The sequence below is a fragment of the Manis pentadactyla genome, chromosome 10, assembly GCF_030020395.1.
Source record: "Manis pentadactyla isolate mManPen7 chromosome 10, mManPen7.hap1, whole genome shotgun sequence".
NCBI classification, from domain to species: Eukaryota; Metazoa; Chordata; class Mammalia; order Pholidota; family Manidae; genus Manis; species Manis pentadactyla.
Window position 1 is genome coordinate 32991978 of NC_080028.1, and position 576716 is coordinate 33568693.

At 39.1% G+C, this 576716-nt stretch overlaps 6 protein-coding genes, 2 long non-coding RNA genes and 2 pseudogenes across 23 annotated transcripts; 7 read left to right on the forward strand and 3 right to left on the reverse strand.

Annotated features, from left to right (window-relative positions):
- The first annotated feature begins 647 nt into the window (after positions 1-647).
- On the forward strand, positions 648-59343 carry LARP4 (La ribonucleoprotein 4). Of its 6 annotated transcripts, none has more exons than XM_036890534.2 (18): positions 662-811; positions 13811-13885; positions 22152-22299; positions 22929-23081; positions 24855-24930; positions 27962-28098; positions 29597-29700; positions 32380-32490; positions 33249-33302; positions 40271-40483; positions 41011-41114; positions 42312-42374; positions 45427-45639; positions 46311-46359; positions 49599-49760; positions 53438-53565; positions 53683-53842; positions 54922-59343. In XM_036890534.2, exons 4-18 carry the CDS (start codon positions 22952-22954, stop codon positions 55258-55260), a joined length of 2043 nt encoding a protein of 680 aa, XP_036746429.1. In that variant the 5' UTR covers positions 662-811; positions 13811-13885; positions 22152-22299; positions 22929-22951; the 3' UTR covers positions 55261-59343. The 6 variants fall into 6 exon arrangements, with proteins under 6 accessions (XP_036746420.1, XP_036746405.1, XP_036746412.1 ...); XM_036890543.2 differs by lacking the exon at positions 13811-13885 and adding an exon at positions 10796-10844 and having other exon boundaries at positions 664-811; XM_036890525.2 differs by lacking the exon at positions 13811-13885 and having other exon boundaries at positions 648-811; positions 46326-46359.
- On the forward strand, positions 46368-49592 carry LOC118915124 (translationally-controlled tumor protein-like; annotated as a pseudogene).
- Positions 59344-84020: 24677 nt separating the features above from the next.
- On the forward strand, positions 84021-335411 carry DIP2B (disco interacting protein 2 homolog B). Of its 4 annotated transcripts, none has more exons than XM_036890477.2 (38): positions 84021-84256; positions 212998-213069; positions 228073-228201; positions 249486-249611; positions 267344-267556; positions 269622-269777; positions 270254-270376; positions 273465-273662; positions 274832-274923; positions 277864-277974; positions 279275-279398; positions 280006-280115; positions 282210-282312; positions 283403-283467; positions 285575-285668; positions 286159-286278; positions 287501-287615; positions 288124-288263; positions 288918-289054; positions 292326-292406; positions 294408-294535; positions 296261-296375; positions 299395-299596; positions 304306-304415; positions 304554-304634; positions 307712-307835; positions 309140-309261; positions 310471-310582; positions 312243-312352; positions 312840-312970; positions 314609-314777; positions 315437-315607; positions 316635-316696; positions 317842-317899; positions 326316-326390; positions 327584-327761; positions 329605-329728; positions 331321-335411. In XM_036890477.2, exons 1-38 carry the CDS (start codon positions 84157-84159, stop codon positions 331571-331573), a joined length of 4734 nt encoding a protein of 1577 aa, XP_036746372.1. In that variant the 5' UTR covers positions 84021-84156; the 3' UTR covers positions 331574-335411. The 4 variants fall into 4 exon arrangements, with proteins under 4 accessions (XP_036746372.1, XP_036746383.1, XP_036746393.1 ...); XM_036890488.2 differs by having other exon boundaries at positions 270254-270373; XM_036890498.2 differs by lacking the exon at positions 267344-267556.
- LOC130678974 (low molecular weight phosphotyrosine protein phosphatase-like) lies at positions 236150-242246 on the forward strand (annotated as a pseudogene).
- On the reverse strand, positions 334285-346164 carry LOC118915075 (uncharacterized). Its single transcript, XR_008991958.1, has 3 exons — positions 346121-346164; positions 338392-338487; positions 334285-334424 (listed from the first exon to the last, which is right to left on the reverse strand). It is a non-coding gene; the product is annotated as an uncharacterized LOC118915075 (long non-coding RNA).
- Positions 346165-346273: 109 nt separating this feature from the next.
- ATF1 (activating transcription factor 1) lies at positions 346274-397248 on the forward strand. Its single transcript, XM_057486565.1, has 7 exons — positions 346274-346518; positions 351892-351990; positions 380581-380681; positions 386618-386748; positions 389194-389376; positions 389458-389617; positions 396663-397248. The coding sequence occupies exons 2-7, from the start codon at positions 351898-351900 to the stop codon at positions 396805-396807; spliced, it is 813 nt and encodes a 270-aa protein (XP_057342548.1). The 5' UTR covers positions 346274-346518; positions 351892-351897; the 3' UTR covers positions 396808-397248.
- A 17320-nt stretch (positions 397249-414568) lies between these two features.
- On the forward strand, positions 414569-444863 carry LOC130679248 (transmembrane protease serine 12-like). The gene is made up of 6 exons (XM_057487874.1): positions 414569-414576; positions 414871-415397; positions 415808-416003; positions 421712-421980; positions 441640-441782; positions 444556-444863. The coding sequence occupies exons 1-6, from the start codon at positions 414569-414571 to the stop codon at positions 444805-444807; spliced, it is 1395 nt and encodes a 464-aa protein (XP_057343857.1). The 3' UTR covers positions 444808-444863.
- Positions 444864-478734: 33871 nt separating this feature from the next.
- On the reverse strand, positions 478735-535634 carry LOC118923354 (putative nuclear envelope pore membrane protein POM 121B). 4 transcript variants are annotated; one of them, XR_008991959.1, is made up of 4 exons: positions 534729-535634; positions 489068-489394; positions 486996-487322; positions 480244-480373 (listed from the first exon to the last, which is right to left on the reverse strand). XR_008991959.1 is itself a non-coding variant. In XM_057486567.1 (3 exons), exons 1-3 carry the CDS (start codon positions 535063-535065, stop codon positions 480135-480137), a joined length of 903 nt encoding a protein of 300 aa, XP_057342550.1. In that variant the 5' UTR covers positions 535066-535634; the 3' UTR covers positions 478735-480134. The 4 variants fall into 4 exon arrangements, 1 of the variants encoding a protein (XP_057342550.1); XR_008991960.1 differs by lacking the exon at positions 480244-480373 and adding an exon at positions 484389-484523; XM_057486567.1 differs by lacking the exon at positions 486996-487322 and having other exon boundaries at positions 478735-480373.
- Positions 535635-536104: 470 nt separating this feature from the next.
- Positions 536105-550706, reverse strand: LOC130679249 (nuclear envelope pore membrane protein POM 121-like). The gene is given in 11 exon segments (XM_057487875.1): positions 536105-536122; positions 536393-536841; positions 536844-536882; positions 536885-537546; positions 538816-538968; positions 539587-539675; positions 542691-542862; positions 544406-544486; positions 546119-546259; positions 546579-546788; positions 550060-550706. Coding segments are annotated over 11 exon segments (2223 nt in total). The 5' UTR covers positions 550269-550706.
- A 2827-nt stretch (positions 550707-553533) lies between these two features.
- On the forward strand, positions 553534-572626 carry LOC130678975 (uncharacterized). Of its 5 annotated transcripts, XR_008991965.1 has the most exons (9): positions 554292-554815; positions 555374-555549; positions 556097-556222; positions 559543-559766; positions 560638-562978; positions 564255-564383; positions 566447-566513; positions 567414-567524; positions 572423-572626. It is a non-coding gene; the product is annotated as an uncharacterized LOC130678975 (long non-coding RNA). The 5 variants fall into 5 exon arrangements; XR_008991964.1 differs by lacking the exons at positions 566447-566513; positions 567414-567524; positions 572423-572626 and adding an exon at positions 553534-553596 and having other exon boundaries at positions 553737-554815; positions 564255-566008; XR_008991963.1 differs by lacking the exons at positions 566447-566513; positions 567414-567524; positions 572423-572626 and having other exon boundaries at positions 556019-556222; positions 564255-566008.
- Positions 572627-576716: the final 4090 nt, after the last annotated feature.

Here is a 576716-nt window from a genome sequence, read left to right on the forward strand (position 1 = left end):
GAGGCTATCCAGACTAAGTATTTTTAAGTAGCATTATATTAAGCAGAGATGTGGGTACCTGATTCAAACATGGGGCGAAGTTCTCCGATGGTGTGTCTAAGGGAAACCTGCCCTCCTAGAGGGGTCCTTCAACTGTAAAATGCGGATAAGATAGTACTAATCGCATAGAATTGTTTTAAGATTAATCACGTAAAATACTTAGTGCCAGACAAGTAATAAGGATTTAATACACAGCAGCTACCAGTAATATATATACTATTACTGCTGTTTTTCCTCCCTTCTCTACTTTTTTTTCTGGCAGGGTTGGGCCTTTGTTCAGTACACTTCGCAGAAGCTCAGCTTTTTATCAGATCTAGATTTTGAGCTACGAAAACTGCGGAATCATTTTGACCATGGTACCTAGCCTTTTCTCAAAGGTTAAAATGCGTCGATAAGATTTTTCACACCCCTGTGGCACAGAATGGTGCCTTCCTCTGATCGCTTCCCTTCTCCCCCCAGGACAGATGATAGTACATCCCACACCGCCGCTAGAAAAGGTAGTGCAAAAGTTGAGCGCGCCGAGGGCTTTCTCTTCTTCCGGAAGCAATTGTTCTTCAGAACCGGAAACAGTTGCTGTTTCAAGGGAGGTGGAACTGGGCGGGTCAGGCCGCGGCGGCTGACGGCGGGGGAGGAGCCGGGTCCACTGCCGGGTGGAGGGGCCAGACGAGTGTCCTTACCCTAGCTATTGGGGCTCGGGCCTGTAAGCCAGTTGGAATCGCGGCGACAAGAAGGATTGGGCCGAGCAGAGGACGACATGTTGCTCTTCGTGGAGGTGAGCGGACTCGGTAATGCCGCCCTGCTGTGAGGAGAGCGGGAGTGTGAAGGTGCCGGCCGGTCCCACCGCCATGTGACTTTCCAGGCCGTACACGCCGCGGTACCGGCAGATAGGCTGACACAGCACCTGGGCCGTGCAGGCCTGTGGCCCCACTCTGCGCTCTCACAGCACTTCAGGAAGCTGTGGCGGGTGAGGGTCGTAGTGGGGGATAATTTAAAGTGGAGATTCGAGGCCTGTCCGGTGTGGCTTGAAGGTCCGAGGAAGGGGAAAGTGTCCCATATGGACTTCCTAAGGGAGGCAAACCCGCTGGAGGAGGGGGGTGGGGAGGCGGAGTCTGCGGAGAAAAGGGTAATCAGGTGGGCGCGTTCTGGGGGTGAAGCGAGGCCTCGCGGGGCCCTCTGGGAGGGACGCTAGCAACATGTGGGGCCGCGGAGGGAGGAAGGTGGAATTCCGCTTGAGTGTTCGACAAGAAAGTTGAGAGCGGCTTTTTAGCAACCCCCACCACATTTTCTTTAGTCCCAGCCCCTAGGTCTCTGGAACGTTCTGTGGGATGAAAGCGAGTTACTGTGAACCGAGGAGAGGCCAGTGAGGTTTGGAAGCCTTGAAAGGCACCGCTTTGACCTTTTGTAAAAGTTACTCTGGCAGCGGCTCCTTGATGAGGGGTTGGTTTTATGAACTGATAAAAGCCGTTTACAAGGAAAATTCCAAGAATGAGAGAAACTCAGTCCCGGGAAAGTCATTTTTTGTATTGTTACTTAACAATAGAAATACTTAAATTACTCTAACTGGAACGTTTGCTGTTGGCCTATTTTAGTTTTAAAGGTACACAAATATGAGGTTTAATTTCTCTTATTTCTTTCTCTCGTGTGCAGTGAGCATCAGCTGACTGCCTGGCTAAGCTTTGAGTAGATTCCAGATCATATTGTTCTTGCATTGTGAAAACGTCAAACTAGCAAAGTTGCAACTTCGCAACTTGGCACTTGTTAACTGTGCCCATAAAAAGAATCTTTTCAATGAGGGAAAGAATTTACAGGTTGTATAATGGATCCGGAGCTGGGGCCAGTCTGTGGCGGGCTTTTTTCGAGGGAGGGAGGGTGGGAGGGGTCTTATTCGGTGATACTGAGGCATGAAGTAAATACGTCCTTTTTAACCCTTTTTTAATCTAACCAACGTAAGTAGCTGATAAATTTGAGATCTTTAAATTGGATTTTAAAGCGAGCTACCTCAGATAAATTGATGATAAGCATTCATTGGAACGTGCTAAGTAAATCATGAAAAGATTTAAAATTAGCGAATCCATTCTGTTTACCGTTTTTTATCCTCATTGTTTTCCTTCGGCAGGGTAAGAAATCAGATAGGATTTTAAGAAGTGCCAGTTGTGTTAGGAACGTTAGGCCATGCAAATGCTGCAGGTTTTAAGTGTACGTGTATTGCCAAGCAAAAGAAAGCTGCGAAGTTTTATTTATATAAACATGAATTCCAGAATAAACTTTTGAGTTCCAGATTGATTCCTTAGGCTTTGTTTAAATGTGAACTTTAATAATAGCTCCATTTATTGAGTGTTGAAGCTAGATCCCCTCGTTTCTAAAACATTGCAGTGTTTTACAGATGAGAAAACTGAGGTGGAGGAGTTAAGTAATTTAGTAAAAGTAAACTAGTGGAATTGGAATTTAGATACAGTTCATTCTAATCCCAAATCATGGCTCTTACTAAACTGTTACATAAGATTAATATTTCTCTTAATCATGTTCTTTGTGAACCAGCATGTGGTTTTAAGTTTTACTCCTCTAGGGAGTTTTATTTAAAATTAACAATGTAATTAAATATTTGGAGCTGACTATATGGCAGTAAAATCAGTAAAAAAAATAATAACACACTGATTATTTGGCGTTTTGTTAACTAGTGTTTGATCCTTATAACCTATAGGAATTATTCTAAATGAGTGAACCAAAGCTCACAAGTTTGATGTCTAAGGTCATTCCGGTGTAAATAACGTGGGGACTAAAGTCTGAAGTCTGGTTTCTAGAACAGAAGTCTCTGGCTCCAAAACTTAACTTTTACACTTTCCTTTAAGCCAAGGATAGTTAGTTGGGGTCCCTAGGTAGGATTGAGGAAGTCCATGAACTTGGTTGAGAGGGGAAAAAAAATGCCTGTTTATTTTCGCTATCTTCTAATTGAAATGTATAATTGAAAAGAATTGAAATTTCAATGAATGCAACCAGAGAAATAGTTTTATATATTACAGCTTTTGCAGCTACCTTGCAATAGTTTATGCTCATTACTTGTTATATGTAAATCTTATTTAATGCATTAGTAAAACACATTAATTACTAAATTAGAAATTTTGAAGTATTTTGATAACTAATTGGTTTATTTTGTGATCTGTGTATTTCAGATACATAAAAACATTCTGAAAAGAGATCCATAAATTAGCTTGAGTACTAAAAAGGCCCTTGGCACAAGAGAGGTTAAGAACCATTTTACTATAAACCAAGTCCTTGTGGATTATCTTTGGTAGGACTTCTCTGATCTGGGATCCATGAGTCCTCTACAGTTGTGTTAAAGTCTTTTTGTGTGCATTTTTCTGGAGAAACCCCCAGGTTAACTAGTTTATAACTGGAATCAGTTAAATAAATAATTGTAGCAATAACAATACTATAACAACAGTGTATCCTGCTTACTCTGTCAGGCCTGTTAAGTGTTTTTGCATGTATATACATCTACCCAAGCCTACCTGTGAGTTAAATAGAATTATCTCCATTTTAGAGATAAACTAAAGCACAGATAATTTAAGAAACTTGCTCAAGATTCTATAGTGAGTGAATATTGAAATTGGAATTAGAACTCTAAGTTACCTAGCTATACTGCAATTGAGAGCTACAGGAAAAGAATCCTCTTTTAAATAATACTGAGATTTAACTTTTTTTAACTTAGTCTTGCAGACAAAGAGCTGTATTGATTTAAGTAGTATTTTTTTCTCACCTCTATCTGAAGGAGACGTATACAATGTCTTGCTTTTTGATAGATTAGAAATGGTAGATAATTCACAAAATTGTCAAACATATTCCAACACAAATATGAGTACAACAAATTTTGTTAATTTGAAATGGCAATATGTGCTCTTTTTCTGGCTGCTAGCAAATTACTTAAGTTTTTTGAGTACCAAGAAGACAGTTTGCAATTTTTTCAAGTTTTTTTATGTTTGCTAGCATTTTGTTCATTTTTCAGATCATTTTCCTTCTCTAATATTTTCAGCCAGTATGTCTGTTCTAGTTGTTTGGCAGTGTTTGAATTGAGTTTCTATCTCTATTTGAGTTTTTCCCCTGAAAATAAATACTTTCAACCACTTATTTAGGTAGCAATGACTTTCAAATGCATCCTGGAATGCTTTGATACCTCCCACGTAACTTAAAATTTTTTTAATTCTGGTAAAATACATATTACAAGATTTATCATCTAACCATTTTTAAGTGTACGGTTCAGTTGCATTAACTACATTTACACTGTGCAACCATCACCACCATCCATATCTAGAACACTTAATATTGCAAAACCACACAATAAACACTATCTCCCCATTGCCCCCTTCTCCTAGATCTTACATAATTTTTAAAATAATTTATCGGACTTTTAACGTTTTCTGCCTTTTTGAGTGATAAGATTTTAAATTTTAGGTTAGCTTTAGAATCTGAAATAAGTGGGATGTTTACCTAGATAACTTTTCGTTAATTTTATATTATAGTAATCATACTGTGGTGCCTTTCACCCTAAATACAGGGATCTTTCCCACAAGCTTAATAATTTATTTATAAAAGATATTAAATACCACTGACTGAAGATTATTTTTTTAATGACTTAGAAGAACGTGCCTAAATGAATTGTGAAATGAATGTAAGAATTGTTAGTGAATAGCTCAGTGGCTTTTGAACAATTTTCTTTTTTTTTTCTTTTGACATCGTACAATTACTTGAACAACATTATGGTTACTAGACTCCCCCTATTATCAAGTCACCCACACATATCCCATTACAGTCACTGCCCATCAGCGTAGTAAGATGCTATAGAATCACTACTTGTCTTCTCTGTATATACTGCCTTCCCCATGTCCCCACTCCCCTACATTATGTGTGCTAATCGTAATGCCCCATTTTCCCCCTTATCCCTCCCTTCCCACCCATCTTCCCCAGTCCCTTTCCCTTTGGTAACTGTTAGTCCATTCTTGGGTTCTGTGAGTCTGCTGCTGTTTTGCTCCTTCAGTTTTTTTCTTTGTTGTTATACTCCACAGATGAATGAAATCATTTGATACTTGTCTTTCTCCACCTGGCTATTTCACTGAGCATAATAGCCTCTAGCTCCATCCATGTTGTTGCAAATGGTAGGATTTGTTTTCTTCTTATGGCTGAATACTATTCCATTATGTATATGTACCACATCTTTATTCATCTACTGATGGACACTTAGGTTGCTTCCATTTCTTGGCTATTGTAAATAGTGCTGTGATAAACATAGGAGTGCGTATGTCTTTTTGAGACTGGGAAACTGCATTCTTAGGGTAAATTCCTAGAAGTGGAGTTCCTGGGTCAAATGGTATTTCTATTTTGAGTTTTTTGAGGAACCTCCATACTGCTTTCCACAATGGTTGAACTAGTTTACATCCCCACCAGCAGTGTAGGAGGGTTCCTCCTCCTCCACATCCTTGCCAACATTTGCTGTTGTTTGTCTTTTGGATGGTGGCCATTCTAACTGGTGTGAGGTGATATCTCATTGTGGTTTAAATTTGCATTTCCCTGATAATTAGTGGTGTGGAGCATCTTTTCATGTGTCTATTGACCATCTGAATTTCATCTTTGGAGAAGTGTCTGTTCAGATCCTGTGCCCATTTTTTAATTGGATTATTTGCTTTTTGTTTGTTGAGGTGTGTGAGTTCTTTATATATTTTGGATGTCAATCCTTTATCGGATCTGTCATTTATGAATATATTCTCCCATACTGTAGGATGTCTTTTTGTTCTACTGATGGTATCCTTTGCTGTACAGAAGCTTTTTACTTTGATATAGTTCCGCTTGTTCATTTTTGCTTTTGTTTCCCTTTCCCAGGGAGATATGTTCATGAAGAAGTTTCTCATGTTTATGTCCAAGAGATTTTTGCCTATATTTTTTCTAAGAGTTTTATGGTTTCATGACTTACATTCAAGTCTTTGATCCATTTTGAGTTTACTTTTGTGTAAGGGGTTAGACGATAATCCAGTTTCATTCTCTTACATGTAGCTGTCCGGTTTTGCCAACACCAGCTGTTGAAGAGGCTGTCATTTCCCCATTGTATATCCATGGCTCCTTTATATATTAATTGACCATATATGCTTGGGTTTATATCTGGAGTCTCTATAGTCTGTTCCACTGGTCTATGGGTCTGTTCTAGTGCCAGTACCAAATTGTCTTGATTACTGTGGCTTTGTAGTAGAGCTTGAAGTCAGGGAGCGTAATTCCCCCTGCTTTATTCTTCCTTCTCAGGGGTCTTTTGTGGTTCCATATAAATTTTGGAACTATTTTCTCTAGTTCATTGAAGAATGCTGTAGATACTTTGCTAGGGATTGCATTGACTCTGTAGATTGCTTTAGGCAGGATGGCCATTTTGACAATATTAATTCTTCCTAGCCAAGAGCATGGGATGAATTTCCATTTATTAGTGTCCTCTTTAATTTCTTTTAAGAGTGTCTCGTAGTTTTCAAGGTATAGGTCTTTCACTTCCTTGGTTAGGTTTATTCCTAAGTATTTTTTTATTTTTGATGCAATTGTGAATAGAATTGTTTTCCTGATTTCTCTTTCTGCTAGTTCATCGGTAGTGTATAGGAATGCAACAGATTTCTGTATTAATTTTGTATCCCACAACTTTACTGAATTCAGATATTAGATCTAGTAGTTTTGGAGTGGATTCTTTAGGGTTTTTTTATGTGCAATATCATGTCATCTGCAAACAGGTACAGTTGACTTCTTCCTTGCCAATCTGGATGCCTTTTATTTCTTTGTGTTGTCTGATTGCCATTGAACAGTTTTATTTTCTACTATTTATTGGAGCTGGATATAGAATTTAAAAATGGATAAAAATATTTCAGATATGGATTGAAAGTGAAGTAGAAATTATTTTTGAAGTGTGTAAAGTGGAATAAAATGCTCAAAAGTGAACATAATTATGTAAAAGTACCTCGTGCTTCAAATTACAGAATATGAAAAACTAGTAATTATAGAAATACTCATACTCAAACTTCATTCGATCTTGACAGTTTTATATTACTTCCGAGCTAATGGAAGTGATCCTTAGTACCAGACATGACCATTTCAAATCTGTAATTTTGTCATCTTCATAGGAGCTTAAAAAAATATTTGACCCTTTGGTTAGAAAATGGGGTCTGAGTCTGAATAGCAGAAGAAGTTGAGAAGTCATAATCTAGCTATCACTGTGAAGTCATAAAAAATATTTCTAACCTCCTTTTCAAATATCCTTAAAGGAAAATGGAAAATAACTTTCTAGATCTGATAACATTCATAGCGTTTTAATTTACCATTCCTATGTTCTGTGTTTTCCTTAAGATTTGTTTTCTTTAAAGTTTAATTCTTGAAGGAGATACCCAGTCTCCTTGAAAACTTTGTAATCTTTTGCATTGTTTTTTCTGTAAGGGTTTTGGAATCCTGGATTCAAATGTTGCTGTATGAACTGTGCCAAGTGACAGCTTTTTTGAACCTCAAGTTCGTATCTGTAATTTGAGAATAATACTTTCTAATGAATTGGGTTGAGTTCATCGTGTTTGTGATGTTTATTTATTAAGCCTTATAATACTGTGTGGATAAGGGCCTATCAGACTCTGTCATGTGATTATCAGAGCAACTGTTGTGATGTAAATTGTCCAGTATGTAAGTATTTGCGTTCCAAAATGACTAGAATTTGTGCCTTATATATTAAATATTTCTAGAAATTTTACTAAAACTACATAGTAGCAGCACTGGTAATTGCAAAAACTGCTGTAAGATGGCACTGATTTAAGAGATATATAACTTTTTGAGTTTGAATCCAGGCTTGTTACTATTTGCTCTGATTCTGGGTCAGCCCAACAGGGTAATTACCTTGTTTTTAAATTTCTTACAGTTTGAGATTATAATTTTAATTGGGCAAATAAATCTTTTAAATCAAGAATGAAGATTGCAGCATGTTTAAATACACTCATTTATATGCAAGATTTAAAAGAATACAAGTGATAAAATGCAAATAGACACCTTATATTTGCTCTGTGGGGAAAACAATTTTTTCTAATGTGTAAGTATAGGTAAATGTAAGAAAAAATCTTTTGAATATTACATAGTCATGTTTCCTCTCATGTCTGTTGCCTTGTCAGACCACTTGAATTAATCTTTGGTTCAGAAAATATCTCTATTTATAAATGACTAGCTCCAAAGACAGAGTACCTTAGATGAATATTGCTAGGGGTAGATTATGAACTATAGGCATAAAGCCAAACTCCAAAGATAAGAATTAAGTTTTGTCTGGTTTATTTATTACCAAGGAAAGAGAAAAGCATTTTCTATGTCAGGAGTAATCTAGGGTTTCTGTAGTGCATGGTTTGCCAGTATTTCGTTACACTAGATACATTAAACTATGAAACAGGTGACCATACTTCCTGTTATGTCTTGAACAGTCACAGTCTACACCTATTTTCTCTAACAGATGTTGCACCCTGTTTCATTCTGAAAAATGCCCAGGTTTGTATTATAGCTTTTAATTTTTTTGGAAAAGACTAGAGATTCACTGTGTGCTTATTGGCAGTTTTTTCCCCCATATCCTTAACAAAGCAACAGCCTACATAGTTTATTACTAAGATATTTGTTATTAGATTGGTTATGGGAAATTAAATCTGTAAGTTTTATAAAAATTCATAGCTGAGCAAAGTAAGAGAAGTAGGAATACTCTAGCCTTTTGAGTTGTGGAAGGAAAAAACAGGGCAGTGATTGAGTAATAATGATGTGGTACATTTATATACAAGGTTGCAAGAAAGAGTGGTTAAGAACCTGGACTCTGGGGCAGACTGCTCAGGTTGGGCCACTTTTGAGTTGTATGATCTTGGGCAAGTTGTTTAATCTATGAGTCTCAGTTTCCTTATCTGTAAATTGAGCATAATACTAATAAATGAAGATAATATTAATATCTCAGGATTGTTAAGAAGATTGACAGTTAATGTAAAGCACTTAGAAGAGTACTGGTACACAGTAACACTATGAACTGCTACTTTCATATGCGTATTGAAGATATCTCAGTTTTCTGGTCATTTACATAACAAACAGTTTGCTGAGTTGACTATATACACAAGGAACTAAAAGGTGCCATTTTCTGAAAAGGATTTGATATTTAATAATGATATTTGAGGTTTGAGGGTTTTCTTAGTTCATTTGTATAGTTAGCCACTAGCTTTATCACGTGACCAATTTGAAGTAAAATGGCTCAGTATTTTGAGGGCTATTTAAATTACTTAAATGCTAAATATCTACTTAATAATCTTTAATAAGAGAGTTCATGAATCTTATATATAGAAATTTCTAGGGAGAAATCTGTGATTTGGATTATATTTTAAGTGCAATCCATCACCACCACCACCACCCGCCAAAAAAAAAAAAAAAAAAAGCCACTAATCTGTTGAAGCCTTAGTTTTTTGTTTTGTTTTCATTCAGATGCCACCTTACAGAAGTACTGGGAATTTGGGAAAATAACTCTTGTCCTTCCCTCTTACACTAGAGTATCAGCAGTAATGAGTTTATTGATTAATAAACTTCAGGTTTTCTTCCACAGCAGAAAGTAAGAAAATCCTGATTCCTGACAACTGGGAAAGCTCGGGGGAAATGACCTAGGGTAATCTAGTTACCTTGCTTTTCAGAGTGTGACCCCCCAGACCTGCAGCAAAAGTCTTTACCCAGGGACTTGTTAGAATACAAATCCAAACTCTGGTCCTAGCCCTGAACTGCTGAATAAGAATCTGCATTTTATCAAAATCCCTGGGTGATTTGTATGTACAGTAATGTTTGAGAAACACTTGTATAGCAAATATCCATGCATTGATTCATTCAACTTATTTTATGTGCTAATCAGTGTTCAAGCTGCTAGACAACAGTAGACTGTTAGGCAAGGTTACTGCTGTTGTGGAGTTTGCAGACAAAATAATCCAGGTTAGAATAAATGTTTTGTGAAAGATGGCAAATTTTATTGCATGAAATAACATGAATATTATCATTCTTTTTTTAACTGAAAATTAGCTGTACCTTGGCCCAAGGCTAGAAGTCATTGCAGAGATTAATTGACATATGCCTTGGGGGCTCTTGTTTTTACCTGGTGGGTGTTTTCTGTGTCCTTTTCTTCTGAATTACTAGCCTCTGGGTTCAGGGACCATTTGACTTGGTAAAGAGATTTACAATATTCCTTAAATAGTATGTAACTGGTTGTCTTATTAAAGTTTTCTGTAGGACAGTTGTAGTGTAGTGGCTGACAGTTATAGGATAGTGGCAGACTGCAGACTGCCTAGGTTCAAATCCTGGCTCTGTCTTACTAGCTGTGCAACCTGGGCAGATTGCTTTACCTTCAGGCAAAGTAATTTTTTCTTTGTATTCAAAATGTGGGTAATAGTGTTTACCTGAAGTTGTTATGAAGATGAATTAAGTGTTTTATAAAAAATTATTACCCTGTCAAAATGGATAAAAAATTACCACTTTCATTTTCATCTTAACTTTCCATAAAATGTACCTTATCGTCTTCTGGTAGGACCCTGAAGTTTTATGCTAGATGAAATAACAGGTGTTTGGTTTGGTTTGTGTCTTTTTCTTTATAAGCACTTGTAATTTATTGGTCCTCTCAATATTGGTGATGTAAAAATTAAACCTGGATGATTGATCCTGCCATGAGGCAAATAAGTTTAATCGATTTATACACTTTATTTCTGTTTTTCAGCATTTGTAGGGTTAAGTGGAATGGGATTTCTGTTTCTGATGGTAAATAGGTAAGTGAAATAAATGGCTATGTAACTGACTGAAGAGATTGTTTCACCATATTTATAGTGACTTCTAATTCTTGCTTCTGTTACTTTAAAACTGCTGTCTCCTATGACGGAAAGGTATTGTTTTGCCAAGAATTTGATGTTTCCCTTTTTTTCCTTTCACTTATGTCTCTCCCCAGATAGGAACTGGCATAAAATGGGCCGATAATGGGGATGGCTTTTGGCTTATTCATAGATGGGGATGGCTTTTGGCTTATGCATTCATGATGACATATTGCATAGAAATAGAGGTGGTGATTGATGTGTCAGTTTTTACACACTCACAGTTTGAATATTTTTATGGTAATTTGAGAGAATCTGTGTGTTTGCCTACTCTGTGTATGTTGGCAGGTAGTTTCATTGTGCACTTGGACAAATGACATCCTTTAATAGAGTTTTATGAGGCTTCTAGTTCTGTGGAAGAGATGGAGTTCTTTATTAAACCTTAGTCAAAAGATGAATCAGATGTGGTTATCTAGAATTTAAATGAAAAAAATAAGCCTTTGTTCTGTTCAGCTGACTTGTCAAATTCATTATTGTGTCAATTTTAAAGACTGTTACAGAAAAACACATCAGCTTTTTTTTGATGGACATTTTCAGTTTCCAGTTTTTCCTTATGTTAATAAAGGACACTTGTGTATAAAGTCCTTAGACTAAAATCTACCCCAGTAGGTCAAAGAATATTTTTAAAGTTTTTGTATCGATATTGACAAATTGTTTTCCAAAAGTGTTATGACAGTTTCTACTGTCACCCAGTTTGCTGCATCTTTGTCAGCAGCAGGCAGTCTCATTTGTCAAAATTTACTATGCATTTTTTCATTGACTAATGAAATTGAACATTTCCCCGTGTATATTAGCTTTCAGGGTACTCTTTACTTTGAATTGTCTGTTGCTTGTTTGTGCTTTTCTTATCTGTTAGTAAACTCTGTAAGCTTTCTTCTTCGAAGACAATAGTCTTTTATGGCACTTGATGAGAATGATTTTCCCAGTTGATACATCTTTTAATTTTGATCTTAAGTGTTCTATTGTATGTTTTCTGATTATAAAAGTAATATGCATAGGAAAAATAATAGATTGTAAAAGTGATAGATTGTAGGAAAGTACAGAAAAGCATAAAATGAAAATACAAAATGCTACTGCTTATTTGTAGCCAGGAACACTGCTTTTTAGATTTTCTGTGCTTGTGCATTATTCCACAAAATTGAGTCACCTCTGTCATAAGATACCAATTTGCTTTATTTTTTCCAAGTTTCTGTGAACATTTCCATGTCTACAGTCTTTTTTTCCATTTTTAAAGACTTTACTTTGACACAATTATAGACTCACAAGGAAGTTGCCCCAAAATGTACTGTGTGGTCCCGTGTACATTTTTGCCCAGTTTTCCCCAGTAGTAACACCTTGCATAGCTGTAGTATAATATTAAGACTAGCAAAATTGACATTAGTATGATCCATCATAGAACTTATTTAGATTTCACTAGTTTCATATGCAGTCTGGTTTTAAAGCTCTGGGGTTTTCTGTATATGGCTGGGCTACAGTTGTTGAATGATCTATGGTTGTTGTCTTGGTCCTTTTGGGCTGCTATAACAATATCACACATACTGGGTGGGTAGCTTAAAAGCAACAGAAATTTACTTTTGGGAAGTCCAGGATCATAGTACTAGAAGATTTGGTGTTTGGTGAGGGCCTTACGGTTCATAGTGCCTTTTTGCTTTGTTCCTCACATGGTGTTAGGGGCTAAGGAGCTCTGTGGGTCTCTTTTACAAGAGCATTAATCCTGTTCATTGATTTAAGCCCCTCTCAAAGGCCATACTTCCCAATACTATCACTGTGGGTATTAGATTTTCAACATACTAATTTGGGGGGTACACAAACATTCAAACCGTAGCAGTTAGATGTTTTATTTTTCAATATTACCAAATTAGAGTGGCAAACATTCTTGTACTTAATGTATTTTTGTATGTCTCTTTTGAGTAAATCTGACAAGTAGAATTTCTGGACTAAAGAATGTATATTGGTAAGGCTTTTGATAAATATGGCCAACTCTTAGAAAAGTGATAAAAATTACAGCAGTGAACTGGTTGTTTCTTTTTATACTTGTCAAAATGGCATTAAGTAGTTCAGTAGGTAAAACAATACTTTGTAATTAACTACTCATGCTTGCTTTTATATATTTTCCCTGTTTGGCAAATGTCTTAGTAATTTGTAGTTGTGTCATTAATAGGTAGGTGTTGTAACTTTTCAGACCTTTTCTGCTTTTACACATGTATTGTACAGTGATTTTATGTGTTTGCTAACGTAAGTGATAAAGCAGTGCTTACTGTTTTGGAGCTTGATTTTTTTTTCATCGAACAATATGCCTTGGAGCATAACAGGCCTATATACACTTTCCATACTAGTGTATATAGGCCTGGTGTTTTTTTTTTTTAGCTTTTATGGTATTCCATGTTATGAAATATACTAATAGGGAAATTTTTAAATAAATTCATTTAACCATTTGCCTGTACATGGACATGTAGGTTGTTTTCAGTCTTCACTCATGGGATCAGTGCTGCAGCATGCATCCTTGTGCATGTCTTGTTGTGTACCTTAATGGCTTTTAGTGTGTGTACTCTTAACAAGGCTGATGAAATACATTTTAGTTGATTTCAAATACTTAATGTAGTGTATCCCATCAGTAAAAGGTAAGTTTTTTTTTTTATCATAACCCCCCAGTATTTGGGTATTTTATTCATAAATTGAGTACATTTGGCATAATATATTTTTGTTAAATATTAGCCTTTATCTCTTACAGTGACTCTTTGTTATATTTGTAGCCTCCCAAGTTTTGAGTAGCTTTCTACCTTTGCAGAAATGTCCATATTATAAGTCAGTCCTCTCCAGTGTAGGTACTAGTAAAAACTCAAAATCCCTTTTTTTCTCGTATTTAGATGGATGCAGGCGTGTTACCTAAGAGCCACTAGTCAGATGCCCCTACAGATGACTTCTATTTGAAAATACACAATGTAAGGAAATGAGGTTCTATTCATAACTCCTATTTTGCAGGCAGGAGTGGGCAGTAGAGGTGGTCAGCTTTAAGTGGAATTTATAGTTGCAGGTTTGACAGAGAAGTAGTTTTGGTGCTGGCAAAGGTAAATGTAATGGATTTGAATTTTGGCATTTAGTGCACGGTGGTGGTGGCAGGGATAGTGGTTTCTTCATCAAGCCACTTCTGCAACATTATTTTGGGTAATGTTACTTCTGCATCTGTTTTTTCAGCCCTTCCAGTGACATACTGGCAGTGACACTATCCTTTGATAGCTTACCTTTCTGTTTAATTTAGGCAGAATGGATTCTGACTATTGACCAATAGAAACCTTTGATAAGAAACTTTTGATACAGCATTAATTGTTCACATGTCAGTAAAGTGACAAATATAAAGATGACTTGTTTTCTAAAATTGATACTTAGAGGTTTTTAAATAATAGCTTGGTACCTGTGCTGTCAGGGACCCCTGGTTGTACTATAAGAAAAAGTTGGTTTCCTCCATGAGCTAATTATCATATGAGGTTTTATTTGTGAATTAATGTCTCTAAGCTGAGATGCTTCTATAGTTATTCAAATAGTGCAACTTCAAAGATGCTTTTGCTCCCCTGCAAGGTTTGATCAGCCATCAGAATTGGCTGTGATGTTATTGTAAAAGATTTTAGCAGTCCTGAAACCAAAAGCCAAAGAGCACTTAGACATAAAACGTCCATTTTAAACTCAGGCCACTTGGAAAAAAGGAAGATTGTATCAACTCTGATCTTCTAGCACATCAGAAGGATAAATACACTTGCTAAATATTGATTCCTTTTTTGCACATATGCTTCTACTATTTCATTCAGCTAGACAGTTGAAGGTGTGCTTTCAGCCTGGTTTTTGTTAAAAGATGAAGTAGCTGAGGAAGATCCTAGTTCTGCCTTCCTTAAGCCCACTGTCTAGTTGGAAAGAATGGGTGCTAAATAAACCAGTATAATGGTAACAAAAGAGGTATGTACTGATAACACAAGGAAGAGAGGAAATAGTGACCAAAACAAATGAAGTTAAGTGCCCAAGGTGTGTAGGAACTATGAGTTTTGGTAAAGTAGGCATTATGTTTTTTAAATTAGGAAACTAGGATTGATGATGGTATAATTAGTGGGTAACAGAGTATAAAGTTTATCTTTCTCTGTTATACCATAGTTGCCCCTCAATTGTTGGAATTACTTTCTTTCATTTTAGCTTTGTTAAGACAATACTGGTACTTTTTTTTTGAAGGAATATTATTAGAAATTGTGGGAAACAACGTTGGTTGAAACTTTTTTAAAAAAAGTTTGAAGCAGAGCTTTAAGCTGGTAAAAAAGCAAATTAAATCTTGAGACCAAAAACAGTTTAAAAAGTACTAATCCAGAGAGATAAGCAGGTGATAAACTCAGGGGCTACTCTTAACACATCTGTTGATCCTTAGTGGCTCAGAGTTTTGGTTTTAATGGGCAGTGTTAAGAGACAGGACACATGATGAACTAGGGGAAAAAAACAAGCTTTCAGAAAAAGGAAACTTGTAAGTTTTAGCCTTGGCTCTGGATTGGTAGAAGAGAGGTCTTCCTTGAAATTCTAACCACAAGTCCTCTTTGATGCCAAAATAAGGCTAAAATTCACACGACCTCTTCCCCCAAAAACCCCACATTGAAAATGTGAAGTCATGGATGGTAGTTCAGCATGGAGAATATTGCAGGTCATTCTCTAACATCTTTCTATGTTGACAGATAGTAACTGCACTAGTTGGGGTGAGGATTTAATAATGTTGGTAACTGTTGAACCACTGTGTTGTATACTTGAAACCAATAAAAGATTGTATGTCACCTATACTTCAATTTGAAAGAATTAAAAAAAAAAGAAAATTTAAAGTGATACCGAATTGGTAGCCTTTACTCTGCAGTGATCTAGCAGAAGGAAAAGAAATCCTCTCCTGAAGAGCACATTCTAAACAAAGTCTTTAAAATTCCCCAAATTAAGTTCCAAGGAAAACAGCTTGAAGTATAAAATCATAAAACATGTTAAGTCATCATTCTGTAAGGTTAGCAGAAACAATCAATCACAAAATCAGACCCTCAAAGATTACAGATACTGAAATGATCAAATACAGATTATAAAATCAGAATGTTTAATATACTTAAGAAAGGAAGATGCTGAAAGGGTGATAAAGAAACAAGACATTGATCAGATAAAGTTCCTTTTAGTTCTTTTCTCAACATTAAGAAATGAGAAATATAAAGAGAACTTAGAAACTTCCTCGGCAAGTTGCATTTATCTTAGAAGTAGCTGAAGATAGAATTGATGAACTAGAAAAAAGATCTTAAGAAATTGGTCAGTGTGTAATTCTTCGAAAAACAAAGAAATGAAAAATGGGAAAAGAGATTGACTGAAGAGAAATGGAACATAGAATGAGAAGGTATAGAATATTTTATTGGAGTTTTGGAAGGGAGTGATAGAGCAGTTTGTGGAGAGGCAATATTTGAAGAGATAATTGCTGAGAATTTTACAGAACTGGTTAAAGATGCTTCAGATTTCAAAGAGCTCGCTGAATCCCAAGTAAAATAAAGAATTCCACACTTAGACTTATGAATGTAAAACTGCAAAATGCTGTTGACAAAGATAAAAGCAACTAGACTTAAAGGAGAGATTAGAACAACAGCTAGACTAATGGCTAATTTCTGATCAGCAGTAGTGCAAATGTGCCAAAAGAGAACATGTGCCTAGTAGAATTCTGTATAACAAAGGTAGAAGGTAAAAACAAAGGTATTTTTAGAGGAACCACAACTAAAAATAAAATTCTGAGTGATGTCCTTGGGGAAGAAGGAAAATGATTCCAGAAGAAAGGTCTGAAATGAAAGGTAAAGTGATGATCAAAAAAAAAAAAAGGTCAACATTTCAGTAAATTTCAATGACTATTGACTGGTATAAAACTAAGTAGTAGTACATATTTATATAGGCACAAAAGGCATAAAGTAATCTTTGAGCTTAATGTACTGAACACTAACAATTATGTTCTAATTTGAAAAATCCCTATTGTATGTAATAAGCTTATTTTAAGTTTCATATTTTTATGACTCAAATTTAAGGCAACATTTTAATGGAATGCTTTATAAAGGAAAAAAATCCCTGATTTGGTTATTATAGTAGGTCATGTTCCATTCTGGTGCATATCCGTTTTTATTCCTTTTGCAATTATAATAATCTATAAATTGTAATTACTGTATGATTAATACTGACTTCATACTTAATCTCTGTATGTCTTTGGTTGTATATATTATTTCTCATGTAAGAGGATAACCTATAAAAGGGATACTGGTACTTAATGGATTGTTTTAAGAAGTAGGTGAGATAATACATGTGAAGCATTCAGTCCAGTGCCTAGCCCATTGAATTTTACTTAACATGTTTGCTTTTGTTACTGTGGTGGCTGTGGTTTTTTCTTCTTCTTCTTCATTGTGTGAAAGTACTTTCTATCTGATGTTTTTCATGTTCTGTCAACCCTAAGGTGCACATGTTACACATTGTAACTTCTCCAAAAATTGGGATATATTTAAAAATATTTGGTGTGTCATAGTTTAATAAACAGTAATTTTTTCTTTGTGATGTATTAGTTCCCCTTTAGATTTTGTAAAATGCAGTGATATATCTTTATAATTTTGAATGGCTATGTAATGCTTTACCTAGTGTCTGTGTAATAATTTCCATTCTTGCTTGTCTGTTTGACTTCAGGTATTTCCATTTCTTGGCTCTCATAAATAATGCTAATATGTGGGAATATGGGTTGTACCATTCTGTGTAGTCTCCAGTAAGGAATGAGTTTGCAAATTTCATGCCAGTGTGGGAATTGTTTTTAAGTGCTTTGCTAATCTAATAAGCATAAAATGATAATCTGTTTTCCTATTTGTGTACATGTATTTTTTCTAAAATCATATTTTCCTAGTCTTTTCAGTTTTTGGAGTTTTTTATATTCTTTATTCATCCATCCATCTTCTGTAATTTGTATCTGTTTCTTCAAAGCTAACGTTCTGTGACATAATAGTTTACATTTCACTTTTTTAACTTCAGCTTGCAATTGTTTTGATGTAATGCATTAGTGTTTGTGTAGTAATACGTTTGAGGGTCAGATAGTTGAATTACCTTCCGTTCAAAACCAACAAGCTTTATTAAAAAAAGATATAGAGTATTTATACTTAGTGTTAATTGCTTTTCAAGTATTAATATAATTTAGTTAAGGTTAATTCTTACCTCAGCTTACAGTTGAGAAAATTAAGACTCAGATGAGTTAAGAAAGTTCCTATGATCCCACAATTGTTACATGAGAGCTTGGTTTTGAATTCAAGTGTGATTCTGTAGCCTCAACCATTATATGTTTAAGTAATAATTATTAACTACTTTGAAATAACAATCTCTATTTTGCTTTACTAAAACCACATAGTACTATGCATAGCAATTCTGTAAGTTAGGGGGTCTTTCTATTAGGTATATGACCCCATCACTGTATCTTTTTCATGTACAGATCTTATTTGTTAAAATAAAATTTTTTATTTTCATTGTACTTACCAAGATGGAGAAGTTTGATTTCTCTTTCTGAGAACTCTAGTCTTTATTATTTGCTATTTTCTTGGATAGGGATATAATTGGTATTCTCAAAATTGAGGAAAGGGAAGGAGAGTAAGTATATAAATACATAGATTTTCTTCTATTAAAATGCTTAATATCAAAGTAAATGGTGCTCACATGGCAGAAAGGTTAGGCTGGCAAAGCTCTTCACAGTTCTGTTCTGCCATCAGCAGAAATTATGCTGCACCTAAACTGCCAAATCACACTCAAGCAGCTCAGATCCAAAAGCAAAGTGGTAGGAGGGTGCTGTCTGGTGAGGGCAGAAAGGGGGAATGTATTATCTCTAGAGAATTTTAAAACAGTAATAAAGTTGACTAAAAGGCATATGCTGCTTGTTATCCCACGCCTGATAAACAGTATCAGTGGCAAAATATTGCCTCCTACCACTATTTCAAGGCCCAGTTCTTCTTCTCGTGTTAACCTTGATACGGAAAAGGACATTGTATCTTCACCTTTCTCCTTTTCCTCAAATTAGGTTTCAGTTGATAAAAGGAAGCAATCAATGTATGGCAAGATGAAGAGTAATTAAACAATGTTTTATAGGTTCATACATATGTCATGTTGTACAGTGTGGAAGCTCATAACTCAAGTGAAAATTGATTTATTAGATTAAAAGGGTACAGGGGAATTTCATGGGATATAATTGCAGGAAGTATAGTTAGGCCTCCCAGAAGCTGAGTCTTTTCAGCAGCTCTGTGGCTCTGCAGTTCTGCCTACCCAGAGTCTTGCTTTGGTTAACTATATTTGGATATTGGTGATATCTAGAAGGCTGATTTTTTTTTTTAAACCTCATGAGCCAAGGTTAGTCCTAAGAATTCCCTCCAGGCAGACAGAATTTATGACAACCTCCTGATAAATGATTTGGTGTGTACTAGTTACTCTTCATGGAAGCTGGATTCCCAGTAGCTGCAGGTCATAAGCTAAAGTAATTTATTCCTTGCCCTTTGAATCCACCTTCTGGTGTCTTCCATGAAGGGAGGGGCCTGTGGCTGAGAAGGCAGTGAAAGGGAACTTTCTGGAAAGGGAGAAAACTTTTTGAAGGGTCTTTATATACTTAAGAAGGACCAAGCCCTGTTGGGTTGAATAAGGTGAAATAAGTGTATATGTGCATCTTGCTTTCTTCCTCTCTCTCTACTTTTTTTTAAAAAATTTTGCTATCGTTAATCTACAATCACATGAACAACATTATGGTTACTAGACTCCCCCTATTATCAAGTACCAACCACATACCCCATTAAAGTCACTGTCCATCAGTGTAGTAAGATGCTATAGAATCACTACTTGTCTTCTCTTTTATACTGCCTTCCACATGACCCACCCCCTGCATTAAATGTGCTAATTGTAATGACCCTTTTCCCCCCTTATAACACCCTTCCCACCCATCCTCCCCAGTCCCTTTCCCTTTGGTACCTGTTAGTTCATTCTTGGGTTCTGTGAGTCTGCTGCTGTTTTGTTCTTTCAGTTTTTTCTTTGTTGTTATACTCCACATATGAGTGAAATCATTTGATACTTGTCTTTCTCCACCTGGCTTATTTCACTGAGCATACTACCTTCTAGCTCCATCCATGTTGTTGTAAATGGTAGGATCTGTTTTCTTCTTATGGCTGAATAATATTCCATTGTGTATATGTACCACATCTTCTTTATCTATTCATCTACTGCTGGACACTTAGGTTGTTTCCATTTCTTAGTTATTGTAAATAGGGGTGCATATGTCTCTTTGAAACTGGGCTTCTGCATTCTTAGGGTAAATTCCTAGAAGTGGAATTCCTGGGTCAAATGGTATTTGTATTTTGAGTTTTTTGATGAACCTGCATACTAGTTTCCACAATGGTTGAACTAGTTTATATTCCCACCAGCAGTGTAGGAGGGTTCCCCTTTCTCCACATCCTCGCCTTGTTCTGCTGAGTGACTTCTTCATGAGCATATCTCCCTGAGCAAGGGAAACAAAAGCAAAAATGAACAAGTGGAACTATATCAAGCTGAAAAGCTTCTGTACAGCAAAAGACACCATCAATAGAACAAAAAGGTACCCTACGGTATGGGAGAATATATTCATAAATGACAGATCTGATAAAGGGTTGATATCCAAAATATATAAAGAGCTCACACACCTCAACAAACAAAAAGCAAATAATCCAATTAAAAAATGGGCAGAGGATTTTATTTAAAAAATAATAATAATAATAATAATAATAAGGGAGAAATGTGGGATTCACATATAAATCAAGTATAAAAATCAAACGAATAATCATATTTGACCTGATTGTTTATAGTTCATGATGCGTGATCAAAACCGAAAGTTTTTGTGATGACTGCCCTTGCACTGTTCACCATGTAAGAACTTATTCACTATGTAAGAACTTGTTCACCATGTAAGAACTTGTTCGTTATGCTTCAGAAGATTGGAGACTGTTGAGAATTAGGCTTGGGGTTGATGAATGATTGTGCATTGAGTCCCCTATACAGAATTTTATTGTTGTTAACAACCATATGATCAGTAAATATGAGAGATGCCCTCAAAAAAAAAAAAAAAAGGGCAGAGGAGCTGAACAGATAGTTCTCCAAAGAAGAAATTCAGATGGCCAACAGACACATGAAAAGATGCTCCACATCACTAGTCATAAGAGAAATGCAAATTAAAACCACAATGAGATATCACCTCATACCAGTAAGGAATGCCACCATCCAAAAGACAAACAACAACAAATGTTGGTGATGTTGTGGAGAAAGGGGAACCCTCCTTCACTGCTGGTGGGAATGTAAATTAGTTTAACCATTGTGGAAAGCAGTATGGAGGTTCCTCAAAAAGCTCAAAATAGAAATACCATTTGACCCAGGAATTCCACTTCTAGAAATTTACCCTAAGAATGCAGCCCAGTTTGAAAAAGACAGATGCACTCCTATGTTTATTGCAGCACTATTTAATAGCCAAGAAATGGAAGCAACCTAAGTGTCCATCAGTAGATGAATGGATAAAGAAGATGTACATATACACAATGGAATATTATTCAGCCAAAAGAAGAAAACAAATCCTACCATTTGCAACAACATGGATGGAGCTAGAGGGTGTTATGCTCAGTGAAATAAGCCAGGCAAGTACCAAATGATTTCACTCATATGTGGAGTATAAGAACAAAGAAAAAACAGCAGCAGAATCACAGAACCCAAGAATGGACTAACAGTTACCAAAGGGAAAGGGACTGGGAAGGGGGTGGGGGGGAAGAAAGGGGGCATTACTATTAGCATGTATAATATGGGAGGAGGCATGGGGAGGGCTGTGCAACACAGAGAAGACAAGTAGTGATTCTACAGCATCTTACTACACTGATGGGCAGTGACTGTACTGGGGGTTGTGGGTGGACTTGGTGAAGGGGGGAACCTAGTAAACATAATGTTCATGTAACTGTAGATTAATGATACCAATAAAAAAAAAAGACTTACATTTTCAAGTTGAGCCAAAAACTTCAAAATATTATTTAACATTTCTTTATTATTGGGTTACTTAGTATTATTGGAATTTTCTTCACATTTAAGTCATGGAAAAGTTATTTAAATTTGTAATTTTATTACACTGACTTTTAAAATTTACAAATAGATCCTTTGATTATCTAGCAGGTAACATCTAAAGGAACTGGTTTAAATCCTAATGCCAAAGTATGGCAGGAAATTCCTCCTGGAAGTACTGATGCCACTTCAGTAAGTCATGGAACTGAAAGCTCTTGGCATGAAACAGCATCCACATCGGGGTCTCATCCTGACGGTAGGTCATAAATACTTCGTTAAAACAGTCATATTTTGGTTAAACATATGGTCAAACCTGTTTATTGAACTTTTGGGGTACATCCTTTGATTATTTGGTTAAATACATTTATAAATGTTTAACATGTAGTTTGTATACAATTCTCATTTATATCCAGTATGAATGTATTATCACTAATTTCAAATAGTAGCTATATCTTTGGGTACAACATTTAACCCATTTATATCATAGTATTTATAAGTAAGTTTTGATCTACCTTCAGTGGCATTGCTATTTACTTGCTGTTTGACCTTAGGCAGATGACTTGACTTAATGCTTGTTTCCTTCATCTGAAAAATGATAATTATTATTTTTGGCATAGAATTTTCTGAGAATTAATGAATAAAATGCATGAAGCTGTCTGATATATTGATAGTGGTATACAAAATTAAACTTGTTAATCATTTTACCTTCTCCATAGTGGTCAAAACTTACCTTTCTTAGGAAGAGAGCTTCTAGAAATCATGCAGACATTTTCCTGACTGGTAGAATTCCTTGAAATCTTGTTCAAGAAGATAGAGTACCTGGAGTTCCTAAAGATACAATTTATAGAATCCCTATTTACTTTCAGTATTTTTTCTTTAATACAGGTAATACAGAGCTTTCAGATGAAATGTGTAAGGAATTTGAAGTAATGTATCCATCTTGTGAAACCACAAGAAATACTACCTGCATTGAAGAATCAACTGATGGAATGATTTTAGGCCCAGAAGATCTGAGTTACCCAATATATGATGTTTCTGGTAAACTTTTTGGTTTTATTGGTAAAATGAGAATACAGTACGCTAGTCTTTTCCTCCCTACAGTCTCTTTATCATTTTCTTAATAAACCTATGGCATTGATCAATCTATTTTCTTATTTGAAAGGAACTTTATGTTAATGAAGTGTTAGGTGATTATTATACTGTTTTCAAATGGCCAAATGTGAAAATTGTTACTAAAAAATGTTTAAAAATCTATTAAAGGAAAACATGGAATTAAAAGGAAAAAATAGTCAAGATAGTTCAGAGAGACCACAATTACAGTCTTTCAGAGAGTCCGGGTTTCTTGCTCTGTTAGTTGAGGTCAATGAAAGTTTTTTCAGTTTTCCCATTGCTTTTGTCAATCTGAAATTTACTTATAAATGTGAAATTGCTGGGGTTAATTTGTGGAATATGTTTTTTTCACATTAATTAGCATAGATTAGTAGTTGCTTGGATTTAAAAATTAAAAATGTACCATAGACTCTAACTACCTAACTTTATTTTTCTAATTTCTAAACTGTAAAATAAATACAATAGGGAGTATGCATTTCTATCACTGCTCAGTTCTGTGACTTCAGTCAAGTTACATAAACCTTTGTCCTCTATTTCCTTATTTATTATAAATGGATGAGATTTCTAAGGTCTGTCAGTTTGTAAGTTGATTTCTGAAGTGGAATGGGGTAGTATTTCCATATAATTGAAGGTGGTAGGATCTACTTCCAATTTGTCGTCATACCTAATTATTGACTACTTTGAACATAGAGTTGATTTAAGTAATGTGGCAGCCAGTTGGTATTTTAATAAGTTTGCCGTAATGGTTAGTGCAAAGCTTAAATCTAGTTATTTCTCATTTAGCTAGCATTTGGGTGGATGAATTTTGTATTATAAGGATTGTATGTACATACAAATAGAAGGCTTCTTGTATTCATCTTAATGAAGTCAGTATTTAATATCACTTTGAATCCTAAATCAAGTAGATCAAGGTAGTGGTAAAATCATGCACAGATTTTAAAAAGAGGACAAATTACATGCTTTGAGTCTGTAGTGATTTGTTTGAGTCTAATAAGATATTGATGGTTTTCCTGGTTTGAGTCCCTAAAAAGTCTCATGTTCTGGCTTCAAACAACATCAAGCATAGAAGGCTGTTGGAGAGTTGATCTGATCCTTGGATGTTTTGAGTGCTTTAAATACTCCTAGGGAGACATAGTGCTCTCAAATCAAGGAATGAAAAGAATACTAAGAGATAGAAGTTCAAGGAGTATGGATAGGTATATCGTCATAAACCTATGGCATTGATCAATCTATTTTCTTATTTGAAAGGAACTTTATGTTAATAAAGTGTTAGGTGATTATTATACTAACACCAGATATATTTCCAATAATGTAAATGTGGAGATAATATATGTATTATCTCCCACTTTGTTTAGCTAGTTCCTATCTTCAAATTTAAACTACTATTACTTTTGTTCTTTGAGTTTTTAAGGAATTAGTCATCACGTTTAAAAAGTTTTAGGGTAGTGTTTTACAATGTGGTAGTCAAATGCTTTTAGTATTAATGTTAATTACTTGATAAAATAGGTTTCAAACTGATGTGAAATCTATCTAAAGAATAGTAGGTTGAAAGAAATTAAGTTGGACCTTGTGTTATCTAAATTCTAAATAAAAGCAGTTTTGTGGTGAATTTTAATTTGTACTTTGACTTATTCTGGATACAATATGTAAAATTTACCACCTCTTTTAATTTGGTATTAACTTTCCCCTCTTTTTTATCAGGAGAAAGCAATTCAGCAATTTCTCCAGAAGACCTAAAAGAATGTCTGAAGAAACAATTAGAATTCTGTTTCTCACGGTACACTATAATCTTTTTATTGCTATTTCTCTTTTTTTGAATTGTGTGATTAATAGATAAAAAATACCTGTGAACTAGAGTGAAAAATGCTGATTTTCAGTGATTTTGATTTTCGGGTATTTTGATACCATTCTCCAGGATATTTATTAACTAGATTTAAAGATGTAACCTCCAAATGGATCTGTAAAAGATCTATTCTTAGTGGAAAGATAATGAAATTTCTGTTGGATACTTAAGAACATATTCAGGTTTAGGGTTTTCAGAAATGTGATTATTTCTTAGTTTATATTTTTAGTAGTTCGCTCTTATAACCTTTGATCATGGAGTTACTTTTAGCAAGTTAATTAGGTGGATGGGCATAGGATTTACATTACCAGTGTGTGTTCTATTAAATAAGGATTTCATTCAGGCAGATGTTTCAAGAGCTCTTATTTACAGAAGAGAATTATGTAGGTATGTCTAGAGCTTAGACATCATAAAACTTGAATATGTAGAACTGCTCCTTCCAAAATTAAGTTTTGGATATGTGTACAAATGTAATGCCTTCTGTTCTTTCTGTATCTGGTGAGAGGTCAGACCAGTGAACCACTTTGTCAAGCTAGAAATCTGGATTTTGTCAAAGACTTTTTTCTTTACACATAATACAGTCTTGACTCAGGTTTAATTGATTCTTCAGCTTAAGTATCTCCCTTTTCTTCCCCTCCTTTTTATGCTTTGCTTTTGTAGTTTAGTATGGGTTCTAGGATGAAAGCAAAAGCCTTCTGGATTTCTTTTCTCTAGTCAGTTGGGCCTGTGATAACATTTCATTTTCTGTAACATACTTGTAATAGTCATTTTCTATAATGTACTTTTAATAGTTATTGTAAAAATCTTTGCCTATTAACTGGATCGGTTGTGTGTCTGCTTGTATTTCTGAGATTTTTCTCTTGATTCTCTGTCATCCTTCCTTTTTGCGTGTCTTACAAACTTGAGTTATCTGCTGGACCTTATGTATAAAAGAAGCTAGAAGCTGCAGGGACATAATATTTCCTCTAGACAAGATTTGGGCTTTATTCTGGTAGGCGGAAGCAGATTGATTGCTTTAATTCCATCAGGCATTGAACTAGGTCAGGGCGGAGCAGCCATTCAAGTCCATCTCTAATTTATTGCTCCTTTGGCATGCCCTTCTCAGGATTCTGACTTAGAAGTTGGCGGTTTTCTGTTACATCAGTTCTGAAACAACAACAGAAATTAGTTCTGTTCTTCAGAGGTTTGAGATTAGTTCATCATCTTCTTACTCTATGCAGATTCATAGTCTGGCATGTGTCTTGTGGGGAGACCTATCTTGTTTGGTAAAAGTTCTTACTGGGACACCATGACACCTTAAAGATATCATCCACCTTTTCAACTTGGCTCCCCATCTCCTATCTTCTTCCTTAGAACTCAGAATGGGGGAGAACCAGCTGTGTGTTGGGAGCTCCTTTATAATCTCAGTCCTGTGTGCACCTGCCTAAAGCTCTGCTGGTTTTTTCTCTGGTCCAGGATCAGCAAATGCCCTCAGGAGAGAAAAATCATCTTTCTGGAATTTCATTTTGTCCTTATAGCTCCCACAGCTCTCCTTTTATCTCCAAAAACAATGACTTTTATAATTTATCGAGGCTTTTTTAGTTGTTGCAGTGGGACCTCTGGCTAGTCAGGATCTACCACAACCTACTCAGAACTGTGATACTGTTCAAATCAGCTGGGCAGTTGACATCTGTAGCCCAGCAAAATTTCCATTAGTATATATCAAATATTAGCCATGAATGGTCAAATCCTAGATGTAATTTATATCCATCCATTTGACTTACTTCTGATGAGATACAGTTTCTTTAAGGGTTTGACACACTATTTTGTAAGAATTGGACCTGCTGAAAGTGGAAGTTGATTTAGGCTACAACTTTTTAGTTGTCTAAATATTATGTTTGCAGTTGTCTTATTTTAAGGCTCTTAAGGAATATCTTGTTTATGAGGGCAGTGATAGTATCCCTCCTTTTATGCTAAAATAAGTTTAACTTTTACTGCTATCCTCTTTTTACCCTAAAAAAACAAATAACCACGAGCTGTTGACAATAGAAACCTTAAAAAATAATTGTTATTTTATTTTAATTTGAATGTGAAGGCCTTTGATCCTACTTCCTTGCTAGGCACTAGAGTTAGGAAACATCTTGAACAACAAAGATCCTTCATTGAATCTGTATTCTGGCTGGGGGAGACAAAACAAATAAGCAATTTAGAAATGTATTAGGTGAAAGCACAGTGGAAAAAAATTAAATAGAGCAGTGTAAGCAAGGGAAGGGGAATCAGGAGTGCTTGGGTTGTTCACATTTAAATAGGGTGGCTCTAGAGAAGGTGGTTTTTAAGCAGAGACTTTTAGATATTTATAACCAGATCGATTCAGATATTTCGTGTGAATAACAAGACAGAGAAGTTTGATTTTGCTTCAGTTTATTAAACAAGATTTCTGGTGTAAGATAGAAGTGTTTGTATCTTTTTTTAAACTGATCTTTCATCTTAATTTTAAATGTTTAAAATCTGAATAAAAAGTCAGTCATACTTATTAAAAAATGTAAACATTCACAAACCTAAAATCCTCCACAACCCAACTGATGATGTAAACCATAATTTTTCTATTATGCATATTCTAACACCAATGATAAGTGTTTATAAGGTGTAACTATAGTGTATGTGATATTTTGTAGCATAATTTTTAAAATCTAATATTAAGCTTTTTTCCATATTAATATGATTCTGTAAAATCCTTTGTTCCAAACGGTTGGAGCCACACAGGTATTTAGGAATTCAGAAACTTTCTGGAAGTTGTTAGAATATATCTGTTGTTTATTATGCATAATAACTTGTATATTTTCACAGTTGACTATGTTATTTCTAATACAGTAATTTTGTTGTCCTACACTTAGTGACAGAAGTGACTAAGATATCTGTTTCCTTTAAGTGTTTTTTAAGAATTGTTTGTTTCATAGACCTGTTGCTTCTGTTTATTTCTTTTCAGAGAAAATTTGTCAAAGGACCTTTACCTGATATCCCAAATGGACAGTGATCAGTTCATCCCAATTTGGACAGTTGCAAACATGGACGAAATAAAAAAGCTGACCACAGACCCTGATCTAATTCTTGAAGTGTTGAGATGTATGTAAATCATACCTTTTAGCCTGTTCCTTAAAGTCAAAAATTTACTCTTTTGGTTTCTGCTCATACAGGGAATTGTTTTTAACTCCTCCCCACCCACTTTTTTTGCTATTCTGTTCCAGTAATTTAATTTTTACTGTCCATTGTGTAGCTTCCATATCAGTTCAACACCGTAGTGGTTCATCTTGAAACCCACTTACTCAAGTATAAACAATTAAATTTCCACTTTCTAGACTATAAGAAAGCTATAATATATGTCATTATCATACCCTCTAAAGCAGTCTGCTTCAAACTTTTGAACCCAAGGAAGAAGCACATTTTATGTCACAGCCCACTATACATACCACATACTTGTACACAACTGAAATGTCAGTTACACAGATTAATTTTAAATACTTGCCAGAACTCATTTCTTTTATTCTAAATTGATTTCACAACCTATTAAAGACTTGTGACCCGTAGTCTGACAAATACTCTCTAAAGTTTGATAAATAATTTATGTTAGATTTAATTTCTAAGGATTTTAAGTCGTATGTGTGTCTCATATCAATATTTCTCAGTAATGTTTCTTCTGCGGGTTTTGTTAACTACTTGACAGGATAAAGGTAGATCTTTACTTTTATATGAAATGTATTGTTGAAAATGTTTAATACAATAAATCCAATAATAGTATTTGGGAGTAAAGGATTTCCCTTCACAGAGGGCTAAAAACATTTATGAAATCTCTGATTAGTTTGTTCAGATATCATTTCTTCAAATGACTCAGTCTTGTCAACATAAAAAAATTGGCCAAGAGACAAACAGGATTCCCCACTTATAAGGGCTGGAACCTTGCACTTAATACCCCAGCTTTCTTCCTCACCTGCTTTTATTCTATTTACCTGTTTGGGGAGATGTGGCATATTATTATTTCAGAAAATAAAAGTTTTGTTATTCAGTATTTCCTCAAAATCAGCATCCAAAAGATAGCTTACACACTACAACTTCTCTGTAGTAGTATGTAAGAATAAATATATTAAAATCAAGGATAGAGTATCATTTGTGTATAATTCTTGGTTCAAGTGCTTCTTAGACTTTGATACTAAGAAGAATTTCTTTTACATTACAGAGCTCATTAACATCCCCCAGAGTAGTGTTTGACCAATGCAAGTATATACACTGATTTTTGTTATTTCTTGAAATAAAGAATTTGGTAATTATATACAAGGAAATTGCCTTTCTATATAAGTGTTGTGTGCTTCTTTTCAGCTCCAACACAGTGCCTAGTCACAGAGTAGGTACTCTTAATATTTGTTCAAAGAATAATATTTGACAGTGTTCTTTGCATAGTCATCTCAAAATATTTTGTCATTACTATAATCTTTGGTTCTACAGCTTAGCCTCTTTAGGATATTAGCTTCTACTAATTTACTCAGTTGAAAATGGAAATGCGTAGCTTTTTAATGTCATTACTATATCTACTGGTCACTTTTGAATGAAACCCTTTTTAAAATTTCAGCTTCTCCCATGGTACAAGTTGATGAGAAGGGCGAGAAAGTGAGACCAAGTCATAAGCGTTGTATTGTGATTCTTAGAGAAATTCCTGAAACAACACCGATAGAGGTAAAGTATTAAGTATTGATAAAGCTAAATGTTCTTTAACTGCTTAAATTTGAGGAGGTAAACATCAGCGTATAAGTCATTGCCCTCATATCAGTTACTGTAGATAGGATAAATACTAATTTTTTTTTGTAAATTCTGAACTACTGGAGAGAAGGAGGAAGAAAATATAATTCTGTGTTCTTAGAAGGGTAGACTAAGTATTGCAGTGATACTTTCTCAATATACTGATTTAACTGAATGGCAATTAAAATAGGTTCTTCTGGGAACTTGAGGATCCATCTGAAAGAAATAAACCTAGGAATGAAGAAGAGAATATATATAAGGGTTAATGAGTCAGGACTAACCCTACTGGTTAGCAAAGTACAAAGCAAAGCTTCAGTCCTAAAGATGCTGTGGTACAGGTACAAGAATAAAATCATAAAATCATATTTGAATGAAGAGTACACCCAAAATCCTTTTATGTAAAAATGTGTATAATAGCATTTATTTAGTAATTAGGTTCTGCAATGTATTGTGCAGTGTACTTCATAGTTATTTAAGGCCTAAGGTTTTATTATCTGTGCTTTACAGGTAAAGTAACTGAGCCTTAGTATTGTTGAAGAGCTAAGAACACATGGGCTGTTTAAATGACAGTCTGGATTTGAACTTGATCACTGTCATTCCAAAGCCCATGTTCCTTTACTAACCATTAAGCCACAGAGCTTCACATAAGTTGTCATGTTAATGTATGGTAAGTTAGAGATAGGGAGGATTAATCAGTAACTGATAGATGGTAATTCATTAGCCATTTTAAAAATAATTTTTAGACCTTTGCCACCTAACAAATTTGGCACATTAGTTAATCTTTTTGCCCAGTTGTCATTCAGTATTAAATTTCCAGAATGAAGATTTCCTAAACTTAGAAACAATGAGAGAAAATAGAAAAGAACTATCACTAGATAAATCTTTGATGTAAAATTATAAACTGTATGTCAGAAGTAACAGATTGAAAGGAAAATTGCAGAATGGGAAGAATATTTGCAATACTAAGAGCATATGAGCCTGAATTCTACAGCCAGACTGCCTGGATTTGAATTTCAGCTTTTTTGCTTGATGTCTTTGTGACCTTGGTATAAGTTAACCTCTTTTGCCTCAGTTTTTTTATCTGTTAAATGGGATAGTAGTAATAAGTAACTCATACAATTGGAGTTAGAAAAAAGTTTAGAGCAGTACCTAGCAGATAAAACACTCTAAGGTTAGCCATTATTATTTTTTTAGTTGTTGTAATTCATATTCTGAATACATAAAGAACTCACTCTTGAAAAACAGTAAATAAATGAACCTTTGTTCATTAAAAGAAATAATACTGTTCATTGAAAGAAATAAAGGAAGTGCAGATGACTAAAATAGCCAGAGAAGTTAACCTAGGCAGTAATCACTGAAATTTAATTAAAGTGAAAGTTTTTGGGTTGTGGCTTTAAATATTCTTGTCAGGTGTATTGCATTTTTTATTACTGTAGATACAGACTTCTCTTATATTTGGGAAAGTGGGTCTGTGAATATAACTCTTCCAGAAGAATGATAGAAGCTGAAAGTAGGGATACTGTTAAGATTTAAATAAATAAAGCAATTCCTACACATTTTAAGGGAATTAGAAATACTTGGAGAGTATCTTTGGATTTTTGAAGGTAGGAGATTAGCAGGAGGCAATCTAACAGTTCCATCGGAAGTTCTCCAAAAATGTAGTTCTGGACTGGATGGGAATTTTCTTTAAAAACTGAACTTGGTGATCTTTCACACACATCACAAAACTCAGCTAATTGCCCACTTATTTAAGTTAGTACTTGACCCAACAAAATTTCATCGCAAGGAGAGACAATCTCTTTTTTTAATTCACTGTATTAAAAATGTGAGGAAATACAAGTTAGACTTCACTGTTTTCTTGTTGATTGTCCAGTCAGCTTCCTGCTTGTCTTTTTTTAAATTGATGTCTACTGATATTTTGTGAACCAGGTTAATAACCTAACCAAATTCTTTCGATATTTAGGAATTACTGGTTGCTGTTAAATTTCTTCTTGAATTCAAATAGGTATTAGACAAAAGGAGTTTGTATAAAACTCCAGGTGTAAAAATACGGGTTTGAATTCCACTTTGTGGTAGTGTGGGTAAGTTAAACAATTTAAGCCACCATTTCCTCAGCTGTAAAATGGGAGGTGATAAAATACTCAACACAGGGTTGTTTTCAGGAGTAAAGCACAGTGTCTCACTCTGAAAGGTATCAGTAGATATTTCCTTTCCTTCTGTAACTTTGTAGGGATACTTAATATTCACTTCCATTTGTTTTCTTTCTGCTCTTTTTATAAACTTCTTTCAAGCTATTAGCTTTTATTCAGTTCTGAGTTTTGGTAATCTTTCTTTTTTCAAATTCATATTTGGAGTTTTAGTTTTCATTTACTGAAATTTCATTCCAGTTATGGGAAAGGGAAGATATCTTGGCACAGAGTTCATGTTTATGACTGATGTAACATCTGTATTGAATGAGAGTCATGAAAATACTTAGCACCTAGAAAATGTTAATGGAAGACATAACCTCTTTTGGATAATGGGAGGACTGGAAAGATTGTACTTTAAGGAGAATTTAGCTTGCCACTAGAAGTGAAAGGCTTTAGTTTAAAGGTTAAAAGTTTTTCTTCTTTTTAGGAAGTGAAAGCTTTGTTCAAAAATGAAAACTGCCCCAAGGTGATAAGCTGTGAGTTTGCACACAATAGCAACTGGTATATCACTTTCCAGTCAGATACAGATGCACAACAGGTGAGAAGAAAATACTTCCTCTGATTTCAAGTCCTGGTTGTAAAGGAAGTAGTGATACATTTTAATGGAGAAAGTGTCTGCTTACAGTAATGTTTGTAAAAACTGTTGAGCACCTTGTTCACCTTTTTGGTTTTGCTTATTAATTGGTTCCCTTTTTGATCACCTTCCTAAAAGCCTTTTTATTGTCAGGTTAAGAACAGTTTGTTTCCTATCAATAAAAAAATAAACACACAATTTTAACATGGATATTGGGAACCATGGACTGAATAGTTAGTATTTCTAATATATAGTTGGTCCACAATAAATAATAACTTCTTTTCTGATTCTTGGAATTTTGACTTAATGATTTTACTCTTAATTGTTGTCATGTTCTACTTAAGAGAAATAATAGTCCTTTGAAACAAAAATGTATCTAACAGCACTTTGAAATAACTGATTTTTTTTTTTTAATTCTTTGTCTTAGAAGGCTGTCTGAACCATTTCTTAATTGATATAATACTAGTGATACTTCAGGTCCATTTTGAGTTTGTGCATTGTATCTGCAGTAATCCATAATACCTAATGTACACTAAAAATGAACTGTAGCATAGGTCTTTAATTTTTACCTTCTCATTCCCTATTACCTGCATAATCGAATCACCTTCAGAATTGTATATTGTTTAGAAATTGTTGCTAATACCAAATTATTTTCATAAAATAAAGATGGCTTTAATGAAATGTTTGAATACTAATGAAAGTCCTTCCTGCTTTGTTAACAGGCTTTTAAATACTTAAGAGAAGAAGTTAAAACATTTCAGGGCAAGCCTATCATGGTAAGAAAAATTTGTGAATAGACACTCTCATGAAACAGAGTTTTTTGTTGTTTATCTGTTTGAGAATTTAAAAAACATATGTATAATTTATAAAACCCATAATGATTCTAAAGAAATATCTGGGTCATGTGATATGCTACTTCAGAATATTAGTTGATAGGACATCAAAATAATTTCTATACAGCAGTTCTTTCCAAAGGCATAGCTTCAAACAGCATAAAGTTTTAATTAGATGCTGATTGACAACCTGCCGGATAATTCCAGATCTTAAAAGGAGGAACAGGAACAATTTTTTAGTATCAAAAGTAGAAAACATTCTCAGTACTCTTAACTTTGTCTCAGTTAACTGCATCACCATATTAACATTCAATCATTTTGGAACCTAGGAGTAGTCATTGGTGATCCCTTTCTCACTCTCTTTACATATCTTACCTGTTCTCAGATACCATGAAATCTGCCTTCGAAACTTCTTTCAGTCATTATTATCATTGTTTAGGCTTGAATTGTTGAAGTAGCCTCTCAACTTTTGCCTTCAGCCTTTATGCCTTCAGCTTTTACCCCCACACAGTCCATTCTCCACATTACTACCATCTAAAATAGACTCCCAAACATGAACTTAATTTGGCGTCTTCCTCATTCCCTGTGTAATATAGTAATTGTTATTATTTGTGAATACATTATTCTTACTGAGCTCTTAGTGCGTGTCAGTTTCTACTCTAAGTACTTTATATATATAGACTCATTTAATTCTTACATGAACCTTATAAGGCAGGTACTCTTGTTTTTATCATTTTACTGTTACGGAAAGTGAGGCATGAGAGTCACCTATCCAGTTTCACACAACTAATAAGTGGAAGAACCAGGATGAAAGATGCTTACATTTATTAAGAAATCAAATGTCAAATGCTGTTTTAAGAACTTGACATATTTAAACCTCAATATTACTGGGTGGTAGGTGGTATTATTTCCATATTACAGATGAAGATAACTGCCAGATGTGATTGTATTTCCTCTGCCTGTAATGGTCTTCTCTCTATTGTCTCCTTTCCCTGCTTGAGGCTATTCTATTCTCTTAGGTGTTCTAATAGTTTTAAAATTTTATATAGCATATGTAGGTCTTTCATACATCTGGAATTAATTTGATATGTTGTGTAAGATAGGGATCTAATTTCATTGCTTTCCATATATGGAAAGCACTGCCTTATTTGTTGAGTGGTCTATCCTTCCACAACTTGTGTGTAATGTTGTATCTGTTACACCTGTTTCAGGTTCTCTGGGCTGTCAGTCTCTACTGAACAAATATCACTTTTTATTACCATAGTTTTATAATTCCCTATGTCCTACGCACGGTCTCCCTCCTTGTTCATATTTTTTAGGATTGTCTTGGTTATTTTTAGACCATTACTTTTCCATATGAGTTTTAGAAGTTTGGTTTAACACCACCAACCAAACAAACAAAATCCATATTGGAATTAATGAAATTGCATTTAATTTATTGTTTAAATTGGAAACAGCAGTTTTACTCCACATTATTCAATATTGTGGTGGCTTTATTATGATACATTTCTCTCAATTCAGATCTGTTGTATTTTATAATTCTTCCTTAAAGTAATTTTTTTTTTGATGTTACTGTATGGAGCAACCTTGCTGTACTCCATATTGTATCCATTGGTTTGTTGGTCTTTTGGATTATCTGCCTGAGAGATCATATCATCTACAAATAATCACTCTCCTGATTATTTCTTATACCTCCCATTTCTTAGAGCTTGTTGCTTTTGCTGAGATTTTAGTTACAGTGGTTCTAAAATACGTATATTTCATTATAGTATTCTATTTTCTTTATCTGCTATTTTGGTTTTTGTTTATAGTTCTTTTGGTTAGCCATCACATAGTAATCTTGCTAGGAGATTCAGTTCACAGATGCATATTAATTTTTATACCATTCATTAAAACCAAATGACCTAGTCCCTAGAAAGACAGGTGCAGGAGTCAGAGATACTATATTCCAGCCCTTGATGCTGCTGTCATCCACAAGCTCTTTTGATCTTGGATGTGTCAGTTTGCCTCTAAGGTTTTGGATTGTTTGTCTGGAGAGTGCATACTTTTAATTTCTTAAGTTCTATAATTCAAAAGCATTATCTTGGAGGAAAGGGACTAAGTGAATAATGTTTGTGCCCATTTCTTGATGTGTTGGTAACTTTGTTAAGAGGCAGTGCTTGAATATAATTTTGTAGCTGCATAATATTCATCCCCTAGGAACCTCTAGTCTATTATGAATTTGCCTCTTTTAGATACTGTGTATAAGTGGAATCATACAATATTTGTCCTTCTGAATCTGGCCTATCTTACTTGGTGTAATGTTTTCTACTTTCATGCATCTTGTAGCATATAACAGAACTTCATTACCTTTTATTGGCTGAATAATATCCCATGTACGTACCACATTTTGTTTATCTGTCATCTATTGATGAAAATTGGGTCTTTCCACATTTTAGCTGTTGTGAATAACACTGCACAGATACCTGTTTGAGTCCCTGCTTTCAGTTCTTTCAGGTATATACCTAGGAATTACTAGGTCACGTGCTAATTATATTTTTAACATTTTGAGGAGCGCAAAACTTCCCACGGTGGCTGTATCATTTTATATTTCCACCAGCAGTGCAGAAGGATTGAAATTTTTCCACATCCTTACTAACACTGTTTTATGCTTTTGATAAAAGCCGTTTTAATGGTTGTAACGTGGTATCTTACTATCATTTGGGGTTTTATTTTCCCAATGACTAATGATGTTGAGCATCTTGCCATGTGCTTACTTGCCATTTGTGTATCTTCTTTGGAGAAATAGCTATTCAAGTCTGTGTCCATTTTTTTAACTGGTTTGTTTTGTAGTTGTTTAGTTATAGTTCTCTGTATATTCTGGATATTAGTCCCTTATCTGATATAATTTGGAAATTCTCCCCATTTTGTGGGTTGTCTTTTCACTCTCTTCAAGTGTCCTTTGAGACACAAAAGCTTATAATCTTAATGAAGCCCAGTATATCTGATTTTTCTGTTGTTGCCTGTGCTTTTGGTGTCATACTTAATAAATCATTGCCAAATCCAAGGTTATGAAGCTTTCCCCTGTATTCTTCAAAGAGTTTTATAGTATTGTATTAGCTTTTAAACTTAGGACTTTGATCCATTCTGAGGTAATTTTTTTTAAATGATATAAGGTAAGGGTCCAACTTCATTCTTTTTTATGTGGATATCCAGTTTTCCCTGCACCGTTTGTTGAAAAGACTCTTCTATGCCCATTGAAAGGTTTTGGCACCCTTGTCAAAAACCAGTTGACCATATATGCAATAATTTGTTTCTTGACTATTCTATTAATATCTTTCTTTATGCCAGTACCACACTGTTTTGATTACTGTAGCTTTGTAGTAAGATTTGAAATGAGATGTGTGAGCTCTAAAATGTTACTGTTTTTCAATACTGTTTTGGATATTCAGTGTCAATGGAAATTTCATAGCAATTTTAGGTTGGAGTTTTCTGTTTCTCCAAATGCCATTGGGATTTTGATAGAGAATACACTGAATTTATATATTTGGTAGTATTGTCTTCTGAACAGTATTAAGCCTTCCAATTCATGGACATATGATGACATTTTATTTATTTAAGTCTTTAATTTATTTCAGCAACTTGTCATAGTTTTCAGTGTGTAGATCATCCTCCTACTTGGTTAAAAGTATTTTATTCTTTTTGATGCCATTATAAATGGAATTTTCTTAATTTCCCTTTCAAATTGTTTATTCCTAATGTATAGACAGCCAACCATTTTTGAGCGTTAATTTTGTATCCTGTATATTTGTTGATTAGATCTAACGGTTGGTGTGTGTGTGTGTGTGTGTGTGTGTGTGTGTGTGTGTGTGTGTGTGTGTGTGTGTGTGTGTGTGTTTAGGATTTTCTGCATATAAGATCTTATCATCTACAGTTTGGATGTCTTTTACTACTATTTCTTGCCTAATTGCTCTGGCTAGAACTTCCATATATGTGTTGAATAAAACTGGCCAAAGCCTTGTCTTATTCCTGATCTTATGGGAAGATTTTCAGTCCTTCACCATTGTGATGTTAGCTGTGTGCTTTTCACATATGGCCTTTGTAGTATTGAGGAAATTGCTTTCCATTTTTAATTTAATGAATGTTTTTATCATGAAAGAGTGTTGGATTTTGTGAGATGCTTTTTATCAGTTGAGGTGAGTGTGTGTGTGTGTGTGTGTGTGTGTGTGTGTGTGTGTGTGTGTGTGTGTGTGTGTGTGTGTGTGTGTGCGCGCGTGTGTGTGTGTGTGTTTTCTTTCTATTGTGCTGTATTACACTCATTTTCTTAGGTTGAACAACACTTCCATTCCTGGAGTAAGTCCTGCTTGGTCAAGGTATATATTGCTGACAAGTTGAATTTGCTAGTATTTTGTTGTAGATTTTTGTTTATGCATTTTCATAAGGGATATTGGCCTATTGTATTGTTTTCTTGTACTGTCTTTGTTTTGGTATCAGAGTAGTACTGGCCTCTCAGAATGAGCTAGCAAGTGTTCCCTTCTCTTCTGTTTTCAGAAGAGTTTGAGGATTTGTATTTGGATGTTTGGTAGAATTCACCAGTGAAGCCATCTGTTCCTCACATTTTCTTTATTGGGAAGTTTTTGATTCTTGATTACATCTGATTACTTATAGGTTTATTCATATTTTCTATTTCTTTTTGAGTGCATTTTGGTAGTTTATGTGTTTCTAGGTTTTCCAAATGCTGATGTGCCATCGTTTATAGTATTGTCTTAGATTCCTTTTATTTCTGTTGATTTTAGTTTTTTTTTAAGAATTGTGTTTTCTCTTTTTTTTAGTCAGTCTAGCTAAAGGTTTGTTAATTTTGTTGATCTTTTCAAAGAACCAGCTTTCGGATTCATTGATTTCTGTTACCACATTTTAGATGTTTTTCAGTCTTATAGATGAGAAATGTTAATTCAGTCTTAATTGCAGTTCTCTTGTCAGCAAGGTTTAGCTTTTCATGTGTTTTTTTTCTAGTCTGTGTTTTATCTCCACTCGTTATTTCCTTGTTCTGCCAGCTTTGGTTTTAGTTTGCTTTGCTTTTCCTATTTTTAAGGTGGTAGCTTAGGTTATTGATTTGAGGTCATTCTTTTTTAACATAGGTAATTATAGCTATAAATTTACTTCCTTGAACTGATTTCATTGCATCTAGTAAGATTTGGTATGTTGTATTTTGTTTTCCTTCATCTCAACTTATTTTCTAATTTTCCTAGTGCTTTTAGTCTTTGATGCATAACTAAGAACATGTGTTGTTTAATTTTCACAAAGGCCTGGGGTCAGCCAAGTTTCCAGAGTCCCCATACTCCTTTTATGGGGAAGTGATATTTTGCAGTCCACTGGCTGGGTACAAGGAGTGCTCATGGTTACTGGCTTGGCCATTGTCTCCAAGTCTTTTCACTGGACAGAGCTATGAAATGTGTGTGTGGTTGGTTGGTTGGATTTTTTTTTTAGCAAAAATATATTGTGAGTCTGTACTGATGCTTCCAATTTAAATTAAGGTTATACAGTTTTTACTATGTCAGTCTCAACATTTGGGTCTCCGTTCTCCCATGTGAAAACCTCAGATCTCAGTGGCCCCAAAATGATTATTGATTTGCTGTATCTCATATTCACACACAAAAATATCAGAATAACAATACTAATAGCAATATAATTTTGAAAAATTAAGAAAATGTCTTGGCCTACTTTGTTCTGTGCTTCATTCCTAAGGAACATTCATAACTGATTTTGTTATGGTTCCAGGTCACTTTAGGATTTCTGGTATATTTCTAATTGGATACACATTTGGGTTCATTCTGCTTTTTACTGTTACAAATGTTTAAATTTTTTATTTTCAGTAGGTGTGTGTTTAAAAGTAAAATATCTAAAACAGTATATTAAATACATACACATATATGTGTGTGTACAAGTATCTCTTCATATCCCTACCTGGCTTAGTTAAGTGCTTATTACTGTTTTTGTATTCCTCTTCTCCTTCCTTGCCTTGCCTTTTTTATTACTGTGTTATTATTACTCTTTTTTACAATAGCATTATTCTGGAAATCACTCCATAATATTCAGAGCAACTCCTCAGTTCTTTTTACATCTGCATGATAACCCAATTGTGGATGTACTGTGTGTGGTATATTCAATCATTGATAGATTGTTGGGTCATTTTGTGGTGTGTGTGTTGGGGATCGTTTTGTTGCCTGTCCTTCTTAAAGTTAGTGTCAGTGAATAGCCATGGGCATCCTTTTTTTAAAAACCTCTCTTCGGTCAGTGTATATTTGGGAAAGATTCCTTAAAGTAAAATTGATGAGAACATGGTAAATGCATGTATGATTTTGGAAGATACTGCTGAATTTCCCTTTTTAGGGGTTGTGATATTTTGCATCCCCATCAGCAATGTATCAGAGTGCCTGTTTTGCCACAACAGCCTTATCAACAGAGTATGTTATCACATTCTTGGACTTTTTTTCAGTCTTATAAGTGAGGAATTTAATTTAGTCTTAATTGCAGTTCTCTGGTGAGCAAGGTTTAGTTTTTCATATGTTCAAGAGCCATTTACCTTTCTTTTTCTGTGAACTTTGTTCATTTCTCTAACACATCTTTATATAGGACTGTCAGACTTTCTCATCTCTTTTAGAATTTATTAGGAATATTAGCCCTCTTGTCTTTTTGACAAGTTGCAGTTTCACTATTTTGACTTAGGTAGTTTTATCTTGCTGATTATGGTATTTTCTGTGCAGAAGTTTAATGGGGTTTTTTGTTTTTTTTTTAAGTAAAGCTATCAGTCCTTTTGCTCTGCTGATGATGTAATGCAGTCATGTAAAATACATTCAAAATGTAAATTAAATATATTTGTGAAAATATACACTTAATCCTTTGTTATTATAATGTGCTCCTCTTGTTTGTAGGCAAGGATAAAAGCCATCAATACATTTTTTGCTAAGAATGGTTATCGATTAATGGATTCTGGTCTGTACAGTCAGCCCATTCAAACTCAGGCACAGTATGCCTCACCAGTCTTTATGCAGCCTGTATATAATCCTCACCAACAGTACTCAGTCTATAGTATTGTGCCTCAGTCTTGGTCTCCAAATCCTGCACCTTACTTTGAAACACCACTGGTAAGTGAGGAGATCCTTAAAAAATAATAAAAATTTTTACTGAAACTGAAATGTGAATGAATCAGCTAGAGTAGGAGTTCATTTTTTGTTTTCTTTTGCACAGCTCTTGGGTACTTTTTGGCTTTTATAGTAATAAGAATATCTATTCCCCTATACCAAATATATGCATAAGACTAAGGGTTGAGCTATTAGTTCCTATAGTTTTATTCTTCAGATTTTGCTGAGTGAATTAAAATAACAGACTGAATAAATCCTGAATAATTTGAAATGCTTTTAGTTTGTGAAACTTTTTCAGAGAGGAATGTTCTTTATTAAGTAATGAACTAGTGCTAGTGAGTTTTAGTTCTGTAAATCAATGGATACTTGAAGTAAAGTTTATAAAAGTGAATAAGTAAAATGTTTTAAAAATATTTTTGATTTGTAAAAAAAATTAATGCTCGATTAGTTCATCAGAAGTTTCATATGAACTTCACACCAGATTTTGCCTCTACAGTTAATTGTTTTTAAACATTAAAATTTTCTTTTAGGCTCCCTTTCCCAATGGTAGTTTTGTGAATGGCTTTAATTCACCAGGATCTTATAAAACAAATGCTGCTGCTGTGAATATGGGTCGACCATTCCCAAAAAATCGGTAAGACAAAAATCATAGTTGGAATTTATTGTAAACAGTTCCCAATAGTTTAAAGAGTTACTGTGTTAAAAACAATGCTTATTGTAGACTCAATAAGCTCAACTTTTATTGTGTGTACAAAAATTATATAAATAATTTAATCTAGAATTTATAAATACATTTTGACTTCAGAGTTAATAATAAGTATAAAAAGGACTTGGAACTGAGGTTATACACATTACTTACTGATTTTTCTTTTTTCTTTTTTTTTTAATTGAATAGTTGACATACAATTTTACATTCATTTCAAGTACACAACATAGTGATTTGACGATTATATATGTATATAATTGTAAAATGCTCACCGTAGTAAGTGTAGTTACCATCTGTCACCATATAAAATTATTACAATAGTACTGACTGTTCCTTATGCTGTACTTTTCATCCTGTGACTTACTTATTTTATAATTAGAACTTTGTAGCACTCTCCCCTAGTTAATAATAATAGTAATCTTTAATAACAGAATAAGAAAAATGTTTTATGGCAGCAACATAAAATCTGGTGTCAGTGTCATTTAGTGTGTTAAAAAGTGGTAACATTTTGAAGAGTGGGAGTTTTTTGGATTTTTTTTTTTAAGGATGGAAATGTTAACTGATTTGAGTTATTTAGGATTTTTGAGAATTGACTTTTGACATGAATTCCATGAACTACGTGTACAACAGCTACCAGCTAACAGATGTTAAGCAGTTTGTGTCTAAATGTCTGTTTTTTAGGGGCTTTACATGTTTTATCCCAGTTTTCATAACCCTATAAGATAGTTATTTTATTTAAAGATAGGGAAATTGGGACTTAAAAGATTAAAAATATCATGTCTGTGAGCATGTAGTTAGTAACTGGCAGAGCCAACATTTGAGCCCAAGCAGTTTACCTCCAAAGCCTACACTTAAAACACATTATGAATAAATTATTGAGAACTCTGGAAACTATTTGCTGTCAGAATAATAGATGGATAAGTCTCTATAGATTCTTTATATAAATGTCAACTGATAATCTCAGTAATTTGATGTATGTTATGGCTTTTGACAGAGTATGAATAACCAAAGGGAAAAGGGCCCATATAGTGGTTTAGATTTATTTCATAGTTTCACATTTATTATTTCTTGCTTGTGTGAGTCTCGTGGGTTTTCTTTCTTTTTTCTTTTTTTATTTCTTTTCAGTGATTTTCTCTTGCCAGATCTCGTTCTCCCAGTTGATTCTTTTTGGCAAGGAGACCACATTGGGTATGTTTTTCCAGACGACTTCTAAGAACTTAATTTTTTTTGGTAAGGTTTTCCTGAAACATGCTTCACTGGAGAAAGAAGCCTCAGAGTATTACAGCCATATAGTATTAAAAATATTTCTCAGTGGATTCTGAAAGCATTCATATGTACCATCCTCTAATAGTCACAGTTTTTTTACTCACTTTAACTTACACAATTAGTTAAACCATTTAAAGATCATTTTTAAGTATTAAGATAACTTTACTGCATATCACATTCTTATTGCTTTATGAAGTTTTAAGCAAGATCTCTTCATATTGTAAGAATGAAAAATTCTTCATGAAAGATTATTTGTGCTTTCATAAATGGTTCTTAGTTTGGTAATATAGTAACAATTAACTGCAAAGTTCAAGTATTGCCTAGGACATAGGGGTTAGAAGTACAGTGTCTTCTCACTTCCTTTTATTAAAGAATGATTTAATTTCCATGAGCACACAGAGACAGTAATGTTTAATTCTGGGAAGACCTTTGTTACCTAGTTCTAACTCATTCTACAAATGAAGAAAGTAAAAGCTGAAGAGCACAAATTAACCTGCTAGGTTTACAGAGCTAGTTAGATTTACTTTTTAGATTTACTGAGATTAGAAGATTTACTTTTCCTCTCCCATAAGTGACAAAGTTTTTTCTTAAAAATAATTCAGTTAGAGCAAATGACAGTTTACATCTTATTTTGTGAGAAGATAGTGATTTCTCATGATTGGAAATAGTAGCTTTGTAAAATACGTATCTAATATCACATTTCTTTGATGGGGTGAATTTTGCTTTAAACATTTAAGTGAAATAGACATCTTTAAGGTAGACTAACAGCAGTTTTTAGCTATAGTAATTAAAGTCCTGTTTTTTGCAGATGCTTGACTTAAAAATATAGTAAGAAGTTTTGTGGTGTTCCATTGTTATCATTTGTTTTTGTCTGCTGTGATTTTTTGGTGAAAGGGGTGAAATTACAGTAAGAAAACCAAGAATGGCAGTCAAGTCATCCTTGCTTACAAGGAAGTGTACCAGTGGTTTTGAAGATACAGCGCAGGTTTAGTATAATTTTGCCTGGTATTAAAAGACATTTGTGTATAATTATTTACCATATTTTTAACTGATACGGGTTGTTAATTTTCAATTAAAGAAATAACATGAATGCTTTCTTCTTACAAAAATGTAGATATTACAGATGAAACTAGAGCTTTTTGACTACCAACCCAAATCCTTGTTATATTCTTTTTTCTAAGGGACCACTGCCAGACCTTTATTTTTATTTGTTTATTTTATGAGTTAAGGAGAAAGTAACTTTTAGAGAACCTTCTTGCAGTTTATTATATTAACCTTGTAACAGCCCAGTGATGATCACTAAGCCTGCTTAGAGAGACTAGGACTAACTTTCAGAACTCTGGGCATTTTTCTACCTTTCTCTACTTTCTATACTTTATCTTTCTGTCACTTTGCTTCTTTCTTTCTTTCCATATTTTATCACTTTTTTCATTCATCACTCCTTTTTCTTTTGCCTGGACTGAGATTGTAAGTCCCTCTCAGTGAAGGGTAAGATTATGAGATCTGAGGGCTGTTTAAACCTAATAACTTGTCTGTTCAGTGTATTGAAATGCAATGAGAAAACTTAGAGGAATGATAGTTTTGTAACTGAATATGTAATAGCATATCTACCTCATGAGGTCATTTTCAGATATGATGTACAGTATAAATATTTTGAAAATTACTCTGTCAACATACTATAATTTTTATTGCTATTAAAAATATATTTTGTGACTAAAGTAATTATCTATAAAAGTATCATCTTACATAAAATTCAGCCCTACTTTGTAGCCTGATTTTTAAGTTTTAATAGTAGTAACCTCATTTTTTTATGCTCTGAAAGAGTAAAGTAGGATAGCTGGAGATGCTGTTGTAATTCATTGTTGGGCTTATAATTATGAGGTTTTAAATCTGTTCAGAGAGCCAGGAATTGGCAGTGTGTTATTAATACTATAAACTTGTAACTATGAAAATAGACTATAAGAAATGGAAAGCATAGGGCCAGATACAAATCTTATACTTCCTTATTTAATCCACTATAGAGCCAAGATCCTCAGTTGCTTGGGCTTACTTTATGTTTGATTACTTTATGGGCTTTACTATTGATTAAGCTGCATCCTCTCGTTTACCCTACCTACCCTAGCTTCATCTGCTTACAGATTATTAGAGAGTCAGGTGCTTATACCCATCACCCAAGGTAAAAGCTATTTTTGTTAGAAATCGTTTGTCTTATTTTGTTTTTTTTAATGAGATTTTATGTGTTAACTTGTAAAGTCATACCAACCTCTAAGTTTCATTATAATTTCCTAGTTTTTTGTCCCACATATGGATCTTTGAACAACTATAGTTTCATTTGGTGAAGGATGCTTAATAAGAGGCTGGGATTTTAATATATTCCAGTTTTTCACTTTTTTTTCATTGCCACTCCCCTAAAGATACATTTTGGACACTTTTTTTCCTAATTTCCCCCTGTGAAAATGTAATACTGAAGATTATTTGTCTACATATGGTACTGTGCTTAATTCATAAAATGAGTAAGATGAGGATTTTTTTTCTTGTTCCCTCTCCCCAGAACCTGTTTTTCTTCCCTTTAGGGGTGATACTGCCCCCATTGAGAATGTGTGGCATAGACTCAGTAAGCTGAAAGCCTAGCTGATTTAGATATGTCAAGACTGCAGCTGGTGTTGAAGAAATTGGCTAAAATCCTAGTTACATTCTGGGTATGATGGTAGTAGTAGTTTAATCTTGAAGAACTTTGGATCTTCCTCCAAATAGCTTTTTTTATTGTAAAAATTACTTGCTTTTTAAAAGTAATACATCTCTCTTGAATGCAAAAGGGTTTACATTTTTTTCAGTATGACACTTTTATGTTTAACCTAACTTACAGAAAATCAGAATACAGCAGAAGGCAATTTTATATGGTTTCCATCATTAAAGGGAAAGATTTTCTGTCTCGATTTATCCTTTCATGGATATAATCTTATATTTCTTACAGTATGAAGCCTCATTTTAGGTCATCAGGTGGTTCAGAACACTCAACAGAGGGCTCTGTGTCATTGGGGGATGGACCATTAAACAGATCTGGTTCAAGGAACTTTCCAACTGAGCAGCATAACCCTCCAGTAACAGGGCATCAGGAGCAAAGCTGCCTTCCAAAAGAGACTCCCACTTTGCAGATGGAACAGAATGGGGACTATGGTAGGGGCAGGTAAGGAAATATGATAATAAGTATGGAAATAGGGTATATGAAAATTCTTTAATCATTAATAATGTAAATATTTAAAGACCCTGATCCAGTGGTTTAGTTTTTTATGTTTTTTAACTTAATCATTGGTCTACAGTTATGCTAAATACATACATTATTCCCATAATATGGGTTAAAAGTTTTCTGTAGTTAAGAAATATAGGGTGCCCGTTTAGAATATAGCTCTAAGTCAGAGTTTTATGGAAGTTATTCTGTAGTTCTTTATAGTTCACTAAGGAAAGAATAGCTTAGGTAAGGTACCACCTGCATTACAATTTTAATTTCTTACAAATTCTAAACTAGGTTATATATTGCCCATCCTACCTAAATGAGACCAAAAAACCTGAACCCTAGTATGCTTCTGGTGTAGACGGAAGTAATAGCACTACCAATAAAAATGGGCCCAAATTACTTACTGGTGTTGGTGATAATATAGATGAAGTTTTTAATAGAAGATTTTTAATTGCCCTGGATCCCTTCAGAAGTATATATATTTATCTTTTAATAATAAGAATGAAGATTTCGAAAGTATAGTTATTTAAACTAGAAGTTCACCCATTTTTGGTAGAATGTATATATTTCAAGAAACTTATGAGTTGTTCCCTCCACTGCCCCTTCTTTGTCATTGTTAAAAGGAGAACTCTTTTCAGAGGTCGAAGACGACGAGAAGATGACAGGATCGCAGTAAGTGTTTTTTTTACCTTTAATTACATTTGTTCAATTTTCTTTTATTTTGCAATTTACTATGGCATTAGTTGTGGTCTTTCCTTCCTTTCTGGGCTTTTGTTTTATTGATTATAGTGTTCAGTGAAGGTAAAGCCTCTGCTTGACTCTAAAATATCCTTCACCACCACCACCCCTCACCCTGAAATCACGCATATAATGAAGGATTTGACCTATGTTGTTCTTTTTTTTTTTAATTGAATACCTAATATGTTCATATGGTTTAGAAAACAAAAACAAATTATAATATTCCTATGAAAAGTTTACTTTATTAATTGACATTTAAGTAGTTTCCATCTTTTGATCTTACAAACAGTGCTGTTAAAAACACGGCAACAGAAACCTTATACAGCCATTTCTTATGTGTGCAGATCTGAAGGAGAATCCCTAGACGTGAGATTCTGGGTCAATAAGTTGTTGGCAAATGGCTTTCTGTAGGACTTGTGACAGTTTTCACTCCAGGAATCAAAGTTCCTGTTTATCTATAACCTTACAGAGTATATGATTTTTTGCTAATGTATCTGATGGGGAATAACATTACATTCACTTTGAATGCTCTGTTCGATGGTGTAGGAAACTGTTAAGTATTTATTAATTGTTATTTGGGGGCAATTTTCTGCCTACTGCTGATTCTTATATCCACTAATCTTATAAAACTGCTTATAGATTTAAAAAATTTTAAGTTCTAGATGTGTTCTTTTTTGAATCTTACCTAGCTTCAAATTATTCATATTTTCTATTTTTTGTGGTTTGTTCATGGTGAATGTTTGCCATATCTTAATTGAGGGCAAAAGGAGTTAAGAAATAAAAGTGGTGGAGGAAGACCTGGAGATTTCAATTAAATTCTGCCTAGTGTTCACAGATACATCATAAATGTGTAATATAATGCTTATTTTACATGTATAAGTAGTGGATTTTAGGTCATCAGGTGGTTCAGAACACTCAACAGAGGGCTCTGTGTCATTGGGGGATGGACCATTAAACATCTGGTTCAAGGAACTTCCCAAGTATACCACATGTAGTATACCAAATCATATACAAATAAATACACATATATCACATATTAATAGTGAAAAGACAAGAGTTTTCAAATAAAACATATTGCATTATAACACAAACAATAAGCTTTAGAGCAAACTGAACCTTTTAAGACTGTTGTTTTTTCATTTGTAGCTTTCTATACCCTCAGCAACCATGAGACTTTCAGCAACAACTTTTTTTAGAATACTGTCAGCACTCTACAGTAACCCTCAAGTGGCCCTGAACAATTAAGGAGAGCAGAAATTAGGTTTGAGGTCTAACATGTTGAAAATACCCAGATTGCGGACTAGCAGGTTGGGGTGAAGAAAAAGATAGGCATGCTTTCCAGTAGAAAGGGCAAGGTACAGGATGGAGATCTTAGAGATAAAATAAAACCAAGAATGGAACCTTGGGGAACATAGTAGCTTCAGACCGAAAAATTAGATTATTCATTATGTTGTTTGAAGTGTCCAGGTGAAATCTGAGGGGAGATGGCTGATAGGCAAATGGATGTCTGGGTTTCAGGTACAGGTCTGGGCTGAAAATAACTAAAGTGTAAAACTCAGTGATTTTTGGTAAATTTTCAGAGGTGTACAGCCAAAAAAAAAGATTTGTTTTAAGAGTTGTGTGCATGTAGGTTAGTTGAAGCCATGGGTAATGGATAATCACACAAGAAAAGGATGGAAAGTAAGAAGAGTAATAACCATATAGAAACCAAAAACAAGTGGGCAGGAAGAGAACACGAGTGTCATATCTGAGAATCAAAAGAAAGATGTGTCACAGAAGCTAAGGGAAGAATGAGCTTCCAAAAGAATGTTTTACCATGGCAAAAGCTAGAATGAGCTCAGGAAAAAAAAGTCTGTTAGATTTTGCATCATGGGAGATATCGGTCATTTAAAGCAACTTCAGTGGAGCGAGGAAGTAATAGGAGGTACAGGGGAGATGCTTGTCAGGATATGTAGAGTGGAAGGGAAAGATAAAATTTTCTAGGAAGGATTTTGTTAGTTTTTGAGACTATATAGGTGGGGAAAGGGTAGCAGATTTAGCTAAGGTAGGATATTTCAGTTTTGTTTTTATGGAAGTGGGTAGAGCAAATTTAGGAAGCAAAGAGTATGGTGGGAGTTGGATAGAAAGCATTAGGAGTTTGAAGAAATTCGCTAAAGAAACAAGACAGGCTTTTCTGCCCACTCCCCTCCTCGTGAGCACTGCTTGGCCTGTGCCTTCATGGTCTCCCTCCAGCCGCCATCATGATCATCTCCCAGGACCTCATCAGCCATGATGTTCTCTGACATCTATAAGATCCAGGAGATCGTGGATGGGCTGTGCCTGGAGGTGGAGGGGAAGAAGGTCCCTAGAACAAAGGGTAACACCGATGACTCGTTCATTGGTGGGAATGCCTGTGCTGAAGGCCCAGAGGGCAAACATACTGAAAGCATAGTGATTCCCAGTGGTGATACTGTCAGGAACCATCACTTGCAGGAAATAAGCTTCAAAAAAGAAGTATTACAAGTGCATCAAAAATTATATGACATCAACCAAAGGCAAACTTAAAGAAGAGAGATCAGAAAGAGTAAAACCTTTCGTGACAGTCTGCTGAACAAATCAAGCACATTCTTGCTAATTTCAAATCTACTGGTTCTTTATTGGTGAACACATGAATCCAGATGGCATGGTTGCTCTGCTGGACTACCATGAGAATGGTGTGACCCCATATGTGATTTTAAGGATAGTTTAGAAATGGAAAAATGTTAACAAATTTGACTCTTTGACTCTGTCATCTGTCGTAACTGGCTGCAGCTTTTCATCCACACAACACCAGGGCTTAGGCAAATGGGACTGATGTGATTTTGAGCTCTTCATTTATTTTGACATAGATTTTGTTGGAGTTAGAGGCATTGTTTTAAGGAAGAAACGTGTCATGTAGGTTGTCTAAAAATAAAATGAATTTAAGCTAAAAAAAAAGAGAGAGAAACAGAAGACAGAGTTGACTGAAGATAAGTAGGATTGATAAAGACAATGACAGCTCATCTGAGATGAGAAGCCAAGAATCTACAGGGAGCAATGTTGTGCATTAGAGTGGATTCTGTTTATTTCTTGCAGCTTGGCAGCTTCAGTGTGTGATGATGTGATAAGAGAATGAGATGAGCCTGTGACCTGTTCTGTGATTTGTTATCTTTTAGAGACCCCATTCTTCAACAGCTGAAGTAAAGGCTCCAACACCAAAGTTTGACTTACTAGCCTCAAATTTTCCTCCTTTACCTGGGAGTTCATCAAGAGTGCCAGGTGAACTTGTGTTGGAGAGTAGGATGTCTGATGTTGTTAAAGGTGTCTGTAAAGAAAAGGTAAACACTGAAACATCTGATCTTTTACTTTTGGAGACCATAATTAGACTTTTTTTTCAGGGTTATCACTTAAAATGTATTTCTGTCATAGTATTTATTCATGAAGTGTTCAGCAATCTATGAGTGTTAGAAAAAGATATGTGATAAAGCTACACAAGTCCATAAAAATGTTTCTTCGTTTTTGCATGTCTTTTTATCAATCAACCCAGCTTGGTAGAACCAATTAATGCAAGCTAAATGGAAAGTGTCATTTCTTTTGAAGTGCCTGTAATTATCAAATAATGTACATGAATTCTAAGCTGGTTTACCAAACTTGAGATGTCAGATAGTTGGGATACCTCATCCTACAGTATTTTTCAGTGTCAACCTCTCCATATGATAAATCCTCATGCCCCACAAATTTTTCTCATTTTCTACCTTTTTTTCCTAATAAAATTTTATTTTAATAATACAAGCATATAGTATGTCTAGGCTTATAATGTAAAATAGTAGTCCCCTGCAACCACTTTCAACTCTAGCTTTTTCTCCTGACATTTATCCCTATATTTCTAATTAACACAGTTATACTGCTGTTTTTTGACTTTTTTGTTTCATATGTCTGTTAACTTTACATTCTGTATTAGCTCTTTCTAACCAACATTTCTTTTCTCATCCTCCCTGTTTATGATGCTTCTTCATGTCTAGGACCATCAATTATAAGATGCACCATTATTTTAGTATCACTAAATAAAAAAGCATTGCCATTTAGACTATGATATGCCATCATTTTTAAGTCACATCTCAATATTACATTTTTTTTCATAACCAAGCCTCATAGTGTTATTATTTCTCCTTTCTTACACCCTCATTGGCTTTCTAGTTCTGGGACCTCCCTTTGCCATTTTCCTTACTCTCCTTTGTGGGAGTCCCTTTTCTTACTCTTGTTTTACTTTCCAGTATTATAGTGGGGTCACTTCTTTCTGAGCTTTTGAATAAGTAGTTTATTAGTATAAATTTCTTGAGATTGACAATGTTTTCCTGTTCTCATATTTGATCAATAGCTTATCTGTATAGAATTCTCTATTAGAAATCATTTTCTCTTGGAATTTTGAAGATACTTTGCTGTCTTCTGTGTTTTAAAAAATGCTATATTGTAGTAATTTCATCAGTTATAAGATAGACTTTTTTTTCCCCACAATTTCCACCATTAAAATTAGGCTGTCTTATAATTAAGAGCTATTAGAGTAAGTGGCAGTGTTTTTTCTTAGTACTACATAAAATAATGGTGTGTTTTAGAATTGATGGCTTCTCAGCTTTGGTGAGGTGTGATATATACACACACATAGTTTTTAAAATAAGAATAATAAAGTGTACTTTCCCTTGTAATCCCACCCCAGAGTTATGGGCTATAAACATCACCAGTGTCTTAGCAGTGCCATGTGTCACCCTCCCTATTTACAGTTCTTTATATTCTTCTCCTTTGCTCCCCCTTAGAGAGAAACATTATCCTGACTTTGCAATCATAGTTTTCTTGCTTCTCTTTATAGTTTTTCCATCCCAGGTGGGAAACTTTCTGAAAAAAGCCAGATAGTAAATGTTTTAGGTTTTGTGGGCCCATGCAGTTGCATATTCTTATTTGTTTTTTTAAACTCTTTAAAACTGGAAGTCCATTCTTAGCTCACAGGCCATATCAACAAAGTCACAGGCTGGATTAAGCTTGTGGGCCTTTGTTTGCCGACCTCTAACCTAAACAATTTTGTTGAGTGTGCCTGTTTTTGAACGCTACATCCATGGAATTGTACAATATGTATTCTTCTGTTACTTTGATTCTGTATTGTTTGAAATTCACCACTGTTGATGCCGATGACTAGTTCATTTGCGCTGTTGTAGAATGTTCTGTTTTAGGAATATAACATTATTTGTTCTTTTGTTGCTAGATATTTGAGCTGTTTTTTGTGTTTGCCATTACAATGCTACTATGAATGTCCAGACCTGTTCTTGTGAGCAAGAATATTTCTAGGGTACATACTATGTGTGCATGTTTGTATTCCCTATTTCTAGGGTATTTACATTGTGAAATTGCTGAGTAATAAAGCATATTCTTTTAAAATTGAGTTACTATTGAGGTTAAGTATCTTTTCCTGTTGGCCATTTGAGTTTCTCTTTTGTCAAAGTCTTTCAGATATTTGACACATTTCTGTTGGGTCATCTCTTACCTGTGTAGAGTGTAGGAATTTTTTACATATTCTGGATACTAATTCTTCATTAGTCATGTATAAAACTAATAATAGTTTTCAGTCTTTAGTATTTGTGGATGAAAACAGGTTCTTAATTTTAGTATAGTCATAATTATCAGTCTTTCCTTTATGCTTTGTTCTTTTTAAATGTTGCTTAGAAAATGATCTAGCTTCCAGAAAGTCTTTTCAGAAACCTATGCTTCTGATCCCTGATCCTCCTGTGACCTGTTTTTCCTTTTCTGGAGGCTTTTAGGATCTTTCTTATCCCTGGTATATTCTGTGAATTTCATAATAATGTGTTTTTCTATGGCTCTTTTTTTTTTTTTTAATTAATTGCACTGAATGCTTGGTGGACCCTTTTCAGTCTGGAAACTCATGTCCATGCTGAAATATTTTCCTGTATTCTCTTTGATCAAACTTTAATACCTCTTCTACTTCTTTTCTTTTCTCGCGCTTGAATTCTTAATTTATTGATATTGAAACTTGTAGGTTGAACCTCTGATTTTCTTTTTTTGGTTTTCCTAACTTTTCTCTTTCTATTTGTCTGTTTTCCTGAATGTTTCCTTTTAAACCTATTGAAAATTTTATTTCATCAGTTGATTTTAATTTCAAGGGCTTTTTTTTTTCCTTTAATTGTGGTGAAATACACATAACATAAACTTTACCATCTTGACTGTTGTGAAAGTGTGTACAGTTCAGTAATGTTAAGTACATTCACATTGTTTGCATCTAATCCAGAACTCTCTTTATCTTAAAAACGAAAATGTTATACCCATTAAACAGCAATTCCCATTTCCACTTCCTGCAACCCCCAGCAACAACCATCTACTTTGTCTCCATGCATTCTAGGTACCTCAAAAATGGAATCATGTAGTATTTGTCTTTTTATGGACTGGCTTGTTTTGCTTAGCATAATGTCAAGATTCATCTATTGTTGTAGCATGTATCAGTACCTCATTCCTTTTGTTGAGCAATAATATTCCATTGTATGGATATACCACATTTGGTTTATCCATTTACCAGTTGATGAACATTTAGGTTGCCACTTTTTGGCTATTATGAAAAATGTTACTATGAATATTTGTGTTAAAGTTTTTGTGTAGACATGTGTTTTCCTTGGGTATATACCAAGAGTAGAATTGTTAGGTCATATGGTAAGTCTATGTTTAACTTTCTGAGGAACTGCCAGATTATTTTCCAAAGTGGCTACACTACATTGCTACCCTCAGTGTAAGAGAGTTCTGTTATCTCCAGATCATCATCAACATTTGTTATTGTCTGTCTGGCTGATTTTAGCCATCTTTGTGAGTGTGAAGTGGTTTCTCATTGTGGTTCTGATTTGCATTTGCCTAATGACTAATGATGTTGAACAGCTTTTCATGTGCGTATTGACCATTTATATATCTTCTTTGGAGAAGTGTCTGTACAAGTGCAATTTTGAAATAATGTTTTTATTTTAAGGATAATGAAGAGTTCAGAGTTAGTTGCCCAGTGCCTACAGAAGGTGAACAGACACACTGCACCTCTGCCCAGCAACTCAATATGAGTACCAGTCCTCCATGTACAGCAGCTGAGCTTCCTGCATTAAGGTACAAGTTTCAGTGTAGAAGCTTTTTCAGATTAGCATTACTTTTTCTTGGGATACTTGTTCAGGTGTTTCTCTATGCTATACTAAGTCTAATGTCAAACTCTTTTTTCCTTATTAGCACAACTCAGCAAGAAAAGTATCTATTAGAGGATTCTACTGTTCAGAAGGATGTTCTCACCCAGACAGTTATACCAGTTTCTTCCCCAAGTGCTGCAAAGCCCTCAAGGACAAATACTACTTCACCAATTAATAGTGCAGCTGTAGCTATGGCCCTGCAGGTAACTTGATAACTATAGCTCATGTGAGAAAAAAATAATAGGTTAAAAAAATTTTTTTTCATATAACTCTTTGCTAGAGCAGAGTCATTTGGAAATAGCCCAAATTTGGACTGTCTGCTGCAGAAAGAAGCTAAAGGAATTTAAAGTCACTGAAGAAATGGGAAATTTTAGCCATGTTAAAGGAATGAAAAAGTTACTGTTCAGTGTTTCTTTTGATTGCTTTTTTCATGATATTATGGTTAAATGAAGCTTCTTTCTTATCCAGATTATAAATGAGTGTTTCATTTTGGGGCTACTGTAAAGAAACTTTGGATCCTTTAAAATTATTTTTGCATAATGCTAACAAGTCTGTGCAACCCATGAAGGGACACTCCCATTTTTATTCAATTTTCAGAATCAGTTTCATAATTAGGGAACTAGTGAAAAGCAGGAAAGAAACAAAACTGACCTATAATCCATTGATATAACTAGTTGCATGGTAGTACAGTTCTTTTTTTTAGATCAAGAATATTTTATCTTGTCATTTAATAATAATTGAATAGCAGCTACCCATTATTGACAGTGCTGAAGACTTTTGCATGCTTTATCTCATTCTCACAACCTATTGTCCTTTTTCAGATGAGGTAATTGAGACTTTAAATTGGTTCTCTGTTACTATATTAGGATTCCAACTGCTCTGCTTAGACTCTTGAGGAATCCCATTCAAGGTTCTTTGTATCCTGGGAAAAGAAAATTGAACCATTTTATTTGATCATATGCATATACCATTATTAATTTAATCTGTCATTCATTGCTCAGTTTTGTTCATCACTATAAACAATGCTGAATCAACATCCTTCAAATAAATTCCTCAAGTGAAATTACTGTACATATATAAATTGCTAAGGCTTTTTACTATTTTCAACAATTTTTTTTTCAAGATGGTACCAATACATTTCAATAGCAGTGTATATGAGAGTGCCTGTTGCCCTTTCCTAGATGATAAGTTATGAATCTTTCATGGTTAACACTATCCTTTTTGTATTTTATTAGAGGATGTGTACCATAAGGTTTTTTTGTTTCTTATCTTCTCTACAAAGGAACCCCGAAAGCTAAGTTATGCTGAAGTGTGCCAGAAGCCCCCTAAAGAGCCTTCTCCAGTTCTTGTGCAGCCACTACGAGAACTTCGCTCCAATGTAGTGTCTCCCACCAAAAATGAAGAAAATGAAACTCTTGAGAAGTCTCTTGAGAAACCACAGGAGAAGCCAGAAGCAAGGGCTAGTAAGGATTATTCTGGCATCCGGGGCACTACCATTCCCAGGGGAGCAGCTGGAAAAATCAGGGAACAGAAACGCCAGTTTGGCCATAGGGCTATACCTCAGGGAGTGACTCGACGTAATGGCAAAGAGCAATATGTGCCACCCAGATCACCAAAGTAAACACAAAAACTATTCAAAAACTTCTCTCTCTTCCCATTAAACTTGAGCTGTGGCTATATTGAACTATTTCGAGGGGAGGGTGTAGCCAGGAAGAAAACAGGAGAAAGTATGTCTTTAAATCATTATGGATTTTGGAGATGTGAGCAGTAGAACCCCAAAATTCATCTCTAAAGTGATTTTTAAATGCTGGAGGATTCCAATCAGTATGTATATATATACACACATCTATAAAAATATAATTTTTTCTATTTTTTTTTTTATTTTAATTTGCAGAGATCTTTTGCCTGGAATCAGTTTTGAGGTTCAGATTTAGCTTGGGAAAAAAAATACTACACATCCTTCGGTATAGCAGATGAGGGAGTGAGAGAAAATATTTTTTGAAGAAGCATTTCTGTAAAATTAGAAATTACTTTTTTAAATCTATTTAAAGTTTGGCTTGGAGAATGCCATCTCTGCCTCTATGGCCTTGTGTTGCAAAGCAGATCAGTGGCTGGGATGCCTGTTGTAGTGTGAATGTGTGCAAGAGTGATTGAAGCCAAATCTGTTGTCATGTCAGTAAATGATTTGAAAACTGAATGTAATACTTGAGTAGATTTTTTTCCAGTTTAAAATTTAGTCTTTTTGACATTACTAATATTTCATTCAACAAGCTGTTAAAACTCCAATTGTACTTAAGAGATGTGACTACCAATCAATTTGATACTCAAGGAAAGAATGGGAATTATTCAAAAAATTGAAAAATTGGCTTAGTTCTGAGTAGGTGGGTTAGATGGACTTCAGAGGTTTAAACTGCCCTGTGACTTTCCCCTACTAAAACAGGAAACAGTTTTTATGTTGTTATTCATTTGTTACTCTCTGTTCTTTGACTACTCACCCCACCCCTAAGAGCAAAATAACCAACCACCTACAGAATTATATATTTCTGCCTGCCTTTAAGAGTCTATTCCAATCATAGAACTGTTCTAAATTTCTGAATTGAACATTGAAGCATTTTACTCTTCTGTTCACTGATTTAAAACTTTAGACCCCAAAATAGTAGGGCAGACTGACCCTGCAGTAATTTATTTGTGTTAGTATTAAAGATAAAACATTGTAACTGACTCTGAAGTATGAAATAGTATAGAATTATTTTTAATGTTTTTTAAGGCATAATTTGGGGGCAACTTTTATTCTGTTTACAATATATTTATCATCCCTATCCTTCCCTTTTTCAAAAAAAAAAGAGTACAGTTTAGAATTGACAGAAACAGAACCAGCAATTCCCAAGATGTTTGAGTTAAGGTGAGAAAGATAGTTGATGAAAATTAATACACAATTTCTCAGTGAATAAAGTTGTAGCTCTCATATTAGACAAGTTTACATGCTGTTATTTAGAAAATGCCTAAAATATTAAAAAACCATGTTGCATTAATCTGTTTTAATTCCTACCATTTTCAGAGTTCTATGTAAGGTAGGGTTTTTTTTGTTTTTTTAGGGATAGTTCGTAATAGTAATAACTGTCCCTTATGTTTGTGAATTACATATGTAAAATTAAAACTGTAAATTGTGAACACTGGAAAGCACCATTGTGACATAGAGTAAACATCTTAGTAATATATTAAAATGAATGTAAATGGAGGTTAATATTACATTACTGTGAAACTTATCTTCCAACTCTAAGTTAAACTTTGGAGATTTGTATTAGTAGGTAACTGTTCAGAGTTTTGAAAACACTGCACATTTCTGTACAAGCCAGAATTATCATTTCTTTGTAACTTATTATTCAGCTTGGCAATTGCTTTTGATTTGGTGGATTGATAACATGGTATAGTATATTTAAGCAGTTTGAAACTGTTCATTTCTACACACTATTTTTTAAAATCATCTGCTAGATGAAACATACAATAAAACTACCTGTGCTGAAATTTGGGGGAAGTTTAGGTCCTTTTCAAAAAAGTATTAATAATCATTGACTACATCTATGATGAAAGTGCTTATTTTGGTTTACTTAGATAATGCTGCAGTTGGTGGAAATGATAAATATTTAAAGTGTTAACACTCTGTGAATGCATTGGATTTAAGAGAATAAACATTTTATAAAAATCACTTGGTAAGAATTATAAACTTAATTACTGCACTTAAAATGAAACATTACTTTTGTTATAATGTGTCACAGAAGTAGGCTTTTATGACTTGTATGCTTGTGTGATTTATTGTTAGTCCACCCAACTTCTAAAAACTAAATGTTACGATTGAAACACAAGAAAAGAATTGTTTTTGAAGAAAGCGTGTTCTTAATTTTTTTCCTAAAATGTTGTTGAAAGTAGAGGCTTAAAGACGTGACCATTTTTAAATTTCTTATAAAATTTAGTGTTTTTAATTTAATTTGCCTCATTACAGCTAATGGTTCCCATTTTGATGGGATGTATAGCAAAGAATAACTATGTGTGTGTGTGTATATATAATATATATATATATATATTCACAGTATGTATTTAGCATTTATTTTATTACAGCAGATTTAAGGTTTGTATCTAAATGATGCTTATGAATTGTGAAAACTGTTGGCTAATTTTTTTCCAGCATTACTCTGTAACTGATGAGGGTTGGGTGTTTGTTGTAGTTCGACTATTTATTTGGTTCTTTAGGAGGAGGGATTTAAATGTCAAATTTTTTTCTTTATTATTATAACTTAACACTTCCTTGGGTTGTTGGAGGTTAAAAGTAGATACAAATGATATTGAGTGTATGGTACAGTGATTTCTGCTATAGTTCTTACTGCATGAAGGGAACAAGAGTCACACAAGTTCATCACCTTGTACTTCATAAGAAAGATTGTAAAACCCGTCTACATTATCTACCCTGATATTTAAGGTTTTCATGATACTAGGGTTTAATACTTCATTGAAGTAATTTTATTTTTGCAAATATAGACACTGGCATTCAAAAGGAGTGATCCATCTAAATTTTTTTCAACTGGATTTTGGAAGAAAATGAGATCTGGGTTTCCTGTTGTCATCTTGTGTGCTCAGTCTGCATGTGATCAAATGCCATGCAGACTTTTTATTTATTTTTGCTTCCGAAGATTAAGGTAACTTGACTATTGTTTCACATTCCTTTTTCTTTTTAAATAACCAGGTTGGCTTTTGCAAAAGGCTTAATGATGGATTATTAGCATCTGCTGGAGCAGAAAATAGCATTTAAAAGTCGCTGAACACTTTCTCATTTAATTTATGTCCTTAATTTTTAGTTTTGGCTTAACTGTCCACTGGTTTTACTTTGATGCAGTTGAAGAGCACTGGGGTTATTTGATGTTTGTGTTGGCCATGTATATTAACTACATTTTAAAATTACCCATTTTGTTCGCTTTCACAGAAAAGAAAATGCAAAAGAGACAAGTACTCCTTTTGATAGGTTTTTATAAATTCCTAACTACAACATATGATGGGTTTTTTCCTAATTTTTATTATTTCCTTGCAATTTGGTGGCCATTAATTTAACTTTAGGCTTTTTGGTGTATGCTAATTTAGCTGGTCTGCGCTTCCAGGAAGATAGACATTTCAGTTTTCAGTAGCTGAATGAGGACATTTTAAGTTGAAAGAGAATTTGCTTTCAAGTTGTGAGTAAATTCTTTCAAAATTAACCTGATTATTAAATAATTTAAAGTTTATTTTTAAAAGCTAAGAACTTTTTGTGAATGGTTAGGGAGATAGTTCCTAAAAGTAAATCTTTGGATATCAACAGACTATATAAAATAGTTTTATTTTCAGTTATGAAGCACAAAATACTGATTAGTATATATAAGGAAACATCCACATTAACTTTCTTTTCTTAACCTGATTCAGGTGTCCTTTGAGTGACATCCCTTAAATGTTTGGGGTTAGGGGTCAGAACCAGTTATCTGGCTTCTGTTTTGCCCATTGCTTAGGTTTATTCTTGTTGTCAAAACTATCCCTTCCCAAAATGGTGTGACACAGGCTCATGCATATTATGTTAAAATGAATACATCCTTGTATTTGTATTTTTGTTTTCAACATTGCCAAGGTGCTATGGGAAATTAAAGTAACACAAAACTAGAAAAAATAAAATTATTTAAAAGAAGAACTGGTTTCCATTTCAGTAATTTTATATGTTGCCCATTCTGTATCTGGAATCAGCTTTTTGTTTTGGGGCTGGGCAGAGTTTGTGATATTTTCATCTGTGAAGTGAGGGCAGAGAGCTAGAAGATTCAGCTTTATGTAACTGGAGTTTTCTTATGTTCTTTTAGTGTCAAAAGCAGTTCTTGAAGGGGAAAAAAATATTCATAGGGCAATGTGGAGCTCAAGGATTTTGCCTTCATGGGACAGAATATGGCCTAACTTAAAAATTCTAGGTTTTCAACTTTTGTTTCCAAGAGAGAATTACTAGGTTACCTTTACCTTGTCAACCACATCTTTGCTTTGATTATATCAAATCATAGAGCTAAAGAGAAAGTTCACTGGGAAATGTAAATTAGTCTTTTGAAGGCAAAAATTGAAAAACTTATTAAGTCTGTGGCTTTTTAACAGCTGGTATCTGAAAATTATGTGATGACTCATCTTTTACTGAATGTAGTATTGCTAAAAAACTGAAGTGTTTCAAGTTATTATGCCATAATTCTTGAATTGTCTAAGTAGGATAAATTCTTTTACAGTAGAAATCTAAGTCTTTCAAATATGGGCTAATTTCTGATTAGATTCTCTAATTCTCAAAACCATTCAGAAATGTGCTATTCTACCAGGTTGTGTGACATGAGTATGTTTGTAAATAATACACAGTAAAGTGACATGTAATGTGAACATTCAGTTTGCTGACTCATCTCAATAGTAGCACTGCCCTTTAAATAACTAAGAACCTTAATTTGCTAATGAACAGTTACTTATCTTAATGAAGATAGCTAATATCAGTGAGCAAAATGGTCCCAGTAATAACAAGTTTACAAGGGTTATGTGCTTTTAACAAAGCCTTAGGGCCTTAATATCAGTGTGTTTAAAGTTATGTGACCAAGAAAAGGGGGCTGGTGCATAACTTGAATTTCTTTATCACACCAGGAACACTAATTGTGATTTCTCTCTCTTTTAGTGGATTAGTAACTGAATTGGTAAACTTAGATATGCAGGCTTTGGAGTTGTATATAAAATAAGTGGATTTGTCAAGAGTCTCAACACTGAGATACCCTATGTGTTTAATTATGCCTTGTTAGAAAATACTAACATAAATAGGTCTCCAAGTTTAAATTTCAATCATGTGCTGGAAGTTTTTATGGAAAGTTTAACAGTTACTACCAAAGCATTATGAATGCCCTTAGAAGTCTTTGGAATGAAAACTATCAAGGGTGTCTTTAGTTTGTATGAGGGTTTAAAGGAACTGGGATATTTTCAGTTTCATCATAATGCTCCCAAATACGGACTTTCATTTTCTTCTAGTGTGGGAAAGAAGCAAACTACCTAAACATCTTTTTTTCCCTTTTTTATTGATACAGCATTGATAACACAATCTTATATTGGTTTCAAATATACCACAGGGTGGTTCAACAGTTACCTATAGTAAAGTTACTGTCAACATAGAAAGATGATACAAAATCATTGACATGGAAATGATTAGAAGTGAAAATACTGGATTGAATGGTATTTCTATTTATAGTTTGTTAAGGAACCTCCATACTGCTTCTACAGCAGTTGTACCAATTTACATTCCCACCAACAGTGTAGGAGGGTTCCCTTTTCACTACATCCTTGCCAATACTCATTTCTTATCTTTTGGATAGTAGGCCATTCTAACTGGTGTGAGGTGATTATCTCATTGTGGGTTTGATTTGCATTTCCCAAATGATTAGCAATGTGGAACATCTTTTCATGTGCCTGTTGGCCATTTGCATTTCTTCTTGGGAAAAATGTCTGTTCAGGTCCTCTGTGCATTTTTTAATCAGGTTGTTTGCTTTTGTGGTGTCGAGGCATATGAGTTCTTTATATATTTTGGATGTTAAACCCCTTATCAGATAAATCATTTACAAATACATTCTCCCATACTGTAGGTTGCCTTTTTTGTCCTGCTGATGGTGTCCTTTGCTGTACAGAAGCCTTCGTCTGATGTAGTTCCACTTCTTCATTTTTTATTTTGTTTCCCTTGCCCAAGGAGATGTATCCAGGAAAAAAACCACTCGTACTTAGATTCAAGAGATTTTTGCTCATGTTTTCTTCTAAGAGTTTTTTTTATAGTTTCATGTCTTCCATTCAGATCTTTGATTCATTTCGAGTTTATGTTGTGTGTGGAGTTAGACAGTAATCCAGCTTCATTCTCATATTTGTAGCTGTCCAGTTTTCCCAAAACCAGTTGTTGAAGAGGCTGTTTTTTCCCCACTGTATATTCATGGCTCCTCTATCATATATTAATTGACCATATATGTATGGGTTTAAATCTGGATTCTCTATTCTGTTCCATTGATCTATAGGTCTGTTCTTGTGCCAGTACCAAATTGTTTTGATTACTGTAGCTTTGTAGTAGAGCTTCAAGTCAGGGAGTGTAATACCCCCAGCTTTGATCTTTCTCAGGATTGCATTGGCTATTCAGGGTCATTTGTGGTTCCATATGAAATTTAGGATTACTTGTTCTATCTAGAGTTCATTAAAAAATGCCATTGGTGTTTTGATAGGGATTGCATTTAATCTGTAAATTGCTTTGGGCAGGATGGTCATTTTGACACTATTAATTATTCTTATCCATGAGCATGGGATATATTTCCAGTCATTTTTAAATTTCTCTCATGAGTGTCTTATAGTTTTCAGAGTACAAGTTTTTCACTTGCTTTGTTAGGTTTATTCCTAGGTATTTTATTCTTACTGAGGCAATTGTAAATGAAATTGTTTTCCTCATTTCTCTTTCCGTTACTCTGTTGTTAGTATATAGGAACACAACAGATTTCTGTGTATTTTGTATCCTACAACTTCGCGTTATCCAGTTCTAGTAGCTTTTTGGTGAGGTCCTCAGGGTTTTCTACATAAAATACCATGTCACCTGAAAATAGAGACAGTTTGACCTCTTCCTTAACAATTTGGATGCCTTTTATCTCTATCTTGTCTGATTACCATGGCTAGCATCTCCAGTACTATGTTGAATTAAATTGGTGTGAGTGGACATATCCTTGTCTGTTTCTGATCTTAAAGGAAAAACTTTCAGATTTTCGCCATTAGGGATGATGTTAGAATGCTGTGGGTTTGTGGTATATGGCCTTTAATATGTTGATGTACGTACCCTCTATACCCACTTTGTTGAGAGAGTTTTTATCATGAATGGGTGTTGAATTTTGTTAAATGCTTTTTTGAGATGATCATGTGGTTTTTATCCTTTTTGTTAATGTGTATAATGTTGATTGATTTATGAATATTGTACCATCCTTGCATCCCTGGAATAGATCCCAGTCATGATCGATGATCCTTTTGATGTATTTTTGAATTCTCTTAGCTAATTTGTGGGGCATTTTTGCATCTGTGTTCATCAAGGATGTCTAAAATTTTTTATGATGTCTTTGGTTTTGGTATTTGAGTGATGCTGGCCTCCTAGAATGAGTTTGGAAGTATTCCCTCCTCTTCTACCTTTTGGAATACTTGTAGAAGGATGGGTTCTAGCTCTTCTCTCAGTGTTTGGTAGAATTCAGCCATGAAGCCATCTCATCCTGGACTTGTTGGGAGTTTGTTGATTACCAATTCAGTTTTATTGCTGGTAATTGGTCTGTTTAGATTTTCTGTTTCTTCCTTGGTCAGTCTTGGAAAGATGTATTTTTCTAGGAATTTGTCCATTTCCTCTAGGTTGTCCAGTTTATTAGAATATAATGTTTATAGTATTCTCTAATAATTCTTTATATTACTGTGGTGTCTGTTGTGACTATTCCTTCTTCATTTCTCATTTTGTATACTCTCTTTTTTTCTTGATTAAGCCTGGCTAGGGGTTTATCTGTTTTGTTTATTTCTCAAAGTACCATCTCTTGGTTTCATTTTTTTTCCTATTGTTTTATTTTTCTGTATTTATTTTTGCTCTGATCTTTATTGTGTCTCTCCTAACTTTGGGTTTCATATGTTCTTTTTCTAGATTTTTTAATTGTGAGTTTAGACTGTTTGAAATTGTTCTTGTTTCTTGAGGTAGGCTTGTATTGCTCTGTACTTCCCTCTTAGTACCACTTTTTCAGCATCCCAGAAATTTTGGCCTGTTGAACTTTTTTTTTCATTTGTCTCTATGTATTGCTTGATTTATTTTAATTTGGTCATTGATCCATTGATTATTTAGAAGCCTGTTGTTTAGCTACCACGTGTTTGTGTGCGTTTTTCTTTTCTTTGTGTAATTTCTAGTTTCATACCACTGTGGTCTGAGAAGTTGCTTGCTACAATTTCAATCTTTTAATTTATTGAGGCTCTTACTGTGGCCTAGTATGTGATCTTTTCTGGAGAACATTCCATGTACGTTTGAGAAAAGTGTGTATCCTGCTGCTTTTGGGTGGAATGTTCTGTAGATATATGTTAAGTCCATCTGATCTAAGGCATTGTTCAGTGCCTGTGTTTCCTTATTTATTTTCTGTCTGGTTGACACGTCCATTGATGTGAGTGGTGTGTTAAAGTTTCCTAAAGTGGATGTGTTGCAATCTATTTCCCCCTTCAATTCTGTTAGTATTTGTTTAACATATTTAGGTGTTCCTGTGTTGGGTGCATAGATATTTATAATGGTTATATCCTCTTGTTGGACTGAGCCCTTTATCATTATCTATTGTCTTTTATCTGTTGTTTCTTTGTTTTGAAATCACTTTGTCTGATATAAGTATAGCTACTCCTGTTTTTTTCCTCCTTATTACATATGTGAAATATCTTTTCCATCCCTTCACTTGTAGTCTGTGTATGTCTTTGAGTCTGAAATAAGTCTCTTGTAGACAGCATATAGATAGGTCTTGTGTCTTTATCCATTCTGCTACTCTATGTCTTTTGATTGCTGCATCCACTTGATTTCAAGTTATTAATAGTTATGTGCTTATTGCCATTTAAAAATTTTTTTTCTGGTTGTTTTCGTAGTTCTCTGTTCGTATTACATTCTTGTTTGGTTTTCTTTAGTGTTGTGATTGGATTTCTCTTTGTTGATTTGTTGTGTCTCTGTTAAAGGCTTTAGGTCTGTGGTTACTGTAAGTTTAAAGGATAGCGTCCTTACTGTATACAACAGTCTGTATTAAGTTGATGATTGTTCTATTTCAAATACAATCTAAAAGTACTTCTTTTTTCTAATCCTCCTCCACACTTTATGTATTAGATGTCTCTGCATGTTTTGTGTACCCCTTGACATTATTATAGTTGGTTTTACTACTTTTGTTTTAATTTTGTACTTCCTTGGTAAGTAATCTGTTTACTACCTTTACTGAGTTTATTTTAACTGGCAAAAACTGTTTAACCTTAGAAACATTTCCATCTACAAGAGTTCCTTTAACATATCCTGTAATGTTGGTTTAGTGGTTGTAAATTTCTTGAGCCTTCATTTATCTGGGAATTGTTTAATTTCTGCTTTATATTCGACTGATAATCTTCCTGGGTAGAGGATTCTTATTTGAAAGTCCTTCTGTTACAGTACATTAACTATTTCATGTCACTCCCTCTGGCCTATGAAGTTTCTGCTGAGAAGTCTGCTGATAGCCTGTTGGGGTCAGTCTCCTTTTTAAGTAATCTTTTTTCTCTCTCTGGCTGCCTTCAATACTCTCTCCTTATCCTTAATCTTTGCCATTTTAATTATTATATGTCTTGGTATTGTCTTGGGGTTCCTTTTGTTAGGGGCTCTCTGTGCTTCCATGACCTGAATGTCTGTTTCCTTCCCCAGGTTGGGGAAGTTTTCAACAATTATTTCCTCAGAGACTTCCTGTCTCTTTGTCTCCCTCTTCTCCTTCTGTTACCCCATTATGCAAGTATTGTTTTATTGGGTTGGTCACAAGCTCTCTTAATCATTCTTTTATTCCTAAAAATTCTTTTTTCTCTGTTCCTCAGCTTTGTTTGTACTCCTGTTCTCTAATTTCCATCTCATTATCTCCTCTAATTGCAGCAATTCATTCCCTCCGTTGTATATTTCATTTCAGTTACTATAGTCTTCAGCTCTGGCTCTTTCTCAGCTCTTCTCTCCCTTTGTTGAAGTCCTCCCTGAGATCTTCAATACACCTCTGCAGATCAGTGAGCATATTTATGACTTTCACTCTGAAATTTTTATCAAAGAGATTGGTGATCTGCTTTTTACTTAGCCCTCTTTCTCATGTCTTATCCTGTAGTTTTGTTTGGAACAAACTTCTCTGCCTCTTCATTTTGTCATGATTTCTGTGTTACTTCCTTTGTATTAGATGGATCTGCTATACATCCTGGTCTAGAGAGCAATGGCTTTATGATGAAGGTATCCTCTGATGCCCAGAAGCTCTGGGACTCTCCTCTTCAGTGCCTGGTTCTCCTTTGTGGTTGAGTCCAAGCCTCCTTATGTTGGTGGGCAGTGGGCAGGGCTGCTTTTATGTCTGTCTGCGGGCTGTGGTCTCAGTCTACTGCAGCTGGCAGTTTGCCTCAGCTAGCCCTTTGTGGTCAGAGCAGCAGCTTCTGCTTGGATGGTTGTGGTCATTAGCTGCCATGTGCCTGCCCTGCAGTGATGGGGAGTATGTCCTGCAGTGAGTCAAGGAGGTGCTCCTTGGCAGCAGGCAGCAAGACACTCAGTAGAGAGGAACAAGCACTCCGTCTGTCTCCTGCAGGCACCTCCCCATTGGGATGAGACAGGGCCAAGAAAGCTGGGAGAGCCTCCCTCTTCCTGCCAGGAAGCAAAGTCTTACGCTGCTGGACTGAGTGAGCTGACACACTGGGGGTACACAGGGAAGCACCTCAGGTCTGAGCTGCCAATGAGGGGCATGGAGCATCTAGGGCTCCTGAGAGTGACCAACCTTTGGGCCAAGGGAGGGCCTAGGCGTTAATTGTCTATGTGCCCTTTCTCCCGTGGAGAGAGCTCCATCCAACCCTCATCCCTCGGGCACCCCTCCCACTGCAGCAAGTCTTTCAAACTGCTGCCTCTATTTTGGGTCTCAGCGGGACTCGCAGAGCTTGCCTGTTCTCCACAAGCAGCTGGAGTCTCAGCCTCTATGAGAGCTCCAACTGTCTCTGGCAGCACCACTTATCACCAGAACCCAATACAATGTGGACTCATGCTTTCAGAGCAGATCTAGGGCCAGGAGTGCAGAGTTCTGGGCTCCTATCCCCTCCCCGATCTGTTCCTCTTCCTCCTGTGGGCTTGGATGGGGGCAGAGCTCAGTCAAATCTCTGCCACCTTACCCTTTTCTGGGTGGTCTCTTCTCCACCAGGTGTAGGTGGTCTGTTCTGCAGTTTTCAGGTCATTTTCAGTTTTGGTTGTATTTGTTGTAGTTGCTTCCTTGGTGTGTTTGTGGGTGGAAGTTTCTGCATTGCCTTCCTACTCCACCATCTTTTTTCCGTCTCCCCAACATTTTCTTTTAAAATTCATTTTTGTAGCTGTCCTGCAGATCTTTAAAGCTTTGTGTACTTTTATGTACTTTCCTTTGTGAACCTACTATATCAGATTTAGCCATTGTAGGACTTAGCCTCCTTATATTATTATGCAACAGGTTGTTATTTATCTTTACACACATTTTGAATGATGCATCTAAGTTCTAATTTTGCTATTTTGCATTCCAAATTCTGCCTGTACAAATAACTATTACCTTGACTTATCAAAACTGAGGGTGTTACAGGGAAGGCAGTATAACACAGAGAAGACAAATAGTGATTCTACAGCATCTTACTATGCTGATGGACAGTGACTGTAATGGGGTATGTAGTGGGGACTTGATAATAGGGGGAGTCTAGTAGCTATAATGTTATTCATGTAGTACATTAATGATAGCAAAATTAAAAAAAACAGGGTGTTGACTTAGCATTGGAGTTCATCATCTTGCTTGGAGCATTCATTCAACCACTATTTATTGTATGCCATGTTCCAGGTTGTGTGCTGGCAGCAAAATAGATAGGATTCCTGCCTTACGGTGCTTAACATGAAATAGTCATAAATAATTGCAAAATTAGACCATTAGTGAGTAAGAAAGCTGGAATCAGAATCTGTGTTGTTGGAATGGGGTATGGTGCAGGGTTAAAATACTTCCCTGAGAAACAGGATGGATATGTGAAGGAGTAAGAGTTGATTAGGTGAATAGGAGGGTGCTCCCAGGAGGGAACAGCCTGTCTGTACCATCTTAACGATGCATTGGAAGAGTTGTACGGTCCTGCAGGTAAAGCATGAGGAATGTGCTGCATCTCCTAAGCTGAGGGTGGGTAAAAAGATAAGAACCAGACTCCTGAGATTTGAAATTTGTGCATTATGGAGAACAGGTAGGATATCAGTTAGGTTATACCTGACGATGATACATTTGGGGTGAAGTGGAAGATTTGGGAAGCATTTAGGAACAGGTCTTGAATGAGAGAAAGGGAGAGGAAGGCATCAAAAGTAACTCATGAATTTGTGGCTGTGGAAAGTAGATGGAAGTTTGCACCATTCACATGATTGGATGCATTGGTAAAGAACCTTTTGTGAGGAGGGAGATATGAGTACAGTTTTGAGATGGTTGTGCTTGTTCCTTTTGCAGGATTTCTGATAATCCTAAAAATGGTGAGAAGAGGGGGTGCAAAAATTAATACTAAACTAAATCATTCCTTTCCAGTCTGAAAGATAGAGTTCATGTCTAACATAGAGTAGTTTTCTATCTGTCCCTGTTCCCCTATCTTATTGTTGCTACCTTAATCCCAATCATCTTCCACACGGATGCAGACCACCAGCTGTTGTGCTAACCACTTAATGTGATTTCATTCAAGACAGCGTTTCCAGTCCTCACTAGTAAGGTCTGTCACACTGGAGAGGAATAAAAAGTGTTCAGCTTGCTATGACTGCTAATTACCTCCAGAATAAACATTTTCTTTGTTAACAAACTTGCCATTTTCCATCTGTAGATCCCTAAGAGACATAGGTCATGCCTACCTCAGCAAACCAGTTCTACTCTAGAAATCATGTAATACCCATAAGCATGGTTTGAAGGTTATAGAATTAGTATGTCTTCAAATTTTTCCCTGCACCTTGTTGACTGAAATTACAGGTTTCCCATAGCTATAGCTGACTCTGCTACTAAAGCTTGGTGTATTTTAGCAAGTCACTTAATTCAGCTTGTTTACTCATCCACAAAATTAGGGAGTAAGAGCCAATACTCCTCAAAGGTTCCAGATATAAACTTACAAAATTAAATGTTTAAAATTTCATTGTACCTATTATTTGCTTATGGATATATATATATGGCTCTTTGTGTAGCAAGCCAGTTTTTGTCAGTAGTCAAATCTTCAGAAAATACACATTAACTCTCCATGACCTTAATTGTTCCATTTGTGGCCATTTTGATCTTTCATATCTACTGTAAACCAAGATGCTATGAGCACAGGATGCTAAAATTATGAAATTCCTACACTTAGTAATGGCAGAGTCGAGCACTGCAAGCCAAAGTATTGGTATAAAGTGTTTTGAATGCTTTTATAATATTAGGACTACAGTGGAAATAGTGGTCAGCCCTCCTTGTGGGGGAAAGCATTAACTTTTAAGTTGAGTCTTGATCCATATAGGTCAGCTGGGTAGGCAAAGGAATGGGCAGCATACTGGCAAAGTGTAAGGAGGCACGGCAGTATGGCAAACCACTACTTTGGAGTGGGTGGAGCATAGGTTTTTTATAGAGAATGGCAAGAGAAAAGTTGAAGAATTTCATTTGTGTCAAGTCATGATACCCCTCATGCTAAGAAAATTAGTTTTTCTTTCATTATTTAGGGAATGGAGAAGCACTGAAAGTCTTCAAACAGGATTATGGTTAGATTTGAAATTGAGAACAACTCTGGTGGCTATGTAAATAGTTTGGGAGTTGTTCAGGTGAGAGGTGGTTGGTTACGGGAGCAGGAGTTAAGATGATATGACAGGATGAGTAATTCTTTCCCACAAAGATGTCCCATCCTTATCCCCAGAATCTTTGAAAGTTACTTTATATAGCAAAAGAGATTTTGGAGGTGTGAGTAAGGCTGTCTAAGTGGGATTATCCAGGTGGGCCCAATATAATCACAAAGGTAATCGTAAGAGGGAGGGAGGAGATGAGAGTCAGTAGTAGAAGGTGGAATGATGGAAGATAAAAGTGATGCATCCATGAACCAAGAAATGCCATCAGTCTCCGAAAGTGGGAAGAGACAGGGAAGAGATTCTCTCAGGGATCCTCCAGAAGAAACCAGCCCAGGCAACATCTTGATTTTAACCCCGTAAGACTCATTTAAGATTTCTGACCTCCAGAACTATAATAAATGTGTGTTGTTCTAAACTACTAGAAACTAACCAGATGGAGAGGAAAGGGGCAGATATACATGATTTTAAAGTACAATGGACAGGAGTTGGTATCTGACTGGATGTGAGAATGAAGGAAAGATTTCAGGATGCCCGTGAGGCATGTCTATAAGTAACCTGACAAATCAAGAGTAAGTAAGATTAGGAAAAGGTGACAGAATGAGGAGGTTTAAGTACAGAACCCTGGAAATGTCAAAATTGGCGCACACAAAAAGCCAATACCCATGTTTTCCAAGGATGGGAAGAAACACCAGTTCTCTTGCTGCTATGGAAAGCAATTTGGCTGTATTTAGTATTTAGAAAAAGTGATGATGAAGCATACCTTATAAAATGACGATTCCACTTCTAGGTTATATACCCTGGGAGAACTACTGGACTTTATTCATTGGGACTACAGGAATGTTGCAGTTTTGTTTTTTAACAAGAAAAAAAGTGTCCATCAAAATAATTACAGTATGTATTATGCTGAAGAACTAAATGTCATTTAAATAGATGAACTGAGATATCTCTTTTTATGTGTCTAAAGAATGTTAGAAGAGCAAGTTAAATTGACATTTAGAGTTTGATAACTTATTTATAGTTTTAAAATTACCATTTATTGTTTATGGCCCATCTAGTAAAAAACATAAAAAAGTACTAATATGCCTGGGAATACCAGCTGCAAGATGGTGGCTACCTTTTAAATAACCATCTTTGGGGAAGAGGAAAGGGAGGTGAGTAACATTATGGATGCATGTATAAGGCCTTCAAATGTACCTATAATGTTTTTTAAAGTTCTGAAGTGGAAACGTGGTAAAATGGGTGTACAGATATAATTTGCTGCCCTCGGAAATGTTTCCAAATAAAAACAATTTTTAAAAATATAAAAGCTAGGTAGAGGACAAGGAGGTCCCAGACGATACTGGCATTAAATGTTCTGATATGAGAAGCCAGAGAAAGAGATATTAAAGAAATTAAAGGAGAAAATTTCAAGATGTAGAGTGTTCAAGATAAATGCCCGCTTATATGAGAGGTCTGAAGAGTCCACTGGATTTGGACAATTGGGCATTTACTGGTAACCATTACCCAACTGATTCAATAGACTGTGAGTGGAATCCTGCTAACAACACAGGGCTGAAAAGAGGTAGGAAAGAAAGCAGAGAAGCCAGTGGCCTACTTTAAATGTTCAGTGGTGGGGCTGGATCCAGCCCCTCTCTCTCCTCTCTTGCCTTTCCCCCACACCCCCTACCGATGTTCCCTCCCAAGCCATCTATCTACAAGCTGTTGGCTTCTTAAGGGGTCTCTCTCCATGAGGCAGGAAACATCAGCCAGTAGCAGCTATATGTTTACAGGGTTCTTGCAGCAACTTCCCGGTGAGGGCATAATTCTCTTCTTCAGTGTCCACGTAGCAAATCTTTCACACAACAGGACAAATCACCCTCAGGCATTCTGGGCTTTTATGATCTCAGAATTTATAATCCCCAGAGAGCAAGAGATGTGATACTCCCAGCATCTGTGTATCACTCAGGTATCTGTTATTGCTAAAATTATAGTTCCTTAATTTCTGGCGAGTTTTAAAATCTTTTCATATTTTTATTCCCCATTTATTATTTATTATATTTCCATTAGTTTGTCATATTTTGTTTACTGGTGGGGCTCTTATGTTCTGGATATTTCATTGTCTTAAATATACTAGAAATATATTCTAACCCATAATTTTTTAATGTTAACTCATATATGGTGTCTTATATTTTCAGTTGTTTTTTGAGGCCATATCTATCAACCCTTTCCTGTATGACTTGCTCTTGAAGTCATTAAATATTTTTTCCTCTATTTTCTTCTAATACTTCAATAATTTTGCTTTTTAAATTATAGCCTTTAAATAAATTCAGTTTATTCTGGTGCATTATGAAAAATATTTAACTTATTTTTTCTAAACAGTAATTTGTTTGAAAACAATTTGTTAAATGATTAAGCCTGTTTCTTCAATATTTATCAAATTTCTTTTATTCTATTCCTGCACTAATAACATCCTATTTTAACTCATATAGTTTTCTAGTATATTTTGTTATTTGAAAATGCAAATTGATCCCTTGACTGTTCTTGGTAGAATGTCTGGCTATTCTTGTGAATTTTTTTCTTTAATATGAATTTTAGAATCACCTAACATTTTGCTTTAAAAAATTCTCTTGGGGTTTCTATGGATGTTGCATTACAAGTTATGGGAAATTTGGGAAGGACTGACTCTACAAAAAATTATTGACTCTTGCCACTAAAAAGCATGCATGTTTGTCTTAGCTTTAATCATTCAGACTTAATTTTTACATAGATCAGTCAATATTCATTCATGACTTTTTGGTTTTGAGGCCTGTAGCTTTTTAGTGTGTTCTGAAATCCAGTCAGACAAATTCCCCTTCTAAATTTTGATTTTTAATTTTCTTGACTTTCCTTGAAAATCTTACCTTCTATTTAAACTTCAGAATCTGCTTGTCAAATTTTGGTTTAGGAAATTACAATAAGACTTTGATAAAGTTTGCATGGATTATTATAGCTTAATTTTTGGAGTTTTAGTATCTTTATGATACCAAGTCTTCCCGTCTGGGAATAAGTAACTATTATTTATGTCCTCATCATTGTCTTTTTTTTATTTAATCATTCAGTTAGCTTTTATTATAGTTTTCTTCATATAGGTCCTATACATTTCTTACTAGGTTTATCACTATTTTTGTTTTGCTGTACCTGTAAATGGATTTTTCTTTCAATTGACTTGCTGTAAGACAGGAAAGTTATTTATTTTTATACATTGATCTCATCTTAAGCCACTTTAGAAAGCTCTCGTAATATTTCTGATAGAACTAGGCTATAAGCTCTATGATAGTATGGACATTTTCTAAACACTGTATCCCTACCATCTAAACAGTGCCTAACATGTTATATTAACTCAATATGATGGTATTTTAGTTGATTCTCTTGGACTTCTGGGTGGACAATATTTCTAATTTTTCAACTACTATAATTATGAGACTTTTAGTAAAAATTACTCTTTAGGTTCATGTTTTGAAGTACCCTTTCTCCTATGTGTATACATTAATATTAGATAAAACAAAAAGGTTAAGATCACAAAGCTATGACCGTATGCAAAAAATAAAATCATTTCTTTGTACTTAAAAACTTTAGATATGGAAATTTAAAAATACGTGCAAAAGTAGAATAGCATAATCAGCCTGCATACTCCTATCACCCAACTTCCATTATGATCTCATAATATTATGTCATCTATACTCCTACTTCTTCCCACCCCACCCCTCAATGGTTTATTATGAAGCAAATCTCAGGCGTACCATTTCCTCCATAAATGTTTGAGTATATTCTCCCATTAAAAAACAGTCTTTTAATCCATTCAGTGTATGTGGCCTTGGGTATTTTGACACATGGACTAGCAATGTCTGGTCCTGGCACTTTGGGGACAAGGCCTGGAGGCTGGCCTCCTGTATGTTCCTGGAGTAATGGCAGAGTGGCCCCCATGGATCATGGTAGTGTACCCTAAATGGCTGGAAGGTAAGAGCATCCTATGGGACAGTTTTGTTTTATCATTATAGCCAGCGCATACACCTCCAGTAGCCCTATATACATAGACCCCCAGTAACCCCCACAGGGAGAGGGGTAAAGGTATGGCATACTAGACCTGGATGGGACCCCCTTCCTGCCATAGTCCTATCACAGGGCCACTCTCTTGCATGCATCCTACCTGATGGACAAGATTTGCCTATGTTGGTGTCATTAAAACGTGTCTTATTGCCCTTAAGGTTAATCTCCTCCAATGTCTTTGTGGATTGGGCACACACCCTAGCAAATCTGCTTGCTGGGTGTGCAAAGAGCTCCCTATCAGTTTCACTACTGGCCTCCCATGTAAAATGTGAATCGTGAACCAGAACTGGTTTAAATACAGCTGGAATGACCACTTGGTGACAATTGATCTCCTCAGGCTTGAGGACAGGTATTATTTTTATTGTTGTTACAAGGTTCCAGCTTTCTCACACAGGGACCATTGTGGAAGATGCAGGGTGCATAGATTGTGAGGCAAGAATCCTGGAGGGGTTGTAGGGAAAATGGAAGTTCCAGTGGCCATGATCCTCACTTGACCCTAATCTACTTTCCCACTGCGCACGTGCAGTTTTGTAATTGGTACTGTGTAGGCTTGTGCTTACACACATGTTATCAATGAGCCATGATTCTCTGTGTTGCTATATAAAGAGCTCTGCCCAGTGCTCTGCCCAGCTCCTGGAGGCAGAGACAGAGATGGATTGCAGCTACCTGGATGCGGATGTGATTCTGGTGCTCAACCTGCCACTGTGAAAATACAGCTTGGTATTAACCCTTCTACCCCCCCCAAAAAACAAAAAAAAAAAACAGTCTTTTAAAGTTATATAATTATAGCCTCTACTTCCACGTGTTTATTTTCTTGGTATTTCTTTTATGCTCTATGAACTTTCTAGTCAATGATTTCTTTCAATTGCAGTGAAGAAGATACAGAAAGAAAAATGCTGCAGTACCATCTTCTGGGAGGACATTCAAGAAATCCCTTAGTTCTATCAAGTTCCACAGCAACCATTGATAATGTTTCTTTAAATGAACATATATTTTTAGAAATCCTAATAAAACGTTAACAAATTCAATTAATTAGTAAAGTTTTTAAAAGGTCCTTAGTAACCAGGGTTTATCTCAAGAATGTAAGGGAGGTTCAATAGGAAAATGTATTAATAGAATTAAAGAAAAATAATGCAAGAATTGGTGCAAAAGTGCTATGTAGATGTAGCAAAATGTGTAATTCAGTAAAAACTCCCAAGCTAAGAATAGAAGGAAATATCCTTAAGGTAAGAAAAGTATCTCTCAAAGTCTAGTGTATCACATAATGCTTAATTGCAAAACTTGAGACACATTCTCATTAGATAGGAGTAGATGCCCACACCCCTGCTTTATTCATTGATCTATTCCAATGTACTAAGCCAAAAAATTTGGAAAGGAAGAAATTGTCATTATTTGCAGACATTGATTAGCTATATGAAAAATTCAAGAGAAACCCCCAAAAAACTTAATAGAATCAAGAAATCACAAGGTTGCAGGATATAAGAGCTATGTACAAAATAGCTTTCTAATTTCTAATTATTATCTAGATATATATAACACAGGACACCAAAACTTGGTTAGTAACTAATTGGGCTAAAACTTGGGGAAAATCAGGTTTCCTACCTACTGGTAACCAATTTAAAAACACAATTTTTTTTTTAAATTCTTGCAACTCCATAATAGCAATGATTTCTTTAAAATACTTAGGAATGACGAGCAAATGCTCTGTAAAACATTTATGGAAAAAAATTTCTAATTTTATTAAAGGACATAAAATAATGAGTATATTAAAAGAATACAGTATTTCACAGATGAGAAGACTCCACTGAAAAGATGTCAGTTTCTCCTTAATTATAAGTTCAAATCAATTCCAATTATAATCCCAGCAGTGTTAACTTTTTATGGACCTTGACAGGTTGAGCCCAAAATTCTTATGGAAGATTAAGAATTGCTAAATTCTTCTGTTTTTTATCATCCACTTTTGAAAGCAGCAGCAAGCTGAGATCTATCAGTACAAAGCTTAAACCAAGGGTTCTCAAAGTGTGGTCCACAGACCAGCACTATCAAGATCACCTGGGAACTTGTCAGAAATGCAAATTTAGGAGCCCCAACTTAGCCCTGCTCAGTAAAAAAGTGTTCTTGAGGGGAGAATTTACTGGGCTAGACAAATAGACCAGTGGTACAATAGAGAGCATCAGAAATTCACTTATGCATAAACAGAACTCGATTTTTGGCACAGTGGTATTTCAAATCAGCAAAGAAAAGCTAAAATTCTTAATCAGTACTGGGACAATGAGTTAATGAACTGGAATGAAATAGTCTTACATCATACAAGTATCTAAAGACCTAAATGTGAAAACATTTAGATGACTACGTGGGATGTCTTTAACACTGAAGTAGGGAAACATTTCTTAAGGTATAAAAAATGTAAAAACCATGAAGAAAAAGATTAATAAAAATGACTGCATTAATTAAAACTTGTATAACAAGAAAACATAGCTGAAGTAAAACAACAACAAACTAAAAAGACGCAGACCAGAAATAACTATTGCGCATTTTTCCATATGGAGGATTCATATTAAAAAAAGATTGCTACATGTCTCACCAATGGGTTTCAGCCCCAGGCAAGTTCACTATGAATTCAATGAGGCCGAAAAATAACAATGGAACGTTCTTGGAGTGAAAGACTTTTATACCCAAAGTCATTCCCATGGTGGCAGGTCAATCACTAGAATCCCATCCACTCACAGCGAGTCTGCATGCAGCAAGGCAGTCTCTGCCTCTGGGCTTCTCTGCCCCCGCAGCCATCTCAGTGTCTGTTCTCAGCGCTGGCACCACTTCAGTCTCATCTCTGCCCTCCTGCAGCCTTGCAGCCGTGCCACCATGTCGGTCGCCCAGAGCACTGGGCAGGACTCTTTGTATAGAGAGTCAATAGCGATGTATTGCCCCCTTGTGTGTAGTGAGCTAGCCGACCAGGGTCAGGTGACAATCCTGGCCCTAGGAACCTTTACTTTATCCACACTACAATAAAATAGGAAAAAAATAATCCGAACAAAAAGGGCTGCTGTAAAGGGCAATTCACTGATGTGGGAACTCAAGAGCTAATAAACAAACTCAGCCTCTCTAGTAACCAGGGAAATGCAAATTGTATCTGAAAACAAGATATCATTTGATATTCATCATACTGGAAACATTTTAACAGTGTGATAGCACCAAGCACAGTAAGGTGAAGAGCATTGGGAACACTCACATTTCTGGGAGGAGTATTGGCTGCTACCACTTTGGAAAGCCATTTGGCAATATGTAGTGCAGGTAAAGGTGATCAAACTCAAAGTCCTAGGTAGACCCAAGAAATCCTCACAAAGGTACTCAAGAAGATGTATGCAAGAAAGTTCTTACAACTCCATACTAACAAAAAGCAAAACAAAACCCCAAATCCTAAATATCCAATGGGGATAAATTACAACAGAGTCTTACAATAGAATACCAATAAGCAGTTGAAATGAATCATCTAGAACTATACCAGCTAAGTAAGATATATACAATATGATGCTCTGCCTATAAATAGGCAGAAGAAAATGTACATTTGTATAACTATTATTTATGCATGTTGTAAACATATAAAATGGGGGATCAAAGGGTTCACAGAGACTTAAACTCTAAATATTTTTCTTATAAAAAATAAGACATGATAAATGTTAATATTCCTTAAAGCAGTGTAATAAGTAGGCAAGTGTTTGTTACATTACTCTTTACATTTAACTTTATGTTGGGAGTTTTTTTTTTATCACTTTTCCTTGAGTTTTTCTTTATTTTAAATGAACACTTTTAGTTTTAAATTTACTGAAAAGTTACAAAGGTAGTACAGAGTGTTTCTGTATACCCTTCATCCAGTTTCACTATTGCTAACGTCTTAACATTTCTATAGTACATTTGTCAAAACTAAGGAGCCAGCATTGGTACATGCTATTAACCAAATTCAGTTTATTAGATTCCATTAGTGTCTCTCTAATGTCCTTTCTCTGTTCCAGGATCCCATCCAGATTCCACATTATTTGTCATCATGTCTCCTTATGTTCTTTCGGTTTGTAACAGTTTCTTAGACTTATGTTTGTGTTGTTTTTGATGACTGTCATACTTTTGAGGAGGGTTGGTCGTATACTTTGTAGAATTTCTCTCCGTTTGGGGTTTTTTCTCACTGTTAGATTGGAGTTCTGAGTTTTGGGGGAGAAAGACCACAGAAGTGAAGTTTTTCATCCCATCACAGCAAGGGTTCATACTCTCAATATGACTTACTCCTGCGGTATTAACTTGCATCACCTGGCTGAGAGAGTGCTTGCCAGGTTTGGCGAATGTAAAGTTACTTTTTGCTTCCTCTTTCCATACTCTACGCTTTGGAATCCAGTCACCCAATAGACTCCAGTGCTGAGAAGCTAAGCTCCAAGTCATAGAAGGCAGGAGTTACCTAAGTTACCTGGCATTCTTCTGCATGGGAGATTTTTCTCTTCTTCCCTGTAATTTTTTTTTTTTGAGAGGGCATCTCTCATATTTATTGATCAAATGGTTGTTAACAACAATAAAATTCTGTATAGGGGACTCAATACACAATCATTAATCAACCCCAAGCCTAATTCTCAACAGTCTCCAATCTTCTGAAGCATAATGAACAAGTTCTTACATGGTGAACAAATTCTTACATAGTGAATAAGTTCTTACATGGTGAACAGTGCAAGGGCAGTCATCACAGAAACTTTTGGTTTTGATCACGCATTATGAACTATAAACAATCAGGTCAAATATGAATATTCGTTTGATTTTTATACTTGATTTATATGTGAATCCCACATTTCTCCCTTATTATTATTATTATTATTTTTAATAAAATGCTGAAGTGGTAGGTAGATGCAAGATAAAGGTAGAAAACAAAGTTTAGTGCTGTAAGAGAGTAAATGTAGATGATCAGGTGTGTGCCTATAGGCTAAGTATTAATCCAAGCTAGACAAGGGCAACAAAACATCCACGGATGCAGAAGATTTCTCTCAAAACGGGGGGTGAGGTTCTAAGCCTCACCTCTGTTGATCCCCAATTTCTCACCTGATGGCCCCCCTGCGACTGTGCCTGTCTTAGGTTGTTCCTCCCTTGAGGAATCTTACCCGTCTCTGGCCAACAAGTCATCTTCCGGGGCCATACAGGGAAATGTAAAGTTGGTAAGTGAGAGAGAAGCAATATTGTTTGAAAAGGTTAGCTTTTTACTTCTTTGCAGATTTATGCCCTGTGGCTTCTATGCCCAGCATTTGTCTTGAGGTATGTTTACCACTTGGAAGAATTATGTTACTTGGTAATTTCGATATGAGGCACGAATTCTACTTAAGGGTTGTAATTAGGAAGGAAGAAGAAAAGCTATAGAAGTAGCAGATGGAAGAAAACATGGGAAGATTATTTCTTTGACATATCTTCTTGTAGAGTAACATAAGCATGTATAGGTTTTAAATTACTAATTAAATTGCGTACACACATTAACATAATATTCTTCCCTGTAATTTAAAAAAAATTATAATTTTCTACATAATTTTGTCTAGGTTGCTATCTGCCTTTATATTATTTCCTCCAAATAAAGAAAGGTATATTCCTTCAAATAGAAGTGGTCTTTTTTTTTTTTAACCTCTTGTTAGGCACTCATCACATGCTGGATTAAGCTAGAAATAGAAAAATCGAATACACTGGTCTCATCTGTGACCTCAGAGTCTACAGCTGTTGGTGCAGTGGATATGGCCATAAATGGGGCTGGAGGTGTACAAAGTTGTTGAATTTTAGACTTTAAAGGGCTCAGCTAGTTTATCCTATTTTTCTACTGCCTGCTAGTCTTTCACTTAAGATCATAGAAAAAAGACGCTTTTCCTTTTAAAGCACACTTCAACCTCCCCCAGTAACATGTCACAACACATTTAGGAAAATCTTAATATTTTTCCAAACCTTCCTAAGTCGAAGAGAGCCTATTGTATGCTTCTGCTTCTCCTGTGGTTTCAGATGGACTTAAGAACATAGAAATAAATCTCCACGTTAATCTTAAAATGGTAGTTTATCTCACAAAAGCTTTTCCTTTGTGCATTGTCTTCCAGTTTATACAGGGCTTTCTTACATAGTTTTGATTGTAGGTAGGTTTTATGGAACCAAAATTTTCCTAGTATGCAGTTTAGGGGTATACGTGAGAGCCTATCTACATAAATTTCCAAAAGCAGAAAGAGAGGGGTCAAGCCCCAGTGCACTTTCCAAGTCTCCGAGTGGTGTTCGCCACTGACTCATTGGCCAAGCAGGGTATGTGATCAAACCCACTGTGTAGGAGGAATCCCCTAAAGGTAGTGCATACGGTGGCAGGCAGAGCTACTGCAACAACCTACCAGTAGCCTGACAGGACTAGAGAGGACGCCCTACTCTGTAAGTGGAGGAAATGTGTTAGCTAGTCTGCCAGCCTCAGTTCCGATCTTTGCAAGCGTCATAGTCGTAGTCATCCTCTGTCCTTCACTGACACAGTGAGTCGCCCTAATACGGACACTGGGTCTCTGTCCTCCTCAGGGGCGGCAGGGCTGTGACAGCTATTTTCCTGTTGGTAGGAGTTGGAGCAGTTTAGGGACTGCTTGAAGTGGTGAACAATTAGAGGCAGTTAAAGCCAGGTTTGGGGTGTCTTTGCCAATACACTTGCTGCAAAACTTAATGGACTTCTGGACTGTTTACCCCAGCCAATGCTATGTGCTAATAAAGCAGGTAAAGAGCATGCCCAGACATGTGCTCTCCAATAGGTAGCCATTATGCAACACTTGAAATGTAGTCTGAATTGAGAGGTGCTGTTACTTTTTACTTTTTAATGTAGCTACTAGAAAATTTAGCATTATACTTGTGGTTCATCTTGTATTTTTATTGGACAGCACTAATTAGTCATCAAGCCTGAGAATTTTGGCCTCTTGGCCCTTGTCCCTATACTCAGAAAATATCCCCTTTCCCTTTAGTTTAAAGGTCTCTTCCTTGAGACAACATGAAGATAATGGCCTTAGGGGGAGAAGACCTCCCTTAATTTAATCTTTCCTGCCAGGCTTGTATGTATTACCAAATTTACCTCTTTTATCAGACAAAGACTGTTTAATGAAAGGTCCTAAAGTTCTTTAGAAGTCTGAGGCCCAATCTTTTCAATCTTATCACCTGTTAAAACTTTCATTTCTTGTTTCTGTTTATCCTAGCTATACAACTTGGACATAGAAGATGGCTTTCCCAAGTCATATCAAAGCTCCATTCTGCCATCCCTGTTGACCTGGACTGCAGTCTGGAAATCTTAGAAAAGCCAAACTTCAACCCCTGTCCTCAGTTGGAACATCTTCAGACTGTTCATCTGTTGTATGAATTGACTGAAAGCCACAACAAGTAGTAAATCTACCCCCCAAATCCTTAATTTTTCTGATAATTTCCTCTAGCAAAACAACTCCATCTACATATGATCTGGGCATAATAGTTTACTAGACGTTTTGCAATCTCCCTTGGCCATTTCACGTTTTGCTTGCCTATAATAATCCTACTATGAGTAATAAATTCAGTATTAGACGGGAAGCTATGGGCTGTAAACGGCAGAATATTCAACTAACGGAGGTTTAAACCTATTTTCTCATATAACAGGGAGGAGAAGTCCAATGTAAGAGGTTCCAGGATTCGCTATTTTAACAGAGTGATTCTGTCTGGTTCTAGGTGATGTCTCTGTACTTCTCTTAGCTTTCCCTTTATGGCTGCAAGATGACTGCTGATGCCCTGTACAAGACAATATCCAAAGACTGGAAGGAAGTGAAAGGACATTTTCTTCTAATGCATCTCCCTTCAGGGAGGAAAATCCTCCTCAGACACTCCCTTCCAATAGTTCCCTCAGTGGATCACGCATATAAGGAAGCAGAACAGTGAGTGTGTGGTGTATTTGGCCTCAGGAGGGGTTGATGTGGTCTACTGACAAGGAAAAAGGAGGGAAGATCTGATGGGAGGGTAAAGAACGCCTGCTAGGGCCTTTCTTGTGGCAGTCTAGTGCTGTGTAACAAACCACCCCAAACTTAGGAGGCATAAAAGGATGATCATTTTATTATGTTCACAGGAATTTGGACAGAGCACAACAGGGATGGGCTGTCATTGCTTCACATTGTTTGGAACCTCAGCTGGGAAGATTCAAATGTCTGGGGGCTGGAATTATCTGGAGGCTTCTTCACGCTGGGCTAGGATGACTAATAGGCTGGGTTGGCTGAGGCGATTGGGCAGAGCACCTCACATGGCCTTCCATGTGGTCCCCTCCCTGCTTGGCCACTGGGGTCTCAGAGAGAGTGCCCTGGGAGGTGGGATCCTAAGAGGGGTTCTCTGAGGAGGAATAATTCCAGGAGAACCAGGAGAAGCTAAAGGGCCCTGTAGGATCTAACCTCAGAAGTTACATAATGTCTCTTGTGCCACAGTCTCTTGGTCAAAGCAGTCAGAAGCCCATTTTGGTTCAGGGGAAGGGACACGGACTTTACTTTTTGATGGGAAGAATGTTGATGGATTTGCAGCCTTAAAAAAAACAAATGCTACAACAGTTCTCATGTACCAGAAGACACATATACACATTCCTGCAGATTCTCCTCATGTTGTTGCACTTCAAAGGAAATTTCAAAGTCTACCCCTCAATCAGCCATGATGTCACCTTTCTTTTTTCATGCTGAAATTCTTTTCTCAACTTAAAAAAAAAAAAGATTTTTTTTGGGCCCATGAACGAATAAACTAGAAACTCCTAGTGAGTGGATGTTGAGGCCCTTTCTCTCAAAGGACCGATTTTGGATCACATGGAAGTGAAGTGAAAACACTGGAATTCCTCAAATTGTGAAGGGGTGCTTTGGTAATAAAAAAAGATTCAAGAGTATTAAAGAAAGAATATAAATGACAGTGTAAAGCATCTGCCCAGTAATTCCTGGTAAAAAGACAAATGTTTGGGTCCTCATTACACTGAATTAAAATACTAATATTATGGAGCACCTATTAAGTCATACACTGTAGAGACTAAAAAAAATAAGATCCCTGCTGGCCAGGATGCGGAGAAAGGGGAACCCTCCTACACTGCTGGTGGGAATGTAAACTAGTTCAACCATTGTGGAAAGCAGTATGGAGGTTCCTCAAAAAAACTAAAAATAGAAACACCATTTGACCTGGGAATTCCACTTCTAAGAATTTACCCAAAGAAAACAACTTCTCAGATAAAAAAAGACAGATGCACCCTTATGTTTATCTCAGCAATATTTACAATAGCCAAGAAATGGAAGCAACCTAAGTGTCCATCAGTAGATGAATGGATAAAGATGTGGTACATATACACAATGGAATACTATTCAGCCATAAGAAAGAAACAAATACTACCATTTACAACAACATGGATGGAGCTAGAGGGTATTTATTAAGCTCAGTGAAATAAGTCAGGCGGAGAAAGACAAATACCAAATGATTTCCCTCATATGTGGAGTATAACAACAAAGCAAAACTGAAGGAACGAGATAGCAGCCGACTCATAGACTCCAAGAGGGGACTAGTGGTTACCAAAGGGGAGAGTGGAGGAGAGCAGGTGGGGAGGGAGGGAGAAGGGGATTGTGGGTATCATGACTGGCACACAGGGTGTGTGTGCGGTCATGGGGAAAACAGTGTAGCTCAGAGAAGACAAATAGGGACTCTGTGGCATCTTACTACACTGATGGGCAGTGACTGCAATGGGGTATGGGGTGGGGAGTTGATAATAAGGGTGAATGTAATAACCACATTGTTTTTCTTGTGAAACCTTCATAAGAGTGCATATCAATGATACCTTAATAAAAAAAAATCCCCTTGGCAGAGAAAGACAAGTACCAAATTATTTCACTCATCTGTGGAGTATAAGAACAAAGGAAAACTGAAAGAACAAAACAGCAGCAGAATCACAGAACCCAAGAATGGACTAACCAAAGGGAAAGGGACTGGGGAGGATGGGTGGGAAGGGAGGAATAAGGGCGGGGTAAAAGAAAGGGGGCATTACGATTAGCGTGTATAGTATGTGGGGGGCATGGGGAAGGCTATGCAACACAGAGAAGACAAGTAGTGATTTTACAGCATCTTACTTCGCTGATGGACAGTGACTGTGAAGGGGTATGTGGGGGGAACTTGGTGATGGGGGGAGTCTAGTAAACATAATGTTCTTCATGTAATTGTAGATTAATGATACAAAAAAAACATTCCCCTCTTGTAAATTGTTAGAAGTCTCCGCAGGAGGAAGCAGATTTTGTGTCTGTCATTTTAAATGCTATAACTGAAACAGAAACAAAGAACTCCTGGCAAAGGGGACCGCGAAGCCCACGTAAAAGAAGTGGCCTGTGTTCAGGTCCTTACAAAATGGGTAGGTGTCAATCAAGGGAAAATTAAGGAAGGGACGAGAGAAAGGCACATACTCCTAGGTGAAGGGAACTGGAGAAAAGTAAAGTCCGGCCGTCAAAAACTCCTTGTTTGTGAGTTCTTAAAAAATAAACGCTACTTGTCCACAACTGACATCCTCCCGAGGAGCCCGTACCGCGTCGTAGAATACGGGTGGCGGGTTTGGGCTCGTCGTTCCAGGAAGCGCTCAGTAGAGGGCGCCGTAGGACCGCGAGTCCTCAGCGGGTTGGGCTGCGGAGCCGGGGCGCCCTCGGCCCGGGGGCGGGGCCACCGCGCTCACGTGACCCTTGCTCATGGCGGCGGCGGCGGCGGCGGCGGAGGTGTTGGCGGCTCTCGGCGGCCGGAGCCGGATTCTGTAGCCGGGGTGTGGGCCCGCGTCAGTCCGTCCCTCCTTCGGCCCCCTCTCTTGTCTTCCGGAGTGTGGCTGGCGGAGCCCGGATGGCGGAGCGAGGCCTGGAGCCCACGCCGGCCGCTGCGGCGGCGTTGCCGCCCGAGGTGCGGGCGCAGCTGGCAGAGCTGGAGCTGGAGCTCTCGGAGGGTAGGCGCCGGGCGGGGAGCGGGCGCCGGGCGCCGCCGCAGCTCGCGGGGACCAGGTCCTGGCCGCGCGCCCTGGGGGCCGTGCGGGCGAGAGGGGCGGGGGGCTCCGGAAACCTGGCCCGGGCCCCGGAGGGCCGTCTTCCGCCCCCTCCCGCCCCGAGGAGTGGGTTTCCCGGGTCGCCCACCGTGTCCTCGGGGAGGGCGGGAGCAGGGGCTCGGGGGAGAGGTCCTCCCGGGCCCGGCCGCCCTGCGCTCCCCGAGCGAGACAAAGCTGCGTCCTGCTGCCCGTGCCCGGGCACGGCGGGGGCGGGGTGAGGCTGCGAGCCGGGCGGCTGACAGCTTTCTGCTGCACCCCTCTACCCTCTCTAGCGGCGGGCCCACGCCTGTTCCTGCGCCCCTCGCCCCTTCCCCCGCTTCAGAAAAAGGGAAAGACACATGGGAAATCCTCAACATTCTTCTTCCTTCTCTTGAACAATGCGAGATGCTTCCCCAGTGACAGGAGTGAGAGAGAAGCGGGGTGGGCTGTTGAGGGTCCTGGGGAGATTAGAAGCAGTGGGCATTTGCCCGGAGAGACACACACGGTGCTGCTTTTAGACCATCTTTGTGATAAGGTTTTTTTCTCCCTGGTGCCTGTATTCGGGCTGAATTTTCCTTTCCGCATATGATCGCCTTTTGGAGTCTTTGAAGAGGGGAGAGGTGGCCACCGGTAAATCCTGGCAGCACCCCCTCCCCCCCTTTTTTTGACAATGGATTGGTACAAGGAGGGTTGGATTTATTTTGAGAACTAAAAGGATAAATATATCAAGCCACTGTTATTAGAGGAGTCCGTTGGACAACAATGAGAAACATTGCCCTGTAGTGGGCATGTGATCAGGCTTCTTGTGCAGTTGTGATCAGTTCTCCATAAAGTTCCTGTTTTCATCCGAAGCTGCCTCAAACAAAAGCAGCATTTTCTCCAAGCTTGATGTCAGTACTGTGGTGGTGTCCCCAGAGTTGCATATTCTTTTTGAGTTCCTTGCTAAAGGAACTTCACTGGCATTTTTCAAGTGGATTGAGAATTGTTGATTGGAAAAAGAAGAATGTGACAAGTTCCCAGGAGAACTGACTTTTTGTTGACTTACCAAGGCAGAAACTCCCCCAGCCTGCAGTCCTTTACAATGAAAAACTAGAGTAGATTTGAGTGTTACAAATCCAGTTGGGCATAGAAGGAAATAATTACTTTTAATAACCCTGTTAGGTTTTCCTAATGTATAGGGAGGTGCTGTTGTCACTTGCACTTAATTACCAACATATTATTTTTCAATTAATCAGTTGGGAAGTTATTCTTGGCCAGTCCCCTGAATCGATGGCGGTGGACGTTTGTTTCTGTGAAGTGTTTCAGGGATTATCACGGGTTTTGCCTCTCAGGATATCTCATTCTTCTCCTAAAGAATTGCTGTTAAATCTGTAATGACTTCCATTCAAACCTGCCTTTTAAAACAGTTACTTGATGGGAACAGATCAGCAATATTTGATTAGCCAGAAAGAGGGAGGTTTAGATAGGCTGGATGTTCACCTCAGAAGGGAGATTAAAAATAGGAGTTGGTTGCTTGTACATGGAGAGGGAAGTCGTGGAAATTCCTTATTCTTAGTGTATCTGCTTCCAGCTGATTATTGTTCACTTCTCTGGGTGTTTCTAGAGATGATTCCCAGGAACTGTTTCTAGGAGTCACACTGATTAACTCACCTTTCTCTCCTAAAGAAAGGTGTGAGAAACTCCTCCAAGCTGTGGCTGCCAAGGTTCAAACATTTTAAGGACAAGTACATGATTTGCTATCCCAGTGCAGGATTGTTCTGGTTAGCATATGACCTAGTTGGAATTCGTTTCCTATAAATTTATACTGCGTTGTGCTGTATGTCATGTGTTTGAGCAGTGATAAGTGAAGAAATAAGTTGCAAAACCTTGAGCCTGTGGTGTCAGCATCTTGGCCATCTGTCTTTTTCTCTTAAAGTACAGAGGATGGTGACTGGAGGAGTAGGTGGGCATTTTTAGGCATTCAGGTGTGGGTAAAACAACCCAGCAACCCCCAAGTCTGTAACATGGTGTTACCTGTGATGTCTGTGGCATGTTCTGCAGGAATCTTTTGTTTTACATTTTCTCTACAGTTAACAGCTCTGACAAAAGTTCTTTTTTTCCTTTAAGAAAAGGTGCTTTTAACTATGTGTTTCATATGTGTTGCTGCCTTTGGTGTGCTCATTCCTTGATGTTATTCATTTTCTTAGGTGCAGGCCATAGTTGGTCCTGATGATAGCGATGGTCTGAGCTGTGTACTGTTAAAGACTTGCCTTCATGCTTGCCTGGGTTTTCAGCTGTGGGCTTTGGTCATAGATGAGGTTGCTCTGTGCAGAAAAGCAGGTCCACGCCTCCTTGGGCTGTCAGCTGCAGAGCATGCTGCACAGCCTGGTGCTCCAGCCAGTTCACCGTGGACTTGGTGGGGAAAGCTTTCTGCCTCTGCACCAAAAAGAATAGCCTGAAACTGTCTGGAGAATCATTTAAAATTGACTTACACATAATAACAGAACTATCTGGAGAATCATTTAAAGTTGAACTTACACACACACATGAGCTTTTCTCTAGACCAATTGAATAGGTAGGAGGTCTCCACGAGTATTCTAATGATTGAAATTTTTTTCCATGATCTACATATATTATTTGTGTTTATTATGTTTGACAATAAGATCTGTTGTCTGAACCCGATTCATGTTTTAGTTAAGGGTATGCATGTAAAGTAACACTATTGATGAGAATTATTTGTTTAAATCTGATAATACATAATGATCTTCTTACATACACATTATGTCATTTGAGCTTCACTACAACTTTGTGATTAGGTAGAATATAGATACCACTACCACCTCTCCCACCTTTTTTGTTTGTTTTTTAACAGAAGAGGGAACTTAAACTCAGAAAGGTTAAGTGTTTGCCTAAAGTTCCTCTTCTAGTAAGTGCCATTACCCTGTTGCCATGTAATTATGGTATCTGTTACCATCGAATGATTTGAACATCTTTGCTGCTATTGCACAAGTTAGTAACTCTAATTTTTACTCTACGAAAGTGCTACAAAACAGTTGGGTGCTACAATTCCAAATAGTCCTCTTGATTCTCTTTCTGAAATCACTTTCAAATCTGTTACTCACTTACTTGATCCAGCAGACATTTATTTTATGCCTGCCTGCTATGTGCTGGGGATAGGGAGGTGAACAGGGTACTGTCAGCTTTCTTTCAAGGTGCTCTGAATCTGGTCGAGAAATCGCTTAAAACTACCAGTAAAACTGTACATGAGACCATGGTAGAGTTCTTTACAGAGACTGCCTTCTAAGAAAAGAGGAAGCTGCCTGCTTTGTTGTGGAAAAGAAACAGCAGAGTACTATAAATACAAGCTTGGATGGTGTGGCTTGGAGAGAGGCCTCTGATCGAGCCTGGTTGGTTCTGTCCTAAGTGTGAAGGAAGAGGGACATAAATCCTGTACTTCTGTGGCTTGTCGGAAGGAGTTCAAGTCTCTCAGTGTCTGAGAACAGTCCAAAGATGACAACTGGGAAGGCAGTTAAGACAAAATAGCACAGGAAGGGATCCTCCCTTTTCTTGTTGGAACACTTCTGTGAGCACAAACACAACCAACAGTCAACATCCTCCCTTTCTCCTGTTTCCCCCCATCCCCCCCATGTGTCTGCAGTCCTTAAGTGTGGTACAGAGTCCACCTTGAGGCGGAGGGCAAAGAGAGGGCTAATTCCTAGGAGCTGAAGGGATTCCGGAGTGGTGGCGGAATTGAAGAGGAAAAGAGATAGAGATCATATTTCACAGTCTCAGAAGAGGGCAGGTAAAGTGAAGCTGCTAGAAAATTGCTAGATCCCTCCTGATTTACCTAGAATGGCAGAGTGGGCTGCTTCCCTCACAGTGCGGAGCAGTCATAAATGCATAGGCTACACCTTTATTGGGAGAGCCCGTGCAAGCAGCTCTCATACCTTATCCTAGGAGTATTGAGGAAAGCAAGTGTGTTGGCTTTCAAATGACCCAAAGCAGGTATTATCTAAGTGATCTCACTTGCATATGTATATTTCTGATAGGCTGCACTCCTCTTAAGTGAGAACTTCTCTTTAGGAGTTGCTGTCAGAGCCTGTGGCACATTGCTTTGAAAATTCTCACTGCACAAATTTTAATTCTTTGAGAGTGGAGGTTCAGTTTATAGTCTACTTAGAGTGAGATAAAGAAAAGCTGGTTCATGTTCTTTTGGAGTACAAACTAGTTGTGATAGAAAAATTGGAGTGATTATAAGCTGATCTTTGTTGTGACTGTCAAAAATTGCGATGATTTATGCACTGGCTTTGAGGGCATTTCCACAGAAGACGTGACAGACAAATTTGTAGAAAGGGTGATTCACCTTACTGTACAGGACTGCGCTTGTTTGGGCCCCAGAATGGTGTGCATTTTGAACAATTACTCTTGTTGTTTGCTAGTCCCCTAGAACCGATCTGGATTTTCGAGTAAGAGAAATCATTAACCCATTATTCTTAGCCTAGTCCTTGATGGCTACCTTCTTTTCTAGTCCATATAAGGGCTCCTGGAAGGATTAGCTCCTCAGGGTTGCAAGTTCAGATGGTGGTCTAAAAGGGCCTTCACACTATATATGTACCATAAGTACTACATTCTCCATTGTCCTGTCTCATGATTAATTCAGAAATGCTCTTTGAAACGCTCCTTCCTGCTAGTCTGCAGAATCTCTCCCAATTCCTTAAGAGTTCAGCTGAAGGTACTACCTTCTAAACCTACCATTGCTTCAGACCTTACAGCTTAACAGCCTAGCATATTTGCCAGTTGTATATTTTCTAATTATTCAAATTGTTTTTCATTTCACCTCACTATAAGCTCCTAGAGAGATCATTCATACCTTCCACTTCTTTAAAAAACTCCCCAACTATTTCTTTCTTGTATCAAATACATTTTTGTTCCCTCCAGTTTGATTTGAACCAAAATGTAAAGTCTCTGTCTCGGGGGTTTGATTTCGGCTTGGGGTGGGGGCTGTGGAAGCATTTGAGAAGCACAGGCTTTGGCATCTGGTGGGCCTGGGTTCATGTTCTGGCCTGTCACTTACTGGATCTGTGACCTTGAACAGATTGTGTAACCTCCCTGGTTTTAGCTTCTTCAATCCTTGCAACAGGACTGACAGCCTCATTAGAGTTGTAAGGGGATTGAAAGTGAGAGGATAGAAGAGAAACTGGGTGTAGTGTGTGGCATGCAGTGAGTGCTGGGTGCATGTTATCTTTATGTTTTCTGATAGTGAATAGCTGCCTAGTGGCTTGGCTGTTTTTTTAATACCATGTGTTAGTAGAACATTGTTATATGTGAAGCGATGAATGGAATCAATTTCGTATGTATTTTTTCAAAGTAGGACTAGACTTCACTCTGCCACCATTTGCACCCGTCGGCACCTTGTACCTTTTTTTCAACACATGTTGCGTCACTGCAAGCAGTTGAGAGCAGAAAAGACTATCTGGGTCGTTTCATACAGGCATCTGGCATGTGTTCATTTCTGAGCAAGCAGCTCTGAAATTCAAACATGGATTCTGAGACTAGCATCTATAAGCTTGGAAAAGGCACGTGGATGCTCAGAACCTTGAAGTCGTTTTTTTGAGTCTTTCTTTCCTTTGGCCTCCTTTTCTCCTTAGTGAACAAATCTTTTCAGTTCCTCCTCCAAAAGTTCTCTTGCATCCTCTTTTTCCTTTGAGTTGCATTTACCACCAGCCTTGTTCAGTTCTCTATCTTTAAACGTAGGGGTCCGATTTTTTTCCCTTCAGCTCTAGATTTGATCCTTCATCTTTTAAAAATACTGCTTTTATGTAGAGCCTTTGCTAATCCAAGGCTTTGTTACTCATTGTCTTTAAATTCTAAAGTTTGCTAAAGGGAGGGACGGTCTGTATGCTTTATCCCTAGAATGCAAGTTAGTGCTTTTAGACACATCAGATAGTCCGTCTTTTTTGGTGATTGATTAATCGTAGAGGTTCAGGTGAGAGTTTTTCATATCTTTCTGTTATTAATGAGTAAGTTTCTTTCCCACGTGATGCTCTTCCACGAACAAGATCGTAGAAGACAAGAGGCTGTAATTTTGGAATTCCGTAGTGTCACAGCTACAGAATTCTTGGCTACAAGGCCTCTGTGGGACCTGGGAGCTCTTTGCAGTCGCTTGTGCAATTTTGAGTGCGAGTGCTTTTTGTGCCTTTTGGGGAGTAGCGTGTACAGCTTTCATCAGTTTCTTAAAGAGGACTGTGAAGTGAAGTTAAGAACCAAGTCTCTATATTACCACTTTTTGTTCTTACTAGCTTGTAAGGAAAGCCAGATTCTCTACTTCCCTCCTCAAGACTCACAGTCTTATTCCTTTCTTCCCTCTTTTCTCAACTACCCACTCCTGTTCTGCAGTGTATCCTTCTGACTGTATTCTCGGTCCCATCCCTTCTCCTCTTCTGGAATCTTGGGATCTTACTTCATTGATTCACATAGTCTGTTTGTCTTTGTCCAGTTCTCCTTTCTTCAGCCTCTCACTTAACACTGACTCTTGGCTCCTTCCCTTCAACCTGAAAATATGATGAAGTTTCATCTTTAAAAAAAAAAGCAGCTTCCTACAGTCTTGTATTGGAATCTGCTTGCTCCCGTGTGCTCACGTTCTCTCCCTCTCATAGATTCTAGGAGCTTACATTGCCTTTGTCTTATCTCTTACCTTTGCTCTCTCCTCAGTCCATTGCTTCTGTCTCATCAGTCCTCTGAAATGAATGTTTCCAGGGCCACCAGTGACTTCCAGTTTCAGACTGGAAAGTACCCACTGGATGCAGCATTTTTCTCTGCAGCATAGAATACTGTGGACAATGATCTTTATAAAACTCTCTCCCTCCCTAGCTTTTATGGCCTCATCTCCTTCACTCCCTAACTGTTCCTTTTATGTGCTCTTGGGCATCTATTTTGCTCTTTAACTCCTCATGTGGGTGTTCCTGACATCTGTCATTGGTCTTCGTCTCACTATCTCACTTCACATATACTTGCTGAGTAATCTCATCCGTGCCCAGGACTTCTGCAGTAATGGTGTGCGATGGCTCCTTGGTCTGTATCTCTAGCCTGACTCTCCTGTGCTCCAGACATCCTGTTGTGTCCCCCCAGATGACTGTAACTTAGTCCAAATCTGTACTCCTTGTTTCAACCTGCTCCACAAATACTCACAACTTCAGAATGTCCACTTACCTAGGTCAAAAACTTGGGGGTTATTTTTAATTCTTAATGGATCACCAAGTCCTGTGGATTCTGCTTCCTGCCCTCCATTCACACTGTTTCTGTCTTTGTTCAGGCTCTTAGCATCTCTTGCCGAGACTGTCGCAGTAGTCTCCTAACTTGTCTGTGTCCATTCTCTATTCTGGAGTGGTGCAGTCATTCTACAGCATAGGTCTAATCATGTCCATTCCCCTGTTTACAGTTTTTCATGGGCTTCCCCCATTCACAGGATAAAATCTAAACACCCTCTGTGTCTCAAGACTTGCCTGACTTTATTGCCTCACCTTCCGTGCCTTCCGTGTTCTTCTCACTCTGCTCTCTAGCTGTGCTGAAGCCCTACCCTTCCTGGAAGGCTCTGTGCATTTTTTACTTCCATGCCTTTGTACACATGGCTTTCTCTGAGAAATGGCTACTTTGGTCTGTCCTTCCCCTTTTTCTGCCTGGTTAACTTCTGTTCCACCCAATTTCCTGTAAGAAGCCAGCCTTTCCTAAGTTCTTTTAAGACTGTTAAGATCAATTATTGAATGTTTATTAGGTAATAATAGGCCCTGTGTTTAGCAGTTTACACACCCTTCCTGGCCAGTAAGTATGTGCTGAATAAATATCTCCTGTTATCTTGACGATGAGGGAACTCAGTGAAAAAACACCTGAGACTGAGTAGAGAGCAGTGTGCACAGACCTGACCCTGCTGTTGTACATAACCTGGTTTTTCCCTTTCCCTCTACCAGTAACAGTGACTGAAATGAAAGACAAAGGAGAAAGAATACTGGATTTAAGAGTCATTTAGAATGGGGTTGAGTTCTGTTTCTGCTGCTTACTGTGTAAATGACCTTGGGCAAGTCTTCAAAATGTACTTGTAATCTGAGCAATTCCTAAAGATAGGTGTGTGATTTCCATTTTGCAGAGACTTGTTAAAGAATGTGAAGCCTCAGAGTACAGCATGCTGAGGTTGGAACACGAGTCTCCTTGGCTCCAAATCCTGTGGTGGTTCCACACTGCCATCCGCCTGCATCTCCTTGAATCATGTTTCAAGTAATTTTAGCAAAATTCTTTTCCATCTTAACTCTTGGACCCCACTTTTCTTAGGATACAGCTTCTGTCTGTAGAGTTTTGCAGTTAGGATTCCCTGGAGGGAAAAGAATGGGGAATGTTCTCTCCTGTTCTCAGAGAAATGGATAACAATGGAGTGAGGTTGGTTATTCCTGACCCTACTTTGCCAGAACCAGAGGGTTAGCACTCTAAAATACATTTGGAGAGTTTCCTTCACACCTCTAACTTCTAGCAGAATGTGACTTCTTCCTTCCTTCCTTTTTTCCTCCCTCTCTCCCTCTCTCCCTCCCTCCTTCCCTCTTTCCCTCCTTCCTTCCCTTCTTTCCTTCCTTCTTTTCTTTCCTCCCTTCCTTCCCTTCCTTCCTTCTTTTCTTTCTTTCCTATTATTAATGTACAATTACATGAGCAATATTATGGTTACTAGACTCCCCCTATTATCAAATCCCCCCCACATACCCCATTAAAGTTACTGTCCATCAGCATAGTCAGATGCTGTAGAATCACTACTTGTCTTCTCTGTGTTATACTGCCTTCCCTGTATCCTCCCCATGCTACATTATGTGTGCTAATCGTAATACCCCTTTTTCCCCCTTATCCCTCCCTTCCCACCCATCCTCCCCAGTCCCTTTCCCTTTGGTAACTGTTAGTCCATTCTTGGGTTCTGTGAGTCTGCTGCTGTTTTGTTCCTTCAGTTTTTTCTTTGTTGTTATACTCCACATATGAGTGAAATTATTTGATACTTGTTTTTCTCCACCTGCCTTATTTCACTGAGCATAATACCCTCTAGCTCCATCCATGTTGTTGAAATGGTAGGATTTGTTTCCTACTTATGGCTGAATAATATTCCATTGTGTATATGTACCACCTCTTCTTTGTCCATTCATCTACTGATGGACATTTAGGTTGCTTCCATTTTCTTGGCTATTGTAAATAGTGCTGCGATAAACAAAGGGGTGCATATGTCTTTTTCAAAATGGGCTCCTGCATTCTTAGGGTAAATTCCTAGGAGTGGAGTTCCTGGGTCAAATGGTATTTCTATTTTTAGTTTTTTGAGGACCCTCCATATTGCTTTCCACAATGGTTAAACTAATTTACATTTCCACCAGCAGTGTAGGAGGGTTCCCTTTTCTCCACATCCTCGCCAACATTTGTTGTTGTTGGTCTTTTGGATGTCAGCCATCCTAACTGGTGTGAGGTGATATCTCATTGTAGTTTTAATTTGCATTTCTCTGATGATTAGGAATGTGGAGCATCTTTTCATGTGTCTGTTGGCCATCTGAATTTCTTCTTTGGAGAACTGTCTGTCCAGATCCAGTGCCCATTTTTTAATTGGCTTATTTGCTTTTTGTTTGCTGAGGTGCTGTGAGCGTTTTCTGTATTGTGGATGTCAACCCCTTATCGAATATGTCATTTATGAATATATTCTCCCATACTGTAGGATATCTTTTTGTTCTACTGATGGTGTCCTTTGCTGTACAGAAGCTTTTCAGTTTGATATAGTCCCACTTGTTCATTTTTACTTTTGTTTCCCTTGCTGGGGAGGTATGTTCATGAAGAAGTTGCTTATATTTATGTCCAAGAGATTTTTGCCTATATTTTTTTCTAAGAGTTTTATGGTTTCATACTTACATTCAGGTCTTTAATCCATTTTCAGTTTACTTTTGTGTATGGGGTTAGACAATAATCCAGTTTCATTGTCTTACATGTAGCTGTCCAGTTTTGCCAACACCAGCTGTTGAAGAGGCTGTCATTTCTCCATTGTCTATCTATGGCTCCTTTATCGTATATTAATTGACCATATATGTTTGGTTTTATATCTGGGCTCACTAGTCTGTTCCATTGGTCTGTGGCTCTGTTCTTGTGCCAGTACCAAATTGTCTTGATTACTGTGGCTTTGTAGTAGAGCTTGAAGTCAGGGAGTATAATTCCCCCCGCTTTATTCTTCCTTCTCAGGATTGCTATGGCCTTTTGGGGTCTTTTGTGGTTCCATATGAATTTTAGAACTATTTGCTCTAGTTCATTGAAGAATACTGTTGGTATTTTGATAGGGATTGCACTGAATCCATAGATTGCTTTAGGTAAGATGGCCGTTTTGACAGTACTAATTCTTCCTATCCATGAGCATGGGATGTCCTTCCATTTATTGGTATCTTCTTTAATTTCTCTCATGAGTGTCTTGTAGTTTTTGGAGTATAAGTCTTTCACCTCCTTGGTTAGGTCTATTCTTAGGTATTTTATTCTTTTGGATGTAATTATGAATGGAATTGTTTTCCTGATTTCTCTTTTTGCTAGTTCATCATTGGTGTATAGGAATGCCACAGGTTTCTGTGTATTAATTTTGTATCCTGCAACGTTACTGAATTCAGATATTAGATCTAGTAGTTTTGGAGTGGATTCTTTAGGGTTTTTTGTACAATATCTTGTCATCTGCAAACAGGGACAGTTTAACTTCTTCCTTACCAATCTGGATGCCTTTTATTTCTTTGTGTTGTCTGATTGCGGTGGCTAGGACCTCTAGTACTATGTTGAATAGAAGTGGGGAGAGTGGGCATCCTTGTCTTGCTCTGCATCTTAGAGGAAAAGCTTTCAGCTTCTCGCTGTTAAGTATAATGTTGGCTGTGGGTTTGTCATATGTGGCCTTTATTATGTTGAGGTAGTTGCCCTCTATACCCATTTTGTTGAGAGTTTTTATCATGAATGGATGTTGGATTTTGTCAAATGCTTTTTCAGCATCTATGGAGATGATCATGTGGTTTTTGTCCTTTTTGTTGATGTAATGGATGATGTTGATGGATTTTTGGACTTTTTTATTTTTTAAAAGAACAAAATATATTGGGTAAAACCCTCTAAGACTATAAAGTGAAAATGATTTTATGTACTTATGTTTTGGTGTGGAATTAATTTTTCTTGAATTGGGAAGGAGATTTTGGGAAGCTGAAAAGGGGAAGCTCAGGAAAGTATTTTGGATGCTACATAGGTCAGCCCTAAACGGAAATCCACAGGTCTAGTGTCTTTGAAAGGTCCTTGGTTTGCACTGAACTTGAGCTTCTAGACTATAGGTAAGATTGTAGTTACATTTTGGTTAAGGAAAAGTTTTAGTCTTCCTCCCTCCCACTCTTAGGATATTTAATGTTTAATTTTAAAATTAATGTATAAATTAATGTGGCTATTTTTGTAAATGACTTATATGTTAATTGATTTTTCCTGGAGTTATTTCTCTTTTGTATGTCTGCTAGTAACTTTGTTTTCAGAGGTCTGTTGCTCTTAGGGATAAATTAAAGCATCTGTGGGTTTTTTTTCTTTCTTTTTAAAGATCTTAGATTATGTTGTCTCAAGTTATTCATAGACTGCAACTTGCGGATTTTAACTCAGGTCAGGCATTTATTCATTATGGTGTTGACTAGTCTTGTCACTGAATCTCCTTTTTAAAAATGAACCCGTTAGGGAGAACAGTGTATCACAGAGAAGGGACATAGAGGATCTCTGGCATCTTGCTGCACTGATGGACAGTGATTGCATTGGGGTATGGGTGGGGACTTGATAATATGGGTAAATGTAGTAACCACATTGTTTTTTCATGTGAAACCTTCATAAGAGTGTATATCAATCATAGTTTAATAAAAAATTTAAAAATAAATAAATAATAAATAAATAAAGGCATCTTTAAAAAAATTTTAAAAAATGAACCCATTAGGATTGGTCAGGTAGGTAGAAGCTCTGATTGATAATTTATTGTTTAGTAAATCTATGACTGAGGCAAACAGGCTGTCTTAAAGAATTTTTTGTAATTGAGGTATAGTTGACATACAATATTACATTAATTTCAGGTATACAGCATAATGATTTGATATTTGTATATGCTGTTGACCCTTGAGAACATGGATTCAAACTGTGCAGGCCCACTTATGTGCAGATTTTTTTCAGTAAATATAATGGAATATTTTTTGGACATCAGCAGTTTGAAAAAATATTTTATTTTCCCTAACTGTATTGTAAGAATATAGTATATAATACATATAACATACAAAATAATGTGTTAATTGACTGTTTATGTTATGGGTAAGGCTTCCAATCAACAGCAGGCTGTTAATAGTTAAGTTTTTGGGGAGTCAGAAGTTATACTTGGATTTTTGACTGTGCTGGGGTTGATGCCCTTAACCCCCATGTTGTTCAAGGTATAATGTCTTATTGAGTGATCACCACAATGTCTAGTTGACATCTGCCACCATATATACTTACAGAATTCTTTTTATTTGTCTTAAAACTCTAAAGAATTGTCATTCCTACTTTATTGAACTTCCTCTCTAGTTTGGAGAAACTTTCATTTTTAGAGCGGACATGCAGAAAAAGCATTGGTATGAGTTTTCCTGTTACAGTTCTTTGTTTTAATTCAAGGAGACCAAGGGAAGTACTAGAAAATGTACTTCCTGTTAAAAAACTCAACTTCCTCATTTGTTGGTTCTCTGAACTCTGATCTCTAATGTTACCCTGTGTGATAGCTATTTTTCACCTTTATCTTAAAGTTATAAAATTATCATTTGTGGAAATATTCTCATTCCCCATTTGTAAGCTGCTTGAGGACAGCATGCAGCATCTTTCATTCAGCATAGGGCTTTTTAATACTTATTGAGCCAGTTAATGACTCTAGACCATCATCAACCTCCCTATCTATTCTTATTTCCTTAATGGTATCTGACTGACACTACTATTACAGTAGACTGGTTTCTTCACTCTTTTTCCTGACAGGCTCTTTTCCATTTCTGTGCTTTCACAGTGACTTATTTGCTATTAAAATGTACCCGTATTTTATGGCCTGGCAGATACCCCTTCATCATGAAACCAGCTGACTGCTTTTGTTTGTATTAATCTCTTCTATTTTTAGACTATTGTATTCAGTAACACAGTTTAACACTTAACTAACCACTGTTTATTTGTTTGATTTATGTTCTTTTTGTCTCCTCAGTTAGATTTTATCTTTGTGAGTGTAATAACAAGGTCTACCTTTTGGAATTTTAAGGTGTTCACTATATTAATATATCAATAAAGATGTATTGAGCACATTTATTTACAAGATCTTTTGAGAGGGTGAGAGATGTGTAGAGGGCAGCTTCTCCACTCTCAAGGAGCTTTCAATCTAGTAACATCTCAACAAATAGCTGTTTAGGTTTAAAAAATACTAACTTAGAAGCAATTTTTTTTTTCTGCTTGGGTGGTAAGATAGCATATAAACAGTCCCATTTGAAATGATTCTGGGAAGATGGCAGCCTAAGCACATCTCTGTTGCCCTCTTTTTAAAACTCAGTTTAAGTAAAATCACAATTTCAATGCTTAGAACAAAAATTCCAAAAATTGTAGTAGGAACTCATGAACTTAAAGTTAAGGGGCTTTGAGGATAGCTCCAGGAAATCTAAAATGCAAATAATGAGACTTTTAGGAGGTTAAACAAGTAATAGAATAAAAATTCAGGTTGTGAAAGCAAGATCTGAAGAAATGGAAATACATACCATATTCCTGGACGGAAAGACAAAATATTTATAAATTTAGTGGAAATCAATTACAACTCAATGGAGAATTCTTTTGTGGGTGGGGAATTAGATAAAATGATCTCAGTGTTCATATGGAAGAATAAATTTTTTGGAATAGACAAGAAAAATTGGAAACAGAATAGTGAGGTATCCTTGCTTTACCACATATTACAAAAGTCCAAAATTATATACTCAAAGCAGTATGGTGTTAGCATTCAAATAAGGATGAGCAAGCAGAATAAAGTACCTAAATTGTTGTATATGTAGGAAAAAATAGTTATGAAAGCATGGAAGTTTCATGATCTTAGACCAGTTGTCTTCCCAGTTGCCTTAAAATAAGTTGGCTAGGGCTCCACAGGACATCAGAAATACTGAATTCTTGATATCCTAATAATCCTGTCGAGGAATGCACAGGAGCAGGAAAAGCCCCTTCCTCTTGCGGTGTCTTCCTGGTGCCCACTACTGACCAAGCTTAATATCAAGGCATCAGGCACAGGAAAGATATTTAAAGGATCTATCTTAATTTCCACAGAGCAGGCAATGAAGGGTGGATTTGGAGCTGAGAAGCAGCACATTGGAAACTAACACATCCTTGATTCCTGTCTTTCCTCCAGTCCAGCCCTCTGTGTCTAGTTCATCAGTAAGTTGTTCTGGTGCCACCTCAAGGAATATCCTAAGTCTGCTGCTTTCCACCACTGATCCTGCTGCTCATTGCCTTGCTGGGCTTACCGCATCTCTGCCTTCGCTAGCGCTTCACCTCGTGTCCCTGCTTTCTTCTCTCTAAGCTGATTTCCGCTCAGTAAGCAGAGACGGTGAACTTCTAAAACCACAGATCAGGTCATGTTGTTTCCCTGCCTTCAGACCCTTCAGTAGATTCTCCGTCTTTAAAATTCAAACTCTACTCTGTGGTCTGCGAGCCTCACCCAGGCCTGTCCTGTGCCGTCCCTCTTACCGCCTGGGCCTCAGACACACTGGCTGACCTCTTTCCTTCCTCTCCTCCCTCTTTCCTGTCTTTTTTCCCTCATTCTTCTTCTCTCCTTCCCTTCCTCCCTCCTTTCTCTTTTCCTTTCCTTTTATTATTTAACTGCTATTTACTGAGTGCCTACTATATGCCACACAGGTACAGGCAATAAAGCGGTGGTTAAAATAACAAAAACTTCTGCCTTTAAGGAGCTTACATTCTATGGGAATAGACAAATTAATAAGTAATATATATTGCTGGTCAGATGGCAAACATATCAATGCAGAAAAATTGTGAAGAGGGGTGGAGAATACTGGGGCTGGGTAGGGGGTACAATTTAAAATAGGATAGTAAAACAAAAAGAAGATCCAGGGACGCCCTCATTGTGTGATGACAATTGAACAAAACCCTGAAGGCAGGAGCCTGTTTTCCTCTCCCTTGAATTCACGGGGCTTGTTCCCGCCTCCAGCCTTCCTCCTTGCTTTTCTTCCACCTGGAATGTGCTTCTTGAGGATCCGTGCTCAGCTGACAGCTTTGCCTCCTTTCTGTCTCAGCTCGAAAGTTACCTTCTCAGCGGTGCCTCCCTGACCACCGAGTTTGAAGGAGCAACTCTTCACCTTTCTCCGCCTCGTCTCGTTTTACTTTCTTTTTTTGTTGACAACTTTCTGATTAATACTTCCTGCCATTTAAATTACCTTGTTCATGTATTGAGTTGTTTTCATCTGGTTCTCCCCCAGTGAAATGCTGGTTCTGTGAGAGCAGACCCTGCTGTCTTGTTCCCTGCTGGAAGCCCAGGGCCTGGAGTAGAAGTCTCTCAGTAGGCACTTTGTCAGTGAACAGATGGACTTTGGAACCGATTCCAGTGGGATTCCTTGGATGATGGCAGCTTTGCACAGTAAAGAATGTATATGCTCTGTCCCCAGGGCCTATAGGAGGGCAAAGGGACCCCTGTTGAGGCTGGTCAGGGCTGGGACTCAGGCTCACAGTGTTTCCTGACATTTGGTCAGTTTCTAGAGATTGTTTTCCTTCTTTCCCTCATCTGTTTATCTGTGCCCTCTATTTTCCATGAGACTTTTACAGTTGGATGCTGTGTGACAACTTTCCATTTCATCAGCCTACTGATTCGACTCATTCAACTCAACTGATACCCTTGTGCAGATGTTTAGAGAACACATGGCGCCAAGCCTGGCACAGTGCTGTGAGCCAGAGCCACATGGCTGAGCACCTCTGCTCCCTATGTGGGGGCATGTTGCAGGCTCCTGTGTCCCACTGTACTTTGTCCATGGCCTGATTCCCTTTTTTCCTCTACCGTAACCAAATATATTACCTACAGGATTTGAGCTGAGGCATTAGCTAACTGGGTGGTTTTCTTGTAGACTAGATATTGCCACCAATCTTCATTTTGGTTTAACTGGTTGGTCATAGTTGGGCAAAACTAAGTATTTACAGTGACTGGTTTTCCAACATCTTTCCTTGGCCATATTGCATCTTTTGCAAAATGTTGGAAAACCTGGCAAGTGAAATATTTAGACATATGGTAAATACTGGCTTTGTTGAACTAAGTCAGACCTTTGGTCGATTTATTTTAGTTTATGCAAACAGTGTGGCCGAATAGCCTGATGAGGACATTGACGGGCTGCCCATAATGTGCCCAACTGTGCATACACAACACCTTTACCTTCGGTCTTACAGTTTTCTTTCAAGTGCCTATTTGAGTATCTATGTCCAAGATATTGTTCAAACACTGAATTTGTTGTAATTTTGCACATGGGATAAATATAAAATCTCAAATATTCCATTTATTTATTATTTTATCATGAATTCCAATTATCTCTGTGGCTGAGAAGTAGAACTTGTGAAACATCTTAATAATTAAGAATGTCCTGTTTAAAGATTGAAAGGAACATTAAAATTATTTTGTTGAAAACTTGACTAAGATGATTATTAAATATTAATCAACTGAAGATCACCATTATTAGAAGAAATAAATTGCCCAGAATCCTGACTTTGATTTGATTATCTTCTAACTTTTCCTTGGCAATTGTAGAAAAATGAGTTTTTCATTAGAGGTGGGGATTCTCTCCTGCTTTTATTCTTGTGAGTTTTAGTTGTCTTAGTTTCCTTACCTGTGAAATGTGGGTAATAATAGTCTCTGCCTTACAGAATTGACGTGAGAAGAGAATCAGTACACAGCAGTATAGTGATGAGAGTAGTGCCTGGCATGTGGTAAGCCCTGTAAGTCTTTTATGCCATTGTTACTGTGTCACTTTACATTCCCAAAGCTTCAGTCCATGCAGAAATTTTGATTAGGGAGTAGGGTAACTGAATTGGATATATGAACCTGAATTTGGCTCCAGCTTTACCTAAAACAGGATGATGATTAATGTGGCAAGAACAGATGAGTTCACCCAGGAAAGAGGGCTTAGAGTGAGCCGAGAGAAGTATTTTAGACAAGCCCCTAAGGGATGTGAGAATGTGCAGAGAAAATGAAAGCCTGCAAAGAGTGGGAAGAAGTGGCTGGAGATTTAGCAAGAGAGCTAGAGAAGGAAAATCAGTAGAGTTTGGGGGTCAGAAAAACAAAAGAGGAATGAATAATCAAATGTTTCTGCAAACACAAGAATGGTAAGGGTGAAGGTGGATTCATTGAATTTAGCTACAAGGTGATTAATGAATTTAGTGAGAGTGGTTTTAATGCAATGGTGTAGGAACCAGAAGTCAGATTATAATGGGTTAAGGAATGAATGGGAGAAAACAGAAAAATTTCAAAAACAAAAGAACTTTCTCAGTAAGTTTGATTGTGGTTAGGAGGGACAGGGTAAGATTTTTGTAGTTATTTGCCGAGATAAGATATTGCAAACAGTATCTTTATTGCCTAATAAATGCCTCAAAGAATGTAGGTACAAATACTAAGTGTGTTAGGTGAAGAACATTCGGGTACCTGTAGTATTGTGGGATGGAGTCCGCAAAGTATCATTTGGGCTCAGAGTTAATAGTTGAATAGGAGTTTGGTGAGCAGAAAGACAAGGGAAGAGGACACTTTAGGTTAATGAATTTGTGATTCGTTGTAGCACCCTAGAGGAATTATGATGATTTACTCACCACTAGAGCATCAAGTGTAATCTCTGTAGGTCCAGTAGGCCTGGATGTGTGGGCAGGGCTAAGGGCAGGGGTGGCAAGAGGGCAAGATGGCATGACAGGACAGGGAGACTGGTAGGGAGCCCACTGAAAGGAGCCAGTGGTCTCTGCTAGGATTAGGGAAGAGGGAGTGCAGGGAGAGGTCTTTAAGGAGGCTGAATTGATGAGACTGCTATGGAGCAGAAGGGCCTATGATGTGACAGAAGAACCTAGGTTGACTCCCAGATTTCTGGCTTGGCATCTTGAGAGGAAGATGGCACCATTTCCTAAAACAGGGTATAGAGGAAGAGCAGCTTTAGCTGTAGGAGGAGATAAATTCAGTATTATTGAATTTGAGAGGTCTTTGGGCCATGTAGGTGGAGATCCAGAGCAGGCAGTTGGCTGTGTGTGTTTGGAGGTCTTTAGGTCAGTGTTGCTGAGGGAGCATCACTGACAGTGGAGCCACGGCATGACAGTGTGCTCCTCTCGGACACACTGTGGTCTGAGGGGGGCACATTGAGTGAGAAGAGGATAACCACAGAGCTCCGGAAGCATCGCCACTTACCGGGGAAGCTGAAGAAATGGAACCTGCGAAAAAGTGGTCAGAGAGGCCTGCATGGCCAAAGAGGGAGAAGAGCAAAACAACAGGGAATTTTTAAGAAATCCCCATTGCTGCAGAAAGTTTAAGAGTGGGCTGAGAATGTTCTTGGGCTTTACGAGTAGAGGTGGTCATGAGTAGTGACTTTTGCCTGAACTGTTTGAGTTGTGTTGGAGGTGGGGGATTACAAACCTGTGGGGAGTGAGGTAAGGAGTCCAAGGTGGAGGAGGACGTGGAGACAGAGGTGGGGCAGTGTCCACTACTTTCAAGCTTGGTGTGTGGAGTGAAGGAGACAGAGGAACAGTAGCTAGGATGCTTATACGTTTATTGCTTCTTTCTCTCTCTCCCCACTAGAAAGTAAGTTGCATGAGGGCAGGAACTTCCTTCTGTTCACTTTATCTCCAGGGTAGAAAAGAGCTCCTGGCACATAATAGGGGCTCAAAAAATATTTGGTGGCTGAATTAATGAGTTATGTTAAGAAAGAGAGACTTGCACATCGGGTGGAAGAGTAAGAAGTCTTGGAGAAGGAGGTGTTAAAGGTGCGGAGCAGAAAGCATGTAATGGCACACAGTCTCTGTGAGGCAGGGAAGTTTGAAATCCCAAGCTCAACTGCTGTTGGAGTGATTACCCAGGATACCAGGAGTGACTCCTTTCTCCTGAAACAGAAGGGAAGGAGGAAAGGATGGGAGCAGAGGCAGATATTTATAGGTGGTGGAGGAGGAAGTTGAGGGAGTGCTCTCCTGACGGTCTTGCGTGTATTTTCTGAGTTAAAAATAAATGAAAAATGAGTATCATGTATGTATCTCTGGAAAACAACAAAACATACAAAAAGCCACCCCCGTGTAAACAGCTACATTTTCGTGGAAAGTCATAGACATGTAATTGTAGACACAGACAAGGCTGTGGTCAGTGACATGAAGGGTAGATGAGGTAAGGATGAGCCAGAGAGGATGAGTAAGAGTAGGTGAGACAAGAGGTCTCTAGTCTCAGCTGTAAATATAGGGAGTGGCTGTGAGCCGAGAGAAGGGAATGCACACACCAGTGTGGCCTCTGCTTCATTCTGCCCCAGAAACAGCAGGAGACTGGCCTTGGACTCTGACGGAAAAAGGAAAGGCAGGGCATGAGGTTCACTTTTTCCTCTTTGAGATAAAATGAACAGAAATTTGAGCCTCTAGTAAAGTAGAGTAACTCTTTGTTAGCAACTCCTCTGGCTCTAACCAAGCTGGTTTTCCAGTGATTTATTTCTGATTCATTTGACAGGAAACTGCTTTCCCAACTTTTGACAACCTGTTATCTAAAGAGATTTGTCTGTTTAGAAGCAGAGGTAGGAAAGAGGATGTGACAATGTCGCAGTGAGTCATAAAGAACAAGACAGGACCATGTTTGCTTAACTTCATCAGGTTTTATCTAAAATCAATTTAAAGAATATGAAGTGTCCATTTTGTTGTAACTAACAGTTGTTTACTAGTAAGTTCTCACTTGTCCAAAATTCTCTGTTTGCAGTCCAGTTGAATTCAAGACTACATATTTCTTAGGAACTTCCTGAAAGGAAAACTAGAGTAGTAAAGGTGGGGTTTATGGTGTTCTAGACTTTAGATGAAATTAACCTAACCAAGCTGATTTTTTTTTTCCTTTTGCTGTTAACCTTCCCAGCTATTATTGCAAATCAGCCTCTGACAAGGGAGAGCCGGACTTGAGTCCTGGCTGCTTCTGTTTTTGCATTTCTCAGTTGTTAAAACATGTTCCCTGGAAAGTGAGCAGAGGATTCTTCAGGGAGGGATCAGATTCCAGGAGTAGAAGAGGTTCTGTTTAGAGCAAGTTGCAAACTCTAATCATTTACTTAATTGCCCTATCAGGGAAGATGAGTTTGTAACGTGAAAAGCACCTGTCACTTTTTGGAGATGGAGAGAAATCATTTTTTTTTCCTAATGTGACAGAAGGGGAAATCAGAGGTTGACTAAGATAGACTAATTGGAACTTGGAGCATCACAGTTGGCTCAATACTTTGAATTCATTTTTCCTAAGCCATCCCACTACTTGCTGGGAGATGGGGGAAAATCCTATGTACCCCCACTTCACATCTCATAATTCTAAGTATTTTAGCCATTAGTTGAATAGTTAGATCTCCAGCTAGACCTTATTTTAGGGAAGAAAAATGACTTTATCAACCTTTTGGGGAGAACCTAGGGAACAAGAGAGTCTTCTGGTCAATCTGGCATCAATAGGCTGAGGACCCATTTCTCGTTTTACAGAGAACTAAGTTACAGCCAGATTCCTCGTTTCCTGGAATTTATATTATATGTCTATGTGTCTGCAAGACCACGTTCAAGACTGCTTAAAGAGGTCTGGCGTCTGGACCGTTTTTACAGATTCTCAATTCTTTTGGCTTTTACCAGAATGAACTGGGAAAGTGTTCTGAGACAGAGGCAGGTCAGAGGCAGTGAGTGATGTCATATGGAAAAGATCACTGGGTTCTGGTTCCATTTCTGCTGTTTACAAGTTTTGTGGCCTTGGGCAAGTCATTTAACCCCTCCTACCTAGCCTCTGGGAGATGAAGTGGCTAGTTGAGAGATGAAGTTCTTTCCAGTGCTTAATTCCTGTGATGACCTTGAGTATGTTTATGAAAATATATGAAAAGGAAATCCTATTTTAAATTCATTGGGACAGTTATTAGTTAAAGTAAATACATATTAAATAAAGTATAATGAGAATTATCACTGCCTAATTTATAGTCAGTCAGTCAAAACTTACATGTTGAATTTTTTAAAGCAAGGTATACACTTAACTGTTCAGGAGGTGTGTTGTTGGTTTGGCTTAGTGAGGTTTAGGGGACAGGACTCTAGTTCTGACTCTTGTTGAGGTCCCCTCCTAATGCATCTCCCCCCTGCCTTTGTCCCTCCCCCACAGCCCCAGCATCCTGGGTGCTTATTTTTGTAATGGTTATCAGATTGCTTTATAATTGTTTGCTTACATTTCTGTATCCTTCCCAGAGGCTAGAAATCATGTCTTAATTCATCTTTACTTTCTCTGTTGAGGAGAAGAAAGGTGGTGAAACGTTAGCAAATAGCAGAGTCAAAGATGGCCCAGATCTTGAATTTGGGTAGCCTGGGGATGATGGCATTGCAGTATACAGAAGCACCTGAGGAGCTGGTTCTGGCAGGGAGGTGGTGAGTATAGTTTTGGACATGATGGACTCTTGTGGCACTGACAGAACATTCAGGTGGACTGCTCAGTAGACAATTAGAAATGGCAGATTTTATCTTGGAGCAGTTGAAGGATTTGGGCATCATCTTTATGAGGTTCCTCAGGGTGAATCAGATCTTTGAAAAGGAAAATAAAAAATAAAGATGATAGGGAATACCTATGTTTAGGAAGCAAGAGGAGAAAACAGAGTCGTCCCCAGTGCTCGGAGTGACTGCAGAAGTAGGAGCTGCGCTGGGGCATGTAGTGCGCTGCTTTTGTGGAGAGAAGTACTCAAATGACCTTCAAGCTCCAGAGAGGTTAGGAGACTTAGATGAGGGGATGCAGATGATTGGATCAGTCAGTCTGGTCCTGTGGCTGGATCAGAGCCTAGATGAGAAAGTGAGGAGGACATTGAAACAATGAGTGTAGGCTTCTCATTTTGAAGTTGGGAAAGAGGAAGAAAGAACAGGGCAGATTCAAAGGAGAACTCATTTACTTTGTTATTATTTTTAATAATAGAGGATACTGAGAAATCTTTATAGGCCTGGGGAGGCTAAGAAAGGGGGCTAAGGAAAGATTGAGTTGGCTGGGGAGGTTTGGACGCAGATTAGATCCCTTGGGAGTAGAAGAGGGTGAGCTTAGACTAAGCAGGATAGCAAGGCTGCTGCTGTGTTGGAGCTGAGGGAGGAACATCTCTCCCTCTGAGACAGGAAGGGTTTTGTTGAAAAAATTGATTTAGGGAGAGGAAATTGGCATGGGATTAACAGGAAAAGATTCCTCAGAAAGATGGAAGCATGGAGTTTGAGAAATGTGAAAAGAATTAGAACAGCAGCTGTAGGGGACTTGGAGAGGAATTAATGGAACAATGAAAGCTATGCTAGTGTCCTTGAGGCCAGAGCCCGTGTGGTCAGCATAAAGTTGGAATGGATTCGTTTGCATGATGTTTATGTAGAACTATGAGATTAGGATGTGATGTAGGTCTCTAGTTTGAATGTCAGTGGCCCTATAGGTGCTGGCAGGACCTGAGGTGTAGAGGAAAGCAGAAGCCAGGTTATAAAGATGGGAACATGCTCTGAGGAGTGGTGGGCTTCAGGAACTCAGTCCTTGGCCTTTACTTTGCATTGCAAGCTGTCCCATGTTGTTGATCACTGAGCATTCCTGTGTCACTGTTTTTGTGTGTATATATATGAAGCAGGGGAAAGATTGTCTTATTAAAGGGTTATTGAGCTGGAAATAAGGTTTCTTTGGAAAGAATTTGTAAGAATACTACACATTTTTCCTGTAATTAAAAAAAAATAGGCATGGGAACATTATTTAAAAACTCTTTGAAATGGAAAAATAGCCTCCCCTTTCTCCCATCCTCAGTCCTACTTCCCAATATGTAATCACTTTTTATCAGTTTTGTAGTTCTGGTAGTTAACAGTTTAACTTTCAGTAATATGTTAAGTCAGCTTTAGAAAGCATCTCTTGACTCTCTGCTTTGAACAATGAGAAATTTACCTATTTCTAGAACTCTTTTCCTCCTGAGTCTTTGTAGTTATATTATTGTTCTTATATTATCAAAGTAATTAATGTTTATATTGTTAGTGTAACAGGAAGTAGTCTTGTGCTATGTGTATGTGCATGGATTAAGCCTAAATATATATATTTTTAAGCCTAAATATTTATATGCCACAAATACTGCTTTTGCACTATCGTTATTAAATAAATATTGCTTTAGAATGTAGAAGTGCCATTGGAAGCATGAAGAAGGAAATGTGACCATACCCCTGCCTCAGAGAATAGCACAAACGAGATCTACTGAGCCCTCTTTTAATTTTTTTTTTTAGGTGAAATTTTTTTTAAAATTTTGGTATCATTAGTCTACAATTACATGAGCAACATTGTTTACTAAACTCCCCCCATCACCAAGTTCCCCCCACATACCCCATTGCAGTCACTGTCCATCAGCGTAGTAAGATACTGTAGAATCACTACTTGTCTTCTCTGTGTTGCACAGCCCTCCTCGTGCCCCTCCCCCACATTATGCATGCTAATCGTAATGCCCCCTTTCTTCCCCCCAACCTTATCCCTCCCTTCCCACCTATCCTCCCCGGTCCCTTTCCCTTTGGTAACTGTTAGTTCATTCTTGGGTTCTGTGACTCTGCTGCTGTTTTGCTCCTTCAGTTTTTTCTTTGTTCTTATACTCCACATATGAGTGAAATCATTTGGTACTTGTCTTTCTGCGCCTGGCTTATTTCACTGAACATAATACCCTCTAGCTCCATCCATGTTGTTGCAAATGGTAGGATTTGTTTTCTTCTTATGTGAGCCCTCTTTTAATTTCTTTGCACTTTGTTTCTTCTAAGCCTTACTCAGCTGCTATTGTTTCTCGTACATTAAGTTGTCAGTTTTCTTGTCTTTTTAAAAAATTTGAAGTTGTTATTTTTACTATAGGGTACATGAGTGTTTAACTTTAAGTCCTTGCCTTTAAAAAAAATGCCTTTCAAAAAAATCTCTCATTTGATTACCATTTCTTTGAATGTAACCTATTTTTATGTTCTGGAAGCTTTTAGGATTTGCTTTCTGGCCTTGGAGTCCTGAAATTTCATTAGGATGTGTCTTCTCTTTCATCCACTTTAGTACTTGTTAGATTCCTTCAGTCTGTCTTTATTGGCTGCCATTCTCCAGCTCAGGGGGATTTTGTTTTATTACTTCTTCCCTTCCGTGTGTCATGTTTTTATTCTATTTTGTGTTTGCTTTCTCTCTTTTTTAATTTACTCTTTCTTTTAACAGTATTTATCCTTCTTTTTCTTTTTTTAAATTGTATGTCAGTCTTATTTTAGTTTCAAGTACAGTTACACATATTAAATCCTCACCCCCCACTAGTACAGCTACTGTCTGTCAACATTAGAAGATGTTACAGAATCATTGGTTATTTTCTCCACGCTGTACTACTATCCCCGTGACCAACTTACATTATGATTGAGAATTTTTGTGCCCCTTTATCCACCTCACTGTCCTCACCCACCCACCCACCCCAACCCATACCCCACGATAACCACCAGTCCCTTCTCAGTGTTTGTGACTCTTCTGCTCTTTTGTTCCTTCTGTTTAACAGCAGTTTATTCTTGATTTTTATGGACATGCTAAGCTCTTGAATCTCTCTGAATATGTTAATAAGAATTTTTTAAAAGTTCTCTTCTAATTTCTAAAATATCTCATATTACCTCTTTGGGTCAAGTTCCTCCAGCAGTCCATCTTGTCCTGTTTATTTTGTGCTGTTGGGTTTCCTCAAGTGGCTTGTTTTTTCTGTTTTGTTGAGTTTCCTCAAGTGTCATATAATTTGGGGTTGTTCATGGTTAATGAGAGTGACCAGGTCGATTAGTGTAGGTAGTTGGTTGTGGTTTTCTTCTGGAGTTTAGTTGGTCTTACTAGGTATTTAAATATTTATTATGGAATATCATGTGCAAAAGAGTAGATGCTATGTGTTTGCACAGTTTAAGGAAGAGTGATAAATTATCTGTGGTCTAGTTTAAGAACTAAAACCTTAAAATACTTCTGAAAACCCTGTGGGCTTATTACTGTCCCCTCACCCTCAAATGTAACCACCATCCTTTCTTTTGTTACTCATTTCCTAATTTTGCTATAGAGTTTGTATATATCTCAAACAAAATATTATTTATTTTTGTAAATTTCTGAACTTTGTAAGTGGAAATTGCTGTATGTATACTTCTGTGACTTCCTTTTTTTTTTTGCTCAGTGTTGTGTATGAGATTCATTCTTGCTGGTGCAAGTTACTGTAGCTCTTTTTTAGTCTTCCTGCTGCTCTAGCATTCCATTGCATGAATTCACCTCAGTTTATTAGTTCATTTCCCAGTTGGCAGATACGTCAATTGTTTCTAGTTTTTTGCTATTGCAAACATCACAGCTGCGAACATTCTTCTATATTTTAAAAATAAAATAAACTGAAATAGAGTTAGAAACAGAGCAGACTGGTGCTTATGATAGGGAAGGTGGATGGGAGATGGGTAAGAGAGGAAAAAAAATTAGAATGTTTGGTCTCTTGATTGGGTCAGTGGTTACATGAGTATATACGCATGTCAATTCATCAAACTGTATGCTGAGATTTGTGCATTTTGTATGTATTTCAACTAGAAAAAAAAAATATGTCTGTCTTTAGCCATGGATTTTCAAATGCGTATATAGAAATCTAGAATGAAATAGAACAAAATCTCTGGATAGGAAATTGTGATGATTAAAAATTTTTTTATAAATGTTCTTGTATTTTCCACAGTTCCTTAAATGTCCTTAGTTTTATGTTCTGGAATTAAAAAAAATTTAACATATACACTGTTTTCTTTGGAGAATACAGAAAAGGGTAAGGGCTAATAAGAGAAATTTTCATTAGAAAATGTGAAAAGGATCAGTGCAGTTTTCATGTGTTAAGTACAGTTTTTGCAAGCTTAATGAATCTGTTGAATCATTAGCAGTGCCATCCATATCCAATAAGTCTCTCTATAAGTACTTCCAGGTTTGAACTGTAGTGTTCTGTCAAGTTTGTAACTTTTTAAACTTAGTTATTTTACTTTTCATCTATTATCAGTCACTGAAATTTCCTTTGTTAGCATTAGCAAAATAAAGGAGACCCACTGAAAACTTTTGCTAAGGACAAAAATATTTTTTAAAGCACTGAAAAGATTTAAGACATAGACCATTGTAAAATTTTTTATTTTTGTTTTGTTTTTAGTGCTAAGGCTTTTCAGACTAAGGCATGCTATGCTTTTGATAATGATTTTTGATACTCTGCCTAAATTACATAAGCTTACTTGGGGTCGCAATTTTTCTGTAACTCATTGACTCAGAGCTAAAGGTGATTGAGCAAATAGAGGCATTCAGAGGCATTCAAACTGATCACAGAGCTTAGGAAATTTGTACTTAAAGCTTGGCCTCAGACAGACATAAGTAGAAGTCCATTTCAGATACCTCTAATTTTTGTGGAACAGTTTTGTTTGAGTTTCATTTAAAGATGCATCGCCTCTGATAAACCCTGTACATAAGCCTTTGAAGTTCTCTCTCTCAGGTGGTCCTGAAGTATATTGAGTGTGTCCTGAAGTATAAAACGGTGATATATTCATGTAAACATATCATGGGAGTTGGTTGGAGATTTTCAGATGATCACCATGGTAATTAAATTTGAATAATGAATGTTGCTTGAACATTTGTAACTGGAAGTAAGTTTTCCTCAGGTGGGTTTATGAGAGAACCTAAATCTTGAGTTTTGGAGAGATCCTCCTCACTTGCCCTTGAGCAGCAGCAACCTGTACTGTACAGCCTGAGAAAAGTTTGGCTATGATGCCAGTCTTAGTTCAAGGAAGGCCAGTTTCAGAGTTGGGGTGGATGAGGAAACTTCTGGATATAGCTCAGACTTACATAGGGCTCAAGAGGTCAGAAAGTAAAAATGGGGTAGATACAACAATCCACTTAATGTTCGTATTAACTCCTAAAATGTTCTTCATTTCCTATATCATCTCCATTTTATATTTCACCAAAATGCTCATGATCTTTCTGTGCACTACCTTGGGAAAGCCTTCTAGAGGGTGTATTTTGGTCCTGGTTGACTTAAAAATAATTGTGAGTGTATTGTAGAGCAATATTTCCGATACAGAATATAATGCTCTCATTCATTGTTAGCCCCCACCTCTAACAAATGTATAGAGCCTGGAGGGAAAAGTAGGGGGAAAATGACACAAAATCTTAAGCTAAGCATTATCGTTATTATTGTTTGCTATTTTTTTATTTTGCTATCATTAATATATAATTACTTGAACAACATTATGGTTACTAGACAGACTCCCCCCATCACCAAGTCCCCACCACACACCCCACAACAGTCACCGTCCATCAGCGCAGCAAGATGCCACAGAATCACCGCATTTCTTCTCTGTGTTATACTGCCTTCCCTGTGTCCCCACCAACCCACATTATACGTGCTAATGCCTTTTTCCCCTTTATCCCTCCCTTCACAACCATCCTCCCCAATCCCTTTCCCTTTGGTAACTGTTAGTCCATTCTTAGGTTCTGTGAGTCTGCTGATGTTTTGTTCCTTCAGTTTTTTCTTTGTTGTTATACTCCACATATGAGTGAAATCATTTGATACTTGTCTTTCTCTGCCTGCCTTATTTCACTGAGCATAATAGCCTCTAGCTCCATCCATGTTGTTGCAAATGGTAGGATTTGTTTCCTTCTTATGGCTGAATAATATTCCATTGTGTATGTGTACCACATCTTCTTTATCCATTCATCTACTGATAGACACTTAGGTTGCTTCCATTTCTTGGCTATTGTAAATAGTACTGTGATAAACATAGGGGTGCATATGTCTTTTTCAAACTGGGCAGTTGTATTCTTAGGGTAAATTCCAAGGAGTGGAGTTCCTGGGTCAAATGGTATTTCTATTTTTAGTTTTTTGAGGAATCTCCATACTGCTTTCCACAATGGTTGAACTAGTTTACATTCCCACCAGCAGTGTAGGAGGGCTCCCCTTTCTCAACAACCTCGCCAACATTTGTTGTTGTTTGTCTTTTGGATGGTGGTGATCCTTACTGGTATGAGGTGATATCTCATTGTGGTTTTAATTTGCATTTCTCTGATGATTAGCGATATGGAGGATCTTTTCATGGGCCTGTTGGCTATCTGACTTTCTTCTTTGGAGAAGTGTCTGTTCAGCTTCTCTGCCCATTTTTTAATTGGATTATTTGCTTTTTGTTTGTTGAGGTGCGTGAGCTCTTTATATAATTTGGATGTCAACCCCTTATCAGATATATCATTTATGAATATATTCTCCCATACTGTAGGATGTTTTTTTGTTCTACTGATGGTATCCTTTGCTGTCCAGAAACTTTTCAGTTTGATATAGTCCCACTTGTTCATTTTTGCTTTTGTTTCCCTTGCCCGGGAGATATGTTCTTGAAGAAGTCATTCATGTTTATGTCCAAGAGATTTTTGTCTGTGTTTTTTTCTAAGAGTTTTATGGTTTCATGACTTACATTCAGGTCTTTGATCCATTTTGAGTTTACTTTTGTGTATGGGGTTAGACAATGATCCAGTTTCATTCTCTTATATGTAGCTAGCTGTCCAGTTTTGCCAACATCAGTTGTTGAAGAGGCTGTCATTTCCCCCATTGTATATCCATGGCTGCTTTATCGTTTATTTATTGACCATATATGCTTGAGTTTATATCTGAACTCTCTGTTCTGTTCCACTGGTCTATGGGTCTGTTCTTGTGCCACTACCAAATTGTCTTGATTACTGTGGTTTTGTAGTAGAGCTTGAAGTCAGGGAGCGTAATTCCCCCTGCTTTATTCTTCCTTCTCAGGATTGCTTTGGCTATTCAGGGTCTTTTCTTGTTCCATATGAATTTTAGAACTATTTGCTCTAGTTCATTGAAGAATGCTGTTGGTAATTTGATAGGTATTGCATTGAATCTGTAGATTGCTTTAGGCAGTATGGCCATTTTGACTATATTAATTCTTCCTAGCCAAGACCATTGGATGAATTTCCATTTATTAGTGTCCTCTTTAATTTCTCTTAAGAGTGTCTTATAGTTTTCAGTGTATAGGTCCTTCCTTGGTTATGTTTATTTCTAGATATTTTATTTTTTTGGATGCAATTGTAAATGGAATTGTTTTCCTGATTTCTCTTTCTGCTAATTCATCGTTACTGTATAGGAATGCAACAGATTTCTGTGTATTAATTTTATATCCCACAATGTTGCTAAATTCAGATATTAGATCTAGTAGTTTTGGAGTGGATTCTTTAGGGTTTTTTAATGTACAATATCATGTCATCTGCAAAGAGGGACAGTTTCACTTCTTCCTTACCAATCTGGATGCCTTTTGTTTCTTTGTGTCATCTGATTGCTGTGGCTAGGACCTCCAGTACTATGTTGAATAGAAGTAGGGAGAGTGGGCATCCTTGTCTTGTTCTCAATCTTAAAGGAAAAGCTTTCACCTTCTCGCTGTTAAGTATAATGATGGCTGTGTGTTTGTCATATATGGCCTTTATTATGTTGAGGTACTTGCCCTCTATACCCATTTTGCTGAGAGTTTTTATCATGAATGAATGTTGAATTTTGTCGAATGCTTTTTCAGCATCTATGGAGATGATCATGTGGTTTTTGTTCTTTTTGTTTATGTGGTGGATGATGTTGATGGATTTTCAAATGTTGCACCATCCTTGCATCCCTGGGATGAATCCTACTTGATCGTGATGGATGATCTTTTTGATGTATTTTTAAATTTGGTTTGCTAATATTTTGTTGAGTATTCTTGCATCTATGTTCATGAGGGATATTGGTCTGTTATTTTCTTTTTTTATGGTGTCTTTGCCTGGTTTTAGTATTAGAGTGATGATGGCCGCGTAGAATGAGTTTGCAAGTATTCTCTCCACTTCTACTTTTTGGAAAACTTTAAGGAGGATGGGTATTAGTACTTCACTAAATGTTGGATAAAATTCAGCAATGAAACCATCTGGTCCACTGGTTTTGTTCTTAGGTAGTTTTTTGATTACTTATTCAATTTCCTTGCTGGTAATTGGTCTATTCAGATTTTCTGTTTCTTCCTGGGCCAGCCTTGGAAAGTTGTCTTTTTCTAGAAAGTTGTCCATTTCTTCTCTGTCACCCAGTTTGTTACCATATAATTTTTCATAATATTCTCTCATATTTCTTTGTATTTCTGTGGTGTCCATCGTGAATTTCTGATTCTGTTTATGTGTGTAGACTCTCTTTTTTTCTTGATAACTCTGGCTAAGGATTTATCTATTTTGTTTGTTTTCTTGAAGAACCAGCTCCTGCTTTCATTGATTCTTTCTATTGTTTTATTCTTCTCGATTTTATTTACTTATGCTCAAATCTTTATTATGTCCCTCCTTCTACAGACTTTCGGCATAATTTTTTCTTCCTTTTCTAGTTTCATTAATTGTGAGTTTAGATGGGATTGTTCTTCTTTCCTGAGGTAGGCGTGTATTGCGATATACTTCCCTCTTAGCACGGCCTTTGCTGTGTTCCACAGATTTTGCGGTGTTGAATTATTGTTGTCATTTGTCTCCATATATTGCTTGATATCTGTTTTTATTTGGTCATTGATCCATTGGTTATTTAGGAGCATGTTATCAAGCCTCCATGTATTTGTGGGCTTTTTCATTTTCTTTGTGTAATTTATTTCTAGTTTCATACCTTTGTGATCTGAGAAGCTGGTTGGTACAATTTCAATCTTTTTGAATTTACTGAGGCTCTTTTTGTGGCCTGGTATGTGGTCTATTCTGGAGAATGTTCCATGTGCACTTGAGAAGAATCTGTATCCTGTTGCTTTTGGATGGAGTTTTCTGTAGATGTCCATTACGTCCATCTGTTCTAATGTGTTGTTCAGTGCCTCTATCTCTTATTTTGTGTCTGGTTGATCTGTCCTTTGGAGTGAGTTGTGTATTGAAGTTCCCTAAAATGAATGCATTGCATTCTATTTCCCCCTTTAATTCTTTTAGTATTTGTTTCACATATGTCTTGTGTTGGGTGCATAAATATTTATAATATTTATGTCCTCTTGTTGGACTGAGCCCTTTATCATTATATAATGTCCTTCTTTGTCTCTTGTTACTTCCTTTGTTTTGAAGTCTATTTTGTCTGATTCGAGTATTCCAACTCCTGCTTTTTCTCCCTATTAGTTACATGAAATGTCTTTTTCCATCCCTTTCCTTTCAGTCTGTGTATGTCTTTGGGTTTTAAGTGAGTCTCTTGTAGGCACCGTATAGATGGGTCTTGTTTTTTTATCCTTTCAATGACTCTGTGTCTTTTGATTGGTGCCTTCAGACCATTTACATTTGGGGTGATTATTGATAGATTGCCATTGCAGGCTTTAGATTAGTGGTTACCAAGGGTTCAAGGGTAATTCCCTTACTATCTAACAGTCTTAATTCAACTCACTTTGTATGCCATTGCAAACACAACCTAAAGCTTCTTTATATGTTAGGTATCATATTCTGTACTCTTCTTCTATCCCTTGATTGACTTTGGGGGTAGATGATTTGATTTTGTATCTTCTGAGTATTTAATTGTTCTGCTTTGCTGTGGTTTTATTTCCCCTGGTGACATCTATTTAGCCTTAGTAATACTTCCATCTATAGCAGTCCCTCCAAAATGCACTGTAGAGGTGGTTTGTGGGAGGTAAATTCTCTCAGCTTTTGCTTATCTGAAAATTGTTTAATCCCTCCTTCAAATTTAAATGATAACCTTGCCAGGTAGAGTATTCTTGGTTTGAGGCCCTTGTGCTTCATTGCATTAAATATATCATGCCACTGCCTTCTGGCCTGTAATGTTTCTCTTGAGAAATTTGATGATAGCCTGATGGGTTTTCCTTTGTATGTGATCTTTTTTCTCCGTCTAGCTGCTTTTAAAAGTCTATCTTTATCCTTGAACTTTGCCATTTTAATTATTGTATGTCTTGATGTTGTCTTCTTTGGGTACCTTGTTTTGGGAGATCTATGCACCTCCATGGTTTGAGAGTGCACAGAGTGGGGAAGTTTTCAGCAATTACCTCCTCAGTAACACTTTCTATCCCTTTTTCTCTCTCTCCTTCTACTGGTAACCCTATAATGCAGATATTGTTCCATTTGTATTGGTCACCCAGTTCTCTGAATATTCTTTAATTCTTAGAGATCCTTTTTTCTCTCTGTACCTCAGCTTCTTTGTATTCCTCTTCTCTAATTTCTATTCCATTTACCGTCTCTTCTACTACATCTAATCTGCTTTTAAATCCTTCCGTTGTATGTTTCATTTCAGATATGGAATTTCTTAATGATTGAATCTCCATCTTAAATTCATTCCTGAGTTCTTGAATATTTTTCTGTACCTCTGTGGGCATGTTTATGATTTTTATTTTAAACTCTCTTTCAGGCAGATTGGTGAGTTCAGTTTCATTAGGCCCTTTTTCTGGGGTTTGTGAGATTTTGGTCTGAACCAGGTTCCTTTGATGTTTCATAATTCTATGTGGTGCCCTCTAGTGCCCAGAAACTCTAGTCTCTGGAGCTGCTCAGGCCCTAGAGTGAGGTTGGGGGTCCTAGGGGAGTGGCACTGGTGCCTGGTGGGAGGAAAGAGATGTTTCCTGATTCCCGGCTGCAGTGCCTGTCTCCAGTATCAGAGCCAGTGGGCAGAGATGCCTCTGTGCTTGGCGTCTCTAACTGTTGTAGGCAGCGCCTCTCTCTGGGTGGCCTGATGCCCGCGCAGTGACTGCAGGTTTGCGAGCAGGTGCTGTGAGGCCAGGAGGAAGGTGCAGCAGGCTGCATGTCACAGTGGGGGGTATTGGAACTGAGTAGGGAGCCAGGGGGATGGAGCATCTGAAGCTCCTCAAAGTTCCCAACCTGCTGGGCAGAGTGCGCCCAGACAACCTTGTTCAGCTCTCCCTTCTCCCGCGCTCTAAGCTCCATGCAAACCCCACCCCTTCAGCAGCCCTCTTGCTGGTAGGAAGCCTCTCAGACCACCTGTCTTTCCTCTGACACAGAGTGGTCGGATGTGGATCCCCTCCTCCATCAACAGCCAGGACCTTAGCCTCTCAAGCACTCCGTCTGTCCCAGCTCTCCAACCCCACCAACCTCTAGAGCACCACACAATGTAGGTTTGTGCTCCAAAGCAGACCTCCAGGGCTGCGTGTTCAGCAGTCCCAGGCTTCCACCCCCTCCCCACTCTGTTTCTCTTCCTCCCACTGGTAGGTTGAGGTGGGGGAAGGGCTTGGGTCTCACCAGATCAAGGCTTTGGTACGTTACCCTGTTTCGTCAGGTCTGCTCTGTTCGTGAGGTCTATATGCAGTCTGGTGCAGCCTTCTTTACTGTTGCTGTTTTAGGGCTAGTTGTATTAACTATATTTTCACACTATGTTTGGTTTTGGTATGAATTCTCTGTCTTACCTCTCATGCCGCCATCTTGAATCTCCCAGGATGCTATTTTTATCTATCGTTTTTATTTTTAAGACAAGTTAGCAAGTGAAAGGGATCCACATGTACTTGGTTTGAATAAGAATCAAACCCCCTAAAAGTGGTTAGAATATGAGTAATAGTTGTAATTCTGGTTTGAAATTTGCATCACTGTACTATGACAACTAAAATGCTGTACTTACAGTTGGAGGGGAAATTTTTTTAAATCCGTGGTCACAGACAACTTCTTGTTTGGAGAATAGAGAAAGGTAAAAAAAAAAAGAGAGAGAGAAAGGCAGACTAAAAGAAATACAAATAACAAACATTAACCCACTATGTATGTGGCTTACTGTAGTGTTTCATATTCCCTTATGTTTTGGACTAGACTTCTACCAGAATTCTATAAACTTGAGGAGTATGTGATTGAGAGGAGTCTGACCTTTCTAGTTTTGGAGCTTCCTGGAAATCTCATTCTTCTATTCTCTAACTTGTAGTGTGGGAAAGTAACACATACACCCACATACACATATGCATGCATGCATACACAGGCAGGGCCAGCTAGAAAATCTCAGTAGAATGGTAAAAGCCTGCAGTTGTCTTGGAATTCATAAACATGTTCAGAAGCTTAAGTTTTTCATCTTTGTAGATGTGTTTCAGTGACAGTTTTCCTCTCTTCATTTTCCTTCATAAAAGGAAAAGACTTGCTATTCCTGAGTTAACCACTTTCCTAAAATCTACCGGTTTTGCTCAGATCTGTGCTATGTATAGAGTGTTATGTTCCTGCACATGTCTGTCTTGGAAGGAGAGACACAGACAGAAGAGTGGGTGACTGAGTCAGAGAGATGTAAATGATCTTATTATAATTGAGCTGCAGCCACACCTAGAAACTTTGACAATAACAGGGCCTGTGTTTGATATACCTGGCTTGTTAAATCCTGTCTGAATTTTAGTATGTCACATATGTGTTGTACATCAGCAAAGTTGAACAGGTCCTAGAACAATTACAAAACTTAATCAGACGTAGAATTATACTGTTTCTAACTCTGGCCATATAAAGAAAATGAAACACATAACAATAACAAATTTCTAGTTGTTTCTTGTATTGTTGGTTCTGGTTCAGTGGTTTCAGTGCTGCAGATCCTCCACCAAGATAGATTTTCATGGGCATTAAATTCTTTAAGGTTAAGACAACCTCAGTGTTCATGACAAATTGTTAATGTTTTTGAAACAGCAGTGGGGCCCTATTCCAGTTCCCAGTGGGCTGTATTTGTACATTGTATTTCATGTGTGGGTATTTTATAACCCTAAAATTTGGGGGAAGGTGAAGTAGGGAACTAGTGGGGGGGGTGCATAAGGATCTTATATGAGTATACCAGTTAGTAGGCTAGTTTGTGGCTCTCATCATTTGAACAGGAGTAAAGTTATCAGGGCAAATGAGCCAGTAGGCAGCTGCCATCTTTAAATCTCAAAGGAGTCTCCTGCACTTGCTGTTACCACTCTCTTATCTCCCATCCTTCTGTGCCGTCTGCCTCCCCCATTTCCCTGGATATGTTCAATCTGTATCTAAAATACGTCATGCTCTTCTGTTTTAAACCTTGCTCTTACTCCTGTTTGGTTCCTTACCTTATTGTATTGTAATAATCTTTTTGCTTGCTTTTCTTCTTTATTTGAAGGTAAACCCCTGGAGGACAGGTACTTTTTTTGTGTAGAGTTAATAATTCTAGGGCCTAGCACAATTTAAAGTTAGTGCTTAGTAAATGTTGTGGAATTATAAACTAGGTTTTCTTTATTAATATTGTTATCATTTATTACATATCTCAGATCTATTATAACACCTCTTTGTATTATAATAAGTCATGAAATAGGTGAAGGGGAAATAGTGAGGGTCTTTGATATCTTGATGTAGTAATAGTCACATGTGAAATGAGCTGTACACTAAGATTTGTACATTTTATTGTATGTACCTCAATTTAAAAAGATTTAATGAAAAATATCCCAGATAAAAAAATAAGTCATGATGATGAAAAATCTTCTAAGTTAGGTATTGCTCTTGGCCCTTTACATGAATCTTCTCTACTTCTTATAGTAACTCTAATAGATAGACTTTGCATTTTATATTTGAGGAAACTGAAGCTCAGGAGGTTAAATAGTTGACTCAAGTTGAATAATAGTTAAATAAGGCCATAGTTGTCCATGCCTCTCTGGCCTTTAGACCAGTGGTCTTTCCATTACACCACAACCCCCCTTAAGAGTTGATGTGTCTGCCAGGGGAAAGACTGATATGAAACCTAGCACACTGCCTTTGCCTCTTAAGATAGTATTCAGGAAGAGAAGGCAGAACCCATCCAGAGGTCAGTTGTCAAGATGGCTGTGTAACAACAGTTTCCATGAAGGGACTAGGGAGATAGAAAGTACACCAGGAAATAAATTGGGAGGGTCAAAGCAGGAAAAGTTGCTTAGTTAGGCATCAGACTGGAAGGACTGGAGCAGATAGGAGTCTTGGGAAGCAAAGGTAGGGAGGAATCAGAGAAGGCATACGGGCACGGGCGTGTCACAAACTTGTTTGAGGCAAATCTCATGAACATGGAGATCCTCTAGTAGTGAGTCCCCTTAAAGCGTAGTTTGGTATTTTTGCATGGTGCCTGACACATGGTATACTTAATACAAGCTTTTGAATCAGTGAATTTATTTATAATTTTTTAGATTTGCTGACATGGAAGAGGTGATAAAAACTGTGATTTTGTAAAAATACATTCATGTTCAACCAACAATGTTCAAAAGGAAAAAAACAACTCAATTTGAGATTTGGGGCTGAAGTTTGGGATAAATACTGAGAGATACATTCATGGAAAGAGTATTGGACTTTGGAAAGAAAGAAGGGGCAAGATAGCTGCAAAAAAAATAAGTCATGATGATGAAAATCTTCTAATTTAGGCATTGCTCTTGGCCCTGTACATGATTTTTCTCTATTCTTTTAATAGCTCTAATAGGTAAATAATTACCTGATGATTAAGTTCAATAAATTCTGATAATTAAATTCAGTAATGCATTTTGAACATCTACTAATGTGCCAAGACAGTGTGCCAGATATTGTGCTAGTGCCAGTAGGTGTAGATGAGATTGCACCCTCTTTGGGAACTCACAGTCTAGCCCAGAGGCAGACAGAAAAGCCCAGTGACAATGTTATCATCTGTGCTGTTGTGAGAATATGCCAAAGGAAGGGAACACAGTGAATGAAGTTCTGTATTAGAGTTAGGGTCAGCTGAGAGAGACAGAAAACCCAAATTAACAAAATAAAAGTGAGATGGAAGTTTGTTTCCATCTTACGTAAATGTTTGGCTAGGTGGGTTGGGGCTGGTGTGATTTCATGATAGAGTATCCACGTTGTTGCTCAGCCACGTGTGGCCTCAGCTACACTGAGATGGCAGCTGCTGCTTTTAGGCATCAAGATGGGGAAAGGAATGAAGAGGAGGCATAGCACTGTCTCTGAAAGTCTGTGGGAACTTACACTCATGAAAGCTTAGTTGTGTGACTCCACACCTACCTATATGCATAGTTAAAAATGGGGGGTCCTTAACTTAGGACAAGGGGTGGATGAACTTTGCAGATCAACTAAAAGCCTTTGCCACTAGTACCAGATTTTATCTTTCAGAGAAGGTGATGCTTAAACAGAAAGCTGAAGATGATCAAGGGTTAGCCAGGTTGACAAAACAAAGAAGACAGAAGGAGGCATACGGTTTGACGAGAGAGAAGCAATTCATGAACTTCAGGTCTTAGGTTTGGTGTCCACTTTTGGCCATTATGAATAGTGCTGCTGTGAACATTCACATACAAGTTTTTGTGTGAACATGTATTTTCAGTTTTCTTGATTATATACCTAGGAGTGGAATTGCTGGATCCTAAGGTAACTCTATGTTAAACTTTTTGGGGAACTGGTAAACTGTTTTCTAAAGAGGCTGCACCATTTTACATTCTTACCAGCAGTGAAGTAAGTTTCCAATTTCTCCTCATCCTTCACAACACTTTTGATAATAGCTACCCCAGGAGGTGGGAAAATGGGTTGTCTTTTTATTTTTGATTTATAAATTTTTAACATATTGTAGATACTACCCTTATCAGATACATGGTTTTCAAATATTTTCTCCCTCTTCATGGCTTCTTTGTTATTAGAACAAAAAGTTTTCATTTTGTTGAAGTCCAATTTTATCCATTTCTTTTATCAATTGCTTGTGCTGTTGGTGTCATATCTAAGAAATTCTTACCTAACCCAGGGTCACAAAGATTTATACCTTTGTTTTCTTCTAAGAGATACATAGTTTTTGCTCTTACATTTAGGTCTCTAATCTATTTTGAGTTAATTTTTGTGTATCGTGTGAGATAGGGTTCCATATTTATTCTTTTTCAGGTGGATATCCAGTTGTCCCAGCACCATTTTTTGAAAAGATTCTTCTTTCCTCCTTTGAATTGTCTTGGCATGCTTGTCAAAATCAATTTTGAAATCAGAAAGTGTGAGTCCTCCAATTTTTGTTCTTTTTCAAGATTGTTTTGACTGCCACACTTTCTTGCTTTCTAACTTTTTATTCCCTTTGTCTAGAAGACTTATTTCTCTCCTGGAGAATTTTACTTATCCTTTAAGGTTCAAATCAGTACAACTTCTCTGTGAAGTGTTTTAGTTTTTGCCTTTGCAAAACTGGTTGCTTTCCTTAAGTCACCACTTTATCTCAGTCTTCTGAGTGCAGGAATGGGCAAACCAGGGTCAAAAGGCCAAATCCAGTCAGTTAACCTTTTTTTCTGACCCAGGAGCTTAGAATGGTTTTTCAATTTAAGTTGGTTACATTTTAAACGATTGTGTGTACCTATATAATAATAGCCTTGATTTTGCCTTTTGGCCAGTAAAGCCTAAAGTATTTACTACCTGGCCCTTTAAGAAAAAGTTTGCCACCCCCTGCATTTATCATACAAAATATATATAATATTTTACATGTCTTTCATACTACACTGAGCTTTTTAAGGACAAGAACTGAATTTTGTTTTTGTGTTCCTGTTGCTAGGAAAATACTTTGTGGTAGGGATTTAGTGAATGAATTTTGAGTGAGTGAGTAATGTGGCATAAAGTATTTTTAAATTATAACTTAATTACTTTAATTGTATTTCTTATATTTTTTTGTTGTACCTAATGAGTTTTATTTTGTTGATAACTATGAATTAAGTAGATTTCAGAATTCCTTTACATCTTGCAAAAGGCGATAGAGAATATGCTTCCGGAACACCTTTTTGACAGAAAAATCAGAGTACTCATAACTAAGATTTATTGAGGAATTGTATAATATGTTAGAAACAAAGGCAGAATTCCTTCTATTGGTTTCACAGTTCCTTCTGTAGAAAAGATATGAATACAATGGAATATAGCGACTGCCCTGCCTGTCAGCTTTGTTTCCATTCTGCGCTGATTCCATTTCTCTATCCGAGGCCAACCAGATGGGCTTCCTTTCTCAGATAAGACGAAAACAGTTCATTGTATATGCACACATGTGCAAATAAATAAGCACAAGTAAGCCAGAACTGCTCCTGCCCTTCCCAGAGGTACCACTAGCTGATACTGAGTGAGCGGCAGCATGGGGTACTGCCAGGGTTGTGTCTAGTTTAGATGCTCACTCCTTTCTGTCTGTTGGAATTATGGGTCGTGGGGAGTTCTGAGGCCATGACTGAGATCGCTGATCAGCAGTGTCTGCTCGTGTTACAGGACGAGTGACATGTTTGCCTCATATTTACCTTGGTGGAATGAGACGCAGGTGGTGGGATGACACAGTATGGAACCTGACCTCTTTAGATATTTTCAACACTTATTTTTAGGCAAGTTATTTCATTCTTTGGGAGTTTCAATTTCCTTTTTTAGAAAATAGGTCCAGTAATACCTTTTTCACATACTTGCTAGGGTTAAATAGGGTCTGCGTGCAAAGAACATGCCCAGTACCTTGCAGATAATAGGTGCATAACAAATGTTGGCTCTCAATTAGGACTACTTTGAAACCAAGAATGATTGCACGATAGCCCTGTGTGTCACTTTTCAGGACTAATGTAGAAGGCAGTGTGGAGAAAGAAGATGTTTCTTCTGAACTTACAATTGGTTTTATGTATGGATAATTTAGAAATGTATTACTTGCAAAGCAATTTTTACATTTAGAAGTACATTACTTACAAAGCAAAAAAAACCCCACTTTCTATTTGGCTTTATTCCCTACTTTACTGAAGGTACTTACATGAAGGTTAACAATTTACCTTGGCTTATTTTTATTCCCCTTCTTCCTTGACATTCACAGCATTTAACCACCAACTTAGATGAAGCCCTTTCATACCTTGGCTTTACGGAAAACACTTTCTAAACAGTGAATTTCACTATTTTTTTCTGGGGTGGGTGTCCTCTTTTTTATGGAAGTGACAAACTTGTATGTTTAACCATTGATTTTTTATTATCATGGTAGGTAAAAATTAAGGATTGACCCAAAAGAATGAAAGGTTTCTGGTAGGTAATAATTTCCCTGTGTAATTGAATGATGACTGTACTGCACTAGACAGAAGTAATAACTTAAAAATACTTAATGGAAATATTAATTGATACCATCTTATTTGGCAGTAACTCAGAGCAGGCTAGTTTTGTATAACCTATGATACAACAATTGCATGTCCAGCAAATGCTCACAAAAATAATAGCATGAATGGTAAAATATACATAGTGATGTTAATCGAAGCATTATTTGTAAGAGCAAAAGTGGGAAACAATCTTAAATGTTAATAGAAAAATAGTGGAATTATGGCTTATCTTTACTATTCATTCATTTTCAGAAATGAGCTATAGCTATGTATGTATTGATCTAAAAAAAGTCTTTGAAATACTAAGTAAAAATAATTGGGCTGTGACACAGTATGTATAGCATTACTTCATTTTTGTTTAAAAATGGTGTGTGTATGTATTAAATTTTGTACAAGCATAGGAAAAAGCTTATTAATCTTAATGGTGATTTCCTCTGGGATTGGGTTTAGAGAGGCTGAGTAAGGAACTTTCACTTCTTAGTAGATGGGCTTCAAAAAAAGGTGAGAATTATTTACATTTTTTTGTGTGTGTACTTATTTCTAATTTTTCAAATAAAACAATCCTAAGAAAAAAACCAAAGATTAATGGAGGATAGTAAGGGAGAGATTAGGTCTAATTAGATTCTTTAGGTTAACTTTTATTTAATAAGGATGTCCTTTATTTATTTAAGGATGTCCTTTAAGATTGTATGTATCTACATACTCATGTATGTATGTATGTTTTATATCTGTGCACAAACACATATAGAATGAGTGAAGTTGGACATTCAATTAAGCTACAAGATGCATTATATTGACAAGCATTTTAAAGTTCTAGACACGAAGAAGTGTTTTTCCACACCAGAGTGTACAATAATAGTTCCTAAGTTATTTAAGAAGAGACAGAATTTATTCTGGAAATGTACAGTTTTCTGGTATTGCAGTATATGTATTCATGTTTCCTTAATGCACGTTACAGCCTGTTTATGTCTCTGAGTCAAAATTTAAATTTTATGGTAATTAATCAACTTCATGACCTTTGAAACTGAACAAAGAAAGTATTCCAGAGCAATGGAACTCTCTCAGTACAGCCACTCTGGGTTTGGACTGTAAATTGACATTCCCTTCCACTGACCAAGTCAAGGATGGGAGTGGGAGTTTAAAAAAGCTGTGTGGCTAGTTGTTCAGGATTTCTGAATTTTATGTTTCACAGGACATTAGTGGCCTGTTGAAATTCATTTTATAATGATATCTTTACATGTACAAATAGATAGCTTATATATAATTGTTATATTCTGAGTAATGTAAAAATAATTCTATGACATGTTCTTTTTTAAGATACAGAAATTTACGCTGCTTACATAATGAAGGAGAAGTCCTATACCAGATCTAATAATTAAGGTACCAAGTTATATCAGATTTGGAAATTCTCTGAAATTTCCCTTCACTGTTGTTGGCAACTTTAGATTTTCTAGAGAAGCTTCATTTTGCAAGTTACCCAGGCTTCTGTTTTGTCCTTCAGCCCCCTGCCTGGAGAATAGCAACCCTTTGCTTTATGTTAGTTATTTGCTTAGTGAAGGAAAATGAGATGCCTACAAACTGTCAATTTTATTTCTTAGCCTAATTAGTTTTGTGTGTGATGGATAACATTAAGTTCCTACAATTTCCCTGAGATTGCTTGGGTTTTAAATTTAAGGTTAGTAATGTTGTACTTGTGGGGCCAGCTTGCTTTTTGAGACATGGAGCTTCCTGCAGATTTGGACAGTTTCTTCCCTGATTTTTTCTTTTTTCATCTTTTTCATGAGATCATGACATTCACAAGTGAACTGAGAAATTGAATTACTCAGAATCTAACTATGAATGTTGAATGAGAGACACCCAATCTAAAAGAGTGATTAGCCTTTAAGATATTATTTATAACTGTTAGTATATTAATAGCTCTGTAGAAGTTTCCCATACTCCAGGGTTCCTGAGAAGAATGGTCTGGATAACCTAACAGGCTTTTCCATCATGATTCATTTTACCTCATTGAAAAGGTATCTTAAACAGAAGGAAATGAATAGCCCTGGTAGAACCAGGTTCTGAACAGTGCTGCCTCAGTGGGAAGGGGGTGAGTCATCAGTCATGCTGTGCTGGCCAGTGACCCAAAGGCAGCACACGCCAGCCAACTTCTGTGCGGTTAATGATACTACTGCACACCTCTTAAAGCAAGTGACAAATTGTTTTCTCGGGATTCCGTTTAGCTACAAATTCAAGGTTTATCAGTAGTGTTTTCAAAACATGAAGTATTCTAAGAACCAGATTCTGTCGAAGTCTATAGTCAGAAGCAGTTTGCATAATGTATATATTAACAGCTTCTATTTATTGAGTATAGACTTTGTTTCAAGTGCTTGACATATATTACTTTTGCAAAAACCCTACAAGGTTGATATTATGTTCATTTACATGCAAGGATTAAACACTTGGACCTTTTATCAAACTTCTTTTTAGTTCACTTTTGCATTTTTCCTTTCCTTTACCTCCTTTTTAAATAACAGCTGTATTGAGATATAATTCACATGCCATGAAATTCACACTTTTGAACTAAGTGTACAATTTAGTAGTACTTACTATACTTACAGAGGTGGGCAACCATCACCACTATCTAATTTTGGAATATTTTCATCATCCCATAAAGAAACCTCAAACCCAAAACAGTTGCTCCCCATTTCCCTCTCCCCCATCTCTGGGCAATCACTAAATCATCTTCTGTCACTCTGGATTTGTTTATTCTGGATTTTCCTATAAATGAAATCATACAATAATATGTGGTCTTTTGTGACTGACCTCTTTCATTTATCCCCCCCCTTTTTTAAAGTAGCAGTCAAATGTTACATCAGTCAGGGTAGTTGATTCAAAAGGATAAAGCAATAATAATGTAATAATCCTTTTATTACTGTTGACTAATGTCATATTTTGAATATGTAAATGTCCCAGATGATTGATACTTATCATAAACTCATTTTAAGAGCAAAAGCTATTTAAATTTGAGTCATGGTTGATGGAAGTCAGCCTAAATTGCATGACGTATTTCTGAAACTTTTTAAACATAGCATAATTTAACCCTTTATTAATAACCTGAGGTTCATTATTTGGAGTGTTTATTGCCCTGTACTGTATTACTATCATCTCCTTTGAGGCATTTGAGTAAGACTATTTACCTATATACTTAATGGCCACTGATTGCTGTGTGTTAGTGTTTCCTGATACTTCTGTCTGAGATCAGTTCATTTATTTTAGATTTGAATTTGATTACATTTTTCTTAATTTTCCCCACATTGAGCATAACATGCTCATTGTAGAAAAAGTAAAAAATCATAAATGAGCAAAAAAATATGAAAAATTACCCATGTACCACAGGGAAAACCACTGTTAATATTTTGGTCCATATCCCTCAAGTCCTTTCATGGACACGTGTGTAGAGGTGTATACGTGTATTAAAGTACTAAATGTAATTCTACATCTATTTTCCTTTTCCTTTTTTTTTTGCCAAGTGGAATTGTATACTTGTAATCTTCTCTTTACATTTCAATAAATAAATGTTCATAACTTTTTCTTAAATAAATGAACAAATGTCAGAGAACTTATAACATGTGTTTTGATAATTTATTCAAAGGTAATCCAAACAGCAGATACCTGTGTAGGTCATCAGGAATGGTGAAATAAATTTACTAATAGATGTAAAACTGGTGTTTTTTTTTTTTAGGGGTAGGGAAAGGCAAAGGGGTGGAGTGTCAACTGCATTTCCTCTAGACAAAATTCATTTGTGTTACCAATTTTCTACAACTTAGCAGAATTGTAAAAGAGCTCAGTCAATGACAGTGAAATCCTCAGACTCCTGTAAATCAGACAACCATGAAAATATGTGCCTATATTCCAGTGAAAAGGCAGCCAGTAGTCTTTATAGATTCATTTTAATAATTATATGCTATTTCACAGTATGTTTGTAATATATTTGACCCTTTCCCCATTGGACATTTAGGTTATGTCAGTTCTTAAACTTTATTATGAACAATGCACATTGCAGAGTCTTCAGTGCTTTCATCTTCTCGCAGTCATTTCTTTAGAATCAGTTCCTGTGCCCTGCCTGCTTGTGTCTCTAGTCCTCTAGGACACTTGTGAGTCCTGGAACAAGCTGTGTCTTTTTATATCTCTGTTCTTTTACACAGTTTACTCCTTTTACCATTTTTGCCTGTTCAGTCACAGCTCAGGTGATGCCTTCCCTTACCGCTCACTCCTCACCCTGGTTTCTGGGTGTCTTTCAGATGCCACCTCTTCGTTCCTTTTCTCAACTCTCTGGCAGCACTTCCCACACTTCGGTGTCGATTGCTTCTCTGCTCTTCTGTTAGACTGTGACCTCTGGACTGTGAGCTCGTTGTGGGCAGTGTTGGCATCTTCTCTCTCTCCAGCATTGAAACAGTGTTATCACGTGATGTATATCTCTTCATGGTTTTATACAGGTGTTTCTTTCATTCTTTGGGGGTCAAATTCGACCTTCTCTATTCTTGTACAGCACATAGACTTATAGCCTAGAGTTTACCGTGTACTACTTGATACTGTAATTCAATGCTGAGGACGTTGTCTTTACAGCTTGTCAGTTCTTAGGGCAAGTTACAGTCCCATTCATCTTTGTAACTCCCAGAGAACCTAGGGCAGTGCCTTGTAAGCAGCCTTAATGTTTAAGCAGCCTTAAATGTTTACATTGAATTGATTCATAGACCTATGTTATTCCTTAGGCTTCTTTTTCCACTTACCTGCCTCTTCCCTCTTGTTTGTTTGCATCTCACCTAAGCCTTTTTTTGTTAATATATATATTCTTTATTGTGGTAAAAAACACAACATAAAATTTACCATCTTAACCATTTTTAACTTTACAGCTCAGTAGTGTTAAGTTTTTTCACATTGTTGTGAAATGTATCTCCAGAACTTTTTTGTTGTGCACATCTGAAGCTGTCTGTCCAGCAAGCATCTTCCTCTTTCTGCCTCCCCTGGTTACCAGTCCCTGGTAACCACCATTCTATTTTCTGTCTCTATGCATTTGACTACTGTAGCTACCTCATGTAAATGAAGTCATATAGTATGTGGTCTTTTGGGGACTGGCTTACTTCACTTAGCATATTGTCCTCAAGGTTTATCCATGTTGTAGCATGTGACAGGATTTCCTTACTTTTTCAGACTAAATAATATTCCATTGTGTGCATATATCACATCTTCATCCATTCATGCCTTGATGCACACTTAGGTTGCTTCTACCTCTTGGCTATTGTAAATGGTGTTCCTATGAACATGGGTGTGAAAATAGTTCTGCCAAATTCTGCTTTCAATTATTTTGGCTATATACCCAGAAGTGAGGTTGCTTTATCATGTGATAGTTCTATTTTTAATTTTTTGAGACATCTCCATACTGTTTTCCATAGTAATTAAACCATTTTATATTCTCATGAACAGTGCCCAGGAATCCAATTTCTCCATATCCTTGTCAGCTATAGCCATCCTCATGAATGTGAGGTGGCATCCCATTGTGATTTTGAGTTGCATTTCACTGATTATTAATGATGTTGAGTATCTTTTTATATGCTGTTGGCTATCTATCATCTTTAGAGAAATGTCTATTCAAGTCCTTTGTCCATTTTTTGTTCAGGTTATTTGATTTTCTGCTGTTGAGTTGTAGGAGTTCTTTATATGTTCTGGATATTAACTCCTTATTGGATATATGATTTGTAAATATTTTTAAAATTTCAGCTTTATTGAGGTATAGTTGACATATAAAATTATAAGATATTTAAAGTATACACCATGGTGACTTGATATTTGTATGCATTGTAAAAGGATGTGTTCCATCCAGCTAATTAACACATCCATCACCTCACATGTTTATCCACTTGCTTATCTTTTTTTTGTGTGTGTGTGAGAAAATTCACATTCTCTTCTCTTAGCTAATTTAATTTATACAATACACTGGTAACTGTAGTGACCATGTTTTGCATTACATCTTCAGACCTTACTCATCTTCGAGCTGAAAGTCTATCCTTTCATCAACCTTATTTCTCCCAGCAACTGACAACCACTTTTCTACTCTGTGTGAGTTTGAGATTGTTTAGATTCAGTGTGTAAGTGCTTCCTTTCCGTATTTGTCTTTGTCTTGTTTCATGTAGCATAGTGCGCACAAGGTCCATCCATGTGGTCATAAATGGAGATTTGTAAATATTTTCTCCTATTCTGTAGGTTGCCTTTTTACTTTGCTGATTGTTTCCTTTGATGCACAAGTTTTTAAGTTTGATGTAGTCCCATATGTCTGTTTTTGCTTTTGTTTCCTGTGCTATTTCTGTCATATCCAAGAAATAGTTACCCATTCCAGTGTCATAAAGCTTTTCTCCTGTTTTCTTCTAAGAGTGTTAGAGTTTCAAGTCTTACATTTAGCCTTCAATCATTTTGAGTTAGTTTTTGCATATGGTGTAAGATAACGGTCCAACTACACTCTTTTGCATGTAGATATCCAGTTTTCATGGCACCATTTGTTGAAGACTCCCCTTGCCCCATTGAATGGTCTTGGCACCCTTTCACCTAAGCTATTTTTTAAATTGTCATTTTATTTGTGTGATTATTTGAGTAAATCTCTTTCATACTACATTGAAGTAGCAGAGGGCAGGGATTGTGTCTGTCTTACTGACCATTGTATCCCAGCACAGAGGCATTCAGTATTCATTTATTGGATAAATCTGTTAAGCAATCCTGAATGTAACAAGAGACAGCCTGCATATTGCAGATCAGTTTGAGAAACATTGCCAGGATGTTGTGAGTTAGGACTGAATTATTTATCTAATCGTACTCTCTGTTTCATCTAAATAGGAATGTTATCTGACAGCCAAATAAAGTCTTCTTAAAAATTGCCTTTAAAGAGGACTTTGGGTTCATTTTTGTTTTCCTTCTTAAATTTTTACTGAAATTCTATTTACATTGATGTTTTACATGCACATATAGAATTAAATAATTTTATAGGATTTCTCCACAACAGCAATTCTCTGCTTACCCCTTCCACCCAATTTCTTCCTCCTCAGAGATAACCTCTTTTAACTAATTGTTTTAGGTTTTAACTTCCTGCCTTTAAATAATGTGCATTCATTACTTCTTGATTTTCAGCTTTTTGGCATGATTGGCTTCCTACCTCAGCCACCACACACTTCCCATACTACCTTCCTCTCCATATAGTCATAGCATAATTTTGGTTAACTGTTAGATTGGTATTCAGTATTTACATTATTATGACTATGTGGGTGCTATTGACAGCTAAATCATATAATATACTATGATTATTTTTCTTTCCTGCTTCTGTTTTATTTTCTCTGTAGTTACTAGGTTTTTTATTTGCTTATATCCTATGTATTTATCACTGGTACATCTCCAGACTTCTCTCAGTTGAACGAATCTCCCCTTTGTTATGATCATTCACCTTAGGTATTCTGTCGGTTTCGCTTTCTTAAACAAGGTCCATCCTGGAGTCTCTGACCTGCTCTGGTTTAGGTGGGTTGATGTCTGGGGTGTGATGCAACAGGACAAAGGATTGTCCTTTCCTAGCTTTCTAGGGCTTTCCTTTGCTTCATTTGTTGCCTCCTGTGTTTTCCGGGTCCTCTGTTCTCACCTTTTTGGGTTTACTCCCTTACTTTTTTTTTTTGAGGAACATTATGTTTACTAGACTCCTCCCCCATCACCAAGTCCCCGCCACATACCCCATTACAGTCACTGTCCATCAGCATAGTAAGTACTCCCTTACTTTTGCTTAGTGCATCTCTGAAAGACTTCTCTACATGTCTCTTATTTAATTAACATGAGATCCTTGCTCTCAACCGTGCCTGGTGTCCACCATTAGAAAGATCTTCTGTTTTGCTTTTCTAGAAAATAATATTCTGGTAGGGTGAGGAAAGGGCATTCTCTTGGCTGCAAGGAGGAACGGAGAGGATCTGGGTGCCTAACTTTTCTTAAACTTTCAGTGATTGGTATAACCTACTTTTACCCCATTTCCAGAGGGAATTGGTCCAGCCCTGTTGTGAGCCTTGTGGATTTTCTTAGTGTAAGTCGCCTTGCTCCCCCGTTGCCACTTAGGCTTCAGCTTTCCTGGGTCTCCTAAGTCAGTTATCAGTCATCTACCTGCTTTCCAAATTTCAGAATTTTGTTGCTGCTGTCTCTTCAGTTCTTTTTGTCCTTGTGGGTTAATGTTTAATTTTTTTCCTGCTACTGTGTGGTATGAGAAAGAACAGAGGTTCTGCACACATTCTGCCATCTTTGACTGGAAGCTCTCTGAATGGTCCTTATCTGTACTTTTCCTCTTGTGCTGGTCTTCTAGCCACCTTTTATCAATTGCCTTTGTTTTCTGACTTGTACCCTCATTTTGTTCCAGCCCCAGTCATCTTTAATGCTTATTTGTCCCTTTAACCTTGTTTCCTTTCATTTCCTCTTCGGTGCCTCCTGTCCTCTTTATTTCTGTGTGCCTCCACTAAGCAAAGTAAGCCTCCTGTTCCTTTGCTTCTTGTCTGTTTCCCTCCTCACCAGTACACATACACACTGATGAAGGGATAGGGTCTAGCTGTGTTTTGCTAGCAGCTCAAGAAACTATTCTGAACAACAGCAAAAACCACACACAAATCTTAAAATTTAAATCTTTGTTGATTTGCATATGTCCTAGCTTTGCTGCTCTCTCATTCTTGCTACCCTTTATCCAGTGTCATGTCTCTTTGACTTCTCATCTTTATACTAACTACTAATGTCTTCTTCCCTGCAGGGTTTTGCCACCAGGAAGACAGAATAAACATTATGAATAATAGACAGACACTGTATTAAGAAGGCTGAGTTTATTGTCTTAAATGATATTATGAATTGTGAGAATTTCTGAATTGCTAAGTCTTGATCCTTTACCTATAAAATGGGGATAATAATCTTTTCCTACAACATAGGACTTTGAGAAGGAAATGAGATAGATTGGGCAGGAAGTGGGAAACCCTGAAATGATGTGTAGGCTTTGTGCCCCACCCATCTTGCCTTCCACAGATTGTCTGGCTGAAGTCTGGTAGCTGTATTCTCACAGGTGGTGTATGGGCACCAGGGGGACCAAGTAGATCCCTGGAGCTTAGTGATCTCTCCATTTCTGGTGGAAGGCATTCCTGCTGTGTCTTCTTAGCTTGGCAGATTTGAAATATCAGCTAACCCATTTTTAGTAGGGACACTGGTGTTCTCAAAACAGTGGCAGGGCCTTCCTAGACAGAGGGCATCTCCAGGAAGTACATGATGGTACCTGCTAAACTGTGGCTAATGGGCTGCTCTGGGGGAGATGTTCCCTGAGGGATCTACTGGTGCCAATGGTGGGCCAAAGCTACCAATATTTTATTGCCATTATTGTGACCACATCTGTATGCATTGCCTGCTTTGCCTTGGAAGAATTTAGATTATATAAGCTTTGCAATTCTTGGCAAATGAATTCTAGCATACTTGTTTCTTTCTTCTGAGGTTGAGCTTGCCTCTCTGCCATGTAATTGGTACTACTGATTGGTTTCACTAACCATTTATTCGAGAACAAGAAAACCTAAGTACATAAATGGTAGTGTTATAGGTAGTAAAAAGTGAACTTCAACACAATCCAATATAAATTGTCACAAATTTCAAGGCTTATGGATTTTTATTATATTAATTAACTCAGTCTAGTTAAAAACTTTTAGATAATACACTGTTTTGACCAGTCTTCTTATCCTTACGGGGTAACACAAATAATAGGAAAAAATTAAATGGTTTCAGTGGTGCTGACTGAAGACATCAAGGTGAGTTAAAAGTTTCTATGCCCCCAAAAAGGGTAGTAATTGAGAATTATGCACTCCTAGAATTAAAAGGAACCTTAGGAGTTCTCTGTTCTAACATTTTTTTGTTATTATTAATGTACAATTACATGAGCAACATTATGATTACTAGACTCCCCCTATTATTTAGTCCCCACCACAAACCCCATTACAGTCACTGTCCATCCGCGTAGTAATGATGCTGTAGAATCACTACTTGTCTTCTCTGTGTTGCATAGTCCTCCCCATGCCTCCCCCATTATACATGCTAATAATAATGCCCCCTTTCTTCCCCCGCCCCCCTTATCCTTCCCTTCCCACCCATCCTCCCCAGTCCCTTTCCCTTTGGTAACTGTTAGTCCATATTTGGGCTCTGTGAGTCTGCTGCTGTTTTGTTCCTTTAGTTTTTTCTTTGTTCTTATACTCCACATATGAGTGAAATCATGTGGTACTTGTCTTTGTCCGCCTGGCTTATTTCACTGAGCATAATACCCTCTAGCTCCATCCATACTGTTGCAAATGGGAGGATCTGTTTTCTTCTTGTGGCTGAATAATATTCCACTGTGTATATGTACCACATCTTCTTTATCCCTTCATCTACTGATGGACACTTAGGTTGCTTCCATTTCTTGGCTATTGTAAATAGAGCTGTGATAAACATAGGGGTGCATCTGTCTTTTCCAAACTGGGCTGCTGCATTATTAGGGTAAATTCGTGGAAGTGGAATTCCTGGGTCAAATGGTATTTCTATTTTGAGCTTTTTGAGGAACCTCCATACTGCTTTTCACAATGGTTGAACTAATTTACATTCCCACCAGCAGTGCAGGAGGGTTCTCCTTTCTCCACAACATCGCCAGCATTTGTTGTTGTTTGTCTTTTCGATGGTGGCGATCCTTACTGGTGTGAGGTGATATCTCATTGTGGTTTTAATTTGCATTTCTCTGATGATTAGTGATGTGGAGCATCTTTTCATGTGTTGGTTGGCCATCTGAATTTCTTCTTTGGAGAAGTGTCTGTTCATCTCCTCTGCCCATATTTGAAATGGCTTATTTGCTTTTTGTTTCTTGAGGTGTATGAGCGGTTTCTGTATTTTGGATGTCAACCCTTTATCGGATCTGTCATTTATGAATATATTCTCCCATACTGCAGGATGTCTTTTTGTTTTACTAATGGTGTCCTTTGCTGTACAGAAGCTTTTTAGTTTGATGTAGTCCCACTTGTTCATTTTTGCTTTTGTTTCCCTTGCCTGGAGAGATATGCTCATGAAGAAGTTGCTCATGTTTATGTCCAAGAGATTTTTGCCTATGTTTTTTTCTAAGAGTTTTATGGTTTCATGACTTACATTCAGGTCTTTGATCCATTTTGAGTTTACTTTTGTGTATGGGGTTAGACAATAATCCAGTTTCATTCTCTTACATGTAGCTGTCCAGTTTTGCCAGCACCATCTGTTGAAAAGACTGTCATTCCCCCATTATCTATCCACGGCTCCTTTATCGTATATTAATTGACCATATATGCTTGGGTTTATATCTGGGCTCTCTGTTCTGTTCCACTGGTCTACAGGTCTGTTCTTGTGCCACTACCAAATTGTCTTGATTACTGTGGCTTTGTAGTAGAGCTTGAAGTCAGGGAGCGTAATTATTCCCACCTTATTCTTCTCACGATTGATTTGGCTGTTGGGGTCTTTTGTGGTTCCATATGAATTTTAGAACTATTTGCTCTAGTTCATTGAAGAATGCTGTTGGTATTTTGATAGGGATTGCATTGAATCTGTAGATTGCTTTTGGCTGGATGGGCATTTTGACAATATTCTTCTTATCCATGACCACGGGATGTGTTTCCATCTATTGGTTTCTTCTTTAATTTCTCTCATGAGTGTCTTGTAGTTTTCAGAGTACAAGTCTGTCACTTCCTTGGTTGGATTTATTCCTAGGTATTTTATTCTTTTGGATGCAATTGTGAATGGAATTGTTTTCCTGATTTCTCTTTCTGCTAATTCATCGTTACTGTATAGGAATGCAACAGATTTCTGTGTATTAATTTTGTATCCTGCAACTTTACTGAACTCAGTTATTAGGTCTAGAAATTTTGGAGTGGATTCTTTAGGGTTTTTTAATGTACAATATCATGTCATCTGCAAAGAGGGACAGTTTCACTTCTTCCTTACCAATCTGGATGCCTTTTGTTTCTTTGTGTCATCTGATTGCTGTGGCTAGGACCTCCAGTACTATGTTGAATAGAAGTAGGGAGAGTGGGCATCCTTGTCTTGTTCTCAATCTTAAAGGAAAAGCTTTCACCTTCTCGCTGTTAAGTATAATGATGGCTGTGTGTTTGTCATATATGGCCTTTATTATGTTGAGGTACTTGCCCTCTATACCCATTTTGCTGAGAGTTTTTATCATGAATGAATGTTGAATTTTGTCGAATGCTTTTTCAGCATCTATGGAGATGATCATGTGGTTTTTGTTCTTTTTGTTTATGTGGTGGATGATGTTGATGGATTTTCAAATGTTGCACCATCCTTGCATCCCTGGGATGAATCCTACTTGATCGTGATGGATGATCTTTTTGATGTATTTTTAAATTTGGTTTGCTAATATTTTGTTGAGTATTCTTGCATCTATGTTCATGAGGGATATTGGTCTGTTATTTTCTTTTTTTATGGTGTCTTTGCCTGGTTTTAGTATTAGAGTGATGATGGCCGCGTAGAATGAGTTTGCAAGTATTCTCTCCACTTCTACTTTTTGGAAAACTTTAAGGAGGATGGGTATTAGTACTTCACTAAATGTTGGATAAAATTCAGCAATGAAACCATCTGGTCCACTGGTTTTGTTCTTAGGTATTTTTTTGCTACCAATTCAATTTCTTTGCTGGTAATTGGTCTATTCAGATATTCTATTTCTTCCTGGGTCAGTGTTCTCTATTCTAACATTTTTTATAGATGTGGAAACTGAGGTCTTGAGAGGCTAGGTCATTTTGCTTGAGGTCACATAGTTGGGAGCATTGTGTTTCTGAACTTGATTTCCACCAAGGAGCATTTTGAGAATAGTTCAGGGAGCTTCCAATTTGAGATGGCAGGATGAATAAACCTTACATCCCCTCTTTTGCCTTATTGCTCACTAAATGACAGTAAAGAAAACAATATTTAAGCATTAACTCACAAGGACAAAACAGAACCCCAGAAAAAAGAGTGAAAAATTGGAAACTGGAAAGCAGGTGGATGGATCACTGTAACTGACTGAGCAGACCCAAGAAAGCTGAAGCCTAGATGGCAATGAGGGAGCAAGGGTACTCGCACTATGGTAATCCAAAAAGCTCAGCAATGGGCTGGACCAGTTCCCTTTAGCGATAGGAGTAAAAGTAGGCTACAAATGGGAAGAGTCACTGAAAGGTTGCTTAAGAAAGTTAGACACCCAGATCCTTTTCCTTCCTCCATGTAGCCAAGAGAAATAGCTTCTATGGAACTCTTCAGAATAGATTAAGTTAAATTAACATACCCATGAATATCTAAGATGAGGGAATACCTTGATTTATAGAAATTCATTCCTGAGAGGTTGTCTATAAACTAATTTTTGTGTGTATAAATTTGTCTTATATAATTGGGGAAATTAATTGACTCTAAGATAATCCTGTTCAGTCTTCTTTGTAATTATTGGTCTACTTCCCTTTTAAAGGTTCTTAATCCAATAGTAAGGGATCACGTTTTTTATCTCTGTATTGCTAAGGCCATGAAGTACTTTTTGATTGAATTAAAAAGAAGAAATACTATAGTATCATAATTCAAATATTTGGAATCACTTTCCAAAGTGACATGTGAATTTAGTTATCTCATTGACCTTGACTGCCAGAGGCAAGCTTTTGAATAAAAAAAAGTGGTGGAGTAGGGACAAGTGTCATAATATGTTCTTCCAGATTTTGGAGCAAGTCTTAAATAGTGGTTATTCTGGGTTATAGAATACAAAAGACTATGGGGCATAGGGAGGGAGCATATACAGTAATAAGGATAGGAAGGAAGTTATCCTTTAGATCTCTTCTGTACCTCTGGTTAGAGAAGTTTATTTGTAAGTTTTCAAGTTAATTTTCTTTTAAAATGTCCTCAGATTTTTTTATGGTCAGATTAACTTGTCCCTAAATACAATTCATTGATACGACTTTATGGCCATTAACAGTGAGGGGGACTAATCAACTTATTGTGATACAGCTGAAATCTAAGCCAAATAAATACTCAGTCATGTTGGTGTCAAGGGAATAAATTTAACTCTTGTGGACCACTAAATCCATTTTAACTACCTTGTAAACTTAGTATCTCAGGTGACTTAGCTGCCACAAAGATATTTATAATACTTCAGTAAAATTAGCTATGGAATGATTGTTAAAAATTTTAGGGTTGTATCCATTCATGATAAAAACTCTCAACAAAATGGGTATAGAGGGCAAGTACCTCAACATAATAAAGGCCATATATGATAAACCCACAGCCAACATCATACTTAACAGCGAGAGGCTGAAAGCTTTTCCTCTAAGATCGGGAACAAGACAGGGATGCCCATTCTCCCCACTGTTATTTAACATAGTACTGGAGGTCCTAGCCATGGCAATCAGACAAAACAAAGAAAAACAAGGAATTCAGATTGGTAAGGAAGAAGTCAAACTGTCCCTGTTTGCAGATGACATGATATTGTACATAAAAAACCCTAAAGACTCCACTCCAACAGTACTAGAACTAATACCTGAATTCAGCAAACTTGCAGGATACAAAATTAATACACAGAAATCTGTTGCTTTCCTATACACTAACAATAAACTAATAGAAAGAGAAATCAGCAAAACAATTCCATTCACAATTGCATCAAAAAGAATAAAATACCTAGGAATAAACCTAACCAAGGAACTGAAAGACCATACCCTGAAAACTACAAGACACTCTTAAGAGAAATTAAAGAGGACACTAACAAATGGAAACTCATCCCATGCTCTTGGCTAGGAAGAATTAATATTGTCAAAATGGCCATCCTGCCTAAAGCAATCTACAGATTCAATGCAATCCCTATCAAAATACCAACAGCATTCTTCAATGAACTGGAACAAATAGTTCTAAAATTCATATGGAACCACCAAAGATCCCGAATAGCCAAAGCAATCCTGAGAAGAAAGAATAAAGTGGGGGGGATCTCGCTCCCCAACTTCAAGCTCTACTACAAAGCCACAGTAATCAAGACAATTTGGTACTGGCACAAGAACAGACCCACAGACCAGTGGAACAGAATAGAGACTCCAAACATTAACCCAAACATATATGGTCAATTAATATATGATAAAGAGGCCATGGACATACAATGGGGAAATGACAGCCTCTTCAACAGCTGGTGTTGGCAAAACTGGAGAGCTACATGTAAGAGAAAGAAACTGGATCATTGTCTAACCCCATACACAAAAGTAAACTCAAAATGGATCAAAGACCTGAATGTAAGTCATGAAACCATAAAACTCTTAGAAAAAAACATAGGCAAAAATCTCTTGGACATAAACATGAATGACTTCTTCATGAACATACCTCCCTGGGCAAGGGAAACAAAAGCAAAAATGAACAAGTGGGACTATATCAAGCTGAAAAGCTTCTGTACAGCAAAGGACACCATTAGTAGAACAAAAAGGCATCCTACAGTATGGGAGAATATATTCATAAATGACAGATCCGATAAAGGGTTGACATCCAAAATACAGAAACCGCTCATACACCTCAAGAAACAAAAAGCAAATAAGCCATTTCAAATATGGGCAGAGGAGATGAACAGACACTTCTCCAAAGAAGAAATTCAGATGGCCAACCAACACATGAAAAGATGCTCCACATCGCTAATCATCAGAGAAATGCAAATTAAAACCACAATGAGATATCACCTCACACCAGTAAGGATCGCCACCATCGAAAAGACAAACAACAACAAATGCTGGCGATGTTGTGGAGAAAGGAGAACCCTCCTGCACTGCTGGTGGGAATGTAAATTAGTTCAACCATTGTGAAAAGCAGTATGGAGGTTCCTCAAAAAGCTCAAAATAGAAATACCATTTGACCCAGGAATTCCACTTCCACGAATTTACCCTAATAATGCAGCAGCCCAGTTTGGAAAAGACAGATGCACCCCTATGTTTATCACAGCTCTATTTACAATAGCCAAGAAATGGAAGCAACCTAAGTGTCCATCAGTAGATGAAGGGATAAAGAAGATGTGGTACATATACACAGTGGAATATTATTCAGCCATAAGAAGAAAACAGATCCTCCCATTTGCAACAGTATGGATGGAGCTAGAGGGTATTATGCTCAGTGAAATAAGCCAGGCGGACAAAGACAAGTACCACATGATTTCACTCATATGTGGAGTATAAGAACAAAGAAAAAACTAAAGGAACAAAACAGCAGCAGACACCCAGAGCCCAAGAATGGACTAACGGTTACCGAAGGGAAAGGGACTGGGGCGGATGGGTAGGAAGGGAGAGATAAGGAGAGTGGGGAAGAAAGGGGGCATTATGATTAGCATTTATAATGGGGGGGCATGGGGAAGGCTGTGCAACACAGAGAAGACAAGTGATTCTACAGCATCTTACTATGCTGATGGACAGTGACTGTAATGGGTTTTGTCGGGGGGGCTTGGTGATGGGGGGAGTCTAGTAAACATAATGTTCTTCATGTAATTGTAGATTAATGATACCAAAAAAAAATTTTTTTTTAAGGTTGTAATCCACAGCTTGATTTACTAAAGAATCAGTAGACGACCAGTGCAATTTGCATTCTCTTCATTTGTTTGGGAGGTACTGCTTCTTTGTGTAGCTCCAAGGAAAGTATGTTCCTGGCCTGGGGCAAATTAACTGGTGTAACCGAAATCAGTTAAGGGAAAAGCTAGATTGGGAGAGACCCTTTTAGTGCTCACAAGAGGCCTGGCTCTGTTCATCCCCTCTAGCTGCTGCTCTTGCCACATGCACACCCCCACCCCAGTGTGCGCTTGCCTCTCTGCCTGCCCTTTCCAGGGTAAACTCCACTGGTGGATGCCCGCAACTGATAGGCTGACAGGTGGCATGCCAATTAAGCAACAGAGGGGAGGAGAGAACAGCTTTTGTCCCCAGAGGTTTCTGAAAGAAACACCTATTTATTTGGAAATGGACTAAGGCCAGGCGAGAGATTCTGGAAATTGTAATTTTACCTCACAACTGACCCCTCCAGAATTCTCACCTTAGAATCCACACGTTTTTCATCTTCTGCAGTGGCCCTTGCGTAAGAAAGCTGGAGCACTGTAACCACACTAAAAACGTACATTAACAGCAGAAACAGTGCGATCTCAGTTCTCAGTAGTTGCCTTTCCTTCATAAGGGCATCCCATAACTCATTGCCCAGCTCATCCAAGGGATACTGAAGTATGTCTCTCACCTTGGTAACCCTTTACAATAATACCTGGAGAAACAACCAATTCCTGACACAGGTGGCTGCTCATTCCCACTAAGCAGTCCCCTGTCTCACGGAGGGCCAGTTCCATAGCTTCCGGTGTCTCCACCATCCCCCAGTTCTGGGGAAGGGCCCATTGGTCTAGGAGGCGCTTTATCTTAGATCAAGTCCTCACTGGGGACTCCCTGCGTGGAAATCCCATGGATTGGGGGTTCCCAGGTGAAGCTGCACCATCCATTGTGGTCCCCACAATCCATGGGGGGGCAGGGGTTTCCGGTTATCTCCCCACCATCTCTAGGGGCAGCCTGCCCAGACATTGCACCATGAAGACAGATTTTGGGTTCCTGCTATGCTAGATGTAGCTCAAGGGGAAGCGTGTTCCCAACCTGGGGTAAATAAACCTGTGCGACCAAAATCCACCAAGGGAAAAACTAGATTGGGAGAAACCCTTTTATTGCTCACATGAGGCCTGGCTCCGCTCATCCCCTCTAGCCGCTGCTCTTGCCCCCACGTCTTTCCATCTGTGCGTGCTCTCTTCTCTACGCCAGCCCCCTTCAGGAGATACTCTGGCTGGATCCGGGGCAGCTGATAGGCGCCAGATCAATTATGCAACAGAGGGGAGGAGAGAACAGCTTCTCTCCCCAGAGGCTGCGGGAAGAAATGGAACCAAGGCTAGGCGAGAGATTATGGAAATTGCAATTTTACTTCACAGTTTGGTTTCAACATATGCTTATATTTTGTTGAGATGTAATTTCTTCCACTTTGTTTCCTTTCATTGTTTAAGCCGTTGTTTCATGTACCTTTGTTGATCCTTAAATCTTGAAACTTTGATACATGTGAATTTATTTTTCAGTCTTTTTGGTGGCAAATACTGAATTTATCATATAACTCAGTTCATGGCATACCATCAGCTTTGATCTGTGCAAGTCTCTTAGCTTTTAAAATTAGTTAAAATTAATTCATTTACCTTTTCCACTTCCTACTTCTGCTCCAGTCCCCCACAGTTAATTGTTCTAATGTGCTTGATATATATCCTTGTATTTATATGTAATTTTGTAAATACATAGTGATTTTTTGGGGGTGTTTCCCTAAGTGGTACTGTGCTGTCGTCTTTGTTCTGCTTCTCTCTCCTTCTCATCCCTCTCCTCCCCGTACTGTTTAAGGACTCTTTTTTATTTATTTTTTATTTTGTATCATTAATCTACAATTACAGAAAGAACATTGTGTTTAGTAGGTTCCCCCTTCACCAAGTCCCCCCCACATACCCCTTCACAGTCACTGTTGTTTAAGGACTCTTTAGAACTATCTTTGTTGCTGTGTGTGTATCTAATTCTTTGTTTCTAATCATCTACTCTTCTGTAAATGATTTGTTCTCTCATTGATGGACACCCGGATTACCTTCAGCTCCTTACTAGCACAGATAGTGGGATGAACACCCTTGTACGTGTTCTTTTATAGTCCTGTGGGAGAATTTCTGTGAACATAAACACAAGAGTGAAATGCTGTACTTTGATTAAAGCACTGCCAGATTAGGGTTCTTTGCCAGTGTGTGCAGAAGATCCTGTTTCTCCATTTTCCTCCCAGCACTTGGCTTTATCCATCTTTCTAATTTTTGCCTGATCTGATAGGGGTAAAGTGGTATCTTAATGTTTTAATTTGCTATCTCCATTTACTAATGAGTTGCAGCATCTCTCTTTTGTACCTTTAGGGCTATTTAGAATACTCCTTCAGTGAATTTCTTGTTCATATCCTTCGCCCATTTCTTTGATTAGAGTTCTTGTTTCCTGGTTGACTCACAGAAATCTCTAGTTTAGAATAGTCTAATATTTACCTTTTCCCAGGTAGTCCTAATATGTTAATTTTGTCGGTGCTTTTTTTGAATAGAAGGTAACTTTGATGTAAAAAGTTTATAATTTTTATGTGATCCTTTCTGGATCTTGTTAAATATAATAAACATTTCACATTTTTAATTATATATTTTATAATTCTGTCTTTCACGTTAGGTCTTTAATCCATTTGAGTCCATCATTATATAAGTCTTAGAAAAGTAATCTGACTTTGTTTTTCTCCATGTACCCCCTGGCTTGCTTTGACTCCTTTTCTCCAGTCCTCTGACTAAAGTGAAGTTTCTGTCAGCATTTTTAATGTGTGTGTCTGCTGTGCCATATTGTGAATTGGGCCACCTGGACCAAGTCATTCTTGGGAAGTGAAGAAATTAAAAAGAAAAAAGCAGGAAACTCCTGGTATTTTAATTCTTCAGACTTCCCTTGCCTATTTGCCTATTTGTCTGCTATTTACTTTCTCAGCCCTCATGTAGTTTCTTCTTGTATTCAGTTCAGAGTTTTTAGTTGTAATTGATGGGAGAGATCGGCTGTATTGGGTTTACTCCATTTTTGGTAGAGCATAATCTGTTAATTTCAGGAGAGAAAAATATCAAAAAACAGAGAACTAATTAATGGCATGGATCTGTGGAAGAGAGAACTAGTTGGTACTCAGTATAGGTTTTCCGTTGACCTGCCTCTCAGTCCCAGGAGAGTGTTGAGCTGTTAGCATCCATTAATGTGTTAAACCTTGTGGGAGGATTTAGGTAGTGAGTGGGGATGCAGTATTGCCTGGTCCACCTTTGTGTAGACCAAACAGATTAGGTTGAATTATATGCAAGTGACAGCTTTGACTGTCTTTGACTTGCAAAAATGGCAGTGTGTCATCATTCAACCTGTATTTAACTCTCAGTTCTGAAATTTGAAGAAAGAAAATGAAATCTCAGGTTTAAATATCATCTGTATTAAGGTACTGCTTGTTGCTTTATCAGACAAATCCAAAATCTCAGATGTATAACAGAGTCCAAATTGAACATTTCCTGTTGTTGGACAGGGAATGTGAGAAGTCATTCAGAGACCCAGGGTGGGTTGATAGCCAGTTAGACTGGGAAAGGCAGAGGGTGACAAGGCATACCCACTTCTTAATCTCAGCCCAAAGTGGACATATTGAGTTGGTGAGAACCAGCCTATATGCATGGGGTGACTGGAAATACAGTATTTGTCATCTGTTTCTAGCATAGTTGTAAAGGGAAACACAGATCTCTGGTGGGCAGCTAGAAATTTCTGCAATGCTGTGTCTTGATCACTTGGAAAATATCATTTTACTGTGTACATTAGTTTGCTAAGGCTGTCATAACAAACACTACAGACTGGATGGCTTAAACAACAGAAATCTCTTTTCTCACAGTTCTGGAGGCTGGAAGTCCAAGGTCAAAGTGTCAGCAGGTTTGGTTTCTTCTGAGGTCTCTTTCCTTGGCTTGCAGATGGCTGCCTTCCCTCTGTGTCCTGGAATGGTCTTTTCTCTGTGTGTGCACCCCTGGTGTCCAAAATTCCTCTGCTAATAAGAAAACCAGTCCAATTGGGTTAGGGCTCACCCTAGGGACTTCATTTTAACTTACCTTTTTAAGGCCCTATAGCTTCAAATACAGTCACATTCTGAGATGCTTGGGGTTAGGACTTTAGCATGTGAATTTTGTATGTTTACAAATGAATATATATTCACTAAAGTAGTTATACTTCATTAATGAAAGGAAGAAAGGAATGCTAGATCTGTGTTATAATTATACTTTCAATGGACCTGTAATAAATCTTGAATTAATGAAGATGGCCAGTATTTCAAAGACATTTTTCCTTACTAGTCAAGGACAAACTCCTTGTGATGAAAGTCATTTAGTTTTAATGAAACTCCTCATTGTTTTTCTCTCTTCCAGAATCTGCAACATATCTCTCTAGTGTATATGGCTTTTTGGAAGAATTTTGTTTCATTGTGACTTGTGAAATGACATTTTGTTACTGAAAACCAAGGCCGTGTTACAGGGTTAATAAGATCCTTTTTAGCCTACATTTGAAGGTGGAAGAGAATGTGCCTGTGAATTCTACCATCTAAACCATTACACCCCTTCCTTGGCCTGCTGTTTTGTCATTGCAGTTTCCAGTGGGCTGTGGTGAAGCTTTAAGGGAAGGATGAGCTAGCTCCTTTAATCCCTTTATCAGTGGTGAATAAAGTTGCTTAGCTTCACTGCTGATTATCAGACTCTTTTTTTGACTTCTCAGAATTTCCCTTTATGAGATAGGGGCTTGATATTCAGTTTTCTTTTATAAAACTATACCTCACATTTTTATTTATTTATATATTTTTTGTAGATAATTATTTTTTATTGGAGGGTAGTTGACACACAGTATTACATTACATTAGTTTCAGGTGTACAACATAGTAATTCAAAATTTATATACATGACAATTCTAGGTACCAGCTATCACCATACCAAGCTGTTACAATATCTTGACTATATTCCTTATGCTATATATTACATTCCGGTTACTTATTTATTTTACCATTGGAACTGTGTACTTTTTTTTTTTGTTTGTTTGTTTGTGAGGGCATCTCTCATATTTATTGATCAAATGGTTGTTAACAACAATAAAATTCTCTATAGGGGAGTCAGTGCTCAACGCACAATCATTAATCCACCCCAAGCCTAATTTTCGTCAGTCTCCAATCTTCTGAGGCATAACAAACAAGTTCTTACATGGAGAACAAATTCTTACATAGTGAATAAGTTCTTACATGGTGAACAGTACAAGGGCAGTCATCACAGAAACCTTCGGTTTTGCTCATGCATTACGAACTATAAACAGTCAGTTCAAATATGAATACTCATTTGATTTTTATACTTGATTTATATGTGGATACCACATTTCTCTCTTTTTTTTTTTTTTTTAAATAATTATTTTTTATTGAAGGGTAGTTGACGCACAGTATTACATTACATTAGTTTCAAGTGTACAACACAGTGGTAAAACATTTATATCCATAATTCTAGGTTCCAGCTATCACCTTACCAAGCTGTTACAATATCTTGACTATATTCCTTATGCTATACATCACATCCCGGTTACTTATTTATTTTACCATTGGAAGTCTGTCCTTTTTTTTTTTTTTTTTTTTTTTTGTGAGGGCATCTCTCATATTTATTGATCAAATGGTTGTTAACGACAATAAAATTCTGTATAGGGGGGTCAGTGCTCAATGCACAATCATTAATCCACCCCAAGCCTAATTTTCGTCAGTCTCCAATCTTCTGAGGCATAACAAACAAGTTCTTACATGTAGAACAAATTCTTACATAATGAATAAGTTACATAGTGAACAGTACAAGGGCAGTCATCACAGAAACTTTCGGTTTTGCTCATGCATTATGAACTATAAACAGTCAGTTCAAATATGAATACTCATTTGGTTTTTATACGTGATTTATATGTGGATACCACATTTCTCTCTTTATTATTATTATTTTTAATAAAATGCTGAAGTGGTAGGTAGATACAAGATAAAGGTAGAAAACATAGTTTAGTGTTGTAAGAGAGCAAATGTAGATGATCAGGTGTGTGCCTGTAGACTATGTGTTAATCCAAGCTAGACCAGGGCAATAAAACATCCACGTATGCAGAAGATTTCTCTCAGAACAGGGGGGGTGAGGTTCTAAGCCTCACCTCTGTTGATCCCCAATTTCTCACCTGATGGCCCCCCTGCGACTGTGCCTGTCTTAGGTTGTTCCTCCCTTGAGGAATCTTACCCGTCTCTGGCTAACCAGTCATCTTCCGGGGCCATACAGGGAAATGTGAAGTTGGTAAGTGAGAGGGAAGCCTTATTGTTTGAAAAGGTTAGCTTTTTACTTCTTTGCATGTTTATGCCCTGTGGCTTCTAAGCCCAGCATTTGTCTTGAGGTATCTTTACCACTTGGAAGAATTATGATACTCGGTAAATTTGATATGAGGCACGAATTCTATTTAAGGGTTGTAATTAGGAAGGAAGAAGAAAAGCTGTAGAAGTAGCAGGTGGAAGAAAACATGGGAAGATTGATTATTTCTTTGACATATCTTCTTGTAGAGTAACTTCAGCATGTATAGGTTTTAAGCTACTACTTAAACTGCGCACACACATTAACATAATAGGAGTATAGTTACATAACCAAAGCGTATCTGTAATTACCAGCCATCTCCAGTGAAACGAAGAAAACCAGTTGGCACCTTAGGCATTTGTGAAAACTTACCTATGATATTGTGGATATTGTCCAACTGAACTTGAACAGTCTGAGAGAAATCAGACAAATTAAAACAACCCATTCCTGGGGAATGTTCACATCCCTTATGTTCTTTTAACAGTGAATAGTCAGTAGTTGTAAGATTTTGGAGCACTAAAATTTGCACTTCTCCTAATTCTTGGTTGAGTTCCAACAGTATAGATCCAGTCAAATTTGTTGTTTTACTGTATGCACAGGCCAGCTTAGATATCTCCTTCATTCCCATGGCAAGTCCAGGAGCTGGTGGGATGAGTGCATCTACTGCTGTAGCATTGCGTGGATCTTTGTTGGGGTTTTTTGATGATCATCTTCTGGCATGAGTCTTCCAGAGAGTGCTGATGTTGGAAGTTCTTTTTCATATCGTATCTTAGTTCATTTTCGGGGTAGCCCAATTAGGCTTTGATCCTCTGTATAAACACAAACAGACCCTTTGCCTGCACTTTTATATGCCCTTTATAACCCTGTGTAGAACTCATTGGAGTTTACCATACAGGAACTGCCGTTTTTTTTTTTTTTTTTGTATCACTAATCTACACTTACATGACGAATATTATGTTTACTAGGCTCTCCCCTATACCAGGTCTCCCCTATAAACCCCTTTACAGTCACTGTCCATCAGCATAGCAAAATGTTGTAGAATCCCTACTTGCCTTCTCTGTGTTGTACAGCCCTCCCTTTTCTCCTACCCCCCCCATGCATGCTAATCTTAATACCCCCCTACTTCTCCCCCCACCTTATCCCTCCCTACTCACCCATCCTCCCCAGTCCCTTTCGCTTTGGTACCTGTTAGTCCATTCTTGAATTCTGTGCTGTTTTGTTCCTTCAGTTTTTCCTTTGTTCTTATATTCCACAGATAAATGAAATCATTTGGTATTTCTCTTTCTCCGCTTGGCTTGTTTCACTGAGCATAATACCCTCCAGCTCCATCCATGTTGCTGCAAATGGTTGGATTTGTCCTTTTCTTATGGCTGAGTAGTATTCCATTGTGTATATGTACCATGTCTTCTTTATCCATTCATCTATCGATGGACATTTAGGTTGCTTCCAATTCTTGGCTATTGTAAATAGTGCTGCGATAAACATAGGGGTGCACTGATCTTTCTCATACTTGATTGCTGCATTCTTAGAGTAAATTCCTAGGAGTGCAATTCCTGGGTCAAATGGTAAGTCTGTTTTGAGCATTTTGATGTACCTCCATACTGCTTTCCACAATGGTTGAACTAACGTACATTCCCACCAGCAGTGTAGGAGGGTTCCCCTTTCTCCACAGCCTCGCCAACATTTGTTGTTGTTTGTCTTTTGGATGGCAGCCATCCTTACTGGTGTGAGGTGATACCTCATTGTAGTTTTCATTTGCATTTCTCTGATAATTAGCAATGTGGAGCATCTTTTCATGTGTCTGTTGGCCATTTGTACTTCTTTTTTGGAGAACTGTCTGTTCAGTTCCTCTGCCCATTTTTTAATTGGGTTATTTGTTTTTTGTTTGTTGAGGCGTGTGAGCTCTTTATGTATTCTGGACGTCAAGCCTTTATCGGATGTGTCATTTTCAAAATATTCTCCCACACTGTAGGGTTCCTTTTTGTTCTGTTGGTGGTGTCTTTTGCTGTACAGAAGCTTTTCAGCTTAATATAGTCCCACTTATTCATTTTTGCTGTTGTTTTCCTTGCCCGGGGAGATATGTTCAAGAAGAGGTCACTCATGTTTATGTCTAAGAGGTTTTTGCCTATGTTTTCTTCCAAGAGTTTAATGGTTTCATGACTTACATTCAGGTCTTTGATCCATTTTGAGTTTACTTTTGTATATGGGGTTAGACAATGGTCCAGTTTCATTCTCCTACATGTAGCTGTCCAGTTTTGCCAGCACCATCTGTTGAAGAGACTGTCATTTCGCCATTGTATGTCCATGGCTCCTTTATCAAATATTAATTGACCATATATGTCTGGGTTAATGTCTGGATTCTCTAGTCTGTTCCATTGGTCTGTGACTCTGCTCTTGTGCCAGTACCAAATTGTCTTGATTACTATGGCTTTATAGTAGAGCTTGAAGTTGGGGAGTGAGATACCCCCTACTTTATTCTTCTTTCTCAGGATTGCTTTGGCTATTCGGGGTCTTTGGTGTTTCCATATGAATTTTTGAATTATTTGTTCCAGTTCATTGAAGAATGTTGCTGGTAGTTTCATAGGGATTGCATCAAATCTGTATATTGCTTTGGGCAGGATGGCCATTTTGACGATATTAATTCTTCCTAGCCACGAGCATGGGATGAGTTTCCATCTGTTAGTGTCCCCTTTAATTTCTCTTAAGAGTGACTTGTAGTTTTCAGAGTATAAGTCTTTCACTTCTTTGGTTAGGTTTATTCCTAGGTATTTTATTTTTTTTGATGCAATTGTGAATAGAGTTGTTTTCCTGATTTCTCTTTCTGTTGGTTCATTGTTAGTATATAGGAAAGCCACAGATTTCTGTGTGTTGATTTTGTATCCTGCAACTTTGCTGTATTCCGATACCAGTTCTAGTAGTTCTGGGGTGGAGTCTTTAGGGTTTTTTATGTACAGTATCATGTCATCTGCAAATAGTGACAGTTTAACTTCTTCTTTACCAATCTGGATTCCTTGTATTTCTTTGTTTTGTCTGATTGCCGTGGCTAGGACCTCCAGTACTATGTTAAATAACAGTGGAGAGAGTGGGCATCCCTGTCTAGTTCCCGATCTCAGAGGAAATGCTTTCAGCTTCTCGCTGTTCAATATAATGTTGGCTGTGGGTTTATCATAGATGGCCTTTATTATGTTGAGGTACTTGCCCTCTATTCCCATTTTGCTGAGAGTTTTTATCATGAATGGATGTTGAACTTTGTCAAATGCTTTTTCAGCATCTATGGAGATGATCATGTGGTTTTTGTCTTTCTTTTTGTTGATGTGGTGGATGATGTTGATGGACTTTTGAATGTTGTACCATCCTTGCATCCCTGGGATAAATCCCACTTGGTCATGGTGTATGATCCTTTTGATGTATTTTTGAATTCGGTTTGCTAATATTTTGTTGAGTATTTTTGCATCTATGTTCATCAGGGATATTGGTCTGTAGTTTTCTTTTTTGGTGGGGTCTTTGCCTGGTTTTGGTATTCGGGTGATGTTAGCTTCATAGAATGAGTTTGGGAGTATCCCCTCCTCCTCTATTTTTTGGAAAACTCTAAGGAGAATGGGTATTATGTCTTCCCTGTATGTCTGATAAAATTCCGAGGTAAATCCATCTGGCCCGGTGGTTTTGTTCTTTGGTAGTTTTTTGATTACCACTTAAATTTCGTTGCTGGTAATTGGTCTGTTTAGATTTTCTATTTCTTTCTGGGTCAATCGTGGAAGGTTGTATTTTTCTAGGAAGTTGTCCATTTCTCCTAGGTTTCCCAGCTTGTTAGCATATAGGTTTTCATAGTATTCTCTAATAATTCTTTGTATTTCTGTGGGGTCCGTCATGATTTTTCCTTTCTCGTTTCTGATACTGTTGATTTGTGTTGAGTCTCTTTTCTTCTTAATAAGTCTGGCTAGAGGCTTATCTATTTTGTTTATTTTCTCGAAGAACCAGCTCTTGGTTTCATTGATTTTTGCTATTATTTTATTTTTCTCAATTTTATTTATTTGTTCTCTGATCTTTATTATGTCCCTCCTTCTGCTGACCTTAGGCCTCATTTGTTCTTCTTTTTCCAATTTCGATAATTGTGACATTAGACCATTCATTTGGGATTGCTCTTCCTTTTTTAAATATGCTTGGATTGCTATATACTTTCCTCTTAAGACTGCTTTTGCTGCATCCCACAGAAGTTGGAGCTTAGTGTTGTTGTTGTCATTTGTTTCCATATATTGCTGGATCTCCATTTTGATTTGGTCATTGATCCATTGATTATTTAGGAGCGTGTTGTTAAGCCTCCATGTGTTTGTGAGCCTCTTTGCTTTCTTTGTACAGTTTATTTCTAGTTTTATGCCTTTGTGGTCTGAAAAGTTGGTTGGTAGGATTTCAATCTTGGAATTTTCTGAGGCTCTTTTTGTAGCCTAGTATGTGGTGTATTCTGGAGAATGTTCCATGTGCACTTGAGAAGAATGTATATCCTGTTGCTTTTGGATGTAGAGTTCTATAGATGTCTATTAGGTCCATCTGCTCTACTGTGTTGTTCAGTGCTTCTGTGTCCTTCCTTATTTTCTGCCTGGTGGATCTATCCTTTGGGGTGAGTGGTGTGTTGAGGTCTCCTAGAATGAATGCATTGCAGTCTATATCCCCCTTTAGTTCTGTTAGTATTTGTTTCACATATGCTGATGCTCCTGTGTTGGGTGCATATATATTTAGAATGGTTATATCCTTTTGTTGGACTGAGCCCTTTATCATTATTTAGTGTCCTTCTTTATCTCTTGTTACATTGTTTGTTTTGAAGTCTATTTTGTCTGATATTAGTACTGCAACCCCTGCTTTCTTCTCGCTGTTGTTTGCTTGAAATATGTTTTTCCACCCCTTGACTTTTAGTCTGTACATGTCTTTGGGTTTGAGGTGAGTTTCTTGTAAGCAGCATATAGATGGGTCTTGCTTTTTTATCCACTCTATTTCTCTGTGTCTTTTGATTGGTGCATTCAGTCCATTAACATTTAGGGTGACTATTGAAAGGTATGTACTTATAGCCATTGCAGGCTTTAAATTCGTGGTTACCAAAGGTTCAAGGTTAGCCTCTTTAGTATCTTACTGCGTAACTTAGCTCGCTTATTGAGCTGTTATATACACTGTCTGGAGATTCTTTTCTTCTCTCCCTTCTTATTACTCCTCCTCGATTCTTCGTATGTTGGGTGTTTTGTTCTGTGCTCTTTCTAGGAGTGCTCCCATCTAGAGCAGTCCCTGTAAGATGCCCTGTAGAGGTGGTTTGTGGAAAGCAAATTCCCTCAGCTTTTGTTTGTCTGGGAATTGTTTAATCCCACCGTCATATTTGAATGATAGTCGTGCTGGATACAGTATCCTTGGTTCAAGGCCCTTCTGTTTCATTGTATTAAATATATCATGCCATTCTCTTCTGGCCTGTAGGGTTTCTGTCGAGAAGTCTGATGTTAGCCTGATGGGTTTTCCTTTATAGGTGACCTTTTTCTCTCTAGCTGCCTTTAAAACTCTTTCCTTGTCCTTGATCTTTGCCATTTTAATTATTATGTGTCTTGGTGTTGTCCTCCTTGGATCCTTTCTGTTGGGGGTTCTGTGTATTTCCGTGGTCTGTTCGATTATTTCCTCCCCCGGTTTGGGGAAGTTTTCAGCAATTATTTCTTCTAAGATACTTTCCATCTCTTTTCCTCTCTCTTCTTCTTCTGGAACCCCTATAATACGGATATTGTTCCTTTTTGATTGGTCACACAGTTCTCTTAACATTGTTTCATTCCTGGAGATCCTTTTATCTCTCTCTATGTCAGCTTCTATGCGTTCCTGTTCTCTGGCTTCAATTCCATCAATGGCCTCTTGCATCCTATCCATTCTGCTTATAAACCCTTCCAGAGTTTGTTTCATTTCTGTGATCTCCTTTCTGGCATCTGTGATCTCCCTCCAGACTTCATCCCATTTCTCTTGTGCATTTCTCTGCATCTCTGTCAGCATGTTCATGATTCTTATTTTGAGTTCTTTGTCAGGAAGACTGGTTAGGTCTGTCTCCTTCTCTGGTGTTGTCTCTGTGATCTTTGTCGGCCTGTAGCTTTGCCTTTTCATGGTGATAGGAATAGTTTACAGAGCTGGGACAAGTGACGGCTGGAAGAACTTCCCTTCTTGTTGGTTTGTGGCCCTCCTCTCCTGGGAGAACAGCGACCTCTAGTGGCTCGTGCTGGGCAGCTGCACACAGAAAGGGCTTCTGCTTCCTGCCAGGCTGCTATGGAGTTTATCTCCGCTGTTGCTGTGGGCGTGGTGTGGCTCGGGCAGCTACTCCAAGGTGGTGGAGTCGCGTTGGAGCAGGAGCGGCTGGGAGGCTATTTATCTCCGTAAGGGGCCTCCCTGCAGCCCAGGGGTTAGGGTGCCCAGAGATCCCCGTATTTCCTACCTCTGGAGTAAGTGTCCTGCCCTGCCCCTTTAAGACTTCCAAAAAGCACCCACCAAAACAAAACAACAACCACCAAAAAAAAAAAAAGAAAAAAATTTTAAATAAAAAAAAAAAAAAGGTGGCCGCTCGTTTTTCTTTATTCTCTGGCGCCAGCCTCAGGCATCTGCTCACCAGTCTTGCTGCCCTGTTTCCCTAGTATTGGGGTCCCTATCCCTTTAAGACTTCCAAAAAGCGCTCACCAAAACAGAACAGCAAAAAAAAAAAAATGGTCACTTGCTTTTCTTATGTCCTCCGGTGCCTGGCCTCCGGTGCCCGCTCACTGTTCTTACTGCCCTGTTTTCCTAGTATCCAGGGCCCCCTGGGCACGTAGTGTGTCTGCAGTCTGGCCCGGATGGCTGGGGCTGGGTGTTCGGCAGTCCTGTGCTCTGTCTCCCTCCCGCTCTGCCTATTCTTCTCCCGCCAGGAGTTGGGGGGATGGGCGCTCACCTTCCGCTGGGCCGGGGCTTGTATCTTACCCCCTTCGCGAGGCCCTGGGTTCTCTCAGGTGCGGATGTGGTCTGGAGATTGTCCTGTGTCCTCTGGTCTTTATTCTAGGAAGGGTTGTCTTTGTTATATTTTAATAGATATATGTGGTTTTGGGAGGAGATTTCCGGTGCTCTACTCACGCTGCCATGTTCCACCCCTCTCTGGCCGGTTTGGCGTTTCTTACAAAACTCTATACCTCACATTTAAATGAACTATAATTACTATTTAAAAAATTATAATATAAATGTCAGATAAATATTGGTCTCTTTAAAGATTTTGCTTTTATGCTGGCTCTTATAATTACTATTTTATTTTATTTAAAAAAATTTTTATTAAGGTATTATTGATATACACTCTTATGAAGGTTTCAAATGAAAAAACAATGTGGTTACTACATTTACCCATATTATCAAGTCCCCACCCATACCCCAATGGAGTCACCGTCTGTCAGTGTAGTAAGATGCCACAGATTCACTATTTGCCTTCTCTGGGCTGCACTGTTTTCCACATGATCCCCCACACCATGTGTACTAAACATAATACCTCTCAACCCCCTTCTCCCTCCCCACCCACCCTCCCACACCCCTTCCCTTTGGTAACCACTAGTTCCTTCTTGGAGTCTGTGAGTCTGCTGGTATTTTGTTCCTTCAGTTTTGCTTTGTTGTTATACTCCATAAATGAGGGAACTCATTTGGCCCTTGTCTTTCTCCACCTGGCTTATTTCACTGAGCATAATGTCCTCCAGCTCCATCCATGTTTTTGCAAATGGTAGTATTTGTTTCTTTCTTATGGATGAATAGTTTTTCATTGTGTATATGTACCACATCTTCTTCATTCATCTACTGATGGACATTTAGGTTGCTTCCATATCTTGGCTATTGTAAAAAGTGCTGCAATAAACATAGGGGTGCATATGTCTTTTTTTTTTTAGTTTTTTGAGGAACCTCCATATTGCTTTCCCACTGTGGTTGAACTCGCTTACTTTCCCACCAGCAGTGTAGGAGGGTTCCCCTTTCTCTGCATCTTCGCCAGCATTTGTTGGTGTTTGTCTTTTCAATGTTGACCATCCCTACTGGTGTGAGGTGATATCTCATATCTCATTGTGGTTTTAATTTGCATTTCCCTGATGACTATTGATGTGGAACATCTTTTCATGTGCCTGTTGGCCATCTGAATTTCTTCTTTGGAGAACTGTCTCTTCATATCCTCTGCCCATTTGTTAATCAGGTTATTTGCTTTTTGGGTGTTGAGGCATGTAAGTTCTTTATATATTTTGGATGTGACCCTTGTTGGATATGTCATTTACAAATATATCCTCCCACACTGTAGGATGCCTTTTTATTCTGTTGATGGTGTCCTTTGCCATACAGAAACTTTTTAGTTTGATATAGTCCCATAAGTTCATTTTTGCTTTTGTTTCCCTTGCTTGAGGAGATGCATTCAGGAAGAAGTTGCTCATGCTTATATTCAGGAGATTTTTGCCTGTGTTGTCTTCTAAGAGTTTTATGGTTTCATGATTTACATCCATTCAGGTCTTTGATCCATTTCAAGTTTACTTTTGTATATGGGGTTAAACAATAATCCAGTTTCATTCTGTTGCATGTAGCTGTCCAGTTTTGCCAACACCAGCTGTTGAAGAGGCTGTCATTTCCCCATTGTCTATCCATGGCTCCTTTATCATATATTAATTGACCATATATGGTTGGGTTTATATCAGCGCTCTCAAGTCTGTTCCATTGGTCTATGGGTCTGTTCTTGTGCCAGTACCAAATTCTCTTGATTACTGTGGCTTTGTAGTAGAGCTTGAAGTTGGGGAGAATAATCCCCCCAGCTTTTTCTTCCTTCTCAGTATTGCTTTGGCTATTTGGGGTCTTTTGTGGTTCCATATGAATTTTAGAATGATTTTCTCTAGTTCGTTGAAGAATGCTGTTGGTATTTTGGTAGGAATTGCATTGAATCTGTAGATTGCTTTAGGCAGAATGGCCATTCATGGCCAGTTTGAAAATATTAATTCTTCCTATCCATGATCACGGGATGTGTTTTCCATTTGTTGGTGTCTTCTTTATTCTCTCATAGGTGTCTTGTAATTTTCAGAGTATAGATCTTTCAGTTCCTTGATTGTGTTTATTCCTAGGTGTTTTATTCTTTTTGATGCAACTGAATGGAATTGTTTTCCTGATTTCTCTCTCTGCTAGCTCATTGTTAATGTATAGGAATGCCACAGATTTCTGCTTATTAATTTTGTATCCTGCAACTTTGCTGAATTCAGATATTAGTTCTAGTAGTTTTGGAGTGGATTCTTTAGGGTTTTTTATGTACAATATCATGTCATCTGCAAACAGGGACAGTTTAACTTCTTTGTTGCCAATCTGGATACCTTTTATTTCTTTGTGTTGTCTGATTGCCATGGCTAGGACCTCCAGTACTATGTTGAATAGAAGTGAGGAGAGTGGGCATCCTTGTCTTGTTCCTGATCTTAAAGGAAAAGCTTTCAGCTTCTTGCTGTTAAGTATGATGTTGGCTGTGGGTTTATCATATATGGCTGTTATTATGTTGAGGTACTTGCCCTCTCTACCCATTTTGTTGAGACTTTTTATCATGAATGGATGTTGAATTTTGTTGAATGCTTTTTCAGCATCTATGGAGATGATCATGTGATTTTTGTCTTTCTTTTTGTTGATGTGGTGGATGATGTTGATAGATTTTCAAATGTTGTACCATCCTTCCATCCCTGGAATAAATCCTACTTGATCATGATGGGTACTCTTTTTAATGTATTTTTAAATTTGATTTGCTAATATTTTGTTGAGTATTTTTGCATTTATGTACATCAGGGATATTGGTCTGTAATTTTCTCTTTTTGCAGTATCTTTGCCTGGTTTTGGTATATTAGAGTGATGCTGGCCTCAGAATGAGTTTGGAAGTATTCCCTCTTCTTCTACTCTTTGGAAACCTTAAGTAGGATGGGTATTGTGTCTTCACTAAATGTTTGATAAAATTCAGCAGTGAAGCCATCTGGTCCAGGAGTTTTGTTCTAGGTAGGTTTTTGGTTACCAGTTCAATTTCTTTGTTGGTAATTGATCTGTTCAGATTTTCTGTTTCTTTCTAGGTCAGCCTTGGAAGGTTGTATTTTTCTACAAAGTTGTCCATTTCTTCTAGATTATCCAGTTTGTTAGCATATAATTTTTCATAGTATTCTGTAATAATTCTTTGTATTTCTCTGGTGTCCATAGTGATTTTTCCTTCCTTATATCTGATTCTGTTTATGTGAGTTGACTCTCTTTTTTTCTTGATAAATCTGGCTAGGGGTTTATCTATTTTGTTTATTTTCTTGGAGAACCAGGTCTTGCTTTCATTGATTCTTTCTATTGTTTTACTCTTATCATTTTTATGTATTTCTGCTCTAATCATTATTATGTCCCTCCTTCTACTGACTTTGGGCCCCATTTGTTCTTCTTTTTCTAGTTTCGTGATTGTGAGTTTAGACTGCTCATATGGGATTGTTCTTCTTCCTGAGCTAAGCCTGTATTGCAATATACTTCCCTCTTAGCATGGCCTTTGCTGCGTCCCACAGATTTTGTGGTGTTGAATTGTTGTTGTCATTTGTCTCCATATATTGCTTGATCTCTGTTTTTATTTGGTCATTGATCCATTGGTTATTTAGGAGCATGTTATCAAGCCTCCATGTGTTTATGGGCTTTTTTGTTTTCTTTGTGTAGTTCATTCCTAGTTTCATACCTTTGTGATCTGAGAAGCTGGTTGGTACAATTTCAATCTTTTTGAATTTACTGAGGCTCTTTTTGTGGCCTAGTATATGATCTATTCTGGAGAATGTTCCATGTGCACTTGAGAAGAATCTGTATCCTGTTGCTTTTGGATGGAGTGTTCTGTAGATGTCCGTTATGTCCTTCTGTTCTAATGTGTTGTTCAGTGCCTCTGTCTCTACTTATTTTGTGTCTGGTTGATCTGTCCTTTGGAGTGAGTGGTGTATTGAAGTCTCCTAAAATGAATGCGTTGCATTCTATTTTCCCCTTTAATTCTGTTAGTATTTGTTTCACATATGTAGGTGCTTCTGTGTTGGGCATATAGATATTTACAACGGTTATATCTTCTTGTTGGATTGACCCTTTTATCATTATGTAATGTCCTTCTTTGTCTCTTGTGACTTTCTTTGTTTTGAAGCCTATTTTGTCTGATACAAGTATACTGCAACTCCTGCTTTTGTCTCCCTATTAGTTGCATGAAATATCTTTATTCAGTTCCTTCACTTTTAGTCTGTGTATGTCTTTGGGTTTTAAGTGAGTCTCTTGTAGGCACCATATAGATGGGACTTGTTTTTTTATCCATTCAGTAACTCTATGTCGATTGGTGCATTTAGACCATTTACATTTAGGGTGATTATCGACAGGTATGAACTTATTGCCATTGGAGGCTTTAGATTCGTGATTACCAAAGGTTCAAGGTTAACTTCCTTACTGTCTTAGAGTCTAACTTAACTCACTTCATATGCTATTACAAACACAATCTAAAGGTTCTTTTTTTTTCTCCTCCTTTTTCTTCCTCCTCCATTCTTTATATATTATGTATCATATTCTGTACTCTTTGTCTATCCCTTGATTGACTTTGGGGATAGTTAATTTAATTTTGCATTTGCTTAGTAATTAGCTGTTCTGCTTTCTTTACTGTGGTTTTATTACCTCTGGTGATAGCAGCCCCTCCAAAATAGACTGTAGAGATGGTTTGTGGGTGGTAAATTCTCTCAGTTTTTGCTTATCTGTAAATGTTTAATCCCTCCTTCGAATTTAAATGATAATCTTGCCGGATAAAGTAATCTTGGTTCGAGGCTCTTCTGCTTCATTGCATTAACTACATCATGCCACTCCTTTCTGGCCTGTAAGGTTTCTGCTGAGAAGTCTGATGATAGCCTGCCTGATGGGCTTTCCTTTGTATGTTATCTTATTTCTCTCTCTGGCTGCTTTTAGTAGTCTGTCCTTATCCTTGATCTATGTCACTTTAATTACTATATGTCTTGGTTTTATCTTCCTTGGGTACCTTGTGTTGGGGTATCTGTGCATCTCCATGGCCTGAGAGACTATCTCCTTCTCCAGATTGGGGAAGTTTTCAGCAATTACCTCCTCAAAGACACTTTCTATCCCTTTCCCTCTCTCTTCTTTTGTGATTTTTAATTTTCTATATTTTATAATGTGAATATTTTCCCATTTGGATTGGTCACACAGTTCTCTCAATATTCTTTCATTCTTAGAGATCCTTTTTTCTCTCTGTGCCTCAGCTTCTTTGTATTCCTCTTCTCTAATTTCTATTTCATTTATCATCTCCTCCACCATATCTAATCTGCTTTTAATACCCTCCATTGTGCTCTTAAATACATTGGATCTCTGACTAGAATTCATTCCTGAGTTCTTGAATATCTTTCCATACCTCCATAAGCATGTTAATGAGCTTTATTTTGAACTCCCTTTCAGGAAGGTTAATGAGGTCGATGTCATATCCTTCTCAGGAGTTGTACTCATAATTTTACTTTGAATCAGATTCCTTTGGTGTTTCATATTTGTATATGGTGCCCTCTAGTGTCCAGAAGCCCTACTCTCTGGAGCTACTCAGCCCCTGAAGCAATGTCGGGGGTCATAGGGGAGTGGTATTGATGCCTGGGGGGAGGAACGAGATGTTTCTTGCTTCCCGGATGCTATGCCTGTCTCCACTGTCTGAACCAGTGGGCCGAGCACACAGGTATAAGCCTCTATTCTTTGCATTTGTAGTTGCTGTAGACAGATCTTCCCTCTGGCTGGCCTAACGCCAGGGTAGGGTTTGCTGGTTGGCGAGCCAGGTGGGCCTGGCCAGGAGAAAGGCGCAGTAGGCTGCGTATCACGAAGGGGGTCCTTGGAGCTGTGTAGCCAGCCAGGGAGCTGGAGCACCTGAAGATCGTGAAAGCTCCCAACCTGCTGGGCAGAGTGCAGCCTGACAATTTTGTCTACCTGTCCTTTCTCCTGAGCAGTAAGCTCTGTGCAGTCCTTGCCCCTTTAGCTGCCCTCTTGGTAAGGGCTTCATTGTTAAGAAGTCCCTCAGAGTGCCCGCCTTTCTTTTGTCCCAGAGCAGCCGCATATGGATCCCTCCTTTCCACAAGTGGCTGGAATCTCAGTCTCTCCAGGAATTCTGCCTGTCTTAGCTTTCCAGTCCCCTAATCACAAGAGTACCATGCAAGCACCATGAATTGTAGATTTGTGCTCCTAAAGCAGATCTCCGGAGTTGGGTATTCAGCAGTCCCAGTCCTCCACTCCCTCCCCGCTCCGTTTCTCTTCCTCCCACTGGTGAGCTGGGGTAGGGGAAGGGCTTGGGTCCCACCGGACCACAGCTTTGGTATGTTACCCTGTTCTGTGAGGTCTGCTCTTTTCTCCAGTTGTATGCAGTCTGGCGCAGTCCTCTTTCCTGTTGCTCTTTCAAGATTAGTTGTATTATATTTTCGTATTATATGTGGTTTTAGGAGGAAGCCTCTGTCTCACCTCTCATGCCATCATCTTTAATCCTCTGTTCTCCATAAGTACTATTTTAATAGTTAAATAAATGTAAGATAAATACTGGTCTTCTGAAAAATTTTGTTTTTATATATTTTTATATTTATTATGAAACTAATGAGTTTAAAAGTCATCTAACTTCAAGAAGGATTAACAACTGAGCTTCTGTATTGATACCTGCTCTTAGTTGTTAAAGTCAGAAGTCCCTTGTAGTTTGGTTGTAGAAATTTGTCACCTTTATGAGTGAAGCCACCTGATTCCTTTATGAGAGATTCAGTAGTTTGATTGGTTTTTGTTGTGTCATGATTCCTTTATGACTTCTGAAAATCAGCTCTAGAAGACTTTCCAAGTCCTGACTAAAAATAAGAAAGTTCTCTAATACTCCTTTATCTGTTATTTAACATCTTCGTATCTTGAAGACAGATCTAGAGAGTTTGTCTTTTATATTCTGCAGTATGTGTATATATTCTCCCTCCCTCCCCCTGCATCTCTTTCTCTGTTTATGTGTATGTATATTTTAATGCGCAGAAAAGTCTAGATGTATTAATTGGATCAGTAAATATTTGAGCACCTACTAAGTGCAAACATTGTTCTGTGTAAGACAGTTGCTGGCATTCTGAGTTATAAAGATAAAGGCAGACAATATGTGGATATGTGGTGCATAAACATTTTTTTTTTCTTGTATCTTAGGGTACTTGAAGCCTTCCTTTGAGCAAACAGCCTTAAATTTGTGAAACAATATTATCAGAAGTTTTGACTTCATTCTGTCAACAAAACTTTTAATGATTGTTTACTGTTTAGTAGATACCAGGGATAGCAAACTGACTGTGACCCAATTCCTGTCCACAACGAGCTCATAGTCTATTCAGGAACTGATTTGTAATAAAAAAGGAAATTAAAATTGTATTATATGCTAGGGTAAGTGATAATAGAGGTATGAAAAGAAAATGCCACAGCAGCTTAGGGAAGGGGTTGGGGAAGGTGGAGTTGCCAGGAAAAGCCTCAGAGAATATATTATTGTTGGAATCCTCTTGCAGGACTTTGCTTATAGGTAAATGGGAGTCAGATTCTCTGTGACCTTTGGGACCTATGCCTTTCAGTTGTTCATATAAGTTAACATATATCTAGAACTGGGAGCTTATTTAAAAGTGCATTTGTCTTTCCAGTTTAACCTTTAGTTTAACTAGTCTTTTAGGAAAAGACATTCATGGATGTGGCTATACGGTAGCAGTACAGATGTTTGCTCTTTAGAGCTCCTTACAACACAGCTCCAGTTATACTGCTTTGCTTCATTTGGTTGCCCTTTCTTTTTTAACACGAAATATTTCTCATTTCTAAAAAATCACAAACTTGGATCTGCTGTTTTACTTTGTCATCCTCCTGTGTCTTCCTTTTCACTTCAAAGCTAGAATGTCTATCATGTGCTGGGTTGACATACAAATATTACCCCCAGACTAAGACCATAGTTACTTCAAATATTGCTGCATAATATATGGCTCCTTTTTTTAAAAAAAAGCACACCTTTACAAAGGAGTTGTTTTTTTAAAAATATATATTATCAAGCAAAGATATATTTCCTAGAAAAATATTTGCTGTAAGCAGAACTGAAAGCATTTGCTAAGAAAATAGTTGAGGGTTGCTAAACTTTTGGCATGCTGGATTGACAGTGTGCTGAGAATGCTTTTGAAACAATGTGATTCAGCAAACATTTACTGAATGCTGTGGTCAAAGCAGTTTGGCTAGACCCTCTGACAGATGAGAAAATGAACAAAATACAGACTGTGTTTTAAAGGACCTTCCTATTTACTGTACTGTCTGAATTTCCTCTCTTCCGTTCTTCATCTTTGCCATTTCCCAGATCATGAAAATTAGAGCTCTAATTTATAAATTCTTTAAGCTCAAAAGTCTATAACATTAGTTTGCTTAAAATATTGGTTACTGGTTCTCCTCTTTGCTGCCAGAATTTAAAGTAACAGAAAACATTTTGGTGTCCAGTGCCACCTTCTGTAAATTAACATTTACATAACTGACTTTTCATAGAGCATCTTGATCCAGCTCCTCTCGTGCTTTCTGGACAGTATTAAATCAGATCTGAGCAGCTCTAGGAGACAGTTGAGAGTTTGCAAATATGCCCAGTGTCAGCATCTTGGCTAGGGTGTGCTGTTGAAACAAAGGACCCTCTTGGCACCCAGAATCTGATCAGACATTCTGCATGTTAGCTCTAATAAATAAGGCCATGTAGGGTGTTCTGTGCATTCATTTGGGAAGAACTAAATTGTTAAATATCCTTTAAGGCTTCCCCATAGGTCTATCCCTCACCATTAGCACATAATCCAGAAGAGGTAAATTCTTCAGAATCTCCCAATATAGCCACTTATCCAGGAGCCAGAGTTCTGGCTTCATTAGCCACAACACCTAGTTCCATTAAACAGCAAACTCCTTGAACATTTACTATGTTAAGCTCTGTGCTGGGTGCTTCAGAGTGTAAAGAGACAGGTAAGATTGAGTACCTGTCACGTAGCTCACAGATTTGAACACCCTGCTAGTCAGTCACCTGCCATCCCATTGTCAGTCTGTTTCTTCTTGATCTACCCTCGTCTGTAGCCACCTACAACTTGGTGTTGACCCAGACTTATTCAGTATGGTATTACAACCCAGTGTGCAGACCCTTATCCTTAATGTATGGTAGGTGTTGGAAATAGTACAGGTGTACCTTGAGCCCTGGACAGTGTCTGCAGTGATTGGCAGAAAACCCATTGTGGTGCTAATCACTTGAGGTACTATTTCAGGCAACTTTCTTTTTCTAAAGAGTCCCATGGTTGTCATAGTTCAAACAGGCAGAACCCAGCTGGAAGGTACTCTTTAAAATTGGTTAGTCCAGTTTTATTACATTTCCTTTTTCTAAAATGTGTATTTTACCTTTCTCAGACTAAAAATGGCATGGTGTAATGTATAGCGCATGAGGGGTATTTTGCATTAAATCCCTAAATTCGCTTATTCAAATAATTTGTCTTCTCATATATTTTCTTTTTTTTTAGTTGAGGAATTTTAAAAATTTTTATTGAAGTACATATAATAAAATGTACAAATCCTAATATACGATTTGATGAGTTTTGGTGTTTGTATATACTCCTGTAACCATCACCAGATCAAGATATTCTGTTTTTTTTCATCTTCACTCATTTCACCCATCCTCCCACTCCCCTCCCCTATGGTAGCCACCAGTCTGTTCTCTGTATTTCTAAGTCTTTTTCTGTTTTGTTAATTTGTTTTTTAGATTCCATCTATAAATGAAATGGTATTTGTCTTTCTCTGAATTAATTCACTACATGATACCATCTATGTCCACCCATTTGCAAATGGCAAGATTTCATTCTTGTTTATGGCTGAGTAATATTCCATATCTATATGTACTACATCTTTATCCATTCATCTATTGGTGGACACTTAGGTTGCTTCCATAACTTGGCTATTGTAAATAATGGTATGATAAACAGGAATGCATTTATCTTTTCAGATCAGGGATTTAGTTTTCTTCAGGTAAATTCCCAGATGTGGAATTACTGGGTTGTATGTTATTTATATTTTTAGTTTTTTTCAGAACCCTCCATATGGTTTTCCATAGTGGCTGTACCAATGTACATTCCCACCAACATAGACATGGACTTTAAAAACTTATCCTTAATATGTTAAAGGAGATGATAGGCAAGATTGAGAATTTAGGGAAAGAGCTTAAAATTGGACAAGAGACTTGAACAGGTGCTTCACAAAAGATCTCTGCATGGCCAATAAGCATATGAAAAGGTGCTCGACCTCATTTGTAATTAGGAAAACAAATTAAAACAATGAGATACCACTATATATTTTTCTGAAGAGCTAAAATTAAAAAGACTGACACCACCAAGTGTTCACAAAGGATATAGAGAAATAGTAACTCCCAAAGGCTGCTTATGAAAGTGTATTTTGGTGCAACCACTTTAGAAAAGAGCTTGGCATTATTTACTAAAATTGAACATGTACATGCTCTTTTGTCACAGCAATTTTACCCCTAGGTATGTACTCAATAGATATGTATTCATATGTGCACCAAACTGCATTATTTGCAAAATCCCCAACTGAAAGCAGTCTAAATCTCCATTAACAGAAGAGTGGAAAAATTAAAATGTGTTATCTTCAGACATGAGTATACTATTGTATATTGTGTAGTGTGCACATAACTACATGGGTCAATACCACAGTAAAAAGGTGGAACAAAAGAATCTAGATGCAAAAAAGAGTTTCCATTTATATGAAGTCCAAAACCAGGCAAAACTAATCTCTGCTGTTACAAGTGAGGGTGATGGTGGCCTTTGGAGAAGAAAGTTTTAACAGGGAGAGAGCATGGGGAAGCATCAGTGCTGGTGAGGTGTTGTTTCTTGACCTGGGTGGTGGTTACACATTTGTAGTGACTTCAGAACAATATGTTTAGCTGAACATTTATTTCCTGTTAAACTTTACAATAGAAAATTAAATCTCTATACATTTTCCATTTCTAAGCTAATTTTACTCACTGTTCATCTGACAATTTAAAATATCCAATTTGGCTCTTACAACCTCCTCACTTCCTCTATGAAACCTTTCCTAATTCCTTCCCATAGAATTGTAGATTCCTTTGTTTGGGCCCTTATTGTAACATAATGCTTGTAATAATTTGTTATTCTTCTGTGTTGTCTCCTACTACAAAGTTGTAAACCCCTTAAGGATAAAGACATATTTTTATCCCCAAACTGAGTGGAGTGCCTGGTGCAGCAGGCATTTAATATATATTTGTTGGATTCTCATAAAGTGACTGGAGAAATACTGATAAATTATATTAAAGTACTTGAAGGGCATTTTGGAGATGTGCTTATGTCTTAAGAGTAGAATTGTGTTATGATTTCCGTGACTGTTTGATGATGTTGAGAGTTCTTGGAAGTTTTTTTCCCAACTCTTGCGTCTGAAAGTGGATGGAATGTTTGAAATTAATTTCAGCTATAACTATATCTTTAATGGTGGTAGTCTTTTGTTTTCATATTATAAACAAATGTGAAGTAGTCTCACCATCAAAAACTTAAGAAACTCCCATCTAAAAGGAAGATAGGGAAGCTAATGTAACCTGTTTAAAAGTCTTGAATTATTTTACCAGGACTGTGTTAGATTAATTAGAATTGATCAATCTAAAGTTAGATTATTGACTACTTAAACCTGATGTTAATATCTAGAAAGGTGGGGAAAATAATAAATACCACCTCTTTCCCCAATCCAGGTTTTTTTTAAATTGAAGTATAGTTGATATAAACTATTATATTGGCTTCAAGTATACAACACAGTAATTCCACAGATACACACATTATTAAATCCTCACCCCCACTAGTGCGGTTACTGTTTATAACATATAAAGATGTTACAGAACCATTGACTGTGTTCTCCATGCTGCACTTCCATCCCTATGGCCAGTTTATATTATGACTGAGATTTTTGTTTTGCCTCTTTATCCCCCTCACCCACCCCTCCCACCTGCCCCAACCCTTTCCCCATGGTGACCACCAGTCACTTTTCAGTGTTCATGAATCTTTTGCTGTTTTGTTCATTTTGTTTTGTTTTGTTTTTAGGTTCTACATATAGGTAGAATCATATGATATTTGCCTTTGTCTGCTTGGCTTATTTCACTGAGCATAATACCCTCTAGGTCCACCCATGTTGTTGCAAATGGCGGCATTTCTTTTCTTTTTATGACCGAATAATATTCCATTGTGTATATGTACTGCATCTTCTTTATCCATTCATCTATTGATGAACACTTAGGTTGCTTCCATATCTTGCCTTTTGTAAATAATGTGGTAGTAAACATAGGGGTGCATATATCTTTTCAAATCAGAGATTTTGATTTCTGGTAAATTCCTAGGAGTAGAGTTACTGGGTTGTATGTATTTCTATTTTTAGTTTTTTGAGGAACCCCCTACTGCTTCCCAATCCAGGTTTTTAATAAATTGAAAAAAAAAAAGCGTAAAGGATTAGCAGATGGAGGCCATGACATCACCTTTCTTACTGATAAAAGGCAAAGGTAAAGGAAGCAGCTTAGTAGTAGAGCCAGATTGGCTTGCTGACTGATTTCAGGAATCGGGCAGTCCTATCCCCTGATCACAGCAGAGCTGGGTGGACACAAACCCTCCACCCAGCCCAGCTCCTGCAGCAGCACACTCATACGGGGAGGAAGGGCGCATCTAGACTGGTCATATTTCCCAGATTTGCCAGTCAGATCAGTTGCTTCCCTCCCCAGGACAGAATCATCTAAGTGGCAAAGAAATGCCAGAGCTGTTCCAGCTGGTGGACCTCCATTTGTGGAAGGAGACTTTGGAAGTGAGGAATAAGCGGTTTCCTCTAGCACTTGGTTTCTTCTTCCATGCATGGTTTCTGTGAAGAATGCATTATTGCCAGGGTAGGAAACAAGAGCCCAACTAGGCCAAGGAGTAAACCTTTGCTGTAGGAAAGAGACTTGAAAACTGGCCTCTTGGAAATTATAGCAGATGTTTGTTTACCAGAGTCATGAGAATTGTCTGTCCTTAAGCAATCTTCTCTGCCTTTCTGAAACATCTGTTACTTAGCATTCTTTCCTGGGCCAGAAATGAAGGTCCATGACGACTTGGGTATGTGCTGTCCTTCAGCATTTTAATACACCTGCCTCCCTGTCTCATTGTTGGTTTTCTTCACAGGTTCCTTTTGTCCCCTCTCCCCTTGGGTTTTCCCTATCACAGCCAACTTTCTTTTCACATGGCACTGTGACCTTGGCTGTCAACCACTTACACAGTTTTAACCATTTTGTATGTTGATGATTTCCAAACCTGTCTCCTACCCAGACCTCTGTTCTGAGCTCTGAATTTGTATATCCAACACTGAACAGTTCCACCTGGGCCATTAAAGCTAAACTTATCTCTTCCACCCACCTCTCAACAACCACTCAAAACCTTTGCCTTTTATTTTGTGTTCATGGTCTTTGCAAGCAGCACCTGGGTTTATTGACTAGGTTAGGCCAGAAACCTGGCTGTCACCTCAGGCTCTTCCTCCTTCTGTACTGCTTATCTCCCAGGTCATGGGGGTTCAGCAAGCTGTGGCTACCGGGTCAAATCTGTCAGAGACCTGCCAGCCAGGAATGGTTTTTACATTTCTAAGTGGTTGTTTAAAACAGATCCTATGTAGTCTGCAAAGCCTAAATATTTACTATCTGATCCTTTACAGGAGAAGTTTGGCTAACCCTGTCCTAGGTCAGCAAGTCCTGTCGGTTTGCCTGCTAAAACATCACTTTTAATTGTTTCCTTCTGTCTTCACTGTGCCCCCAGATTCCACCTGCCCTCTTTTCCCTTGGGCTAACATGGTAATCTCCTAACTTGACTCTTCCTCCATACCGTTGTCATATTTCTTTATAAAGCACAAAGCTAATCATGTCCTCTTTTATTTAAAATCCTGCATTGTATTTTGCCCTTTCTTCCCTATTTTCTGCCTACAGCAACCTCTTCACCCTTTAGGACTCTGCTCAGTCATCACCTTTACCATTAAGCCCACCAGTCTCCTGCAGAATTATGCCCTCATTCAACCTTGAATGTATTTCTGTTACTGCACATTCCAGCTTAAGTTCTGAGAAATCATTTGCCATTCAGTCATGCTACACTGTGCACACCTAGAGAGCAGGTTCCATGTCCTAGTCATTTTTACATTTTCTTTACATAGCAGTATCTGGCATGTTGTAGGATCATAATGATTAATACTTAAAATAGGTGCTTTTAACAATAGTTTTTATTCCTAAGATATGAAAAAATTAATTGCCTAAAGATATCATTAGTCAGTTTGAGTTGGTAGGCAGGATTTATAGTTTCTAAAATTTTAATTCACTCATGCTATATTCTATTGATTTTGCTTTCATAATTTTTTTAAATACTACATTTTTTGAGATAAACATATATGTACATGCAGGTACAAAGAAATAATTTAGAGATCCCAGTTACCTTTTATCCAGTTCTCCCAGTGGTTCCGTATTGGAAAACTGTAGTACAACATCACACCCAGGATGTCAACATAGTCAAGATACAGATAATTTCCATCACCATGATCCCTCCTTTTATAGCCACACCCCCTCCCCACCCCCGGCGACCACTGACCTATTCTCCCTTTCTGTAATTTTGTCATTTCCAGAATGTTATGTAAGTGGAAATCAGAGTATGTATGCTTTTGGGATTGGATTTTATTTCACTCAGCATAATTCTCTAGAAATTCATCCAGGTGGTCTGTGGATCAGTGGTTCTTTTTGTTCCTTTTAGTCACTGAATTTTTATCACTTCTAAAAGGTGAAGCAGTTCCCTATTTACATATCACTACAGTTTCTTTAAAGGCTGTTTAAAGTTTTTGCCTCTTGTTCTTTATCTACAACTGTATGTTTTTCAAACTGTGCTCTCTTAAATTATTGAGACTCAAGGAGCTTTTGTTTATGTGGATTATATCTATCATTTTCCACATAAGAAATTAAAACTGAATTATTCTTAAAATATATATTTAATTCATTAAAAATAATAAATTTATTATATGTTATCATAATTAATGTTTTTATGAGAAACAACCATATTTTCCAAAATAAAAAATATTTAATGAGAAGGAAAGCACTGTTTTACAGTGTAGTGACTGATGTTTAGATTCTCATACAGACGTCTTCATTTAGTCTATTAATGATTGTTTTGTTTGAAGTGTATGGAGAAAATCTGACCTTATGTAGCTATTTATTTGAAAAGTCAAAAGTATTTTAACAGTCTTATCATATAACCATGCATAGTCTTCTTTTATGCTGCATCCGTATTCAACAAGTGGTAGTTCAATAAAGATTTGTTGCAATGTAGACTATGAAACCATATGGATTAATTTTTCATACTATATTACATTAAAATCCATTTATCCATCTTGTGCTTTGAATGGATGTTATCCTTTTTTTTTTAAAACACAATGCATTGGTTATTTGGAAAATACTGAATCACTGAGTTATGTACATCTTCCAAATTATGACACATTTCATTCATTATACGGTACAAAAAGCCATATTTGTTAACAACAACTACAATTGCATAAGAAAATGCTAAGCATTAGGAGACTGTCAAGCTTAAGTTTTCCAAAATTTTGACTTTTGTTTGAAATCACTGTCAGTTCATTGAAATGTGTCATTGCTATCAGTGCTGCCGGTGACAGGCTCACTTCTTTCATTTTCAATAAAATGTCCACCAGATGCTCAAGTCTGAATAACCATAGTTTGTCCATCATTCCTTCTTTCACGTAGAAATGGTGTTAAATAGCAAAGACAACCAGTTCAGCTCACAACTCAGTTGATGCAAGTGCTTTTCTTTGAGACAACATAGAATATTAAAAAGGTGTGGACTTAGCAGTCAAGATGTAATAAAATTAATAACTTCCATGTGAGTGCACTGCCTAGGTCTCCACTGGCTTGATTTGTGCCTAGGCTATAGCAGTTATACTTAGCCATTGCTTTTACATCGTTGGTGCAAATAATTTAAGAGTATAAAGTTTGAGACCCATTGTTACAGATGAAGAACAAGAGATAAAAACTGCAAATAGTCTTTCACACAGTGAAAAGGCAAATAATGTCCTATATTATTGTTAAAATATTTTTTACTGTGTGGATCTTTGTAAATTCTTGCTCCCCCCACAAAACCCATGGACCACATTTTGGAGAACTGATAATAAAGTAGTGTCTGACTCAACATAACCCTTTGTTTTCTAATTTCTTCTCTTTGCTTTTTCTTTTGCTGTGATACCTTGTAGGTTCCCTGATCTGAGCTGATTACTATTACTGGTCAGATCTCCACTCCTGACTGACACGCTCACTATGGGCACTGAACAAATGCTGGGAATGACCTTGGGCACCAGGGAGAAGAGGTTCATAGCCCCACCTTGGCCTTGAGGGATGAAGGCATTAGGGAAGGGCCACAAACCTGCTAACCTTGTTGGCTGACTGTGTGTGCATTCAGAAATTGGTCACATCATATGGACCTGAGTCCGCAGGGAAACAACTATGAGTCAAGTGCTTTCCTTTTGAAGGAGTCTTTCAGGCCCCAGGGCAGGAGAGATTCTCAGGCTAAAAAGGGCCCTCCATAGGTCTTGCGACCTACATACTCCAGTCCCAAACCTTCCGAGTCATGTCACAGTCTTTGCATTCTAATTATCTCTAGGAAAGGGACTCTAGTTTCCTGGCTGTAATAAACCTTAGGAGTTAAGAGGTTTTCCTTTATGAGTACTCTAGACAGTCCCTTTCGTAACTTAAGTTCATTTCCTGTAGTTTGGTTTTTAATAAAAATAAAGAGCTAATAACAGTGTTCCTTATGCTATTGCTTCATATTTTGAAGGTGGTTTTATTTTCTGTGTCTTCACCCCCAGACTCCTTTAGCCTCTTTTTCTTTTATTTTGAATCCAGTTCCTTTTGTCCAGTGGTTTTGAACTAGGGTGATTTTGCCCACCTGGGAACATTTGGCAATGTCTGGAGACATTTTTGGTTGTCACAACTTGGGGGGATTGCTGCTGACTTCTAGTGGGCAGAAGTCAGAGATTTTGCCTTCATTTCAGCAAAAATCACTTACTTGTTACAATAAGATTTTCTCAGAATTTATGTTCAGCTGATAGGAACATCCTGCAATGCACAGGATAGTCTCTGTCAACAAAGAATTATCCAGTCCAGTATGTCAATGATACCAGTTTTAAAAGACTCAGCTCTAGTCCTTCCTTTGGTTTTACTTTGTGTGTTATCTAGAATTACGGTTTTATTTGGAGAAAATGTTTGATTATGTTCAAAATACTGAAACTCTTTGAGGTAGGTCATCCTTTTGAATTATGACTTACATTTGTATCTTAGGTTGTACTACATCATTAGTTTCTCAACCTGACTGAGCACAACTACCTGATGACTTCTAGAAATACAGATTTCTGGGCTTCAGTCGAGTCTTAAAAAAAAAACTCCTCTAGAAATTCCTATAATTAGCCAGATTTGGGAATCACTGAAACTGGTGTGTATTCATAAACTAAAAAACTGATGGACTTTAAAGACTGCTACTGCAAAGAGAAAATGTTCTTTGTGGCTAGCAAAGATAATATACACCCTCCTGGGCAACCAGTTCAGTCAGTAAAACCAGTCAAGTAACCCTCAGAGTGGCAAGGCTGAACTAGCGCTGTGGTGTCCAGTAGGGTTTTGGTTCTTTCCAGTCATAAGGTGTCCAGTTTAATTTATTTGCTACAAGTTTGGTTTTAGAAGGTGCAGTGGTGAAAAGAGATGTGGGAGGGGAGGGAGGAGAATTGCTAGTAGAATCAAATAAATCCAATGTGCCTAATATCCCAGGAGGGAAATTCCACAGTGCTGATTTCTCCTCCATAACATCCATTTGCTGCCCACATTCACCACAATGGGAAGTGTCCTTAACAGCTACTTCTGCTATAAATTAACCTAACCATGGCAGCAGGGACAATGAGAAGTCCAGAGGGCTGTCCACTCCATTCCTGCTGTCAAGGAGGCCCTGGTCCCAGTCCTTACTTGACTTCTTCTTGGCCAAAAGGAAAAGTAATGAAGGCCAGCTTATTTGTTATACTGGTTCCATGAGGTGTGGGGATTAGAAGTTTGTTGAGGAAGGAAAGAAAAGAAAATTTTCATTTTATTTCTTTTCTTTTTTTTGAGGCCCAAATTGCCTTTAATAGTGATCAAGGCAGTGTTTAGTGTGAGAGCCAGGTGAGCTTGCAGCTGAGCACTCACATTGGGCTGCAGCGCCCGCCCTCATGTCAAAGCTGCACTGGGGGGCCCCTTGGCAGGCTGGATCCCAAAGACGAGGGAAGGGTGGTAACTGGAAATGAAGCAGATTTTGTTTGGAAGGGTAATGGCTTCTTTTCCTGATCAGTTGTTAAGGAAGCAAGCTGTAATTTTATGAAAGTTTGAAATGTTAGTTTATTTTTGGAAGCATAAAATAAATATTGGTTCCACTTTAGTGCTCTGGATTTCTTTCATTATTGTTTTCACCTTTTCTAATGGATATTTTCTAACACATACCAGAGTGGAGAAACTAGTCTAAGGAATCCGTATGCACCCATCACCCAATAGCAACAATTTACCAGTACAAGGCTAGTTTCATCTGCACCCACACTCACTTTTACCTTCTCCTCCTGCCCCACCCCTATTATTTTAAAGCATATCTCAAGCATCAGCATATAATTTCATCCAGAAGTATGTAAGATAGTCTGTGGTCATATTTCCCAGATTATATAAATTTTTTTTTCTGTTTGGTTTGTTTTTTGGTTTCTTTTTTAAAGATGCTGATAATCAGGTGACTGAATCGAATTCTGGGAATGTGTGGTGAGTCCACAATCTATTGTGGGGGGACATTTACTTATATTAGATCAGTGATTTCCAAAGATGGTATTTCAAATCTAATTCTTAGTATAAGTTTGGACAATAAAATTGATTGAAGGAACTACTGCATACAGAAAGTGTTAACTAGAATTCAGGTAGACTGAACCACCAGCCCCTAACAGCCTTCGGCCTTCGTCACTGCCTGGCAGCCCAGCTGTTAAGTGTGTCTCAGGTTCTGAGGGGATTTTTCTCACCCTTTCCTCAAACTTCACAGACTTCTCTTCTCTCAGCTGAGGGCTTTTGTTTCATGCTTCTCTGAGAAAATAGAAATCTGTCCAGAGGAACACGCTCATCTTCCCTCTGCCACGTCTGCAGTTTTTCACGGGCAGCAGGGCCACTCTTCTCGCAGGCCCAGCCTTTTGGTTTTAGTGTAGTGAGTGCTCTCTTCGTCTGTCCCCTGACCCAGAGCTTCAGTTCCTCCCTGTGTGCCGAGCACCCCGTCTCCTTCACCAGACCTTGCTGCTTCTGTGATCCTCATCTCTCCCGTCTGTCTTCAGGCTCCCCCTTTCTGCTGGAGCATCCCTCTTAGCATACAGATATGCTCTGGTGCACCCCATCTTCAGAAAGAAATCAACCCTTGTTAAATCAGCCTCTCTATAGTTAGTGACACTTTTTTTCTCCCCTTCCCAGTAAAATTTTTCCAGAGAGTTGTTTATTCTTTCTTCTACCTTTTCTTCTCTTCCACTCACTCCTTAGACCACTCAGCCCTGGCTTCCATTCCTCACTGTTTCACTGAAACCATTCTTGCTAAGAGCATGGAGGTCCTCTGTGATGGGATCCAGTCGTTTTCTCTGGTCTCACAGACCAGTCTTCCTCATTCTCTTTTGCTGCCTCCCTGGCTTTGCCTGACCTCTAAACGCGGGAGTGCCTCCAAGCTCAGTTTTGGGCCTTGCTTCTCTTTGTTTGTACTCCCTCCCTAGGTGATTTCACCCGCCTTGTGGTTTTAAACGTATCTGCAGCTCAGACTGTCCTCTGAGTTCCACCTGGAAGTCAGTAACCTGTGGTCCAGACCTCCTGGGTATGAAAAGAGTTTTGGCACTCCCCCTGCAAATTTTTTTTTTCATTTCAGTAAATAGACCCTAATATACTCAGTTGGTCAAGTCAGAAACTCGGGAATCATTTAAAATCCTTCCCCTTCCACATCCAGCTCACTTATATGTCTTCCCAGTTCTACTTCAGTGCTTATCTCAGATGCATGTTCACTTCTGTCTGCACTTCCACCACTAAACCACTATCGTTTCCCAACTGGAAGACAACTTAAGTTTCCTGATGGGTTCTTCTGCTTCTGTTTTGGTCTCCTATACATTCTTCTTGCAGCAGGCAGAGTGCTTTATTAAAAACATTCAGTCATACCATACAACTCCTTGCTTAGTCCTTAATGACTGCATTTTGTGTAAATTCCGTGACTGCCATTTTATTCTCTTATCATAGCCTTCAAGGTCCTGCCTGCTTCTCCAGCCTATTTACTGCTTTTCCCCTCCCACATTATGCAGTGGGGACATGTGTCCCTGTTTACACCAGGGTCTTTCATCTGGACTCTTGATATTCTTTCTGCATACGCTGTTCTGTTCTGGCTCTTGTTCTTACTATTCTTCAGGCTGCAGCTTAAATGTCATCTTTTCTGAAATGTCACCCTTCCCTAATTTATCACTTAACCCACCTCAATCTGTTCTTCGTCACCTTTTTTTTTTCCAGAAAATATGTATTGAGTGCCTACTCTGTGCCTCACACTGTTCCAGGCACTGGGGATAGCAGTGACTAAGGTAGACACACTCAGGAAGCTTGCATGTAGTGTGGAAACAGATGACAGATATATCATATTCTAACTGTTGTCTGTGCTGTGTAGACAAATGAAGCAGATTAAGGGGATGGAGTGAAGTGAGGGATGCTATTCCCAGTGGTCAGAGGAGACATTTCAACAGGAATTCCAGTGAAGTGAAAAAGTGTCATCTGACCACCTGGGGGAAGAGTGTTCCAGGCAGAGGGAACAGTATGTGAGTCCTGGAGGAGGAACAAACTGGGGGCCTTGGAAGACTAGTCAGGTCCAAAGGAAGTAAGAGTAAAGGAAGAAGAGCAGAGGGAGAAGAGCTGGATCCCTTGGGCCTCCTGGGCCATGGTAAGAGGTTTGGTTTTTATTCTGAGTGTGGGAGGTTTTGAACAAAGTATAGACATTATCTGATGCAAATTAAAAAGAAAACCACTATGCCAGTTGTGTGGAAAATAGTGCAGAGGCCGGGAGAAGACAGAAAGACTGATGGAAGTTGGCTGCAATAATCTAGACCCCATAGGGTGCTGCCTTTGTAATTATCTTGGGTATTTATTTGCTTCTTTTCCAGAAATGTATCTAGAAATAAAAGCCTTATGAAGTCAGGAATCTTATTGTCTGTTCACTGCAGTTCCTGATACTTCCCACAGTGCCTGGCCTTCAGTAAATATTAATGAATGAAAGAATGACCTTTAGGTTCCAACATAATTGTTGCATTCTGTGAACCTGTGCATTCTAGATGTGGCCTACTTGCTTTGTTTCTGCAGACTTCAGTCTTTTCAGGTGTTTGATGAGGTTATTTGACTCAGGAAGCAGTATCTAAAGGCTCTGCTAATCTCACTGTGGATAATCATATACCCTGTTCCTGGTTTTACCAAAATAGTTTTTAAAAAATGCAAAGGAATTAAGCATTCACATAAAAACAAGATCTGCATTTTAAAAATTATTTCAGCTATAGTCCTGAGTATAGTATAGGCTTGGAGATGGCAAGAGGGTGAATTACTTGGAAGAGATGGAGGGACTGGATGGAGTGGCCTGGACTTGTCAGGTGACCAACGATACAGGGTGAATGCCAGAGAAGTGACAGGACTTTCCCAAACTTGCAGAGTTGAGGCTAGAACCCAGACTTCTAGTCTAGCACATTTATCTGTTACTTCTCTCGATAGTTTAAAAAATGTCTTTTAAAGAAGTCAGCTTCTTAGAAAAGCTCTATGGATATGTGTGATGCCAGGTAGTATAAAGACTACTTTTAAAATGTTATTACGAATGTCTAGATCAAAATTTACCTACATGAAAATGTACTTTTCCTTGGATATGCATCTTTGAGCATATTCTCAGGAAAGCACTAGACTGGCAAACAGAAGAGGGAATGTGTATCTCTATCTTTGGATTTTGAACATGGGTGAATGTATTATAAAAGTAACTAGTATACATTGATTTAAAACCTAAGCTGGTCTGCTTTTAGGTTTCTCCCTCTTCCAAATGCAACCACTCCTTTTGTATACCTGTGCACCTTAGACAGGTGTCTTGCTTTTACTCCAGTTGGCAGTATATATGAAGCTTCTAGATAAAATCAGAGCATCACACAAGTCATGGCCCCTTGTCTCTTCTCTTACCCACCCTTTGTCCTCTTACTCATTTAATTCTTTAGGGTGAACGACATCATGACTTAATACTTGTACTCCTTGCCGTCTTAGATTCTGTGGATACTCTTGTTAATTGACTCTGCTCAGCCTTTAGATCACCCTCTCCTTTCACCCTTTGGTTGCTATATGGACCTTGTTTTAAGTATTTACTTGGTGAGTAATTAATGCAAAGTTAGCTTTTTGCCACTCCTTTTGGATACCTGCCCTGTTAGAGGTTGTGGAGGTATCTGACATGGAGGCAAGTTTTTTCATGAGGCGATTTGTTAGATTCTGCCCCAAATAAAACTAATATCTGAACATTTTAATTCATAGAGGTGTGTAGCAGTGACTTATGCCAGATTGTAGCGATTTGCCTATACTGTCTTACCAGTTCAAGCCTGGTCTTTTTAGTTTTTTGATTTTTTAGCTTTCTCTTCATCCTTTTGTGTGTCTCCTGTGCTTTGAGATCTTATATGGAAGCGAAACCCTAAAAATGTTTTAACCTTTCACAGCTCATTTCTGAAAGCTGAAAATCTACGTGTACTTTGTATGCCACTTGTGCTTCTCTCATCTGCTCTGCCCACCACTTCTAAGCTTTCCATTTACTTGTCGGATACTTACAGGTGTTCTGCCTACGTTTCTGTTTTTGGGTCTGTCTGAGAGAATAAAAGGACAAGCTGTGTTATACTTTAAGCTCTGTCCTGGTTGTGTTTGAAAATGAGAGATAGGAAAGACATTTTAAAGAAAATTGCCTCATAAGATCACTTCTTTTTTTTTTTGGATTTTGGCAACACACTGCACACATTTTCATTAGCGCTCATGACTTTAAGATGATCACTTATAAAATAATAAACATCCTGTTGAATCTTTTCTATGAAAATTTCTAAGCAATGGTGGCCAAATAAAAATATATGTGTGTAAATGATAATCCAACTTCAGTGATGCTTTGCCATTTATGTAAATTTTATCTTTGGTATCAGCTTTTCTTTTATAATGGAAGTCTATCTTCTAAACACACTGTAAAATCTTTGAGGCAGGGAACAAATATCTTCCACTTGGACATGTTAATATACTGCGAATATGCTAATGTCCTGCATTGCTGGATAGGAAGCAGGCAATAAAATTTGCTGGATTGATGAAATCGTTCCAGATGCATGTGCAAACAGCTTGTCAGCATTGTGTTCTGTTTCTATGCAACCCCTTTACCTTTCATTCTTCCAATGTGATACATTTAAAATAGTACTTACTGAAGTGGGTGCATTTATTTTCTGTTGGTGCAAAACAAATTACAGAAAAATTAGTGGCTAAAAAATTATCTCACAATTTCTCCAGATGAGAAGCTAGACATGACTTTGCTGAGTCCCCTGCTTGGGTCTCACAAGGCTGTAACCAAGATGTTGGCAGGTGGCACCATCATCTGGATGCTTGAAGAACAATCTGCTTCCAAGCTCAGTCAGACTGTTGGCAGCCTCCACCTCCTTGCAGTTGTGGGATCGAGGATCCCATTTTCTTGCTCTGAACTCCTACAGGCCACCTATACTTCCTTGCCTAAAGCCTTGTCACAACCTGGTAGCTGCTTCTTTACAGTCAGGAAGAGAATCTGTCTCTCCAGTTTTCTAAAATGGATGCAATTATAGCAGATTCCAATCATAGGAGTGAAAGCCTAACACCCTTGAACTATTATGTATCCTAAACAAAAGAGAGACATCCCATCACTTTTGCCATGTTTTGTTGACAAGATCACTTACTTTTTTTTTTTTATATCATGAATGTACAGTTACTTGAACAACATTATGGTTACTAGACTCCCCCTATTATCAAGTCCCCCCCACATACCCCATTACAGTCACTGTCCATCAGCGTAATAAGATGCTATAGAATCATTACTTGTCTTCTCTGTATATACTGCCTTCCCCATGTCCCCACCCCCCTACATTACGTGTGCTAGTCGTAATGCCCCGTTTTCCCCCTTATCCCTCCCTTCCCACCCATCCTCCCCAGTTCCTTTCCCTTTGGTAACTGTTAGTCCATTCTTGGGTTCTGTGAGTCTGCTGCTGTTTTGTTCCTTCAGTTTTTCTTTGTTGTTATACTCCACAGATGAGTGAAATCATTTGATACTTGTCTTTCTCTGCCTGCCTTATTTCACCGAGCATAATACCCTCTAGCTCCATCCATGTTGTTGCAAATGGTAGGATTTGTTTTCTTCTTATGACTGAATAATATTTCATTGTGTATATGTATCACACCTTCTTTATCCATTCATCTACTGATGGACACTTAGGTTGCTTCCATTTCTTGGCTATTGTAAATAGTGCTGCAATAAACATAGGAGTGCATATGTCTTTTTCAAACTGGGCTGCTGCATTCTTTTTTTTTTTTTTAATTTTTTATTGAGGTATGATTGATATACATTCTTATGAAGGTTTCACATGAAAAAACAATGTGGTTACTACATTTACCCATATTATCAAGTCCCCACCCATACCCCAGTGCAGTCACTGTCCATCAGTGCAGCAAGTTGCCAGAGATCCTCTATGTCCCTTCTCTGTGATACACTGTTCTCCCCGTGATCCCCCACACCATGTGTACTAAACATAATACCCCTCAGTCCCCTTCTCCCTCCCTCGCCACCCGCCCTCCCACACTCCTCCCCTTTGGTAACCACTAGTTCATTCTTGGAGTTTGTGGGTCTGCTGCCATTTTGTTCCTTCAGTTTTGCTTCATTGTTATACTCCATAAATGAGGGAAATCATTTGGCATTTGTTTTTCTCCACCTGGCTTATTTCACTGAGCATAATGTCCCCCAGCTCCATCCATGTTGTTGCAAATGATAGGATTTGTTTCTTTCTTATGGCTGAATAGTATTCCATTGTATATATATTTATCCATTCATCTTTATCCATTCATCTACAGATGGACACTTAGGTTGCTTCCATATCTTGGCTATTGTAAAAAGTGCTGCAGTAAACATAGGGGTGCATATGTCTTTTTGGATCTGAGAAGTTGTATTCTTTGGGTATATTCCAAGGAGTGGGATTCCAGGGTCAAATGGTATTTCTATTTTGAGCTTTTTGAAGAACCTCCATACTGCTTTCCACAATGGTTGAACTAGTTTACATTCCCACCAGCAGTGTAGGAGGGTTCCCCTTTCTCCACATCTTCGCCAACATTTGTTGTTGTTTGTCTTTTGGATGTTGACCATCCTAACTGGTGTGAGGGGATACCTCATTGTGGTTTTAATTTGCATTTCCCTGATGTTAGTGATGTGGAGCATGTTTTCATGTGTCTGTTTGCCATCTGAATTTCTTCTTTGGAGAACCGTCTCTTAATATCCTCTGCCCATTTGTTAATCGGGTTATTTGCTTTTTGTTGTGGTATGTGAGCTCTTTATATGTTTTGGATGTCTATCATTTATGAATCTTTTTTTTTTTTTTTGGATCTATCATTTATGAATATATTCTCCCATACTGTAGGATATCTTTTTGTTCTACTGATGGTATCCTTTGCTGTACAGAAGCTTTTTAGTTTGATATAGTCCCACTTGTTCATTTTTGCTTTTGTTTCCCTTGCCCGGGGAGATATGTTCATGAAGAAGTCACTCATGTTTATGTCCATGAGATTTTTGCCTATATTTTTTTCTAAGAGTTTTATGGTTTCATGACTTACATTCAGGTCTATGAAGATCACTTACTTTTATAAAAATATAATCTATAGATTTAAGATTGATTTTAGTGACTGTAGAATGCCCATCGATGAAAGCAAAGCTAGACTTAAATGTTCATTGCCCCCCTCCTGCCCCAGAAAACTAACCTTGAAGTAATACATTGGTGATTGTATTGATTAGAAATTATTCTGTTAGCACTTCTGTGCTGTACTTACACAAGATTCAGAGTTTCCAAGTACATGTAAAAAACGAATGTGCAGTAATTTCCTTGATGATCACTTTACTGAAGATCAGGAGTACCTCTTTTATTTTTTATTTTTATTTATTTATTTTTTTTGAGAGGGCATCTCTCTTATTTATTGATCAAATTGTTGTTAACACCAATAAAATTCTGTATAGGGGACTCAATGCACAATCATTAATCAACCCCAAGCCTAATTCTCAACAGTCTCCAATCTTCTGAAGCATAACGAACAAGTTCTTACATGGTGAACAAATTCTTACATAGTGAATAAGTTCTTACATGGTGAACAGTGCAAGGGCAGTTATCACAGAAACTTTCAGTTTTGATCATGTATTATGAACTATAAACAATCAGGTCAAATATGAATATTCATTTGATTTTTATACTTGATTTATATGTGAATCCCACATTTCTCCCTTATTATTATTATATTTTTAATAAAATGCTTAAGTGGTAGGTAGATGCAAGATAAAGGTAGAAAACATAGTTTAGTGCTGTAAGAGGGCAAATGTAGATGATCAGGTGTGTGCCTATAGACTAAGTATTAATCCAAGCTAGACAAGGGCAACAAGGGCGTACCTCTTTTAGGGAGTTCAATCTGAATGAGGTATCTTTCTGTCCCCTCTACTGTGTGGAGAACTGGCAACCATAATAAGACCATCTTAATTAGAATTCCATCTTAAGCCAGCTGCTGGGTTCTGTCTTTATAGCCACTACTGTCCAGTTGGATTTTGTTTCTATAGAACATTGTAAGTTTGGAGAGTAGGGGTGGGGTCTGGTGAAGTGAAGTTAACAGGAAATCTCTTCATGTTCAGAACTTTTATTTTCTCACCTTTAAAGTCAGTTGATTAAATGAAGTAATTACTAACTGCTATTAATTTAAAATTGTGATAATCCTGTTGGTTGCTTTATGATGGCTGATTTTCCTTAGTAAGTAATTGCCATAATATGTTATTTACTTTTTTCAATAAAGTTAGGTAAAACTGGAGAATTAGAGAGTGCTATGTTCTCTAGAGTGGTCAGAAAAACCTTTCTGAAGAGGTGACATTTGAGCCTGAGACCTGGAATGATGAGAGAGAACCAGTTTATGAGATAGTCTAGGAGGAAAAGTGTATTTCAGGTACAGGAAATCATTGGTGCAGGAATCTTAAAACTCAGTGTATTTGAGGAGTGAGATGGTGGGAGATGGGGTCCATAGATATGGTTAAGCAGGGGCCAGATGTTGAAGGCTCTTGTGGGCCAGTGGGGATGTTCTTTGTGTTGCCTAAATTTTTAACAATTGAGTGATTTAGGATCATCAGGAAGAAAAATTAGAAGAGGTTAAGAGGAGAAACTTCACTCTTACAGTACACATGTATGTTGATCAGGGGCTGATTCTCTTCTAAGATCCTCATGCTGCTTTCTTTCTCTTGTCTCTCTCCTCTGCCTTGTTCCTGGTGAAAGTAAGGGGGTGGAGGACATTTACAGTGTGGTTTCCTTTTCTCTTTGAAGATGCCATTTGTGGTGCCCCACTGGAGAAATGATTGAGGGTTCATAGTTGTGGCCCAAGGAGTGAATCATTGGTTTAATTGTTTACAGCACCAGCTACTAGAGGATCATTACTGTGATCATCATTTCCAGTGAGAGTGTTTTTTTTTTTAACAGGAATTTAGACTTTAATATTAAAATTACAGAGTGATAAAATTTTGATGTTGTAAAATTTTAGCCTGTTTATGGACCAAAACTCAATGGGAAGCTCCTTTTGCAAGTTAGGGATACCATCTTTTCAAGGACTAAGAATTAAATAATTTTTCTCACTTCTCTATGTACTTTGAAGACCAAAAAACTGAGGATTAAATCTAATGCCCAATTGTTTAAGTTTTTTATTATTTTATTTTTTCTTTTTTGTTTATCCATCTGGTATGATTATTTTAAGTTGGCAGCTAAATTTAAATCTGAGCTAAACTTGAATTTTATACTTCACCAACAAACTTTCTTACTGTTTTCTACACTTGCTGAAATTAAGACCCATATACTAAATAGAATTTATGTATAGTTCTAGACTTAATGTCCTGGTGTAACACCAGAGCTGAGTTTAGTCTTCTAGAAATGCAGAACATGTCGACTATGTTAAACACAAAGTAGCAGCTCATTTAAGATGTCCCAACCTTACAGGTGATTCTACCTGTTTTGCATATGAGAAGGAACCCACCAGAGATTAGTCAGTCACCTAAGACCACAAGAAGAGATGATGTGTGGGCATCATCTGAAGGGCTGAGAACAACTAAGTAGTTCCTGTTGGGAACACACCCCTTTATTTCATTTCAGGTATGAGGTATTGGAGCCCAACCAACCCTTTTCTGCTACCTCAGTATTTAAAGCACAGAACCAAATGTCATCCTCAGTTTGAATTGTAACCATGACATCCTCTGCTTTCTCTCTGATCTGATTCCCACACCTGTAAGGTTAGTGTTTACCTCAAGGGATTTTGTGAGAATGAATTTAAGTTTAATTTTTAATAGATGAGGCTTCTAGAAAGAAGCATTTCCCTTTTTTATTTAGCTGGTATTTAGGCCAAATTTAGAACTTTGCGGAATTTGATTTTATGAAGAAAGGCCTATCTTTTGTGAATCCTCCTATTAATTTTCCCGTTAGACAAAACTAGTGTATACATGCAGAGACACACTCTTTATATGGAGGGGCTCTACAAACTCTTCTGCATGTTTTCATGTAGTGTATCTTAGAGAACTTTCCATTTCAACATATATAGATTTATTTCATTCTTAAGGACTGTATAGTGCATATTGGAATGGGAAATCCATCATTTATTTGACAAAAATACTTCAATCACTCTTAAAATTATTGTAATTTAAGCCATGTCATTTGAATATCTGGCATCTTAATTATTTTGTAATGTTTGCATTCTTTGTCAGCATTATGGTATTTCATATGAATTAATTTGTCCCTTGTGCTCAATTTGCAGACAGCAGCTACTTCACTATTCTGATTACTCTAGAGAGGGAAAAGGTTAAATGTAACAGTATTAGGTAGTGCTGTGGCCTTCTGTGCATGGGGGAGGGTTATTAAAAACAAGCATCATTTCTTTGAGTCAAGAGGGTAGCCTTGGGATACGTGAGGTCTGGTAGACTGAGGGAGTTTGAAAGGAGAGGTGTAGGGGAACTTGCACAGGGAGTCAGTGAGGGGGCTCTTGGACCTTCCCTGTGCAGTCCCAGGCTTTGTTGCAGATGACAGCGAGTGGTCTGTGTGTAATGAATACTGACTCCTGTTTGGCTGAAACAATAGAGGGCTTTAATAATATTTTAGAGCTCTCTTTTATAATTATCTTTTCAGTCTTCTTTGTGAATATAAAGTATATGTCATATTAAAGTGAATGCTCACATTTAAGAGAGAAAGTTGCAAACTGAACAGTTAAATTCTTTTGATGGTTTTACTCATTGGCTTAGTTGTTCTCAGCCCTTCAGAGTTTTCTTTATCACATTTGCCAAGTATACTTTTCTACCTCCCACTGGCATGAAGTGAGCCCTTTTTTGCATAACATGGTCACATTTAATTCTGTCAGGTTGGGTCCAGAGCAGCCATGTAGCTAATGTAAGGTTCAGAAATAACTCAAATAATTTCTAAATATGAGTTTGAGTTTGATTTGGTTTCCTTTCTTTAATGCTGTCAAGTCATCCACACCTCTTTCTGGATTAATGAGTGGAGGACCTTTTCTTTTTTCTTTAAAGGAAGGCCAAACTAGGAACCCTGTTGACTTATAAAAACTGGGTGACCTACTTAATTCAGGTAATGATAATGATAGTGTCTTAGAAACAGTAGATATAACCTGTATCACAAGGCTCCTCTTGAACATAAGTTTGTTTAGTGGTCTTAATCCTGGACTTAAACCCTTAAGGAGAATCTTTACCCAAGTTCTTTCTGTTGGCCCGCCACCGGTCCCTCGCACACACTGCCCTTCTCCACCCATCCTCTGTCCTCCTCTCCTGAGAGACTTTTGGAATGTATTATTTTATCTGGCTTTTCATTTGCTTCTCACATTGCTCTAAAATGTATCCCTGTACAATTCCAGCTTCTTCATGAATGCTGCTTCTTCATCTCCCTGGTCATCTATAAATGGGTAATTTTATAAGGCAGCCTGCTTTCCTTTTCTCCTTTGTCTAGTGAGAATATAAAATAACCTCCTTTCCCTTTTTTATTCTTTCCTTCAGAGGCAGCTTTGAAGATAATGATCCTTTACTCACATCCTTCAAAAGGTTTTCAGATTTATTACTTCCCTTTGTTCCTCACACACATACAAGCCAAACCACTGTGCAGCAGATAAGTTGAATATTTATATCCCTGTTTTACTGTTGAGGGCATAACAGATGGCTGGAAAAGACTTGCACAAAGTCACACAGCTAGTCAGTCATGGAACCAGGTCACCAATCAGATAATTTTATTCCTAAACCAGTGCCTTTTATACTGTACTGTACTGTCTACTGTATTTTTAAAAGTTTTTTCCTAAACATAGTTCCTTTCTATTAGAGGAATTTATAGTAAATATCATTTTTTTTTGAGAGGGCATCTCTCATATTTATTGATCAAATGGTTGTTAACAGTTAACAACAATAAAATTCTGTACAGGGGACTCGATGCACAATCATTAATCCACTCCAAGCCTAATTCTCATCAGTCTCCGATCTTCTGAAGCACAATGAACAAGTTCTTACATGGTGAACAAATTATTACATAGTGAATAAGTTCTCACATGGTGAACAGTGCAAGGGCAGTCATCACAGAAACTTTCGGTTTTGATCACGCATTATGAACTATAAACAATCAGGTCAAATATGAATATTCGTTTGATTTTTATACTTGATTTATATGTGAATCCCACATTTCTCCCTTATTATTATTATTATTATTATTTTTTTTTTTAAATAACATGCTGAAGTGGTAGGTAGATCCATGATAAAGGTAGAAAACATAGTTTAGTGCTGTAAGAAAACAAATGTAGATGATCAGGTGTGTGCCTATAGGCTAAGTATTAATCCAAGCTAGACAAGGGCAACAAAACATCCACGGATGCAGATGATTTCTCTCAAAACAGGGGGGGTGAGGTTCTAAGCCTCACCTCTGTTGATCCCCAATTTCTCACCTGATGGCCCCCCTGCGACTGTGCCTGTCTTAGGTTGTTCCTCCCTTGAGGAATCTTACCCGTCTCTGGCTAAACAGTCATCTTCCGGGGCCATACAGGGAAATGTAAAGTTGGTAAGTGAGAGAGAAGCAATATTGTTTGAAAAGGTTGGCTTTTTACTTCTTTGCAGATTTATGCCCTGTGGGTTTTATGCCCAACATTTGTCTTGAGGTATCTTTACCACTTGGAAGAATTATGATACTCGGTAAATTCGATATGAGGCACGAATTCTATTTAAGGATTGTAATTAGGAAGGAAGAAGAAAAGCTATAGAAGTAGCAGACGGAAGAAAACATGGGAAGATTGGTTATTTCTTTGACATATCTTCTTGTAGAGTAACTTAAGCATGTATAGGTTTTAAACTACTAATTAAATTGTGCACCCACATTAACATAATAGGAATACAGTTACATAACCAAAGCAGACCTACAATTACCAGCCATCTCCAGTGAAACCAAGAAAACCAGTTGGGCACCCTAAGCATTTGTGAAAACTTATCTATGATATGATGGATATTGTCTAACTGAATTTGAATAGTTTGAGAATAATCAGACAATTTAAAACAACACATTCCTGGGAACTGTTCACATCCCATATGTTCTTTTAACAGTAGATAGTCTGTAGTCTCAAGATTTTGGAGCACTGCAACTTGGACTTCTCCTAATTCTTGGTTGAGTTCCAACAGTATAGATCCAGTCAAACTTGTTATTTTACTGTATGCACAGGCCAGCTTAGACATCTCCTTCTTCATTCCAATGGCAATTCCAGGAACCAGTGGGATGAATGCAGCTACAACTGCAATAGTGCCAGGATCTTTGTTGACGTTTTTTGATGATCATCTTCTGGAATGACTCTTCCAGAGTATGTTGATGTTGGAACTTCTTCATATCGTATCTTAGTTCGTTTTCTGGGTAGCCAAATTAGGCTTTGATCCTCTGTATAAACACAAAAAGACCGTTTGCCCACACTTTGATATGCCCTTTATACCACTGTGAAGAACTTATTGGAGGTCACCACACAGGAACTGCTATTTTTTTTTTTGTTATCATTAATCTACAATTACATGAAGAATATTATGTTTACTAGGCTCTCCCCTATACCAGGTCCCCCCTATAAACCCCTTTATAGTCACTGTCCATCAGCATAGCAAAATGCTGTAGAATCACTACTTGTTTTCTCTGTGCTGTACTGCCCTCCCCTTTCTCCCACCCCCCTCTTTATGCATGCTAATCTTAATACCCCCCTTCTTCTTCCCCCCCCCTTATCCCTCCCTACCCACCCATCCTCCCCAGTCCCTTTCCCTTTGGTACCTATTAGTCCATTCTTGGGTTCTGTGATTCTGCTGCTGTTTTGTTCCTTCAGTTTTTCCTTTTTTCTTATACTCCACAGATGAGTGAAATCATTTGGTATTTCTCTTTCTCCGCTTGGCTTATTTCACTGAGTATAATACCCTCTAGCTCCGTCCATGTTGTTGAAATGGTAGGATTTGTTTCCTACTTATGGCTGAATAATATTCCATTGTGTATATGTACCACCTCTTCTTTGTCCATTCATCTACTGATGGACATTTAGGTTGCTTCCATTTTCTTGGCTATTGTAAATACTGCTGTGATAAACAAAGGGGTGCATATGTCTTTTTCAAAATGGGCTCCTGCATTCTTAGGGTAAATTCCTAGGAGTGGAGTTCCTGGGTCAAATGGTATTTCTATTTTGAGTTTTTTGAGGACCCTCCATACTGCTTTCCACAATAGTTGAACTAATTTACATTCCCACCAGCAGTGTAGGAGGGTTCCCCTTTCTCCACAGCCTCGCCAACATTTGTTGTTGTTTGTCTTTTGGATGGCAGCCATCCTTACTGGTGTGAGGTGATACCTCATTGTAGTTTTCATTTGCATTTCTCTGATAATTAGGGATGTGGAGCATCTTTTCATGTGTCTGTTGGCCATCTGTATTTCTTTTTTGGAGAACTGTCTGTTCAGTTCCTCTGCCCATTTTTTAAGTGGATTGTTTGTTTTTTGTTTGTTGAGGTGGATGAGCTCTTTATATATTTTGGACATCAAGCCTTTATCAGATCTGTCATTTTCAAATATATTCTCCCATACTGTAGGGTTCCTTTTTGTTCTGTTGGTGGTGTCTTTTGCTGTACAGAAGCTTTTCAGCTTAATATAGTCCCACTTGTTCATTTTTGCTGTTGTTTTCCTTGCCTGGGGAGATATGTTCAAGAAGAGGTCACTCAAGTTTATGTCTCATAGGTTTTTACCTATGTTTTTTTCTATGAGTTTTATGGTTTCATGACTTACATTCAGGTCTTTGATCCATTTCGAATTTACTTTTGTGTATGGGGTTAGACAATGGTCCAGTTTCATTCTCCTACATGTAGCTGTCCAGTTTTGCCAGCACCATCACTTGAAGAGACTGTCATTTCCCCATTGTATGTCCATGGCTCCTTTATCAAATATTAATTGACCGTATATGTTTGGGTTAATGTCTGGAGTCTCTAATCTGTTCCACTGGTCTGTGGCTCTGTTCTTGTGCCAGTACCAAATTGTCTTGATTACTATGGCTTTGTAGTAGAGCTTGAAGTTGGGGAGTGAGATCCCCCCTACTTTATTCTTTTTTCACAGGATTGCTTTGGCTATTTGGGGTCTTTGGTGTTTCCATATGAATTTTTGAATTATTTGTTCCAGTTCATTGAAGAATGTTGCTGGTAATTTGATAGGGATTGCATCAAATCTGTATATTGCTTTGGGCAAGATGGCCATTTTGACGATATTAATTCTTCCTAGCCATGAACATGGGATGAGTTTCCATCTGTTAGTGTCCTCTTTAATTTCTCTTAAGAGTGACTTGTAGTTTTCAGGGTATAGGTCTTTCACTTCTTTGGTTAGGTTTATTCCTAGGTATTTTATTCTTTTGGATGCAATTGTGAATGGAATTGTTTTCCTGATTTCTCTTTCTATTGGTTCATTGTTAGTGTATAGGAAAGCTACAGATTTCTGTGTGTTAATTTTGTATCCTGCAACTTTGCTGTATTCCAATATCAGTTCTAGTAGTTTTGGAGTGGAGTCTTTAGGGTTTTTTATGTACAATATCATGTCATCTGCAAATAGTGACAGTTTAACTTCTTCTTTACCAATCTGGATTCCTTGTATTTCTTTGTTTTGTCTGATTGCCGTGGCTAGGACTTCCAGTACTATGTTAAATAACAGTGGGGAGAGTGGGCATCCCTGTCTAGTTCCCAATCTCAGAGGAAAAGCTTTTAGCTTTTCGCTGTTCAGTATAATGTTGGCTGTGGGTTTGTCATATATGGCCTTTATTATGTTGAGGTACTTGCCCCCTATTCCCATTTTGCTGAGAGTTTTTATCATGAATGGATGTTGAATTTTGTCGAATGCTTTTTCAGCATCTATGGAGATGATCATGTGGTTTTTGTCTTTCTTTTTGTTGATGTGGTGGGTGATGTTGATGGATTTTCGAATGTTGTACCATCCTTGCATTCCTGGGATGAATCCCACTTGGTCATGGTGTATGATCCTTTTGATATACTTTTGAATTCGGTTTGCTAATATTTTATTGAGTATTTCTGCATCTACATTCATCAGGGATATTGGTCTGTAATTTTCTTTTCTGGTGGGGTCTTTGCCTGGTTTTGGTGTTAAGGTGATATTGGCTTTATAGAATGAGTTTGGGAGTATTCCCTCCTCTTCTATTTTTTGGAAAACTGTAAGGAGAATGGGTATTATGTCTTCTCTGTGTGTCTGAGAAAACTCCGAGGTAAATCGTCCAGCCCGGGGGTTTTGCTCTTTGGTAGTTTTTTGATTACCGTTTCAATTTCTTTGCTCATAATTGGTTTGTTTAACTTTTGTGTTTCTTCCTTGGTCAGTCTTGGAAGGTTGTATTTTTCTAGGAAGTTGTCCATTTCTTCTAGGTTTTCTAGCTTGTTCGCATATAGGTTTTCATAGTAGTCTTTAATAATTCTTTGTATTTCTGTGGAGTCTGTTGTGAGTTTTCCGTTCTCATTTCTGAATCTGTTGATTTGTGTTGATTCTCTTTTTCTCTTAATAAGTTTGGCTAGAAGCTTATCTATTTTGTTTATTTTTTCAAAGAACCAGCTCTTGGTTTCGTTGATTTTTGCTATTGTTTTATTTTTCTCAATTTTGTTTATTTCTTCTCTGATCTTTATTATGTCCCTCCTTCTGCTGACTTTAGGCCTCATTTGTTCTTCTTTTTCCACTTTCGATAATTGTGATGTTAGACTACTCATTTGGGATTGTTCTTCCTTCCTCAAGTGTGCCTGGATCGCTATGTACTTTCCTCTTAAGATTGCTTTCACTGCATCCCACAGAAGTTGGGGCTTTGTGTTGTTGTTGTCATTTGTTTCTATATATTCCTTGATCTCTATTTTAATTTGTTCATTGATCCATTGATTATTTAGGAGGATGTTTTTAAGCCTCCATGTGTTTGTGAGCCTTTTTGTTTTCTTTGTAGAATTTATTTGTAGTTTTACACCTTTGTGGTCTGAAAAATTGGTTGGTAGAATTTCAGTATTTTGGAATTTACTGAGGCTCTTTTTGTGGGCTAGTATGTGGTCTATTCTGGAGAATGTTCCATGTGCACTTGAGAAGAATGTATATCCTGTTGCTTTTGGACGTAGAGTTCTATAGATGTCTATTAGGTCCATCTGTTCTACTGTGTTGTTCAGTGCCTCCGTGTCCTTACTTGTTTTCTGACCGGTGGATCTATCCTTTGAGGTGAGTGGTGTGTTGAAGTCTCCTAGAATGAATGCATTGCAGTCTATTTCCCCCTTTAGTTCTGTTAGTATTTGTTTCACATATGCTGGTGCTCCTGTGTTGGGTGCATATATATTTAGAATGGTTATATCCTCTTGTTGGACTGAGCCCTTTATCATTATGTAGTGTCCTTCTTTATCTCTTGTTACTTTCTTTGTTTTGAAGTCTATTTTGTCTGATATTAGTACTGCAACCCCTGCTTTCTTCTCGCTGTTGTTTGCTTGAAATATGTTTTTCCATCCCTTGACTTTTAGTCTGTGCATGTCTTTGGGTTTGAGGTGAGTTTTTTGTAAGCAGCATATAGATGGGTCTTGCTTTTTTATCCATTCTGTTACTCTGTGTCTTTTGATTGGTGCATTAAGTCCATTTACATTTAGGGTGACTATTGAGAGATATGTACTTATTGCCATTGCAGGCTTTAAGTTCATGGTTACCAAAGGTTCAAGGTTAGCCTCTTTAGTATCTTACTGCCTAATTTAGCTCGCTTATTGAGCTGTTATATACACTGTCTGGAGATTCTTTTCTTCTCTCCCTTCTTATTCCTTCTCCTCCATTCTTCATATGTTGGTTGTTTTGTTCTGTGCTCTTTTTAGGAGTGCTCCCATCTAGAGCAGTCCCTGTAAGATGCCCTGTAGAGGTGGTTTGTGGGAAGCAAATTCCCTCAGCTTTTGCTTGTTTGGGAATTGTTTAATGCTGCCATCATATTTAAATGATAGTCGTGCTGGATACAGTATCCTTGGTTCAAGGCCCTTCTGTTTCATTGTATTAAATATATCATGCCATTCTCTTCTGGCCTGTAGGGTTTCTGTCGAGAAGTCTGATGATAGCCTGATGGGTTTTCCTTTATAGGTGACCTTTTTCTCTCTACCTGCCTTTAGATCTCTTTCCTTGTCCTTGATCTTTGCCATTTTAATTATTATGTGTCTTGGTGTTGTCCTCCTTGGATCCTTTCTGTTGGGGGTTCTGTGTATTTCCGTGGTTTGTTCGATTATTTCCTCCCCCAGTTTGGGGAAATTTTCAGCAATTATTTCTTCAAAGACACTTTCTATCCCTTTTCCTCTCTCTTCTTCTTCTGGTACCCCTATAATACAGATATTGTTCCTTTTGGATTGGTCACACAGTTCTCTTAATATTGTTTCCCTCCTGAAGATCCTTTTATCTTTCTCTATGTCAGCTTCTATGCATTCCTGTTCTCTGGTTTCTGTTCCTTCAATGGCCTCTTGCATCTTTTCCATTCTGCTCACAAATCCTTCCAGAGTTTGTTTCACTTCTGTAATCTCCTTCCTGGCATCTGTGATCTCCCTCTGGACTTCATCCCATTGCTCTTGCATTTTTCTCTGCATCTCCGTCAGCATGTTTATGATTTTTATTTTGAATTCTTTTTCAGGAAGACTGGTTAGATCTGTCTCCTTCTCTGGTGTTGCCTCTGTGATCTTGGTTTGCCTGTTGTTTTACCTTTTCATGGTGATAGAAATAGTTTGCAGAGCTGGAACAAGTGACGGCTGGAAGAACTTCCTTTCTTGTTGGTTTGTGGCCTTCCTCTCCTGGGAGAACAGCGACCTCTAGTGGCTCGTGCTGGGCAGCTGCACACAGACAGGGCTTCTGCTTCCTGCCCGGCTGCTATGGAGTTTATCTCCGCTGTTGCTGTGGGCGTGGCCTGGCTTGGGCTGCTACTCCAAAATGGTGGAGCCGCCTTGGAGGTGGAGCGGCAGGGAGGCTATTTATCTCCATAAGGGGCCTCCCTGCTCCCTGCAGCCCAGGGGTTAGGGTGCCCAGAGATCCCCAGATTCCCTACCTCTGGACCAAGTGTCCTGCCCTGCCCCTTTAAGACTTCCAAAAAGCACTCGCCAAAACAAAACAACAACAACAAAAATTAAATAATTAAAAAAAAAAAGCTGCTCGCTTTTCTTTGTTTTCTGGCACCGGCCTCAGGCAGCCACTCACTGGTCTTGCTGCCCTGTTTCCCTAGTATTGGGGTCCCTATCCCTTTAAGACTTCCAGAAAGCGCTCACCAAAAAATACAAACAAAACAAAAAACAAAAAACAAAACAAAACGACCGCTCGCTTTTTGTTCTCCGCTGGCCTCAAGCACCCGCTCACCAGTCTTGCTGGCCTGTTTACCTAGTATCCAGGACCCCACGCATGCACTGTGTCTGTGCTCTGGTCGGGATGGCTGGGGCTGGGTGTTCAGCAATCCTGGGCTCCCTCTCCCTCCCATTCTGCCTCCTCTCCTCCTGCCGGGGGCTGGGGGGAGGGGCACTCGGGTCCCGCGGGGCCGGGGCTTGTATCTTACCCCCTTCGGGAGGCACTGGGTTCTCTCAGGTGCGGATGTGGTCTGGCTGTTGTCCTGTGTCCTCTGGTCTCTATTCTAGGAAGAGTTCTCTTTGTTATATTTTCATAGATATATGTGGTTATGGGAGGAGATTGCTGCTGCTCTACTCACGCCGCCATCTTTGCTCCAGTAAATATCATTTTTGTTAGATTTTAAATATTTTAAAATAATTTTTTCAGCTGTTCCCAGTTGCTGAAGATTTAGATTTTCCCAGTTTGCTGCTGTGAAAATAACACTGAATGGACAAATTTTTGTCTTTCTTTTGAGTAGATTCCTAGAAAACATAAGCATTTTAAAGACTCTTGAACACTGCACAGTTGTTTAACCTGAGGGGGTGTTCTGATTTCATTATTTGTTCATGTTAACCAGATACAGGCAAACCTCAAGAGAGTTTGCCATTCCATTAAAATTCTAGACCATTGAAAGAAAGTGAATATTGCAATAAAGCAAGTGAAATAAATTTTTTTTTGGTTCTCAGTACATATAAAAGTTACACTATACTGTAGTCTATTAAGTGTGTAGTAGCATTATATCTAAAAAAAGGTACATGCTTTAAAAAATACATTAGTGTTAAGATATGCCAACTATCATCTGTGCTCTCAGCGAGTTGTAATCTTTTTGCTGGGAGAGGGTCTTGCCTCCATGACACCGGCTCTGACTGGTCAGGATGGCAGGTGCTGAAGGTTGGGGTGGCTGTGGCAGTTTCTTAGAAGACAGCAGTGAAGTTTCCCGCTTCAGCTGACTCCTCCCTTCACTTGGACACTTAGAGGCCATGGTAGGGTTATCAGCTGGCCTGGTTTCAATATTGTGTCTCAGGGAATAAAGAGGCCTGAGGAGAGGGAGGGCGACGGGGAAGGGCCAGAGGGTGGAACAGTTGGAAAACACACAGAATTTTATCAGTTAAGTTCACTGTCTTATATGGGCATGGTTCATGACACCCCCAATTACAATAGTAACATCAAAGATCATTGATCACAAATCACCATAACAAACATAATAACAAAAAAGTTTGACATATTGAGAAGTACCAAAATGTGACAAAGAGACACAAGTGAGCAAAAGCTGTTGGGAAAATGGTGCTGATAGACTTACTTAATGTAGGGTTGCCACAAGCCTTCAATTTGTTAAAAACACAGTATCTGCAAAGCGCAGTAAAACAAGGCATGCCTGTATCCATATAACATAGAAGCTTGGCAGGGTGTAATTATAGCCTTTACCTAGGGAGATTGGAGTCACTCCATCATTATTAATTTTACTGTTATCATCAACACCATTTCTGCAAAAATTACCTGTTTTCTGTGATGGCTGTAGGAGATTTTGAGATTATGATCTTTTGTATTGTTTTGTTCTTTTCCTGGTCATGTAATTTATGACAGCAGTTTTGTGAGGACATCCGTATTTGCATTCAAATTCAACTGCTTCCATTTCCTGCAGCTCAGCCGAACAGGAAAAAAATTGAAATATTGGGAACCTTTGTTTTTTTATTAGTGAGCTACCTCAAATGGCTGGGAGGTGGTGTCAGTTCATAGAACCAGAAAGAACTATTTTTCATGATGGTTAGTAGATTAACATTTACTCAGGGTAGGAGACAAGTAAATTCAAGAATCATATATGTTTGAGTTAAGTATATCTCTGCCCCTCAGTTTTGTATATACAACCAGGAAAATTAATGTAGACATCTTTTGATGTTACAAATGATTTCCAAAACCACCCTTTGGCCTCTGCTAGCTTGTATCTGATGTGGACAAAATATTTTCTTAAAATTTACTGTTTAATCATTAGCAACATTAAGACTAAAATAAGTTGATTGCTATTCTCCACAGAAAAGCCATTGTTGTAGTGTGGGTAAATGTGGGTGTAAATAACACTTTACAATTGAGAAAAACAAATCTCCTTGTTACCAGTCCCAAACTCAGTGCGCTTCCTGTTCAGGGGAACAGCCTGATAGCAGTGTAGCAGAGATCTGCTCCCCAGAAGCTGCAGGCTGGAACAGGCCCGACAGAGGAGCAGGGAGGCTGGGCCCGGGAAGCCTGGCCTGGCATTAGCTGTCCAAGGGTTCACTTCTTTCCCTTCTTTGGATAATTCAGGAAGACATTTACCTGTCTGTTTAGATAGCCATTTAAATTAATTACTTGTTAAATTGGTGGCATACTTTAAAAGATGTTGTATAAAATCCAGGTATTCCTATTTTCTTTACCAACACTCCCTCAGAAAATTATTTTCTAAAGACAAGTGTTTGGGAGAAGCCTGATGGTTGCTTTTAGTGTTAAAGCTTAAACATATTTATATTTCTCAGTTCATTGATTTGCATAGCTGTTTCCTCTTACTGGAAGACTCCTACTGGAAAGCTCTTCCCAAGGTGTCTCTATGTCTGACTTCTTCTGCTTTTGCTCGAAGTTCACATTCTCCAATGAGTTCCGCTTGATTATCCTATTTAATAAGACAGCCTGCCTCCTGTACCTGAATCCCCCACACACCTGCTCTCCTTTATCTAACTTTGTTTTGTGGTAGCACTTTCCACCTTCTGACATTCTTTGTAATTTATCTATTTGTTATGTTTATGGGTACTGTTTTGTCTCTTCCTTAGGTTGTAAGCTCCACAAGGGAATCTTTGTCTGCTCTGGCACTCCCCAAGTGCCTACACTAGTGCCTGATTCCTGGCAGGCATTCACACTGGCTGAATGAGAGTTTAGTAACATGTATGTGCATGCTTATGCATGTTTATGTCAACAGTACAAAATGTTTGGAATAGGCTGATCAGAGAGAGCCTTTTAATTTGAAGTATATTTGCGTTTTGTATTTTATATAAAATATTTCATGATTTTATATATTTGGTTTTTATATCTTAGCCAGTTCAGTAAGCACTTCCCTTTGCTTCTGTAAGCTGTTTCTGTTGCTGTTCATAATGTTTCTATGTATTCTTATTGGATCTTGCTTTACATTTAACCTGTTGTTTTTATTCTAGCACTTAAATCTTTTTTTTAAATGTGAAAATAAATCTTCTGTTTACTTTCAGAGATAATATATACACATACAAACAAATATGTATGTCATGTATTTTTTATTCTTATTCTTAGTGTACATGAGCCATGCCCTACTAGAAAGCAGTAATGTTGCTTTTGATGTTTAAAATGATTAGATTATATACAGAGAATGAAAGGTTATGTGGCTCAGAGGGAAGACAGTATAGCATGGAGAAAACAAGTAGTGACTCTATAGTATCTTTTTTTTTTTTTTTTTTGGTATTGTTAGTGTACAATTACTTGAACAACATTATGGTTACTAGACTCCCCCTATTGTCAAATCCCCACCACATGCCCAATTACAGTCACTGTCCATCAGCGTAGTAAGATGTCTAGCACTTAAATCTTACCCAGTCTCATGTCAAATCTCTAAAGAACCCAAATCTGTTTACGTATGATTTTCTAGGCACCATCTTCACTTTGTTCTCTGCTCTGTCCTATCCTGGTTTACCACCGCTATTGCTCCTATTATATAATTTAACATTTTGATCCTGTGATCAGAGAGCAAAAATTTTCTCACTCTTGTTATTAGTCACTCAGGGCTGGGTCACAGTGGAGCTCTTGGGGTTCTGGAAATTCCCCTTGTCAGCCTTGAGCAGGTTTATAGATTTTCAACTTGAAGTTTGTGTATTAATTTATTGAAGTAGTTCCCACTTTTTCCCCCTTAGGAATCTTTTAGTAGGAAAAATGAGGCAGAAATACAGCAGGACTTTGCACATCAACAGATAGTTTCATAGTACCAAAATTTATATAATTTAGTACATATGTATCTTGGCAGTATAATTGGTATCTAAGTTAAAATTCAACATTTAACTTAATATTTATAATAACTATTTTTCTCAAACAAATGATGTCAATTTAGAGAAAAAAAAAAGCAAGGTTTTGCCTTTTTACTAGTTAGCAAAGAATATCATGTTGCCTTTGCTATGTCCAGGTCTGAAAAGAGGACTAGGCAGAGTGGGGGAGTTAAGAAGAGAGAAATTAAGCAAGAAATGGATGATTAATTTAGTCTCTGATGACTGCCTAGGCTAATAAAAAACAGGTAAAGTAATTGGGAACTGAGTCTTTTAAAAAAGCTCAAGTTGGTCAGTGACATTTAGCTTGGAAAGAAGAGGGGAGAGCCATGACTTGGTATGCCATTTTAGTGATGAGGAAGATTATTGGCTGTGTTTTCAGATTTTCAAGATAGTTGATCACATCACGTGATCAAAGCCTGGCCCCACTTTTCTCCTGGGATAGGACCCAGTGGAGGTCTTTTCACAGGAACTGCTCAAGGATAAGTCCGCAATGATGATAAAGCTGTGGACTGCTTCCAGGCCTTGGCTTGCTGAGTTAGAACACTTTGGGGAAATGTTGACCTTGGCACGGACCAGAGCACCAAATTCCTTTCTCTGCATTGTTTTGCATCTCATGCAAGCTCATCATGGATTGTACTCTCCCAATAGTCATAGTACACTGAATATTCTGCTAAGTACAGAATAAACTTTTGAAATAATTAAATGCAGTGAGTTAGGCAATAATTATTTATGGTTCAAAAATATTTACTCCATGAAACCTTTAAATGGCAAATTCCCTAATGCTCCTAAATATGATTGATTGTATATGCTTTTGGGAAAACAAGTGTATATGATAAAACAAGGAAATCTGTTGGCAGTGTGTGAACATACATCCAATCTCAGTCCATTTCCTTATGAGCTAACATCAAGTGGCCCAGTATACATGTGTTACATGCATAGTAGTAATACAAGTAAATGGCACAGTAGTAGACTATTGTTATTTTTAATGGGTAGCCTTTAAAAAAATTTTTTTATTGATTTATAATTTTTACTGTTGACAGATGAAGTGGTCTGTGATACCAGTTCTTTCAATTTTTATAATTTGTTTTATGACCTGGTATGTGGTCAATTTTCATAAATGTTCTATTTGTTTAAAAAGGATATATATCAGTTCAAGCTCCACAAGAGAATTAAGCTCTACAAAAAACTGAGTGGCTCTTCTCAGTTCTCCCAAATATGGTCCATAGCTGGTGTGAGTTTAGATGCACAGGAGATAAGGTGTCCATTATATGTAATAAGTAGAAAGAAAGAAACATGTTGAACTGCTAAGGAGTCTCATAAGTGACTTAGTAGTGTATATACACATACCCACAATGTAGTCTGTTTTCTAGATGACAGTGTATTTTTGAATAGCTTTTATTAAATTTTAGTGGGTTTTTTTTTTATCTTTACTGAGGTATATAGTTCACTTACCATGTGATTTACCATTTAAAGTGTACAAGTTAGTGTTGCTTAGTAAGTTCACAGTGCAGTGCGACCATCACTACAGTCTAATCCTAGAATATTTTCATCACCCCCGAAAGAAACACCATGCCTATTAACAGTCATTTCCCATTCTCCCCCTATTCTGGGCATTTCATATAAGTGGAATCATACAAAATGTGGTTTTTTGTGAATGACTTCTTTCTTAGCATAGCGTTTTCAAGATTCATCCATGTTGTGACATGTATTTGTAATTCATTCCTTTTTAGGCTGAATAATAATACATTTTAGGGATAGATCAGATTTTGTTTATCCATTTATTGGTTGATGAACATTTGGGTTATTTTATACTTTCTGGTTATGAATAATGCTGCTGTAAATAAAGTGTACAAATTGTGTATGAATGTGTGTACTCATCCAGTAAGTGTTCTTAGCTGATCTTCAACACAAATATTACCTGTTGCAAAGAGGTATACAACCCACCTCAGAACCCTTTTGCTTGTAATTTATTCTGAGATTTTGGTGGTCAGTCATAAGGGCAGAATGGGTGGAGAGGGAAACTAACATTTATTGAGTGTCTACTCTGGACTAAGCATTCTGCTAGGAACTTTTGCTTACATTATCTCACTTAATCTTGTAAACAGTCCTGTGAGACAAGTAGTCTCTTCAATTTACGGATGGAAAAACAAGGGTCTAGGAACCTCAAGTAACTCGTCCAAAGAGGCACAGCTGGTAAATGAAGAGCCAGGATTAGAACCTAGATCTGTCTGACTCCCAGAATAGCACACAGAAGTGAAAGATCCAGAAATTTTTAAACATTAAAAATATTTTTTAAAGAAAATCGCATTACTTCTTTTCATCCAATCAGGTTTTTCCAATAATTTGTCTTTCTTCTTTTCCTTTACCTGACAGCATTTCTTTTCTATTACTGAAAAGTAGGCCTTGTGCCATGCTTGTTGGCTGTATGTTCAGTAGTTAAAAATCTTTTGACTAAGGTGAGGGTCTTCTATTCAAACACAGTCTTCCACTGAAATATGATAAAGTGTAATTGGTAAAAGCGGAGTTGTTCTGATTAAAGCTTGGAGAGTTTCCTGGAATTACTTAAGGCTCTACAGCAAGCTTTTTAGTGTAAAAATAGAGGGAAAACATAATTCTTCATACAGCTTGCTTATTTCCAGGCTATAGTCCTTCAACAATTCGTAGATTAGTAATTGGAATTTGTGTTCACTTACCTATTTTTAACTGATAGTTTATTCAGATACTCTTTTGATGGGGAACTCTTAGCACATCAAATAGTTGGTATTTTAACTTCAAGAATAAAAATAAAAACAAGAACAATGTATGTCGAATTGCCATTTTGATTGTGATAAAACCTTTCATAGAAATAGCTCTATCAGAAGTAGCACAATATATTGATGAATCCAGTTCAAGACTCTTAATGTGTGTACTTAATTTGACATTAGTTGAAGAGTTCCTTTGCAGTATTCTGATTTCAAATAAGCAAATCAAATTTATTTTGTAGGAATTCAGCTTAGATCAAAATCTCATTGATCTAAGACTGTGTGTGAAAAAGATTTATCAAGAGGATTAACAGTAAAAAGTTTATGTGGGTATATACCTCACCAATGTAACCGTTAAATTAGGTTTTAAAAGTTTTAGTACCATGGTTTGTGGTTCTGGTGGGGACATCAGATAGCAGCAATTATTTGCCACCACTGATTGGAAGTTACCTCATTTACTATTATTTGTCCGGTTATGGGTTTGACTATGTAACTGAGACCCCAAATAATGGGAGGTTAAACAAGATTGAAGCTGATTTCTGTGTCATAGTCTAGCAACATAGTCTGCACTAGTGCAGCAACTCTGCTTCATGAAGTAGTCAGGCTTGAGGATCTTCCTGTTCCGTTCGCTCAGCACCCTTGGACCTGGCTGTCAGCACATGGTCTGAGATGGCTGATTACCACAGTCCTGTTTCAGCCATCAGGAAGCAGGAAAAGGGTCCTTTCTCTTTAGAGCAGGACCTGTAAATTGCCCAGTCTTTCTATCCTTACCACATTGGCCAGAACTTAGTTATTTGACCACACCTAGCTTTGAGGGCACTGGGAAATGTGGTCTTTATCCTGAGTGGTTGTTCCACCCAGCTAAGCATCTACTACGGAAGACAAAAGAAGGGATGATGGGGACACTTGTCTTTCCTTAAACCTGTTGGCACACAAACTGCTAATGCTCAGCTTTTTTCTCTTTCATGCTTGGCTTTTATAATGATGCTTCCTCATCTTTCATGTTCTGTTAAAACATCATAATTACATTCTTAAAAAAGCTTCATTCTGAAAAAACTGTATTACAAAAGCACTTGTTTCAAATGGGAAAGGGAATAAGGATATGATAGGGAATATTTCAAATTCACAGTGACAAAGTATGTTTAATGCAAGAGTTTTAAGTTTTAAAAAATTCTAAGTATAAAAGCTAAACATAATGTAACAAATCCAACATTTGATTCTTTCTAGCTTTTATTCTAGAATAATGGCTTACTACTACCACCACTCATTATGAGGAGTGTTTAGCCTGCCTAATATTCACATTTCCATATATTAACAGGATTCAAAGTTTATATTTTCCTAATACTATATTCAGACATGTTATAGTGCCTTTTTTGAGGGATGAGAGTAGGGAAAGAATGGCATACTGGGTTATTTTTCTTGTTAATGAGGGTAGGTAGCAGTAGTGGTGGGTTTTTTCCCTTTTAATTCCTAATTTTGATGGTGATTAATACATCCAGTGAAGTACAGGAAGTATCTGTTCAGACTGCAAGTACTATTCCTTTCATTGTTGTCTTTGCTATTTTGGGAAGGGATTTGTTATTGTTTTGGGTTTTTTTTTCCCTCCAAGTGAAACTGCAGGAAAGAAGTCAATTTTTTTGTAATGATATTGGAGATTTAAATATTTCTAGGAGAAAAATAGACACACATGGAAAAAGAGAAAACATACTACTATACCAGCCAAGCCAAAAATTATAGCTCCTCAACTTTTGATAGGTAGTGATAGATGTTTATAAAATTATAAGTCATTTATAAAAATCCTTAAGCAGTTCATCATATTTCTTTCACTCTACATTTTTACCCCCTAAGTTTATCAGATCTTGGATTATCAAAATGGACAGCTTTCTTAGAAATTACATAGCTAGAAGATCATTTTTATTCTTTTTGTTTCCCCACTTTTGCTCAGGGAACCTTTATGCCTAAGAGAATTATTAACATTTAACTTGTATTCTTTTGCTGAGGCTGCATTGAATGGTGTGGGGTTGTTTTTATTTAATCTTTCAAAATAGTGACCACCAACTAGTTATTTTAGCTTTTGCCATGGTAAAAGAGGAACGAGCATCAGCATCAGGCTGACTTTTATGAATATCTGATCCGGGGTGGACCCTGCTGGGTTTAGGAGCTCCCTTTCCCTCCCCACTGGTGCGCCTGATGGTTTTCTGCCTTTCCTTTCCCTCTTCACCTAGTAACCCATCTGTTCAGTCATTCTTTGAACACATCTGATGCCTCCCCTCCAGTCTCCACCACCCTGTCTCCCCAGGCTGCTCACTGCATCTGCAGTGACCTTTCATTTACAGTCTCTTCCACTCCCCTGGGCCTTAATGAGGAAATGCCCAAGAAGATTTCAGTTTTTAGTGTTTCCTCTAAAATATAAATTATTCTTCAATCTTCTCTATTCTTTATCTTCTTTGTGGCTTTTGTTTTTAGTGGTATATATATTTTCTTGTCTTTAAAAGGTTCAAAGTGAGAATAGAAGAGCAGGTATGGGAAGTAGGAAAGGAGAGTAAGCCTACCAAGAACCTGTGCATATCCTTCTGACCTCCTTTCCCCGGTGCCTTTCAGCTTTCTCTCCCTTTGGAATCCTGTTATTTCTTCCTGAGTGTGATATATTCTGCCATCCCCAAATGAATCCTGAGTGTATGTCCCATAGAAACTTTAAACAGTTATAGCAGTTAGGTTGGTAGTACCACAAATAATTTATTCAACAAGTGTTTATTATTGAGTGATTAATTATTGATCAATAAATCCTTGTTAGCTTGGATCCCACAATCCTACCTTCCTTCCATCCCCCTTTCATATTAAACTCCAGCTCTAAGTTATTCAAACCATCAGCCTTCTCCCAGGGACTTCTGGAGAAAATCACACCACTGGAAATTGGTGTCCCTAAAAGTTCTGTTCTTCTGTCTCCCTGACCCTCAGTAGTGCCTGACACAGTCCACATTTCTTTAGTTACCTTCCTCTGCCATTAGAGTAGATGTCATTGAGTGCTTACTCTGTGCTGGAACTAAGTACTTGGTATGTATTCTCTCTTTAATTTCATGACAATATACAGGTTCTATTATCTTTGTTTTACAGTTAAGGAAATTGAGGCTTAGAGAGGCTAACTTTTTCAGACACAACTGACTAACATCTGGCAGAGCTGGGATTACAGTCTGTATCAGCTTCAGAGTATGTGCTTCCCATTCTTCTAGTAGCAACTTGATGTCTTTACTAAAACCCTTTCTTCCAGCTTTTCCATCCCTCTCAGCAAAGAGCCTTAGAGAGGCAGCTTTGAATAATGGTTAAGAGCTTGACCTGGAGCTGGACCATCTGGCTGAAAGCTGGCTCTCCCACAGTGTTGTGTCCTTGTGCAGGTCACTTAATCTCCCTAGACCTCCATTTCTCACCTGAAAACTGGGACTAATAATAGTCATACTACCCCATGGGATTGTTTTGAGGATTAAATGAGTTAATACATGTGAATACTTAAATGAATGGTACCTGGCATGAGATAAGTACTAAGTAAATGAAGAGTGGAAAATAGAGCAAAATACTTTATTCTGACTCTACTGCAGAAATTTATAGTCTTCTGCCCTGCTGCCAGTGCTCCCTCAATACCTGTACTTACTTATCCATCCTTATTATCTCCTTCCTTGGAGAAAGAGATATCACTGAAGTCCTTCAGTGCTTCCAGTCTTTTATACATCTTAGGAAACACAGAAGAGGATACTGTGTGGTAAAAAGGCTGTTTGCCTCCTGGGGCGACTGACTGCTCCAGGGCTTCCAGCTCCTCCAAGCTCTGCCAGGCTGCCCTAGGGGCTGAGGACAGACATCTCTACACCCATAAAGCCTCACAGATCGAGGACACATACCACCTTCCCAGCACAGGCGGAGAAACCCTGGAGCGAACCCATGAGGCCGCCCTTACCCCTGCTAATCTCTTTAGGAACTTCAGTCTTTATCAGTTACCCTGTTCCTTTGCTGTATTTGATAGTGTTACTGTCCTACTTAAAATCCTTCAATAGTTTTCTACCATTTATAGGAAAACCCCAAGTCCTTCATGTGGTCTCCAGCGCCCCGTGGGGCCTGCTGCCTCCCCAGCCGCATCTCACCCCACTTGCTGCACTGGCTTTCAGCTGCATGCCTACCTAGACTCTTCCCGCTCAGGGTCTTCACAGGGTTTCTACTTAGCATACCACTGCTGGCCCCAGCCTTCTGCCCCCCAGTGCCTGTTTCATTTTCAAAATACATAAACATACTTATTTTTTTTAGATCTCAGCTTAAATGCCACTTCCTCAGAGCAGCCTTGCCCTACTGCCCAGACTAGGTTAGGTCTGGGGTTTAAACCTCGCACGTTTATGCTGAGCAGTGAATTGCTGAAGTCTCTGCCAGAGCTCCCTCAGCCCCCTGGACAACTTCTGTGTGGCCCTTACCAAACTTACATATTAATTTCATAATTCTTTTTGGATATGTCTCTGTGCTGGAAGAGACTGTAAACTTCATCACCATGACCATAAATTTCTGGGCCATGCCCATCTTCCGTCTGTACCTCTGAAGTAGTGCTTTGCAGGTAGGAGTTCTTAGTGTTGGTTGGTTGAATCCGTGTTCCAGCCTCTTTCTGATAGCTCCTTGTCTGTAACATGCAACTTTGTTCACCTTTGAGAAAAAGAAAGACTTACTCTCCTGGAATCTGTAGGGTTCTGTAGATATTACCCCATTTCTTGTTCACTTTAGAACAAAACATTGAAAGAAGAACGAACATCTGTTCTCACTTGGCCTCATACCCATTCTTCAGTACCCTAAATACTCTTCTTCCTTTGCTGTTCTTTTACAACTGTTCTTACCTGGGTTCACCAGGATCTAGTTGCCAAATTGGGCAGGTATTTTTTGATCCTTATTTAATGTTTGTAACAGTACACATTATTCAGCTCTCTTTCTTCTCCCTTCCCTCTCCCCATCCTGACCCCCCATCCCCTCCTGGTCTCCTGCTCTGTCCCAGGACCATGTCTTTTGCCACTGCCCATTCTTGGAGTGTTAATTTTCTCCAGGATTCCTTTTATGTCCCCCTTCTCTCTCATGTTGCACTCCTTCTGATGACATCCTTCATGCCCAAGTCTTTAGTGACCACCTCCTGCACCAAAGGTGAAAGTCTCTGTCTGTCCCAGAGCTCATCTGCCCTGTCACCTACTTGATGTTTTCACTTGGTTTTAGCTTGCCACACAGAACAATGCCAGGCAAGTGACATTCCTTGCACATTGACCAAAAACAGCCTTAGAGCTCATTTGATACTCATCCTACAGGCAAGAAACTGAGGCCCAGAGAACTATAGTGGCTCGCCCAGGGTCAGAGAGCTAGTAGAGTAAAAGAGGGAGGGAAACAACAACCTGGAATCTGAGATCATATATCTATGCTGAACACATAAAGATAATCTGTTTTCTGTCTCATGGAAAAGACTTTTCCACTCTAACCTAAACGAGCTGCTTACTTTGTGACCCACAGACAATAGTAATCGCAAAATTCTCTCTACTTATGTTTTCTCCTGTGTGTCTTTGGTCTACCAACAAAATTCCTTTATCTGTTCACACATTTTCTCTTTATTTCTTCACTAGCAAGTGGATGTATTTTGATTTGATCAGTTAAGTTTTTCTATATCATTGATAAAGAATGCCTGTCACTTGCACTCCTCAATTCAGATTCAGTGACGGTATTACTTGTTGCCTTTTTAAAAAATTATCCTGATGGATGCCAGAATAAAGACAGAGTAATCAGTGTACCTAGTTCTCATAAGAAACAGTTTTCTGCTTTTCTGAGAAAAATTAAAAATAGAAGTCAGGTAAAAGAAAAAGCTGAAGAAAATTATTTCTCCTCTTTTTTCTAGGAGGTTCTTTTTCTAGGTATTTGTGGTTTTAGCCCTAACTTAAATTTCAATGTCCATAGTTAGATGCATGTAATCCTGTTCTGTGCACAGTCGCACTGTTCATTGACATGCATTTACCTATATTCATTTAAGCTCATCTCTGGTTTAAGTATTTGTACCTCCTCTTGATGTCAATTCTCCCTCTTTTAGATGGTTAGCACCTGAAGGCCCTGTTGTTTGCTCTTCTTGCCCCGGGTTTTGCTCCATGAGGTGTCATCAGAGAAACAGGATGCACTCCCTCTTCATTCTCTTTTTCTTCTTAAAGAGAACCTACCACCCAGAATTTTTTAAATAACCCTTTTAAGGATAAAGTTGTTGTTAACACTTAAGGGTGGAGCTGGGGCTGGAGTGGTTTCACCTAAAACTAGTTGAATGTGTCCTATGTGCCAAGAACTTTTGCATTTATTCTCCTATTTAAGACTCACCATAAGCTCTACAAGTAGGAGATATTCCAGTTTTACCTATTATGAAACTGAGGCAGAGTTGTTCAGGAACTTGTCAAGGAGCCAGTAAATCAGCCAATTCAAGGTCCAAACCCAGGTCTGCCTCATGCTAGAACCTGTGCTTTTTCACCAGCTGAACCACCGCAGGATTTCTCCTGTTCCATTTAGGCCTTCAGGTCATTTATACAGCAGAGTCCTTATTTGCAGACATAGTGTTTCTTAAATTATTAAATTTCATAATTTAATAATAAAAAAATTTGTGAGCCTTTGTGTATCACCTTTAGAAGGAAGATGTTTGGCGTCTGGGTAGCTTGGTATATGCTTCTATGGACAGATGAACTTACGTTTGGCATTAGGTGGGTTAATTTAGCCAGCTGCCTGCTGATGTAGTCAGAGTAGAGTTCAGTTTCTCAGTGTGTTTCAAGTGTTTTACTCTGTTGCTTTTTATTTGTTTGAACTTGCCTCGTGCCTTAGGTGAAATACCATCTGTAAAAAGTCATATATATTTGACCTAGAAAACCGAACTGTGCAGCCAAAACAATTCTATGATTTGAGTTTTGGGAGAAAGTGATCTGGGCTTATTCTCAAATGTTTGACATGGAAAATGTCTAGTTATTGTTCTAAATGAGGTGAGAGGGCATCTACTGAGAATGGAAATTTGAATGTCCTGAAGTTAATTTCCTTGAAAGTCTTTTTTAAGATTAGCAGGGTTGAGTTAAAATAAGACTATAGCTTTTATAGTCTTTTTATGCTGATTTTTCCCCCCCAAAAGTTAGAGAAAATTAAAGTTCTAAATTTTTCAACAGATTGAAGTATTTTAACAGAGGTTTATTTTTGGCTAAACTGTGAAAATATTGTATCTTTTCAGCCTCATTTCAATGTAAGATTAATTCTACCTATCTAGAAAGAAACTATGGGGAGTTAGTAAAATAATTCAAGGTTTTTAATTTTTTGGATTCCTGCTAGCTACTTTCAGTTCAGATATGACAAGGAAAATAGACAGGGAGGGGCCAAAATGCCGTGTAAGGGGTAAGACCACTGTTTTTGTGTGACTCTGAACCTCTCCCACTCATGCCACTAAAGTGGTTAGGGCTCAACATTAAAAAAACTTTGAAAGTGCTTTGAAAGGAAAGCACATGTGTTTGTGAGCCTTTGTGTATCACCTTTAGAAGGAAGATGTTTGGCATCTGGGTAGCTTGGTATATGTAAATCCAATGAGTGGAATTACCATTGTAAGGAGGACATGATGAAATTTCATAATTTAATAATTAAAAAATTTGCTTTGCTGGCTAGGATCCACATTCTCTGCCTTTTGCAGTTTTGCTAAGATCGACCTCATTCACATTCTCGGCTATATTTTGTCCTAACACATTCTCTGTTAACTGAATACTAGTAATGAGGTATAATGACTTTTCTGACTGTTTTTTTGACTGCATTTGGACATAGTTTCCATAGTTAGCTGTCTCACTTAAAAGGTGATTAAAAGAGGCAATTCTCATAGGGTCCTGTTTGGTAGGGAAGGGGTGTTTTTCATGTCTTCTAGAAAAGTCGCCTATATTTTGGAGTGAGTCGCAAAAATTGTTTATCCCGTGTTGTTGATTTTAGTAACAATAGATTAGTTTTGTATTTTCATTGCATCTGATTGGGAGCCACCTACAAATCAAACAATGGACAAAGAACAGCAAGAAAAGGCCAGAAACCCAGATTCTAGTCTACTGGTTTCTTGTTCTCTCGTAAAGGTGATGTCTTTCCTGTTTATTTAAGAGGATTTTTAGGGAAATCAAGTGAACTAATGTCAGAATATTTTGAAAAGTTAGAATGATGGTTGTGTTATATAGAGGCATTTAATGAAGAGGGAGTAAATTGATGATGTATGATTTAAATATCAGCCCTAAACTTCAAGTGTCTGAAGATTCCATGTGCACGTTGAGGCAGAAATGGTGGTAACCTCACCTCTGGCTGGGCCTGCAGGAGCAGCAGTGGGGCCAGTGTCCTGTTCATCAGAGACTGGACTGAACTTATAGCTTTTATATTCTCTGTGTTCAAGCTTGCCACTGTCTTCTATAGCTGTGGGTTTGAGAAACTGTGTCTTCACCTTGAGTTCTGTGTCTCCTGACAGTCATCCTCCAAGACCCAATCTAAGGGCCACTCCTGCAAAGCCTTCCTGGTGTTCCTGGGAATTTGGGGCTTCTCTCTGAAAATGAATAGAAAGTAGTATTTAAGAGATGGGGTCCTGGAGCCATGTTTGCTTGGGTTCAGATCCTGATCATAGCACTTGGTGGGTATGACTATGGCACGTGGCTTAAACTGAGTCTGAGCAGCCTCATCTATAAAGTGGGGATGATAATAGCACCTGTTGTGAGGCTCTGGAAACAGAGACTGGTTCATTGTAAGCCCTCTGTAAGTGGTGTTATTACTTATTCTTGAGTATTACAATTCTTCTTTATCACCATTGCTTCTTTTGTAATCCCCATAACACTTGGTACTATTCTCTAGAGTAGCACTTGCCACTTTTATTGTCATTTGTGTAGACTGAGAACTTGAAGACATAAATATTGTTTCATCTTTGCTGAGCACTCTGCATACCATCAGTTAGGTTCTCAAAAATGTTTTCCATGGCAACCCCGTAGTCCCCCAAGCCATAGCTGCATCTGACTGAGTCACTGTGACTTTGAGGCAGGGCTGTAGTGGCACATACCTTTTTTATTTCCATTGAGACAGAAAGGATTTATGGCTGCAGCTGGAATTCTTGCTCTCTGGTCATCAAGATTTTCCATATATATGACTTGGTGACCCTCCAGAATTTCCCAAGCCCTGTGTTTGTTTAGCACCTAATTGCTCAGGTTTCCGTACAAGGTCATCTATGAAAATTGCTTAGCATTGCCCTACTTCTCTCTGGGAGATCAGAATTCTGAAGGCCCATTCAAACATGGCCATACTAAACAGCCAGTTGGCAGCAGAGGAAAGCTTGTAAACTGCTAAGTGACTGCGTCAGGAGGAGTTTATGTCATATTTCTGATATAGAATGAAAGGCCAGCCCCAAATCAAAATGTCACCCTCTCTGTAAAGGTTTCCTTTCCCCATCCAGGCAATAGATCATGCTGCTTCCTTTTGGGTTCTGTATTGCTTTTGATATGCATCTCTCCCAGGGTCTTAATTATGGAGTGTTAGTAATGCTGTTTGCCTTCGTCTTCTCTTTTTGGGACATAGTTGCCTACCTCTACCCACACCTGGCCTGTAGGCTTCAGTAAAAGTTTATTGATATTGATTGGTACTTTCCATAGCCCTGACTCTATACTAAATACTTGTAATCCCAATAAAAACCTGCAGGTAGATATTATTATTCCCCATTTTACAGACGTGGAAACCAAGATTTATCAAGAGGTTAAGTAAAACTTATCTAGACTCAGATAGTCAGGAAGTAGCAGTCTGTGCTCCAGATGTGGTTCTGCCCAGGTCAGACTTTAAAGTGCTTAACCATAGCACCGTGCCGCCTTCCCAGTGTCAGTGTGCACACCCATGGCTAACCAATCTGTAGGACTGCTCTTCCTCTCACTGCTGACTGTTAGGAGGTTTGGATTGGCTGGCAGGCTCACACGCACCTCCTCCTCTGGCCTGCTCTATTAGTCAGTTTGAAGATAATTTGTGAGCTACTTAGGCCAAGCTGCTTTCATTGATCCAGGTGGTGGGGAGAGAAGTTAGGAATATATTTGCTTTCTGTTGCACCCCGTACGTGTATCTTTCCCTATGTCCAGTGTTGGCTATTCAGGGTTGTGGTGGTGCCAAAGCAACTGGACAGTCCTAAGTCATGTGGGTCCGTGACTGCTTGGGGCTTGTTTCTTGGTAGTTTGGGTTGTTATCTTTTTATCAGGCTAGGTGATTCCACACCTGCCAGCTGCTGCAGACCCTTGGGATTGGCTGCTCTTTTGAGCATGCTTGTGGGTGGAGAAATACGTTACCCTAGTGGGAGGGGAAGGCTAATCCTCCCTTTATTTGTTTAGTTCTCAAAAAACTTGAACAACAGGTTTAACTTAGATCTATGCCATTTTAATGCAAATTTTATACAGGTATGGTTATGGCACTCCTTTTTGTTTTATATGCCAGATGGCAAAAATCTGTCCTGAGTAAGAATGCCTATGATGTGACTTAGTGTCTGTGAACTCCCAAAGTTCTGGGCTCTCCCTCGAGGCTGTATCTGCCAAGACAACATTCTTCCCTTCTTTTTGTACCCTCCTCGCATTAAGTCAGCAGAACCACGAGACTCCAGACACAATTCTTCAGTGCAGCAGTTTCCAAACTTGCCTGAATTTTAAGACTTATTGGAAGACACTTGTTAGAAATACAGGTGTCTGAGTCTTAATCCAGATTTAGCGAATCAGAATCTTCATGGGAGGAGCCTGGGAATTTATATTTTTACAAGTACCTCAGGTGATTCTTAAAAATTGGGCAAGTTTAGAAAATACTGCTTTAGTGCAGCAAAAACTGCTTACCTACAGGTAGTGAGAATGCTAAGAGCACAACCTGTAAGTGGGCAGTGGTAGAAATGTGGAGTAACAAATGCAGTGCGTGGGATAACTGAGTTCCTTCTGTCTGGTCTTGCTATCTGGTTAAGGGGCACAATGCTATCTGCTTGAGTTCCTTAGTGGCCTAGTGCCCAGTGATTTATGTACTATTCCTCTCCTCAGGCAGGCTAACTGTTGCTTTTCCAGCTACCTTTGAGGCCTGGCTGTCAAGTTTCAGTAAATTTTTGGTTGGGTCTCCTGCTAATATAAAGATCTCTTTTTCTTACATGTCCAGTTTTCCCCCTAAGTACACTTTGATTTATTCATTATAGTTACATATAATATGAATATAAATATTTATATATTTGATTTATTTATCATTTCCTCACTGTTCCCATTTTATTAATTCATTCAGTCACTCAACAAGTGCTACTGTGCCAGGCTGTGGGCAGGCTTCAAAGATGAGCAGGACACAACCCTTACTCTTCAGCGCACAGGACAGTGCCTCATAGGGACACAGATGTGATAATTAAGATACCAGTGATACGCAAACCTATCTGTAACTGTTTTTTACGACTCAATACTATTACATCTACTGTTCTGCAACCTTAATATATTTTAGACATCTTCTGTGCCAGAAAGTTTGGAATACCGCATATTATTATGTAGATGAGGGTTTCTTACCTTCAGCACTTATAGGCATTTTGGACTGGGTAATTCTTGTTGTGGACTGTCCTGTGCACTGCACAGTGCTGAGCAGCATCCCTGGCCCCTATCCCTTAGATGCCAGTAGCACCCTTCCCTCTGGCTGTGACAAAGATGTCTGTAGACATTTTCTCCCAGGGTGGAGGACAAAATCACCCCTTGTTGAAAGATGTCTGTAATATAGATGGTCTATAATATAAACTTCTAGTCTTTGTAGTATTTTTCATTACAAAGAATGAGTAAGGGAATTATCTTACATTTTTGGTTTTTTGGTATACCTTTGTGAATATTGTCATGAATAGATTCCTAGAAGTGCAGGTGCTGAATCAAAATTTTGATAGAAATTGCCAAATTACTCCAAAGAAATTGTATCAGCTTATTTTTCACCTATCTCCTGGTGATTCCAGATCTATGTCTTTCTTACCTGAGTTCTAGGTCCATATATACAACTGTTGATTGGACGTCTTCTCTTGTGTAGTTCTCATAGGCCTTTCCTAAGTTCAGCTCTTCTTCAACCTGCTAGACACATACTTCTTGCTGAATTTCTGTCAAAGACTATTACCACCATCTGCCTGGTTGCTCAGGCCAGCAACCCCTTTCACCCTACCTCTAGCCAGTCATCAAATCCTAAGCAGTCTTCCTTCCTAATTTCTCTCTTACTCCTTCACTTCTTTCCGTCCCTTCTGTGTTATTCCCCTGCTTAAGCCCTTCAGTGAGGCCTGCTAGCTCTCCCTCATCTATTCCATCAGCCACATGCTGAGGCCAACAGCAGCTGACATTCCTTACCCTTGATTTCAAATCTGTGTCCATCAAAATATGCTTCCCCCTGAAATTAATTGTATAATAAGTAAATATTATAAATTTGAATATGCAAATTACTTATCTTAAATTTAAACTTTTAAAGTTTTCTTTGAATTAAAAATTATTATTTTTTGGGAAACAATGCTGTCATGTCTCCTCACCACATATATTTATTCCTCTGGCTTTGAGTTACTCATTCTTTCTTAAATGTCCTTTTGTTCTGAATTTCCTGTTCCTTTGAACCCTGCTCTACTCCCATCCATTTGCTACCCTTCCTTTAGTACCTAGTATATTTCTTAACATTTCAACAACACATTTTCTCTATTGGTCAGTTTATCCTTATTACATTTATTGTATACATACTTTGTGCTTCATGTATACTTTTTAACTTAACCTTGTGAAAAAGACATATACGTATATATAAATAATACAAACCAATAAAAGTGAACTAAGGGAAAAAGGAAAAAGATGTGTGAATTCTAAACCCAGGTTCTAGTTACAGGTATGAGGGTGCAGAAGGGCCTTTCAAATTTCCCATCTCAGTGCATAAATCTTGACTTCTTCCCTTAACTAGACTTTTGATTTTATGTGGTTCTATATGTCAGTGTACTTGAATACCTCCCCAATCAATTGCATTCATTTGATGAAATTGACACTTTTGATAGACCAGTCTGCCATCCTTGCAGCATTCCATTTTGGCATATGTTAAATTCCAAGGAAATGAGGGGTGTCTAGGAACTCAGCAGTCTCTGACATGGTATGCAATTTTGCTATGCTCAATTGGTTTAGGGACAAGCCCTACAATTTTCCACAAGAAGTCAGCTCCCAGCCTGTGGGAAATCACACATATAAATATCCCTGGCAAAGAACTATATACATTTTTTCCTACTCTTTATGTGGTAATCTAGAATACTCTGTAATTAATTTTATTTTTACAGGAACAACCACAGAGTAAGAATAATGCATAACCTATTTCTGTTTCTTGCTATTTTAGGGGACATCACCCAGAAGGGATATGAAAAGAAAAGGTCAAAACTCCTCTCACCTTACATCCCACAGACACAAGGTAGGTAATATGAAGTTGTTTAAACCTTTTCAATATTTTTGTACTGAAGAATGCTGTCTTACAAGAGATCTGTCTTTGGTTGGTTCCTGTTTTTTCCCTCCCTTCCTCACCAGAGGAGAGAAAAAACAGAAGGAAAGAAAGGAGGAAATGAATCTTAACTGAGCATCTGCTGTGTGCTAGGCATTTTTTAAATGCCCAGGGTCATCAAATCATTCACACAAAGCTTGGGTGATAGTCTGTGCATAGCTGACATGATTCAATGGCAGAAAATTCCAGGTCATGGAGAAACTGCATCGTATTTTTGCCTGAGCACAGACTGTGATGGAGAGGAGCAAAGGGAGTAGAGGCAAGAAGGAAGGACAGATCGGTTTTTCCAGGTAACTCAAGGATTCCAGAACCTGAAAATTTGGGGGTAAGAACCCTCAACAATCTTTTAAGTTAATCCACAGCCTGACTTACTCCTGCATAGAGACTGTGTTCTTCGTGGATCAGAAAGTCCTGAGTCACGTTTGTGCTTAATTCCAGAGCAGTTGGTTGCTGGAACCTTTGTTTCTAGGCAACACGGTGTGTCTCTAAGTCGTCATATTTTTACACTTACTCAGATTGCAGGATTTCCTTTGATAGCCTATTTCTGCTTTAATCACTTTTACTATAAAGAATTTTTTCTTTATTTCTGATTTCCCCCTACATGCAAAGTCTGTTTCCATGGCCTGGTTGTTTCTGGAGCCAGTTGCTTTTAGTTCTGGACTGTAAATTCCTTGAGGACTTTGTACCTACCACAGTTCTAATATCAAGCCTTGCACAGGGTATATAGTCTGTAAATATTTGTTGAATGAATAATGGAATAAATAAATGAATAATGGTTTTATACCAATATATTTCACTGAGGTCCTGTTTTATTTCTTGCACTGTTCTTGGAAATTCTTCCCTACAGAAACTAGAAGGTCAGAGCAGCAATGGCTATTTTAAAATATCTTAAGTAAACCAGATGGGTATAGAAATGAATTGAGAGAGAAGAGGTAGAAATTGGGCCAGTGGCAACTAGTGAAAAGCCACCTTTTGCTGAACAAGGCGTGACAGAGAAAGGGAGGGCGCTGGCTGCTTAACTGTGGATCATGCCTCTCTGCAGGCCCAGAGATTTACTTTAGTCACTTTATGCAAAAGCAATTAAGTCCTGAAAAAATAACTCGATAAGAAATGTAACTATAAAAAGGACCAATGTCTGTTCATTATCTGTTCAGGCTATATAGAAACCAAATCATGTTCAAGAACCAGTTTATCAGTTTCTGCTGAGAAACCTCTGAGATATACTCAAGTCTGTGTGGTCAGCGCCTTCTTGCCCCATGGGCAGGCCTACAAGGGGAGCCAAATCACTAACAAAGTTGGCTTAGTGAGTATGAATTTGACAAATCAGACATTTAATCACAACAGGCCAAGAAATGTGACAGAGCCATCTCACAGGCAGGATGGTCTTGCCCATGACCTCCCAGGGGAAATAGAAGCCATTCGAGCTCCTGCGTCTTCCTGCTACCACCTTTCACACTTTCTCATCTGTGCCCCTCACGTTTACCTCCTTTTGGTTAAAAAGGTGACCTAACCCTCTAATCCAAGAACAGTCCTTCCACCTGTGCTTTGGATCCCATCCCCTGCTCCCTTTTCAGAAACCTTGTTCTGTCATCCAGTGACACCAAGGACATGGCAGTGGGAGTGGGCCACCCCTGGTACAGGCAATGAGGGGTGTAGTATCTGTAGAAACTAAAAAAGCATTAATAAAACCAACAAAAAGTTGGTTTGCTTATTATTACCACAATGTCTAGCAATTCTAAGCAGAGCAAGTAATAAAATGCTCCTCCTGCTGTTACAGACAGCTGCGTTGCCCCCTTGGCATGCCGTTGCTGTCAGCCCCCTGCCTCTCTCGTACAGTCGTGCTCTTCTTCTCAACCAGATGCTCCCCCTCAGTCGTTTATCATGTTCATTACTGTTCTGTTAAAAAAAATCCTCCCTTGTCAGCCTCTCCTATCTCTGTATCTCCCCTTCATGACCAAACTGCTCAGAACTGTTTATACTTACTGTCTCTGTGTTCTCAACTCCTGCTCACTGCTCAGCCCATTCCAGTCCTTTCTGGAGCTGTCTTAAGTGGTATAGCAGTAGTAGTCACCACTCTGCCTCTTGAAACACTTGAAACACTCCTCTTTTTTTACCTACCTCTTCCTTTTGCTCCTAGTCACCCTTGCAGGCTTATCCTCCCCTGTTAAATGTTGAAATTCTCAAGGCAGGGCCCAAGCCCTCTTGACTTCTCGCTCTGTATGGGTGGTTTGCAAATTATAGCCTGCATCAGAATCACTGGAGGGCTTGTTAATTGGTTGTAGGACCCCATTCTCAGGGTTTCTGATTCAGTAGGTCCAGGGTAGGGTCTGAGAATTTGCATTTTGTCAGGTTTCCAGGGGATTCTGAGCTTGCTGGTCCAGGGACCAGACCATACTTAGAAAATCAATGTTCTGTCTCTCTAGAGTATTTCAGACATACCTGTGGCTTTAATTTTTGTTTAAATAGGGTCACTCCTAAATATGTTTCTTCAACCCAGATCTTTCTTGACTTGAGCTCCAGATCCATAGATCCATCTACATGCTTAATATCTCCATTTATATTGCTTGAAGGAATCTCTATTTCAATATATCCATTAAATTTCTGTCTTCTGCACACCATCCCTACACCATCAGCCCCTCCACACACACACACAGAAAACAAAAAATAAAAAGACAAAAATCCAGCTCTAAGGACATCCAGCCTACTTCTGTGACTCTAGTTTTCCCCCTTGGAGTGAATAGAACTCGCCTCTTAAATCCAATTTGGAGACTTAAAAATCATCCTCAGCATCTCCTTCATTCCCCATCACTTGTCTGTTACCAAGTTCTATCAGTTTTCTGTTTCTTCATTTTTGGTAGGTTTAATTTTTCTAGGAAATGGTCTGTTTTTATAAATATTCAAATTTATGAAGTTATTCACAGTATTCTATTTTTAAAGCCCCTGCTTTGTTTATATTGTTTACTTATATCTCTTTTCTCATAATCTGTCTTCCCAGAAGTTTGTCTGTTCAAAGAGCAAGCTTTTGATTTTGTTGATCTTTTTTTAGTATGGCATTGTTTTCTGATATATTTTCGGCTCCCATATGTATTTCCTTCCTTGTACTCTTTTTGCTGACTCTTGTACTCTTTAATTCCTGAGTTGGGTGCTTAGATTTTCTGCTTTCTTTCCTTAAAAAAGTGTTACTTGATTTCACTGTGGTCAAAGAACATGCCTGTACAAAATCTATTCTTTGTTATTTGTTAAGACATGCCTAGTATTTAGTAAATTTCTATAACTCACCTGTTCCTGTTTGTTGAGTGGATGGTTCTGGTCCATTAATTCAAAGTAGTTAGTTGTTCAGCTCTTATTTGTTCTTAGTAACTTTTCTGTCATTTCTGGTAGAACTGTGTTGAAAAACCTGCACCTTGACTATGGGTTTGTCAACTTTCCTTGTGGTTCTGTCAAGTTTGGCTTTATGTATTTTAAAGCTATGTTACTAGGTATAGGCAAATTAATTGCATTTGTGAATTGTTCCTTTTATCATCAGTAACTGTCCCTGTAGTGTTTTTAATCCTAAGACTTAAAAAAGAAATCTCAACTGTCTAGAGTTATTAGACATCTTTATTCTCCTCCCAACCAGCACAAGTATGTTAATGCTTTAATGTCGGCTAACATCACTCCACATATAAATTTATTATTGTTGTTTACATACCACCTCAATCATGAATTATTGTTATTATTATTGTTTTATATAGCCAACGATTGTTAATATCTGCTTCTTTGTTATTCCTCTGTGTTTCATTCCTTACTCTAAGTTCAATTTCTTTCTTCCCAAAGTCCATTCTATACTACTTAGATTTTTTAGTGAGGGTGTCTTAGTGGTAAATTCTCTAATTCACATTGATCACTTTCTTTACCCACTTTTGATCTTGAATCTATTTATGTCTTTCCCCAAAAAAGGGATCAGTTGTGAGGCTCGGTCATCTAAGGTATATAGGTTCTGTAGCTAAAAAAGTGACCACCCTTAGCATATTTACCCCCATTTGTCTTTTTTTAATTTAATTTGATTTTGGTATCATTAATATACACCTACATGAACAACATTGTGGTTACTAGATTTCCCCTATTATCAAGTCCCTCCCACATACTCCATTACAGTCACTGTCCATCAGTGGAGTAAGATGCTATAGAAACACTACTTGTCTTCTCTGTGCTATACTGCCTTTCCCGTGCCCCACCCCTACATCATGTATGCTAATCATAATGCCCCTTAATCCCCTTATCCGTTCCTTCCCACCCATCCTCCCCAGTCTCTTTCCCTTTGGTAACTGTTAGTCCATTCTTGGGCTCTGTGAATCTGCTGCTGTTCTGTTCCTTCAATTTTTCTTTGTTCTTATACTCTGCCGATGAGTGAAATCATTTGATACTTGTCTTTCTCCATCTGGCTTATTTCACTGAGCATAATACCCTCTAGCTCCGTCCATGTTGTTGCAAATGGTAAGATTTGTTTTCTTCTTATGACTGAATAGTACTCCATTGTGTATATGTGTCACATCTTCTTTATCCATTCATCTACTGATGGACACTTAGGTTGCTTCCATTTCTTGGCTATTGTAAATAGTGCTGCAATAAACATAGGGGTGCATATGTCTTTTTCAAACTGGGCTCCTGCATTCTTAGGGTAAATTCCCAGGAGTGGAATTCCTGAGTCAAATGGTATTTCTATTTTGAAGAACCTCCATACGGCTTTCCACAAAAGTTGAATTAATTTACATTCCCTCCAGCAGTGTAGTAGGGTTCCCCTTTCTCCACCTCTTTACCAATATTCGTTGTTGGTTGTCTTTTGGATGTTGGCTGTCCTAACTGCTGTGAGGTGATATCTCATTGTGGTTTTAATTTGCATTTCTCTGATGATTAGTGATGTGGAGCATCTTTTCATGTGCCTGTTGGCCATCTGAATTTCTTTTTGGAAAAGTGTCTGTTCAGATCCTCCGCCCATTTTTTAATAGGGCTATTTGTTTTTTGGGTGTTGAGGCATGTGAGTTCTTTATATATTTTGGATGTTAACCCCTTGTCAGATATGTCATTTACAAATATATTCTCCCATACTGTAAGATGCCTTTTTGTTCTGCTGATGGTGACCTTTGCTGTACAGAAGCTTTTTAGCATGATGTAGTCCCATTTGTTCATTTTTTATTTTGTTTCCCTTGCCCGAGGACATATGTTCAGAAAAAGATGCTCATGTTTATATTTAAGAGATTTTTGCCTATGTTGTCTTCTAAGAATTTTATGGTTTCATGACTTACATTCAGGTGTTTGATCCATTTTGAGTTTACTTTTGTGTATGGGGTTAGATAGTAATCCAGTTTCATTCTCTTGCATGTAGCTGTCCAGTTTGCCAACACCAGTTGTTGAAGAGGCTGTCATTTCCCCATTGTATATCCACGGCTCCTTTATCGTATATTAATTGACCATATATGCTTGGGTTTATATCAGGGCTCTCTAGTCTGTTCACTGGTCTATGGGTCTGTTCTTTTGTCAGTACCAAATTGTCTTGATTACTGTGGCTTTGTAGTAGAGCTTGAAGTCAGGGAGTGTAATCCTCCCCTTTTTATTCTTCCTTCTCAGGATTGCTTTGGCTATTCAGGGTCTTTTGTTGTTCCATATGAATTTTAGAACTATTTTCTCTAGTTTGTTGAAGAATGCTGTTTGTATTTTGATAGGGATTGCATTAAATCTGTAGATTGCTTTAGGCAGGATGTCCATTTTGACAATATTTCTTCTTCCTATCCATGAGCATGGGATGTGATTCCATCTATTGGTATCTTCTTTAATTTCTCTCATGAGTATCTTGTGGTTTTCAGAGTATAGGTCTTTCACATCCTTGGTTAGGTTTATTCCTAGGTATTTTATTCTTTTTGATGCAATTGTGAATGGAAGTGTTTTCCTGATTTCTCTTTCTGCTAGTTCATCCTTAGTGTATAGGAATGCAACAGATTTCTGTATATTAATTTTGTATCCTGCAACTTTGCTGAATTCAGATATTAGATCTAATAGTTTTGGAGTGTATTCTTTAGTGTTTTTTCTGTACAATATTGTGTCATCTGCAACAGTGGCAGTTTAACTTCTTCTTTACCAATCTGGATGCCTTTTATTTCTTTGTGTTGTCTGATTGCTGTGGCTAGGACCTCCAGAACTATGTTGAATAAAAGTGAAGAGAGTGGGCATCCTTGTCTTGTTCCCGATCTTAAAGGAAAGACTTTCAGCTTCTTAAAACTTTATTCTGGCAGTTACCTCTGTATTTCTAAGTAACATTTCAGTGCTGTCTCTTGACCTTTTTTCAATTTGAGGCATCATTTATTGATTTTTCTACTGTAAAAGATTAGACTTTTTCCCTTACAATTCCTCCCTTAACCATATGGTCACCATACATTCTTTCCTCCCCATTGTCCCATGATTCACATCTCCCATCTCACACTCATTTGGGACTGTATGCTTCATATATTACTTTTGTGTTGCTAAGTCAGCATTCAGTGCTTACATTATTATGATTATGTAAATATTGTTTCCAGATAAGCCATTTGCTTTTTTTCATAGTTAATCCATCAATTTTATTTTCGTAGAGACAGATCTTGCTGTCATCTATCTTCCTGCATGTATCTGAGTTGACTATTTTCTTGTCCTGCCACATGCCTTCATTATCATTCTAGTGGCATTTTGGGAAAGTGTGGGGATAGATAGAAGTTTTTATTCTGCCATGTTTAATCAGAATTCTTTATCCTAACTTTTCTATATAAGGGTTGTTCCAAATTTGTACAAAGATAATTTCTATGAGGCTAAAAGATCTCAGAGACCCTAGTATTTCATCTTGGCTTTTCACCAGCAAGCTGCTCGTATGTAGAGCTCCATGAAGTATTGAAACTGGAGGCCTCCTTCCTCTGGGTGGGTCTGGGAAGAGCTCTACCTCAGCTCTGTTGGCAACTCTCCACTCTTTAAAAGTGCCCTTAGAGGTCAGTGGTGACATCTTTTCTTGGGCCCACATCTTTTGCTTTAGGACATTATTGCAACTTCTGTTTTTGATGGCATTGGTATAAACATTCCATTCTGCCTTTGTGTATTGAGATTATTTGTGACCTTTGTGTATTTGTTTTTCTTCCTTCATCCTTTGATTTTGCTCTACTTTCTGTACATTTAAATCTGTTTGTCTCCTGCTTCAGAATAGCACCTCACCTTTCACGTATTCCCTCTTGGCCTAGGTTTCCATATTAATTTTCCCCAGACTCTCACCTACTGCCCTTCTAGGGATAAGACCTATTAGTTTATGAATATGGTTATGTGTTGACATTCTCCACCTTGTCATAGTAGGAAGTTGTGGCGACCCAAAGGCTTTTCCCAGACTTGGGTTTCTTTTGTAATTGCTGCTTATTTTACTAGAGGGTATTTGCTCACCAGTATTCCAGTAGCGATACGTACAATGCATGTGCCAGCTGCTCCACACCCCTGTTGTCATAGTTCTTCTAAGCTCAATCCTGCCTTTGAGATTGTGCAAGTGTATATGTGCAAGTGAGATTGGACAAGTGTATGTGACTGAGGTAAAATGAAACAAAAGAAAACCTTGGGTTTTATCTGCTCTCTAAAGCCTCTGATAACTCCTCTTGAGTATAATCTGTGACCCTATTTTTCTTAATGACCTTGTGTAGATGTATGAAAATCATGAAAGGCAAAGGCACACAGTTTCGTATAAAACTGTATGGATTAGAGATACAGAAATAAGCAGGCTTCTCAAATTAACATTTAACCATATCCTTTAAATTGGTATCTCTTCATTTTTGTCTTTGTTTTTCTCAGCCGTTCACTATCATTAGTGGGGGTGACAAGATCTCATTTGTTTATTTATTTTAACCAAAATTGGGTGCCTGGAGTGTATGAGACTCAGAGCCAATTACTGCAGGAAATATAAGATGCATTAAGAACAGACTCTGATATCAAGTTATATATATGCTGTAGTAAGAGAGATAAGATGCATACACAAATGAGGATCATAACAGATAGAGTTAAAAAAGCACTATAAGAGAGTTCTAAACAAAGTACTGTGGAAATTCAAAGGGATGTGAATATAAAACCAGATATTGAAATCAGGAATGCTATAGAATGTTTCCAACTATGTAAATATGAAGTAAGCAGTATGCCTTTTTGTGTAAGGTTATAGAGAGGAGGGAAGTGGGATCTACTTTATCTACCGCATTTTGATTTAAAAGTTCCTTCCCAAGTGAGGATCACAGCATAATGGAAAGAACATGTTATTTTTTATTCCAGTCCCAGTTCTGCTCTTTCATTTCCTACGTTTTGATAGTATTCTATTACTGTGAACTGGAGCGCACCCTGTAGTTAAATCTATCCCCACAAATCTTATCAGAAGGAAGTCCATTATCTTTCTCTTGGGGCTTCTCTTTCCTCTTAAATTGTCCAAGAACCCCCTGGGAAATGGGTAGTGCAGAAGGAGAGGTGTTCAGTGCAGTTTCCATGCCTAAAAGAGAAGAGCCCCATAGACTGCTGCTGGTTCTCAGTGCCTTATGGGATGTTACTGAAAACTGGTTCTTGCCTTGTGACCAGTAATGCTGACTTACAGGTAAGTCACGCTGGTGGAGGAACCCATTCTGCTCAGTTCAGCAAAGGACCGCACTTGGATTCTCAGGACAGAGTTCTTGTACTGTGCTCTTCAGTGTCACATACAGCAATTTTCTTGGGAAGCTCTGGGTCAGGGTCTGTTCACACACACCCTCCACCCTCCCCCGTTTCAGACCCAGAGCCCCTAACGCCCAGATGCACCTCTAGCCATCACATCAGGCAGGTGGCCCCTTTCCTGACTCCACATGCAAACACGGTCATTCCTCCTTCTCCCTGGGCAGTGAAGTTAATCACCTCTCCTTCTAAGGACGGCTGTCCTCAGTGACTCTGTGACTTTAGCTCCCATGGAAATTCCCCAAGTGATTCAAAATATGCTTCCAGGGGGCGGGAGTAGGAGTAGAGTTTCTGTTTATAATGATTCAAGGTGATTATTGACACAGTCTCACTATAGAAAAGCAGAGTGAACCTGTGATGTCCTGCTTCCTTAATGGTATCTATCAAATAGTGTTAGTGTGAAGATAAAATGAGATGATGTGATGAAAGTTTAAAGAGCCTAGAAATGTTTTTATCATTGCTACTATGTTTTCCTGTTTAAATCCCTTCAAAGGCTGTTCCTTTGACTTAAGACAAGTGACCTGACCCCACTTTTATTCTCCAGCTTTATTTTGTATCACTCCCTCTCTCCACTGTGCTTTAACCCCACCAGTCTTCCTCAGACTTGTCAAGGTTTTTCTCCCTCACTGGACTTCTACAAATACCATGCTTTTGTGTAAAGTGGCTTTTCCCCCTCTCTGTCTAGCTAAAGCCTGCATAAATGTCTCCCTTGAACAAACCTTCCCTGAAACTCACATACAAATTGAATTCCCCATTATTTGGACTGAGGGCTTTGTTCTTTTCCTTCTCAGCGCATAGCACAATGTAAAAGATCTACATGAGCTCGTGATCGCTTATTTAATATATTTCTTCTCTGGACCCCAGCACCAAGCCTTGTGAGCATGTCTGCTCTGCTCACTCTAGAAGTTGAGTTATTATGTTACTTGATTCTCAGAGCACTTCCTGTTTCACTCTAATACTCTTACAGGTGAGAATATCTGTTAAATCATACGGAGAGTTGAAAGCCTGGCTCTCTTCCATCTTCCTGAATCGAAGTTTTGCATAGTTTTATACTACCAAATATCAGCCATTTCAGGTTATCATTGTTATTGTGTTCAAACAGTAGAATCATAGAAGACTCTGATGTCTCTCTCTGTATGTACATACAGATCATTGAGAAGGAAGGCTTTGTGTTGTAGAAGAAATTAAAAGTCGTGGTTTGTCTTAAACTTAGTGGTTATAAGCCTGTAGCATCATCACTATTTAAACATAATGGTGACCCCTAGTGGATATTCTGTACAACAGACCAGAAGATCAGTAACCCCCAAACTGGCGCTGTCACTGTGTAATAATCAGCAAGTAATCATTTTCTTTGGATTTCAAGTATATTTCACACTAGAATTTAGAAGTGTTGATGATGACTTAATTTGTGAGATTAGCAGTGCTCATTCCAGCAGTTACCTGTATTTAGTGTCTTTTAAGATTACTTTGATTAATACGTAACTCTTTCTACAGACAAAAGAAATAGTAAAGAACTACAGAATACCTCATGATTACCTCATTCCAGCTACTTAAGGGATTTTATGTTCCATTTGATCCTTGTAATTATATATAAACAATTTGTACATATATATATATATATATAGTTGCAATCATTATGTGCATGTTTTAATCTTTTATCACTTGACGTTATTTCATTTAGACTTTCATGTGTCTGCATAGTCAACATATTTTTCATTTTTTGTGGCATGTAGTATCTCATGTTGGTACATATATTAATTCTGTCTTTACTTTTAGTTTCTTGGTAGTAAAACTGCGTATCTACTCAAAATATAGAAATCTCTATTTTGGGGCTCCAGGTGATTCCTGAGATCTGGTTGGAGTGTGAAACCCTGGCCAGGGAATGATTCATCTTTAAGCAGCATCTTGTCTGCCCATCTGACATTGGACATGCTGTTAAATAATGTCCTGCTGTGCTCCTGTATCCCCATATCGTGCCCTCCTCTCTTTGAGGAGACTTGGGGGTACATTGTTTCCTGCCCTTTTCCATGATGAATTAACTTGCCTGGCAAGTAAGCTAAAGTGGAAATAGCCTTCCAAAATTATTTTAATCCATGCAGAACATAGTTTCCTCCCCCTCACCTCCAGATATGCATTGATTTGCCGATTGCTTTTGGTCAAAGAAAAAGGAGACAATTGATTTTAGAAGATTAGGAAATCCTGGTCATCAAGTCATAGTTTATTTAGGGAGCTGAAAACTGAATATTATTTTAATTTATTTTGGTAAGCAACTGCTCAATGTGGTATGACCTTCAAAGTAAGAAAATCCAATATCATTTTTCTTCTTTACATTGAACTATTTCCTTGGTGTTCTGTAATGAACATGTGTTATTTTTGTATTCTGAAAGTAGAACTTTCTAAATTATGGAAACCCAGTAAAGCCTATGGAAAAACATGAAACATCCAAAATCTGATCACTTAGAGATAATTGTTATTAACATTTTACATCTTACTGTATTGCTTCCAGTTTTTTCAGTGCACATATAAAATATATTTGTAAATCTTATCTCTTAAAACATAAACTTCAATACATGGAAATAAAAATTTATAGAATTCATATGAATTGGAGAGTGATTATTCACATTCGAAAAGTAATCTACAGGGTTTCACTATTAAGAACCCCCTCCCTCCAATTCTACTTAAAGTGATTTAATTCCGAAGAATTCATTTTACTATTTTTTCCTTTTACATATCTTTTAGACAGACTGTTGAACCAGAAGCAGGTACACTGCACATTTGGACCAAGGCTGTCCTCTCAGAAATCCATGTCGTTGCGGCACTGTTCTTTGGGCGCCTGAGGAATGTCCACTGAACAAACCTGTCACCAACCACCTACAGAAACTGCAAATCAACCTTTTGGTTTCACTTCTTCCAAGTCACAATGAAATGTTTGTCATGATTTTAGACCCCAAAGAGACCTGGTCTGCTTGGATAGCTAAATCCCTGAGGGGACCGAAAGAAGCACTGCAGGGCGTTGTGCAAATAAATGAGGCTCCGAGAACAGTGTGTAGTGAGGCGTTTTTTGTTTTTTGTCTTCAGTACCAGTTCAGTGGATCTCTTCACTTTTGTCTGATTCTTAATTTTCATCAGATATCTGTATTTGGGTTAATATTGCCTTTTGGCTTGATATCTGATAACCTCTAGGTAATCCTGAGTGGAAATGTTCATTTTCTATAATTCTGCCTCCAACAAATGTGTCAACTCCCAGTTCCCCTGCTCCCTGTCATGTCATTGTAACCACTTTAATTCTTTAGCCTACATTATCTTCTTTCTCTTAATTAATCACCTTGAAAAATACAAAACAAAAGCAGAAATGAGAGAGGAGTAGTAAAGCATACATAAACCTTTTGTGTCCATGTTTTGTGAAATGAGAATCCATACTCATTCTTTTCATCCTTTGAATTACTAGCTAACTAATTTGGAAGCAGCATGTTTCTTAGGGTGGTTTGGTCTATCCTAGCAAATCTGCTTATTTAATTAAAAAATAATCAGTGATGGATAATTCAGTTATATATTCATTATAACCCCCCCCACACACACACACAAGGAATACAATGCTAATGTTTTAAACTTGGTACTCTTAAGTCAAACCATTTTCTCTGTGCATAGTTACAAGCAAAGTAGCTCATGTGTGCTAATCTGATTTCCTTCCTGTATTTATCATCTGACCCTGCAAATAAAAATAGCCCCTTTCTATTTTTTGTTCTCTATTTTAAGTTAATTGGAATATGTTTTAAATAATTTCTCTGGCTGAATGGCTGACAACTTTATTTGGAGGGGCTTTTTGCAGAATGTTTCACATGAAGGCAGGTGGTTTTCTCTTTTTAAACTGTTGTCTGTTCACTGTAAATCCTGAAGCATTTAGAAGCTCCTAAACTAACTTATTAATTTTGAGTGCTTTCCTCTTAAGAGTCTTGTGAGACAGGTTGAGAACTGGTGAAGTTAGACAGACCTGGGTTAAAATTGTGGCTCTGTCATTCCCTGGCTCTGTGACTTTGGATAAAATAATCCATATTTCTGAGTCCTTTTCTGTAATAAGTTGTTAGTGACAGTGCTGACTTGTAGAGTTGTTGTAAGAAATAAGTGAGATAAAATGTGAAAATTTCTATATGCACAGTGCCCAGCACAAAGCAAACACTTAAATGTTAGCTTTTGTAATTACAGCTGAGTTGGTAAGCTTTTGCTGTAAAGGGCCACATAGTAATTATTTTAGGACTGGAGGACCATATAGTCTCTGATGGCACTACTGAGCTCTGCCTCTGTAGTGTGAAAGTTCCCATACACAATATGTAAACAGATGAGCGTGGCTGTGTTCTGATAAAACTGTCAAAACAGATACGGGCTATAGTTTGTTGATTCCTGTTTTAGAGTAGTAAAACTAACAAATGGAACAAGGTATGAAAATATTAAGAACTCAGTATGGCTCTTCTGTGAAATAGATTATCAAGAAAATCAAGTTGATTAAAGACTTCCATTTACAATTCCAGACATTACATTTCAAAATCTCCATGTTAAAGTGTTCTGCTCAGTTAATATATTTTATAATAAAAATCTCAGTTACCAAAACCCATCAAAAACAACATTTCTAGATCCATGAAAGCACTTCAGTGGAGAGTGTCCTAAAATACACTCTCCCTTGACTTCTTAAAAACAGTAAATAAAAAATAACCTAACCACTAAAAAAAAACAGCCTTTTAAATTGTGTCATGAATTTGGGGCTCAGGAATTTGGCAGGGCTCCGTTGGGAGAGTCTTACACTCCACTTGGTGCCAACCGAATTTGTCAAGTGCTCTTCACTTGGTGGACGGACTGGTGCGGAGGGTGCAGGATGGTGTCACTCTGATGCCTTGGCAGGTGCAGGGCTCAGCAGGGACTGCGGACTGGAGCTCTTACTCATGGGCTCTCCAGCATTCTGCCCATTTTCTGAATGCTCTGATGTCATGATGAGTCTCAGTTCCTATAGTACCGTAATGTCCTCAGCTGTTATTGGGACTATTGCTTGCACTCCCTAAACCACTGGGCTTTCAGTCTGCTTTTTAACTTTTTGGCTTTATAAGCTGATTGTCAGCTGTGGCATGGAGCAGTGCATTTGCTGGATAGATGACATCTTACTATAGCAGGCACTTAATTTGCTGTGTGTAAACTGCCTTGCTTGGCACAACTAAGTGCTAATTGAGAAACAAAATACTCCTTAAAAAAGAAGAAAATCCTGCAATATGGATGTGACAATATGGATGAATCTGGAGGATATGATGCTCAGTGAAATAAGTCACAGCACAAATCCTGTGTGATACCATTTATATGTCGAATCTAAAATAGTCATACTCACGGTAGCAGAGAGTAGAATGCTGGTTGCCAGAGGCTGGGAGAAGGTGAAAACAGGGAGTTGCTACTCAAAGTGTAAAAAGTTTTAGTTGCAAGTTGAGTCCATTCTAGAGCTCTGCTGTACAACATCATGCCTATAATTTACAATACTGTATTATACACTTAAATTTTTGTTTAAAGGGTAATATTTCATGTTAAATGTTCTTGCTACAGTTAAAAAAATGACAGGAGCTATCACCATTTGGAAAAGAAGGCAGTAAAGTATCAGAGGTCTTTCTTCTGCTTATTTACTCCTTTCCCATATTCTTGAGAAAACTGAATTTTTGGGAAGGCAGAATAGGGGGCATGCCAGGGACTGGACAAGGACAGGTTCAGTGGCAGTTCCAGTTAGAAGAGGGCTCATAGACTCTACTTGATGCTATGTTTCATAAGAAGCACACTAGTTCTGCTGAAATGATATGTTTATTTGGAATAACTTATAGTTGGGAGGCTAAAACTACCCAAACTGTTCTTTGTACCACTGTGTAGGATTAGGGGATCAAATCCACCCCCATTCCCCTGTGCTACCTGTTCTTGGAGTCTCTGAAAGGGCCTTTTCACTTTACATAAATCTTCTTGCTATTTCTCTCCTATCACCTGTTGACAGTCATAGTTCTAAAGTGATTTTTTTTTAGTCTGGATATCTTTGCATGTATATTAGAAGTTCTGTAACCCTTTACTGTAGATAGGGGTAATAGTACCTACCTCAAAGTGTGGGAATGCTGGATAGTGCTCAGCAAACAGTAGCTGTTACTTTTATTGGATAACCATCTTCCAAACTTCCTTTTTTAGAAACTGATTCAGCAGTACAGAAAGAACATAGAAACCAGACACCTGCTTCATCTGCAGCTCAGACTTCCGCTCCTTCTAAGTACCACCGAACTCGATCTGGGGGAGCCAGGGATGAGCGATATCGATCAGGTGAGAAGGAACTGAAAATTACCAATGCAATAGTTTCTACTGACTTGTAGTGTGAACTGCGTATCCGGAGAACTTCCAGTGTTTGAAGTGCCAACAGGTCTATAGTAATTAATTCATCAGCCATTTATTGAGTACCTATGGTGTGCCAGATGTAGTAGATACTCAGTATTTGCTTGGGATATATCAGCAAATAAGAGATTTCTGCCCACAAGGACAAGGGGAGCCAGACAAGTACAAAGGCAATGTGCGCAACTAAGAAAGAAAGGGCGGTACTGGGAGGAGCTCTGTGGGCGCTGTTGGAAGAAGCTGGTCTTTCTGTGTATTTGCCAGAGCTGTTGATAAACTAGTTTCTTGGCACTGGAACAAAAACTCAACAATGAAATTTCGAATTAGTAAACCCTTAAACTTTATTTCCTCAGACCCAAAGTGTACCCCTGGGAAGGAACAGGCAACATGCTGTGGCTGACAAAGGAAGCATGCTCTTGCCATACCCTGGCCGGGACTGACAAGCAGAGAAACAAATTACAGACCCTCAGGAGGATGTGTGGTGCGGCAAGCCTGACCCATGCCCATCTACTGTCCACTGCACTGAGTCTGGATGACACATTTATTGTTTTAAGAAGTAGCAGAATTAAGTCAGAAGACTAACTGGAATGCTATTTTACTGCTCCAGATTTTTTACTCCCTTGTGCTTGCCAAGGTTGCCTTAACCTTTCGCTGAATTGAAAAGCAGGGGGTATATCACATCTTCTCAGAAACTGCTTTAGAGAATATGAAGAAAGGACATGGCTGCAGAGCCACATCAGCCTTTTTGTGGGCTGATTTTATTAGATACATATTTTTACAAGTTGGAAGGAGAGAATGAGAAGTGTTTGTTCAAAAAAAAAAGAAGTTGTAATGCACACCAGAATTTCCCCCTTATACTTAACCTGGTCTTGTGTGATCAGAGGAGGCTTTCCTACAGAGTCAGCTAAACCATGTCATGGCAGACAGCAAGAGTTAGGGAAATGGCATCAGATAGTAGACCTGAAATGAGTTCATTATGGCTAGAACTTAGAATGCAACAGCCCAGAAAGATATGGCGAATGAGGCTGGAAAAATTACCAGGGACCAAACCTTGAGGAATGTTGAATACCACTGAAGGATTTTTGGCAGAGCAGTAACATCGATTTGAGTTTGTTCTAGTAGCTTGTGCCAGCTGCAGACTCCACACTACCACTACTGTGTCCCAGTTCCTGCCACCGGGCCTACTATATGTAATAAGTAAACAGGTGTTTTGGAGAAAGGAAGGAATAAATGTAATTTATTTGTTAACAAATGAATTAGAGGGAGGTAAGGGTAGATGTGGAAAAGCGTATCAGGAGCTCCTATTTGTTGCTAAGACCCAAACCTGATTTCCCTGGCACGTAGTGTTGCCTTTTGAGGCTGGTGTCCAGGTACAGCGGCATCAGGTTCCAAGTAGTCCAGAGAGGCTTAAGCCTCTACAGTTCTCATCCCTGGCCTTCTTCTCATCCCTGGAATTGTTTTGTTTGTTTGTTTGTTTTTACAGCAAATAATAAAAGGATTAGGAAGGAACCAAAAAGATGATTCTCTACATCCTAGGTCCAGGTTTACCACATACAGAATAAAGTTTTATGGGCTCAGTCAGTAGTGTAAAATTTTGACCTTCACCTACTAAAACTCATCTGTTTATCCAGCCCCTGTTCTTTTACACTAATTCTTTCAGATTTACCCACACAGCAGAAAGTATATCACATATCTGATATGTGGATCAGATACTGTTTATCAGACTGTGGATTCTCTTTTTTTTTTTTTTCATTTTTTTATTTTGGTACCATTAATCTACAATTACATGAAGGACATTATGTTTACTAGGCTCCCCCCCTTCACCAAGTTCCCCCCACATCCCCGGTCACAGTCACTGTCCATCAACATAGTAAGATGCTGTAAAATCACTACTTGTCACCAAGTTCACAGACTGCGGATTCTCTTGGTTAGGTTGCATGGGTATTGAAGAAGGTTTAATAGTGGGGTTTTGGATATTTATCTCACTGGGACTTTTTTTTAGGGTAGTAGCAAAAAGGCCAGAGACAAAAGTAAGGAAGAAAAGGTGATTTAAACACTGTGAAGATATTTAAAGCTACGCAAGTGTTGAAATACTGTCATGAGGGGGAACATGAAAGAGGAGGCATGCAAGCATGGATTTGGGTGAAAAATCAGTTTTCAATACATTAGGAATTGCTCGACTCAGTAGCAAAGGAAATCTCAGCACATTCTGAGAATTGTAGCTTCTATAAGTAAGAAGAAACCAACAACAGTAGCAGAAGTAGAGCAAATAAGTTGAAGAAATTTAGGAAAGTTGAACTTCACCTTTTTGCCACTCCATTTCAGGAAGGGTTCTGTTTACATGTCACATGCAAACTAGACTAAGAATATAGGGTATGTTTAGTAAAAATTACAAGCATTCAGAATAAAGTGATGGGTACACAGAAAGGATTTAATATGGATATCAGTGAGTATAACTGGAAAATTCTCTTACTTGATGGAGGCTTATTAACACCTATGATATTTCAACCAATCATAATAAACTCTAAATAGGCTTATTGTTTCATGTTTCAGACATTGTGCAAAGAATTTATATTTATTCAGAGTTCAGATCATCTGACCCGATTCTGTTGTTTGAGCTTAGCCGAGAATGTCTGACATTTCAAATACACTTATTCAGTACCTCATTTTCCTGCACATCAAGGCATGCCGTACCTTTCTACACCCAAGTGTTATGGTCACATTTGTAGAAAATACACAGTTGATGCCTAAAATGAAAAGTGATCTGATTGATGGTAAGTCATTCTGACAACTCCTTTAATGTTAATCTTTTGAGCAATTAGCTACTTCAAACAACAAAAACAAAACAGGACTTTTAAAAGGAGAATTTGTATCACTTTACTCAGCTCAAACATTAGTGCTGGGAAATGACACCCAGGTTTCATGTGTTCTGGCAGGGATGTCCAGTGTCAGTCGTGTCTGGGGACTGAACTTTCTAAGTGATTTCTTTATCAATGATCAAGATGAATTGTATGCTGGTGAATGAGTCAAATCCTGTTAAGAGAGGTGCCTGTTCTTATCAATACAGTAACTGTCAACACCTCCTTTTGACATGGGCCAGAACTTATCGTGTTGGAAAATAGATGGGTGGTTTGATTAGTTTTATGGTCTGATGCTGTGAATTCTTATGGCAAAAAACAACACAACATGCTCCATAATTATTAATTATCCAAATGTTATGGGCCTTCTAAAGCTTGATTAAACAAGAATAATTTCCTAGTTTAGCAAGGTTTCTATCACATGTTTCATATCTCATGCAAGCATACTTTTGGAAATGTAATATTTTTTGATCAGTAAGTGTGAGCATTTGATTTGCTGCTGTTCTGTTGCTGAGAAAGTGCTTTTCCTCAGTATAAGCAGTTAATCGTTTGTTTTCAAGACAGCTAAGAACTGTAATTCCATCTACATAAGAAGGACACTTTCCACATTTTAGCTATCTGAAACCAGAATATGTTCTAATATATGATGACAACATCATCGGTTCAGTAAAATGTGACAATCTTGCTTCAACTAAATAAACTTCAGGGACACTAAAATGGCACAGTAAAAATAGAGGCAGCATGAAATTATTTCATTTCAGAGCCAAAAGTAAGTTGTACTGTGGTCTTAAAAGTAACAGTACAACAGTTTGGCAGTATCTTTTAAACTTCAAATATTCATACACTTTGACCCAGAAATTGCACCTTTAGGAATTTATTTTATACAAACACCTAACAGATGTACACAAAGATACATATACAAGAATGTTTGTTGTAGTATTGTTCATAACAACACAGTGGTTAAATAAGTTATAGTAGGTCTACCAATGGAATTCTATGAAAACTGATTTTAAAATTCTGTGAAGGTTCATAGAAAGCAATGAGATAGATTTATTTGTGCAGATATGGAGAGATGTACAAAATATATTTTTAGGAAATAAATGCAAGATAGTACATAGCATATAATCCAATTTTTGTAAATTATTAATAATAGTTACATAAATTGTTAGGTTTACAAATACTGAAATCTATGTTTAGTATGTACTAAAGTATTGAGGTGGGATTATTTTTGGGAAGTGGGTCTGGGGAAAATTTTCACTTCATCATTATGTGTTTAGATGTTTTTCCAATATGTACATTAATTTTTTTTCCCTTTGTGGTAAAATACAAAATACACATAGCAAAATACATATTAATTTTAAAGAACAATAACAAAAGTTTCTTTTTTTATTGAAATGTAATTGACACATAATAATTTTAGTTTCAGGTGTATAATGTGATTTCAATATTTGTATATACTGTGAAATGATCACCACAATTAGTCCATCTCCACATATAGTTACAAAAAAAATTTGTGTGTGTGATGAGGACTTAAGATTTACTCTCCTAACAACTTTCAAATGTGTAATACAGTATTATTAACTATAGTCATCATACTGTCATTACATCCCCATGACTTATTTTATGATTGGAAATTTGCAAAGCATAGTTTTTAAAGTGATAGCCCTGGATAAATGATTTAAAGCCTTAAGTCAATTATTCTAAATGATTTTTACTCTGAAGTACAGGTTTTTAAAAATTTTGCTATCATTAATATACAGTTACATGAGCACCATTATGGTTACTAGATTCCCCCCATCATCAAGTCCTCACCACATACCCCATTACAGTCACTGTCCATCAGTGGAGTAAGATGCTATAGAATCACTACTTGTCTTCCAAGTGCTATACTGCCTTCCCGGTGGCACCCCACCCCGCCCCCCGGCTACATTATGTGTGCTAAATGTAATGTCCCTTTTCCTCTTATCCCTCCCTTCCTACCCATCCTCCCCAGTCCCTTTCCCTTTGGTAACTGTTAGTCCATTCTTGGGTTCTATGAGTCTGCTGCTATTTTGTTCCTTCAGTTTTTCTTTGTTCATACACTCCACAGGTGAATGAAATCATTTGATACTTGTCTTTCTCCACCTGGCTTATTTCACTGAGCAAATACCCTCTAGCTCCATCTGTGTTGTTGCAAATGGTAGGATTTGTTTTCTTCTTATGGATGAATAGTATTCTATTGTGTATATGTACCACATCTTCTTTATCCATTCATCTACTGATGGACACTTAGGTTGCTTCCATTTCTTGGCTATTGTAAATAGCACTGTGATAAACATAGAGGTGCATATGTCTTTTTGAAACTAGGCTCCTGCATTCTTAGGGCAAATTCCTAGGAGTGGAATTCCTGGGTAAAATGGTATTTCTATTTTTAGTTTTTTGAGGAACCTTCATACTGCTTTCCACAATGGTTGAAGTAATTTGCATTCCCACCAGCAGTGTAGGAGGGTTCCCCTTTCTCCACAACCTCACCAACATTTGTTGTTGTTTGTCTTTTGGATGTTGGCCATCCTAACTGGTGTGAGGTGATACCTCAATGTGGTTTTAATTTGCATTTCCCTGATGATTAGCGATGTGGAGCATCTTTTCATGTGCCTGTTGGCTATCTGAATTTCTTCTTTGGAGAAGTGTCTGTTCAGATCCTGTGCCCATTTTTTAATTGGATTATTTGCTTTTTTGTTGTTGAGGTGTGTGAGCTCTTTGTATATTTTGGATATCAACCCCTTATTGGATATGTCATTTATGACTATATTCTCCCAAGTATGGTTTTTTTTTAAATGTAATGCTGGGAGCTAAACACAATGCTAACTCCCTGTCACCTTAATTGAGAATTTTTTCTGTCTAAATCTGGAAGTGACATTTGTTAAGGTGACTGTCACTGTTGCACCACGATCATTTCATTTCTATATTAATAATCTTCCTTGAACCAAAGAACTTAGATTGATGTCAGTTCAGCTCAGCAAGCATTTCTTGTTAACTTCCTATGATTTGAGCACAATTTAGATGCTAGTGCAACACAGACGAAACACAGGAATCCTTTAAATAAGGTGGTGACAACATGGAAGAGGGGCTGACAGGAAGGAGCCTGGGCAAGGGCACTGTCAAGGGCAGGCTTCATGAAGATGGTGAAGTCTGAGCTATTTTGAAGAATGAATAGCTATTTGCTATAGAGATATTTTAGACTAAAGAAATATCATTTGTAAAGGCAGAAGAATGTGAAATGCAAAACTAAATTTTCTCCATCTGCATACAGGGTAGTGCCAAAATTAATGTGTTACCTTACTGTTCCAGAACTTAAGAGTTGCTGCCTCTTCCATATTGAAAAATGTTAAGGTGCTTGGTACCTTACATATTGGTAAAAATGGCATGCCTACTTGTTGGCTTGGAGGTAGCTCCTTTAATTGTACATCTCTACTTAATTAACTCAACCTACCCAGACATTTGCTTTTCAGTCTGTCTCTGTCTGTCTACCTGTCTTTCTATCATTCTTTTGTCTATTTATCCTAACAGGTAAGGGCACTTGGTATCTGCACCACTGGTCCTTAAAGCCCAGCTGTACCACTTATGTACTATGTCTTAAATAGTTCACAAAAACAATCTAAAAATAGGAGCAGCTACTTTAAAACTGTAAAGTAATGTTTTCCACATACCTTTTTGGGAAAGATGAAAAAAGTCATCCGTTGTCCACAGATGTGGGGAATTGGATACTCTTCCTACCTTGTTGGTAGAAGTCTTATTTTTTTTTTATTACTAATGCAGTTGGATATTTTGGAGTATATTTAGTGACCATATGTGCTTCTTTTGTAAACTATGTGTCCATTGCCTAGGCCTATTTTTTTTTTTAATTGGGTTGTTTGTTCTTTTTTTCTTTATTTATTTGCAGGAGGTTTTTTAGTCCTAAGGATGTTAATATTTAAATCATTTTAGAGGTGTTAAAGAATGCAAATAGACGAGAAATCAATTCGAGATGTAAGAATTAGAAAAGGTACATTGCAGTTGATATGATAATTTATTTAGAAAACCCAAGAGAATGGATGTAGTTCCATTTGTCTATTTTTTGCTTTTGTTACCTGTGCTTTTGGTGTCGTTTGCAAAAAATTAGTACCTGTTCCAAGGATATGAAGCCTTTTCCTCTTGTTTTCTAGTTTCAGGTCTTTTGTTTAGGTCTTTAATGTATTTTGAGTTTATTTTTGTATGTGGTGTAAGATAAGGGTCCAACTTCATTCTTCCTCATGTGGATAGCCTAGTTTCCCCAACACCATTTGTTGAAGAGACTATCATTTCCCCATTGTGTAGTCTTGACACCCTTGCCAAATACCATGTGACCTTATACGTGAGGGTTAATTTCTGAGCTATCTGTTTTGCATTGGTCTATACATCTGTCTTTATGCCAATATTATACTGTTATGGTTACTGTAGCTTTGTAATATGCTTTGAAATCAGGACATGTGAGGCCTCTAGCTTTGTTCTTCTTTCTGAAGATTGTTTTGGCTATTTGAGGTCCTTTGGCTATTTGGGGTCCTTTGAGATCACATATGATTTTAGGATGGTTTTTACATTTCTTGAAATAGTGCCATTGGGATTTTGGTAGGGATTGCACCACATCTGTAGATCATGTGGGTAGTAAGGACATTTTAACAATATTAACAATATTAGGTTTTCTGATCTATGAACATAGGATATTTTTCCATTTATTTGTGTCATCTTTAATTTCTTTCAGCAATGTTTCATAAGGTGCAAGTCTTTCACCTCCTTGATTATGTTTATTCCATTAAGTATTCTTTTTGATGCTATAGTAAATGAGATTTTTCTTTCTTTTACTTCTCAGATGGTTCATTGTTAGTATTGAAAAATAAAGCTGTTTGTATGTTGATTTTCTGTCCTGCAATTACTGAATTTGTTTATTGGTTCTAACAGGTTTTGTTGTTGTTGTTGTTGTTGTTGTTGTTGTTGTTGTTGTTGTTTTTTTGTGTGTGTGTGTGTGTGAAATCATTAGTTTTCTACATATAAGATCGTGTCATCTGCAAACAGAGTTTTACTTTTTCCTTTCCAATTTGAATGTCTTTTTTCTTTTTCTTGCCTAATTGCTCTGGCGAGAACATCCGGTCTTATGTTGACTAGAAGTGGTGAGTGTGGACATCCTTGCCTTTTTCCTGATGTTAGGAGGAAAAGCTTTCAGTTTTTCCCTGTTGAGTATCATGCTGTTTGTGGGCTTTTCATATATGATATTTATTATGTTGAGGTAATTTCCTTCTATTTCTAGTTTGTGTAATGTTTTTATTATGAAAAGGTATTGAATTTTGTCAAATGCTTTTTATACATCTATTGAAATGATCCTATTATTTTTTTCTTTTGTTCTGTTGATAGAGAGTATTACATTTATTGATTTTCCTATGTTGAACCATCCTTACAGCACTTGGCCATGGTATATGGTCCTTTTAATGTGCTGTTGAATTTTCTTTGTTAGTACTTTGTTGAGGATTTTTGCATCAGTATTCATCAAGGATACTGGTCTGTAGTTTTTTTTGTAGTATCTTTGTCTGGCTTAGGTATCAGGATAATGCTGGCCTCATAAAATGAGTTTAGAAGTGTTCCCTCCTCTTCAATTTTTTGGAGGAGTTTGAGAAGGATTGGTTTAATTTTTCTTTGTTTTGTAGAGTTCTCCAGTGAAACCTGAGCTTTTGTTGGGAGGTTTTTAATTATTAATTCAATTTCCTTATTAGTAATTAGTCTGTTCTGATTTTCTATTTGTTTGTGATTCAGTCATGGTAAGTTGTATATTTCTAGAAATTTATCCATTTCTTTTAGGTCATACAATTTGTGGTACACAGTTATTCATAGTGGTCTCTTATAATCTTTTTTCATTTCTGTGGCATCAAATAAAATATTTCCTCTTTTAGTTCTGATTTTAGTTATTTGGGTCTTTTCTTTTTCTTAGTTAATCCAGCTAAAGGTCATGTTTGTTCATTTTTTCAAAAAAAACCAACTCTTATTTTTGTTGGTTTTCTATTGCTTTTTAAAAATTCTGTATTTTGTTTATTTTTGCTGTAATCCTTGTAATTTCCTTCTCTTGCTAACTTTGATTTTAGTTTGCTCTTTTTTGAATTCCTTCAGGTGTAAAGTTAGATTTTTGACTAGAGATCTTCCATAAGAATTAAAAAAACAAAACAAACAAAAAAACCTTTTGCAGCATGCACAGGAAGACGGTAGAGCTGGTGCCCAAGTCCGTGCTGTTCGTGTTTCTGGGTAACATTTGTCAATCACCTATTGCAGAAGCATTTATCAGAAACTTGTAACTGACCAAAACATTTCAGGTAATTGTTTCAGTGCAGCGACATCCATGTGTGAAACCGGAAACCCTCCAGATTACTGAGGGCAGACTTGCAAGAGGAAGCATGGCATTCCCATGGATCACATTGCCTGGCACGTAACCAAAGAAGACTTTCCTACATTTGATTATATATTATGTATGCATGAAAGCAATCTAAGAGATTTGACTAGAAAAAGGTAATCAAGTTAAAAACCACAAAGCTAAAATCAAACTACTTGGGAGCTATTATCCGCAAAAACAACTTACTATTGAAGACCCCTGTTATGGGAATGACTCTGACTTGAGATGGTGTACCAGCAGCATGTGAGGTGATGGAGAGCCTTCCTGGAGAACATTCACTAGGCAGGCCGTCCCCACGGACTCTGTGCTTCCCGGTCAAGTGTCATAGTGTAATAACTTCTGTGGCTCAAGGCCGTGGCTATTTCTTCAGTGACTTAGTGGTTCTTATCTTAAAAAATAATTATAGTTGGAACTCAGTTGTGTTTGTCAGAAGAATAAATAAAACTTTTTGATTCAGACAGTTTATGGGAACATTAAATGTTCTTAGACTAGCTGAGCCGTCCACTTTGCCCCAGTTACAAAAATAGTAGAGCAAATGAAATAGAACAATAAAATAGAGCATAATGAAGTAGAACATTACTTTAAGGCCCAGGTCAGCATCTCAGCCCACTGAGACTTAAAAGAAATCTGCTTTTCTTCTTCCCTAAGTATGTGAACATAACAACAATGAATGCCTTCTACTCCCTGCACTACCTCTGTGCCAGGCCTTTCCTTGGACATACTAAATGGGAAGTGTTAATTCACACTCATAGTGCACACGTGTATATTAAAGAGCTAGGAAAGATTTATGGAATTTAATCTTCAGCATCTGTAATAATTTCTCATTGTCTGTCTAGTTTATTTCTTAAGGAAGTCATCTTATTTGCTCCCAGTTGAACCACTTTGCCTCCGGAAATTTATTATATCCAGAAAGAAGGATACTTGTATGTTGGTTTGTGGTCAGTTTGAGGAACATGTCTGCTTTTATATGCACATATACCCCAAATGTTAAATATAGATAAACCAAGGTAGAAAAAAATGTAAAAGTTGGAAAAAGTTCTTTTATATTGGAAAGCTGAAGTGTTAATATGTTAAATAATCCTCTTTCTGTCTTAATTTTAGGCAAGTATCGGTGATTTCTGTACAGTTTGAGATGACTCATCAAAAATTCATATAGATGTATGTCAGAAAGGATTGTTTTCAAAATAAGATGGGTAAATTATATAAATTCAACTAAGATACACACAAAAAACCCTTTTGCTTGTCAATAAACCACCACGAACAATGTCAAAAGACAAATGACAGACTAAAAGAAAATATTTCTATTAATCTTAGAGATAAAGAGCTAATATCCCTTACATTGGAGGAACTCTTAAAAATTAAGAGAAAATAAATTAAGAAATCCAATGGCGAAATAGTCAAGTGACATTAACATTCATTTCACTTACACACGAGTGTTAAATGACCCTTAATTCCTCTATAAAAATGTTTAATCTCACTAATATAAAAGTACATATTAAAAGTATACTGAGATCCCATTTCTCAGTTACTGAACTGGCAACAATTAAAAAGCTAGATAACACTCTGAAGGTAAGGTTATGGGGAAATAGGCACATCTATACATTGCTGATAGTAATACAATATGATAAAATTCTTGGAGGGAATTTGACAAGATGTAACAAAGTAAAAAATATATCCACCTTTTGGTTTAGGAGATTCACTTGTAGGAATTTACCCTGAAGATGTACTCTCATCACTATGTAAGTATATTTACACAAGGCTGTTGTATCATTATTTATAATTGTAAAATACTGGAAACACTTAGATGTCCACATGTAGGGTAGTAGTTAAATGAACTATGGTATGTAGTAAACTTCCATGCAGCTTTAAAAGTAGATGAAGATCTCTGGTAGCTGAGACACAATGATTTCCAGGATATATTGTTAAGTGAAAAAAGCAGTGTAAAAACATATGTATTATATGCTACCTTTTGATGAAAGACAAGGGAAGTAAGAAGACAGACAAGTACCTGGTTAGCGGAAGGATAAACCAATAACTAAGGGGATTGGTTGCTTATAGGGAGTGGGTGGAATTGGAGGCAGTGACACATTTTTAAGTTTACCCTTTGGTATATAGTTTTGGCTTTTAGAACCATGTTAAAGGAAAACTGTTTCTCATCGCACACCATGTCTGACACCAATCTGTGCGTTTTCCACACCAAGCAAGTCTTCAGTTCTCTGCAGACACAAATTAGGTTTCATGTAAATAAACTTAATCCTGACCTTACCTGGAATTAGTGCAGACCCCATAGATTAAGGGAGGGCACATTCCACAAGACTGCCCCCACCTTCAGACACCAATCATAAGTAGTGAATTACCACATTACCCACACTTGTGTTCAACTTGGCTGTATCAGGGTTCCCACAACTCCCCTCCTTAGGTTCAGTAATTTGCTATTATGGGTCACAAAACCCACGGAAATACTTCACTTACTATTAGCAGTTATTATAATTGTTATTATAAAAGATACAAATGATTGTCCAGTGAAGGGGTACATAGGGTGAAGTCCAGAAGGGTCCAAAGTCTGGAAAGTTCTGTCCCTATGGAGTTTGGGATGTACCACCTGGCTGGCATGTGGATGTGTTCACCTATACAGAAGCTCTCCAAACTCATTTATTTAAGGTTTTTATGGAAGCTTCATTAAATGGAGGTACTTGCTTTAATCATTGGCCCTTGGTGATTAGTTCAGTGCCCAACCACTCTCCTTTCCCTGAAGGATGGAAGGGTGTGACTGAAACTTCCAATCTTCTAATCATGCTTGGTCTTTCTGGTAACCAGTGCGTATCCCAAAGCCCAGGAGGCCCACCAAGAGTTGCCTCCTTAGAACAGTAGGCACTCCTGTCACTCAGAAAATCACAAGGAGCTCAGTGCCAAGAACCAGGGCAGAGACCAAATGTACATTTCTTATCATGTCATATAATGTTTACTCTGCATAGAGACCTATGAAATATGAAGAAAAACAAATGAATCTAACTATATCATTCAATAGAATAATATACCTACCAAAGGGGAAAGCAGGAAGAACTAAGCCAGATAGCTTTTTAACATACTTTAACTCAGTTTAAAGGCATAAAGAACTGCAAACAAATATTGAACTCTAGTTAGATGTATTTTTCATTACAATATAGGATAGCAATTTTGAAACTTATTTTTTATTTTGTAGAATTGAGTCAGTGAATGAGTAAAACATTGAGGATATTGTGAACCAGGTTTCTTACTGTTCGAGGAGTTACAAATAGAAAAGGGGAATGAATTCTGTGGTGTTGAATTGGAGGTATTAATGCAAACTACTGGTTTTTAATATAGATAGACATATATATATGTGAATATTTGTGTTTATATTTGTATTCTTTTATTCACTGAAAAGGCTTAGAAGAAAGATACTCCAACAACACTGAGCACTCCTAGTCCTAAGATCTTAGTTTCTAAATACTATTTTCCACTAAGAGGAGCCAGGGCTTCTTGGAGAAATGTACAATTCCAGTGCTGGAGCAAGGAATGTACAAGATGAGACTGGAACATCTTGTATTTGAAAACAAAGAACTTCTCAAAATGACAGGAATGTGTCACAAGGACATAAGAGCCATTTGGAAGGACCTCCTATTGGAATCTGGAATAATATGAGCATCAAAATAAGAAATGATAGCAGAATACTCATGGAATAAAATGAGAATCAATGGGGCCACACTAATATAAATAAATAAATAAATGGGAGAAAAGAAAAGCCTTTTCTTAGAATACAAATTAATAAATACAGAAGGACTGATAGAGTTGTAAAATCACCTTTTTGGTAACCATTATAGTAGTAATTGATTCAGCCAAGAATCACCAATGAATGCTTAAACTAATGGGTGAAAGTTTAATGATGAATATAACATTTAAATAGTCTCAAAAGTATTTACCCATAAATTATTTATTATTTAAACAAAAGGAGAATAGTATCTTTATAATGGATTATCTTAGCAGATACTATCTTAACCAAGTAATCCAAGTTACTTACTATCACCAGTAATGGGGCAGATGCATTCTGACATCATGTTTTGAGAAGATAACATTACTTGTATGTTATTCCTGCTGAAATGTGTCATCTGACTCTAATTATGTGGAAATATCAACAAATCAAAATTGAGGCACATTCTACAATGTAGCTAGTCTGTCCAAAAGTGTCAAGTTAATGAAGACAAAGGTTGAGGATGTAACTCAGATTATAGAACCATAATGAGACATGACAATTAAGTGTAATGTGTGATTCTGTATTGGGTCCTGGATCAGGAACAAAGGGGGAAAACTATAAAAGACAATATTGGGACAACTGACTAAGTTGGATTATGGGTTATGGGTTAGGTAATTTTTTTTTATTAAGGTATTATTGATATACACTCTTATGAAGGTTTCACATGAAAAAATAATGTGGCCACCACATTCACCCACATTATCGTGTCCCATCCATACCCCATTGCAGTCACTGCCCAACAGTATAGTAAGATGCCACAGAGTCACTACTATTTGCCTTCTATGTGCTACACTGTCTTCCCCTTGATCCCCACCACACCATGTGTGCCAATCATAATACTCCTCAATCCCCTTCTACCTCCCACCCCACCCACCCTCACACACCCCTCCCCTTTTGGTAACTGCTAGTCCCTTCTTGGAGTCTGTGGGCCTGTTGCTGTTTTGTTCCTTTAGTTTTGCTACGTTGTTATACTCCTTAAATGAGGGAAATCATTTAGTACTTGTATTTCTCCGCCTGGCTTATTTCACTGAGCATAATATCCTCCAGCTCCATCCATGTTGTTGCAAATGGTAGGATTTGTTTCTTTCTTATGGCTGAATAGTATTCCATTGTGTATATGTATCACATCTTCTTTATCCATTCATCTACTGATGGACACTTAGGTTGCTTTCATATGTTGGCTATTGTAAATAGTGTTGCAATAAACATAGGGGTGCATATGTCTTTTGAATCTGAGAAGTTGTTTTCTTTGGGTAAATTCCTAGGAATGGAATTCCTGGGTCAAATGGTATTTCTATTTTTAGTATTTTGAAGAACCTCCATATTCCTTTCCACAATGGTTGAACTAGCTTACATTCCCACCAGCAGGGCAGGATGGTTCCCCTTTTTCCACATGCTTGCCAGCATTTATTGTTCTTAGTCTTTTCAATACTGGTCATCCTAACTGGTGTAAGGTGATATATCATTGTGGTTTTTATTTGCATTTCCCTCATAATTAGCGATGTGCAGCATGTTTTCATGTGCCTGTTGGCCATCTGAATTTCTTCTTTGTAGAAGTGTCTGTTCATATCCTCCACCCATTTTTTAATCAGGTTGTTTGCTTTTTGGGTGTTGAGGCGTGTGAGTTCTTTGTATATTTTGGATGTTAACCCCTTGTCAGATATGTTGTTTACAAATATATTCTCCCATACTGTAAGATGCCTTTTTGTTCTGTTGATGGTGTCCTGTGCTGTACAGAAGCTTTTTTGTTTGATGAAGTCCCATGTGTTCATTTTTGCTTTTATTTCCCTTGCTGGAGGAGATGCATTCAGAAAAAAGTTGCTCATGTTTATATTCAAGAGATTTTTGCTTAAGTTGTCTTCTAAGAGTTTTATAGTTTATCAGGTCTTTGATCCATTTCGAGTTTGCTTTTATGTATGAGGATAGACAATAATCCAGTTTCATTCTCTTACATGTAGCTGTCCAGTTTTGCCAACACCAGTTGTTGAAGAGGCTGTCATTTCCCCACTGTATGTCCATGGCTTCTTTATCATATATTAATTGACCATATATGCTTGGGTTTATATCTGGGCTCTTTATTCTGTTCCATTGGTCTATGGGTCTGTTCTTGTGCCAGTACCAAATTTTCTTGATTACTGTGGCTTTGTAGTAGAGCTTGAAGTTGGGGAGTGTAATCACCCCTGCCTTATTCTTCCTTCTCAGGATTGCTTTGGCTACTTGGGGTCTTTTGTGGTTCCATATGAATTTTAGAACTATTTTCTCTACTTCGTTGAAGAATGCTGTTGGTATTTTGATAGGAATTGCATTGAATCTGTAGATTGCTTTAGGCACGATGACCATTTTTGACAATATTAATTCTTCCCATCCATGGGCATGGGATGTTTCCATTTATTGATATCTTCTTTAATCTCTCTCATGAGTATCTTATAGTTTTCAGAGTATAGGTCTTTCACTTCCTTGGTTAGGTTTATTCCTAGGTATTTTATTATTTTTGATGCATTTGTGAATGGAAGTGTTTTCCTGATTTCTCTTTCTGCTAGTTCATCCTTAGTATATAGGAATACAACAGATTTCTGTGTATTAATTTTGTATCCTGCAACTTTGCTGAATTCAGATATTAGTTGTTGTAGTTTTGGAGTCTTTAGGGTTTTTATGTACAATATCATGGCATCTGCAACAGTGACAGTTTAACTGCTACTTTACCAATCTGGATGCCTTTTATTTCTTTGTGTTGTCTCATTACCATGGCCAGGACCTCCAGAACTATGTTGAATAAAAGAAGTAGAGTGGGCATCCTTGTCTTGTTCCCGATCTTAAAGGAAAGGCTTTCAGCTTCTCACTGTTAAGTATAATGTTGACTGTGTGTTTGTCATATATGGCCTTTATTATGTTCAGGTGCTTGCCGTCTTTACCCATTTAATTGAGACTTTTTATCATGAATGGATGTTGAATTTTGTCGAATGCTTTTTCAGCATCTGTGGAGATGATCATGTGTTTTTTGTCCTTTTTGTTGATATGGTGGATGATGTTGATAGATTTTCTAATATTGTACCATCCTTGCATCCCTGGAATAAATCCTACTTGATCATGATGGATGATCCTTTTGATGTATTTTTGGATTCAGTTTGCTTATATTTTGTTGAGGATTTTTGCATCTATGTTCATCAGGGATATTGGTCTGGATTTTCTTTTTTTTGTGGTGTCTCTGCGTGGTTTTGGTATTAAGGTGATGCTGGCTTCATAGAATGAGTTTGGAAGTATTCTCTCCTCTTCTACTTTTTGGAAAACTTTAAGGAGAATGGGTATTAGGTCTTCATTAAATGTTTGATAAAATTCAGTGTAAAACCATCTGGTCCAGGGGTTTTGTTCTTAGGTAGTTTTTTGATTACCGATTCAATTTCGTTGCTGGTAATTGGGCTGTTCAGATTTTTTGTTTCTTTCTGGGTCAGCCTTGGAAGGTTGTATTTTTCCAGAAAGTTGTCCATTTCTTCTAGGTTATCCAGTTTGTTAGTATATAATTTTTCATAGTATTCTCTAATAATTCTTTGTATCTCTCTGGTGTCCTTAGTGATTTTTCCCTTCTCATTTTTGATTCTGTTTATGTGTGTAGACTCTCTTTTTTTCTTGATAAGTCTGGCTAGGGGCTTATCTATTTTGTTTATTTTCTCGAAGAACCAGCTCTTGCTTTCATTGATTCTTTCTGTTTTATTCTTCTTGATTTCATTTATTTCTGCTCTAATATTTATTATGTCCCTCCTTTTACTGACTTTAGGCCTCATTTGTTCTTTTTTGTTCTAGTTTCGTTAATTCTGAGTTTAGACTGTTCTTACGGAATTGTTCTTCTTTCCTGAGTTAGGCCTGTATTGCAATATACTTCCCTCTTAGCACGGCCTTTGCTGCATCCCACAGATTTTGCAGTGTTGAATTATTGTTGTCATTTGTCTCTATATATTGCTTGATCTCTGTTTTTATTTGGTCATTGATCCTTTGGTTATTTAGGAGTATGTTGTTAAGCCTCCATGTGTTTGTGGGATTTTTCATTTTATTTGTGTAATTTATTTCTAGTTTTCATACCTTTGTGGTCTGAGAAGCTGGTTAATACAAATTAAATATTTTTGAATTTACTGAGTCTCTTTTTGTGGCCTAGTATGTGATCTATTCTTGAAAATGTTTCATATGCTGTTGAGAAGGATGTGTATCCTGCTGCTTTTGGGTGGAGAGTTCTGTAGATGTCTGTTAGGTCCATCTGTTCTAATGTGTTGTTCAATACCTCTATCTCCTTATTTTCTGTGTGGTTGATCTATCCTTTGGCGTGAGTGGAGTGTTGAAGTCACCTAGAATGAATGCATTACATTCTATTTCCCCCTTTAATTCTGTTAGTATTTGTTTCACATATGTAGGTGATCCTGTGTTGGGTTCATAGATATTTATAATGGTTATATCCTTTTATTCTATTGACCCCTTTATCATTATGTAATGACCTTCTTTCTCTCTTGTCACTTTCTTTGTTTTAAAGTGTATTTTGTCTGATACAAGTTCTTCAACACCTGCTTTTTTCTCCCTGTTAGTTGCATAAAATATCTTTTTCCATCCCTTCACTTTTAGTCTGTGTATGTCTTTGGGGGTTGATGTGAGTCTCTCGTAGGCACCATATAGATGGGTCTCGTTTTTTTATCCATTCAGTGACTCTATGTCGATTGGTGCATTCAGACCATTTACATTCAGGGTGATTATCGATAGGTATGAACTTATTGCCGTTGGAGGCTTTAGATTCTTGGTTACCAAATGTTCAAGGGTAACTTCCTTACTATGTAAGAGTCTAGCTTAACTCACTTAGTATGTTATTTACAAGCACAATGTAAAGGTTCTTTTTTTTCTCTCCTTTCTTCCTCCTCCATTCTTTATGTATTAGGTATCATATTCTGTACTCTTTGTCTATCCCTTTTTATTACCTCTAGTGACAGTTATTTAACCTTAGGAACACTTCCATCTATAGAAGTCCCTCCAAATACACTTTAGAGATGGTTTGTGGGAGGTGAATTCTCTCAGCTTTTGCTTACCTGGAAATTCTTTAATCCCTCCTTCAAATTTAAATGATAATCTTGCTGGATAAAGTATTATTGGTTTGAGGCCCTTCTGCGTCATTGCATTAAATATATCACGTCATTCCCTTCTGGCCTGTAAGGTTTCTGCTGAGAAGTCTGATGATAGCCTGATGGGCTTTCCTTTGTATCTGATCTTTTTTCTCTCTCTGGCTGCTTTTAATAGTCTCTTCTTATCATTGTTCTTTGCTGTTTTAATTACTATGTCTTGGTGGTGTTGTCCTTGGGTCCCTTGTGTTGGAAGATCTGTGCACTTCCATGGCCTGAGAGACTATCTCCTTCCTCAGATTGGGGATGTTTTCAGCAATTACTTCCTCAAAGACACTTTCTATCCCTTTTTCTGTCTCCTTCTGGTACCCCATAAGACGAATATTGTTCCATTTGGATTGGTCACACAGTTCTCTCAGTATTCTTTCATTCCTGGAGATCCTTTTTTCTCTCTGTGCCTCAGCTTCTTTGTATTCCTCTTCTCTAATTTCTATTTCATTTATCATCTCCTCAACCATATCTAACCTGCTTTTTAATACCCTCCATTGTTTTCCTCAATGATTGAATCTCAGTCCTAAATTCATTCCTGAGTTCTTGAATATTTTTCTGTACCTCCAGGAGCATGTTTATGATTTTTATTTTGAAGTCTCTTTCAGCAAGATTTATTAGTTCAGTCTCACTTGACTCTTTTTGTTGGTGTTGAGGTTTTACTTTGAACCAGGTTCCTTTGACGTTTCATATTTTTATGTGTCGCCACCTAGTCCCCAGAATCTCTACTCTCTGGAGCTGGTCTGCGTTTGTAGCTGCTATAGGTGGGGCTTCCCTCTTGCTGGCCTGATGCCAGGGCAGCGTTTGCCAGTTTGTGAGCCAGGTGTGGGCTGGCCAGAAGGAAGGTGCAGTAGGCTACCTATCATGGAGGGGGTCCTTGGAGCTGTGTAGCCAGCCAGGGGGATGGAGTCCCTGAGGATTATGAAAGTTCCCAACCTACGGGGCAGAGTGCACCTGGGCAATTCTGTCTGTCCTTTCACCTGAGCAGTAAGCTCTGTGCAATCCTTGCCCCTTTAGCAGCCCTCTTCCTTTTAGGAAGTCTCTCAGACTGCCTGCCCAGATCAGCCGAATATGGAACCCTGTTTTCCACAAGCAGCTGGAATCTCAGTCTCTCCAGGTATTCTGCCTATTTTAGCTTTCCAACCCCAGTAATCACCAGAACACCATGCAGTGTAGGTTCATGCTCCCAGAGCACATCTCCAGGGCTAGGTGTTCAGTAGTCCCAGGCCTCCACTCCTTCCCAACTCTGTTTCTCTTCCTCCTGCTGGTGAGCAGAGGTGGGGGAAGGGCTTGGGTCCTGCCGGGTCATGGCTTTTGTACGTTACCCTGTTCCATGAGGTCTGTTCTTTTCTCCAGGCGTATGCAGTCTGGTGCTGCCTTATTTCCTGTTGCTTTTTCAGGATTAGTTGTATTAATTACATTTTCATATTACTTCTGGTTTAGGAGGTGGTCTCTGTCTCATCTCTCACACCATCTTTAATCCTCTTGGTGAACACAGCTTTTACAATATTGGCTGTGTTAATCAGCATGTCAGAGCAGTTTGTCAGGGATACATTTGCTTAGGGTCTTAAAAGAACAGCTGGGTTAGGTAATATTTTGTATCAATTTTGAATATCTGGATTTTGATTAACAGACTGGCTATGTAAGATATGTAAGAGACATCCTTGTTCTTAGGAAATGCATTTCAGCAATTGTTGGAATTAATCTTGCAGAATAGATGAGACATGTGTGCTAAGGTAAAAATTCTAAATTATTCTTGCTGTCAATAGATGCTGTGAAATAGTAGCAAAAATTTGGAAACAAGGTTGCTTAAATAAATTATGTCACAGTGAGAAAGTGAAATACTATGCAGCCCTTTAAAGTTATGTTGTAGGTCTCTATGTAAATAGAGAAATGTTTCTAGTTACATTATATTAGATATATAAATATAATAATATATACAATACATTATAAAAATATATACTATATATATTATTACATATATTATATATATATATATTAGGCTTTTTTGGTTACATGAAACAAGCTGAGGTAGGTCTTACAAATAAATGGCTCAGAAATCCCTAGAAAAGGAGAGAAAGCTCTGGGGATCTCAACATTAAAGTTCAAGAATGTTCCTTCTTTCTAGGGCACTGTGACTTGTGTGACTCCCTGTAGACTACAGTTTCCTGATTCAGAGTTGAATTTCAATCCAAAGAAAGGATCTGAGTGGTCCTGCTCCTCCAAGGGGCACATTTACGTAGCACAGACAGGCCTTTAAGGATAGTTTGCCATAGATGGGGCCCAGTCCTCGAGAAGAAGAAATTGTGAACTAGGAAGCCACCTCAGTTGTTATCTACCTTGGTAGGATTTTGTAAGTTTTAACAAAAAGCAGAACACAAAATACTGTGTATAGTATGACCCTATATTGTACAAATGTAGAGTAAGTTTTGGGGTGGGAATGGAGAATCAAGAGTTCTGGTTGGATATGTTAATTCTGAGATTTCTATTAGTCATTCAAGCGGAGAATTAAATTCTTTTGTGGCCAAAGTAGCAAACAAGTACCATCAACTCTTACATTTTTCTAGGTCAAAATCAGCTCTTCTGTTTCTGCATGGAGGGGACCCAACCCCTTTTAGATAGTCAAGCAAATCCTAAGCTGCTTTCCTTGAAGAACAGTGTCCTCTAGGTACCTATACAGCATTCACTCCATTTTAGGTGGGATTCTCTGCCTGGCACAGATGCATGCCAAACTCTTTACTCTCCCACACCTATTGCCTCCCCCACCCCCATCTCCGTTAGCCCCTTGCCTGTTGGGTTAAACAGTCATATAATCTTTCTGGGCTTCATTTTCCTCCTCTGTAAAATTATCCTTGATGGCTTCTTTTGTCTCTATTTTTCATTTTTATTTTTAATTGTTATAAATGATAAAAATCACCTAAACACCCCCTTTTCAACAATTGTGACAGTAATAGTTTAGCCCACAGAAGTAAACATTTTAAGAGCCAGGAGCTAATAAGTACAAATGTTTGCTCTTTCAGATATCCACACGGAAGCAGTTCAAGCTGCACTGGCAAAGCATAAAGAACAGAAAATGGCTTTGCCCATGCCAACCAAGAGGCGGTCCACGTTTGTGCAGTCTCCTGCAGATGCCTGCACACCTCCTGGTAGGTTTGTCAGAACCTTTCTCTCTGATAGTTACTACTTTGATGTACCTTGAAGTAAGTTCTACTTTCTTATTTCTGAAATAGGAGCTGGAACTCTTTCATCATCATCAGAGGTATAAAAGAATACTCATTGAAGGTGGCAGTGTTTTATTGTTGCATTGTAAACACACAAAAAAGAAGCCTTAAGAGTATAGCTGTGTCATTTTAAGTTTACTGCTGATTTTCTAGCATTTCCTTGATGTAACCCCCAAACTCATGTAGTCTTAAATAAGCACAAACCAAAGCCTAGGTTCTCAAAAAATATCCTTCTGTGGTTAAATAGCTATTTTCATTGACAACCAAAATATGACCCATAGACATATATTTCTTTAACAAATTTATACTCCTAAATCTGATGCTTTGTCTCTGTAACATAGGTATAAGTGGACTTGGGACACAATTTTGTGTCTTACTAAAGATGATTGGAGAGCAGCAATGCAAAATTGTAATAGATGTGAAAAATGTATGTTAGTGTATTTATGTGTGTGGGGTGTGTGTGTGTGTGAATATAGTTTGTATACATTTATTTATTTTTAAAAATCCATGTTTTAAAATGGGATCCTGAGATCAGTGGAACCTAAACATCTTCATCCTACCCCAACTAAAGTAAATTTAAGAGTTAAAATTTCATGTTTGAAAACAACTGAAACACCTTTAAGTTGTCTCTTCGGAATGTTTCCCAATGTTTTTAAAAACCTTAAAAAAATTTTTTTAGCTGAAATCCCAGACCAGATCTCCATCTGGGCCTCTGAGACTAAACATAGTAAATCTATTTCAGAGCCTCAATTTGGTGTCTGGCTCTCTACTGTCATGTGACCAGTAATGAAATCTTTGGGGAAAAAATTTTTCCCTGTACTGTTTTGGTCTAAATGACTTACCATTTCTTTTGGGGAGGAGGCCCAGGAAGGCACATTTGACTTTGGTTCAGAGCTATCAAGTTGAACTATTCACACTGATCCTGTTCCCTGGTCCAGGTTCATGTTAATTGTTTTCTCCTAGGTTTTGGCTAACTTGTCGAAGCATTTGGGTGTGCTATGGGCTCATTAACTGAGTGTGCTTTGTTTTCTTTATATCTGTGGTGTCAATATGTTTGAAAGAGAAATAGCTCTGTGGCTTCAAGTGTTTTTCAAAATATAACACAGGGTACCTCTAGCAGACCGTCACAGAAAGACATTTTGTGTCTATAATGGCACATACTTCCAGCCCACTCATTCAAGGTCTTGGATGGGTTCCCTTCTTCATTAGTATACAGCATCGGTTGGGCCCTCACAGACAAAGGGGGCTCTCAGATTAGTAGCTGTTCCTTGTTGGCAGATCCTGCTGAGGCACGGCTGAGGGCTCAGTTGTAGTAAATGGCAAAGGGTAGGGAGCAGTGTGACTTGCAGTTCTTAGAAACAATCCTCTCCATAGCTGTATTAAAGAAATGCAATTTCAGAGAAAATGGTCTGCTCTCATGGCCTCGGGTTAAATATGAGAGTGCAGTAAGGGATCTTGAGAATGCTCTGAAGGAATGGAAACCTTTTTTATCCCCTTACAAAAGTCATTGCCTAAGGGGATTTTACCAACTCTAGAAACAAACCGTGGCTGTTCATTGCTGAGTGAGATCATAGTCCTCTGGAATTCCCTACAGGCCTCTGTATTTCCAAATGCTGATGTTCCACTCTGTTGGCAGCCTTAAAGATGTGGCATAATGTTCCTGATCACCTTACTATTTTAGTAATTTCATGATTATAAAGATATGATCCTCTCTCCTAAGATCTTTATTCAGCAGAGCAGAGGGATAAAAAGTTTCCTATCCATTTATCTCCTGTCCAGGGATCTCTGACCAGCGTATGAGAAGCCTCAATGTGCTATTAGGGATATCAGAGCTGTCAGACAGAAGTCTCTCGCATCATGAAGAAACACTGAGAGCATCCCACAGGGACTTTCCACAGGGCCCCGCATGGAGCCAGGCCTTTGTGCCCTCATTCCATAGTCATGCGTGTGCCTCACACACTGTGTGCTCATGGGAACTGTGTGGCAAGGTGTCCACAAGTGCCTTTCAGTTCAGGGAATGCAGTTTCCTGTTCCCAAGTTGGGGTTTGGATTCCGTTCTCTCTAAGCTGTGAGAGCCACATTAGAGACTTGGCTGTCTCCTCTTCCTATTGCACTTTAATCCTGTGTCCCTCTCTCAGAACCTGTGACAGCCTGAGTCAGGGATGGCAGGTATGTTATGTCTCACATATTTATTCTGAGTGTCCCTGAAACACTGGTCTTTAAAAGAATATTGAGGCTGCACTAACAGGATGGAAAGGAGGAAAAGAATGACATTAATTTTTGCTGGTTATAGGCTGTTTGTAAAAGTAACCTTGCTATGATTCTTTTTAGAGAAGTACCACTCTTGCCAGGCAGAATTACCACCCCCACCCCCCACTGTTTCACAGCATTGTAGTCATGTTGTCCTTTGTGCATTATCTGGGAGGTCATACCACACTTTCCGAGCATGGCCCCAGTCAGGGCCCTCACTCTGTATGCACTGTCCTGTGTGAACCTAGATTCTGGGATGCCTATAGAAGCATGCTGGCCAGTCAGCTTTGGGAGGCACCCAACAAATAACTGTTGGGATTACTGAACTGATGAAAATTTAGAGCTGTTTTTGGAAGGATTTAATAAAGAGGATTTAAGGAGTAAATATGTCATAAATCTTGGCTTTATTCATAGTATCATATAGTCTGGAAAATACAGTAAATAGTTGGCATGGGAAATGATTAATCTTTTGTCATAAATCATTCTCAAATAATAAAATATCAGTCAGTCTAAACTTTGCTTACTGCTGTGTACACTAATTTCTGTCTTGTAGATTGGAAATTTTAAGTTCTCCAAGTGGGTAGCAATCTGTGGCTCTTTTAGTGCCTGTGGCCTTTTTCAGAGTCTTTTAGACTGCTTGAATTACTGCCATCCAGTTCCCTTTATGTGCTGAAATCATTTACTAATGTCATGAGGCAATTACCTCAGCCCATTCTTTGTAGGCATTCTTTGTGTAATGCTGTTTCTCATTCATATGGATAAACACAGTGCAAAAACTACAGCATGTATTTCTTTCTGCTCTAAGCTTTTTCTGCACCCATGTGGACTTAACCCTACACTGCATTCTGAGGGTGCACAGGTGACCAAATAGACCGCATAATGACCCAAAAGCACTGTAAGCTCTTTTGATTGGCTGGGATAGAATGAAGCCTAAACTTAGACATCTGTCTTACACGGACCCTGCTGGACTGTAGTAGTAGTTCATAGGGCCAGGCAAGGAGACATTTACCGTTCTGTATTTCTGTATATGAAAGTGTTGCCCATGAACAGACTTGGGGATATTGTTATACTGTAAACATCCTTTTGTAATGCTTTACAGAATTGTGGTGCATTACAGTATATAAAGGACTTGTGCATACCATTGGCTGCCCAGCCTCATTTGTTCCTCTTTGCCTTTATGCCACAGTGCCACACTGTGAAGTAGGAAGGGCAGATTTCTTTAGAGATGAGAAAACAAACAGGGACATAGTCACTAAGTGATTTGCCCCAGGTCAAACTCAAGTCTTCTTGATTTTGTTTTTTATTCTACTATAGTGTAATATTTGAGAAATCCTTTTTTACTTAATAGATACTCCTGTGTGCATGGTACTGGAAGGGGTATTACAGACAAATTGAATAGCTCTTGTCTTCTGAGAGCTTATAGCCCAAAACAGGCCATTAACTTTAAAAGAGAATACCTGTCTGAATTACCAACTTGGAGAGTTTTTCCCAAGTATTCTAATTTTATTCAAGACCACAAAGTAAACAAAGTTGACAAATCAGACCTCTATAAGCGTGCTCTAATTAATAGATTTGGATCATTGTAATAACATACTTCCATTCTTTGTATGGTTATGAGCAATGGTCACTTGGGAGACTAGTATTCAATATTCTTTAAGTCAAAGCACAATAAAAACCCACATTGTCAGATTGAACTCATTTATTTCAGTAGCTGATTGCAAAACTTAAGGTTTGCTAATAAAAATTAATTCATAGTTACTATTATTGAGTACCCTTTGTGTACTAGTCAAAGGGCTAAATGCTTAATTCATATTTTTCACTTTCTGTATCCTCGACAACCCTCTGTCCCATTTTACCAGTGAGAAAACAGGTTTAGAGATATTCAATAACTTGCCCAGACTTTTGTTTCTAGCTGCTAGAGTCAGTTAGATAACCTGAAAATTCTCTACTAGAAATGCAGGTAAGAAAACTTCCCTTAAGAAATGCTGGGTAGAATATAACCAGCTTCCTTTTAAATATGTTCAGGAGCAAGAGAGGGAGAGAATGCTCATTGAAAATCAGAGCAGTGAGATGGGGCTCACTTTGGCTGTGCTGGGGAGAGGGGAGGCAGTACGCAAGGGGCCTAATCTTAATTACTGTATGAGTAGAAGAGATAAAACCTTGGACCCATATAAGGTTGGGATTGAGATCCCTGGAGAGGTTCACCTCTTCAGCAGAAGAGCGAACTAGGGAAAATTAACCTGCCAGCAAAAGAAGATGTCATGAAAGCTTGCCTTGTGCCTGGTCTTGGGATAATGGAGGCAGGAACCTTCCCTAAGAATTAGTGGTCAGTGGGTTCAAGGTCTGGATTTCATTATCTTGCCTGGTAAGAACTAACATTAAAAAGTAGTTCTAGGCCAATGATAACCCTGGGGCACAAACGATTTTCAGAAGGATACAGCCTCAACCCAGGGTCTTAGGAGTCCCACAGATAAAGATCCAATGGATTTTATAAGCAAACAGTCCAAAAATAGAAAACACTCACCCTGAGAGAGAATCAATATGAAAAGAACAACAGCAAACAGCAGAATTAAGACCCTTAGAATAGATATGCCCAACAGCTATCAGTGGCAGAGCTAAGATTGGAATTCAGAGCAGTCTGACTTTAAACGCCCATTCTTTTTTTTTTTTAGATAATTATTTTTTATTGAAGGGTAGTTGACACACAGTATTACATTACATTAGTTTCAGTTGTACAACATAGTGATTCAACATTTATATACATGACAATTCTAGGTACCAGCTATCACCATACCAAGCTGTTACAATATCTTGACTATATTCATTACATCCCGGTTACTTATTATTTTACCATTGGAAGTGTATACTTTTTTTTTTGTGAGGGCATCTCTCATATTTATTGATCAAATGGTTGTTAACAACAATAAAATTCTGTATAGGGGAGTCAATGCTCAATGCACAATCATTAATCCACCCCAAGCCTAATTTTCATCAGTCTCCAATCTTCTGAGGCATTAACAAACAAGTTCTTACATGGAGAACAAATTCTTACATAATGAATAAGTTACATGGTGAACAGTACAAGGGCAGTCATCACAGAAACCTTCAGTTTTGCTCATGCATTATGAACTATAAACAGTTCAAATATGAATACTCATTTGATTTTTATACTTGATTTATATGTGGATACCACATTTCTCTCTTCATTATTATTATTTTTAATAAAACGCTGAAGTGGTAGGTAGATACAAGGTAAAGGTAGAAAACATAGTTTAGTGTTGTAAGAGAGCAAATGTAGATGATCAGGTGTGTGCCTGTAGACTATGTGTTAATCCAAGCTAGACAAGGGCAATAAAACATCCACGTATGCAGAAGATTTCTCTCAGAACAGGGGGGGTGAGGTTCTAAGCCTCACCTCTGTTGATCTCCAATTTCTCACCTGATGACCCCCCTGCGACTGTGCCTGTCTTAGGTTGTTCCTCCCTTGAGGAATCTTACCCGTCTCTGGCTAACCAGTCATCTTCCAGGGCCATACAGGGAAATGTAAAGTTGGTAAGTGAGAGAGAAGCCTTATTGTTTGAAATGGTTAGCTTTTTATTTCTTTGCATATTTATGCCCTGTAGCTTCTATGCCCAGCATTTGTCTTGAGGTATCTTTACCACTTGGAAGAATTATGATACTCGGTAAATTTGATATGAGGCACGAATTCTATTTAAGGGTTGTAATTAGGAAGGAAGAAGAAAAGCTATAGAAGTAGCAGGCGGAAGAAAACATGGGAAGATTGATTATTTCTTTGACATATCTTCTTGTAGAGTAACTTCAGCATGTATAGGTTTTAAGCTACTACTTAAATTGTGCACACACATTAACATAATAGGAGTATAGTTACATAACCAAAGCATACCTGTAATTACCAGCCATCTCCAGTGAAACCAAGAAAACCAGTTAGGCACCTTAGGCATTTGTGAAAACTTACCTATGGTATGGTAGGTATTGTCCAACTGAACTTGAATAGTCTGAGAGAAATCAGACAAATTAAAACAACCCATTCCTGGGGAATGTTCACATCCCTTATGTTCTTTTTTTTTTTTTTTTTTTTTATTGAAGGGTAGTTGACAACAGTATTACATTACATTAGTTTCAGGTGTACAACACAGTGATTCAACATTTATATACATGATAATTCTAGGTACCAGCTATCACCATACCAAGTTGTTACAATATTTTGACTATATATATATTGACTATATTCCTTATGCTATACATTACATCCCGGTTACTTATTTATTTTACAATTGGAAGTGTGTTTATATATATATATATATATATATATATATATATAATTTTGTGAGGGCATCTCTCATATTTATTGATCAAATAGTTGTTAACAACAATAAATTCAAATAGTTGTTAACAACAATAAATTTCTGTATAGGGGAGTCAATGCTCAATGCACAATCATTAATCCACCCCAAGCCTAATTTTCGTCAGTCTCCAATCTTCTGATGCATAACGAACAAATTCTTACATGGAGTACAAATTCTTACATAGTGAATAAGTTACATGGTGAACAGTGCAAGGGCAATCATCACAGAAGCTTTTGGTTTTGTTCATGCATTATGAACTATACACAGTCAGTTCAAATATGAATATTCATTTGATTTTTAAACTTGATTTATATGTGGATAACACATTTCTCTATTATTATTGTTTTTTAATAAAATGCTGAAGTGGTAGGTAGATACGAGATAAAGGTAGAAAACAGAGTTTAGTGTTGTAAGAGAGCAAATGTAGATGATCAGGTGTGTGCCTGTAGACTATGTGTTAATCCGAGCTAGACGAGGGCAATAAACATCCATGTATGCAGAAGATTTCTCTCAGAACATGAGGGGGGAGGTTCTAAGCCTCACCTCTGCTGCTCCCCATTTTCTCACCAGATGGCCCCCTGTGACTGTGCCTGTCTTAGGTTGTTCCTCCCTTGAGGAATCTTACCCGTCTCTGGCTAACCAGTCATCTTCCGGGGCCTTATGTTCTTTTAACAGTAAATAGTCTGTAGTTGTAAGATTTTGGAGTGCTACAGTTTGCACTTCTCCTAGTTCTTGATTGAGTTCCAACAGTATAGATTCAGTCAAATTTGTTGTTTTACTGTATGCACAGGCCAGCTTAGATATCTCCTTCCTCATTCCCATGGCAAGTCCAGGAACTGGTGGGATGAGTGCATCTACAGCTGTAGTAGTGCATGGATCTTTGTTGGGGTTTTTTGATGATCATCTTCTGGCATGAGTCTTCCAGAGAGTGCTGATGTTGGAAGTTCTTTTTCATATCGTATCTTAGTTCATTTTCGGGGTAGCCCAATTAGGCTTTGATCCTCTGTATAAACACAAACAGACCCTTTGCCTACACTTTTATATGCCCTTTACACTCTTGTGTAGAACTCATTGGAGGTTATCACACAGGAACTGCCTTTTTTTTTTGGTATCACTAATCTACACTTACATGACGAATATTATGTTTACTAGGCTCTGCCCTATACCAGGTCCCCCCTATAAACCCCTTTACAGTCACTGTCCATCAGCATAGCAAAATGTTGTAGAATCACTACTTGCCTTCTCTGTGGTGTACAGCCCTCCCTTTTCTCCTACTCCCCCATGCATGCTAATCTTAATACCCCCCTACTTCTCTCCCCCCCTTATCCCTCCCTACCCACCCATCCTCCCCAGTCCCTTTCCTTTTGGTACCTGTTAGTCCATTCTTGAGTTCTGTGATTCTACTGCTGTTTTGTTCCTTCAGTTTTTCCTTTGTTCTTATATTCCACAGATAAGTGAAATCATTTGGTATTTCTCTTTCTCCACTTGGCTTGTTTCTCTGAGCATAATACCCTCCAGCTCCATCCATGTTGCTGCAAATGGTTGGATTTGCCCTTTTCTTATGGCTGAGTAGTATTCCATTGTGTATATGTACCACATCTTCTTTATCCATTCATCTATCAATGGACATTTAGGTTGCTTCCAATTCTTGGCTATTGTAAATAGTGCTGAGATAAACATAGGGGTGCACTGATCTTTCTCATACTTGATTGCTGCATTCTTAGAGTAAATTCCTAGGAGTGCAATTCCTGGGTCAAATGGTAGGTCTGTTTTGAGCATTTTGATGTACCTCCATACTGCTTTCCACAATGGTTGAACTAACTTACATTCCCACCAGCAGTGTAGGAGGGTTCCCCTTTCTCCACAGCCTCGCCAACATTTGTTGTTGTTTGTCTTTTGGATGGCAGCCATCCTTACTGGTGTGAGGTGATACCTCATTGTAGTTTTAATTTGCATTTCTCTGATAATTAGCGATGTGGAGCATCTTTTCATGTGTCTGTTGGCCATCTGTATTTCTTTTTTGGAGAACTGTCTGTTCAGTTCCTCTGGCCATTTTTTAATTGGGTTATTTGGTTTTTGTTTGTTGAGGCGTGTGAGCTCTTTATGTATTCTGGACGTTAAGCCTTTATCGGATGTGTCATTTTCAAAATATTCTCCCATACTGTAGGGTTCCTTTTTGTTCTATTGATGGTGTCTTTTGCTGTACAGAAGCTTTTCAGCTTAATATAGTCCCACTTGTTCATTTTTGCTGTTGTTTTCCTTGCCTGGGGAGATATGTTCAAGAAGAGGTCACTCATGTTTATGTCTAAGAGGTTTTTGCCTATGTTTTCTTCCAAGAGTTTAATGGTTTTGTGACTTACATTCAGGTCTTTGATCCATTTTGAGTTTACTTTTGTATATGGGGTTAGACAATGGTCCAGTTTCATTCTCCTACATGTAGCTGTCCAGTTTTGCCAGCACCATCTGTTGAAGAGACTGTCATTTCGCCATTGTATGTCCATGGCTCCTTTATCAAATATTAATTGACCATATATGTCTGGGTTAATGTCTGGATTCTCAAGTCTGTTCCATTGGTCTGTGACTCTGCTCTTGTGCCAGTACCAAATTGTCTTGATTACTATGGCTTTATAGTAGAGCTTGAAGTTGGGGAGTGAGATACCCCCTACTTTATTCTTCTTTCTCAGGATTGCTTTGGCTATTCAGGGTCTTTGGTGTTTCCATATGAATTTTTGAATTATTTGTTCCAGTTCATTGAAGAATGTTGCTGGTAGTTTCATAGGGATTGCATCAAATCTGTATATTGCTTTGGGCAGGATGGCCATTTTGATTATATTAATTCTTCCTAGCCACGAGCATGGGATGAGATTCCATCTGTTAGTGTCCCCTTTAATTTCTCTTAAGAGTGACTTCTAGTTTTCAGAGTATAAGTCTTTCACTTCTTTGGTTAGGTTTATTCCTAGCTATTTTTTTGTTGTTGTTGCAATTGTGAATGGAGTTGTTTTCCTGATTTCTCTTTCTGTTGGTTCATTGTTAGTGTATAGGAAAGCCACAGATTTCTGTGTGTTGATTTTGTATCCTGCAACTTTGCTGTATTCCGATATCAGTTCTAGTAGTTTTGGGGTGGAGTCTTTAGGGTTTTTTATGTACAGTATCATGTCATCTGCAAATAGTGACAGTTTAACTTCTTCTTTACCAATCTGGATTCCTTCTATTTCTTTGTTTTGTCTGATTGCCATGGCTAGGACCTCCAGTACTATGTTAAATAACAGTGAAGAGAGTGGGCATCCCTGTCTAGTTCCCGATCTCAGAGGAAATGCTTTCAGCTTCTCGCTGTTCAATATAATGTTGGCTGTGGGTTTGTCATATCTGGCCTTTGTTATGTTGAGGTACTTGCCCTCTATTCCCATTTTGCTGAGAGTTTTTATCATGAATGGATGTTGAACTTTGTCAAATGCTTTTTCAGCATCTATGGAGATGATCATGTGGTTTTTGTCTTTTCTTTTTGTTGATGTGGTGGATGATGTTAATGGACTTTCGAATATTGTACCATCCTTGCATCCCTGGGATGAATCCCACGTGGTCATGGTGTATGATCCTTTTGATGTATTTTTGAATTCGGTTTGCTAATATTTTGTTGAGTATTTTTGCATCTACGTTCATCAGGGATATTGGTCTGTAGTTTTCTTTTTTGGTGGGGTCTTTGCCTGGTTTTGGTATTCGGGTGATGTTAGCTTCATAGAATGAGTTTGGGAGTATCCCCTCCTCCTCTATTTTTTGGAAAACTCTAAGGAGAATGGGTATTATGTCTTCCCTGTATGTCTGATAAAATTCCGAGGTAAATTCATCTGGGCCGGGGGTTTTGTTCTTTGGTAGTTTTTTGATTACTGCTTAAATTTCGTTGCTGGTAATTGGTCTGTTTAGATTTTCTGTTTCTTTCTGGGTCAGTCTTGGAAGGTTGTATTTTTCTAGGAAGTTGTCCATTTCTCCTAGGCTTCCCAGCTTGTTAGCATATAGGTTTTCATAATATTCTCTAATAATTCTTTGTATTTCTGTGGGGTCCGTCGTGATTTTTCCTTTCTCGTTTCTGATACTGTTGATTTGTGTTGAGTCTCTTTTCTTCTTAATAAGTCTGGCTAGAGGCTTATCTATGTTGTTTATTTTCTCGAAGAACCAGCTCTTGGTTTCATTGATTTTTGCTATTGTTTTATTCTTCTCAATTTTATTTGTTTCTTCTCTGATCTTTATTATGTCCCTCTTTCTGCTGACCTTAGGCCTCATTTGTTCTTTTTTTTCCAATTTCGATAAGTGTGACATTAGACCATTCATTTGGGATTGTTCTTCCTTTTTTAAATATGCTTGGATTGCTATATAGTTTCCTCTTAAGACTGCTTTTGCTGCGTCCCACAGAAGTTGGGGCTTAGTGTTGTTGTTGTCATTTGTTTCCATATATTGCTAGATCTCCATTTTGATTTGGTCATTGATCCATTGATTATTTAGGAGCGTGTTGTTAAGCCTCCATGTGTTTGTGAGCCTCTTTGCTTTCTTTGTACAGTTTATTTCTAGTTTTATGCCTTTGTGGTCTGAAAAGTTGGTTGGTAGGATTTCAATCTTTTGGAATTTTCTGAGGCTCTTTTTGTGACCTAGTATGTGGTGTATTCTGGAGAATGTTCCATGTGCACTTGAGAAGAATGTATATCCTGTTGCTTTTGGATGTAGAGTTCTATAGATGTCTATTAGGTCCATCTGCTCTACTGTGTTGTTCAGTGCTTCCATGTCCTTACTTCTTTTCTGCCCAGTGGATCTATCCTTTGGGGTGAGTGGTGTGTTGAAGTCTCCTAGAATGAATGCATTGCAGTCTATTTCCCCCTTTAGTTCTGTTACTATTTGTTTCACATATGCTGGTGCTCCTGTGTTGGGTGCATATATATTTAGAATGGTTATATCCTCTTGTTGAACTGAGCCCTTTATCATTATGTAGTGTCCTTCTTTATCTCTTGTTACATTCTTTGTTTTGAAGTCTATTTTGTCTGATATTAGTACTGCAACCCCTGCTTTCTTCTCGCTGTTGTTTGCTTGAAATATGTTTTTCCATCCCTTGACTTTTAGTCTGTACATGTCTTTGGGTTTGAGGTGAGTTTCTTGTAAGCAGCATATAGATGGGTCTTGCTTTTTTATCCATTCTGTTACTCTATGTCTTTTGATTGGTGCATTCAGCCCATTAACATTTAGGGTGACTATTGAAAGATATGTACTTATTGCCATTGCAGGCTTTAAATTCGTTGTTACCAAAGGTTCAAGGTTAGCCTCTTTAGTATCTTACTGCGTAACTTAGCTCGCTTATTGAGCTGTTATATACACTGTCTGGAGATTCTTTTCTTCTCTCACTTCTTATTCCTCCTCCTCAATTCTTCATATGTTGGTTGTTTTGTGCTGTGCTCTTTCTAGGAGTGCTCCCATCTAGAGCAGTCCCTGTAAGATGTTCTGTAGAGGTGGTTTGTGGGAAGCAAATTCCCTCAGCTTTTGTTTGTCTGGGAATTGTTTAATCCCACCGTCATATTTGAATGATAGTCATGCTGGATACAGTATCCTTGGTTCAAGGCCCTTCTGTTTCATTGTATTAAATATATCATGCCATTCTCTTCTGGCCTGTAGGGTTTCTGTCGAGAAGTCTGATGTTAGCCTGATGGGTTTTCCTTTATAGGTGACGTTTTTCTCTCTAGCTGCCTTTAACACTCTTTCCTTGTCCTTGATCTTTGCCATTTTAATTATTATGTGTCTTGGTGTTGTCCTCCTTGGATCCTTTCTGTTGGGGGTTCTGTGTATTTCCGTGGTCTGTTCGATTATTTCCTCCCCCGGTTTGGGGAAGTTTTCAGCAATTATTTCTTCTAAGATACTTTCCATCTCTTTTCCTCTCTCTTCTTCTTCTGGAACCCCTATAATACGGATATTGTTCCTTTTGGATTGGTCACACAGTTCTCTTAACATTGTTTCATTCCTGGATATCCTTTTATCTCTCTCTATGTCAGCTTCTATGCGTTCCTGTTCTCTGGTTTCAGTTCCATCAATGGCGTCTTGCATCCTATCCATTCTTCTTATAAACCCTTCCAGAGTTTGTTTCATTTCTGCGATCTCCTTTCTGGCATCTGTGATCTCCCTCCGGACTTCATCCCATTTCTCTTGCGTATTTCTCTGCATCTCTGTCAGCATGTTTATGATTATTTTGAATTCTTTGTCAGGAAGACTGGTTAGGTCTGTCTCCTTCTCTGGTGTTGTCTCTGTGATCTTTGTCTGCCTGTAGCTTTGCCTTTTCATGGTGATAGGAATAGTCTGCAGAAGTGGGACGAGTGACAGCTGGAAGAACTTCCCTTCTTGTTGGTTTGTGACCCTCCTCTCCTGGGAGAACAGCGACCTCTAGTGGCTTGTGTTGCGCAGCTGCGCGCAGACAGGGTTTCTGCTTCCTGCCGGGTTGCTATGGAGTTAATCTCCGCTGTTGCTGTGGGCGTGGCCTGGCTCGGGCAGCTACTCCAAAATGGTGGAGTCGCGTTGGAGCAGGAGCGGCTGGGAGGCTATTTATCTCTGTAAGGGGCCTCCCTGCTCCCTGCAGCCCAGGGGTTAGGGTGCCCAGAGATCCCTGGATTCCCTACCTCTGGATTAAGTTTCCTGCCCTGCCCCTTTAAGACTTCCAAAAAGCACCTGCCAAAACAAAACAACGACCACAACAAAAAAAGAAAAAAAAAATTTAAATAAAAAAAAAATTTTTTTTTAATAAAAAAACAAACAAACAAACAAACAAAGGTGGCTTCTCGTTTTTCTTTATTCTCCCGTGCCAGCCTCAGTCATCTGCTCACTGGTCTTGCTGCCCTGTTTCCCTAGTATTGGGGGCCCTATCCCTTTAAGACTTCCAAAAAGCGCTCTCCAAAAAAAAAAAAATGGTCGCTCGCTTTTCTTACGTCCTCCGGCGCCCGGCCTCTGGTGCCCGCTCACTGTTCTTGCTGCCCTGTTTTCCTAGTATCCAGGGCCCTGCACTCTGGCCCGGATGGCTGGGGCTGGGTGTTCCGCAGTCCTGGGCACGGTCTCCCTCCCGCTCTGCCTGCTCTTCTCCTGCCGGGAGCTGGGGGGATGGGCGCTCGGCTCCCGCTGGGCCGGGGCTTGTATCTTACCCCCTTCGCGAGGCGCTGGGTTCTCTCAGGTGCGGATGTGGTCTGGATATTGTCCTGTGTCCTCTGGTCTTTATTTGTCTTTGTTATATTTTCATAGATAGATGTGGTTTTGGGAGGAGATTTCCGCTGCTCTACTCACGCTGCCATCTTCCGCCCCTCTCGAACTTCAAGTCCTAAATGCCCATTCTTTAAACTACTTGGCATAGTGCGGTTCATTCTACCATACTGTCAATTAAGTGTTTCTGGTTAATTTGCAGCCTAACAGTTGTGGCATATTTTATCTAACTTTTCAGAAGGGCAATAAATTTTTTAAAAATCTCTCTTGTTACTCCAATATTAATTGTAATATTAATTTGTTTTGTGAACTTTTTTTTCATAGACATGGGAAAATATCTAGAAAAACAGTGTTTGGAGATCTCTTGTAGGTAAAGTCACCCTGGAGTAATTATTAATAGTGAGTGCCTCTTCTCTCAGAAGAATCTCTGTTTGGATAGTAATGTTCAAGCAATCATGAATTCCTGTTAATTAGGCTCTCCTTCATGATTTTCGGTCTCAGCCAGCTCTCTCTACACATAAACTGATTATTGTGGGATGCTGAAAATCTCTTGGTAGTTCTGAAAGTCTCCTTAACCCTTGTCTGGTTAATCACTTGACAGGTGGTCACTCACCCTGATTGGGTTTAGTTCTAGATTAAGCTGCTCAGATTTTGTAGCCCAGTATAGGTTCAAAATGGCCTGCTTCCAGAATTAACCTTTTAATCTTCTCTTCCATATATGCTTTTACTCCTAGGCTACCTCTTGGCTCTTTAAAGATTTTACTTCCTAAGTTTCAGACTCTTCCCCTGCCTACATAGAAAGTTCCGTTGCCTCTCTTGAAGGTTCTGAAGTCCTTAATTCCCCCAATGCAAGAGAACTTGACACCAATTATAAACTGAAGAGCAAACTACAGTTTTCAAAATTGTTTTCTGTTGTGTAAACTATTGTATTTATCATATATAAGCGCTTAAGCCAGGGACTTTAGTTAACAATGGATAAGAGTTGTGAGTTCTTTTTCAACCAGAGTAGAATCCATGTGGAAATGATAGCTTTATTTTTACTAATATCAATTAAATGTTATCATTAATTATAATACAATTTTATCAGTATTTAATGTTGCTGCCAATAAAATAATTAAATTAATATTAATTAATATTAAACTTGCCCAAATTTCTACTGATCCATAGTAATTTCCTGGGTGAAAGTTACTTTAAAAAAAAAGCTACTAGGTAAACATATAAATATGTAAGGGAGCTTTTTAAAATTTTTCTTTAAATGTAGTTTCAGAGCTGCTTACATTTTCTGTGATCTTAACACATGATCAGCTCTCAGCTTTGCACAGCTGCAGTTTTGTGTCTGTGAGCTGACATAGGGTAGGTTCTTTGGGGAGGAGGAGGGGAACTAATGTTGATTGGCCAGCTGCTCTGTGCTGGCACTGCTGGGGTGCATACTGCACGGTCTCGTTTTGGGGTCTCCCACTGCCTATGCATAAAGGCTCTTTAGCAACCCAGTGGTGTCCTGTCTGCTTGTCCAGCCTCATCTTTCATCAAAATTTCATCAGTTTTGTATCCTGTGCTTCAGCCAGTCTCCTTTCTTTCGGATCTTCATATGTGCCTTGTTTCCTCTGCCCTCTGAGCTTTCTCCTGTGCCCTCTACCTGAGTCCGCCCTCCCCACTCTGTGCCGCTCACAGTGAATTCCTACTTACCCTTTGGGCCTGGGTTTAGGGCTCACTACTTTGATGCCTGCCCTGAACTATAAGGCTCTAAGTCCTGTCGAGTAGGGACTGTATGTTCTTGCTCACCATTTTATTCCTACCAACTCACATAGTGCTTGGTAATATTTGTTGACTAGATGAACAAGCAAACAATCTTCTCAGATGGGTAATTCTGTCCCCAAGTTGTACAGACATCAGAGTTCAAAGGGAACATGGACACCAAAGCATGTTTTTTCCACTACACTAAAGTTACCCCGCAGTATAATCACTAAACACTCTGAAGAGGACTGGCAGGATAATGAGGTAATTGAATTGTAACAATACACCTAATGACATAACTGATCCAATATAGAAACATAATGAAGCCAATTTTCTAATCATGAAAATACTGGTTTTACTCTCTTTTGAAAATTGGGTTATTTTGATTTTAGATTTACAAGATTAAAATAAATGATGTAATAAAGACAGCCTGCAAATTCAATGGAGTTTGTGGGTTCCTGACATGTGTTCAGGATGGGATCCTGAAAATACTTTATTTTTAGGGTCAGATTCACCTGTCTCATCCTCCCTGACCCCCACCTTTTTTTCTTCAGTGTATTTTCAAAGACATAAATCTCTGCCTCCCAAGGTACAGTTGAAATGCTAGAATATTTTCTGGAAATTATGCAAAACACTTCCCTTGAATCAAAAGTTAATAGATGCTGTCACTTTTCTTTCCCTATATTTTCCTTAAATTAACCTCCTTTTGCATTGTAGAACTCTCTCCCCTTTAAAGAACCTCATGGTATTATCCATTTAGGATCTGGTCACTATTTAGCTCAGAACTTAATACGTCTCAGAATCCCTGGAACCTGACAGTTTCTGGCACATGTTGCAGTTATGTAATACATAATAAACAAAAACAATCAGGCTTGGGCCTCATATCTCCTTCAACATGAGATGATAAATTGGAGATAGTTCAGAGCAGAAAGCAAGGATATAGTCATTATTTTAACTTACTTTCTTGTTCTGGACCTGCAAAATTTGACTTCTAGATTCAGTCAGTCCTTTGTGTTTAAGTTTCCATTGGCGGGTACAAGCAGTGTTTTAGCCCTGCTGATTATCTCTTTCGTTCTTTGAACCAAAGTAGAACACATACATACAGTTTCACCTGAGTTAGGGGACAGTGTTTGGCAGGACTAACCACAGAATATATAACTTAAAAAATTGAGTGAAATTCGTTTTATGGGCCATGAATTATAACCCCCCAAATCATTATAACCTGAGGGTTTGTCTCACATAGACCAAATGCTCCTTTAACTTGTCGCCTCATAAGCTTAGATTAGAGCCTTGAAATAAATTCCTGACTTCTGCCTCCCTTGGCTATCCTATATTTGGTTAAACTTTTCTTTTTTTCTTTTTTTCAACATCCTTTTCTAATTTAGGCCTTATTTTCCTGAAGTCAGAGCCAGGCTAAATACAAACATTAGTGTATTTCTCACAATTCTTCCCTGAGAATTAAGGACAGAGATATAGATCACTGCCTTCTCCTGTCCTGTTTGGAGAGCTTACTGTGCTGAGTGACCAGCTGACTTTCCCACTAAAACCACAAATGCCTCCAGGCTAATTACTGTTTCTGTTCCCCAGCCTAGCTCACTGACTCTCAGGTGGTTAACAAAAATAAGTTTTTGTATCTCCTTATCAAGACGATTTCCTTTTAGGTAGACACTAATTAATAAATAATTGTCAAAAATCAGTGTAGCACCCTATCACAAGGTTCTCTAATTAAGAGAGAGAGGAAGATAAAGCACTTCAGTATTATTTGAACGTAAGTAGAGGTAAGGAAGAAGAATTTAGATACTGACTAAGCTCAGAGCAGAAAAAAGAGTGAAATGTAGCTAAAATGTTCTGAAAGTTTCTTTTTTTTTTTAAAGAACTTAAAATTACCTATAGATTTAGACTGTTTCATTTGTACAGGCTTTGGTCCATAGACCTTTCCTTGAGATTCTTGAGAAACTTTACATATTAATCTACCTTGAGAATGTGAATGTTTTGCTGGTGTCAAAATTGAATGTGTGATCAATGAGCAGGAACTGAAAGGTCTCTGTTCTAGGCAGGCTCGAGAACTTCTTTTTTTCTAATTCCACACAGACACGTCTTCGGCCTCTGAGGATGAGGGCTCTCTGAGACGCCAAGCTGCGCTCTCTGCTGCCTTGCAACAGAGTTTACAGAATGCTGAGTCCTGGATCAACCGTTCAATTCAGGGATCGTCCACTTCTTCATCCGCATCTTCTACGCTGTCCCATGGAGAGGTCAAAGGAACCAGTGGGTCTCTAGCTGATGTATTTGCCAGTACTCGAATAGGTAGGAGCTGGAGGAAGCCCAAGTTACGTTCCCAGCTTCTAGGAAATAGTTTATGAATTGTATTAGGCTTTTCAGAGTGGCCTAAGAAATAGAATCAGAAAGAATATAACAGTTAGGGAGGCAAAGAAGGGGACACCAGCAATACATTTGGAGTGATATATGTCGTCTGCATTATTGGTGCGTTGCACTGCCCACCTGAAGCCATAGCTATTTCCAAAGCAATACTCAAGCTGCAAGATACAACACCAGTCTTAGTATGGATTTATACCTGTTGAAGAATATTCCACTTATTAAAAGGTATTAAAATATGTAACATCTTAGATTTCCTCAGGATTATTGTCTGTGATTTCTCAAACAAGAACATTAAACCTGAGCAAATTCTGCATGAAGGTAATATTGGTGAGGCCTTTTTGTCTTTATCATAAAGACTGGATTTATTGTCCTTGCTGCTGGGTTATTGCTGCAACTGGAGTGTGCAGGTTGAAGGTGTTGGTACTCTGTCAGCTGCTACCTGCTGCCAGTGCTTGCTTAGGAAGCATAGCTTTTGCCTGGTTCTGCTTTATGTTTCTGTGTGTGCTTTTTCAAGAGTTGTGACCTCTGCTAATAAAAGCACAGCTCATCTCTGTGTTTGCTAAACTGGTCGGCACATATTGCACTAAGTAATGTATTTGAATATCATGTGTCTGTAATACCTTTCCTTTTTTTCTTGACAATCAGTTGCATTTAGTGTTCTGTTTCTCATACCAGTGACCTTTCTGTATCATATGTATATTTATATTTTGTCTATTAACTAATTTCTAAAAAGAAAAACTTATAAAATTTTCAATTCTGTCCTATAATTTTTAAAGAAAATAGCTATCTTGGAGGTATAACTGCCCACATTAAAAAGCCAAGGGCCAATAGCTAATAGCTCTGCCCTGTAATTCACCAGCCCTCCTAAAGCAGCTACAGATAAGCACGCTCACCACCTCTTCTGAAAGATATACCTCAATATACTTGTGCTAGTTTGTGTAAAACTTTAAAAACTATTGAACTAGTAATTACAGACCTTTGGGGCATGGACACCTTAACTCCTGAATTGATTCTAGAAATTACTTATATTATGGTTTTCTCCTTTTTCATAGTTTTGAGTGGCTTTTTATTATTCTATGAATCATGTATTTCACTTCCTCTAATTTTATTTTTCTTTCCAGACATTTTCTTCTTTTAAGTTTTTTGTAACATATCCCTATTGAATGGCTCTCTTCCAACTTAGGTCATTCAGTTTCTCTTTATTAAGAATCCCTAGGTGAAGCGAGTACAATAATAGCGTTTAAACACACTTAGAGAAGGGAAGAACCTTGTCTATCAAGTAGATCCAAGTTTCTACCTATGGGTTATTTTACAAAAAATTTAAAGCGGCCTTTATCTGGTTTTCTTCATTGGGAAACTTGAGCTGTCTGACGTGCTCCAAAGACACTACTTATTTATTTATTTTTTAAAATTTTATTTTGGTATCATTAATCTACAATTACATGAAGGACATTATGTTTACTAGGCTTCCCCCTTCACCAAGTCCCCCCCACATCCCCGTTCACAGTCACTGTCCATCAACATAGTAAGATGCTGTAAAATCACTACTTGTCCCAAGACACTACTTCTGTCTCTAATGAAAAAGGAAACATAAACATGAAGAAATGCTCAAGGGACTGGAATATGAGTAGTATTATAATCATACTTTGGTTTCCTTTTGAAGTTACTGGAGATTTTTTTTTTATTATGATTATTTTTATAACACTGAATTTCTATCAGACTTTCTGTGTAGAAAAGAATGTTTTGAGAAATGTCTGATTTGTGATTTGATCTTACTAAGGCTACTCGAGTTTTTTAAAATAATAATTTTGGAAAGCTTATACACCCTCTCATTATATCTTGCTAGTAGAATTCGGTTTAAAGGTTGTTTTACACAAGCTAATACCCTATTTATGTAGTTTTTTTCCATCAGTAAAAAACAAAAAAGATTGAAAGATTCTTATTTTTACTGCTCATGTAATGTAATTCTACATTTTGCTTTTTCTCTTCTTAGAGAATTTCTCTGCTCCCCCTGACGTCACTACAACTACCTCTTCTTCATCGTCATCTTCCTCAGTACGCCCAGCAAATATTGACCTGCCCCCCTCGGGGATAGTAAAAGGCATGCACAAAGGATCCAACAGGTCCAGCCTTATGGATACAGCCGACGGTAGGGAGTTGTAGCTGATTAGGGCATGTTTGTTAAACTGGAAAACTTCAAATTATAAACCATAGTGCCTGCCCCATGCAGCAGTTGCAGAACTAGAGTGCAGTGCCTCCAACATGAGTCATCTTGAGCTTGCTCTTCTCTACCATTTCCACTGTGACAGCACGGACACTTGTTCAGACTTAGTCTTCTTTTCAAGAGATAACTTGAGGGAAAAACTGAGTATGGAAAAAGCAAAGAATGCTGTAAGTGAAAAGGGAAATTAGATGAAATCTTTAAGCAGTGTCCTAATAAGAGCACCATATTTGTTCTATGTTGTTATAAATCTTGTCCTGTACCTATTTGGTCCAAGTGAAATAGAATGAGACTGGGGGCAAAGGCCAACCAACCATCATTAGAAATAAAAGCTCTTAAGATAATTGAAGAACTAAATAGCCCTAAAATCAATGAATTTTAATTTAGCATTTTTTCCCTTATAGGTGTTCCTGTCAATAGCAGAGTATCCACAAAAATCCAGCAACTTCTCAACACTCTAAAACGACCCAAAAGGCCTCCCTTAAAAGAATTTTTTGTGGATGACTCTGAAGAAATTGTGGAAGGTAGTAGTAATAATACCAAAAACTATATTCCTTAGACAAACATTTCTGAAATAATTACTACCTGTCAGATATGGCAGGATTTAAGGATGAACATGGCATCGTTTTGGTTGAAGGAGTTCATAGTTCTCTGCTGTTTTTCTCCTAAGGATCATTTATATTTTAGATCACAGATGAAAAATAAGGAGGGAGGGAGGTGAGAAAAAGGCAAAGAGGTAATTAGGGAGCATAGAACTATCCTTGGGAATATGCTCTATGAAATTAGGTAATTTCCCAAATACATAATTATTTTAATTATTGTATTTGTCATTTTCCTAGAATTTGTATGTCAAATTCAACCTCAGAAGTTTGCCTGGTCTTTTTCGATATAACATAGTGCTTTCATTAAATCAGCCAGTCAACACATACATGTCTTTGCACAAGACAGTGGGGTAGGTGGCGAAAAAGGTTCAAAGATTTATGAAAATACTTCCTTCGTGTTGTTTACAACTTAGACCGGTACTAAAATATTACATGTAAAAACATAGTTCAGCCAATAAGTGTGTGTCAGTGAATACAGGCAGTTTGAAGAACAGAAGAAATCACTTCCATCTATGTGGCAAGAGAAGGCTTTGTAGAGGAGGTAGTAAGTCAGGACTTAACTAATTCAGTAACTTAAAAATAAGCATGAAATCATACAAAGTCTAGAATTTAGTAGGAAGGTTTGGGAGGTGAATTTGTGCGAATATAGATGAATAAGGGTGACCATTTGATAATTATTGAAGCTAGGTGACAAATAAGTCTACTTAACAACAGCTTTTGTCAAAAGAAGGAAGCCTTGGTAGGTTTGTAGACTGTTTTTATGCCCTGAGAGTAATAACAGGCTTTGAGCACATCAGACCTGTTAATGAACTAGGCACATTAGTAAAATAGATCTGGTCCAGCCCACTTTATGCAACCACAAACAACAAGCACCCTGACATTGAGATGAATTTCTGTTTCTTTAGGAGTCACTAACTCATTACTGAACCATTGACATCTCTCTAGATGCACTGTTACACAAGATGCTCATGCCAATAATAGTCCCTCCAGACTTTCTAGCATTGTGTATTGACCAGATAAATGAAGGCCAAGGTTTAACAGGAATCATCCTTGAACAGTTTTCACTGGCAGCTTTCTACTACTCACAGCTTTCTACTAATTATAAACAGGGGACAACTGATTTTTTGAACAATGATTACCTTTGGGAAAAAAAAAAAACCTGTCTATCTGGATGCCTGAAAGAGTGTGCCCCAGGGTCTGCATTGGCAATAATATACAGACTGTTATGACCAGAAGACTATGCCTATCATATATACAGTCTGCCCCCAAAACAAAACTATTTATGTAGAATCACCCATGGTTTTTTTTTTTTTTAATTCATCTAGTAGTTTAGGGTCCAGGAATATACAAAGTAGAAGGGCAGCTGAAGTGTTATTTACCTAGGGCAGTGAATTGAGAAATGAAACCATTTCATTAGTCTCATGTTAGCAGAAAGGTGAATAAGACATTTCAAGTAAGTCTCCCAATTCTGTCATTAAATTGAGCTATAAAATAAAATTTATTTCATATTTCATTATCCATCTGATCCCTTCTCCCCTCTGTGTCTCTTCTCTCATCCTCTGTTCACCTAATTTCCTGCCCTTCCTTTAAGACTCAGCTTAGTTAGGGGACTGCAGCCCTTAAGCTGGGTGACTTGGCCCTCTTCTGCCCTCCCTATAAAATCTCTGTCATGCTCTGCTCACATTTACTCTACTTAACTCTGTGTATGTGTTCCCTCTGCATGGTAGATACTCCATGAGGGCACAGACTCTCTACTCCTTGCACATAGCACTATTAGAAACAACAAATGTTGGTGCAGCATTTATGTCCTCAGTGTTTATTATATCTCACACACATAATTGGCACTCAGTAAATACTTGACTTTTTGCTCCATGTGCAAACTATCTTTCCTGCTATGAAAATGTGGGTTTTTTCCCCTTTTTATTATTTGAATAGTAATTGTTTATTGTAGAAAAATTAAGAGGACTTTAGTTTTACCTGTGTGAAAGAATATGAAATATTGTTCACCTCCGATTTCTGAAATGACCATGTTAATAATGTAGTGCTATTGTTCCCCCCAAATTCAGTTCAATCTAATTAACATTGAGCAACCATTATATATCAGGCACTATAGGCAATAAGGGGAATAAGAAGCATGCCTTGTGTCAAGAAGCTGCCCTTCATGGAGGAGAAAAACTTGGACAGTAATAGAAACCCTTGAGGATGTCAGTGCTTCCGTAAGGGCGGACTGCCACACTGTGTGGGGGCACTAAGGAGGGAGGGGCTGGGACGGCTCCCCAGGGAGTGTGCTGTTTATCTGCCCCCTGAGAAGGATGAGTATGATAAGGTGACTGGGAAGCAAACGGATTGGCCGCATGGGATGTGGCCTCATGGAACACTGTCATTTGTACCCATGATCTGTTTTGAGTCTAATGACCCTGTGGTGTACCTGTTCCTATCATTGTTTTATAGACAACAGGAAATAAGGTTCAAGTAACTCAGTTTGCTACCATCATACTAGTAAAAAGTTAATGTAAACTTGGGTTTTCTGACTCACAGTTGAATGCTTTTTCATTAAACATAACCTGGTGAAGAGGAACCTGGCTCTCAAGCATTGGACACAAATTGCAAGAATTTAAAACCAGATTTACTAAAATCTGTAAAATTGCTAAAAAGAAATTTATAGTTGTGCTTTTCTGTATGTTCAGTAATTTGGTTTGTCAGGGTCAGGATTTTTGTCTACAATATGTTAAATATGATTTCACAGTTACATGGAAAAATGAATAAAGGCCCAGTTTGTGGATTACCATATCTATCCATCTATGTCCTTTCTTTTCTCAGAGTGAGTTTATATCAGATGAAGAGAAGGAGGAAATATATTTGAGATTAGAGACCTAAGGCATGTTAGTTGGTATTTGCATTTATTTCAATATATTGTATATATTAAATATATAAATACATTTTTTTTATTTATTTCATTTATTTGTATTTGTACTTACTTTCATAACCCATTGAGGTTTTTTCTGTGGTGCAGTACCTCAGCCAGACCCCAATCAGCCCAAGCCTGAGGGACGGCAGATGACACCTGTGAAGGGAGAGCCACTGGGAGTCATCTGTAACTGGCCTCCTGCTCTTGAGTCTGCCCTGCAGCGCTGGGGCACCACTCAAGCAAAATGCCCCTGTCTGACAGCACTGGATGTGACAGGAAAACCAGTTTACACTCTTACCTATGGTGAGTTTACAAGAGTCTTAACTCCTTCCTTTTCTCCCAATAGTTCTTCAGATTTTCATGCATAGTGTTTCTATCTTGATATTTAGCAATTGTTGATCATTATGTTTCAATAAATTTCATAATAGGATCCTAAGTTCTAAGTACAGCTATTGCCAGATGTTTTCATTTGCTAAATTGACTTTTGCAGGCCTATTATTTAAAAGAGCAAAAAGGAGAAGGAGACTTTGTAGATCCATTGATGATTTTATATTAGAAGAGGATCTGGGGGAGACATTTGGGCAGGATTAAAACTGTAGGGTAAAAATCAGACAGTTTTATCTAAAAATTGAAACTAGCTTTTCTTTGAAGAATTGTGCACAGACATGAGTTTAAACCTTAGATGCTTCTCCGATTGAGTCGTATATAAACTAACATCTATTCAAAATAAGATCGTTTCTCTTTTTACTTTCTTCAAAATCTAAAATCAGAGTTTCTAAAGGTGTTTGTGGAGAGGGAGCAGGAAGAGGGGGAGAAAATGCTTTTTCCCACCAAAAAAAAAAAATAGTTTTCAGCATTCATTTCAGACACTGTACATTAATTTCATACATATAATCCATAAAGAAAGCAATCAGCTGGCCAATTCTTTACATGTAACATCTAAGACTATATCCAGGTTTCACATAGTTAATTTCCATTTTATTGTCTGTTGTCACTGAAATACAGTATAATGAAATGCTTAACCATTTGAGGGTGACTTCACAGGTGATTTCAAATATATAACACCATATATGTAAGCGGTTCTACAGAAAAAGCTTAGAACAGATGTAGGGTTCTGATTTCTAGTCCTATGATAAACTATTTTCCTCCCTTTAAATGTGATCAGTTCACACCGAATTATTTCTAAAGATATTCAGATTACTTCATAAAAGAATTTGCAGTATTATCTAAACCAGAATGAGCATCTAGTGATGTTTTCTTTTTGTTTGGAAACAGGGCTGCCTTTTATAAACTAGGGTGACTGGAAAGCACTGTGTTAGGGGCAGGGCCGCATGTTAGGGTGATGCTTGCCTCGTTTGTCGCTTGGAACTGGCCGCTGTCTCATGAAATGTGCTGATGAACTGAATGCCCTCTTACTCTCACTGACATATGCTTGTGTTTTTCTATATGACTGTTTTCTTTTGTTTCTCCAGGAAAGTTGTGGAGCAGAAGTTTAAAGTTGGCCTACACACTGCTTAATAAACTGGGAACCAAAAATGAGCCTGTGTTAAAACCTGGAGACAGGGTAATTGGTTTTTTGGTTTTAAGGAGGTGGTGTTTTATTGTTTTCTAATATGCACATTCTGGATTTTTAATGTACAACAACTCAATTTATATAACTCTTAGAAAATGAAACTGTTTTGGTTTTAATCCATGTTAGGCCAATGCCAGGTGATAATTCTTGAATTCAGAGATTAAAGGAAATTCACATGTCCCTTTCTCTAGCTGCTAATCAGTAAACTCTTGAGGTGCTAATAAAAAGAAAGAGAAAGCAGTCTTTCTGCAAAGAAATATTTCAATATTCAGACAACAAAAATAGCAACAAAGTTTATTCTGTTTTTTTTTTCTTTAGAAAATGCCCCATAAAACTTTTTTAAAACAATTTTCTTTGGTATTATATAGAAAAGGGAAGGACACCCTAGGTGACTTCCAAGAAGAAACAGATTGGCATCATTTAACTACTTCTTGAATTGGAAGTGACATTAAAAGTCTTTCTTTTTTGATATATGGAGGTTTTCTCCTCTTAATGACTTCCTAAATATTACTTCTTACCTCAAACTTACTTTTCATTTGGAATTTATATAATGAAATACCAACTACACAACAGACTTTTTTTTATTAAACTATCTCTATTGGCAGAGGATATGATTTTTTATTTTTTACCATGTGCACCAATCATGATACCCCACAATCCCTTTCTCCCTCCCTCCCCACCAGACCTCCCTGACCCCTCCCCTTTGGTAACCACTAGTCCCTTCTTGGAGTCTGTGAGTCTTCTGCAGTTTTGTTCCTTCAGTTTTGCTTCATTGCTATACTCCACAAATGAGGGAAATCATTTGGTACTTGTCTTTCTCCGCCTGGCTTATTTCACTGAGCATAATACCCTCTAGCTCCATCCATGTTGTTGCAAATGGTAGCATTTATTTCTTTCTTATGGCTGAGTAGTACTCCATTGTGTATATGTATCACATCTTCTTTATCCATTCACCTACTGATGGACACTTAGGTTGCCTCCATATCTTGGCTATTGTAAATAGTGCTGCAATAAACATAGGGGTGCATATGTCTTTTTGAATCTGAGTTGTTTTCTTTGGGTAAATTCCTAGGAGTGGAATTCCCGGGTCAAATGGTATTTCTATTTTTAGTTTTTTGAGGAACCTCCATACTGCTTTCCACAATGGTTGAACTAGTTTACATTCCCACCAGCAGTGTAGCAGGGCTCCCCTTTCTCCACATCCTTGCCAGCATTTGTTGTTCCTAGTCTTTTCTATGTTGGCCATCCTAACTGGTGTAAGGTGATACACATTGTGGGTTTTTTTTGCATTTCCCTCATAATTAGAGATGTGGAGCATCTTTTCATGTGCCTGTTGGCCATCTGAATTTCTTCTTTGTAAAAGTGTCTGTTCATATGCTCTACCCATTTTTTAATAGGGTTATTTGCTTTTTGGATGTTGAGGCATGTGAGTTTATAAATTTTGGATGTTAACCCCTTGTCAGATAGGTCATTTACAAATATATTCTCCCATACTGTAGGATGCCTTTTTGTTCTGTTGATGATGTCCTTTGCTGTACAGAAGCTTTTTAGCATGATGTAGTCCCATTTGTTCATTTTTTATTTTGTTTCCCTTGCCCGAGGAGATGTGTTCATGAAAAAGTTGCTCATGTTTATATTCAAGAGATGTTTGCCTATGTTTTCTTCTAAGAGTCTTATGGTTTCATGACTTACATGACTTACATTCAGGTCTTTGATCCATTTTGAGTTTACTTTTGTGTATGGGGTTAGACAATAATCCGGTTTCATTCTCTTACCTGTAGCTGTCCAGTTTTGCCAACACCAGTTGTTGAAGAGGCTGTAACAGACTTCTTTTTAGTAGGCTCTGATTACAGAATCTCCTAGACTAGCCTTTTAAGAATACTTCTGCATAGTGGTAAAGGGCACCTAAGGATGGCTTTCACTTATAAATATAACAAGTGAGTATTTCCTAGTCCTCACAGAACCCCAAGAAGATAATTTTGTGTCTTCCTAGCAACATGAACACTTGTGTGCAGGAAAGAAATAGGTTGTTTTAAATGTCTTGTGGAATTAATTTTTTTTTTTTTTTTTAGAATTCTAAGAAAGTTTAGCAGGTTCAGAGAAACTTACCTTGGGAGTGAGTTAAGAGGATTTGAAAATGAAAGAAAGGAAAACTAGAGTCTGGTGATATAATTAAGTTTCCAGTGTTAATCTGTGAATTTCTAAGCCAAGTAACAAATTCCACAATGATGGTGACTTTTATGTTTATGCATTCCTTGAGTAAATTAGGAAGAGTCAGTTATCCCTGAAATGCATGACAGGCGCTATTACTGGTTTGAACATATTTTATAGGTTTCACTGTTTATCTTTTGTAAATGAATTAACATTGTACTGGTTCCTGCCAGTATTTTTTACACCTATTACCAAATGCTTTCATGCTAGAATACTTGACTGTTGGTTAAGTGAGTGAAGATTAATGCAATTAATTCATTGAAGAGTAAGAAGCCTTAGTTTGGCTCTAAGGTGTTAATCAAGGCAATAATGCTTGTAGAGTCTCTTTGAGAGATGTAAGGTTTATCTAATAGGCTGGCCTATCTAGAGAGATTCATTACATTAAGTAAATTGCCTTAGGCTTCACAAGTAATTTACTACTTAAGGTGAGTTGCTTGCTGCTCAATCACAAGTAGAATTAAGTGAAAAAATGTTATAGTGATGATCGTGGTTGAATTGCATAATAGTTTCCAGAGTGACTCTAGTATAGTCATGAGAGTGAAAGAGATCTTTTTAGATTTGTGCATACTTCTCAATAACTTAATTTCCTTTAGGCTATTAAATGGTTTGATTTTTTTGTGGTCAGGATAAATATTATATATAAATGTGCATCTTAGAGAGTGACACTGAAAGCATTCTTCCTTTTTTATTCCTGTTACTGAATACTGTTATGCATTTTAGGTAGCCCTGGTTTACCCCAACAATGATCCAGTCATGTTTATGGTGGCTTTTTATGGGTGTCTCCTGGCAGAAGTGATTCCAGTGCCTATAGAGGTACCTCTTACCAGAAAGGTAACATTGCTAAATTTAAGAGGAATGTAGCCTGGGGTGACATGGCAGGCAGGCATCAGGTTCTTGGATCGGTTGACTCGGTCATGACCTATAGGAATAGTCTGAACATTTTCTTAAGTACTCAGCTTCACTTTCTAAAAACACAAAAGATGTTTAAAAAGTTATTTATTAGTGTTTATGAATTTCATGAAAATAACATTTTTTTCCAACTAAGATGGATATTACATGTATCACTTAAAAATCATGAGGACATACTTGACTTTTCACAATTACAGTTTATAAAGAGTACCACTCTTGCTTCAGAGACTATATAGATAATCCACATTAACAGTAAGTGAGACCCTCTTGTAAAGGGGTTTCCTTTAAGTGTATCACCCAGGAATCCCATGAAGTCTGAGGCAGTGCAGTGATGGCATGTTCCCACTCTGGAGAACAGGATTGTGTTCGGACAACACCTGAGCCCTAAGTGAAGCATAATAGCACATTTTTTAGTTTAACTGAATGGTTTCTCCATGAAATGTTGGACTCATGCAGTCCATTATTGAGAGTTGATAATAAAGACAAAGCTGGTGGACACTATGGATTTACAAGAAAAAAACTGTTTTCTGAAGGGAATTTAAAAAATTGGTAATATCCCTGAAATGGGTTGATGGGATATAATATCTTTAGTCAGGAAATCATAGGGTTGTTCTTAAATTTTTAAGTTGGCCATGTTTGAGTAGTTTCATAATGATACTTTAAAGATTACATTTTAATGAAAATTCTTTAGACTGTATTTTTTGTTTACTATTGTTGAAAGGCTTAAATCTGCCTCCTTTTAAGTATAGAAAGAAGGAGTATATAATTTGGATATAACTGTCCATTCACTTTCATTGTAAATTTGGACATTTGGTGTCCATTTACGTTGTTGATTTTGTTCTGACCTGACGTGCTTTGCTTTTGGATTCAGGAGTGTTGCTAGGTCAAGACAACTTAACCATGTTTGCATTTATTTCATTTGCCTGAAATTAATAAAAGAGGAGCACTGCTTACCTTTGAATAAAATGCTCACATTGGCTCACATAGAATTAATCATGAGCAATGTCAGATCAATAAAATATTTGATTTACACTCAGGCAATCACTGTATTGTAGACATTATTTGGAAGGACATATTGTCATGGGATTTTGACAATTGCCAGATAACAGTGAGGTTCCGTGAATGTGACCACACAAGTGCCTGAGCATTACAAGTGTTAGATTCTGGGCAAGGGTGTGCTCACATTCACTCCCCTACCGTGCTCATTATCTTTTCTCCACAGGACGCTGGAGGGCAGCAGATTGGCTTCTTGCTGGGAAGCTGTGGCATTGCCTTAGCTCTTACCAGTGAGGTTTGTCTAAAGGGGCTGCCAAAAACCCAGAATGGGGAAATTGTACAGTTCAAAGGTTAGTAAGATTTGTACCCGAATTATCAGTTAAAACTTAAAGCTGATTGCTTTAATTAGTGTTTTAGTAATAGTTAAGTGCTTAACATAAATTTTCTTAGTTAATTTTCACGATTTTATGAAGTAGGTACCATTATTATCCCCATTTTACAGGTGAGGAAACAAACACAGAGAGGTTAAGTAACTTGCCAAAGTCATAGCTAACAAATGGCAGAGCAGCGATTTGAACCCAAATCTGACTCCACAGCCCACACCCCTAACCTTTATGGTGATGATTGGAAAAAGTTACCATTCTGTTCACTATAGCTGAATGCTACATATAGAGACAGAGGATAGACCACTAACCTCAGTGGACATCCACTGCCAATGGACCTCCCAGTTGTTGACGTAATGTCAAGGCCTGGAATTAGAATGTGAAACAGTTGTTCTTTTGAAAGAAGGTGTAATTGTCTGATGATTTGTCACCAAAAACTAATACAAATGAAGTATTTTACTGATTATATAAGATGACCTTGGTTTGGTATCTTAATACCTAAAATGACCAATTCAGTGTGAACTCCTTCCCTCAAGGCTTAGGCAAATCAGTTTTTATTTTGGGTTTGATTTAGGTTGGCCCCGGCTCAAATGGGTTGTAACAGATTCCAAGTATCTTTCCAAGCCACCCAAAGACTGGCAGCCTCACACCCCGCCTGCCGGGGTGGAGCCGGCGTACATTGAGGTGAGTCCTGAGCCTGGAACATTTATTCCGGCTTTTCCTCTGGCTTCAGTTGCCCTTACAAAATTTAAAACTAACTTTTTTGCAGTTTTAGTGTTAGAAGATTCTGCTGGTTTGTTAGAATTCCATCTTTTAGTTTGTAAAATGCCTCGTAGGAACAATCAATTCTAATTATTTTTAACATAAATATACATTCAAGAGAAAGACAGCAAAGAAATTGATCCGTCCATGTAAGAAAGTTACAAAAGACTTAGAGAAGTATAGAGGTTTAAGACATGAAGTGCTAGCAGACAAACTGGCGCGGATATTTCTCTGCTGCTTGAGGTAAGGGGTGGGAAGTAAGAGAATGGAGAAATGAGGAGGGCGAAGAGCTGTGCTTGAAAAGAACAAATTTAACAGATAAAAGAGAGAGAGCAAGAAGAAACAAATGGCTCGAGGGTTTGGTATTGAAGGTTAGTGTAGGAACTTGACTGATTGATAACATCTGTTGAGGGATTAAGTCCTACTGCATACCAGCCACCAGGCTAAGTGCTTTAAACGCATTATCTCAGTCAGTTCTCACCAGTACCCTTGCAGTGGGGGCTGTTATTAAACTTGCAGTAGAGATGAGGAGACTAAGACTTAAACAAATTTAAGTAACAGATCAAGGGTCATATGACTCAAAAATGGCAGAGTTGGGACTCAGACTCACATCTGTTTCACTCTAAAAGCTGCGCATCCTGCTTGAGACATATTCATTAGTAAATGCTCACTGCTAAATTAATGGATTAACAAAGGAACCACTGACCTCTACTTTTCTAGATTTCTGCTGTTCTGAATTGACTTACAGTTTTCATTTGGGACCTTCTTATTACCCACAGGACATTGCCAGTGAGTTTAAAACATCCTGGCGATACTTTTTGTTCTGACCTGACGTGTTTTTGGACTCAAGAGTGTCAGCAGAAGAGTGATAAGAAATAACTGTGCTGTTAAAAGATTTATCTCGTTCTGTTAGGTTAAGAAGGGAAATAGGATGACCAGCGTCTACAGGTGAGCCCAAGCTTGTGGTGATGGAGATAGAGAAACATGGATGGAGTTGAGAGACAGGAAGGAAGCAGAAGAGGCAGGAGTTAGTGACTGACTCTGGAGAGGGAAGAGGAAAGGAAAGGCCCTCGGATTTCTGACTTGGACACATGGGTAGATGGCAACATCTTTCACTAAGATAGAAAATACAGCAAGAAGAATTTTTGTGGGCAAAGGGTGTTGGATATACTGGATTTCACAGGACCACAGGTCGCTCAAAAGAAACAGTTGACTCTATGAGTTGGATCTCTGGAGAGAGCTCTGGGTCGGAGATAGAGAATTGGGAGTCATCAGGAATGTGGTGCCCTGACTGAATAAAGTGGAAAGAGAAGAGGAAGGACAGAACTTTCAGGAAAGCCAGCATTTAAGGGATGGGCAGAGAAAGGGGAGGGGAGAGAGAGAGTATAAATAGGAGAGAGGAGTGTCACAAAAGCTGGGAAAGGAGAAAGTATCAAGAAAGGAACTGAGAGATGTTACAAAAAGCCCTGATAAAATAAAGTGTGCAGTATGACCTTTTAATTTAACAATCAAGAAGTTGCTAATCTTGGTAGAAAGCAGCTTGAATGGAACCTTGAAGCAAAAGCAAAATTATGGTAGACTGAATTATTAGGAGTGAATAGGCCATTTCTAGGTCCTCTCCCCAAACTGGCTTCTGACAGAGGGACAGCCTCTTACACACCTTCAGCTGTGTAGCACCACACTTGCGTGTATTTGATACTGTGCTTCCATTAATGCAAAGCAAGGCACTTGTTTGTTTTAACTTCTTTAGCAGCCACTTCACACTGATGACTACTTAAACTTTTAAGAATTTTTCACACATACTTCTGTTGAGCTTTGTCATTCCCCAGTCCTATCTTTGTGTGATTAGAGTTTGGGGCCCAAGTGCACAGCCTCATATATTCATATGAAACATGCTAAATTCAGCCCATTATGATGGCTTATCTCAGTTTCATTTTTAGATTCTGGTTTTGTCATTTGAAATAACCCCTTTTATTGTGTTTCTTACACTTTTATTTCTGTGGGTTTTTTTTCTAGTATAAAACAAGCAAAGAAGGAAGTGTAATGGGAGTTACAGTGTCCCGCCTTGCAATGTTGTCTCACTGCCAAGCTCTGTCCCAGGCCTGCAATTATTCTGAAGGTCAGACCTCATCCCATGACTGCCTCATTGTGAGCTTCAGCTATATGTGACTATGCGCAGAGTGCTCGATGATTGGATTCCAGTTAATAACCAAATTGAGAGTGAGATCTTCTAAGACACATTCTTGGCTTGCTTTCACTTTCTTCTTTTTCACAAATATGCTATAATTTAAGAAACTAAAATTCTGGGGAAACCAAATATGTAAAGCATGGTTTCTAGAGTGCAGAAATAGAAAACTAATTAAACCATGTGTTTATTAGCTATGGAGTGTTATGTATCTCCATCTTCTCATGCGTATAGAGCTGACACTAGCTGTATATTTGGAATTCGAGTCAAAGAAATTCAGCTACCAGAAGCACAAATTGAAACACAAAAATGTATTCTGTATTGTTGAAGCTTAGATGTGCTGATGTATTTTGTGTAATGACTAGCTTTAGAATGTACAATATTAATTTTTGAGTGTTTTATTTTCCTTTTATAGAATGAAACAGGTTGATACATGTTCATTAGAGAGCAGCATTTTTGTTATTAAAATATATGTATATATAAAATAATGGAAACAATCAAAATACCAAAAATATGAATTGATTAAATTATGATGTGTTTGTATAATGGGTTATACCCCGAGGTATTAAAACTCATGTTCTTGATAATTAAAGATATGGGGAAATTGTTACAGTATCTCTCCCTATATTAAGATGCTTAGATGTATATGTAGATATAATATAGAGATATATATGTATAGCAACTTTTAAAAAAATTTTCTCTATAGTATAGCTTTCTTACATGTGTTTGTGAAACTTCCAAAGTTCCTAAAATAAACATATGTTCTTTATATAATTAGGAAAAAATATTATCTCTCTGAAGATAGTGCATAAGTCATAAGAAGTTTAGAACTCATTGTCTCTGCTGTGACTACATCGCCCTATGGTCAGTCCCCCATTTTATTTGTGGGGACCTTCCCAAAAGCTTTTAGTGATTTCTTTAAAAGTACCAAATCAGTTCTTTAATAGAGGCAGGTGACATGATTTTGCTGCTTAACACTAAAGATGATATCCTTGCGCTTTCTCCTATTTTTTTTCTATTTTAGGGGAAACAGTAGTAAATGTGTTAGATTTTAAGAAGGATGCTGGGCTGTGGCATGGCATGTTCGCGGTAAGCTACTCAGAATTAAGGTCTTTAGTGTAAATTCCGCTTATGATTTCAAGTTAGTACGCATGCTGTGTAACCAGAGTATTTCTCAGTCACTTGTTTAAAACTTAAGACCCAAAAGATCAGTCATATTTTCCAAAGGAGTAAGATTTTCTAATACAAATAGTAAATTTTTTTTGAAGGAGAATGTATTTCTCTTCATTGTGTAGTTGGGCATACCCTTTACATAATAAGTGCATGGGACAACTTAGGATCAAAAATTTTAAAACATCTGCTATGATGGCTCAAAGTCTAAAAGATTCTACAAATGGCTATATACTTATTTGTGATTTTAAAAAATATTTTGAGACTTACCTCTTCTCTTAAGAAAAGATTACATAAATATATTTAGAACTTGGCAACTGTGGTTAATGACATCTATCCTTTCCTTTGAACAAAATGTATTGAATAACTCAATGCTGAAATTAAGAATAGAATAGCAAGTAACAAATTAAGTAATGCCCATGATTGGGCTGCTTTCTATAATAGAGAAACAGTTTATGCTATGGAGGTTAGAAAAAGGGGAGTCCCTCCCAGCTCTGGCATCAAGGCTGTTTTTATAAAAGAGGTGACAGTGAGTTGGACTTTGGAAAACTGGTAAAATTTAGCCACATAGAGAGATCTTTGGGGTGGAGGTAGAGAGGGGAGACATTTCAAGTGGGAAAAGCTCCCCTGTATAGCATGCTGATTAGGAGGGGAGAGGGAAGAGACACAGGATCCTAGCATTCAAAAGGATCTTCAGGAATATCTTGTCCAAGTTCCTTCAATAGTGTAGGAGTCTAAGAAAGAGCAGAAGAGGAAGCATTGGGGAAGAGGGAGAGAGGACCCCTCATCACCCAGGAGCTGTCAGCTTAGTGAGAGCCTTATTCCTTGCATACACATACTTTACAGCACTTTTCTGAAGCCCTTCCCAATTTGTTTTTTATCAGAGGCTAAAAAACCTCTGTGAGAAGTTAGAAGGAATCTTCTCGTGTGATATAAAGAACAAGACAGGGACACATGTCAAGAATTAGTAATTTCTTTGTAAACACCATGCTTTCCCTGAAGCCCAAAAGCTTGTTGGCATACCTAGAAACATTGGGGAGAGAGGAAAAAGGTGTAAAAGTGGTATCTTGGTTTCTTTGGGCCACTTAGGTGGTAAATAAAATGGCCAGTCTAAATACCAAGACTTAGTTACTCTACCAGGCTGGAGACATAGGATCCTGCATATGTTTGGTTTGGGTGTCTGGAGAGACACCAAATTGCATGACCCCTTCAGCTCACTCAGTTCTATCTACCCAAACACCTGACAGGTCTGGGCAGGACCTCCTATAGGCAACAGGGAACCTTGGATTTCTTGCTTTGTAATGGCCAGCCCTTTGTGGTGTGTGGCCAGCATGAGCATGGTGAGAGCACTTAGTGCGCTGGAGGCCAGTTTGGCAGTATCTGTTCAATTTAAAAAGCATGTCTCCTGTAACCCTGCAGTACCCCTTTCCTCTACCTATGCTGGAGAAACACTTGAACGTGTGCCCAGGGAAGTTAGTATACATGTGTTCCTTGGAACATTGTAATAGCAAAAAAATTTGTTAGTAACAGGGATATGCCTCAGTAGTGTGTGGTATTGTCATACTATGGAATACTGTGCAGCTATTCAAAAACAGATATGTAGATCCCTTACACTGATGTGCATAGATTTAGCTCTAAAACAATTTAAGTGAAAAAAAGCAAGTTGCAGATGTGTGTGTGTGCGCATATATATATGTACATGTGTATATATAGTCTGATGCCTTTTGTGTTAAACATACATTTATGTTTCTATGGGGGCAGCATATGTAAATACAGAGGAAAAGGACTGGAATACATGCCAGATTCTTAACAGTGGCGCTCTGTAAGGAGGAGAGGAGGGAACTGTGTCTGAGGGTAGATATCAAAAGAGACTTCAACCTTATAATTAATATTTCAGATTTTTTGCAAAGAGCATGTATTTAAGTATTACTTGTATGATTAAAATTTTTAACAAACTATCAATTCAATTTTAAAATGCTAAGTATGTATTAGGTATTATTACTTTTTATCTTTCTCTGCTTTTCAGAATGTGATGAATAAGATGCATACGATTAGCGTACCCTACTCTGTTATGAAGACGTGTCCTCTCTCTTGGGTCCAAAGAGTACATGCCCACAAAGGTAGTTACACGTAGCATCTAAGCTTTGATTATGTGACTGTTTGAACTAAGATTTCAGGGATCTTTAAATTGTCCTGTAGAGACATAATTCTGTTCCTTGGAGGCTTAACAAATTGTATGTGGAGTTCAGTTACTAAAAATTAGGTATGTTGTCTGTTTCATCTCACTTGACATCCTTTCTTAAGAATTGAGATGAATTTGCCTGAATCTGAACTCTGATCTAGATTTACTGGGTGCTTTGATGTTCCAAGCTTCCTTGGCTGGGATATGTGGCCTGCCTACAGGTCATAGTGAGCAAAATAAATGGGTGTCCAGTCAGCAACCACTGCTGCCTCAGAACACCTGGCAAAATTTCTTTGAAACCTTTTTCATTATCTCTAAGTGAAAATCATGATCCCTAAAATAAGTAAAACTTTTTATTACAGTATATTAAGTATCTACCAAATTTAACGCATATATGTTTATTAACTTTATCCCTTTTGAATTTATAGCCAAGGTAGCTTTAGTAAAATGTCGAGACTTGCACTGGGCTATGATGGCACATCGAGACCAAAGAGATGTGAGCTTGAGTTCCCTCCGTATGCTAATTGTGACAGATGGTGCTAATCCCTGTGAGTATTTCTGGAGTGTGGGTCTGGAGTATCCTCTCCTTAGGTAGATTGAGGTTTTTGCCCCCTTTCCATTAAGCACTTTTTTTAACACCTACATTGAGACATAATTCACATACAATAAAACACACACATTTGAAGTATTTGGTTCAGTGGTTTCAGTATATTCACAGAATTATGCAACTGTTACCATGACCTAGTTTAGAACATCATGACCCAAAAAGAAACTCCATACCCATTAGTCACTCCCAATTTAACCCCCTCTGTCCACCAGACCTAGGCCATTGCTCATCTACTTTTTGTTTCCATAGATTTACCTATTCTGGACATTTCATATAAATGCCCTCATACTATATGTGGTCTTTTGTGCTGGGCTTTTTTCACTTAGCATGTGTTCAGGGTTCATCTAGGTTGTAGCATGTGTCTGTACTTCATTCCTTTTTGTTGCCATATAATACTCCATTGTATAGATATACCACATTTTATTTATCTGTTCATCGTTTGATGGATCCATGAACTTCTAAAACCATTCCTTCTCACTCATTTATTTCCTTTTTCTACCATGTAACTAAAACGAGCGATCAGAAGGAGGTGACTAGATGTAACCAAGTATCTGGACTTAATGTAAACTCCCCCATTAGCAAATCAAATCTTTGCTAGATCTTACTGCACTACTGCTTTTTCCCATAAGCACAAATATCCTGAGCCTCTACTCAGTAGAATCAGGTAAAGCATTAGATACTGTGCTATGTGAAATGTATTTTTGTCAGTATTCACAGTGATCATCCTTTATGAATACAGACAGGGCTTGACCTTAATAAGAAACAAGTCAGAGAATATCACATGAAGGAAGGTGGAACTAAGCTAGATTATTAGTACTGCACTGGCTGAAATAGTTACTTTGGGAGAGTTGCTCAGTTCCTAACAGGTTGTCTATTATGTACAGTGCATTTCTAATACTGATTGGACAGTTTGGTGAACAGCCTTATTCCAAGTTGCAACTTAAAATTGTGTGAGTGACCTTTTGGGCTGGATGAGCATTCGTTTGTCCTTGAAACATATATCAGTCTTCTCATAGGTGCAATACAACATTGTGTGGAATTAGTGATTTACAGTGAGAGTTCTCATGAGAAACAAATATGTTGGCTTTCCGTTCTTTACTAGTTTCCTGCAGTAATGAAAATCACAGTTTCAGCTTTCAGGTTGATCTGTTTCAACTCCTTAGGGTCTGTGTCATCCTGTGATGCCTTCTTGAGTCTGTTCCAAAGCCATGGACTGAAACCTGAGGCCATCTGTCCATGTGCTACTTCTGCTGAAGCCATGACTGTGGCAATCCGCAGGTATTTTCAGACCCTCAGTGCTCTTGACGCGTGCTACAGCTTTGCTCAAATGTGCAATATTCACCAGGTGATGACAAGAGGTGCTATTTTCTGCTTAATCAGCCTAAAGTGAAAATGGCCTTATAAAACAGTTGGAAGCATCTTGTTTATTATTCCCACTCTTGCCCTAAGTATAACTGGATAGTATTTGTGAATTAATTCTTTTTCTGTGCTGTGTGCTGTTTGCTCTTCAGAATCCTTAGTTAGCACCTTAGACTAGAAATAGGCTGTTCTTGATTCCAACTTAAGTATGGAAAGTACATGTATAGTACATCCAAGTAATTAAAATTTACTTTTTTTACACCTAAATGAAAGTTGGCCATGCTTTGTGCATATGAATTTGGCATGTTTTTGGTAGGAAAAAATGAGGATTTTTTGGAGCCAGAAGAAATTTATTTTCCTATAAATTCTTACTTTTCTCTTAATATCATTTAATTTGCCAAATTTGATGCATTTATTTTGCTTTCAGACCTGGAGTTCCAGGGGCCCCTCTGCCAGGAAGAGCCATTCTCTCAATGAATGGATTGAGCTATGGGGTAATACGGGTCAATACTGAAGATAAAAATTCAGCGCTGACAGTCCAGGATGTGGGGCATGTAATGCCCGGTGGTGAGTTCTCAGGAGCACCATTTGGATTTTCAAAAAGATTTATCTTTACAGATATTAGAGCCTGATAAGAATATGAGATCCAAAACTAGAACCCAAAATTTAGTACTTAGTCCCTTAACTTCATAAAGCCTCTCTAACAGTTAAGTGATTGTAATTATACTTACCTTCCAGCAGTATTGTATGATTTAATTGTGAATGCTTCATTTTAAGTTGTTCGCATGAAAAGTTAAATACTGAGTGACATAAAGTTGCTTGGTTTTCACTGTAATTGCCAAGACACAGGGGCTTGCAGAAGATTAGAGCACACTGCTTCTGTGAGTGAGTTTGATCTGCCCAGGGGTAAAATAATTTAACCTGTTTCTTTGGACTTTGCGATTATTTTTAATATGTCACTGTCTTTAAAAGTTTTGGTTTGCATCCGTGTATATATTATTTGCCGAATTAAAAAGTTGTTTGTATATCATTGGGGCTAAAAGATGGGAATCTCAGATATACCTATGTAGTTTCGGGTCCATTTTTAACATTCCAGTTATGTATTCTTATCTAATGTCACTCAGTAAATGCAAAGCTTTCCTGGGTTCATAAGGATGAAGGTGTTATTTTGCAAAGATTTTTCAGAATCTCTTGTTTCATAACTCTGTTTTCTGTGCTTAGGGATGATGTGCATTGTGAAACCTGATGGACCTCCCCACCTCTGCAAAACAGATGAAATTGGAGAAATCTGTGTCAGCTCCAGAGCAGGAGGCATGATGTACTTTGGGCTTACTGGTGTGACAAAAAATACATTTGAGGTACTTGATATTAGAGGTTTGAGGAGAAAATGTTTGGTGAGGTCAGGGTGTCACTCAGTCGGATAAGCTGACTGATAGGAAACAGCATAATACAGTGTTTGAGGGTGTGTACTCTAGAGCTACACTGCCCAAGTTCAAATCCTAACTCTGCCACTCACTAGCTGACCTTGGGTGAGTTGCTTAACCTCTCTGTGCCCCAATTTCCTTATCTTTAAAATGGGAGTAATCATAGTACCTACCTCATAGGATTGTGTGAATGAGTTAATGTTTATAAAGTGCTTAGAATAGCATCTGGTACACAGGAAGTGGTATTGTTTTCCTGCAAATGAATAAAAAGTGAGAGGACACACAAAAACTTACTCTGGTATATATGCCATGCTTTGAGTTTTATAAGCTCAAAAATTTAATTTTGAGAGTACAGTGAGAATAGATCATCTCTCAAGAGTAAACTCGAGTTAACTGAGCTTACAAAGACCAATGTGGACCAGAATGCCAGGTTACTAATGAAAAATACAGAACTGTCCAGTCACAGGGGCAGATTACTCTGATTATTCAGTCTTCCAGTCGCATATTGAGCACCTCTGTGTGTCTGGCACTATTGTAGATCCTTCCGGTTCATCAGGAAAGCCAATCAAGCTCCTCAAATAGCTCACCTAGTGGAATAGCACATTGTTTTTCTGCGTCTGAAGCCATACTGTAATGAAAGCTTGCCTGATCAGTCTGGAAATCAGAACAGGCATAATTAATTGTATTTCATAATTGGTATTAACCTACCTTAGGGTACCTTGGTAGGGAACATAGAACTTCAGCTTATGGGCCATTACACTAGACAGGGCTTATGTGACCACTGCCAATTTTTAGTCCTTTGACCTTCCTTTTATAAAAAAATACACTTTTGATAAAAAGAATCAATGCATGCATTTTACATAATAATATATGTAACTGGCGGGAGGGTGTTACCTATATGAGTGGTGTGGTGGCTAAAAAAGGTTAAGAATTCCTGAGCTGACTGTGTGTTTACACAGCCTAAAATGGTAGAGTATCAATGAGTAATTATCTATGTATTGTCACCATCGTCATCATCATTATTACTATTGCATTCTTGGGCTACCTTCAGAAGCTGTTCACCTTGATCGGAGTGAACATTCATAAACCTTTATAGTGTATGTTAATGCCAGTCTCTAGGCTCATTTTCAGTGGTGAAGACCTCTGCTGAGTGTATATACATTTTACTAATTTAAGTCTCACCCTGTTTCTCTTCTTTTTAAGTGCCTAGACTGCGTATGTTTCCATTACCTGAGTTTTTCGTCGTGGCATTTTCTTTACTTAAAAATAAGAGCTTCAAGTATTGTTTGAAGATACTCATAATATTTTATGATGTTGCCTTTCCTACAGGAACAACTGCCTAGCCCAAATTCTCAGATTCAGTACCAAACTGCTTGGTCCATAGTGATAAGGAAATTTTGAAATCTGCAGCATAAATTTAATGATAGTGAAAATAAAATGCTAGCATAAAAATCCTAACCAGAAAAGGGGAAAATTATTGCCTTGGTTTTGCAAATTAAAGTTTCTAGTATTTTTCTTAACCTGATTCTTAATTTAAACCCTGAGAGAATTTCCCAGTGTGATTAACATTTCATTAGGACCAAAGACCTAGTAGGAAAATAAAAGTGTATTTTAAAAATAAGCTACTGGTAAGAAGAAATTTTGTAACACATACGCAAGCAGAGAGCTAATTTTCCATCGCCACCACTTACTAGCTGTTTGATATGAGCCTGAAGAAACTCTCTGTGCCACACTTTCTCATCTGTACAATGGAAATTATTGTTCTTTTTCATAGGATTTTGAGGATTAACTGTAAAGAAATTGGACCCATGCCTGGCACATGATAAGCATTTAATAAATCTTACCTCTTGTTATAATTGTTCCCCATATAAAAAAAGAAATCTTAAAGATTAAAGGGGAAGACCCCAGTCACATAGAAAAAAAATGGACCGAGACATGAATAGACTACAAAAGAAATACAAAAACAGCCATTAACAAAGGAAAAGAAAAACATCCATATTGGTGATCAAGAAAATGCAATTAAAATAATAGTTGGCTCAGCAGCAGACTCACAGAACCCAAGAATGGACTAACAGTTACCAAAGGGAAAGGGACTGGGGAGGAATAAGGGAAAAAAGGGGCATTATGATTAGCACACATAATGTAGCAGAGGGGGATAGTATATACAGGGAAAAGCAGTATATACAGAGAAGACAAGTAGTGATTCTACAGATTCTTACTATGCTGATGGACAGTGACTGTAATGGGGAATGTGGTGGGAACTTGATAATAGGGGGAGTAATTGTACATTAATGATATCAAAATAAAAGAAAAAAAATAGTTGGCTATCTTTTTTTGACTAAGCACATTGGCAAAGTTTGGAAAATTTGTTAATGCATAATATTAGACATAGTATAGGAAAATTTTTAATCATGATATTGGTGGGGATATAAATTGCTGTAATTTTATAGGACAGTCTCTTAAAATCGAAAAGGCTCATGCCTTTTGTACAAACACAGAAATATGTACAGCAAAATTCAGTAAAGTACTGTTTGTAATAGCAAAAACTGGAATGACCTACCTAGAAAGAGTGGTTACATTCTCATAATATTAATTCTGCTAGCTTCCTGACTGCAGACTCCAGGCCAGGCACTATACTTACGTCTGCAAATCTGTTTACACTCCCTTATTCTTTACCCTAAGCCTGTGAGAGGCACTGTGAGTTCCATCTTATGGCCAAAGAAATTGAAATTTAGAGAAGTCCAGGAACTTGCCCTACGTCCACATTACTAGTAAGTAGCAGAGTCGGAAATCTGACTCCAAAGACTATGCTATCCTGTCCCTCCATGAGATGGAATATTAGAGAACTATTGTATAAAGGGAGTGAGGTCAACTATTATCAACTTGTAAAGGTATCCAAAGTACATATATTAGTGAAAAATATGTAATATAAAATATGTGGAAAGCAAGTTGCAAAACAGTATATATAATATGATCCCTTTTTAACAATTCCTAATAAGTTAACATTTGCATCTAAAATAAATCTAGAGAGATAAACTAAATGTTTGCTATCTCTTAAGGGGATAGGATTACTGGATTTAGTATTTACAGCATTTTAGGTTTTCAATAAGCATGTATTGTTATAATTTTTTTAAAGACTTTTTAAAAATCAAATACATTATTGAAGAAAAAGCTAAGATTTCACTTTCTTCCTTTTGTCTCGTAGGTAATTCCCGTGAATTCCGCAGGCTCTCCTGTTGGGGATGTGCCCTTCATCCGGTCAGGATTGCTGGGCTTTGTGGGGCCAGTAAGTGATGCTTATGTTTGTTTTGGTGCATCTGGTCCAAATACTTGTATTTTAGTTCATAGAACAGAATAAATTCTGATTAGTTCAAGAGTATTACAGGGATGCTTTTATATTTAGAGCCGTTCCTATAAGAATGTCATAAAATGAGTTAACGTTTATTGCTTCTGTTACCCAAGTTCATTTGACTCCTTCAAATTAAGATATTTTTTATTTTCAAATACTCTTTTCACTTACTCTTGTTACCTTTCTTTGGTTTGATTAATATGTTCCAATAGGTTAGAAAAGTTCTGAAAAAGTTACCCTCAATAGCAAAGGGAAACTGTAATAGTGTACAGAGCATCTTCATACAAATTAACAACACTACACCATGTGTAATAGTAAATTCTTTGAGTGCAAAACTAGCAAATGGTTTTACAGGCACTGGTTTTACAGAGACAGTCAGAATACAAAACCTGTTTTCAAAGAGCTCACAGTTAGCTTCGTAAGCCAACAAGAAAGCAGAGGGCCAGATTGTGAAGGGCTTTGCACGGAATGATGGGAAGTTTGGGTCTTATTTTGTATTAGGCATTCATTATCATAGTTAGTCCCATATATCTCCTTCCATCTCTGATTACCTCCTTACCCACTCTTTATTCTCCTCTTAACAGCTTATGTTATGTAAGAAAAGATCTGATTTTGGTTGATTTCTTCCCTACCATTCATTAAAGGGGGTGGAGGATAAGGGTATATTTCTAAAGGAATCAATTTCCTAGAAAGAAAAGTCTGTACCTACTGTCTTAACTTCTTCACTTAGCACCAAGAAATTCTCAGAGACCCAGCTCTCCTTATCTTACCACTCCACCACTCAGGTCCAGGATGGAGCTCCAGCCTTCACATCTGCATTTCAGCAACAGGACAGAGGAAAGTGTGCAGTCCTACTATTTCTTGAGGAAGTTTCCCTGAAGCTGCTAAGCACAACTTCCACTTATATCTCATTGGCCTGAACTAGTCACATAGCCACACCTAGCTGCAAGTGGGAGCTGAAATGCAGTCTTAATTATGACAAGTCTTTGTTTTAGTTTATGCTGAACTAAAAATTCTATAACTGTGCAAGAAATGGAGAAATGGGCTTTGGGGAATTAGCAGTGACTGTCTAGTTCTCTTTACTTACTTCCACCATAGCACTTTTCAGACTGTGTTGGAAATGGCTGGGTTCTTTTCTGTCTTCTGGGATAGACCAGTAGCTTCTTGAAGCTAGAGGTCAGGTCTTATGTCACCTAATCAGTGTATGGCAGTGCGATATGCTCAGTAAGCATATCAATGAGCAACATTCACATGGGGAGGACTACTAGATAATTGAATGTGTAAGTGGTCCAAGAAATTCAAGAATTCTGTAATGAATGGAGAGGTTAATTTATTGCAAAGGGTCTAGGATAATTATTGGCAAGTATTATTTATACAGTGATGCTTTTTAGGGTATCAACAGTAGAGATTCCTGCAACTCTGTTACCTTCTTGGAAAGGAAATACTCCTGCAGTGTTCCTTAGACCTTTCTTTACTGGCCTATTTCTTATCTTGCCAAATGGAAACAGCATTACCCTTATATAACCCTGAAACAGTCATCCTTACATTAAAACTGTTTTCATCTCTTCCTAATTCCGGTGTTAAATTAATTGACTCTTTTCCATTTGCATCTCTCCTGTGAATAGGTGTAAGAAATACACTAATACATAATCCTGGCTGGGAGAATAAACTGCTTATGTGGAATCCTAGTTGCTTTCTTTTAACATTCCTCCCTAGGAATAAATATGAACAGATAGTTTTTCTTATATACTATAAGACCCCATTAATTCTAATATGCCACTGATTTCTCTTCGGATTTCCAAGATGACAAGATGTGAGACACTTTCACAGAATCTATAAAATAGGGTATTGTTTTCTTGTGTTCTCAAGGCAGGACGTAAAATGTCTGCTTTACTGTTTAAATCATAGAAATCAGGGTAAATTGTTATTATCTTTCAGGGAAGTTTGGTGTTCGTGGTTGGAAAAATGGATGGGTTACTGATGGTTAGTGGTCGAAGACATAATGCCGACGACATTGTTGCCACTGGATTGGCTGTTGAATCGATAAAGACTGTTTATAGAGGAAGGTGAGTAGTACGGAACTCAGATGTTAGTTAGCACTTCCAGTAGAACCTAAGTATATCTTCACAGGGTGATTTGAGTTGTAGAGTCTCTTTCCAAGTGGTTGGGTTATTTTTGGTTAAGCATAGCAGACATTGGACTTTTAATATTTATCTTAAAATGTCTGGTTCTTAGGCTGTAATTGAGAGGAATAAGACACAACCATACCATACCCTGTATTTCAATTTGTATTATTACTATTTGTTGAATCCTGAGGATTGAGGGGAATTCTAAAACACTGAATTTCCTACAGTCCTTCCAAACAGAAGTAGTGCCATTCAGATAATTAAGGTAGATGCTACTGTACAGGAATTTTACATCTGAGGATTGTTTCTCTTACTCATCTTTAAATTATTGTACCATTTTAACACAGAGATTGATAGAGGACAGTGCTAATTTCAAATTCCATGGATAAAGTCAAGTAGATATCCTTTTTTCTTTGCTTATTAAAGCAAGAAAGATATATGGTACATATTTGAGTAGCTAATGTCTGTTCTGTAGTTTACAATCATGGGTGTATACTTTAAATTGATCTTGGTATCCCATTAGTTTTTTAAGAAATTAGGAAGAATTAATGAAACCAGTAAAGAACAAGTTCTTGAAATATGTAGTTTTTTGTAATGGTGCAGCTTCCTAGAAGATGTAAAGTCTATGGAGCACTAGACATTCTGTCTTTGGTTTAGTTATATTCCAGCACAGTGCCTGGCACACAGTAGGTGTTCAATAAATATGTGTGGATGAAGGAGGAAGCTCGGGTGTCCTGACATTTAAGTGTTTCAGTGGCTTCCCATTCTTTCATGCAGTCATTTAACAATTATTTATTGGGTGCCAACTGTATGCCCCTTTTCTAGATGCTGAGTGTGGCAATAAACAAAGCAGGCCAAGCTTCTGCCCTTGGGAAGTTCGCGTTCTCACTGGGGGAAGCAGGCAGTAACCACAGAGACAGGGAACTAGGTAACATATGAGGTGGCAATAAAGCTATGTAGAAAAGATGGGGTGGGTGGGAGTGTGCTTGCCAGTTTATATAGGGTGGTCTGGGAATGCCTCACTCGTAAGGGGACGTTTGAGCGGAGACCTCACTCAGAACATCCCCTGCCCCTTGGCTGACCGGGCCCTCTGGACGCCCTGGCCGGGCTCTGACCTCTCCCCACCACTCTCTGCTTCACCACTCCTCCAGGCACACTGGCCTTCTTGCTGTTCCTCAAACCTGCCAAGCTCGTTCCTACCTCAGAACCTTTTCGCTTTCCGTTCCTTCTGCCCGGAAACCTCTTCCTCCAGATCTTCGCATGGCTCGCGTCCTCACTTCATTCAGGTCTCTGCTCAGTGTCCACTCCTCGGGGAGGCGCTCCCCAACCACCCTGCCTTCAGCAGGGCGCTCCACCCCTTGCCCTGCCCTGGTTTTCTTCCTAGTGTATATTTCAACATGACATTCTTTTCTATTTATTTGTTCTGTCTCTCTGACATGCAAGCTCCATGAAGACAGGGACTTTGACTTATTTATCACTATGTCCCACTATTAATACGTGTTTTCTGAGTCCTTGTTTTGATGATACTGATGGAGACATTTTCTTTTCTAAACTGCCCATTTCTGGGTAGTGTGGTGGGGATGTGTCCTCTGTGATTCCAGTTGAGCAAAGCAAGTAGGACTGGTTGTGAAGGGAGTCCTGACGTGTTTGATCTGTCTCTCTTAGAATTGCTGTGTTTTCTGTGTCTGTGTTTTATGATGAGCGCATTGTGGTGGTTGCGGAACAAAGACCCGATGCCTCAGAGGAAGACAGTTTCCAATGGATGAGCCGTGTGCTGCAGGTGAGCCCACCTGGGGATCCGGGCAGGCTGGCCTTGTCGCCGGGGTGGCAGCAGCCACTGTGTAAGCGTTTTCTCCGAGGGCCAGTCATGCTACCTTATTTTTCTCTCACCAATCACGACTCAGGTATTCTGGGTGCCATTAGCAAAATCAGGTAATTGATAACATGTCTCCCTGTGGACCATATGTATTTCTCTGCTCAGGTTACTAACAGCAGTTGAATCGATTTGCCTTGGCAAAGTCTTCCACTTTTTATGTGCCTGAGTGTTTACTCCCCATAGAAGTTTTTACCTGTCCATGTGGGGAACACATCTGTGACAGTCATGCATCCACTTACCAATGGCGGTGGTCTGACTGCTGTGAGTGGTGTTTAGACTACAAGGGACCCAAGAAGATGTTGCTCTTGCTCTGAAGGAGCTTTGCTGCACAGTTAGAGATCTAGGTATAATAAACTACCTAGAAGGAGAAAAGTCTGGGCTCAGTATAAGAATGTGTTTTTGTTGTGGGGCAGGATGGAATGATGAAGAGCCTCATCTTCATTTAGAGTGATAGACTTTGAATCCCAGCTCCACTCCTTACCAGATAAGTGCCTTTAAGCAAGTTACTTAACCTCACTGATCTTATTCCCTAACCTGTACCATGGGGATAGAATTACCCTACAGAGATACTGGAAAGATTAAATGATAATTATTTTAGGTATATGGCGTGCATTCAGTAAATGATATAGTGACTATTATTAACATCAGAAATCAGCCTCATGAGTATAATCTCCCATACAGAGGCCCAGTGTATGTTAAATAACACTCCCTTTTACTGTTTGACCCTCTCTTCTGTATTTTTCTACTTGGTATTTGTCACTATTTAAGTATGTTTGTATTTATTGTTTTCCACACCTACTCTGAAGACCCATGAGAGCCAAGACTTTATCTCTTGTGTTCACTGCTCAGTTCTGAGCCTGACAGCTCTGCCCACATGTCGTCTAGTAGGCTCAGTAGGTAAAGGTACAGTCCAAAGAAAACATGGACAGTCCTTGCCAGAGAAACTTATATGTTACTTGGAGGTGTTGCCGGCATCTATGCTTCATCTGCTTCGGGCATTTGGACGTATTCCCTGCCAGCTAATTGTTAATACAGGAATGATGCAAACATGAGATGAGTGATAGGGAGAGATGGCTTAAGATTTCTTCCTGTCCTAGGCATCTGTGATTCTTAACCATTAGCTGGTATAGCAGAGGTTATCTGTAGTAGAAAGAAGAGAAAGATAATCTACTGAAGTTACACTAGCCAGAAAAGAATATGAAGAAGGTAGGACTGGGCAGATTTCTGAAAGACAGCTGAGAATCAGACCTGCAAAGAGAATAGTTTTCATGCCATTCATATTTTCAAACAAAAAATATGCTTATTCAGAATGAACTTTGGGGCATAATGGTAGAATGTTGTGGGGAATTACACATTTTTTCCTAAAAATTAGAGAAAACTGAAATTTGTGTCTAGACTACAAGGGACCCAAGATATTTGTTAATTTTCCCTGGAACGCAGCCATAGGAATTAAATGCAGTGCTAACTTACTCATCCAAATTCTTGTAAATGTCACTTTGGGTCTGATATGGGTGTGAAAGAAGAGGGCATTATTTTCCTGGTTTTTGTAGCTTCTCAGCTTGGAGCATTCAGATCTGTAGAACAGTAAGGACACCATATGTTTTGCTAGGTTAGAGCCCAGAGGTTTAATTCCAGATCTATGTATAATACAAACTAAATACCTAGCTCAGCACCTTTTAAGGAAAGTGGACAGTAGATGACTTACCAGATGGTATGCTTCCAGGGGCATCCAGGTTACATGTCATACATTTGCCAATGTTCTGTATATTATAAAATACAGAGATTTAGGAACTCTGCCAGACTCTCCACTTCCCAGTTGTCTCTGCTGATTAGTAGGGTAGTGTGAGGAATGATGTTCAAGTTCTTTCTTTGCCCTTTCAAGTTGTTTTAATGTAAGTCTTTTATGACTGTTGGTCCATTCTTCCAAGGTTCCTTTTCAGTAAGACTTATGGGTAATACAATAAAACCCTCTCAACTGGTTATGTTTGGGACCAATATTAATAGCTGGTCAGTTCATTTTAAAAGGTGGTGAAGCAGAAAATCAAAAAATGAGAAATTCTTCAAGTACTATATTTCAACATAAAACCTATAAATAATGTGCATTCTTTTGCTGTAGAGTAGTGTGCATACGAATGTGCCAGTTTGAGTTCCATGTCAATTTACTTCCATAAACTATATGAGAATGCATGGTCTTTGGTTTATGCCTTTACTTCCTTTAAGTCAGACTAGAATGCAAGTATTTGAAATGGGACTAGGATTCAGTACATAATCCTTACCTTTTAGAACTAGCTTGCCTATATATTTCAACCATATGTAGATTTTTTAGCTCACCTTTAATGAGCCTTTTCAAAGTGTAAGTCTGTCATTTTGTACTCATTTTATCAATTGATATAATAGTTAAGTTATTTGAATAAGTAACAAGAACTGGCATAAAAGGTATAGAAGCAGGCACAGCGATGCTCACCATGTGCACAGGTATGCAGCTGGGAGTGAAAGTGTACTGAGGGAGCCAGTGGCCTTGCCCAGGAGTTTTGCAGAGGGGATTCCTGATAACTTGGTGAGTCACTTAAGGAGCTTCTGTTGTGTTCATAATAAAAACACTTTGCTTCTATGTACTTGAGCTGTGTTGAACAGCTAAAAAATTAAAAGAACCAAAACAAACTTCTAGGTTTTTGACATTACCACTCAAGACACATATGGACACTTGCAAATCAGTATCCAGCCCTATCCATTTGGATTGTATCTTATCCCTCTTCTGTTGATCTCTACCATTGCTTTAGATGTATGGGCTCTTAATAATCTACCAGATGCTAGACCTAGAATGGATAGAGAAAGAAAAATCCTGAAGTAGGATAATGGACTATATTAGGAGGATGTCAAATGTAGTAAAATTAATCTCAGTATTTTTCTTTGTATTTTCTAGGCAATTGATAGCATTCATCAGGTTGGGGTTTATTGCCTTGCTTTGGTGCCTGCCAATACATTGCCAAAAACTCCACTAGGAGGGATCCACATATCTCAGACAAAACAGCTCTTTCTGGAGGGATCGCTGCATCCTTGCAATATCCTCATGTGCCCACATACATGCGTGACCAACTTGCCAAAACCCCGGCAAAAGCAACCAGGTACTATGCTGCCTTTGAAGACATAACATTAAAATCGTAACTTGAAGAAGCTGAGTTTTTTTAGGAAAGCTTGATTCTCTCTCTAGAATTAGATTTTACAAAAACTAGTTAATACAAGAATGGCATCAGCTAACCAAAAGCAGGGAGGATCAAGACCCTGCTGAATAGGTTCTCCGGGTTTACTTTTGGCTCCCCTCACTGAGTAATTCTCAGTAGTGTGCCTCTGTTTCCTCTGGGTGTAAGGTATGGGGTTGAGATTATCAAAATCCCACTTGTGGAACTAGAATAAGGTAAGTCCTATGAGAGAAAGTTCTGGTAATAATAATCACTAGTATTGATGGAGTGCTTACTGAAAGCCAAATACTAGCTCAGCATTGTGCATATGTGATCCTAAAGTTTTGTACCCAGCTCTAGAAAGTAAAGTTCAGAAAAGTTAAGAATTGTGCCCAAAATATAGATAGTGGAAGAACTGAGATGCATACTAATTCTGATTCTAAAAATCCACACTCTGAATCACTATGTTATATGAAGCCTTTCTGTTGGGAATCTCTTACTTAGATTCCTCCTCATTCCTTTTTCAAAGCTTCAGGGGTCTGACTGGGGCCTGTACCACCTCTGGGCAGCAAGATGCTTACTTCAGAAATTTTCTAGTTTTTAAGCACAAGATAAATGGAATGCTTTGCATTTGCCATATTCCTATGAATTCAAGATGCAAATAAGAGTATGTGAATCACCATATGGAAAAAAGAAAAAAGCTAAATAGTTTAACCTTTTTGCCTTTTAAGAGCAGCGTAAGTTACAGGGCTATGTGGGAGGCTAAAGGCAGGAGTAATTGATTAATGGCCAACATGTTAAAATAGCTCTTCTATCCAATGTGAAATCATTACATTTTATTGATGATTTTCATTTTAATGGAGAAGTTAATAAGAGATGTCTAAGTTTCCTATGTGTCTGAAAACGTGAGAGCCAAAATCTGGCCTTTACACACACACACACACACACATATACACACACTGTACATGTAGCATGTCGGCTTCCAAATACGTTGGGAAGAGAAGGTGACAGTGGCAAGATTAGGAAGGGAAGGGGAAGTATGGCACTTAACTCTATTTCTGTAAGAAGGTTTTTGCTGAAAGGTTAACACAATGTACAATTATAAAATACAAGGTAAGCTTCTGACTTGCTAGGATATATTGATCAGGATGACAAAATATTAACATACTCTGCTCTGTAGCCATTACCTCAGTGGTCTGGTGGATGAAGGTCACATCATAGTTGTTTACTTAGATATTATTGTTACCTCATCAGCTAACCTTATCTTAGTAACTGTGTGTATGGACCTAAAGTATATCTGATATTTATCAGTTTCTGCTGGTGGAAATAAGAGTTTATGGAGACTAATACTCTATAAAGGGCCAGTCAAAATCAAGAAGCCCATATACTACTAATCAAGATGTATAAAAAGAAGTATTTTCATATTACCTGCCTAAATGCCTGACAGATGTGTAACACACAAATCATTCTCCATCACAAATCCTGTTACACTGAAATCCTACAGTCATTGTCATTTGAGGGAAATCCTATTTTAAATAGCATTTAATCTAGGATTCTTTTAACAAAACATTCATGTCATAGTAGATGCTGAAAAGATGCTACTTACATAGAAAGAAGATTCTGAAAACATTGCTTTGCCAGTCAGATTTAAACCAATTTTGTTAAATGATAAGCCTGTATAAAAATGTACTCCAAAGCTCCAGTAGGCATAGCACCCCTCTGTCTGGAGGCAGCTCTGGGTTTGGATTCTGTATCTTTGCTATCTGTTGGGATTGCCTGCTGAGATCTTAGTGGGCTGCACATGGGTTGAACCAAAGCAATTTGAAGGTCCTGGCATAGGTGGGATGGAGATGATGTGTGGAGATAGCATGGGAGGTTGGGCTTAGCAGGATGCAGGGAAGTGAAGATGGGCAGGAGTGAGGTAAGGAAGGAAAGGAGAGGAAAAGGAAGATGGAAAAGGTATTAAGGTGACCCAGTGACAAAAAATGTCACTGAATTGCCGTGGAGCTGTTGTATAAAGAAAGAGAATCTGTTCAGGTTGGTTTTTGCTGTAAGTTCCAGAAAAACATAACAGCTGCTTGAACAAGAGACAAGTTTATTTCTCTCTCAGGCAAAAAAATCCAGAGCTAGGATGATAGCTCTTCAGTCATTGTGCTTTCAGCTTCCCGTCTTTTTGCTCTGACATTGTATCAGTCAACAGCTATTACAGACATACTGCCCAACAAGTAACCCTAAAATTCAGTGGCTGAAAATAAGAAGCAGTTATTTTTTACTGGGGAATGTGGATCTGCTGGGCTTGGCTGGGCTTCAGGTTGAAGGTTGGGTTGGAGCTGTTCCATGTGTCTCCTCTTCATAGGACCATATTTTTGGTCCTGGGCCATTTTGTGGCTACTGGGTCATATTTTTCTTAAGGCAGATGGCAAAAGCAAGAAGGTGAGCCAAACCGCAGAAGCATATTTCAAGCTTCTGTTTGTGTCATGTCTCCTAACATTTCATTGACCAAAACAAGTCAGACCATGTCCAGGGTCAGTGGAGCAGAGGTGTACTCCTCTCTATAATCTCAGCAGGGACAGGGAGGGAAGGAAGGGTTGTGAGACAATAAAGCAACATGCCACAGCCATCCTGAACGTACCGCCTGTGAGTCCAGTCAGGCTCCTTGACCTCCAGCTGTCATTCCTGCATTCCAGCTACAGGTGGGAGGACAAGGCAAAGAACGTATTTGAAGCATATTTTCAAGAAATTGTATATACTCCTTTCTTTTACATATTATTCTCCCACACTAAAGAATATAGTCTTTATTCCAGGCATTTGCCCAATGAAAAACTGGGGGTTCTGTTACTGAGGAAGAAGAGGAGACTGGATATTGGGGTTAATGACTACCAGTCTTTGCCACAGGAAATATACAGAATTTTGTGGGAAAAATAAGAATGCTTATTTATAGGGACAGCAGAGTTCACCTCCTAGATGTTAACTGCTTTCAGTTATTTTTCATTCCCTGTGACCTCCAGACTCAAGAAATACACCCAGAAGACCTTAAGAACTTACTGTTCAATTATTTTTGTTGTTTTAAACCACTCTAAAAATTTCATTTTTAAAATGTCACACCTTCATTAATTTTCCAGAGTGAATCCAGGATTGGGCAGTTTACACAGTCAAATACGTTCTGAGTCCTGGCTACGTAAAAGGCTACCTCCAGTATGATATATCTGTAACTCATTATGTGGTTTCTTAGAAAGGAATTTTGCATATTATACTTAAAATTGCAGTAGATGCTTTGTAGACTGAAGTCCAACAGTCACAGTGTTAGAGTACTTGAACCCTTTTTGAGTATTTTTTAAACTGTTCATTTTGAATTAATTTCACACTTATAAAAAGTTGCCAAATAGTGTAAAGGATTCCCTATACTCTTTACCCAGCTTCCCCACCCAGTATTTCAAATGATTCTATGATTAATTGATTTTGTTCCAGCTGTTTCCATATATTCAACTGAATCAACATATTTGGCAAATTAATTTGGTAATTAACCCAAGTGTAGCATATTTGAAAACCCAGCTGGCAGTAAGTTTTGTTATATTTGAGCCATCTTAGTTGGATACAATAGAATCTTTAAGTGGCCACCAGGAAAGGTGTACAGCACCCTAACACTGTTTTCTTGAGAGTGAGAGTTCTCCCTTTTTATTTTGAAGTGTCAAACCAATGGAAAAACTGAAAGAATACTGTAATCAATACCTATAAGCCTTCCCCTAGATTTACCAATTGTTAACATTGCTTTTAATGAGCTTTTTCAAAGTGAATTGCAGGCAGCATGACACTTCAGTGTAAGTACTTCAGCAGTGTACCTGCAGTGAACAGAAACATTCTCCTGAAATTTTCCTAATCAACCACAAAGCCATTAGCTATCCTGTTAAGAAATTTAACCTTAATGTAATGGTATCCTCTAATGATACACAGTCCATATTCCGATTTCTCCACTTGTTTATTGTAGTTGATTTTTTAAAAAATCCAGCATCCAGTGAAGGTCATGTATTAGATTTGACTAAATTTGCTTTAGTTTAGAAGTTCCCAGCCTTATTTTGTCCTCAAGACATGGATGTTTTCAGAGAGTCCCAGCCAATTGTCCTGTAGAATGTCCCACAATATGGGTGTTACTAGTCGCTTTTAATAAAGCACTTCTGATATTTCTGATGAACTTACTCAATCCTCATAGATCGCAGATTTTTTTCTAGGCCAGATATTCATTACTGTTAAACCCACCTTTAGGATTATATCGTGATCAGAGCAAGTGGCATTACTTCTCAGTAGGAACCAATGCAGTCACTGGTCACCTCCTTGTAGTGAAAACCTCCCTATACCCCGCTGCAGGAGCCATCTGCTCCCCTCCGCCCCAGACAGGGTCTCTCCCATGGGTCTGTTTTGTGTTTTTCTAGTACTTACTGCTCCCTGACATGATTTACTTGTGTATGTACTTTCTACTTGGCCTCCCCACTGGAATACAAGCTGGTGTCACGTTTGCTCCTGTCCCAGTCCTCTGAAGAGTCTCCAGTCAGTATTGTTGAATAAACATTTGCACTAGGTTGGGTCAGTCTGGAAATGCTTTGGAGGTATGTAGCTTGAATTACCATCTCTAGAGAGTTGATTGTCACCTTTACTTACAGGTGTGGGCCCTGCTTCTGTGATGGTTGGGAATCTGGTTGCTGGAAAACGCATAGCACAAGCTGCAGGAAGGGATCTTGGACAAATTGAAGAGAATGATTTAGTGAGGAAGGTAAGTGTTCAAGAAATGTTGATTTTTACAAACAACTCAAGGACAGAAACTGACACTTCAAGGAGTAGATGGGAGATGCATCACCCAACTTCTAAAAAGTTGCTGATCCTGATTCTTTTTTCTGCTTTATGACCTCAGCACCAGTTTCTGGCAGAGATTTTACAGTGGCGAGCCCAGGCAACTCCTGACCATGTACTCTTCATGCTGTTGAATGCCAAGGTATTAAAAATTCAGTTGTGTATCTAATCAGTCACATATTGGGGGAGTCCCTTAGGCACTTATGTCTCTTTTATCAGAAAATTTCTGTTGCCAACTACTTTATTGCTTTTTCCTTGTTTTGACATAGGAGGACTAATTGTGCAATCGACTCCAAGGTTGAAAGGAGACCTTTTGGAGTGTTATTTAATACTGCCTCTTCTTGTGTTACAAACGCGTCATCTTTATTCAGTTCTGATAGGAACGGTGGGACCAACAGTGCAATTACACAGATCTGCAGATGTATGGAATACATTATGTCATAATACTTTTTTACCCAATTTGACTTTTAATTCTTTGATTTCCACCAGAAGGAAAATTGCTTTAGACCAACATCTCAATAGACACAGTTATTCTTAGAATACACTTAAATGATTTATTGCTAAAAGATTAAAAAGTAAATTGAATATTATTCAAGAGTACATTTAATTACTGCTTTCTAATAGATAGTTTACCATAATACTATATTTTTTAAGTTATGCATTCTGTTGGAGTCTGCTGTTAATTATGTTAATGGCTGTGTCAGAGGTTTAAAAGTACTGTGACCATGGCATATAACAGTGTTTCTCACCAGCAGGGGCAATATTGGAGGGCCTTTGGAATCTCAGGGGATTTTTCCAAATTGTCCCCTGCTGCCAGGGCTCCCCTAGTTTCTGATATATTTTATACACATACACATACACATATACACACACCTTTAGCATTTATATGATAAAATTAATTATAGTAATTTTCACACATAGTGAAAAGTTGTTAAAAATCTTGAGAATCATTGCTCTGTGGCAGAAAACTTTTGAGATTTCCTTGCTCCACCTCTGCATGAAGTGGGCTTCTCTTCATGCCCATGGATTCATTAGAGGCCATGTCAGTCCAGCTTGCTTCCCCTTTCCGTCTCCCAGGTTGGCTACAATTAAAGTTACAGCCCCATGAATTCTATACCCCCCCAGGTATTTGTTAGTGAGCATAAGGTTAAATTTGTTTCTTGGTCAGAAAAATAGTACATAGGGATGACTAAAAGACAGGTAGTCTGTTTATTCTCCTGCATATTCCAACATTTTACCTTGAAATAGCCCAGATCACCAGAAAGCTTAGTAACCATACAACATTATTCCCTCATGCCCAGAAAATTATTTTTACTAAAGTTTAATTTGCTGCTCTACCATGAACCAAAAAGAGGAATGTTGTAAGAAATGGCTTTATAATTTAACCCTGACTTTAGCCAAAGGAATACTCATCTTAGTGTTATAGCCTAAATGTCCAACAATAGACAATTAGCTAAATAAATTATGGCATATCAACATGATGAAATACTATGCAGCCATTCAAAACAGTGTTATAGAAGAATATTTGATGACCCAGAAAATATTCATACGATGTATGTGTAAGTGGAAAAAAGTAGGGTATAAAACTTTAAAAATAATTGAATAATTACTGAAAGCTCTCTGCTGGGTGCTTTATATTTTGTAGTTCATTTTAAGGTTGAGGAAACAGAGACACAGAGACATAAAGTAACTTGGCTGATGTCACAGGGCTAATAAGTAGTAGGATTGGGAAATCAGCTCGAGCCCACATTCTTAACCATGTGCTACACAGCCTCTGGCAGGTAGTATAATATAATCCCTTAAAAAAATGTTGCATGTGAATTTATATATGATATATACTAATTTTTTAAAGAAAAACAGGAAAACCAAACTGTTAAAGTGATTTCATCTTATATTTACTTATCTATATTTTCTACGTTGAACATGTACTACTTAGTATTAGTGAAATAAAAAAGTCATTTTTAAAAGAAACAGCACATTAAAACTGGTTTTTTGAATTACAAAGTTACAGTGATTAAGACAGCATGGTATTGGCACACTAGACAAGAATAATTTGGTATTACCCATTAAACTTGAAGATGGGCATACTCAATGACCCAGCAATTCCATTTCTAGGTCTGCACCCTACAAAAACTGATATATTTATGCGCCAGGATACATGTTTAGGAATGGCATTATCATCAACAGTAGAATGTATAAATAAATGTCATATATTGTTAATACAGTTAAATACTATATGGGAACAAATATGAATGAATTCTGTAGATGTGGCATAGGTGACTCTTAAAATAATTTTGGGAGAAGGAAGCAAAACATGAAAGTATATACAGCACAATTCATTTACATAAAGTTGAGTATTTCACGGGTGGTAAAATGAGAAAAAAAGAAAGAAACCAGTGGTTAACATTACAAAGTCAAGATAGTAGTTAGCTAAGGAGGGAAAGAGAAGGCTGGGGTGGCAGGGAGGCCACCTGTGGGGGTGCTTTTGAGCAGCTGGCAGTGGTCTTTTTCATGTCATGCTGGTTTCTTACACAGATGCTTGCTTTGTAATTTCCCATTAACTGTATGTCCATATTTTAAGCCCTTTCACATGTGTGCTCTATTCTACAAGTGAAATGGGGGTCAGAAAGCCCAGTGCAGTGAAACTTGAATTAACAGTAAGGATATTTATGAAGGCCTGCAGGAGAAGGTATTCTCAGGATCAGAAATAGTTGGCCATCTCCTAATGTGCTAATCTTTATTATTAGCTAGGAGACTCTGATTCCTTGTTACTGTCTTTGTTATGTCTTTGCTGTTGGAAACTCAGCCAAATTTGTGTTATGTGTGCAGCAAATCACATGACCAGCATTTATTGTCTGGAGCTTACTCCTGCCCTCATCCTACATTTATTTCCTTTATTTTCCTTCCCTTTACTCTTATTTCCTCATTTAAATAAATAATTTCTGTATTTATATATTTGAAGCTACCTTACAAGAATGACTATAAATACATATGTTTGATTTAAGTTAATATCGATATTCCCTAAGTACCTTCAGACATTGAACAAGAAAAGGAATATACCACATATATCTTTGGCACCAGGGAATTTTCACTGGAATTGATTTCCTTGCTAAAGAGAATCTACCAGGCACAATCCTTTCCTTTTAATGTCGAGTTGGCTCTACTTGTTACTGTTACATTTCCTGAGTTTTGACCCACTTATGTGTTTTCTGTTTAAAGGGAACTACAGTGTGCACAGCCAGTTGCCTTCAGCTTCACAAGCGAGCAGAGAGGATCGCATCAGTCCTTGGTGATAAGGGACATCTGAATGCGGGAGACAACGTGGTGTTGCTCTACCCACCTGGTAAGTGTTGGGTTGGTAGACTAAACTTAAGCCCGTATGCCCCACTGCCAGATGACAGACTGTAAGAGGACAGGGATTTGGGGCCAGTAGACAGGACCACGTAGGCTGAGCACTTCCCAGTCCCAGGAGACAGGCACACAGGCTGACATGGGAGCCCGGCCGCAGTGGCTCTGCTGGAACCACATGGGTCGCATCTCCTCTAATATTTTCTGTGTGCTATCTAGCATAATTCCTGGCACTCTGGTAACTATTGAATGAGTGAATGAAAAGACTTACTGACCTTTGGAAACCCTCAAAAGAGATGCCTTGTTTCTAGGATTGTTCAGGAACTGAACCATTTTACCCAGGTCCAAATGTGCACAGCCTCTTTTGACACCACGTTCTTCATATGCTTGACATTTAGCATTCCAAGATTATTGCTGTTTTTTTCTTCCTTGCTCTAATTTAATTCAGTAACTTCTTCACAGTAACAGGGACTCAGAATTACTGGATGACAGTGTGGTGTAAATATTCAGACTTTCAGTGAAATACTTGAGTTGTCCCTTTCTTTATTCTCATGCTACCTAACCCTCTCGTATGTCTAGCCTTCTTTTGGTTTTTTATCTCCCCTTACTTCTTTTTGTTCTGTGACCCTCCCTATGCTATTTTATTGACAATGATACTAAGATTTCTGAAAAGGTCATCTGGCAAAGAAATCCCTCCTGCAGTATTCCTGTGAGATTGTCTTCCATCCACCAGTTAATGACACGGTGATGGAGCAGAGCACTTCCCAAGGAAGCCACCCTCCACATCCTGATACTGCAGTCTTCTTCACAGTGAATCACGCTTTGCCTCCCTAATGCCTGCACCCACTGAGGGAGCCACATCGCAGAAGTCTCATTGCTCTTCACTATGTAGCAGCCTTCTAGATACTTCAAGAAAGCCGAGGTGTCCCTCATCCCTTCTTTCCCCATTCTTTTATTTCCCACATTAAAGCAGCCTAATTTCTGCAATTTTTGCCTCCCAAGTAGTACCAGGTAATGATACCAAAATACCTTCCATAAGAAACCTTTCAAGAGTTTTCTTTACTTCTGACTTCCTTTCTTTTTATTTATTCTTGGCTTCTCTATAGTCAAAGTTTTATTTGATGCTTCCTTTTTTACCTTCAATTCCTTCTTAATTTAAATAGTTTCTTCTGCTAGTGTCTCTGTTAAGTTGTGGTCTAAATAACCCACCTGGCACGTGATTTAATAAACTGCATAAATAAAAGATCTGCCTGTTAGTTTCTTGGTGGCTATAGGCAGCTAAGTGATTCTGTCTGGCAGGCATCGAGTTAATCGCTGCGTTCTATGGCTGCCTGTATGCGGGGTGCATACCTGTGACCGTCCGGCCTCCTCATGCTCAGAACCTCACTGCCACATTGCCCACTGTCCGCATGATTGTTGACGTAAGTGCCGAATGTATCTTGCCTTATCTTTGTCTCATCAACTAAGGATCCTTACTAATTTTCCAATTCTGTTGAGTTAGCAAATCAAATCTGTTTTCTGAAAACTACATCCTTTTCCTTTATCTGGCCAAGTGACCAGCACTCTCAGTGAAGGAGTATGGGAATATGGTTACTGGTGAGCTATAAAATTGTTTCTTTATCATGAACATTAAAAGGGGGTGAAGCCATCATTTGTAATTCTCCATTAGCCTTGTTTTTTTCCCCTTCATAAAAAATGTTCTGATATTTTTCTGCATAGTAACCAAGGTAATTTTATATGCCAAACTGAATTCTCCCCAGTGTCAGGTCATTTTTATTTTGTTTGGTTTTACAAATTCACTTGGTATAATGCTGAAAGATGTCTAAATCTTGCTCTGGAGGTGGTAGACATTTCTACAGGATATGAAAATGGAGGAAAGTAAGACAAATCTGTATGTCATATCCTAATGTACTTTAGAGCAAAGAGTTACAAAATCCCAATTTACGTAATATTTGTTTCTCTTAGAACTGCTGCTCCATCAGCAGCTGGAGTCTGTACTAGAAAAACCATAGGTGATGTCATTACAAAATCCAATTCAGCAAAATGCCCTGGTTATATTCTGCAAAATAGGCCAGAACAGCAGGGAGAAGGGTTTCCTTCCATTGATGCAGTTTATGGGGGAAGCTGGTCACTTGCATTTCCCTGTGCAGGTGTGTGTGCAGGAGAGCTTCGTTTCTGTGGGCACACAGAGCCACTCAGATGCAGGATATGCTCTGGGTCCCTGAGTCTCACCGTTTACCAGATCTCCGGAGACACCAACTCCTTTGGAGATGATCCCCTGACTCCTTCCCTTCCTTGAGCACCACAGAATCAGTCTTCTTCATTTTATTATGGGCTTCATGAATCCACAAGATTTGGAGATTCATACTGAGATTATAGCTATGAAATATTTTGGAATCACTGTTGTAAACATTAACTTGCATTGTGAACAAGTGCATCATTCTGAGACAGTGAAGCATAACACATTTCCAGAAGGACAAGTGTAAGGGGAAACACTGAGCTCCTGTGAATGTTCTTTGAAAACTGATACTGTCCAGTATGGTGTGTGAGTGGCTCTTAGCAGCAACCAGAGCCTATGGTGCTCCCTGGGGGCTAAGCCTCCTGGTGCTTATTTCTGTTCATGTTTCTAGGTGAGCAAAGCAGCCTGCATTCTCACCACACAGACCTTAATGAGGTTACTGAGGTCCCGAGAGGCAGCAGCAGCTGTGGATGTGAAAACCTGGCCAACCATCATTGATACAGGTGACAAGGAGATTTGTCTAGAGCTATTGAAGGAGAAAGAACATTCACTCCCTGAGACTTCCTAGATTCTCGTGCCAAAGATGTTTTTATAGCTCTTAGGTTGCAGCATATTCCATCTGCTGAGACAGAGGCAAAACTTAATTATCTAGTCAACTTGTGTTTCAAAGAGCTGGATACTATGGAACTAGGTCCCAAGAAGCAGACTGAAGTAAGCTAAGAACTCTTGAAACAAAAAATGTCTTTGCTGTTATTCTTGGCACCAGTAAATAGTGGTTAGGTTCTGTCGATGTGACCATGTACACGTAAGGCCATATAAAATATTGAGACGATCTGATGATCCTTGACTTCCAGATGTGATATAGTTGAAACAGCATTGGACTAGGAGTCATAAGACCTGGTTCTAGTTGGAGCTATTTTTATCTTCATTTTACAGATAAGAAAACTGAGGCACAGGGAGGGAGGGGAAGTAAGCAGCAGAGCTGAAATTCAAACCCAGTCAGTTGGGCTCCATTCCCAACCTTTTAACCATTAATCTCCTCCCTACCTTTTGTGGACCACAGTGTCATGTCAGGATGTGTATATGGGTTTCCATGCAGGGTGACACATATTGGCTGCCAAGTGCTGAACTCATATTTTTTGCATTTGTTACTTAAGGACATAGGCACATAATAATGTGTGATGCAGATGGACTGAGTTGGTGGTAATGATGCAGACAGATCTACTATGATTATTGTACTTGATATTGGAAGGCCTGAATTGTGGGCTGGGATATAGACAAAAGAAAGGTTTCTTAGGCACATGACTGACCCTACCTACCCTACACAAGGTGGGGGTAGAAGGTGACAGAGAAAATCTTTGGTTTGACCAGAGGTGGGCGCCCAGTGACACAGAAATTTAAGAGTCAGAGTCAGAATTATTTCTTGACCCAGAAAGCCAAAGCAGCCATTAAAGAGGCGTGGTTGGGGCCAGGGACATCTTTGACATCCTTGGTTTTGACATACTTATAAAGCAGATTTGGAGGAAGGGAGAGGTATGTAAATAAATGAGCAAGGAAATAACTCCTAGTTCTAGGTTATCATTCTTAAAAATCTCCATGTTAACCTGGAGAAAAACAACTTTTAAAGCAGTCCTTGATTAGTATTACATATACTAAACTATAGTGAACTTTAACTTGGAACCAGTGTGATAACAACTAAAGTTTTTTGAGTTGTTTTAAAAGTTTTTGGGTGAATTAACTTCATAACAATTTCCGTGAGGGTAGATACTATTACCATTTTAGAGCTAAGCAAACAGACACAAGGAGGTTACATAACTAAAGTCACATCCCAATAAATGGCAGAGCTGGGATTTGAACACCAGTAGTCTGCTTTCCTTAGCCATGTTTTCAAGTACTATGTTATGTTACCCTCACTAACCTTCTAGTAAATACATTTACCTGATGGAGATTTGCTTGTTTATGTTACCTGGTGGTGTCCGCAACCCAAGTCCACCTCTAGGAGTGACATTCGTGAGCTGCTTGTTTAAATACTGAGAAGCGTAAGCTTTAGCAAATCCCAGACACTAAATTTGGCCATAGCAAAGCCACAAGAAGCCCTGTGACATGTTATGATTTTCATGCTCCAGCATGTCTGATTGATATATGGTGTTTTCTTTTCTGCAGATGATTTACCCAGGAAAAGGTTACCTCAGCTTTATAAACCACCCACTCCGGAGATGTTGGCGTACCTTGATTTCAGTGTCTCCACAACTGGCATGCTTACAGGAGTGAAGGTACAGTAGTCTGGATATGTTCACTCACTCGCTGATGCTGGGAAGATGCCAGGTCTGCAAAAAATAGAGATGACCACTGCCCCAGGGACTGAGATATAGAGGCCAAATGGGTGTACCAGAGACCAGTAGGCGGAGGATCAAGGGCCCCTGCTATATTTAAATAAAAGCATTGACTCTTCCGGAATAAGTTATCCCAAGGAATTTGTGTTATGAAGTGTTCTGAACCTAGCATAGAAGCTAACAGATAAGAGTTACGGTGAAAGCCAGCATGAAATCATAGATTCATATTTCATGAAACTCAGTATTGACTAATGAACAGAAGTATATTACTGTTAAGTTAGACTTAGATCAGTCTTTTTGAAACAATGAAAAATATACATCATTTTGAGGAGTCTGGGGAAATCGAAACTTCCCAGAACTATCACTAGAGCTTCTTTGTGCCTGTGGGATGCCAGTTCCATCCTGTTCCATGTTCCTTACCTTGCAGATGTCCCATTCCGCGGTCAATGCTCTGTGTAGAGCCATCAAGCTCCAGTGTGAGTTGTATTCTTCTCGGCAGATCGCCATCTGCCTTGACCCTTACTGTGGACTTGGCTTTGCACTCTGGTGTCTCTGCAGGTAGGAATGGAAAAGCACAAATGTGGGGGGATGTCTTGGCTCTGACATCTTCCCTTTGCTCCCTTACTGTGGTAAAGTTTCAGTAAAATGCTGATGTTTTCAGAATTTGTGCACCTGACGTATTCTGATGTGCATTTAGTTTTTTTGTATTCCCTTTTTTCTCTTTTCTGTTTGTTTTATGCCTCTTACAAAAGGTCAGTGGTCTTGCTACCTGCTCTCTGCTCCATCCTGTCATCCTCATTTTAGGAGTGGATCCAGGCAGGAGGATGAACTTGGGTGAAATATGTCATGCTTTGCAGGCCAGAATGCACCCGCTGGCCTGGCAGGAGGAATATGAAGAGATGGGATGACAGCATGTGGCTGGAAAGGAGCATGTGTGTCCTGGCCAGATTGTTTCTTGTGGAACAGCAGACCCCCACTCCTTGCACTGTCCTCCCATGGAACCCTACATCAGACCTTGATTCTCACTTCCTCGGTGGCCATCCGTCTCCATGGAGGCTTCACAGATGCCTGCAACTCCGCCTCCTCCTGGGTCCCCATCTCTATTAGAATGGGACTGTTGACCCAGGGGCCCAAATGAGGCACTCAGGCATTATCTTTAACTGCTGCACATTTATGTCTCACTTGCACTTAAATGGCATGTCCTTTGGTTCAGCTGTGCCTAAGCCTGTCTATACACAAGAATCACCAAGGGAGGGGAGGTCTTAAAAAAAAAAAAAGAACAAACAAATTAATGCTCTTCCCTGACCTTTTAACTTAAATCTCCAAGGGTGGAAACCATAATTCCAGTATTTTTAAATACAGGATTCTTGGGCTTCTGGTGATTCCAATATATACTCAGATTTAGGAAGTTTGAGGACTCAGAGCCATAGGTTATATATATGACACGTGACTCTGCCATTCGTTCCTTTTTCTCCTGGCTGAATTGTTGGGGTTCAAGCCTTCATCATCTCTCACTTGAACTATTGCAGCCTCCCTGTCTCTCAGCCTTCTGTGTCCTGTGTCTCCCATTTCTCCTCTATGTTGCTAGTTTTGCCCCAACTTAGAGCTGCAATGACCACCTGCTGGGTAAAGTCTAAACTTCTTCATATGGTAGTTAAGCCCTGACACAGTTTGGCCCCAAGCCTTTTGGCCTTGCTTCGCACCACTTCCCATGCATCCTGTGCCCAAGCATTTCATCCTGGGATATTATTTCTGATGACCTTAAGCATAGCGTGTACTTTTATACCTCTGTGCCTTTGCACAGGCTGTTCCTCTGCCTGAGGTGCTCCCTCCACCATCCCCACTTCTTCCAGCCACTATCTTAATTCCTGCTCATTCTTCAAGCCCCAGCTCAAGTAACACCTCAGTGAAAAACTGCCCACCCCAGCTTTCCCAGGTTGAATGACTTGCTTGCTCTTTATTCTGTGTCCTGTTCATATCTCAGTTACTCTCTGTACTGCAGTCTGCTTTATAGTTAGAGTTACTGTGTCTTGTGAGTTACACAGGAACAAGGCCGATTCTTAGACCTTTAAATCTAATGTGACCCCCATGCTGTCCTTCATGCTCAGTAAATATGTGTTGAATTGATAGTGTTGTAAAACATCAAGCTGTCTAGGATGAATTGATCATGTCAGCTCTTGCCTTTTTTCATTGCAGCGTCTATTCAGGCCACCAGTCCGTCTTAATTCCTCCTATGGAGTTAGAAAACAACCTTTTCCTCTGGCTGTCCACCGTCAACCAGTACAAAATAAGAGATACTTTCTGCTCCTATTCAGTAATGGAGCTCTGCACCAAAGGGCTTGGAAACCAAGTGGAGGTGCTAAAGGTAATAAGTAGCCACAAGGGACCAGTCCCGAGAGGCTTTAAAGAAGTGGGCCAGGCATGATGATACCTGAGTAGCGGTTGACAGACATCTGCCATTTTTTTTGTAGCCTGTCAAATGGGTATTTTGTAAATCTCAGAAAATTTATCTCTTCAGACTCTAATTTAATGCACTCTTGCAGAATTTATTCTAAGTCCTACTTTGTGGAGATGAAGGTGAAACTGGTTGGGAAGCTGAATGGAAATGACTTCATGTAAAGATGCAAGGGAACTGTAAACCCCCAGTAGGATTTTTCCCAGTAGAATTTGCAACCTCAGAATATTAGAGCTTGGGACTGCCTCATAGATAAGGGTAGCTCATTCATGTGTGTATCCAAGGATAGATACCTGACTGGCATATGAGAGTCAGGAAACACTGAATTATCTTTAATAGAGAAATACAACCTTAAGAAGAAAAAAAAAAAACAAGTGATTCATTCTTCAGGGTACTAGATTTCTTCTTCTCCCAGTCCCATCTCTCCATTTTGAAACACGGAAAGAGAAAATGGATTATAATACACAGTGCCTTGGCTTTTCATGAACAAAGAGATAGAGCAATGGCCCTACCTCTTCATTGCTTTTATGATACTACTAACTACAGCTTACCTGCATGTTGTCTTACAGACCAGAGGGATCAACCTGTCCTGCATCCGGACGTGTGTGGTGGTGGCTGAGGAGCGGCCCCGCATTGCCCTCCAGCAGTCCTTCTCCAAGCTCTTTAAAGACATTGGTCTGTCCCCTCGGGCCGTCAGCACCACTTTTGGATCTAGAGTCAATGTAGCAGTATGTTTACAGGTAACTATCAGGCAATCTTGCTTGGTAACAAATGTAAGAGGAATGTGTGGTGCTCTGCAGCAGAGGCTTGGAAGCCAAACTACCTACTGTGAGCCCAGTTCCACTTACTTGCAAGAGACCCTGGGCTTTTCATTTGGACTTTGCTCATCTATGAGGTGTAGATAATAGTTTGATCCTTCACAGGTTCATTTTGCAGAATCACTGAGTTTCTAGTTGCCACACCCTGGGAGCCATGCCCAGCAGTAGAGCACCAGCGTAAACGTTTACTCTTAGTAGTAGTTTTATGCTCTGTGATGATGAATCAAGATTTCTGAGTCCCATTTGAATTTTATTTATATCTTACCTTCTGTTTTTCTGTCTCCTCCATATTGTATACATATATATATTTTTAAACAAATTACAAATGAGGCTACATTCTTTTCTCTAGCCAGATGGCAACTTTGCCATGTTATTCTTGGTGGGTAAATAACAAGAAAGAGACTGAAATAATAGAGAAGAACTGAGTCTGATTTTATGTAGTGTAGAGGCTAACAAGGTAAATGCAGATGTGGACAAGAGTGAGAGTACAAGAAGGTGGCATGTGCGGGCAGGTACTCTCAGGCCTTCTGTGACTGTGCTCAAGTGACTTTGAAGTAGCATCATGATGTTTTAACCTCGGACCCTATCATGGGCTTCTTGGTGTTACCTTGGGCCAGTGCTGGTGTTCACAGTCCCGTGATGCTGGCCTGTCTTGTCCCTGCTTGAATCCAGGGATGAGGACCCTCCTCAGCCTGGAAATCTTTCAGTTCTGGCACACTCCCCTAGGGAAGGAAGAGAAAGAAGCTTGAGAAGAAAGCCAGGCCATGAGTTTCTTTCAGGTGCTGACCTCAACCCTGCCTCATCTGGTTGAAGAAAGTGAGCTTTCCAAATAGTTTGGATTATCGTGTATATGGCTAAATTGTCTATTTCTTGATTCAAAAATAAGAAAAATGGAAACACAGTTCATTTAACTTTTAAATAAATAAGGTATTGACTTATTTTTCCTTAGGGAACCTCAGGGCCTGATCCAACTACTGTGTATGTAGATCTGAAGTCATTACGACATGACAGGTACAGTAGATTTATTATGCTCATTCCGTGTTAGAGTTCCAAAGCATAAAAAGTTTGAGTCTCAAGAAAGCCAGCTCTCTCCCTCATTCCAGGAGAGGGAAGGAACGTGTTTTCAGTATTAATACCTGATAAGGTTTACATTTATAAGAAGAAAGCCTGAATTCTCATAGTCACTGCACTATTCTTTAATTTTGAGATATAATGCTTAATTCCTACCTGTATAAAAGTGTTTTGTGACATTTGATGTAAATTAAACCAAAATGGGTAGACTCTCAAAGACAAATACCATACAATTTCACTTGTATGTGGAATCTAAAAAAACAAAAAACAAGTCAGCAAATGAACAAAACTGAAGTAGGCTCATAAACACAGAGAACAGACTGGTGGTTGCCAGTGGGGAGGGGGTTTGAGGGATGGGTGAAATAGGCGAAGGAGGGAAAAAAATCAGTGAGAAGATTTGATATCTTCTTGATCCGGGCAGTGGTCCACATGAGAGTGTATACATCTCAAAATTCATCAAGCTGTACACTAAAAAAAAATGGATAGACTATTACCTCTAGGGTTTAAAAATAAAAGATGGGACAGACAAGATAAATAAAGCAGAATAGGGTTTTTGTAACAACACTTTACCTGAGCCCTAAGGGTAAAAAGCCTCCCTCCTCCTCAGCTTACAGGTGAATGTCAGCTGTGTCCCAAGGTGAGCACTGGCCCACGGGCTCGGGGACCATTTCCAGGTCCTGCTGACATTAGCCATGGTCACCGGGGCTCCCTGGGTGGTGACTAGCCCGCCCAGCTACAGCATCTCATGTGCAGTGATTCTCAGCCTGGGCGATTCTGCCCTCCAGAGGGCATCTGACAATGTCTGCAGACTTCAGGTTATAACAAGGGGGTTACTACTGACATCTAGTGGACAGAAGCCTGGGATGTTGCCAAACACCCTACAGTGTACAGGACAACCCTTCCCCAAAAATCGTAACGAAACACTCCCTGACCTAAAGCGTCAGTCAGCTGAGTGTGAGAAACTCTGCTCTAGCTGAGGAGGAGAGCCAAGTTAGAGGTCTCAGGAAGGCAGTGTGCAGTTGTAGTAGACATGGTGCAGTCATTTTTAAAAAGGCGTTCTTAAAGTAACTACTGTTCTTCTGCAGGGTCCGTCTCGTGGAACGGGGTGCCCCGCAGAGCTTGCTCCTCTCAGAGTCTGGAAAGGTGATTTCTTCTGTTAAACTTGGGGAAGGTGGTCTGTGTGGAGAAGTAGTTTGTTTTAAAGAAGACTTAAGCCATATAATGTATTAGTAATCACACCAAGACTAAATTGAAATCTAAAGATAATTCAGTAATTTCAATTTATCGAATTCAAATTCATATGGGCTCATAGATAAGAACAATACTAGATTTGAAACTTTTATTTCCATAGATTTTTTTTCTTAATCCAACAAGCAGTGTTAGGCTTATTTGACAACCAGTAAATTCAATGTTTGTTATATTCCAGGTGGAGAGATGAGCAACAGTTACAAAGAGCCAGTTTTATCTTTATAAATGTTACAAGGAGAAATGTAAGGTGGCAGTGGTTTAAGATCAGGGAAGACACATATTTAAAGTTGAAAAAGAAGTCAAAATGGGGAAGAGATTAAAGATATTCAAGAGTGATTATGGGGATAAAATTTCTTAGAATGAGGCTTTAAAATGTACAAAATTGGTGGCTGACATGGGGGTGGGGGCAAGGATGGGTATAAAGAGTATAAACTTCCAATTATAAAATAAATAAAAGTACAACATAAGGTGTGCAGTAATACTGGAATAACTGTATGGTGACAGGTGGTACCTACACTTAGGATGGTGAGCATTTTGTGATGTATATAATTGTCCAATCACTTTGTTGTGCACTAGAAACTACTTCAAGCCTCTGCTGCATGTCAGTTATACCTCAGTAAAATAACAGAGTCTGAAAAAAAAAATGATTTAAAAAAAAAAAAAGAACCCTGGAAAAGGTATCACAATTGAACTCCTGGTTATTGTAGTGCCAGGAAGTTAGGAAGAGCTCACCAAAAAAAGTTCCAGGAGAGATTTTGTAATTGCGGTAATCCATTCAGGCTGCTACAACAGGATACCACAGACTGGGTGGCTTACAAACAACAGAGACTTAGTTCTCAATGTTTAGAGGCTGGAAGTCCAAGATCAAGGTGCCAGTAGATTCTGGTAAGGGGTTTCTGGTTCATAGATGGCCATCTTATTTCTGTGTCCTCACATGGCAGAAGGGGTGAGGGAAAGCTCTGGCTGTCTTTTATTAGGTCACTCTTCCCATGAATGGGGGCTCTGCCCTCATGACCACATTACTCTCTAAAGCCCCAGTTCCTAATACCATCACAATGGGGATTAGGTTTCAATACACAAATTTGGCAGCGAGGAGGCAGGGGAGGAGGGTGCATTTCACAGATCTTCACTCTCTAGCAGTTCTGTTTGTTTGTTTTTTATTAAGGTATCATTGGTATACAATCTTATGAAGGTTTCACATGAGCAAAATTGTGGTTACTACATTCACCCATATTATCAAGTCCCCCCACACTCCACCACAGTCACTGTCCATCAGATTAGTAAGATGCTATATAGTCACTACTTGTCTTCTCTGTGCTACACATGCACCACACATGTGACAGCCCCCACACACCATGTGTACCAATCATAATGTCTCTTAATCCCCCTTCTCCCTCTTTCCCCACCTGTCCTCCCACCTCTTTCCTTTGGTAACCACTAGTTCCTTCTTAGATTCTGTGAGTCTGCTGCTGTTTGTTCCTTCAGTTTTGCTTTGTTGTTATACTCCACCAATGAGTGAAATCATCTGGTACTTCTCTTTCTCTGCCTGGCTTATTTCACTGAGCCTAATACCCTCTAGCTCCATCCATGTTGTTGTATATGGTAGGATTTCTTTTCTTCTTATGGCTAAACAATATTCCATTGTGTATATTTACCACATCTTCTTTATTCATCTACTGATGGACACTAGGTTGCTTCCATATCTTGGCTATTGTAAATAGTGCTGTGATAAACATAGGGATGCATCTCTTTTAAATCAGAGATCTTGTTATCTTTGGGTAAATTCCAAGGAGTGGAATTCCTGGGTCAAATGGTATTTCTATTTGTAATTTTTTGAGGAACCTCCATATTGCTTCCCACAATGATTGAACTAATTTACATTACCACCAGCCGTGTAGGAGGGTTCCCCTTTCTCTGCATCCCCGCCAGCATTTATTGTTCCTTGTCTCTTGAATGTTGGCCATCCTAACTAATGTGAGGTGATATCTCATTGTGGTTTTAATTTGCATTTCCCTGATAATTAGTGATGTGGAGCATCTTTTCATGTGCCTGTTGGCCACTTGAATTTCTTTGGAGAAGTGTTTGTTAAGATCCTCTGCCTGTTTTTTAATTAGGTTATTTGCTTTTTGGGTGTTGATGCATGTGAGCTCTTTATATATTTTAGATATTAACCCCTTGTTGAATATGTTGCTTACGAAAATATTCTCCCATATTGTACGATGCCTTTTTGTTCTGCTGATGGCGTCCTTTGCTGTACAGAAGTTTTTTAGATTGATATAGTCCCATTTGTTCATTTTGGCTTTTGTTTCCCTTGCCCGAAGAGATGCGATCAGGAAAAAGTTGCTCATGTTTATTTCAAGAGTTTTGGATATGTTTTCTTCTAAGAGTTTTATGGTTTCATGACTTACATTGAGGTCTTTGATCCATTTTGAGTTTACTTTTGTGTATGGAGTTAGACAGTAATCCAGTGTCATTCTCTTACATGTAGCTGTCCAGTTTTGCCAACACCAGTTGTTGAAGAGGCTCTCGTTTCCCCCTTGTATATCCGTGGCTCCTTTATCATATATTAATTGACTGTATATGTTTGGGTTTATATCAGGGCTCTCTATTCTGTTCCATTGATCTATGGGTCTGTTCTTGTGCCAGTACAAATTGTTTTGATTACTATGGCTTTGTAGTAGAGCTTGAAGTTGAGGAGCATAATCCCTCTGCTTTACTCTTCCTTCTCAAGATTGCTTTGGCTCTTCAGGGTCTTTATGGTTCCATATGAACTTTGGGATTATTTGTTCTAGTTCACTGAAAAATGCTGTTGGTATTTTGATAGGGATTGCATTGAATCTGTAGACTGCTTTAGGCAAGATGGCCATTTTAACAATATTAATCATTCCTATCCATGAGCACAGGATGTGTTTCCCTTTATTGGTGTCTTCTTTAATTTCTCTGATGTGTGTCTTCTAGTTTTCAGGGTATAGGTCTTTCACCTCCTTGGTTAAGTTTATTCCTAGGTATTTTATTCTTTTTGATGCAATTGTGAATGGAATTGTTTTCCTGATTTCTCTTTCTGCTAGTTCATCTTTAGTATATAGGAATGTCACATATTTATGCATATTAATTTTGTATCCTGCAACTTTGCTGAATTTAGTTATTAGTTCTAGTAGTTTTGGGTGGATTCTTTAGGGCTTTTTATGTACAACATCATGTCACCTGCAAACAGTGACAGTTTAACTTCTTTCTTACCAATCTGGATGCCTTTTATTTCTTTGTGTTGTCTGATTGTCATGGCTAGGACCTCTAGTACTATGTTGAAAAAAGTGGGGAGAGTAGGCAACCTTCTCTTGTTCCCAATCTTAGAGGAAAAGCTTTCAGCTTTTCACCATTAAGTATAATGTTGGCTGTGGGTTTGTCATATGTGGCCTTTATTATGTTGAGGTACTTGTTCTCTATGTCCATTTTGTTGAGAGTTTTTATCATGAATGGATGATGAATTTTGTCGAATGCTTTTTCAGCATCTGTGGAGATGATCATGTGATTTTTGTCCTTTTTGTTGATGTGTATTATGTTGATGGATTTTCTAATATTGTACCATCCTTGCATCCCTGGAATAAATCCCACTTGATCATGATCATGATGGATGATCTTTTTGATGTATTTTTGAATTTGGTTTGCTAATATTTTGCTGAGTATTTTTCCATCTATGTTCATCAGAGATACTCGTGTGTAATTTTCTCTTTTTGTGGTGTCTTTGTCTGGTTTTGGTATTAGAGTGATGCTGGCTTCATAGAATGAATTTGGAAGTATTTCCTCCTCTTCTACTTTTTGGAAAACTTTGAGGAGGATGAATATTAGGTCTTCTCTAAATGTATGATAAATTTCGGTGGTAAAGCCCTCTGGTCTGGGTGTTTTGTTCTTGGGTAGTTTTCTGATTACCGATTCAATTTCATTACTGGTAATTGGTCTATTCAGAATTTCTGTTTCTTCCTGGGTCAGACTTGGAAGGTTGTATTTTTCTAGAAAGTTGTCCATTTCTTCTAGATTATCAAATTTGTTAGCATATAATTGTTCATAGTATTCTCATAATTCTGTGTATTTCAGTGGTGTCTGTAGGGATTTTTCCTTTCTCATTTCTGATTCTCTTTTAAGTCTGGCTAGGGTTTTACCTGTTTTGTTTATTTTCTCTTGGTTTCATTAATTCTATGATTTTTCTCAATTTTATTTATTTCTTCTCTGATCTTTAATACGTCCCTTGTTCTACTGACTTTGGGCCTCATTTCTTCTTTTTCCAGTTTCATTAATTGTGAATTCAGACCGTTCATTTGGGATTGTTCTTCCTTCTTTGAAGAGACTTGAATTGCTGTATTCTTTCCTCTTAGAACTACCTTCACTGCATCCCACAGGTTTCGGGGTGTTGAGTTGTTTTCATTTGTTTCCATATATTACTTGATTTCTGTTTTTATTTGCTCATTGATCCATTGATTATTTAGGAGCATGTTGTTAAGCCTCCATCTTTGCATAATTTATTCCTAGTTTCATATCTTTGTGGTTTGAGAAGCTGGTTGGTACAATTTCAATCCTACTGAATTTACTGAGGCTATTTTTGTGTCCTAGTATGTGATCTATTCTGGAAAATGTTCCATGTGCACTTGAGAAGAATGTGTATCTTGCTGCTTTTGGGTGGAGTGTTCTGTAGATGTCTGTCAGGTCCATCTGTTCTAATGTGTTGTTCAGTGCCTCTATCTCCTTATTAACTGTCTGGTTGATCTGTCCTTTGGAGTGAGTGGTGTGTTGAAGTCTCCTAAAATGAATGCATTGCATTCTATTTCCCCCTTTAATTCTGTTAGTATTTGTTCATGTATGTAGATGCCTCTATGTTGGTTGCATAGATATTTAGAATGGTTATATTCTCTTGTTGGACTGACCCCTTTATCATTATGTAATGTCCTTTGTCTCTTGTTACTTTGTTTTGAAGTCTATTTTGTCTGATAGAAGGACTGCAACTCCTGCTTTTTTCTCCCTATTAGTTGCATGAAATAGTTTTTTCCATCCCTTCACTTTTAGTCTGTGTATGTCTTTGGATTTGAAGTCTCTTGTAGGCAGTATATAGATGGGTCTTGTTTTTTATCCATTCAGTGACTCTGTGTCTTTTAATTGGTACATTCAGACCATTTACATTTAGAGTGATTATCAATAGATATGTACTTATTGCCATTGCAGGCTTTATATTTGTGGTTACCAAAAGTGCAAGGGCAGCTTCCTTATTATCTAACAATCTTTCTTAAATTGCTTATTACTTTATTTCAAATACAATCTAAAGGTTCTTTTTTTTCCCTCCCATCTTTTTCTTCCTCCTCCTCTGTTTATATATTAGGTGTCATATTCTGTATTCTTTGTCTATCCCTTGACTGACTTTGGGGATAGTTGATTTGATTTTGCATCTGCTTAGTAATTAATTGGTTTGCTTCCTTTACTATGGTTTTATTTCTCTTCTAGCCTTAGGAGCACTTCCATCTAGAGCACTCCCTCCAGAATACACTGTAGAGACAATTTGTGGGAGGTAAATTCCCTCAACTTTTGCTTAACTGGAAATTGTTTAATCCTTCCTTCAGATTTACATGATAATCTTGCCAGGTAGAGTATTCTTGATTTAAGGCCCTTCTGTTTCATTGCATTAAATATATCATGCCACTCCCTTCTGACCTGTAAGGTTTCTGCTGAGAAGTCTGATGATAGCCTGATGGGTTTTCCTTTGTGTGTGATCTTTTTTCTTTCTCTGGCTGCTTTTAATACTCTGTGCTTGTCCTTAATCTTTGCCATTTTAATTACTATGTGTCTTGGTGTTGTCTTCCTTGGGTCCCTTGTGTTAGGAGATCTGTGCACCTCTACGGCCTGAGAGTATATTTCTTTCTCCAGATTGGGGAAGTTTTCAGCAATTATTTCCTCAAAGAGGCTTTCTATCCCTTTTTCTCTCTCTTCTTCTCCTACCCCTATAATGTGAATATTTTTCCATTTGGATTGCGCACACAGTTCTCTTAATATTCTTTCATTCTTAGAGATCCTTTTATCTCTCTGTGCCTCAGCTTCTTTATATTTCTGTTCTCTAGTTTCTGTTTAATTTACTGTCTCCTCTACTTCATCTAATCTGCTTTTAAATCCCTCAATTGTTTCATATCATATATTGTATTTTTCAAAGTTTCTATCTCTTTCTTGACGCCCTTCCTGAGGTCTTGAGTATTTTTCTGTAGCTCCATGAGCATATTTATGATTTTTATTTTGAAATCTTTATCAGGAAGATTGGTGACTTCAGTTTCACTTTGCTCTCTTTCTGGTGTTTGAGGGATTTTAGTTCGTACCAGGTTCTTTTGCCATTTCATATTTCCAGTGATTACTATGGAATAACAACTTTGTGTCCGCGGTGCCCTCTAGTGCCCAGAAGCTCTACTGTCTGGAGCTGCCCAGCCTCTGGAGCCATGGCGGGTGTCACAGGCCCATGGCACCAGGGCCTGCCTGGAGGAAAGAGCTCTGTCCTGCTTCCCGGCCACAGTGCCTGCCTCCACTACCAGGCCAATGGGCCAAGCACGCTGGGAGGAGCCTTTATGCTACACTCTTGTAGCTGCTGTAGGCGGGGCTGCCCTCTGGCTTGCCTGGCACAGTGGCGGGGGCAACAGGTTTGTGAACTGTTGCCAGCTGGGATGAAGGTGCAGCAGGCTGCATATCACAGTGGGGAGCCTCAGCACATGTCACCAGCCAGAGGGATTGAGTGCCTGAAGCTCCTGAAAGTTCCCAAGCTTTTGGGCTTAGTGTGTTGGAACAATTTTGTCTACGTGCCCTTTCTCCTGAGCAGCAAGCTCTGTGCAATCCTTGCCCCTTTAGCAGCCCTCTCACTGTTGGGAAGTCTTCAAAATCCCTGCCTTTCTTTTGTCCCAGAGCAGCCAGTTATGGGTACCTGTTCTCCACAGGTGGCTGGAATCTCAGTCCCTCTGAGAATTCTGCTTCTCTTTGCTTTCCAACTTCTCTAATCTCCAGAGCACCATGTAATGTGGGTTCGTGCTCCTGGAGTAGATCTCCAGGGGTGGGTCTTTAGCAGTCCTGGGCTTCTATTCACTCCCTTCTCCATTTCTCTTCTTCCCACTGGTGAGCTGGGGTTGGGGGAGGACTTGGGTCCCACTGGATCATGACTTTGCTACTTTACCCTTTTCCATACGGTCTTCTCTTCCCCAGATGTAGGCCATCTGTTGCAGTCTTCTTCCAATTGCTCTTTCAGAATTAGTTGTATTTGCTGCATTTTCATGGTATATGTGGTTTTGGGAGGATGTTCCTGCCTCATTTCTCCTGCCACCATCTAATTGAATCCCCCTCTAGCAGTTTTGAACAGTTTCCTAAGGTTGATAGAACATTAGCATATACCATCAAGTTTCTCATCCTTCTGAAGAAATAGTGATGATGTCTGAGAATCCCTTCTAGTAATTCTGAAAGATGGAGGAAGGAAATAAAGAATCCTGCCTAACCTGTTCAGGAGGGACCAACCCCATGGGGAGCTCACTGCAGTTTCACTCTCCAGTTTAAACTCTGACATGGAGTTGGGCACATCTTCTTACCATCTTGTCAGATCTCCACCTTCCTCAGCTGGCAATTAGGGCTTCTCAGGACCCAGACTAGTGGGAATGGTCTTTTCTCTTACTTCCTTGAGTTTTAGATATACAAGCCCAGATACTCTTTGTAGGGTTTCTCAACTAACCGAACACTCTGGAAACCCAAGAGGAAAAGGGAGGTTTAAGGGCAGGGCACAGATACCCAGAGAGGCCCTGAGCCATTCTCTCAGCTGGCCCATTCTTCCTCTCCCCCCTGAGGAGTTTCTGGGCATGTTATGTCTTCGGAGACATTGGCATCTTTCCTTTCCCTGCAGAGCTGCCACTGTCCCCTTACTCTTCTGGCTCCTCTAACCCTAGCAATCACTGGGGACTGGAGCAGAGTCTCAGGCATCCCTCCCTGCTGCCATCTCTCCAGTGAACAAGATAGATCATGGAAAGGGGCAGTTACATGGTTAGCTTATTCAACATTCTGTTATGGTTCTGTATGCAGTTTCTCATCCCTTTACAGAGAAGTTAAGCTGGTTGACTCCCTGGTTTATTTTGTGGATGAATCTTATGCCTTTGGTCTCCACTGAGGATGATCCGGTAAACGCCATCCTAGTTATTAGCTCTGGCATCTGTGCACTCCCTCACCTCAGTAAGGGACAAGGGAACAATAACTGCATTTCCTAAAGGTCATTAGATTTAATTGAACCCTGTCTTTGTGTTTTCCCTTTGATTCTTAGATTTTACCTGGAGTGAAAGTGGTTATTGTTAATCCTGAGACTAAAGGGCCTGTTGGAGACTCTCATCTTGGAGAGGTATGTATAATTTGAGTCTTTCTCTGCAGAGTCAGCAGTGAGAAACTTTAGGGATTGCATTCTAGAGGTCAGCAAAACTGTGGAATTAGCTTCCCCCCATTGTGAATTTTCATCTCTTAAAGAGTTTTAATCTTTCTCTGTAAGGCACAAGACTGAAATGGACAGAAGGGGGAGAGACCAGGATAGAGAGAAGATTTAGGCACCCAAACTAGAACTAGTCCCAGCTTTGTTCCCTTAACTGAGAAGAAAAATGGGCATATCCTGCCTCTCCCATCTATTAGGAGTGAGACTGAAAGGAGCCATGAATATTACATCTTAAAAAATTCATGCAAATTTTACATTCTTTTCCAAAAGTTATCCATTTGGTATTAGTATAAAAGTATTTACGCAACCTTATTCTTTCTTCCTCCAAATCTCTGAGGGACACTGATGTTTCCATCCCATAGCTTACTGGGAGGAATGTGGTAGGTGCAGGAGCTGGGTGACCTGGGCTGTGTGAGTTACCAGCTTCTCAGTACTGGGCAAGTTACATAACCTCTCTGGGCCTCAATTTTATCATCCACAAATAATAACTGGACCTACCCCGCCTACCTAGTAGAACTGTGTGCCAATTAAATGTATTAATACCTGTATCTATAATGCACATGCAACAGGACCTGTCATGTAATAAGTTATAAATACTAGTGGTACTTCCATTGTTAGCTACTGCTGTGTTTACACTGTAAATTCAAATACCCTGTAGTGTTTTCCTGAGGACATTATACCTTAGTTTCAGAAACACAGAAATGATCCCTGGATGCATTTGTGGAACTCTGGACGAGGCTGAGAAATGATCCAGAAGGCAGTGTAGGCTCGTGGTTATAAACATGGCCTCTGTAGCCACACAGGCTTGGGCGTGAGCCTTCTGGTTTATGCATCATAGGCTAGTTATGTAACTGTTGTTTCATCTGTAAGTTGTGAATAACAGTAGTGTAAACTATGTTGTTTTGTCACCTATGTCAGGATTGATAGCGATACAGCACATAAAGTACTTACCTACTGTCCAACACACAATGAACACTTGAAGAATATTAGCTGCCCTTGTTATTAATATAAAAATGAGATTAAAAAACCAAAATCTGTCCCTAGAGAATTGAATTGATAAAGTTATATGTTCCGGGTGAAATGTGACCAGTGCCCTTTTCTTGTCGTAGATTTGGGTGAACAGTCCCCATACAGCCAGTGGCTATTACACCATCTACGATAGCGAGACGCTTCAAGCTGATCATTTCAACACTCGCCTCAGCTTTGGGGATGCAGCTCAGACACTCTGGGCTCGGACAGGATACCTTGGTTTTGTCCGCCGGACTGAACTTACAGCGGCCACTGGAGGTATCATCCATTCCAACTCTTCCCCTTCATTCTGCTTTGCATTTCATCCAATAGCATGCCTGACCTTTCTCCACCTGCCTTTGGGTCGTGGCATGTGTGGATATAATTACTCTCTTCTTTGACTCTTGAATACATATGTGGATTTATATTCATTTGAAATCAGACTGCCCCATCGAGAGCACCTAGGAAGTAAGCACCCAGAAACCCATGAACATCCCATCCCTCCTGACCTGTGGGTCAGCATGGCCAGGCCATCATGAAAATGTGCCTGATGGTGGGCAGCTGCCCCTGGCAGAGCAAAGACCCTCAGCCCCTAGGGGGCTGACTCTGGCCGCTGAACAACCTCCTGGGATGGGTATTTCATCTAGCTCTTAGACTCCTGCATACTATTCTGGGAGCAGGAGAACAGCCCTGATCCCTGAGCGGGGAATCCGTGCAGAGGAACTACCTTGCTGAAGCACCCTATCCCTATGGCATCTCACGATGGATACAAGACTACTTGGGAAGGCTGTAGTCGAAGCAGTGCCCCAGTCATCCTCTGTCCATTGGTTGTCAAGGCTTCACTGCTAGTGCCTTCAGCCTTCCTCCCTGATGGCATTAATAGCCATTTAGTAGCTCAACAATAACTGTGTCATGTATTTTAAGAACTGATAACTCACTGGACTTTAGACTCTTGAATTGAACCAAGTCATTTCTCCTTAGTTCCTTGCATCTGCTGTATACTGACTAGCATCCATAATTTCTCCATATTTCCTGGGGAAGCAGATAACATACTGGAGAAGAGGGAGGCATCTCTTGCCAGGTGCCCTGGTTTCAAGGCCTACCTCTGCCACTGGCTCTGTGACCTTGAGCAGTCACTGAGCCTCTCAGTTTCCTACTTGGAAGATGGGGGTGCTAATGTTTTCTGCCTTGTGGAAATGATGTGAGATTAAACGACATGATGCATTGAGGTGCCTAGAACAGTGCCTTGGCACAAAGAAAGTGCTCTCAACTAATTAACTACTGTGTTCATTTTTGTTATTTTAATCTTAATGAGCTCTTCTTATATGATGGAACTCTGCCAGACCTCTTCATCCCTCTCTCTTCAACAGCTTTTAGCACTTGTTTTACTAAATTTTTCAGCAATCTACCTTTCCCTGAAAATAGTGCATTCAGTAGACCTCTCTCCTCAAAATGTAATATCTGTATGGACAGAAACCATATAACCTTGTATATGCAGTGTGTCCATAAAATCTTTAAAAGAAATGATTTCTGCCTTGTTCTAGCTGAATGACAAGCCTATTAATAATAACCAGGACTAGTTCATCCATATTCTATAATCCTCCTCCTTATGTCTGGATTCCTTGAAGATGTCTAGAAATAGTAACACATGTTCATTTCTTCTCTGTCTCAAATCCTTTCCTCTCTCCTCCCCTCCCCCAGCCATCATCTGGCTAATTCCTGTTTATCCTGAAAAGCTCAGTCTGTCTTCAGCTTTTCCTCTCTGACCCCTGAGCTGAGCTTGGGGTGTCCTCTGCTCCCCTCGCACCTCGTGCGCGTTCTTTGCACTGAGCTTGCGTGTTACAGTGCAGTGACTGCTGTGTGCCTAGACAGTATCTTCAGAGCAGGAATCATGTTTTGGTATCTTTGTCTCCCCTAGCACTTGGCACAAAAATTTCCTGGGACATAGTAGTAGTAATAATCAAAGCTAATTTTTTTTTAGCATTTATAATGTATCAAGCCTCATATTGACTTCCCTACATGGATTATCTCATTTAATCTTCACAGCAGCCACACAAACTGGATTGTAAACACTGATTGCACTCAGCATGTCTTATGAGCCACATTTCTCTCTCTCTGTCAGAACGGCATGATGCATTATATGTGGTGGGAGCACTGGACGAAACATTGGAGCTGCGAGGATTACGATACCACCCGATCGATATCGAGACCTCAGTGTCTCGGATCCACAGGAGCATTGCTGAATGGTAAATTCCCTGCTCAGAATACGTTTTCCACCTCCGCTGTAGTATCAGTTAAAACTGATATAAGTAGTCAGCCATCTATACCAAATGCCACCTACAGATGTAGAACTCTAAGGAGAGTAAGAATAAAGGGATGAAGTCTTGGCGGCAGGTGAGGCCTTGGAGATGCTAAGAAAGGCTCCATGGATCCACTGTGGTGCTGAGTCCCTTTTAATGATAGACTCATATCATTGGAAGGGACATAAGAGATGAGCTGCCACTAGAGAGTCAGTGTCCCATGGTGGGAAGAACCATGACTTCAAGGTCAGAAGAGCCAACTTCCCCGTCAGGCTGCTTTCCTCATCTGGGACACACTTTCTGTGCTGCTTCCTGATGATCGGAAGGATCAGATGAGAATGTGCTTCACAGACTGTCTGGTGGTAAGCAGATGAAAAGGATCATTATTCTCTCTCTGATTTCCCTCTCATTGCAGGAAATCTCCCTACATCACCACCAGTAAAGGATCATCCAGCATCACATTGACTAAAAATTCCTTAAAACTAAAACTCTATAGTTTTTACCTATTGACTTTCATTCTGGATTCTTGACAACACAGAATCCATCCAGTTTCTTTTCTGCATATTTAAGTCAGTGTGTTGTTCTTCAGGTTTTTTTTACCCCCATGCTAAATAACCACAGATCGATTGCTCATACTTTCCAGATGCTGCTTTGTCAGCATCTTTGTCTCACTTTGGTCAGGCTTCCCAGAGCTGAACAATGTCCATGAGGGGTAAGCAATGCAGAGAGGTTGGGTACCATGATTACCCTCTAATTTTAGGCATTTGACTTTTAATGCGACCTATTATTATATACATCTTTCTTTAATGATTGGAATCTGTTTTTTAAGTAGTCTTGGCACTCATACACAGGTCCCATAACCCAGCAGTCCCCTTCAATGTAAGGTGACATTCTGATAGCACTTTTATGGCACAGCAGGAGATACATCTGTACAGGGCACTGAGCTCAGATGGGGCCAGGTCAATTCCTTTCCTGTTGGGTGTAAGAATATCTTAGTCAAAGCTTTTATATGACAGATAACAGAAACTCTCTTAAAAAAAAAAAAAAACTTAAGCAAAAGAGAGAGTTAATGGGAAGAATATCTGGCTATCTCAAAAGTTCCCCAAAGTCTCTACCTAATTCTGGATCTCAAGACAGGTAGAAATAAGGGACAGGAAGGTCATTGGGAACCACTGTCCTCTCACTTTCTAGAGCCACATGAGCATCTACTTCATTCTTTCTCTTCTCCCTGAAAAGCCATTCTCTGTGCTTCCCTGCACACCTCGCTAGCCCAGAACTTGCAGATCTACATGTCCTCAGTTCAAGTGACCAGCTAATAATGTTAATCCCACTTCCAAACTCCCAGGAGATTCTGGTGGCTCAGTTAATCAGCAGTGATCACAGGGGCAAGGTCATATGTCATAGGTGTGGCTGCTTATCTGATTGGCTCTGAGAGGGAGGGCAGTTCTCAGGAGAACAGGGGCAAGTCTTGGGCAGGTACTATAAAAGAGGACTGGTAGATGTAATGACATGTTAACCGAATGTCCTTGAAATTTCAGTGCTGTGTTCACGTGGACCAACTTGCTTGTTGTGGTGGTGGAACTGTGTGGCTCTGAACAGGAAGCCCTAGATCTGGTTCCCTTGGTGACAAACGTGGTCCTGGAAGAGCATTACCTCATTGTTGGCGTTGTGGTGGTGGTGGACCCAGGTGTCATCCCCATCAACTCCAGGGGAGAGAAGCAGAGGATGCACCTCCGTGACAGCTTTCTAGCTGACCAGTTAGACCCCATCTATGTGGCTTATAACATGTAACCAGTGGGGATTCCGGGGGGCCAAGCTGAAAAACCGCAAGGACCAAAGACCGGTATCTAGGAACAAGCTTTCAGATGATGAGAAATAAACTGGGATGGCTACATTATATCCTTCATCTCATCCTGTGGGATTCTGCAGTCCCAAGGCACACAGGAAAGGGGATTGCTGTGGTGGCAAATGGAAAAAATGTTAACAGTCTATTAGTCATGAGCTTTGGCATAGTGTGAACAGCACTGTTACTAAAGCAATTACGTGCATGTTGCATTTTTTCATCTGTTGTATATATGTGTATTTTTATCTAATGCTGTTTTAGATTTTTCTAAGGGAGTTTAATGAATTCACATGAAGCAGGTAGTCTGAGTCACACAGTTCCCCGCTCTTACTGTATCTTGCCATTTTACCAGAGCTAGACATTCTGCAGGTTTTGTTAACATGTAACTACCCAGCTTTCAGTTGACCCATAAACAAATCAGATAACCCACTGAATGAGAATTACTTTATATACCTAATTATTGACTGTAAAACATTTTGACCAGTGTTTTAAACATGTAAATAAGAAAACACATAATCCAGCTAAAAAGTTGAAGAATTGGCTCGTATAGTTATAACAACTAAAGCAGAAATGTTTATACTTTGAGAGAATTTCAGTATTCTCTTGCTGTGTTATAACTGAATAGGTAACTAGAAAGTGCAAATTGTTTGCAGGTTTCGCTGCACATTGTACTATGTCTCTGTTGGCGGGTGTATTTTATAAACTAAAGCTGCCTTTGTTTGTTTTTGAAGCTTGCATTCCCAGAATCAGCTTAAGCTTTTAAGAATTCAACCTATTTCTACAAGTTGAAAACCTCACTTTAAAAATCAAAATGTTATGAAAAAGCTAAGATTCGTTAGATCCCACCCTATTCTGCAGTAATAATTCACTCTGGCCCCCAGTGTTGAAACTGTCTTTCAAATTTAGAGTGACTTTGTAAGAATTTAGGATTTCCTCTTTTTCCAGGCCCATTGTAAACTGCGTCTACAGTTTATACATATAGCTTCTCTTTTCTGGAAACTGAAGAGCGCCCTGTTATTCCAGTTCATGGGGTCAGGGATTTTAGGAACAAGAATGACAGGCTGGGAAGGCAGTGAGATCAACAGTCACATGAAACCGTAAGGCCACATAACTATATATCTCAAATCTGACCAATTTGATTTGCCAAAATAGCCAGGCTTATGCTGAAAAAGGGGAAGTCTGATATATGCAAGAAACTCTTTTGAAATAACTGGTGCCCAGGCCAAGCAGACTGAGCCTGGGAGTGAGTTTGGTCTCTGGCTCGGTTTCCTTTCTTTGGTCTGATGATGCTTCATGTATTTGAATATAGTTGAATTTTATTATTTTTTTCTTACAGAAATATTTTTTAAAATTAAAAAAAAACTCAAAATGAACAGAGTTAACTTGTTAAATCAGAATGGTTCTCTTTGACCCACTCTGGTCTAATGTGTAAATATTTATTTAGACTATTTTAATAAAACATATTATTTACCCCACTGTAACATCATGTAAACTAAATATGTTTTTAAACAATTTTTAAGACTTGTAATTACCCTGAAAATAAGGTTTATAATGCAAAGACCAGACCCTTCACCATGGCAGCACTCTTGGGGGCTGCCTTTACACAGTCTTGTGACTCAAAGCCACTTTATTGACTCCCTTTTACATAATCCTCCTTTCTTCCAACTCATTCTCCACAGAGGGAAAAACCTCAAGGCATTTTCCAGTTCCAGATCTCTTTTTCAACATTTTGGATGAAATTAATGTACATGCGATAGGAGAGGTTCTAGGATATAAAGAAAGCCAGCACTTAATACTGGGGCAAGAAATCCCAGTGACTGCAGTGGTTTAGTTTGCAGAGAAAACAGCCTGTTTCTTTGGAAAGTAATTTTCTTAAAACAATTTTAATGATTCACTAAACAGGACAAGGAGTCCTGAGAGTTAAATTGGACTATCTCCATTATCATAAGTTGTAAGAAGAAAATATTGGCAGAGGTTATCCTATTGCTTTGATAATTCTCACTATACAAGTTAGGGTGTCTACTAGATATACAATATGAGCCACATCTGTCTTTCGAAATATCATAGTAATTTTAAAAGTAAAAAGAAACAGGTTTAATTAATTTTAATATGTTTATTGAACCCAGTGTATCAAAAATACTGTTTCAATATGGAATCAATATAAGAATTACTGAGGTATTTTACTTTCTTTTCTTCATATTAAGTATTTGAAATCCAGTGTTTATTAAGCATATCTCAGTTTAGACTAGCTGTATTTCAAGTTTTCAGTAGCCACACGTGGCCAGTAGCTATGATATTGGACAGTGTACATCCTATACTCATTCCTTCAAATAAAATATTCCATTAATCTCAGAGTGTGGCCAATTCCCAGATACTTAGGGGCTGATTATCTAGTTCTGTAGTTCCCCAAGCCTCTGATTTATCCTTAGTATTTGCTTTCTGCCTTGTGGCTGCTTTATTCATCTTTTGCATATCACCCAAGACAAGAATATACTAGTACAAGAAAGCTGAGCTGTGTCTTTGGAGAACTTCATCAGTAACTCTGGTAAAGTATTCACTGACAGGGGAAGAGTCTAGTCATTCACTTAGCAGTGTTGGTGAGGTCAGCTGCAGACTGAATCACTAGTCTGTTGTAGACTTGGATTAGAAAATTTTCTCTTGATGACACAATGCTTTTGCTCTTTTCACATTAAGTAGAACCTTTGTGGTAGAACCAATTCTTAAGACAGGCCAAAGGGCCATTATTGATAGGAACAGCCTTGCCAAAATTCTGGAAACCTTCTGTCTGGGTTTTTATGCCTGTGAAAAAGAAAACAACTTAATAGCAAGCCCCCATTTCAGTTAAGAGAAATTTGTTCATCTGAAAGTTTTTTGACTTCCTCCTGTCTCTCAGCAGAAATAATTGAGGTAGATAAGGAAGGAGCTGCCTCTGGAAAATTCCTAGGCCCTGAGGATTTTTTAGAGTTGCATAAATGCCATCTCCGGCATCAGTGTCACCCTGGGAATGACCAGTTTGCTAATTTAGGGTATCAGTGAATCCCCAGTCTTTACTCACTTCCTGCCTCATAAAGGGCCTGGGTTCCCCCAGGACCAAGTCCTTTCCTCCCAAAGTTGTGCTGCCTCGAGCTGTTTAGGGACCATGGCCTGTCTATTGATCATATGAATGCATCTCCTTTAACCCTGGGCAATGCTTGCTTAATGCTTTTGTTGAATCAACAAAGGGCTTGAGGCCTTAGGGTTTTTTTGTTAAGGTCTCTGCCCCAGGCATGGTGCTCAATATCTTGTCCGAGTAAGTTACTTTCCTTGAATATCCAGGAATCTTTTAGACTAAAGCAATGAGGAGTTATCACCTCACCCCTCAAACTCCAACATGGTCTATGCCTTAGTGTTATTTTTGTTGTCTGCTTTGATGTTAAAAGCAAGAGTATCTGCAGCAAGAAGCTGTAGTACTCCAGATAGACAGTAGGCCTTTTCTTTATCATCCATACAACATTTCTGGTTTAGGTATATGTAGCTGGGCCATGTTATTTGTCCAGAGGAAGGGAGTGTAAAGATACAAGAGTAATTTTTTAGTTCTAAATACTGTTTTGTTTACTTTCTGTCAAGATACTTACCAGTGTCAAATTCAAACTACAGTACTGTGTAATTATGTATAAAGTTTTTTTTTTTATTTATTTGAAATTAGACTAGATATACATTTTTAAATTTAACATCTGGCTGGACAGTGTTCTATTAACTCATTGAATGTGTTTCCTTTGTCTTGTGTTAATAAATATTGATGCCTGATTGTGTTTAATGCTTGACACACTGGGAGAATTGATAAACTGGAACTGATAAATCTTAAATTTCACTTCAGATGGTAAGACCCAAAGATAGTTGTAGTGGTCTAAGGAACACAAGAGACCCAAAATTATAGCAAATCAATGCTATAAAAGAAGACCACATCAAGGAACAGTAGGGAGTCATTTTGAAAACAAAGAATATTTTTGTCAGGAACAATTATAGCTTAGTTTTCCTTCTACCCATGTAGCATTTGGTAGTTTCGAATTACTGATCATAAATTTTAATTTTTTTTCTAATCTATAACAGGGCTGGATTTCAACTTTTCCTAAAGTGGTACTTCACTTGCTCTTCCATTTCCTGGTTTCAAGAAACTTGATGGGAGCCCATCAAATTGTGCATGTTCTCAGACACTAAAACTGGTCCTTAAATTATTGTCCAAGCTTAAAGGCAGCTGACATCTTCTCATTTAACATTTATTGAGTGCCTGCCCACAAGGCAGTAAGAGCTGAAGCTAGGGAGAGAAAATAATTGAGTCACCAACCTCAGAGGTACAGGAAAATACTACTCTGCATTACGGGTTACAACTAGAGGTGGGCTGTGGGAGCAGGTAGGATAGGCACCCAATCTAGTGATGAGGGAGAATAGTGAGGGATGTGTGCTAGAAGAGACAACATCTGAACTGAATTGTGAAGAATGGGACAGCCAGATAAGATACAGACAATAAGCTGGAAGGTAGGGTTGCATATTCTGGGAACTGCGATTCATTATTAGAATGTAGGGTTTGAAGGAAAAAAAAGCAATATATATATATATATATATATATGGACAGATTACTAAGGGTCTTGCGTTTCATGTCAAGAACTTTGGCCTTGTATCCAGAAGGCCAAAGAGAACCAATGAGGGATTTGCGGCAAGGGAATAACATGCTCAGATTTGCAACATAGATTATTCTGGTAGTCATACAGCAATGGATTGGTTTCGGGAGGGAAAGTGAAGTAAAGCCTGAGGCAGGGAGAGCAGTTGGGAGGCCTCTGCCGTGAGTGCGGTAAAGAGCACTTCAGGCAAGGCAGCAACAGGATGGAGATGAGAGAGAGTGTGCAAACCTGGGAGACAGTCAGATTTCAACCACAGAATATTCAGGATAAGGAAAGGGCTCAAAAATAACTTCCAGGTTTCTGACTTGGGTAGTTATGTAGATGTGGGGCCATTTATCAAGGTAGGGAATCAAAAGAGGAGGAAAAGACTTGGGAAAGAAGATGTGGTCCATTTTGGTCATGTTCATTTGAGGTGCTGTGAAACATGCAAGTGAAGAGGTGCAGTAGGCAGCTGAATATTTAGGTCTTTGCCTCACGAGAGCGCTGGCCAAGAACTGTATATTTGGGAGACATCCTTCTGAAAGTAGTAACTGAAGCCAGGAAGTGGATGTTACTACCAAGGAAGAGTATATAGAGTGAGGAAGGATCAGTAAGAGGGTCATGGGGAACAACAACATTTAAAGGCTGATGGAGGGAGAAGGAAATAAGGAAAGAAGGGAGAAGGAATGACTGGGGAGGTAGGGGCAAAATCAAGAAAGAGCACGGGTACAAAATTGTAGGAAGAGTTTTAAATAAGGAGTGATCGACAATGCCAAAGGCTACACTGAAGCTGAGAAAAACATGGACTGTCTAGCATCTGCTGTGTCTGGCAACTAGGCAGTCACTGGTGACCTTGGTCAGGGTGTTTTCGGTTGTTACTATAGGGGAAGAAGCCTGAAAACTGGTTCAGAAGAGTAATGATGGGAGATGTGGCTGAACAGGCTATTCTTCCTGGAAGCTTATCTGCACATAGGAAAGAGATGGGACACTAGTGAAAAGAGGGATGTAGAATCAAGGAAGTCTGTTTTAAAGATGGAAGAAATAAAATACTGTGTCAGGGGAAAGAGACAGTAGGGAAAGTTGCCAAATACAGCAATGAAGGACAATTCACAAAGCAAGGTCACTAAGGAAGCAGGAGTGGTAGGTCCAGAAAACAGGAAGGATTAGCCTTTGAGGGGAGAAAGCACATTTTTTCAAATAAAACTGGGTAGCAGCAAGATCCTGATAGTGGGAGATTGCTAGAGGCCTATCTGATCACCTCATTCACTTCTCTGTACCTCCATTCTCAGTCTACAAAGGTGAACAGTCATTTGACAAAACTATTAATAAATGTAATAGTGCTGGCAAAATATAACATGGAATCTGCAAATAATGAGAATTCCTAAGAAGCAGATATGAGGGAAAATTTACATTAAATGCACTTATTAAAAAATAAGGACTAAAAATAAGTTAGTTGTATTCAGTAAAAGAAGAAAAAATTACCCTCTAAGAAAGTGGGAGGAGGGAGATACTTAACAGAAAAATAATAAATAGAAAATAAAAGAAATAGAAAAGGTTCAATAGAACCAGAAGCTGATTTCTTAAAAATAACAATTTCTAGTAAAACTCACGTGTACACACATATAGACTAGTAGGAAGCACAATGAAGACTGTAACGATAGCTACAGTATTTTTTTCAAGTTTTAAGGGATTATAATTTTACAATATATTTGAATTTTAAATGAAATAGATAATTTTCTAGAAAGTATGTAATTTCAAAATTCAAGAAATAGAAAATCTGAATTTTACCAAACTCACGAGGAACAGATAATCTTTTTCCTATATATATATGAAAAATATAACCTTGATAGCAAAATCACATCAAGGCAGTTTTTAAAAATTCTAAATCATTGTCACTTGTGAAAAGATGCAAAGTCTAGCTGTTTCAGTTATCTATTGCTGAGAAAATACACCACCCGAACTTAGTGGCATAAAACAGCCATGAATGTATATTCTATGCATCATGAATTAGAGCACAGGAAGAATGACTTCTCTGCTCCAAAATGTCCGGCCTCAACTGCGAGAATTCAAATGTCTGTGGGGTAATTTAAACAACTCAGGGCTAGAATCATCTGGGCTTATTTACTCACATAGCTAAAGCCCAGGCTCAGCTGGAACTGTTGATCAAAGCCCATCAATATAGGCTCTCTTCATTGCTGGAGCTTCTCCAACAAGGCAGCTGGATTCTGAAAAGGAGCATCAGAAGAAACAGCATGTTAAGTGGTAAACTTCTCATCTACTCTTCAGTCATATGCATCACTTCTGTTGAATTCTGCTGAGCCCAGATTCAAGAGAGAGGACTGTGTTTTGATCAGAGACAGGCAAAGACACAAAAAGGCAATGGAGAAGGGAGATACCATGGTGGATATATGTGGAAATATTATAATGGAAAATATAATTTCCCACACTAGCAAATCAAACTCAGCATATAAGAAATAATATGTGAGGTCAAACCAAGGATGAACCAAGGATGGTCCAATATTAGAAAAATCTATTTATGTAATACATCTTATCAGCTTCTTAAAGGAGAAAGCCATATGATCATCTCATCTCAGAATTCTAAGAAAAGGTAAAAGTTCAACATTGACTATGAAAAAATCCAACAAGCAAGGAATAGAAGACTTCTTTAATCGATACAATATTTATCAAAAATCTACAGTAAAGTAATACTTAGGAGCAGTACCATGAAAGACAAGACTATGATGAGAATGCTTACTTTCTAACACTGTTACTATTCAGCCTTGTACTTTGAGAGTATAGATAGCATAATTAGGGAAAGAATCTATATGAATTGAATACAAAGGAACAAAAATAATACTTGGAGACAGTATGATAGTCTGTAGAAAATACAAGAGAATCTGCAAATTTAATGAGTTTATCAAGATTGCTAAATACAAGATAAACATAAAAACCAAAAGCATGAGTCTGTAGTTAATGATAGTGTTGGGATAATTTGGTCACATTAACCCTCCTAAAGATAGGATTTAAAAAATTTGGACAAAATACTTTTTTCACCTATTTTGAAGGCACTGAAAAATGTCCCACAGGAGATAGAAATTAGAGAGTAACTACCTTTGAAAGATAAGTAGGTGGCATTTGTGTGTTTGTGATTTTGAGGACACCCCCATAACTCAGCATGAGTGGTAGAGAGCCACAGCCTACTGGCTTAAGGTTTAGAAGGACCTTAAGAAGATAGAAGAGTTTCAGGTTGGCAGAGCAGCCAGAGAGTAGGTGGGAAATATATGAAGGGGAGAGCCCCAGAAAGTGTAATTCCCCAAATCTGCTTAAAGAATCTATCAAAATATTTAACTGATGGCTGAACTTAATTATATGGAGAAAAATCCAAAGTTCCAGGTGAAATAAAACATCAGCTGGAAGTTGAAATTGTTAAGCAGAGATTTCAGCCATTGTCCATGAAGAAAAAGAGATGGGAAATCAAGTTAACTGCCTTCTAGAATAAAAGTCACTCTGTAAAACAATATAATCCAGTCCAATGATAAAACTACTAGAAATGTGAAGAAACAGAAAACTATGACCCACATTCAAGGAAGAAGACCAGTCAATAGATACCAACTGCAACATCACTCAGATGTTGCAAGTAGCAGTCAAGAGCTTTAAGTCAGTTATTTTATATATATATATATATATATATATATATATAGACTTAAAGGAAAATATAGACACAATGAATGAACAGTTAGAGAACCCAGCAGAAAAAATAGAAATGATAAAAAAGAATTAAGTGGAAATTCCAGAGCTGAGAAAGTACAATTGAAATGAAAAATGCAGGGACTTAATGAGCTTAACAGCAGTTTGAAGACAGCATAATAAAGAGTAAGTTGACTTGAAGACAGTTTGATAGATGATGTAATTGAAGAACAGAGAAAAAAGATCGAAAGGAGAAAATAAATAAAGGCTCAGAGTCCTATGAGAAAATATCAAGTGGTCTAACATATCTGCAATTGGAATTCCAGATAAAAGAAACAGAATGGAACTTAAAAAATACTTGAATAATGGCAAAAGCTCCTAAAATTTGGAAAGACATAAATTTACAGACTATAGAAGCTCAAGAAACTCAGGTAGTATAAATAGAAAGAAAGCCATACTTAGGCATAATCATGGGCAAATTGCTAACTCCAATAAAGCAAAAGTCTTCAAAGAAGCCAAGGATAAGTGGCACATTGTACAGAACAATGCACAAATGTTAGCCAACTTCTCATTAGAAATAATGCAAGCCAAAACACAGAATGATATATTCTGAGTGTTGGAAGAAAAAGAACTGTCAACTCAGACTTCTATATCCAATAGAACTATCTTTTAAAAATGAAAGTAAATCTTCAATCTGATAAAGGCAATCTATGAAAAGCTCACTGTTTACACTACACTTAATAGTGAAAAACTAAATGTCCTTTCACTAAGGCTGGGGACTAAGGAATAAGTGTTCTCACCACTTGGATTAAACAGTGTACAGAGAGTTCTATCCAGGACAACTGGGCAAGAAAAAGAAACAAAACACATCCAGATTGGACAGGAAGAATTAAAGCAAGCTCTAGTGATAGATGAAATGACTTATATTTACAAAATCCCAAGGAAATACACACAAACTATTAAATGAATTCAGCAAGGTTGCAGAATACAAAATCAATACATTAAATCTATTTTATTTCTATTTTCTAGCCATGAAAATTCCAAAAATGAAATTTAAAAACCAAATCTGTGTAAAATAGCATCAAAAAGAATAAAATACTTAGTTTAACCAAACTGCAAACTTTTACCCTGAAAACTACAAAATCATTGAAATAAACTAAATACCTAAATGGAAAGTCACCCCCATGTTCATGGTTTGGAAGATTTAGCACTATTAAGATGGCAGTACTCCCCAAATTGATCCACAGATTCAGTGCAATTTCTATCAAAATCCCAGCCCCATTTTGTAGAAATGGATAGGTTGATCCTAAAATTCATATGGAAATGCAAGGGACTCAGAAGAGTCAAAACAACTTTGAAAAAAAACAAAGCTGGAGTATTTACACTTCCATATTTCAAAACTACTACAATGTTATAAGGACAGTGTGGTACTGGCTTAAAGACAGACCTACCAATCAGTGGAATAGAACTGAAAGTTCGGAAATGGCGAAGCCTCGGAAACTGCTCCAAACCCAGCCAAGATAAATAACAATATTAATATTGCATCTCAGGAGGGAATGGTGGAGATTAGTGCCACCTGTAAGGATGTCAGGATTCAGAGGATGTCAGGATCCAGAAGATACGCTCTGATTAAATCACCAGTTTGGTCTTTGCAGAAACTCATGGATCCTGTACACTGCTGCAAGTTCAACCAAATAGTAGCCCCAATTGTAGCTGTTGTACTTGATCTGATTATCTCTGCTAGATCAGATTAATAGGGTCTCAGGTACATGGTATGTACCCATTGATTTAACAAATGTGTCCTTTTCTATTCCAATCAAGGAAGAGAATCAGTTCTCATCACAAGAAAAATATTTCTCATAACTACAGTATGTGTGGTTATGGATGTTAATTAGACTTACTGTGGCAATAATTTTGCAATATACATGTTATTGAATCATGTAAATCTGATACTAATATGCTATATGTCAACTATATCTCATTTTTCTAATAAAAGATAAAATAATCAAAAATAGTTCACATTCACATAGAAGAGACAAGAATATTCATTTATAGTTTTGCCCCAGAGTTAACATTACATGACATCACTCTGATCAGACACATGGAACAAGAAGTACTCTGAAGGTCTTGGTAAGCCATATGCAATCCAGAGAATGAGAAAGAAATTCTGTGAAGAGTCAGAGGTCTTGTGATCAGAGCCAAGGTGACATATCCCCTATGACATAAAAAACAAATTACTGCATCTTGCATCCTCTTTCTCAAGGAAGGAAACCCCATCCACTGTAGGCCTCTTCAGGTTCTGGAGACAACACATTCAATGTCTAGTAATAGTACTCTGGACAACACCAGATGAAAGCTTTAAGAAAGGTTTGGAGCCATATGAGCTGACAGATTCCCTGGTGGTAGAGGTGACAGTTGTGGGAAATAAACAGTTATGAAGTTTATGGCAAGACCCAGTGGGAGAATCACAATGCAAGCTATTGCAATTCTGGAGTAAGAACATGCCAGCTAAAGCAAAGAATCATAAGCCTTTTGAAAAACAGCTTCTGGTATGCTACGGGGCCATGGAAAACTTGAGCATGGGGCACCAAGTAACTGCCCGTCATTGGCTATATTCTGTCATAAAGTCATACAGTCAGATGAGTCCAGCACCAATCCTCATAAGATGGAAATGTTACACCTCGAATCAAGCCTGAGCAGGATCAGAGGACACAAGCAACTGCATGATCAGGCAACCAAGAACCTTATGTTACTTACTACAGTTGCACCAGCATTCTTCACTCAGCTTACACCTATGGCCATAGTGGTACATGGCGGAGTGTTCAGCTGAAGCAGATGGAAAAAGCCCAAATTCAGTTTATGGGTAGGTTGGGTCCATTCTCTCAGGTGACTTTGAAAGGCAGTTGCAAGGGAATCTTCCCAGTGGGCAGATATTAATCACCCATACTATGTAGAAAGAAAAGTGTCTCAAAGTGACAATATATGTCGACTTGTGGGCAGTGGCAAATGGCCTGGCCTCTCCCAAAAAGCATGGGAGAGACAGTAAACATCCAGACAAAATGACTTGGCTAATGTCAGCCAGCTAGCCACTGACCATCTCAGAATCAACACAATGAGCCCATCATGGAATAGCCACAGTGGCAGAGACGGAGGGTATGCATGGGCCCAATAGTATGGACTCCTACTTACCAAGGCTGCTTTAGCTCCTGCTCCCATCTTCAACTAAACATTGACAGAAAACAACACTGAGCTCCCAATATGTTATTATTTCTCTAGGAAACTAATTGGCCACTTAACAATAAATTGACAACATTGGGCTTCTTCCCATCCCATCCCAGAAGGGCCAGTGTTGTGTTTTCACATGAATAGACTCACCTTTTCTGGTTAAGGATTTGACTTTCCTGCCCTCAGATCCTCCTTAGCATCACTGCCTGGGGTCTTACTAAGGTACATGATATTTGTAGGCTGCTGTTTCCTCCAGTAAGCTGAATTTCAGTTCTAAGCTGTCTTGCTACAATTTCTGAATCATAATCTTGAAGGTAAATAATTTGTTTGTTTATACAATCCCACTAACACAGCAGTAACCAGTAATTGTCCATTATAGGGTTTTACTAGTGGAACCAGCTAGGAGGGTACTGCAATGTATATGATGCAAGACATGATAGTTTGAACTAAGGTGGTCATGGCTGGGTACAGAGAAGGGCAGGAGGTCACAAGGAAATAATTTCTCTTGTATCTAGGTCTATTAGTTCGGGATTCTAGAAATAACAGCAACCAACACTAGCTTAAAATAAAAAGTGCTATTGATTAAAAGGACAAAGGTGGCTCATGGGACCTATGGGCCATGGCAGGCAACGATGTCTCAGGCAGATTCTAGAACTGAGGCCTAAAAAGCTACTGAGTTGCTCTCTCAGCTCATCTGCATTGTTTGAAGATATAAGACGCACAGTACAAAATTCCTAACCTTTAGGTACATTTATCTAGAGAAAGACTAATTGTTGTCCAAAGAAATTTTCATAAGGGAGACTGATGGCCCGCCCAGCTTGCCCACTGTTAGTCAGATATGTATGACTATGAGAAGCTCCCGTAAAAAGGAGGGATAGATGGACAGCCCTGTAGCTGTCCACTTGTAGTTTTCCAAGGGCCTCACAGTCTACTTCTATGCTTTCAGTTCAAGCACAGTTAACATGAAGAAACAAAGCTTAGCTAAGTTATCTGGGATAACCCTGTTTCAGGAGTGTTAACTGAAATAATAACAGTTGTAGTTCATACAATCCTTGCAGACAGTAGTTACACTGTGCAGTGTTTTCCATATTAACACCGACATACATTTAGTGCTTCCTCTGTGCCAGGCATGGCTCTAACTTTACATGTATCAAACAAATTCAATCCACACAATCTGAGATAAGGATAGGTATTTATTAAACCCATCTTATTATAATGTCTCCTTATTTTGCAAGAAGACAAAAATAGTGTACCAGGAAAGCAAAAGAGGGTTACCACCTTGTTTTAAAACAAATTACCTTTGGCTCTTGAAAGTTAGGTTTCTTTGTTTTGTGTTACCTCCTCACTTCTAAAGTCAAAGACCTGTGCATCTGGTTTACGAAACTCTTACTAGTCGGCGTCATAACCAATACTTTTTTTCTTCATCTACACTTATTCCTCAAGGTTCAGAAGAGTGGTGAGTAGTTCAACACTCCCATAAGAAACAAGCATGGTGAAAATCTTTGAGTGGCAGTGTTGCAGAGCATAATACTGATTTAAACTCAAGATGTTTTACAGGTGGAAAAAGAGCTAAAGAGGGAGTAGTCCAGGAACATTTTGAAGATTTCAGTATGACTTAGTTCCTTTTGATGGTAACATTTTTTAGTCCCTCCACCTCCCTTTTACTGATCAACACTTGTTAAGCATTCTTGAGTTCCCAGGAAGAAATAAGCTAACACAAAAGAACAAAATTATAACCAGGCTTCCAGTCATTAATATTTTGGGTTACAGAAAAAAAGACTAATGTCTGAGAACCTCTTCCTCACTCCCTATCTTGCTTTCCTATGATATATGACATTTTGATTAAATAATGCTGGGACATGGGCTGAGTATTGTACTTTCATCGATTTTGGTAACTAGAAGACAATCTGAGAGAGGTTGGGTAATCTGCGAATCAAAAATCTAGAATAAGGGCAGTTACTTGTTTTAGCTTTTAACAGGTTGTCAACAATGTTTGCTGAATGAATGAAAATGGCTAAACTGTTAAGAGTTCTTATGGGTGTCTGGCAGAGTAACTCCTGGGCTTTAAATCACATTATCTGGCTCTAAAGGTCAAAACTAGGAAGACTCCACTAAATCAGTTTCCTACATTGGAGATCTCAAAGTCGTAAAATTTCAGAAAAATTCTGGTACTTGTGTCAAGAGCATATTGAAAGGTTTATCACTTATCATTTGTTCATTATCACTACAAAGCCGTAACAGAATATTTTGCAAGAAGACAAAAATTCAGAATTGAGAATTCTTTCTCCAGAAAGGTAGACATATAGTGAAAAACAAACGTTTTAGACTTTGTAATGTATTAAAATGACGGTAACATTTTATTTCACACTACACTGTTATGTAATTTTTTTCTAAAGTTTTAACGGTAAATCTGTGCTTCTGCGTGACACACGAAGTGGAGTTCAACAAACGTTTTAGACTTTGTAATGTATTAAAATGACGGTAACTTTTTATTTCACACTACACTTGTGTAATTTTTTTCTAAATAGTTTTAACGGTAAATCTGTGCTGCTGCGTGACACACGAAGTGGAGTTCAACACCCTATAGGCACCTTGTGTTTTAAATAGGTCTTTGTAGAAATCCTTTCATATGGGATGAAGGATACAACTCAACGCAACGTAAGGGTTAAAGAGTCTGCGTGAACTAAGAGAAACTGAGGAGTGTAAGCCTCCACGGTTGGCGTCGCTTCTCTCGCCCAGCAGCAGACAGGTGAGGCGGGGATGACAGTGCTGAGCCGGCTCACCCAACCCAGTGACAGGAGCTGGGGTGAGAGTAACGCCACTAACCGAGGAAAACGGCCTCAACCAAGAGGCCACACCAAGCTGGTGGTGGTCTCCAAACACAGTTGTGTGGAGGAGTGGGGACAGAGCTCCAGCAGGGAGGAGAAGCAGGAAATTCTCACCTACCCTCGACAACTTTACGAGACGGACTCACCGTCCGAGACCCGGCACAAGATGGCGGCGCGTCACGTACGCAGCGTGATGACGCAACGGCGCCCCTCACGGAGGGACGGCTTTAACCTCACCCCCTACGCTCTCCTACTCCATTACCCCCCCCTTCTCTCCCCCGCCCTCGGCCTGGTGTAGATCATGCCGCCAGTGGCGGCCCTGACTGCCGAGGAAAGGGTAGCCTAGGAGAGTGTGCTGTAAAGTGACACTGCTTCTCCCTGCCCCACCTGACCTCCTAGAGAGAGGCACGGCCCCCGCCGCGTGAGGGGGTGGGGAAGTGGGTAGTGAATTCGGATCCACCTTGGAGGAGGGAGTGGAAGTTCCCGCCCCGGACAGCGGCGAGGCGGCAGCCACAGGTAAGCGGGGGCGGGGGTGGGACGTGCTCTCGTGTCCCTGGGAAGGGAGAGGACGCGGGGATGCGGCGCCAGCGGGGACGCTGAGCTGGGTCCCGCGCTGGTGGGGGTCGCGCGCGGGGAGCCTGCGGTGGGGGAGGGGTGCGGCGGAAGGAGGAGGGGCTGCCGCTGCCCGCCCCACCCCCCCAGCGCGCTTCCGGTTCTCGTGCCCTAGCCGGGCTGTGTGTCTTCGTTCGTCGGTCTCCTTCCTGTTCCCCGCTCCCCCGGTAAAAGTGGGGATCTCACGTCGTCGCGTGGCGTTTTCCTGGAAGCTGCCCTTCGGTGACTGGCGGCGGGCGCCCGGGGTCGAAGGGGAGTGTGGGGAGAGCTGCGTGGCCTTGGCCTCCGTCTCCGCGCGTTGTCCCGCCGCCCACCACCCGGGGCCCCAGAACGGTTTTCTATTCCCCGGAGCCCGCAGCGCAGCGGGCATCCTGGGGTGCTAGGCCTGGGCCGCCCGGCAGTGAACAACAAAAATAGTCCTTACCTTACACAGCTTACAGTGGAGTGGGGAGAGAGAAAGTTAAGTAATCACACAGGCGCACGAAAGGATCTTGGGAAGGTACAACCCGTGAGCGGAGGGAGTGTGGAAAGACAAAAGTTCGTCTGTTTCCCCTGGGAGATGATCAAACCCAGGAAACTTTTTTATTTTCTTATGTATCATAAAACTAAGCACTAGTTTAATCGCTTTAAAATTATTGTAGGCATTAAATAATATCTATTCTGTTAAGTTTTGAGAAGCAGTGGCCTAATATAGGGCCCCCTTCCCCAACCAAAAGTATGAAGTGTTCCCGTGAAACCTTTCCTAACTGAAATGGCATAAAGCAAAGAAGCGATTACTGTGAATGTATATGGAAAAAAGTTTGAGCATCTCAGGGCCCCAAAAGAACCTCTCAGGCTTTTCTGATCCCTTAGGGACACATCTTGTTAAATAAATCGAGATAAAGCACAGGTGCTACAGGCCCAGGGCTCTGACACAGCTGAAAGCTCTGGCGGCGGCTAGATGCTGAGTGTAGTTCCTGGGGAAGGAGCTTGCTGTAAAAAAAAAAGAAAGAAAAAAAAAAGGCCAAACGCTATTTTTGCTTCTCACCTTTTTTTATAAAAGCAGAAGTCCTCTTCGGATTTATTTTGGTTAGTGAAAACATAATAATATAGATCTTATGTAAAATTGAAGCGGTGTAATGCAAACTTTCAAAAAGCACAGGATACCTGCAAATATTCATTGAAGGCCTTTGCTCTTTGGAGGCTTTTCAGCATAGATTTGGCAAGCATCTTTGTCAAACCAGCCTCCTTTGTGATGAGAGTTCTTACACTGTTTTATATTTGCAAAATGCATTTTATCCTGATAAATTTATTTCTAACATAAATAAGCAGTTTCATTAAAATGCCTTTTTTCTGTAGGTTTTATAATGTGCAATTAACTCAGTGTCTCAAGAAGAATCGATACTGTTAATCCTAAAAGCTGAATGTGTTAGCTATAGTATTTTTAAGTTATACTTGAAGGTTTTCTTTGGTCTGATACGTCTGTGCAGTACTACGTTATTACCAGTAGGTGGTAGTCCCTTCTAAAGATGCCTTTTTTCCACGTCATCTCATTTATAATGAATTTCCAACTCTAAAGTAGAGGGTTTCTTGTGCCAGAATTGTCGCGTTTCTAAAGGTGGGTTAAAGTAATTGTTTAAACATTTCATTAACTATTAATTCTGTCGATTTTTAAGTAGGTAGACCTGACTAAAGCCATTGATTTATTCAGCAGTAATGTGCAAGGTAATCAGGGCTATATTGAGGACAGGATGCAGCCTTTGATTCCCTAGAGTTTGCATTCTGGTCGGGAGACAGATAGCAAGCATTGCAATACTGTAATAAGTACCACGGGAAGAGGGTAAACATGTACCGTGGGGATACAGCCAGAGCTTCTAGACAGTCCAGGGCAGTCATGAAAGTTGGCCTGGAAGAATAACTCATAGGAATAGGTCACACAGGAATAGGCAGCAGTTTTTCTGGCAGAGGAAATAATGTGTGTGAAAGCCTGAAGAGAGCAAAGCAGACTCTCACATTTGAAGATCTGAAAGAAATTCAGTTTAACTAATAGGATCAATTTTGAGGGGAGATCATGAGTTCAGTTATGGAAATGTTGAGCAAGAGACTCCTTGCCTTCAAGCTTACCCTAGTTCATCATCCTCTACAGGTGTGGAAACGACCCTCTTTTATCAGCTGAGAATACCTTGTATTGTAGATGTTCACAATTTGCATGTGTGAGGGTCTCTGCTGGGCACTGAGCATCCATTCACATGATACAGGCCCTGTCCCTAGGCGCCTTAAGGCTGGGGGGACAGACATGCCGGTACAGTTCAGAGTGTTAAGTAACTTCATTAGAAGTATCTGCAAGGCCCAGTGGAAATGCTGAGGAAGGAAGAACCTGGAGCATTTGGGAACTTAATGTTTGGGATGAAACTTGAGAGTAGGAGTTTGCCAGGTGGACAAGTTGGAAATGTGAGGGCATTCTGAAAGAGGGGCAATAGGAAATAAAAGAACATGACCTTTGGATTAAAACAATTCTGGGTTCAGGTCTTGTATTCACATCACATCTTTAGAGGGTATCTTGTGTTAAACTTCCAGTACTGTATTTTTACATAAATCCCTGTGTAGACATCGCATTTATTCTATATTGAGCAAGTTTTTAACAGGTTGTTCATCTGAATCTTAATTTTAGGAATGAAGCAAATAAAGTTTACACCTTGATAACATCATTAGAAAATACAGAGAATATGTATTGTTTATAACGAGATGAAATGTAAAGTTGTTTTTATTTTGGGAAAAAAAGGACAGATAAGTTGATTCCTCTTTAAAAATTGTAGAAAATAGGTTAGCTCATTTTCCATAGGCAATGTAGTTGTAATAACTGTCCAAAATGTTATTTGCTAACTGGCAGCTTTTACTAGGGAATGTGTGTTGGTTTGTTGATCATGTTAATTTTCATTAGATACAGGATTTCTTAATATTGTTATGGGATGAAAAAAAAATCTGTGAGTCACAGCGAGACAGAGAAGTATCATTTCCAGTAATGTAACAAGATTTTAAAAAATGTTTTATAGTTTCTTCCAATGCTTAGCATTACATTTTTTTCTTCTTTACTCTATATTCTAACGTATTTTCTGAAATTGTTTAAAAAGACACATTCTTAATAGAGGTAGTATGTAGAAAATATTCCATTTTTGGTGTTGTATGTTTAGTCGGTGAGATTATACTTGTATTACTGTAGATTAAAAATCAATGCACTCTTGTAGAAGAAAGGACTATATATAGCTTAAAAGCAGTTGAAGAAACAGCAAAGGAAACACTAGCTGAATTTGTCAAAATTAAGTTTTTAAATAATCAGGTCGTACTGGAATACTATTTGTATCTACATGATAGAAATAAAATTTACATGAAGAAATAGGGTAATAAAAACACTAAGATCTGGTAGATGGATAGACAAATATTATCAGATAGCTCATACAACTAATGGAGAATTAAAACAGTGAACCATTTTTCATCTATCATGTTAGTAATTAAAAAATTTCCATTGCTGTCTCATGTTTCTCATTGGCCTATACATTTTTCAAAAAACCTTAATCATACTCCTTGATCAAGTAATTCTCCTTTTTGGAATATATCCTATGGAAATTTGATTCAATCACAGTATTGTGGAGTTTTTTTGGTAAGGTACAAGTTATGTACATTCAGTAAATGAAATATGTAGCTTTTAAGTAAGTTTCTATTTAAAACCTAGAAAATATTAATGATAAAACAAGATAAAAACTGGGGTGATACAAAATTGTACATAGAGTATGTTTATAATTTTTTGGAAGTGGAAAGAAGACAAAAGAAATTAGACAACATTGTACTTAAGATTTTGTCATCCTTTTATCTTTCTATTGTGTACTTTGCTATATGTTAGAAAAAAAAGCCTAATGGCATATTCAAATGGAAAAAATTCAAAACACTTTATATTTGAGGTGATGTTATATGCCTTCTCTTAATTACTAAAAACAGTAGCTTCAATCCAGATGTTAGAAAGAATTTCAGTTTGCTAATCTCAAAAAAAAAAAAAGATAAAAGATGTAGGCTTAAGCTTCATAGTTATTGTCAGTGTTGCTAAAGGGCAAGTACCTAGTTGCCCTCTCTCCAAAAAAAATCTTTAATGGTAAAATACACATAACATAAAATGTATTATCATAATTATTTTCATACAGTTCAGTAGTGTTAAGTACATCACCTTGGTGCAAGCGATCTACAGAACTTTTTCATACCCTTTCAACAACTCCATTTCCTCTTTTTCCAGTCCCTGGCAACCACCACTCTACTTTCTGTTTCTATGGTTCTGACTGTTCTCTGTAACTTACGTAAGTGAAATCATACAGTATTTGTTTTTCGTGACTGGCTGATTTCACTTAGCATAATGCCTAAAGGTGTTTTGGTAGGTGTCACAATTTCCTTCCTTTTTAACACTGAACAGTATTCCATTGTGTGTATGTGTATATACCACATTTTGTATATGCATCTGTTGATGGACACTTGGGTTGATTCCACCTTTTGGCTATTTGTGTCTTTGTACATAACCATAAAACCTTCAATTCTAACCAAATCTTTTACTAATCTCTTTCTACATGGTTCTCCCATTTGACATATTCCATCTCTCATAATCCATTTATTCTCATTCTTACTTAGCCTCCATATCCTACAGTTGATATTCTAGATCATCTAGACATTCAGAACTTCCTTAGGTATAGATTTATTTACTTAGTTCAACTCCTAACCAATAAATTCTTCATATAAATCTATATGTGCAATTAGAAACTGTTCCCTACACTGAAGAAAGGAATGTTTGTTTCCATGTTCAGGAAGAGTATCAGACTTCTTAAGCAGGAAGATATTTGAGAATTTAGAATAATCTATGTACTTCTGTGCCATTTATTAAATTTAAACAAGTTCCGGTGGATCAAAATTTTAAAAAAAACCCAATATACGCGGTAAAGTCTCTTTTCTGGCTCTGTCCCATAGCTGCCAGTTGTCTTCCAGGGAGGCAACCAAGTTATCAATTTTTACACTACTAAGCAGTATATACTATACATATTCTGCAGCACTTTTATTTGCCATTTTTTAAGGTCTTATAATTAGACTGCTACACATCTGGAGGAGAGTATTGAGAACGTACTGAGTCTGAATAAACTGAGCTCAGCCCATAGTATATAAAAGCTTTTTCTTTCTCTTAAAAAGCTTGCATGCCAAGAAGTATCTTAAGATTTCTTGAAAATGAAGTTAGAAAGCATCTCTTAACGGACTTTTTTCCCCTTATAGCTGATTATGGAAGATTCCCACAAGCGTAACACTCCAGAGACAGCACCTCAACCTGGTTCAGCAGTTCAGGGAACTCATATTTCACATATTGCTCAACAGGTAAGGTAGAACCAAACAAAATATCAAGCTGGTTAAGAATATTTTGTATGCAGAGTAATCTGTTGTTTCAGATCTCGTTACTAATGTTCAAAAAAAAGAACCAAGCCAAAAAAAACCCAAAAACCTGTAAAGTGTTGAAATGTATGGCAGGAAGGTAGGACTGATTTAAATATCTTGTCAAGATCATTCCATTTTATTTTCTTTCATACAAAATATATTTAGTGTTTTGTTATGTATGTACTTCTCAAACTTGGAAAAATGTGGTACATGATTATTTAGATTTTTTTCAGACTCATTTTGTTGCTACATAAGAAAAATGAAAAACGACTTGGCTTTTAGAGCTAACTGGAAACAGAGGTGAATAGCTTTTAGAGGTAAACTGTCTTCAATTCAGTAGATTTATTGTGGATGTATAGGAAATATTTTTTGCTAAATTGGAAAATAGACGAGTCAGAGAATGTAAATAGACAGATACTCATATTGCAGAACTGATGATACTTTTTTTATTTCAAATTGATCCATGCACCTGGTGCATTTCAAGGAAAACAACTGACAGTATTGCCAGAGAAGATAATGAACTTTGAAGCAAAAATTAGAATTTTGGAAAATTTGTGTTTACCATAGTGAATTTGTCTGCTTTCCAGTAGTTACAGACTTTACAATTTAAAAATTGTGTTACAAAATCATGCATGCATGGGTATAATATCCATTCAGAATACAAGTGAATTTTAATGTTAACACACAAAGTTCAGATTGTACATTGCCAACAATCTTGAAGAAGCTACAACCCGTTGAATTTTGGTGGGGTATGAAAGAATACCCACAACTATCTGAAAAGACTATTAAAAAAATCCCTCCTTTTCTAACGCCATATCTATGTGGGGCCACACTTTTCTTCATGTACCTCAACCAAAACAATAGGGCAAGGTGATGTAGAAGCATATAAGAGAATTCATATAAGAAAGCATATAAGAGAATTATTTGCTGTTAACTCAAATATTAAAATTTGTAGAAAAGGAAAACAATGCCATATCTCTCACTAGTTTTTTGGGGGGGAAATTTAGTTATGTTAATGAAAATACTTATGTTAACATGTAATGGATTTATGGTTGTTATTTTTAAATGAACTGTTAAGTATTTTTTAAATTTCTATTTTAATTTGAAATGTGTGGATGTATAGGAAATATTTTTTACTAAATTGGAAAATAGACCTGTCAGAGAATGTAAATAGACAGATACTCATATTGCAGAACTGATGATACTAGTAGATAAAAACCCACATAAGTAAAAGTTCTTACGGTCCTTAATAAATTTAAGAGTATAAATTTAAGAGTATAAAAGGGCCTTGAGATAACAAAATCTGAGAGCTAAGAACTTAAAGGGTTAATCCTTCCAGCTTGCCGCATCCTTCTGTATTATTTGACTCTGAAGAATAATGGTATCTTGTGATGGTGCTGGAAAACATGATGGAGTCTTTCAGTTACCTTTCTGTTAATAGAATCCTTTATAGAAATGTTTTAATTTAGTTTGATTACTTGTGTATTTCAGTTATTTTGGTTAGATGTGAATATTTCCAGGTTTGCTCAGAAGCATACTTACTATGAGGTAGAATAAGTGTATTTCTGGTGGTAAATAATTTTATAGTGATTTAAAAAAATAATGTCACTGAATTTATATCTAATTTATTGTGGCATGACTACTTTATTAGATTCTAAATTCTGTAAAGAAACAGTATCTAATGTAGGGATATTTATTCAGTCTTCAGTGTAAGTTGGGGATAAAGTAATGAACAAAATCCTCAGCTCTCATGGAACTTACATTCCTTTTAGATAAGGATATGTATCAGATAATAATAAATAGGCAATAAATATGTATCAGATATAAAATATTTCAGTAGTTATGTAGTTGTCGAATCATTAAGTTGTATACTTGAGACCAATATAATACTATATATCAATTGTACTTCAATTAAAAAATAAGATATTGTTGGTAGTATGTACTATGGAGACTAATAAAGCCACGCTAGGAGGGTAGGTGGTTTTTGGTGGAGATAGGGGACATGCCTTTGTGTGTAAAGTGGTCAGAGAACTCCTGTCTGTGAAAATACCTCACAATTATATGGCCCAACACGGGTAAAAACTCTGAGACAAATACATGTGTGGTGTGGTTAGGAACAGCAAGGGGGTAAGTGTGGTGAGGAAAGGGGTGACTGAGAGGGTAGAGGGATACAAGATGAAGCAGAGGGGCTTGGGTAGAAAGGAGAGTGCCAGGCAAGGTAGGCCTTCTCTGCCACTAGATTTTTGACTTTTACCCTTGGTGAGATGGGGGACCTTTCGAGTGTTTTGAGGAAAAACATCATCTGACATATTCAGTAGGATCACTCTAGTTGCTTTGTGGAGTGGAAGCAGGAAAGCCAGCTGGGCTGTTAGAGTTACATGCATGAGAGATGATACTGTCTTGGACCAAGGTGGTAGTGGTGGTGGTGAGGTAAAGTTAGAGTCTGGATGTAATTTGATTGTAAAGCCATCAGTGTTTGCTTTTAGATTTTGGGTGTGTAGGTATTAGAGAAGGAAAGGAGTCGAGGGAGGTTGGCTATACAGTTTGGGCTTCAGCTGTTAAGAGTAGAGCTGGCATTTATTAAGATGGACCACATTAGTGTGTTTTTCTTTTTTGGAGGATGTTAGCAATCAGGAATTTGGCTTTTATTCATATTAAGTTTGTAATACTATCTGTATTAGTTTTCTATGCTGCAAAAACAAACTATCACAAATTTAGTGGTTTAAAACAACACACATTTATTTTCTTGCAGTTTCTGTGGGGTCTGGTCACAAGGGCTCTCTGCTTCAGTTTCACCATGCTGCGTTTTAGGTATTGGCTAGGACCGAGTTCTTATTTGTAGGCTAGACTAGAGAAGAAACCTCTTCCAAGCTTTCTCAGGTTGTTGGTAGAATTCATTTTATTGCAAGTGCAGGGCTGAGAGCATCAGTTTTTGTTGACTATTGGCTAGAGGCCACCCTTGCTCTTAGAGGTCACCTCCATTTTGCTGCCACGTGGCCCTCTCCATAAACAGTTCACATGGCAGTCTGTTTTTAAGTCCAGCAAGAGAATGAGAGTGAGTCTGCTAGCAGGACAGTTTTACATAACATAATCAAGGGAATTATATCCTATTCCTTTGCCATTAAACGTAACATGATCGTGAGAATGACATCCTATCATTTTTGCCTTATTCTGTTAGGACCAAGTCACAGGTCCCTCCCCCACTCAGAGGGAGAGGATTACTCAAAGATATGGATACCAAGAGGTGGGGAATTGTGGGGGCCACATTAGAGTGTGCCTGCAAACCCATACAAGTAGATTTGTCCAAGAGGCAGTTGGGTTTATGTGGTGTGCTTTGAATAAAAACAGACATATGTATGAAGACCAGGGGAGAGATCCAGACTGGAAATGTAAATTTAAGAGTTGTGGACATGCAGGTGGTATTTAAACTTCATGGGGTGATTTCTGGCTTCCACTTAGGATATAGCGAGCTGGAAAGAATACTGTACCCACCCTAAAACAATAAACTAAAATATACAAAATCATAACATCTCAATCCGTCAGAGATGGGTGTGGCTCACCAAAGGGAAGAGGGCAACGATGTTAAACAGAGGGAAAGAAGAATTCAGCTAAATTTTTAATGAGTTGCTAAAGTCTAAGTGTAGGCTAGTATGAGACTATTGAAACCTTGTGAGCTGCAGACTCAAGGATAGGTAACACCCACTTGTAGGCTTTTCTCCAAGGACCTCAAGCAGTTGCACATGAGAAAGATTGGGGAAAGCAAGGGAGGCTGAGAAAGCCTGACTTGGTAGAACAGGTCTGCCTGGACCCTTTTTTTCTGAGGAAAAGAGCTCTAAGCTGCTAGGGGAAGAGAATAGACCCCATTTTCCATTGTGGTTGGGAGAAGTAAAAAGAAAATGAAAATCCAAAAAAAACCCTGAGAGAAAGGCAGGAAATCTCCTGGGTTCAGACCATTAGTTCTACTGCTGGGAGAAAACCTCACCCACTAAGGCCCAGGCATACATGGCTGGCCTGAGGCTGATACCAGGCCAGAACAACAAAGAATCTCTTTGTTCTCTGCTAGCAAGTAAAGAAACAGCAGTTTACCTCTGGGGCAGGTGCTCAGAGAAAGCCTAAAGCTGAGGGTGGAGCAAGAACCTGGATTAAAAACCCTCTAGCACACCAGCCGCCTCACTAAGCAGAAGGTCACACTAGAGGAATTTGAAGCTGGTAGTGCATTTAAGTTAATATAATAAAACCCAAACCCAGTCAATTCCTGAATAGATTGGCTGAGCAATAGACAAAGATGTGCCCACTTTTAGGCATAAATACTATTACTCAATTGCTGTCTTATCCATGATGTCCACCATTCAGGCAAAAATTAGGAAACACATACAAAAAAGCAAGAAAAATATCAACCACTGTCAAAAATCAAACTAATCAGTAGACTGAAGATCCAGTTAGAACTATCAGATATTGAATTGAATATAACAGTGAAAAATACAATAATGGCTCTAGTGGAAAAGGTGAACATGTGTGAACAGATGGCAAATTTCAGCTTAGGAATGGAAGCTATATGAAAGAGTCAAATAGAAGTGCTAGAAATTAATATTGTGAAGTAGATGAAGTATGTTTGGGGGCTTATTACTGGACTTGATAACAGCCAAGGAAAGAATCAGTAAACATGAGGATAGGTCAGTCGAAATTATCCAGGCTAAAAACAAAGAGAAAAAAAGTGAGGGGAAAAATAGAACACAGCATCTAAGAGCTGTGGGATAATATTTAACTATTTAACATAAGTGTAATTAAAGTCTGGGGACTAGAGATTATGGAGGGTGACTATAGTAAAACATGAAGTCGATGGATTTGACTCTGGTGCTTTCCTGAATTTGAAGTTTGGGGAGATTGAAGAATGAGGTGATAGTCAACTGTATAAAATATTGCTGGTAGGTCAAATGAAGAGTAAAAATTAACAGTTAATACTATTGACACTTATTCAAGGATTCTGTATTTGCAAATTTGCTTAATTGATAAAATTTATTTGTAACCCCAAGATCAATACTCACTATACTTTTGTGGTCATTAGTGGACATATACAGAGTGGTGAAGAATTTGAGTCACTTGACTCACACCAACCTGGCTGAAGTCAAATAAGGCAGTGCTCTCCTTATTTTAACTTTTATACTGTTAACAGTTCTCTTCCTGTGATCTGGTTAGTGCCACATTTTACTCGTTTTTGTGCTTTTTCTTGGTGATTCTACTATTTAAAATGGCTTCGAAGCATAGTGCTGAAGTGTTTTTTTTTAAGTGCAAAGGCTGTGATGAACCTTATGTAGGATATACATGTACTAGGTTAAGTTTCATTCAGGCATGAGTTGCATTGCTGTTGACCGTGAGTTCAATATTAATGAATTAATAATATAGATACATATTACATGAGGTGTCTTTAAACAGAAACACACATAAAACAGTTATATATTGACTAGTTGATAAGAATATTGTGCTCAGAGGTTTGTAGGAACCTAACCCTGTATTTCCTCCAGGAGAGTATATGGCAACTTTATAGAATATAACTACCATAAGTAACATGAGTTTGTTGTATTTGGCAATGTGGAATTCATTGACAACCTTGACAAGAACTGTATCAGTGGGAATGGGGATAAACTAATTGGATCCAAGAAAACATGGAGGAAGAGGGGTGAGAAAATAAGGAGACAAACTCATTAACAACAGAATGAATAGGTAACTCCTTCAAGGAGTTTTGCTGCAAAATGGAGCTAAGAAATGAATATTCTGGAGGAGGTTGTAGGTCATGGAAGTATTATTACTTTTTAAGATGGGAGGATTAAACCACGTTTGTATACCAATGGAAATGATGCAATAAAAGGGAAAAATTTGATGATTCAGGAGAGAGGTCAATCTTGGGATGATGTCCTTGAGGAGGGGAGGGGATGAAAATTACAATTGAAAAAATTTATATGAGCAGAAGTGCATCATTCATAAGAAGAAAATAAGTAAACACAGGTTAGGTAAGTAGATTGGAAGTGAGATACTTTGAGATTTTTCTTCTTATAACTTCTTTTTTTTTCCCCAGTGAAAGTAAGATGCCTTGAGAGGATAGGAAGGAGTATGACATAGTCTGCTAGGACAGTAGGAGACATAAGTGGACTAGGAACATGCAGTAGGATTGCTGAAGAGCTTGAACAGTTCACTTGAGGTTACTGATCATGGATTTACAGTGAGACCATTAGGTTTAGTTATATGTATTTCTCCAGTTAGATTCAGGTACTTGCATGCAGGTTACAGACATAGGGTAAACAGGGTTGCTGTTAAAGGGCTACAGTGAAGCAAAAAAAGACAAGAACATTGAAGGTGTATGAACAGTGATTCAAGTGCTGGGCCATGAAATTTAAGCTATACAAGGAAAAGAGTGGGGCGTTGATGGGTTCAAGAACAGGAAAAAGGCTCAATGGATTATAGTTTCCTATGGAGTTCAAGAATTGTTGAGAGTCCAGATAGCAGAGGAAGTGAGTTGGAAGTAGGTGGTGTGAGAGAGAGAGAGAGAGAGAGAGAGAAATAACTTGAATTTGAGATTATGGAGGGGTGCATTTACTGGTTAATGTAATGTTTAAGTATGTGCTTTTCAACTGGAGTGGTTCTGCTTCCCCACCGAGGTGTCTGGAAAGTGTGTGTGTGTGTGTGTGTGTGTGTGTGAGAGTGGTTTTGCTTCCCCACCGAGGTGTCTGGAAAGTGTGTGTGTGTGTGTGTGTGTGTGTGTGTGTGTGTGTGTGTGTGTGTGTGTGTGTGTGTGTGTGTGTGTGTGTGTGTGTGTGTGCGCGCGCGTGTGTGTGTGTGTGAGAGAGTGGTTCTGCTTCCCCACCGAGGTGTCTGGAAAGTGTGTGTGTGTGTGTGTGTGTGTGTGTGTGTGCGCGCGCGCGCGTGTGTGTGTAGGGGGCTTCCACTGGCATTTAATGGGAAGGGCTGAATGTTTGCCATTGAACATGATATTCCTATACATGGAAAAATTGCCCTGCCCAAAATGCCTGTTTAGAAACCCTGTAGGGTATGACAATGGGAGTGGGTGGCAGAAAAGGGTGGATGACAGGGTTTTGGAGAGGTATCAAAAACCAGAGGCTCAGGCATGGAAGGATACTGAATGTTGCATATTGAAACCACCACAAATCCTAATAGATGCTAAAGACTTAAATGAGGGGCATGACTGCCAGGAGAGTCTGTTGCTGTGAGCCTCAAATTTGGGGGTTTTGGGAGGACTTTGAAGGGATAATGGTCTGGAAGTAGCAATGAAGAGCGAAGGGGACACCCACCCTGTCTGTAGGCTGATGGGATGAGGAGAGCAGCAGAGGGCTACAGGAGAGGCAGTGTTCTTTAGAGGAGAGCTGAAGCTCAGTTATGTCGGGAAGGTGAAGGGGAGGTACTCAGTACTTGTTGAATTTAATTGCAAAGTATATATATAGATTGACAGGCAGCCTTGTTTAGTGGAAAGAACAATAGATATAGTCAAAAGATCTGATCTGAATCCAGGTTTTGTCACTTAGTGACTCTAGAACATCAACTAAGTCAGTTACTTAGACTTAATGTTCATTAGGGTGTCAGACTTGGTGATCTCTAAAGTCTTTTTCTACTCATAACTTTTAGTAATTCTCATATTGTAGAGAAGTTTGTATACTTTAACTATGTGTGAATGGGCAAAATGATGATAGTAACAGGTAACATTTATTGAGTGTCCACTGTGTTGTTGGGAGCATTCCTAAGCGTTTTACATGTTTTAGTGCCTTCAAACCTCATATCAACCTATTGTGCTCTTCTAATCCCCATTTTAGAGGTCACACAACTAGTAAGGCTAGAAAGATGGTTTGAATTCCAGCAACTTGATTTCTGCTAGTTTGGGTTTCCCAGGAAGCAGACTTTGAGATGCAGGTTAGCACGCAGGAGGTTTATTATGAAGTCCTCTTGGGATTACTACCCATGGAAGAGAAAGAAAGGAAGAGAAGGAAGCAGGATTGGGCTGAGAGAGAAGTTGAACTGTGATTAAGTCTTGATACAGGATTTAGCCAACACCTTAGGGAGCTTTGAAGCTGAGATAGCTTTTCATAATTGGGGTAAGGGGCCAGCCAGGCCTTTATATCCCTGAATGCACCAGCCACTGGATCTGGACTGACGTGGGAAGGGGTATATTTGACTCTCATCATCCAAGGCAGTTCTAAAGAGTGTTGACAATTGAACCCTGTCTACCAGCAGCTGTCCTCCAGCAGAAGGGGAATAAGTCTTTTACTAGTGATAGGGGATCTGGGAGTGGCATCGTTGTGTCCATAACAACTCCAGTCCGTAATTAACGTAGTCCATTGTTGCCTCCTGGCAGAAGATGAGGATAAATGGGAATAGTTGAAGGAATTACAAGTAGGCTTGGCTCCAAAACACTTCTAAAACCAAGTGATCTTCATTCCATTCATATTTTTGACATGACAGTTGAACCCAAGATTCATCCAGGGCTAAGCTAAGAATTTGTGTGCATTAGGGTGTTGGGTAATTCTTACTTGGAGACTCTCCATCTAATGTCGTCTGTGTTTTACTTATTTGTAAAGAAAGATTCTCCTATAGAGTAAGTTAGAAATCTGGGTGAATTTATTTGAATGTTCCCAGCATGGATGGTATGGGGGAGTATATGTAGAAAAATAATTTTTCATTTTTATTCTCTTTAATAGGGTCTATCACAAATCCAGAAGTTTTAAATTTTGATTAGGTTCAATTTATCAATGTTCCTTTTATGGAGTGTGCTTTTGGTGTCTAAGAACTCTTCACCTAGCCCTACATTTCAAACATATTTTTCCTGTTTCTTTCTAAAAGTTTTATAGTTTATACTTTACATTTAAGTCCATGATCCATTTTTTTTTTTTTTTTGAGAGGGCATCTCTCATATTTATTGATCATATGGTTGTTAACAACAATAAAATTCTGTATAGGGGACTCAGTGCACAATCATTAATCAACCCCATGCCTAATTCTCAACAGTCTCCAATCTTCTGAAGCATAACGAACAAGTTTTTACACAGTGAACAAGTTCTTACATAGTGAATAAGTTCTTACATGGTGAACAGTGCAAGGGCAGTCATCACAGAAACTTTCGGTTTTGATCACGCATCATGAACTATAAACAATCAGGCCATGATCCATTTTAAATTAAATTTTTTGTAGATTTGAGGGTTTGTGGGGGTGTTCTGTTTGTTATCACCTGTGGATGTACAATTGCTACAGCACCATTTGTTGAAAAGAGTATTGTTCCTACACTGAATTGCTTTTGCACTTTTGTCAGAAAACATTTGGGCATATTTGTTTCTGGATTCTCTACTGTGTTCCACTGATCTGTACGCTATCCCTCTTCCAGTACTACATTATCTTGATTACTGTGGCCTTAAAATCAGGAGGAATGATTCCTCCCATTTTATTCTTCTTTTTCAAAACTCTTTTGGCTATTTTGGGGCCTTTCCCTCTCCATAGAAATTTTAGGGTAAGCTTCTCTGTGTCTACAAACCTAATCAGTTTGGGAGAAATTGAAGTTTTACTTGTTGAACCTACCAATCCTTGAATATAGTATATCTAATTATTTAATCTTCTTAGATTTCTTTCCATAGCATTTTATCACTTTCAGTGCACAGATTCATGCTCTGTTAGTCTTACACCTAAGCATTTAAGTTTTTTTGAGCAATTGTATGTAATACTGCATATTTTCCTTGGAGCTACTCCAATGATATTCTGTTGATTTTGGATTTCACTTGTTTGTTGTCAGGATATACAAATGCATTTGATTTTTTGTTTATTAATCTTATATCTTGTAACATTGCTGAATTCAAATGTTAGTTCTAGGACACATGATTTGTTTTTGTTAGTTTTAATAACCCTTGGTATTTTCTGTGTAGACAGTCATCTGCAAGTAGAGGTGGTTTTCTTTCTTTTTTAATCTGTATGCATTTTATTTCTCTTTCTTGCCTTATTGCACTGGCTAGAATTTCCAGAATTATGTTGACTAGAGTGGTGAGAATGGACATACTTACTTTGTTCCAAAAAGAAAGCATTCATTCTTTAATTTTTTTCTTTTTTTCTTTTTATTTTGTTGTCATTAATCTATAATTACATGAGCAACAGTATGGTTACTAGACGCCCCCCATCATCAAGACCCCACCACATACCCCATTACAGTCACTGTCCATCAGCGTAGTAAGGTGCCAGCAAATCACTACTTGTCTTCTCTGTGTTGTACAGCTGTCCCTGTGCCCCCTTCCCAACCCCGACATTATGTCTGCTAATCATAATGTCCCTTTATCCCCCTTATCCCTCCCTTCCCACCCATCCTCCCCAGTCCCTTACCTTTTGGTAACTGTTAGTCCATTCTTGGGTTCTGTGAGTCTGCTGCTGTTTTGTTCCTTCAGTTTTTTTCTTTGTTCTTATACTCCACAGACGAGTGAAAGAAATCATTTAATACTTGTCTTTTTCCGCCTGGCTTATTTCACTGAGCATAATACCCTCTAGCACCATCCATGTTGTTGCAAATGGTAGGATTTATTTTCTTCTTATGGCTGAATATTCCATTATGTATATGTACCACATCTTTATCCATTCATCTACTGATGGACACTTAGGTTGCTTCCATTTCTTGGCTATTGTAAATAGTGCTGCAGTGAGCATAGGGGTGCATATGTCTTTTTCAAACTAGGCTGCTGCATTCTTAGGGTAAATTCCTAGGAGTGGAATTCCTGGGTCAAATGGTATTTCTATTTTGAGCTGTTTGAGGAACCTCCATACTGCTTTCCACAATGGTTGAACTAATTTACATTCCCACCAGCAGTGTAGGAGGGTTCCCCTTTCTCCACATCCTTGCCAGCATTTGTTGTTCTTTGTCTTTTGGATGGTGGGCATCCTAACTGGTGTGAGGTGTTATCTCATTGTGGTTTTAATTTGCATTTCTCTGATGATTAGCGATATGGAGCATCTTTTATGTGTCTGTTGGCCATCTGAATTTCTTCTTTGGAGAAGTGTCTGTTCAGATCGTCTGCCCATTTTTTAATTGGATCATTTGCTTTTTGTTTGTTGAGGTGCGTGAGCTCTTTATATATTTTGGATATCAACCCTTCATCAGATATGTCATTTATGAATATATTGTCCCTTACTGTAGGATGCCTTTGTGTTCTATTGATGGTGTCCTTTGCTGTACAGAAGCTTTTCAACTTGATATAGTCCCACTTGTTCATTTTTGCTTTTGTTTCCCTTGCCCGGGGAGATATGTTCATGAAGAAGTTGCTCGTGTTTATGTCCAAGAGATTTTTGCCTATGTTTTTTCCTAAGAGTTTTATGGTTTCATGACTTACATTCAGGTCTGATCCATTTCGAATTTACTTTTGTATGTGGCATTAGACAGTGATCCAGTTTCATTCTCTTACATGTAGCTGTCCAGTTTTGCCAACACCAGCTCTTGAAGAGGCTGTCATTTCCCCATTGCATATCCATGGCTTCTTTATCGTTTATTAATTGACCATATATGTTTGGGTTAATATCTGGACTCTATATTCTGTTCTATGGGTCTGTGGGTCTGTTTGTGTGCCAGTACCAAATTGTCTTGATTACTGTGGCTTTGTAGTAGAGCTTGAAGTCAGGGAGCATAATTCCTCCCACTTTATTCTTCTCACGATTGCTTTGGCTATTTGGGGTCTTTTGTGGTTCCATATGAATTTTAGAACTATTTACTCTAGCTCATTGAAGAATGCTGTTGGCATTTTGATAGGGATTGCATTGAATCTGTAGATTGCTTTAGGCAGGTTGGCCATTTTGACAATGTTAATTCTTCCTATCTATGACCATGGGATGTGTTTGCATTTATTGGTTTCTTCTTTAATTTCTCTCATGAGTGTCTTGTAGTTTTCAGAGTATAAGTCTTTCATTTCCTTGGTTAGGTTTATTCTTAGGTATTTTATTCTTTTCGATGCAATTGTGAATGAAATTCTTTTCCTGATTTGTCTTTCTGCTAGTTCATCGTTAGTGTATAGGAAAGCAACAGATTTCTGTGTATTAATTTTGTATCCTTCAACTTTGCTCAATTCAGATATTAGTTCTAGTAGTTTTGGATTGGAGTCTTTAGGGTTTTTTAGGTACAATATGTCATTTGCAAATAGTGACAGTTTGACTTCTTCTTTACTAATCTGGATGCCTTTTATTTCTTTGTGTTGTCTTATTGCCATGGCCAGGACCTCCAGTACTATGTTGAATAACGGTGGGGAGAGTGGGCATCCCTGTCTTGTTCCCAATCTTAGTGAAAAGATTTCAGTTTCTCACCATTAAGTATAATGTTGCCCGTAGGTTTGTCCTATATGGCCTTTATTATGTTGAGGTCTTGCCTTCTATACCCATTTTGTTGAGAGTTTTTATCATGAATGGATGTTGAACTTTGTCAAATGCTTTTTCAGCATCTATGGAGATGATCATGTGGTTTTTGTCCTTCTTTTTGTTAATGTGGTGGATGATGTTGATTGATTTTCGAATGTTGTACCAATTGTGCATCCCTGAGGTGAATCCCACTTGATCATGGTGTATGATCCTCTTGATGTATTTTTGAATTCGGTTTGCTAATACTTTGTTGAGTATTTTTGCATGTATGTTCATCAGGGATATTGGTCTATAATTTTCTTTTTTTGTGGTGTCTTTGTCTAGTTTTTGTATTAGAGTGATGCTGGCTTCATAGAAGAGTTTGGAAGTATTCCCTCCTCTTCTGTTTTTTGGAAAACTTTAAGGAGAATGGGTATTATGTCTTTTCTATATGTCTGATAAAATTCAGCAGTGAATCCATCTGATCTGGGGGTTTTGTTCTCGGGTTGTTTTTTGATTACCGATTCAGTTTTGTTGCTGGTAATTGGTCTGTTTAGATTTTCTGTTTCTTCCTTGGTCAGTCTTGGAAGGTTGTATGTTTCTAGGAAGTTGTCCATTTCTTCTAGGTTATCCACCTTGTTAGCATATAGATTTTCATAGTATTCTCTAATAATTCTTTGTATATCTGTGGGGCCCGTCGTGATTTTTCCTTTCTCATTTCTGATTCTGTTGATGTGTGTAGATTCTCTTTTTCTCTTAATAATTCTTGCTAGGGGTTTATCTATTTTGTTTATTTTCTCAAAGAGTGAACTGTTGATTTTGTTGATTTTTTTCCTGTTTTATTCTTCTCAATTTTATTTCTTCTCTGTTCTTTATTATGTCCCTCCTTCTGCTGACTTCAGGCCTCATTTGTTCTTCTTTTTCCCATTTCAATAATTGTGACTGTAGACTATTCATTTGGGATTGTTCTTCCTTCTTTAAATAGGCCTGAATTGCTATATGCTTTCCTCTTAGAACTGCCTTCGCTGCATCCCACAGAAGTTACGGCTTTGTGCCGTTGTTGTCATTTGTCTCCATATGTTGCTTGATCTCTGTTTTAATTTGATCATTGATCCATTGATTATTTAGGAGCATGTTGTTAAGCCTCCATGTGTTTGTGAGCCTTTTTGCTTTCTTTGTACAATTTATTTCTAGTTTTATACCTTTGTGATCTCAGAAGTTGGTTAGTAGAATTTCAATCTTTGAATTTATTGAGGTTCTTTTTGTTGCCTAGTATGTTGTCTATTCTGGTATGTTCCATGTGCTCTTGAGAAGAATGTGTATCCTGCTGCTTTTGGGTGTAGAGTTCTGTAGATGTCTGTTAGGCCCATCTGTTCTAGTGTGTTTTTCAGTGCCTGTGTGTCATTACTTATTTTCTGTCTGGTTGATCTGTCCTTTGGAGTGAGTGGTGTGTTGAAGTCTAAAATGAATGCATTGCATTGTATTTCCTCCTTTAATTCTGTTAGTGTTTATTTCACATATGTCGTTGCTCCTGTGTTGGGTGCATATATATTTATAATGGTTATATCCTCTTGTTGGACTGCCCCCTTTATCATTATGTAATGTCTTTCTCTTATCTCTTGTTACTTTCTTTGTTTTGAAGTCTATTTTGTCTGATACAAGTACTGAGACACCTGCTTTTTTCTCCCCATTGTTTGCATGAAATCTGTCCATTGATTAACTGGGGTATTAAAGTGCCCTACTGTTACTGTATTACTGTGGACAGAATTCTCCCTTCGTGAGTTAATATTTACCATATGTATTTAGGTGCTACTCTGTTGTGTGTGTGTATATTTACTCTGTTGTGTGTGTGTATATTTACAGTTGTTATATCTTTATATCTTCTTGCTCGATTGAGCCCTTAATCATCATATAATGTCTTTGTTTCTTATTATAGTCTTTGTTGTAAAGTCTGTTTTGTCTGGTGGTGGTGGTGGTGGTGGTTTCTTTTTGTGTGGAGATCTTTTTCCATACCTTCAGTTTCCCTGTGTGTCCTTAGGTCTGAAGTGAGTCTCTGGCAGGCAGCACAGAGGTGGTTGTTGTTTTTTTTTTATCTGTTTAGTCACCTTCTGTCTTTTGACTGAGGAATTTAGTCCATTTAAAGCAGTTACTGATACATGTGTACTTGCTGCCATTTTGTTAAACCTTTTCTAGTTTTTGTTGTTTATTTCTGGTTCTTTTTCTTTGGTCTCTTCCCTTGTGAGTGATGACATTTTTAGTTTTATGATTGGATTTTGTTATTTCTTGTGTATCTGTTATAGGCTTTTGGTTTATGTTTACAATGTAGTTTATATATGACATCTGACATATAGAACAGTCTGTGTTAAGTTGGTAGTTGCTTAATAAGTTCAAATGCATTCTAACAGCATTGCATTTTTAACTCCTCCACATTTTATGGATAGATGTCTTCTTTAACATCTTCTATTTAGTGATGCCCTTAATTTTTAAAAGTAGTTGACTTTACTATTTTTGTCTTTTACTCTTTGTACTAGTTTTTTTTTTTTATTGAAGGGTAGTTGACAACAGTATTACATTACATTAGTTTCAGGTGTACAACATAGTGATTCAACATTTATATACATGATAATTCTAGGTACCAGCTATCACCATACCAAGTTGTTACAATATTTTGACTATATTCCTTATGCTATACATTACATCCCGGTTACTTATTTACTTTACAATTGGAAGTGTGTTTATATATATATACTTTGTGAGGGCATCTCTCATATTTATTGATCAAATAGTTGTTAACAATAATAAATTTCTGTATAGGGGGGGTCAATACTCAATGCACAATCATTATAATCCACCCCAAGCCTAATTTTCATCAGTCTCCAATCTTCTGATGCATAACGAACAAATTCTTACATGGAGTACAAATTCTTACATAGTGAATAAGTTACATGGTGAACAGTGCAAGGGCAGTCATCACAGAAGCTTTCAGTTTTGTTCATGCATTATGAACTATACACAGTCAGTTCAAATATGAATATTCATTTGATTTTTAAAATTGATTTATATGTGGATACCACATTTCTCTATTATTATTTTTAATAAAATGCTGAAGTGTTAGGTAGATACGAGATAAAGGTAGAAAACAGAGTTTAGTGTTATAAGAGAGCAAATGTAGATGATCAGGTGTTTGCCTGTAGACTATGTGTTAATCCGAGCTAGACGAGGGCAATAAACATCCATGTATGCAGAAGATTTCTCTCAGAACATGAGGGGGGAGGTTCTAAGCCTCACCTCTGCTGCTCCCCATTTTCTCACCAGATGGCCCCCTGTGACTGTGCCTGTCTTAGGTTGTTCCTCCCTTGAGGAATCTTACCCGTCTCTGGCTAACCAGTCATCTTCCGGGGCCATACAGGGAAATGTTAAGTTGGTAAGTGAGAGAGAAGCCTTATTGTTTGAAAAGGTTAGCTTTTTACTTCTTTGCATATTTATGCCCTGTGGCTTCTATGCCCAGCATTTGTCTTGAGGTGTCTTTACCACTTGGAAGAATTATGATACTCGTTAAATTCGACATGTGGCATGAGTTCTATTTAAAGGTTGTGATTAGGTAGGAAGAAGAAAAGCTATAGAAGTAGCAGGCAGAAGAAAACCTGGGAAGATTGATTATTTCTTTGACATATCTTCTTGTAGAGTAACTTCAGCATGGATAGGTTTTAAACTACTAATTAAATTGTGCACACACATTAACATAATAGGAATATAGTTACCTAACCAAAGCATACCTGTAATTACCAGCCATCTCCAGTGAAACCAAGAAAACCAGTTAGGCACCTTAGGCATTTGTGAAAACTTATCTATGATATGGTGGATATTGTCCGACTGAACTTAAACAGTCTGAGAGAATTCAGATAAACTAGAACAACCCATTCCTGGGGACTGTTCATATCCCATATTTTCTTTTAACAATAAATAGTCTGTGGTTGTAAGATTTTGGAGTGCTACAATTTGCACTTCTCCTAATTCTTGGTTGAGTTCCAACAGTATAGATCCAGTCCAATTTTTTGTTTTACTGTATGCACAGGCCAGCTTAGATATCTCCTTCATCATTCCCATGGCAAGTCCAGGAGCTGGTGGGATGAGTGCATCTACACCTGTGGCAGTATGTGGATCTTTGTTGGAGTTTTGTTTTTTTTTTTTTTGCTGATCATCTTCTGTCATGAGTCTTCCCGAGAGTGCTGATGTTGGAAGTTCTTTTTCATATCGTATCTTAGTTCATTTTCGGGGTAGCCAAATTAGGCTTTGATCCTCTGTATAAACACAAACAGACCCTTTGCCTACACTTTTATATGCCCTTTATATCATTGTGTAGAACTCATTAGAGGTCACCACATAGGAACTGCTTTTTTTTTTTTTTTTTAATCATTAATCTACACTTACATGACGAATACTTTGTTTACTAGGCTCTCCCCTATACCAGGTCCCCCCTATATACTCCTTTACAGTCACTGTCCATCAGCGTAGCAAACTGTTGTAGAATCACTACTTGTCTTCTCTGTGTTGTACAGTCCTCCCCTTTCTCCCACCCCGCTATGGATGCTAATCTTAATACCCCTCTTTTTCTGCCCGCCCTTATCCCTCCCTACCCACCCATCCTCCCCAGTCCCTTTCCCTTTGGTACCTGTTAGTCCATTCTTGAGTTCTGTGATTCTGTTGCTGTTTTGTTCCTTCAGTTTTTCCTTTGTTCTTATATTCCACAGATGAGTGAAATCATTTGGTATTTCTCTTTCTCTGCTTGGCTTGTTTCACTGAGCATAATACCCTCCAGCTCCATCCATGTTGCTGCAAATGGTTGGATTTTCCCTTTTCTTATGGCTGAGTAGTATTCCATTGTGTATATGTACCACATCTTCCTTATCCATTCATCTATCGATGGACATTTAGGTTGCTTCCAATTCTTGGCTATTGTAAATAGTGCTGCGATAAACATAGGGGTACATTGGTCTTTCTCATACTTGATTGCTACATTCTTAGGAGTGCAATTCCTGGGTCAAATGGTATGTCTGTTTTGAGCATTTTGGTGTACCTCCATACTGCTTTCCACAATGGTTGAACAAGTTTACATTCCCACCAGCAGTGTAGGAGGGTTCCCCTTTCTCCACAGCCTCGCCAACATTTGTTGTTGTTTGTCTTTTGGATGGCAGCCATCCTTACTGGTGTGAGGTGATACCTCATTGTAGTTTTAATTTGCATTTCTCTGATAATTAGCGATGTGGAGCATCTTTTCATGTGTCTGTTGGCCATCTGTATTTCTTTTTTGGAGAACCGTCTGTTCAGTTCCTGTGCCCATTTTTTAATTGGGTTATTTGTTTTTTGTTTGTTAAGGTGTGTGAGCTCTTTATATATTCTGGACGTCAAGCCTTTATCGGATGTGTCATTTTCAAATATATTCTCCCATACTGTAGGGTTCCTTTTTGTTCTATTGATGGTGTCTTTTGCTGTACAGAAGCTTTTCAGCTTAATATAGTCCCACTTGTTCATTTTTGCTGTTGTTTTCCTTGCCCGGGGAGATATGTTCAAGAAGAGGTCACTCATGTTTATGTCTAAGAGGTTTTTGCCTATGTTTTCTTCCAAGAGTTTAATGGTTTCGTGACTTACATTCAGGTCTTTGATCCATTTTGAGTTTACTTTTGTATATGGGGTTAGACAATGGTCCAGATTCATTCTCCTACATGTAGCTGTCCAGTTTTGCCAGCACCATCTGTTGAAGAGACTGTCATTTCGCCATTGTATGTCCATGGCTCCTTTATCAAATATTATTGACCATATATGTCTGGGTTAATGTCTGGATTGTCTAGTCTGTTCCATTGGTCTGTGGCTCTGTTCTTGTGCCAGTACCAAATTGTCTTGATTACTATGGCTTTATAATAGAGCTTGAAGTTGGGGAGTGAGATCCCCCCTACTTTATTCTTCTTTCTCAGGATTGCTTTGGCTATTCGGGGTCTTTGGTGGTTCCATATGAATTTTTGAATTATTTGTTCCAGTTCATTGAAGAATGTTGCTGGTAGTTTCATAGGGATTGCATCAAATCTGTATATTGCTTTGGGCAGGATGGCCATTTTGACGATATTAATTCTTCCTAGCCATGAGCATGGGATGCGTTTCCATCTGTTAGTGTCCCCTTTAATTTCTTTTAAGAGTGACTTGTAGTTTTCAGAATATAAGTCTTTCACTTCTTTGGTTAGGTTTATTCCTAGGTATTTTATTTTTTTTGATGCAATTGTGAATGGAGTTGTTTTCCTGATTTCTCTTTCTGTTGGTTCATTGTTGGTATATAGGAAAGCCACAGATTTCTGTGTGTTGATTTTGTATCCTGCAACTTTGCTGTATTCCGATATCAGTTCTAGTAGTTCTGGGGTGGAGTCTTTAGGGTTTTTTATGTACAGTATCATGTCATCTGCAAATAGTGACAGTTTAACTTCTTCTTTGCCAATCTGGATTCCTTGTATTTTTTTGTTTTGTCTGATTGCCGTGGCTAGGATCTCCAGTACTATGTTAAATAACAGTGGGGAGAGTGGGCATCCCTGTCTAGTCCCCGATCTCAGAGGAAATGCTTTCAGCTTCTCACTGTTCAATATAATGTTGGCTGTGGGTTTTTCATAGATGGCCTTTATTATGTTGAGGTACTTGCCCTCTATTCCCATTTTGCTGAGAGTTTTTATCATGAATGGATGTTGAACTTTGTCAAATGCTTTTTCAGCATCTATGGAGATGATCATGTGGTTTTTGTCTTTCTTTTTGTTGATGTGGTGGATGATATTGATGGACTTTCGAATGTTGTGCCATCCTTGCATCCCTGGGATGAATCCCACTTGGTCATGGTGTACGATGGTTTTGATGTATTTTTGAATTCGGTTTGCTAAAATTTTGTTGAGTATTTTTGCGTCTACGTTCATCAGGGATATTGGTCTGTAGTTTTCTTTTTTGGTGGTGTCTTTGCCTGGTTTTGGTATTAGGGTGATGTTAGCTTCATAGAATGAGTTTGGGAGTATCCCCTCCTCTTCTATTTCTTGGAAAACTTTAAGGAGAATGGGTATTATGTCTTCCCTGTATGTCTGATAAAATTCTGAGGTAAATCCATCTGGGCCGGGGGTTTTGTTCTTTGGTAGTTTTTTGATTACTGCTTCAATTTTGTTGCTGGTAATTGGTCTGTTTAGATTTTCTGTTTCTTTTTGGGTCAGTCTTGGAAGGTTGTATTTTTCTAGGAAGTTGTCCATTTCTCCTAGGTTTCCCAGCTTGTTAGCATATAGGTTTTCATAGTAGTCTCTAATAATTCTTTGTATTTCTGTGGGGTCCGTCGTGATTTTTCCTTTCTCGTTTCTGATACTGTTGATTTGTGTTGACTCTCTTTTCCTCTTAATAAGTCTGGCTAGAGGCTTGTCTATTTTGTTTATTTTCTCGAAGAACCAGCTCTTGGTTTCATTGATTTTTGCTATTGTTTTATTCTTCTCAATTTTATTTATTTCTTCTCTGATCTTTATTATGTCTCTCCTTCTGCTGACCTTAGGCCTCATTTGTTCTTCTTTTTCCAATTTCGATAGTTGTGACATTAGACCGTTCATTTGGGATTGCTCTTCCTTTTTTAAATGTGCTTGGATTGCTATATGCTTTCCTCTTAAGACTGCTTTTGCTGTGTCCCACAGAAGTTAGGGCTTAGTGTTGTTATTGTCATTTGTTTCCATATATTGCTGGATCTCCATTTTGATTTGGCCATTGATCCATTGATTATTTAGGAGCGTGTTGTTTAGCCTCCATGTGTTTGTGAGCCTTTTTGCTTTCTTTGAACAGTTTATTTCTAGTTTAATGCCTTTGTGGTCTGAAAAGTTGGTTGGTAGGGTTTCAATCTTTTGGAATTTACTGAGGCTCTCTTTGTGGCCTAGTATGTGGTCTATTCTGGAGAATGTTCCGTGTGTACTTGAGAAGAATGTGTATACTGTTGCTTTTGGATGTAGAGTTCTGTAGATGTCTATTAGGTCCATCTGTTCTAGTGTGTTGTTCAGTGCCTCTGTGTCCTTACTTATTTTCTGTCTGGTGGATCTGTCCTTTGGAGTGAGTGGTGTGTTGAAGTCTCCTAGAATGAATGCATTGCATTCTATTTCCTCCTTTAGTTCTATTAATATTTGTTTCAGGTATGTTGGTGCTCCTGTATTGGGTGCATATATATTTATAATGGTTATATCCTCTTGATGGACTGAGCCCTTTATCATTATGTAATGTCCTTCTTTGTCTTTTGTTACTTTCTTTATTTTGAAGTCTGTTTTGTCTGATACCAGAATTGCAACACCTGCTTTCTTCTCTCTGTTGTTTGCTTGAAATATCTTTTTCCATCCCTTGACTTTAAGTCTGTGCGCGTCTTTGGGTTTGAGGTGAGTCTCTTGTAAGCAGCATATGGATGGATCTTGCTTTTTTATCCATTCTATTACTCTGTGTCTTTTGATTGGTGCATTCAGTCCATTTACATTTAGGGTGATTATTGAAAGGTATGAATTTATTGCCATTGCAGGCTTTAAGTTTGTGGTTACCAAAGGTTTAGGGTTAGCTTCTTTACTATCTTACTGTCTAACTTAACTCGCTTGTTGAGCTATTATAAACACAGTCTGATGATTCTTTATTTCTCTCCCTTCTTATTCCTCCTCCTCCCTTCTTCATATGTTGGGTGTTTTGTTGTGTGCTCTTTTTAGGAGTGCTCCCATCTAGAGCAGTCCCTGTAGGATGCCCTGTAGAGGTGGTTTGTGGGAGGCAAATTCCCTCAGCTTTTGCTTGTCTGGGAATTGTTTAATCCCTCCTTCATATTTAAATGATATTCGTGCTGGATACAGTAGTCTTGGTTCGAGGCTCTTCTGTTTCATTGCATTAAGTATATCATGCCATTCTCTTCTGGCCTGTAGGGTTTCTGTTGAGAAGTCTGTTGATAGCCTGATGGGTTTTCCTTTGTAGGTAACCTTTTTTTTCTCTCTGGCTGCCTGTAATACTTTGTCCTTGTCTTTGATCTTTGCCATTTTAATTATTATGTGTCTTGGTGTTGCCCTCCTTGGATCCCTTGTCATGGGAGTTCTGTGTACCTCTGTGGTCTGAGAGGCCATTTCTTCCCCTAGTTTGGGGAAGTTTTCAGCAATTATTTCTTCAAAGACATTTTCTATCCCCTTTTCTCTCTCTACTTCTTCTGGAATACCTATAATTCTTATATTATTCCTTTTTGATTGGTCACTCAGCTCTCTTAAAATTCTTTCGTTCCTGGATATCCTTTTATCTCTCTCTGCATCAGCTTCTCTGCGTTCCTGTTCTCTGTTTTCTAGTCCATTAATGGTCTCTTGCATCTCGTCCATTCTGTTTTGAAGTCCTTCCAGAGCTTGTTTTATTTCTGAATTCTCCTTCCTTAGTTCTTGCATATTTCTCTGCAAGTCCATCAGCATGGTTATGACTTTTGTTTTGAATTCTTTTTCAGGAAGACTGGCTAAATGTATCTTCCCAGATTCCTTCTCAGTGGAGATGTAGCAGATGCCGAAGCTGTCTGGGTTAGTCTTGTCTGGATCATATTTTTTTGCCTTTTCATGTTGACAGGTGCTATTGACTGTCAGCTGGGAGGGCCAAACTTTTCACTTGCTACTGGCCTTTCTTTACTGGGTCAACTGCGACCCCTAGTGGCTTGTGTTGGGTAATTGCGTGTAGAGTGGGTCTTTGTGTCTTGCCTGGCCGGAAGGGAGAAATTTCCCTTACTGTGGGCGGAATTTGTCTCAGGCTGCTTCTCTGCTTTCGCAGCGCCCGGTGGGGTAATGGATGGGGGGGGCTGCTTGACTGTTTACCTCCGTGAGGTGTCTCAGAGCTGTTGCCCAGGGGGTTAGTGCACCCGGTTTTCCCTGTAATTTCCAGCTGCTGTACTGTGACCTGGGCTGTTTCCATCAAGCTGTTAAGTCCCTGTCCCTTTAAGACTTTCAAAAAGCCGCCGCTTTTCTTTGTCACAGGGGCATCAGCTTCGGCAACCGCTCAGAGGTCTTACTCCCTGTTTCCCTAGCATCCAGGGCCCCCTGGGCACGTACTGTGTCTGTGCTCTGGCCCGGATGGCTGGGGCTGGGTGTTCAGCAGCCCTGTGCTCTGTCTCCCTCCCGCTCTGCCTATTGTTCTCCCGCTGGGAGCTGGGGGAAGGGGCGCTCGGGTCCCGCCGGGCCGGGGCTTGTATCTTACCCCCTTCACGAGGCGCTGGGTTCTCGCTGGTGTAGCTGCAGTCTGGCCACTGTCCTGCGTCTTCTGGTCTCTCTTTTAGGGCTAGTTGTGTTTGTTGTATTTTCAAAAGTCTATATGTTTTTGGGAGGAGATTCCCACTGTCCCACTCACGCCGCCATGTTGGCTCCGCCCCCTCTTTGTACTAGTTTTTAAGTGATTGATCTACTATATTTGCTGTTAGCCATTACCAGTGAAATTTTTCTTTTCATAATTTTCTTGATTCTAGTGACCTTTCCTTTTCCTCTTAAAGAAGTTCCCTTAACATTTCTTGAACTCCTTTAACTTGTGTTTTTCTGAGAAGCTCTGTATCTCTTCTTCAATCCCTGAGTGATAACTGTGGTGGTAGAATATTCTTGGTTGTAGATTTCTCTTAGCATTTTGAATATATCATGCTGCTCCCTCTGGCCTGTGGAGTGTCTGCTGAAAAATCAGCTGATAGCCTTATGGAGTTTCCTTTGTAGGTAACAGTGCTTTTTCTCTTCCTGCTTGTAATAGTCTTTGTCTTTAATCTTTGACACTGTAGTTATTATGTATGTTGGTGTGAACCTCTTGGGTTCATCTAATTTGGGACTTTCTGTGATTTCTGGATATGGATGTCTGTTTCCTTCCCTAGGTTAGGAATGTTTTCCACTGCCTTTCACACTCTCATCTCATTCTGGGACTCCTAATAATGCAAATATTAGGCTGTGATGTCCCAGAGATTCCTCAGTCTATCCTCATTTCTTTCTATTTTATTCTGTCTTCCAAGTCTCTGATATGTTCTGCATTCTCTCACCTGCTATTGATTCCCTGTAGTGTATTTTTATTTCATTTATTGTGTTCTTCATGTCTGTTCAGTTTTTTGTGCAAGTTTTCTCTGAGCTCATCCATTCTTCTCTGAAGTCCAGTGAGCATCTTTATAACTATTGCTTTGAACTGTTTATCAGGTAAGTTGGTTGACTCCATTTCATTTAGGTTTTTCCTGAAGTTTTGTCTTGTTCTGTTATTTGGAGCATATTCATTTGTTTCCTCATTTTGTTTGGCTTAACTGTGCTTGATTCTGTGAATTGGTCAAATAGGCTGCCTTTCCCAGTCTTGAAGGATTGGCCCTGTATAGGAAGGGCTCCTTTGTAGACTGTCTATGCCTGGTGGTTTGGGCTGGTTGGAGGCCAAGTGGGTGAGAGATGTGTGTGTCCTGGTGCCAGGGCATAGGCTGGTGGTCTCCTATGTGGTTGCCAGCTGAGGCCATCCTGTTGGGCTGCCAATAACAAAGGCACACAGTCGGGGGTCTCCCACGTGCACCCGTGGGCTCAGCACTCTCTGAGTGTCTTCCAGCTTGGCACCTGACTGAGGCTGACGGGGTGCAAATGGGGTGCCTGGGGACAAAAGGGACATCGGCAGAGTGAATCCACATGAACATTATGCTAGTACCACCTTAGTGAGACAGGATTTCTGACAAGTGTGTTTGGCTGTGGCAGGGGCAGGAGGCATCTCCATCACTTCTGGAGCTACTCTGTACACTCTGACCCTGCTTTTGTCCACACCATCAATGTGGTCAGGTTAAAACCCTCCTACTTTGAGGCTTTTATTTTGTGCCCCTAGCCAGGTGAGTTTGCACTTACTCCAGTAGCTCAGTGATGTCCCTTCCTACTGCATGGCCTTGCTGGGGCTGGGGCTCCCTTTACTACCCTGCCTCCTTTTCTCCTGCTGTTTTTACAAGTCTTCTTATCTCTCATTGTGCAGAAGGTGTTCACTCAGGCGTCTGTTTTCCCAGTGGATGAAGTGTTCTGCGTAGGTGTAGATTTGGTGTGTACGTGGGAGGAGGTGGTCTCAGGCTCCCTCAGTTACACTAGCCACATTTCAGATGTTTGATATTCACATGTGCCTAAGTGACTACCATATTGGATAGTACAGATACAGAACATTTCATCATTACTTTCTAGAAAGCTGTTAGTGCTGAAAAGCAATGGGTGGAGGCAGTCATGTATGTTTCAGCCTCAGGTTAAAGTTAGCAGACCAGATCATTTTTCTCCTTTGAGAGAGATCTTGGGATTTAGATTATCAAGTTTTGAAAGTAGGGATGGGAAGACACCAGACTTTAGGACCCTGAGTAATGAGCATTGTGAGGTTTGATCAGTGATAATAAAGGAGAGGAACTACTTACTACTAGCTAAAACAAACTCTAGTGTCATCTTCCTTTTCTACCTGCCAGAACTCAATATGCACAAAATCACAAGGACCGTTAGGACGTCTGAATGATTGCTTTTATCCTTTCAGAAATGTAAATTAATCCCATCAGAAGCTCTCCCCATTAATTAGTTAAGTGATTGACTTCAGCTAGGGTCTGAAAGGTAAGGGGACCTTTAATTTATTTTCTGTGAATGTAATGATAACTCTAGAGTCAGACTCTTAAGATTTGTGAATTCTCTCTTTTTATCTTTTTAATTTCTCTATCCCCATAGATACTGTACATTTGGTACAGTAAGGAAGTTAAAGGCTTTCTTAAGAGAAAGCACCTTTTGGGGTACTGTCAAGGAGAAACAGAGCCAGAGACATTTGTTAAAGGTAGCAAGACATTTTATTCAGACTAATGCAGTATAGAAGGGAGACTGCAGCATAAATCGAGCTCAGCTATGGGTGGGAGCCTTTTAAACTGCTGGGGTATGCTAAAGAAAAAGTGCTGAAGATGTTAGTTGGGGAGGTTGGTCAGGTTCATTAAGTCATCTGTGTTTGCTAATTGGCGCTTATCAAAGTTAGGGTCCTAGCCTCCCTGGTGATTCCATTTCAAAAGAATAGCTCCCAAGTCCTTGAGAAAGACATTTCTGGGTAGTAGATTTACATCTCAGGGGTCAGAGAAAGGATTTATTTATAACTGCAAGTTTTCTAAAGTAAATCCTTTAAGAAAAGTAAGGTCAGGGGCCTATACTCAGGTTTTGACTGAACAGGATACTAATTCTTCAGCAGCATTTAAGGAGGCTGGGGTCATCCTAAGGCACATGGCCTTCCACAGAGCAACTGTGATAGAATTTGGTTTTGTGTATGGGCCAGGGGAGGTTGGATGGAGTGGTTTGCGTTGGCAGTTCCTAGTACCTGGATAAAATTTTTTATCTAAAATTTCATGAACAAGGGATGATAAAACTGGAATTTTATCACAGAATCTTCAGTGAAAGAGAATAAGGCATTGTTTTGGGAGTCCTATGCAAACAAAGAAAAGAGGGAAGCATTGGGAAAATGACTTGCAGTACCTTAGAAGCAGCCTTGGATTTTATTTTGCAACTTAAGTCCAAGAAGAATGGTGTGACCCAGAGTGGGCCGGAGGATGATGAGAGATTTCTGTCTGGCAAAGCTTCTTGGAAGAAGTAGAACCTGAGCTGAGCCTTGACGGTTGATGGGCAGGCTTTTCTTGGTTTAGCACTTTATTTTGGTATTTCCATGAAACCCATCTAATTTCCACAGAACTAAATTATAATTTCACGATTCAATTTTTTATTTGAAATTACTGATTTTTCCTTAAAGTCACTGCCCAAAATTGGTATATTTTCTCCTTCTTGACTTGATTTTTCTCCTTTTCTCCTTTTCAAGTTCTTGGTTTTCAACCAGATCTCTTCAGTAACACGTTCTAAAGAGGCTCCCCTTTTTTATATAACTTCTCTGCCCAAAATACCTTTTGACCCCCTCCTCATACACACCTTCAAAGAATTGTTTATCCTTCAAGACCCAGCTGAAGTAGCACTTGCTTTGCTCCCACAGTACAGTACTTTCCATGAAACCCCTAGTGCAGCCCATAGAAATACCTCTAACATTTGGTTAATGGATGTGGTTAAATATAATACTCTCTGAAATGTGTTTTCCAGTGTAGATCTCAGCTGTCCTATGTGTATAGGTACAGCTATTCAAAGAATTAGTGGTTGAGAGAGGAGATTTTTATATCTGAGTCTTCAGACACATTGAAGTTTCTGTAGTTATGCTATTATAAACCAACAGAACAATTAAACAGAAGACAATTTGGGGGGAGGTTATTGCTTAGAATTTAAGGATGTTAAAGGCTTTCTTAAGGGAGAACACCTTTTTATCCCAGTGGTATCCTTCACGAAAAAGAGAATTCTGAAGGGTGGTGATGTGAGCATCTTAGCAAAGTAAGAAAATACCTAACTTACGCTTTATGGAGGTCAGATAAAAGAGAATTTTCTTATAGAAGAGGATGTTTTTATTTTTATCTGTTATCAACCTTCATATTAACACCTGATAACAGTAGGAAGGAAGGAGCTACCCTGGGTTCCTTTTCTTTCTACTCTTTCTCATTTTATCTTCTGGCCCCTGAGAGAGTCAGAATGCCTTTGGTCCTCTCTCATTTTTAGAAGTGATAATTCTGGAACAAAAGCTGTATACCTCATTTTTTCCCCCTGGACATGTAGTGTTTCTCAGTGTTATCAGCTCTAGGACTACATCTTTCTGTGATTTTCCTATATGCAAGGTGGCTGCTGTGTGGATTTTTGAGTTTAATATGAAGATTTTACTTTTATTTGCTAATGTCATGAAAGAGAAATAGTTGATCTTAATTATGAGTAATCTCTTAGTTTTAGAAATTTTCTTATTTGCCTTTAGTGTGAGGCTTTGGGATGAATTGAGGGACAAGCAGTGAAAATAGTTAAAGGTGCCGATTAGAAATGGCATATCCATAATACTTGAGGAAACATGGAAGTGACATACTTATTAGTGTTATTATTTCCTAGTTATAAGCTGTGAATTTTTTCTTATTTGAAGATTGAACATAGATACAAATAAGTAGTTATACAAGAGAATTTGTTTTTTAAGGAGATTATAGGATATAAAACAAACCTCTCTGAAAATTTAAAATCTAAGTCTAAATAGAGGAAGGCTTTTCTGTACATAGTAAGTAATGTAGAGAATTGATTTGTTACATCCTTTCTTGAAGGCTGTTCAGGATATTTGGAGATACTTTTAAGTGAAGATGAAGTCTGGCATCATAATGGAACAATGGACAAATGTTGGGAAATTTAATACATTTTAAAAATAGAAAATAACTTGTTTTCTCAGTTATAATAAAACTTGCATATTGTGTTGACATATTTTTAAAGAGTTTATTATTAATAACTTAACATTTAATGTGTGCTTGGCCATATCCATGCACTAAATGCTTTACACATATTAATTCATTTAATGGTGAAGGTGAGGTGAAGCTAATTATGTTACACCTGCCCTTGCCAAATCTAATGGTTTGTTCTTGGCCTCACCTGTTAGCAGCACTCGTCACAGTTGATTATTCTTTTCTCCTCAAAATACTGTCTTCACTGGTTTTCCAGGCCACCTCACTCATTTGTTACCCTCCTGCCTCAGTGGTGGCTTGGTCTTGGTCTCATTTGTTGGTTCCTCCCCTCCTTTCCAACCCCTTAATGTTAGTGTCCTTGGTCCCCTTCTCTGTGTCCCTATTGAGCTCATCTAGTCTTATGGTTTTAAAGGCTATCTAAAGAATCTGAAGTTTCTGTGTCTGGGCCAGACCTCTTCCCTGACTCCCAGGCTTGTATATTCAGCAGTGTCCTCAATGTCATCATCTAGTAGTATTTCAAAGTTACCATGTCTGAAACCCAAACCAGATAGCATTAATGATTTAAAAAAACTTTTGAGTAATGTGAGTCATACAGAAATAGGGTAGAGCTCAGAGACTTGATTTTACAACTCCAGTGAAATAATATTGCTTTATTTTGGGGATAGACTTCTTAGTTTGAACCTGCTGTATTGTGTGTTACTAAAATAAACTTTGTTCTTTTCTTCCTTTCTTTTAGACCTTAGATTTAATGATAAATGAATTTGGGTGGCAGAAGACAGATCGTCTTTTTCTGAAAGTAGAAATTCAGTTATTAGTTTTCCATCTGATTGTTCATCATCATAAAAACCAGTTCTGTTTTTCAGGTATCATCTTTATCAGAAAGTGAAGAGTCTCAGGACTCATCTGACAGTATAGGCTCCTCCCAGAAAGCCCACGGGATTCTAGCACGGCGTCCATCTTACAGGTAAGTGCTCTTGTATCAAACCTTGCATGTATTTGTATGGAAAAAGAAGTGTTGAGAGAGAAATTCAAGCCAGATTAGGAAGGGCCCAAATTGGTATGCTGGGAGAAATTTAGATTTTCTTCTGGCAAAGTATTTGATTTCCACATTTACTTTTAGATAGTTAACTTTAATACCAATAGGAAAAAAGACTGTAGATTTTAGGAATTGAGCTTTGTGTTTCTTTTCTTAGCTTCCTAACTCTGGGCTCTGTGTATCCCTTTACTGAAACACATTCTGCATGTTTTTTTATGCCCCATTTCCTCCTGGAAGCTTTCTCTGATTACATTCTCTCCAGCTCCCCCAGACCAGGTTAGGTCTTCCTGGTGTGGCATCCTTTTACTGACCCCTGTTAACATTACTTATCTCATCCTGTTGGAATTCTAGTTTATTTAAGAGCATAGCCCATGTATTGTTACTTTTTGTGATCTCAAGGACTAGCAAAGTGACCATACAAGAGTAAATACTTAATAATTGGTGAATGAAGAACTGGAAGTAATATAACTAGTTGACAGAAGCTGTTGAAATAACCTGGGGGATTGCATATGGGTAATGAGAGATCCTTGGAGTGTGTGGATTTGAGATACCGCTCTGGTAGAAGTGACCAAGCCTGGTGACTAGATGGTAGGAGGAAAGGAGGAGAGAAAAGGATAAAATGCTGTCTTTGGAATGTATAAATAAATGCAATAAGATTTCAGATGTTATGAAAGAACATTCCTGCTTGGCGGAATGAGCAAGGAAAGACTTCATAAGAGAGATGATTTGGATCACCACCAATCTGAGATATCAAAGATAGATTATATGATAATGAAGAGGTTGGCCTGTGGCCTGTAATGGAATTGGGAACTTAAGGTGCAGGGAGGAAGAAGAGGTTCTGTAAGAAAAGGTAGGCAGGAGTGAAATTACTTAGAACCATGTTAAATAACAGACAAAATTTTGTCCGGAGTTTTTTTGGGATGAAAATAAACCCTACTAAAATGAGCTCATAATCCATTATTGGCAAGCAGATACAATGAATGGAATCAAACCTCTGAAGAACTTCAGATAATTATTAAAGTCATAAAACCCTAATAATACTACAGTGAAAGACTGTGAGGGATGTAAAAAGTAAGTACAACTTGCCATCCTGCCTAAAGCAATCTACAGATTCTGTGCAATCCCTATCAAAATATCAGCAACATTCTTCAACGAACTAGAGCAAATAGATCTAAAATTCATATGGAACCACAAAAGACCCCAAATAGCCAAAGCAATCCTGAGAAGGAAGAATAAAGCTGGGGGGATTATGCTCCACAACTTCAAGCTCTACTACAAAGCCACAGTAATCAAAACAATTTTGTAGTGGCACAAGTACAGACTCATAGATCAATGGAACAGAATTGAGGGCCCAGATATAAACCCAAACATATATGGTCAATTAATATATGGTAAAGGAGCCATGGACATACAATGGGAAATGACAGCCTCTTCAACAGCTGGTGTTGGCAAAACTGGACAGCTACATGTAAGAGAATGAAACTGGATCATTGTCTAACCCCATACACAAAAGTAAACTTGAAATGATTTCAGGACCTGAATGTAAGTCATGAAACCATAAAACTCTTAGGAAAAAACACAGGCGCAAAAATCTCTTGGACATAAACATGAGCAACTTCTTCATGAACATATCTCCCCAGGCAAGGGAAACAAAAGCAAAAATGAACAAGTGGGACTATATCAAGTTGAAAAGCTTCTGTACAGCAAAGGACACCATCAATAGAACACAAAGGCATCCTACAGTATGGGAGAATATATTCATAAATGACATAAGATAAACGGTTGACATCCAAAAATATAAAGAGCTCATGCACCTCAACAAAAAGCAAATAATTCAGTTAAAAAATGGGCAGACGATCTGAACAGACACTTCTCCAAAGAAGAAATTCAGATGGCCAACAGACACATGAAAAGATGCTCCACATCGCTAATCATCAGAGAAATGCAAATTAAAACCACAATGAGATAACACCTCACACCAATTAGGATGGCCACCATCCAAAAGGCAAACAACAACAAATGTTGGCGAGGATGTGGAGAAAGGGGAACCCTCCTACACTGCTGGTGGGAATGTAAATTAGTTCAACCATTGTGGAAAGCAGTATGGAGGTTCCTCAAAAAGCTCAAAATAGAAATACCATTTGACCCAGGAATTCCACTCCTAGGAATTTACCCTAAGAATGCAGCAGCCTAGTTTGAAAAAGACATATGCACCCCTATGTTCATCGCAGCACTACTTACAATAGCCAAAAAATGGAAGCAACCTAAGTGTCCATCAGTAGATGAATGGATAAAGAAGATGTGGGGTACATATACACAATGGAATATTATTCAGCCATAAGAAGAAAATAAATCCTACCATTTGCAACAACATGGATGGAGCTAGAGGGCATTATGCTCAGTGAAATAAGCCAGGCAGAGAAAGACAAGTATCAAATGATTTCACTCATCTGTGGAGTATAAGAACAAAGAAAAAACTGAAGTAACAAACAGAAGCAGACTCACAGAACCCAAGAATATACTAACAGTTACCAAAGGGTAAGGGACTGGGGAGGATGGGTGGGAAGGGAGGGATAAGGGGGGAAAAGGGGCATTATGATTAACAGACATAATGTGGGGGTGGGGGGCACAGGGAGAGCTGTACAACACAGAGAAGACAAGTAGTGATTCTATAGCATCATACTACACTGATGGACAGTGACTGTAATGGGGTATGTGGTGGGGACGTGATGATGAGAGGCGTCTAGTAACCATAATGTTTCTCATGTAATTGTAGATTAATGATACCAAAAAAATAAAATCATTTCAGTCACAGGAATGGAAGTATAGCATAGGGAATTTAGCCAATAATACTGTAGTATCTTTGTATGGTGACAGACAGCAGCTATACTTATTGTAGTATTTATAACTGTGTATTATTGAATCACTATGTTGTACATCTGAAACCAATATAATATTCTGTATCAGCTATATTTTAATAATTCTAAAAAATTATTTGAAAACTAATTTAAGAAATTACTAAATGGAAGGAATGTAAAAATAAAGAAAAGTGAACCTAAGATTCATTTGTGACAATTAACTGTTTAGAACAGTAATGATTAATTGGGTAGTTCAAAAGGCAAAGAAATATATCAGACAGGAATGGCCTATTAGAGTCTTCTGTTGATTACCTTTAGATTTACCTCAGACTACTAAAGGCAGTCACCAAAATACAAAAAATTTAATTTCCGAACAATGGGACTCTCCCAGCACACAATTAGGAAATAATAGAAATCTCTCGAGTCCCTCCCCCAGTAAACATAAAAGCTATGTACATACAAATACTGACCTGAAGCCAGACACATGAAAACCAAGATACACCCACTTCAGCTCAAAAAAGCAGAAAAAGTATTTCATCAAATTTAGTACCCACTCAAATAAAATGGGCTTCCTTGGCATTCATAAACTTTGAGAACTGAGCTATATATAGGGCAGACAATGCCTCAAGTCCCAGACTGGCCTCTGTACAGTACACACTGGCACTACAGAGGCTTAAAAAACTGAACTGACATTGGAACCACAACCTAGAGGAGGCTGGTCAAAACTTGCATCCTGGACACAACCAGGTTGACAGCCTGCTTAAAACAATATCAAAAATTCTTCATAGGATTTAAACAAAACTTGAGAGTCTGATATCATAATATTAAAAATGTCCAAAATTACTTTTTATACAACAAACCTGGAATAATCAACTTGCATGGGAAAAGACTTCAGATGCTATCTCCTAGATGACACAAATGTTGGAATTACATGACAAAGGGGTTTTTTTTAATTTTTCAATTTTGATATCATTAATGTACAATTACTTGAACATTATGGTTACTAGACTCCCCCCATTATCAAGTCACCCCCACATACCATATTACACTCACTGTCATCAGCATAGTAAGATGCTATAGAATCATTACTTGTCTTCTCTGTATATACTGCCTTTCCCGTGTCCTGCCCCCTACATTATGTGTGCTAATCATAATGCCCCATTTTCCCCCTTATTCCTCCCTTCCTACCCATTCTCCCCAGTCCCTTTCCCCTTGGTAACTGTTAGTCCATTCTTGGGTTCTGTGAGTACATGACAAAGATTTTAATTCTGTTTAAATGAATGGAAAGATAGGAACTCTCAGCAAAAACCAAATGGAAATTTTGGAGCTAAGAAGTACAGTAACAAATAGAACCTCACTGGATGTGTTTAATAGAAGAGATGAGATAAGGAATTAATTTAATGGAGATTGTCCAATCTGAACAACAGAGATTGGAAAAATTAGTTCTCAGGGACTTGGAAATCAATAGCAAAAGATCTAACATTTGTGTCACTACAGTTGGGAGAGAAGTATGTTGCAGAGAAAATATTTGAAGAAGTAATGGCTGAAATGTTCCCAAATTTGGTGAAACCTACAGATTAAGAAAGCTCAGCAAACCCTAAACAGGATAAGTGCAGAGAAATCCCTGCCCAGATAGATCATAAACTGCTGAAAACTAAAGACAAAAATCTTGTGAGCAGCCAGAGAAAAATGACACATTATTTTCAAGGGAACAATGTGAATCACTACAAATTTCTTATCAAAAACCAAGGAGGCTAAAAGGAAATGAAATAGGATTTTTTAAGTGCTGATAATTCAGAATTCTGTGTCTGTTGAAAAAGTCCCTCAGAAATAGAGGGAAAATAAGTAATCTATCTAGGTGAAGGAAAACTAAGAGAAGTCACTGACAGCAAGCAGCCCTGCTTTAAACTGCTAAGACAGGAGACCTGGAAAGTTAGGAATGAAGACACAACAGTAGCAAGGTCTAGGCAAATAGAATGGACTATTCTTGTCTTACTGAATTCCTTAAACTATATTTGATGGTTGAAAACAATGGTATTTTTCTGGTGGGGTTTTCAGTTTATAGAGATGTAATATATGAGACAACTGCAAGGGGGGAAGATAAAGAGATTTAATGTGGTATGGTTTCTAAGGTTCACTTAAAGTGGTAAAATAGTAATTCTAAGTAGACTAGGTGTCTGTAACACCTAGAGCAACTACAAAAAATACTGTACAAAGATTTAGTGAAATATGCAATATATAAAATAAAATGAATTCTGAAAAATCTTCACATAGTCAAAGTAATGCATCAGAATTCTTTTTAAAAAATGGTATAAGATCAGTAACAATTTTATTAATAAGACATGGTTTAAACTAATTAAAAGATTATAAAACTGTAGACCAGTATTCATCATGAATGTAGACACAAAAGTCCTCCAGAAAATACTAGCAAACAGAATCTAACATATAAAAAGCATAAACCGTAAACAAGTAGGATTTATGCCAAAATGCAAGATTGGTTTAAGTCAATTAATGTAATACGACCATCTCAACAGACACAGAGAAAGCATTTAACAAAATCCAATACCCTTTAGTGATAAAAATGCTCATCTAATAGAAGGAAGCTTCCTCCACCTGATAGCTATCATATTTAATTTAAGAAAAAATTTTTGATCTTTTTAAATGAAGGTCACTGACACTATTTAGAAAATGAAGAGGAACCTTGTTAATTAATGAAATACTTTGCAACGGAGTCATCTCTGCAGGGGAAGAGACGTTTTATACTTCTACAAGGGCCTTGTACATTGAAAATTTGTTCACTGTGTCTTTCCAAGTAGGCATAAACTAAATATAACTAACTGCAGTACATAATTACAATAGTGTGTGCTTAACCAAAGGATTCCTTGACACACCAGTTTAGGTGTCTAGTAGATTATAGTACTTTTAACCTGAGATTGAAAAAGGTTGAACAATTTCTTTTTCTAAAGCTATCCTCATTACCAGCATTAAGAGTTCTATTTTTCACAGAAAAATTTTGAAAGACCTATCTTCTGAAGACACGCGGGGCAGAAAAGGAAACGGAGAAAACCCTGGAGTTTCTGCTGTCACGTCTATGTCTGTTCCAACTTCCATCTACCAGACTAGCACCGGACAGTACAGTATGTATAGGAATAAATTTCCACATGACAGATACACAAAAACTAACCTTCCCATGTAAAGAAGTGGTGTGCAGAAAGACTCATGCTTCAAAAGTGATGATTATTAAAGGATAACTTTTGAGCCAAAAGTAATGCAGAGTACCTTTTTCAGCATTATTTCATACACTCTTTACAACTTTGGGAGGTGTAGGCAGTTATCACTTTGGGAGGGAACTCAGGCTTAGAGAATCAGACAGTGTCCCTAAAGTGACAGAGATTGTTAATGATACACTTTGGAGTTTTGACAAGTGTGAAATACACATCCCATCTGACTACCTCCTACCATCTCCAGTCACTACCACCACGTTGGTTTACACTTTAGCCTGAACTACTATAGTAGGTCATCCTGCTTCCATTCTGGCTCTCATAGTTTTACATACCTCAGTTTGATTGATTTAAAATGTCAATTCAATCACATCACACTTAGAGTAAATCCTGCAAGGCATTACATTCAGGATCTGGCCTTGCCCACCTCACTGATCCATGTCCTGTCACTTGATGGCATTCTGACACTTTCTTGCTGTTGCTCAGACACATGAAGCTTTGCCTGATTTTTGGAGTTGTCATCCCTCCTGCCTGGCACATTCTTCTCCCATCCTCACCTCTGCCCTGCTTAAGTGTCACCTCCTCAAAGAGACCACTCTTTATAATTATGGATGAACTTGTTTCGTTTTTAAGGAATGTAAGTTCCTTGAGGGAAAGAACTTTGCAGCTGTTCCCTTGATATATAGAACCTGACACAGAGTAGGCTTTCTGATTTAAAGAATAAATATAGAATACCTCTGTGAGGAGACAAAAAAAATGGGACTGGTTGTAAGGACAGAAAGGAGGCAGTTAAGCAAAACTGATTTTTTTTAATGTACACATGTATTACTGTTTGCTGAGGCAACATATTCACAAGTTAAAAATTATGACATACTAATATGACTTACTAAAACCACTAAAAATTATGAGAAGTACATAGAAACTCAGACAAATATTGCATATATTATAATTGAGAAAAGTACAGTACAAACTAGTATGTAGGGCAGCACTGAGTAGAACTTCCCTGGTGATGGAAATGTCCTATATTTTCATTGTCCAACAGATAGCTGCTAAGTGTGACTGTTGAGCACTGAAATTCACTGGTATGAGTAAAGAACTGAATTTTTTATTTGGTTTAATTTTAGTTAGCTACATGTGACTACCATATTGGACAGTGCAGATTTATATTCAAACAGGTAAATATACATGTTAAGAATAGGAAGACAGGTTGAAAAAATGGAAACAATTCTGTATTATAACATATATTTAACATCAAAAGATGTATACCTATACATATGTGTGTATAGATACACATATTTTGATATACATGAATATATCAGTCTCCTAGGAGCATAGAAAAGGATTAGGAAGGATGTGTACCAAAAGTAACGGTTACCTCAGGATGAGAGTGACAGGTGGACAATGGAAGAAATAGGGATATGTAATGGGACTTTTTATATATTTACATTTTCAGGGAAGGAGATTGAAAGCAATTGCTAATGTAAATTTAATACAAATCTCTGCATCTAGAAAGTTTTAATGTCTTCTGAGTCAAAAAGTATGTGGGAATATTTATGGCAGTGAGGGAGCATAACTGGGAACTCCTGAAAAAAATTTTCAGTTAAAACACAGAGAGAAGTGTATTTTGGCTCCCTGGTAGCCAAAGCATTAAAGGGGGAAAAAGTGTTGCATAATTACAGTATGAAAAGAGGATACAGGCAGTAGATTCTTAAGGGGAATTATTATGGAAATTACATATTGCTAAAAGTTTTCTATTTGGCTATGCTGATGGGTGTTTCATTTAAGGTTTAAGGAGAAAGCATGAACCTAAATAAAATTCAGTGAAAAATGCTTGTGGGGAGTTTACATTTAAGAGGTGTTACTGCTAGGGAGTGGAGCTAAGAAACAGTATGAAGAATTATTTTTTCATTATGCAAACTTTATCTGATTTGGATTTTTCCCCATAGGCACACTTACATACTCAGTGCTTCTTTTGAATAAAAATTACAAACTATGTTAACGTTTCCTTCTACTTATTTTTCCTTTAAAAGTTAGCCCTCAGTACCTTCTTCTAATGCCCCAGAACTGCTGTAACAGTGTTAGCAATTAGCATGGAGTGCTACATGGAGTCCAAAATGTTTTGACCAGTTACGTTGTACAATTTGAGACCAAGGGAAGATGAGCACACCTGAACCATAAACATTTTATAAAGAAATGCCATTTTCTTTCTTTTATGTATAGCTCACCCAAAGTAGTCAGTAGTTACCAGGTGGAACCGCATTCAAACCTGCTTTAACAAGTAGTGCTTGTTTCTTTCACCAATCCTTCGCAATTAGTATATTGCATAGCCTCACAATAACTATGTTGTCTCCTTGATTAAAGTTGCCATTGCCCCAAATGGAGCCTTACAGCTGGCCAGTCCAGGCACAGATGGAGTACAGGGACTTCAGACATTAACCATGACAAATTCGGGCAGTACTCAGCAAGGCACAACAATTCTCCAGTATGCACAGACCTCTGATGGACAGCAAATACTTGTGCCCAGCAACCAGGTGGTTGTACAGAGTAAGTATGTTTGTCTGTTGGAAGCATCCCAAAGTCATTTCAAAAGCACTTAGGAATTAACTCATTCTTTTGACCACACAGCTGCATCAGGAGATATGCAGACATATCAGATCCGTACCACACCTTCAGCTACTTCACTGCCACAAACTGTGGTGATGACGTCTCCTGTGACTCTTACATCTCAGACAACTAAGACAGATGACCCCCAATTGAAAAGAGAAATAAGATTGATGAAAAACAGGTAGGTAGAATTATCCTACCAGAATGGGTGATGTTTTGCTAATTTCAAAACATAACCAGATGTTAATTGGAATTCTATATTAGAAAGAAGGAGGATTATGTTAGCTTTATTTTACTGAGTGTTAGATTGTCTAGTTAGTCCCCTTCTTGCTGCTCATCATTGATTATAGAGCAAGAAGAGGAAAGAATTAGTGGGAATGTGCATAATACCTAGCATACTTGGAACTAATATAGAAATGCTTTTAAAAACTAATTTTGATATGAAAGTACAGCAGTGATTTAACTCCCAGAAACATTTACTTTCATTTTAAAACTGCTATATGCTTTCTGTGTATATCAGGTATTAAAAAAAACCACTGGTTCCTTGAGAAAAAAAGAATATAATGGGTAGCCTTCCTCAATGTGTTCAAGATTTTTTTTAAAGCTACTAATAAACTATACTAAGAACAAAAAAGGGTGTAATTAGCCAGATACAAATTTTTAAAATTACCATAGGATTCTATTTTCAGTTACTCAGCTATAAGTTATAAAATTAGGATAAAAGGATGATTTTCTAGAGCAATAAAAGTTGTCATGAAAGGACCAGATTCAAGATAAAGTATTCCTTTACTAAAAACTAAGAGCAAGCATCACTGTAAATGAACTTGGTAACAATGCAGGGACTGTCGTTTGGAAGTGCCAACAAATGCAGTAAGTTAAGGAAATGAAGTACAAGAATGATACTTCTTTGCTAATGATGTGATTATGTACCTAGAAAACCCAATAGACTTTAAAAATTACTAGAATGAGACTTCTCTTTCTGACAGTGTGACCTCAGCTACATATTTTTAAAAGCTTGATGAAATAGAAAAACCACCCTTTTAAATGACTGGGTGAGCCTACAGAAAAGAGAAATCTGTTAGATTAGGAATCCCAGAAGTCAAGACCCAAAAAATACTACATCCGTAAGCTGAGAATTGTTTAAAAATGGTTCCAAGTCCATACTGCTCCTAATTACTTAGAAGAAAGCTAGGCTTCTCAACATAGGCTTCAGTGAGTTCCTATACATTGAGTTTTAACAAATACAAGTTGAAAAATCAGACTACCCAAGGAATTAGGTCTCCATCATGATATAAATCTTTTGAAGTGTAAATAATAATACATACGTATTTTTTGAGATGATGAAACTGAGGCCTAGAAAGGTTATTTGCCCATGGTTATACTGCTTAGTAAGTGGAAGAGGTAGGATTTAAACTTCTATATCCAGGTTCCAGAGTCTTAGATAGTACTACATTACACTTCAGGAACAAGAGTTAGCAGAAAGGGCAGAGAGCAAGTTTTGTAAAGTCTCCAGTTATTTAATGAAGAAAGGGAAAGAAGTATGTCTGCTACATGTAAAGAAAAAGATGTCACTGAAAATCAACAGATATATTCATCTGCTTAGAATATCCAGGGACTCATCTGCAAGATATTTATTTAAAAGCTTGAAGAAGAACCAGTATAAAACAGAAAAAAAGAATAAAAGAATTTAGATGAAAGAAGTAAAGTTATTACTATTTTTTGTATGATTGCCTTGGGGAAAAAAACAAATGAACTTACAGAAAAATTATTAGAAGTAATGATTTTAAAAGTTTACTACATACAAAATCAGTTTTCAAAAATCAACAATTTCTTTACATCAGCAATAAAGATTTTGGTAATAGTTATAAAAAAAGATAGCATTTATGTTATCAACCAATAAAATAACTGAGAAAGCTAAAAAAATGTCTGGGACTTTTATGGAAAATACTATAAAATGTTTAAAAGACATTAAGGAAGATCTAAATAAGTGGAGAAATGCACTACATATACAGATACAGAAACTCAGTATTATAAAGATGACTATTTTCCCCTCAACTGATCCAAACAGGTTGCTTGAAGAGCTGATAAGGTGATACTAAAATATATAGAAGAGTAAAGGGCTAAGAACAGCTAAAATATTCCAGATGTAAGGGTAACGTGAGGAGATACCAAGTTTAATTTAAATCTATGTTAATTAAAATAGTGTGATACTGGCATTGAGATAAATGAAATAAACCAGTGAAGTAGAATACAGAGCTCAGAAACAGATCCATGACCATGAAACCTTGATATGACAGGAGAGATTATTGGGTGAATGAGGGACTCCTCAATAAATGGTGCTAGGATAATTATACATGAACAAATATTTTCTGTCTTCCTCCCACCATACATAAAAATCATTCCAGATGGATTAAAAATACAAATGTAGAAGATGAAATTTTTAAACTTTAAGGTGAAAATACGTAATTTCATAGAGGTATAGGGAAAGGTTCCTTGAAACCACACGCAAATATTAAATGAATCTCCATTAAAATTAATAACTTCTATTCATCAAAAGATAACGTAGAGCAAGTGAAAATATAAACTTTAAACCTATAGAAGATACTTGTAACATATATAACCAAATAAAGTTGATTGAAAAAGTACTGGCAAATATATGAATAGGCATGTCCCATAAAACAAGAAGTGGTTAATAATCACATAAAAAACTGTGCACCCTTATCAGTAATCAAAGAAATGCAAAGTAATATCATACACTGAGATACCATTTATCCCCACCCACCTGGCAAAAATCTTAAAGTCTAACCAGGAGATGGCAAGAATTTGGAACAGTGGAATGGAACTCAAATACTGCTTATGGGAGTAAATTGGTACAACCACACTGAAAATTATTTTGTACAGTCGACCTGGATATGCTCTGTGACTCAGCTGTTTTACTCTGTGTGTGTGGTAACAGAGGGTTTGCAGGAACTATGCATAAGATTTTATGCTATTTCATAGCAAAAATTAGGAAACCACTTAAATAATCCAATAATAGAATGGGTACATAAATTGTGGTTGTTTTTATACAATGTGATAATACTCATTTGTAACAATTGAGTGAATTATCGCTTTAGCATGAACAAATATTAGAAAAAGTTGCAACAATACATAAAAGTAAATTTTATGGGCATATATACATATATGTTAAAATTATAAAAATAAGCAAAAGATTGAATCTTGATAATTGCCTCTGAGAAGAAGCAGGGGTATGGAATCAGGACAGAGGGCCTTTCAACAGTATGGATAGTATTTTCTCTTATTAAATTGGGTATTGGACTTACATATGTCCAGTTAATTATTATGCTTCATAATTTCTGTTTATCTCACATACATGTTTTTTTTGTATTCTTCATAATAAATTTTTTAAAAAACAAATTTATAAGGAAATTTAATAGAGTGTTTTTCTACTAGAATTACCATCTTGCAAATAATATGAGAAGTGATGTTATCATATTAGTGACAAAAACTACGAAATACTTAGTAAACTTAACAGGAAAGGCCAAGATCCACATTTAAAAAATCATCTTGAGAGCTGAACAATATCTGAATAAATAGAAAATACACTGTGTTCTTAGAAGACAAAGACAATTAATATTAAATTTCAGTTTTTCCAAAATCACATACAAACTTTATGCAATTCAAATTAGAATCTCTATAGATCTTCATGGAATTGGACGAAATCTGAAAATTTATATGGAAGAAATCAGTTGCTTATAAAGAAGGTGCTTGTCTTATGAGGCATTCAAACATAATCTAAAGCCATTATAATCAAAACTTGATATCAGTAAGGGGAAGGACAGTAACATTAGCAAACAGGATATAGAGCCCAGAAATAGCTGCTTGTGCTAGTTAACTACACTTGTAAAGGACAGCCTTTTTAATAAATGATACTAAAACAGTCAACTCCATATCTGGAAAAAATTAAATTGGACTATTTTAAACCATTTCAAAAGTAATTCCAGGTGGATTAAAGACTTTGTGAAAACTTAAGCCATAATATATAGTGTATGGCATTTTTATGGCAGCCACAAAAGAGACTTAGAGTATGGCATAAGATACAAAAATATGAGAAGTCAAATAATGTAGGCTAGAAAATAATGTAAAAACAGATAAAGGATTAGTATGTATAATGCACAAAGTTCTTAGGTTTGTCTTAATAATTTCTACTTGTAAAATGGGCAAAAGGTATGAATGGATAAAGTGTATGAATAAGCAGTGTATATAAGAGCAGATCCAAAAGACCAATAAACTTTCAGAAAGATGCTCAGGCTTACCAGTAGAGAAATGAAAGAGATCTGCAAAAACAAAACATCATTAAAATAGTGTGTAAAAAAGTTGCAAATAATATCAATACATAGTATAATAAATACTCCAAAAATTCAACATCCATTTATGATAAAAACTCAACAGCAAAGTGGGTATAAAGGGAGCATACATCAACATAATAAAGGCCATATGTGACAGATCCATAGCTAACATACTCAGTGATGGAGTACGAAGCAATCAGACAAGAAAAAGAAATAAAAGGTATCTAATTAGTAAGGAAGTGATGATATTATATATAGAAAACATTAAAGACTTCACCAAAAAACTACTGAATTCATTAAAATTGTAGGTACAAAATTAATATACAGAAATCTATTGTATTACTATATACTAATAATGAACAAAGAAATGAGAAAACAATCTCATCTAAAATTGCACCAAAAAGAAGAAAATACTTAGGAATAAATATAACCAAGGAGGTGAAAGACCTGTACTTTGAAAAGTATAAGACGTTGTTGATGAAAGAAATCAAAGATGACACAAATAAATGGTAAAATACACGATGCTTGTGGATTGGAAAAACATTGTGAAATGTCCATACACTCAGAGCAATCTATAGAGTCAGTGCAATCTATAGATTCAAAATGCCAGCATTTTTCACAGAACTAGAACAAATAATCCTAAAATTTATATGGAACCACAAAAGTCCCCAAATAGCCAAAGCAGTCTTGAGGATGAAGAACAAAGCTGTAGGTATCACACTCTCGGACTTCAAACTATACAACAAAGTTACAGTAATCAAAACAGTATAGCACTGGCACAAAAATGAACACACAGGTCAATGGAACAGAATAGTGCAGAAGTAAATCACACTTATGTGGTCATTTAATCTACAAAAAGGACAAGGATATAAAATGGGAAGAAAATCTCTTCAATAGTGTCACTGGGAAAACTGGACAGCTATGTGCAAAAGAGTGAAATCTGACTGCTTTCTCACAGCATATACAAAAATAAACTCAGAATGGATTGAGGATCTAAATATAAAATCTGAAACTGTAAGACTCCTAAAAGAAAACTATAGGCAGTAAACTCTTGGACGTCAGTCTTAGCAGAGTTTTTTGTTGTTGTTTTTTAATCTGGCCTCTCAGGCAAGGACAACAAAAGGGGGGAAAAACCCATTGGGACTTTAACAAAGTAAAGTTTTTGCACAATGAAGGGAAAGCATCAACAAAATGAAAGGCAACCTACTAGATGGGAGAAGACATTTGCAAATAATATAGCCAATAAGGGGTTAATAATCCAAAATATATAAAGAACTCATACAACTCACCACACAAAAAAATCCACTTAAAAAATGGGCAGAGGGCCTGCATAGACAGTTCCAAAGAAATCAGGTAGCCAACAGACATATGAGAAGATGCTCCACATCACTAATCAGCAGGGAACTGCAAATCAAAACCACAATTAGATAGCACCTCACCTGTCAGAATGGCTAGTATCAGACAAGAAATAACAAGTGTTTGTGAGGATGTGGAGAAAAGAGAGTCCTTGTGCACTGTTGGTGGGAATGTAAATTGGTGCAGCCACTATTGAAAGCAGTATAGAGATTGCTCAGAAAATAAAAATAGAAATATCATACAATCCAGCAATTCCACTGTGGGTATTTTCCAAAGAAAACAAAAACATGAATTCAAAAAGATATATACACCTCTATGTTTACTGCAGCATTAATTACAGTAGCCAAGATACACAAGCAACCTAAGTGTCCCCTGATAAATGAATAAGATGTGGTATATATACACAGTGGAGTATTATTCAGCCATAGAAAATGAAATCTTGAATTTGACAACCTGTATGGACCTAGAGCCATATTATGCTAAGTTAAATATGTCAGAGAAAGACATACAATATGATTTCACTTACAGGGGGAATCTGAAAAATAGAACAGACTCATAAAGATCGAGAAAAAACAGGTGGTTGGGCAGATGGGCAAAATAGGTGAAGGGAATTAGGTACAAACTTCTAGTTACTAAATAAGTCACAGGGATGTAAAGTGCAGCATAGGGAATGTAGTTAATAATAATGGTAGTAACTTTGTATGGGGACAGATGGTAACATTTTGTGATAAATATAAATGTCAAATCACTATGTGGTACACCTGAAACTAATATTGTGTGTCAACTACAATAAAAAATATTCAAAATAACACTTTATAACTTCTATATGTATATAATACTTGTATGTGACTTCTTCAAAATATCCTTAGAGGACGTACAAAACTGAGTGTCAACTGTATATAATTAAAAGTCAGTGAATAAAATTCAAAGAGTCTATGCCATAAGTTAACCAGAGGACCCATAAATATCACTCGTTGGTATTTATTCAAGAAAAGACAAACGTTCACAAAGTGAATGGCACAAGAACATGAATAGCAGCTAAAACTATAAAGAGCCACGAGAATAATCAGTAAATGGAGGTACTCATAGAGTGGAATTCACTCAACAGTATAAAGGAACAAACTGCTGTGCAGCAACAGAGGTGAGCCTTGAAAATATACTGAGTAAAAGGAGGCCAGATGCAGGAATACACATATGACTGCTGTATGAAGTTCTAGAATAGGAAAAACTTCTGTGGTGATAAAAATCAGAACAGTGGTTGCTTGGGGCGAGGACTGATCAGGAATAGGCATGGGGAAACATCCTGGGGCAATAAAAATGTTCCGTCTTGATAGGTGTGTAGGTTATATGTTTGCCAAAACTGATTGCATTCTACACTTGAGATCTGTGAATTTGCTGTATACAGATCTTAGTTTTTTAAACAAGGGGGAAAAAAAGGTAACCAGAGAAAATTACTAAAGTGCATTTACCATTTAAAGAATGTAAACTTATCTAACACTGGTTTTTAATACTTATATTTAGAGAAGCTGCTCGAGAATGTCGCAGAAAGAAGAAAGAATATGTGAAATGCCTGGAAAATCGAGTTGCTGTCCTGGAAAATCAAAATAAGACTCTAATCGAAGAGTTAAAAACTTTGAAAGATCTTTATTCCCATAAAAGTGTTTGATTCTTCAGAAAGAAAATATTTTTGTGGACTTGCCTAAAAATTAGATGGATTTTTTTTCTTTCTAGTGGAGTTTTATAAGTTAAAAGGTCAAAAATGAAGACTTTTATTTAGGCTTTTGCAACTGAAAGATAACTATCTTATGCAAGAGATCTGGTGACAGAGGATAAAGTGGAGAATGACCTCAAGGAAGTTACTGGCACAACCGGAAGCTCTGTAAACTTAAACATACACAAACTCAGGAAACAGTAAATGAACTTGCACATTTAAAATTTCCAAATAACAATAGCTGTCAATAATCCAAAAATAGATAAGATGAAATTTGGTAAATTGAATTTTTAAAAATGAATCAGTTTACCCTATAGGTTTGCATTTCTTACTGTTTCCTAAAATCTACCTTTTCAGTTGTGTATTTTATTTCTACAACAAATCCTTAATTACAAATATAAAAGCTAAAACAACTATATAAATTATGTGTTGATTATGTATACTTGTTCTATTGTCAGGTCTTTTAAATTGGTTTTTAAAAGTTTGTTTATTGGGCTTGAGAGGGTTTTGAGACTGGGTCAACTATTTTTGAGGCCTTGCCCTACAAGGCATCTAAGGTATCTGAATGGAGTGTGGTGACTTGGTAATATTTTTTATCACAATGGAAATAAAATGTTTAAAACTACAGTCCTTTTAAACAGTTTGTTTTCTGGTTACTCTGGGAATGATGATTTTTTACAAGTATATAAGAAATTGTTTTTTGATTCTATATTCTGTATGCATTTGAATATACAGTACTTATTCTGTTGTGCTTTAATAGAATGGAATGTTTACAGGCCCTTGAGATGATATTAGCGTATTTTTTAAAACCTGAAGATGCATACCAAAGTTTTCCAAGAGGATTTTAATAATCAATTTAATGTAAGGTTTATCAGATTCTAAAATAGTACAGTTATTTAAGGCAATTTTATGTTAGAGACTATTTTGTAATGCAGTGAATGGTACATTTATAAGAAAGTGACTGCCAATATATTTTTATAGCTAATCTTTATAAATTCTAAAGTTGAGTTTTTAATGATTAAATTTTTATATAGTGTGTTTAGTAAAAAAAAATATTTTGCATCTCAAAAGTATCGTTTTTATATATATAACGGGAAGTTCCCAGATTGGCTAATATTTGAATTGTAAGTTTCATATGCAGTTTATCCAAAATTCAAAAATGCTGTCAGTACACCAGTGTTTAACCTCTGTATTCCAATTTGTATACACTTTGAAATTGTACTGCAAAACTATCGTGTGCTTAATGTATTGTTGTCTGTGAAATTAAAGAACATCTGATAAAATTAAGTTTGCTGGATGTAAAATAATGTTGCTTGATACATGAAAGACAAGCTTCCTGATAGCCATTCTATTAATTATGCTAATTACAGTGTATTTCTAGTTTTAAAATGAGGATGAATTTACAATTTTGGTCTATACAGTCTCTCAAGAGGAGACATGTTTATTTGTTTTGATTCAGTCAGAATCAATTATAACAAACTAAAGTTTTTGTTTAGGACATGGTTAAGGCTCATGTTATATGAAAATCTTAACCCAATTGGTAAACTTGTGATTAATCTTAATGAAAAATTTCATTAACAGGGTCTTTTAAAATGGGACCCTACAGACATGACAGCAGTTTATGAAAAGAAAGGTTAGTCACCAGAGTGGGATTACTTATATTACTTAATTGTGTAAAAAGCCAGAGTCTCAAACTATTGGCCCATTAGGCCTGAAAAATATGAGGAGGTGTGGGTCATATGTATCAAGAGCATTTTGAAGGTAATACTGGGTGGATGTTATGGTTGGCTTCAGCAGAGAAAGTCAAGCTCTTAGTGCCTTAACAGCTGGACACACAGAAATGCTTGTAAACTCTTCACTGCTGGTGTAGGGTCTTGCTCTCACTAGCCCAAATTACCTACTGTAGTGTGTATAACAGGCATGGACAAGCCACTGGTGATTCCATAAATACATACCAAATTATCTTCCTAGGTGTTTTCCTTATTTGAATCCAATGTGGAGCTTATGACATTTTAAAGGTGATTATAGCCCAAATCTGAAATTAGACTTCAGAAGTTCAGTAGACCGTAAAAGTTACTTTCTTAGCTAAATTTGCTGTTTTATATAAACTTACTAATTTATATATTATATTGATGGAAGTACGTTATGGCCCATAAACAGACCTGGAGCATATAAAATAAGATGGTTGTTATTATTTTGAAGAGCAGGCATGTGTTAGAGCTTTGGAAATCTTAGTACATGATTATTGATTCAGCAGTTATATCAAAGTTACTGGTTAAATCTTTGTTTTTCTCTTAACGTAAGTGGACATAGAAAGAATATAAAATTACATATTATGGCTTGGGATTACATAGTTACCATAATGACAGTTCAACTTCCCAGGAAAGATGCTATAATTGATAAAAAGTGAGGGAAATTGGACTTGAGGGCTTAGTAGCTAAGTAAAAGGAAAGGTCACGGGTTATACAAAATAATGTCAAAGTTTATAAAAATCTTACTGCAGTAATCATACATTTACTCTGCTATACAAAATAAGTTTTTCCTTTTGATACTGCTTGTTTTTACTATAAAATTTTCAAGATTGTACAATTCAGAAGCCTGCTCTAGAGAGACTTTGGCAGGAATCTTTGAGGGACAGTCATTTGGAGGGAGTTTTAGCCATGTAATGCTTTTTTAGAAAAGAGAGGTTCTGAAACTATAACCTTTTACCAGTGTAAGTTTCTTTGCAGCAAATGGATAAGCACTAGAGATTAAGTCCTTGCTATTTCATGGTTGAGATGCATTTGCCCAAAATTGACAGGATATATGTAGTACAGTTCGCTGCCTTCAGTAAGTATATATAATAGTTTTTAACTGGTAAGTTATGTAAATACCAATTTACATTGTTAATAAATCCAGGTTATCTGTTTACATAATCTACACAGTCATACTATTTCCTTAATAGTTTGACTATTAAATAGATAGTCAAATAATAAATAGGTACTATTTATTGCTATGTATATGCACCAGAAACTATTAAGAGTAATTGCATTCATTTCACTCAGCAACTATCAATTGAAGGTCTTTTATATGCCAAGCATTCCTAGGAAAAAAGCGATGAACAAAGTAGTGTTACAGCTTTTGTGGCACTTAGATATTAATGTCATTCTGTGAGACTTGTCAATCTTGTCTAAGATTATGAGTATTAATAACTAGGGGTCTGGGATTTTAACCCAATCTAATCATTCAATCTAAAATTGTAGTCTCTCCCCAACCCACAACACACCTTTATTAAATCGAAGGGGAGACTGTTTTGTGCTCTTCTGTATCCCCCCAGTTTAGGGCAGTGCTTACCTGGCTCCCTAGAGTGTGCCTTGCTTGTCAAATGAATGAGGGTCTGGGGTTCAAACTCACCAAGGCACAAAGAGTTGATACTTGGCCTAAGGTCACACTGTAAATAAAAAAGCTAGGGTTCAGACCTAGGTCTGATCAACTCCGAACTCTGTGGCCTTAACCACCAGAATGTACCTTTCTTACCGTGTGTTGAAGAGTCTGAAAAGCTTTATTCCCTTATCTTTATGCACCTGTATCGATTTTAAAATTCTATTTAGATGTGTCCACTAGGTGGCAACTTCCATTTTAAAATCAAGTTTTACAACCTTTTAAAAATACACAGTAAACTCACATTAATCTATCAAATCCTTGTAACCTACCATCTAGAATTCAAAACTGTTAACTTTTTATCTTAAGATCATTTTCTGAAGAAAAATGCAGAAATACAAAAATTCAAAATATTAGTTTTTTAATATACCTCATAATTGACAGAAAAGGAAAATAAGACAGATTTGAATGATTAAAAATCTTGACCTGATTTATTGAATTTCATCAACTAAGTTACCACTGATAAGGCACACCATTACCTTAAGAACCACTAAAAGAAAAACCACTGCCAGGTAAACTATGACATCTCACTGATGGCCAGAGGCTTACTGATTTTACTGATGTTTGTGAAAAATGTGCATCTTACAATCAATGAAATTTGATGTACAATACAGACTTAGAAATAGTTCTTTTCAAACATGAGTGTTTATAAAAACAGAACCATGTACTGGGTAGTAGATTAAGTCTGAACAAATTTTCAACGGATTGGCTTCATACAGGCTGTTGCATTGATCTCTGGGTGTCTGTCCTTTCACCACTGTCTTGATTACTGTAGTTTTATACCTAAGTCTTGAAATCAGGTAGTATGAATTCTTCCAAGTGTTATTGTTTTGTTTTTTTCCCCCAAATTGTTTTGGTTATTCTAGTTCCTTTGGCTTTCTATAAGGACTTTATAATCAGCTTGTCTTTATCTACCAAAAAAAAAAAGATTCTACTGAAATTTTGATTGGGGTTGTGTTATACCAAAGTATAGATCAATTGGGGAAAAACTAACATCTTAACAATAGTGAAGCTTCTAATCCATAAACACAATATATCTCATTTAGTTCTTCAAAAATTTTTTTCAGTGTTTTGTCATTTTCAGAATAGTGACCATGCATGTGTGTTGTTAGAATTATACTTAATTACCGCAGGCATACCTTGTTTTATTGCACTTCACTTTATTGCACTTTGCAGATCTTTTGTTTTTTTACAAATTGAAGTTTTGTGGCAACCCTGTGCTGAGCAAGGCTGTCAGCACCATTTTTCCAACAGCATTTCCTCATTTCATGTCTCCGTCACATTTTGGTAATTTTCATATTTCAAGCTTTTTCATTATTATATTTGTACAGTGATCTGTGACAAGTGATTATGATTTGCTGAAAGCTCAGGAGGTGGTTAGCATTTTTTGGCAAGATGTTATTTTTAAATTAAGTACGTACATTTTAAAAAGATGTTATTGAATTATATCTAATAGAATACAGTATAGTGTAAATACAGCTTCTCTATGCACTGGGAAACCAGAGAATTCATCTGACTCATTTTACTGTAACTTGCTTTACTGCAGTGGTCTGGAACCAAATCTACAATATCTCTGATGTATGTCGGTATTTCTTTTCCTTTTTTGTTACAACTATTTGAAATGTTTAAATTTCAGTTTTCAGTTGTTTCTGGCTAGTAAATAGAAAGAGGCCTGTGTTCTGCAACCTTACTAAATTCACTTACTAATTCTAGGAGTTTTTGGTAGATTTTAGGGGGTTTTCTACTAGATAATGTCATTTTTGAATATAGGCAGTTTTTCTTTAAAATCTGTATGCCTTTACAATGACAATAAAAACAGTCTAGAAGAGTTTCAAAAAAAAAAAAAGACTCAACCTGTTGTTTTCCAGTGAATAATATATTGTTTTATATGTTTCTGAGGATAGTAAATGTAGCTTGGGGAAATTATGAAGAGTTCTTTTAATATATTTTCTGAATTATATAAAAAAAAATCTGTATGCTTTTAATGTATCTTGCTCTATTGTACTGCCCATGCTTTCTACTATAATGTTAAACAGGATTGGTAAGAATGGGATTTCTTAATTTGTTCCCAATCTTAGAGAGAAACGACTCAGTCTTTCAATATTAAGTATAATATCAGCTATAGGGTTTTTAAAATAGAAGTCCTTTCTCAGTTCATGAGATCTGTAGTGATGTCCTTTTCTATTCCTAGTTCATGAGATTTTTTTTTTAATCAAGGATAGATGCTGACTTATCAAATGCTTTTTCTACACCCATTGGTATTATCATATGGCTTTCTTCATTACTCTCTTTATATGATAGATTTTGTTAATTGATTTTCTAATGTTGAACCAGTCTTGCATTCTCAGGATAACTACCACTTAGTCATGATGTATAATCTTTTTAATATAATTCTGGACTTATTTTGCTAATATTTTATTGAAGATTTTCCTGTCTCTGTTCATGAGGGATATTGGACTGCAGATGTTTTTGTTCTTGGATGTCTTCAGGTTTTGGTATCAGGGTAATGCTGGCCTCTAATGAGTTGCTATTAAAGAATTTTAATTAATATTTTAAGTGTGATAATGGTGTTTCAATGTTTTAAAATGTTAATATTTTTTAAATTAAAAAATTTATAGATAAAATGACATAATTTTTGGTATTTACTTCAAAATAATTTTGATAGTTGGGGAAAGTAGGTAGGGATATAAATATAGCAAGACTGGCCATGAAATGATAATTGTCAAAGCTATATAATGGGCACATGGATTTTATTATTCTTTTGTATATATTTGACATTTTCAATACAAAAGGTTTAAAAACTAAATAAATGGCGCTAGAACTATTGGTTATTTACATAGGAAATTGAGTTCCTACATCACACCATACACACAATTCAATTCCAGGTGGATGAATTTGTCCACCTGGAATATACAAGTCAAAAACAATAAAACCTTTAAAAGACAATGTAAGAATTAGCTTTATGACTTCAACTTAGGGAAGGATTTAGACAAGTCACAAAGTACAAAGCAAAAGGAAACAGTGCTAGATTCAGTTATGTTAAAATTAAGAATTTCATCAGAAGATAAGCAGAAGAAAATAAACAATAAATTAGAGCAGAAATCAATAAAATTTTAAAAAAGGAAAATCAATGAATAAACTAAGGAAGCCAAAAGCTGGTTCTTTGAAAATATCAGTAAAATTGATAAGCCTTTAATGTGTCTAAGAGAAAAAGAGAAGGCATAAATTAATTTTAGAACTGAAAGAGGGGACATCAATACAGATCTCAGAGGCATTAAAATAATAAAGGAACACTTTGAATATGCCAACAAATTTAATAATTAGATAAAATGGACCAATTCCTTGAAAGATGGAATCTGACAAAACCCACACAAGAAAAACTACAATTTGAATCGGCCTTTATCTGTTAAAGAAATTGAGTTAATAATGAGTTAACATTCCAAAAGAGAAATCACCAGACCCAAATGGGCTCATTGCAAGATTCTACCAAATCCTTAAGGAAGACATTACACCAGTTCTCCACAATCTTTTTCAAAAGATATAAACAGAATATTTCATGACCCATTCTATAAGGTTAGCATCCTAAACCCAAACCAAAGATAGACAAGAAAACTACAGACCAATATCTCTCATGAACAGATGCAAAAATCTTCAATAATAAAATATTAACAAACCAAATCCAACAGTTATATACAAAAAGAATTGTACATTACCAAGTAAGAGTTATTGCAAGTATGCAAGGTAGTTCAACGTTCAAAAATCAATGCAACCCACCACAATGGGCTAAAGAAGAAAAGTCACACAATCCTATTGATAAAGAAAAAGCATTTGACAAAATCAAACACCCATGTATGATTTTTAAAGAACTGTCAGTAAAAAGGAATAAAGGGGAACTTCCACAATTAGATAAATATCTACAAATAAGCCTACAAGTAACATCACACTGGTGAGAAATCCAAAGCTTTTCCACTAAACTGAGGAATAAGACAAGGTTATCCCCTCTCACCACTGCTTTTCAACATTATGTTGTAAGTTCTAGCTAATGCAATAAGACAAGAAAAGGAAATAAAAGGTGTACAGGTTGGAAAGGAAGAAATAAAATTATCTTTGTTCACAAATGACATGTTCATCTGTGTAGAAAACACAAAAGATTGTAAAAGGGAATTCCTGAAACTTAGTAAGTGATTATAGTAGGGTTGAAAGATACAAGGTTAATAAAAGTCAATTACTTTCATATATACCAGCAATGAACAAATGGAATCTGAAATTAAAAAATACAAGACCATTATATATTAGCACCCCCCCAAAAATGAAATACTTAGGTATGAATCTAACAAAATATGTATAAGATCTATATGAGTAAAATGATAAAACTCTGATAAGAAGTAAATAAAAGGAGAGGTATTCTATATTAATGGCTAGAAAGACAATATTGCCAAGATGGCAGTTCTTACCTACTTAGTCTACAGATTTAATGCAAGCCCAAATAAAATCCCAGCAAAATAGACTGTGGATATCAACAAACTTATTCTAAAGGTTAAAAAGAGAGGAAAAAGACTCAGAAGAGGCAATACAGTATTGAAGGAGAGCAATGATGGAAGATTGACAGTACCCAATGTCAACAAATACTATAAAGCTACAGTAATGAAGACATGGTGGTATGGGCAAAAGAACAGATAAATAGGTCAATGGGACAGAACAGAGAACACAGATATAGACACATACATAAATATAGTCAACTGATGTTCAACAAATGAGCAAAGGCAACAAAGTCTTTTCAACAAATGATGCTGGAACAATTGTACATCCACATGAAAAAAAAATGAATCTAGACATAGACTTTACATACCTCATAAAAATTAACTCAGACTGGGTCACAGATTTAAATGTAAAACACAAAAGTATAAAACTTTACAAAATAATATAGGAGAAAATCTAGATGACCTTGGTCTTGGCAATGACTTTATAGATGCAACCCTGAAATTATGATCCATAAAAGAATGAACTGGTAAGCCGGATTTCACCAAAATTAAAATTTTCTGCTCTGTGAAAGTCAATGTGAAGACAATGGAAAGACAAGTCACAGACTGGGAGAAAATATTTGCCAAAGACATCTGATAAAGAACTGTTAACCAAAATACACAAAGAATTCTTAAAACTCAATAATAAAAACAGAAATAACCTGATTCAAAAAATGGCCCAAAGACCTTAAAAGAGATCTCACATACATAAATGGAAAAAAAAAACCATGAAAAGATGCTCCATATCACATGTCATCAGAGAAATTCAAATCAAGGTGAGATACCACTATACACCTATTAGAATGGCCAAAATCCAGAACGATAACACCAAATGCTAGCAAGGACGTGCTACAACAGAAATTCTTATTTATTGCTAGGAGAAATGCAAAAAAAAAAAGGCAGTACAGCCAGTTTGGAAAACAGCTTGGCAGTTTCATACAAAACTAAATGTACTCTTATCACAAGATCCAGCAACTGCACACCTTTGGGTATTTTCCCAAAGGAGTTGAAAATGTATTTACACAAAAGCCTGCACGCAGATGTTTACAGCAGCTTTATTCATGATTGACAAAACTTGGAAGCCACCAAGATGTCCTCAAACAGGTATAATGGATAAATAAACAGTGGTACATCCAGACAATGGAATAGTGAGCACTAAAAAGAAGCTATCAAGCCATGAAAAGATGTGCAAGAATGTTAAATGCATATTATTAAGTGAAAGAAGTCAATCTGAAAAAGGGTACATAACTGTACGATACAGTTATGACATTCTAGAAAAGGCAAAACTATGGAGACAGTAAAAAGCTTGGTGGCTGCCAGTTAAGGACATGAATACAACAAAGATAAATAAATTACCCAAATGGGTACTTAATATAATTAATGAATGTCCCCTAAATATATGAAAATATATTTCCTAAAATATTCCTTAAAATATGAAAGAGAGACAAATATACAAACTCATTCAAAATCAGGAAAATGCAGATTGAAACCATGATTTCTCAATGCATATCCACAAGACTGGCAAAAAATTAAGCATTGGTGATAATATGAACAATGGGACCAATGCTGCTCATTAGAGCATATTGATAAGATGTTTCAGAAAACAATTTGGCATATAATAAGGCAATAGTATAAATCCTCTGTGAGCCAGCAATCCCAACCTGGTATATAATCCAGAAAAACTCACGCTTATATGCATAATACTTGTTGTAATAGCAAAAATCCGGAAAGAATTCAAATGTCCATCAATAATAGATTTCAATGTTGATAAATACATAGTCACACCATGTGCAAGTAAAAATGCATGAATTAAAGATACAGATAACTACATGAATGAAAATCAAGAACCTAATACTGGATTGAACAAAGCTAGCTGCAAAACAGGATCTGGGAAGAGAGAGGCAGAGGAAGATCCTGAACTTGCCATCTCCCACAGCCCCACCAATTCTACAGCTACATATGGACTACTTCCCTATGAAACAGATCTAAAAACTTGATGAACTGCTCTCCACAACAAAGGTTGAAAGAACCACTGAGATAGTAGAAGAGACAGAGACATGATCTCTCAAAAAGACAGCTTTGTACTATCTTCATAGTTTTTCCCTTTCTAGGGGATATAATACACTGGGCTCTCACCAAACAGGCACTTCTCCCTGAGGGACAAGGGGCTGCTGCACTGTATCAGGCACCCCAGCCCCTAGGATCTGCTCCAGAGAGATGAGCCCCCAGAACATCTGGATTGGAAAGCCCACAGGGCTGATACCTGCGGGTCCCAAATGCCATAGGAACCTGAGAGTCCCCTCTTGGAGGGCTGGTGTGCAGTCTTGCTTGGAGACCAACTGAAATACAGCAGTTTGAACAAAACCTAGCATGCCCCACAAACAGAAGGAATGGCTCCGGCACGGAGGTCCTCCCTGAGGAGGAAGGGTTTCAAGCCCCACTCTGGGCAACCCCCACCCTGGGGATCTACAGCAGGAAGACAAGCCCCTGAAACATCTGGCTTAGAAAACCAGCAGAGCCTAACACAGGGAACTTTGAAAAATAGCTGGGCTTACTTTTGGAAGAACCAGAGATACAGAAAACCAAGGGCCCTTTGCTTGTAAAGAGCCCGCACACCAGTTTCACTGACTCTGAGACCAAGCACAGAGGCGGCAGTTTCAAAAGTGCCTGGGCCATACTTGGGTAAGATTTACTAAGTTTAGAGTGTGAGCTAGAGGGACAGGGATCTGTAAGAGCCTTCTCAGGAAACAGAAGTGCTGATGGACACCATTTCTTTTGCCCTCGTCCAGCCTAGCTGGCCCAACACTGACAAGTATCTGTTCTGACACCTTCCAGCTACACTGCTAGCACTACTTGCCCTACCTTGTATTCCAGTGTGGATGTTCCCAGCCCAACCCCCCTGCCCCAGCAACATCTGCAAATGATATATCGAATAAGGGGTTAATATCCACTACAAAAAAAGCAAAGAATCCAATTTAAAAATGGGCAGAGAACCTGAATAGACATTTCTCCAAAGAAGACATACAGATAGCCAACAGACACTTGAAAAGATGCTCAACATCACTAATCAGCAGGGAACTGCAAATCAAAACCCCAATAAGATAGCACCTCACCTGTCAGAATGGTTAATATCAGACAAGGAGTAACAAGTGTTGGTGAGGATATGGAGAGAAGAGAGCACTTGTGCACTGTTGGTGGGAATGTAAATTGGGGCAGCCACAGTGGAAAACAGTGTGGGCTTCCCCAAAAAACTACCATATGATCCAGCAATCCCACTCTGGGTATTTTCTGAAGAAAATAACAACACCAATTCAAAAATATATATGCACCCCTATCTAATGTTCACTGCAGTATTACTCAGAATAGCCAAGATACAGACACAACTGAAGTACCCACTGACAGATAAACATGTGGTATATGTACACAATGGAACATTACTCAGCCATAAAAGAGAATGAAATTTTGCCATTTTAGCCAACATAGGTGGACCTAGAGAATATTATGCTAAGTTAAATATGTCAGACAGAGAAAGGCAAATACCATATGATTTCACTTACATGTAGAATCTAAAAAGCAAAACAATTGAACAAACAAAACAGAAAGACTCAGAAATACACAGAACAAGCTAGTGGTTAACAGAGGGAAGGGGATTGGGAAGATGGGTAAAATAAGTGAAGAGGATCAAGAGGTACAAATTTCCAGTTATAAAATAAATAGGTCATGGGAATACAAAGTACAGTATGGGGAATATAGTCAATAATATTGTAATAACTTTGTATGTTGACATACAATTTAAGTTTAACTTTCAGTTGAATAAAAGTTCAGTTCCTCTGTAATGTTAGCCATATTTTCAGTGTCCAACAGCCACATGTAGCTTGTATGTCATTGTATGTATGTCAACTATACTTCAATTTTAAAAAATCCAAAACAAACACAAAGCTAGCTGCAAAAGAAAATTCATTGTGTGATTCAACTTATATAAAGTTCAAAAACATGCAAAACTGAATAATGTTTGGATCTGTCCAATAGAACTCTCTGCAATGATGCAAGTATTCTATAACTTTGCTGTCCAGTGTGATCATCACAAGCTACACGTGGTTGTTGGACACTTAAAATATAGCTAACGTTACTGAGGAACTGAACTTTTATTCAACTGAAAGTTAAACTTAAATTGTCACCCATGGCTAGTTGCTACCATATTGTACAGCCAGGTTTATAAAGAGAATCAATTAAATAACAAATATGAAATGCAAAATATTGTTTACTTCTAAGGGAAAGTGAAAGGGACAGATTCAGGGAGGGGTGCGAAGAGGATTTCAAATGCAACAATAATGTTCTTTTTCTTAAATGGGTATCCTTGTATTTTCATTCTTTAAATCCTTCACAAACTGCACTGTAACTATTCTTTCATGTGGATGAAACACTTGACAAAACAGAAACAGTGAATGAGGTGATTGGAATGTGGATATTTACATTGTTATTATTGTTTAAAAGTCTACGTAATGAAAACAATTATTTAAGGGTTCATAGCACTAACTTAGACGTATCCCAAGTGGAGCAGGGAACAAATAGGAAGAATAAAACCCCTCCCAACTCCAGACCCTGTCAACCCTGCCCCTCCATGGGTGCCCCTGTTCACCCCAGACCCCAGCATAATGTCCCCATTCTACTTCAAGGGTAGGAGAAACAAGATGTATTCTCTGCTGCTGCAACTTAGTGGCTTAAAAAAAAAGTGTTATCTCACAGTTTCTGTGGGTCAGGAATCTTGAGTGTAATTTAGCAGGGTACCTTTGGGTTAAGGTCTCTCAGGAGGTTGTGGTTAGGGTGTTAGCCAGAACTGTGGTCTCATCTGAAGAACTGTCCACAGGAAGATCTGTTGCCTGGTTTGCTCATGTGATGTGCTATGACTGGGTTCTTCATGGGCCGATAGACTGAGGACTTCAGGTCCTCACTGCCTGCTGCTAGAGGCCACTCCATAGGGACACAGAGCCGCTCACAATGTGGCAGCCAGTTTCCCTTCTCTAGCAAGAGAGCTCGAGAAAAAGTCAAGGCAGAAGTCACAATCTTTTTATAACCTAATCTTGGAAGTGACAGCCCATCACCTCTGTCACTTTCTATTTGCTAGAAGTGTGTCACTAAATCCAGCCCATGCTAAAGGGGAGGAGACTCGACAAAGGTTTATACCTTACTGGGAGACAGGGCTAATTAGAGGCCATTTCAGAGACTGCCTACCACACTAGAGGATATTTGTCTGCTGGTGGGAATGATCCCACAAAGAAAGGAAGTGACAGTGCAGGAGAGAAGGGTGAAGATCTAGAAAAAGCAGAGGAAAGCCAACCATTGAAGGTTTGCGTTTACTGACCCACTGCATTTTTCATTGTCCTTGTGACTTGGGTGTATGCACTTGTTTTTCAACAGGTGTATAAAAGAAATCTGTTAAATCTACTGTCTGTCGCAGCAAGACCTGTCATCTTGGTCAGTTTACAAAGCCAATCTGATCACATCCTAACACACAGAAATGCCCCCAAACTATTCTACCCCCCACCTTTTAAGTATCATCGTCCACTAAACTATTCGGGGAACAGGGACTTTGTTTCTTGTCTGCCCCTGGGTCATGTCATGCTGAAACTTATTTCTCTAATATCACCTGCCTCCCACCCACTGATTTCAGCTCAGCCCTGAGCTTCTGTACCCTTTCCCACCTGGTACCACCTGTAAGCCCCAATTAATAGCCTCCTTTGATTTAATGCTGCTTACCACGACAACCTCAGAGGGACGGCAGGAGCAGGGCGGCTGTCCTTCAGCTGGCCCCTACTTTAATCCTCTACTGTGTGACCAGGCTACTACAGCCCACACTGTCCCCTTGTTACTAAAGGCATGGGGTTAACAGAGGCAAGCTTCAGCACAGCTCAAGAGAGCAAGGATGAAACAATTTAAATGGAACAGTAGACATCATTGTTCCTTAAAAACCCAGGGTCGACCCGGCTCACTGACACTCACAGACATCTCTGAGGCTCAGGCCTGGTCGGTCGTATGCCATCTTGTTGGTCTGCCTTCTTCTTTCCTTCCTCCTTCTCCCCCAGCTTCCTTTGCATACTGACAAATTTCTCTTCACTATGCTGAGCAATCAGTGCCCTTCACCAGATGTATGAAGCAGGCTCCTCAAGAGCCATCTTAAATGGCTCATCTAAAGGGAAGAAGAGCCATATATGTTGACTCTGAACTCAAAGCAGATTCAAGTCAAATACAAAACCAGGAAAAAGGCTTCAATTTAGCTTTTTCTCTTCCATATTTTGATAAAAAATTTTAAGGCATGGTTTCTCTCTTCAGTCTCCGTAAGATAACAGAAAACAGTAAAAATAATAAAATTATATACACACATATTATTTTTGTGCTAGGTAATTTTATGTGTCAACTTAACTGGGCTAAGGCTGGTAACATATTCTTTCTAGGTGTGCCTGTGAGGGTGTTTTTGGGAGAGATTAGCATTTGAACTCGTAGACTGAGTAAAGATCCACCCTCCCCAACGTGGGCAGGTGTCATCCAATCCAATCCCCTAAGGGCCCAAATAGAACAAAAAAGAGGAGGAAGAGCAAATTTTTCCTCTTTCTTCTTGAGCTGGGACAGCCATCTCTCCTTCCCTCACACATCAGAGCTCCTGGTTCTTGAGCCTTTGGGTTGGACTGAATTACAGCACTGGTTTTCTACATCTCCAGTTTATGGCACATCCTGGGACTTCTCAGCCCCCACTGCATAAGCTAATTCCTATAATCTCCCTTTTTTTTTTTTTTTTTAAAGCTCTGTCTTTATGGGGTTTGCATTCTCATAGGGGGAGACAAATAATACATATATAGGCAAAGAAATAATTTAAATGTCATAGGTTATCTTTGACACTCTCAACTTAATGAACTAGCAGCAGAACAAGAGAGTCTATTTCATATTTTGCCAACATGGAATAATTCTTAGGTGAACTATTTATGTCCATTGCCTGTTTTTCTTAAAGGGATGTTTGTCATTCATTTGTAAGACCTCTTTATATATGACGGCCATTAACCTTCTGTAATGTAGATTGGTACCTTTTTCTAGTTGTTTAAAGTGTTTTTCTATTTTTTTTTTTTTTTTTTGTGAGGGCATCTCTCATATTTATTGATCAAATGGTTGTTAACGACAATAAAATTCTGTATAGGGGAGTGAATGCTCAATGCACAATCATTAATCCACCCCAAGCCTAATTTTCATCAGTCTCCAAACTTCTGAGGCATAACAAACAAGTTCTTACATGTAGAACAAATTCTTACATAATGAATAAGTTACATAGTGAACAGTACAAGGGCAGTCATCACAGAAACTTTCGGTTTTGCTCATGCATTATGAACTCTAAACAGTCAGTTCAAATATGAATACTCATTTGGTTTTTATACTTGATTTATATGTGGATACCACATTTCTCTCTTTATTATTATTATTTTTAATAAAATGCTGAAGTGGTAGGTAGATACAAGATAAAGGTAGAAAACATAGTTTAGTGTTGTAAGAGAGCAAATGTAGATGATCAGGTGTGTGCCTGTAGACTATGTGTTAATCCAAGCTAGACCAGGGCAATAAAACATCCACGTATGCAGAAGATTTCTCTCAGAACAGGGGGGGTGAGGTTCTAAGCCTCACCTCTGTTGATCCCCAATTTCTCACCTGATGGCCCCCCTGCGACTGTGCCTGTCTTAGGTTGTTCCTCCCTTGAGGAATCTTACCCGTCTCTGGCTAACCAGTCATCTTCCGGGGCCATACAGGGAAATGTGAAGTTGGTAAGTGAGAGGGAAGCCTTATTGTTTGAAAAGGTTAGCTTTTTACTTCTTTGCATATTTATGCCCTGTGGCTTCTATGCCCAGCATTTGTCTTGAGGTATCTTAATCTCCCTTTTGATACCTCTATATATGCAACTGGTTTTGTTTCTCTAGAGAAACAAGCATGGATACATACCCACGCCTCTGTCTTTGCCCAGCCTGTCCTCACTACATCTTCTTCCACCTCATGAGCTTCAGTCTAGGCCCTGTTCACATTCCTCTTCTGCAAGTTGCCTTCCCAGACTGTAAGGCAAGAAAATAGATATGAGCGGAGTAGAAAGAGAATAGGTCAGTAAAGCCCACTAGAAAGGACTCAGTTAACCAGTTAAAACTAGAAAGCCAGAAAAGACTCAAGAGTTAATCAGTTAATCAGTCAAGGCTCAAAAGGTCAGGAGCAACTTGGCCTTAAATGTTTGAATATTCCCCAGATAAAGAGAAGTATCTCAGTATAACCCATGTCTTCACTGTGCCAATTAGATCATGCCATTGTAAAATTTACTTCAGCCTGCTAAAAGGCCCAGCTATAAACACCATATTAAAGATAGGAAGATTTTACTTTAAAGTCAAAATTGCATTTTAAAAAATCCAGAAAGTTAAGATTCTTAACATACTGTTTAGCAAATAGACAATAACTCAGCCCATCCTGGGGGCAGGGCAGGTGGTCTTAATTGATAAGCCCTCAGACCAGGAAGTTGCTATTCTGGGAAGAAATCAGCCATAAATTTCTTATGTTAATTTTGCAGAATTACCTGGAGAACTAATAAGAAAAGAAACTTAATGACTCATCTAGGATGAACATTCTGGGAGCACTTAACAAGTCCACACCCATAGCCCTTTGAAAATCCTCAACCACCTATAAATCCCCAGCCCCTAAAACTTAGGGGCAGGTGCCTCTTCTTTGAGGTAGTCCACACTCCCCTTTCTTTGAGTGTGCACTTTTTTGCTTTAAATAAACCTCTCACTGCTCAATTTATAACGTTTTGTCTCTGCGCTTCTCCCGTGGTGTCTTCTTTGTTACTCTGCTTTTTCATTCTAATCCTCTGGATTTCAGCTCAAACCTTCACTCTCTCTGCCCTATTTCAGATAAATTGGAAGGGGCTACTGAGAGCTCAGATCTGGGTCTCTCTGCCCTGTTTCAGATAAATTGGGAGGAGCTACTGAGAACTCAGATCTGGGCTTGCAAATTACCGTCTCCTGGGTGACCCAGACAGAACTGCAGTTTAAGGCCATACTCTTTAGTAGCCTGCCTGAAAGTCTCCCTTCTTTGCCTTTAGGAAGTTCGCAGAACATAATCTCACTCCATCCAGTGCTCTGTGGCTCCCACAAATCTTGGGGTAGCAGGGACTGAGTTCCCACGCCATGCTGATCCAAGCAGACCCTGAACCCCAGGTGACATTGGCTTTAGGAGTTGGCGTGGGATGTGCCCCATGCTAAGTAGCAGTTCAATGAACTTCCTTTATCATTCTGTTCTGTCATTCCCTGGCACTCTTACTTTAATAAATTCTTTCCTCCCCTTGTACTCTTGACTTCCCTGCGTCTCTGAACTGACTTGCCCCCAACAAGACCGCCACAGCTCACACCAATATCTTATGTCTGAATTAACATTAGGCTTGAGGGTCACCATTTATTTCTTTGCTCCCCATGTGAATTAGTCCTGATTTTCTCCGCTGGCCAACTTGTTAAGTTCTCTGGGTCAGAGGACCAGGTCTTAACACACCTCCAGTGATGTGGTACTTATTTCGGGTGTTTGGTACATAGTGTGAGGTTAATATCTATGTGTGTTTGGTGGATTAACTGAAGCCATTTATCTGTGCCCTCTCCCCTCACAGTTTTGAATGCCAGGGGGGCACTTCAGGGGTTCTGACAAGGGCAAAGAATAATGCATCTCTCAGGCTGGGGGATGAGAGAAAAAAGAGAGGGAGGGAGAGAGGGTGTATGCGCAAGTGTGTTTGTGGGTGGTGGTGGTGCAATTACCATCATTCAGGCTTTGTCCTTAACTTTGCATGTCTTTAAGTTTGATTTTATCATTTTATCCTGAAGTGATTGGTTGAAGGCAAGCTACTACAAACCAACTGATAATGAGATCAATCTGTGTGTGTATAATGGCTATACGGTCTCGAATCCAAGCCTCCGTCCTTGCTGTGCCTTGGCTTTACCTCGCCCTTCCCTAGCCGACCCGCCGCGGTTTACACGCCCTGACTTCCGGAAGCCTTCGTGGCCCTACAAATCTGAGCTAGCAGCACCCAGGTTCCAGCACCGCCCGCCTCTGCTGGCCTGTGCAAGCGCACGGCTCTGACAGGCGAGGCGGCCGAGCGCCAGGAGCTTCCCGTATTGCTGCCCGGTAAGCGGACGCCCGCTGGTTTACCCCCGGAGGCCAGGGTCATCCGGGCACCCGCCCGCCTCACAGGCTGCCGGCGCCTGCTCGCCCCTCGCCTGCTTTGCGAGCAGCCCTCGCGCCTCTCCGCCTCACACACCGCGGCGCGGGCGGGGAGTGCTGGCAGCCATTTTGCGCCCCCGGAGTTCCGAGATGGGGCCGGGGCTCCTGAGCGCGGCGCTGTTTGTGGGCAGCGCTCTCCTGTTCGCAGACCACTCACGCTCCGAGAGGAGCAGGCGCGGCCCCTCCTGGGACCCGGCCGGCGGCCCCGGGTGGCTTGCGGCCATGCGGGGGAGGCTCGGGCAGAAGGGCCGCCAGGCCCAGGCGAAGGAAAGGTTGGATGCAAAGGGCAGTATCTTCGGACGGTCCCCCTTGGCCTTTTTCCCACTTGTAGGGCTGGGACGTGGGTCCGTTCTTTTCTGTTGTTCCGTCTGTCTTGAAAACTTATAGACCTAAGCAGTCCAATTATGAGGAGACTGTAGTAGTAGAAGTAGTGGTAATGGTAAAGATGCCATTAACTTATGTGGGGCATCTGTATATACTCCTCAAAGCATTCTGCGGTTTGTTATTCCCATTTTACAGATTAATAATTCATTGGAATTCAGAGTTGAAAGGGCTATTAGGTGACTTCGTACTACAGTTGAGAAAGACTTACCCAACAAGTTAAACAGGAAGTATTAGAACTTGTAGCTCTTGATTAATCAGTTTTTTAAAATAGGAATTTCAAAGATTAATGTGTTAAGATTAGAAATTAATATTATTAGGTGTTCAGCCAAATAATATATCATTTTTATTTTTAGATTGTGGAAAAGCACCACTTGCGGATGTGCTGAAAGGGCCTCGGATTACAGGGGGCACGGTAGCTCAAACTGGCGCCTGGCCGTGGATAGTTAGCCTGCAAATTCAGTCTGGTAAAATTTCTGCTCATGTCTGTGGGGGAAGCTTAGTGAAAAATAAGTGGATCCTCACAGCCGCCCACTGCACTAAGGATTTTAGGTATGTAGACAGAACACACCTCCTGTTTTATCCTCAGGGGATATCTTGAAGTGGTAGAGAATCATTTGACTCCAGCCCTATTCAGTTAAGCTGTATGTTTGCAAGTAGCCATAATGCCTTATACACAGTACACTGAATATTTGTTGAAATAAATCCTTTAAATCAGAGGTCAACAAACCTTTTCTGTAAAGAAATGTTTAAGGCTTTGCAGCCCATACGGTCTCTGTCACAACTACTCAAGTTTGCCTCTGTAGAACCAAATCAGCGATAGACAAAACAATTGAGTAAGTTTACTGTGACCCTATAAAATCATTTATGAATATTGGAATTTGAACAAAATATTATTTTGTTATTTGGTTTTTTTTTCCTAATCATTTATAGGTGTAAAAATCATTCTTTGTTCATGAGCAATATAAAAAGGAGACAGGCCAGATTTTTGGACTGTGGGTTGGAGTTTCTTGGGCCTTTCTTTAAATAATGAAGCTTTAAAAATTATATTGTAATCAGGTGTTTGTCTTTCTCACCATTAGATCATGAGTTCTTTGAAGACAAGGACTGCATGTTTTATTTTATATTCCTGGTACAAGTATAGGACTTGGCATACTTTATAGGAGACATGGTAAATGTTTATTGAGTCTATGGATGATGTCAGTCTTGGAGAAGTAGGATTTACCAGTTAGAATAAAACTTTACAACCCTCCTAACCTATTTAATATCAAGGTCTATAATAAATCCTTTAGGAAACCATGGAACCTGTCATATGGTCTCTGTTTAGTCTTTAATTTTTAAGAGACTAGCTGTCTTAGAAAAGTCTTTAGGAAGAACTAACAAGAATTTCAAAATCCAATCAAGGGAAAGTGGCCTAATGGAGTACCTAAAGTTTTCCATTTATATACTACATTTTAAACATTTTGGTTCTATGAATTGGCCTTTTGAGGAATAGGGATTAGAAAAATGGGAAGATACTGAGGTATAAACCAAGGATTTATACCAAGAAAGAGGTCAATTCTGTTCTTTCAGGTGTGGGTGTTCAACAACTACTTTCTAACATGCTATCTTTAAAAACTGCTTTTCAACAGCTTTCAAACCTTAATCCAAGGGAGGAAAGACCTACTTGGTATGAAGAGTCTTGGAAAAAGTTCTCTTGCCTACTTAGTCCTGACATTGTACCTTTACTGGTCTATTCCTTTGACACAGTAGGGAGAACAAGGAGTTTGAAGTGGACCTGTATCTTAGTCCTCCCCTGACACTTTGTGGTGCAGTGGTGTTAAGACTCAAAAACCTGCTATATGTATGACCTTGGTCAAATAATATAGGTTCGCTATCTTGTCAGAGAATCTTAGAATCAAAGAGGCATTTTAAAGGTCTAGTTCAATCCTCTGTCCTGTATATGAAAACTAACTACAATATTAAAATAATGTATTCTCTAGTCAGAAATAATTATTGCTTCAATGTACTGAGCCAGGCGTTCTTTCATACGTAATTTCCACTAACCTTCACAACTGCTCTTTAGGGAGACCCTGAGACTTCAGCATTCTTAAGTATTTGCTCATGGTTCCATGCTGGAAAGCAACAAAATCAGGAATCAAATCCAAATTTGTCAGACTGAAACCCACCCACATAACCATAATTGTATCATATGGTTCTGTACTTGAAATACCTCTTGTGAGGTTGAATTGTCTTAGGAAGAATCTCATTTCCATTTCAGACAGCCTTAATTCTTAGAAAGTTTTTCCTTATGTTGTATTGTTTTGGTTTTTGTTCTGCCTTCTGAAGCCATGTATATAAAACCTGATTCTTCTTCCAAGCATTTGAATATAATGTCCATATTCCACTTAACAGTTCTCAAGACTAAATCTTATTGATGTTTTTACCCCTTTACTCAACAAGCATTTAGTGAATGTATGTTATACACTAGAACAGGACTCTGTGCTGAGGAAGTAGATATTACTGAGGCATAGTCTCTACAAGTTTCAGGAGTTTCCTTCTGTCTCAGAGGACTAACTCTGTCACCTATTCCTGTTCCCCTCCTTGCACATCAATTATTCCTTATTCCCTTTTATAACAACCATTTATCAAAGACTTGCTCTGAGATTAGGTTTTGTCTAAGGATGTTACATATAATTCTAAATTTAAAAAGCCCTCCTCAGTGGTACCCCTCTGCAAAGCTATTATAATCTCCATTTTACACTTGAGGAATCCAAAGACCAGACAGATTTGCTAACTTGCCAAAGATCACATTGCTCTTAAGAGGCAGCCCACTGATTTAAGCCTAGGTCTCAAACCTATGCTGCCTCAATGTCTCTGCTATTTTTCAATCTGTTGTTCGTTTCTTCCCTATAGACTTCAAACATGTTTAGATCACCTCATCATTATTTAACAAACAAACTTTACCTGTTCCTGTTCTTCCCTTTACTGGGAGACTCCTTGAAAGTGACACTTCCTTTTTGCTCATTGACTCAGAAAATCCCAATTGCAATCTGATTTTTGTGGCCAAAATATACTATTAAAGATCCACATCCGTGCCAAAGCCAATGACCTCTCTCCATCCCCGTCCTGTTTGATCTCTAGAATACTTGCCGAAGTTAACTGCTGCTCTCCTTGAAATTATCTTTTGTTGATTTCTAAGATACCACGTTCTGTCTCTTTTTGTCTTTTCTCCTCCTCCTTGATAAGCCTTTGTCATCTTTTAAATGGCAATATTTTCTACACTTCTACTTTCTATCCTCTTGGCCTTATCATCTGTGCTCTTTTCTAGAGATGTCTCATCTACTTCTGTTTCAGCAGTTTGTGTGCTGGCAACTCCAAAGTCTCTCCAGCTGAGTCATATTTCCAGCTCCCAACTATACATATATATTGGAGTCACATTCTCAACAAGTCCAAAAATGAATTTTTAAAAATCTTTCCTTTAATCCTATTCCTTCTCTATTCTCCCATAATAACATCACCAATAGCTCTATTACCCAGAAGGCTAGCTGACTCTCTGTATTATCTCTGAAACCTGTTTCTTCTGTCCCCAATACCCCCCACTGATCAGAAGTAAATTCAGAGTATCAGTCCCCATATCCCTAGCTCATCACTTACACTACTCCTATAACTACGTGAATGAGTGAAGTGGTATCTTGCTTTGGTTTTGATTCACATTTCCCTAACGATTAGTGATGTTGAGCATCTTTCCATGTGCTTTTTGGCCATTCATATATCTTTTTTGGGGAAATGTCTATTCAAGTCCTTTGCCCATTTTTGAAGTGGGCTGTTAATTTTTTTGTTGAGTTGTAGGGTTTCTTTATATAATATATTCAGGATATTAAACCTTTATCAAATATAATTTGCAAATACACTCTCCTATAGGTTGTTTTTTCACTCTTGAGAGTGTCCTTTGATGCACAAAAGTCTTTAATTTCAGTGAAGTCAAATTTATCTATTTTTTCTTTTGTTGGCTGTGATTGTCACGTCGTACCCAAGAAATTATTGCCAAATTCAATATCATGAAGGGTTTCCCCTGTGTTTTCCTTAAAGACTTTTATTACTGTTATTTTTAGGTCTTTATCTGTTTTCAGTTAATTTTTGCATATGACAAAAGGTAAGAGTCCAACTTTATTCTTTGGAATGTATATATTCAATTTTCCCAGCACAATTTATTGAAAACCCTGTCCTTTCCCCATTGAATTATCTTGGCACTCGCAGTGAAAATCAATAGATCCCATATAAAAGGGTGTATTTCTAGGCTCTCTATTCTTTTCTACCTGTCCTTACGCCAGCACACACTGTTTTCATTGCTGTAGCTTTGCAGCAAGTTTTGAAATAAGGAAGTGTGAGTCCTCCAACTTCATTCTTCTTTTTCAAGATTATGTTGGCTATTTGGGGTCCCTTAATAGTTTATGAATTTTAGCATGGGTTTTTCTATTTCTGCAAAAAACCTCATTGGGATTTTTATAGGGATTGTATTGAATCTATATATTGCTTTGGGTAGTATTGTTATCCTAATATTATTAAGTCTTTCAATCCATGAACATTCCATGTCTTTTCATTTACTTATGTCTTTAATTTCTTTCAGCAATGTTTTGTAGTTTTAAGTGTATACAACTTGTTTTATAATCTTATGATCTGAATATAAACTGCAGTGGATAAATAATATAAATTGAGTAAGTTTGGAAAAGAAAGGAAATATTTCAAAGTAGCTTAAAGCAATGATTTCTTTTTAAAATAAATAGCACTAGCACTTTAAAATTTTTCACAACCTTTTTAGAGGTGGCCTAGTCCACTTTCATGACAACCAAATATGTTCTATTTCCTTGAGAGAAATTCTAGGAAGTAGAATTGCAGGGTAAAATAAAATGCAATTGTTACAGACTATTGATACATATTGCCAAAGTAACCATCTACTTACACTTTCTACAATGAATGAGTGCCTTTGTTCCTCTGACTCTTGTCTGTACTGAGCATTATCATCACACACATACATAATCTTTGCCAATGTGAGGGTGAAAAAAATTTCAGCATTTGTAAGTCGACTCATAGACACAGAGAAGTGATTGATGGTTACCATGGGGGAGGGGTTGGGGAGGTTGAGGGGGATAAAAGAGCACAAAAATTCTCAAACATAAAAGTTGGTCATGGGGACAGTAGAATACAGCATGGATAATACAGCCAATGATTCAGTAATATCTTCGTATGATGACAGACAGTAACTGCACTCATGGGGGTGAGGATTTAATCATATGGTTAACTGATGAACCACTGTGTTATATATCTGAAACCAATATAAGATTGTATATCAACTACACTTCAATAAAAAAAAAATTTCAGCATTTGTAGACAACAGTTTCTCATTACCAATTCAATTCTAGATGTAATAACAATTAAACATTTAGGGGTTTACTTGTTGATTTTTGACCCACAGAAGATTTTTTGGTGTGGTTTGATTTTTTGCTTGCTTTTTGTTTTTGTATGTCAAGATCCATTAGTTGCTTATTTTATATTTACTGTTATGTTTTATAAAGTCCCTTCTCATATCAATGTTATGTATTCAACTACATTTTCTTTCTGGTTTAATTTTTATAATTCTTGTGTAATTTAATATCCAAATGTTTCATTCTAAAATTTCAAAAATTTATAAAAGCAGAGGGAATAGTTTAGTGAACTCCCATTAGAACTCTCACCCCATTTCAAGTTATCAGCTCATGCCTGATCTTATTTCATCTTAATCTCATCGATTCCCCCCTCCAATTATTTTGATGCAAGTCTCAGATATACCATTTTATGTACCTCTAAAAGTATGAAATATTTATTTAAAAGACTTGGGCATTTAAATACTGAATCAATTTTGAGGGTTTTTTTAGTGTTTAGTGTGTTTGGAGGATTTAATTTTATTTCACTGTTAAGACTAGTTAGGTAGATAGTTATTCCAATACCATTTATTGAATAATTCATCTTTTTGTCCATTGTTAAGAAGTGCTACCTTAACCATATATTAATTTCTCATGTACTTGAATCTGTTTTTGGACTTTCTGTCCATTGTTCTTTTTCTCCTTTCCTCCATCATGATATTTAGGTTTTTATTTGATGGGACTTTATGTTGCATGAAAGCAGGATTCAATTTTTTTTGTTAATCACCCAACATGAGAAATAACAAAAACTAGTGAGATTAAGAATGTTTACTTACTAAAATAAATATGTTTGTAATGGAAACATTTGCTTTCTTTCAGAGATCCTTTAATGTGGAGAGCTGTGATTGGAACTAATAATATACATGAGAAACATCCAAATACCAAGAAGATAAAAGTTAAAACAATCATTATCCATCCAGACTTTGAAATAGAATCTTATGTAAATGATATTGCTCTTTTTCATTTACAAAGAGCAGTGACATATGATGACTATATTCAGCCTATCTGTCTCCCTTTTGATGTTTTCCAAAACCTGGACCCAAACACAAAGTGTTTTGTAAGTGGCTGGGGAAGAACAACGGAAGAAGGTAATTATAGTCTAGATTTTATTGATATAAATCTTTCTGATTATTGGAGAGGGAAAACTCTTATATATTTATCTATGTCATGAGTTTGAACAATAGGTCTTTATAAACCAGTGAAAAGAAAATATCCTCTTGTATCTTTTTCTTCTCTGTGGGAGAGAAAATTATCTGCCAAAGCAGAGATGAAGACTTTCTCCCATTATACATGCCAAGAGACTTGAACCTTTAGCCAGTCTTAAAGAGACTGATGGTTCTAAGTATATTTGTAGTTTCTGAGACTTACGGGTGATGGCAGAACTGCATTTTAAAAAATCTATTTATTTTTATTAAGGTCTCATCGATATACACTTTTATGAAGGTTTCACATGAAAAACATGCTGGTTAATACATTCACCAATATTATCAAGTCCTCCCCCACAGTCCATTGCAGTAACTGTCCATCAGCATAGTAAGATGCCACAGAGTCACTACTTGTCTTTTCTGTGCTCCACTGTCTTCCCTGTGACCACACACACAAAGTGCACTAATCATAATACACCTCAATCCACTTCTCCCACCCTCCCCCACCACTCACCTTTGGTAGACGCTAGTCGCTTCTTGGAGTCTGTGAGTCTGCTGCTGTTTTGTTCCTTCAGTTTTGCTTTGTCGTTATACTCCACAAATGAGGGAAATCATTTGGTACTTGTCTTTCTCCGCCTGGCTTATTTCACTGAGCATAATACCCTCTACCTCCATCCATGTTGTTGCAAATGGTAGGATCTGTTTTCTTTTATGGCTGAATAATATTCCATCATGCATATGTACCACCTCTTCTTTATCCATTCATCTACTGATGGACACTTAGGTTGCTTCCATATCTTGCCTACTGTAAATAGTACTGCGATAAACAGGGGTGCATATGTCTTTTTGAATCTGAGATCTTGTTTTCCTTGGGTAAATTCCTAACATTGGAATTCCTGGGTCAAATGGTATTTCTATTTTTAGTTTTTTGAGGAACCTCCATATTGCTTTCCACAATGGTTGAACTAGTTTACATTCCCACCAACAGGGTAGGAGGGTTCCCCTTTCTCCACACCTTGCGAACATTTGTTGTTCTTTGTCTTTTGGATGTTGGCCATCCTAACTGGTGGGAGGTGCTATCTCATTGTGGTTTTAATTTGCATTTCCTTGATGATTAGTGATGTGGAGCATCTTTTCATGTGTCTGTTGGCCATCTGACTTTCTTCTTTGGAGAAGTATCCGTTCAGATCCCTGCCGATTTTTTAATCAGGTTATTTGCTTTTTGTGTGTTGAGGTGCATGAGCTCTTTATATAATTTGGATGTTAATCCATGTCAGATATGTCATTTATGAATATATTCTCCCATATTGTAGTATGCCTTTTTGTTCTGCTGATGGTGTCCTTTGCTGTACAGAAGCTTTTTAGTTTGATGTAGTACTATTTGTTCACTTTTTATTTGTTTCCCATGCCTGAGGAGATGCTTCAGGAAAAAGTTCCTCATGTTTATATTCAAGAGATTTTTGCCTATGTTTTCTTCTAAGAGGTTCATGGTTTCATGATTTACATTCAGGTATTTGATCCATTTTGAGTTTTCTTTTGTGTATGGAGTTACACAATAATCCAGTTTCATTTTCTTGCATGTAGCTGTCCAGTTTTGCCAACACCAGCTGTTGAAGAGGGTGTCTTTTCCCCATTGTATATCCATGGCTCCTTTATTGTATATTAATTGACCATATATGCTTGGGTTTATATCTGGACTCTCTATTCTGTTCCATTGATCTATGGGTATGTTCTTGTGCCAGTACCAAATTGTCTTGATTACTATGGCTTTGTAGTAGAGCTTGAAGTTGGGGAGTGTAATCCCCCCAGCTTTATTCTTCCTTCTCAGGAGTGCTTTGGCTATTCAGGGTCTTTTGTGGTTCCATATGAATTTTAGAACTATTTGTTCTAGTTTTCTGAGGAATGCCATTGGTATTTTGATAGGAATTGCATTGATTCTGTAGACTGCTTTAAGCAGGATGGCCATTTTGAAAATATTAATTCTTCCTATCCGTGAGCATAGGATGTGTTTCCATTTATTGGTGTCTTCTAGTTTTCATGGTATAAGTCTTTTACCTCCTTGGTTAAGTTTATTCCTAGGTATTTTATTCTTTTTGATGCAATAGTGAATGGAATTGTCTTTATGATTTCCCTCTCTGCTAGTTCATCATTAGTATATAGGAATGCAACAGATTTCTGTGTATTGATTTTGCATCCTGCCACATTGATGAACTCAGTTATTAGTTCTAATAGTTTTGGAGTGGATTCCTCAGGGTTTTTTATGTACAATATCATGTCATCTGTAAACAGTGACAGTTCAATATGTTCCTTACCAATATGGATGCCTTTTATTTCTCTGTGTTGTCTGATTGCCGTGGGTAGGAGCTCCAGTACTCTGTTGAATAAAAGTGGGAATCCTTGTCTTATTCCTGATCTTAAAGGAAAAGCTTTCAGCTTTTCGCTGTTAAGTATGATGTTGACACATATGACTATATGTGGCCTTTATTATGTTGAGATACTTGCCATCTTTACCCATTTCGTTGAGAGTTTTTATCATGAATGGATGTTCAATCCTGTCGAATGCTTTTTCAGCATCTATGGAGATGATCGTGTGATTTTTGTCCTTTTTGTTGATTTGGTTTCTGATGTTGATGGATTTTCGAATATTGTACCATCCTTGAATCCCTGGAATAAATCCGACTTGGTCAAGGTGGATGATGATCTTTTTAATGTATTTTTGAATTCACTTTGCTAATATTCTTTTGAGTATATTTGCATCTATGTTTATCAGGTTTCTTGGTTTGTAGTTTTCTTTTTTTTTGTCTCTGCTTGATTTGGTATTCTATGCTGGCCTCATAGAATGAGGCCTCATAGACCTCTTCTAGTTTTTGGAAAACTTTAAGGAGGATGGGTATTAGGTCTTCACTAAATGTTTGGTAAAATTCAGCAGTGAAGCCATCTGGTTGAGGAGTTTTGTTCTTAAGTCGTTTTTTGATTACCAATTCAGTTTTGTTGCTGGTAATTGGTATTTTCATATTTTCTGCTTCTTCCTGGGTCAGCCTTGGAAGGTTGTATTTTTCTAGAAAGGTGTCCATTTCTTCTGGTTATCCAGTTTTTTAGCATATAATTTTTCATAGTATTCTCTAATAATTCTTTGTATTTCTGTGGTGTCCATAGTGACTTTTCCTTTCTCATTTCTGATTCTGTTTATGTGTGTAGACTATCTTTTTTTCTTGCTAAGTCTGGCTAATGGATTATCTGTTTTGTTTATTTTCTCGAAGAACCAGCTTCTGCTTTCATTGATTCTTTCTATTGTTTTATTCTCGATTTTATTTATTTATGCTCTAATTTATATTACATCTCTCCTCCTACTGACCTGGGGCCTCATTTGTTCTTCTTTTTCTAATTTCATTAACTATGAGTTTAGACTGTTCATATGGCATTGTTTTTCTTTCCTGAGGTAGGCCTGTATTGCAGTATACTTCCCTCTTAGCACAGCCTTTACTGAGTCCCACATGTTTTGAGGTGTTGAGTTGTTGTTTTCACTTGTCTCCATATATTGCTTGATCTCTGTTTTCAATCGGTCATTGCTCCATTGATTATTTAGAATCTGTGTGTTTGTGGGCTTTTTTGTTTTCTTTGCCTAATTTATTTTTAGTTTCATACCTTTGTGGTTTGAGAAGCTGGTTGGTACAATTTCAGTCCTTCTGAATTTACTGAAGCTCCTTTTGTGTCCTAGTATATGATCTATTCTGGAAAATGTTCCATGTGCACATGAGAAGAATGTGTATCCTGTTGCTTTAGGATGGAGTGTTCTGTAGATATCTGTTAGGTCTATCTGTTCTAGTGTGTTGTTCAGTGCCGCTCTCTCGTTTCTTATTTTCTGTCTAGTTGATCTGTCCTTTGGAGTGAATAGTGTGTTGAAGTCTCTGGAAATAAATGCATTGCATTCTATTTCCCCCATTAATTCTGTTAGAATTTGTTTCACATATGTAGGTGCACCTATGTTGTGTGCATAGATATTTGTAATGGTTATATCCTCTTGTTGGATTGACCACTTTGTCCTTATGTAATGTCCTTCTTTGTCTCTTGTTACTTTCTTTGTTTTGAAGTCTTTTGTATGATGCAAGTACTGCAACTCCTGCTTTTTTCTTCCTATTAGTTGCATGAAATATCTTTTTCCATCCCTTCACTTTTAATCTGTGTATGTCCTTGGGTTTGAAGTGAGTCTCTTGAAGGCAGTATATAGATGGGTCTTGTTTTTTATCCATTCAGTGACTCTGTGTCTTTTAATTGGTACATTCAGACCATTTACATTTAGGGTGATTATCAATAGGTATGTACTTATTGCCATTGCAGGCTTTAGATTCGTGGTTACCAAAGGTTCAGGGGTTACTTCCTTACTATCTAGCAGTCTAACTTAACTCACTTAGCATGCTATTACAAACACAATCTAAGGGTTCTTTTCTTTTTCTCCTCCTTTTTCTTCTTCCTCCATTCTTTATATATTAGGTATCATATTCTGTACTCTTTGTCTATCCCATGAGTGACTTTGGGAATGGTTGATTTAATTTTGCATTTCATTTCCTCTGGTGACAGCTATTTAGCCTTAGGAACACTTCCATCTAGAGCAGTCCCTCCAAAATACACTGTAGAGACAGTTTGTGGGAGGAAAATTCTCTCAGCTTTTGCTTTCTGGAAATTGTTTAATCCCTCCTTCAAATTTAAATGATAATCTTCCTGGGTAGTGTATTCTTGGTTTGAGGCCCTTCTGCTTCATTGCATTAAATACATCATGCCACTCCCTTCTGGCCTATACGGTTTCTGTTAAGAAATCTGATGACAGCCTGATGGATTTTCCTTTGTATGTGATTATCATTCTCTCTCTGGCTTCTTTTAAGACTCTATCCTTATCCTTGATCTTGGCCTTTTTTATTACTATTTGTCTTGGTGTTGTCTTCCTTAGGTCCCTTGTGTTGGGAGATCGGTGCACCTCCATGGCCTGAGAGACTATCTCCTTCCCCATATTGGGGAAGTTTTCAGCAATCACCTCCTCAAAGATACCTGCTATCCCTTTTCTGCTCTTCTTTCTCTGATACCCCTATAATTCAAATATTGTTCCATTTGGATTAGTCACACAGCTCTCTCAATATTATTTCATTCCTAGAGATCCTTCTTTCTCTCTGTGCCCCGGCGTCTTTGTATTCCTCTTCTCTAATTTCTATTCTATTTATAGTCTCCTCCACTTTACCTAATCTGCTTTTAAATCCCTCCATTGTATGTTTCGTTTCTGATACTGTATTCTGTAATGATTGAATCTCCATCGGGAATTCTTCCCTGAGTTCTTGAATATTTTTCTGTACCTCCATGAGCAGGTTTATGATTTTTATTTTGAAATCTCTTTCAGGAAGATTGGTTGGTTCAGTTTCACTTGGCCCTTTTTCTGGTGTTTGTGGGATTTTGATTTGAACCACATCCCTTTGAGATTTCATATTTGTATGTGGCACCCTCTAGTGCTCAAAAGCTCTACTCTCTGGGCCAGTCAGCCCCTGGAGCAATGTCGGGGGTTTTAGGGGAGCAGCAATGGTGCTTGGGAGGAGGAAAGGTGTTTCCTGCTTCCCACCTCTATGCCTGTCTCCACTACCAGAATCAGTGGGCCGAGCACACAGGTATAAGCCTCTATGCTTGGCATTTGTAGCTGCCATAGGCGGGGTTTCCCTCTCACTGGCCTGACTCCAGGGCAGGGGCTGCCAGTTTGCAAGCCTGGTTGGGTCAGGCTGGGAGGAAGGCTCAGCAGGCTGCATATCATGGTTGGGGGCCTTGGAGCTGCATAGCCAGCCAGGGGATAGAGCACCTGAAGCTTCTGAAAGTTCCCAACCTGCTGGGCAGAGTGTGCCTGGACAACTTTGTCCACCTGTCCTTTCTCCTGAGCAGTAAGCTCTGTGAAATCCTTGCCCCTTTAGCATCCTTCTCACTGTTAAGAAGTCTCTCAGACTGCCTGCCTTTCTTTTGTCCCAGAGCAGCTGGATGTGCATCCTTTTTCCACAAGTGGTTGGAATCTCAGTCTCTCCAGGTATTCCACCTGTCTTAGCTTTCCAACCCCACTAATCTCCACAGCACCATGCAATATAGGTTCCTGCTCCCAGAGCAGGTCTCCAGTGCTGGGTGTTCAGCACTCCTAGGCCTTCTCTCCCTCCGCACTCTGTTTATCTTCCTCCTGCCAGTGAGCTGGGGTGGGGCAAGGGCTTGGGTCCTGTTGGATCACAGCTTTGGTACATTACCCTGTTCTGTGAGGTTTGTTCTTTTCTCCAGCTGTATGCAGTCTGGCGCAGCTGTCTTTCCTGTTGCTCTTTCAAGATTAGTTGTTATTGATTATATTTTCGATTTATATGTGCTTCCGGGAGGAGGTCTCTGTCTCACCTCTCACGCCACCATCTTTAATAGTATGTCAATCTTTAAAAAAACTTAAGACAGTGGGCTCAAGATAGCGGTGTGCATAGGGTGGTGGAACTCTCCTCCCCAAACCATATATGTTTCCTAAAATACAACAAATACAACTATTCTTAAAAGAGAGACCAGAGGATACAGTACAACAGCCAGGCTACATCTATATCTGCGAGAACTCAGCATCTCACGAAGGGGGTAAGATACAAAGCCGGGACCTGGTGGGACCCGAGCACTTCCCCCACCCCAGCTCACCGGTGGGAGGAAAGGAATCAGAGTGGGGAGGGAGTGGAAGGGCAGGACTGCTAAATAACCAGCCCCAGTAATCTGCACCAGTAGCACAGACACACATTGCATGGTGTGCTGGATATTAGAGAAATGGAAGGGTAGGGTCCAAGACAGAGACCATGAGCAGGTCCCCACAGCCAGCTCCCCTGGGACAAAAGAAAAGCAGGTGCTTTTTAAAAGTCTTAAAGGGACAAGGGCTCAACACCTGAACAAAATCGTCCCAGCACACTCAGCCCAGAAGGATAGGAATGTTGAGAAACTTCAGGCCCCCAAACCATCTAGGGGGTAAAGTAGCCCCAAAGCCCTTCACAGCGATAAGCAGCCTGCCATTTGTTCTCCCTGATGATGCTACAAGCAAACCGGGTGATCCGCCATAGCTGTGGAGCAGCCAGAGAGCAGCCCAACCCACAGCAACCACCCAGAGTCTCCTCCCAGTGCGCAGCTAACCGGCACAGGCAGCAAAAGCTGGAGCAGAACCTGAAGGCACGAAGGGACACCATTCTCACAGGAGAATACACCCGGCATGGCTGTGACTCCGCATAGTGCTCAAGGCTAGCCTGAGGGCGGCCCTGCCCATGACAGCTCAGGAGATTGTCCCAGAGTCGTCTCCTGGTGTGTGGGTAACTGGCACAGGCAGCAGAACCCAGAGCAAGGTAGGTAGGGAAGGCACGAAGGGGCACTGTTCTCACAGGAGAACACACCAGGCGTGACTACGACCCCATGCAGTGCTTTATGCTAGCCTGAGGGTGGCCCTGCCCACAGCAGTTCAGGAGATTGTCCCAGAGTCTACTCCCGGGGTGCAGGTAACCAGCATAGGCAGCAGAGAAGAGCAAGGCGACCAATAAGCAGGAAGGGACTTTGCTCTCCCAGCTGACATACATGCCACCTGCCTGTGACCACTTCTATCACCATGAAAACATGGAAGAATCTGGTCCAGTCAAAATCACTCAGACAATCCCAGTGAGAGGGCCTGGTGAGATAGATATAACCAATCTTCCTGAAAAAGAATTCAAAATAAAAGACATAACCATGCTGATGGACCTGCAGAGAAATATGCAAGAGCTAAGGAATGAAGTCCAGAAGGAGATAACAGAAAAGAAATAATTGATAGAACGGTTTAAGAGCAGACTGGATGAGATGCAAGAGACTGTTAATGGAATAGAAATCAGAGAAAAGGAATACAGAGAAGCTGAGGCAGAGAGAGATGAAAGGATCCCTAGAAATGAAAGAATATTAAGAGAACTGTGTGAGCAAGCAGAACAATATTCATATTATAGGGGTACCAGAAGAAGAGAGAGAAAAAGGGATAGAAAGTGTCTTTGAAGAAATAATTGCTGAAAACTTCCTCAAGCTAGGGAAGGAAATTGTTTCTCAGACCATGGAAGCCCACAGATCTCCCAACGCAAGGGACCCAATGAGGTCAATACCAAGACATATAATAATTAAAATGGCAAAGATCAAAGACAAGGACAGAGTATTAAAGGCAGCCAGAGAGAGAAAAAAGATTACCTACAAAGGAAAACCCATCAGGCTATCATCAGACTTCTCAACAGAAACCTTACAGGCCAGAAAAGAATGGCATGATATATTTAATGCAATGAAACAGAAGGGTCTTGAAGCAAGAATACTGTATCCAGCACAATTATCATTTAAATTTGAAGGAGGGATTAAACAATTTCCAGACAAGCAAAAGTTGAGGGAATTTACCTCCCACAAACCACCTCTACATGGTATTTTAAAGGGACTGCTCTAGAAGGAAGCACTCCTAAGACTAAATATATGTCACCAGAGAAAATAAAAGCAAAGCAAAGAAAGCAGACCAACCAAATACTAACTAAAGACAAAAAATATAATCAACTATCCACAGAAATAGTCAAAGGAAACACAAAAGAGTACAGAATAAAGCACCTAACATATAAAGAATGAAGGAGGAAGAACAAGAAGGGAGAGAAATAGAGAATCATCAGACTGTGTTTATAATAGCTTAATAAGAGAGATAAGTTAGATGGTTATATAGTAAAGAAGCTTCCCTTGAACATTTGGTAACTACGAATCCAAAGCCTATGATGGCAAAATGTACATTATCAATAATCACCCTAAAAGTGAATGGACTGAATGCACAATAAAAAGACACAGAGTAATAGAATGGATAAAAAAGCAAGACCCATCTATATGCTGCTTACAAGAGACTCACCTCAAATCCAAAGATATACACAGAATAAAAGCGAAGGGATGGAAAAAGATCCTTCATGCAAACAATGGGGAGAAAAAACAGGTGTTGCAATACTTATGTCAGACAAAATAGACTTCAAAAAAGAAAGTAACAGCTACAGAGGGACATTGCATAAAGATAAAGGGGGCAGTCCAACAAGAAGATATAACCATTATAAATATATATGCACCCAACACAGGAGCACCAACATATGTGAAACAAATACTAACAGAATTAAAGGAGGAAATAGAATGCAAGCATTCATTCTAGGAGACTTCAACACACCACTCACTCCAAAGGACAGATCAACCACACAGAAAATAAGTAAGGACACAGAGGCACTGAACAACACACTAGAACAGATGGGCCTAACAGACATCTACAGAACTCTACACCCAAAAGCAGCAGGATACACATTCTTCCCAAGTGCACATGGAACATTTTCCAGAATAGACCACATACTGGCCACAAGAAGAACCTCAGTAAATTCAAAAATACTGAAATTCTACCAACCAACTTCAGATCACAAAGGTATAAAACTAGAAAAAAATTGTACAAATAAAACAAAGGCTCACAAGCACATGGAGGCTTAACAACATGCTCATAAATAATTAATGGATCAATGACCAAATTAAAACAGAGATCAAGCAGTATATGGAGACAAATGACAACAACAGCACAAAGCCCCAACTTCTGTGGGACACAACGAAGGCAGTTCTAAGAGGAAAGTATATAGCAATTCAGGCCTATTTAAAGAAGGAAGAACAATCCCAAATGAATAGTCTACAGTCACAATTATTGAAACTGGAAAAAGAACAAATGACACGCAAAGTCAGCAGATGGAGGGACATAATAAAGATCAGAGAAGAAATAAATAAAATTGAGAAGAACAAAACAATAGAAAAAATCAATCAAATCAAGAGCTGGTTCTTTGAGAAAATAAACAAAATAGACAAGCCTCTAGCCAGACTTATTAAAAGAAAAATGGAATCTACACACAAACAGAATCAGAAATGATGAAGGAAAAATTACAATGGATACTATGGAAATACAAGAATTATTAGAGAATACTATGAAAATATGTATGCTAACAATCTGGATAACCTAGAAGAAATGGACAACTTCCTAGAAAAATACAACCTTCCAAGACTGACCAAGGAATAAACAGAAAATCTAAACAGACCAATTACCAGCAATGAAATTGAATCGGTAATCAAAAAACAACCCAAGAACAAAACCTCCATACCAGATGGATTCACCGCTGAATTTTATCAGACATATAGAGAAGACATAATACCCATTCTCCTTAAAGTTTTCCAAAAAATAGAAGAGGAAGGAATACTTCCAAACTCATTCTATGAAGCCAGCATCACTCTTAATACCAAAACCAGGTAAAGATCCCACCAAAAAAGAAAATTACAGACCAATATCCCTGATGAACATAGATGCAAAAATACTCAACAAAATATTAGCAATCTGAATTCAAAGCTACATCAAGCGGATCAATACACCATGACCAAGTGGGATTCATCTCAGGGATGCAAGATTGGTACAACATTAAAAAATCCATCAACATCCACCACATCAACAAAATGAAGGACAAAAACCACATGATCATTTCTGTAGATGCTGAATAAGCATTCAACAGAATTCAAAATCCATCCATGATAAAAACTCTCAACAAAATGTGTATAGAGGGCAAGTACCTCAGCATAATAAAGGCCATATATGATAAACCCACAGCGAACATCATACTGAAGAGCGAGAAGCTGAAAGCTTTTCCTCTAAGATTGGGAACAAGAAGGGGATGCCCACTGTCCCCACTGTTATTCAAAATAGTACTGGAGGTCCTAGCCATGGCAATTAGACAAAACAAATAAATACAAGGAATCCAGATTGGTAAAGAAGAAGTTAAATTGTCACTATTTGCAGATGACATGATATTGTACATAAAAAACCCTAAAGACTCCACAATCTGAATTCAGCAAAGTTGCAGGAAATGAAATTAATACACAGAAATCTGTTGCTTTCCTCTACACTAATGATGAGCTAGTAGAAAGAGAAATCAGGAGAACAATTCCATTCACAGTTGCATCAAAAAGAATAAAATACATAGGAATAAGCCTAAGCAAGGAAGTGGAAGACCTATACACTGAAAACTACAAGACACTCTTAAGAGAAATTAAAGAGGACACTAACAAATGGAAACTCATCCCATGCTCTTGGGTAGAAAGAATTAATATTGTCAAAATGGCCATCCTGCCTAAAGCAATGTACAGATTCAGTGCAATCCTTATGAAAATACCAAGAGCATTCTTCAATGAACTGGAACAAATAATTCAAAAATTCATATGGAACCACAAAAGACCCCAAATAGCCAAAGCAATCCTGGGAAGGAAGAATCAAGCAGGGGGGATCTTACTTCCCAACTTCAAGCTCTACTACAAAGCCACAGTAATTAATACAATTTGGTAGTGGCACAAGAACAGACCCACAGACCAGTGGAACAGAATACAGAGTCCAGATATTAACCCAAACATATACGGTCAATTAATATATGATAAAGGAGCCATGGATATACAATGGGGAAATGACAGCCTCTTCAGCAGCTGATGTTGGTAAAACAGGACAGCTACATGTAAGAGAATGAAACTGGATCATTGTCTAACCCCATACACAAAAGTAAATTTGAAATGGATCAAAGACCTGAATGTAAGTCATGAACCCATAAAACTCTTAGAAAAAAAGGCAAAAATCTCTTGGACATAAACATGAGCATCTTCTTCATGAACATATGGGTGAGTGAAACAAAAGCAAAGATGAACAAATGGGACTAAATCAAGCTGAAAAGCTTCTGTACAGCAAAGGACATCATCAATAGAACTAAAAGACATCCTACAGTACAGGAGAATATATTCATAAATGGCATATCTGATAAAGGATTGACATCCAAAATATATAAAGAGCTCATGCCCTCAACAAACAAAAAGCAAATAATCCAATTAAAAAATGGGTAGAGGAGCTGAACAGACATTTCTCCAAAGAAGAAATTTAGATGGCCAACAGGCACATGAAAAGATGCTCCATATCAGTAACCATCAGAGAAATGCAAATTAAAACCACAATGAGATATCACCTCACACCAGTAACGATGGCCACCATCCAGAAGACAAATAATAACAAATGTTGGTGAGGATGTGGAGAACGGGGGACCCTCCTACACTGCTGGCGGGAATGTAAACTAGTTCAAACATTGTGGAAAGCAGTATGAAGGTTCCTCAAAAAACTGAAAATAGAAATACCATTTGACCCAGGAATTCCACTCCTAGGAATTTACACAAAGAATGCAGGAGCCCAGTATGAAAAAGACATATGCTCCCCTATGTTTATCACAGCACTATTTACAATAGCCAAGAAATGGAAGCAACCTAAGTGTCCATCAGTAGATGAATGGATCAAGAAGATGTGGTACATATACAGAATGGAATATTATTCAGCCATAAGAAGAAAACAAATCCTACCATTTGCAACTACATGGATGGAGCTAGGAGGTATTATGCTTAGTGAAATAAGCCAGGCGGAAAAAGACAAGCATCAATTGATTTCACTCATATGTGGAGTATGAGAATGAAGAAAAAAACTGAAGGAACAAAACAGAAGCAGACTCACAGAACCCACTAATAGTCTAACAGTTACCAAAGGGAAAGGGACTGGGAAGGATGGGTGGGTAGGGAGGGACAAGGGACAAAAAGGGGCATTGCGATTACCAGACATAATGAAGGGGGTGGGGGGCATGGGGAGGGCTGTACAACACAGGGAAGACAAGTAGTGATTCTACAGCATCTTACTATGCTAATGGAGAGTGACTAATGGGGTATGTGGGGGGGACTTGGTGATGGGGGGCATCTAGTAGCCATAATGTTGCTCATGTAATTGTAGATTAATGATACAAAAATAAAAAATAAAAAAAGTAAAAATAAAAAAATTAAGACAGCGTTGTATTGGTTTAACGAGAGCATAGAGATTGATCAATAGAACACAATAGAGTCCAAACCCAACATATATTTATGGCTAATTGATTCATTTATACAAACTTTCCAGAAAATGCAAGCTCATATAGACAGAAATCATATTAACCATTTCACGAGTGTGGGACTAGAGGCAGGCATTGATTGTAAGTCGCCACAAGGGGACTCTTGGAAGTTGAAGGAATTCTAAAAGTGTATTGTGGTGCTGGTATAAATTTACTTGAAATCACTGACCTGTATTCTTACAATGTGAGAGTTTTATGTTTTATAAATTAAACATCAATAAAGCTTTGCAAAAAATGACAAAAGATTTTTAACCATATTTGGAACATAAAAAATAACTACCAAACTCACATGTGAAAGAAGAAATCATATTTTAAAACCTTGAAACTAAATAATAATGGTGAAAACCTAAAAGCTTGTCCTCTAGGATCAGGAGCAAGTCAAGGATGTCCACTCTCACCACTTTTATTCAACATAGTCTGGAGGTCCCAGCTATAGCAATCAGACAACACAAATAGGTAAAAGGCATCCAAATTGGTAAGGAAGAAGTTAAACTCTCACTATTGAGATGACATGATAGTATACATAGAAAAACCTAAAGACTCCACCAAAAAAATGATTAGAATAACTGGATTCAGCAAAAAACAGGATATGAAATTAATACATAGAAATCTGTGCATTCTTATATACTAACAATGAATTGGCAGAAAGAGAAATCAGGAAAACAATTCCATTTACAATTGCATCAAAAAGAATAAAATACCTAGCAATAAATCTAACCAAGGACATGAAAGACCTATACTCTGAAAACTATAAGGCACTCATGAGAGAAATTAGAGACACCAATATGTGGAAATTGATCCCGTGCTCATGGATAGGAAGAAGTAATATTGTCAAAATGGCCATCTTGCCCACAGGAATTTATAGACTCAATGCAATCCCTGTTAACGTTCCAATATCATTTTTCAATTAACTAGAAAAAATAGTTCTAAAATTCATATGGAACCACAAAAGACCCTAAATAGCTAAAGCAATCCTGAGAAAGAAGAGCAAAGCTTGGGGGATTATGCTCTCTGACTTCAAGCTCTACTCCAAAGCTACAGCAAACAAAACAAGTTGGTACTGGCAGAAGAACAGACCTATAGATCAAGGAACAGAATAAGAGCCCAGATATAAACCCATGCATATATGGTCAATTAGTATATGATAAAGGAGCCTTGATTATACAAAGGGAAAAGACAGCCTCTTCAACAAATGGTATTGGGAAAACTGGACAGCTACATGCAAAAGAATGAAACTGGGTTATTGCCTTACTTCATACACAAAAGTAAACTTGAAATGGATCGAAGACCTGAATGTAAGTCATGAAACCTTAAAACTCTTAGAAGAAATCATAGGCAAAAATCTGAGTAAAAGTATGAACAGTTTTTTCCTGGACACATCTCCTTGGGCAAGGGAAACAAAATCAAACTGAAAAAGTCAGACTACATAAAACTAAAAAGCTTCTGTACAGCAAAGGACACTATCAGAAGAACAAGAAGGCAACCTACAGTATGGAAAGATATATTTGTAAATGATTTATCCAATAAAGGATTAACATCCAAAATATATAAAAGCTTATATGCCTCAACACCGAAAAAGTAAGTAATCCAGTTAAAAAATGGGTGGAGGACCTGAACGGACATTTCTCTAAAGAAGAAATATAGATGGCCATAAGGCACATGAAAACATACTTCACATGGCTAATCATCAGGGAAATGCAAATCAAAACCACAATGAGATAGTCACACAAATCAGAATGGCCATTATCCAAAAGACAGGAAATAACAAGTGTTGGCAAGGATGTGGAGATATGGGAACCCTCCTACACTGTTGGTGGGAATATCAACTGGTGCAGCCACTGTGGAAAGCAGTATGGAGGTTCCTCAAAAAACTAAAAATAGAAATACCAATCAACCCAGTAATTCTACTAGGAATTTACCCAAAGAATACAAAATCCCTGTTTTGATGATATATGCCCTCCTATGTTTATTGCTGCATTATTTACAATAGCCAAGATACAGAAGCAACCTAAGTGTCCATTAATAAATGAATGGATAAAGAGGAGGTGGTACATATACACAATGGAATATTATTCAGCCATAAAAAATTTAAAAATCCTGCTATTTACAACAACATGGATGGACCTAGAGGGTATTATGCTCAGTGAAATAAGTCAGGCAGAGAGAGACAAATACCATGATTTCATTTATTTGTGGAATATAAAAACAAAGCAAAACAGAATGTTCAGAACAGCAGTAGACTCATAGACATGGAGAAGGGAATGGTGGTTACCATGGGGAAGGGGATGGAAGGGGTGAGTGGGAAGGGTGAGGGAGATTAAACGGCACAAAAATTCTCAATTATAAGTTGGTCACAGGGATGGTAGTACAACGTGGAGAATACAGCCAATGATTCTGTAACATCTTCCTGTGTTGACAGACAGGAACTGCATTAGAGAGGGTAAGAATTTAATAATGTTGGTAACTATTGAACCACTGTGTTGTATATGTATACTTGAAACTTATATAAGATTGTACAAGGATAGTTCAATTTTAAAGAATAAATTAGAAAAATTAAAAACTAATCCATGTATATACTACATAGCAAAACTTGAGTGTTGCAGCTAAGGTAATAAAGGGAAACTTAAAGCTCTAAATAAGTACACTTTTAGTTTCAACCATGTGGAAGAATAAATATTTGACCTACTAGAGAAGGCTGAACATTATGCATTAATGTCCAACTTAAAAAAAAAGCTTTAAAGAACATTACATGACCCACAGAAAGTAGAAGAAAAGAAATAGATATGCACAGCAATTAACGATAGAAAATAAAATCAGGAAAAAGAGGACCAACAAAGCTACAATTTAGTTGAAATATTGTTGAAAAAAACAACAGACTTCCTGGTAAGACTGATGAGAGAAGGAGACAAGGCACAAATATAAATAATATTATGAAGTAAAAGGTAATTAATACTTTAGACAATGTAATGTTCTGAATTTTAATGCTTAGATAAAATGGATAAATCCCTAGAAAATTCTAACCAACCCAAACTGACTAAAAAAGAATAGTCCTATGGAGAGTAAAGGAAGTAAATCAGTAACTGAAATATTGTTTTCAAAAATAAAACAGGAGAATGCAGAACAAGTAAGTCCACCATAATTACCAGAGACAGATTATTTAAACCTATAGAAATATTTCAAAGAATCCAAAAAGAGAGAACATGTGCCAACTCAGTGTATGAGGACAGTAATCATCTTGACCAAGTCAGATTAAGTATAATACAAGAGAGGCCAGTATCATTAAGTGCATCATTCCAAACAAATTATCAGCACACTGAATCTATAAAGAATAGGATAAACAAGTGAATCTATTAACTACAGTTTTGTCCATGTGATTTTATATTAATGATACCAAACTAAAAAAATAAAAACATTTAAAAAAAAAGAATAGGATAAACAATTTAATGTAGACAAGATAAGTGTATCTAAGGAACTCAAAGGTGGTTTAATATTAGAAGTCTCTTAATGTAATTGACCATTTTAACTGATTAAAGGATTTTTTAAATATATGATTATCTCAATAGGGACAGAAGCATTGTTAAAAGCTCACAACAATTTAGACACGGAAGGGAACTTCCTTGACCTGACCAAGGTTATCTACCCCCAAAGTACAGCAAGCATCATCATCATAGAAAAATATTTCCTTTAAAATCAGGAATTATTTTCCCCACCTTCACTACTTATATTCGATATTGGAGTAGAGTTTCCAGGAAGTATAGTAATACTAGAAAAAGATGCGGAAGACATACAATTGAGAAAGGGCCTAACAAAGCATTAATTTTTTACAGATGACATGACTATCTACATTAAAAAATAACCTATAATCCATCAGAATTAAGAGAGTCTAGTAAAATGGCCAGATATGAAACCAAATATATACCAAAATCTATATCATTTCTATATATTACTGATAGTTAGAAAACATAATTTAAAAAGTTAACATATGTCACACCCACGGGGATGATGATAATCAAAAAGTAACAAGTATTGACAAGGATGTGAAAAAAATGGAACCTCACACACTGCTGGTGAAAATATAAAAATGGTGCAGCTGCTTTGGAATACAGTTTGGCAGTTCCTCAAAAATGTAAATACACAGTTATCATGAATCAGAAATTCCATTCCTAGATATATGCCCAAGAGAAATGATAGCGGGTGTCCACACAAACCTGTATTTGAGTGTTCATGGGAACATTACTCTTAATAGTAAAAAAAATAATAATGAGATAAAGTGTTATATATTCATACAGTGGAATATTATCAAGCCGTAAAGAGGAATGAAGTACTGATATAAGCTTCAACATTATGCTAAGTGAAATAAAACAGACACAAAAGCCCGCATATTTTGTGATTCATTTATATGATGTCCAGAAAAGATAAAGACAGAAAGTAGATCCGTGGTTGGAATTAAACTATCAGCAATGATATTAACTACAAATAGGTAACAGAAACATTTCTGGAAAATCCAAAAATACATAGAAATTAAATGTGAATTGGAGCATAGTATGTTATTTAACCACTGTTAAATTTCCCAATCTTGATAAATGGACATACTAAAATATTTAAGGACACAGGCACAATGTCTGCCATTCACACACACCAGCGGAGTACAATGTGTGACAAAAAGTAAAAAAACTGGTGATTCTGAGTAAAGGGTATTTGATAGTTCTCTGTACTATTCTTGCTACTTTTCTATATATAACTGAAATTTTATCTAAATAAAAAGTTGCCAAATATCTATAGGAAAAAAGAAAAACAGTTAACAGAGGAAACAATGGTACTAAAGAATGTGGGAGTGGGCATAAGGGCTGTTCCCTGAGAAATTCTTTCATCTGTGCTTGTGTTTGAAATTTTTCATAATAAAATATTAGAAAAGAAAGTGAACAGAAATTTACATTTACAATAAATATGCAAATGATTAGGTAGCTAAAAACAAATCTAACGAGATTGCAGGCCTTTTATGGAAAAAAAATTCCTAGTACATTTTTAAAAGACATTGATAAATACCTAAGAAAATGGATTTCAAAGACTCAGTATTATAAAGATGTCAATTTTACCTGAAAAACTGAAAAAAAAAACAACGGGATAATAAACCCTAACATGAAATTTGAGACAATTGAAAAGCTCATTGTAAAAGACCTAACACGCAAAGCACTTCTACAGAAGAAAAATAAGTTGGAGGAGTTGCCATCCAGAAATCGTTCATTCTAAAGCTATAGTAATTAGTCAGTGTTATATTTAAGCAAGGATATTCTCAGTGACCGGTGTAACAGAATAGAAAATCCAGACATTTCTTTCTGGACTCTCTTTTCTATTCACTTTGAAAATCTCTGGTCATTTTGAATAGCCCTCTACGAATACCACACTGGCATTAGTATTGTTCAGGTTCATAAACTGGGCAGTAAGTTCACAGGTCTTCATTTGGTTACTTTATTCTATAACTTGTATGTTACATATATTCTCTTCTAGGTACCCAGTATTACTTGAAATGGCTCCCAAATAAAGGGCAGAATGTGTCTGGCCTCTAGGAAGGCTCGATCCAGGAATCTGAATGCACCTGGGATCCACTACATTTCTGTTTCCTATTCCTATTCTCTGCGTGTTGACTTACTTTCTCAGGCTGCTTGTTCTCAGTAGGCTGGAATTATGGCCACAGGCTGCTTTGGACTTACGTCTAAACAGACACGTGACTATGGTGTGAAAGGTTCTTCTCTGGCAGCTCCAGTTAAAAAGACTGCTGGAGAAGTGTTCTAACTGACTAGACTTATACCAAATGTAGTCACCCTGAGAGCAATGAGTGTCATCAGGAGAATGGAATTCTGTGAATGGAACACTGAGTCATCTACCCACCTGCAGCCAAGGGGACAGAGTCTCTTACTAGAAAAGTTAGGGAAGATGTGGGGCACAACCACAGATTCAGCTATCACCCATAACAGCTGCAAGTCAGACAGGCTGATGGGATCAGATGCTGTTAGAGCAGGTTTTCTATGGATAAATCTTACAATGATGTGTCTTTCAATGGTTCCTGAAGTGTTGTCTTATATTTTCCTATCTTTTCTGTAGCAAAGAACCACTTTATGTTCAGGAATTAGCAGATAAGTCAGGGGAGTATAAGAATTATGAATGTTTTATTGTCATGTTCACCATCCTTCAAGACTTAGCATCATTAGAAAATATAAAAAAATTATATGCAACATAAGAAAGATAGACGTAACATTTACCTCTTTAGTCCTCGACAATTTTTATACAGCTTTATTTTGTAAAAACAATAGGTTGTTTTGTGAGACCTTCAAGACATACATGAGAATAACACTAAAAATAACCTGAAATTCCTATCATCTGGAGGCACCTGTCATTAACATTTTGGTGAACATCCTTCCACAATCTTCCTTGGCATATATACACGTACATACACATATGAATACCATTTTATGTAATTGTTGAATCAGTCATTTTGGAAAGAAAACCTATTCAACACGAACATTTTATATCACTGTCAAAATGCCTGTCCTCCAAAATAATTGATTTTTTTTTTTTTTGTTAACAGGTAATGTTACAAATATGTTACAGGAAGCAGAAGTACATTATATTTCTCGAAACATCTGTAATTCTGAGAAGAGTTATGGAAACATAATTCCTAGCACTTCCTTTTGTGCAGGTGATGAAGATGGAGTTTTTGATACTTGCAGGGTAAGACCAAGTAATTTTCCTTAGAAATATTTTCTAAAGCCAGATGGGAACCTTAACAGGCCTTTGATCACTTTCTGTGAAGGCATAATTCAAGTCTAAAAGTGCTAAATTCCTTTTTCTCCTTCTTAACTATTCCAACAATCCAAATCCTCTTGTTTTCCTGTTTCCTTAGTTTCTACAGTCATAGCCAACAATAGGCAAAATCTGTCTTGAATCTTTTAATTACCACCTTTATTGAGTTTTATATATATAAATATAAATATATATATGTGTGTGTGTATATATATATATACAGTTCATCCTTTAAAGTATATAACAACTCAATGGAATTGTACCTTGAAAATTATGCTTTTCTAACTTTTGTCTAAGAGAAAGTTCAGAAAGGAGAAATGGGGAAATGGATGGAGGAAAATAAAGTTCAGGAGAGGATGAAGCTTTATAGGGAAATGACAATATTACCCTTTGGTTTTGGTTGTTAATAAAAACTCTGGATTTTATGTAAACCTTCTAAACTTCCTATCCATAATCATGTGTAACTGAAAGGTCCTGATGGCTTCAGAAGAAATAGTTCTCAGTTGGGTTGTTGGGACACAATAGTTTATTTTGTTTGGTTTTAGTTTCAGTGTGGAATTTGAAATTAGAGTATTTGCCTACCTGAAAGTTCAGTTGAATGATAAAAAAAGTAAGGCATCCAGGGATCCAAACAGGATAGTTTCATCTGTGGGGGAATGAGAGAATTTAAAACAAGTTAATGAGAGATGTGCACAGTGGCACTGAGAATATAACCAGTTATTAAGATGTATCACTGAATATTAAAAATAAATTCATGAATACTAAAAATATTAAGTATGCAATTCAATGGGCTTTTAGTATATTTATGGGTAGTATAACCATCACCATAATCCAATTTTAGAATGCTTTTTTCAACTCCAAAAGAAATCTCTACTCATTGTAAGTTACTTCCCATTTTCCTCTCATCCACCTCCAGCCCTAGGAAAACACTAATCTCTGTAGATTCATCTACTAAGGGAAATTTCATGGGAATGGAATCATTCAATATGTGGTCTTTTATTATTGCTTCTTTCACTTATTACTAGATTTTCAAGGTTCATCCACACTGTAGCATGTATTAATACTTTACTAATTTTATTGCTGAATAATATACCATTGAATGGACATGCCACATTTTATTCATCCATTCAGTGGTTGATGAACATGTGAGCTATTTACACTTCAGGGCTATTACAAACAATGTTACCATAAACACTCAAGTATAATTTTTTGTGTGGGCATATGTTTTCATTTCTCTTCAAAATTCCACCTAGAGGTAGAATTGCCAAGTCAATATCAAACATTTTGAAGAACTGCTAAACTATATTCCAAAGTGACTGCGCCATTTTACCTTCTCACCAGCAATGTGTGAGCACTCCGATATCACCATATCCTTGCCAGCATTTGTATTGTCTGTCTTTTAGATTATAGTCACCCTTGCAGGTGTGAAGTGGTATCTCCTTGTGGTTTTAATGTACATCTCTCTGATGACTAATGATGTTAAGCATCTTTGATGTTAAGCTTATTGGCCATTTGTGTATCCGCTTTGGTAAAATGCTTATTTAGATCCTTTGCCCATTTTAAAATTGTTACTTATCTTTTATTTATTGAGTCATTAACATTCTTTACATATTCTGAATACAGGTCCCTTACCAGATATATGGTCAGCAAATATTTTCTCCCCTTCTGTGGACTGTCTTTTCACTTTCCTGATGTTATTATTTGTAGCACAAAACCTTTTTATTTTTATGAAGTCAAATTTATCTATGTTTTTGTTTTGGCTCTTGTGCTTTTGAATCTTTCTTTATTCCTTGTCTTCCCTACTTCTAAATTTACCAGCACTTCACTCCCAAACAGTACCCCATGCTCTGATCTTTTCCTACTCCTTCTGATTTCTGCAACTTAGGGCTTATCTTTCCTGTGTCCTTTACCTTAAAAATCTTGCTGAGTAAAATAGTAAAGAATCTAATTAAATTGAAATGCACTCATTGTCAAAAAATAATTATTCAGTGCCTATCTTATATAGAGAATTTGAAAACACTTTAGGAACACGATCCTTAACCTTTAGATACTGGAAGAGTTATCTCAGTGTCCTTGTTGTTTTGAGAGATTAGTAGTCCTTGATTATGTTTTGGTACATTGACAGCCTTGTATGAACTATGACAGACATTTGTGATTTATAATACTATTGAGAGGCTTAGCCGTATTTATTCCTGCTATCCTGCACCAGCCACTGTCAACACTTAGAAAGATGCCATCTCTTGCAAGATGCCAGTTTACTCCTCTCCATTAGCTAGCAAACCATACACAAACCTAAAAGAATCCTTCTTATATCTTAAAATTATACTTTTCACACATGGCATTAGGCAGAAGTATTCTAATAGTATTCTACTAGAAGTATACTTTTAAATTATATTTCTCCTGAGTAATTATACTAAAAAATGCAAACAATTTGGTTTATAGTATTCTGGTTCAAAACTATTCAGATGGGAAGTTTATCTACCAGCTATATGGTTCTTCTAAATACCGGGCCAGACAAATACCTCCAGTTTGAGTTGGAATAAAATTGAAAATCTATAGATCTCTAAAACTTGAAGATAATATTGAAAGTGTATATTTATGTAAATTATGTTTAATGTGATTGTGATAGATTCATTCCAGATTTGCTGTTGTATAAAGACATCTAGAAGTAACTAAGGCTATTTTGGGACTTTTTAAATAGGGTGATAGTGGTGGACCATTAATGTGCTACTTACCAGACCAGAAACAATTTTTTGTAATGGGAATTACCAGTTACGGATATGGCTGTGGTCGAAAAAATTTTCCTGGTGTCTATTGTGGGCCATCCTTCTATCAAAAGTGGCTGACAGATCATCTCTACCAGGCAAGCAATAAAGGCATATTTAATATAAATATTCTACTGGGACAGATCCTTGCAGCTCTAGGTTCTATTGTATTACTAGCTATTCCATAGAGAAATTCTGAAGAATGTTTACTTTGTATTGCATCCCTTTCCATGTTCTATATAATGAAAATCATTTATTCTTTTGATTAGTAAGCATCCACGTTAGAGTTCCCATGTGGACATTTTTGGAATAAAAGAGTTGTGGCTTACTAGATATGTAATTGTAAATTTGGTACTAAATCACATGCTTCCTTGATGTGCCTCTTTTACTTTGTAATCATAATTTTGAATTTGGAATACCTTCCTAGAGTTTATATATAAAATTAAAAATATACTTTATGTATGTAGTGCCAAATAATAAAGAGTTTATAATTAAAACAAAAGCTACTTTTTATTAATCAGAACTCTTTCCTTTTAAGTTACACTTTATTTTACTCAAAAACACTTGTCTGTATATTATTTTTCAAATTAACATCTTGTTTCTGGTTCTCAAGGGCTATTTGGAGAAATAAGCATTTTCTTATTATTTAAATGTTAATTATAATAGTTTACTTCATATCAGTACTTCCTTTCCTATGCCAAGAGAACTGCAGTGCAGGTACCCCAAAATAATGTACTTTTTTTTTTCAAAATAATGCACTTTTTATTTAGAAATTTATGATGTGTGACATTTTTGCAGCACTTTAACCTGCTTTTGGAACTTTATTTTCTTGAAGCCCATGCTAAAAGTTTGCATTCCTCAGGCCTTCCAGATTAATTGTGAGGAGAGGTGACTGACAAGCAAGGTGGGAAAAGAGGGTCGCCAATCTAGAATAAACTTTACAATGACCAAAGTATAGAATGAGTTATTAATATTATCAAGAAAATGTTGACCAAATTAGTATCTACTACAAATCAACTTTGGAGAACCCATGAAGCTGAGAAATAATTTTCTCATCTTTCTTGTTTATGTTCAACCAGCTAAAACCAAGTGTTTGAGATTGTTGTTCTGCTTTGCTTTAACCTAATTTCAGGTTTTTACTGAAAGAAAGCATAAGTTTTCTATCTATTAACTCCCTTAGGGATCATTAGTAGTTTAACACTCAAAGGGTAAAACACTGCGTTTTACAGATTTGCGAGCAACACTGAGGGAATATTGACTGTTCTTTCTTGAAAGAGACCCTATATTATCCACTGACCGTCTTATAAGGAATTAGTTGGTAATGCTTGTACAGAAATCAACATAATGTATTAGTCTTTTCCTATTTATTCTGAGCATTCAGATTCACCTGATAGCCCTGAATGTTAATACTAAAAAAAACTCTTCTAAAATGTATTCACGCCATTAGAGGGGAAGCTCTTGCATTCCACTTCAAAGGTATGTCCTGATTGCTCTTTAGGTCTGCATTTCTAGTCAGGTAGCTTAGTTCACTTATTCCACTAACCAGAATTCAGTTATACAACATTTCTCTCCACTACCACAGACCGTTAGACTATAGACCTTGCGATTTAAGACCGACTTTCTTTCAAATATCATCCTGTTACTTGGTAACTACTTACCCATAACTTAGTAGTTACTTATCCACTGTGTATATGTACATCTTCTTTACCCATTCATCTATTGATGGACACTTAGGTTGCTTCCACATCTTGGCTATTGTAAATAATGCAGCAATAAACCCAGGGGTGCATTTATCTTTTGGAAACAGGGATTTTGTTTCTTCAGGTAAATTCCTAGAAGTGACATTACTGGGTTGATTGGTATTTCTATTTTTACTTTTTTTCAGGAACAAGAGTTTGGACAATTATTAATACTTACAGTATTGCTGTCAGTATTGACTAATTTGATTATATGAAGTTCTTTTCTTTTTCTGAAGTATCATTGATACACAAATCTTATATTGGTTTCAAGTGTACAACATAGTAGGTCAACAGTTACCCATATTATTAAATCTCACCCCCACTAATGCAGCTCCTGTCTGTCAATATAGGAAGATGTTAAAGAATCATTGGCTATATTCTCCATGCTGTACTACCATCCCTGTGACCAACTAATATTACGATTGAAAATTTTTGTGCCGTTTTATGCCTCTCACCCTCCTCAGAACCCACCCATCCCAATACTCCCCATGGTAACCACAAGTCACTTCTCAGTGTCTATGAGTCTACTGCTATTTTATTCATTTTGTTTTCTTTTGTTTTTATGTTACACAAATAAATGAAATCATATCTTTCTCCACCTGGTTTATTTCACTGAGCATAATACCTTTGAGGTCCATCCATGTTATTGCAAATGGTAAGATTTTGTTCTTTTTTATAGCTAATGTTCAATTGTGTATATGTACATATCCTTTATCCATTCATCTACTGATGGACACTTAGGATGCTTCCACATTGTGGCTATTGTAAATAATGCAGCAATAAACACAAGGTTGATATATCTTTTCAAAACAAGGATTTTGTTTTCTTCAGGTAAATTCCTAGAAGTGGCATTAGTGGGTCGATTGATGTTTCTATTGTTAATTTTTTGAGAAAACTCCATATTGCTTTCCACAATGGTTGAACTAATTTACATTCCCACCAAGTGCAGGGTTTTCCCCTTTCTCTGCATCTCGCCAGCATTTGTTGTTTCTTGTCTTTTGGATGTTTGCCATCCTAACTGGTGTGAGGTGATATCTCAGTGTGGTTTTAATTTGCATTTCCCTGATGATTAGCAATGTGGAGCATCTTTTCATGTGTCTGTTAGGCCATCCAAATTTCTTCTTTGGAGAAGTGTCTGTTCAGATCCTTTGCCCATTTTTTAATCAGATTACTTGCTTTTTGGGTGTTAAGGCATATGAATTCCTTATATATTTTGCATGTTAACCCCTTATCAGATAACTCATTTATGAATATATTCTCCCATATTGTAGGATTCCTTTTTGTTCTGCTGATGGTGCCCTTGGCTGTACAGAAGCTTTTTTGTTTGATGTAGTCTCATTTGTTCATTTTTGCTTTTGTTTCCCTTGCCTGAGGAGATGTGTTCAGGAAAAAGTTGCTCATGTTTATATTCAAGAGATTTTTGCCTATATTTTCTTCTAAGAGTTTTATGGTTTCATGACTTACATTCAGGTCTTTGATCCATTTCGAGTTTTCTTTTATGTATGGAGTTACACAAGAATCCAGTTTCATTCTCGTACATGTAGCAGCCCAGTTTTGCCAACACCAGTTTTTGAAGAAGCTGTCTTTTTGCTATTGTATATCCATGGCTCCTTTATCATATATTAATTGGCCATGTATGTGTGGGTTTGTATCTGGGCTCTCTATTCTGTCCCATTGATCTATGGGTGTGTGCTTGTGCCAGTACAATATTAATTCCTATTCATGAGCATGGGATGTATTTCCATTTATTTCTGTCTAATTTCTCTCATGAGTGTCTTGTAGTTTTCAGGGTACAGGTCTTACACTTCCTTGGTTAGTTTTGTTCCTAGGTATTTTATTCTTTTTGATGCCATTGTAAATGGAGTTATTTCCCTGATTTCTCTTTCTGCTAATTCATTATTAGTATATAGGAGTGCAACAGATTTCTGTGTATTAATTTTGTATCCTGCAACTTTGCTGAATTCAGATATTAGATCTAACAGTTTTTTGGTGGAGTATTTAGGGTTTTCTATGTACAATATCATGTCATACAAATGATAACAGTTTAACTTCTTTCTTACCAATTTAGATGATTTTTATTACTTTGTGTTGTCTGATTGCTGTGGCTAGGACATCCAGCACTATGTTGAATAAAAGTAGTGAGAGTGGGTAACCTTGTCTTGCTCCAAATGTAGAGGAAAAGCTTTCAGCTTTTTGCTGTTAAGTATGATGTTGGCTGTGGGCTTGTTATATATGGCCTTTATTATGTTGAGGTCCTTACCCTCTGTACTCATTTTGTTGAGAGTTTTTATCATGAATGGATGTTGAATTTCATCAAAGCTTTTTCAGCATCTATGGAGATGATCGTGTGTTTTATGTCCTTTTTGTTGATGTGGTGTTATGTTGTTGATTGATTTTCAAATATTGTATCATCCTTACATCTCTGGAATAAATCTTGCATGATCTTCTTGATGTATTGAATTCAGTTTGCTAATATTTTGTTGAGGATTTTTGCACCTATGTTCATCAGGGATATTTGTATGTAATTTCTTTTTACATAATGTCTTTGTTTGGTTTTGGTATTAGAGTGATACTGGCCTCATAGAATGAGTTTGGAAGTGTTCCCTCCTCTTTTAATTTTTGGAAAACTTTAAAGAGGATGAGTATTAGCTCTTCTTTAAATGTTTCATAAAATTCAGATATGAAGCTATCTGTGCCAGGAGTTTTGTTCTTAGGTAATTTTTTTATTACCAGTTTGATTTCATTGCTGGTAATTGGTCTGTTAAGATTCTCTGTTTCTTTCTGGGTCAGTCTTGGAAGGTTGTATTTTTCTACAAAGTTGTCCATTTCTTCTAGGTTATCCAATTTGTTGACATACAATTTTTCATAGTAGTCTATCGTAATTCTTTGTTTTCCATGGTGTCTGTAGTGATTTTTCCTTTTTCATTTCTGATTCTGTTTATGTGTGTACACTCTCTTTTTTTCTTAATAAGTCTGGCTAGGGGTTTATCTATTTTATTTTCTCAAAGAACTAGCTCCTGGTTTCATTGATTCTTTCTATTGTTTTATTCTTCTCAATTTTATTTATTTCTACTCTTGTCTTTATTATGTCCCTCCTTCTACTGACTTTGGGCCTTATTTGTTCTTCTTTTTCTAGTTTCCTTAATTTTGAGTTTAGACTGTTCTTTTGGGATTATTCTTGCTTCATGAGGTAAGCCTGTATTGCTATATATTTTCCTCTTAAAACTGCCTTCACTGCATCCCAAAAGTTTTTGGGTATTGAGTTGTTTTCATTTGTCTCCATATATTGTGTGATCTCTGTTTTAAAATGGTCACTGATCCATTCATTAATTAGGAGCATATTGTTAAGCCTCCATGTGTTTGTGAGCTTTTTTGTTTGACAATTTATTTCTAGTTTTATACCTTTGTGGTCTAAAAGCTGGTTGGCACAATTTTAATCTTTCGAATTTATGAAGGCTCTTTTTGTGACCTAGTATGTGATCTATTCTGGAAAACATTCCATGTACACTTGAGAAGAATGTGTATTCTGTCTTTGGGAGTGTTCTGTAGATGTCTGTTAGGTCCGTCTGTTCTAGAGGATTGTTCAGTGCCTCTTTCTCCTTACTTATTTTCTGTCTGGTTGATCTGTCTTTTGGTGCGAGTGGTGTATTGAAGTCTCCTAAAATGAATGTGCTGCATTCTGTTTTCCCCTCCAATTCTGTTAGTAGTTTGACATACTTAGGTGCTCCTATATTGGGTGCATAGATATTTATACTGGTTACATCCTCTTGTTGGATTGACCCCTTTACCATTATATAATGCCCTTCTTTGTCTCCTTACTTTCTTTGTTTTGAAATCTATTTTGTCTGATATAAGTACTGCTACTCCTGCTTTTTTCCTTCTTATTTGCATTAAATATCTTTTTCCATCCCTTCACATTTAGTCTGTGTATGTCTTTGGGTTTAAAAGGAGTGCCTTCTAAGCAGCACATAGATGGGTCTTGTTTTTTTATCCATTCTGCAACTCTATGTCTTTTCATTGGTGCATTCAGTCCATTCACATTTAGGGTGATTATTGATAGATATGTACTTACTGCCATTGTAGGCATTAGATTTGTAGTTACCAAAGGTTCAAGGGCAGCTTTCTGATTATCTAACAGTCTATCTTAAATAGCTTATTACTAGGACAGGATTCAAGATGGTGGCATGAGAGGTGAGAAGGAGAACTCCTCCCAAAACCACAAATAGTACAAAAATATAGTTAAATAATACAACTAACCCTAAAAGAGCAATAAGAAAGAAGGCTGAACCAGACTACATACAGACCTCACGAACAGAGCAGATCTCACGAAACAGGGTAATGTACAAAAGCCTTAATCCTGCGAGACCCAAGCCCTTCCCCCACCCCAGCTCACCAGCGGGAGGAAGAGAAATGGAGCAGGGAAGGGGTGGAAGCCTGGGACTGCTGAACACCAAACCCTGGATATCTGCTTTGTAAGTAGAAGCCTATATTGTGTGGGACTCTGGATATTGGGAAGCTCAGACAGGCGGAGTGCTTGAGAGACTGAGATTCCGGCCTTTTGTGGAAGAGGGGATCCACATCCGGCCGCTCTGTGTCAGACGAAAGGCAGGCAGTCAGAGGCTTCCTAACAGCAGAGGGCTGCTGAAGGAGTGGGGTTTGCAAGGAGCTTGCTGCATGGGAGAAGGGAGCTAGACAAGGTTGTCTGGGCATGCTCTGCCAGCAGGTTGGGAAATTTGAGGAGCTTCAGGCACTCCATCCCCCTGGCTGCCTACTCTGCTCTGAGGCCCTACACTGTGTCACACAGCCTGCTGCACCTTCCTCCTAGCCTGCCCGCTCTAGTTCACAAACCGGCAGTCACTATGCTGACATCAGGCCAGCCAGAGGGAGGTCCCACCTACAATAACTAGAGATGCAAGCACAGAGGCTTAAACCTGTGTGCTCAGCCCACTGGCTCTGACACTGGAGACAGGCACTGCAGATGGGAATCAGGAAACTGATCTTTCCTCTCCCCCCAGACACCAGCTCTGCTCTCCTACAACCCCCAACCTCACTCTAGGAGCTGAGCAGCTCCAGAGACTGGAGCTTCTGGGCACTAGTGGGCACCACACAGAAATATGAAACATCAAAAGAACATGCTTCAAACCAAAGTCTCACAAACCCCAGGAAAAGGGCCAAATGAAACTTAACAAAATTCCTGAAAGACAGTTCAAAATAAAAATTATAAACATGCTTATGGAGGTACAGAAAAACATTCAAGAACCAAGAACAAATTTAAGTCAGAGATTCAAACATTAAGAAATACCATATCTGAAATGGAACATACAATGGAGGGATTTAAAAGCAGATTAGATGTAGTAGAAGAGAGAGTAAATGGAATAGAAATTAGAGAATAGGAATACAAAGAAGCTGAGGCACAGAGAGAAAAAAGAATCTCTAAGAATGAAAGAATATTGAGAGGACTGTGTGACCAATCCAAATGGGACACTATTTGCATTACAGGGGTACCAGAAGAAGAAGAGAAAGAAAATGGGATAGAAAGTGTCCTTGAGGAGGTAATTGCTGAAAATTTCCCCAGTCTGGGGAAGGAGATAGTCTCTCAAGCCATGGAGGTGCACAGATCTCCCAACACAAGGGACCCAAGGATGACAACACCAAGTCATATAATAATTAAAATGGAAAAGATCAAGGATAAAGACAAGACTTTTAAAAGAGGCTAGAGAGAGAAAAAAGATCACATACAAAGGAAAAGCCATCAGGCTATCATCAGACTTCTCCACAGAAACCTTACAGGCCAGAAGGGAGTGGCATGATATACTCTACCCGGCAAGGTTATCATTTAAATATAAATTTGAAGGAGGGATTAAATAATTTTCAGATAAGAAAAAGCTGAGAGAATTTACCTCTCACAAACCACCTCTACAGTGCATTTTGGAGGGACTCCTATAGATGAAAGTATTCCCAAGTCTCAATAGATGTCACCCAAGGAATAGACAAGACTACAGAATATGATTCATAAAATACAAAGAATGAAGGAAGAAGAAAAAAGGGGGAAAAAAAAGAACCTTTAGGTTGTGTTTGTAAAAGAACATGAAGTGACTTAAATTAGAATGTTAGATAGTAAGGGAATTGCCCTTGAACCTTTGGTAACCATGAATCTAAAGGCTCCAATGGCAATAAGTACATACCTATTGATAATCACCCTAAATATAAAAGGTCTGAATGCACCAACCAAAAGACATAGAGTTACTGAATGGATAAAAAAACAAGACCCATCTATATGCTGCTTACAAGAGACTCACTTCAAACCCAAAGACATACACAGACTGAAAGTAAACGGATGGAAAAAGATATTTCATGCAACTAATAGGGAGAAAAAATAGTAGTTGCAGTACTTGTATCAGACAAAGTAGACTTCAAAACAAAGTAATAAGAGACAAAGAAGGACATTACATAATGATAAAAGTGTCAGTTAAACAAGAGGATATAACTATCATAAATATCTATGCACCCAACACAGGATCACCTACATATGTGAAACAAATACTAACAGAATTAAACGGGGGAAATAGAATGCAATGCATTCATTTTAAGAGACCTCAACACACCACTCACTCCAAAGGACAGATCGACCAGACAGAAAATAAGTAAAGAGACAGAGGCAATGAGCAACATATTAGAATGGATGGACCTAACGGACATCTACAGAACTCTCCATCCAAAAGCAACAGTATACACATTCTTCTCAAGTGCACATTGAACATTTTCAAGAATAGATCATATACTCAGCCACAAAAAGAACCTCAGTAAATTAAAAAAGACTGAACTTGTACAAACAAGCTTCTCAGATCACAAAGGTATGAAACTAGAAATAAAATTATACAAAGAAAATGAAAAAGCCCACAAACACATGGAGGCTTAATAACATGCTCCCAAATAATCAATGGATCAATAACCAAATAAAAACAGAGATCAAGCAATATATGGAGAGAAATGACAACAATAATTCAGCAACACAAAATCTGTGGGATGCAGTGAAGGCTGTGCTAAGAGCGAAATATATTCCAATACAGGCCTACCTCAGGAAAGAACAACAATATCAAATGAAGAGTCTAAACTCACAATTAATGAAACTAGGGAAAGAAGAACAAATGAGGCCCAAAGTCAGTAGAAGGAGGGACATAATAAAGATTAAAGGAGAAAAAAATGAAATTGAGAAAGAATAAAACAATAGAAACAATAGAAAGAATCAATGAAAGCAAGAGCTGGTTCTTCAGGAAAATAAACAAAATAGATAAACCCCTAGCCAAACTTAAAAAGAAGAGAGTCTACACATATAAACAGAATCAGAAATGAGAAATAAAAAATCACTACGGACACCACAGAAATACAAAGAATTATGAGAGAATACTAGGAAAAATTATATGCTAACAAACTGGATAACCTGGAAGAAACGGACAACTTTCTGGAAAAATACAACCTTCCAAGGCTGATCCAGGAAGAAACAGAAAATCTGAATAGACCAACAAAGAAATTTAATTGGTAATCAAAAAACTACCCAAGAACAAAACTCCTGAACCAGATGGTTTCACTGCTGAATTTCACCAAACATTTAGTGAAGACCTAATACCCATCCTCCTTAAAGTTTTCCAAAAAGTAGAAGAGGAGGGAACACTCCCAAACTCATTCTGTGAGGCCAACATCACTCTAATACCAAAACCAGGCAAAGACATCACAAAAAAAGAAAATTACAGACCAATATTCCTGATGAACATAGAGGTAAAAATACTCAACAAAATATTAGCAAATGGAATTCAAAAATACATTAAAAAAATCATCCATCATAATCAAGTGGGATTCATCCCAGGGATGCAAGGATGGTACAACATTAAAAAATCCATCATCATCCACTACATTAACAAAAAGGACCAAAACCACATGATCATCTCCATAGATGCTGAAAAAGCATTCAACAACATTCAGCAGCCATTCATGATAAAAACTCTCAACAAAATGGGTATAAAGGCAAGGACCTCAACATAGTAAAGGCCATGTATGACAAACTCACAGCCAACATCATACTTAACAGCGAGAAGCTGAAAGCTTTTCACCTAAGATCGGGAACAAGACAAGGATGCCCACTCTCCCCATTTTTATTCAACATAGTTCTGGAGGTCATAGCCACGGCAATCAGACAACACAAAGAAATAAAAGGCATCCAGATTAGCAAGGAAGAAGTCAAACTGTCCCTGTTTGCAGATGATATGATATTGTACATAAAAAACCCTAAAGAATCCAATCCAAAACTACTAGATCTAATATTTGAATTCAGCAAAGTTGCGGGATACAAAATTAATACACAGAAATCTGTTGCATTCCTACACACTAACAATGAACTTGCAGAAAGAGAAATCAGGAAAACAATTCCATTCACAATTGCATCAAAAAGAATAAAATACTTAAGAATAAACCTAACCAAGGAAGTGAAAGACCTATGCCTGAAAACTATGGGGCACTCTTAAGAGAAATTAAAGAGGACACTAATAAATTGAAATTCATCCCATGCTCTTGGCTAGGAAGAATTAATATTGCCAAAATGGCCATCCTGCCTAAAGCAATCTACAGATTCAATGCAATCCCTTTCAAAATACCAAGAGCATTCTTCAATGAACTAGAGCAAGTAGTTCTAAAATTCATATGGAACCACAAAAGACCCTGAATAGCCAAAGCAATCCAGAGAAGGAAGAATAAAGCAGGGGGAATTACGCTCCCTGACTTCAAGCTTTACTACAGAGCCATAGTAATCAAGACAATTTGGTACTGGCACAAGAACAGACCCATAGACCAGTGGAACAGAACAGAGAGCCAAGATATAAACCCAAACATATATGGTCAACTAATATATGATAAAGTAGCCAAAGAAATACAATGGGGAAATGACAGCCTCTTCAACAGCTGGTGTTGGCAAAACAGGACAGCTACATGTAAGAATGAAACTGAATCATTGTTTAACCCCATACACAAAAGTAAACTCAAAATGGATCAAAGACCTGAATGTAAGTCATGAAACCATAAAACTTCTTAGAAAAAAATATAGGCAAAAATCTCTTGGACATAAACATGAGCAACTTCTTCATGAACATATCTCCCCAGGCAAGGGAAACAAAAGCAAAAATGAACAAGTAGGACTGTAACAAACTAAAAAAGCTTCTGTACAGGAAAGGACACCATCAGTAGAACAAAAATACATCCTACAGTATTGGAGAAAATATTCATAATGACATATCCGATAAGGGGTTGACATCCAAATTATATAAAGAGCTCATGCACCCCAACAAACAAAAAGCAAATAATCCAATTAAAAAATGGCAGAGGATCTCAACAGACACTTCTCCAAAGAAGAAATTCAGATGGTCAACAGGCACATGAAAAGATGCTCCACAGCACTAAGCATCAGAGAAATGCAAATTAAAACCATAAAGAGATAGCACCTCACACCAGTTAGGATGGCCAACATCCAAAAGGCAAACAACAACAAATGTTGGCAAGGATGTGGAGAAAGGTGAACCCTCCTATACTGCTGGTGGGAATGTAAACTAGTTCAACCATTGCAGAAAGAAGTATGGAGAGTCCTCAAAAAACTAAAAATAGAAATACCATTTGACCCAGGAATTCCACTCCTAGGAATTTACACAAAGAATGCAGGAGCCCAGTTTCAAAAAGACATCTGCACTCCTATGTTTATCACAGCACTATTTACAATAGCCAAGAAATGGAAGCAACCTAAGTGACTGTCAGTAGATGAATGGATAAAGAAGATGTGGTACATATACACAATGGAATATTATTCAACCATAAGAGGAAAATAAATCCTACCATTTGCAACAATATGGATGGAGCTAGAGGGTATTATCCTCAGTGAAATAAGCCAGGCAGAGAAAGACAAGTATCAAATGATTTCACTTATCTGTGGAGTATAACAACAAAGAAAAAACTGAAGGAATAAAACAGCATCAGACTCACAGAACCAAGAATGGACTAACAGTTACCAAAGGGAAAGGGACTGGGGAGGATGGGTGGGAAAGGAAGGATAAGGGGTGAAAAGGGGCATTACGATTAGCACACATAATGTAGTAGGTGGGGAAACATGGGAAAGGCAGTATATACAGAGAAGACAAGTAATGATTCTATATCATCTTACTATGCTGATGGACAGTGACTAAGGGGGTATGTTGGGGGGACTTGATAATAGGGGGAGTCTAGTAACCATAATGTTGTTCAAGTAATTGTACATTAATGATACCAAAATTCAAAATTAAAAAACATTGCTTATTACTCTATTTCAAACACCGTCTAAAGATTCTTTTTTCCCTTCTCCTTCTTTTTTCTTCCTCCTCCACTCTTTATATATTAAGCTTCAATTCTGTACTTTTTGTGTATCCCTTGATTAACTTTTTGGGTAGTTGGTTTAATTTTGCATTTGCTTAGTAATTAATTGTTCTACTTCCTTTACTGTGGGTTTATGTTCTCTGGTGTCAGCTATTTAGCCCTAGGAGTATTTCCATCTAGAGTCATCTGTTAAAAATATCTTGTAGATATGGTTTGTTGGTGGTGAATTCCCTCAACTTTTGCTTAACTGGAAATTGTTTAATCCCTGCTTCAAATTTAAATGATAATCATGCCGGATAGTGTATTCTTGGTTTGAGACCTTCTGTTTCATTGCATTAAATCTATCATGCCACTCCCTTCTGGCCTGTACGGTTTCTGCTGAGAAATCTGCTGATAGCCTGATGGGGTTTCTTTTTAAGTGGTCTTTTTCTCTCTCTGGTTGCTTTCAATACTTTCTTCTTGTCCTTGATCTTTGCCATTTTAATTACTATGTCTTGGAGTTGTCTTCCTAGGATTCCTTGTATTGGGCAATCTCTACATTTTCATGAACTGAGTGACTATTTCCTTGCCCAGATTGGGGAATTTTTCAACAATTATTTCCTCAAAGAGACTTTCTGTCCCTTTGTCTCTATTTTCTTCTTCTGATACTCCTATAATGCAGATATTGTTCCATTTGGATTGGTCATACAGTTCTCAATATTTCATTCCTAGAGATCCTTTTTTCTCTCTGTGCCTCAGCTTCTTTATATTTCTGTTCTCTAGTTTCTATTTCATTTACCTTCTCCTCTACCTCATCTACTCTGCTTTTAAATCCCTGCATTGTATGTTTAATTTCAGATACTGTATTTTTCAAAATTTCTCTTTGTTGAAGTCCTCCCTGAGATCTTGAATATTTTTCTGTAGCTCCGTGAGCATGTTTATGACTTTTATTTTGAAATATATTTATCAAGATGATTGGTGATTTCAGTTTCGCTAAGCCCTCTTTCTTCCATTCTTTCTTGTAATTTTGTTTGGACCAAATTCCTTTGCTGCTTCATTTTTTAAGCATTGCCTATGGAATAATAACTTTGTGCAGGTGGCACCCTCTCGTGCCCAGGTTAATTTCCTGTGTGTGAGCCCAGCTACTGGCGAGCAGTGGGTGTATGCCTTTTGCCTTGTTTGTAGTAATCTGTGTGGGCTGTCAGCTGATTGCATGAGCAGGGAAAATACTCTCTGGAGCTGCCGTGCACCTGCAGCAATGGTGGGGGTCACACACAAGTGGAACTGGCACCTGTTAGGAGGAAAGAGCTTGGCTTGGAGGGTTTCCTGCCTTCCCAGGTGTAATGCCTGCCTCCATTGCCAGGGCCAGGGGGCCATGAGTCCAGGAAGGAGAGTATGCTATGCCCTGGTAGCTGCCATGGGTGGGGCCACCCTGCAGCAGGCCTGGCTCAATGGCAGGGTGGCAGGTGAGTGGGAGCCTGCTGAGTAAGGAGAGGAAGGCTGCATACTGCAGTGGGGGGCCTTGGTGCTGCACTGCCAGCCATGGGGATGGAACATCTGAAGCTCCTGAGACTTCCCAACCTGCTCGGTTGAGCATGCCAGGAAGGTTTTGTCCACCTGCACTTTCTCCTGAGCAGAAAGCTCCGTGTAATCATTGCCCCTTTAGCACCCCTCTCACACTTCAAACTGGCCACCTTTCTTTTGTCCCAGGGGGCCGGTTGTGCATATCTGTTTACAAATGGCTGGAGTCTCAGTCTCTCCAAGTATTCCACCCATCTTTGCTTTCCAACTCCACTAATCTCCAGGGCACAACGTAATGTGGGTTTGTGCTCCCAGAGCAGATATCCAGGGCTTGTTGTTCAGTGGTCCTGGGCTTCTGCTCCCTCCCCACTCTGTTCCACTTCTTCCCACCTGTGGGCTGGGGTGAGGGGAAAGATTGCGTCCCACCAGATTGCAGCTTTGCTACTTTCCCCTTTTCTGTGATGTCTTCTCTTCTTTGCCAGATGTAGGCAGTCTGTTTTGTAGCCTTCAGGTTGCTTTTTCAGGGTTAGTTGTATTTGCTATATTTTCATGTTTTATGTGATTTTGGGAGGAGGTTTCTGCCTCACTTCTCACACCGCCATCTTTTTTCCCTAACAGTCATGTGGTTTTTATCCTTCTTTTTGTTAATGTGGTGTATGATAGTGATTGATTTACAGATATACCATCCTTACATCCCTGGAGTAAATCCCACTTCGTTGTGGTGGATGGTCCTTTTGATGTATTTTTGAATTCATTTTACTAATCTTTTGTTGAGGACTTTTGCATCTATGTTCATCCCAGATACCATTCTAAAATTTTCTTTTTTTTTAGTGTTTTTGTCTGGTTTTGTTATTCAAATGTTGCCTCACAGAACTGAGTTTGGAAGTAGTCCCTCCTTTTCTAAATTTTCTAATACTGTAAGAAGGATGGGTATTAGCTCTTCTTTAAATGTTTGGTAGAATTCAGCTATGAAGCCATCTGGTTTTGCAGTTTTGTCTGTTGGTAGTTTTTGATTACCTGTTCAATTTCATTACTGGTAATTGATCTGTTCAGATTTTCTATTTCTTCCTGGGTCATTCTTGGAAGGTTATATTTTTCTAGGTATTTGTTCATTATTTCTTTTTTTTTTTTGAGTTACTACCCAAGTTTATTATTTTATGCACATAATCACAACTTATTCTCCTTAATTTAACAGTAGGTTAACATATACATTTTTTTTTGTAGATAATTATTTTTTATTGAAGGGTAGTTGACACACAGTATTATATTATATTAGTTTCAGGTGTACAACATAGTGATTCAACATTTATATACATGACAATTCTAGGTACCAGCTATCACCATACCAAGCTGTTACAATATCTTGACTATATTCATTATATCCCGGTTACTTATTATTTTACCATTGGAAGTGTGTACTTATTTTTTTTTTTTGTGAGGGCATCTCTCATATTTATTGATCAAATGGTTGTTAACAACAATAAAATTCTGTATAGGGGAGTCAATGCTCAATGCACAATCATTAATCCACCCCAAGCCTAATTTTAGTCAGTCTCCAATCTTCTGAGGCATAACAAACAAGTTCTTATGTGGAGAACAAATTCATACATAGTGAATAAGTTCTTACATGGTGAACAGTACAAGGGCAGTCATCACAGAAACTTTTGGTTTTGCTCATGCATTATGAACTATAAACAGTTAGTTCAAATATGAATACTCATTTGATTTTTATACTTGATTTATATGTAGATACCACATTTGTCTCTTTATAATTATTATTTTTAATAAAATGCTGAAGTGGTAGGTAGATACAAGATAAAGGTAGAAAACATAGTTTAGTGTTGTAAGAGAGCAAATGTAGATGATCAGGTGTGTGCCTGTAGACTATGTGTTAATCCAAGCTAGACAAGGGCAATAAAACATCCACGTATGCAGAAGATTTCTCTCAGAACAGGGAGGTTGAGGTTCTAAGCCTCACCTCTGTTGATCCCCAATTTCTCACCTGATGACCCCCCTGCGACTGTGCCTGTCTTAGGTTGTTCCTCCCTTGAGGAATCTTACCCGTCTCTGGCTAACCAGTCATCTTCCGGGGCCATACAGGGAAATGTAAAGTTGGTAAGTGAGAGAGAAGCCTTATTGTTTGAAATGGTTAGTGAAAGGAAAGGAGCGACACACAGCAGCAATTCACCGGAGAATTCCACTTTATTAGGGAAAGGTGCTGGGTTATATAGGAAGGGGCATGATTTGATTGAGATGTCACTTCTACGGGGCTGGTGGCTATTGGCTAGGTGCTGGGATTGGGAGGGGGGCGAGGGGTGATTTGGCTTCAGGTGGCGCCGGCAGGAACCGAGGACCCGGAAGAGAAGCAGGAGGTTCGCTATCTTATGGGTGGGGACCCTTCATTCCCCCCTTTCTCCTCTATGGGGTTGTGGACGTTACTTTCTCTCTGACTGCTTCCTGCTGAACGGGGGCAGAGAAGAGAGTGAGGGCTTGAGGACTGGGAGGAAAGGGTTGATAGGACTCCCCACAGTAAGGACGAGTAGATGTGGACTTCTTCAGGTTGGAAATCAATGAAGATTCCCTGTAACCATAAGTCGAGGACTTGTTGATTCCAATGGTGCTAAGAGGATACGGGTGCCAGAAGCCAGGCGTCTGTGGCCATTGTTTCCAGGAACAGTTTCCAGCGGAGAGAGGGGTCCGTCTCAGCGTGTGGTGAGGCGGTCACGTGAGGGTGAGGGATCTTCTGTGGCTAAAAGCTGGTATTTCCTGAGTAAAAGCTGGTTGAAAGTTTGATTAGAGATTTTACCAACTTGGGATTTGATCAACTTTATTATGCAAGGCAAGAAGAGACAGGCAAGGAGAATGATTATTATGGGGCCTGCAATGGGCCACAGCAAGGTGAGGAAGGGGTTTGTTAGTATTGAAGAGAATGGGTTGGAATTGGACGCAGAGTGGAGGCTGGAGGCAAGGTCAGTGTGTTTGGTAATGTCAGTTTCTACAATGCCGGATTCGTTGATGTAATAGCAGCACTCTTTCCGAAGGAAGACGCAGGTGCCGCCCTTCTCGGCTGTAAGCAGATCTAAGTCCCGCCGGTTTTGAAGGGTGACCTTAGCTAGCGAAGTGACCTGTCTTTGGAGAGAGGCCAGGGAATCGGCAGTGGATGTCAGGGCTCCCTCAAGTTTGGCGTTGAGATCTTTAATTGCCCATAGAGAGTGACCCAAGGCTCCTCCCAAAAACCCTGCCCCAATGGCTGAGGTGGTCAAAGAGATACCGACCATGATGGGAAGGAAAGCAGCCCTTTTTGTGCGCGAGGGCAAGGGAGGTTGGAGCTCAAGAAATTCTGCCATGCTGTAAAGTGTAAGCTGTGGGATTAGGGTGAGGAGAATGCAGGGTATATTGGAGTTGGGAGGCAGTGAGTTAAAAAGACTGCCATTGCACCAAAAAAAGTGACCTGGTTGCATAAAAGTCTTAGAGCTGGAGGTAGGGGTGTAGATAGAGAGACAGTGAAGTGCGCTGGAGGGGGAAGGGGTTGGGCCTACACAGTAGTGGATGGTGAGATCATTTGCGTATTCTGGTTCCCATAGGGGTATGTCTGCCAGGGGACGGAAGGGCTGTCCTTCTGCATGGAAGGAGTAATTGGAAATATTAAGGGGCACGGCGGCCAGCAGTGGGCGCTGTAGTGATGCGCACAGGAAACAATTGGCGGTGTTGAGGCTGTGGTTGAGAAAGATGGTGGTGTCTTGGATGAGCTGTAACCAAGAGTAGGAGCGGGGGTAAGAAGATGAAGAGGTGCCATCAAGAGTTTGGACAATAACTTTTCCGGAATGTCTGATGTCGGATGCAACTTGAGAGATCTGGGAATGAGAGGGAATGTACTCTCGAGAGATATGAAGGGTACCGTGGGGGGTCGAGGACCCCCCATAGTAAACTGAGGCTGTGACTCCAGTGGCCCATCGAGAGTTCCAGGGATCTGGGATTAATAAGGAGAATGAGCTGTTGGGATATTTTATGAAACGGTTGGAGGAGTAATACTGTGGGTACCAGGAGTTACCCATGTAGTGAATGGTGCAAGACCAGTAGGGACATCTCTGTAGGTGTCTGGCCATCGCCTGCAACAGGCTCGTTTTTGGTCATAGAGGAAGCAGAGATAGGGAGAATAAAGGTAGCTGCTAGTGAACACTTCGGTGGAGGGAGGAAAATGGAGGTATAAAGGCTCGGAGCAGCCTTTCAGAGGGCAGTCTGATGTGGCAATGAGGGCAGTAATTTTTGTTTGATGCTGTGTGTAAGTCTATCTGACTTTGAATCGCCATACAAAGGAGGCTGGGTTGGTGGGGAAGACAATAGGAATGAGGAAAAAAAGCGAGAGAGAGCGAGGGAGCAGTAAAGGAGGAAAAAGTCATGATTCGGGTATGGATGGCAAAGGGGGTGAACGGGATTTTGGAGGAAAGAGGACAGTAAGGTCAGGAGTCTGGAGGGAGGGAGAGTCTGTAAACTTTTGTAGGTTAAGAGATCCTTTAGGTGATGTGGGGACAGAATGGTAAGGGGCGCTCCGAATGTCAGTTTATGAGCTTCCTTCTGCAAGAGCTGTCCAGCAGCTAATGCCTGTAGTCAGGGGGCCCATCCCCGAACTGTGGGGTCTAATTGCTTGGAAAGATGAGCTACTGGGGCAAAGGATGGGCCATAATATTGGCCTAGGACTCCTAGAGCTTGACTGGACCTCTCATGAATGTATAATGAGAAGGGCTTCGACAAATCAGGAAGATGGAGAGCTGGGGCTTCCACAAGGGCTCCACGGAGCTTAATGAAGGAGTGTCAGGGTGAGGAGGATAATGGTTCTTCAGGGGGGCCCTTGCTGAGGTCGTATAGGGGTCTTGTCAACAGGAGAAGTTAGGGATCCACGCTCTAAAATACCCTGCCAGGCCTAGAAAGGAAAGGATTTCTGTCTTGGTTTTGGGAATGGGCAGGTCAGAGAGGAGCCGTTTTCTGTCTAAGATAATGGACTTTCTTTGTTGAGATAGAAGAAATCCGAGGTAAGTGACAGAAGGGGAAGAGATTTGAGCTTTGACAGGGGATACCCGGTAACCTCTGGAAGCTAGAAGGTTAAGGAGAGAGGCAGTGTCAAGTTGAGACTGTTCCCACGAGGGACTGCAGAGTAGAAGATCATCGACGTATTGTAATAAGGTGGACTCGGAGTGATCATGATGAAACTGTTTGAGGTCCTGAGCTAGGACCTATCCAAAAATATGGGGACTATCTCGGAAGCCTTGTGGCAAAACCGTCCAAGTGAGTTGTTCAGAATGTCTTGTGTATGGGTCCGTCCAGGTAAAGGTGAAAAAATATTGGGAGCAGTATTTACGGAGAAGTTTTGGTTTTATATCAGGCGTCAGGGAGAGGGTAGTTAGATGCTTGAGCAGGCATTCAAGAGGTGAACTTTCAGGGAGGGATGAGGAGGCTCCCATGGCTACAGGACAGAGAAGGAGACAAACGGGAAGACGAATGGAGACCCTCGGACTGGGAGCAGACTGCAAGGAGACCAAGGGCGTCCCTGATGATCCTTGGTGGTCTGTGGAAACTCGTATACGAGTCGGAATTTCTTAGGAAGTGTGGGTCGTCACCCAGACTTCTCTAAGAAGGCAGAGTGCCGGAGTCCGAGGTACCTAGTACTAGGAGTTTTCGGTGGAAGGAATTTACAGCGGAAGGAACGGAAGGAGGAGGTGGGGAGAAAGGGAGCATTCTCATCCGCAAAGGAGTCACCTCGTTTATGGCTGTTGGAGGAGGGGCCTGAGGGTCCGCCGCAGCCGTGAAGGCCTAAGGCGGGGAGAGTTCCCTCCTCGTCCCTGAGCGTCAGCGCCTTGCCGGACGATCACGGTCAATGGCGCTGCGATAGCTCGGGGAAGAGTGGCCCGCTCCAGGGGAAAACTTACCCAAAGGCCAGAGAGGAGTGGTGAGTGTGAGGAGCCAGCGCCGGAAAAAGAGGACGAGGGCAAGCTGCTGCTAGTGTTGGGGGGAAGGGGGAAGACAGGGCCCAGTTGGGGTGTCCCATCTCCCGGGTTTCGGCACCAATGAAAGGAAAGGAGCGACACACAGCAGCAATTCACCGGAGAATTCAGCTTTATTAGGGAAAGGTGCTGGGTTATATAGGAAGGGGCATGGGGTGATTGTGGTGTCACTTCTACGGGGCTGGTGGCTATTGGCTAGGTGCTGGGATTAGGGGGGCGAGGGGTGATTGGGCTTCAGGTGGCGCCGGCGGGAACTGAGGACCCGGAAGAGAAGCAGGAGGTTCGCCATCTTATGGGTGGGGACCCTTCAGTTAGCTTTTTATTTCTTTGCATATTTATGCCCCGTGGCTTCTATGCCCAGCATTTATCTTGAGGTATCTTTACCACTTGGAAGAATTATGATACTCGGTAAATTTGATATGAGGCACGAATTCTATTTAAGGGTTGTAATTAGGAAGGAAGAAGAAAAGCTATAGAAGTAGCAGGCGGCAGAAAACATGGGAAGATTGATTATTTCTTTGACATATCTTCTTGTAGAGTAACTTCAGCATGTATAGGTTTTAAGCTACTACTTAAATTGCGCACACACATTAACATAATAGGAGTATAGTTACATAACCAAAGCATACCTGTAATTACCAGCCATCTCCAGTGAAACCAAGAAAACCAGTTAGGCACCTTAGGCATTTGTGAAAACTTATCTATGATATGGTGGATATTGTCCAACTGAACTTGAACAGTCTGAGAGAAATCAGACAAATTAAAACAACCCATTCCTAGGGAATGTTCACATCCCTTATGTTCTTTTACCAGTAAATAGTCTGTAGTTGTAAGATTTTGGAGCACTACAATTTGCACTTCTCCTAATTCTTGATTGAGTTCCAACAGTATAGATCCAGTCAAATTTGTTGTTTTACTGTATGCACAGGCCAGCTTAGATATCTCCTTCCTCATTCCCATGGCAAGTCCAGGAACTGGTGGGATGAGTGCATCTACAGCTGTAGCAGTGCGTGGATCTTTGTTGGGGTTTTTTGATGATCATCTTCTGGCATGAGTCTTCCAGAGAGTGCTGATGTTGGAAGTTCTTTTTCATATCATATCTTAGTTCATTTACGGGGTAGCCAAATTAGGCTTTGATCCTCTGTATAAACACAAACAGACCCTTTGCCTACACTTTTATATGCCCTTTATACACTTGTGTAGAAATCATTGGAGGTTACCACACAGGAACTGCCCCCCTTTTTTTTTTTTGTATCACTAATCTACACTTACTTGATGAATAATATGTTTACTAGGCTCTCCCCTATACCAGGTCCCCCCATAAACCCCTTTACAGTCACTGTCCATCAGCATAGCAAAATGTTGTAGAATCACTATTTGCATTCTCTGTGTTGTACAGCCCTCCCTTTTCTCCTACACCCCATGCATGCTAATCTTAATAGCCCTCTACTTCTCCCCCCCTTATCCCTCCCTACCCACCCATCCTCCCCAGTCCCTTTCCCTTTGGTACCTGTTAGTCCATTCTTGAGTTCTGTGATTCTGTTGCTGTTTTGTTCCTTCAGTTTTTCCTTTGTTCTTATATTCCACAGATAAGTGAAATCATTTGGTATTTCTCTTTCTCCTCTTGGCTTGTTTCACTGAGCATAATACCCTCCAGCTCCATCCATGTTGCTGCAAATGGTTGGATTTGCCCTTTTCTTATGGCTGAGTAGTATTCCATTGTGTATATGTACCACATCTTCTTTATCCATTCATCTATTGATGGACATTTAGGTTGCTTCCAATTCTTGGCTATTGTAAATAGTGCTGCGATAAACATAGAGGTGCACTGATCTTTCTCATACTTGATTGCTGCATTCTTAGGGTAAATTCCTAGGAGTGCAATTCCTGGGTCAAATGGTAAGTCTGTTTTGAGCATTTTGATCTACCTCCATACTGCTTTCCACAATGGTTGAACTAACTTACATTCCCACCAGCAGTGTAGGAGGGTTCCCCTTTCTCCACAGCCTTGCCAACATTTGTTGTTTTTTGTCTTTTGGATGGCAGCCATCCTTACTGGTGTGAGGTGATACCTCATTGTAGTTTTAATTTGCATTTATCTGATAATTAGCGATGTGGAGCATCTTTTCATGTGTCTGTTGGCCATCAGTATTTCTTTTTTGGAGAACTGTCTGTTCAGTTCCTCTGCCCATTTTTTAATTGGGTTATTTGTTTTTTGTTTGTTGAGGCGTGTGAGCTCTTTATATATTCTGGACGTCAAGCCTTTATCGGATGTGTCATTTTCAAATATATTCTCCCATACTGTAGGGTTCCTTTTTGTTCTATTGATGGTGTCTTTTGCTGTACAGAAGCTTTTCAGCTTAATATAGTCTCACTTATTCATTTTTGGTGTTGTTTTCCTTGCCCGGGGAGATATGTTCAAGAAGAGGTCACTCATGTTTATGTCTAAGAGGTTTTTGCCTATGTTTTCTTCCAAGTTTAATGGTTTCATGACTTACATTCAGGTCTTTGATCCATTTTGAGTTTACTTTTGTATATGGGGTTAGACAATGGTCCAGTTTCATTCTCCTACATGTAGCTGTCCAGTTTTGCCAGCACCATCTGTTGAAGAGACTGTCATTTCACCATTTTATGTCCATGGCTCCTTTATCAAATATTAATTGACCATATATGTCTGGGTTAATGTCTGGATTCTCTAGTCTGTTCCACTGGTCTGTAGCTCTGCTCTTGTGCCAGTACCAAATTGTCTTGATTACTATGGCTTTGTAGTAGAGCTTGAAGTTGGGGAGTGAGATCCCCCGTACTTTATTCTTCTTTCTCAGGATTGCTTTGGCTATTTGGGGTCTTTGGTGTTTCCATATGAATTTTTGAATTATTTGTTCCAGTTCATTGAAGAATGTTGCTGGTAGTTTCATAGGGATTGCATCAAATCTGTATATTGCTTTGGGCAGGATGGCCATTTTGACGATATTAATTCTTCCTAGCCAGGAGCATGGGATGAGTTTCCATCTGTTACTGTCCCCTTTAATTTCTCTTAAGAGTGACTTGTAGTTTTCAGAGTATAAGTCTTTCACTTCCTTGGTTAGGTTTATTCCTAGGTATTTTATTTTTTTTGATGCAATTGTGAGTGGAGTTGTTTTCCTGATTTCTCTTTCTGTTGGTTCATTGTTAGTGTATAGGAAAGCCACAGATTTCTGTGTGTTGATTTTGTATCCTGCAACTTTGCTGTATTCCGATATCAGTTCTAGTAGTTTTGGGGTGGAGTCTTTAGGGTTTTTGATGTACAGTATCATGTCATCTTCAAATAGTGACAGTTTAACTTCTTCTTTACCAATCTGGATTCCTTGTATTTCTTTGTTTTGTCTGATTCCCGTGGCTAGGACCTCCAGTACTATGTTAAATAACAGTGGAGAGAGTGGGCATCCCTGTCTAGTTCCCGATCTCAGAGGAAATGCTTTCAGCTTCTCGCTGTTCAATATAATGTTGGCTGTGGGTTTGTCATATCTGGCCTTTGTTATGTTGAGGTACTTGCCCTCTATTCCCATTTTGCTGAGAGTTTTTAACATGAATGGATGTTGAACTTTGTCAAATGCTTTTTCAGCATCTATGGAGATGATCATGTGGTTTTTGTCTTTCTTTTTGTTGATGTGGTGGATGATGTTGATGGACTTTCGAATGTTGTACCATCCTTGCATCCCTGGGATGAATCCCACTTGGTCACGGTGTACGATCCTTTTGATGTATTTTTGAATTCGTTTTGCTAATATTTTGTTGAGTATTTTTGCATCTACGTTCATCAGGGATATTGGTCTGTAGTTTTCTTTTTTGGTGGTGTCTTTGCCTGGTTTTGGTATTAGGGTGATGTTAGCTTCATAGAATGAGTTTGGGAGTATCCCCTCCTCCTCTATTTTTTGGAAAACTCTAAGGAGAATGGGTATTTTGTCTTCCCTGTATGTCTGATAAAATTCCCAGGTAAATCCATCTGGCCCGGGGGTTTTGTTCTTTGGTAGTTTTTAATTACCGCTTCAATTTCATTGCTGGTAATTGGTCTGTTTAGATTTTCTGTTTCTTTCTGGGTCAATCGTGGAAGGTTGTATTTTTCTAGGAAGTTGTCCATTTCTCCTAGGTTTCCCAGCTTGTTAGCATATAGGTTTTCATAGTATTCTCTAATAATTCTTTGTGTTTCTGTGGGGTCCGTCGTGATTTTTCCTTTCTCATTTGTGATACTGTTGATTTGTGTTGACTCTCTTTTCTTCTTAATAAGTCTTGCTAGAGGCTTATCTATTTTTTTTTTATTTTCTCCAAGAACCAGCTCTTGGTTTCATTGATTTTTGCTATTGTTTTATTCTTCTCAATTTTATTTATTTCTTCTCTGATCTTTATTATGTCCCTCCTTCTGCTGACCTTAGGTCTCATTTGTTCTTCTTTTTCCAATTTCGCTATTTGTGACATTAGACCATTCATTTGGGATTTTTCTTCCTTTTTTAAATATGCTTGGATTGCTATATACTTTCCTCTTAAGACTGCTTTTGCTGCATCCCACAGAAGTTGGGGCTTAGTGTTTTTGTTGTCATTTTTTTCCATATATTGCTGGATCTCCATTTTGATTTGGTCATTGATCCATTGATTATTTCGGAGCGTGTTGTTAAGCCTCCATGTGTTTGTGAGCCTCTTTGCTTTCTTTGTACAGTTTATTTCTAGTTTTATGCCTTTGTGGTCTGAAAAGTTGGTTGGTAGGATTTCAATCTTTTGGAATTTTCTGAGGCTCTTTTTGTGGCCTAGTATGTGGTCTATTCTGGAGAATGTTCCATGTGCACTTGAGAAGAATGTATATCCTGTTGCTTTTGGATGTAGAGTTCTATAGATGTCTATTAGGTCCATCTGCTCTGCTGTGTTGTTCAGTGCTTCCGTGTTCTTACTTCTTTTCTGCCCAGTGGATCTATCCTTTGGGTTTAGTGGTGTTTTGAGGTCTCCTAGAATGAATGCATTGCAGTCTATTTCCCCCTTTAGTTCTGTTAGTATTTGTTTCACATATACTGGTGCTCCTGTGTTGGTTGCATATATATTTAGAATGGTTATATCCTCCTGTTGGACTGAGCCCTTTATCATTATGTAGTGTCCTTCTTTATCTCTTGTTACTTTCTTTGTTTTGAAGTCTATTTTGTCTGATATTAATACTGCAACCCCTGCTTTCTTCTCGCTGTTGTTTGCCTGAAATATGTTTTTCCATCCCTTGACTTTTAGTCTGTACATGTCTTTGGGTTTGAGGTGAGTTTCTTGTAAGCAGCATATAGATGGGTCTTGCTTTTTTATCCATTGTATTACTCTGTGCCTTTTGATTGGTGCATTCAGCCCATTAACATTTAGGGTGACTATTGAAAGATATGTACTTATTGCCATTGCAGGCTTTAAATTCGTGGTTACCAAAGGTTCAAGGTTAGCCTCTTTAGTATCTTACTGCCTAACTTAGCTCGCTTATTGAGCTGTTATATACACTGTCTGGAGATTCTTTTCTTCTCTCCCTTCTTATTCCTCCTCCTCGATTCTTCATATGTTGGTTGTTTTGTGCTGTGCTCTTTCTAGGAGTGCTTCCATCTAGAGCAGTCCCTGTAAGATGTTCTGTAGAGGTGGTTTGTGGGAAGCAAATTCCCTCAGCTGTTGTTTGTCTTGGAATTGTTTAATTCCACCTTCATATTTGAATGATAGTCGTGCTGGATACAGTATCCTTGGTTCAAGGCCCTTCTGTTTCATTGTATTAAATATATCATGCCATTCTCTTCTGGCCTGTAGGGTTTCTGTCGAGAAGTCTGATGTTAGCCTGATGGGTTTTCCTTTATAGGTGACCTTTTTCTCTCTAGCTGCCTTTAAAACTCTTTCTTTGTCCTTGATCTTTGCCATTTTAATTATTATGTGTCTTGGTGTTTTCCTCCTTAGATCCTTTCTGTTGGGGGTTCTGTGTATTTCCGTGGTCTGTTCAATTATTTCCTCCCCCGGTTTGGGGAAGTTTTCAGCAATTATTTCTTCTAAGATACTTTCCATCTCTTTTCCTCTCTCTTCTTCTTCTGGAACCCCTATAATACAGATATTGTTCCCTTTGGATTGGTCACACAGTTCTCTTAACATTGTTTCATTCCTGGATATCCTTTTATCTCTCTGTATGTCAGCTTCTATGCATTCCTGTTCTCTGGTTTCAATTCCATCAAAGGCCTCTTGCATCCTATCCATTCTGCTTATAAACCCTTCCAGAGTTTGTTTCATTTCTGCGATCTCCTTTCTGGCATCTGTGATCTCCCTCCGGACTTCATCCCATTTCTCTTGCATATTTCTCTGCATCTCTGTCAGCATGTTTATGATTCTTATTTTGAGTTCTTTGTCAGGAAGACTGGTTAGGTCTGTCTTCTTCTCTGGTGTTTTCTCTGTGATCTTTGTCTGCCTGTAGCTTTGCCTTTTCATGGCGATAGGAATAGTTTGCAGAGCTGGGACGAGTGACAGCTGGAAGAACTTCCCTTCTTGTTGGTTTGTGGCCCTCCTCTCCAAGGAGAACAGCGACCTCTAGTGGCTTGTGCTGGGCAGCTGCGCACAGACAGGGCTTCTGCTTCCTGCCCGGCTGCTATGGAGTTTATCTCTGCTGTTGCTGTGGGTGTGGCCTGGTTCGGGCCTCTGCTGCAAAGTGGTGGAGTCGCGTTGGAGGGGGAGCGGCCTGGAGGCTATTTATCTCCGTAAGGGGCCTCCCTGCTCCCTGCAGCCCAGGGGTTAGGGTGCCCAGAGATCCCCGAATTCCCTACCTCTGGATTAAGTGTCCCACCCTGCCCCTTTAAGACTTCCAAAAAGCACCCGCCAAAACAAAACAACGACCACAAAAAAATTAAAATAAAGGTGGCCACTCGTTTTTCTTTATTCTCCGGTGCCAGCCTCAGGCATCTGCTCACCGGTCTTGCTGCCCTGTTTCCCTAGTATTGGGGTCCCTATCCCTTTAAGACTTCCAAAAAGTGCTTGCCAAAACAAAACAGCAAAAAAAAAAAAAAAAAATGTTCGCTCGCTTTTCTGGTGTCCTCTGGCACCAGACCACTGGTGCCCGCTCACTGTTCTTGCTGCCGTTTTCCTAGTATCCAGGGCCCTGCACTCTGGCCCGGATGGCTGGCGCTGGGTGTTCGGCAGTCTTGGGCTCCGTCTCCCTCCCGCTCTGCCTATTCTTCTCCCTCCAGGTGTTGGGGGGATGGGTGCTCGGCTCCCGCCAGGCCGGGGCTTGTATCTTACCCCTTTCGCGAGGCGCTGGGTTTTCTCAGGTGCGGATGTGTTCTGGATATTGTCCTGTGTCTTCTGGTCTTTATTCTAGGAAGAGTTGTCTTTGTTATATTTTCATAGATATATGTGGTTTTGGGATGAGATTTCTGCTGCTCTACTCACGCCACCATCTTCCGCCCCTCTCTTGTCCATTATTTCTAGGTTGTCTAATTTATTGGCATATAAATTTTCATAGAATTATCTAATAATTCTTTATATTTCTACCATAGCTGTTGTGGCTATTACTTCTTCATTTCTGATTTTGTTTGTATCCTCTCTCTTTTTTTCTTGCTAAGTGTGGCTAGAGGTCTTTCTATTTTTTTTGACTTCTCAAAGAACCAGCTCTTGGTTTCACTCATTTTTTTCTATAGTGTTATTCTTCCTTCTACTAACTTTGGGTTTCATTTGTTTTTCTTTTTATAGTTTCCTTAATTGTGAGTTTAGGCTTCATTTGGAGTTTTTCTTGTTTCCTCAGATAGGCCTATATTGCTATGTACTTCCCTCTTAGAAGCACTTTTGTGGTGTTCCACAGATTTTGAGCTGTTGAGTTTTTGTTTTCATTTATTCCATGTATTGCTTGATTTCTGTTTTGATTTGTTCGTTGATTTATTGGTTATGTAGAAGCATGTTGTTTAGCCTCCATGTGTTTGTTTTTTGTTCTGTGTAATTTACTGCCATTTCATATTGTGGTCTGAGAAGTTGCTTGATACAATTTCAGTCTTTTTTAAATTTATTGAGTCTCTTTTTGTGGCCCAGTATGTGATCTGTTCTAGAGAATATCCCATGCACACTTGAGAAAAATGTGTATCCTGCTGCTTTTGAGTGGAATTTTCTGTAGATATCAGTGAGGTCCATTTGATCTAATGTGTTATTCAGTGCCTGTTTCCTTATTTATTTTCTGTCTGACCGATCTGTTTATTGATGTCAGTGGTATGTTAACATCTCTGAATATGAATGAGTTGCAGTTTATTTTCCCCTCTAATTCTGTTAGTATTTGTTTTACATATTTAGGTGCTCCTATGTTGGGAGCACATATATTTATAATGGTTATATCCTCTTGTTGAACTGACCCCTTTAGCATTATGTAATATCCTCCTTTATTTCTTGGTACTTTCTTTGCTTCGAAATCACTTTTGTCTGATATAAGTACTGCTACTCCTGCTCTTTTCTCCCTATTATTTGCATGAAATATTTTTTTCCATCCCTTCACTTCTAGTCTGTGTAGCTCTTTGGGTCTGAAATGAGTCTCTTGTAGGCAACATATGGATGAGTCTTGTTTCTTTATCCGTTCTGCAACTTTGTGTCTTTTGATTGGTGCATTCAGTTCATTTACATTTAAGGTAATTATTGATAGCTGTGTACTTTTTGCCATTTTTTTCATTGTTTTCTGGTTGTTTTTGTAGTTCCTCTCTATTCTTGCCTTCTACCCTTCTGTTGTTTTATGAAGGTTTCTTTGGCATTGTGATTGGATTTTTCTTTTTTTTTTTTTGTATCTATTACAGGTTTCAGGTTTGTGGTTACCATAAGGTTCACAGATAGCTTCCTAACTGTATAACAGTCTATATTAAGTTGCTGATTGCTCTGTTTCAAACACAATCTAAAACAACTACTTTTTTCTTCTTCTTCCTCCTCCATACTTTATTAGATACCATAATCTCCATTTTTTCATGTAGGCCTGGACTGATTCTGTGTATAGTTGGTTTTACTACTTTCATTTCATTTTGTTTTGTTTGAATTTCATACTACTTGGTAAGTAATTGGTCCACTACCTTTACTGTGGGTTTATTTTCACTGGTGAAAACTATTTAGCCTTAGGAACTCTGCAAATGCTCACTCAGTCCATGTGCTTTCTACCACTTAGCATTCACATAATTGAGAACTTTACTTGGGTCAGATTGAAAAGTAGAAATAGATGCCACATATCTTTGCTATGCTCCTGTTTAAATATATCAGTAGGAAATTTAAGTTGAGTCACTTCTCTCTTCAGCTGGTAGCCAGTCAGATGATACTACTTGAGGAGTATAGTAAATGCCACAATATGTTGTCTAAAAACTGCTTAATGATGAAGACAACTTTGCACTGTGTTTTCCTTACCTCAGAAGTAGATATTGTCCAGTTGGAGGCTTAGGGAGCCAAACTTCATAAAGGCTTGGGAAATCTAAAATTATTCTTTTTCTGGTGTGGTCAGATCACTTGGGTGTTCTGGAATGTGATCCATGGTACTTTCTTTGTTATACTATTTCTGACTTAGTTTTGTCTAAATGGGTGTGAAACTTAAATGCTTTATTTATGAGAGAGAATAATGATACCACCAACTTAACATCTGGATAGCTCTGGATGATTAGCAGGGCCCTGCCATGTACATTCAAATGTCAGCATCTGTTATCCATGTTAAAAATGGAGAATGAAGTCCAGAGAGAACGTGTTACTTTAGAATCTCATGTCGTACCCGATCCTGGTGACCATCATGGAGTCATTGGACTTGACCTTTCATTGTGTGAATTTATTCATTAATAATAAGATACCATATCCCTCCCTGTAAACAAAATGTCACAGAGGAGAATGTAATATGTTTTATTGCTCAGAGGAAACTAATAAGGTCCAACCCCTGGTAGCTTAAAATTGGAGAAGGACATTTCAGTACATCAAGTTTTATGCAAAAGGTTTTCAAAGCTTTTCTAAGTAGTAGTATTGAGTATAATAGCATTTCTTAATTGCTCTTAAGTTTCTTACTGTATGTGCATTTCGTAAGCACAACAGTCCAGATCTTGTCAAAATTACTGTGCTTTCTTAACTACAGAGTGCTTTCATTCATATTTTAATGTTTAGGGAAACCGTGTAAGTCTTAAAGCCAAGCTGTACATTTTATGTAGTGGTGTTTATCTAGGTTTAATAAATAAATCATGCGTTTTACTATCAACAGTTAATCAGGAGTGAGGAAATATACTTAGGAACTCTGAATGGTGGGTCTCAAACCATGACAGGTTTTATGAGACAGTCCCTTTTAAAATTTAGTTAGGGAGTTCTGTGCCCTTAGAACTTAGCTATACCTAAGTAGTATCAAGTTTTAATGTGAATTTTTCAAATGCATAAACTTTGGGGGCCAAGAGGGCTAGCACCATCTTAGCATTCATTTGCTGATCTTCCACATCGTGGGCTCTGTTAGACCGTCTTGTGGAGTGGATGCACTGATGACTGCTTGAGTCAAGCCTAATGGAGCCTTGCTGGATGGGGTGGTGTAATTAATCATCACAGCTATGGAGCAGACAGATCAATTATTTGGCAAGCTGAGAGGACTCAAAGTGGTTTGCATTCTGTTCTGTCCTTTCAGAAAGTTGACAAATGGGCATTTAAGCTATGAAAAGATGGTGCCTGTTTACCATATGACCTTTTTCATATAAGTAAAGCAAGAACAAGAATCTCAAGTGATTAATTTTTTTAAGTAAAAATGTTGTGGATTATTAAATTACTATATTTAAGTGGTCCACTATGGTGTACTAATAGTCTTTCTGTGCCTTTTTGAAAATCGTGAACGTTGACAAATTTTGTTTAGAACACAAAGCTGGCAAAAATAAGACAGAAAATAAATGTTTAGTAGGAAACAAATTTTAACGTTTGAATAGGTATAGCCCATAAGAGGATGTGAAGGGAGGGAGGAAACCAAACTGGTATTACTATACAAAGAACTATTAAGAGGGTTTTTTTTTAAAACATAAAAGAGGAAATAGCTATGATATTTTGTTGCAAATGAATAGCCTATGAGGATGAACTCTAAAATATATGTTTCGGAAAACCAAGCAATTTTAGCAGCCTTTTAGGACAGCCTTTAGCCTGCCTGTAAAGTAGAGCTGAGTAGAGCCAAACAGCCAGATTAGATGGCCTCCCGGCACTCTTCCCTGTAATTATTAGTAATGGGGCCCTGCTGCTGTTGTTAGAACCAGGTGTCCAGAGCTGGGCTGGTGATTCAGTGCAGCAGCAAATGGGAAGAAGAGAATTGGCAACTTGGACTACAGCAGCTGGTGTTTATTTTTTGAAATATCTAGGTGCACACGTGGGAATTGATGGGTGCATAGTTGAAGCCCTTCGTTTGCTCCTGTCCCCAGGCCCTAGGTCATCAGGCCAGTGCTGGCAGCGGCCACGTGGCCACGCTGGCTCTTTCCCACCTTGCACACCAACTGAAAACCTGTCTGCTGCCTCGCTGTCCTAAGAGGCAATCTGGGTTGTCATTCTTGGAATCCCTCCAGTCCTGGCTCCCAATGTTATCACTGTCGTCATTTATTTTTTCTGATGTAGCTCTTGTGAAAATTTTGTCTGGTAAGCTGTATAAAACAAGTAGTACGTTGCCCCGTTAAAACAATTTTTAACCAGGTACATATAATAACTGGTTAGCAGGAAAGGTGGCTGTGGTGATAATTGCAGTGAGCTGGTAACATTTCAGTTCAAAGCAAAGGATTAACCTTTGCTTCAGTTAATATGTTCTGTCCTATTACCCGCAATCTGTTTTTCAGTAGCCTTTTTTTTTCCTTCAGTATTTGAAATACCTTAAGTCTCCTATTGTTACCTTTCTAGGTCCTTAAGGAGCCTGGACCACAAATTGAAACTCTGCCAATTGGCTTGACTTTTGCACCCCTGGGTTTTCAGCCAGGTGTGCTCGATGCATGTCAGAGTCATCTTGTTTGGGATTCACATATGGAACACTTCCCTTGAGCACCTTATTTTAGAGTTCCCGATATCCTTTTCCTTGTTGAGAAACTGTTTTAATAGTTTTATTTTTGGGGTTCACAAAGTGCTTCATGTTACTGGAGAGGCTTGGCTGCAGATTTATTTAACTCGTGCTGAGAGTTTTTTTTTTTAGCAGGGTTTTGACCCTTGGGCAAACATTTATCTTGTAAAAATTTCTATCATCTGCTGACTATGGGTGAGAAGAACTTAAAAACATCTTGAGATGTCTACTAACCTGTCAAGGTGGAGGAAGGCATTGATTAGTCAGGAACATAGAATTAACTTCTTTAATGATACTATTTTTATTTCTTACTGCAGAATTGATATGTGTTCATTGTAGGCATGTTCACATTCTCATAAGTACTATAAATGTAAAAATTACCAATAAATTCTGTCACTCATAATTAGCTTCAATTGATCATTTGTGTGTATTGCTAAGTACATGTGCATTTATTTGTGAAACGGGATAATTCTCCATACTGATTAGTAGTTTTTCACAGCAAATGGAGTGACTGTCCCTTGTGAACAAATACTGTACTCTGTCATTTTTAATAGCTGCATTGTATGGCTTTAACCTTTTTTTTAGTTGTTTTGTGGTAACCAATCTTTTACTACTAAAAACATTCCTGGGATGAATATCCTTGTAGATGAATGTTTGTTAAGCCATAATTTGAAAAGTGACATTTTTCTGGGAAAAATGTTCAGAATGGACTTTGCCACTATTTCTAGTTATATTATTTAATAGTTTGAAAAGATTGATGTTTAGGCTGAAAATTGTTTTGAGAAATGTTAGTTATGTACTAGTTATGTACTAACAAAGTAGTGTTTTGGTAAGCCAGGACTAGTGATTTAAAAACACATTATTGCTTCTTTCAATATTTACTACTAAATGAGTTTTAGAAAAATGACTCTTCAAGACTAGTTTAAGACCTTCCTCTGAAAAACTGCCTAACGATTCTGGCCTTCTTCAGAGCTAAAGGTATTCATTGGCTGTCATGCATTTGAGAGAGAATTGGTGACATCTCTTGTTTTTATTTAGTTGTTTTAACCTTTAGCGACTACTCTTGAGGGTGTGAGCATTGTATATATTTTAATTTCACTATTACTTAATAAAGAGCCATATAGGTTAATGCTCAAATATATAGACCTGAAATAGTGGTGATGTAATCATACAATTCTTTTAATTTCAAATGAAGGAAAGATCACCTTTGTTCTATAGGCTGATTTCAAATTCTGTCCTCAACTCCTGGGAATACAACAGCTATCACAGTGCTTAGAAATATTGGGGGAGTGTTGTGTATTTTCCTCGGTCCTTGTCCCCGCCACAATAAAGAATTGAAGGGCAGAGACATAGTAGGGAAGCAGAGTAAAAGTTTTATTTAAACTTTCTTAAAGAGAGAAGAAGTGCAGCAGGTAACCTCAGCAAGGAGAGGCACCATGAAAGTTTGGAGAAAGTTTAAGATTAAAAGGTTACACAGTTAGAAAGTGTGAGCAACCTCAGAAAGAGGAGTGCCCCAAAAGGTTGGGGGGTCTTTCTTTAGGAATGTGACTAAGGCCTGGGGGTGCAGACCTGTTAAGTGGTCTTTGAATACTTAGAATTAACACAAGGAACTTCCTGTGCTGATTTCTCCAGGGTCTTGGTCCTGGAGCATATCAAACAAAGCCACCTGCCCAGCCCCCAAGGTGGGCTGAGTTATTGTCTGTTTGCTAAAGTAAGTTAAGAATCTTACTTCTTAACTTCCTGTTTATTAAACTACAGTCTTTAAGATGGAATCCTTCCTGCCTTTTACTATATGTTGTTTATGGCTGGGCCTGCATACTAAATTAGTTGCCTAGGTTACAAACAACTTTATTAGAACTAGAAGGAGAAAAAAAATACAAAAAAGAACATAAAGGTAAGAAATAAGGTGGGCCTGCATGATTAACACAATAAAGACATGGGCTATGCTGAGGTACCCTCCTTTATTTAGGGAATATTCAAACATTCCAGGCCAAGTTGCTCCTGGCTTTTTGAGCTGTAATTGATAAACTCTGGATCTTTTTAATGGACTTTCATGGCCTTTTTCTCTTTCCACCCCGCTGATACCTATTTTCCTGCTTAACATAAATATCAGACAATCATTTGCTAAAATGTTGGAGGCCTTGCTTGGTATTCTCCACATCTGGGCTGCCCTATGGGGAAATGGAAACAAATACATCTACCTTTCTGACTTAGCTGGAGGTAAGTGGTAAACATACCTGCTAGACAAAGTAGATTTCTTGGTATATATGAATGAGTGGCTGGGGATAGGAAGTCTGTATAGATATCGAGTTCAGAGCCCCACTGAAGTTTTGAACATTAGTAATTCTGCCCTCTCACCTGCTTAGCATTTTTTTCTCTACCTGATATTCTTTCCTTGACAGGTTTTTATTGCTATATTCATAAGGTACCTACCTGTCAATCCTTCCTTTGTGCACAGCTAAACCATTATACAATTAGGCACAATCTATGATTTAGTTCATTGATGGATTGGATTATTTGTGCTGAAGCTTGAAGTTTGCTTTTTGTACAAAAACTCAGTTACCTGAGGAAATTGGATCATTTCCCTCTCTCTCCAACCCCAAGCCAGTATCTTCTTATTTAAAATAATGTACATGTAGATATGACTCAGAATAAATACTGTATTAAAATTTAATTTCTGCTCCTATGGTTCTCAAGCTGACCCAAAGAGCTTTTCTTTCTGTCAGCTATATATATAAATGGCATTTACTGTATGGGAAATTAAAACTGAGACATTTAAAAAATACTTATAAATTCAGTTAAAAATAAATATGAAGGCATTTTTGTTGAAAAATAGCCATGTGTACCAAAACCAATTTAGTAAGAAGAGTGGCATCCTTCCATACTTGGGAATCTCTTCAGTGCCTGCCTTAATCGAAGACAGCTGGATTCTTACCTGCTTCTGTATCTAATTTGTTGAACTGTCACACCTATTAGTAAACTCCACTCCTAGTCTTGAGAGAGTGAGAGTGAAAAGGGAGAGTAACACCATAGAATTTGGTGAGAATGATTTTGACCTCAGTGTGTCCCTTGAAAGTGTCATGGAGTTCCCCAGGGTTCACAGGCCACTTTGAGAACTGCTGGTGCCAGATTATAAAGAGCATAACTTTACATTATTATCATAGGAATGTTAAGGAATGGGTGATAGGAGTACTATCCCTAGATTTTAGATGTAAGTTTCAACCCACATGTGTTGGATAGGATTTAATTAATAATATAGCTACACTTAATAACCAAAAGACATATAGCTTGCATTTTATATAACCTGTTTAACTTTATATAGCCTTAGACGCATACCTTAGACACATATCTAAAAGTCTATATAATCTTACACACTTAAAGTAAAAATCATAGCCCACACGCTTAACCCACATGCTGTCTTACGCCATTTTCTGTTTAGCACCTAGCATGTAGCTTACATGAATTACTAATCACAATAGACTAGGGGAAAGTTAAAAATTAAATGTTAAATGGCTACTATTAGAAGAAATAATGATATTTAATTAAGGGTAATAAGCTGAAATTATGTAAACTGACAGAAAAAGGATTGTATTATTCATAATTTTAAAAAATGTTCAACATTATGTAAACCGTAGATACAAAAATAAAGACCCTGCTGCTTGATGTCAGGAGATGTTACAACTTTAATTGGGTGTTTCGTCTCCTCATTGATCTCACTCGCTGACGCTGTTCTTTCCTTCGTGACCCACATGTCAGCTGGAGCTGGACTCCGGCACCGAGCCCATTCTAAATCTGATGTGCAAACACAGACGTGTTCTGAGGCATGCTGGCCACATGGAAGGCAAAGGGTGTGCTCTGGCCAGCTGCACCCAGAGAGTTCTTAATCAAGCCACCCCAGAAAGGGGTCGTGCCACCAGTGCTCCCACTCTGTCCTCCCCAAAGCCGAACGCCCCAGTGGTGGAGCTGCTGTGGGGGGCAGCCACGCTCAACCCAAAGCCCCCACTGTGAGAAGGGCCCGCTGACACACCAGACATGAAGGGCGATGAGGTAGTGCTGCCAAACACTGAATTACTGGTCCCACTGCTGGTGGTCTGGGTCATAGCTCCAAAGCCCAAGGTGATGGCTGCAAAAAAGGAGGAAACATGGATCATTGTCTAACCCCATACACAAAAGTACATTCATAATGGATCAAAGGCCTGAATGTAAGTCATGAAACCATAAAACTCTTAGACAAAAACAGGCAAAAACCTCTTGGACATAAACATGAGCGACTTCTTCATGAACGTATCTCCCCAGGCAAGGGAAACAAAAGCAAAAATGAACAAATGGTACTATATCAACCTTAAAAGCTTCTGTACAGTAAGGAACACCATCAACAGAAGAAAAGGACATCCTACAGTACGGGAGAATTTATTCATAAATGACAGATCTGATAAAGGGTTGACATCCAAAATATATAAAGAGCTAACACACCTCAACAAACAAAAAGCAAATAATGCAATAAAAACGTGGGGAGGGGAGCTGAACAGACAGTTCTCCAAAGAAGAAATTCAGATGGCTGATAGACACATGAAAAGATGGGCCACATTGCTTGTCATCAGAGAAATGTAAATTAAAACCACAATGAGATATCACCTCACACCAGTAAGGATCGCCACCATCCAAAAGACAAACAACAACAAATGTTGGTGAGGTTGTGGAGAAAGGAGAACGCTCCTACACTGTTGGTGGGAATGTAAATTCATTCAACCATTGTGGAAAGCAATATGGAGGTTTCTCAAAAAGCTGAAAATAGAAACACCATAAGATCCAGGAATACCACTCCTAGGAATTTACTCTAAGAATACAGCAGCCCAGTTTGAAAAAGACAGATGCACCCCTATGTTTACCACAGCACTATTTACAACAGCCAAGAAATGGAAACAACCTAAGTGTGCATCAGTAGATGAACTGATAAAAAAGATGTGGTACATATACACAATGGAATATTATTCAGCCATAAAAAGAAAACAAATCCTACCATTTGCAACAACATGGATGGAGCTAGAGGGTATTATGCTCAGTGAAGTCAGCCAGGCAGAGAAAGACAAGTACCAAATGATTTCACTTATCTCTGGAGTATAAGAACAAAGGAAAAAATGAAGGAATAAAACAGCAGCAGAATCACAGAACCCAAGAATGGACTAACAGTTACCAACAGGAAAGGGACTAAGGAGGATGGGTGGGAAGGGAGGGATGAGGGCAGGGAAAAAGAAACGGGGCACTATGATTAGCACACATAATGTGGGGGGGCACGGGGAAGGCTCGGCTACACAGAGAAGACAAGTAGTGATTCTACAGCATCTTACTAAGCTCATGGACAGTGATGTTAATGGGGTTTGTGCGGGATACTTGGTGAAGGGGAGCCAAGTAAACAGACTGTTTTTCAGGTAATTGTAGATAGATACCAAAAAAAAAATTTTTTTTAAGGCCATAAATGATCTTACTTCTGCCTGTCTCTCAATGTCATTTTATCCCACTTTCCTGTTTAAACCTCTAGCCACACATGGCTCTTCTCTGCTCATTAAAACATAACATTGTCTCTGCCTTCGGGCCTTTGCTCCTGTGCCTACAATGGAGTTAGCCGCAGCCAATGTCCCTGCTCCCAACACTGGAACTGTGTCCATGGCCTCAGTTTGCTATTGTCTCAGAAAGGCTGCCACTGACTAATTAAATAGCTCCTCCAGTCATGAGTTATACAACTACCTGATGCTGTTTATGAATAACTTCTGTGATAACATCTAAATCTTCACCACAGAGTACAGATTTGAAAGCGGAGACTGTGTCAGCGCTTAAGACAGCGCCTGGCACTGCAGGCCAAGCCCATTCCAAATCTCACCTGCAAACCCAGGACTGTTCTGAGGTGTGCTTGCCACGTGGAAGAGAGTGGGTGTGCTCTGGCCAGCTGCACCCAGGGAGTTCGGATTCAAGGCTCCCCAGAAAGGGTTCTTCAGACCAGTTCTCCCACTCCGTCCTAACCCAAAGCTGAATGTCCCAGTGGTGGAGCTGCTGTGGGGGGCAGCCATGCTCATCCTAAAGCCCCCACTGCCAGCGGGACCTGCTCACACCCTGGACGTGAAGGGCACTGAGATGGTGCTGCCAAACCCTGTTGTACTGGTCCCGCTGCTGGTGGTCAGGGTCATAGCTGCAAAGGCCGAGGTGATGGCTGCAAAAAAGGAGGAAACATGGATCATTGTCTAACTCCATACAAAAAAAGTAAATTTGAAATGGATTAGAGACCTGAATGTAAGTCATGAAACCATAAAACTCTTAGACAAAAACAGGCAAAAATCTCTTGGACATAAACATGAGTGACTTCTTCATGAACGTATCTACCCAGGTAAGGGAAACAAAAGCAAAAATGAACAAATGGTACTGTATCAAGCTTAAAAGCTTCTGTACAGTAAAGAACACCAACAGCATAAGAAAAGGACATCCTACAGTATGGGAGAATATATTCATAAATGAGAGATCTGATAAAGAGTTGACATCCAAAATATATAAAGAGCTAACACAGCTCAACAAACAAAAAGCAAATAATCCAATTAAAAAATGGGCAAGGGAGCTGAACAGACAGTTCTGCAAAGAAGAAAATCTGATGGCCAATACACAAATGAAGAGATGCGCCACATCGCTTGTCATGACAAATGCAAATTAAAACCACAATGAGATATCACCTAACACCAGGAAGGATCGCCGCCAACCAAAAGACAAACAACAACAAATGTTGGCGAGGTTGTGGTGAAAGGGGAACCTTACTACACTGTTGGTGGGAATGTAAATTCGTTCAATCATTGTGAAAAGCAAAATGGAGGTTCCTCAAAAAGCTCAAAATAGAAATAGCATTTGAACCAGGAATTCCACTCCTAGGAATTTACTCTAAGAATACAGCACCCCTATATTTTGAAAAAGACAGATGCACCCCTATGTTTATCACAGCACTATTTACAACAGCCAAGAAATGGAAACAACCTAAGTGTCCATCAGTAGATGAATAGATAAAAAAGATGTGATACATATGCACACTGGAATATTATTCAGCCATAATAAGAAAACAAGTCTTACCATTTGCAACAACATGGATGGAACTATAGGGTATTGTGCTCAGTGAAATAAACCAGGTGGAGAAATACAAGTACCAAATGATCTCACTCATCTCTGGAGTATAATAACAAAGGAAAAACTGAAGGAAGAAAACAGCAGCAGAATCATAGAATCCAAGAATGGACTAACAGTTACAAAGAGAAAGGGACTGAGGAGGATGGATGGGAAGGGAGGGATAAGGGCAGGGAAAAAGAAAGGGGGCATTATGCTTAGCATGTATAATGTGGGGGGCACGGGGAGGGCTAGGCTACACACAGAAGATAAGTAGTGATTCTATAGCATGTTACTATGCTGATGGACAGTGACTCTGATGGAGTTTGTGTGGGGTACTTGGTGAAGAGGGAATCCAAATAAACATAATGTTCTTAAGGTAATTGTAAATTGATAACACAAAAAAAACAGTTTAAAAGGCTAAGAATGATCTTCTTTTCTGCCTGTCTCTTAATGTCATTTTATCTCACTTTCTTTTTAAAGCTGTAGACACACCTGGCTCTTATCTGCTCATGAAAACATAAGCTCATATCTGCCTTTGGGCCTTTGCTCCTGTGCCTACAAGGTTCTCACCCCAGCTGCTGCCCCTGCTGCGGCCATGGCCTCAGTTTTCTACTGTCTCTAAAAGGCTGCCGCTGTCTACCTAAATAGCTCCGCCAGTCATGAGTTACACTGCTACCTGGTGCTGTTTATGGATAATTTCTGTGATAACATCTAAATCTTCAACACACGATACAGTTCCAAAAGCAGAAACGGTGTCAGTACTTAAAACAGCACCTTACACTGCAGACCGAGCACGTTCCAAATCTCACCTGCAATCCCAGATGTGTTCTGAGGTGTGCTGGCCACGTGGAAGGGAGAGAGTGTGCTCTGGCCAGCTACACCCCGGGAGTTCAGATTCAAGGCTCCCCAGAAAGGGTTCTTGAGACCAGTTCTACCACTCCGTTCTGATCCAAATACGAATGATCCAGTGGTGGAGCTTCTGTGGGGTGGAACCATGCCGATCACAAAACCCCCACTGCCAGCGGGACCTGCTGACACCCTGGACATGATGGGCAATAAGGTAGTACCACCAAACACTGAGCTACTTGTCCCGCTGCTGGTGGTCAGGGTCATAGCAGCAAAGGCCGAGGTGATGGCTGCAAAAAAGGAGGAGACATGGATCATTGTCTAACCCAATACACAAAAGTAAATTCGAAATGGATCAAACACCTGAATGTAAGCCATGAAACCAAAAAACTCTTAGACAAAGACAGGGAAAAATCTCTTGGACATAAATATAAGTGACTTCTTCATGAACGTATCTCCCCAGGTAAGGGAAATAAAAGCAAAAATGAACAAATGGGACTATATCAAGCTTAAAAGCTTCTGTAAAGTAAAGAACACCATCAACAGAACAAAAGGACATCCTACATTAGGGGAGAATATATTCATAAATGACAGATCTGATTAAGGGTCGACATCTAAAATATATAATGAGCTAACACAGCTCAACAAACAAAAAGCAAATATTCCAATTAAAAAATGGGCACAGGACCCCCCGTGTTCTGAGAGAAATCTTCTGCATACGTGGATGTTTTATTGCCCTTGTCTAGCTTGAATTAACACATAGTCTACAGGCACACACCTGATCATCTACATTTGCTCTCTTAACAACACTAAACTATGTTTTCTACCTTTATCTTGCATCTACCTACTACTTCAGCGTTTTATTAAAAATAATAATAATAAAGAGAGAAATGTGGGATTCACATATAAATCAAGTATAAAAATCAAACGAATATTCATATTTGACCTGATTGTTTATAGTTCATAATGCTTGATCAAAACCGAAAGTTTCTGTGATGACTGCCCTTGTACTGTTCACCATGTAATTTATTCACTATGTAAGAATTTGTTCTCCATGTAAGAACTTGTTCGTTATGCTTCAGAAGATTGGAGACTGACGAAAATTAGGCTTGGGGTGGATTAATGATTGTGCATTGAGCATTGACTCCCCTATACAGAATTTTATTGTTGTTAACAACCATTTGATCAATAAATATGAGAGATGCCCACTCAAAAAACAAAACAAAACAAAAAAAGTTACACAGTTTCAATTGTAAAATGAATAAGTAACCAGGATGTAATGTATAGCATAAGGTATATAAATGTTGAATCACTGTGTTTTACACCTGAAACTAATGTACTACTGTGTGTCAACTACCCTTCAATAAAAAATAATTATGTACGAAAAAAAAAAATGGGCACGGGAGCTAAACAGACCGTTCTCCAAAGAAGAAATTCAGATGGCCAATAGACACATGAAATCATGCATCATATCACTTGTCATCAGAGAAATGCCAATTAAGACCACAATGAGATACCAGCTCACACCAGGAAGGATCGCCGCCATACAAAACACAAACAACAACAAATGTTTGTGAGGTTGTGGAGAAAGGGAACCCTCCTACACTATTGGTGGGAATGTAAATTCGTTCAACCATTGTGAAAAGCAATATGGAGGTTCCTCAATAAGCTCAAAATAGAAATACCATTTGACCCAGGAATTCCACACCAAGGAATTTACCCTAAGAATACAGCTGCCCAGTTCGAAAAAAGACAGATGCACCCCTATATTTATGGCAGAACTATTCAAAACAGCCAAGAAATGGAAACAAACTAAGTGTCCATCAGTAGACAAATGGATAAAAACGATTTGATACATATACACAATGGAATATAATTCAGCTATAAGAAAACAAATCCTACCATTTGCACCAACATGGATGGAGCTCGAGGGACTTATGTTCAGTGAAACAACTGAGGTGGAGAAAGAGAAGTACCAAATGATTTCACTCATCTCGGGAGTATAAGGCAAAGGAAAAACTGAAGGAACAAAACAGTAGCAGAAACACAGAAAACAAGAATGGACTAACAGTTACCAAGGGGAAAGGGACTGAGGAGGATGGGTGTGAAGGGAGGGATGAGGGCAGGGAAAAAGAAAGGGGGCATTAAGATTAGCATGTATAATGCGGGGGGGCATGGGGAGGGCTAAGCTACACAGAGAAGACAAGCAGTGATTCTACAGCATGTTACTATGCTGATGGACAGTGACTCTAATGGGGTTTGTGCGAGGTAGTTGGTGAAGAGGGGAGCCAAATAAACATAATGTTCTTAAGGTAGTTGTACATAGATACCAAAAAAAACCATTTTAAACGGCCGTGAATGATCTTACTTTCTGCATGTCTTTTAATGTCATTTTATTCCACTTTCCTTTATAACCTCTAGCCACACCTGGCTCTTCTCTACTCATGAAAACATAAGCTCATCTCTGCCTTCGGGCCTTTGCTCCTGTGCCAGTAACATTCTCACCGCAAGCCGCTGTCTGTTCTCTGAACTCTGGAAATGCGGCCATGGCCTCAGTTTGCTATTGTCTCAGAAAGGCTGCCGCTGTCTACCTAAATAGCTCCTCCGGTTGATGAGTTAACACTGCTGCCTGACATTGTTGATAGATAACTTCTGTGATAATATCTAAATCTTCACCACAGCATACGGCTCCGAAAGCAGAGACTGTGTCAGCACTTAAGACAGCGCCTGGCACTGCAGGCCAAGCCCATTCCGAATCTCACCTGTAATCCCAGACGTGTTCTGAGGTGGGCTGGCCACGTGGAAGGGAGAGGGTGTGCTCTGGCCAGCTGCACCCAGGGAGTTCGGATTCAAGGCTCCCCAGAAAGGGTTCTTCAGACCAGTTCTCCCACTCCGTCCTAACCCAAAGCTGAATGTCCCAGTGGTGGAGCTGCTGTGGGGGGCAGCCATGCTCATCCTAAAGCCCCCACTGCCAGCGGGACCTGCTCACACCCTGGACGTGAAGGGCACTGAGATGGTGCTGCCAAACCCTGTTGTACTGGTCCCGCTGCTGGTGGTCAGGGTCATAGCTGCAAAGGCCGAGGTGATGGCTGCAAAAAAGGAGGAAACATGGATCATTGTCTAACCTCATACAAAAAAGTAAATTTGAAATGGATTAGAGACCTGAATGTAAGTCATGAAACCATAAAACTCTTAGACAAAAACAGGCAAAAATCTCTTGGACATAAACATGAGTGACTTCTTCATGAAAGTATCTCACCAGGCAAGGGAAACACAAGGAAAAATGAACAAATGGTACTATATCAAGCTTAAAAGCTTCTGTACAGTAAAGAACACCAACTACATAAGAAAAGGACATCCTACAGTATGGGAGAATATATTCATAAATGAGAGATCTGATAAAGAGTTGACATCCAAAATATATAAAGAGCTAACACAGCTCAACAAACAAAAAGCAAATAATCCAATTAAAAAATGGGCAGGGGAGCTGAACAGACAGTTCTCCAATGAAGAAAATCAGATGGGCAATAGACAAATGAAGAGATGCGCCACATCGCTTGTCATCAGACAAATGCAAATTAAAACCACAATGAGGTATCACCTCACACCAGGAAGGATTGCTGCCATCCAAAAGACAATAAAAAATGTTGGCGAGGTGTGGTGAAAGGGGAACTTTACTACACTGTTGGTGGGAATGTAAATTCGTTCAACCATTGTGTAAAGCAACACAGAGGTTCCTCAAAAAGCTCAAAATAGAAATACCATTTGACCCAGGAATTCCACTCGTAGGAATTTACTCTAAGAATACAGCACCCAGTTTGAAAAATACAGATGCACCCCTCTGTTTATCACAGCACTATTTACAACAGGCAAGAAATGGAAACAACCTAAGTGTCCATCAGTAGATGAATGGATAAAAAAGATGTGATACATACGCACACTAGAATATTATTCAGCTATAATAAGAAAACAATACCTACCATTTGCAACAACATGGATGGAACTACAGGGTATTGTGCTCAGTGAAATAAGCCAGGTGGAGAAATACAAGTACCAAATGATTTCACTCATCTCTGGAGTATAAGAACAAAGGAAAAACTGAAGGAACAAAACAGCAGCAGAATCACAGAATCCAAGAATGGACTACCAGTTAAAAAGGGAAAGGGACTGAGGAGGATGGATGGGAAGAGAGGGATATGGGCAGGGAAAAATAAAGGGGGCATTATGATTAGCATGTATAATGTGGGGGGCACGGGGAGGGCTAGGCTCCACACAGAAGAGAAGTAGTGATTCTACAGCATGTTACATCGTTGATGGACAGTGACTCTGATGGAGTTTGTGTGGGGTACTTGGTGAAGGGGGAAGCTAAATAAACATAATGTTCTTAAGATAATTATAGATTGATAACAATAAAAAAATGTTTTTTTAACGCCCTGAATGATCTTCCTTTCTGCCTGTCTCTTAATGTCATTTTATCTTTCTTTTTAAAGCTGTAGACACACCTGGCTCTTGCCTGCTCATGGAAACATAAGCTCATCTCTGCCTTTGGGCCTTTGCTCCTGTGCCTACAAGGTTCTCACCCCAGCCACTGTCCCTGCTCCCAACTCTGGAAGAGTGGCCATGGACTCAGCATTCTACTGTCTCTAAAAGGCTGCCGCTGTCTACCTAAATAGCTCCTCCAGTCTTGAGTTACACTGCTACCTGGTGCTGTTTATGGATAACTTCTGTGATAACATCTAAATCTTCAACACACAGTACAGCTCCAAAAGCAGAGACTGTGTCAGCACTTAAAACAGCGATTGTCACAGCAGACCGAGCCCATTCCAAATCTCACCTGCAATCCCAGATGTGTCCTGAGGTGTGCTGGCCACGTGGATGGGAGAGGGTGTGCTCTGGCCAGCTGCACCCAGGGAGTTCTGATTCAAGGCGCCCCAGAAAGGGTTCTTGAGACCAGTTCTCTGACTCCATCCTGACCCAAATCCGAATGACCCAGTGGTGGAGTTGCTGTCGGGGGCAGCCATGCTGATCACAAAACCCCCACTGCCAGCGGGACCTGCTGACACCCTGGACGTGATCGGCGATAAAGTAGTGCTGCCAACCACTGACCTACTGCTCCCACTGCTGGTGGTCAGAGTCATAGCTGCAAAGGCCGAGGTGATGGCTGCAAAAAAGGAGGAAACATGGATCATTGTCAAACCCCATACACAAAAGTAAATTCGAAATGGATCAAAGACCTTAATGTAAGCCATGAAATCAGAAAACTCTTAGACAAAGACAGGCAAAAATCTCTTGGACATAAACATGAGCAACTTCTTCATGAACGTACCTCCCCAGGCAAGGGGAAAAAAAAGCAAAAATGAACAAATGGAACTATATCAGGCTTAAAACCTTGTGTAAAGTAAAGAACACCATCAACAGAACAAAAGGACATCCTACAATATGGGAGACTATATTCATAAATGACAGATCTGATTAAGAGTCAATATCCAAAATATATAATGAGTTAACACAGCTCAACAAAAAGCAAATAATCCAATTAAAAAATGGGCATGGGAGTTAAACAGACAGTTCAGCAAAGAAGAAATTCAGATGGCCAATAAACACATGAAATCATGTGTAATATCACTTGTCATCAGAGAAATGCCAAATAAGACTACAATGAGATATCAGCTCACACCAGGAAGGATCGCCACCATACAAAACACAAACAACAACAAATGTTGGCGAGGTTGTGGAGAAAGGGGAACCCTCCTACCCTGTCGGTGGGAATGTAAATTCGTTCAACCTTTGTGAAAAGCAATATGGAGGTTCATCAAAAAGGTCAAAATAGAATACCATTTGACCAACAGACATATGAAAAGATGCTCCACATCGCTAATTATCAGAGAAATGCAAATTAAAACTACAACGAGTTATCACCTCACACCAGTAAGGATGGCTGCCATCCAAAAGACAAAAAACAACAAATGTTGGCGAGGCTGTGGAGAAAGAGGAACCCTCCTACACTGCTGGTGGGAATGTAAGTCAGTTCAACCATTGTGGAAAGCAGTATGGAGGTACATCAAAATGCTCAAAACAGACCTACCATTTGACCCAGGAATTGCACTCCTAGGAATTTACCTTAAGAATGCAGCAGTCAAGTATGAGAAAGATCAGTGCACCCCTATGTTTATCGCAGCACTATTTACAATAGCCAAGAATTGGAAGTAACCTAAATGTCCATCAATAGATGAATGGATAAAGAAGATGTGGTACATATACACAATGGAATACTACTCAGCCATAAGAAAAGGGAAAATCCAACCATTTGCAGCAACATGGATGGAGCTGGAAGGTATTATGCTCAGTGAAACAAGTCAAGCGGAGAAAGAGAAATACCAAATGATTTCACTTATCTGTGGAATATAAGAACAAAGGAAAAACTGAAGGAACAAAACAGCAGCAGAATCACAGAACTCAAGAATGGACTAACAGGTACCAAAGGGAAAGGGACTGGGGAGGATGGGTGGGTAGGGAGATATAAGGGGGGGGAGAAGTAGGGGAGTATTAAGATTAGCATGCATGGGGTGTAGGAGAAAAGGGAGGGCTGTACAACACAGAGAACGCAAATAGTGATTCTACAACATTTTGCTATGCTGATGGACAGTGACTGTAAAGGGGTTTATAGGGGAGACCTGGTATAGGGGAGAGCCTAGTAAATATAATATTCGTCATGTAAGTGTAGATTAGTGATACCAAAAGAAAAAAAAAAAGGGCAGTTCCTGTGTGGTAACCTCCAGTGAGTTCTACACAGAGTATAAAGGGCATATAAAAGTGCAGGCAAAGGGTCTGTTTGTGTTTATACAGAGGATCAAAGCCTAATTTGGCTACCCCGAAAATGAACTAAGATATGATATGAAAAAGAACTTCCAACATCTGCACTCTCTGGAAGACTCATGCCAGAAGATGATCATCAAAAAACCCCAACAAAGATCCACGCACTGCTACAGCTGTAGATGCACTCATCCCACCAGTTCCTGGACTTGCCATGGGAATGAGGAAGGAGATATCTAAGCTGGCCTGTGCATACAGTAAAACAACATATTTGACTGGATCTATACTCTTGGAACTCAACCAAGAATTAGGAGAAGTGCAAATTGTAGCGCTCCAAAATCTTACAACTACAGACTATTTACTGTTAAAAGAACATAAGGGATGTGAACATTCCCCAGGAATGGGTTGTTTTAATTTGTCTGATTTCTCTCAGAGTGTTCAAGGTCAGTTGGACAATATCCACCACATCATAGATAAGTTTTCACAAATGCCTAAGGTGCCTAACTGGTTTTCTTGGCTTCACTGGAGATGGCTGGTAATTACAGGTATGCATTGGTTATGTAACTATACTCCTATTATGTTAATGTGTGTGTGCAATTTAAGTAGTAGCTTAAAACCTATACATGCTGAAGTTACTCTACAAGAAGATATGTCAAAGAAATAATCAATCTTCCCATGTTTTCTTCCGCCTGCTACTTCTATAGCTTTTCTTCTTCCTTCCTAATTACAACCCTTAAATAGAATTCGTGCCTCATATCAAATTTACCGAGTATCATAATTCCTCCAAGTGGTAAAGATACCTCAAGACAAATGCTGGGCATAGAAGCTACAGGGCATAAATATGCAAAGAAATAAAAAGCTAACCATTTCAAACAATAAGGCTTCTCTCTCACTTACCAACTTTACATTTCCCTATATGGCCCCAGAAGATGACTGGTTAGCCAGAGATGGGTAAGATTCTTCAAGGGAGGAACAACCTGAGACAGGCACAGTCGCAGGGGGGTTATCAGGTGAGAAATTGGGGATCAACACAGGTGAGGCTTAGAACCTCACCCCCCAGTTCTGAGAGAAATCTTCTGCATACGTGGATGTTTTATTGCCTTTGTCTAGCTTGGATTAAAACATAGTCTACAGGCACACACCTGATCATCTACATCTGCTCTCTTACAACACTAAACTATGTTTTATACCTTTATCTTGTATCTACCTACCACTTTAGAATTTTATTAAAAATAATAATTATAAAGAGACAAATGTGGTATCCACATATAAATCAAGTATAAAAATCAAATGAGTATTCATATTTGAACTGACTGTTTATAGTTCATAATGCATGAGCAAAACTGAAGGTTTCTGTGATGGCTGCCCTTGTACTGTTCACCATGTAAGAATTTATTCACTATGTAAGAATTTGTTCTCCACATAAGAACTTGTTTGTTATGCCTCAGAAGATTGGAGACTGACGAAAATTAGGCTTGGGGTGGATTAATGATTGTGCATTGAGCATTGACTCCCCTATACAGAATTTTATTGTTGTTAACAAACATTTGATCAATAAATATGAGAGATGCCCTCACAAAAAAAAAAAAAAGTATATAATTCCAATAGTAAAATAATAACTAACCGGGATTTAATGAATATAGTTAAGATATTGTAACAGCTTGGTATGGTGATAGCTGGTACCCAGAATTGTCGTGTATATAAATATTGAATCACTATGTTGTACACCTGAAACTAATGTAATATACACACAGAACACAAGTAGTGATTCTACAGCATGTTACTAAGCTGATGGACAGTGACCCTAATGGGGTTTGTGCGCGGTACTTGGTGAAAAGGGAAGCCAACTAAATACAATATTCTTAAGGTAATTGTAGATAGATACCAAGAAAAAAAAACATTTTAAAAGGCCGTGAATGATCTTCCTTTCTGCCTGTCTCTTCACGTCAGTTTATCCCACTTTCCTTTATAACCTCTAGCCACACCTGGCTCTTCTCTGCTCACGAAAACATAAGCTCATCTCTGCCTTTGGGCCTTTGCTCCTGTGCCTGTAAAGTCCTCACCGCCCGCCGCTGCCCCCGCTCCCAAATCGGGAACTGCGGCCATGGCCTCAGTTTGCTATTGTCTCAGAAAGGCTGCCGCTGACTACCTAAATAGCTCCTCCGGTTATGAGTTACACTGCTACCTGACGCTGTCTACAGATAACTTTTGTGATAACGTCTAAATCGTCACCACAGCATACGGCTCCGAAAGCGGAGACTCTGTCAGCACTTAAGACAGCGCCTGGCACTGCAGACCGAGCCCATTGCAAATCTCACCTGCAAACCCAGGAGTGTTCCGAGGCGTGCTGGCCACATGGAAAGCAGTTGCTGTGCTCTGGCCAGCTGCACCCAGGGAGCTCGGTTTTAAGGCTCCCCAGAAAGGGTTCTTGGGACCAGTTCTCCCACTCTGCCCTGACCCAGAGCCAAATGCCCCAGTGGTAGGGCTGCTGTGGGGGGCAGGCATGCTTGTCCCAAAGCCCCCACTGCCAGTGGGGCCTGCTGACACCATAGATGTGACGGGCGCGGAGATGGTGCTGCCAAACCCGGATGTACTGGTCCCACAGCTGGTGGGCTGGGTCACAGCTCTAAAGCCGGAGGTGATGGCTGCAAAAAAGGAGCAAACATGGATCATTGTCTAACCCCATACACAAAAGTAAATTCAAAACTGATCGAACCCCCGAATGTAAGCCAAGAAACCATAAAACTCTTAGAGAAGGACAGGAGAAAATATCTTGGACGTAAACATGAGCGACTTCTTCGTGAACATATCTCTCCAGGGAAAGAAAGGAAAAATGAACAAATGGGACTATGTCAAGCTTAAAAGCTTCTGTACAGTTAAGGGCACCATCAACAGAAGAAAAGGGCATCCTACAGCATGGGAGAATATATTCATAAATGACAGATCCAGTAACGGGTTGACATCCAAAATATATAAAGAGCTAACACACCTCCACAAACAAAATGCAAACGTTCATGTGAAAATGTGGGCAGGGGAGCTGAACAGGGAGTTCTCCAAAGAAGAAATTCAGGTGGCCAGTAGACACATGAAACGATGCACCACATCACTTGTCATCAGAGAAATGAAAATTAAAACCACAGTGAGATATCACCTCACACCAGTAAGGATCGCCACCATCCAAAAGACAAACCACAACCAATGTTGGCAAGGTTGTGGAGAGAGGGGAACCCTCCTACACTGTTGGTGGGAATGTAAATTCGTTGAAGCATTGTGGAAAGCAATATGGAGGTTCCTCAGAAAGGTCAAAACAGAAATACCACTTGACCCAGGAATAGCGCTCCTAGGAATTTACCCTAGGAATACAGCAGCCTAATTTTGAAAAAGACAGATGTACCCCTATGTTTATCGCAGCACTATTTACAACAGCCAAGAAATGGAAACAACCTACGTGTCCAACAGTAGATGAATGTATGCACAATGGAATATAATTCAGCCATAAGAAGAAAATGAATCCTACCATTTGCAACAACATGGGTGGAGCTAGGGGGGATTATGCTCCGTGGAATAAACGAGGCGGAGAAAGACAAGTACCAAGTGATTTCACTCATCTCGGGAGTATAAGAGCAAAGGAAAAACTGAAGGAACAAAACAGCAGCAGAATCACAGAACCCAAGCATGGACTAACAGTTACCAAAGAGAAAGGGTCTGAGGAGGATGGGTGGGAAGGGAGGGATAAGGGCAGGGAAAAAGAAAGGGGGCATTATGATTAGCATGTATAATGTGGGGCGGCACGGGGATGGCTAGGCTACACACAGAAGACAAGCAGTGATTCTACAGCATGTTACCAAGCTGATGGACAGTGACCCTAATGGGGTTTGTGCGGGGTACTTGGTGAAGAGGGAAGCCAAATAAATATAATGTTCTTAAGGTAATTGTAGATAGATACCAGAAAAAAACACAACAGAACATTTTAAAAGGCCGTGAATGATCTTCCTTTCTGCCTGTCTCTTCACGTCAGTTTATCCCACTTTCCTTTATAACCTCTAGCCACACCTGGCTCTTCTCTGCTCACGAAAACATAAGCTCATCTCTGCCTTTGGGCCTTTGCTCCTGTGCCTGTAAAGTCCTCACCGCCCGCCGCTGCCCCCGCTCCCAAATCGGGAACTGCGGCCATGGCCTCAGTTTGCTATTGTCTCAGAAAGGCTGCCGCTGACTACCTAAATAGCTCCTCCGGTTATGAGTTACACTGCTACCTGACGCTGTCTACAGATAACTTTTGTGATAACGTCTAAATCGTCACCACAGCATACGGCTCCGAAAGCGGAGACTCTGTCAGCACTTAAGACAGCGCCTGGCACTGCAGACCGAGCCCATTGCAAATCTCACCTGCAAACCCAGGAGTGTTCCGAGGCGTGCTGGCCACATGGAAAGCAGTTGCTGTGCTCTGGCCAGCTGCACCCAGGGAGCTCGGTTTTAAGGCTCCCCAGAAAGGGTTCTTGGGACAAGTTCTCCCACTCTGCCCTGACCCAGAGCCAAATGCCCCAGTGGTAGGGCTGCTGTGGGGGGCAGGCATGCTTGTCCCAAAGCCCCCACTGCCAGTGGGGCCTGCTGACACCATAGATGTGACGGGCGCGGAGATGGTGCTGCCAAACCCGGATGTACTGGTCCCACAGCTGGTGGGCTGGGTCACAGCTCTAAAGCCGGAGGTGATGGCTGCAAAAAAGGAGCAAACATGGATCATTGTCTAACCCCATACACAAAAGTAAATTCAAAACTGATCGAACCCCCGAATGTAAGCCAAGAAACCATAAAACTCTTAGAGAAGGACAGGAGAAAATATCTTGGACGTAAACATGAGCGACTTCTTCGTGAACATATCTCTCCAGGGAAAGAAAGGAAAAATGAACAAATGGGACTATGTCAAGCTTAAAAGCTTCTGTACAGTTAAGGGCACCATCAACAGAAGAAAAGGGCATCCTACAGCATGGGAGAATATATTCATAAATGACAGATCCAGTAACGGGTTGACATCCAAAATATATAAAGAGCTAACACACCTCCACAAACAAAATGCAAACGTTCATGTGAAAATGTGGGCAGGGGAGCTGAACAGGGAGTTCTCCAAAGAAGAAATTCAGGTGGCCAGTAGACACATGAAACGATGCACCACATCACTTGTCATCAGAGAAATGAAAATTAAAACCACAGTGAGATATCACCTCACACCAGTAAGGATCGCCACCATCCAAAAGACAAACCACAACCAATGTTGGCAAGGTTGTGGAGAGAGGGGAACCCTCCTACACTGTTGGTGGGAATGTAAATTCGTTGAAGCATTGTGGAAAGCAATATGGAGGTTCCTCAGAAAGGTCAAAACAGAAATACCACTTGACCCAGGAATAGCGCTCCTAGGAATTTACCCTAGGAATACAGCAGCCTAATTTTGAAAAAGACAGATGTACCCCTATGTTTATCGCAGCACTATTTACAACAGCCAAGAAATGGAAACAACCTACGTGTCCAACAGTAGATGAATGTATGCACAATGGAATATAATTCAGCCATAAGAAGAAAATGAATCCTACCATTTGCAACAACATGGGTGGAGCTAGGGGGGATTATGCTCCGTGGAATAAACGAGGCGGAGAAAGACAAGTACCAAGTGATTTCACTCATCTCGGGAGTATAAGAGCAAAGGAAAAACTGAAGGAACAAAACAGCAGCAGAATCACAGAACCCAAGCATGGACTAACAGTTACCAAAGAGAAAGGGTCTGAGGAGGATGGGTGGGAAGGGAGGGATAAGGGCAGGGAAAAAGAAAGGGGGCATTATGATTAGCATGTATAATGTGGGGCGGCACGGGGATGGCTAGGCTACACACAGAAGACAAGCAGTGATTCTACAGCATGTTACCAAGCTGATGGACAGTGACCCTAATGGGGTTTGTGCGGGGTACTTGGTGAAGAGGGAAGCCAAATAAATATAATGTTCTTAAGGTAATTGTAGATAGATACCAGAAAAAAACACAACAGAACATTTTAAAAGGCCGTGAATGATCTTCCTTTCTGCCTGTCTCTTCACGTCAGTTTATCCCACTTTCCTTTATAACCTCTAGCCACACCTGGCTCTTCTCTGCTCACGAAAACATAAGCTCATCTCTGCCTTTGGGCCTTTGCTCCTGTGCCTGTAAAGTCCTCACCGCCCGCCGCTGCCCCCGCTCCCAAATCGGGAACTGCGGCCATGGCCTCAGTTTGCTATTGTCTCAGAAAGGCTGCCGCTGACTACCTAAATAGCTCCTCCGGTTATGAGTTACACTGCTACCTGACGCTGTCTACAGATAACTTTTGTGATAACGTCTAAATCGTCACCACAGCATACGGCTCCGAAAGCGGAGACTCTGTCAGCACTTAAGACAGCGCCTGGCACTGCAGACCGAGCCCATTGCAAATCTCACCTGCAAACCCAGGAGTGTTCCGAGGCGTGCTGGCCACATGGAAAGCAGTTGCTGTGCTCTGGCCAGCTGCACCCAGGGAGCTCGGTTTTAAGGCTCCCCAGAAAGGGTTCTTGGGACCAGTTCTCCCACTCTGCCCTGACCCAGAGCCAAATGCCCCAGTGGTAGGGCTGCTGTGGGGGGCAGGCATGCTTGTCCCAAAGCCCCCACTGCCAGTGGGGCCTGCTGACACCATAGATGTGACGGGCGCGGAGATGGTGCTGCCAAACCCGGATGTACTGGTCCCACAGCTGGTGGGCTGGGTCACAGCTCTAAAGCCGGAGGTGATGGCTGCAAAAAAGGAGCAAACATGGATCATTGTCTAACCCCATACACAAAAGTAAATTCAAAACTGATCGAACCCCCGAATGTAAGCCAAGAAACCATAAAACTCTTAGAGAAGGACAGGAGAAAATATCTTGGACGTAAACATGAGCGACTTCTTCGTGAACATATCTCTCCAGGGAAAGAAAGGAAAAATGAACAAATGGGACTATGTCAAGCTTAAAAGCTTCTGTACAGTTAAGGGCACCATCAACAGAAGAAAAGGGCATCCTACAGCATGGGAGAATATATTCATAAATGACAGATCCAGTAACGGGTTGACATCCAAAATATATAAAGAGCTAACACACCTCCACAAACAAAATGCAAACGTTCATGTGAAAATGTGGGCAGGGGAGCTGAACAGGGAGTTCTCCAAAGAAGAAATTCAGGTGGCCAGTAGACACATGAAACGATGCACCACATCACTTGTCATCAGAGAAATGAAAATTAAAACCACAGTGAGATATCACCTCACACCAGTAAGGATCGCCACCATCCAAAAGACAAACCACAACCAATGTTGGCAAGGTTGTGGAGAGAGGGGAACCCTCCTACACTGTTGGTGGGAATGTAAATTCGTTGAAGCATTGTGGAAAGCAATATGGAGGTTCCTCAGAAAGGTCAAAACAGAAATACCACTTGACCCAGGAATAGCGCTCCTAGGAATTTACCCTAGGAATACAGCAGCCTAATTTTGAAAAAGACAGATGTACCCCTATGTTTATCGCAGCACTATTTACAACAGCCAAGAAATGGAAACAACCTACGTGTCCAACAGTAGATGAATGTATGCACAATGGAATATAATTCAGCCATAAGAAGAAAATGAATCCTACCATTTGCAACAACATGGGTGGAGCTAGGGGGGATTATGCTCCGTGGAATAAACGAGGCGGAGAAAGACAAGTACCAAGTGATTTCACTCATCTCGGGAGTATAAGAGCAAAGGAAAAACTGAAGGAACAAAACAGCAGCAGAATCACAGAACCCAAGCATGGACTAACAGTTACCAAAGAGAAAGGGTCTGAGGAGGATGGGTGGGAAGGGAGGGATAAGGGCAGGGAAAAAGAAAGGGGGCATTATGATTAGCATGTATAATGTGGGGCGGCACGGGGATGGCTAGGCTACACACAGAAGACAAGCAGTGATTCTACAGCATGTTACTAAGCTGATGGACAGTGACCCTAATGGGGTTTGTGCGGGGTACTTGGTGAAGAGGGAAGCCAAATAAATATAATGTTCTTAAGGTAATTGTAGATAGATACCAGAAAAAAACACAACAGAACATTTTAAAAGGCCGTGAATGATCTTCCTTTCTGCCTGTCTCTTCACGTCAGTTTATCCCACTTTCCTTTATAACCTCTAGCCACACCTGGCTCTTCTCTGCTCACGAAAACATAAGCTCATCTCTGCCTTTGGGCCTTTGCTCCTGTGCCTGTAAAGTCCTCACCGCCCGCCGCTGCCCCCGCTCCCAAATCGGGAACTGCGGCCATGGCCTCAGTTTGCTATTGTCTCAGAAAGGCTGCCGCTGACTACCTAAATAGCTCCTCCGGTTATGAGTTACACTGCTACCTGACGCTGTCTACAGATAACTTTTGTGATAACGTCTAAATCGTCACCACAGCATACGGCTCCGAAAGCGGAGACTCTGTCAGCACTTAAGACAGCGCCTGGCACTGCAGACCGAGCCCATTGCAAATCTCACCTGCAAACCCAGGAGTGTTCCGAGGCGTGCTGGCCACATGGAAAGCAGTTGCTGTGCTCTGGCCAGCTGCACCCAGGGAGCTCGGTTTTAAGGCTCCCCAGAAAGGGTTCTTGGGACCAGTTCTCCCACTCTGCCCTGACCCAGAGCCAAATGCCCCAGTGGTAGGGCTGCTGTGGGGGGCAGGCATGCTTGTCCCAAAACCCCCACTGCCAGTGGGGCCTGCTGACACCATAGATGTGACGGGCGCGGAGATGGTGCTGCCAAACCCGGATGTACTGGTCCCACAGCTGGTGGGCTGGGTCACAGCTCTAAAGCCGGAGGTGATGGCTGCAAAAAAGGAGCAAACATGGATCATTGTCTAACCCCATACACAAAAGTAAATTCAAAACTGATCGAACCCCCGAATGTAAGCCAAGAAACCATAAAACTCTTAGAGAAGGACAGGAGAAAATATCTTGGACGTAAACATGAGCGACTTCTTCGTGAACATATCTCTCCAGGGAAAGAAAGGAAAAATGAACAAATGGGACTATGTCAAGCTTAAAAGCTTCTGTACAGTTAAGGGCACCATCAACAGAAGAAAAGGGCATCCTACAGCATGGGAGAATATATTCATAAATGACAGATCCAGTAACGGGTTGACATCCAAAATATATAAAGAGCTAACACACCTCCACAAACAAAATGCAAACGTTCATGTGAAAATGTGGGCAGGGGAGCTGAACAGGGAGTTCTCCAAAGAAGAAATTCAGGTGGCCAGTAGACACATGAAACGATGCACCACATCACTTGTCATCAGAGAAATGAAAATTAAAACCACAGTGAGATATCACCTCACACCAGTAAGGATCGCCACCATCCAAAAGACAAACCACAACCAATGTTGGCAAGGTTGTGGAGAGAGGGGAACCCTCCTACACTGTTGGTGGGAATGTAAATTCGTTGAAGCATTGTGGAAAGCAATATGGAGGTTCCTCAGAAAGGTCAAAACAGAAATACCACTTGACCCAGGAATAGCGCTCCTAGGAATTTACCCTAGGAATACAGCAGCCTAATTTTGAAAAAGACAGATGTACCCCTATGTTTATCGCAGCACTATTTACAACAGCCAAGAAATGGAAACAACCTACGTGTCCAACAGTAGATGAATGTATGCACAATGGAATATAATTCAGCCATAAGAAGAAAATGAATCCTACCATTTGCAACAACATGGGTGGAGCTAGGGGGGATTATGCTCCGTGGAATAAACGAGGCGGAGAAAGACAAGTACCAAGTGATTTCACTCATCTCGGGAGTATAAGAGCAAAGGAAAAACTGAAGGAACAAAACAGCAGCAGAATCACAGAACCCAAGCATGGACTAACAGTTACCAAAGAGAAAGGGTCTGAGGAGGATGGGTGGGAAGGGAGGGATAAGGGCAGGGAAAAAGAAAGGGGGCATTATGATTAGCATGTATAATGTGGGGCGGCACGGGGATGGCTAGGCTACACACAGAAGACAAGCAGTGATTCTACAGCATGTTACCAAGCTGATGGACAGTGACCCTAATGGGGTTTGTGCGGGGTACTTGGTGAAGAGGGAAGCCAAATAAATATAATGTTCTTAAGGTAATTGTAGATAGATACCAGAAAAAAACACAACAGAACATTTTAAAAGGCCGTGAATGATCTTCCTTTCTGCCTGTCTCTTCACGTCAGTTTATCCCACTTTCCTTTATAACCTCTAGCCACACCTGGCTCTTCTCTGCTCACGAAAACATAAGCTCATCTCTGCCTTTGGGCCTTTGCTCCTGTGCCTGTAAAGTCCTCACCGCCCGCCGCTGCCCCCGCTCCCAAATCGGGAACTGCGGCCATGGCCTCAGTTTGCTATTGTCTCAGAAAGGCTGCCGCTGACTACCTAAATAGCTCCTCCGGTTATGAGTTACACTGCTACCTGACGCTGTCTACAGATAACTTTTGTGATAACGTCTAAATCGTCACCACAGCATACGGCTCCGAAAGCGGAGACTCTGTCAGCACTTAAGACAGCGCCTGGCACTGCAGACCGAGCCCATTGCAAATCTCACCTGCAAACCCAGGAGTGTTCCGAGGCGTGCTGGCCACATGGAAAGCAGTTGCTGTGCTCTGGCCAGCTGCACCCAGGGAGCTCGGTTTTAAGGCTCCCCAGAAAGGGTTCTTGGGACCAGTTCTCCCACTCTGCCCTGACCCAGAGCCAAATGCCCCAGTGGTAGGGCTGCTGTGGGGGGCAGGCATGCTTGTCCCAAAGCCCCCACTGCCAGTGGGGCCTGCTGACACCATAGATGTGACGGGCGCGGAGATGGTGCTGCCAAACCCGGATGTACTGGTCCCACAGCTGGTGGGCTGGGTCACAGCTCTAAAGCCGGAGGTGATGGCTGCAAAAAAGGAGCAAACATGGATCATTGTCTAACCCCATACACAAAAGTAAATTCAAAACTGATCGAACCCCCGAATGTAAGCCAAGAAACCATAAAACTCTTAGAGAAGGACAGGAGAAAATATCTTGGACGTAAACATGAGCGACTTCTTCGTGAACATATCTCTCCAGGGAAAGAAAGGAAAAATGAACAAATGGGACTATGTCAAGCTTAAAAGCTTCTGTACAGTTAAGGGCACCATCAACAGAAGAAAAGGGCATCCTACAGCATGGGAGAATATATTCATAAATGACAGATCCAGTAACGGGTTGACATCCAAAATATATAAAGAGCTAACACACCTCCACAAACAAAATGCAAACGTTCATGTGAAAATGTGGGCAGGGGAGCTGAACAGGGAGTTCTCCAAAGAAGAAATTCAGGTGGCCAGTAGACACATGAAACGATGCACCGCATCACTTGTCATCAGAGAAATGAAAATTAAAACCACAGTGAGATATCACCTCACACCAGTAAGGATCGCCACCATCCAAAAGACAAACCACAACCAATGTTGGCAAGGTTGTGGAGAGAGGGGAACCCTCCTACACTGTTGGTGGGAATGTAAATTCGTTGAAGCATTGTGGAAAGCAATATGGAGGTTCCTCAGAAAGGTCAAAACAGAAATACCACTTGACCCAGGAATAGCGCTCCTAGGAATTTACCCTAGGAATACAGCAGCCTAATTTTGAAAAAGACAGATGTACCCCTATGTTTATCGCAGCACTATTTACAACAGCCAAGAAATGGAAACAACCTACGTGTCCAACAGTAGATGAATGTATGCACAATGGAATATAATTCAGCCATAAGAAGAAAATGAATCCTACCATTTGCAACAACATGGGTGGAGCTAGGGGGGATTATGCTCCGTGGAATAAACGAGGCGGAGAAAGACAAGTACCAAGTGATTTCACTCATCTCGGGAGTATAAGAGCAAAGGAAAAACTGAAGGAACAAAACAGCAGCAGAATCACAGAACCCAAGCATGGACTAACAGTTACCAAAGAGAAAGGGTCTGAGGAGGATGGGTGGGAAGGGAGGGATAAGGGCAGGGAAAAAGAAAGGGGGCATTATGATTAGCATGTATAATGTGGGGCGGCACGGGGATGGCTAGGCTACACACAGAAGACAAGCAGTGATTCTACAGCATGTTACCAAGCTGATGGACAGTGACCCTAATGGGGTTTGTGCGGGGTACTTGGTGAAGAGGGAAGCCAAATAAATATAATGTTCTTAAGGTAATTGTAGATAGATACCAGAAAAAAACACAACAGAACATTTTAAAAGGCCGTGAATGATCTTCCTTTCTGCCTGTCTCTTCACGTCAGTTTATCCCACTTTCCTTTATAACCTCTAGCCACACCTGGCTCTTCTCTGCTCACGAAAACATAAGCTCATCTCTGCCTTTGGGCCTTTGCTCCTGTGCCTGTAAAGTCCTCACCGCCCGCCGCTGCCCCCGCTCCCAAATCGGGAACTGCGGCCATGGCCTCAGTTTGCTATTGTCTCAGAAAGGCTGCCGCTGACTACCTAAATAGCTCCTCCGGTTATGAGTTACACTGCTACCTGACGCTGTCTACAGATAACTTTTGTGATAACGTCTAAATCGTCACCACAGCATACGGCTCCGAAAGCGGAGACTCTGTCAGCACTTAAGACAGCGCCTGGCACTGCAGACCGAGCCCATTGCAAATCTCACCTGCAAACCCAGGAGTGTTCCGAGGCGTGCTGGCCACATGGAAAGCAGTTGCTGTGCTCTGGCCAGCTGCACCCAGGGAGCTCGGTTTTAAGGCTCCCCAGAAAGGGTTCTTGGGACCAGTTCTCCCACTCTGCCCTGACCCAGAGCCAAATGCCCCAGTGGTAGGGCTGCTGTGGGGGGCAGGCATGCTTGTCCCAAAGCCCCCACTGCCAGTGGGGCCTGCTGACACCATAGATGTGACGGGCGCGGAGATGGTGCTGCCAAACCCGGATGTACTGGTCCCACAGCTGGTGGGCTGGGTCACAGCTCTAAAGCCGGAGGTGATGGCTGCAAAAAAGGAGCAAACATGGATCATTGTCTAACCCCATACACAAAAGTAAATTCAAAACTGATCGAACCCCCGAATGTAAGCCAAGAAACCATAAAACTCTTAGAGAAGGACAGGAGAAAATATCTTGGACGTAAACATGAGCGACTTCTTCGTGAACATATCTCTCCAGGGAAAGAAAGGAAAAATGAACAAATGGGACTATGTCAAGCTTAAAAGCTTCTGTACAGTTAAGGGCACCATCAACAGAAGAAAAGGGCATCCTACAGCATGGGAGAATATATTCATAAATGACAGATCCAGTAACGGGTTGACATCCAAAATATATAAAGAGCTAACACACCTCCACAAACAAAATGCAAACGTTCATGTGAAAATGTGGGCAGGGGAGCTGAACAGGGAGTTCTCCAAAGAAGAAATTCAGGTGGCCAGTAGACACATGAAACGATGCACCGCATCACTTGTCATCAGAGAAATGAAAATTAAAACCACAGTGAGATATCACCTCACACCAGTAAGGATCGCCACCATCCAAAAGACAAACCACAACCAATGTTGGCAAGGTTGTGGAGAGAGGGGAACCCTCCTACACTGTTGGTGGGAATGTAAATTCGTTGAAGCATTGTGGAAAGCAATATGGAGGTTCCTCAGAAAGGTCAAAACAGAAATACCACTTGACCCAGGAATAGCGCTCCTAGGAATTTACCCTAGGAATACAGCAGCCTAATTTTGAAAAAGACAGATGTACCCCTATGTTTATCGCAGCACTATTTACAACAGCCAAGAAATGGAAACAACCTACGTGTCCAACAGTAGATGAATGTATGCACAATGGAATATAATTCAGCCATAAGAAGAAAATGAATCCTACCATTTGCAACAACATGGGTGGAGCTAGGGGGGATTATGCTCCGTGGAATAAACGAGGCGGAGAAAGACAAGTACCAAGTGATTTCACTCATCTCGGGAGTATAAGAGCAAAGGAAAAACTGAAGGAACAAAACAGCAGCAGAATCACAGAACCCAAGCATGGACTAACAGTTACCAAAGAGAAAGGGTCTGAGGAGGATGGGTGGGAAGGGAGGGATAAGGGCAGGGAAAAAGAAAGGGGGCATTATGATTAGCATGTATAATGTGGGGCGGCACGGGGATGGCTAGGCTACACACAGAAGACAAGCAGTGATTCTACAGCATGTTACCAAGCTGATGGACAGTGACCCTAATGGGGTTTGTGCGGGGTACTTGGTGAAGAGGGAAGCCAAATAAATATAATGTTCTTAAGGTAATTGTAGATAGATACCAGAAAAAAACACAACAGAACATTTTAAAAGGCCGTGAATGATCTTCCTTTCTGCCTGTCTCTTCACGTCAGTTTATCCCACTTTCCTTTATAACCTCTAGCCACACCTGGCTCTTCTCTGCTCACGAAAACATAAGCTCATCTCTGCCTTTGGGCCTTTGCTCCTGTGCCTGTAAAGTCCTCACCGCCCGCCGCTGCCCCCGCTCCCAAATCGGGAACTGCGGCCATGGCCTCAGTTTGCTATTGTCTCAGAAAGGCTGCCGCTGACTACCTAAATAGCTCCTCCGGTTATGAGTTACACTGCTACCTGACGCTGTCTACAGATAACTTTTGTGATAACGTCTAAATCGTCACCACAGCATACGGCTCCGAAAGCGGAGACTCTGTCAGCACTTAAGACAGCGCCTGGCACTGCAGACCGAGCCCATTGCAAATCTCACCTGCAAACCCAGGAGTGTTCCGAGGCGTGCTGGCCACATGGAAAGCAGTTGCTGTGCTCTGGCCAGCTGCACCCAGGGAGCTCGGTTTTAAGGCTCCCCAGAAAGGGTTCTTGGGACCAGTTCTCCCACTCTGCCCTGACCCAGAGCCAAATGCCCCAGTGGTAGGGCTGCTGTGGGGGGCAGGCATGCTTGTCCCAAAGCCCCCACTGCCAGTGGGGCCTGCTGACACCATAGATGTGACGGGCGCGGAGATGGTGCTGCCAAACCCGGATGTACTGGTCCCACAGCTGGTGGGCTGGGTCACAGCTCTAAAGCCGGAGGTGATGGCTGCAAAAAAGGAGCAAACATGGATCATTGTCTAACCCCATACACAAAAGTAAATTCAAAACTGATCGAACCCCCGAATGTAAGCCAAGAAACCATAAAACTCTTAGAGAAGGACAGGAGAAAATATCTTGGACGTAAACATGAGCGACTTCTTCGTGAACATATCTCTCCAGGGAAAGAAAGGAAAAATGAACAAATGGGACTATGTCAAGCTTAAAAGCTTCTGTACAGTTAAGGGCACCATCAACAGAAGAAAAGGGCATCCTACAGCATGGGAGAATATATTCATAAATGACAGATCCAGTAACGGGTTGACATCCAAAATATATAAAGAGCTAACACACCTCCACAAACAAAATGCAAACGTTCATGTGAAAATGTGGGCAGGGGAGCTGAACAGGGAGTTCTCCAAAGAAGAAATTCAGGTGGCCAGTAGACACATGAAACGATGCACCGCATCACTTGTCATCAGAGAAATGAAAATTAAAACCACAGTGAGATATCACCTCACACCAGTAAGGATCGCCACCATCCAAAAGACAAACCACAACCAATGTTGGCAAGGTTGTGGAGAGAGGGGAACCCTCCTACACTGTTGGTGGGAATGTAAATTCGTTGAAGCATTGTGGAAAGCAATATGGAGGTTCCTCAGAAAGGTCAAAACAGAAATACCACTTGACCCAGGAATAGCGCTCCTAGGAATTTACCCTAGGAATACAGCAGCCTAATTTTGAAAAAGACAGATGTACCCCTATGTTTATCGCAGCACTATTTACAACAGCCAAGAAATGGAAACAACCTACGTGTCCAACAGTAGATGAATGTATGCACAATGGAATATAATTCAGCCATAAGAAGAAAATGAATCCTACCATTTGCAACAACATGGGTGGAGCTAGGGGGGATTATGCTCCGTGGAATAAACGAGGCGGAGAAAGACAAGTACCAAGTGATTTCACTCATCTCGGGAGTATAAGAGCAAAGGAAAAACTGAAGGAACAAAACAGCAGCAGAATCACAGAACCCAAGCATGGACTAACAGTTACCAAAGAGAAAGGGTCTGAGGAGGATGGGTGGGAAGGGAGGGATAAGGGCAGGGAAAAAGAAAGGGGGCATTATGATTAGCATGTATAATGTGGGGCGGCACGGGGATGGCTAGGCTACACACAGAAGACAAGCAGTGATTCTACAGCATGTTACCAAGCTGATGGACAGTGACCCTAATGGGGTTTGTGCGGGGTACTTGGTGAAGAGGGAAGCCAAATAAATATAATGTTCTTAAGGTAATTGTAGATAGATACCAGAAAAAAACACAACAGAACATTTTAAAAGGCCGTGAATGATCTTCCTTTCTGCCTGTCTCTTCACGTCAGTTTATCCCACTTTCCTTTATAACCTCTAGCCACACCTGGCTCTTCTCTGCTCACGAAAACATAAGCTCATCTCTGCCTTTGGGCCTTTGCTCCTGTGCCTGTAAAGTCCTCACCGCCCGCCGCTGCCCCCGCTCCCAAATCGGGAACTGCGGCCATGGCCTCAGTTTGCTATTGTCTCAGAAAGGCTGCCGCTGACTACCTAAATAGCTCCTCCGGTTATGAGTTACACTGCTACCTGACGCTGTCTACAGATAACTTTTGTGATAACGTCTAAATCGTCACCACAGCATACGGCTCCGAAAGCGGAGACTCTGTCAGCACTTAAGACAGCGCCTGGCACTGCAGACCGAGCCCATTGCAAATCTCACCTGCAAACCCAGGAGTGTTCCGAGGCGTGCTGGCCACATGGAAAGCAGTTGCTGTGCTCTGGCCAGCTGCACCCAGGGAGCTCGGTTTTAAGGCTCCCCAGAAAGGGTTCTTGGGACCAGTTCTCCCACTCTGCCCTGACCCAGAGCCAAATGCCCCAGTGGTAGGGCTGCTGTGGGGGGCAGGCATGCTTGTCCCAAAGCCCCCACTGCCAGTGGGGCCTGCTGACACCATAGATGTGACGGGCGCGGAGATGGTGCTGCCAAACCCGGATGTACTGGTCCCACAGCTGGTGGGCTGGGTCACAGCTCTAAAGCCGGAGGTGATGGCTGCAAAAAAGGAGCAAACATGGATCATTGTCTAACCCCATACACAAAAGTAAATTCAAAACTGATCGAACCCCCGAATGTAAGCCAAGAAACCATAAAACTCTTAGAGAAGGACAGGAGAAAATATCTTGGACGTAAACATGAGCGACTTCTTCGTGAACATATCTCTCCAGGGAAAGAAAGGAAAAATGAACAAATGGGACTATGTCAAGCTTAAAAGCTTCTGTACAGTTAAGGGCACCATCAACAGAAGAAAAGGGCATCCTACAGCATGGGAGAATATATTCATAAATGACAGATCCAGTAACGGGTTGACATCCAAAATATATAAAGAGCTAACACACCTCCACAAACAAAATGCAAACGTTCATGTGAAAATGTGGGCAGGGGAGCTGAACAGGGAGTTCTCCAAAGAAGAAATTCAGGTGGCCAGTAGACACATGAAACGATGCACCGCATCACTTGTCATCAGAGAAATGAAAATTAAAACCACAGTGAGATATCACCTCACACCAGTAAGGATCGCCACCATCCAAAAGACAAACCACAACCAATGTTGGCAAGGTTGTGGAGAGAGGGGAACCCTCCTACACTGTTGGTGGGAATGTAAATTCGTTGAAGCATTGTGGAAAGCAATATGGAGGTTCCTCAGAAAGGTCAAAACAGAAATACCACTTGACCCAGGAATAGCGCTCCTAGGAATTTACCCTAGGAATACAGCAGCCTAATTTTGAAAAAGACAGATGTACCCCTATGTTTATCGCAGCACTATTTACAACAGCCAAGAAATGGAAACAACCTACGTGTCCAACAGTAGATGAATGTATGCACAATGGAATATAATTCAGCCATAAGAAGAAAATGAATCCTACCATTTGCAACAACATGGGTGGAGCTAGGGGGGATTATGCTCCGTGGAATAAACGAGGCGGAGAAAGACAAGTACCAAGTGATTTCACTCATCTCGGGAGTATAAGAGCAAAGGAAAAACTGAAGGAACAAAACAGCAGCAGAATCACAGAACCCAAGCATGGACTAACAGTTACCAAAGAGAAAGGGTCTGAGGAGGATGGGTGGGAAGGGAGGGATAAGGGCAGGGAAAAAGAAAGGGGGCATTATGATTAGCATGTATAATGTGGGGCGGCACGGGGATGGCTAGGCTACACACAGAAGACAAGCAGTGATTCTACAGCATGTTACCAAGCTGATGGACAGTGACCCTAATGGGGTTTGTGCGGGGTACTTGGTGAAGAGGGAAGCCAAATAAATATAATGTTCTTAAGGTAATTGTAGATAGATACCAGAAAAAAACACAACAGAACATTTTAAAAGGCCGTGAATGATCTTCCTTTCTGCCTGTCTCTTCACGTCAGTTTATCCCACTTTCCTTTATAACCTCTAGCCACACCTGGCTCTTCTCTGCTCACGAAAACATAAGCTCATCTCTGCCTTTGGGCCTTTGCTCCTGTGCCTGTAAAGTCCTCACCGCCCGCCGCTGCCCCCGCTCCCAAATCGGGAACTGCGGCCATGGCCTCAGTTTGCTATTGTCTCAGAAAGGCTGCCGCTGACTACCTAAATAGCTCCTCCGGTTATGAGTTACACTGCTACCTGACGCTGTCTACAGATAACTTTTGTGATAACGTCTAAATCGTCACCACAGCATACGGCTCCGAAAGCGGAGACTCTGTCAGCACTTAAGACAGCGCCTGGCACTGCAGACCGAGCCCATTGCAAATCTCACCTGCAAACCCAGGAGTGTTCCGAGGCGTGCTGGCCACATGGAAAGCAGTTGCTGTGCTCTGGCCAGCTGCACCCAGGGAGCTCGGTTTTAAGGCTCCCCAGAAAGGGTTCTTGGGACCAGTTCTCCCACTCTGCCCTGACCCAGAGCCAAATGCCCCAGTGGTAGGGCTGCTGTGGGGGGCAGGCATGCTTGTCCCAAAGCCCCCACTGCCAGTGGGGCCTGCTGACACCATAGATGTGACGGGCGCGGAGATGGTGCTGCCAAACCCGGATGTACTGGTCCCACAGCTGGTGGGCTGGGTCACAGCTCTAAAGCCGGAGGTGATGGCTGCAAAAAAGGAGCAAACATGGATCATTGTCTAACCCCATACACAAAAGTAAATTCAAAACTGATCGAACCCCCGAATGTAAGCCAAGAAACCATAAAACTCTTAGAGAAGGACAGGAGAAAATATCTTGGACGTAAACATGAGCGACTTCTTCGTGAACATATCTCTCCAGGGAAAGAAAGGAAAAATGAACAAATGGGACTATGTCAAGCTTAAAAGCTTCTGTACAGTTAAGGGCACCATCAACAGAAGAAAAGGGCATCCTACAGCATGGGAGAATATATTCATAAATGACAGATCCAGTAACGGGTTGACATCCAAAATATATAAAGAGCTAACACACCTCCACAAACAAAATGCAAACGTTCATGTGAAAATGTGGGCAGGGGAGCTGAACAGGGAGTTCTCCAAAGAAGAAATTCAGGTGGCCAGTAGACACATGAAACGATGCACCACATCACTTGTCATCAGAGAAATGAAAATTAAAACCACAGTGAGATATCACCTCACACCAGTAAGGATCGCCACCATCCAAAAGACAAACCACAACCAATGTTGGCAAGGTTGTGGAGAGAGGGGAACCCTCCTACACTGTTGGTGGGAATGTAAATTCGTTGAAGCATTGTGGAAAGCAATATGGAGGTTCCTCAGAAAGGTCAAAACAGAAATACCACTTGACCCAGGAATAGCGCTCCTAGGAATTTACCCTAGGAATACAGCAGCCTAATTTTGAAAAAGACAGATGTACCCCTATGTTTATCGCAGCACTATTTACAACAGCCAAGAAATGGAAACAACCTACGTGTCCAACAGTAGATGAATGTATGCACAATGGAATATAATTCAGCCATAAGAAGAAAATGAATCCTACCATTTGCAACAACATGGGTGGAGCTAGGGGGGATTATGCTCCGTGGAATAAACGAGGCGGAGAAAGACAAGTACCAAGTGATTTCACTCATCTCGGGAGTATAAGAGCAAAGGAAAAACTGAAGGAACAAAACAGCAGCAGAATCACAGAACCCAAGCATGGACTAACAGTTACCAAAGAGAAAGGGTCTGAGGAGGATGGGTGGGAAGGGAGGGATAAGGGCAGGGAAAAAGAAAGGGGGCATTATGATTAGCATGTATAATGTGGGGCGGCACGGGGATGGCTAGGCTACACACAGAAGACAAGCAGTGATTCTACAGCATGTTACCAAGCTGATGGACAGTGACCCTAATGGGGTTTGTGCGGGGTACTTGGTGAAGAGGGAAGCCAAATAAATATAATGTTCTTAAGGTAATTGTAGATAGATACCAGAAAAAACCACAACAGAACATTTTAAAAGGCCGTGAATGATCTTCCTTTCTGCCTGTCTCTTCACGTCAGTTTATCCCACTTTCCTTTATAACCTCTAGCCACACCTGGCTCTTCTCTGCTCACGAAAACATAAGCTCATCTCTGCCTTTGGGCCTTTGCTCCTGTGCCTGTAAAGTCCTCACCGCCCGCCGCTGCCCCCGCTCCCAAATCGGGAACTGCGGCCATGGCCTCAGTTTGCTATTGTCTCAGAAAGGCTGCCGCTGACTACCTAAATAGCTCCTCCGGTTATGAGTTACACTGCTACCTGACGCTGTCTACAGATAACTTTTGTGATAACGTCTAAATCGTCACCACAGCATACGGCTCCGAAAGCGGAGACTCTGTCAGCACTTAAGACAGCGCCTGGCACTGCAGACCGAGCCCATTGCAAATCTCACCTGCAAACCCAGGAGTGTTCCGAGGCGTGCTGGCCACATGGAAAGCAGTTGCTGTGCTCTGGCCAGCTGCACCCAGGGAGCTCGGTTTTAAGGCTCCCCAGAAAGGGTTCTTGGGACCAGTTCTCCCACTCTGCCCTGACCCAGAGCCAAATGCCCCAGTGGTAGGGCTGCTGTGGGGGGCAGGCATGCTTGTCCCAAAGCCCCCACTGCCAGTGGGGCCTGCTGACACCATAGATGTGACGGGCGCGGAGATGGTGCTGCCAAACCCGGATGTACTGGTCCCACAGCTGGTGGGCTGGGTCACAGCTCTAAAGCCGGAGGTGATGGCTGCAAAAAAGGAGCAAACATGGATCATTGTCTAACCCCATACACAAAAGTAAATTCAAAACTGATCGAACCCCCGAATGTAAGCCAAGAAACCATAAAACTCTTAGAGAAGGACAGGAGAAAATATCTTGGACGTAAACATGAGCGACTTCTTCGTGAACATATCTCTCCAGGGAAAGAAAGGAAAAATGAACAAATGGGACTATGTCAAGCTTAAAAGCTTCTGTACAGTTAAGGGCACCATCAACAGAAGAAAAGGGCATCCTACAGCATGGGAGAATATATTCATAAATGACAGATCCAGTAACGGGTTGACATCCAAAATATATAAAGAGCTAACACACCTCCACAAACAAAATGCAAACGTTCATGTGAAAATGTGGGCAGGGGAGCTGAACAGGGAGTTCTCCAAAGAAGAAATTCAGGTGGCCAGTAGACACATGAAACGATGCACCGCATCACTTGTCATCAGAGAAATGAAAATTAAAACCACAGTGAGATATCACCTCACACCAGTAAGGATCGCCACCATCCAAAAGACAAACCACAACCAATGTTGGCAAGGTTGTGGAGAGAGGGGAACCCTCCTACACTGTTGGTGGGAATGTAAATTCGTTGAAGCATTGTGGAAAGCAATATGGAGGTTCCTCAGAAAGGTCAAAACAGAAATACCACTTGACCCAGGAATAGCGCTCCTAGGAATTTACCCTAGGAATACAGCAGCCTAATTTTGAAAAAGACAGATGTACCCCTATGTTTATCGCAGCACTATTTACAACAGCCAAGAAATGGAAACAACCTACGTGTCCAACAGTAGATGAATGTATGCACAATGGAATATAATTCAGCCATAAGAAGAAAATGAATCCTACCATTTGCAACAACATGGGTGGAGCTAGGGGGGATTATGCTCCGTGGAATAAACGAGGCGGAGAAAGACAAGTACCAAGTGATTTCACTCATCTCGGGAGTATAAGAGCAAAGGAAAAACTGAAGGAACAAAACAGCAGCAGAATCACAGAACCCAAGCATGGACTAACAGTTACCAAAGAGAAAGGGTCTGAGGAGGATGGGTGGGAAGGGAGGGATAAGGGCAGGGAAAAAGAAAGGGGGCATTATGATTAGCATGTATAATGTGGGGCGGCACGGGGATGGCTAGGCTACACACAGAAGACAAGCAGTGATTCTACAGCATGTTACCAAGCTGATGGACAGTGACCCTAATGGGGTTTGTGCGGGGTACTTGGTGAAGAGGGAAGCCAAATAAATATAATGTTCTTAAGGTAATTGTAGATAGATACCAGAAAAAAACACAACAGAACATTTTAAAAGGCCGTGAATGATCTTCCTTTCTGCCTGTCTCTTCACGTCAGTTTATCCCACTTTCCTTTATAACCTCTAGCCACACCTGGCTCTTCTCTGCTCACGAAAACATAAGCTCATCTCTGCCTTTGGGCCTTTGCTCCTGTGCCTGTAAAGTCCTCACCGCCCGCCGCTGCCCCCGCTCCCAAATCGGGAACTGCGGCCATGGCCTCAGTTTGCTATTGTCTCAGAAAGGCTGCCGCTGACTACCTAAATAGCTCCTCCGGTTATGAGTTACACTGCTACCTGACGCTGTCTACAGATAACTTTTGTGATAACGTCTAAATCGTCACCACAGCATACGGCTCCGAAAGCGGAGACTCTGTCAGCACTTAAGACAGCGCCTGGCACTGCAGACCGAGCCCATTGCAAATCTCACCTGCAAACCCAGGAGTGTTCCGAGGCGTGCTGGCCACATGGAAAGCAGTTGCTGTGCTCTGGCCAGCTGCACCCAGGGAGCTCGGTTTTAAGGCTCCCCAGAAAGGGTTCTTGGGACCAGTTCTCCCACTCTGCCCTGACCCAGAGCCAAATGCCCCAGTGGTAGGGCTGCTGTGGGGGGCAGGCATGCTTGTCCCAAAGCCCCCACTGCCAGTGGGGCCTGCTGACACCATAGATGTGACGGGCGCGGAGATGGTGCTGCCAAACCCGGATGTACTGGTCCCACAGCTGGTGGGCTGGGTCACAGCTCTAAAGCCGGAGGTGATGGCTGCAAAAAAGGAGCAAACATGGATCATTGTCTAACCCCATACACAAAAGTAAATTCAAAACTGATCGAACCCCCGAATGTAAGCCAAGAAACCATAAAACTCTTAGAGAAGGACAGGAGAAAATATCTTGGACGTAAACATGAGCGACTTCTTCGTGAACATATCTCTCCAGGGAAAGAAAGGAAAAATGAACAAATGGGACTATGTCAAGCTTAAAAGCTTCTGTACAGTTAAGGGCACCATCAACAGAAGAAAAGGGCATCCTACAGCATGGGAGAATATATTCATAAATGACAGATCCAGTAACGGGTTGACATCCAAAATATATAAAGAGCTAACACACCTCCACAAACAAAATGCAAACGTTCATGTGAAAATGTGGGCAGGGGAGCTGAACAGGGAGTTCTCCAAAGAAGAAATTCAGGTGGCCAGTAGACACATGAAACGATGCACCGCATCACTTGTCATCAGAGAAATGAAAATTAAAACCACAGTGAGATATCACCTCACACCAGTAAGGATCGCCACCATCCAAAAGACAAACCACAACCAATGTTGGCAAGGTTGTGGAGAGAGGGGAACCCTCCTACACTGTTGGTGGGAATGTAAATTCGTTGAAGCATTGTGGAAAGCAATATGGAGGTTCCTCAGAAAGGTCAAAACAGAAATACCACTTGACCCAGGAATAGCGCTCCTAGGAATTTACCCTAGGAATACAGCAGCCTAATTTTGAAAAAGACAGATGTACCCCTATGTTTATCGCAGCACTATTTACAACAGCCAAGAAATGGAAACAACCTACGTGTCCAACAGTAGATGAATGTATGCACAATGGAATATAATTCAGCCATAAGAAGAAAATGAATCCTACCATTTGCAACAACATGGGTGGAGCTAGGGGGGATTATGCTCCGTGGAATAAACGAGGCGGAGAAAGACAAGTACCAAGTGATTTCACTCATCTCGGGAGTATAAGAGCAAAGGAAAAACTGAAGGAACAAAACAGCAGCAGAATCACAGAACCCAAGCATGGACTAACAGTTACCAAAGAGAAAGGGTCTGAGGAGGATGGGTGGGAAGGGAGGGATAAGGGCAGGGAAAAAGAAAGGGGGCATTATGATTAGCATGTATAATGTGGGGCGGCACGGGGATGGCTAGGCTACACACAGAAGACAAGCAGTGATTCTACAGCATGTTACTAAGCTGATGGACAGTGACCCTAATGGGGTTTGTGCGGGGTACTTGGTGAAGAGGGAAGCCAAATAAATATAATGTTCTTAAGGTAATTGTAGATAGATACCAGAAAAAACCACAACAGAACATTTTAAAAGGCCGTGAATGATCTTCCTTTCTGCCTGTCTCTTCACGTCAGTTTATCCCACTTTCCTTTATAACCTCTAGCCACACCTGGCTCTTCTCTGCTCACGAAAACATAAGCTCATCTCTGCCTTTGGGCCTTTGCTCCTGTGCCTGTAAAGTCCTCACCGCCCGCCGCTGCCCCCGCTCCCAAATCGGGAACTGCGGCCATGGCCTCAGTTTGCTATTGTCTCAGAAAGGCTGCCGCTGACTACCTAAATAGCTCCTCCGGTTATGAGTTACACTGCTACCTGACGCTGTCTACAGATAACTTTTGTGATAACGTCTAAATCGTCACCACAGCATACGGCTCCGAAAGCGGAGACTCTGTCAGCACTTAAGACAGCGCCTGGCACTGCAGACCGAGCCCATTGCAAATCTCACCTGCAAACCCAGGAGTGTTCCGAGGCGTGCTGGCCACATGGAAAGCAGTTGCTGTGCTCTGGCCAGCTGCACCCAGGGAGCTCGGTTTTAAGGCTCCCCAGAAAGGGTTCTTGGGACCAGTTCTCCCACTCTGCCCTGACCCAGAGCCAAATGCCCCAGTGGTAGGGCTGCTGTGGGGGGCAGGCATGCTTGTCCCAAAGCCCCCACTGCCAGTGGGGCCTGCTGACACCATAGATGTGACGGGCGCGGAGATGGTGCTGCCAAACCCGGATGTACTGGTCCCACAGCTGGTGGGCTGGGTCACAGCTCTAAAGCCGGAGGTGATGGCTGCAAAAAAGGAGCAAACATGGATCATTGTCTAACCCCATACACAAAAGTAAATTCAAAACTGATCGAACCCCCGAATGTAAGCCAAGAAACCATAAAACTCTTAGAGAAGGACAGGAGAAAATATCTTGGACGTAAACATGAGCGACTTCTTCGTGAACATATCTCTCCAGGGAAAGAAAGGAAAAATGAACAAATGGGACTATGTCAAGCTTAAAAGCTTCTGTACAGTTAAGGGCACCATCAACAGAAGAAAAGGGCATCCTACAGCATGGGAGAATATATTCATAAATGACAGATCCAGTAACGGGTTGACATCCAAAATATATAAAGAGCTAACACACCTCCACAAACAAAATGCAAACGTTCATGTGAAAATGTGGGCAGGGGAGCTGAACAGGGAGTTCTCCAAAGAAGAAATTCAGGTGGCCAGTAGACACATGAAACGATGCACCGCATCACTTGTCATCAGAGAAATGAAAATTAAAACCACAGTGAGATATCACCTCACACCAGTAAGGATCGCCACCATCCAAAAGACAAACCACAACCAATGTTGGCAAGGTTGTGGAGAGAGGGGAACCCTCCTACACTGTTGGTGGGAATGTAAATTCGTTGAAGCATTGTGGAAAGCAATATGGAGGTTCCTCAGAAAGGTCAAAACAGAAATACCACTTGACCCAGGAATAGCGCTCCTAGGAATTTACCCTAGGAATACAGCAGCCTAATTTTGAAAAAGACAGATGTACCCCTATGTTTATCGCAGCACTATTTACAACAGCCAAGAAATGGAAACAACCTACGTGTCCAACAGTAGATGAATGTATGCACAATGGAATATAATTCAGCCATAAGAAGAAAATGAATCCTACCATTTGCAACAACATGGGTGGAGCTAGGGGGGATTATGCTCCGTGGAATAAACGAGGCGGAGAAAGACAAGTACCAAGTGATTTCACTCATCTCGGGAGTATAAGAGCAAAGGAAAAACTGAAGGAACAAAACAGCAGCAGAATCACAGAACCCAAGCATGGACTAACAGTTACCAAAGAGAAAGGGTCTGAGGAGGATGGGTGGGAAGGGAGGGATAAGGGCAGGGAAAAAGAAAGGGGGCATTATGATTAGCATGTATAATGTGGGGCGGCACGGGGATGGCTAGGCTACACACAGAAGACAAGCAGTGATTCTACAGCATGTTACCAAGCTGATGGACAGTGACCCTAATGGGGTTTGTGCGGGGTACTTGGTGAAGAGGGAAGCCAAATAAATATAATGTTCTTAAGGTAATTGTAGATAGATACCAGAAAAAAACACAACAGAACATTTTAAAAGGCCGTGAATGATCTTCCTTTCTGCCTGTCTCTTCACGTCAGTTTATCCCACTTTCCTTTATAACCTCTAGCCACACCTGGCTCTTCTCTGCTCACGAAAACATAAGCTCATCTCTGCCTTTGGGCCTTTGCTCCTGTGCCTGTAAAGTCCTCACCGCCCGCCGCTGCCCCCGCTCCCAAATCGGGAACTGCGGCCATGGCCTCAGTTTGCTATTGTCTCAGAAAGGCTGCCGCTGACTACCTAAATAGCTCCTCCGGTTATGAGTTACACTGCTACCTGACGCTGTCTACAGATAACTTTTGTGATAACGTCTAAATCGTCACCACAGCATACGGCTCCGAAAGCGGAGACTCTGTCAGCACTTAAGACAGCGCCTGGCACTGCAGACCGAGCCCATTGCAAATCTCACCTGCAAACCCAGGAGTGTTCCGAGGCGTGCTGGCCACATGGAAAGCAGTTGCTGTGCTCTGGCCAGCTGCACCCAGGGAGCTCGGTTTTAAGGCTCCCCAGAAAGGGTTCTTGGGACCAGTTCTCCCACTCTGCCCTGACCCAGAGCCAAATGCCCCAGTGGTAGGGCTGCTGTGGGGGGCAGGCATGCTTGTCCCAAAGCCCCCACTGCCAGTGGGGCCTGCTGACACCATAGATGTGACGGGCGCGGAGATGGTGCTGCCAAACCCGGATGTACTGGTCCCACAGCTGGTGGGCTGGGTCACAGCTCTAAAGCCGGAGGTGATGGCTGCAAAAAAGGAGCAAACATGGATCATTGTCTAACCCCATACACAAAAGTAAATTCAAAACTGATCGAACCCCCGAATGTAAGCCAAGAAACCATAAAACTCTTAGAGAAGGACAGGAGAAAATATCTTGGACGTAAACATGAGCGACTTCTTCGTGAACATATCTCTCCAGGGAAAGAAAGGAAAAATGAACAAATGGGACTATGTCAAGCTTAAAAGCTTCTGTACAGTTAAGGGCACCATCAACAGAAGAAAAGGGCATCCTACAGCATGGGAGAATATATTCATAAATGACAGATCCAGTAACGGGTTGACATCCAAAATATATAAAGAGCTAACACACCTCCACAAACAAAATGCAAACGTTCATGTGAAAATGTGGGCAGGGGAGCTGAACAGGGAGTTCTCCAAAGAAGAAATTCAGGTGGCCAGTAGACACATGAAACGATGCACCGCATCACTTGTCATCAGAGAAATGAAAATTAAAACCACAGTGAGATATCACCTCACACCAGTAAGGATCGCCACCATCCAAAAGACAAACCACAACCAATGTTGGCAAGGTTGTGGAGAGAGGGGAACCCTCCTACACTGTTGGTGGGAATGTAAATTCGTTGAAGCATTGTGGAAAGCAATATGGAGGTTCCTCAGAAAGGTCAAAACAGAAATACCACTTGACCCAGGAATAGCGCTCCTAGGAATTTACCCTAGGAATACAGCAGCCTAATTTTGAAAAAGACAGATGTACCCCTATGTTTATCGCAGCACTATTTACAACAGCCAAGAAATGGAAACAACCTACGTGTCCAACAGTAGATGAATGTATGCACAATGGAATATAATTCAGCCATAAGAAGAAAATGAATCCTACCATTTGCAACAACATGGGTGGAGCTAGGGGGGATTATGCTCCGTGGAATAAACGAGGCGGAGAAAGACAAGTACCAAGTGATTTCACTCATCTCGGGAGTATAAGAGCAAAGGAAAAACTGAAGGAACAAAACAGCAGCAGAATCACAGAACCCAAGCATGGACTAACAGTTACCAAAGAGAAAGGGTCTGAGGAGGATGGGTGGGAAGGGAGGGATAAGGGCAGGGAAAAAGAAAGGGGGCATTATGATTAGCATGTATAATGTGGGGCGGCACGGGGATGGCTAGGCTACACACAGAAGACAAGCAGTGATTCTACAGCATGTTACCAAGCTGATGGACAGTGACCCTAATGGGGTTTGTGCGGGGTACTTGGTGAAGAGGGAAGCCAAATAAATATAATGTTCTTAAGGTAATTGTAGATAGATACCAGAAAAAAACACAACAGAACATTTTAAAAGGCCGTGAATGATCTTCCTTTCTGCCTGTCTCTTCACGTCAGTTTATCCCACTTTCCTTTATAACCTCTAGCCACACCTGGCTCTTCTCTGCTCACGAAAACATAAGCTCATCTCTGCCTTTGGGCCTTTGCTCCTGTGCCTGTAAAGTCCTCACCGCCCGCCGCTGCCCCCGCTCCCAAATCGGGAACTGCGGCCATGGCCTCAGTTTGCTATTGTCTCAGAAAGGCTGCCGCTGACTACCTAAATAGCTCCTCCGGTTATGAGTTACACTGCTACCTGACGCTGTCTACAGATAACTTTTGTGATAACGTCTAAATCGTCACCACAGCATACGGCTCCGAAAGCGGAGACTCTGTCAGCACTTAAGACAGCGCCTGGCACTGCAGACCGAGCCCATTGCAAATCTCACCTGCAAACCCAGGAGTGTTCCGAGGCGTGCTGGCCACATGGAAAGCAGTTGCTGTGCTCTGGCCAGCTGCACCCAGGGAGCTCGGTTTTAAGGCTCCCCAGAAAGGGTTCTTGGGACCAGTTCTCCCACTCTGCCCTGACCCAGAGCCAAATGCCCCAGTGGTAGGGCTGCTGTGGGGGGCAGGCATGCTTGTCCCAAAGCCCCCACTGCCAGTGGGGCCTGCTGACACCATAGATGTGACGGGCGCGGAGATGGTGCTGCCAAACCCGGATGTACTGGTCCCACAGCTGGTGGGCTGGGTCACAGCTCTAAAGCCGGAGGTGATGGCTGCAAAAAAGGAGCAAACATGGATCATTGTCTAACCCCATACACAAAAGTAAATTCAAAACTGATCGAACCCCCGAATGTAAGCCAAGAAACCATAAAACTCTTAGAGAAGGACAGGAGAAAATATCTTGGACGTAAACATGAGCGACTTCTTCGTGAACATATCTCTCCAGGGAAAGAAAGGAAAAATGAACAAATGGGACTATGTCAAGCTTAAAAGCTTCTGTACAGTTAAGGGCACCATCAACAGAAGAAAAGGGCATCCTACAGCATGGGAGAATATATTCATAAATGACAGATCCAGTAACGGGTTGACATCCAAAATATATAAAGAGCTAACACACCTCCACAAACAAAATGCAAACGTTCATGTGAAAATGTGGGCAGGGGAGCTGAACAGGGAGTTCTCCAAAGAAGAAATTCAGGTGGCCAGTAGACACATGAAACGATGCACCGCATCACTTGTCATCAGAGAAATGAAAATTAAAACCACAGTGAGATATCACCTCACACCAGTAAGGATCGCCACCATCCAAAAGACAAACCACAACCAATGTTGGCAAGGTTGTGGAGAGAGGGGAACCCTCCTACACTGTTGGTGGGAATGTAAATTCGTTGAAGCATTGTGGAAAGCAATATGGAGGTTCCTCAGAAAGGTCAAAACAGAAATACCACTTGACCCAGGAATAGCGCTCCTAGGAATTTACCCTAGGAATACAGCAGCCTAATTTTGAAAAAGACAGATGTACCCCTATGTTTATCGCAGCACTATTTACAACAGCCAAGAAATGGAAACAACCTACGTGTCCAACAGTAGATGAATGTATGCACAATGGAATATAATTCAGCCATAAGAAGAAAATGAATCCTACCATTTGCAACAACATGGGTGGAGCTAGGGGGGATTATGCTCCGTGGAATAAACGAGGCGGAGAAAGACAAGTACCAAGTGATTTCACTCATCTCGGGAGTATAAGAGCAAAGGAAAAACTGAAGGAACAAAACAGCAGCAGAATCACAGAACCCAAGCATGGACTAACAGTTACCAAAGAGAAAGGGTCTGAGGAGGATGGGTGGGAAGGGAGGGATAAGGGCAGGGAAAAAGAAAGGGGGCATTATGATTAGCATGTATAATGTGGGGCGGCACGGGGATGGCTAGGCTACACACAGAAGACAAGCAGTGATTCTACAGCATGTTACCAAGCTGATGGACAGTGACCCTAATGGGGTTTGTGCGGGGTACTTGGTGAAGAGGGAAGCCAAATAAATATAATGTTCTTAAGGTAATTGTAGATAGATACCAGAAAAAACCACAACAGAACATTTTAAAAGGCCGTGAATGATCTTCCTTTCTGCCTGTCTCTTCACGTCAGTTTATCCCACTTTCCTTTATAACCTCTAGCCACACCTGGCTCTTCTCTGCTCACGAAAACATAAGCTCATCTCTGCCTTTGGGCCTTTGCTCCTGTGCCTGTAAAGTCCTCACCGCCCGCCGCTGCCCCCGCTCCCAAATCGGGAACTGCGGCCATGGCCTCAGTTTGCTATTGTCTCAGAAAGGCTGCCGCTGACTACCTAAATAGCTCCTCCGGTTATGAGTTACACTGCTACCTGACGCTGTCTACAGATAACTTTTGTGATAACGTCTAAATCGTCACCACAGCATACGGCTCCGAAAGCGGAGACTCTGTCAGCACTTAAGACAGCGCCTGGCACTGCAGACCGAGCCCATTGCAAATCTCACCTGCAAACCCAGGAGTGTTCCGAGGCGTGCTGGCCACATGGAAAGCAGTTGCTGTGCTCTGGCCAGCTGCACCCAGGGAGCTCGGTTTTAAGGCTCCCCAGAAAGGGTTCTTGGGACCAGTTCTCCCACTCTGCCCTGACCCAGAGCCAAATGCCCCAGTGGTAGGGCTGCTGTGGGGGGCAGGCATGCTTGTCCCAAAGCCCCCACTGCCAGTGGGGCCTGCTGACACCATAGATGTGACGGGCGCGGAGATGGTGCTGCCAAACCCGGATGTACTGGTCCCACAGCTGGTGGGCTGGGTCACAGCTCTAAAGCCGGAGGTGATGGCTGCAAAAAAGGAGCAAACATGGATCATTGTCTAACCCCATACACAAAAGTAAATTCAAAACTGATCGAACCCCCGAATGTAAGCCAAGAAACCATAAAACTCTTAGAGAAGGACAGGAGAAAATATCTTGGACGTAAACATGAGCGACTTCTTCGTGAACATATCTCTCCAGGGAAAGAAAGGAAAAATGAACAAATGGGACTATGTCAAGCTTAAAAGCTTCTGTACAGTTAAGGGCACCATCAACAGAAGAAAAGGGCATCCTACAGCATGGGAGAATATATTCATAAATGACAGATCCAGTAACGGGTTGACATCCAAAATATATAAAGAGCTAACACACCTCCACAAACAAAATGCAAACGTTCATGTGAAAATGTGGGCAGGGGAGCTGAACAGGGAGTTCTCCAAAGAAGAAATTCAGGTGGCCAGTAGACACATGAAACGATGCACCACATCACTTGTCATCAGAGAAATGAAAATTAAAACCACAGTGAGATATCACCTCACACCAGTAAGGATCGCCACCATCCAAAAGACAAACCACAACCAATGTTGGCAAGGTTGTGGAGAGAGGGGAACCCTCCTACACTGTTGGTGGGAATGTAAATTCGTTGAAGCATTGTGGAAAGCAATATGGAGGTTCCTCAGAAAGGTCAAAACAGAAATACCACTTGACCCAGGAATAGCGCTCCTAGGAATTTACCCTAGGAATACAGCAGCCTAATTTTGAAAAAGACAGATGTACCCCTATGTTTATCGCAGCACTATTTACAACAGCCAAGAAATGGAAACAACCTACGTGTCCAACAGTAGATGAATGTATGCACAATGGAATATAATTCAGCCATAAGAAGAAAATGAATCCTACCATTTGCAACAACATGGGTGGAGCTAGGGGGGATTATGCTCCGTGGAATAAACGAGGCGGAGAAAGACAAGTACCAAGTGATTTCACTCATCTCGGGAGTATAAGAGCAAAGGAAAAACTGAAGGAACAAAACAGCAGCAGAATCACAGAACCCAAGCATGGACTAACAGTTACCAAAGAGAAAGGGTCTGAGGAGGATGGGTGGGAAGGGAGGGATAAGGGCAGGGAAAAAGAAAGGGGGCATTATGATTAGCATGTATAATGTGGGGCGGCACGGGGATGGCTAGGCTACACACAGAAGACAAGCAGTGATTCTACAGCATGTTACTAAGCTGATGGACAGTGACCCTAATGGGGTTTGTGCGGGGTACTTGGTGAAGAGGGAAGCCAAATAAATATAATGTTCTTAAGGTAATTGTAGATAGATACCAGAAAAAACCACAACAGAACATTTTAAAAGGCCGTGAATGATCTTCCTTTCTGCCTGTCTCTTCACGTCAGTTTATCCCACTTTCCTTTATAACCTCTAGCCACACCTGGCTCTTCTCTGCTCACGAAAACATAAGCTCATCTCTGCCTTTGGGCCTTTGCTCCTGTGCCTGTAAAGTCCTCACCGCCCGCCGCTGCCCCCGCTCCCAAATCGGGAACTGCGGCCATGGCCTCAGTTTGCTATTGTCTCAGAAAGGCTGCCGCTGACTACCTAAATAGCTCCTCCGGTTATGAGTTACACTGCTACCTGACGCTGTCTACAGATAACTTTTGTGATAACGTCTAAATCGTCACCACAGCATACGGCTCCGAAAGCGGAGACTCTGTCAGCACTTAAGACAGCGCCTGGCACTGCAGACCGAGCCCATTGCAAATCTCACCTGCAAACCCAGGAGTGTTCCGAGGCGTGCTGGCCACATGGAAAGCAGTTGCTGTGCTCTGGCCAGCTGCACCCAGGGAGCTCGGTTTTAAGGCTCCCCAGAAAGGGTTCTTGGGACCAGTTCTCCCACTCTGCCCTGACCCAGAGCCAAATGCCCCAGTGGTAGGGCTGCTGTGGGGGGCAGGCATGCTTGTCCCAAAGCCCCCACTGCCAGTGGGGCCTGCTGACACCATAGATGTGACGGGCGCGGAGATGGTGCTGCCAAACCCGGATGTACTGGTCCCACAGCTGGTGGGCTGGGTCACAGCTCTAAAGCCGGAGGTGATGGCTGCAAAAAAGGAGCAAACATGGATCATTGTCTAACCCCATACACAAAAGTAAATTCAAAACTGATCGAACCCCCGAATGTAAGCCAAGAAACCATAAAACTCTTAGAGAAGGACAGGAGAAAATATCTTGGACGTAAACATGAGCGACTTCTTCGTGAACATATCTCTCCAGGGAAAGAAAGGAAAAATGAACAAATGGGACTATGTCAAGCTTAAAAGCTTCTGTACAGTTAAGGGCACCATCAACAGAAGAAAAGGGCATCCTACAGCATGGGAGAATATATTCATAAATGACAGATCCAGTAACGGGTTGACATCCAAAATATATAAAGAGCTAACACACCTCCACAAACAAAATGCAAACGTTCATGTGAAAATGTGGGCAGGGGAGCTGAACAGGGAGTTCTCCAAAGAAGAAATTCAGGTGGCCAGTAGACACATGAAACGATGCACCGCATCACTTGTCATCAGAGAAATGAAAATTAAAACCACAGTGAGATATCACCTCACACCAGTAAGGATCGCCACCATCCAAAAGACAAACCACAACCAATGTTGGCAAGGTTGTGGAGAGAGGGGAACCCTCCTACACTGTTGGTGGGAATGTAAATTCGTTGAAGCATTGTGGAAAGCAATATGGAGGTTCCTCAGAAAGGTCAAAACAGAAATACCACTTGACCCAGGAATAGCGCTCCTAGGAATTTACCCTAGGAATACAGCAGCCTAATTTTGAAAAAGACAGATGTACCCCTATGTTTATCGCAGCACTATTTACAACAGCCAAGAAATGGAAACAACCTACGTGTCCAACAGTAGATGAATGTATGCACAATGGAATATAATTCAGCCATAAGAAGAAAATGAATCCTACCATTTGCAACAACATGGGTGGAGCTAGGGGGGATTATGCTCCGTGGAATAAACGAGGCGGAGAAAGACAAGTACCAAGTGATTTCACTCATCTCGGGAGTATAAGAGCAAAGGAAAAACTGAAGGAACAAAACAGCAGCAGAATCACAGAACCCAAGCATGGACTAACAGTTACCAAAGAGAAAGGGTCTGAGGAGGATGGGTGGGAAGGGAGGGATAAGGGCAGGGAAAAAGAAAGGGGGCATTATGATTAGCATGTATAATGTGGGGCGGCACGGGGATGGCTAGGCTACACACAGAAGACAAGCAGTGATTCTACAGCATGTTACTAAGCTGATGGACAGTGACCCTAATGGGGTTTGTGCGGGGTACTTGGTGAAGAGGGAAGCCAAATAAATATAATGTTCTTAAGGTAATTGTAGATAGATACCAGAAAAAACCACAACAGAACATTTTAAAAGGCCGTGAATGATCTTCCTTTCTGCCTGTCTCTTCACGTCAGTTTATCCCACTTTCCTTTATAACCTCTAGCCACACCTGGCTCTTCTCTGCTCACGAAAACATAAGCTCATCTCTGCCTTTGGGCCTTTGCTCCTGTGCCTGTAAAGTCCTCACCGCCCGCCGCTGCCCCCGCTCCCAAATCGGGAACTGCGGCCATGGCCTCAGTTTGCTATTGTCTCAGAAAGGCTGCCGCTGACTACCTAAATAGCTCCTCCGGTTATGAGTTACACTGCTACCTGACGCTGTCTACAGATAACTTTTGTGATAACGTCTAAATCGTCACCACAGCATACGGCTCCGAAAGCGGAGACTCTGTCAGCACTTAAGACAGCGCCTGGCACTGCAGACCGAGCCCATTGCAAATCTCACCTGCAAACCCAGGAGTGTTCCGAGGCGTGCTGGCCACATGGAAAGCAGTTGCTGTGCTCTGGCCAGCTGCACCCAGGGAGCTCGGTTTTAAGGCTCCCCAGAAAGGGTTCTTGGGACCAGTTCTCCCACTCTGCCCTGACCCAGAGCCAAATGCCCCAGTGGTAGGGCTGCTGTGGGGGGCAGGCATGCTTGTCCCAAAGCCCCCACTGCCAGTGGGGCCTGCTGACACCATAGATGTGACGGGCGCGGAGATGGTGCTGCCAAACCCGGATGTACTGGTCCCACAGCTGGTGGGCTGGGTCACAGCTCTAAAGCCGGAGGTGATGGCTGCAAAAAAGGAGCAAACATGGATCATTGTCTAACCCCATACACAAAAGTAAATTCAAAACTGATCGAACCCCCGAATGTAAGCCAAGAAACCATAAAACTCTTAGAGAAGGACAGGAGAAAATATCTTGGACGTAAACATGAGCGACTTCTTCGTGAACATATCTCTCCAGGGAAAGAAAGGAAAAATGAACAAATGGGACTATGTCAAGCTTAAAAGCTTCTGTACAGTTAAGGGCACCATCAACAGAAGAAAAGGGCATCCTACAGCATGGGAGAATATATTCATAAATGACAGATCCAGTAACGGGTTGACATCCAAAATATATAAAGAGCTAACACACCTCCACAAACAAAATGCAAACGTTCATGTGAAAATGTGGGCAGGGGAGCTGAACAGGGAGTTCTCCAAAGAAGAAATTCAGGTGGCCAGTAGACACATGAAACGATGCACCACATCACTTGTCATCAGAGAAATGAAAATTAAAACCACAGTGAGATATCACCTCACACCAGTAAGGATCGCCACCATCCAAAAGACAAACCACAACCAATGTTGGCAAGGTTGTGGAGAGAGGGGAACCCTCCTACACTGTTGGTGGGAATGTAAATTCGTTGAAGCATTGTGGAAAGCAATATGGAGGTTCCTCAGAAAGGTCAAAACAGAAATACCACTTGACCCAGGAATAGCGCTCCTAGGAATTTACCCTAGGAATACAGCAGCCTAATTTTGAAAAAGACAGATGTACCCCTATGTTTATCGCAGCACTATTTACAACAGCCAAGAAATGGAAACAACCTACGTGTCCAACAGTAGATGAATGTATGCACAATGGAATATAATTCAGCCATAAGAAGAAAATGAATCCTACCATTTGCAACAACATGGGTGGAGCTAGGGGGGATTATGCTCCGTGGAATAAACGAGGCGGAGAAAGACAAGTACCAAGTGATTTCACTCATCTCGGGAGTATAAGAGCAAAGGAAAAACTGAAGGAACAAAACAGCAGCAGAATCACAGAACCCAAGCATGGACTAACAGTTACCAAAGAGAAAGGGTCTGAGGAGGATGGGTGGGAAGGGAGGGATAAGGGCAGGGAAAAAGAAAGGGGGCATTATGATTAGCATGTATAATGTGGGGCGGCACGGGGATGGCTAGGCTACACACAGAAGACAAGCAGTGATTCTACAGCATGTTACCAAGCTGATGGACAGTGACCCTAATGGGGTTTGTGCGGGGTACTTGGTGAAGAGGGAAGCCAAATAAATATAATGTTCTTAAGGTAATTGTAGATAGATACCAGAAAAAAACACAACAGAACATTTTAAAAGGCCGTGAATGATCTTCCTTTCTGCCTGTCTCTTCACGTCAGTTTATCCCACTTTCCTTTATAACCTCTAGCCACACCTGGCTCTTCTCTGCTCACGAAAACATAAGCTCATCTCTGCCTTTGGGCCTTTGCTCCTGTGCCTGTAAAGTCCTCACCGCCCGCCGCTGCCCCCGCTCCCAAATCGGGAACTGCGGCCATGGCCTCAGTTTGCTATTGTCTCAGAAAGGCTGCCGCTGACTACCTAAATAGCTCCTCCGGTTATGAGTTACACTGCTACCTGACGCTGTCTACAGATAACTTTTGTGATAACGTCTAAATCGTCACCACAGCATACGGCTCCGAAAGCGGAGACTCTGTCAGCACTTAAGACAGCGCCTGGCACTGCAGACCGAGCCCATTGCAAATCTCACCTGCAAACCCAGGAGTGTTCCGAGGCGTGCTGGCCACATGGAAAGCAGTTGCTGTGCTCTGGCCAGCTGCACCCAGGGAGCTCGGTTTTAAGGCTCCCCAGAAAGGGTTCTTGGGACCAGTTCTCCCACTCTGCCCTGACCCAGAGCCAAATGCCCCAGTGGTAGGGCTGCTGTGGGGGGCAGGCATGCTTGTCCCAAAGCCCCCACTGCCAGTGGGGCCTGCTGACACCATAGATGTGACGGGCGCGGAGATGGTGCTGCCAAACCCGGATGTACTGGTCCCACAGCTGGTGGGCTGGGTCACAGCTCTAAAGCCGGAGGTGATGGCTGCAAAAAAGGAGCAAACATGGATCATTGTCTAACCCCATACACAAAAGTAAATTCAAAACTGATCGAACCCCCGAATGTAAGCCAAGAAACCATAAAACTCTTAGAGAAGGACAGGAGAAAATATCTTGGACGTAAACATGAGCGACTTCTTCGTGAACATATCTCTCCAGGGAAAGAAAGGAAAAATGAACAAATGGGACTATGTCAAGCTTAAAAGCTTCTGTACAGTTAAGGGCACCATCAACAGAAGAAAAGGGCATCCTACAGCATGGGAGAATATATTCATAAATGACAGATCCAGTAACGGGTTGACATCCAAAATATATAAAGAGCTAACACACCTCCACAAACAAAATGCAAACGTTCATGTGAAAATGTGGGCAGGGGAGCTGAACAGGGAGTTCTCCAAAGAAGAAATTCAGGTGGCCAGTAGACACATGAAACGATGCACCACATCACTTGTCATCAGAGAAATGAAAATTAAAACCACAGTGAGATATCACCTCACACCAGTAAGGATCGCCACCATCCAAAAGACAAACCACAACCAATGTTGGCAAGGTTGTGGAGAGAGGGGAACCCTCCTACACTGTTGGTGGGAATGTAAATTCGTTGAAGCATTGTGGAAAGCAATATGGAGGTTCCTCAGAAAGGTCAAAACAGAAATACCACTTGACCCAGGAATAGCGCTCCTAGGAATTTACCCTAGGAATACAGCAGCCTAATTTTGAAAAAGACAGATGTACCCCTATGTTTATCGCAGCACTATTTACAACAGCCAAGAAATGGAAACAACCTACGTGTCCAACAGTAGATGAATGTATGCACAATGGAATATAATTCAGCCATAAGAAGAAAATGAATCCTACCATTTGCAACAACATGGGTGGAGCTAGGGGGGATTATGCTCCGTGGAATAAACGAGGCGGAGAAAGACAAGTACCAAGTGATTTCACTCATCTCGGGAGTATAAGAGCAAAGGAAAAACTGAAGGAACAAAACAGCAGCAGAATCACAGAACCCAAGCATGGACTAACAGTTACCAAAGAGAAAGGGTCTGAGGAGGATGGGTGGGAAGGGAGGGATAAGGGCAGGGAAAAAGAAAGGGGGCATTATGATTAGCATGTATAATGTGGGGCGGCACGGGGATGGCTAGGCTACACACAGAAGACAAGCAGTGATTCTACAGCATGTTACCAAGCTGATGGACAGTGACCCTAATGGGGTTTGTGCGGGGTACTTGGTGAAGAGGGAAGCCAAATAAATATAATGTTCTTAAGGTAATTGTAGATAGATACCAGAAAAAAACACAACAGAACATTTTAAAAGGCCGTGAATGATCTTCCTTTCTGCCTGTCTCTTCACGTCAGTTTATCCCACTTTCCTTTATAACCTCTAGCCACACCTGGCTCTTCTCTGCTCACGAAAACATAAGCTCATCTCTGCCTTTGGGCCTTTGCTCCTGTGCCTGTAAAGTCCTCACCGCCCGCCGCTGCCCCCGCTCCCAAATCGGGAACTGCGGCCATGGCCTCAGTTTGCTATTGTCTCAGAAAGGCTGCCGCTGACTACCTAAATAGCTCCTCCGGTTATGAGTTACACTGCTACCTGACGCTGTCTACAGATAACTTTTGTGATAACGTCTAAATCGTCACCACAGCATACGGCTCCGAAAGCGGAGACTCTGTCAGCACTTAAGACAGCGCCTGGCACTGCAGACCGAGCCCATTGCAAATCTCACCTGCAAACCCAGGAGTGTTCCGAGGCGTGCTGGCCACATGGAAAGCAGTTGCTGTGCTCTGGCCAGCTGCACCCAGGGAGCTCGGTTTTAAGGCTCCCCAGAAAGGGTTCTTGGGACCAGTTCTCCCACTCTGCCCTGACCCAGAGCCAAATGCCCCAGTGGTAGGGCTGCTGTGGGGGGCAGGCATGCTTGTCCCAAAGCCCCCACTGCCAGTGGGGCCTGCTGACACCATAGATGTGACGGGCGCGGAGATGGTGCTGCCAAACCCGGATGTACTGGTCCCACAGCTGGTGGGCTGGGTCACAGCTCTAAAGCCGGAGGTGATGGCTGCAAAAAAGGAGCAAACATGGATCATTGTCTAACCCCATACACAAAAGTAAATTCAAAACTGATCGAACCCCCGAATGTAAGCCAAGAAACCATAAAACTCTTAGAGAAGGACAGGAGAAAATATCTTGGACGTAAACATGAGCGACTTCTTCGTGAACATATCTCTCCAGGGAAAGAAAGGAAAAATGAACAAATGGGACTATGTCAAGCTTAAAAGCTTCTGTACAGTTAAGGGCACCATCAACAGAAGAAAAGGGCATCCTACAGCATGGGAGAATATATTCATAAATGACAGATCCAGTAACGGGTTGACATCCAAAATATATAAAGAGCTAACACACCTCCACAAACAAAATGCAAACGTTCATGTGAAAATGTGGGCAGGGGAGCTGAACAGGGAGTTCTCCAAAGAAGAAATTCAGGTGGCCAGTAGACACATGAAACGATGCACCACATCACTTGTCATCAGAGAAATGAAAATTAAAACCACAGTGAGATATCACCTCACACCAGTAAGGATCGCCACCATCCAAAAGACAAACCACAACCAATGTTGGCAAGGTTGTGGAGAGAGGGGAACCCTCCTACACTGTTGGTGGGAATGTAAATTCGTTGAAGCATTGTGGAAAGCAATATGGAGGTTCCTCAGAAAGGTCAAAACAGAAATACCACTTGACCCAGGAATAGCGCTCCTAGGAATTTACCCTAGGAATACAGCAGCCTAATTTTGAAAAAGACAGATGTACCCCTATGTTTATCGCAGCACTATTTACAACAGCCAAGAAATGGAAACAACCTACGTGTCCAACAGTAGATGAATGTATGCACAATGGAATATAATTCAGCCATAAGAAGAAAATGAATCCTACCATTTGCAACAACATGGGTGGAGCTAGGGGGGATTATGCTCCGTGGAATAAACGAGGCGGAGAAAGACAAGTACCAAGTGATTTCACTCATCTCGGGAGTATAAGAGCAAAGGAAAAACTGAAGGAACAAAACAGCAGCAGAATCACAGAACCCAAGCATGGACTAACAGTTACCAAAGAGAAAGGGTCTGAGGAGGATGGGTGGGAAGGGAGGGATAAGGGCAGGGAAAAAGAAAGGGGGCATTATGATTAGCATGTATAATGTGGGGCGGCACGGGGATGGCTAGGCTACACACAGAAGACAAGCAGTGATTCTACAGCATGTTACTAAGCTGATGGACAGTGACCCTAATGGGGTTTGTGCGGGGTACTTGGTGAAGAGGGAAGCCAAATAAATATAATGTTCTTAAGGTAATTGTAGATAGATACCAGAAAAAACCACAACAGAACATTTTAAAAGGCCGTGAATGATCTTCCTTTCTGCCTGTCTCTTCACGTCAGTTTATCCCACTTTCCTTTATAACCTCTAGCCACACCTGGCTCTTCTCTGCTCACGAAAACATAAGCTCATCTCTGCCTTTGGGCCTTTGCTCCTGTGCCTGTAAAGTCCTCACCGCCCGCCGCGGCCCCTGCTCCCAAATCTGGAACTGCGGCCATGGCTTCAGTTTGCTATTGTCTCCGAAAGGCTGCTGCTGAATACCTAAATAGCTCCTCCGGTTATGAGTTACACGGCTACCTGACGCTGTTCACAGGTAACTTTTTTGATAACGTCTAAATCTTCACCACAGCATACGGCTCCGAAAGCGGAGACTGTGTCACCACTTAAGACAGCGCCTGGCACTGCAGACCGAGCCCATTCCAAAACTCACCTGCAAACCCAGGTGTGTTCTGAGGCGTGCGGGCCACATGGAATGCAGTTGGTGTGCTCTGGCCAGCTGCACCCAGGGAGCTCAGTTTTAAGGCTCCCCAAAAGGGGTTCTTGGGACCAGTTCCCCCACTCCGCCCTGATCCAAAGCCAAGTGCCCCGGTGGTAGGGCTGCTGTGGGGGGCAGGCATGCTTGTCCCAAAGCTCCCACTGCCACTGGGGTCTGCTGACACCATAGATGTGACGGGCGCGGAGATGGTGCTGCCAAACCCGGATGTACTGGTCCCACAGCTGGTGGGCTGGGTCACAGCTCCAAAGTCGGAGGTGATGGCTGCAAAAAAGGAGCAAACATGGATCATTGTCTAACCCCATACACAAAAGTATATTCAGAACTGATCGAACCCCCGAATGTAAGCCAAGAAACCATAAACCTCTTAGAGAAAGACAGGCGAAAATATCTTGAACATAAACATGAGCGACTTCTTCGTGAACATATCTCTCCAGGGAAAAAAGGAAAAATGAACAAATGGGACTATGTCAAGCTTAAGAGCTTCTGTACAGTTAAGGGCACCATCAACAGAAGAAAAGGGCATCCTACAGCATGGGAGAATATATTCATAAATGACAGATCCAGTAACGGGTTGACATCCAAAATATATAAAGAGCTAACACATCTCAACAAACAAAATGCAAATATTCCAATAAAAATGTGGGCAGGGGTGCTGAACAGGGAGTTCTCCAAAGAAGAAATTCAGGTGGCCAATAGACACATGAAAAGATGCACCACAGCACTTGTCATCATAGAAATGAAAATTAAAACCACAGTGAGGTATCACTTCACACCAGTAAGGATCGCCACCATCCAAAAGACAAACCACAACCAATGTTGGCAAGGTTGTGGAGAGAGGGGAACCCTCCTACACTGTTGGTGGGAATGTAAATTCGTTCAAGCATTGTGGCAAGCAATATAGAGGGTCCTCAAAAAGCTCAGAACAGAAATACCGTTTCACCCTGTAATACCGCTTGTAGGAATTTACCCTAGGAATACAGCAGCCCATTTTGAAAAGAAAAGAATCACCCCTATGTTTTTCTGAGCACTATTTACAATCGCCAAGAAATGGGAGCATCCTGAATGTTCATCAGTAGATGAATGGATAAAGAAGATGTGGTACATGTACACAATGGAGTATTATTCAGCCAAGAGAAGAAATCAGATCCTACCATTTTCAACAACAGGTATGGAGCTGGAGGATATTATGCTCAGTGAAGCCAGACAGAGAAAGAGAAGCCCCAAATGATTTCACTCATCTCTGGAGTATAGGAACAAAGAAAAACTGAAGGAACAAAAGAGCAGCAGCATCATAGAACCCAAGAATGGACTACCTATTGAAATGGACTAAAGGGAAAGGGACTGAGCAGGATGGGTGAGAAGGGAGGGATAAGGGCAAATAAAAGAAAGGGGGCATTACAAATTGCATATACAATGTGGTCGGGGGGCAAAGTGAGGGCTGGGAAACACAGAGAAGACAAGGGGTGATTCTACAGCATCTTACTACACTTATGGACAGTGACTATAATAGGGTTCGTGGGGGGGACTTGTTGAAGGGGGAAGCCTAATAAACATAATGTTATTCATCTAATTGCAGATTAAGACCAAAAAATAAAAACATTTTAAAAGGCCTTGAATGATCTTCCTTACTGCCTGTCTCTTAACGTCATTTTATCCCACTTTCCTTTTTAAACCTCTAGCCACACCTGGTTCTTCTCTGCTCATGAAAACATAAGCTCATCTCTGACTTCGGGCCTTTGCTCCTGTGCCTGGAACGCCCTCACCCCCAGCCGTTGTCCCTGCTCCCAACTCTGGAACTACAGCCATGGCCTCAGTTTCCTATTGTCTCAGAAAGGCTCCCACTGCCTACCTAAATAGCTCCTCCTGTCATGAGTTACACTGCTACCTGACGCTGTTTACAGATAACATCTGTCTCTTCACCACAGCGTAGAGCTCCAGGAGTGTAGACTATGTTGGCACTTAAAACAGCACCTGGCTCTGCAGACTGAGCCCATTCCACATCTCACCTGCAAGCACAGACGTGTTCTGAGGTGTGCTGGCCACGTAGATGGCAAACAGTGTGCTCTGGCCAGCTGCACCAAGGGAGTTCTCACTCAGGCATCCCCAGAAATGGGCCGTGCCACCAGTTCTCCCACTCCGTCCTGCCACAAAGTTGAATGCACTAGTGGTGGAGCTGCTGTGGGGGGCTGACATGCTCATCCCAAAGTCCCCACTGGCAGCGGGGCCTGCTGACACCCCAGATGTGACGTGTGATGAGGGTGTGCTGCCACCGCTGCTGTTGGTCTGGGTCGTAGCTCCAAAGTCCGAGGTGGTGGCTGCAAAAGAGGAGGAAATGAGGATCATTGTCTAACCCTATACACAAAAGTATATTTGAAATGGATCAAAGACCTGCATGTAAGCCATGAAACCATAAAACTCTTAGAATAAACATAAGCAAAAATCTCTTGGACATGAACATGAGTGACTTCTTCATGAACGTATCTCCCCCAGCAAGGGAAACGAAAGCAAAAATGAACAAATAGGACTATATCAAGCTGAAAAGCTTCTGTACAGGGAAAGACACCATCAATAGAACAAAAAGGCATCCTATAGAATGGGAGAATATATTCATAAATGACAGATCTAATAAAGGGTTGACATCAACAATGTATAAAGAGCTCACACACCTCAACAAACAAAAAGCAAATAATCCAATTAAAAAATGGGCAGAGGAGCTGAACAGACAGTTCTCCAAATAAGAAATTCAGATGGCCAACAGACACGTGAAAAGATGCTCCACATTGCTAGTCATCAGAGAAATGCAAATTAAAACCACAATGAGATATCACCTCACACCAGTAAGGATTGCCACCATCCAAAAGACAGACAACAACACATGCTGGCGAGGATTCGGAGAAAGGGGAACCCTCCTCCCCTGCTGGTGGGAATGTAATTTATTTCAATCACTGTGGAAAGCAGTATGGAGGTTCCTCAAAAAATTCAAAATAGAAATACCATTTGACCCAGGAATACCACCTCTAGGAATTTACCCTAAGAATGCAGCAGCCCAATTTTAAAAAGACAGATGCACCCCTATGTTTATCGCAGCACTATTTACAATAGCCAAGAAATGGAAGCAACCTAAGTGTCCATCAGTAGATGAATGGATAAAGAAGATGTGGTGCATATACACAATGGAGTATTATTCAGCCAGAAGAAGAAAACAAATCCTACCATTTGCAACAACATGGATAGAGCTACAGGGTATTATGGTCAGTGAAATAAGCCAGGTGGAGAAAGACAAGTACCAAATGATTTCACTCATCTCGGGAGTATAAGAACAAAGGAAAAACAGAAGGAACAAAACAGCAGCAGAATCACAGAACCCAAGAAAGAACAACAGTTACCAAATAGAAAGGGACTGGGAAAGATAGGTGGAAAGGGAGGGAGAAGGGGGTGGAAGAAGAAAGGGGGCCTTATGATTAACATGTATAATGTCGGGGGGGCATGGGGAGTGCTGTGCAACACATAGTAGACAAGTAGTGATTTTGCAGCATCTTACTACGCTGATGAACAGTGACTAATGGGGTATGTGGGGGGGGACTTGGTGAAGGGGGGAGTCTAGTAAACATAATGTTCCTCAAGTAATTGTAGATTAATGATACCACAAAATAAAAAAATTTGAGGAAACAGCTGTGATGCTGCCAAAGGCTGTCTGGGTGCTGGAGATGGTGCCAAAAAGAGGGGCTGCGGGTTTCAACCCACGAAAACCTGACCACACAGTGCTGCCAAAGGCTGGCTGGGCTTCCGAAAGGAAAGGAGCTGCCGAAGCTGGGGTCCAGTGCTGGCTGGCAGTCCACATCTGCTGTCTGTCAGTGGCTCCAAACGTGTGCTGTGGGGTGACTCCGGGATAGGATGGGACGGGGGGCCTGGTGCCGGAACTAAAGGGAATGTTGAAGACTGGGGTGGTACTGCTGCTAAATGTCAGAGCAGGCTGGCTCGGGGCGATGGGGGCGGAGGTCGTGAGGGTGCCACTGAAGCCACCGAAACTGGCTGTGCTGCTGCTAGCAGCTGTCTGGACGGCGCCGGGCAGGGACTGGCTGAAGGTGATGGCTGTTGTTGGAGCAGGCGTGGCCAGAGCCTGCCAAACTGGAGTATGGAGCCCATGGCTGGGCAGAACTGGCAGCAGAGGCAAGGGGGGACCCAAAGAGGACAGGCTGGGCAGTGGAAGCAGTGGGGCTGGTCATGCTGCTCACAGTGTTGGTCACATCGCTCACACCAGAGCCAAAGACAGGCTTCCGGGCGGAGTCTGCGGCTGTGCCGGTGGTGGTCCCCCAAGCCGCTGCTGAGGGGACGCTGACACTGGCCCGGCCAGGGAACAGAGGGGCATTCGTGCTAGTGCCTGAAGTAGTTGTCTGACTGAAGGAGGAAGGAGTTGACAAGGGCAAAGATGTAGGTAGCCCTGTGCTGCTAAAAACAGGACTGAAAGGGAGGGGCAGTCTGCTGGTAGTCGGGGTGTTCACAGAGCTGGAAGATGCCTCCGTTGTGACTTGGGAACGGCTGGATGGCACAGGACCCTCCTTCCCACTTTTAGATGGAGCCACAAAGACGGGCTTGAACATGGGATGTGCTGAAGACACAGCAGGAGCTGCTGCGGCAGAAGGGTTAGCAGGTGGTCTGCCCAGCATTCCAAAGAGAACACTGGGCTTCAGGGTGGGGCCCGGGGCAGGCGGGGCCTGGGGTTTGGCAGATGTCTCAGCCTGAGAGGCTGGAGGTGACTTGGTGGCGTCACTGGCTGGTATTGCGGGAGAGGCAGGGGTCAGCCCCAAGAAAGAGGCTGTGGATCTGGAGTCTGGGGAGGGGCCGGGGAGCGGCCCTGACTGTGAAGAGCCAAGAGGGCCCAGAAGGCCAGGTGTCTGCAGGGGCCAACGGGCCATGGGCGTGGCTGTTAGGCAGGGAAATACATATGAGTCGGGTGGAAAGAGTACAGGGTCAGCAAAGCCCCCTAGAAAGGACTCGGTTAACCAGTTAAATCCAGAAATCCAGAAAAGATTCAGAGTTAGTGAGTTAATCAGTTAAAGCTCAAAAGGTCAAGAGAAACTTGGCCTTGAAGGTTTGAATATTCCCCAGATAAAAGTGTCTGAGCACAGCCCATGTCTTCATTGTGTCCATTAGACCACTGTATGATTTACTCTAGCCTGCTAAAAGGCCCACCTATAAACAGCAAAGTAAAGACAGGGAGATCCCACCTTAAAGCCAAAATTGTATTTTTAAAAAAACTAGCAGGTTTCACAAGAAAGATTCTTAACATACTCTTTAGCAAACAAATAACTCTGCCCACTTTGGAGGAAAGGCAGTCTTGATAAGCTAATTTTGCAGAATTACTTAGAGGACTGATGAGTAACTTAATGTCTCATCAAAGATACTTGAGACCACTTAACAAGCCCACACCCTAGCCCTCTGTCACATTCCTGAAAAATCCTTAAAAGAGGGAGCCCCCAAACTTTCACTGTGCTCCTATGTGAGGTCACCAGCACTTTCTAAGTGTGGAACCTTTTAACTTTAAACTCCCTCTTTTCAGCCTTTCACGGTGCTGCACTCCTCTCTCTGAGGTCACCTGCACTTCCTAAGTGCATAACTTCAACTCTTCCCAACCTTTCAGGGCACTCCTCTCTCTGAAGTCACCCACACTTTCTCCCTACATGTGGTTGTATCTGCAAATAAAGTATCAGACTTACTTTCTTCCTGCTCTCTTCCAGAAATGGAGAGGTTTGTCTATCCAGCCTAGTTTTTAATACTGAACTTTCACTAGGTGTCTCTGAGATTCTATCTTCTATGGTTTGGGTGCTTGGATGGTGTTGGCAAGATTATTTCTAACAGTCAAGACGATGTGAAATGATCATTGCTCTAAATGCGTGCACATGGTTGCTTACTGGACAGAAATTGCCTGGTCTGCTCAGATTCCCCCACCTAGGCTTACCTTACCCCAAACCCCCCAGGTGGCCTGGGTTATGCTATATGAGTCTGGGCAACCTTTCTCCCTTACCAGACCATAAACCCCGAAGGACAGGAACATCTCTCTCTGTAACTACCAAGCCCCACACAAATCAAGGCTCAGTATGTGTTTCCAGTGGGTTGTGGTCCATGCGCCCTCCATACAATACCACCAACACATGCCACGCGTTCATCAACTTACTCTGTTCTCCCTGGGACTCCTTGTTTACCGGCGGAGCGGAAGAGCCAGATCCCTGAGGACCGTCCTCTTCTCTGTAGGAGGAAGAGGCACAATTAAGTTTAGAAAAGCACTGGATAACTTCTTACACCCTCCTAACTACCAACTGACCAAAGTCTAGAACAACCATGACTAAGATCTCAGTGTGTCAAGACAACAAAAAGAAGCAAAGAAAATTCCTAAAGAAATGAAGGGAGGCAGTTCACAGAAGCCATAGACACCTTTGTCTTAAAACAAGCAGAAAACAATCTTCAGAACCTTACATACAACCTGCCAAGTTTCTGAGAGTCCTAGTCACACCTCTGTCTCTAAGAAAGCAGCATTCTAGTCAGGCACCTAGGGGGTCAGCTGGGGTCTAGAATGTGAAGCTTGCTGCGCACCCCCATCAGTCACTCTGTTCACTCTGTCCCATGCAAGCCCTTCCCCTTATGCCCCAGCCCCTCACGCTGCAGCATGAGGGGAAGCAGAGGCCGGTGTGGTCACACTGTGTGACGACTGCAAGAGACAAGAGCGATTCAGGGCGGCACCGTCTCTGCCCTTTAGATGTGAACTATTTTGATTCTCCAAATCGGAGTCTCAGAAAGCCTAAGAGCCAAGTAAATTTCCCTCCTTTCCCACCCTCTCATTAATCCACACAGCAAATCACCGATTACCTCATCTTCTTTTCTGGACACTCTGGTGTCTGTGAGCAGGAGGAGGCTGGGCTGGAGAAGGGTGAGGCACTGGGACGCCTCTTCCAGAGCTAAAAGCCAAACACAAGTCACGTGACTGACCCTTGGGAATAACATAGGATCTGACCTTCAACATAATTTTGTGGCTCTAATCCATTACTGTATATAAAGCCTCCTTTTCAAGTGACTAAAAAATCATTTCTTTGTGAAGTGGGGCTTCTGAAAAGTGAGTCAATTGCCAGTGTTTGAAAGGGTTGTCATTGGCCAAAGCTGGAAAAGTTGCATCAGAAAGAGCAGCTACACTCTTTCTGAGGATCATTAAATGTTTATAAAATATCATCAAGATACTGAGGATCATGAAATGTTTATAAAATATCATCAGTTCATAAAGATAACACAGCAAGAATCATACTGGTCACCTTTGGAGTTAACTAGGCATCAGTGCCGGCTTATTATCCTGCCACTCCAGTAGACAGGGTTTGTTCTTCTATCTAGAATTACACAGACCTTCAGTTAACAAATGCAATGCAGAGGGAAGGACAGAATTGGAACATCACCATTTTGCCACAATGGACATAGACAAAGGTGAAAAATGGCCGCTAAAATCAGCAGGTGAAAAGCTCATAGGAACAATAAAGTGAAGGATCAGACTGACACCTGAGCCCAGTGGGAGGCAACCACACAGCACGTGCTCCCGATGTGATGCGATCAGAAGAGCACAGCAGCACCTCTGCCCAAATCACTGAACTTGAAACTCATCAAGCCTCAGGAGCCAACTGTCCATTTACAGGGAAAATAGGGATAGAGTACTTGTCAAAATGGCACCATGACGAAAACAAAATCCAGAATGTAGTAAATTCTATAGAACATAATGACTCAGACTTTTCAAAAGTAAGAAAAAGCGTAGTAGTAGTACCGTTGACTGAGTCTAAGAGAGGCCTGACGTCCCCGCTGCGGGGGAGGGAGCGCGCGGCCGCCGCCCCAGCCCGCGTGCTCCGCGCCTCGGTGGCGGCGGCGGCAGCAGCCGCGGGGACAGCCCGCGGGGGAAGCCTGACAGCTGGAGGCCGCCAGGGGGCGCCCGCCGCGCGGGCCCGGAGCGCCCGGGGAGGCCGCGCTGTGAGGCCGGCGACCTGCCACCTGCTGCTCCTCGGGCGGGCCGAGGCGTTGGGAGCCAGGGCCCGGCACCCGGGATAGGCGGCATCCTGGCGGGGCCCGCGCACCCCGGGGCTGTGTCTGGCGCGCCCCAGGTCTGCAGAGGGGTTCTGCCACCGCGGGGAGCTCGCCGGGCCGGCCGGTCTGAGCAGCGCGCCCGGGGAGGCGGAAGCCCCGGTGCACGCGAGCCTCCCGCGGTCGACCCCGCAGCTGCCCGTGACGCGGGGGTGGCTTCCCGCGCGCCTGCGTGGCGGGCCGTGGGAACGCGAGCCCAGCCCCCGGGGGACCGACGGGCGGCGGAGGGCGCGTCCCTCGCCCCACCCACCTCCACCGTCCCGGCGCCCCGCCCCTGGCGCCCAGCTCTGAGCATCATCGCTCCGCCCAGGCCTGTTAAAAAGTTGATTATTTTTAGCATGTCTGCTTGTTAGGCCATCAGATACAACCTTGTATAATGCTAAGTCTGAAGCTCTGAGTGTGAATTAAGTCCCCTGAAATGTAAATTTCGGTACTTACTTTGGTGGCACTTCTTGAATGCTTACTATGCACAGTATAGACGCATGAACACTTTACATGTACTGCCTCACAACTATCTTATGAAGTAGGTCAAAATCATTATTTCCATAAGTGTACAACCTTACCTTCAGATTTTTTGTTACACATATTAATTGAATACCTTTAATGCTCAAAAAAAAAGAGTCTAAGAAACATATGAACCAAACACGATGAGTTGATTTTTGGTCCCTGATTCAAAGTAACTGTAATAAGACAGGGAGGGTAAGAAGGGCAAATTGGGGCGATAATAACTAACATTAAGTTATTATTACTCAGAGGAATAGAGGCATTGTGGTTATTAATGTTCAAAAAGTTTTTAAAATACACTGAAGTACCTACAGGTGAAACAACGTGTTTGTACTTTAAAACACAAGAGGAAAACCAATTTGGGTAGTTGTTGATGGATCAAGACTGACAAAACACTGTTAACTGCTGGAGCCACATGGAGGATCATTATGATATTTTTCTTTCCTTTTGTGTATGTATGACATTTGACATAAAATTGTAAGAAGGGGCAATGACTATGTATGTCAGGTCTGTTGTGATCACTGATTGAGGAAATGTGTGTACAGTGCTCAGCAGAGGGCCTAGTGCAGAATAGATCCAGGTAAAGCTTCATACTATTATGCTCTGCATTGCCATAACTGCTTGCCCGGGGCCTTCATCTCCTATATTTGTCATTTATCATTAATGTGCCATTTATATTACTCTAAGAGCCTCCTGTATGGATGAAAACTTATGTCAAATTCTTTCTCCTCTCAAAAACCTCCTTCACGCATGTGTTACTTTTTTTCCAGCTCCTATATATTGGGTGCCTGCTTACTGACAAGCACTGTAATGGGTGCTTTTCAAACATTACCTTCAATCTTTATAACAATCCATTAGAGATGAGAAAAAGAGAGTTTAAGTCATTTACCTGCCTAAGAGTCTATAGCTACTAAGTGCCAAAGCCAAGATTTGAACTCAAGTCATTCTGGTAGCAAAACTTGTTCTGTTCTCCAGTCTACACATCCTTTCTAAAAATAATTATAACCACTTATTTTTAAAACTTTCATTAAATTCCCAGTGCCTAGAGGATGAATTTATGACCCATTGCAATTCAGACTCAATCTACCTTTTTAATCAAATTAGTACCATTTTTTGAATTACTCATCCTCTGTCTATTTATCTATAATAATGGCTCTGTCTTGTATCAGGTTTCCACATAGGCATTCTGGGCTTTCTAGTTTTTTCCACTGGTCCATAGCGATCATTCAAGGGTTGGTAACTGCTGTTAGCTTAGAGGTGACCTCAGCATCTGACAGAAGGTGGCTAGAAAACACTGCACAATCAACTAATAAATGCAAAGAACCCAATTCTGCCACACCACCAGGTGTGTGTACCTGAGAGATGCCTCCAGTAGAAGTGTAGGAACTGGTAATGGCATTGCGGCTGGACATACGGATGCCACATGCGCATGTGCCCTTCGAGCAGCTCACAGCAGAGGAGCAGGGTCTCTTATGCAGTTCACCATCTGAGCTCTGGGAACTGAGGTCTCTCTTCAGAGGCCCAGGCCTAACAGGGAAATAAAAGGGGAAAACACAGATGTGCTACTGAAAGGCACCAACATTGTTTTAAGGCTTCATCCACCGTCACAAAATCGTTCTAACGCAATGGAAAAGGATAATGCTGTTAATTTTACTGTTAATTCATCTAAACATGTCTCACAAAGTCAGAAAGGGAAAGCTCAGTATTTAAAAAATTAAATGTATGATTCTACTTATATATACTCTAGGAAACGCACACAAATCTATAGTGACAGAATGGGGACCAATGGATGCCTGGCAACAGGGACAGAATGAGAGGGAGATTTTAAGGCTTCACCACGGGGCATGGGGAAACTTCTGGCAGTGATGGTGATGTTCATTATCTTGACTGTGGTGCTGGTTTTGTGGGTGTGAAATTTAGACAAAATAGTTATTGTGGCAAGTTACTCAAAATGTTCCTCTCTGATTTCAAAGAGGAAAATTTATAGGACAATAATTCTGATAAGGATACATGTCAAAGTTGAACAAATGGTACACTTCAAAGAGGCACAGTTTATTTATGTCAATTATACCTCAATAAAGGTGTTCAAAAATGATTAGGAGGAACCAACCACTTTTTCTAAGATTCAAACTGAAACAGAAATTCCCTAAACATCTTTCCTGTGAAATAGTCATCCAACCTTTGTGACAGCACAGACAGCTCACTGTCTCCTGGCTGATGAATGTCAACCACAGAGCAGTTTATCCCTGCACTAGATGCAAACATACTTTCTCTTTCACTTACTTCACCTATGGATCCCATCTGGAGCCAAGTCAAGCCAATTGTCCTCCTTTCATGTGATAGTCCTTCAGATTTTTGCAGGCCATTATCCTTCCCTCCCTCATTTCTTTACACCCCTGAGGTTTTTCTCCTCTGGGCTAGTGCTTGTGTACCTTTAGAACCCCCTCACCCACCACCACCCCGTGACATCTTGAGTTGCTTCACTCTCTCGCAGTGAATTTCGGTTTGTGTCTGCCTCCTCTTGCAGGGCAGCACAGCCAACCAGCAGCACTCCGCGGACAGCAGGACTAAGGCATTCAGGACCACCACTGACCTGCCTCCTCCTGGTCTTTGTTCTGTTATCAGCCCAGAGGAGGAGCATGTTAAGCTTTTTTGGCAGCCATATCATAGTGCTGTCTCAATTTAAAAACGTAACTTACCCCAAGCCTTTTCACACACATTTCCAGCCTTTTTCCCTCCCAGCCAATTCTTCCTCAAATATAATTAAGCTAAAAGGCAGAAATCTCACATTTTTCTTAAATTTCGTACTGCTGCATTCTATCCATTGCACAAACCTTGTGATCTTTTTGTTACATACTTGGTTATTCAGTGTATCTACAAACCCTCTTAGCCTTAGCATAGTTTATGCATATTAAAGAAAAATAGTAAAAGGAATTAGACAAAATAGTTATTGTGGCAAGTTACTCAAAATGTTCCTCTCTGACTTCAAAGAGGAAAACTTACAGGTCAATAAGTCTGATAATGACCCTTTCCCAAACAGGAAACCTCACCCAGATGGATTCTCACTTACTCAGGCACAAAAGCAGCAGGGACTCCATTGGCCACCTCGGGCTTCAAAGCTGAATGGCCACTGCCACTGCTGTTATGGCACCTGTGACAAATCACAAACCCTCAGTTAGATGATACGACCTCTCCTTTAAAGCATACTCTCATATTCCTGGGATCTTAACTCTTTCTACAGAACATACGTTCATGCTAGACAAGAAAAGGTTGCCTCAGATCTCAAAGATTCAGGAAGGTCAATTTATTCTAGGACTGTCCTAATCTAATAAGAAAAGTATAAAAATGCATCAAGACCTTTTGAACTATTCCAGTGTACTGATTATTTGCTAACTTCTCACCAAAGCGCTGCAATCACAAATTTAATATCCTACCATCTGTAAACTAAAGACAAAAAAACACTTTAGCCACCCACCTACACACATCCCCCAGTGTTCTCACTTAGTTCAGTCTGGAAGAGAAGAACTTCACAGGTCACAGATAAGGGCCTGCGCATGGTGCACATAATCACTGCTTATTCCAATTATGGGAAAGACAACACAGAGCCCTCAGTTATAGGCTCACTGGGGTCTAGACAAATTACCAACCTGGAGAACATGAGAAACCTGTTTTGACCATAAGAATAGTTATTTTCTCTCTGACCTCCAACACACCATCTCCCTCTGCCACTCCTGCTTAGTTGGCTGCCATGAGCTCAGACTGCTCCCTTGTAAAGCATATCCCTAGTATTCATTACCTGATCTTCCAACGTTACTTCCAATCAATCTTCCAATGTACACACTTGCATTTATTAGTATTTCCTTACCTAATGTTGCCATCTACAGTATCAAAGATGGCCAGCTGTGAACCTGCAGGGTATGGCTAACCTGGTGTAACTGATGAGGACAATGGTTCTATTTCTCAAATGTAGGGCCCACTGTCTCCTCAGAGCATGTTTCCTTGACCACCTTATATACAGAGCTCCCCCTTTCTCATGGCCCTTTTATAGCACTGCTTCTTAAAAATCTTTATATACTTACAATCTATAATTACCCTGTTTCATTGATTACCCAAGTCCCAGGAGACCTTTGTCTAGCTCACTGCTCTATCCACAGTACCTGGAGTAGGCTCTGGCACATGGGTCTTGGAATCGGTTGAATTACAAGAAAATTCTTAACTGACTCCTTGGAAAGCCACAAGCAGTTCTGCAGCTTACTCAGCACCATCAACTTCCTCTCTTTCCATCGAGGAAACAGACTGCTTCCTCTATTTTCGTTACATTTTCAAAAACCAAATAATGAAACTGGTTTTATTCTCATTTCTCATAAAGCTACCATACTCCAGTCTTCACTGTTCTTTGCTAAGTATTTCCTTCAGCACAAACATGACATCTAAGCTGATGGTCACCCAAATAACTGACCACAAGGGGAAGACTTTCAGCATTCTCTCAAAATAAAATTTAACACATTTATATCAAAAGTATGAAGCTGATGTGGCCAGTAACTGTTGGCTTTTCTCTAGTACTTATGGAAAAGGTATATTACAAAATGTATGTAACCTGTGCCTAATGAAAGGCATAGCATTAAAGCTCTTGTTACCAAGCTTTTCCATGAAAGCCAAAGAAGGGGACCTGCCATTCACACACAGGAGGTGACCTCTGATTCTTTTGGGGAGTGATCTCTCTCTCAACAAATCCCAGGAGCCCGTGTGGGAGGCACGTTGAGTACTCTGCAGGGCATGTTACCTTCTTTTCTCCTCCTGACCAGCAGCAGATGTTTGGTCTTCCTCCTCCTCCACTGTCCTTTTCTTCCTCTTCCAACATTCGAGGGCAAGCAGAACAGCCTCCTTTGACCACGGGTCTGGGGCCTTAGGGATCTGCACTGCTCTGTAACAGAAAACAGGATTCTAGCATTAAGATATTCTGATCATCATGCTACATAGCATGAACTTCAGGCGCTGGAAATCAGAAGCTATCCAACAAGCAAAAGGGTAATTTATACACTCACACAAATGACCCTTAGCTGTTAAGCTATAGTCTTGGGAAAAACCCAGAAAATAAAAAACTGCTCAATAACTGGAACTTGAGATTTCTCCCTCACATAAGGAGCTTCTTCCTTTCCTTTGAGTTAGTTATTCTCTCAGATGAACAACTGCAGGAGAATAAAGAGGACACACTGGGAGTCTTTTCCTCCAGCAATGCTTACATTGGAAAACGAGCCAGGTTGCTCCCGGGAGGAGCGATCCTCACTGTCGAAGGCCTGCACACCACTCTGGAATGACCGCGAGACAGCACACGCTTCCTGTGACCGCCATTCCGGCACAGCGTGGGAAGCACACAGGAATACCGGCCCTGCTGGACTGGGTATCGTCTTGGACATGTTATGCCAAAGTGGTGTGGTGAAGTCCTACAGACCCTGTGGAGAATGGGAGACACATTATGGAATCAAAGCAGCTTAGAAGAATGACAGAAAGTTTAAATTCCTTAAGAACCATGTGGGTTCAGTTATTTTCCAGAGAGCTTAAGCCTCTAAGCAACACAAAACACAGCATTTTTATGTCAACTTTCCCCATTCCACGTAAGGGCAGAAAGTGGCAGGTACTTGACAGCTGTCCCTGCAATGGATTCAACAACTTTGAGGGGGAAATTGAAAAACTGCCCACACAAGTAAAACTACAGTGGAAGAAAAGTGTGTGTAAGGATGTGCAGGGACAAATTTTACAAGAATCCTTCAATCTGTTATGCTAAGTCATCAGAAATATACACCCAAAGTCAAACATTTTAAAAACCTGAATGTTCACCTTTTCAGATAAATGTAATTATCAAGGATCTAGTGTTGTCACCGAAGTTTTGAATTTTGTTGTTATCACTCAACTGGGACTAAACAAAAACACAAGTCTTTTTAATCTAATCATCTTTATCAGCCAAGTTATATCCATCCAGGAAGTTTTTGGTCCAAAGATAAAAAAGTAACAAAACCTTTTAGAGTACTACAGTTTACAGACAGAAGGTAGACTCACCTGAAGCAGGGATATTTTAAGTGATTTACCAAGTATTCTACTAAACCCATACTGTATTAAAGTTCAGAGCTTTAAGAACTGAAAGAAGGATTTGCAACAACGTGGATGGGGATAGAGGGTACTATGCTCAGTGAAATAAGCCAGGCAGAGAAATACAAGTATCAAATGATTTCACTCATCTGTGGAGCATATGAACAAAGAAAAAACTGAGGGCACAAAACAGCAGCAGACTCACAGAACCTGAGAGTGGACTAACAGATACCAAAGAGAAAGGGACTGGGAAGGATGGGTGGGAAGGGAAGGAGAAGGGGAATAAGGGGCATTAGGATCAGCATACATGATGTAGGGGGGTGGGCACGGGGAGGGCTGTATAGCACACAGAGAAGACAAGTAGTGACTATAGCATCTCACTACGCTGATGGACAGTGACTGTAATGGGGTATGAGGGCGGGACTTGATAATGGGGGGAGTCTAGTAACCTCAATGTTGCTCATGTAAGTGTACACTAATGATCCCCCCAAAAATAAAAAAGTAAAAATAAAAGGAATAGAAAAATGACCCCAAAAAAAGAACTGAAAGAAGGGAACAGTTCTGGCAGCACATCTCATAGCAGAGGCTAAAGGGAGACAGGACACGGTGGACGAGCATCAAGGGGTTTGAAGAGGTGAAAACAGCACAGAGCCCACTTAGGACTTAAGAAAAAAAACTTTCAAAGTCAAGTCCTCCGTCTGGGGAGGGTCAGCGTGTCTTACCGGCGGGAAGGCCTTCGAGGGGACCTGGGGAAACGAGTGGGGACTGAGGGCTGAATGGGATCTCGGCGGGCCCAGGGGGCCGAAGGAGCGGGGCTTGTGGGGCAGGCGGGGCTAGCGAGGAAGGCCGGGCGCGCTGGTGGGCGCCGTCTCCTTGCTTCCGGATTAGGGGCGGGCTGAAGGGGGCGGAGCTTGCTCAAAACTCCTCCCATTTGAAGCTACGAGCGATCTCTGTCTGGCGGGCGAGCGGCTTCCGCGGCTCTCTCCTCCAGACTGCCTGCCTACGCTAGCGCGCCGGGGCTAGAGGCGGGCGTGCATTATGCGCTGGCGGGAATTGTGCGCTGGCGGCGCGCGCTCCCGTTGCCGGGAGACGGCGCGCGAATGGCAGGCAGCGCGGGGCTCGCGGCTCAGGCGCCCCCCTGGCTGCGGCGGCTCCCCAGCCAGCTCGACCAGCGCGGCCGCCGCGGGCACCGGGTAGCACGAGACCCATTGGCGAGATGGCGAAAAAGAAACCGGAAAAGGAAAATAAAAAGCATTTAAGTCTTTCATAAAAGTCAGTTGGTATAATGTGAACTTTTTTTTCTTTTTTATTAAGGTATCGTTGATATACACTGCTCTGAAGATTTCACAAGAGAAACAATGTGGGTGCTACATTCACCGTATTACCGAGTTCCCTCCGCTACCCCACTGTCCGCCGCTGTCCATCAGCGTAGCACCATGCCACTGAGTTCCTACTTGTCTTCTTTGAGCTACATTGTTTCTCCGTGACCCCACACACACCATGTGCACCAATCATAATATCCCTGAATCCTCTTCTCCCTCCCACGCCACTCCCCTTTGGAACCCCTAGTCTCTTCTTGGAGTCTGTGAGTCAGCTGCTGTTTTGTTCCTTCATATTTGCTTTGTTATTCGCCACAAAGGAGGGAAATCATTTGGTACTTGTCTTTCTCCACCTGGCTTATTTCACTGACCATAATACCTTCTAGCTCCATCCATGTTGTTGCAAATGGTAGGGTTTGTTTTCTTCTTATGGCTGAATAGTGTAACATTTTGTATATGTGCCACCTCTTCTCTATCCATTTATCTACTGATGGACACTTAAGTTGCTTCCCTATCTTGGCTGTTGTAAATAGTGCTGCAATAAACAGACAGATGGAATTCTCACCTGAAGCAGGTGTATTTTAAGTGATTTACCAAGTATTCTGCTAAACCCATACTGTATTAAAGTTCAGAGCTTTAAGAACTGAAAGAAGGATTCGCAACAACATGGATGGGGCTAGAGGGCATTATGCTCAGTGAAATATGCCAGGCAGAGAAATACAAGTATCCAATGATTTCACTCATCTGTGGAGCATAAGAACAAAGAAAAAACTGAAGGCACAAAACAGCAGCAGACTCGCAGAACCCGAGAGTGGACTAACAGATACCAAAGGGAAAAGGACTGGGAGGGGTGGGTGGGAAGGGAGGGAGAAGGGGAATAAGGGGCATTAGGATCAGCATACATGATGTAGGGGGGTGGGCACGGGGAGGGCTGTATAGCACACAGAGAAGACGAGTAGTGACTATAGCATCTCACTACGCTGATGGACAGTGACTGTAATGGGGTATGAGGGCGGGACTTGATAATGGGGGGAGTCTAGTAACCACAATGTTGCTCATGTAAGTGTACACTAATGATCCCCCCAAAAATAAAAAAGTAAAAATAAAAGGAATAGAAAAATGACCCCCAAAAAAGAACTGAAAGAAGGGAACAGTTCTGGCAGCACATCCCATAGCAGAGGCTAAAGGGAGACAGGACACGGTGGACGCTCACCAAGGTGTTTGAAGAGGTGAAAACGGCACAGAGCCCACTGAGGACTTAAGAAAAAAAAACTTTCAAAGTCAAGTCCTCCGTCTGGGGAGGGTCAGCGTGTCTTACCGGTGGGAAGGCCTCCGACGGGACCCGACGAAACGAGTGGGGACTGAGGGCTGAATGGGATCTCGGCGGGCCCAGGGGGAAGGTGGGGCGGGGCTTGTGGGGCGGGGGTGGCTTGCGAGGAAGGCCCGGCGCGCGGGTGGGCGCCGTCTCCTTGCTTCCGGATTGGGGGCGGGCTGCGGGGAGCGGAGCTTGCTCAAAACTCCTCCCATTTGAAGCTACGAGCGATCTCTGTCCGGCGGGCGAGCGGCTTCCGCGGCTCTCTCCTCCAGACTGCCTGCCTGCGCTAGCGCGCCGGGGCTAGAGGCGGGCGTGCATTATGCGCTGGCGGGAATTGTGCGCTGGCGGCGCGCGCTCCCGTTGCCGGGAGACGGCGCGCGAATGGCAGGCAGCGCGGGGCTCGCGGCTCAGGCCCCCCCCTGGCTGCGGCGGCCCCCTAGCCAGTTCGACTAGCGCGGCCGCCGCGGGCACCAGGTAGCACAAGACCCGTTGGTGAGACAGCGAAAAAGAAACAGGAAAAGGAAAAGAAAAGCATTTAAGTCTTTCATAAAAGTCAATTGGTATAATGTGAACTTTTTTTTTCTTTTTTATTAAGGTATCGTTGATAGACACTTCACAAGAGAAACAATGTGGGTACTACATTCACCCGTATTATTGAGTCCCCCTGTACCCCACTGTCCGCCGCTGTCAATCAGCGTAGCACCATGCCACTGAGTTCCTACTTGTCTTCTCTGAGCTATATTGTTTCTCCGTGACCCCACACACACCATGTGCACCAATCATAATATCCCTGAATCCTCTTCTCCCTCCCATGCCCCTCCCCTTTGGTAACCCCCAGTTGCTTCTTGGAGTCTGTGAGTCGCTGCTGTTTTGTTCTTTCAGATTTGCTTTGTTGTTATTCTCCACAAAGGAGGGAAATCATTTGGTACTTGTCTTTCTCCACCTGGCTTATTTCACTCACCATAATACCCTCTAGCTCCATCCTTGTTGTTGCAAATGGTAGGATTTGTTTTCTTCTTATGGCTGAATAATATTCCATTGTGTATATGTACCACCTCTTCTTTGTCCACATTTAGGTTGCTTCCATTTCTTGGCTATTGTAAATAGTGCTGCAATAAACATAGGCGTGCATATGTCTTTTTGAACTGGAATCTTGTTTTCTTTTGGTAAATTCCTAGGAGACGAATTCCAGGGTCAAATGGTATTTCTATTTTAAGTTTTTTGAGGAACCTCCATACTGCTTTCCACAATGGTTGAACTAGTTTACATTCCCACTAGCAGTGTAGAAGGGTTCCCCTTTATCCACAACCTCGCCAATATGTGTTGTTTGTGTTTTGGATGGTGGCGTCCTAACTGGTGTGAGGTGATATCTCATTGTGGTTTTAATTTGCATTTCTCTGATGATTAGCCATGTAGAGGATCTTTTCATGGGCCTGTCGGCCATCTGAGTTTCTTCTTTGGAGAAGTGTCTGTTCGGACCCTGTGCCCATTTTTAAATTGGATTAGTTGCTTTTTGTTTGTTGAGTTGCACGAGCTCTTTATGTATTTTGGATGTCAAACCCTTGTTGGATATGTCACTTATGAATATATCCTCCCATATTGTAGGATGCCTTTTTGTTCTATTGATGGTGTCCTTTGCTGTACAGAAGATTTTCAGCTTGATATAGTTCCATTTGTTCATTTTTGCTTTTCTTTCCCCTGCCTGGGGAGATATGTTCATGAATAAGTTGCTCATGTTTATGTCCAAGAGGTTTTTGCCTGTGTTTTTTTCTAAGAGTTTTATGGTTTCATGACTTACATTCAGGTCTTTGATCCATTTCGAGTGTACTTTTGGGTGTGGGGTTAGACAATGATCCAGTTTCCTTCTCTTACATGTAGCTGTTCAGTTTTGCCAAGGCCAGCTGTTGAAGAGGCTGTCATTTCCCCATTGTATGTCCATGGCTCCTTTATCATATATTAATTGACCATATATGTTTGGGTTAATGTCTAGAGACTCTATTCTGTTCCACTGGTCTGTGGCTCTGTTCTTGTGCCAGTACCAAATTGTCTTGATTACTGTGGCTTTATAGTAGAGCTTGAAGTTGGGGAGCGAGATCCCTCCCACTTTATTCTTCCTTCTTAGGATTGCTTTGGCTATTCGGGGTCTTTGGTGGTTCCATATGTATTTTTGAACTATTTGTTCCAGTTTGTTGAAGAATGCTGTTGGTAATTTGATAGGGATTGCATTGAATCTGTAGATTGCTTTGGGCAGGATGGCCATTTTGACAATATTAATTCCTCCTAGCCAAGAGCATGGGATGAGTTTCCATTTGTTAGTGTCCTCTTATTTTTTCTTAAGAGTGTCTTGTAGTTTTCAGGGTATAGGTTTTTCACTTCCTTAAGTTTATTCCTAGGTATTTTATTCTTTTTGATGCAATTGTGAATGGAATTGTCCTGATTTCCTTCATCCATTTTTTTATTGGGTTATTTGTTTTTTGGGTGTTGAGGCATATGAATTCTTCAGGTATTTTGGATGTTAACCATTTATCAGATGAGTCAATTACAATTCTCCCGTACTGTAGGATAAGGCCTTTCATTAATTTTTATTATTTTTTTATTTTTATTTTTGTTTTGCTATTATTAATGTACAATTACATGAGCAATATTATGTTTACTAGACTCCCCCTGTTATCAAGTCCCCACCACATACCTTATTACAGTCACTGTCCATCAGCGTAGTAAGATACTGTAGAATCACTACTTGTCTTCTCTGTGTTATACTGCCTTCCCCGTATCCACCCGCCCCGCTACATTATGTGTACTAATTGTACTGCCCCTTTTTCCCCCTTATCCCTCCCTTCCCAACCATGTGGCACTGTGAATATAATGAACAGACAGCCTTAGAAATGTTTGATCTCTTTATCCCAGTAATTATACACTTCTAAGTTGTGTGTCTTAGGGACATGGTTGAATCTATGTACAAAGATATTCAGTGAAGTATCATTTATAATACTTGGAGTGAGGGATGGAAACAAAATAAATGTCTTAGTAAAGGATTAGGTAAACAAGTATGGTACAAACTCATTACAGAAATGTCATCAGCCATAGAAAAGGATTTTGTATAATAATATTATATACCCTGTCTAGAGTTTTGTCAAATGTTAGTGACAAACTCAGGACTTAAGTCAAGGTTGTTTATTATCTCCTAACATAAGAACTCTGTGCCGTGAGAGTGTGTGTACATGGGGAAAAAAGACTAAAAGTACAGATTTCATGATGTTACAGTGGTTATTACTGTGTAATGGAATAACAAGAGATTTTTATTTTAACTTATTTTTATTTCCTACGTTCTAACAATGAAGGTTGGGTGTTAGATTGACAAGCGTTTCTAGGTGGTGCGGACCAAGTACTAGAAAGTGTCCCTCCAGGGGAAGAGGGAATGCGGCTGCTGCGGCGACACCTGGTGGCGACTTTTTAAAATAGCTTACTGTATTCCAGACCTTGAGAGAAACAAGAAACTGAAAGTACTAAACTACTTTGCTTATTTAAAAAAATCTTAAGGTAAGAATCAAATCTCACCCTAGACTACAGGTACTACTAATTCTAGGCTCACCTGGAAGATTGACAATTAGCTTTTCCGTTGTCAAGTTCGTAGGATTAAGCTCCTTGGATTTAATTCTCCTCTCCTTGCGTTTTGGCAGCTTGCGTTTTAGGTCTAGGACTAGGCGGCCCGCATCTCAGCCCCAAGCCACCAGGCAAGGTGGGCTCTCTAAAGGCTCGGGGGCGAAGCCTGAGGCCAGGAGTGGACACCTGTCTGAGGCGCCAGCACCTCCCAGGGACTCGAAGCATTGGCTCGTCTCGGCCTCTGCTCTTCCGCTGTGCCCGGCTAGCCCCGGTACTCTAGGGCTCGGCTGACGCTTGTCTCAGGCTCGGCTCTCTTCGGCTGAGCTCGGCCAGTTCTCGGCTCTCTTCGGCTTCCTTCGAACGACTCTCGTCTCGGCTTCCTCCAGCCGGCTCTCGTCCTCGGGCTCGGCTCTCTTCGGCTAAACTCGGCCCGCTCTCCCCTTTAGGGCTCGGCTCTTTTCGGCTGAGCTCGGCCGCGGCCCCGGAAGGGCGCCAGTGGAGCCGGGCCTACCGGCTCGCCCGACGGCCATGGCACCACTACTGGAGTATGAGCGGCAGCTAGTGCTGGAGCTGCTCGGCACGGACCGGCTGGCCGTGTGCGCCCGCGTGCTCGGCGCGGACCGACTCCTCTACCACTTCCTCCGGCTGCACTGCCGCCCAGCATGCCTGGTGCTGGTGCTCAACACTCAGCCGGCCGAGGAGCTGCGGCGCCGTCACCTCGGCTGCGTCGGGGCCTCCTGAGCGGACGCGAGGCCTCTGAGGGCGAGGCCGGGCCTGACGCGGGCGGGAGGGCGTTGAATGGGGGTCCCTGAGGCAGATGCAGGTCCCTGACAGGGCGCGTGGACACAGATGGGGTAGGAGGGTCCCGGGGAGGGTGCAGGTCCCTGACGCTGAGAGGGGCGGAGGAGACCTGGGAGGGTCATGGGAGTCATTTGAGGAGGGAAGCCGGGAGAAAGGGAGGTCCCTGAAAGGGATGGGGTTGTCTGCAGGTGGGTGTGGGTAGGAATAGCGAGGGAATCCCAGAGCCGGGTATTCAGGGCTCGCTGGGGTCAGAGGGATAGGGTCTGTGAAACGGCACGGTGATGGGGATGGAGGAACCTCTGGGGGTAATGGGGACGTGTGAAAGGAGCCGCAGAGGCTGGGGCGAGCCCTCCAGGTACGAGGAGGGACTGAGGAGGTCACCCGGGCTGTGGGAAGAGGGGCACGGGGTCAGAATCGAAGGAAGCTGAAAGCTGAGGATTTTGGGGTGGGATACCTGGGGGTAAGGAGGATGGAGCCGCTGAGAAGGACGGAAAGGGGATACACTGGCGTTATGAAATCCCCTCTAGGGTGGACGGAGACAGATAACTAATAGACTAAACCCTGCCTGGGAAAAGGATTCCTTATTACCTCCTCACACAGTACTAGCTTGCCTGCAAAACCTGGCTTGGGTGGGAAGTATTTCTAGGTAGCAGAAGTCTTTGAACCCAGATTTAAAAAAAGTCTTTTTTGTTGTTAAAATGCTAGTAAAATCTCAAGGGCAATGATTTCCTTAATGCATACCCAAAAACAAAGCTCTGGTTAAATGCAGAGTGGTTGGTTGATCACCGTGAAAGAGGAACTTAATTTGTGAATTATCTCTGAGAAAGGGCAGTCTATCATTTTAAATGCAAATGATGCCCCCTAAAAAAGCTGTCCTGTTTTAAAACTACTAATCAAGTTTGATTTGATTTAGGAATATTTTATCAATCAGCTGAAGATAGAAGGAACACCTCCCACGCCATGTAACAAATGAAATCCCAAGTAACAGTCGCTATGAGGGTTACACACAAGGTGGTGTGATATTTGCAACTAGTCGAATAATCGTGGTTGATTTCTTGACTGATAGAATTCCTTCAGATTTAATTACTGGTAAGAAACCTTATTATTTGTATATAAATCTGCGCTTTTGGAGTGTCTGTCCCCTCTGCTACTCTAAACTAGAATCTTCTTGTGGGTAGCAGTAGGCGTTTTTGCTCAACCATGTGTGTCCAAGGCATTAGTACAATACCAGACACATTTTAGATGCTCAATAAATATTTGTGGCCTGAATAAGTAACTAAATGTGAGACTGACTTTTAATTGTTTTCTCAGCTCATATCCAGTAAACACATGGTAGTTGGCTGGCCTTTGCTTTTCATACCTGATCAGACTTGAAGCACTTATTAAATATTCTTTGTATATTTCCTAAAATATTTGGTTTTCCTCTTTAAATACTGTTTTGTCCCTTCATTTGAAATTAAACCACATAGTTGCTTAGTTATTTTGAGAAGAATGGTTTAATCTTAGCTAGAATTCACATAGAACGTGAATTATTTTTCGTTATTATTTGTCCTTTCAGAAACCTTTGATGATTTAACTAAAATTAATTCAGGGGCCCTGCTTCTGTGACCTCAAGTTACCTTGTGCTTCTCTCTAGTGATAGTGCTTCAAAACACTACACTGTATTTGCTGTTTATTTGCTCCTCTCACTTATGAGATAATAAGCTTCGTAAGTACAAGGAACAACTTACTCATCCTGGACGAAGTAACTGGTCCATAGCAGGTACTACACACATATCTGTTGGATGAATGATTCATGGCTATCCTGGGATCTGGTGAACCTCTGGAGGGCAGAGAGAAAATGAAATTCTTAATCTTACTTCCCACCGTATCTATCTTCTTGCCCGAGACTTAGATGACCCTGAAGAAATAGTTAATAAGCAAATGTATGAATGAATGCTTTATATGGTTCATAATAAACTGATGAAGGAAAAGTTTCATTATACTTTCATAACATCACTAATTGTTACAAGCTTTGGCACAAGCATGTGTGGTCAGACTTACCTGGCTCTGACTGGTAATGCTACTGCAGACAGACAAGTTACCTAATTGCGTGAGCCTCCGTTTTTCTCATTTCTTAAATTGAGAGATTAAGGTGCTCCTAGAGTTATCATGAGGACTAAGACAGATAAAATAAATCAGTTGCTTAGAATGGTGCCTGGTACATAATATACAATTCATAAATAATATCAAAAAAAGTATTGTCTTTTTGTAACTAGAAATCTTAATATGTGGTAAATTCTTTTACTGTTTGCTGCTTTCTTATAAGCTGTTTTTTAATTGGTATAATGAAAACAAAGTGTTGAAACTACCACTAGATGTCAGTATTACTCAGATATACAGAAACAGTTCAACCTAATGAGGCGGAGAGCAATTTGAATCAAAGCAATGTCCATAGCTTATGGGTAGTTCCTGATTAAAAATGCCAGATTCCATGCCCATTTCTGATTAGTTCCAACCAGTGATGAAGCTGGAGCTGCCACTGCTGCTCAGCTGAATAGAATGCAAATGAATGCCAAAAACGAATTCCTTCAAATTCTCTACCACCTGGGATCATGTCCCAGGAGCCCATTTGTGCTTTCACCCCAGCTTTTACAGACCAAAGAGCAGTCCCCAAATCACGGATCATTTGGGAAGTGCTGTATGTCCCCAGCCCTAACTTGCCCTTGTTACTACCCATTATCACCACCCCCAGTCCACCCTAGGGGCACCTGTCAACCACATCTCCTAAACAATGAGAGAACTGTGTATCTACCCAGATTGTACTTTGAAAAGAATGGGGACAGGAGGATGCTTTCCCTCCTAAAACAGCTCCTTACAGCTCCAAGCAGAACTCAGAACACACTTTCTATAGGACACTTAAAAAAAGTAACTCATGTTAGATTTGTCCCCACCATGCCATAATTCGGCTTTGCGTTTATTCAACAAACATGTAGTTCACCACGTGTCCCATGTTTGGCAGGAATGTGGTAGGTGCTGAAGACAAAGATAAATTGCACAGTGTGGTTGAACTCTTTTAGGGCTGCCCCTGAGTTTGAGCTTATCTTCACGGTGAACTAAATGTGTGACCCTGGGCAAGTTTCTTAATTTCCATGTGACTCAGTTTACTCATCTGTCAATTGACAACAGTAATAGTACCTCCCTTCTAAGGTGGTTGTGATGGTGAGATGAGATAATGCATGTCAGATTCTTAGCATCATGCATGGCACATTGCAAACATTTGTGTGATTTCTGCTTGTTAGAATGTTCTTGTCCCCAAGCAGTTTAGTGGAGCAGATAGATGGCAAGAAGTAATTACAATATGAAATAGGAGCTGTGATCGGTGCATAAAAATTTAAGTATGCTTTTGTGGGACTCTTGACTTGCCTCCAGAAATATAACCTGCTTGTGGTGTTTTCATTTTTATATTTTAAAGGGCAGGTCCTGGCTTGTCAGTTGCACATGATTTGGAACCTCTGGTTTCCCATTACTTGCTGGATGACCTTGATCAAGTTGTTTGATCAAGTTGTTTTTCCGTGGTCACATAATAATACCTACCCTATAGAATCATTGTAAGGGTTAAATAAAATAAAAAACTGTAAAAGTACTCAAACCCAGTGCCTGGGATATAATATTCTCTTCTTCCTCCTTCTGGGTTCTAAAAGAATGACAACCTTTTAGAGCACATTTCCTTAAATTAAGGGTCTCCTTTTCTTTAAAAGTCCATTTTTATTATTTTTAACTTCATGTAATATTTCAATGCAGGCCAGCAAATGTGACCCAGTACAATACTTGGAAAAGCCCACCTACTGAGTAGAAAATCTTTTCTGAGTAGGAAATTAGCTATATAAATGGGTAACTCAAAATCCTTTATCTACAAATTCCTAAGTAACACTCTTAATTTTTACTGTATTTGGAAACCAGTTTGTTTAGATAGAATAAATTTTAACTCCATCCTCTCAATCCAAACTTTAAACACCAAAATATAGAATCTGCATTGAGTGTATTGAACTACTAGAAACAATCATAAATTACTATTAGTGTCATTTTCCAAACCCTAGGAATGATGAGAACTGGGACAAAAACACGTGAGCACATTTATACACACATGTAAAAGGTAACTGGCTTGATTTAAGTCCAGAAGACAGAATCGTCATAAATAATTGCACTTCTGATCTGGAAATGATTTTTATGCACTTGTATATCATCACATGTCTCTCCCTAATTTATCACTAATCACACTGCACCAAAATGGCACATATATATACATTATATAGACATTTTATCGATAGATGATAGGTAGATCCATCATCTGGTCGAGGGCTCTCATTTTATAAATAAGGAAACATGTATAACTGTGCTTGTTCTTGTGATTCAAAGGTGTCACTGTCATACCATCTCCAAAAAAAACCAGACGTATTAAATATAATATAGTCATTAAAGGTTAGTACTTTCAGTAGACTAATTTATCTCTCGACCGAATATACTCTGCTTCTGATAACTGAATTATTCTAGTAGGCAACACAGATGTTGCCCGGACTTCTGAAATGCAGCTGTTTTATGTAGCCCACAGCTGATTCAGATATAAAAGGAAAATCAGTGACTCACTTTGCTTTCAGAAACTCTCTTCCACCATGCCAGACACTCCCCACTCCAGGGCCTTTGTTCTTTGTTGCTTTCTCAGCCTGGAGCCCTCTTGGCCCGCAGCTCACTTCCTTGACTTCACCTAAGCCTCTACTCAGATGTGAGGCCCCCCTGTCTAAAGTTGCAGCCCACCATCATACCTCACACATACTCCCTCTTCTCCTCTGGTTAATTTTTCTACTTAGCACTCATCACCTTGTATGCTATCAAATATTGTCTGTACTTCTTTATATTGCTTATCGTAAGTGTCATGAGGACAGGGGTTTGCATCTGGTTGTCCATGGCTGTGTCCCCAGCCTAGAACAGTTCCTGCCCAAGTTTATGCAGGTGCTGAAGAAAAATGGGACAAGTTAGTGAATGAACATGAGCGGGAAAATTCCATGTCTGTTCTGTGAAATAAATGATAACTTCCTCCCTCAGGCATCTTGGTGTACAGAGCTCACAGAATCATCAAGTCCTGTCAAGAAGCATTCATCTTGTGCCTGTTCTGCCAGAAAAATGAAACGTGGCTTCATTAAAGCTTTCACAGACAATGCTGTCGCCTTTGACACTGGTTTTTGTCATGTGGAAAGAATGATGAGAAATCTCTTCGTAAGGAAGTTGTATCTGTGGCCAAGCTAAACAGCATTATGTGACAGACATCTGTGAGCACATCTGCTGTAATTCAGTTTTGCACTTCAGTGAACGTAATGTAAAATGTACTGTGATTGTGCTTGGCATGTGATAGTCAGGCTCATAACAAGTGCCTCCAAAGATAAGTGTATGGGTGCCACATTTGTGATTCTTTTAAAGGAGAGAGAGATTTGATAGTCTTTTTCTGGTATCCCATCAAATCTCTCCAAGGGCAGCCACTGTATTCCTTCTTGTACATTTAGTGGAACCCTCAGGGCTCGAGAGACACATACACAACAGTGGCCAGTGAACTACAGATTTATATGGGCTAAGACTTCCACTTCCATTTGGAAAACAATGAAATAAAACAAAGATCTTGAAGAAGTTTTATATAACTTCTAGGAAAAAAGCCACAGGTTTCAACTTTAAAACATTTTGCCGCCTATGCTAATTTGTGTTTTGGTTACACTGTATCTTATTTAAGGGTGATTGTGGTCTTTTTTCTTTCTTGATACCTTTTTTCAGGGATCAACGTACTTTTCCCATAAAAAGCCAGATAGTAAATATTTTGGGCTTTGCAGGCTCTGCCATCTGCCTCAATTATTCAAGTCTACTGTTAGAGCAAGAAAGCAGCCATTGACAATACATAAACAAGAGGGCAGCTGTGTTCTCGTAAGACTAAAAACAGGTGCTGGGTTTGGCCCAGACCATCGTTTGCAGACCCCTGCCTTATTTGAATAATACTTTCATTCACTGAGATTAAAAGTATTCCTGAAAACATTGCCATTTGGCTTTCCATTTTGTTTCTTAATTGCATTTACAGAGAAACCATTAGAGTTTTAAACCAGAAATATGCAGCTCTTGAAACTCTAGAAAATATTTCAAAAATGTTTGTCTTTTTAGGTTCCATGTAGCAGTAAACTCATTTTTAGAACAGCACAAACCTGAAGTCCTAGAAATTCATGTCTCTATGACACCAGCCATGCTTGCTATACAGACTGCCATACTGGACATCTTAAATGCATGTTTGAAGGAACTGAAGTGCTGTAACTTGTCACTTGACGTTGAATATTTATCTTTAGAAAACACTATTGGAAAATCCTTTGACAAGATATTCTGTTTCTTTTCCCTTTTAAGCATAGCTTGTCCTGTTAAAACCGTAGAGAATGCAAGTTAATTTAGTATTGCCATGTTCTTAATAGGAATTTGCTGTTATTTTAAAATTAAATTGGAAGTGATTTAAAGTATAGCTTCTTTGGTTTAGTGGAAAGTAATTTATAGTGACATACATGGATTGGCATATCCGCATGACTCTAATTTTTGCAGTTATACAGTGATTATCTCTCATTTTAAGTATAATGAAGAAAAAGATAAGTACCTTTTTGCTCTGAAGCAACCTTTGGATATCTTCAGGTAGAAGAGTTTTACATAAGTGCATTTGTAATTTATGATCTCTTGTTTCGAGTAAAAATAATTTGGATGAGTTTTCACTATTGAGGAATGTGAAACTTGCTCTGTCCTAAAATTACATTCCGAACTGAGAAAATGGTAAGACTTTAGTTCAAGGAATTTTTATTCTGATTTTTTTCATCATAGATTAATATTAATACAGACACATAAATGTCTAAGATTGAATTATAGATCCTGAAAATGCTGACTTTTTAAAAATTCCAGGCAACTTACTTTAGATATTTTGGTAGAACAAGTTCCTGCCTTTTTAAACTCTGAATCGACCCTTTGTGGCTGGAAGAGGAAAAATGTAACTCCTCATTTCTCTGATTCATCCAAAAATTATTTTATTGTGGAATAATGATACATAAGACTAATTTCATGTGTTTTGTTCCTCTACTCTTAAAGCTTAGGGCATAGTGAAACCAAAAAAACCTCCACATCTTCACATTCTTTTAATAGACTGTATATTCCTAGAAAAACAAAATGTAGCCTAGTATGTTTTGCACTAAATTTCTGTTTATCATCCCCTGGCTAGTAAAAATCAAAGTTACTTTTAGTAACCAAATCTACATACAACTTGGGTCTTGTTAGAAAATTTAATTTTTGTAGATGATTTTATAAAACAAGCATGCAAATATATGTCCCAGTATATCTAAGACAGCCTTGGTATCTGCCTATTGTCCTGGAGTAATCATTAGTAGTAGCATTTCATTTTCACTAGAGTTGTGTTTTGAGCAATAAATCTTCTAAGTATTATTCCTGCTCAGTATTAAATTTGTTAGATAAGATGCCATGTAGTGATACTGCTTCCCTATCATGTTGTGTATCATCTTTTTAAATTACAGAATCAGTTTGTGAAGGACAGGAAGTGTGTGTGTGTGTGTGTGTGTGTTTGTACACCCACATAACCCACATAGTATATACAAAAAGCTGTTCTGTGTTTTAGGCAACTTTTTAGGATCTTAAAAGTTATTCAAACTTAGCCCACTGTTAATTTAACAAATATCTTCCCATCTATGAAGCACAGTGGTAAAAAAATTAACAAATATTTTATGCCACCAAATTAAGATACATTGTTGTTTAATTTGATACATTGTTGTTTAATTTGATGCCACATTGTTTCCCTGGTTTATGCCTTCAGCTTCATCATCTCTCTGACTGGATCCCACATCTTTATCTATCCAGGATAAGATCTCAGCCCACCTTGGCAGAAATTGAGTGTTTCTGAGCTACCTGCTTTGACTTTTCATAAAAACAAACAATTGATTATCTGATTCTTATCAGGTCTTTTCTCTCCTGACCAATAAAGTAAATGTAGATAATTATGAATTGACTATCTGATCATAAAGACTTTAGTGATAAGATACTCTGTTTCATTTTTGAAAAATTAAACATATTATTAGAATCTTAGGAACTGAAATTTTCTGTCCACCTCCTTGGGAGATAATGTTTTGGATTTTTTGTATGTGTGTGACAAAATATACGTGAACATAAAATTTACTATTTTAACCATTTTTCGGTACACAGGGATAATGTTTATTGAGACTATAGTGTTAATAATAGCTATGTAGAACATATTTTTAGCAATATTAAATTTTACCCTTATTTTAGACAATCCACCATTATCTGGATCCTTTGTGGCACCAGCTTGGAGCCAAGACTAAATCCTTGGTTCAGGATTTGAAGATACTACGAACTTTGCTGCAGTATCTTTCTCAGTATGATTGTATCACATTTCTTAAACTTCTGGAATCTCTGAGAGCAGCAGAAAAGGCTTTTGGTCAGAATTCAGGTAGGAGATAAAAATGCTAATATTTAGGAACTAACTTGAATACAGTGCTGGGTTTTTTTGGGGAATCAGGTGTGGGGAGTACTGTTTTCAACTGCATGGTATACTAAGATTTCAAATTAAGTTTTATGTTCATAGCTCAAGGATGTAGGTTTTATTGATAGCTAATGTTTCCACTTACTTAATGTCTGTTCTGTATAATAATAAATATTCATATCCATTCCAGGCAATTTTATTTCTAGAAAAGACTGCATATTACAGGCAGTCCCCAACTTAGAAATAGGTGTGTTCTGGAAGTTTAGTTGTTAAGAACTTAAAATTCATTTTCTCAGACTGACGAAAATTAGGCTTGGGGTAGATTAATGATTGTGCATTGAGCATTGACTCCCCTATACAGAATTTTATTGTTGTTAACAACCATTTGATCAATAAATATGAGAGATGCCCTCACAAACAACAACAAAAAAAGTACACACTTCCAATTGTAAAATAAATAAGTAACCGGGATGTAATGTATAGCATAAGGAATATAGTCAAAATATTGTAACAACTTGGTATGGTGATAGCTGGTACCTAGAATTATCATGTATATAAATGTTGAATCACTATGTTGTACACCTGAAACTAATGTAATGTAATACTGTGTGTCAACTACCCTTCAATAAAAAATAATTATCTACAAAAAAAAAAAAAAATTCATTTTCTCCAAAGAAACAGCCAGAGAGTGTGGGCCATTAGCTAGAGGGCTAAAGACTGAAGAGGAGAGATTGATTGTAAGAGAAACATACAAATACAACTGGCCACCATCTTGTTTTCCTTTCAGCCACATTTACCCGCACTGTTTTCTGTCACTGGTTAGATCATTGATTTTCAAAGTGTGGTCCATGAGCCCCTGGAGCCAAGATTTAATACAATTAATAATTTTTACTGCTTCATCAGGAACATTCATGAGTAATAAACTGCAAACACTTAGAACTAAAGAATACATTGACTCCTAGCACACTTTGGTTTTGGTGCCATGATTGTATTTAGGCACTAGCAGTGTTACCCACTAACACTTTTCTGCACCATCTTTGGAAATGGCAATACAGTGGGAAAAAGTCAAATAATGACTTAGTAGTATTGTAAGAATGGTTTTGAGATTACAGAAACCCTGAAAACATCCTGGGGGCCCGCAGGTATCCATAGGCCACACTTTGATATATGTAAGTCACATGACCATCAGAGATTCTTTAAAATGAATCATAAATTGAAGGCTTTTTAAAGCTTTTCATACTAGGTTGACTGTTTCTGGACTCCTGCACCTCGATGTTTCTAAATGATCGAGCAAGGGTTTATCATGTTCCAGATGCCAAAATGAGCAGGAAAGGAAAAATGTCTGAAAAAATGGAGTTTAAAGAAGGGCAGGGTATGTCATAGGCTTAAGTCTTTAAATGTGTCTTTTATTTCAGTGATTGGTTGGAAGTAGTTAACAAGTTAATGTGTGATTTTAAGTCTCCTTCAGCCATCAGAAAATGTATGCCGGTATGATAAATGTATGTTGTATGTAATTCTGTTAAAAGTATTAACATGACAAGTCTTAGAATCTGTTGCTGGGGATTCTGGATAACAAAGGCCAAGTATCAATCAAGAACATTCTTACTTCTACTTAAGAACTAGATTGATTTTTTGTAACTTTAGAGTAATAATTGCCACTTCTGTCACTTAAAGTCTTAATGGAATATTTTAACATCCCTCTGGGCTTTTAAAAGACATAAATATACTAGAATGAGACAAATACGGATTTTATTCCGACACTCATCTAGTAGATATAATGAATATTGTTTTTTTAAGGTATGGGAGAGGGCAAATGCTTACTTTCTGCTTAGTTCAAAGGTCTAGTTCAAAAGTTAAATATTTTAGGGATGTGTTTGAGTACTTTACTAACAGAAATAAAAGTTTGTTGTCTACTTCTATTGCATGTTCAGGGTTGTGAAAATCATGATGATTATAGAAATAATCAATGCTATTATTCTGTTCTGGTTCCTTTATCTGTATAGCAGCTTATACATAGTGTCACAGTTGACAGTTAACATAGAATAATCTAGTATTAGTAACCATGCATATAACTTTCTATTGAGACATTATAAAGCTTGTATTAATGTTTGTTTGAAGCATCTTTCCTTTAGACCATAACTAGACAATTTTCAGGAAAATAGATTGTCTAGCATTATGAAGGCCCCACAAAGGAAAGGGATAAGAGAATGATGCTTGAGTTATCTCTTGGACAGAGGAAACTTGACCCTGCCCTCCCAACTCCCTGCCTGCCTGTGCCTCACCTGAAAACTGCCTGTGTCCTTGGATCCCCACCCTCTGGATATAAAATAGTTTGCCTCTAAACTTTTGTAGTTAATTCTTGTATTAAATTCCTTTGACATCTAATGTGAGTTTTGTGTTCCTGGCTGCACCCTGACTAATATAAACACCTTTGCAAAAAAGCACATCAAGGTTGACATCACTAAAGGTGTGCCTATGTTTCACTGTTTGAATGTTCTATGAATGTTCTAACATTTATTTAATCATTTGGCTATTGATGAACATTTAACTTCTTTCCAAGTTTTTTGCTACCACAATTTGTGCTGTAATGAATATATCTGTATATATATGTATTTCTATAGGACAGAGTAAAATTGCTAGGAGTAATATTGCTAGGTCAAAAAATGGGGTATATATTTAAAAAATTTAAGTTTAATTGCCAAATTGCCCCCAAAATGTGTCACAATCTATACTTTCAACAACTCTGTGCCTTAAGAGTGCCTATTTCCCTACCCACTGGGCAACTCTTTGTCAATAACATAGTGAAAAATGTTTTCTTGCTTTCATTTGCATCACTTTACATTCTGAATGAGATTAACTATCCTCTCATATACCTACTGGCCACTTGCATTTCTCTTGCTGTGAACTGCCTTGTAACTGGTTTTATTTTTTGCTTTATATCATGACCTTTATCTAGAACAATAATAAAAAGCAACATCGATCAGGACTGCACCATAATTACCATGTTCTATGACTATACCATAATTACTCTTTTATTACTGAATGTTTAGGTTGTTTCCAATCTTTTCCTTAACACAGATTCTTAGATGAGGTGTTATTGGGACATAAGGGTTTGTGTGTGCGTGTGTGTGTGTAAGGTTTTTGAGAAGCATCGCCAGGTTGCCCCATGAAAAGTTCACTCCAGTTGGCACTTGTACCAGCAGATATGAGGATGCCCGTTTCCCGATACAAAGATATTCAGCCCAGAGATACCTTCTGGGGTCTGTATCATGAACTACATGTAAGATGATTCCACTGACTTGCTGCCCAATTAGTTTCCAGAATTGCAGGCTTGGGGCAGCTCAGGTCTCCAGGATGAGCAGATTCCTTTGACCATCATTGTGAAGTTAAAAATATAGACTAGCCCTTTTTCCGTATGTTCTCTTTATTCCACAGCTATCTATTGAGAATCTGTTCTGTGTCAAGAGGCTTTTTCTTGCCCTGGAGATCTCCCATCAAAACGGTGAGAGCCACAGTTATATCAAACGAGAAATACCATCATACTTAGAAATGGCTTGAGTTTTGGAGAAAGCCCAATTATAGACTGTGTGAACTTGGGCAGGTTGCTTAATTTTTCTGAGTCTCAGTTTTCTCTTGCATTCAATTGAGATTACAAAACTGATGTTGGAGGACCTGACGCCCCAGCACATGGAGGTGTTAACATAGGGATTAAAAGTGTAGACTATCTAGTCTGACTAATATGGTTTGAATCATGTTTGCACTGCTTACTGGCTTTAGGACCACAGACAAATTATTTAACCTTACTTCCCTCATGGGTAAAGTGGACATGATTATACTTACCTCACAGTGTTATTGAGTAGATCAAATTAGACGATAAATGTAAGGTATTTAGCATAGTACCTACTAAGTGTTCGATTAATATTAGCTGTTTTACTTAAAGAATTTTATTATATAATTTGCATGTCTCCTTGTACTGCACTTTGGTTTATTATGCTGTGCAGCTACTGTGTGGAAAGAACTGCAGGTAAGGTAGAAATAGCAAAAGGACTAGAGCTGGAAGTGGGGCTTGAAGATGTGACTGACTTGCTGACTCTCATGGTAAAAATTGAAGGATGAGGAGTTGCTTCTTATGGATGAGCAGAGAAAGTGGTTTTTTGAGATGGAAACTACTCCTGGTAAAGATTCTGTGACAATTGTTGAAATAACAAGAAACAATTTAGAATATTCCATAAATTTAGTTGATGAAGCAGAGGCAGAGTTTGAGAGGATTAACTCTAATTTTGAAAGAAGTTCTACTGTGGGTGAAATGCTATCAAATAGCACCTTGTGCTGCAGAGGAGTCATTCATGAAAGGGAGAGTCAATCAGCGTGACAAACCTCATTGCTGCTGTCTTATTTTAAGAACTTAATCCAGCTGTCTCAGCCTTCAGTAGGCACCACCCTGATCAGTCAGCCATCAGCGTGGAGACAAGGCCAGGAAAAAGAGGATGACCCCCTGAAAGCTCAGATAATGGTGAGCGTTTTTTTTAGCAATAAAGTATTTTTAAATCACTTAATTAACATTAATAATTAAATAAAAGATTTAACTTCTTTTAGACATGATACCATGTCTAAGAGTGTACTTAATAGCACACATAATAGACTACAGGGTAGTGTAAATGTAACTTTTCTATGCACAGAGAAATGAAAGAATTCATTTGACTCACTTCATTACAATATTCACTTCATTGCGGTGGGTGGCCTGGAACCAAATCCACATCCCCGAGGTCTGCCTGTATGGTTATGGGCTGAACTACAAAGCCCATATGTTGACGTCCTAACCCGCAGTACCTCAGAATGGAAGTGTATTCAGAAATAAGGTCTTTAAAGGTGGAATTAATTTAAAATGAGTTAATTAGGGTGAACCCTAATCCAATATGTCTGGTGTCCCCATGCGAAGAGGACATCTGAACACAGACTTGTACAGGGTGAAGTCGCCGTAGAGATGAAGGAGGAAGGTGACCACCTAGAGGCCAGTGAGGGGCCTGGAACAGACCTTTCCCTCCCAGCCCTCAGAGGGAGCCCACCCAGCTGCTGCCTTGGCCTCGGACGTCCAGCCTCCAGAGCTTGGCACTTTGGTACAGCAGCCCTAGTGAACTGAATGCACCCCATAGGAGTCACCCGTTTTAGTGTACAATTGAATGACTTTCCATAAACTAACAGAGTTGTATTATTTTAATATTAGAATATTTTCATCACTCCTAAAAGAAAGCAACCAGTTTACAGTCACTCCCATTCTCTTCTTTACGCCCAGGCAACCACTAATTTTCACTCTGTCTCTATAGATTTGCCTTTTCTGGGCATTTCAGTTAAATTGTCTCCAATGATTAGGATAATTTATATAATAAGAGTCAGCCCATTCTATATCCTGATTGTCTATTTGTTAAAACTTCTTACATTGAGTCCAAATCTACTGTCCTATAACTTACACAGTAACATATTTCTATTTGTAATATAAGTAAGTCAAAAACGATTTTATGTACTACAGAGTAGTTGAAAAGGGATTGAAATACTCAGCCAAAATCACCATTATAATCATAAATTAAGAAATTATCACTTTGTTTTTAGCAATCGATAAGGAAAAAGATATTGACAAAAGAGACTATAAGGATTGCATATCAACTACATTTCAATTAAAAAACAAAGAGAGATTATGAGGGAGAATGCTTTTTTGAGTCGCAGGAGGATAAACAGCCCAGGAAAGATCTCCATACCTGCTAATGAGAAACGTTTCTCCGTGGTGAGACCTGAACCAACAAGCCATTCCTCAGAGCTGCTCAGGCATATCTGAAAACTAAGCGGGACATTAGGTCAAGACCACATGGGTGGGGCCACACCCAGATAGCAGAGCATCCTTACTGCCAAAGACAGTGTTGACGCTGCGCAATGATAGGGCTTTGGGCAAAGTCCCTTTGTTGAAAAGCTCCGTTTAGATGTAATCTATATAGGGCATTATGTCAAACTTGCAAATGAAGAATTCCTTGCTTTTCTCCCCTAGAAGAGTTGGCCTCCTGGTTAACCTTACCAACCTAATAGTAATGATAAATTGAAACTATGTACTATGTACATATGCAGGCATCTGTAAACATTTCTTCAAAAATCTTTATTAAGCACCTGGTGAGTGCCAGGTACTGTTCTCAGCACTTGAAAGTATATCAGTGAGTAAATAAAGGTCTCTGCACTATGGTGCTTGCATTCTAGAAGAGAAAGTCAGAAAATAAACATTAAACATAGTAATAATAAGTAAGTTGACTGAAGTATTGAGTTGGGAGTGTTAAGTTAAAGAAAATGAGAGCAAGGCAAGGAATTTGGGAGTGCTGGGGGTGAGCACGGATGAGGCTGCAATTTTATCTGTTACTTTTTTTCGAAAGCACTTTAGTGAGGTATAATTGATACATACAAAGCTGTACATATTTAATGTATAAACTTGATGAGTTTGGAGATCCGTAAACATCCTTGAAATCATCACCACTCTCTATGCCATAAAGATCATCTCCCGAAGTTTTCTTTTGTTCTCTTTATTTATTTATTTATTTTTCTAATGCGGTTGCACTTTTTAACAGGATGACTGTGTAGGCCTTATTGAGAAGCTGGCTTTAGAGAAGACATGAAGGAGCAGATGGAGCTAGTTAGTAATTATCTCTGGAAATAGTGAGATCCATGCAGAAGGAGCAGCCAGGGTAAAACTGACAAATACAAGAGTAATTCCTGGTGTGTTTGAGGATCACCTGAGAAGCTGATGTGGCTGGAACCAAGTGAGGAGCCTAGAGAACAGTCATAGAAGATGAAGACAGGTGGATAAGAGAGAATCAAGTCAGAGACTTTAGTTGTTTTCTAAGTGAGATGGGAAACCATAAAAGCAACATGATGTGTTTAAAGTTTGGAAAAGAACCCTGTGGCTGGACAGGAGGTGAGCAAGGACAGAAACAAGAGCATTGGTCAGGAGCTGACTTCAGAATCCAGACACGAGATGATGGTGGTGGGATCAGAAGCAGTGGACATGCTTGGTGTGTGCAACTGGAGTTTCATGTATCCAGTAAATATTCAAAGACACTGTGCCATGTGCCAGGAGGCTGTGGTGGCCAGCCTAGTGACAGTCTCTCCCCTATTTCTGTAAACAATGGTAATAGTATGGATGGAGGGCTTGCCAGAAGTCAGGTTTGCTGTAAGTGCTGGAAAGGTATTCTTTCAGTGCACGTGGGTGGATCTCCCTCCAGAGCTCAGCTGCCACTCTCGTCCACATTTAAAGGTGAAAAAGTCAAACACGGAGACGGTTAGTGAGTACCTGAACTTGCATGGTCAGCCAGAGTCAGAATGTCAGTGCACAGGGTCAGGCTCCTGAGTGCCTCTCTTGAAGTTGGTGGGCATGATGAGTGTTATGGAAGGAGGATATGGGAGGGAGGAGGTGACATTGAAGCTGAAACTTAACATGTGTTCTTCCGGGGGAAGCGTAGGTGAAGGGAGAGGAGAAAGCAAGGATGAGAAGGGGAGTGTCCAGGAACAGGGATGGGCACATAGAAAGACAGACCTAAAAGTGAAAAGCAGGACCTTAGAGACCGAAAAATATACCCATAATGTTGCGAGGGTACCCTAAATGTGCGAGGGGTAGTGATATGGAATGAACTCGAAAAGCAGGCAGAGGATTGAACTTTGGCTTAATAAATCTATGGGTCTACTAATAATCTACTAATTGCACATTTGTCTTTAAAATTTTCTTCCTGGGATTTCACATTGCAAGTATATTAATTCAAAGAGTATATCTCGGAGTCAGAAAACCAATGGCAGCCTGAGAATTAGCTTACAGTGGGGAGGCCAAGGGCCTCCTGCTCTCCATTACCCACTTGATCTAATCCAAATAAATACACTGAGTAAAACAATGAGAGCTGTGCTAACACAACTTCCAGAAAAGTGCTCTGCCCATATTTCCATCCAACAGCTGCCCCTAACTCCTTTAATGCAAAAATGTCAAAGCCTCTATTACAGACAAGCCAGACTGAATCCTGCTCTACCATTTACTAGCTTTGAAATAACATGAATTATTTCACACCCATAAACCTCATTGATCTACTCTACATAAATTGACATATTACCCATCTCTTAAAATCAGCATCACTCTGAACTAAGCTAAGGCATACAAACTGCATATTTGACACTTTCTATTCACTTGCCAAACTCAAATATCAAAGCAATTGCATGTTCTGATACAGGGCATTTTTTTTATTATCCCACAAATTGGACAATTGATTTAGTCTCAAGTGACAAAGGAACAGAAAAAGATTCAAATGTTTGAGTTCCAAAACTCTATTCGCTTCTGTTCAGATTTTCTATTTAATTTTCTTCAAAATAAGTGTCTTGACCTGCTGTGTCTGGAAGCAGGAGAATGCTGTAAGTTCTCCAGAAGGGACTCGCCTGGACTTCCAGGGCAAGAGCTGGCTTGGCCCACTGAGAAGTGCTCAGACTTTGAAGCTAAACTGATTCGGGATTAACTGGGGTGATGTAGTTGATTGCTCATCAGTGGCACTGGGAGTTGTATGCACCATTTTGCACTTGTGTGACTTTCTTTCTCAGGGAAAATGTTGCCATAACTTGTGAGTTAGCAACAACTTGGCAAGGAAGATAGTCTTCTGCAAAGTATTGCCGTCATCAGGAGGGCAAAACTCTGGGAAATCCCACCCAGATTCTTTCAGGATGCGGACAGGAGTCCACAAAGAATAAGAGCAGAGTGACTCGGAAGCCATAGAATCATGCCTGGTGTAAGCCCACGTTCACACACCTAAGGAGCAGTACTTTGCCCTCAGAGCCAGGGACCCTGAGGGCAGTAAGAGAGGAAAATGAGAACTTGTCTCTCCAGTCAGCCTCTGTACCTTGCTATTCCAGTATTTCTAACTTATGTTAAGTGGGCAAGAGTCCTGTGTACTCGGTTCCAAACCAACATTAGGCTCACAAAAGTATTTGCAGCTAGTAATGCATCTAGTGACAGTGACAATTTCAAAGCATATATGGATCCAAAAATGGGAGACAAGTGGCCTCCATATTTGGTAAAAGGTGATAGATCTAAAAGCTGAGACTGTATGTGTATGGGGACAGTTTAGAGGAAAGAGTGTATGCAGGGTGGTGACCACATGGAAATGGATTCTGAGGGAAAAGGTGTCTGGAAGGGCAATGCAGGAAGGGAGGGGTTAGGGGAACAGAGTGGGGGAATGCCCAGAGGATCCCAGGCAGGAACAGCAGCCCTTCCTTCAATGCCATTTGCATCACTGCCTGAAGGTGGCATTGCTCACTCTGAAGGATTCCTGTGAAGATTAGGAAGCTCTGAAATACATTTTTGGAAGGTCAGTTCATATGTGTTTTCTATTTGTCATGTTCTGTCAGCACTTCTGTGAGAACAGAGCCATTATACCAGCCTTGGGAGCCAGAGACAGCTGGATCCTTCAGGCCCGTGGTTCCATCTCTGTGGAGAAGAGTGGAAACTGTCATTGCACCCAGCTTGCTTTCTGTTTCTGCTGCCCTGCCAACTCTCATCTGTACAGTGTGCTTCAAAAAGCAAACAGGTACAAAGAATTCAACCTGGTTAATCAGTTGTTCCCCTGCCCACAAAATCATACAACTTAGAGTCTTTTCAATCCTCTGATGTGTCTAATTTGTTATCTAGCAATCAAGAGAAAGAAAAAGAAATTCTCCTGAGTTTTCTATTTACGGTCCTATAGCTAGGGAACTGGAGTTTGCCTGAGAGGCATATTGTAGAGTGATTGTAGGGCCCAGAACTCAGTAACACAGTGTCCTAGTGAGGTCTATCAATATGCTGAAGACTTCCTAAAGGTGCTTATCAGCATGTGGAGGCACTTATCACAGGTAAGGAAAGATTTCCATTGATTTGGTTCAAAGGGCAACTTAAGACACACAATGGCTCACATTCCTTGCCCATCTCCCTGTAAACAGACCCCCTGCCCTCCCACTGGATGACAGATGCTGATTTCACAAGGGGGTCTAGATTTGAAATTACAAGGCATCTTTTGACAGTTCACGTCCCTTTCAGGTCAGGTCTCCAGTGCTTAATTCTGATGGTATGAATGCATTTGGTGGGAGATGGAGGGGCAGTACCCAGTCCGGTCAGGGCTAAATCATCTAGATCATGGTTGAATACCTTTGCAGCTTCTGAGAAAGGATGACAAACTACTAAGGCACGAAGGCTGCACACAGGAGGCTCAAACTCCCGTGACTATTAATCTTTTGCTTCTGAAGTCTAATTATCAGTGTTCTCCACTAGTAGTTCTGTGTTTTAGGACTAGATGTTTTAGGACTGGCTTTAAAACGAAGAAATAATTTTATTGGTCACTATCTATGGGCTGTTTTGCTAGAACTATTTATTTATTGGTGTTTCTGTAAAAACAATAGCAAATACTTGTTTTGGTGGAAACAGTTCCAGTGGAAATCAGCCCAACTTAATTTGATGTTGGCGTTTTTGCTGCATGCCTCCCCAGAAATGCTTGACTTAATATTTTTACAATAGGAGAAAGGCAATAAAAGCTTTTGAAGCCAGATGTCTCAAAAGCAACCTGCTGATGGGGAATCTTTTCTCATGTAGGAAGAGATTTCAGTTAACATGATCAAGTGAAACCAGTTATATTTGAAGTTTCTGGCTTTTTTGTTTATCTTAGTCAAATAAAGCTGCATATCATAGTAAAAAAAAAAAACCAAAGGTCAGTCTTCTGACAAAGATTCTGGCAATTGCCATGTATTAGGAAACTTGATTGAGCAGTGACTTCAGCTTTGGTAGGTGATAATGCTGCTCAAGTCATGTTCAGAGGCTGGAAGAGACCCAAAGTCTAAGTCGGTTTAGACCACAGATACTGTGCTTGTGATTTGTCTAAGGCACTTTTTACTATTTTCTGATCTATACCAAATTTTGATTGCCACCTCTATATATCTCTTTTTAAAATATCACTAATAAATAACTGCTAGTCTAAAACATTCATCCGTCAACAAAGTGATGCATGTGTTGGAGGGAGCCCGACAGCCAAGAATGAGAGTGACTTCAGCTGGCTTCCTCACCACTTATTTCCCTTGGTAGAGTCCATCCCTATGTGATAGTTAACTCCTGCTTATCTGTTTCATACCAACGTAAGCCTACATAATCCGAATACACTTGGGCTAATTCTTCAGCCTTGTTACCTTACCACCATCACAGTTGCCAACAGGTTGTAAATAGAGCTGACTCAAGTTTCACTTCCATCATTTTTCCTGCCTGCCTCTCTGACCATTCTTCCTTTAGTGCCTGATTCATATGTCACAATTTCTGAGGCCTCATTTTCTCATTTTCAATTACCCCTCCACCAATTAATCCTTTCTTACTTTGTATCTACTTCTCCTGTGCTCATCATCCTTCAGTCATGTGTTTAAATGTCATTCTCACCAGTTTGAGTGAGAACCCCATCGGGCTGTGCCTCATTCATCTTTGTACGCCAGCACCAGGCTTAGTGTCTGTTGCTGTAGAAGGCTTGTCTGAGTGCTTGTTGATGGAAAGGATGCCAGGTGCTGGGCACTCTGATGGGATAAATGGTGGAGAAAGATTCAGTCCTACTCTCAAGGAGTTTACAATGTAGTGGGCCAGAGAAGACCTGGCCATAAATACAGTGTAAGAATGTGTGTGACTGGTGGCATTACCAATGAAACGTTTGAGAAGGGCCTTGAAGGATGCTGGGAGGACCTTCCAAACAATTGACCTGCATCAGCAAAGGGAGAAAGCATGAGGTATATTTCAAGTTACCTGGTGAATTTCAGGTTGTCTAGGTGACATGAGGTAGATGTTAGGAAACGGTGGGAAATAAACTTGGAAACCTGGTTGAACCCAGATGGCTGAAGGTCATACGTTTTGGATTTTCTTCTTCAAGTGATTTAAAAAACTAAAGTTTCTGACACACCAAGAATGGTGTAGGGAGGGTGAACTGCCACTGCTTTCAGGTTTAAATGTAACTGGATTACTGAGAAGAATGGGGATGGGAATCTTGAATAATTATATGTCTCATTTTTTCAGCTACTGAATGTAGAGCAGCAGGAAGACATTATCAAAGCAGTGTTTCAGAAGAATGATTTTGCCAGGGTGGAAGGGATGAGATGCAGAAGACAGGGAGGCCAGTTGGGAGGCCAGGAGTTTTGAGGGCTTGAAGAAGTACTTTGGAGGTCAAAGAAAAGAGGCAAAGTGCTTTGCAGTTAGGGTCACTGTGAGAACTCTGTCAACAGTGAGCCAGTCAGGAGGAACCTGGTCTGGTCAGATAAAGAGGGCAGGAGTCATGATGATGAGTAATGTTTCAGATGGCTCAAATCTAAGGTACTAAAAATACACCCAGGAGGATATTTCCAGATCACTGGATATCTGTGAAAAGAACATGAGGAAGAGACATTAGAAAAAGAAAGTTTGGCCGCTCCTCACATGGTGAGGGAGATGGCAAGAGTCACATGACTCAGTGAGCCCATGGAAGTGAGTGGGGTTCTAGATAGAACACTCCAGAACCAACCTTAGGAAAAGCTTTTGTGTGGGGTTCAGGAGGAAAACAGCCAGCAAAATCAGCATTAGAGGCCTAAGAGAGCCAGGAACATAATGTGCAGCTAAGCTAGATGTGGTTGCTAGAGAGGTAAAAGATGCAGAATTCTCAAGGACAGTAAGGAGGAAGCAAACACTTGTGCATCTCATGTTAAAAAGAAAACCATAGATCCAACATGGGGTCACTTCTCCAAGGCCAAGTCACCAAACAGGGCTTACTTGCACTTTTAGCCTCTCCCAGGAGTAGAATTTGTAAGCCAGTCATTCTGGAATTTCCTGATCACTAATGAGGTCATCTGCATAAGACCCTCCCGACCCACCGCCCTGCTTCTTCTAAGGGAGGGTGTCCTTACCTGAAACAATCCCTAATCTTCTCTTTTGCTGATATTTCTTTGCCACAGCCTCCTGTCTGTGAAAACCCTCCATTTTGTACAACTACTTGGAGCATTTCTCTGCTTTCTAGATGAGATGCTGCCTGATTCCGAATCATTTAATAAAACCACTTAGATCTTCAAATTTACTTGGTCAAGTTTTGTCTTTTAACACACATAATTGGAAAATCTTTTATGAGTGACTTTTAAGAAGGCACTTCCAGATGAAAGATAGGGATAGAACCAAAACTCTGGCAGGGTGAGGATAAAATTGTAATATTTCCAGAATATCTCGCCTGACTTTAGTACATTTGCATATCAACAGGCGTTCCTCAGGGGTGGAGACAGTAGTCCATCTCCCTATCAGTGGGTAATTACGTGGGTGACTGAGGGCTTATCTGAACCTGAGAAGTTAGGGGAAGGGCTCATTTACTTCTGCCAGAGCAGGAAAGAGAGATGGCCCCAGACTCCAATTCGTAAGCAATAAACAGGTTTTAAACTTTATTTCTCTCTTTGACTGATTTCGGTTGTAGAGGTATTTTGCCCTGGGATTTCCTTTCCCTGGAGTTACATCTGGCAGTATTCAGCAGGACCTCTGGACCCGAAATCTGTCATAATGGGTGTGATCTTTGGGTGGGCTGCCCCTAGAGATGATGGGAAGAAGTGGTGATCGCCCTGAGGGACGTGTATCTGCACTCCTGTGTTTGTGGAGGTGCCACCACTGCTGCTGGCCAGACGATGCTGGCCTGTGGCC

Coding starts and splice junctions, on each gene's coding strand:
- LOC118923354 (XM_057486567.1), bottom strand. CDS start 535,065: ATGATCCTCATTTCCTCCTCTTTTGCAGCCACCACCTCGGACTTTGGA. Junction 489,395..534,728: donor GAACACGTCTGTGCTTGCAG/GTGAGATGTGGA, acceptor CCTTTTTTGCAG/CCATCACCTCGGCCTTTGCA. Junction 480,374..489,067: donor GGACACATCTGGGATTGCAG/GTGAGATTTGGA, acceptor CCTTTTTTGCAG/CCATCACCTTGGGCTTTGGA.
- LARP4 (XM_036890510.2), top strand. Junction 23,082..24,854: donor CCCAATATATGATGTTTCTG/GTAAACTTTTTG, acceptor CTTTTTTATCAG/GAGAAAGCAATTCAGCAATT. Junction 28,099..29,596: donor AATTCTTGAAGTGTTGAGAT/GTATGTAAATCA, acceptor TTAAAATTTCAG/CTTCTCCCATGGTACAAGTT.
- LOC130679248 (XM_057487874.1), top strand. Junction 415,398..415,807: donor CCTTGGCCTTTTTCCCACTT/GTAGGGCTGGGA, acceptor TTTTATTTTTAG/ATTGTGGAAAAGCACCACTT. Junction 441,783..444,555: donor GAGTTTTTGATACTTGCAGG/GTAAGACCAAGT, acceptor CTTTTTAAATAG/GGTGATAGTGGTGGACCATT.
- DIP2B (XM_036890477.2), top strand. CDS start 84,157: ATGGCGGAGCGAGGCCTGGAGCCCACGCCGGCCGCTGCGGCGGCGTTG. Junction 84,257..212,997: donor GGAGCTGGAGCTCTCGGAGG/GTAGGCGCCGGG, acceptor TTGCTATTTTAG/GGGACATCACCCAGAAGGGA. Junction 310,583..312,242: donor GCCAACCATCATTGATACAG/GTGACAAGGAGA, acceptor TCTTTTCTGCAG/ATGATTTACCCAGGAAAAGG.
- ATF1 (XM_057486565.1), top strand. CDS start 351,898: ATGGAAGATTCCCACAAGCGTAACACTCCAGAGACAGCACCTCAACCT. Junction 351,991..380,580: donor TTTCACATATTGCTCAACAG/GTAAGGTAGAAC, acceptor TCTGTTTTTCAG/GTATCATCTTTATCAGAAAG. Junction 389,377..389,457: donor CAACCAGGTGGTTGTACAGA/GTAAGTATGTTT, acceptor TTGACCACACAG/CTGCATCAGGAGATATGCAG.